Source organism: Scyliorhinus torazame, chromosome 9, assembly GCF_047496885.1.
Source record: "Scyliorhinus torazame isolate Kashiwa2021f chromosome 9, sScyTor2.1, whole genome shotgun sequence".
NCBI lineage: Eukaryota > Metazoa > Chordata > Chondrichthyes > Carcharhiniformes > Scyliorhinidae > Scyliorhinus > Scyliorhinus torazame.
Genome location: NC_092715.1, coordinates 104,157,391 through 104,734,106, shown reverse-complemented (window position 1 = coordinate 104,734,106; position 576,716 = coordinate 104,157,391). Strand labels below are relative to the sequence as shown.

General features: G+C 47.0%; 1 protein-coding gene across 4 annotated transcripts; it reads left to right on the top strand.

Moving 5' to 3' along the window:
* Positions 1-257,305: 257,305 nt before the first annotated feature.
* Positions 257,306-556,537, top strand: chd1 (chromodomain helicase DNA binding protein 1). Of its 4 annotated transcripts, XM_072516364.1 has the most exons (38): positions 257,306-257,535; positions 258,488-258,688; positions 270,007-270,135; positions 348,513-348,723; positions 349,166-349,270; positions 358,368-358,444; positions 398,872-398,994; positions 423,295-423,557; positions 424,272-424,497; positions 426,111-426,211; positions 435,598-435,776; positions 441,429-441,556; positions 451,018-451,234; positions 453,656-453,745; positions 455,595-455,785; positions 461,126-461,314; positions 462,065-462,224; positions 476,100-476,252; positions 487,808-487,879; positions 492,404-492,553; positions 492,804-492,952; positions 499,521-499,617; positions 507,235-507,330; positions 508,984-509,151; positions 510,313-510,470; positions 516,652-516,693; positions 516,862-516,989; positions 519,143-519,281; positions 522,471-522,621; positions 523,294-523,413; positions 527,221-527,355; positions 527,813-528,076; positions 530,766-530,897; positions 537,914-538,092; positions 541,722-541,821; positions 546,169-546,220; positions 546,387-546,603; positions 554,270-556,537. In XM_072516364.1, exons 5-38 carry the CDS (start codon positions 349,211-349,213, stop codon positions 554,652-554,654), a joined length of 5,091 nt encoding a protein of 1,696 aa, XP_072372465.1. In that variant the 5' UTR covers positions 257,306-257,535; positions 258,488-258,688; positions 270,007-270,135; positions 348,513-348,723; positions 349,166-349,210; the 3' UTR covers positions 554,655-556,537. The 4 variants fall into 4 exon arrangements, with proteins under 4 accessions (XP_072372465.1, XP_072372463.1, XP_072372464.1 ...); XM_072516362.1 differs by lacking the exon at positions 270,007-270,135 and having other exon boundaries at positions 258,494-258,688; XM_072516363.1 differs by lacking the exon at positions 270,007-270,135 and having other exon boundaries at positions 358,371-358,444.
* The last annotated feature ends 20,179 nt before the right edge of the window (positions 556,538-576,716 follow it).

Here is a 576,716-nt window from a genome sequence, read left to right as displayed (position 1 = left end):
GCATTGTTAGCATCGGCTGGACAGAGTTCATTCACATAAGCAAGCAGCACAAAATCACCGTGCTGTCTGTGTTGAACGCATTGTTGCTACAATTCACCACTGTGTTGTATTGTATTATGTTGATGCCCTTGTGGGCTCCACCTATGGCTCAGCCCCCTCAGGGGTGGTATATAAACCTGCAGCCTGTAGGCGCCACTCAGTACAGCGCAGTCGCAGGCAGGCATAGGTCTAGCTTATTAAAACCACTGTTCACTTCTACTAACCTTCTCGTGTGAATTGATGGTCGCATCAATTTAATAAGCTAAGATATCGCAATGGAAGCCGCCCTCAAACCTGATCGACTGGAACTCGACCCACAGGCAGCTGAAGCCAAAGGAATCTTTTCACACTGGCTCCGCTGCTTTGAGACCTACCTCGCCGCCTCCTCCTCGCCCGCCGTCACCGAGGCACAGAAGCTGAGACATCTCCACGCCCGGGTGAGTCACAGAATCTCTGTACTAATCGAAGACGCGACCACGTATGCAGACGCGGTCGCGATCCTGAAAAGACATGACGTGTGGCCGGTGAACAAAGTGTTCACGCGGAATCTCCTCACCACATGTCGTCAACGCCCTGGGGAATCGCTGAAGGAATATCTACGCAACCTGAGGATACTCGCTTGAAACTGTAACTACAAGGACGTCACGGCCTCGCAGCACATGGAACTCGCCATCCGGGACACCTATGTGACAGCGCCTGCTCGAAAAGGGCACCCTCGACCTAGAAGAGACGGTAAAACTATCCACCTCATTAGAGGTAGCCTTCCAGAGCTTAAATGCCTTCCCCTCTGACCACGCGATTTCCTCGTGGGCGCCGGAGGCACGACCATCACCCGACCCGAGGATGTCCCAGGCCTGTGCCACGTGGCTGCCCGCCCAACCCGAGAGGCCGCCTTGCTATTTCTGCGGTCAGAACCAGCACCTCAGGCAGCGTTGCCCAGCTCGGAACGCGACCTGCAGCGACTGCAGCAAGAAGGGACATTTTGCCAAAGTCTGCTTGGCCCGACCCAAAGTTCCAAAATCGCAGGCCCGACTCACAGACTCACAGACCCCACAGACCCCGCAGCGTGGCTGCGTGCCTGCCTGTACTGCCCCTTCTGACGCGTCATCCGCCTCGTGCTATCCGTGGAGGCCGCCATCTTTAAACCTACCCGACACATGTGACTCATGGGGTCCGCCATCCTGGTCGCCATCTTCAATGCCACCCAAAACGTGCGACTGACGGTGGCCACCATCTTGGCCGCCATCTTCAATGCCACCCGACACGTGCGACCGACAGGGCAGCCATCTTGGGATCACCCTGCTACCACCGACCACGCCGGCTACCCGCAACTTAGCGCTGTCACTCTCGACCAGTCACGGCCCAAGCACCTCAAGAACTCTATGATGACCGTCCGGGTCAATGGGCATGAAACGCCCTGTCTGTTTGACTCTGGGAGCACGGGGAGCTTCATCCATCCGGACACGGTAAGGCCCTGTTCCCTCCAGATTTCCCCCGCATCCCAAACAATCTCCCTTGCTTCTGGATCACATTCAGTGCAGATCCGGGGGTACTGTGTCGCGAAACCCGCGATACAGGGTGCCGAGTGCGCCAATTTTAAACTCTATGTCCTCCGCCATCTGTGCGCTCCTCTCTTGTTAGGACTGGATTTCCAGTGCAACCTCAGAAGCGTGACACTGAAGTTCGGCGGACCCCTACCCCCTCCCACTGTATGTAGCCTCGCGACCAATAAGGTTGCCTCTCCCTCGCTCTTCGCGAGCCTCACCTCCGACTGTAAACCCATCGCCACCAGGAGCAGGCGGTACAGTGCCCAGGACAAGACTTTTATCAAGTCGGAGGTCCAGCGGCTCTTGAGGGAGGGGATCATCGAGGCCAGTAATAGCCCCTGGAGAGCCCAAGTCTGGTCGTCAGGACCGGGGAAAAGAACCAGATGGTTGTGAATTACAGCCAGACCATATATCGGTACACGCAACTCGATGCGTGCCCTCTTCCCCGCATAACGAACATGGTTAATCAGATTGCACACTACCGGGTTTTCTCCGCGGTAGATCTGAAGTCAGCAACCCACCAGCTTCCGATCCGCCTGGAAGACCGCCACTATACTGCCTTTGAGGCAGACAGCCGCCTCTTCCACTTCCGCAGGGTCCTCCTCGGCGTCACCAATGAGGTCTCGGTATTCCAAAGAACGATGGACCGAATGGTTGACCAATACGGGCTGCGAGCCACGTTCCCGTACGTGGATAACGTCACCATCTGCGGCCATGATCAGCAGGACCACGATGCTAACCTGCATAAGTTCCTCCAAACCGCCCAAGCCCTCAATCTCACCTACAAGGAGAAATGCGTTTTCCGCAAAACCCGACTAGCCATCCTCGGATATGTAGTGGAAAACGGAGTCCTAGGGCCCAACCTCGGCAGCCCCCTCCTGCAACTCCCCCTTCCCCACTGCCCCAAGGCCCTGAAAAGATGGCTGGGGTTCTTTTCGTATTATGCCCAGTGGGTCCCCAACTATGCGGACAAAGCCCGCCCACTTATCAAAGCCACCATCTTTCCCCTGACGACTGAGGCCCGCCTGGCCTTCAGCCGCATCAAGGCAGACATTACCAAGGCCGCGATGCACGTGGTGGACGAGTCCCTCCCCTTCCAGGTGGAGAGCAACGCGTCGGATATCGCCCTGGCCGCTACCCTTAACCAGGCAGGCAGGCCCGTGGCCTTCTTTTCCCGTACCCTCAACGCCTCCGAGATTCGACACTCCTCTGTCGAAAAGGAAGCTCAAGCCATTGTGGAAGCTGTTGGAGGTACTACCTGGCCGGTAGGAGATTCACCCTCGTCACCGATAAACGATCGGTAGCCTTTATGTTCAACACACAAGATCAAGAATGATAAAATCTTGAGGTGGAGAATCGAACTCTCCACCTGTAATTGCGATATCGTGCATCGTCCTGGGAAGCTCAATGAGCCCCCAGATGCCCTGTCCCACGGCACATGCGCCAGCACGCAAGATGACCAACTTCGGGCCATCCACAATGACCTCTGTCACGCGGGGGTCACCCGGCTTCTCCACTTCATCAAGGCCCGCAACCAGCCCTACTCCACCGAGCAGGTCAGGGCCATGACCAGGGACTGCCAAACATGTGCGGAGTGTAAGCCGCACTTCTATCGGCCAGACAAGGCCCACCTGGTGAAGGCATCCCGCCCCTTTGAGTGCCTCAGCGCTGATTTCAAAGGGCCCCTTCCCTCCACTGACCGCAACATGTATTTTCTCAACGTCGTTGATGAGTACTCCCATTTCCCCTTTGCCATCCCATGCCCCGACATGACCTCGGCCACTGTCATTAAGGCCCTGCACAGCATCTTTACTCTGTTCGGTTTCCCCAATTACGTCCACAGTAACCGGGGCTCCTCGTTTATGAGCGATGAGCTGCGTCAGTACCTGCTCGGTAAGGGCATTGCCTCGAGCAGGACTACCAGCTACAACCCCCGGGGAAACAGACAGGTGGAGAGGGAGAACGCGACGGAAGGCCGTCCTTCTGGCCCTACAGTCTAGACGTCTCACGGTTTCCCGCTGGCAGGAGGTCCTCCCCGACGCACTCCACTTCATTCGGTCGCTCCTCTGCACAGTCACGAATGAGACCCCTCACGACCATCTATTTGTCTTCCCCAGAAAATCCACCTCCGGGGTCTCGCTTCCGTCCTGGCTGACAACACTGGGGCCTGTCCTCCTCCGGAAGCACGCGAGGAGCCATAAGTCCGACCCCCTGGTCGAGAGGGTCCAGCTCCTACATGCCAACCCTCAGTATGCCTACGTGGCGCACCACGATGGCCAACAAGATACAGTCTCCCTCCGGGATCTGGCACCCGCCGGTTCCCCAGTGACCATCACCTACGCCCCCCCCCCTACACCGAACACCGTCCCTACACGACCCCTCCCACCATCACCGACCCACCGTGATGAAGCTCCAGACGACACGCTCCCGGAGTCAACGAACCCAACACCCGTGCCCGCAGCGACAAATTCAACATCCGTGCCCACAGCGAAGCCGGAGCTGAGGTGATCACAGCGAACGATCAAGGCGCCGGACGGACTCGATCTGTGAGCCCACTTCACCCCCGATGAACTTCAATTTTTAACAGGGGTTGAACGCATTGCTGCTACAATTCACCACTGTATTGTATTATGTTGATGCCCTTGTGGGCTCCGCCTATGGCTCCGCCCCCTCGGGGGTGGTATATAGATCTGCAGCCTGTAGGCGGCACTCAGTACAGAGCAGTCACAGGCAGGCACAGATCTAGCTTATTAAAACCACTGTTCACTTCTACTAATCGTCTCGTGTGAATTGATGGTCGCATCACTGTCTGCATTGCAATCAACAGGCGCAAGGTAATAATGCTGCATGAGCCACACCTCTATTTTTGAGACGGAGGGCAGTCTAATTTTAAGCATGTACCTAACCAGGTCAAACAATGTCACTTGTCAACATCTACCTTCATCTTTTGACTACGATAGTAAATTGAACAGCAGGTTCCACTGGTGAGAGTCTTCTAATCCTCCTGCAACTAATCTTGTGTAGCCCTGAGAGACAGCAGCATATGAAAATATATTTGCCCTGTTATCTGACCTTGCATTCAAAAGAAGCACAATGGCTGATCATTAAAATGACTTAGGCTTATTATTTCCACACTCCAGGGATTGTTAGCACTGATAAACCTCCTTATTGTGATGGACACACGATGTATAGCCCAAGGCTAACAGTTTGGTCTAAAAATATATCAGCGCTAGACTTTCAATGACATTTTTTCTCTGACATGCAATGCTATAAACCGAAACAGAATAGGCCTTTTATTTAATAGAATTCATAGAATTTGCAGTGCAGAAGGGGGCCATTCGGCCCATCGAGTCTGCACCGGCTCTTGGAAAGAGCACCCTACCCAAGCCCACACCTCCACCCTATCCCCATAACCCAATAACCCCACCCGACACAAAGGGCAATTTTGGACACTAAGGGCAATTTATCATGGCCAATCCACCTAACCTGCACATCTTTGGACTGTGGGAGGAAACCGGAGCACCCGGAGGAAACCCACGCACACACGGGGAGGATGTGCAAACTCCGCACAGACAGTGACCCAAGGCGGGATTCGAACCTGGGACTCTGGAGCTGTGAAGCAATTGTGCTAACCACTATGCTACTGTGCCCGTTACTTCTTTTGTTTCTTAATGTATACCAATATGTAAATATTAAATTGTACCTTGAAAAAATATAAGAAATCTCCCTTTATATGTGTGGCACTATTTTTAAAAAAATATATATTTATTAAAGTTTTTTAACACAATTTTTCACCCTTACAAACAATCAACCCCCCCCCCTCCTTGTAGCAAAATAAAAAGAAAACACACATAGCAAGATATATACATGGTAAAACGACATGTTACAAAGCTTTGTACACTGGCTCCCTCCCGTACATGCCAGTTTCCCAATTCTTTCATGTGTTCTCTTGCTCAAACACCCCCTAGGCAAACCCCCCTTCTCCCCTCCCTCCCTCCCGACCTTCCTCTAACGCTCCGCGAGATAGTCTAGAACGGTTGCCACCGCCTGTAGAACCCCTGCACAGACCCTCTCAAGGCAAACTTTATCCTCTCCAGCTTAATGAACCCAGCCATGTCGTTTGTCCAGGTCTCCATGCTGGGGGGCTTCTCCTCCTTCCACATTAGCAAGATCCTTCGCCGGGCTACTCGGGACACAAAAGCCAGAATGCCGGCCTCTTTCGCCTCCTGCACTCCCGGCTCGTCGACTAACACAAATATTGCTAGCCCCCAGCTTGGCTTGACCCGGACTTTCACCACCTGAGATATTGCTCCCGCCACTCCTCTCCAGAACCCCTCCAGTGCCGGGCATGACCAAAACATATGGACATGGTTCGCCGGACTCCCTGAGCACCTTCCACATCTGTCCTCTACCCCAAAAAACCTACGCAGCCTCGCCCCCGTCAAGGGCGCTCTGTGAACCACCTTAAGTTGTATCAGGCTGAGCCTGGCACACGAGGAGGAGGAATTAACCCTACCCAGGGCATCAGCCCATAACTCCTCCTCAATCTACTCCCCCAGCTCCTCCTCCCATTTACCCTTCAGCTCCTCTACTAACGCTTCCCCCTCTTCTTTCATCTCCTGGTATATTGCCGACACCTTGCCCTCCCCGACCCATACACCCGAGATCACCCTGTCTTGAATTTCCTGTGCCGGGAGCAACGGGAATTCCCTCACCTGCCACCTCATAAACGCCCTCACCTGCATGTATCTAAAAGCATTTCCCGGGGTATCTCAAACTTCTCCTCTAGTGCCCCTAGGCTCGCAAAAGTCCCATCAATGAACAGGTCCCCCATTCTTCTAATCCCCGCCCGATGCCAGCTCTGAAACCCCCCGTCCATCCTCCCCGGGACAAACCGGTGGTTACCCCTGATCGAGGACCACACCGAAGCTCCCATCGCACCCCTGTGTCGTCTCCACTGGCCCCAGATCTTTAGTGTTGCCGCCACCACCGGACTCGTGGTGTACTTTGACGGCGAGAGCGGCAGCGGTGCCGTCACCAGCGCCCCCAGGCTCGTTCCTTTACAGGACGCCATCTCCAACCTCTTCCATGCCGCCCCCTCTCTCTCCATCACCCACTTACGGATCATCGCCACATTTGCTGTCCAGTAGTAGCTCCCTAGGTTCGGCAGCGCCAACCTTCCTCGGTCCCTACTGCGCTCCAGAAACCCTCTCCTTACCCTCAGGGTCCTATTCGCCCACACAAACCCCATAATACTCCTGCCTACTCTCTTAAAAAAGGCCTTGGTGATCACGACGGGGAGGCACTGAAACACAAAAAGAAACCTCGGAAGGACCACCATTTTGACCGACTGCACTCTACCCGCTAGCGAGAGCGGTAACATGTCCCATCTTTTGAAGTCCTCCTCCATCTGCTCCACCAGCCTCGTCAGATTCAGTTTATGTAGGGCCCCCCAACTCCTGGCTATCTGGATCCCCAGGTACCGAAAGCTACCCTTCGCCCTCCTCAGCGGTAAATCGCCTATCCCCCTTTCTTGGTCCCCTGCCTGTACTACAAAAATCTCACTCTTCTCTACATTGAGCTTATAGCCCGAGAAGTCCCCAAACTCCCTCAGAGTCTGCATGACCTCCACCATCCCCTCCACTGGATCCGCCACATACAGCAACAGGTCATCCGCATAAAGTGACACTCGATGCTCTTCTCCCCCTCGGACCACCCCCCTCCATTTCCTAGACTCCCTCAATGATATGGCCAAGGGTTCAATCCCCAATGCAAACAACAGGGGGGACAGGGGGCACCCCTGCCTCGTCCCACGGTACAGCCGAAAATACTCCGACCTCCGCCGATTCGTCACCACACTCGCCACCGGGGCTCTGTAAAGGAGCTTAACCCAACTAATAAACCCTCCCCCGAACCCAAACCTACGCAGCACTTCCCAGAGGTACTCCCACTCTACTCGGTCAAAGGCCTTCTCCGCGTCCATAGCTGCCACTATCTCCACCTCTCCCTCCACCGATGGCATCATTATCACGTTTAAGAGCCGCTGCACATTGGTGTTTAGCTGCCTGCCCTTTACAAATCCCGTCTGGTCCTCGTGAATCACCCCCGGGACACAGTCCTCGATCCTCGTAGCCAGCACTTTTGCCAGCAACTTAGCATCCACGTTGAGGAGCGAGATCAGCCTGTACGATCCACATTGCAGTGGGTCCTTGTCCCGCTTTAGGATCAAAGAAATCGTCGCCTCCGACATTGTCGGGGGCAGGGTCCCTTCCTCCCTTGCCTCATTAAAGGTCCTCACTAGTAGCGGGGCCAACAGGTCTACGTACTTCCTGTAGAACTCCACCGGGAACCCGTCCAGTCCCGGGGCCTACCCTGCCTGCATACTCCCCAAATCCTTGCTCAGCTCCTCCAACCCAATTGGTGCCCCCAAACCAGCCACCTCTTGCTCCTCCACCCTCGGGAATCTCAATTGGTCTAGGAATCATCTCATCCCCTCTTCCCCCGCTGGGGCTGGGATCTGTACAGCTCCTCATAGAAGGCCTTGAATGCCTTCTTTATTTTCGTCGCACTCCACACTGTGGCTCCCCTTCCATCCTTGACTCCCCCTATTTCCCTCGCTGCCATTCTCTTACGGAGCTGGTGTGCCAGCATCCGACTCGCCTTCTCCCCATACTCGTAGGTCGCCTCCTGCGCCTTCCTCCACTGTGCCTCTGCCTTCCCTGTGGTCAACAGATCAAACTCCGTCTGGAGACGTCGCCTTTCCCCAAGTAATCCCTCCTCAGGGGCCTCTGTGTATCTCCTGTCCACTCTTAAAATCTCCTGTCCACTCTTAAAATCTCCCCCACTAACCTCTCCCTTTCCATGCCCTCTATCTTCTCCCTATGAGCCCTAATGGAGATTAGCTCTCCCCTGATCCACCCGCACCTCCCCGTTGTCGTTGACCTCCAAGTACCTTTCTATGCACCCCCTCACCCTCCCACACACCACCTCATCTGCCAGCAGTCCCACATCCAACCGCTACAGCGGGCGTTGGTCCCTCTCCTCTCCCAACTCCAGTTCCACCCAGTGCGGGGCATGATCTGAAACAGCTATGGCCGAATACTCCATTCCCTCCACTTTCGGGATCAGCGCCCTGCCCAGAACAAAAAAATCTATCCGGGAGTAGGCTTTCTGCACGTGGGAGAAAAAAGAAAATTCCCTGGCATGGCAAACCTCCACGGGTCCACTCCCCGCATCTGATCCATAAACCCCCTAAGCACCTTGGCCACCGCCGGCCTCTTTCCAGTCCTCGATCTGGAGCGGTCCAGTGCTGGGTCCAACACTGTATTGAAGTCCCCTCCCATTATCAGGCCTCCTACCTCCAGGTCCGGAATGCGCCCCAACATGCGCTTCATGAATCCGGCATCATCCCAGTTCGGGCGTATACATTTACCAATACCACCCACGTCCCCTGCAACTTACCGCTCACCATCACATATCGCCCTCCGTTGTCCACTACGATATTTTTGGCCTCAAACGACACCCGCTTCCCCACCAATATTGCCACCGCTCTATTCTTCGCGTCCAGCCCCGAATGGAATACCTGTCCTACCCATCCCTTTCTTAACCTGACCTGATCCGCCACCTTCAAATGTGTCTCTTGGAGCATGACCACGTCTGCCTTCAGTCTCTTTAAGTGCGCGAACACTCGGGCCCTCTTTACCGGCCCATTCAGGCCCCTCACATTCCATGTTATCAGCCGGATTGGGGGGGCTCCGGGCTCCCACCCTCCCCCCCCCCCCCCCCCGCCCCCGCCCCCCACCCCACCCCACCCCACCCGCCGACTAGCCATCTCCTTTTCTAGGCCAGTCCCGTGTCCGCGCCGCCCTCACCCTCCAGTCCCCCAGCTGGGAGAGCCCCGCCCCGACCACCTCTTCTGTGTCCCATTCCCTTTCGGCCAGTGCAGCAGCAATATTTTATCCCCCCCTTCCCCCCCCTCCCCCCCGCTAGACCCGTGTCTAGCTTTTTTGCTCCCACCATATCACTCCCGTAGGTCAGCTGACACCTGCTGACCCCGGCTTCCCCCGCCGTCCCATTGACCTCCCCGTGTGGGAATCTCCCAATCAGTGTGCGTTCCTCCATTCCCCCTCCCGCCTTTCTTCCCTAGCGCGGGAAAAAAAAACCGCGCTTTCCTAAGCCTACCCCGCCCCCTCTGGCACAGCTCCTGTCGCGGCCTTGTCTCTTTTCCCCCATCGCCATCCCCCTCTCTCACCCAGCCCATGTAACATTTCCTGCGCGTGATTAACACCCCATATACAACAACCATCAAACACCAAACACCCCCCCCCACCCTCACAAACCCTCAGTTTGAGTCCAACTTTTCGGTTTGAATAAAGGTCCACGCGTCTTCAGGCGTTTCGAAATAATGGTGCTGATCCTTGTATGTGACCCACAATCGCGCTGGCTGCAGCATTCCGAATCTCACTCCTTTCCGGTACAACACCGCCTTGGCCCGGTTGAAACCCGCTCTCCCCTTTGCAACCTCCGTGCTCCAGTCCGGGAATATTCGGATCTCCGCATTGTCCCACCTGCTGCTCCGCTCCTTCTTGGCCCATTTAAAGACCCTCTCTCTGTCCGTGAAACGGTGAAACCTCACCACAATCGCCCTTGGCGGCTCGTTAGCCTTGGGTTTCCTCGCCAGCACCCGGTGTAACCCATCCAGCTCCAGAGGCCTCGAAGGGGCTTCCGCGCCCATCATCGCCTCAAGCATCGTGCTTGCGTATGCCCCGGCATCGGCCCCCTCCACTCCTTCAGGGAGACCCAGGATCCGCAAGTTCTTTCTCCTCGACCTGTTCTCCAGGTCTTCGAGTCTTCCCGCCCACCTCTTGTGTAGCGCCTCGTGCTCCTCCACTCTCACCGCCAGGCCCAAGATCTCATCCTCATTCTCACTGACTTTTTTCCGCACCTCCTGGATCTTTACCTCGTGGGTCTTCTGGGTTATCCCTAGTCCTTCAATCGCCGACAACATAGGCGCCAACATCTCCTTGCGCAGCTCCTCGAAGCAGCGCTTGATGAACTCCTGCAGCTCCGGCCCGCACTCCGCTTTGTCCCCGGCCGCCGCCATTTTGCTTTTCTTCCCTCGCTTCTCCCGCTGCTCCAGTGCCGTTTTTTTGGCCGTTTCACTTCTGGTCCGGTCCATAAAAGGTGAAGGGGGACCTTGCTCTTCTCTTCCCCACGGAACGTCTTCAAAAAAATTCCCGTTGGGGCTCCTCTAAAGAGCCCGAAAGTCCGTGATAGCGGGAGCTGCCGAGTCGTGCGGCTTAGCTCCGCATAGCCACAACCGGAACTTATGTGTGGCACTATTAATAAGCATGAGAGAAGTGTCTCAGGATCTTTTCAATAAGTCATTAGCATTAAAGCCACAATCAGATTATTTTTCTCTACCACCCTCAAATATGATCAAATTTTCTCATCTGCATATTGCCATTGCTTTCCGCCCTTAGCCCCTCCACTGAGCAACTTCTCATGCTCAGTGAGTCCAATCTCCAACTCAATGCATCACTAAATCCCTCCTTCCATGTAAGCTCCCAAACTCAAATTCATAGCCACCCTCCTGACCTTGCCATCTCATGTGGTCTTGCTACTCCTATCATATCAATCACAGAAAAGGCCATCTCTGATCACTTCCTTGTATCACTCTCCAATCCCTCCAACCTCACCACACCCCCGCCCGCCCCCCCCCCCCCCCCCCACCCCCAATTCATTCTGTATCTGTCCCTAGAAAACAATAACCCCGGATTCACTTACAAAATACTGACTGTCTAACCTTTGGCCCTCCTTTTATCACAACATTTCCTCACCTCCTGATTGTGCTCAATCGCACTGTCAGCTCCACTTTTGATGCCCTAGTCCCCAGTGAAGGCTTTACTCTCTTTCACACTGGCCATTTTCCTTGGCATAGTCTTCATTTCCACCTTCTTAACTTCAAGAAACACAGACTATAAAGGATATGGCAGGCAACTGGTTCAGCTACCCAGCACCAGATATGATATAAAACACTATTGTGTCCTACTGTCATCCACTAAGAGTGTTTACTATTTCAGGATCTTCTGGCAATGCAAAGGTAACCATCCTCCTGCTTCTACTCCCCACTGAAAATCCTCTCACCTCCACCATCACCAACAACAATAAGTGCGCGTAGCTCAAGGACCTCTTGGTTACAAAGATTGAGGCAATCTGATCAGCTGCACCATGGGTAATATTACATCTCCCAGTACCATAGCGATGCTAAGGCAAATCTTTGCAACTCATGGGTTACCGGATTCTCTCATTTCGAGAACCTTGGATAACGAGAGATATTGTGAGCCTAGTCAAAAAGAAAAAGGAAGCATTTGTCAAGGCTAGGAGGCTGGGAACACATGAAGCAAGTGTGGAAGACAAGGAAAGTTGAAAGAAACTTAAGCAAGGAGTCAGGAGGGCTAAAAGGGATGACGAAAAGTCATTGGCCAGCAGGATTAAGGAAAATTCCAAGGCTTTTTTACATTTATAAAGAGCAACAGGGTAACCAGGGAGAGGGTTGGCCCACTCAAAGACAGGGGAGGGAGTCTATGCATGGAGCCAGCGGAAATGGGCGAGATATTAAATGAGTACTTTGTGTCAGTATTCACCAAAGAAAAGTACTTGGTGGATGGTGAGTCTGGGGAAGGGTGTGTGGATAGTTTGGGTCATGTTGAGATCAAAAAGGGGGAGGTATTGGGGGTCGTGAAAAACATTACGGTAGACAAGTCCCCAGGGCCGAATGGGATTTAACCCAGAATACTGAGAGAGGCAAGGGAGGAAATTGTTGGGGCCTTGAGAGAAATCTTTTTATCCTCACTGACTAGAGGGGTGGTCCCAGAGGATTGGAAAATAGTCAATGCTGTTCCTTTGTTTAAGAAGGGTAGCAAGGACAATCCAGGAAATTACAGGCCGTTGAGCCTTCCGTTAGTGGTAGGAAAATTATTGGAGAGGATTCTTCGAGACAGGATTTACTCCCACTTGGAAATAAGTGGATGTATTAGTGAGAGGCAATATGGTTTTGTGAGGGGGAGGTTGTGTCTCACTAACTTGATCAAGATTTTCGAGGAAGTAACGAAGGTGATTGATGAGGGTAGGGCAGTGGATGTTATCTACATGGACTTCAATAGGGCCTTTGACAAGGTCCCTCATGGCAGACTGGTACAGGAGGTGAAGTTGCACGGGATCAGAGGTAAGCTGGCAAGATGGATACAGAACTGGCTCGGTCATAGGAGACAGAACGTTGCAGTGGAATGGTACGTTTCTGAATGGAGGGCTGTGACTAGTGGCATCCCTCAGGGATCAGTGCTGGGACCTTTGTTGTTTGTAATATATATGAATAATTTGGACGAAAATGCAACTGATTTAATTAATTAAGTTTGTGGATGACACAAAGGTTGGTGGAATTGCGGATAGAGATGAGGTCTGTCAGAGGATACAGCAGGATTTAGATCAGTTGGAGACTTGGGCAGAGAGATGCCAGATGGAGTTTAATTCAGACACATGTGAGGTAATGCATTTTGGAAGGTCTAATATGTAATGATATGTATATAGGTACGCCAGTGAAGGGTTAATTATTACATCTCAGTGAATTCTCACACTAGAGGGCACCACCAGTTCCCAGTATAAATATCAAACCTCAGAGAATGTTGGGTCATTAGCAAAGGAGAAGTATTGATCACAGCACGAGGAGTAGTTTAGATTAGAGAGAGAGTTAATACGAGGTCATCATTAGTTAATACTAGATTATAGATTACTGTTTAACAGATTCAACCTTACTTTATTATTAGTTATAGCTCAGTAGTGTGTGCGAACTGTGTTTAATTAATCGTTATTCAATAAATTAGTTTTGCTTAAATCTAAAGATTGGTGGTTTCTTCATCATCAACTCATCCGACCATTTTGGATCAAAAGGCAAAGAATAATGACATATTACCACAACATGTACTATAACATAGTACAGATGGGACATATACAGTAAATGGCAGAACCCTTAAGAGTGTTGATAGGCATAGTGATCTGTGTGTGTAGGTACACAGGTCACTGAAAGTGGCAACCCAGGTGGAGAAGGTAGTCAAGAAGACGTACAAAATGCTTGCCTTCATCGGCCAGGGCACTGAGTTTAAAAATTGGCAAGCCATGTTGCAACTTTATAGAACCTTAATTAGGCAGCACTTGTAATATAGTGTTCAATTCTGGTCGCCACACGACTAGAAGGATGTGGAGGCTTTGGAGAGGGTACAGAAATGATTTGCCATGATGTTGCCTGGTATGGAGGGCATTAGCTATGAGGAGAGGGTGGAGAAACTTGGTTCGTTCTCACTGGAATGACTGAGGTTGAGGGGCGAACTGATAGAAGTCTACAAGATTATGAGGGGCATAGACAGAGTGCATAGTCCGAAGCTTTTTCCCAGGGTGGAAGAGTCAATTACTAGGGAGCATAGGTTTAAGGTATGAGGCACAAGGTTTAAAGGAGATGTACGAGGCAAGTTTTTTGCACAGAGGGTGGTGGGAGCCTGGAACTCGCTGCTGGGGGAGGTAGTGGAAGCAGATATGACAGTGACTTTTAAGGGGCACCTTGACAGATACATGAATAGGATGGGAATAGAGGTATACGGTCCCCGGAAGGGTATGGGGTTTTAGTTCAGACAGGCAGCATGGTCAGTGCAGGCTTGGAGGGCCATAGGGCCTGTTCCTGTGCTGTAATTTGCTTTGCTCTGTGTTCTTTTAGACCAGTGGGCTAGATCATTGCCACAGAGTCCACTCTGTCGGTAATATTTGCTTTTCTCCTTTGCATTTTTTAAGCCTACCTTTCTCCCACCAAAAATGTGCATACGTCACTCTCCATGGTTAAACTGTTATTGGCCACTTTTAAAGAAAACAAATTGCACCCTGCAGAGGTGGATTAATGGATTTCTCCATTGTACTGATTGAATAAAGAATCAATATTGAAGGCATGTTAAAACGTTTTATGTTGCTGCTAGTGAAATTGTATTTTGATTGATCAGGTGTTTAAACTTGCATATTTCAGGGGTTTATTGACTGTTCATTCATTTCAGTTCCTTTTGTGTGAAGGGGTTGTTCGGTCTGAAATTAGATAAATACAATGGTGTTAAAAAATCAGCCAACCTTCAAGCTATTAAACTCTTAGCAACTTTGCAATCGCTAATGCTGTTAAGTTCGGTACAATGATGAGACTAACAGATGCAAATCGTTGATATATTTTCAACAATTATTTTAAAATTGAATACACCTGCTCAATTCATTTCTGCTACGCAGTTCAAATTTCAACTAAATATCTAAGAAGATGCCTAACGGATACAGACATCGTCCTGAGGACTAACCTGATTGAATAAACAATAAAGTAATATTCAAATAATAACTCAGTAACCAATGGAAAATTACTGAATGGAATTTGCTGAATGTCCTATTTGGGGCTGGTTTAGCACAATGGGCTAAACAGCTGGCTTGTAATGCAGAACAAGGCAGCAGCGTGGGTTCAATTCCTATACCGGCCTCCCCGAATAGGCATCGGAATGTGGCGACTAGGGGCTTTTCACAGTAACTTCATTGAAGCCTACTTGTGACAATAAACAATTATTATTATTATTATCATTATTATTATTGTGGGCTTCGAATAATCTATTAATATAAAATATTTGTGAACATTGTTAAAATTAAAACAAAGACAGGCTTATCATGTATGAAGGTTATGTTATTTAGTGGTCTCATGATTTCACAGAGAAACCAGCTGTTTTCTAATTTAAACCTGTACTGGGACGAGTCCTGATATTCTTACATGATAAGGCTGAGCAGTCTAGTTAATTAACTGTTGCTTCAAGGAAATTTCTCTGTGATTACCATGGAAGATTGGATGGAGATTTATATCAATGACAAACCCTTTAAATTCCTTTGGGCATCATTTTATAGTGCCCCACCAATGGGTTAAAGGTGGCGAGCCTGTATAATTTCTGTGACCTTCCCACTGCCTCCTCCCCTCTGTCCCCACCCTCCATGCCCTCCCTGACCAGTCCATAATTTGACAGTGCGAAGGTGAGGCCCAGGCTGGCCCACCCACCCTCACCCTAATGGAGGCCTTTAAACGGTCAATTAATGAACACTTAAGAGCCACTTTCCACCCAGTCTCAATTTTGAGGCAGCGAGGAGGGGTTCAAGAGCAGAATTAAGCCCGGAAAGTCACCTGTGTGGGAACAGCTTCCTTTCAAAACAGGAGGTCCACCCCACCACATGATATGACCCCCCCCCCACCCCCCTCCCCCCCAGATGCTTCGTTCACCACAGCCTCGCCATCAACACCTTAACTGTCCACAAATCCAGACCACCAGGTCTCAACTCCTCTCCTCACCTTAAGACCACAACCCCCACCCCACCATTGCCAGAAATCTGGGTCCTCTTGTCGTCCTAGCTGGGGCCACTACTACTTCTGGCACTGCAGGGACTACTGAGTTGCCAGTCATTCAGATTGGCCGGCATCTATCTCAGGCAGGAGTTCCTCCTGAGTGAGAGGCATAAGACCCAGTTCCAGCTAATTAACACTCCTTGGAGTGTTAAATAAATGCCAGGCAGTTAGTATCAGCAGGGATATATTTCCCACTGACGCTTTGAAACCTTATGGGGAGGTTATGGCATTATGGTAATGTCTCTTGACTTGTACTCCAGAGGCCCAGGCGTACTCCTCTAGGGACATGGATTCAAATCCCACCATGGCAGCTGTGGAATTTTAATTCCATCAATAAATCTAGAATATAAAGCTAGTCTCAGTAATGGAGGCCATGAAACTGTCATCAATTGCTAATTTGATTCTCAGGAAATCTTCCCTCCGGCCATCCTTACCTGGTCTGGCCTACATGTGATTCCAGACGCACAGCTGCCTTCTGAAATGACCGAGCAAGCTATTCAATTTGAGGACAATTAGGTTTGGACAATAAAGAGACAGGATTATTAAGCTGTCTCTTGGGGAAAGAGACTCAATTGGGAATGCCCACTATTCTATCTCTGACATGCTCCCATCATTTCAACAGGAACTAAGTTGATAAAATTCTGCCCATATGTCTGAACTTCAAATGAGCTTTTGACAATGTCGTTGAAACATCTTCTCTCAATTATCCATAGTTTATTTTGATGTTTGTCACAGCTGACAGTATTTTAAAGTATTGAAATATCAGCTGTTGATCTTCTTTGGCATTTGCAAGCTGTTCAAAGATTGGCACTAAACTCCATGTTATCAGGATATGGCTATAAGATATGGCTATAAGATATTTTAAGGTTATGAATAATGATCATTTTATAGTAGCTTCCCACAAATCTTTATTGTTAATCATCTGACCGGTAATTAGTAACTGTTACTATTTTGCTGAAGCTGGATCATTTCTTTGTTAAATTTATCACTCATAATAATCAGTAGAGCACAAGTCCCCTTTGGGCATCTGACTGGTTGAAGCACAGGACACTGTAAGACACTATTAATCTGAGCTGGGCCTGAGCTCAGGATGCAGAATTGAAAGGAGACTGTTGGAAACATCATCAGTAAAAATGCTTGCAGAATGCCAATCACAGCAACCACTTATCGAGAAAATTGGTTGACTTTGGTGACATTTCAGTTTCCTGACACATATGGAGCAAAATAAAATCATGGCACCAAATCTTCATTTGAGAATCTGACCTATAGTCCCATTTCTGGTGAGCAGCTGTAATAAAAACATGAACCTGAAAATTGGATACAATCCATTTTCAAACGTTTAACTAGTGGCACACAGGCAGCCCAAGTGGACAAGCTGCCGTGGCTCCAAGGCAGTATTCTCACAGAACATTGGTGAATATGAAGTCACTTGCTTCATTGACAATGGTTATGGCCTCTGAGGGGTTGTTAGTCGAATTGATTTAATGGGGAGCAGATCATAAGCACCGTGGAGTCAAGGGAGAACTCTTGCTTTGTCTGGCACCACAGGATGGTTGTTTAATTTTAAGCTATTTTTTTGTGGCAGATGCTACTTAGGTCACAGTGACTGATTTAGAATTATCACTGGGGAAAGAGCAGGGACCTGGTAAAAGTTGGGGAGGTAGAAGAAGAGAAGAGCAAAAGATACGGTGGCATAAATTCCAGGTAGCTGACAAGGAAACTTGAGTAGGGTGGGGAAGCTGATGTTGAGCATAAATGCCAGCATAGACTAGTTGTGCTGAATGGCTTTTTTCAGTGCTGTAGACTAAACGGACTGATAGTAACAGGGACAAGTTGGATAGACAAGACACGGGGTGGTGGGTGGGGGATTTGATGGGGAAGGAGTGCTGAAGTTTCAATTGGGAAATTCAAAGTCTGAGTTTCCTGCACCTTAACACTGTAGGGTGCGACTTTTGACCCTAACAGGGAAGAACTTCAGAGCAGGTCACAAGATCATTGGGGTTCCAGGGATCCTCAGCCTGGGATGGACAAGGAAATGGCTTGGGGTCTAATCCTATTTAGAGGTCAGATGCCCAACCACAGGGGCTTTTGCATGGGGGTGGCATCTGGTGAAGGGGATCCTGGAGGAGAAGCACTCCTATCCTTCTGGCCCATAAGCAGTGTTTTAATGGAACTTACCCTTCTCCCAGAAGTTATCCTCACCTCCCTTCACCTGCTGGATTTCCTGAAACCACAGAAACCCAATTGGCCTCTGTAAAACCTGCCAAACTGAGATTTTCAACATCATCAAAATATTTAAATTGTCAACCCGAGTGGTGTCTGGCCTCTTTAAGGGGCGATCAGCCAATAGTATCACATGACCTGGGGAAACAAATCAGGGACCAGGGTGAGGAGTTAACTCGAGCAAACATGGACCTTTGCCTCAGATCAATTCCGGATGCTGACTGGCAGCCACAAAGTTGCAAGACCCAGTAAAATAGCATGTTGTAAATAAATGTCAGTTGTTTCACACCTAGATTGTGAGCCAAAGTTATTACAATGGCGATGAGGTTAAAGCAGAAGACACGTGGTCCCAAGACTGTGAATACAGAACCCATTAAGGTCAAAGTCAGGTTTCAAAACAGAAGTATGATGCAGGAAAAATATATCTATTCGGTCGATTAGACCCCTTTGATGCCTCCATTGAGTATTGGACACCGTATATAGAAAGTTTAGGTTATTATTGCATGGCTAATGGAATAGAGGAGAAGGGAAAGAAAAAGGCAATCCTTTTAAGCACTTACGGGACCCAGGACTACAGTTTAATCCGCAGCCTTGCGACCCTGAACACGCCTGATTCTATTTCATCCACACAGATATTGGATTTGGTGAAAGCCCTCACTCATCCTGCAGCATTTAAAGTTTATTTCCTGGGGAGAGCCCCAGGAGAGGCCATTGCAACCTACATTATGAAGCTAAGACAAATTATAGAGCACGGCGACTTTGAGTCCACTCTGAACGATATGTTGAGAAATCACTTTATTTCTGGAGTCATTAATGAGGCAATCCAGGGAAAGCTATTAGCAGAGACAGATATCAATTTTAAGAAGGTGCTGGAGATAGTGCTGGTGATGGAGAGCTCTGAGAAGGGTACACAGGAGCTTCAGAGTACGCAAAATGGCAGCGAAGTTCATCAATTAGGGCAGGAAGCTGCAGTCAGCAGGGACGCCAAAAGTGAAGATTATAGTTTTAAATGGGAAGCAAATGTAGCAGCAAGCAATCAAAAGATATAGGAGAATGAATGCAACACCAAGGATCAAAGCAGATGGTGGCAATGTGGTGCAGTGGTTAGCAGTGGTTCAATCCCGGCCCTGGGTCATTGTCTCTGTGGAGTTTGCACATTCTCCCCGAGTCTCCATGGGTCTCACCCCCACAACCCAAAGATGTGCAGGGAAGGTGGACTGGACACGCTAAATTGCCACTTAATTGGAAAAATAACATACAGAAATGCAAATTTTCTTTTTAAAAATTAAATAAGGATCAAAGCAGAGTGTTACTAGTGTGGGGGTAATCACTGCCCAGAAGCTTGCAGAGTTAAGGAAGCAGAATGCTATTCATGTCACAGGAAAAGGCACTTGAGGTGCCAGTTTAAGAGCAAGCCAAGCCTGCTCAGTGCTACAGGCGGTAGCGCATCACAAGGACACAGTGTAAAAGATTTACCGACAAATAATTTGAGTGTTCATTCACTGAACAATGCGAAAGCGGGCAAGGTAGCCCCCAACACAGAGGTGCTTTTGGTTAGCGGTAAACCTATAGAGATAAAAGTAGACATGGAAACGTCCATTACCATAATAGGGGAACACATGGCCAGATACTTGCGAGAAGGAGTTCAGCCTTTGGGTTTAAGGAATAAATCAGCCAAATTGGCTACCTATACGGGAGAGTCCATCAAGATCATGGGTACGACCACCTTCCAGTGAGATATCAGCAGCAATCTTCCCAACTCCCACCAAATCCCACTAATAATACTGGGTCACGGCTGGATCAAAGAAATTAAACTAAATTGGACAGAAATTCTTCAAATAATTGGAGGAGGCCTGCTAGAATTAATAAAGAAGTACGAAGATATATTTTACGGTGAGCTAGGGAAAATTAAAGGTCTCCAAGCGAAGATCCACGGAGACCCAGAGGCACCCAAACCTGTGCCCTATGCCTTATTAGAAAAGGTGCAGACAGAATTGAAATGGTTAGAAGAACCGGGAATCATCCAGTCAGACTGGTGTGCAGAGCGTGCAGCCCCCGTAGTTCCTGTGATAAAACACACACAAAGGGTACAATTAACACACACAAAAGGTTAATTTCAGTATTCACACCTGTCTTTTGGCATGTCGTCAGCTTGTGCCATATTCCAAAGAACGATGGAAAGTTTATTGCAAGGATTGCCACATGTATTAGTATACCTGGATTTGTTTTTATTCATTTACGGGATGTGGGCATCACTGGTTAGGCCAGCATTTATTGTCCATCCCTAGTTGCCCTTCAGAAGATGGTGGTGAGTTGCCTTCTTGAACCGCTGCAGTCCTTGAGGTGTAGGTACACCCATTGTGCTGTTAGGGAAGGAGTTACAGGATTTTTCCCCAGTGACAGTGAAGAATGGCGATACATTTCCAAGTCAGGGTGGTGAGTGACTTGGAGGGAACTTCCAGGTGGTGGGGTTCCCAGGTATCTGCTGCTCTTGTCCTTCTAGATGGTAATGGTCGTGGGTTTAGAAGGTGTTGGCTAAGGAACCTTGGTGACTTACTGCAGTGCATCGTGTAGATGGTACACACGGCTGCCACTGTTCATCGATGAGGGAGGGTTTGAATGTTTGTGGAAGGGGGAGCAATCAAGCTGGCTGCTTTTTCCTGGATGATGTCAAGCTTCTTCAGTGTTGAAGGAGCTGCACTCATCCAGGCAAGTGGAGAGTATTCCATTACACTCCTGACTTGTGCCTCGATAATGTATTGACAACAGGATCAACAGAAGCCAAGCACCTAGCTAACTTGTAAAAGCTGCTAAGAAGATTTCAAGAAGCTGGGGTTCACCTCAAGATGGAGAAATGTATTTTTCAGGCTAATTAAGTGTTTGCCCAGGTTTCCACCTAGATGGTTCATGGGTTGTACCCCATGGATGACAATGTTAGAGCAATAAAGAAGGCACCGGTCTCAAGAAACACATCTGATTTTAAGTCATTCTTAGGAATGGTGAACTATTATGGCCGTTTTCTGTCAAATGTGTCAATCTTGTTGGCCCCCATACATGTGTTACTAAAGAAGCACCAGTGTTTGGGGGGCATCTCAGAGTGAAGCTTTTAACAAGGCAAAGCTGTTACTCCATTTTGTTTATTGGGGCACTTAGACCCATCCAGGAAATTGGTGTTAACTTACGACGCTTCTTCTTATGGCGTTGGTGCAATTTTATCTCATATCCATAGAATCCCTACAGTGCAGGAGGAGGCCATTCGGCCCACTCTGTCTGCATTGACCCTCTGAAATGAAATGAAAATCACTTATTGTCACAAGTAGGCTTCAATGAAGTTACTGTGAAAAGCCCCTAGTCGCTACATTCCGGCGCCTGTTCGGGAAGGCTGGTACAGGAATTGAACTGTGTTGCTGGCCTGCCTTGGTCGTCTTTAAAAGCCAGTGATTTAGCCCAGTGTGCTAAACCAGCCCCAGACTGAAAGAGGGCCCTACCTCGGACCACTCTCCCGCCCTATCCCCGTAAACACACCTAACCTGCACATCTTTTAGACACTAAGGATCAACTTAGCAGAACCAATTCACCTAACCTACACATCTTTGGACTGTGGGAGGAAACCTGAGCATGAGGAGGAAACCCACGCAGACATGGGAAGAAGATTCCAACTCCACACGGATAGTTACCCAAGGCTGAAATAAAACCCGGGTCCTTGGCACTGTGAGGCAGCAGTATTAATCACTATGCCACCATGCTGCCTCAGAAATGGATGATGGGTCTCAAAGACCTATCGGATATGTATCCAGAACTCTCTCAGAGGCCGATAAATCAATCAGGTCACCCCTCAGTCTTCTCTGCTCCAGAGAAATAAAACCCAAGCCTATCCAACCTCTCTTTATAACTTAATTATAACTTTATAACTTAACAGTGGCTGGTTTAGCACACTGGGCTAAATAACTGTTTTTTAAAGCAAACCAAGGCAGGCCAGGAGCATGGTTCAATTCCGGTACCAGCCTCCCCGAACAGGCGCCGGAATGTGGTGACTAGGGGCTTTTCACAGTAACTTCATTGAAGCCTACTTGTGACAATAAGCAATTTTCATTTTTTTCATTTTTCAATTAAATGTTCCATTCCATGCAACATTCTAGTGAATCTTCTCTGCACCCTCTCCAGTGTAATTACATCCTTCCTATAATGTGGGAACTAGAATTGCACATAGTACTCCAGCTGTGGCCTCACCAAAGTTTTTACAGCTCCATCATGACCTCCCTGATTTTGTAATCTATGCCCCGATTGATAAAAGCGGCTATCCTATATGCCTTTTTCATCACCCTAGTAACCTGCCCTTCTGCATTCAGAGATCTATGGACAAACACGCCACGGTCCCATTGTTCTTCGGAACTTCCCAGTGTCAGACTTTTCTTGGTATACTTCCTTGTCAAATGACTCCTTCCAAAGTGTATCACCTCACACTTTTCAGGGTTAAATTCCATCTGCCACTTATCCGCCCATTTGACCATCCCATCTATATCTTCCTGTAACCCAAGACACTCAACCTCACTGTTAACCACCCGACCAATCTTTGTGTCATCCATAAACTTACTGATCCTACCCCCCACTTAGTCATCTATGTCAATAGAAAGCCACAAAAAAAGCTACAAAGAAAAGTAAGATAGAATATGAGAGTAAACTAGCTCAGAATATAAAAAAATAGAAAACGTGTCCACAAATATAGAAAACGAAAAAGAATGGCTAAGATTAACATTGGTTCTTTAGAGGTTGAGAAGGGGGATTTAATAATGGGAAATGAGAAAACGGCCAAGGCATTGAACAGGTATTTTGTGTCGGTCTTCACAGTGGAAGACACAAATAACATGCCAATAATTGATGGCAAGAGGGCTATGGCAGGTCCTAGAAACGATCGTTATCACTAAGTGGTGGTGTTGGGCAAGCTAATGGGGCTAAAGGTGAACAAGTCTCCTGGCCCTGATGGAATGCATCCCAGGGTACTAAAAGAGATGGTGGGGGAAATGACAAATGCGCTCGTGGTAATTTACCAAAATTCGCTGGACTCGGGGGCTGTTCCGGCAGATTGGAATACAGCAAACGTGACGCCACTGTTTAAAAAAGGAGATAGACAAAAGGTGGTAACTATAGGCCAGTTAGCTTAACTTCTGGAGTGGGGAAAATGCTTGAATCCATCCTCCAGGAAGAAATAGCATGACATCTGGATAGAAAATGTCCCATTGGGCAGTGCAGCATAGGTTCATGAAAGGCAGGCCATGTTTAACTAATTTACTGGACTTTTTGAGAATATTACGAGCACAGTGGATAACAGGGAATCAATGGATGTGGCGTATCTAGATTTACAGAAGGCATTCGACAACTGCCGCACAAAAGGCTGCTGCATAATATAAAGGTGCACAGTGTCACGAGTAATGTATTAGCATGGATAGAGAATTAGTTTACTAACAGAAAGCAAAGATTGGGGATAAATGGGTGTTTTTCTGGTTGCCAATCTGTGGCTAGTGGTGTTCCTCAGGGATCAGTGTTGGGGCTGCAATTGTTTACAATTTACAGAGATGATTTGGAGTTGGGGACCAAGTATAATATGTCAAAGTTCGCAGATGACACGAAGATGAGTGGTAGAGCAAAGTGTGCAGAGGACACTGAAAGTCTGCAGGGGAATAAAGATAGTTTAAGTGAGTGGGCAAGGGTCTGACAGATGGAGTACAATGTTGGTAAATGTGAGGTCATCCATTTTGGTAGGAATAACAGCAAAATTGATTATTATTTAAATGGTAAAAAAATTGCAGCATGCTGCTGTGCAGAGGGACCTGGGTGTCCTTGTGCATGGATCTCAAAAAATTGGTTTGCAGGTACAGCAAGTAATTAAGAAGGGAAATCGAATGTTGTCCTTCATTGCTAGAGGAATGGAGTTTAACAGCAGGGAGGTTATGTTGCAGCTGTATAGGGTGCTGGTGAGGCCACACCTGGAGTACGGTGTACAGTTTTCATAGAATCATAGAATTTACAGTGCAGAAGGAGGCCATTCAGCCCATCAGGACCGACCCTTGGAAAGAGCACGCTGCTTAAGCCCACACCTCCACCCTACCCCCGTAACCCAGTAACCCCACCAAACCATTTGGACTCCAAGGGGCAGTTTAGCATGGCTAATCCACCTAAGCTGCACATCCTTGGACTGTGGGAGGAAACCGGATCACCCAGAGGAAACCTATGCAGACACGGAGAGAAAGGGCAAGCTCCACTCAGACCGGCACGTGAGGCCGGAATTGAACTCGGGTCCCTGGACCTGTGGGGCAGCAGTGCTAACCACTGTGCCACCATGCCACATTACTTGGTCTCCTTACTTGAGAAAGGATGTACTGGCACTGGAGGGGGTGCAGAGGAGATTCACTAGGTTGATTCCAGAGTTGAGAGGATTGGCTTATGAGGAAAGACTGAGTAGTGTCGGACTATGCTCATTGGAATTTAGAAGAATGAGGGGGAATCTTATAGAAACATCTAAAATTCTGAAAGGGAATAGATAGGATAGAAGCAGGGAGGTTGTTTCCACTGGCGGGTGAAACTAGAACTAGGGGGCATAGCCACCTGCAGTTTTCAAGCGCAGTGTGCATGCATCAAGATGTGATTGGGATGATAGGCAATGAGCCCCACATGGTACATTGCATGCCCACCCACCAGCATCCACATGGGTTGTGTGAAGTGCACATTTAAGTATGTTTGCCAATTCCCTATTAGCAATGACCTTCAGCCCCATGGCCATAAGTCTCCTTGGTAAGTGGGAGTTATGGGTGGTCGCTGGGGCAGACAGACAGGGGCTAAGATTCCACCCAGAACGGGTTCACACGATCCAGGTGTTGGCATGGAGGACCGGTGCAGGGTTGCACCCCCACTCAGGACAGCACCCTCCCCAGCCCCGATACCCCCAGCCGCCCATGGGGGTCCACCCCAATTAGGGCTGTACCCCCCCCCCCCCCGGTTTCCCCCCCACACCCCTCCGAGCACAGGGGCAGAAGGTCCAGTGCCCTTGGGCTCATTGCCTGTGAGGAACGATGGCTACTCATCTCCTGGGGTCCCTGCAGCAGCTCTTCCGCCAGGTTCATATTTTTCAAAAGGAGTACTCATTGACGCCGGCGAGACCACTTGCTGGGGAGGACGATGAATCATGGGAGGCCGTTGGATATGGGATGGCTCCCGTTAATTGTATGGAAATAGGGCTTAAGTGGTGATAATTGGTTTCTCGCCACGCTACGGCGAGATCCCGATTTCGCCTATAGAAGTGGGTCGGTTGCATCGCAAACGGTTTGGTGCCCGCCGCAGTTCTCCTGCTATTCACCGGCCTCATTTCACTCTCGCTTGAGTTTCTCCTCTCCAGTCACATTGCAAATTCAATTGAAATAGAATTATAATCTTTTATAATTTACTTCAGCACCAATGGAACCATGATTTGTTTCCAATTCCATTGATTTCTCTTAGTGTCTCTGCATGATAATGTTCATCCTACTCAATAAATGTAAGCTCTGCCAACGTGCTCCATGAGTGAAAGGAGCCACTGCTGAAAGCCCAAGATGGTTGTAGCCTTGATCTGGGTGGAAGCTCTTCAAGTATCCAGCTGAAACCACGTGCAACAAGACTGCATCTGCCAGTGGCTGCCCATTATCAGGCACGTTATTCTTGTAGTGACTTGGTCGGAATGGAAGGATATGCAACCTTCTTGAGACAGTCACCTCTTATGACCTTCAAACAACCAAGCCACTGAATCTGCAGCTGAAGGACTTGTGGACTGAATGAGACCAGTCTGTAGGATGTCCCCAGCATTTTTTTAAAAATAAATTTAGAGTACCCAATTAATTTTTTCCAATTAAGGGGCAATTTATCGTGGCCAATCCACCTATCCTGCACATCTTTGGGTTGTGGGGGCGAAACCCACACAAACACAGGAAGAATGTGCAAACTCCACAAGGACAGTGACCCAGAGCCAGGATCGAACCTGGGACCTCAGCACCGTGAGGCAGAAGGGCTAACCCACTGCGCCACCGTGCTGCCCGGATGTTCCCAAGATGAAACTGTAGAAATTGTTTCCTAATAAACACCTATGGTTGGCACAAGCAAAGGTTATCCAAGGTCTTCATGTTGGCAATCACAATGTTTATGAGACAACCCTCTTCTACAATTGCTCACTTCCTGATTTGTGGCTCCCCTGCCGATGACAGTAAAAGATCTAGTTCAAAGTACTATCCATTCATAAAAATGTATCCAGCAACACTGGACTGATGTCAAAGGTGCACTGATGCACATCCTCCTGCAATAGTTCATGCATGACAAACACAGAGGCTGGAACTAATGCTTTAACTCCTCGATCAGCTCACACCCATAGTCAGAATAGTAAACTCTTCCCTTGTCCATGATTTGGAGTCATAGCATGATCATACAGCCTGATGAAATCTTCCTATTATTTGCCTGCTCCTTTCAATTACTCCTCATCATTAGTGACTAGTGTTTCATCCCAAGCATGAAATAGATTCTGTATAATACAGAATTTAACAGCTTTGTGAAAGGCGAGAACAAAAATAAGAGAAAAGTTCAGAGCTGAAAATTTGTGCTTAGAAATGGCACAAAGTATCGACACACAGCAATGCCGACAACAGTTTTGCATGATAACAGAGTAAAACCTTATGGGTTTTGAGGAATTTAAGGGACCCTCAAATAGCAGGCCTAGGAGCACACACCTCCTCCGCAAGAGCTACTATTTTGCAATATGGTTAACAGTGTCTTTTTTCAATGTCGACAAAGGGCCGTGACAAACATTCCAACCATATATACCTGAAAACTGCAAATGGCATCCTATAACTAGCATAGGACCCAGAGTTGCATACATAAGCAGCTTCATGCTTGAAACAGATGTGTGGTGTTCTTTGTGCTTCTTATCAGGATAGATGTCGTAGTGTTCACAAAGACCACAGAAGCTAAGTTCAATAACAAAGCTAACCTTTATTACACTACCTAGTAGAGCTCGACCACTTACTCCTATAGCAAGCAATAATCTAGAAATCTACAATCTACTCTCTACTAACACTATTCTCTTGACTCTACCTATAACTGTACTCTGCACTCTCTAGACCTTTCCTATGCACTCTCTCCAGCCATCACCCAGAAGCCTGAGATTCAGTGCTTTATATAGTTCTGCCTCTGGCTCCATCTTGTGGTCAATTATGATATTACACTCACCCTTTATATTCTAGTAAGAAGTCTTACAACACCAGGTAAAGTCCAACAGGTTTCTTTCGAATCACTAGCTTTTGGAGCACTGCTCCTTCCTCAGGTGAATCTGAGGAAGGAGCTGTGCTCCGAAAGCTAGTGATTTGAAACAAACCTGTTGGACTTTAACCTGGTGTTGTGAGACTTCTTACTGTGCTCACCTCAGTCCAACACCGGCACCTCCATATCTTTATATTCTAGACATTCTACATAATGTCACAAGATGAACATTCTGCTGTAGTATTAACTAAATGAACAGGATGTCTAGATTGTCACTGGTGTCACCACACCCCTCCCCACTCCTCTTATTTCAAGCAAGAAATGGGCAGCTGGCACTTACTCCCTTGCCTTGGAACCCCATATAACACAGAGGTACTCAAAACTAGAATAAGATGCTTCCTCTTGTAGGGGCAAACATCATCTGGCACTAATGGCTCATGTCAAAACATGCACAACACCATTGGTTTTGTGATGCTCAAAACATAGTTATGGGGTAGGATTTTCACCCTAATATGGGACAAGAATGGAGACAGATGGACACAGATGCTGCCTGAGCTGCTTAAATGTTTCAGCATTTTCTGTTTTTTATATGTTAAATCACAGCACTGTCCACATGTACAGGTGAATTTAATGGGCGGGATACTCCGGGCATCGACGCCGTAATCGCATTCGGCGATCGGCTGGACAATCCCCGTTTGCGCTGAAATCGGGGGTTGCGCTGCCTTTGCGATGCTCCGTCCCCTCGAAAACGGCATACTCAAAGAGTATACCGCACGCCGTCGGGACGGCCTCAGGTCGTCACCTGAGGCCCTCCCCCGATGCTCCGCCGTGCACCTGCGCGGCCACGGACCCGGCAATTCTCCGGCCGTATCCGTAGGTAAAGCCGGGGGCTTACACCGCGCAGCTGCTAGCCCCCCACCAGACGGAGGATCGGTGCAGCTTTTGCGCCGTTTATTCTGGCATAAACGCCACTGATCCCACGCCGGCATCAGCACTTAATCTGCAAATCAGAGAATCCAGCCCAATAGATCCCATGGCACAATTTGCAAAAGAGCAACAAGCTGCCCTGGTATACTGCCAATAGATGTTCCCAGAGTGAAAACAAATTAACTGGCCGTTAATCTCCTTTGTTGTTTGTAGCTTGACAATTGGCTGCTGTATTTACTTACATAAAACTATTTTTGCATTTCAAATGTAAGATCAATTGTATAAGGACAAGTTATTTCTTTTTAGACTTATATTGGTTTATAGAAGTGATTGCTTTGATTGTTGAATGCGGTCAATTATTTGAACACATAACATCCTTTCAGGTTTGGAAAATGCACTCTATTAACTTAATGAAAACATCTAAGCACAGTACTGTTTAAAATAATCAAAAATAAATGCATTTCAATTGTTTTTTTCATCTTTTCTCTGAGGAAAATATATTTTTGAACAAATAAATTTAAAAACTAATGTTTCAGTAAAACAGATTTCTTTAGAGAATGTAATGAGCATTGTAATAATAACTGTAACATTGTGATATTGATAATCTTGAGTATGTTCTCAAATAAAACAACAATTTTAACAGAACACTCATAATTGTGGTTAGCAATTAGTGATACACTGTTCATTACATATGGAACACTGACTGGTCCCTTGTGGTTAATTACCGCTGTGATAAAGGAGAGCCCCAGGCTGCCTCATCTTGATCATTCATTCAAATCAGCAAAATCTTTCAGCAAACGCTTGCATTTCCAAGATAAAAAGAAATCAGAATGTTTATAATGAGAGCATTTTAGAATTAATCAGCAAAGCAGATTTCAGTAAATGAACAGTTGCACCTATTTTCATGATGTATGCTAGCAGGGGGTGGCATACATTAACCCCATCCTTAGTGCCTCTTAGGATAATCAAAATTATAATCATCTTTATTAGTGTCACAAGTAGGCTGACATTAACATTGCAATGAAGTTACTGTGAAAATCCTGTGATATTGCATGGGCAAATGAAGGTGTATTCTATTTGAGTGTTACCCACTAGTGTGGAGGGTAGGTGAAGCATTCCTTGCACCAATATGCCAATACTGATGCTTCTAGATTTTATAAAGCTTAAAATCACAAATTCCAAGCACTTGTATTATGTGGGGTAAAAGTCCAATTGGGATGTTGGGGCAAAATAGGTAGTATTGGATCAGCCATCTATTAAATGCTAGGTCTAACATTCAATGCCATTGTCTACAGTGGGCCTGAACATTGGGCAGCATGTCAAATAGGCAGTGAATATGGTGATATTGTCCAATACCACCCAATGCATATGTTTACTCCCATATCTACATGTCTTTATTCAACTTGTTCTTTTCATTCATACCATCTTACTCCTTAAGTCTAATACCCTGTTTTGGAGAATTGGCGGAGAGCCCATCGTCACCAGCTTCAACAGGCCCGCTGCCCTATTACTCTCCAATGAGCATTGATTGGTGGCAAGCAGGACTTGTGTCCTCACTTGGGTAGGAGACCGCCTTGTAGGACAGCCAGCCAAACAGCTGCACAGTTCTGCAGTGGCTGGAAGTGGCATTGCAGCAACGTGCTTGGCACTAAATGTTGAGACATGAAGGCCAGGTAAGTGGTATGGGTGTCGGGGAGGGGATGGTAGGGGTCTCCCAGTAGGGTCAGAAAGGGGGCAATTGGGGAATCGATGGATTAATGAGATGGGGAGGGAGTTCTAGAGGTGTCTGGTCCTTGAGTGAGGGGTGTCCCCTGTCAGAAGGGAGTATCTTCTGGCAGTGCCCCCGCCCCCCCACCTTCTCACCCATGATTTAAAAGTTCAGGGGGCCTGTTCCTGTGCTGTACTATCCTTTGTTCTTTGTTCTTTGTATATCAAGGAGTGATCTGACCTCATTTTGCACAAGGTATTTATTGCACTGTATATCGGTCACAGCTTTTTATTTAACAGCTACTAATCCTACTCTGCGTCAGAGGAATCAAACAGGAGTTTGTTCCGACGTTGGGAGTTAGAGAACCATCTGGAATTAAAAGTCGAATGATAACCATTAAACTATTATCATAAAAACCCAACTGGTTCACTAATGTCCTCTGGCCTACATGTGACTTCAACCAGAGACATGTTGTGTTTTTTAAAATGTCCTCTGTAATGAACTTAGTTGTATTCAACCGGTACAAAGAAAACCAAAAGGAATGAAGCCGGATGGAATCACCCTTGTTACTGAAATAGTTTTTTCAAATATAAACCACATCAAGGTGTTTGTTAATTAACTTCTATGAATTAGGCTGGAAAGAAATTGGCCTCAGTTTGAATATTTGATTGGATTTGATGTCATCTTACACTGGAAGGTCTATAAGTTAAGAGCAAAAGCCAACCAATAGTGTTTTATTTATTCACAGAGCTCACACACACCCTACACTGAAAATGAAGGTGCCCCAAATAACAGGAATGTTTCAGTAGACAACCATAACCCACTGCCTCAGTTTGAAATAAGTTCTGTAGAATTGCCTCCCAAGGCCAGTTGACCCTCATCAGCTGAATGACCTCTTGCAGATGAATACTGCTGAGAAGAGGTCCAATAATACATCCTCTCTCTGAAATCCACAGACCAAACCAAGGATAACCCATGCAGTCCACAGCTACACTCCCTCCACCAACGATCACCCCATCCTCCTTTAGTCCGTCCCCAGTAAAGGAACTCTTGTCACTGGCTGCCAAACTCAAGCTGGAAACATTCCATCCTGTTGATTCAAATTCCGTTCTTCCATTAAAGATTTTTTTTTGTCTCACATACTTCATTAGTAAATGTTTTGCAGTCAATGGCTACCAGGAGCCAGGAGAACGTGGCCTCCAACAGGCTGCGGATATTTAGATAAATCCAATGGCTCATTTAAATATGATTATCTGGATCACAGCCAGGCTCGGCGATCACAGCCTGTGATCACAAAATCCGTTTGGGTCTCTCCTACGATGCACCCGGCGCAACGGGATTGGCAACGGCCGCAATGCGTTGGGAAAATCGTGCCCATAATTCTCACTCATGGATTTCATCGTATAGGATTTTTGACTCTGCTACAACAAACATACCGAGCTCTAAGATTTCAAAAACAAATTTTAACAAACAGCATTGACTTTTCTTGCTATCTTGAGAACTTACATGACTATTTTTTCAAAAATCATAAAAGCAAACTTAAGTGCTGTTAATGACATAAATGTGAATTTTCTTGATCATTTTGGCAGCCTTGGCTATCAGCCTGGGATTTTTTTTCAACATGACAATTTAGACTCAATGTGCACAGTCTACCAGCATATTGCAAGGTACATGTCATGTCAATTTGATGTCCTGTACTCTGATGATTGGTAACAAAGACAACAATAGCACTGCACATTATTGTACTGAGCACTTAAGTGTCATAAAACATTCAAGATATATCTGAGAGGGTATCAACTGGCAGAAGGCAACAGACAACATTGCAGAGGCAATGGATGGAATATGGAGTTTAAAGGTCAGTTCAGGACCAAAATGAGCCATGTGACAATGTAAGGAAACAGCAGGGGTTGGGGGAAATGTTTCAGATGTGCGATTAGGCTTGGTAGCTCGTGTAAGCAATATGCAAGCCCCAAAGCAAGAACATAGCTCTGCCTGTGCTTCCTGCCACTTTGGGTGTGGCCCATCTGGTGCCACATGCTTGGAATCATGTAAGTCTGGGCATGCTTTGTACACACCAGAAGAATCATGAATGATTCTCTCTTTGACATCAAACAGCCGTTCCGGCTGATTTAAAGTTTGTTTCAGGAATTCTGTCTGCACATGTCCACACAATGCGTTAACCAACCCAGCTGATCAGATATTCAATACCAGGGCCACCCCTCTGATGGATCTGTGTTTTGTTAATATATTTATGTGTCCCGCACTTATATATCAATCATACAGAACTCGAGACTGGGCTTCTTGAGTGAAGTCAAGAATATCTTTATCTATGTCAGTTTCAAAGTCTATTGATCAAGTCAAATTTTATACGAATACAGAATTTAAAAGTTGTTTGTCCAACGCAAATACAGTTGATTGAGTCGAATTCGAGATACAATTCAGTTTGCAAAATGAACGATACAAAACTGGAACGAAAGTAAATAGCTGTTTGCGAAGCAAAGTAGAAGTAGGTTTCATAGGTTAGGTTAAGATGAATTCCAAGAGCGAGAGAGAGAGAGAGAGAGAGATGGGGCGGGATTCTCCGGCCCCTCGCCTGGTCGGAGAATCGCCGGGGGGCGGCGTGAATCCCGCCCCCGCCGGCTGCCGAATTCTCCAGCGCCGGGGGTTTGGCAGGGGCGGGAATCGCGCCGCGCCAGTCGTGGGCCATTGGCAGCGGCGCCCCCGGCGATTCTCCGGCCCGCGATGGGCCGAGTGGCCGTCCGTTTTCAGCCAGTCCCGCTGGCGTATGTTACGACAGGTACTACTGGCGGGACCTGGCTCGGCGGGTGGCCTCCAGGGTCCTCAGGGGGCGCGGGGGGATCTGGCCCCAGGGGGTGCCCCCATGGTGGCCTTGCCCGCGATCGGAGCCCACCGATCCGCGGGTGGGCTTGTGCCGTGAGGGCACTCTATACCTCCGCGCCGGCCGGTGAAACAGTCCGCGATGTCCGCCGCGGAGGTGAACCCCCCTGCGCATGCGCTGGGATGATGCCAGCACACGCTGGTGCTCCCACGCATGCGCCAACCTGCGCCGACCAGCGGAGGCCCTTCCACGCTGGTTGGTGTGGCGCCAAGCCCCCTCCCCGCCGGCCGATGCGGCGCAAACCATCCGGCGCCGGCCTAGCCCTTGAAGGTGTGGAGGATTCCGCATCTTCAGGGCGGCCCGACGCCGGTGTGGTTCATGCCACTCCTTCACGCCCGAGTTGCCCTCCCTGCCGGTTTGTGGAGAATCCCGCCCATGATTTTTGGAGAGAGGACAAAAGATTTTCTCTTGGTCTCATAAAAAAATCATAATCTTTTTAGGCTCTATCCCCTTTCTAACTGTGATTGGGTTAAAATAATTATTATTCATCTAATTGACCGAAATGTCTGTCTATCAAGTTTTGAGAGATAATATGGCACGGGAGAACTTCTATATGTTTCAAACCACCTGTTTCTCCCCATGTTCTCCAGAACTGGGATGGTTGCCCAGTAGTGATGACAATGAGTCTATTCTGTAATGTGGATAGTCAGTTTGAATACTGACTTTCTTATCAGATCTTTCCCATGCTCTCAGCATTTTCTGCTGTTATGGCTATATATGATTTTTAATAGTATAATGTCACTAAATCATTTCTTTCCTTAAACCTTTATTACCTATAATAAAGTAGGTTTCTATCACCCTCATTCTGACCCTTAACAATGTTATTTAAAGGGCCAGGCAACAACTTACAGGTAAGATGTTTCTTACTGAGTTTAAGCTGAGTTTATAGAAATGCTGTGTTGTATATTTTGGAGAGCTGGTATTTAATGCCATGGAGAAGACAGGATCTGATCTCTAAACTGTGGAGGCTGTGGTCGCTGTGCCTCATGGTCAACAACATGACCACAAACATGAAATGGAGAATAGGATGCAGAAGGGGGATATTTTGTGAATAGAAGGGAGGAAGAGGGCTCTCCACAGAAGGCTCAGCCATCAAGGGGTTGTTGAGAACACTTTCCTAAAGTGTAGTGCCTGAGATGTCTCAAGTTCAACAAGGAGGTGTCACAGAACTGTCCTACCTGCTTACAACCCAGACTCGACCCTCAGACCAGAGCAAGGTCAGCGCTGCAATCGAGGGTCACAGTGGCACTGAATGTTTCAGGTAATTCTCAACCGAAGCAGGTGAAACCTCAAAACTGTCCCATTACGCCATACATTAGAGCATACAGAGAGTCACAGAGACCACATATTTCAGAAGAAGAAAGGCCTTCACTTCCTCCATCAGCAAGGACAAGCAGAATGTGAGGACATACGCCTTCACCAGCACAGCAGGATTTCTGAGGCACTGGATGCTACTTACTGTATGTATGTATGTTCTCTATGACAGCAGAGAGTGCTCCTGGAACCACAAGGAGTAGCATCCTATAAATTTGCAATTGTGTGTGATCAATGCCAATACATCATGTTGGTGAATGCCCACTCTCATGGCAGTAAATACAGTCCACCCAACAGCAATCGGTTGTACTCATCATCTTCAGGCCTCCACAGAGAACTGGAGGCTGGCTGTTCTGGACCAAGACACTCTACTGCACATGTGGCTGATGACCATACGCGCACACACACATACACACACACATACATGACCATGCCAAGACAGTGGACATATAATGGGTTGAACCATTAAAGCTTTTTGAGCTCAGAACTGAAAGTGGGTCCCAGCCCCACTGTTGATGCCCGTCTGCCTCTGCGATCTTATTGGAGGTAGTTAATTAAGATGTTGCCTTCAGGAGCTCGATCCAATTATGGATAGCAAATGGAATAGGCACCCAACTGGCCATTGATTCTGCTGACAGAATCCCCGTTCTCCCAGTGTGTGCGTGGGTTTCCTCCGGTTGCTCCGGTTTCCTCCCGCAGTCCAAAGATATGCAGGTTAGGTGGATTGGCCATGCTAAATTGCCCTTAGTGTCCAAAATTGGGGTTACTGGGTTATGGGGATAGGGTGGAGGTGTGACTTGGGTAGGGTGCTCTTTCCAAGAGCCGGTGCAGACTCGATGAGCTGAATGATCTCTTACTGCACTGTAAATTCTATGAAATCTATGACAGAGCCTCTGGGGAGATGGCAGCTGGTGCAACAGTAAGGCGAGCGTGAGGGTGCCTTTAGACCAAAGTGCCCTTAGAAGATGTGCAAAATGTTTTAAGTACTTCAGGCCATAACTACCAGGCCATCTTGTGAAAGGAACCCCCTCCAGAGGCTGACCTGCAGCTGTAGGCTTGTGTGAGGGACTTCTCCAGTGGGGTTTTCGGATAGGGGGCATCAGAGTCCCCCAAGAGCCAGTTGCCAGAATCTACCTCCAGATACCTCAGTGTGGAACTCATCAACCACTGTGATGATCGTGACAGAGTTCCCAATCTGCCCAGAAGTAGAGATTTAAATATTCAAACTGGCCATCCACCACTGCCAGGCTGGTAACCCTTGATTGCCCCTTCCATTTTGTCTCCAGCTAGTTTGGCCGGAGGCAGAAACTTGTAATCCGGACCCAAAATCCTCCCATCCTATCTTGCTCCCAGTCATGCCATGAATGCTGCCTCGGTGAGATCAGTAAGGTACCACCCCGTGAGGGCCCAGAGCCACAAGAAGGATTGTGAAGCAGATAATCAACCTGTTCCAGCAATGTTTCCACTGCTTGACCATTTGGTGTGGGTGGGAGTTGATTAAGTCTGTATGCAGCAGAGTGGGCTTAAAACTGTTTGGTGGTTTGCTGTATCTTTGTCTGTGTTGTCACTTCCAGGAATTCAGAGGCTACCTCAGAGGGGAAGGAGGAGGTGGAGGAAGCATCCTGGACCCCTTCTCACTGGACAGGCTGTATAAGAGCACATTCTCAGACTCTGTTTTCAGTAAAACTCTCTTGACTACATTTCCACACTGTTACATCCATCCATAAATAAGACCATAAGACATAGGAGCAGAATTAGTCAACTCGACCCATCGAGTCTGCTCCATCATTCAATCGTGGCTGATATTTTCTCATCCCCGTTCTCCTGCCTTCTCCCCATAACCCCTGATCACCTGGATTGTATCTCCTAAGCCACCATCCAGCAATGAAAGTAATTCAGAAGAACTTATATTACAATAATCTCTTTGGGCTAGAAAATGATAGGGGAAGAAATGTAGCGACCCCTCAAAAAAATAAGTCAGTCGATTTCCCCAATATTTTCATTTGGCAAAGTACCTCATGCGCAAGCATGCTGTGGAAAACATACCCAGGATTCTCTCTGGTGTGTTCATCACATCTGACTGGTCTTGTATAATGAGACCACTCAGAAAATCTACCCCAATATCTCGTCAACCACGAATATTATTTGGGGAGATTTAAACTAAATTAAATCAAATCCTATTGCATTACGTGCCATCTAAGAGCAAACAACACATCAGATTAAGAATAAAATTGAAGGTTATAAGGGTCCGTGAAAATAGATGATAAATTTCTCTGTGGAATACAATTGTTCTTTTGCTGTTGAATGAATACAGACGGAAATCCTGGATTTTTGCTGAATTTTCTTGGCAGGGAGAGACAGCGAGAAATTTCCAGTACTTTTTATGATCTGAGTGTTTTGCCTGTGGCTATTAAAATATCCTTAGGAAATAGTTGGGGAAAACAAATGATATCTATGAAGTAATTTGGAATAGCCTGAGCATATTAAAGTTCTGCTTAAATACAAGTTCCTCCATTCTTTCACATTTATGTGCCTGAATTGTGTAATACCTTTCATCCTACCCATGTTATGGCAAGATGCTTAACAGGGACTGCTAGAGAGGAAGGAAGACATGTACCTGGCTTTAAAAGCAATGGGCTAGATTTTAGCCCAGAGGCATAGCCCACAATGGGGGGAGGGGTGCCGCTGTTTTGAGATTGGGAAACCCAGAAGAACCAGTTTCACTGAATGACCAGCAGTTTTTAATTATTTGGTTCTATTAATCTTTTTCTGAATGTTCCTCCTACAGGCAATTTGGAAGCTTATCAGGTGGGAAGCCTGCAGCACAAAGGTGCAGCCAAGGAGCGTTGGGGGGGCTGGTGGGGGAAGGTAATGTAGGTAATGAGATGGGGTGTGTAGAGGGTGCCATCTCCGCTACTCCACTACTGGGCCGATATCTGGGGTTTGAATATCTGTGTGTGTCTCTCTCCAGCTGGCACTGAAACTTCAGAGGCCAGGGGATGTCGCACTGGGACACTTCCACTGAAGAGAGCACTGATTCAAGCCTGCCGTTTATTCCTAACCGGCAGCCTGAGACTTATATCACACAGATCTCCAGACCCCTACCAATGCCCAGGTGATTCTCTCTCTTGCCGGTGGTGCAACACCCACCCGGTTCCTACTCCACTAGAGTAGCTTTCCCAAGAGAGAGAATAGGACACTGCTGTTTATTTCCTAACCAGCAGTCTGTCCTGAGTGAATCGCTCAAGATGACCCTCGATTCTTGAACCCGGAATTAAGGTGAGGAGTATTTTAACAATGACTTGGTCAGAGATCGCTGGTGAAAGATTGAAGAATTTAAACGACTCCAATTATCATCAAATCAAGGTTTATTGCAAAACCCAGGTCAAAATCATCAACAGAAGAAACACAATAAAATCTTATGCTCTAATACAAACTAAGTCTATTCAAAAGTAATATAGCGGACACAACGAAAATTCTTATGATTACACAGTTTTTAGCAATATCACAAGGCACAAAACAAGTTCCCTTCCCCAAAGCCTCAACCACTATTAAAGTCAAGGGAGTTTCGCAAGCTGCTGCAGGGTACTTACGGTCACAGGCTGCAGAGGTCAAGTCAGGGGTGCAGAGGTCGAGCCAAGAACGAAGAGACCCCCAATCGAAAACACAGCCCCTTTTATATTGTTTTACCTGGCTTTGTCCTGTGATCGGCCAGCCCCTTTTGCATTGAAAAAGGTAAGATTTAAAGTTCCCGCTGGTCCCGCCCCCTTTGAGCCGGTCAGACCTGTCGAGATGGGAGTACCTCCCCTAGGTCCGCCTCCAGTCTGTTTTTTGAGATAACGAGGTTGAGCTCCCTTGAAGATTTTCAAGGACTTCCATCTGCTCCGGAGATAGCTGCTATGTTGATGGGGTGTTGATTGGATTCTGCTCTGGTGGAGGCCAGGTCATTTACATCTGCATGGGGCTATGACCATCCCATTGTCCTGCTTGCAGGCAGGCCCCCTGTGTATTCCCGTGCCCCTTGGTCTGTGTTTTGATCTTATCTCGTTGTCTGGCTCCTTCTTCCTTGTAGCTCCTAGGGGGGGGTTTGTAAATACTTATGTCCCTACTCAGCTCAGCGGACCAGGCCTGCTGGGAAAACTGGTTACGTTCTCTTGGCTGAAAAGTCAGTTTACAGTCTCTGAATTTTATTCTTGGGCAGTTCCAAAAAAGGCCGAATTGCCCGAAAACCTTACAGATGCCCCTTCGATACGTCCCTACCTGCTTGGACCGTATCGACACAGGTGAAGGGCAATTATTTCCTTTTGTGTGGACCGTAGGCCCCCCCCTCAACAACATGCGAAACTACAAGTCCCAAGACAGTTCCCTTAATCTAGGCTACCCCTGATTTCAATGGAAGGGAAAGACAAGACCATACTTAATTCAAACACACAGTAACATATACACATTTCACCGGAACCCCAAACGTAAGGGTCCCTGTACATATATCACAATCAAGTACACATTTCACCGGAACCCCAAACGTAAGGGTCCCTGTACATATATCACAATCAAGTAACTGAAACCCGCGAATCCATACAACTATTTACAATTGCATCTGTTTATTTCACCAAGGATCCTCCTTTCTTGGCTGCACTTCGCTTCTTCCCGTTGAGGGCTCTTCATTTATCCTCCATCGTCGATACCTGCAGCTGAGAGGTTTAGTCCAACTGAGGCGACAGCATAATGTACCCCCTGTACAACATTTCCTTTGTGGGGGCAAACACTAAACCATTCTCAGGCCCCCCCCTTGGTGGTGATCGGACAGTTGTGAGGGTCGATCGGTTGGGCTGTGGGCAGGGGTCGCTTTACCTGAACCAGCAGTTCGGTAGCTTTTACAGTCATCCCTTCCCTGGGCGTTACACATCCCTCCCCAGTGCGGTCAATTTATCCCGTTCCCTGGGTTCTGCCACCACCTTACAAAAGTGATTAATGCCCCTTGTGGACATGCCTTGGTAGATCCCCATAAACACAAATAAATGCCCTGGTCAGAAGCCCACCCCTTATCCCCGCAAACGGTGATCCTACCCGGTGACCCCGTGATGGTCCGTTAGGTGTTGGTGTCCAGGCGTTCCCAGTCCGAGGACCGATCCCTCATGTCCAGGCTCAGCTTCCTGAGCCACCACCATCTCCCTAAAGGAACGTCCCCCTCACAGGTTAAACACACCCGCCTGCCCTCAGTCACCCTAACCCGGTCAGTCGAAGGACTCTTCTGTCTCGCCTCTGCGGAGTTCTCCCGGTCCCACCATCGCCAAGATCATCAAACTCCACATCGTCGGGTGCCCCATCTGTAAAAAACAAAACACATCCTTGCCTCTACAGCCCTACCTACCTTAAAGTGCATGGGTTCTATCCAGCGGCGGCAGCAGCTCCCGCTTTGAAGTTGCCGCAGCCTGTCTGTGATTCTGTGTTTACAGCCCGGCTCCCCAGGGTCCTAGTGCCTGCCGCTATCCGGCGGCAGCAGCAGCTCCCGCTTTGAAGTTGCCGCAGCCTGTCTGTGATTCTGTGTTTACAGCCCGGCTGCACCAGGGTCCTAGTGCCTGGTGCTTCATCATTGTACCATTGCACCAGGCGCTTCCGTGTTCCCACGATCCTAAATACTTCACACACAACTACACACTAATTAGAACTAGCAGGGGAAAAGAAAAAGGAATATGATATATACAATGCCACCCGTCTCCGGGTGGCCAAATTAAAACTGTGCCCCGCTAAACTGGGGCAGTTCACCTGTTTGGTCCAACGGCTTGGGCCAGACCGTCCCCTCCCGGGGGTTCGGGCTGCCCCTTGCCTCTCCTTCCCCAACAGGGTTCGGGGATCCCTCAGCGTTCCCTTCTACTCGGGCCCCCTTACTGCGGGACCGGGTTCTAGGGAGGTGTGATGGGGACCATCTTACCGGGGGCTTGGAGGCCCGATTGCTCCTTCGTCCCCTGACTGGTTCCCAAGCCCAAGGTGATACCTCCACTTCCTCCGCCTCCTTAGCCTCTATACTAAGGCAGGCCACCTGACCCACAGGTAAGGGCTTGGGAATCGTTACTGTCCCTGGGCTGGGTGCTTGCAGCACTGTCGGTTTCTTTGGGACTGCCCCTTCGGGACAGCACCTTGTCACCGGTTGTGTGACCGTGGAGTCAGGGACCTCCCCCACCGTCGTTAATTCTACGGGGGGTTTCTCCACTACCACCCCCAGTCTTCCCCCCACCTTGCTCTTTCTTGCCCTTATGGGGTGGAATAATTTAAATTGACTGATGTGGCGTTCGCATGGGTCCCACCTTAAGGGATTTAAACTGCAAATAGCCGCTGAGGCAGCCTCCAGAATGGGACTCTGCACCTGGACCGGACCAGGGTCTGGGGCTAGAACTACCCCTGCGCTCCCTTTTTCCTGAGGCTGCTCCCTGGGTAGTCATACGGGTTCTTGTGGTGTGGGTGCGGGCAGGCCCTGGCCCGTTGCCATTGCCACCTGTCCCGACCCAGCTGCTAGGCTCTGCAAAAAGGCTAAAAGTTTCTTTACCTCGAAGGTTTCCGGGGCAGCTGCTCCTGCCGCCGGGGTCTGACTCTCTACTGCGGGAGCCCTCTCCTCCTTGCTAGGGTTTTTACATTCCCTCTTGAAATGCCCGGCCTTCCCACACCCGTAGCATAAGTATTCCTCATGCTTCCACTCTCTCTTAGGGGCTGCTGGCGCGATTTCATGCACCCTACCCTTAAGGGGCTTGTCCTCACCCCTCTCCCCATTACGATATGCGAGGGTAAGTTTCCTAAGGACCTCTTCCTCATTAAGGGCCGGGGTCTGCGGGTCGAACCAGTGTTCGGCTTTTGCCCTAACGTTAGGGAGACAGTTGGCAACTAGGGTCTTCAGCCAGTGGGCGGTTCTTTCCCCTAAATTCCGTCTATCCGCTTGAATCCCGCATGCCTCCATATAGACAGTCCACAGTCTGTCTGCGAACATGGTGGGAGATTCCCCTGGTTGCTGCTTGGTTTCCCCCACCCTCATGAAAGGGCTCCCCAGATTCAAGCCCATTGCCTCCAGAACAGCAGTCTGTGCTGCCGCCCAGGTGTCAGGTCTTCCCCCATTCCCAGAGGTCACTGTCCTGCATAGCTGGGCATCTAGGGTTATCAGGAGCATCTTTATTTGCTCCCCTTGATCGCAGTCATTGATGTTGGCAGCCTGTTCCACCTCCATAAAATGCAGCGACGGATCCCCCTTTGGAGTTAGTCTGGGAACGTGGGCCACCATCCCCCTGAGCGCGGATGCCCCATGAGGAACGATAATGTCGCCCTCAACCGGTCCCCTGTTTGCCATCCCCGCCGGGGGACCATACCTTCGTTGCCTGACAGGGCACATCTGCCCTACCTGGGGTTCCTGCTCCTCCTCCCCACTGTCCAGCTCTCCTGCCCCGTTGGGTAGCCCCCCTGTCCCCGGGCTAGCTACCCATATAGGAGACGCCGCTATCTGGGGATACACCACTGACCCCCCTTGGACCTGCCCCTGACCGGGCGGTCCAAACCCTACCTGCTGACCCGGCCCCATCACCGGCATCCCAGGCAGCGGTCTGTCCCCATCCCATGGGGACCCACATACGAAACCAGGCAGACACGCCTCCAGCTGGGGGTACCCTGCCGACCCCCCTTGGACTTGCCCCTGAACGTGCAGTCCGTTCCCCGCCTGCCGACCCGGGCACGATCCCGGTGCCTCAGGAGGCGGTCTATTCCCCTTGGCCTGTGGGGAATCATCCGCTGCGAGGAGCACCTCGCCCCTTTGGAACCCCCCTGGACCTACCAGGTGTACCTGTCCCCTGACCTTGGACAAGGCCTCCTCCAACTCCGTTATTCGTGCCTGGCACGGCCCATGGGCACAGTCCCCTACTTCCTCGCGAGCCACTCGGTACGCTGCCTGGATGTCCCGGAACTTCCCCTCCAGCTTCCTACACTGCTCTGTACTCCGAGCATAGAGTTCCTGGAGCCTCCGTTCCTTTTCTTTACCCTCCACTATCTGGCAGTGGAGATAGTCCTTCTCACACCGGTTAGACTCGCTTTCCTGTTTCATTTCTGCCATTTCTTCCCGCAGTCGTTCCGCTGCGCTAGCGCTGTCCCCTGCGCTGGCCCTCACTTCTCTCAACTCCTGCTCTAACTCTTCGACCCTATCCTCTGTTTTGACTACCTGCTCGGACAGGCAAACCAGCCAAACTGCCTTCTCCAAGTGCCTTTTGTGCGCCTTACTGTCTGTCCATGCAGCCGCTGCCATTACCGGTTGCTCCGCATTGATTAATTCTGAAACCCAAGGTTTGGTGAGGTTGACCTTTTGCCACAAATACGAGGATATTCTCTCCTCCATTTTGCTTCGTTCCCTCACCCCCTCTGCCAAGTCACATACTCCAAACCACCGGGGTCCTGCCGCGGTCGCCATTGTAGAGGGTGCCATCTCCGCTACTCCACTACTGGGCCGATATCTGGGGTTTGAATATCTGTGTGTGTCTCTCTCCAGCTGGCACTGAAACTTCAGAGGCCAGGGGATGTCGCACTGGGACACTTCCACTGAAGAGAGCACTGATTCAAGCCTGCCGTTTATTCCTAACCGGCAGCCTGAGACTTATATCACACAGATCTCCAGACCCCTACCAATGCCCAGGTGATTCTCTCTCTTGCCGGTGGTGCAACACCCACCCGGTTCCTACTCCACTAGAGTAGCTTTCCCAAGAGAGAGAATAGGACACTGCTGTTTATTTCCTAACCAGCAGTCTGTCCTGAGTGAATCGCTCAAGATGACCCTCGATTCTTGAACCCGGAATTAAGGTGAGGAGTATTTTAACAATGACTTGGTCAGAGATCGCTGGTGAAAGATTGAAGAATTTAAACGACTCCAATTATCATCAAATCAAGGTTTATTGCAAAACCCAGGTCAAAATCATCAACAGAAGAAACACAATAAAATCTTATGCTCTAATACAAACTAAGTCTATTCAAAAGTAATATAGCGGACACAACGAAAATTCTTATGATTACACAGTTTTTAGCAATATCACAAGGCACAAAACAAGTTCCCTTCCCCAAAGCCTCAACCACTATTAAAGTCAAGGGAGTTTCGCAAGCTGCTGCAGGGTACTTACGGTCACAGGCTGCAGAGGTCAAGTCAGGGGTGCAGAGGTCGAGCCAAGAACGAAGAGACCCCCAATCGAAAACACAGCCCCTTTTATATTGTTTTACCTGGCTTTGTCCTGTGATCGGCCAGCCCCTTTTGCATTGAAAAAGGTAAGATTTAAAGTTCCCGCTGGTCCCGCCCCCTTTGAGCCGGTCAGACCTGTCGAGATGGGAGTACCTCCCCTAGGTCCGCCTCCAGTCTGTTTTTTGAGATAACGAGGTTGAGCTCCCTTGAAGATTTTCAAGGACTTCCATCTGCTCCGGAGATAGCTGCTATGTTGATGGGGTGTTGATTGGATTCTGCTCTGGTGGAGGCCAGGTCATTTACATCTGCATGGGGCTATGACCATCCCATTGTCCTGCTTGCAGGCAGGCCCCCTGTGTATTCCCGTGCCCCTTGGTCTGTGTTTTGATCTTATCTCGTTGTCTGGCTCCTTCTTCCTTGTAGCTCCTAGGGGGGGGTTTGTAAATACTTATGTCCCTACTCAGCTCAGCGGACCAGGCCTGCTGGGAAAACTGGTTACGTTCTCTTGGCTGAAAAGTCAGTTTACAGTCTCTGAGTTTTATTCTTGGGCAGTTCCAAAAAAGGCCGAATTGCCCGAAAACCTTACAGGTGGAGGGTTCAGATTAAAGGGAAGGGTAGGGTGCATTCCTGATTATTGGAGGAGAAGAGACAGCGGGGAGCAGATAATAGTCAGGGTGGGCCTAATGTTCGTCCAGGTGCCCAATGATGGAGGGGGAAAAGACAGATTTTTGGATACTTTGGGTGGGATTCTCCAACCCCCCGCCGGGTCGGAGAATCGCCGGGGGCTGGCGTGAATCCCGCCCCCGCTGTGTCCCGAATTCTCCGCCACCAGAGATTCGGCGGGCGCGAGAAACGCGCCGCGCCGGTTGGTGGGCCCACCCCCGGCGATTCTCCGGCCCGCGATGGGCCGAAGTCCCGCTGCTGTCAACGCTCTCCCGCCGGCGTGGATTAAACCACCTACCTTACCGGCGGGAGCAGGCGGCGTGGGCGGGATCCGGGGTCCTGGGGGGGGCGCAGGGCGATCGGGCCCCGGGGGGTGCCCCCACAGTGGCCTGGACCGCGATCGGGGCCCAACGATCCGCGTGCGGGCCTGTGCTGTGGGGGCACTCTTTTTCTTCCGCCTTCGCCATGGTCTTCACCATGGCGGAGGCGGAAGAGACCCCCTCCCCTGCGCATGCGCGGGGATGACGTCAGCTGCCGCTGATGCCCCCAAGCATGCGTGGACTTACGCAGGCCAGCGAAGTCCTTTCGGCCCTGTCTGGCATGGCGCCAAAGGCCTTCCACGCCAGCCGGTGGAGCGGAAACCACTCCGGCGCGGGTCTAGCCCCTCACGGTGAGGGCTTGGCCCCTAAAGGTGCGGAGACTTTGGGGCGGCCCGACATCAGAGTGGTTCCTGCCACTCCATCACGCCGGGACCACCCGCCCCGCTGGGTAGGGGTAAATCCCGCCCCATGTGGTAGTATCCTTGGGTAGCTTGTTGGGTTTGGAGGAAACGGTCCTGCACCTCCTGACCCACAAGCAGTGCTGTTAAGGTGCTTCATGGATTTCACTTTACCCTCTCTCACCTGCTTGGTTCTCTGAGACCTGGGAAACCCAGTTGATACAGGTTTGAAAATAGAATGACAGCTACAATGAATGCAGGTAGCCTCATTAGAGTACTTAAGTGCCCAACTCACTTCCCAAGAACAATTATTCTCTCCCTCCTCATCTCTTCTCCATTAAAACGGGAGGTACGCAGCTTGGTTCCTGATTCAGATTTCTTGAATTTTAACACAGCTGTTATTTGGAGTTAAAATTCAGCCGAATGAATCAGATTTCACAAGTATATTGGAATTCTTTAATGAGGCAATGTAATTAATAAAGGATTTTCAGCTAATGACTAACATAATTCCAAATGCATGTCTTTTAATTGAAACTAAGCTTCAAGATTTAAGCCGTTATTTTATCTCCCATTTCCCTTACACACCAAACAAGAAATGGACATATGGAGGGTCAAAATTGTCCAAGTGAGTTACATACCATTCTTCGTCAACATTTGTCATGCGCCACTTAATCAGAGAGACAGCATAGTCTTGTGACAGATAAATAATGTAATTCTAGTTTAGTTTTTTGACAAGTTCACTGAATTATGGACAGAAGGATATGGTGATTGTCCAGGTGTCTGCCATTGCTCAGTGGGCAAATTCTTTGCCAGAAAGTTGTGGGTTTAAGACCCACTCCAAAGAGTTGATCATATAATCTATGCTGGTACTCCAGTGCAGTATTAAGGGAGTATTGCTCTGTCAGATTCTCCGACCCCCCGCTGGGTCAGAGAATCCTCGGGGGGGGCAGCGTGAATCCCACCCCGCCACTCCGACGACGGCTGCCGTATTCTCTGGCGGCAGTTTTCGGGCAGGGGCGGGTTTTATGTCATGCTGGTCGGGGGCCATTGGCAGCGGCCCCCCCCCCGGCAATTCTCCGGGCCCCGATGGGCCGAGCGGCCGTCAGTTCCTGGCCAGTCCCGCCGGCGTGAAATGGACATTGTTCCACGCACGAAACCTGGCTGGTAGGCCGTCTAGTGGAGTCCTAGGGGGAGCGGATCCGGCCCTGGGGGGGTGGGGGGGGGGGGGGGGGGGCCACAGTGGCTTGGCCTACCGATCTGCGGGCGGGCCTGTGCCGTGGGGGCACTCCTTCTTTCCGCGCCGGCCTCTGTAGGGCTCCGCCATGGCCGGTGCGGAGAAGAACCCCCCTGCGCATGTGCAGGAACACGCCGGCGGTTCTGTGCAGGCGCCAACTCGCGCCGGCCCTTCTCCGCTGGTTGGCACAGTGCCAAGCCCTCCGCCGCCGACCTAGCCCCCGGAAGTGCGGAGGATTCCGCTACTTCTGGTTGGCCTGATGCCGGAGTGGTTCGTGCCGTTCTTTGCGCCGACTTCAGGCCATCCCGCCAATTGCGGGAGAATCCCACCCGGTATCTTTCATGTGGAGATTAAATCAGGTGGACATAAAAGATCCCAAAGGACTATTTTAAGGAAAGAGCAGGGGATTTATCCAGAAAGCCATAGCCAATATTTATCCAAAGATGTGCAGGTTGGGTGGATTGGCCATGTGAAATTCTTGCTTAGCAGGGCAGCAAGGTGGCACAGTGGTTAGCTGTGCTGGCTCATGTCGCCAAGGTCCCAGGTTCGATCCCGGCTCTGGGTCACTGTCCGTGTGGGGTTTGCACATTCTTCCCGTGTTTGTGTGGGTTTTGCCCCCACAACCCCAAAGATGTGCAGGGTAGGTGGGTTGGCCATGCTAAATTGCCCCTCAATTGGAAAAAATTAATTGGGTACTCTAAAAAAAATTTTTTTTTTTTAAAGAAATACCCACTCAGTGTCCAAAGATGTGGGGTTACGGGGATAGGGTGGGGGATTGGGCCTGGAACGGGCTGGTGCATTCTTGGTGGGCCTAATGGCCTCCTTATGCACTGTAGGGATTCTATGGATCTTTCAAACTGTTATAACCTGCCTGCTTACCACTGGCTGAGGACTAATGGCAATCCCACAATCCTTTGGGAGTATGAGCTTCCCCAGTGAGGGGGGGGCGGAGAAATTATTAGCAGATTCCCTGCATAAATAAAGCTGGCCAGTTTGGAACCGGCTAGAGGAGAGTGAGCAGCAAGGGAAGTTGCTGCTGCTGTTGTATATATATGTTATTGTAAATAAATGTTATTTTTTTCTGTCCTTCAACTTGTGCTAGATTCTTCGTGGCCCTCACAAAACTGGCGACGAGGGTTAAAGTGAATAGCTGCTGAAGCCACCTCCCTGGATTTTTGTTGGATACAGGTTGGAATTTGTTTTCTAGTACACCATGCCTCTATATGGACGTTTGGATGTTTTTGACGCTGCGCTGGAAAGCTGGAACTAGTACGCACAACGGATGCGTTACTATTTCCAGGCAAACAACATCACCGAAAACCCTGTATACGGTTGGGGTGATTAGGATCCTTACGTACCCAGCTGCGCTGGACACCAAAATATTTGATGAACTTGTGAACTTAGTGGGGCAACATTTTAACCCAACCCCGTCCACGATAGTCCAACGTTATCCGTTTAATACCGCTAAGAGAACCCCAGGAGAATCCCTTGCCGAGTTTCTATCCAGGCTACGCAGGATTGCGGTGTACTGTGACTATGGTGAGACGTTGTCAGAAATATTACGCGACCGTTTGGTTTGCGGTATTAACAATGCGGCCACCCAGAGAAAGTTGTTAGCTGAGCCAACATTGACTTTTCAACAGGCCATTCAAATAGTATTGGCCCGAGAGAGCGCAGAACGGGGAGTGCAGAAGCTAGAGGGAATGGACGTGCATGCCTTGAGGCACAACCCCGTCCATCCGAAATCGTCTCTCCGCACTCTTGCGGTACCTTGGGCGAGGCGACGTCCGGATCGACGCCAGTGGCTCCCCGAAGGGAGCCTTCTCCAGAACCAATGGATGAGGAGCCATGTCCGTGTCAGACTTGTGGGCGCCGACCCCGTCGCAGATGCCGGTCCTGGGGGCGCCGTCGTTGCGACAGAAACTGGGGCCAGCCTAGGGGCCGTACCATCCATTTGGATGAACCTGCGGCGACTACTCCCGAGGACGTGGAGACGGAGGACGACTGCCTGCAGCTGCATTGTGTGGCAGCTCCCCGTGTGGCTCCCATTAAGGTGACAGTATGGGTCAATGGTCACCCGCTTGAGATGGAGTTGGACACTGGTGCAGTGGTCTCCGCGATCGCCCAGAGGACATTCAACCGCATCAAGCAGGGTATACAGACCCTTACATTAACCGACACAGAGGTCAGGTTGGCCACCTACACGGGGGATCCACTGGCATTGCAGGAACTACGATGACCCCTGTTGTTTATGGACGCCAGGAGGGGCATTTCTCACTTATCGTGGTGCGCAGCCACGGGCCCAACCTGTTGGGTCGGGACTGGTTGCGCCATTTGCGGCTGCAGTGGCAGCACATACATAGAATTTACAGTGCAGAAGGAGGCCATTCGGCCCATCGAGTCTGCACCGGCTCTTGGAAAGAGCACCCCACCCAAGGTCAACACTTCCACCCTATCCCCATAACCCAGTAACCCCACCCAACACTAAGGGCAATTTTGGACACTAAGGGCAATTTAGCATGGCCAATCCACCTAACCTGCACATCTTTGGACTGTGGGAGGAAACCGGAGCACCCGGAGGAAACCCACGCACACACTGGGAGGATGTGCAGACTCAGCACAGACAGTGGCCCAAGCCGGGAATCGAACCTGGGACCCTGGAGCTGTGAAGCAATTGCACTATCCACAATGCTACCATGCTCCCCTCTAAACAGTTTCTGGAGGGTTGACTGAAGTGCTCGGACGATACCCAGATATATTCCAGCGGGTTTGGGGAAAATAAAAGGGGCCATAGCCCGTATCCAAGTCGAACCAGGAGCCACGCCGTGCTATTTCCGGGCGAACCCGGTGCCTTGCGCCTTGCTCGAGAAGGTAGAAGGGGAGCTCACTCATTTGGAGACTTTGGGTATTATCAGGCCCGTCCGTTTTGCTGACTGGGCAGCACCAATTGTACCTGTAATGAAGCCAGATGCCACAGTTCGCATGTGCGGCGACTATAAACTTACAGTGAATATGGCTTCCGACTCGACTGATATCCAATGCCTCGCATAGAGGATCTCTACGCGAAGCTTGCAGGCGGACTCTCGTTCACGAAATTAGATATGAGTCACGCCTACCTACAGTTGGAGCTGGACCCTGCTCCCGGCCATATGTAACGATTAATATACACCGGGGCCTGTATGAATATACACGGCTGCCCTTTGGAGTATCCTCTGCCTGCGCTATTTTTCAACGCGTCATGGAGGGCATTTTGAGAGGTTTACCGCATGTCGCTGTCTACTTAGATGACATTTTGATTACAGGGACGTCGGAGCAGGAACATTTGGAAAATTTGGAGGCTGTCCTTAGACGCTTTTCGGAGGCTGGTGTCCGTTTACGTCGCACAAAGTGCGTCTTTCAGGCGAAGGAAGTAGTCTACCTGGGTTATCGGGTGGACCGCAAAGGTTTGCACCCCGTCGCAGAGAAGGTGCGTGCAATTCAACGGGCCCCTGCCCCGACTGACACTGCGCATCTTTGTTCTTTTCTCGGCCTCGTATACGATTATGGGAAGTTCCTCCCCAATCTGGCAACTACGCTGGCCCCGTTGCATCTTCTGCTAAAGAAGAATCACACCTGGGTTTGGGGTCAGCCGCAAGAAACCGCTTTCCGGCAGGTAAAACAACAATTGTCGTCGTCTGGGTTACAAACCCACTATGACCCTGAAAAGCCTTTGCTCATCACATGTGATGCATCCCCATATGGTATTGGGGCCGTCCTGTCCCACAGGATGGAGAACGGTGCCGAGCGGCCGATAGCTTTCGCCTCCCGCACAGTGACTGCAGCGGGAAAAAAGTACGCGCAGATCGCGAAGGAGGGCCTGGCGGTGGTCTTTGCGGTGAAACGCTTCCACCAGTACGTGTATGGCTGCCACTTCACTATCGTGACTGATCATAAGCCTCTGCTGGGACTTTCCCAAGAGGATAAGCCAATACCTCACTGGGAATGGCCAGGGCGGCCTTGGGCGCGCTTGCATGCGGATTTCAGCAGCCCTTTTCAAGGATCCATGTTCCTTCTATTAATCAATGCCCAGTCTAAATGGCTGGAGATGCAAAAGATGGTAGGCACAACGTCCTGCAATCGAGAAGATGCGTTTGTCTTTCAGTATGCATGGCCTCCCCGAGGTGCTGGTCACGGACAACGGCACTCCGTTCACAAGTGAGGAGTTTGCGAGGATCATGAAGATGAACGGCATATGCCATATCCGCACTGCCCCAAACCACCTGGCTTCAAATGGGTTGGCGGAGCGCGCAGTGCAGACATTCAAACGAGTCCTAAAGAAGCAGTCTTCCGGGTCGATGGACATGAGACTGGCTCGTTTTTTGTTTTCATATAGGACCACCCCACATGCGGTGACTGGGGTAGCTCCCGCAGAACTCCTAATGGGCCGGAGACTTCGCACCCGCCTTAGCATGGTTTTCCTGGACATTGGCGAAAAAGTACGCCGCACACAAGAACAGCAGGGACATGTTTTTTCTCGGCATCGGCCCAGTTCGGCAGTTTGCGCCCGGTGACCCAGTGTTCGTTCGGAATTTTGCTGGTGGTGCCCAGTGGGTTCCTGGTGTAATCTTTCACCAAACAGGCCCTATCTCTTACCCGGTGCAAGCCCAGGGTCGTCTCCAGCGTAAGCATGTAGACCACATTCGGTCCAGAAGACCATCCCTTCCAAAGATTCCCTGCCTCCGGAGCTCATTTCTACAGCCTCAGAGACCAGACACAGTGGAAAGCATTCCTTACAATCTTCCTCTGGTGCCGCACTCAAAGCCTGCGCAGGTCGTTGCAGAACCACATGGAGATAGAGACGCTGAGATGACGGAGGCAGCAGACTCCGACTCCGAGATGGAGACACAGGACGCCTCAGAGGGGGAATCCTCGGGCCCACGGGCCGTGGACATACAACCGTTACGCCATTCATCATGGAAGCACCGTTCTCCATCTCATTACATGCCGCCCGATCCAGCGTCTCATGCAAATGGTGTCCGGCCTGCGGCAAAACGAGTCCGACACCCTCCTTCGCCAGGGTCTTCGGTGGATTCCTTGGACTTTGGGGGGGGGGAGGAATATTATAACCTGCCTGCTTACCACTGGCTGGGGACTAATGGCAATCCCACAATCCTTTGGGAGTATGAGCTTCCCCAATGAGGGGGGCAGAGAAATCATTAGCAGATTCCCTGCATAAATAAAGCTGGCCAGTTTGGAACCGGCTAGAGGAGAGTGAGCAGCGAGGGAAGTTGCTGCTGCTGTTGTGTATATATATGTTATTTCTGTCCTTCAACTCGTGCTGGATTCTTCGTGGCCCTCACAAAAGAAACAATGTTATGTTAAACAGGTTATCTGATTGTTATCACATTGCTATTTGCAGTCTTGCTGTATTCAAATTGACTGTTCTTTTTTCCTATATTTCAGTGGCCATTACACTTCAAAAGTACTTCAATGACTGTGATGCACTAAGCGATGTCCTGTGGCCACAAAAGGAGAAACGAAAGATGCAGAGTTGATGCAAAACAATTAGTTGTGATAATGATTGCTCTGTTGGGGAATTTTAATGTTAAAAGATATCGGTCCCGTCTAACATTTGAGGAATAGAGCAATGTACATGTATGGAAGAACAACCACATATAGTTGTCTCCTGTCAGATAGAGAAGAAGTAGCAATGTATATTATAACCCTGGCTTGCCTGCTGCATTTTGTAATCCACATATTTTAATTCTGATTGCAGTTTAACTGCAACCCTGCATTCTCTGCCAGTTGCATTAAGGCAGCCTCCCAGAGGGGTTTCCATGCCTTGCATTCTGGCATTAGGTTTGGCCCTGACTGGACTTAATTCACGTTTAAGCATAAGCTGAAAAGGGACAATAAAAACCATAGTTCAAGTAAACCTGAAATGTGGCCCAGTTCCAGAGAGCTGATCAAAGCTCAGTTTGAACAAAAGAAATGTACTTCTTACATTTTAGTTCCTTCACCATCAATAATACTGAAGGTCTGTACTTCAGAACTAACTGCGTCTTGAGCCAAGCTGTTCCAGTACAACATTGGCCTCTACCAGTATGTCTTGTACACCAAAAGTGAGATAAATCAAACTCAGTCAATTACTGCCCATCAGTATACTCTCAGTCATCAGCAGAGTGACAGAAAGTGTGCTATCAGTCGGCACTTACATAACAACAACCTGTTCACTGATGGTCAGTTTGGGTTCCACAAGGACCATTCAGCTCCTGAACGCATTACAGACTTGGTCCAATATGGACAAAACAGCTGAACTCAAGAGGTGAGGTGAGAATCACTGCTATTGACATCAAGGAAGCATTTGACCGAGTATGGCATCAAGGAATCATAGCAAAACTGGAGTCAATGGGAAGTAGGGGCAAAAACTCTCCACTAGTCACACCTAGCACAAAGGAAGATAATTGTAGTTGTTGGAGGTCAATCGTCTCAGTCCCAGAACATCATTGGAGGAGCCTCACAGGGTCGTGTCCTGGGCCCAATCATCTTCAACTGCTTCATCAATTACCTTCCCTCCATCATAAGTTCAGAAGTGGGGATGTTCGCTGATGACTGTACAATGTTCAGCACCATTTGCGACTCTTCAGATACTAAAGTAGCCCATGTCCAAATAAAGCAACTCACCAAGGATTCTTCAACAGCACTTTCCAAATCCTCGATTTTTACCACCTCGAAAAACAAGGGCAGTAGCAGATACAATGCCCCTCCAAGGCACACACCATTCTGGCTTGGAATTATATCGCCATTCCCTTGCTGGGTCAAAATCCTGGAACCAGCCCTGTGGGTGTGCTGACATCACATTGACTACAGTGGTTCATAGAAAGCAGCGTATCTAGCTGCATCACAGCCTGGTATGGCAACTGCTCGGCGTGGACCGTAAGAAACTTCAGAGAGTCGTGAACACCGCCCAGTCCATCAGACGAACCTGCCTCCCATCCATAGACTCCATTTACACCTCATGCTGCCTGGGGAAAGCAGGCAGCATAATCAAAGACCCCTCCCACCCGGCTTACTCACTCTTCCAACTTTTTCCATCGGGCAGGAGATACAGAAGTCTGAGAACACGCACGAGCAGACTCAAAAACAGCTTCTTCCCCGCTGTTACCAGACTCCTAAATGACCCTCTTATGGACTGACCTCATTAACACTACACCCTGTATGCTTCATCCGATGCCAGTGCTTATGTAGTTACATTGTATACCTTGTGTTGCCCTATTATGTATTTTCTTTTATTCCATTTTCTTCCCATGTACTTAATGATCTGTTGAGCTGCTCGCAGAAAAATACTTTTCACTGTACCTCGGTACACGTGACAATAAACAAATCCAATCCAATCCAAAAAGCAGCTCAATACGACCCTCACAAGGGAAATGAAGGGTGGGCAATAAATGGTGGCCTAGCCAGCGATGCCGTAAAAAAATATAACAAAGTGAGCATTGCCTTCGCCATAGTAATGGATACTGTACCTCAATAATGCATAGTGAGCAACTCAGGAGGTGTTTAACTGAACTGAAACTGTAACGTTTCCTTTGTGAAAATGACCTAAATGATCATTGATGACGATCTAAACATTTTTCTTGTAAGTATTTCATTCAAATGGCCAAGAGCTTACTATTTCCTCTCTATTTACAGCTTTATGTCTATAGTTTAACCAAGCAATTCATGCACCGGATGATGTTGGTAAGTTGATAATAGCATTAGAACTGCCATGATCTCTGAGGAAATATACTAGTATTGTCTTTATAACGCCTCAGGTGTTTTGTGTGAGCACAGATATTGGCTTAATTACAATAGCTGGCATTGACCCAGATTATTAACATCCATTGGATGGCATGGTGACACAGTGGTTGCCACTGTTGCCTCAGAGCTCCAGGGACCCGGGTTCGATTCACAGCTTGGGTCATTGCCTGTGTGGAGTGTGCACGTTCTCCCCATATCTGCGTAGGTTTCCTCCGGGTGCTCCGGTTTCCTCCCACTGTCCAAAGATGTGCAGCTTAGGTGGATTGGCTATGATAAATTGCTCTTTAGTGTCTAAAAGGTTAGGCGGGGTTACTGGGTTACGGGATAGGGTGGAGGCATGGGCTTAAATAGGGTGCTCTTTCCAAGAGCCGGTGCAGACTCGATGGGCCAAATGGCCTCCTTCTGCACTGCAAATTCTATGATCAAAGAATTAAAGGCAGCAAAGTATGAGGGAAGCAAGTAGATGATGGTGTCTAATCATCAATAAAATAATTTAAGTGGCAATGACCTAGAGTGCCACATGAGAGCACATTATACGCAAGTTAGTACCATAGAATTCCTACAGTGCAGAAGGAGGCTATTCAGCCCATCAAGTCTGCACTGACCCTCTGAACGAGCACCCTACCTAGGCCCACTCTCCCGTCTTATCCCTATAACCCCATAACCCCACCTAACCTGCGCGTTTTGGACAGTGAGGGGCAATTTAGCATAGCCAATCCTCCTAACCGACACATCATTGGACCATGGGAGGAAACCGGAGCACTCGGAGGAAACCCACGCGACACGGGGAGAAAGTGCAAACTCCACAGACAGTCACCCAAGGCCAGATATGAACATGAATCCTGGTGCTAACCACTCTGCCACCATGCTGCATTACGGAAGACAACAATAGGAAACAGAAAATTAGATAGAATTTATTGAAATTATATTAAAAAGTATTGTCTACCTATATATGAAATTATAAAGTCCCGTATGCCTTTTAATGTCGAATCATTATAAATGTTACAATCTGAAAAACATTTACTGGCATCTGACTCCCTCAGTCGTTGTTTTATTATTTAATGAAATGAAAATCGCTTATTGTCACAAGTAGGCTTCAAATGAAGTTACTGTGAAAAGCCCCTAATCGCCACATTCCGGCCTCTGTTCGGGGAGGCTGGTACGGGAATTGAACCGTGCTGCTGGCCTGCCTTGGTCTGCTTTCAAAGCCAGCGATTTAGCCCTGTGCTAAACAGCCATTATGAATGCAAAATGTGAATATCCTGATACTGATTTGAAACAGTTTTCTTTCAAACATTTTTCTTTTTCTTTTTCTATTTCACCTCTACAAGGTTGTTCATTAGACTAAGATAAAACCCATTGCTGACAACAGAATGAGTGCGGGGTAACAGCATTATAATGAACAGGCTATAAATAAGTTGATGTCTCAGAGATCCAGCAAATAAACTACTTGTTCATTTTCTAAATGTAATGAATTCCTTATTTTGTGCTTTACTTTTGTGCAATTTATCATCTTGTTCTTGACTTTGAAGAAATGAAGATGTGTTCGCATTTCTTGTTAGACATTTATTGTCCATATGCTTTTATGTTTCATTTGTGTTACTTGTAAATATAAAATAAGTATGAGGAAATTAGATTTTAAATGAACTATATCTGTATAATATTTCATGAAAGCAGATAAAATTATCCTTTGTGCAGTAGTTATGGCTAATTATATATTCAACAGGTTAAATCCTTAATTAAATCCCTTGTATTTGTTTGTACCATGGGGCACGACACTCATAAACACTTTGCAGCAAGCAGCGTTGCTAATTGGGTTATTATATTGTCCCTTTAAGCCTTTCCAGCAATCTGGAATAATTAAGAATACAGATTGACAGGTAATACACACAACTAGAAGAGAAGGTTTTGAATTAAGAAGCCTCAAGTGAGATTTGATATTGCAAGAAATATTTTCCCCAATGTAACGAATATGCAGAACAGAATCTCTGCAAAAGCAATTGAGATTAAGTCAGTAGGCTCCTGCAAAAATGTAAGCATCTAATTTGGATTAAAACTTGGTTGATCATTGGGATGGTATTAAACTGAGATGATCAAATGCTCTAAGGGGCATAATGGTCTTCTGCTGCTGGTGTTATGGGAGATACGTAAGGGAATGGAAGCAGATCAGGGGTATTGAATAATGGAAAGCGTGAGGACGGACTGATGTTCAGATGGTGTACTTGCTTACCTTTGAGGGTCTGAGAGTAATATATAAAACTTCACTCCAAGGGATGTAGAACAGAGAAGCACAAACATTAAGAGAGCAGCAAAGAAGTCAAGATAATTTGGAAGGTTCAAACAGGTAACATCAAGCTTAACTCCGAAAGGGCTGTGTATTGTAGATTTAGATTTAGATTTTTAAAAAATTTTTTAGATTTGGATTTATTATCACCTGTGCCGAGGAACAGTAAAAAGTATTGTTCTGAGTACAGTCCAGGCAGATTGTTCCATACATGAAAAACATAGGACATACAATAAATACACAATGTAAATACATAGACACAGGCATCGGGTGAAGCATACTGAGTGTGCTACACAGTAAAGAAGATGCGTGGAGAGATTAGTTCAGTCCATAAGAGGATCATTCAGGGGTCTGGTAACAGTGGGGAAGAAGCTGTTTTTGAATCTGTTAGTGCGTGTTCTCAGACTTTTGTGTCTCCTGCCCGATGGAAGAGGTTGGAAGAGAGGGGCGTCTTGACAAATACATGAATAGGATGGGAATAGAAGGAGATGGACCCCAGAAGTGTAGAGGATTTTAGTTTAGATGGGCAGCATGGTGGGCACAGGCTTGGAGGGCCGAAGGGACTGTTCCTGTGCTGTACTTTTCTTTGTTCTTTGTTCTTTGTAGAGGATAACCTAGGTGGGAGGGGTCTTTGATTATGCTCCTGCTTTCCCAAGGCAGTGGGAAATGTAGACAGAGTCAATGGATTGGGGGTGGTTTTGCATGATGGTCTGGATGGTGTTCACGACTCTCTGCAGTTTCTTGCGGTCCTGGGCTGAGCAGTTGCCATACCAGGCTGTGATGCAGCCAGATAGGATGCTTTCTGTGGTACATCTGTAAAAATTGGCAAGAATCAATGTGGAAATGCCGAATTTCCTTAGTTTCCTGAGGAAGTATAGGCGCTGTTGTGCTTTTTTGGTCATAGTGTCTGTAGTGATATGTATATATAGAGACATACAAAGGGTTAATGACTATATCTTAGTGTAACACCACCACTGGATGGCAACACTAGATTCCTGTATAAATATGAGAGCTCAAAGGACCTTGGGTCTCTTCGAACCAGGATTGATCAGACAGCAGAGTGTTAGAGAGATAGATCACAGCATAGTTAGCACGTGTAGTTTAAAATAGTTGATACTTTATTCTGAATCAAGGAAGAAGCATACAGATTGGCCAAGAAAAATAATAAGTTTGAAGAGTGGGAGCAGTTTAGAATTCAACAGAGAAGGGCAAACGGATTGATTAAGCAGGGGAAAATACAGTATGAAAGTAAGCTTGCAGGGAACATAAAGACTGACACTAAGAGTTTCTATAGATATGTGAAGAGAAAGAGATTGGTAAAGAGAAATGTAGGCCCCCTACAGACAGAAACAGGGGAATGCATAATAAGGGACAAAGAAATGGCTGAGCAATTGAATACATACTTTGGTGCTGTCTTCACAAAAGAGGACACAAATCAAATACCAGACATGCTGGAGAATGAAAGGTTTAGTGAGAGGGAAGAACTGAGGGAGATCAACATTAGCAGAGAAATGCTGCTGGGAAAACTGATGGGATTGAAGGCGGATAAATCCCCAGGGCCTGAGAATCTGCATCCCAGAGTGCTTAAGGAGGTGGCTCTGGAAGTAGTGGATGCATTGGTGGTCATCTTCCGGTATTCTATAGACTCTGGAACTGTCCCTGCAGATTGGCGGGTAGTTCATGTCACTCCAATATTCAAATAGGGAGGTAGAGAGAAATCAGGGAATTAGTGAGCCTAACATCGGTAGTGGAGAAAATTCTTGAATCCATTACAAGGACATTGTAGTGGAACATTTAGGAAGCAGTGGGAGGATCAGTCAGAGTCAGCATGGATTTATGAAAGGGAAATCATGCTTGACAAATCTGTTGGAATTCTTTGAAGATGTAAAAAGTACAGTTGACAAGGGGGAACCAGTCGATGTGGTATATTTAGACTTTCAGAAGGCGTTTGACAAAATCCCGCATAAGAGATTATTGTGCAAAATTAAAGCACATGGGATTGGGGGAAGTATATTGTGGTGGATAGGAAACTGGTTGGCAGAGAGGAAACAAAGAGTAGGAATTAATGGGTCCTTTTCAAATTGGCAGGCAGTAACTAGTGGGGTGCCAAACGGATCGGTGCTGGAACCCCAGCTATTCACAATATATATTAATTATTTGGATGAGGGAACAAAATGTAACATCTCAAAGTTTACAGATTATACCAAGTTGGGTGGGAGGGTGAACTGTGACGAGGATGCAGGGATCCTACAGCAAGATCGGGACAGGTTGGCCGAGTGGGCAAATCAATGGCAGCTGCAATATAATTTGGATAAATGTGAGGTTATTCACTTTGGAAACAAATACAAGAAAGCAGATTACTACCGGAATGGTTGTAAATTGGGAGAGGGGAATGTGCAGCGAGACCTGGGTGTCCTTGTGCACAGTCGCTGAAGGTAAGCATGCAGGTGCAGCAGGCGGTAAAGAAGGCTAATGGTATGTTGGCCTTCATTGCGAAAGGTTTTGAGTACAGAAGCAGAGATGTGTTGCTGTAATTATACAGGGTCTTCATGAGCCGCACCTAAAGTATTGTGTGCAGTTTTGGTCTACTTTTCTGAGGAAGAATGTTCTTGCTCTAGAAAGAGTGCAGCGAAGATTTTCGAGACTGATTCCAGGGATGGCGGAACTGCCATGTGGGGAGAGATTGATAGTGTTCTCACTGGAGTTCAGAAGAATGAGGTGGGATCTCATAGAGACTTATAAAATTCTAACAGGACTAGACAGGGTAGATGCAGGGAAGATGTTCCCAATGATGGGTGTGTCCAGAACCAGGGGTCACAATCTGAGGATTCAGGGTAAACCATTTCGGACAGAGATGAGGAGACATTTCTTCACCCAAAAGTGGTGAGCCTGTGGAATTCATTACCACAGGAAGAAGTTGATGCTAAAACATTGAATATATTCAAGAGGTGGCTAGATATAGCACTTGGGGAGAATGGGATCAAAGGCTATGGGGAGAAAGCAGGATTGGCTATTGAGTTGGATGATCAACCATGATCGTGATAAATGGCGGAGCAGGCTCGAAGGGCCAAAAGGCCTCCTCCTGCTCCTTTCTTCTATGTATCTATGTATCAATGATTTGGATGAGGGAACCAATTTGCTGATGACATAAAACTAGGTGAGAAGGATGTAAAGAGACTTCAATGTAATTTAGACTATTTGAGTGATTGGAAAAATACATCGCAAATGCAGGGGGCGGAATCTTGAGCCCGCACTCCTCTCCCGTGGCATCAGCGGTGAGGGCGGAATGTCTCGCGAGAATTGGGAAACGTGATTTTTGCCAGGGATATTGCATTTTCCGATTTTCCCCGCCGCTCGTTGGCGATGTCACAAGATTCATGCCCACAAAGGGGACTTCAATTTAATAAATTTTAATGCATTTCCATTTTCTTAGCGATCTCCTGCCAAATGATTCCCCCCTCACTAAACATTCATACCTCGTCAATATGATCCACAGAGTCTCTAGAAGGAGGCCACTCGGCCCATCAAGTCTGCACTGACCCTCCGAAAGCACGCTCTACCTAGGCTCACTCCCCCATCCTAACCCTGTCACCCTGCGCATTGATCATGGCCAATCCACCTAACCTGCACATCTTTGGATTGTGGGACGAAACCGGAGCATCTGGAGGAAACCCACGCAGACACGGAATTGGACCATGGTCGCTGGAGCTGTGAGGCAGCAGTGTTAACCACTGTGCCACCATGCCGCCCTGTTCACATTGGCGAGATTTATAACAGGTTGTGAGGCAGTCGAGGGGTTCCCTCAGGGGGTGCAGTGATATGTATAGACCCCGCGAGATGGAGAGACATGCCTGGCACAGGTTGGTCCTTTCAGTTGCCAGCCTGGCAGTGCCAACCTGTGCCAGGAGCAGTACCATGGACGGACCCTAGTGGTCCACGCATGGGTGGGTACATTGTGTGGTGGGCGGTGGGGAGAGCGGAGTTGGGGGGGCTGGTGCCGGCGATGAATTGCGAGGGTTTGAGGCTCAGGTTATGCTGCTGATGAATGTCAGGGGTGGGGAAGAAGGGGATACCGGCGATGAATATCAGGAGAGTCGCAATGAAGGGGATGACAGCATTGAATGTTGGGTAGAGGGGGTGAGGAGAGGATGCCAGCGCCTAATATTGGGGGAGTGAGCAAGGTAGCAGCTTGATCTCTTTGGAGTCAATTCCTGTCTCTATGAGGCCCCACCCTGCCAGAGCGGCAGTATAAACCACGCCCACTCCATTTTTCTTTGGCAAAGAGGCTCAAGATTCTGTGAAACAACTGGTCTGTGCAGTTGGAGAGTTCCATGCCAATTTTCAGTGTGAACCTGACACTTTGCCAAGTTCTGGTAAGATTCCACCCAGTGTAGCATGGATAAATGTGAAGTTATCCAATTCGGTAGGAAAAACAGAATGGCAAAGTATTTAAATGATGATAGATTGGGAAATGTTGATGGGGCGGCATGGTAGCACTGTGCTTAGCACTGTTGCTTCACAGCGCCAGGGTCCCAGGTTCGATTCCAGCTTGAGTCATTGTCTGTGCTGCGTCTGCATGTTCTTCCCGTGTCTTCATAGATTTCCTCCAGGTGCTCCCTATTCCTCTTACAAGTCCCGAAAGACGTGCTGTTAGGTAATTGGGACATTCTGAATTCTCCCTCTGTGTACCCGAACAGGCGTGGTAGTGTGGTGACTAGGGGCTTTTCACAGTAACTTCATTGTTAATGTAAGCCTATTTGTGACACTAATAAAGATTATTATTATGTACAAAGGGATCTGGGTGTCCTTGTACACCAATCGCTGAAAACTAGCATGGAGTGGCAGCAAACAGGAAAGCAAATGGTATGTAGGCCCTCAATGCATGTTACTGCAATTTGACTACTTGTGACAATAATAAAGGGCAGCACGGTAGCATTGTGGATAGCACAATTGCTTCACAGCTCCAGGGTCCCAGGTTCAATTCCAGCTTGGGTCACTGTCTGTGTGGAGTCTGCACATCCTCCCCGTGTGTGCGTGGATTTCCTTCGGGTGCTCTGGTTTCCTCTCACAGTCCAAAAATGTGCAGGTTAGGTGGATTGGCCATGATAAATTGCCCTTAGTGTCCAAAATTGCCCTTAGTGTTGGGTGGGGTTGCTGGGTTACGGGGATAGGGTGGAGGTGTTGACCTTGGGTAGGGTGCTCTTTCCAAGAGCCGGTGCAGACTCGATGGGCCGAATGGCCTCCTTCTGCACTGTAAATTCTATGATTCTATGATTATTATTATTATTAAAACTGCCTATGTGTCAAGGGCAGTCACCCTCACCTCTTGAGTTCAGCTCTTTTGTCGATGTTTTGACTAAGCCTTTAATTAGGTCAGGAGCTGAGTGGCCCTTGCGGAACCCAAACTGAGCATCAGTGAGCATATTATTCCTGAATAAGTGCGTTTGATATAACTGTTGATGAACACTTTCCATCATTTTGCTGATGCTAGATAGTACACTGATGGGATGGTATTTGGCCAAATTGGATTTGTCCTGTGTTTTGTGAGCAGGTAATAATGGGGCAACTTTCTACATTGAAATGAAATGAAATGAAAATCGCTTATTGTCACAAGTAGGCTTCAAATGAAGTTACTGTGAAAAGCCCCTAGTCGCCACATTCCGGCGCCTGTTCGGGGAGGCTGTTACAGGAATCGAACCGTGCTGCTGGCCTGCCGTGGTCTGCTTTCAAACGGGTAGATACAGGTATCGTAGCTGTAATGAAAGAAGTTTGTCAGGGTCCATAGCCTTCATTGTATCCAGTTCCTTTAGCTATATCATGATATCAGATGGTGTGAATCGAATTGGATGAAGACTGGCATTTATGATGCTGGGGCCTTCAGAAGGAGGCCAAAACGGATTATCCGCTCAGCGTTTCTGGCTGAAGATCATTTCAAATGATTCAACCTTGTGTTTTTCACTAGCATGCTGGACTCATTCGGATTAAAGATGGGGGTATTTATGGAGACTCCTCCTTTGGTTAGTTGTTTAATTGTCCACCAACATTCACAACTGGATGTTGCAAGACTGCAGAGCTTGGGCGGGATTCTGCGGGAATCGGCGGGGCGGGCAACTCCATCGCGAACCAGTGGTGTGAACCACTCCGGCGTTGGGCCGCGCCGAAGGTGCAGAATCCTCCGCACCTTCAGGGACTAGGCCGGCACCAGAGTGGTTTTGCGGCGTGCCAGCCGGTGCGGAAGGGGCTTGGCGCCACGCCAACCGGCATCGAAGGGCCTCCGCTAGCCGGCACAAATTGGCGAATGCGCGGGAGCGCTAGCGTGTGCTGGCGTCATCCCAGCGTATACGCAGGGGGGGTTCATCTCCCCGTCAACCATCGCAGACTGTTACAGCGGCCGACGCGGAGGAATAGAGTGCCCCCACGGCCCAGGCCCGCCCGCGGATCGGTGGGCCCCGATCGTGGACCAGACCACCGTGGGGGCACCTCCCGGGGCCAGATCCCCCCCCCCCCCCCCCCCCCCAGGACCCCGGAGGCTGCCTGCGCAGCCAGGTCCTGCTGGTAAGTACCTGTTGTAGTTTACGCTGGCGGGACAGGCCGAAAACGGGCGGCCACTCGACCCATCGCGGGCCGGAGAATCGACGGGCGGGGCCGCTGCACAATTCCCGCCCCCGCCAAAACCCCGGCGCCGGAGAATTCGGCAGCCGGCGGGGGTGGGATTCATGCCGCGACCCAGCAATTCTCCAACCCGGCGGGAGTTTGGAGAATCCCGCCCCTTATATCACATCGATTGGCTGTGAGATTGCTTATCTGTCTATCTTATATTGCTTCCATTGTTTAGAATGCATATAGTTCTGGATTGTCCCTTCACCGCATTGGTATATAATTTTAGGTAAGCTGCTTCTGCTCTTGGAATGCTCAGCTGCAATCCTCATTAAGGATTCTAAACAGTGAATAAGAAAGGAGCTATTTCCATTAATAGAGAGGTCAATGTAGATTATCATAAATTATCATAGAATTTACAGTGCAGAAGGAGGCCATTCGGCCCATCGAGTCTGCACCGGCTCTTGGAAAGAGCACCCTACCCAAGGTCAACACCTCCACCCTATCCCCATAATCCAGTAACCCCACCCAACACTAAGGGCAATTTTGGACACTAAGGGCAATTTATCATGGCCAATCCACCTAACCTGCACATCTTTGGACTGTAGGAGGAAACCGGAGCACCCGGAGGAAACCCACGCACACACGGGGAGAATGTGCAGACTCCGCACAGACAGTGACCCAAGCCGGAATCGAACCTGGGACCATATGCAAAGGATATTTATGTAAAGTATTTGGTAGAAGCATTAGAGAGCAGTTGCGGAGAAATTTTTTCACCAAGAGGGCCTGGAACTTACTATCTGAAATTATTTTGCGGCCACGTTCGTCGCGAGCAAGAACGGTTACACGGGCACAAAGTCACGCGAGAGTCAGGATGGGTGCTGGGGGAAGTTTTAAGTCTTATCACATCCATTGGCTGATCAGGGCGTCCTTTATAGATGGTGCCTCGATCTCTGTAGAGCCGGCCTTGCCAACTCTACCAGGCCACAACACGTCAGTCTGACTGCATAAACCTCAACCTCAGGTTTTGTTTGTCAGAGTATCAGAAGATCTGGAAACTCAGCTGTGCATCTGGTGAAATACACGCCAGTTTTCAGTCAGAGTCTGGCATACTGACAAATTATGGGGAAAATCCACCCAGAGTGTCTCGTTGCATTTAAAAAACACTTGGATTTACGCTCGAAGTGTCATAACTCACCGAGCGACAGACTAAGAGCTGGATAGTGGGATTATGCTAGATAGCTCCATTTTTTACCAAACACAGACACAGTGGGTGGAAGGACGTTCTTCAATACCCTACAAGGATGTCTGCCTTCAACTTCTGAAAAAGAAAATTATTTGAACCCACCAACACTGTAGGTAGGCAGCCCCCATTCTGCACCTCATAGGTGGAATGTGTAGAACATTGGGTGGGATTCCCTGTCGGCTGACGCCGGAATCGGGAAGCACGATTGGGCAGAGAATTGGTTCCGACGCCAAAATCACAATTTTCCATCTCCTCAATAGTGGCATCAATGCATTCCAAAACGCATGTAAACACCAATGGCATATCATTAGCAGGCCCAACTCGGTATTCACCGGGACCTCCGCGATTCTCCACCTCCAATAGGCCCAATTCCCGATGGCGAGGGTCATCTGTGCTTTTAAAAATCGTGAAGCAAGCGCCGTGGCTGCTGAGGGAAAGAGAGGGATGTCCAACATCGCCATAGCTTGCTGATAGCTGTGCCGCTGGCCGGGGGGCTTCTGCCAGGTCCGGGGGGAGTAGTGGGGTGTGGCCAGGAGGTGGGTTGTGGGGTTGGGGTGGACGGACATGGAACATCATTGCCGCAGCCAGAAAGGCAGCCATGCAGCTGCGCAGGCCGCTGACTGCATACTGTGAACTTAGGGCCATGGGTCATATGGGTCTCCCCCCAGGGCACCCCCCTAGGTGCCCTCTGGACCCAGCCGACCCGTCAACCATATGGGTGCGCTCCAATGCAAGCAGTGCCATCTTGTTGGCTGGAATGGTGTGTGTGGGGAGTGAAGTGTGTATATGCGGCTGCAGCTTGTCAGCCTTCCGAGTGTCAAACGCGGAACTGGCGAATCCAGACCGTTTCTCATTGGAATCGATTGTGTTCCACGTGGCGCCGGTGCTAGCCCCTTAGCAGCAGAATCGGTCCAGGTGCGGGGCCAGTTTTACTGTCATGGAAGTCCACAAATCCTGCCCCTTCGTCAGCACCTAGTCTCAGGAACGGGGAATTTCACAACTTTATATTGTGTGAAAGCAATAGAATGGGAAATTAAACATTTTTTATAACCAGCGTCCAACACATAATGCCAGTCTTAAAATCCAGTAATCAGCTGGAAATTCTGAGAAGCCCATCTGGCCATGAAGCTACAAAATATCAAATTCTGTTCCTTACGTACTGTAAACATTTGTTAAAAAACAATGCATCTGCCATTAGAATTTGTTGACATTAGTTATCTTCATGTTTCATTGGGCAATTGGCTCCACACATTCACCATTCTGGAAGGCATTAAATCTTAATCATCTGCTTTTCTCGCTCTGCTTGAATTCATCTGCACATTAGTTTGTGCTTCTTGTGATAAAATGATTAGGTTTCCATTTAATTCTATCCCTTAGATTCTGAAAAGCTTTATTAAAGTGTCCTCTCAAACTTCATTTCCCCAGTGAATTGTCCTAATGTCCTGGGTTCTTGGTAATTCAAGGGGAAGAGTTTCTACTTTGAGCCCAGACCACAAATGGCACCTAAATTGTGCCCCTTTTTGGATGTGTTTCGCTCAGGTTTCCTCGCTAAATCATTTGCATATTGCTAACCAGACAATTTGTCATGAACCATTCTAAATTTAGAATGTATTTTATTTTAATTTGTGTTTTTAAAACTGCTTCTTGATATGGGCAGCCCGGTAGCACAGTGTTTTTTTTAATTTTTTTATAAATCTAGAGTACCCAATTCATTTTTTTCTATTAAGGGGCAATTTAGCGTGGCCATTCCACCTTCCCTGCACATCTTTTGGGTTGTGGGTGCAAAACCAACACAAACACAGGAAGAATGTACAAACTCCACATGGACAGTGACCCGGGCTGGGATCGAACCTGGAACGTTCGCGCCGTGAAGCAGCAGTGCTAACCGCTGCACCACCGTGCTGCCCAAGCACAGTGGTTAGCACTGTTGCTTCACAGCTCCAGGGTCCCAAGTTCGATTTCCGCTTGGGTCACTGTCTGTATGGAGTCTGCACGTTCTCCCTGTGTCTGTGTGGGTTTCCTCCTGGTGCTCCGGTTTCCCCCCACAAGTCCCGAAAGATGTGCTGTTAGGTAATTTGGACATTCTGAATTCTCCCTCCATGTACCCGAACAGGCGCCGGAATGTGGTGACTGGGGGCTTTTCACAATAACTTCATTGCAGTGTTAATGTAAGCATACTTGTGACAATAATAAAGATTAATTTAAAATTATAGTTAAGGGGGAGGGGAGAGACTGGTCCCGGTGGGTTCAGTGGGGGCGGCTGCATGTGGAGGAGGAGTGGGGATCGTGACCTGTTTCCCCAAGGAGCATCGTGAAAGCTGAAGGCCTTTTTTCTGTTTTTACTCCCCTCTGAAAACTGGAAGGTAGCGCCAGGGGCGGAGCCAAGCAGAGGCCGAGGCGGCAGGCCCGAAGCCAGGGTGAGATGTAGGTGAGATATCCCACATCGGATGGCTCCCGCCTAGAATGTGGTAAGAAGACTGAGCCCGGTCCCAGGGAAATTCTGGAGGTATACAAAAAAAATAAGAAGAGAAAGAAGTTTTCAAGAAATTTGAGATTGAAGAAGGAAGGAAGAATGAGAAAAAGGAAAAATAATAAGCCGTTAAAGGATGCGAAAAGCAGCGTCAAGGAAGGGAAACGCGAGCTCGCTGTTGAATGAGAAGACGGGCAAAAGTATTGACAAGATGGCGGAGGCCGGACCGCATGGTGGGGCCGCACTACTTACAGTGGAGAAGATGACCGAGGTGATGGCGGTGTAGCTGGAAAAGCAGTTTGCGAGGCACGTGGAGGCTTTGAGGAAGGAGATGGCGGTCACATTGAAGTCATTGGTGGAGGAGGCAATCGCCCCGGTGAGAGTAAACTGTGGGAAAGACATCGGCCGAGGTGAGAGAGCAGGGCGAGAAGATGAAGGAAGTGGAGGAGGCCGTGTCGCAGCACAGCGACCCGCTCACCTCGATGGTGTAAGAACCTCGGGCAACCCCTGTTCCCCTTTGAACTGTGAAACCGGACTTTAAACTCAGAAACTGTAAAATGGACACCTTTTCAACAAAGAGCTTGGCCCAATTTTTCCCAGCAAGCTTGGCTTGCAGGGCTGTCTGTGAGTGTGAAAGGAATGTTTGCAGCAACCACCCCCCTGGACTTACAACTCATCAGTAGACAGACAGCACTAATTGGATCAGCAAAGGGCACAATGGAAATGCTAATAGCCCTGAAACTCCCCCAGCCAAGAAACAATGTGTTGGGAAAAACTCCTTGCATATGTTAATGACCTTGTCTCCATCGGAGCTGGAAAACCCAACAGCATAAACAGGTCGTAATGGCAGCAATCTCCGGAGCGGATAGCAGACTCGAAAATCCCATCTTCTTAACGAGGTGTGGAAGACCGCGATCTCCCAGGACAATGGAGCTCGGTGACTGGAGCTGACTACCTGGACGTATCAGGAGAAGGGGCGGGACCTGCGGGAACTTTGAAATGATAACTTACCGGCTCACACAAAAGAAGCTGGACTGGCGCGAGAACTTGAATTTTGGACTATAAAAAGGGTGGTCAAACGGCAATTCGCGCTCTTAGGATCTTTTGCTCTTGCTGAACTCTCTGCACCTACATCTCGTATTGAGCTTGACCTCTTGTTCCAGCTACAGCCTTGGATTGTAAGTATCCCGCAGCAGCTTGCGAAGCTCCCGGGACTAGTATAGTGGTTGAGGCTTTGGGGAAAGGGGGTGCATGCTCCTATTTTGTCTTTTAAAAGATTGCTAAAATTGTGTATGTAAGTTTTACGTTGTGCTGTGATAGTATTCCTTCCATAGTAATAGTCATTAAAGTATAAGATAATGGTGTGTTTTCTGTATTTGGTGGTGGTTGATCTTGGCAATTAATAAAATATATGTGTTTGGATTTTGAATTGGAGTCTGTCTCAATTCCTTCAATCCCTCACCAACGAGCTCGAGCCAAGTGACTCAATTAAAATACTCCTTACCATAAATCCGGTGTCGAGAACCGAGGGAAATCCCTGGGCGATTCGAACCCGCTCACTCAGGAAAGGCTGCCAGGTACAGGTGGGCAGAGGTTTTCCTTTCTTCTCCCTCTTAGGGGCGCTGCTCAGGTGAAGCAGGCGCAGGTGGTAGCGAATCCACCGGTGAGAGAGGGGATCACCCGGGCAGTGGTGGGGCTTGGACGATGGGGTGCCAAGCCTGGTAGAAGCCCACGGGGGTGGAGGTAAAAGGGGATCCCGCTACAATGGCGACCACGGCAGGACATCGGTGGTTTGGGGTATGTGACTTGGCAGAGAGGGTGAGGGAACGAAGCAAAATATATGGAAAAAGATCAACCTCACCAAATCTTGGGTGTTGGAGCTAGTGAATGCAGAACGACCCGTGATGGCGGCGGCTGCATGGACAGAGGGTAAGGAACACACTGAGAGTATAGAAAAGGCAGTATGGTTAGCCTGCTTGTCCCAGCAGGTAGCCAACATGGAGAGAAAGATAGCCGAGCTTGAGCAGGAGTTGGGAGAAGTTAGGGACAGCGCAGAGGACAGCGCTAGGACAGCTGAACGCTGTACAGTGAGCTAGCAGAGGTGAGACAGGGCAGCCTACAGGACGGTGAGTCTCACCGGTACGAGAAGGAGTTTCAGAAGTGCGAGGCAGTTGAGGCAAAAGGAGAGGGAGAAGGAGGCCCGGGAGATTTTTGGCCCAAGGCGCCCAGCAGTATAGGAAGCTGGAAGGGAAGTTCCGGGACATCCAGGCAGCGTACCGAGTGGCTCGCGAGGAAGTAGGGGACTGTGCTCACGGGCCGTTCCAGGCACGGATAACGGAGTTGGAGGAGACCTTGTCCAAGGTCAGGGGACAGGTACACCTGGTAGGTCCAGGGGGGTTCCCTAGGGGCAAGGTGCTCCTCGCAGCGGATGATTCCCCAAAGGCCAAGGGGAATAGACCACCTCCTGAGGCGCCGGGATTGTGTCCTGGTCGGCAGGGGGGGATCGGACTCCCCTTTCAGGGGCAAGTCCAAGGGGGGTCAGCAGGGTACCCCCAGATGGTGGCGTGCCCGCCTGGGTTCGTATGTGGGTCCCCACGGGATGGGGACAGACCGCTGCCTGGGATGCCGGTGATGGGGCCGGGTCAGCAGGTAGGGTTCGGACCGCCCGGTCAGGGGCAGGTCCAAGGGGGGTCAGTGGTGTATCCTCAGATGGCGGCGTGTCCGCCTGGTTTTGTCTATGAGTCCCCTGGGGAGGGGGGCCAGCCGCTGCCTGAGATGCCGGCAATGGGGCCGGATCGGCAGGTAGGGATCGGGACGTCCGGGGAGGGACGGGCGCAAGGGGCGTCAGGATTTTATCCCCAGATAGCGGCGTCTCCTATATGGGTAGTTAGCCCGGGAACAGGGGGGCTACCCAACAGGGCAGGAGAGCCGGACGCCGTGGAGGCAGAGGGGCAGGAGCCCCAGGCAGGGCAGATGTGCCCGGTAAGGCAGAGTAAGTACTGTACCCCAGTGGGTGGGAACGCCAGGGGGCCGGTAGAGAGTGATATTATTGTTCCCCATGGGGTACAGGCACTTAGGGGAATGGTGTCCGACATCCCCAAGTTGACCCAGAAAGGAGACCCGTCACTTTATTTTATGGAGGTGCAACAGGCAGCCGAGATAAATGACTGCGACGAGGGGGAGCGGGTGAAGCTGCTCCTGATGACCCTAGATTCTTACCTATGTAGGGCAGTGACCTCCAGGGAGGGGGAAAACCTGCCAAATGGGCAGCGGCCCAGGCAGCGGTCCTGGGCGCCATGGGTCTGAATCAGGGTAGTCCCTTCACGAGCGTGGGGGAAACCAGTCAGCAGGTCGGTGAGTCCCCAGAAACGTTTGCGGACAGGTTATGGGCCGTATATGAGGACCCGTGTGGGACCCCTCTGAATAGGCAAAATCTGGATGAAAGGACAGCCCACTGGCTAAAGACCTTGGTGGCTAACTGTCTCCCGAGGGTTAGGGCAAAGGCAGAGCACTGGTTTGACCCGATGGACCCGAACCTGAACGAGAGGGTGGTCCTCAGAAAGCTCACCCTAGCCTACCGTAACGGGGAGAGGGGGGGAAGAGAAGCCCCCCCAAGGGCAAGGTGCACAAAATATTGCCAGCCCCCCTCCCAAGAAAGGAGTGGAAGCATGAGGGCGCCCGAGCGCTAGAGAGGAGACCAACGTGCTACGGGTGTGGGAAGCCCGGGCACTATAGGAGGGAGTGCAAGAACCCAACCAGGGAAGAGAGGGCTCCCCCAGGAAAGAATCAGACCCCGGCGGCAGAAGCGACTGCCCCGGAGACCATTAATGTTGAAGATTTCCTGGCTTACCTGCAGACCAAAACAGCAGGGTCCGGGCAGGTGGTGATGGCAACAGGCCAGGGCCAGCCCGTACCCGTACCCGTACACACACCCACAACCCCCTCATGACTAGCAGCAAAACAGCCCACTTTCCTGTGCCCAGTGGAGTACGGCCCATGCGGCAGACCCTGGGTCAAGATGGAGGTCCAGGAGGTGGTCGGGAGCTACCTGCTGGACACAGGAGCTTCCAGTACCATTGTCCACATGGACAACCCCCGAACCTCCCCTCTATCTAGCGGGGAACCCTACAGACTTGTCGGCTTCACAGGGAACGAGAAGACTGGCTTTTTCTTTGTTCCCTTGTCCATCAGGTTAGGGGCACTCCAGGCGCAATGGAAGTGTGTCCTGATGAAGTGGGAGCAGGAGGGAAGGGGGATCCTAGGTGCCGACTTTATAGTAGCTCACCAGATCCTTGTGGATCTGAGGAACCACTGCTTATGGGGCATAGCTGAGGAAGGGGCTAAGAGGGAAGTCATGGTGATAGACAGAGCACAGGAGAAAGGGGCCCTGTGTGTGGTAAAACCAAAAGAAGGGTATGATTTAGAAATCCTGGTAAGGAATACCCTGGAGGAATTTCGGGGGTATGTCCAGAAAAATTTGGCCGTATTTGCCACACACAAGCACGATTGTGGGAGGGTTACCGGTACTGAGGTCCGTATAGATGGGGACCCCATGTCCCGACCCCAGAAACAGTATAGCTTCCCCAGAGAAGCCGAGGCAGATTTGGAGGTGGCCCTAAATTCACTGGTCAGGCAAGGCATTTTGAGGCCAATTGCTACCCATGTGAACTCACCGCTCTGGCCGGTGAGGAAGCCGGACAACTCCTGGAGGGCCACAGTGGACTACAGAGTCCTGAATAAGAACATCCTGGCCTGCGCCCCAACGGTGGCGGCCGTGGCAGACTTGCTGGGGACATTCCAGCATCTGCATCTGTTTTTACAGTGCTGGACATTTCCAATGGGTTTTGGTCCGTCCCCGTCAGGCAGGAAGACCAGTATAAGTTTGCCTTCACTTTTAAGGGCCAACAATAAACTTGGACATGTCTCCCACAAGGGTTCCATAACAGCCCGAGCATTTTTCACCAGTGCATGGCTGATTGTTTAAAATAATTTAGTGAGCCACACAGGCTAGTGCAGTATGTGGACAATATTTTACTGTTCACAGATAGTAATGAAGAACATGGGCCCCTGGTAGACGAATTATTGGGGCTGCTCTGGAAGGGAGGGTTTAAGGTTAACCCTAAGAAAGCGCAGATCGGGGTAAGAGAGGTGAAGTTCCTGGGTCTGACCCTTAGAGCCGGGGAGAGAGGCATTGACACCGCCAGGAGACAGGCAGTGCAGGAGCTCTCAGTCCCCGTAGATGTCAGGGGGATACGGTCCTTTCTGGGGATCACCAGCTACTGCAGGGACTTCATTGAAGATTATGCCACCACGGCAACGCCTCTGCTTAGGCTGCTGCACAAGGGGGTGGAGTGGGACTGGGACAGCAAGTGTGAGTCGCCGTTCGCCCGACTCAAGGGAGACTTGCAGAAGGCCCCAGCCCTGGGAGCCATTGACCCCAGGGAGGAGTTCTTTCTGGAGGTAGCAGCAGGCAGTGATGGCCTGAGCACTGTACTCCTCCAGACCCCGCATTGGCAAGCTGAGGCCGGTGGTCTACTCCTCCCGGGTCCTCACAGAAGTGGAGCGGGCATACTCCAACAGTGAGAGGCATCTGCTCGCCACATACTGGGCGGTGAAGCGGATGCAGGTTTTTGTTAGGATGGCCCCCATCACCCTCTTAACACATCACGCCCTGACCAGAATGCTACTAGACAGCAGGATTAAAGACGGCACGGTCACCAGTGCCAGGGTCACCAGGTGGACACTCTTGCTGTCCCAAATGGCACTGCGGGTGAAGGGGCTGAGTGAGCCACAGCTCGCAGCCAACCTGGTATACCCCGGGGAGCCACATCACTGTTCAGTGGAAGGGGTATGGGAGGTAGGCTTTGGATTCCGGGCAGGGCTGCATCCCACAGGGAGGGAGATCTACGTGGATGGATCTAGTTCTGTAGAGGGGGGGGCGTCAGATTTACTGGGTGTAGGATCTGGGACCCCGAAGCAGGGATAGCCCTGGCCCTTAAACTCCCCCATACACTCAGCGCCCAGCAAGCAGAGCTGGCCGCAGTAATGTACGTGGTCACTCTCCCCGACCGTTTTCCCACATCATACACCATCTGCTCAGATAGCATGTTTACATGCAACTCGTGTACGGAGTACCTGGCAATCTGGTCCCGCCGAGGGTACACCTCCTCGGATGGGAAGCCCCTGGCCACCAAACCCCTCCTGGAAAAGATCGTAGCAGCAGTTGGAGAGGGGGGAGACCGGTATATAAGGATAGAGGGGGAGGGGTCAGGGTAGAGTGGGAGGGGTCAGGGTAGAGGGGGAGGGGAGTCAGGGTAGAGGGGGAGGGGAGTCAGGGTAGAGGGGGAGGGGTCAGGGTAGAGGGGGAGGGGGAGGGGTAGAGGTGGAGGAGTCAGGGGGAGGGGGAGGGGAGTCAGGGGGAGGGGAGTCAGGGGGAGGGGGAGGGGAGTCAGGGGGAGGGGGAGGGGAGTCAGGGGGAGGGGGAGGGGAGTCAGGGGGAGGGGAGGGGAGTCAGGGGGAGGGGAGGGGAGTCAGGGGGAGGGGAGTCAGGGGGAGGGGGAGGGGAGTCAGGGGGAGGGGGAGGGGAGTCAGGGGGAGGGGGAGGTTTGATAAGGTTCCCCACGGTAGGCTATTGCAGAAAATACGGAGGCTGGGGATTGAGGGTGATTTAGAGATGTGGATCAGAAATTGGCTAGCTGAAAGAAGACAGAGGGTGGTGGTTGATGGGAAATGTTCAGAATGGAGTTCAGTTACAAGTGGAGTACCACAAGGATCTGTTCTGGGGCCGTTGCTGTTTGTCATTTTTATCAATGACCTAGAGGAAGGCGCAGAAGGGTGGGTGAGTAAATTTGCAGACGATACTAAAGTCGGTGGTGTTGTCGATAGTGTGGAAGGATGTAGCAGGTTACAGAGGGATATAGATAAGCTGCAGAGCTGGGCTGAGAGGTGGCAAATGGAGTTTAATGTAGAGAAGTGTGAGGTGATTCACTTTGGAAGGAATAACAGGAATGCGGAATATTTGGCCAATGGTAAAGTTCTTGGAAGTGTGGATGAGCAGAGGGATCTAGGTGTCCATGTACATAGATCCCTGAAAGTTGCCACCCAGGCTGATAGGGTTGTGAAGAAGGCCTATGGAGTGTTGGCCTTTATTGGTAGAGGGATTGAGTTCCGGAGTCAGGAGGTCATGTTGCAGCTGTACAGAACTCTGGTACGGCCGCATTTGGGGTATTGCGTACAGTTCTGGTCACCGCATTATAGGAAGGACGTGGAGGCTTTGGAGCGGGTGCAGAGGAGATTTACCAGGATGTTGCCTGGTATGGAGGGAAAATCTTATGAGAAAAGGCTGATGGACTTGAGGTTGTTTTCGTTGGAGAGAAGAAGGTTAAGAGGAGACTTAATAGAGGCATACAAAATGATCAGGGGGTTAGATCAGTGAGAGCCTTCTCCCGCGGATGGAAATGGCTGGCACGAGGGGACATAGCTTTAAACTGAGGGGTAATAGATATAGGACAGAGGTCAGAGGTAGGTTCTTTACGCAAAGAGTAGTGAGGCCGTGGAATGCCCTACCTGCAACAGTAGTGAACTCGCCAACATTGAGGGCATTTAAAAGTTTATTGGATAAACATATGGATGATAATGGCATAGTGTAGGTTAGATGGCTTTTGTTTCGGTGCAACATCGTTGGCCGAAGGGCCTGTACTGCGTTGTATAGTTCTATGTTCTATGTTCTATTCATAAGGTCAAAGCCCATTCCAAAACAGAGCCACGGGGTGAGGGGAACCAGAGAGCAGACACCCTGGCTAGAGAGGGGGCTAGAACTGGGATAGCCTGGGACACCTACGAAGAGGGACAAGTAGCAGCAGTTACAGGACAGCCTCAGAGGGGGGACAGAGGAACGGGCCTGGCCCCCGACCTGGCCACTGTCCAGGGGCAGGATCCCGAGTTAAAGAAAGCCACAACAGCCCTGGGTAGGCAGGAGAAGGTAGAGGGACCCTACAGGGGGAAAAACATCACCCTGAAGGAGGGCATGCTCTTTAGGGGAGACCAGTGGATAGTGCCTTCCCAGCACCGCAGGGAGTTTATAGAGGTGGCCCATGAGAGCCCCGGAGCAGGACACCCCGTTCCTGAGACCACCTGGCAGCGGGTGGAGAGAGTGGAGTGGTGGCCTGGCCTCCGGGAGGATATTCGCGATTTCTGCGCGAACTGTTTAGTGTGTGGCACCAACAACCCTGACCCCAAGAAAAGAAAGGTATCGCTAGGGCACATTCGCAGGGTGGAGGGACCCTGGCAGTCGATACAAATCGACTACATTGGACCCCTTCCCACCGCTGTAGGGGGGGGGGGGCACAGGTACTGTCTGGTGCTGGTGGACGTATTTTCAAAGTGGGTGGAAGCCTTCCCCTGCCGAAGAGCCACCGCTGCAGGCACCGCTAAGATATTGATCAGAGAAGTGTTTTATAGGTGGGGACTCCCACAGTTTGTGGAATCGGACCAAGGGAGTCATTTCACGGGGCTGGTTATGCAGGCGACCCTAAAGACCCTGGGGATTAAGGCCAAATGGCATGTGGCCTATAACCCCCAATCCTCAGGCCCTGTAGAGAGGCTCAACCGGACCATTAAAGAAAGGTTGAGAAAGGAGATGGGCAACTCTCCCGGCCAGTGGGTAGAGGTCTTGCCCTTAGTGTTAATGGGGATCCGGGCGAGCCAGTCTAGGAGCACAGGGTACTCCCCGCATGAGCTCATGACAGGAAGAGTGATGAGGACCCCAATGCATGTAATGGTGCCTTCCCTGGCAGAAGGACAGCTGAGGGAAGTAAACCAGGACAAGTTTGCTAGGAAGCTGCTGGAGCAGCTTAAAGAAATAAATTGGCAGGCAGCTTGCCACATGGGGGCACAACACAGAAGGAACAAACTGCTGCTAGAGCCCCACACCACCCATGAATGGGCCATTGGGGACCAGGTAATGGTCAGAAATTTTACACGGGTGGGGGTCTTCGAGCCCCTGTACGCGGGGCCGTACAGTATAGTGGACAAAGCCAGCCCCATGGTCTATGCAGTCCAGATTCCCCGGAGGGCTAGGTGGTTTCACGTAAACCAGTGTAAGCTCTTCGACCCCAGCAGGGCCGGCAAGAGCAAGCCCCCGGAAAAACAGGGGGTGGTAGTGGAGGAGGCCCCCGTAGAGGTAGAGACGGTGGGGAAGATCCCCAATCCCACCATCGCGCAAGCAGTGACAGTGTGCTGGCCCAAAGGGGCAGCACAAAGGGTAGCGGTGACAGCGAGGCCGACAGTGCTGCTGGCACCTAGCATAGGGACGGGTAAGATCCCCCAACCCCCACCTGCGGGGCAGGTTGCATGCCTCAGCGCGGAAGCTAGGGAGGCCCTGGAAATGGAGGTGTCCCCCTTCGCCTGGGAACCGTCCAGAGGACGTAGGAGTAGTAGGGTTCTCAAGCCCCCGGTGAGGTGGTCCCCGGTGCACATCCCCAGAGCCCGGCCCCGGAACAGCCGGGCCCGGGTGGGCGAAAGGAAGAAGGGGGCGCCGCCGAGCGCTGCCCCCAGGAATCCACTCCCCATGGGGGGAGAAGAAGGGTCCCCAAGCCCCTTAAGTGAAGGGAAGGACAGGGTTAGTCAGGCCCCTTGGCCGGAGGAGGTCCGGACCGGACAGTCGGATCCAGTGGACGGCTGGCCCCAGGGTAGCGGGGTCCAGTTTTGAGTTGGCCACCCGGAGATGTAAATAGATTTTAAGTAAAGTTTGGAATTAGCAGTGTAAGTTTTATTGTGTTGGTTTATTTCATAGTACTCTGGGGTTAAAGACTTCTGGTGTTTTCGTTTTATAAAAATAGTGGTTTTGTTATGTGTGGTTCGTCGTTATGTTCGTAGTAAAACTAGACATGGAGAAGTCAGGCCGGGAGTTACAGAACAACTGTTACAGCCGGTGGGGTTCCACCGAGGCAAGTTTAAAGGACATTACAGTAGGCACAGCACGAAAGGGATTCCCTTTTGTTTTCAAATGGTTCCTAGAAAGAGCGAACGGCCATGGGGTGCAAGGGGGTTTTCTCTGTTTTTGTCTTACAGATGGATCATCCAGTGCTGTGTCTGATGCTGCTCTGGGTGAGATGGGAACCGGGAAACCCCTATCGAAGAGAGACTGAGGAGTCCTTCACCTATGGGTGCTCTGGAGGCAGAGCCCCCCTCGTCACCACCGGACAGGGAGCCCAGGTGGCGGCAGAGCAGACCCGCTACAGCCACCTGGGGAGATGGCCTGGATGGCTGGGGTCGAACTCGACCAGGTACTCCAGCCACCAGAGCTTCACCTATGGAGAGGCCTCGATACCCTGTAGCGAAATACAGGTAGCGACTGACCGGGTTAGGGTGACTGAGGGTAGACGAGTATGTTTAACCTGTGAGGGGGATGTTCCTTTGGGGAGATGGTGGTGGCTCAGGAAACTGAGCCCGGACATGAGGAATCGATCCTCGGACTGGGAACGACTGGACAATGATACCTACCGGACCATCACGGGGTCACCGGATGGGATCATGGTATGTTGGGAGAAATGGTGGGAGTATGACCAGGGGCTATATTTGTGCCTATGGGGATCCGCTAGTGTATGCCCACAAGGGGCATCGATTATCTTTGTTAGGTGGTGGCAGGATGCCGGGGACGGGATAAATTGGGACTGCAGTGGGATGGGATGTTTAACTCCCTGGGGAAGAAGCACCGTGAGAGCCACCAAACTGCTGGTTCAGGTAAAGAAGCCCCTGCCCACAGCCCAACTGACTGACCCTCACAACTGTCCGACAGCCACCAAGGGGCCCGAGAATGGTTTAGCACTTGTGCCCACTAAGAAAGTGTTGTACCAGGGGGTACATTACGCTGTTGCCTCTGTGGTTTTGAACCTTACTGAAGTGAAATTACCAGCATGGTGCCCTCGCGAAACAGAACTGTTATATCAAGCACTGTTAAAGGATATGTTCCAAAAATTTCATAACCTCGATTTCGGGGATATAGATGTTGAGGATTTGTATCGTGGGCAAGGGGAAGTTAATGTGGGTTCCAGCCGGCAGCGTAGAGGGCTGATTAATGATGGTTTTACTGCTTTCAACACGGGAACATCTCTTGTAAATAGCATGGATACTGTAGAGCTGGCCTTGCAGATAAACCAGTTAAAAGGCCAGCTGAGAAAAGTGTTGGGGGTGAAAATGCTGTAGTGGGATCTGGGTTGCACAAAGAGGTGGCAATGACTCTCCATCTAAAAGAGATAATCGGGCAATTGGAAGAACAGGCTAAAACGATTAATGAGCTAATTAGGGAAGATCAGAATGCATCTGATCAGGCTGCCCAGAATGATGTGTGTGGATTGTATGGGGCCTGGTTGCTGGGGGAGGGAAGGAGTAATTTGGAGGACCTGAGACAAGGTCAGATCCCCTCATGGATTAGCAACAGGCACTTGGCAGCGCTGCATCCATTCCACAGTGTTTTGAGTCCTTGCCAGCTCCGTGCAGCCTCGGAAGCCTATCCGGTACCGGTAGATTGTGGTAGGTCTAACCACACAATCTTGGGGGTGATAGTGAGGATCCCAGTCTTGGGAGGTTCGGCGCAACCACTGCCGCTGTACCGAGTAGAGAATGTGGGGGTCATTCGTGGGGGAGTGCATATTCGTTATGGGAAGGTCCCGCCGTATGTCATAGTGCGGGAGCAAGCTGTGGCAGGCATTGATCTCTCGGGGTGTCGGAGCCGGGGAGCACCGGTAATCTTGTGTCCTCAGCACATGGGCGCTGGGGTACGGCCTCAGTGCGGGTTCAGAACTGCTGGGGCAGAACCTATAAATTGCACCATGGAGGCGATGGCAGTGAGCCATGTCAGGCCCCAGGTGGCATATATAGGGAGTGGGACATACTGTATAACCACTGAAGCCCAACAGTATCAACACGGACCACAGCAGTGGTGTCCAATACTGTACAGCAGCTTCTGTTTTAAACCGAAGGCAGAGGTCCATGTGGCACAGCAACGGATATTGCCCATTCCAGAACCCTCCTCAGTTCACATCTCGGTACAGGAAAATATCAGTGACCTACAGCAATATGTGGCCCGGTTCGGGTATGATATTCCCCCCGTTAAAGAAAATTTGAAAGTATTATTGGAAAAAGTAGAACTGTCCCAGAGACATTTCTTCTCCCTTGAACAGAGGGCCCATGAGCTAGAAGGGGAGATTGCCAACATAAAAACCCCCGACTGGTGGAACATGGGTTCCTGGATTGTGATCCCAGCCTGGATTCGTATAGCTTCCCATTTGTTAGTGGTGTTCCAATTGTTTGTAGTAGTGTATCTGTGTTATTTTAGTTGTAGATTCAAGCAGCGGAGGAAGAGAAAAAGTTTACAGCGGGCTCTCGGCCGAAGACGGATTTACAGCCCAGAAGGGGAATCTTTAGTATAGCAGCACGGTAGCCTTGTGGATAGCACAATTGCTTCACAGCTCCAGGGTCCCAGGTTCGATTCTGGCTTGGGTCACTGTCTGTGCGGAGTCTGCACATCCTCCCCGTGTGTGCGTGAGTTTCCTCCGGGTGCTCCGGTTTCCTCCCACAGTCCAAAGATGTGCGGGTTAGGTGGATTGGCCATGATAAATTGCCCTTAGTGTCCAAAATTGCCCTTAGTGTTGGGTGGGGTTACTGGGTTATGGGGATAGGGTGGCGGTGTTGACCTTGGGTAGGGTGCTCTTTCCAAGAGCCGGTGCCGACTCGATGGGCTGAATGGCCTCCTTCTGGTCTGTAAATTCTATGATAATCTATGATTAGTAAAGGAATTCATTCCCCGCTTGCTTGTGAAATAAATGTAAATGATTGTATACATACATATTCGCGGGTTTTGTTTCGATTTAATTTAATTATTGTTGCATGTACAATGACCCTTACGTTTGGGGTCTCGGTGAAATGTTTTTGTTAAATGTGGAGATGATGTGGATTGCTTTAGTATTGCTCCCTTTTCAATAAAATATGGGGTAGTTTAGATTAAGGGAACTGTCCTGGGACTTACAGTTTCGCAAGTTGCTGATGCGGTGCTTGCAGTCACTACAAGAGGAATTTTTTGTTGCCCTCAACACTTTTATCGATACAGTCCAAGCAAGTGTGGATGTATCGAAGGGGCATCTGTAAGAATCTCGGGCAACCCCTGGTCCCCTTTGAACTGTGAAACCGGACTTTAAACTCAGAAACTGTAAAATGGACACCTTTTCAACAAAGAGCTTGGCCAAACTTTTCCCAGCAAGCTTGGCTTGCAGGGCTGTCTGTGAGTGTGAAAGGAATGTTTGCAGCAACCCCGCCCCCCCCTCCCCGGACTTACAACTCATCAGTAGACAGACAGCATTAATTGGATCAGCAAAGGGCACAATGGAAATGCTAATAGCCCTGAAACTCCCCAGCCAAGAAACAATATGTTGGGAAAAACTCCTTGCACATGTTAATGACCTTGTCTCCATCGGAGCTGGAAAATCCATCAGCATAATCAGGTCGTAATGTCAGCAATCTCCGGAGCGGATAGCAGACTCGAAAATCCCATCTTCTTAACGAGGTGTGGAAGACCGCGATCTCCCAGGACAATGGAGCTCGGTGACTGGAGCTGACTACCTGGACGTATCAGGAGAAGGGGCGGGACCTGCGGGAACTTTGAAATGATAACTTACCGGCTCACACAAAAGAAGCTGGACTGGCGCGAAAACTTGAATTTTGGACTATAAAAAGGGTGGTCAAACGGCAATTCGCGCTCTTAGGATCTTTTGCTCTTGCTGAACTCTCTGCTCCTACATCTCGTATTGAGCTTGACCTCTTGTTCCAGCTACAGCCTTGGATTGTAAGTATCCCGCAGCAGCTTGCGAAGCTCCCGGGACTAGTATAGTGGTTGAGGCTTTGGGGAAAGGGGGTGCATGCTCCTATTTTGTCTTTTAAAAGATTGCTAAAATTGTGTATGTAAGTTTTACGTTGTGCTGTGATAGTATTCCTTCCATAGTAATAGTCATTAAAGTATAAGATAATGGTGTGTTTTCTGTATTTGGTGGTGGTTGATCTTGGCAATTAATAAAATATATGTGTTTGGATTTTGGAATTGGAGTCTGTCTCAATTCCTTCAATCCCTCACCAACGAGCTCTAGCCAAGTGACTCAATTAAAATACTCCTTACCATAAATCCGGTGTCGAGAACTGAGGGAAATCCCTGGGCGATTCGAACCCGCTCACTCAGGAAAGGCTGCCAGGTACAGGTGGGCAGAGGTTTTCCTTTCCTCTCTCTCTTAGGGGCACTGCTCAGGTGAAGCAGGCACAGGTGGTAGCGAATCCACCGGTGAGAGAGGGGATCACCGGGGCAGTGGTGGGGCTTGGACGACGGGGTGCCAAGCCTGGTAGAAACAGAGGGCTCTGAGCAAAGCTTGAAGACTTGGAGAACCGCTCGAGGCGGCACAATCTAAGAATTGTGGGCTTGCCCGAAGGGATAGAGGGTCCAAGGCCAATAGAGTACTTCGCTAAGAAGTTGGCGGAGCTGATGGGGGAGGGGGAGAACCCCTCTCAATACGAACTGGACCGAGCTCATCGGTCGTTAAGGCCGAAGCCCAAAGTGAATGAGCTGCCAAGAGCAGTAATCATCTGCTTCCATAAGTACTGCATGAAGGAGATGGTGTTAAGCTGGGCGAAGCAGAAGCGCAAGGTGCAGTGTGATGGTGCTGGAGTTCAGATCTATCAGGATTTGACGGTGGAGTTGGCAAAGAGACGAGCGGTGTTCGGGCGAGTGAAGGTGGCACTGTACAAGAAGGGGGTGCGATTTGGTATGGTATACCCTGCGAAGCTGAGGGTGACGTATGGTGCCAAAGATTTTTATTTTGAGACAGCGGAGGCGGCTGAGGCGTTCGTGAGGGCAGAAGGCTTGTGACAAATGTGAGGAGCGGAGCTGGAAGAGAGACTGTGGACTGTGATTGGGGAGCTGAAAAATGCACAAATGTTATCACTTTCTTTTTACTGACGTGTATTGTAATTTACTTCTCTTCACATTGTTACAGAGTTCAAGTTATTGGTTGGGTTGATTGGCATTCTGTGTTGCGACAGTTATATTTTAGTTTAGTGAATTGTCTGGGTTGGATTGGTGTTTTTGTTTTTTCTTTCTCTGGGACTGGGTGGGAGGGGACGGTATATCTTGGCAGGGGAGCCACCCGCGCTAGCTAACTAAAGTCGGCTAGTGAACGGAGATGAGGTGAGAGGATGGCTGCAGACATTGGAGCCTGGTTGGCAGGTTTTGATGGGCCTACGAGGCGAGCGAGGGGGGGGGGGGAAGGGACTGATGCTGGGAGATGTTTTTTCAAGAGGAAATGTGAGGGGGCTTTTTGGGAGGTGGGGAAGGGGTTCGATGTTAATAATGGATAGGGGCGGGTCAGGCTCATGGGGCAGGACCAGGTGGTATGATGATGGTGGATAAGAAGGGTGGGGGGGGTGAGAGACCCCCAGTTAGGATAGTCACGTGGAACATGAGGGGGTTAGGAGGTCCGGTCAAGAGATCAACGGTGCTTGCGCATCTTAAAAGTTTGAAAGCCGATGCAGCAATGCTGCATGAGACTCACTTAAGTGTGAAGGACCAGATGAGACTTAAAAAGGTCTGGGTGAGTCAAGTGTTTCACTCTGGACTTGATGGAAGGGCTCGAGGGGTAGCGGTAATGGTCAGTGATTTGTTATGCTCTAGGTGTAGCATAAGTGGCTTCATTGTGGTGCACTTGACAAAGGAAGGTTCAGACGTGGAGATAACTTCAACACGTTTATTAAACTATTTACACTTCTATTACTCGGGTTCGACACTACTGCTAATCCTACTATAGCTACCCAGACTGACTAACCAGTTGCTGCAATCCACGTGGTGGGAGTGATATTGAATCAACCGTGTGTCTCTACTCACTGACTGTCTCCACTGGAAAGAGGCAGATCATGTGTGTGGTGTCCTTTATATATGGGTTGGTGTAATGCCCTCCTGTGGTTGTGTCACCTCCTTGTGTATCATGAATGTCCATTGGTCGTGTCCTATCTAACTGATCTATTGGTTGAGTGTGTGTGTGTGTGATGTCTCTGGTGCTCCCTCTAGTGTCCAGCTAGCCTACATGTATTTACATTAACCCCCCGTGTACCCACAGTGATGCACATCACCACAGTCAGCAGAAGAGTACGCTTCCAGATGGAGAAGGTGGTGGCAGATCATGGGTGTAGATATGTGATTGTGACAGGGGCGCTGGAGGGGAGTCTAGTGGTGCTGTTAAGTGTATGTGGTCCCAATTGGGACGAGGTGGGATTCGCAAAGAAGGTGTTTGGGGCCATCCCCGACTTGGACACACACAAACTGATAGTGGGGGGGGGACTGGAACTTGGTGCAGGAGCCAAGGTTGGACAGGTCACGGCTGCGCTCACTGGCCCCATCATGGGAGGCAAAAGCGTTAGCTGGGCTAATGGTGGAAATGGGAGGGGTGGACCCTTGGAGGTTTCTGCACCCGAGGGAGCGGGAGTACTCGTTTTTCTCAGCAGTCCACAAGGTATATTTTTGCGGATCAACTTTTTCGTGGTGGGGAAGGCTTTGTTGGCTGGGGTTAAGGGGTCGGAATACTCAGCAATTGCAGTGCCAGATCATGCTCCGCATTGGGTGGATATGGTGCTGGAGAAGGGGATAGTGCAGAGACCAGTGTGGAAATTAGATGTGGGACTTTTGGGGGACCAAGCGTTCTGTGACAAAATTGAAAAGGTAATTAATGAATATGTAGGTTTCAACTGTACGGGTGAGGTGTCGAAAGCGGTCATCTGGGAGGCTCTAAAGGCGGTGGTGAGGGGCGAGGTGATCTCGTTTAAGGCCAGGGTGGACAAGGAGGAGAGGTTGGAGCGGCAGAGGGTAATAGATAAGATGTTGGAGGTAGATAGGAGTTCTGCTGAGGATGGGGACCCAGGAAAGCTGGAAAAGAGGAAGGAACTACAGGCGAGCTTTGACCAACTATCTACCAGGAAGGCGGTGCACCAACTGAGACGAGCAAGGGGTGCAGTTTACGAACATGGAGATGAGGCAGGGCGTCTGTTAGCAGGTCAGCTCCGGAGGGAAGCAGCGGCAAGGGAAATTGGGCAGGTGCGGGACAGGGCAGGGCAGTTGGTGGTGGCGCCGGATGTGATTAACAAGGATTTGAGGAATTTTATGAGAGGTTGTACAGGTCAGAGCCACCCGGGGGAGACCGTGAGATGCAGGAATTTCTAGATGGGTTGGAGTACCCGAGGCTAGCGGAGGAGGACAGGGTTACATTAGAAGGAGCGATAGGGGAGCAGAAGATAAAGGATGCGATTGGGAGGATGCAGTCGGGGAAGGTGGCAGGGCCGGATGGGTTTCCGGTGGAATATTATAAAAAATTCAAGGATAAGTTGGCACCGCTGATGGTGGGGATGTTTGAAGAGGCGATAGGGAAGGGGGTGTTGCCACAAACTTTGGGGCAGGCATCGATCTCCCTGTTGCTAAAAAAAGATAAGGATCCGACGGAGTGTGGGTCGTATAGGCCCATATCACTTCTGAATGTGGACGCAAAAATATTGGCGAAGGTACTGGCGGGTAGGCTGGAGGAGTGCCTCCCAAAGGTGATAGGTGAAGATCAGATGGGGTTCGTGAGAGGGAGGCAGCTCTTTTGAAATATTAGAAGGGTATCGAACATCGTTATGGCACCAGCAGAGGGGAAGGAAACAGAGGTGGTTGTGGCATTGGACGCTGAGAAGGCGTTCAACCGGGTAGAATGGGCATACATGATGGCAGTTCTGGAGCTGTTTGGGATTGGACCAAGATTTGTGAATTGGGTTTAAGGAGCCGAGGGCGAGTGTCCGCACAAACAACATCAGCTCGAGATTTTGTGGTATCTCGACTGGGTGTGGGGGCAGGGTTGGGGGGACTGCCATTCCGTAGGGCAGGGACTCACTTTAGGTATTTGGCGGTGCAGGTTGCCCGGGAGTGGGGGGGGGGGGGGCTCTGCAGGTACAACATTTCTAGTTTGGTGGGGAGAGTGAAAGCGGATCTGGCAAGGTGGGATGGTCTCCCTCTGTCACTGGCGGGTCGGGTACAGGTGGTTAAAATGAACGTGTTGCCACGATTTCTGTTTATTTTTCAATGCCTGCCGATTTTCCTGCCAAAGGCTTTTTTCAGAGCGATTGAGGGAAGGATTACGTCGTTCCTATGGGGAGGGAAGGTGGCCAGAGTTAGAAAGGTGCTACTACAAAGGGGAAGGCAGACAGAGGGTTTGAGTCTTCCGAACCTGATGTATTACTACTGGGCAGCGAATGTGGAGAAGGTGAGGAGCTGGGTAAGAGGGGTTGATTCCCAGTGGGTCAGATGGAGGACAGTTTGTGCAGGGGGTCAGGATTGAAAGCACTAGCAACAGCACCGCTCCCGGGGAAGTACTCAGGGAGTCTGGTAATAATAGCTTCATTGAAAACTTGGAGGCAGTTCCGCCAACACTTTGGGTTGGGGGCAGGGTCAAGGGAAATGCCGATTCGAGGGAACCACAGATTTGAGCCAGGGAGGTGGGATGGAAATTTTCGGAAATGGGAGGAGAAGGAGATTAAGACACTAAAAGATTTGTTTCTTAGGGGTCGGTTTGCAGGATTGAGGGAACTGGAAGCGAAGTATGGACTGGAGCAGGGGGAAATGTTTAGATATATGCAGGTTCGAGATTTTGCTAGAAAGGAGATACAGAGCTTCCCGGAGGAGCCGGCCTCCACATTGCTGGAGGAGGTGCTGACGACAGGGGGACTGGAGAAGGGGGTTGTGTCAGTGGTTTACGGAGCTATTTTGGAGGAGGCGAAGGCACCACTGGAAGCGATTAAAGCAAAGTGGGAGGAAGAGTTGGGAGAGGTTATGGAGGAGGGGTTCTGGTGTGAGGTGCTCCGGAGAGTGCATGCCTCCACCTCGTGCACGAGGTTGGGGCTGATACAGCTGAAAGTGGTATACAGAGCACACCTCACGAGGGCGAGGATGAGCCGATTCTTTGAAGGAGTAGAAGATGTGTGTGATGTTGCGGGGGGGCCCCGCTAACCACATTCATATGTTTTGGTCCTGTCCCAAGCTAGAGGATTACTGGAAGGAGGTTTTTAAGATAATTTCTAAAGTGGTGCACGTGAAACTGGACCCGGGCCCCCGGGAGGCCCATATTCGGGGTGTCGAACCAGCCAGGGTTGGAAATGGGTGCGGAGGCAGATGTTGTAGCCTTCACCTCGTTGATCGTCCGAAGGCGGATCCTGATGGGTTGGAGAGCAACCTCTCCACCCTGTGCCGGCCCGGTGTGGCGGGGGGACCTGTTGGAATTCTTGACTCTTGAGAAGGTTAAGTTTGAACTGAGGGGAAGGATGGAGGGGTTCTACAATTCATGGGCATTATTCATTATGCACTTTCAATAACTGGATAATATCGAACATTAGTTGGGGGGGGTGGGTGGGAGGGTTGGGGGGAGGGGGGAAGATGGGTGTTAATGGGGGATATGGGGGATTCCTGATTCCATTGTGTCATTTGTTTATGTGAACATGTGGATGAATGTTTTGGGTTTGGTGGGAGGATGGGATTGTTGTTATTGATATGGGGATTGACATATTTGTTACTGATTATTGTTTATTGTTGGTGGGTGTAAATTGGGGAGAAAATACGAAAAAGGAGATTTTTTTAAAAAAATTATAGTTAAGTGTGTTAATTTGCCGCAGTTTGAAAACACATCTTAAAATGGATTTAAGTATTTTAATTAGTGTCTGTTCCATCACTCGTGACTAACATGATTTTAAATAAATGAAAATAGCACTTTTGGTTAAAAAAAGAATCATTTTCTAGATACATTAGGAAACAGTAATCAATTTCATCATAAATTAAACTAAAAAGTTAAATATGTTTAATGCACGCATATTTTGGGCAGCACGATAGCACAAGTGGATAGCACTTGGCTTCACAGCGCCAGGGTCCCAGGTTCGATTCCCCGCTGGGTCACTGTCTGTGCGGAGTCTGCATGTTCTCCCAGTGTCTGCGTGGGTTTCCTCCGGGTGCTCCGGTTTCCTCCCACAGTCCAAAAATGTGCAGGTTAGGTGGATTGGCCATGATAAATTGCCCTTAGTGACCAAAAAGGTTTGCTGGGGTTATTGGATTACGTGGATAGGGTGGAAGTGAGGGCTTAAGTGGGTCGGTGCAGACTCAATGGGCTGAATGACCTCCTTCTGCACTGTATGTTCTATGTTCTATTCCGTCAGTGTGACCAAAAGAAACAACATAATTTTACAGCCTTCTTGAAGGCCTGCATACGAGCATAATAGGTGGTGGGGTAGTGGGATTATCACTGGACTAGTAAACCAGAGCATTAGTCTCGAGACCCAGGTTCAAATGGTGAAATGCAGGTGGTGAAATTTGAATTCAATTGAAAAACAAATCTGAACTTAAAAGTCTAATGATGGTCCAATCATTGTCAACTGTCATAAAAGACCATCTGTTCACTAATGTTCTATGGGGAAGGAAATCTGCCGTCCTCACCTGGTCTGGCCTACATGTGACTCCAGACCCACAGCAATGTAGTTGACTCTTAACTGCCCCTCAAGGGCAATTAGGGATGGGCAATAAATGCTGGCCCAGCCTGCAACGCCTATGAACAAGTAAAAAATTAGAAAAACCCCCACTGGTGATTAATTTTTTCTGTGGGCCTGGTCAGTTTTGTGGGTGGAGAGAGCTACTGATCTATTTAAATTAGGCGCAAATAGATCCTAGATACTCTCTGTCGTGCTGAACACGGGTTCCATTTAGAATTAAGTGATCCTTAGTATTGATTTCACTAATTTTGGTATCAGTGTTTAATCGCCTCTTACTACCTCCCTCAAACCCTCTCTTCCCCCTCCCCACAGCCCCCCAGCACCGAGGTATTGCTGATACCCCCTGCTGGCTCCTCTCCAGCAACCAGGATTTCTCCACTGCAGTACAGTGAGCTGAATTGTAGTCAGAACATCAAATGAGCCTAAACCATCCATCCTCAACCTTCAAATTGATCCATGATACCCTACTTGTTTGTGTAATAGCTGCAAAGGTACATTTCCCCTCCATCCATCTTTAAAAAAAGGGGTCCCCGTAGAGTTGATGAGGGAATCAACAATACGTATCAGTTACCAGTAAGGTGCAAAATTATAAGAAACATTTCTCCCACTCTGACAGACCATTGCACAAAATAAAAAGTGATCAAATGTTGTGTCTACCTTGAAGATTAATAAATTATAGATTTTTCATATATATCTAAATTATCCTACAGAAGGTTAAACCTTTGTTCCACAGTTTACAATGAAAAGCAAATGAAGAGCTGGTAAAGAAAGCTATATTGCCCTCTGCTGGCAATATTGAGTATAATAGAACTAAAATTTCTGCTTTTAAGGGCGGGATTCTCCGGTCGCAGCATTTACCCGGCAACCAGAGATTCCCACCCAAGGTCAATGGATTTTTCAATTATTGGCTTCTCGCCCGTGACGTTCTTGCGGTGGTCTGGGCAGAAGAATCAAGCCCTAAAATTCTATACCCAATGAAAAGCTAGAAAAAGGTTAAAATAAGGTCAGTATTTTTATCTGTCTATTCGGGCCACATTTCTATCTGCTGTTTTTTAATAGCCTGGTTTTGCAATGGATCAGTGGTGGTCACTGCAGGTTGCCATGAGCCTGGCAAGCATCCAAAAGTCAGGATCCTATGATATAATTAGGTTCCCGGCGGGATTTTACTCCCAGATTGCAAATGCTGCGTCAGATCTGCCAGAGAAACTTGCCAGCAAGTAGGAATGGAATTAGGAGAGGCTTTTAATATGTTGATGGTATCATTGTAGGCCAGGAGGAACAGGAAACCTTGACTACTCCTCTCCTCGGCTCACTGCCCCTTGTCCTCACCTCTCCAGCACCCCACCCTCACCCCCACAATTATCACCCAACTACCCTTACTCATTTAGTTTAGTGACAAGGACAATTCCTTTGGACAATCCGCCTCAGTTGTACAAAATCCCACTCCTACCCACTTGCCACCTTGTCATGATATTCAAACACACATCCGCTCTCCGGGTCTTAGGCGGCACAGTAATGCAAGCTCGCCACTCGTCCTTCCACATCAAGTTAAGACGAGGCTTATGTCTCTCTTGTTGACTTCATTCAGCACTGATAAATGACTTTCTGAGTCATGTCTTTACTGCCACGAGCAAATCTCCTTCCCAGGCCAAGGTAAAATGTTAATTCGATCCCTCCATTTCATATGCTGTACCAAAATGAGAAACAGGTTGATGCTTCAGGCACTAGACTGCCAATCCCGCGTTATTTCTCACCTTTTAGTTTGAATAAAATAAAATGTAAATTATCGTTGGAGCACAAATCAGGCAGCATTCATTAAATTGAAATTTTATGTGAATGTTTAAACTTACTTTCTGTTCAACGAAGCCAGTATTACACGCAAACTGATGTTGTGGTAGACTGATCATTTATTTTTACAGATCTAGTTAATTAAGTGTTTTAGATTAGTTATCTAAATTTCACTCCCATTATTTTATATGTAAAATTATTTGTGAGATAAAAGTATGAAAGAAATAAGCAAAGATATAACACAGAACCCAGCAAAACACAACTATTTTTCATTTGAGCACTCGCTTCAAATCACACGAGAAAATGTTTGAATGTAGATATTGTCCCTTCATCTGAACAGCACAAAACTGTCCATTATTTTCCACAATCAAGTAATGAATCATCAGACCCAGCGAAGTTTGAAAAGAGGAAGGAACTACAGGCGCGCTTTGACCGAATATCTACCAGGAAGACGGTGCGCCAACTGAGGCAGGCAAGGGGTGCAGTTTACGAGCATGGAGAGAAGGCGGGGTGTATGTTAGCAGATTAGCTTCGGAGGGAGGCGGCAGCAAGGGAAATTGTTCAGGTGCGGGACAGGGCAGGGAAGTTGGTAGTGGCTCCGGATCTGATTAACAAGGTCTTTGAGGAATTCTATGAGAGGTTGTACAGGCCAGAGCCACCTGGGGGATACCGTGAGATGCAGGAATTTCTAGATGGGCTGGAGTACCCGAGGATAGGGGAGGGGGACAGGGCTACATTAGAAGGAGCGATAGTGGAGCAGGAGATAAAGGATGCGATTGGGAGGATGCAGTTGGGGAAGATGGCAGGGCCAGATGGGTTTCCAGTGGAATATTATAAAAAATTCAAGGATAAGCTGGCACCCCTGATGGTGGGAATGTTTGAGGAGGCGATAGGGAAGGGGGTGTTACCACAAACTTTGGGGCAGGCATCGATTTCCGTGTTGCTTAAAAAAGATAAGGATCCAACGGAGTGTAGGTTGTATAGGCCCATATCACTTTTAAATGTGGACGTAAAAGTATTGGCGAAGGTACTGGCAAGTAGGCTGGAGGCGTGCCTCTCGAAAGTGATCAGACGGGGTTCGTGAGAGGGAGGCAGCTCTTTTCAAATGTTAGAAGGGTATTGAATGTGGTTATGGTACCGGTGGAGGGGAAGGAAACAGAGAAGGTTGTGGCATTGGACGCTGAGAAAGCGTTTTACCAGGTAGAATGGGGGTACTTGATGGCAGTGCTGGAGCGTTTTGGGATAGGACCAAGATTTGTGAACTGGGCAAAGCTACTATATAAGGAGCCGAGGGCGAGTGTCCACACAAACAACATCAGCTCGAGATATTTTTCTCTCCACCGTGGGACTAGGCAGGGACGTCCTATGTCCCCCCCTGCTGTTTGCACTCACAATTGTGCCATTGGCCATCGCGTTACGAAGTTCGGGGTATGGAAAGGGATAGTGCGGGGGGGAATAGAGCATAGGGTGTCCTTATATGCTGATGACTTGTTATACATGTCGGACCCGAGTGTGTCAATAGGGGGAATATTGAAGCTGCTTCGGGTGTTTGGGTCTTTCTCGGGGTACTAATTAAATCTAGACAAGAGTGAGTACTTTGTGGTGTCTCGGCCGGGGGTGGGGGCAGGGGTGGGGGGGCTGCCATTCCGTAGGGCAGGGACTCACTTTAGATACCTGGGGGTGCAGGTTGCTTGGGACTGGGGGTGGCCTCCGTAGGTACAACATTTCTAGTTTGGTGGGGAGAGTGAATGCTGATCTGGCAAGGTGGGATGGTCTCCCTCTGTCACTGGCGGATCGGGTACAGGTGGTTAAAATGAAAGTGTTGCCGTGATTTCTGTTTATTTTCCAATGCCTGCCAATTTACCTGCCAAAGGCATTTTTTAGAGAGATTGAAGGAATGATTACCTCATTCATATGGGGAAGGAAGATGGCCAGAGTTAGAAAGGTGCTGCTACAGAGGGAAAGGCAGGCAGGGGGTTTGGGTCTTCTGAACCTGATGTATTATTACTGGGTGGCGAATGTGGAGAAGGTGCGGGGCTGGATCAGAGGGGTTGATTCCCAGTGGGTCAGAATGGAGGAGAGTTTGTGCAGGGAATTGGGATTGAAGGTGCTAGCAACAGCACCACTCCCGATGGCCCCGGGGAAATACTCAGGGAGTCCGGTAATAATAGCTTCATTGAGAATTTGGAGGCAGTTTCGCAAACACTTCGGGTTGGGGGCAGGGTCAAGGGAAATGCCGATTCGGGGAACCACAGATTTGAGCCAGGGAGGTGGGATGGAAATTTTGGAAATGGGAGGAGAAGGGGATTAAGACACAAAAAAATTTGTTTCTTGGGGGTCGGTTTGCAGGATTGAAGGAGCTGGGAGCGAAGTATGGGCTGGAGCAGGGGGAAATATTTAGACACATGCAGATTCAAGATTTTGTCAGGAAGGAGATACAGAGCTTCCTGGTGGAGCCGGCCTCCACATTGCTGGAGGAGGTGCTGACGACAGGGGGACTGGAGAAGGGAGTAGTGTCGGTTTACGGGGCTATTTTGGAAGAGGAGAAGGCACCACTGGAAGAGATCAAAGCAAGGTGGGTGGAAGAGTTGGAAGAGGGTATGGAGGAGAGGTTCTGGTGTGAGGTGCTCCAGACAGTGAACGCCTCCACCTGGTGCGCGAGGATCGGGCTGATGTAGCTGAAGGTGGTATATAGAGCACACCTCACAAGGGCGAGGATGAGTCGGCTCTTTGAGGGGGTAGAAGATGTGTGTGAACATTGCAGGGGGGCCCCACGAATCACGTTCATATGTTTTGGGCCTGTCCAAAGCTGGAGGATTAATGGAAGGAGGTTTTTAGGGTAATCTCGAAAGTGGTGCCCGTGAAACTGGACCTGGGCCCTCGGGAGGCCATATTCGGGGTGTCGGACCAGCCAGGGTTGGAAATGGGTGCAGAGGCAGATGTTGTAGCCTTCGCCTCGTTGATCGCCTGAAGGCGGATCCTGTGGGATGGAGAGCAACCTCTCCACCCTGTGCCCTGGCGTGGCGGGGGGACCTGTTGGAATTCTTGACTCTTGAGAAGGTTAAGTTTGAACAGAGGGGAAGGGTTCTTCAATTCATGGGTGTTATTCATTATGCACTTTCAAAAACTGGTAACATCGAACATTGGTGGAGGGGGGGAGGGCGTTGGGACGGTTGGGGGGGGGGGGAGGGGGACTGTATGTGTTAATGGCGACTATGGGTGATTCCTGATTCCTTTTTGTTATTTGGTTATGTTAACATGCGGGCAGTTGTTTGGGGGTTGGTGGGAGGATGGGACTGTTGTTGTTGATATGGGGATTGACATTATATTCGTTACTGCTTATTGTTTCTTGTTGATGGGTGCAAATGTGGAAGAAAATGTGAAAAAGGAGGAGAATAAAAATATTTTTTATAAAAGTAATGAATCATCAATTCGCCTCAGAGTTCAAAAGCATGAATAATGTGAGAAATTCAAAACTCATGGTGGATTTGGTAGAAGATACTACTCCGAGAGCAGAAGGAGGCCGTTCAGCCCTTTGAACCTCCGCTGCCATTCAACAAGATTGTGGCCGATCTGTTGTGTTTCGAGTTCCACATTCCCATCTGCCCCGATAACATTTGATTAACTTGCCCTAAAAATAATCAGTGTCCCCCACCTCCATCATCATCTGATGCGGGGAGTTCCAAAGTTGCCAACCAACTGAGAGAAAAAAATTCTCCTCACCTGTGTGGTGATGTGCATCAATGTAAATACATGTAGGCTAGCTAGACACTAGAGGGAGCACTAGAATCATCACACACACACATTCAACCAATAGATCAAGTAGATAGGACACGACCAATAGACATTCACGATACACAAGGAGGTGACACAACCACAGGGGGGCATTACACCAACCCATATATAAAGGACACCACACACATGATCTGCCTCTTTCCAGTAGAGACAGTCAGTGAGTACAGACACAGGGTTGATTCAATATTACACCCACCACGTGAATTGCAGCAACTGGTTAGTCAGTCTGGGTAGCTATAGTAGGATTAGCAGTAGTGTCAAACCCAAGTAATAGAAGTGTAAATAGTTTAATAAACGTGTTGAAGTTACCTCCACGTCTGAACCTTCCTTTGTCAAGTGCACCACAAGGAAGCCGCTTATGTTACACCTACAACATAACAAATCAACCTGTGTCCAATTAGGGCTGCCCTTAATTTTAGTTTTGGACTCACTAACAAGAGAAAACATCCTTTCAACGTTCACCTTGTCAATACCATTCAGCATCTTAAATATTCCCGTTATATCTCCCCTCACTCTTCCAATCTCCAATAAAAACAAGCCCAGCCTTCCTCACATTTTCTCAACCAATAACCTGCTCATTCCAGATGTCAATCTAGTAAACCTTCTTTGATCTACCTCCAATGCATTTACATCCTTCCATGAAAAGGAGACCAAAACTGAAGACAGTATACACAGAAACATACAAAGAAAATAGAAGCAGGAGGAGGCCATTCGGCCCTTCGAGCCTGCTCCAACATTCATTATGATTATGGCTGATCATCAAGTTCAATACCCTGATCCCACTTTCACCCCCAGATCTCTTGATCCCTTTAGCCCCAAGAGCTATATCTAATTCCTTCTTGAAATTACACAACATTTTGGCCTCAACGAATAATAATCGAATGTGAATTCCACAGATTTACCACTCTCTAATTGATGAAGAAATTTCTCCTCACCTCAATCCTAAAATGTTTACCGCTTATTCTCAAACTATGGCCCCTAGTTCTGGACTCCCACCATCGGGAACATTCTTTCTGAATCCACCCTGTTTAATCCTGTTAGAATTTTACAAGTTTCTATGAGATCCCCTCTCACTCTTCAAAATTCCAATGAACATAATCCTAACCGACATAGTCTCTCCTCATATGACATGATATAATATTTGAGGTGCGGTCTGACCAATGCCCTGCATAACTAAATACAGTAAGAAGTCTTACACCACCAGGTTAAAAACCAACAGGTTTGTTTCAAATCACTAGCTTTCGGAGCGCTGCTCCTTCCTCAGGTGAATGTGCTTCACCTGACTGCTCCTTCCTCAGGTGCATTCACCTGAGGAAGGAGCAGGGTTCTGAGAGCCAGTGATTTGAAACAAACCTGTTGTACTTTAACCTGGTGTTGTAAGACTTCTTACTGTGCTCACCCCAGTCCAACGCCGGCATCTCCACATCCTGTCTAACTGAAGCATAACATCCTTACTTTTATGTTCAATTCCTCTCGAAATAAAGGATGGAATTGCATTAGTTTTTTTGTTTAACTTCCAGGTTAACTGGCAGCCCTTGATTCTGGCAGTGGATGAAAAGTACTCAATTCCTAACCCTGACAATCCTCACCATAATGAGCATAAACATCTGTCCAATATAATTACACATTAGCAAAATATACTTCTGCCCCATGTGGAAAGCATTCAAACAACAAATCTTTTGGCAATAATAAAAATTTTCCCAACCCTTCAATTAATATTGAGACATAAAACTGAATTTGCTGTTGGGCCTCAGGAAATCCCAACCTGCGCCTTTTTGCGGCTCAAAAAGTGCACACCTATGTCTTTCCGAGGAATTTTTGTCTTTTCACACATGGATTGGATTTGTAGTGTATTATCTGAGCCATGATGGAGCTCATGAGGAGCGTGACGCAGAGGCCGGCTGGTTAAATGACCCCCCTCAGTTCTCCAGCACAGCAGCCCAGCTCCCAAATATAATTTAAAGGCCCTCAACCACCTCACCCTCATGTAGGCCCCCTTGCCATCCCATGTCACCTCACATTCCCCATGCCACCCCATACAATTTCTATGTACCCCAATGATCCTTCATAGCTGCTCACCCAATAAGCATTGCTTAAGTTCTCAGGACAAATAAAATAGCAACAGGGATTATTTTAAATCATTGGAAAAGAATTCAACCTCTTCCAATCTAAGACGACCTTGAAATCAAACTCACTATCATTGATACTGGCCCCCCAAAAATCCAAAGCAATAGAAGTTGGAATTCTTTAAGTGCCAATTTGATTTGCAAACAACCAAGAAACCAGATCAGGGACATATTCTGTTATTATAGACTCATAAAAGTTTCAATAGTTCTTGGATCATTAAGGCCAACAACTGTGCTGACGTTTTTGAAACTTAGCCAAGCATTCATAATGGAACAGCTGTTGTAACAAAAGCTTTCTGCTACACTGACAGAACAGATATTCATTTCCATTTCAAAGCAGAGAGCTTGTCAATCAGTGGAAGAAGAGCAGCTACACCCCATTTTTCTACCTTCAGAAACGGGGGGGCAGGATGTTTGAACAAATCACCCCACCCCACTGGGAACCAAAGTTGGCATCCCGCCGGCTCACCCTGCAGCCATAGCATGCAGCAGGTGCACTCAATTGGGGCAATGTGGAACTTTTGCCCCTCACTGGCGAGGAGGTCCTGGCCTAGGCATCTGCCGGCCAGTGGGCTTGGCTGGAAGCTGCATCAGTACAAGCAGCTCCAGGAGTCCATTAGTAGGTACTGTAATGGCTGTAAGCTGGCCCATTTAGATTCCCTCACTAGTCCAGAATCTACCTCTGCCTAAAAAAATGTCAACGTTTAGAGAACTTTGAACTGCCCATGGTTCTACTTCTTTATTTATTCATGGGATACAGGCATTCATTTGCTTGCTCAGCCATTTCAGAGTCAACCACATTTCTGTGGCTCTGGATTCACATATAGGCCAGACAGGGTAAGGACGGCAGATGTCCTTCCCTAAATGTTTTTTTTTCCCTAGATGGGTTTTACAACAATTATTTCATGGTTATCATTGGACTTCTAATTCCAGATTCAAATTTCATCATGGTGATATTTGAACTCAGTTCCCCAAACCCAGATCTCCAGATTACTAGTCTAGTGACAATACCATTATGCCACCACGCAGGGCCAAGAACAAAGAACAAGTAACAATACAGCACAGGAATAGGCCCTTCGGCCCTCTAAGCCTGTACCAGTCATGATAGCACCCTTGGCCAGAACCCTCAGCACTTTCTAGTGCCGTATCACTCTATACCCATCCTATCCATGTATTTGTCGAGATGCCTTCTGAACGCCGTATCAGCTTCCACAACTTCCCATGGCAGCGCATTCCAGGCACTCACCACCCTGTGTAAAAAACCTGCCTCACACATCTCCTCTAAACTTTGTCCCATTGACCTGAAACCTATGCCCCCTTGTCACTGATCCCTCCACTCTGGGAAAGAGTGCCTGCTCATCCACTCTATACATGCCTCTAATAATCTTGTAGACCTCTATCAGGTCACCCCTCAACCTCCGTCGTTCCAATGAAAACAATCAGAGTCTATTCAGCCTCTCCGCATAGCTAACACCCTCCATACCAGGCAACATCAGAATTGTGCACAATATTCTAAGTGCGGCCTTACCAAGGTTCCATACAACTGTAGCATGACTGGCAAATTTTTATACTCAATGCCCTGTCCAATGAAGGCAAGCATTCGTATGCTTTCTTGTGTTGCCACTTTGAAAGATCTGTGGACCTGTATGCCCAGATTTCTCTGACTTTCCATATTCCTAAGAGTTTTGTCATTTACTGTATATTTCCCCCCTATGTCAGACCTACCTAAATGCATTAGAGTCACAGAGTCATAGATGTTTACAGCGTGGAAACAGGCCCTTCGGTCCAGCTTGTCCATGCCACCCAGTTTCTATCACTAAGTTAGTCCTACTTGCCTGCATTTGGCCCATATCCCTCTATACCCATCCTGCCCATGTAACTGTCTAACTGTTTTTTAAAGGAAAAATTGTACCCGCCTCTACCACTGCCTCTGGCAGCTCATTCCAGATGCTCACAACCCTCTGTGTGGAAAAATTTCCCATCTGGTCTCTTTTGTATCTCTCCCCTCTCGTGTTAAACCTATGCCCTCTAGTTCTAGACTCCTCCACCTTTGGGAAAAGATGTTGACTATCTACCTTATCTTATTTTATAGATCTCTATAAGATCACCCCTAAGCCTCCTACGCTCCAGGGGAAAAATGTCCCAGCCTATCCAGCCTTTCCTTATAACTCAGGCCATCGAGCCATGGTAGCATCCTTGTAAATTTCTTCTACATTCTTTCTAGTTTAACAATAACCTTCCTATAATAGGGTGACCAGAACTTAACACAGTATTCCATGTGTAGTCTTACCAATGTCGTGTAAAATCTTGTTAAAGATGTCCCAACTCCTGTATTCAATATTCTGACCAACAAAACGTAGCATGCTAAATGCCTTCTTCACCACCCTGTCCACCTGCGACTCCACCTTCAACGAGCTATGAACCTGTACCCCTAGATCTCTTTGTCCTGTAACTCTCCCCAACTCCCTACCATTAACTGAGTAGGTCCTGTCCTGATCTGATCTACCAAAATGCATCACCTCACATTTGTCCAAATTAAACTCCATCTGCCATTCATCAGCCCACTGGCCCAATTGGTCAAGATCCTGTTGCAATCTTGTATAACCTTCTTCACTATCCACAATCTTGGTGTCATCTGCAAACTTACTAACCATGCCTCCTACATTTTCATCCAAATCATTAATGTAATAACAAATAACAGTGGACCAGCACCGATCCCTGAGACACACTGCTGGTCACAGGTCTCCAGTTTGAAAAACAACCCTCCACAACAACCCTTTGGCTTTGATCGCCAAGTCAATTTTGTCTCCAATTGGCTACCTCACCCTGGATTCTATGAGATTCAACCTTTTGCAACAACCTACCATGTGGTACCTCATATTTGTCCGGATTAAACTCCATTTGCCATTTCTCTGCCCAAGTCTCCAACCTATCTATGTCCTGCTGTATTCTCTGACAATCCTCAACACTATCTGCTACTCCACCAACCTTGGTGGCATCCGCGAACTTACTAATCAGACCAGCTAAATTTTCCTCCATATCGTTTATGTACACTCCAAACAAGGAGCGGCAGAATGGAAATAATGGGAATAAGTTGCACTGCACCAGCCATGTAACAAACTTGAATGGATTGTGCATTGAAATAAACAGACCATTCATACTTTAACATTTCAAGTCTGAATGACTATTTGTTATCTGTACTCAAACCGTTAGCTCTGTTCTCTCTCCACAGATGCTGTCAGACCTGCTGTGATTATCCAGCATTTTCTGTTTTTGTTTCAGATTCCAGCATCTGCAATAATTTGCGTTTATCTACATTCATAACTTAGTGAAGTTCAGTGACTGTTCGAATTTAAACTGCCTATAAGCTTGGCCTAACTCAGAGAGGTTTGTAGCCCACCCAGTACAAAGAAAGATAAGAGGGGCCATTGGTTTCTTCCTTCATCTCTGTCCGCTGATTGGACTCACTCCTCTTCACTGCAATTAATACCAGCCTGTACAATTGCTGAGAGAGACACATGCCCCAGTGCAACTATTCTTGGTGTTAAGTACTTTGTGGATGAATATGATGTTTAGCATTAAGAATATAGAGCAAAGGCAGTAAATTGAGTTGTGATGCAGATCAGACATGATCTAATTGAATAGGCTCAGGAAGCTGAATTGGCTACTCCTTTTTTTAATCTATTCATTCATGGGATGTGGGTGACGCTGGCTGGGGCAGCTTTTTTTGCCAATCCCTGAGGGCATTTAAGAGTTAACCACATTGGATCTGGAGTTGAACGTAGACCAGACTAGATAAGGACGCCAGATTTCCTTCCTGAAAGGATATCAGTGAACCAGATGGGTTTTTACGGCAATGGTTTCATGGCCATCTTTAAACTTTTAATTCCAGATTTTTTTTAATTGAATCCAAATTTCACCATCTGCCACGGTGAGATTCAAACCAGGTTCCCAGAACATGACTCTAGGTCTCCGGATTACTAGTCCAGCAACAATACCACTACACCACTGCCTCCTGTCCCTAAATTGTCTGGGAGCAAGCTGCAGTCAGGGTATATTGGCAAATGACTGAACCTATGTGGCAGAGCTTGTACAATGTTTGAGGTGTTATGGGAGAGGTGTTTTCAGAACCCCAAAATGTATCATGGAGTCCAACCAACACCACCCCCCCCCCCCCCCACACTTTAATGGATTGTTGCTTTTGAAGCACACGGCTTGTTCCCCAGGTGATTACAATTATGGACACGTGGATTTTTAAACAAAACAATGTTTATTCTATGAACATTCGGCCCATCGAGTCTGCACCGGCTCTTGGAAAGAGCACCCTACCTAAGGTCAACACCTCCACCCTATCCCCATAACCCAGTAACCCTACCCAACACTAAGGGCAATTTTGGACACTAAGGGCAATTTATCATGGCCAATCCACCTAACCTGCACATCTTTGGACTGTGGGAAGAAACTGGAGCACCCGGAGGAAACCCACGCACACATGGGGAGGATGTGCAGACTCCGCACAGACAGTGACCCAAGCCGGAATCGAACCTGGAACCCTGGAGCTGTGAAGCAATTGTGCTATCCACAATGCTACCGTGCTGCCCACAAACTGTTCTTTTAAACATCCAAAAGACTTCACCTTCAAAAACAGACATGAGGTTACATTCAATATATTTATAGTCTTTGGATTTGCAAATATCAACAGACCAGTTCTGTGTTTTCTTCCTGCAGCTCTCAGCAAAACACACAGACGCTCCCAGCTTTCCCCTCAAACTGAAACTAAAATCTTCAAAATGGCCGAGCTGAAGCCCAGCTCCACCCACACACTGACATCACTGCATTTCTTAAAGGTACATTGCTTAAACATCCATTTCTTAAAGGTACTCTCACATGACAGAGGTACGATTATGTGCAATTGAATTGTTGTAATAATGTTTTATTCAATTTTTACTATAACAAATGTTTTGCTGTGCATTTCATTATAATTGCTTAACTCTAAACATTGGAAAATTCTATTTTCTTTTACTTTAGATTAAGAGGATTATACTGCAGATCAATCTTTTTGCAGCTGAACTTGAGAAACAATCACATTCAGTATTTAATGTGAGATAGAAAGTCTAGATATATGACAAACAAATTATCACAAATTGGCACTTATTTAATTGAGGCATGAAGTACTGGTACTTATTCTTTCACTGCAAATAATTGAGGCAATTTTCCTTTGTTCTTTCAATCTGTGCAAACATTTACAGTCATTGTGTTTATAGAAGATTAAGATTTTGTGTCTGCCTGACTCTGAAACTATTCAGCTAATACTTAATCCCCATTATCTTCTTCTTTCCCAATTAGCTTTTCCGTTCCTTTTCTTTCCATTTTGTAATATTTGGTGACTTTCCTTTTAAATGCTCTGATGGATTTTAATTCCTGCATTGCCTGATAGGGTATCTAATGCTCAACAAACCTGCAGGGGAAAAAAACTCTGCTTGCCTATTCTTTTGTCCTTTTAGTGATGATAAATTTATGTTCTCTCATTACTAACCTGCCAATTAATGGAAATAGTTTCACTTTAAAAACATCTCATAAAATGTAATACTTTCATCAGTTCCCTTCATAATTTTCTCCCAATTAAGTCTTTAATTCCTAATGATATTTAGGTAAGTGTAAATGTATACTTATCCACTGGAGGGTGCCATTGTCTGTTATGTGAAATACAAAAGCTGTTAACTGTAACTGAGCCATTCACCTCGGTGGGACCTAGTTCTAGAGAAGCCTCGGGTTCACAATCTGGTGAGCACATCGCATTGTCTGATCCACAGCAGGCGGAGGCAGGGGTATCCAAGGGTGCCGGCACTGAGAGGATTGCTGGAGGCCAGGAATCCGCTGAGTCCAAGCCAGGTGAGGAACCTCTGGACTCGGTCATGTCTCAGTGATTGGAGTTCTAAAGACAGGCTCAGGAACATAGGGAAGGGATGTTGATTGCAAGGCATGATGGAGGAATCTGTCCGCCTTCAGATGGAGGTGACAGCACTGACATGCATACATACCAAAGTCAACTCTGGTAGGATGGCAGCTGCCGTGGAGATCTTGGTCCAAGATTTCTGTCCTGCACTGCCGCAGGACCTGCACACAATGGCAGAGGCACTTGCTTGCATCCATCAGTGTCAATGCCAGAGAGGGGAACAGATTCATGGGTTCAATCTAGCTGCCCCTCCCTCTCAAGGAGGCAGCCGGGGCCCTTGAACACCCACCAGAAAGGAGGATCAGCTGATGCACACCCTGCTGTGCAGACTTTCCTGTGACCCACCCTACCCTGAATTCATAGAGACACTTTGCAAGCATTGCGCTAGCTTGAGCACACTCACCTCCGAGGTCTCCTCGAAGGGAGGATCCCAGGCCTAGTATTTCAAGTCTTTCATAACAATGGTTCTACAATCCTGATAAAATTCTGATTGATTTTCGCAGCATAGTCTACAGCTAAAACATTTCAGATTTTAACGCCAATGAAAATGCCACAGCAATAGAACATTTAAAACAGTTGATATGACGAGATAATTTCAGAGTAAATGTGTGGGCATGAACAAAGTTTGCCACAAAACCACATTGATGCCAATGATGAGCCACGGAACCTTGTCTGTGCCAAGTAAATGGGGTGGTACAGAGAACCTCGGAGCAGGTGTGCATCAAGCAGCTTTAGGAAAGGAAAATAAAGAATTGTATGAAACTTTTTCTTTTCAATTAAACCTCAATTTATTCCCATACATAACACACTATCTTTGCTTCGCGAATTTCTTGTTTGAGGCGCGCTTTGGGGATGGCGAATGATATTATTTTCCCAAATCGTCCTCATGGTCTAGCGGCCAGTTTCACAGGATCTTTGTTCCTAAAACGTGGGGGGCTAAAGAGGGAATCGATCCAGCACATCTGAGGCTGGAAAGAGGGAATGGGTGGGAAAGGGGCTGGAATATAGTTCAGAACCCGATTCGCAAAGATTCTACCCCATGCAAACATAAATTCTTTGTGGTGAGAAGCAGTTATGTCCTCCCAATTTCAGTCTCAAGACTTGTGTGATGAATGGATAATGTGCCTTTAAGATCATGCATGTAATGTCCCTTTAAGACCGGATTTGGAACCCTGTGGGATTCCGCACTCGGCTCCACCTCCCAGGGGCCGGATATAAGGTGACGTCCTGTGGGCGGCGCTCAGTGAGCACTCATCTCTCTGGCTGGCGAAGTTCTTTGTTTATTAAAGCCTTTGTTTTACGAGTACACTCTCTCGTGTCATAATTGAGAGTATGATGCACGATCAATTGCATAAAGACTAAAGTTGGGTACAACTGTGGCTTTATTACAGTCAGATGCATGGCCTCCTGCTGCAGCTGGCAAAATGGCAGGGCACTGGAGGTCATGCATATTTATACAGTTCTCCATGGGTGGAGCCAGCCGGCAGGAGCTACAGGCAAACCTGTAGTGCAGGTCCTACCTTACATCTCCTATTACAGTGGTTCACCACATTCACCCCCTGTTAAAAATGAGTCCGGCGGGGGTGACGTGAAACTAGACACAATTAGTGCAATTATGTACAGTGGTGGGGAAAGAAAAGTCCATGTTTACGGTCCGGAGTCCGTCAAAGGTTCAGCCGGTCTGGTGCTTTGGTGCTTTGTTGGGAGCGGCGTAACGGTGGCGGCGAAGTTGGTGCTGGCGGTGGTGGAGGTGGCACCGATGGCGGTGCTGGCGGTGCTGATGCTGGCCAGTCATCGGGGAACTCCGGGACCGTGCATAAGTCCTCTTTGTCCTCTTGTGCGGAAAAGGGGAGGGGGGGTGCTCTGGTGGGGTCAATATTGGCGGCGCGGTGGGAGGTGGGGGAGGGGGGGGGCACATTGGTGGAGGGGTGTGTTTGGGTGGAACCTGACAGTGCCAGGTCCCTGAGTGAGACAGTATCTTGGCGGCCGTCGGGGAACTCAACGTAGGCATATTGAGGGTTGGCGTGGAGCAGGTGAACCCTGTCCACCAAGGGGTCCACCTTGTGGAGTCGGATGTGCCTACGGAGAAGGACCGGTCCTGGAGAGGCGAGCCAAGTCAGGAGTGACACCCCGGATGTGGACTTCCTGGGGAAGGTAAAAACACGCTTGTGGGGTGTGTTATTAGTGGCGGTGCACAATAGTGACCAGATGGAGTGTAGAGCGTCAGGGAGGACCTCCTGCCAGCGAGAGGCTGGGAGGTTCCTCGACCGTAGGGCCAGCTGGACGGCCCTCCAAACCGTCCCATTCTCCCGTTCTACTTGCCCGTTTCCCCGGGGGTTGTAGCTGGTCGTCCTGCTGGAGGCTATACCCCTGCTGAGCAGGAACTGACGCAGCTCATCGCTCATGAATGAGGATCCCCTGTCACTGTGGATATAGGCGGGGAAACCAAACAGAGCGAAGGTGGTGCTGAGGGCCTTGATGACGGTGGCAGACGTCATATCGGGGCATGGGATGGCGAAGGGGAATCTGGAGTACTCATCGACCACACTGAGAATGTACGTGTTACGGTCGGTGGAGGGGAGGGGCCCTTTGAAATCCACGCTGAGGCGTTCAAAGGGGCGGGAAGCCTTCACCAGGCGCGCACGGTCCGGCCGGTAGAAGTGCGGCTTGCACTCCGCACAGACCTGGCAGTCCCTGGTGACTGTCCTTACTTTCTCGATGGAGTAGGGTAGATTGCAAGCTTTGACCAGATGGTACAATCGAGTGACCCCCGGGTGACAAAGGCTGTCGTGTAGGGCCCGGAGTTGGTCCACTTGTGCGCTGGCACATGTACCTCGGGAGAGGGCGTCTGGGGGCTCGTTGAGTTTACCGGGGCGATACAAGATCTCGTAATTATAGGTGGAGAGCTCGATTCTCCACCGCAAGATTTTATCATTTTTGATCTTGCCCCGATGTGTGTTATTGAACATGAAGGCTACCGACCGTTGGTCCGTAAGGAGAGTGAATCTCTTACCGGCCAGGTAATGCCTCCAATGCCGCACAGCTTCAACGGTAGCTTGGGCCTCCTTCTCGACGGATGAGTGGCGAATTTCAGAGGCATGAAGGGTGCGGGAAAAGAATGCCATGGGTCTGCCTGCCTTGTTTACAGTGGCAGCAAGGGCGACGTCTGAAGCGTCGCTTTCTACTTGGAAAGGCAGTGACTCGTCCACTGCGCACATCCCGGCCTTGGCGATGTCTGCTCTGATGCGGGCGAAAGCGTGTTGTGCCTCGGCCGCGAGGGGGAATTGGGTGGACTAAATGAGTGGGCGGGCCTTGTCCGCATAGTTTGGGACCCACTGAGCGTAGTAGGAAAAGAACCCCAGGCAGCGTTTGAGGGCATTGGGGCAGTGGGGGAGGGGAAGTTCCATGAGGGGACGCATGCGGTCGGGGCCAGGCCCAAGAACTTCGTTTTGGACTATATAGCCGAGAATGGCTAACCGGGTCGTGCTGAATACACACTTCTCTTTGTTGTAGGTCAGGTTGAGAAGAGTGGCAGTGCGGAGGAATTTATCGAGGTTGGCATCGTGGTCCTGCTGGTCATGGCCGCAGATGGTGACATTATCTAAGTACGGAAAAGTGGCCCACAAACCGTACTGTTCGACCATTCGGTCCATCTCTCTTTGGAAGACCGAGACCCCATTTGTGACACCGAAAGGAACCCTAAGGAAGTGGTAGAGGCGACCGTCCGCCTCGAAGGCAGTGTATGGCCGGTCCGACTTCCGGATGGGGAGCTGGTGGTCGGCAGATTTCAGGTCAATTGTTGAGAAGATCCGGTACTGCGCAATCTGATTGACCATATCAGATATGCGTGGGAGGGGGGTACGCGTCGAGCTGCGTGTACCGATTGATGGTCTGGCTGCAGTCCACGACCATCCTGTGTTTCTCCCCAGTTTTAACCACTACCACTTGGGTTCTTCAGGGGCTGTTGCTGGCCTCGATAATACCCTCCTTAAGCAGCCGCTGGACTTCGGACCTGATGAAAGTCTTGTCCTGGGTGCTGTACCGTCTGCTCCTAGTGGCAACGGGCTTGCAATCCGCAGTTAGATTGGCAAAAAGGAAGGGGGAATCGACCTTGAGGGTCGCGAGGCCGCAAACAGTAAGTGGGGGTAAGGGCCCGCCGAATTTGAGGGTGAGGCTCTGAAGGTTGCACTGGAAGTCCAGGCCCAACAGGAGTGCAGCGCAGAGATTAGGAAGGACATAGAGGCAGAAGTTACTAAATTCTATGCCCTGGACCATGAGGGTGACTGTACAGAAGCCTCGGATCGGGACGGAGTGGGATCCGGAGGCTCAGGAAATCCTTTGATTGGCTGGGTGGACCGCGAGGGAGCAGCGCCTTACCGTATCTGGGTGAACAAAGCTTTCAGTGCTCCCGGAGTCCAGCAGGCACGAGGTCGCGTGGCCGTTAATTTTAACCGTTGTCGATGTGGTGGCCAGGTTGTGCGGGCGAGATTGGTCCAGCGTCATCGAAGTGAGCTGCGGGTAGCCATCGGTTGCTTTGGGTGGCGAGCGTGTGCGGTTCCGATGTCGGGATGTCCAGAGACCCTGTGGGGGACAAGATGGCATTGCCCCTGGTGCGCACATTGCGGAGTCGAGACCAGATGGCGGCGCCCATGGGGCGCACATGGCCGAAGGGGGACAAGATGGCGGCAACCATTGGTCGCACATGGACCCGGGAGGAGAAGATGGCGGCTCCCATTGTGCATCTGGCGTGGGGGAGGGGGCGATAGCGGGCACGACCGCAGCGACTGCATGGGCCTGGCACACAGCCGCGAAGTGGCCCTTTTTACTGCAGGCTTTACACACTGCAATGCGGGCTGGGCAGTGTTGGCGGGGGTGCTTCTGCTGACCGCAGAAGTAGCAGCGGGGACCCCCGGGGTGCGCGGATCGGCGTGTGGCGCAGGTGTATTGGAAAGGCAGGGCCCCGGCTGAGGAGGTCGTCGGCGGGGTCCAAGAGGGGTAGGAAGGAGTAGAAGGGTGGGCAGCGCGGCGGGAGGGGTATGATTGTACGTTACGGAATGCGACCGTCATGGAGAGCGCCACGGGTTTCGTCTCCGCCAGTTTGAGCGTGGCCCCTTCCAGTAATCGTTCTCGGATGCGGTCCGACGCAATCCACGTCACGAAGGCATCGCGCATGAGGAGATTCGCGTGTTCGGCGGCCGTAACGGCCTGACAGTCACAGTCCCGGACGAGTGGAATTAGGGCCCGCCAGAAGTCTTCGATGAACTCACCAGGTAGTTGCGAGCGGGTGGCGAGTACATGCCTGGCGAAGAGCGTGTTCGCATCTGCACGTAGTGTTCCTTTAGGAGTTCCAGTGCTTTTGTGTAATTCGTGGCGTCTTGGATCAATGGGAACACGCTGGAGCTCAGTCTGGAGTACAGGACGTTTATTTTCTGAGCCTCCGTTGGCTCGGGGTCCGCAGCCCCCTTGATGTAGGCCTCAAAACATGCTAGCCAGTGAGTAAAGTCTTTTCTGGCGTTGGGCGAGTGCGGATCCAGCTGCAGGCGATCGGTCTTAATTCTGATATCCATTCTGTGGAAAATCTGACTGTAATAAATTGATGCACGATCAATTGCACAAAGACTAAAGTTGGGTACAACGGTGGTTTTATTACAGTCAGATGCGTGGCCTCCTGCTGCAGCTGGCGAAATGGCAGGGCACTGGAGGTCATGCATATTTATACAGTTCTCAGTGGGCGGAGCCAGCCGGCGGAAGCTACCGGCGAACCTGTCGTGCTGGCCCTACCTTACAAAACCTATTACAGTGGTTCACCACAGTGTATATCAATTTAATGAACAGATTACGATAGGATGGATAGCGGTCTCAAGTCGGAAAAGCTCGACCTTGACGCACGTACGCCGGAAGTCAAAGAAAATTTTGAACACTGGCTTCGGTGTTTTGAGGCCTACCTGGACTCCTCGGCAATCCCTGTCGCCGAGCCTTGCAAGCTGCGCCTACTCCACGCCCGGGTGAGCCACAGAATCTCCGGCCTGATCGAGAAGACGGTCGACTACAGCGTGGCGATCAAGATTCTGAGGAAGAGTTTCGTCAAACTCATCAATGAGGTACATGCACGGCATCTGCTCTCTACTCGCCGGCAGCGCTCAGGGGAATCGCTGGACGAGTACTTGGAAAAGCTCACTATGCTCGCTATAAACTGTAACCATCAAGATGTGACCGCGGAGGTCCACATGAACCTACACATCTGCGACGCCTATGTGTCTGGAATCCGATCGAACTATAATAGGCAGCGACTCCTGGAAAAAGGGGCGATAGATCTGCAAGAAACGGTAACGCTCGCCACCTCTCTGGAGGTGGCCTACCAGAACCTAGGGACGTATCCCGCGGAGCCTGCGAGCCCCTCTTGGCCTTCCCCAGACTCGGCCATGCCACGGGCCTGCGCCGCGCGGCGACCCGCCCAGACCGGGGGCACACCGTGCTTTTTCTGTGGGCAGGGCCAGCATCCACAACAGCGCTGCCCAGCCCGTTCCACGACCTGTAGCGGCTGCGGAAAGAAGGGGCATTTCGCGAGGGTCTGTCTGACCAGGCCCAAGGCCCAGAAACAAAAAGCCCAACAGGCCCGAAAATCAAGCTCACAGGCCAGCTGGACAGGCCCCTTTCTGATGCGTCATCGGCCTCGTGCGAGTCATCTTGGCGGTGGCCATCTTCTAAACCTGACACGTACGACCGACGGGGGCGGCCATTTTGTGACTCCGACTCGGCAGAAGACTCAGACTACCCACAGCTGGGAGCAATCACCCTCGACCAGTCGCGGCCAAAGCACCTGCGGAACTCCATGATGCTCGTCCAGATCAACGGGCGCGACACTCCCTGCCTTTTCGACTCCGGGAGCACGGAGAGTTTTGTACACCCAGAAATGGTAAGCCGCCGCTCCCTGCACACCTATCCCGCATCCCAAACCATCGGCCTCGCCTCTGGTCCCATTCGGTCCAAATCAAGGGGTACTGTATTGCAAATCTCGCAATCCAGGGCGCCGAATATGCCCGTTTCAAGCTGTACATCCTCCCTCAACTCTGCGCCCCCCTGCTGCTCGGCCTGGATTTCCAATGTAGCCACCGAAGCCTGACCCTGAAGTTCAGCGAACCCTTGCTCCCCCCTCACGGTATGCAGCCTCACAACACTGAAAGTTGCACCCCCCTCACTATTCGCGAACCTCATCCCCGACTGTAAGCCCGTTGCCACCAGGAGCCGGCGGTACAGTGCCCAAGATATGACTTTCATCAAGTCAGAGGTCCAGCGTTTACTGGGAGAGGGGGTCATCGAGGCTAGCAACAGCCTCTGGAGGGCACAAGTGGTGGTAGTCCGGTCCGGGGAAAAGAAACGGATGGTCGTGGATTACAGCCAGACCATAAACCACTTCACGCAGCTCGATGCGTACCCCTCCCTCGCATAGCAGAGATGATCAGCCAGATCGCACAGTATCGGGTGTTCTCCACGGTCGATCTGAAATCTGCCTACCACCAGCTCCCTATCCGCCCGGAAGACCGCCTCTCTACTGCTTTTGAAGCAGCCAACCGACTTTTCCACTTCCTTAGGGTCCCCTTCGGCGTTGCTAATGGGGTCTCCGTCTTCCAGAGGACGATGGACCAAATGGTGGACCAGTACGGGCTGCGGGCTACTTACCCGTACTTGGACAATGTCACCATCTGCGGCCATGATCGGCAGGACCATGATGCAAACCTCGAAAAGTTCCTCCAGACCACCCGGGCCCTCAACCTGACCTACAACAAAGAAAAATGCGTTTTCCACACAACCCGACTAGCCATCCTCGGCTACGTTGTGGAAAACGGGGTCCTAGGGCCCGACCCCGACCGCATGCGCCCCCTCAAGGAACTCCCCCTACCCCATAGTCTCAAGGCCCTTAAACGGTGCTTGGGGCTTTTCTCCTATTATGCCCAGTGGGTCCCCAAATACGCGGACAAAGCCCGCCCACTCATAATGACCACGATTTTTCCCCTCACGGCTGAGGCGCGGTCGGCCTTCAGCCATATCAAGGCCGACATCCTCAAGGTCGCTATGCACGCGGTGGACGAAACCATCCCTTTTCAGGTCAAGAGCGATGCGTCAGACGTCGCCCTGGCTGCTACCCTCAACCAGGCAGGCAGGCCAGTAGCATTCTTTTCCCGAACCCTCAACGCCTCCAAGATCCGGAACTCTGCAGTCGAGAAGGAGGCGCAAGCTATTGTGGAGGCCGTGTGCCACTGGAGGCACTACCTAGCCGGTAGGAGGTTCACCCTCGACACTGACCAACGTCGGTCGCCTTAATGTTCGATAACGCGCAGCGGGGCAAGATCAAAAATGACAAGATCTTGAGGTGGAGAGTCGAGCTCTCCACCTATACGTACGATATTAAGTATCGCCCAGGGGAGCTCAACGAGCCCCCAGATGCCCTGTCCCGCGGCACGTGCGCCAACGCGCAGGAGGATCGCCTGCGGGCTATCCACAATGACCTCTGTCACCCGGGGGTCACCCGGCTCGCCCATTTTCTTAAGTCCCGCAACATACCTTACTCCACCGAGGAGGTCAGGGCCATGACCAAGGCTTGCCAAATCTGCGCGGAGTGCAAACCGCACTTCTATCGACCAGGCAAGGCACCCTTGGAAAAGGCCTCTGGGCCTTTTGAGCGACTAAGCATGAACTGCAAAGGGCACCTCCCGTCCACCAACCGCAATACCTATTTTTTAACCATCATTGATGAGTTCTCCCACTTCCCATTCGCTGTCCCCTGCCCCGACATGACCGCGGCCACAGTTATAAAGGCACTGCACAGCATCTTCACCCTGTTCGGTTCCCCGCTTATATCCACAGCGACCGGGGTACATCATTCATGAGCGATGAGCTGCGTCAGTACCTGCTCAGCAAGGGCATCACCTCGAGCAGAACAACCAGCTATAACCTGCAGGGAAACGGGCAGGTGGAGAGGGAGAACGTGACAGTTTGGAAGGCTGTCCTTTTGGCCCTACGGTCGAGACGTCTCCCAACCACCCGCTGGCAGGAGGTCCTACCCGACACGCTCCACTCCATCAGGTCGCTCCTCTGCATGGCCACGAACAATCGCTTGTTTGTCTTCCCCAGGAAGTCGACCTCCTGGGTCTCGCTTCCACCTTGGATGATGATTCCGGGACCTGACCTTCTCCGGAGGCATGTGAGCAGCCATAGGACGGACCCTCTGGTCGAGAGGGTGCAGCTGCTACATGCAAACCCCAGTATGCCTCCGTCGCGCACTCGGACGGACGGCAAGATACGGTTTCCCTGCGGGATCTGGCACCCGCTGGTACCCCTACTGATGCTCCCCCCCTCGCCAATGTTCCCCCTTGCACCCCCACACCGCCTGTCGCAACCAACCGCGTCCCCCCCCTCTCACGCCTCCTCCTCCTTCCTCCATGCCGGCGATGTCACCGCCAGCCCCAGCTACCCTTCCTACCCCCCAACCGCCACCCCCAGCTACCCGCCCTACTCCGCAACCCCCTACCCCACACCGCACAAAAGCTCCGACCACTGTGCTCCCGGATGTACCCTCATCGAAGACGTCTGTGTCCGCTGCACCACCGCCCGAGCTGAGAAGGTTGACAAGGACGATCAAGCCTCCAGAGAATGGACATGTAATCCCACTTCACCCCGACGGATTCTGTGTTTTTCTTAAACAGGGGGTGAATGTGATGAATGGGTAAAATGTGCCTTTAAGAGCATGCATGTAATGTCCCTTTAAGACAGGGTTTGGAACCCTGGGGGACTCTGCCTTCGGCTCCACCTCCCAGGGGCCGGATATAAGGTGACGTCCTGTGGGCAGCGCTCAGTGAGAACTCATCTCTCTGGCTGGCGAAGTTCTCTGTTTATTAAAGCCTTCGTCTTACGAGTACATTCTCTCGTGTCATAATTGAGGGTATTTCAATTTGCCTTGGCAGAGTTCATCAGCGAACATATGAATTACGCCCACGCAAAGTTTACATGAACAGTCACCAGCTAAGAGCCTTTGAAACGCCCAAAATGCTCCACAGACACAAATAATCAATCCCAGAGGGACTTCCCACAAACTGCCCAAAGTTCCTGGGAATCATTTGTAAAAATAAGACCATAAGACATAGGAGCAGAAGTAGGCCACTTGGCCCATCGAGTCTGCTCCGCCATTCAATCATGGCTGATATTTTCTCATCCCCATTCTCCTGCCTTCTCCCCATAACCCCTGATCCTCTTATTAATCAAGAAATGCTTTTATCCTATCTCTCCACTTTACACGGACCTCTGCTGAGCCATCACAATGCCATAGTATCACTGCAAATTTCTGGTCCATCATGAGGACCAGTGCCATTGATGCAATATTATAGGCATAAGACCCAAAGCACCAATTATTTAAATAACCACATCTATCATAATTTGAAATAGGGTGTGCGCAGGCTCCAAAGGCCAATAGCAATTTCTCTCTGCCTCATATTCATTCTGTGGGACTCCGGGGGGGTGGGGGAGAGGGTGGGGGGGAGGTGTTGGGGTTCTCAGCTGCCTGCCGCCAGTAGTGGTCTTTCCGATCCGGGGATAATCCTGTGTTGGTCTAAAAACGGGATTGGTGCCCAATTCGATGCTCCTGTCCTCTGGCTGCAGGAAGATCCAAATGTCCCTTAATGCTCCAGTCCTCTCCGCCAAGATTCACATGGGCGTGAATTGCCGCAGGTATTTTCAAGTGTGGCCTGACACAGCAGACCTCGTGGTGGGTGAAGGGGGTCAGTGCATTAAGGAGGTGCCCCCCAAAGTCCATCGGAAGGCCCTCTCCCCCCACAATGCAAATCCTGCCCCCTGCCCAGTCACGCGCCACTCATCACGCCCTCCCCATCAGACCCCCAACAAAGATCCCCCATCGTATCCCCAACAGAGACCATCAGGCCCTCTCCAGAGACCCCCATCAGACCCCCACAAATTTGAATGGAAAAGGAGAGGGAATTGTACCTGGTGCCGCTACTTGTGCCAGTGGAGACCGGGAGCATGTCTCCGCTGGCAGGAGCACTTAGCCTCCAGAACAGAGAATTCAGCCCCAGATATTTCAAACCATTTATCCACTCCAAATGAAAAATGTGAAACATAAATTTAATTTGAATCACATGATTTTTGGACTAGTGTTGTTTAAACATAGATAGTAACCAATAGTTTAATAACACAACACCAGTTCAGGTTTATTTGTAGATTTATTGTAGCTTTTTATCCTCTCATTCAAGTGTTTACTTGAAAGCCTCAGTCTTTACCAAAAGCTGACTTTGTTATGATGACCCGGAGCAGTGGGGCGGGATTCTCTGTGTCAGAGACAACGCCGGGTTAGAACCAGTGGACATCTACGACAGCAAAATCGGCACCAGTCCAGAAGCAATTCCAGAACCATTAATGGGCTAGCACCAGCACCATGAAGAACATGAGCAATTCCAATGAAAAACGGTGTCAGGGAGGCACGGGTGGAGCAGTGGTTAGCTGCTGCCTCATGACGCCGAGGACCCAGGTTCGATCCTGGCCCGGGTCACTGTCCGTGTGGAGTTTGCACATTCTCCCGGTGTCTGCATGGGTCTCACCCTCACAACCCAAAGATGTGCAGGGTAGGTGGATTGGCCAGGCTAAATTGCCCCGTAATTGGAAAAAAAGAATTGGATACTCCAAATTTATTTTTAAAAGCTGCAGCCACATATGAGCACACCTCTCCCCACACACACTCATCGCAGAAAACAAGGTGGCACTGGTAGCGCTGGAGCACTCCCATCCCGTTGATGTTGGCTGGGGATAGAGGGTACCTTGGGGAATGTTCTGGGGGGCATCCATACGACACGTGTGTAGCGCACAAAGACTCCGAGAGACGAATAGAGTGAAGTCGATGAGGCTTTATTAAGCGTGACTGTTCCCCCGCAGTTCAGTAGTAGACTGCCTGCAGGGGAGGACTCCTGGTTCTTATACTCCGCCTTCAGGGCGGAGCTAGAGGTCAACGGCCAACCAGGACCCAGGATCTGTCAGCCAATGACATCACGGCTTCACAGTCCCACATGACCCCTAATGCATACTACCACATTCACCCCTTGTTAAAAATGAACCCGGCGGGGTGATGCTTCGCATGGTGGTAAGGGTTTACAAGGCTGGTCCTGGGAGGAAAACGTTCGCATGTTATTACAGTATGTACAAGGTTATTTTTTGTTTCGAACTATTTACAGTAATCGTCAGGAGAAAAAGACAAAATGTTCTCGTTAAAGGTCCACATATTGTAGTGTTAGATCGACGCCACGAGTCGGTCGGGCGGTCTGGTCGTCCGTGTCGATCGCCTCGGCCCCGGTGGTGGTGGTGGTGCTTGTTCCGGTGTTGTCGTCTCCGGGAGCCTTACGGTTTCAGCTTGGGCTTCACTCCTGGTCGGGCCAGGGAGGAGGACCGATCCTCCTGGGAAGGGGGCGGTCGCGGGGTGTGGCGGTGGCAGGAAGGGGGTGATTGGTGTCGGGGTTGTGTGTGTGTTGCCGGCGGGCGCCAGATCTCGCAGGGAGACCGTGTCCTGTCGGCCGTCGGGGTACTCCACGTAAGTGTACTGCGGGTTCGCGTGAAGGAGGTGAACCCTTTCGACCAACGGGTCCGACTTGTGCGCCCGCACATGTTTTCGGAGCAAGATGGGTCCTGGGGCCGCCAGCCAGGTCGGCAGCGACGTTCCAGAGGAGGACTTCTTGGGGAAGACAAGGAGGCGCTCATGAGGCGTTTGGTTAGTGCTAGTACACAGTAGTGACCGGATGGAGTGGAGGGCATCCGGGAGGACCTCCTGCCACCGTGAAACCGGGAGGTCCCTGGACCGTAGGGCCAGTAGGATGGTCTTCCAGACCGTGCCGTTCTCCCTCTCTACTTGCCCGTTCCCCCGGGGGTTGTAGCTGGTCGTCCTGCTCGAGGCTATACCGTTGCTGAGCAGGAACTGGCGCAGCTCGTCACTCATGAAGGAGGACCCCCTGTCGCTGTGGACGTATGCGGGGTAACCGAACAGTGTGAATATGGTGTTCAGGGCTTTAATGACTGTGGCCCCGGTCATGTCAGGGCAGGGGATGGCGAATGGGAAGCGGGATTACTCGTCCACCACATTAAGGAAGTATGTGTTGCGATCGGTGGAGGGGAGGGGTCCTTTGAAATCCAGACTAAGGCGTTCAAAGGGGCGGGAAGCCTTAATCAGGTGCGCACTATCCGGCCTGAAAAAATGCGGTTTGCACTCTGCGCAGATGTGGCAGTTCCTTGTGGCTGTACGGACCTCCTCCAAAGAGTATGGGAGGTTGCGGGACTTAATAAAGTGGTAGAACCGAGTGACCCCCGGGTGGCAGAGGTCCTCGTGGAGGGTTTGGAGGCGGTTAATTTGTGCGTTGGCACATGTGCCGCGGGATAGGGCATCGGACGGCTCGTTCAGCTTTCCGGGACGATACAAGATCTCGTAGTTGAAGGTGGAGAGCTCGATCCTCCACCTTAAGATCTTGTCGTTTTTGATTTTGCCCCGCTGTGCATTATCGAACATGAAGGCTACCGACCGTTGGTCTGTGAGGAGAGTGAATCTCCTGCCGGCCAGGTAATGCCTCCAATGTCGCACCGCTTCCACTATGGCTTGGGCTTCCTTTTCCACTGAGGAGTGGCGGATTTCTGAAGCGTGGAGGGTTCGGGAGAAAAAGGCCACAGGTCTGCCCGCTTGGTTAAGGGTGGCCACTAGAGCTACGTCGGAGGCGTCGCTCTCGACCTGGAAGGGGAGGGACTCGTCGATGGCGCGCATCGTGGCCTTTGCGATATCCGCTTTGATGCGGCTGAAGGCCTGGCAAGCCTCTGTCGACAGAGGGAAGGTCGTGGTCTGTATTAGGGGGCGGGCCTTGTCTGCATACTGGGGGACCCACTGGGCGTAGTATGAAAAGAACCCCAGGGCTTTTGAGCAGTGCGGGAGGGGAAATTCCATGAGGGAGCGCATACATTCGGGGTCGGGGCCTATTATCCCATTGCGCACTACGTAGCCCAGGATGGCTAGCCGGTTGGTGCTAAAAACGCACTTGTCCTCGTTCTACGTGAGGTTCAAGGCTTTAGCGGTCTGGAGGAATTTTTGGAGGTTGGCGTCGTGGTCCTGCTGATCGTGGCCGCAGATGGTTACATTGTCGAGATACGGGAACGTGGCCTGCAACCCGTGTTGATCAACCATTCGGTCCATCTCTCGTTGGAAGACCGAGACCCCGTTTGTGACGCCAAATGGGACCCTTAGGAAATGGTATAATCGCCCGTCTGCCTCGAAGGCTGTGTACTTGCGGTCACTTGGGCGGATGGGGAGCTGATGGTAGGCGGACTTGAGGTCCACGGTGGAGAAGACCTTATATTGGGCAATCCGATTGACCATGTCGGATATGCGGGGGAGAGGGTACGCGTCTAGTTGTGTGTACCTGTTGATGGTCTGGCTATAGTCTATGACCATCCTTTGCTTCTCCCCTGTCTTTACTACTACCACCTGTGCTCTCCAGGGACTATTGCTGGCCTGGATTATGCCTTCCTTCAGTAGCCGCTGGACTTCGGACTGAATGAAGGTCCGGTCCTGGGCGCTGTACCGTCTGCTCCTAGTGGCGACGGGTTTGCAATCTGGGGTGAGGTTTGCAAACAAGGATGGGGGCTGAACCTTGAGGGTTGCGAGGCCGCAGATAGTGAGTGGGGGTATTGGGCCGCCGAATTTGAAGGTTAGGCTCTGTAGATTGCACTGGAAGTCTAATCCCAGTAATGTGGGGGCGCAGAGTTGGGGAAGGACGTAGAGCCTGTAGTTTCTGAACTCCCTCCCTTGCACCGTTAGGGTAACTATGCAGAAGCCTTTGATCTGTACGGAGTGGGATCCTGCAGCTAGGGAAATATTTTGTGCGCTGGGACGGATGGTCAAAGAACAGCGTCTTACCGTGTCGGGGTGGATAAAGCTCTCCGTGCTCCCGGAGTCGACCAGGCATGGTGTCTCGTGCCCATTTATCAGCACCGTTGTCGTCGTCGTCTGGAGCGTCCAGGGCCGTGCTTGGTCCAGCGTCATTGAAGCCAGCCGTGGTTGTAGTGGTTGAGCATCTTCTTCGAACCCCGCGGAGCCGTCGACGCTGGGGTCCGTTGTTGCCGTCCAAGATGGCGTCGGGGGTGAACAAGATGGCTGCCCCCATGCATCGCACATGGCTGGGGGGTCACAAGATGGCGGCGGGGTGGACAAAATGGCCACCCCCATGCGTCGTACAGGTCTGGGGTGGTCCAAGATGGCGGCGCCCCTCCTCCCCTCGTGGTGGCCGGGACCCAAAATGGCGGCGCCTGCGGGTCGCACATGGGGCGCTGGGGGGGTTGGGGAGCATTAGGAACACGCAGGACTCCCTCTTCTCTGGGGACAGCGGTGGCCGGGATCCAAAGTGGTAGCGCCGGCGGGTCATACATGGGGCGCGGGGGGGGGGTTGGGGAGCGTAAAAGGCGTGCAGGGCTCCCTGATCTCCGGGGAGAGCGGTGGTCGGGACCCAAGGTGGTTGCGCCTGCGGGTCATACATGGGGCGCTGGGGGGGTTGGGGAGCGAAAAAGGCGTGCAGGGCTCCCTGTTCTCCTGGGACCGCGGCGACCTCCCGGGACCAGCACACAGCCGCGAAATGGCCCTTTTTCCCGCAGCTCTTACAGATCGCTGCGCGGGCCGGGCAGCGCTGCCGGGGGTGTTTCGCCTGGCCGCAGAAATAGCAGCGGGCTCCCCCGGTGCGACTTGGCGTTTGAACCGCGCAAGCCTGTGGGGTGTCCGGTGGGGGGGGGTGGGTTTGTCGCGACGGGTGCGTACGAAGCCCAATGAGCTGCCGCACGGTCGGGGCCGTAGGCGCAGGTGTTTCACGCGGCCACGTCTAGGGAGGCTGCAAGGGCCCGTGCCTCTGAGAGTCCTAGCGAACTTTTTCTAAAAGTCTTTGGCGGATTTGGGAGGAGTTCATACCTGCCACAAATGCATCGCGCATTAACATGTCCGTGTGTTCATTTGCGTTCACCGGCGGGCAGCTGCAGGCCCGTCCCAAAATTAGTAGCGCGGCGTAGAATTCATCTATCGATTCTCCGGGACTTTGCCGTCTCGTTGCGAGTTGATAGCGAGCGTAGATCTGGTTTACTGGGCGAACATAGAGACTTTTTAGTGCTGCGAACGCCGTCTGGAAATCCTCTGCGTCTTCGATGAGAGAGAAAATCTCCGTGCTTAACCTCGAGTGCAGAACCTGTAGTTTTTGGTCTTCTGTGACCCGGCCGGGGGCCGTTCTGAGGTAGGCCTCAAAACAAGTCTGCCAGTGCTTGAAAGCTGCTGCTGTGTTCACTGCGTGGGGGCTGATCCTCAGGCATTCCGGGATGATCCTGAGCTCCATAGTCCTTTAGTCACGCTTAATAAATTGTAGCGCACAAAGACTCCGAGAGACGAATAGAGTGAAGTCGATGAGGCTTTATTAAGCGTGACTGTTCCCCCGCAGTTCAGTAGTAGACTGCCTGCGGGGGAGGACTCCTGGTTCTTATACTCCGCCTTCAGGGCGGAGCTAGAGGTCAACGGCCAACCAGGACCTGGGATCTGTCAGCCAATGACATCACGGCTTCACAGTCCCACATGACCCCTAATGCATACTACCACAACGTGGCACTAAGTTCGCAGTGGGCAGTCAGCGGCGGGTGCAGCCGCCTGGCTGCCTTGCCGGCTGCAGCAATGGTGTTCCGTGCCCGTCCACCCCGACCCCATGGCCCACCTCCTGGCCATGCCCCACTACTCCCCTTGGTCCTGGCAGAAGCCCCATAGCTAGCGGCACAACAGTCAGCAGTTCATGGCGATGTGGAACACTTTCCGTACCCCCTCCCGATTTTTAAAACCACAAGTGAACCTCGCCGTCGGTAATTCCTCCTGGTGGAGGCGGAGCATCGCGATGCCCCGGAGAATACCGGATCAGGCCCACTAATGATATGCCAATGGCGTTTACTGTACATGCTGAGTAGAATGCACTGACGCCACTCTCGAGGCACCGGAGCATGGCATTCTGTCGGGCACTCTGCGCCAGCCTCGATTTTTACCTCACGAGCCATTCTCCGCCCTTTCGCGCTTCCTGATTCCGACGTCGGCCGACGGAGAATCCCACCCGTGATCTCTTTGATCTAATTTTACATTGCATTGTTCAAGCATTTGTCCTGTTGTCATCTTCTCAGGGTGATTCAGTACCATTCGATTAATTGTATCGATGGAATCTCCCTCTCTCCCTCCTTATCTCAAAGAACTTTCTACCCAGTAGTTTTCTTTCACATTGTAATAACCCTGACAAGACCCATGGGGAATCACTAATAGATCTTCCCATGAGGCTGGTGGAGTGCATGTTTTGCTGGTAGCAGGCAGAGGCCTGTTCAGCCCGTGTTGGTAGTCCCATTGTTCCTGGACCTTAAAAGAGCCATAGAATGGGCATTGTCGCGAAAACGCCAGAAAAGGGGCCCAGGAACGATAGCGTTCCATGGATTACAGCATACTCAGTGTCGAGCGACCCCCAGACAAGAGAATTTATTTCTCCACGGACATACTCAGGTGACCCACCCATCCCAAGTCAGCAATCAAGCACAATATATATGGAGAGGGGTCGACGGCAGCGAGACACCAGAAACAGATGCAAAATCTCCCCAGAGGACCACAGAGACCAATCGCGGAATTGCTACACCTGTGGTCATGGGACATGTCTAAGGCAAGGCTGTTGGAATCAGCATAATGCATACTGCCCAGGCCAGAAGACAAATCACCCAGCCCAAAGAGGAAGAGCTCATGCAATTGAATTGCATCACTACCCCCAAATTGGCCCCAATCCAGATCAAACTCTAGGTCAGTGGTCACCCCTGGATATGGAAGTAGACATAGGAGCCGCCGTCTCTATTATAGGGGAACAGGCTTTCAGGTGACTCCGAGTAGGTATTTTGCCCCCGGGCCTGTGATATACTAAGGCCAGGTTGGCCATGTACACAGGGGAGCTTTACATATCGTAGGAACCACCGTGACCTCGGTCACACATGGGCAGCAGACAGCCAAACCCCCCTTAATAGATGTATAAGGACGAGGACCCAGCCTTCTGGCTGCAAAAGATCTGCCTGGATTGGCAACAGTTTTTAAGATGGGCAACAGCAGTTTATGCAACGTCATAGGAAAGTATCCTGAGATATTCCAGGAAGACCTTGGAACATTAAAGGTGCTCGGGTGAAAGTTTATGCAGACCCAGAGGCCTTACCCGAGTACATCAGGGCACAGCTAGTCTCCTAAGACCTACTCACCAAAGTAGAGATCGAATTGAAGCGTTTGGAGAACCTAGGCATTATACGCCCACAGAATGGGCTGCACTAATTGTTCCAGTATTGAATCCTGACAAGTTGGTCCGCCTTTGCGGTGACCATAAGATGAATGTCAACAGAGCCTCCCCCTTAGACCCGTACCGCATGCCATGCATCAAGGGCTTATATACAAAACTGACTGGCCACAAAATTAGATATGAGCCATGCATACCTCCAGCTGGAGCTTGATGCAGCATCTAGAAAATACGTCACTATTAATACTCACAAGGGGTTATTTGAATACACACGTCTGCCTTTCTGAGCATCATCGGCGTGCGTTATTTTCCAGAGGATGATGGAAAACATCCTTTAATGAATGTCCAAAGTGTTGTCATGGGAATGTCACTTTAAGAAATGTTCGTCAGGGCAGCATGGTGGCGCAGTGGGTTAGCCTGCTGCCTCACGGCACCGAGGTCCCAGGTTCGATCCTGGCTCTGGGTCACTGGCCGTGTGTAGTTTGCACATTCTCCCTGTGTTTGCGTGGGTTTTGCCCCACAACCCAAAAATGTGCAGGCTAGGTGGGTTGGCCATGCTAAATTGCCCCTTAATTGGAAAAAATGAATTGGGTACTCTAAATTTTTAATTTTTTTTAATTTTGTCTTCTCAAATGGCTGCAGTGATGTCATTTTGTGGGTGGAGCTGGGCTCTGGCTCTGCTTTTTACTTTCATTTTGAGCTGGAAGCTGCTTTTGGCTCTGAGTTTTACTTTCGGTTTTCAGTTGGGGAGCTGCATCCAATCCAAGAATGTGTATTTTGATCTGTCTCTGCATGCTAAAGAATGTCTCCAGATCACTTAATACTTTCAAAGTAATACCTGTTTCTGTAAGGAATGCAAACCTACTGTTTTGTAGGAAAAAAGGGTGTTTGGCTTATGGATGTTGTTAGGAAAGTTACTAAGGGTTACCTATAGAGTACTGTATCTTTGTGGGGGCTATCAGTGTTGGTGGTTGATAAGATGTTTACTGTGTGTTTATAAAATGTTAACTGGATTCATCGAATAAACATTGTTTTGTTTAAAAATACTTAAGATCTCTGTTGCATCACACCTGGAAAGTGGGCTCCTCATAACCAAAATCTATTAAAAGCTGTGGGTCAGGTGAACTCCATGATATACTTTGGTGTTCCCTAAACCCTGGCCCAGAACAGTGGCAATATACCTGGATGACGTATTAATCTCAGAAGCCACCAAAAAGAAACGGCTGGAGAATTTGAAGGAAATCTTAATGGCGATTCTCCAATGCAGGTGTCTGCCTTAAAAGAGAAAGAGGTGTGTTTGAGGCAAGCAAGGTAACGCACCTCAGCTACCGTATCGAGAAGAACAGCATGCACCCTATAGAAAACAAGGTAATGGCCATAAAAGGAGCTTTAACACCAAGAAACACAACAAAACTAAAGTCGTTCAGAGGTCTCATATATTATCACGGGAATTTATACCTAATCTAGCTACCTTGCTGATACCCCTGCACAAACTGTTAAGAAAGAATAAGAAGTGGTCAAGGCAAACATCATAGGACGAAGCATTAGTGAGGGTGAAGAAGCAACTACTGTCATCTACTATATAGGCTCATTATGACCCCTCAAGATCACTCATATTAATGTGTGATGCCTCTCCTTACGGAGTAGGAGTGGTACTACCTCACCGATGGGACAATGGCACCGTTTGCATCCAGGATCCTGCAGACATAGAGAGAAGACATGCATATATTGAAAAAGAGGGATTGGCCGTTATATTCGCGGTAAAGATGTTTCATTAATACATTAATACATCTACGGACAACACTTTGCCATCATCACAGTGCACAAACTCTATTGGTCCTCTTTAAAGAGGACAAGGCAATCCCTCCCATTGCCTCAGCCCGGATCCAAAGCTGGGCACTATTATTGGCGGCATACAAGTATACTTTCAAGTATCGCCCAGGAACACACATGCAGATGCCCTGAGTCGCCTACTGCTGCCCACGAGACTGCACTCACACCCATCCCTCCACACCACCAGTGATGGAAAGTCATTATGACTCTAAATTTCATGGACACGCTGCCGTTATCCGCCACACAGATCCAAACCTGGACCCAATAGGATCACACATAGGACAAACATGGCGCAGCTTAGCCAAAGTGGCGGACTACAAGGACACCCCACAGAGGATTTAAAATCCTGCCTCACAAAATGCCAGGAGCTAAGAGTAGAAGACAGCATTATCCAATGGGGAGCCTGAGTGCTCGTCGTACATTCAGGTCAGCATCCAATATTACAGGAGCGCCGCGGCGGCCTACCAGGAAAAATGAAGATGTTCGCAAGGAGATGCATCTGGTGGCCCAAACTCAATGCAGACATTGAGAACATGGTGAGACAGTGCCTGTCCTGCCAAGAGAATCTGAAGCTGCCGCTGTCAGCCTCGCTGCACCCATGGGCACGAGTGCATGTAGATTTTGCATGACCTTTCATGTGATCTATACTTCTAATCTTAATTGATCCCATTCTAAATGGATGGATGTGCATTGGATAGCCTCCACTACTTCCAGAACCACCATAGAGAGACTCAGAGAATCGTTCAGCACCCATGGAATGCCGGAGGTCCTCGTAGCGGAGAACGGGACCCCGTTCACCAGGAAGGAATTCCAGGCGTTTATTAAGACTAATGGAGGGGTGACAGGGTGGAGCAGTGGTTAGCACTGCTGCCTCACGGTGCCAAGGACCCGGATTTGATCCCAGCCCCGGGTCACTGTCCGTGCAGAGTTTGCACATTCTCCCCGTGTCTACGTGGGTCTCATTCCCACAACGCAAAGATGTGAAGGCTAGGTGGATTGGCCATACTAAATTACCCCTTAATTGGAAAAAAAGACTAATGGAATGAAACACACCTATACAGCACCATATCACCCGTCCTCAAATGGCCTAGCCTAACCGACAGCCCAAATTTTTAAGAGTTGCATGAAAATCAAAGCACAGGCTCATTCAAAACAGAACTAGCACAAGTTCCTCTTTAATTATAGGACCATACCACATTACACAACAGGAGTTGTGCCAGCAGAACTATTAATTGGTCGGCGCCTCCAGACCAGACTCAGCTTAATGTTCCCCAACTTAAGCGGGAAAGTAGAGTCGAAGCAAGAGGCCCACAAGAAAAAGCATGATGGCTGAAGACCAGACAGGGTCTTTAGGCTGGGAGATACCATCCACAACCGCATCTTCGGAGATAGCTCCCCTTGGATCCCAGGAGTCGTAATAGAGAAAACAGGGCCCATATTGTATCAGGTCAAAACCAGAGAGAAGACCTTAGGAAAACACGTAGACCACCTCCACAGGCAATCCCCACTGAGAAAACTACTCCTGGCAAAACAGCACCATCAACATCCTTCATACCGCCTACAGGGCCCAAACTTCAGTCAGCCAGACAACAAGGATTCAGGCTCCAAAATGCAAGTAGAGGTGAGAGAATCCCAACAGGAAGTCACGCTCGAGGATGAGGCCCCGGTGGTGGGAATGGATGTGATAACCAACACAAGGACCACGAGTGGGTCATTAATAGATCTCCCCATAGTGTTCATGGAGTACGAGTTTCCCTGATAGCCGGCAGAGGCTCGAGCAGATGGGACTTGTTAACTGAGCCCTTTCAATGCTGGCCCAACCTCAATCAATAGTGCTTGTTGGGACTCTATTGCTATACCGCATGGTAGTGGCTTTACTTTTGTATTGCATATAAACTAAGTTAGCCTTCCTGCTCTTGTCTCCTGGATTATCACACAAACCTTTCAAATAAATTTTACCAGACTAAAACATGTATTTAATGTTTATTTTTCAAAAAAGCTGTGTGTACATATTAGTGTGTTTAAGAAAATTGGTGTTTTACTGAAACATTCATTGTAGCTTTTGTTTTGGAGTCTATGAAATGGATTAAATGAAGAAAGAGGTTACTGGAATCAAAGAGAACAAGAGATAAGAGAAGTAACCTGGGGTCAGAGATAAAGAAAGTGAGAAGGGAAGAGATAACATCATTCTCCATTTTGGTTAATTCAATTAACACACAAAAACACCTGTTGAACGTTGGTGCCAACTAATTATCCCAGCTGTGTTCAGTTAGGAGTAAAAGTAAATGCTAACTCTTAACAGCCTGGGGAGAGGTCAAGCAAAAGCCAGTATCAGAGAAAAGTAGACATGCAGTGTATCCTCATTCTCATTTCTTTCCGCAAAGCAGAATTTTGAAAGAAAGCAAAGCCTGAGGAAAGCAGATAAAAAAGGGTGAGGATGCGTTGGGATACGTTTTCAGAGCGTGGAAACCGCTGGCATCACTGCTCCTGTCTTTTGAGGAGAAGATGTGGAGGAAAGTAGATGAAGGTTCAAAGATGAGTGACAGTGGATGAAGGAGTAATGAAGGAAAAAGTCTTAGTGGATTGTTCAAAGAGGATTAGGGAGGGGTAGTGTCAGGGGCAAGCTAGGTTGATAGGGAATGAGTAATGGGAAGGTGAAAGTTTAAAGGATGCAATGGGAGGAAGAGTATACACCAGTGATGGACAACCTAGGCCGGTGAGTGAGCCGCATGAGGAGCCCTCCTTCATCTCAGTGGGGCGGAAGATTGAAATTAGGTTTCTTCACAAACCATGATCCATGAATAAGATTAAACACATTTAATACGTGCCAAATATTTTATACAGTTATAGAAAATGCTTAATCATTTATATATTAATAGAACTATCATCAACTTCAAATGGTAAAAACAAAATAAATGTTTACACTTTTGGATGCAAAGGGAGTGCCCGGCTCTCAGTCAATTTTACGAACAATCAGCATCCACCTAACTTCACCTGCCCTTGCTTTACGTAATGTATCACTTCAGTCATACCAGTAGGAAAAAAAAACAATGCAGACGGACATCAGTGGAATATGGCAACCCTGCACATGGGCAACAGGCAACAAAATGTCTTGTGGAATTCACCTGAGGAAGGAGCAGTGCTCCGAAAGCTAGTGATTGAAACAAACCTTTTGGACTTTAACCTGGTGTTGTAAGACTTCTTACTGTGCTCACCCCAGTCCAACGCCAGCATCTCCACATCACAGAGAAATCAGATAGTGTAGCTATCTGGGATGGCCACTTACAATAAGAAACATGGACGGTCGCAAAGCATAACGGGAAATGTGGACAATGTAAGGTTCAGGCAGGCTCAGAGCCTGAATGTATATTTGTGAGCGAAGAATCCAGACAGCATCGAAATCCGCAACCGATTAGCATTTTGATGGCCCATCTCCGTAAGACAAAAGACTGATACTTGAGTAACCGATACAATCCCAGACATTTCGGCGCCACTCCCTGTACTCAGGAAGCATCAACAACAAGGTCAATGACCGCTTAGGACACGCCCAGCCATCAAGGCACCCACCCCTTTATTGGTTCACATCAAACACACTAATCAAGAACTACCCAATTAATGGGGTCCAAACCAAAGGACCGCCCAAAAGAGCGTGAAACTCCCCAAGGATAAACATAGAACATAGAAAATACAGCACAGAACAGGCCCTTCGGCCCACGATGTTGTGCCGAACCTTTGTCCTCGATTAATCATAGATTATCATTGAATTTACAGTGCAGAAGGAGGCCATTCGGCCCTTTGAGTCTGCACCAGCTCTTGGAAAGAGCACCCTACCCAAACTCAACACCTCCACCCAACACCAAGGGCAATTTGGACATTAAGGGCAATTTATCATTGGCCAATTCACCTAACCCGCACATCTTTGGACTGTGGGAGGAAACCGGAGCACCCGGAGGAAACCCACGCAGACACGGGGAGGACATGCAGACTCCGCACAGACAATGACCCAAGCTGGAATCGAACCTGGGACCATGGATCTGTGAAGCAATTGTGCTATCCACAATGCTACCGTGCTGCCCTTAAGAACAAATAAATCTACACCATATCATTTTCCCGTAATCCATGTACCTATCCAACAGCTGCTTGAAGGTCCCTAATGTTTCCGACTCAACTACTTCCACAGGCAGTGCATTCCATGCCCCCACTACTCTCTGGGTAAAGAACCTACCTCTGATATCCCTCCTATATCTTCCACCTTTCACCTTAAATTTATGTCCCCTTGTAATGGTGTGTCCCACCTGGGGAAAAAGTCTCTGACTGTCTACTCTATCTATTCCCCTGATCATCTTATAAACCTCTATCAAGTCGCCCCTCATCCTTCTCCGCTCTAATGAGAAAAGGCCTAGCACCCTCAACCTTTCCTCGTAAGACCTACTCTCCATTCCAGGCAACATCCTGGTAAATCTTCTTTGCACCTTTTCCAGAGCTTCCACATCCTTCCTAAAATGAGGCAACCAGAACTGTACACAGTACTCCAAATGTGGCCTTACCAAAGTTTTGTACAGCTGCATCATTACCTCACGGCTCTTAAATTCAATCCCTCTGTTAATGAACGAGAGCACACCATAGGCCTTCTTCACAGCTCTATCCACTTGAGTGGCAACTTTCAAAGATGTATGAACATAGACCCCAAGGTCTCTCTGCTCCTCCACATTGCCAAGAACTCTACCGTTAACCCTGTATTCCGCATTCATATTTGTCCTTCCAAAATGGACAACCTCACACTTTTCAGGGTTAAACTCCATCTGCCACTTCTCAGCCCAGCTCTGCATCCTATCTATGTCTCTTTGCAGCCGACAACAGCCCTCCTTACTATCCACAACTCCACCAATCTTCGTATCGTCTGCAAATTTACTGACCCACCCTTCAACTCCCTCATCCAAGTCATTAATGAAAATCGCAAACAGCAGAGGACCCAGAACTGATCCCTGCGGTACACCACTGGTAACTGGGATCCAGGCTGAATATTTGCCATCCAGCACCACTCTCTGATTTCTATCGGTTAGCCAGTTCGTTATCCAACTGGCCAAATTTCCCACTATCCCATGCCTCCTTACTTTGTGCAGAAGCCTACCATGGGGAACTTTATCAAATGCCTTACTAAAATCCATGTACACTACATCCACTGCTTTACCTTCATCCACATGCTTGGTCACCTCCTCAAAGAATTCAATAAGATTTGTAAGGCAAGACCTACCCCTCACAAATCCGTGCTGACTATCCCTAATCAAGCAGTGTCTTTCCAGATGCTCAGAAATCCTATCCTTCAGTACCCTTTCCATTACTTTGCCTACCACCGAAGTAAGACTAACTGGCCTGTAATTCCCAGGGTTATCCCTAGTTCCTTTTTTGAACAGGGGCACGACATTCGCCACTCTCCAATCCCCTGGTACCACCCCTGTTGACAGTGAGGACGAAAAGATAATTGCCAACGGCTCTGCAATTTCATCTCTTGCTTCCCATAGAATCCTTGGATATATCCCGTCAGGCCCGGGGGACTTGTCTATCCTCATGTTTTTCAAAATGCCCAACACATCTTCCTTCCTAACAAGTATTTCCTCGAGCTTACCAATCTGTTTCACACTGTCCTCTCCAACAATATTGCCCCTCTCATTTGTAAATACAGAAGAAAAGTACTCATTCAAGACCTCTCCTATCTCTTCAGACTCAATACACAATCTCCTGCTACTGTCCTTGATCGGACCTACCCTCGCTCTAGTCATTCTCATATTTCTCACATATGTGTAAAAGGCCTTGGGGTTTTCCTTGATCCTACCCGCCAAAGATTGTTCATGCCCTCTCTTAGCTCTCCTAATCCCTTTCTTCAGTTCCCTCCTGGCTATCTTGTATCCCTCCAATGCCCTGTCTGAACCTTACATAAGTCACCTTTTTCCTCTTAACAAGACATTCAACCTCTCTTGTCAACCATGGTTCCCTCACTCGACCATCTCTTCCCTGCCTGACAGGGACATACATATCAAGGACACGTAGCACCTGTTCCTTGAACAAGTTCCACATTTCACTTGTGTCCTTCCCTGCCAGCCTATGTTCCCAACTTATGCACTTCAATTCTTGTCTGACAACATCGTATTTACCCTTCCCCCAATTGTAAACCTTGCCCTGTTGCACGTACCTATCCCTCTCCATTACTAAAGTGAAAGTCACAGAATTGTGGTCACTATCTCCAAAATGCTCCCCCACTAACAAATCTATCACTTGCCCTGGTTCATTACCCAGTACTAAATCCAATATTGCCCCTCCTCTGGTCGGACAATCTACATACTGTGTTAGAAAAGCTTCCTGGACACACTGCACAAACACCACCCCATCCAAACTATTTGATCTAAAGAGTTTCCACTCAATATTTGGGAAGTTAAAGTCGCCCATGACTACTACCCTATGACTTCTGCACCTTTCCAAAATCTGTTTCCCAATCTGTTCCTCCACATCTCTGCTACTATTGGGGGGCCTATAGAAAACTCCTAACAAGGTGACTGCTCCTTTCCTATTTCTGACTTCAACCCATACTATCTCAATAGGGTGATACTCCTCGAACTGCCTTTCTGCAGCTGTTATACTATCTCTAATTAATAATGCCACCCCCCCACCTCTTTTACCACCCTCCCTAATCTTATTGAAACATCTATAACCAGGGACCTCCAACAACCATTTCTGCCCCTCTTCTATCCAAGTTTCCGTGATGGCCACCACATCGTAGTCCCAAGTACCGATCCATGCCTTAAGTTCACCCACCTTATTCCTGATGCTTCTTGCGTTGAAGTATACACACTTCAACCCATCTCCGTGCCTGCAAATACTCTCCTTTGTCAGTGTTCCCTTCCCCACTGCCTCATTACATGCTTTGGCGTCCTGAATATCGGCTACCTTAGTTGCTGGACTACAAATCCGGTTCCCATTCCCCTGCCAAATTAGTTTAAACCCTCCCGAAGAGTACTAGCAAACCTCCCTCCCAGGATATTGGTGCCCCTCTGGTTCAGATGCAGCCCGTCCTGCTTGTACAGGTCCCACCTTCCCCAGAATGCGCTCCAATTAACCAAATACCTGAAGCCCTCCCTCCTACACCATTCCTGCAGCCACGTGTTCAACTGCACTCTCTCCCTATTCCTAGCCTCGCTATCACGTGGCACCGGCAACAAACCAGAGATGACAACTCTGTCTGTCCTGGCTTTCAACTTCCAGCCTAACTCCCTAAACTTGTTTATTACCTCCACACCCCTTTTCCTACCTATGTCGTTGGTACCAATGTGCACCACGACTTCTGGCTGCTCCCCCTCCCCCTTAAGGATCCTGAAGACATGATCCGAGACATCCCTGGCCCTGGCACATACCTTCCGGGAGTCTCGCTCGCGACCACAGAATCTCCTATCTATTCCCCTAACCATTGAATCTCCTACAACTATTGCTTTTATATTCTCCCCCCTTCCCTTCTGAGCCCCAGAGCCAGACTCAGTGCCAGAGACCTGGCTGCTAGGGCCTTCCCCCTGTAGGTCATCCCCCCCAACAGCATCCAAAACGGTATACTTGTTTTGAAGGGGAACGGCCACGAGGGATCCCTGCACTGTCTGCCTGTTTGTTTTTTTCCCCCTGACTGTAACCCAGCTATTCTTGTCCTGTACCTTGGGTGTGGTTACCTCCCTGTAACTCTTCTCAATCACCCCCTCTGCCTCCCGGATGATCCGAAGTTCATCCAGCTTCAGCTCCAGTTCCCTAACACGGTCTTTGAGGAGCTGAAGTTGGGTGCACTTCCCGCAGGTATAGTAAGTGGGGACACCGGTGGTATCCCTCACCACCCACATCCTACAGGAGGAGCATGTAACTGGCCTAGCCTCCATCCCCTCTTACCTTACAGAATATAGCTGCTGTGTGGACTAACTAGATCTCCGCCCTCCGACTCTGCTCCCAGTCAGCTACACTTCCTGTAAACTCCTGGCTCTCTTCGCACTCTTTGCGGAAATGTCGGAAACAAAATGAAAGGAGCACCTTACTCCCTCCTCACCTAACTCCCTCGGTCACCAAACTCTCACTATCGCACTCAAAAAGCACCAAATTCAGCACTCGGTGCAAACCTAAAGAGAGAGACCACCATGCATTCGATCTCTCTTGGACCTGGCGCTCCGGCAATGTCCACCTCTAAGTGCAGCACCACCAGAAGCAAGTTCAAGTTCAACGCCCACTACCAGATGAATGAGCCCAGCTGAGCAGCAGTTACTTCTCCAGACCCAGTAGATCCAGATTCGAACAATGGCCACTGTTCCTCTGACCTAAGCCAGGTGCCTGAAGTTAAGTACAGGTTGTCATAGTTGATAGGTGTGTTTAACTAGTAGTGTTTATGTTGCATGATAATTGGGTGTGCAAATAAAGTACCCTTGATCTTGAACTAACTAACTGGTGTTTGGCTCTTTGGTCGGTATCCGGTTGAACCTTGTGGTGGTATCATTTGATACCTGGCCACTCTGAGCAAAATAATATCAATATCAAGAGAAAGGAGGGCAACCTTATTGACGGCCTTATTTACAGTAGGTAAAAAAGGCAACAGTTATTGGCGACATCTGACGGGAATCGACCCAGAAGTGACTGTGTCACTCCGAGAGAACCCACAAAACCTTTGAATTAGAAATCCAAATTGGCAAAGTAAGAGAAACCACAAGCGTAAGACCAGTATCGATCAAACCTCCAAAATTCAGAAGTGTGTAATTTGCATGCGTACTAACAAGCGATATAAGGTAACCTCAATAGATTTTGTTGCGTGAAACTTTCGGGAGTTGCGTAAACCGGAAAATAGCTTGAGCCGTACCCATGTTTGCACCACCGCTTTATTCCTCCTTGTTCCAAATTCCCAGTAAAGAAACGGAGATAATCGTAGAGATGGCAATGAAGGCAATGGAACGCCTTATGCATCCATAAGAACCTGAGGTTGCAGCGACCAACAGAGCAGAAGTGTCCCATATGGGAAAAGGAGATTAGAAAGTATCTAAAGGGGAAAGGATGGCCCCTATGGTCTGAATTTTGTGCGAATGAGGAAACAGGTCCTGGTAGCATAGGACAAACCTGGTGGGACAACCTGACCAAGATCCACAAGGAGAATTTGAGTAGAGTTCGTAAGCCGATGGCAATCGTGTCCTGCTTGGCACAATTGCGAGGCACAGAGGAGGTCATGAGGACGCTCCATAGACAGCTTGAGGAGAAGGAGAGGAGTAGAGAGGGAAATATTAGCGAGTGTGAGAGGATAAATGAGCAACTCCAAGAGCAGCTAGCGGCGAAGGATAAGGAGATGGCTGATGTCAAATGGGCAAACCAATCTTGTCTTGCCCACCTAAGTAGCTTTCAGATCCAATATGATAAGGCATACCGGAACACGCAACGTGCGGTTTTGGTAAGAGAGGAAACAGAAAACCAAGCAGAACAGGTGAAAAAACAATGTGAGGACTTAAAGGCAGCCCTACGAGCACTCCACAGTTCCACCACGGAACAGGGGCAGAGTTATGTGGACCATGCCAAGTGCAGGCAGCAAATTGCAAGATTGCAATCACTGCTCTCAGTACAGAATGGGTTCAGAGATACCTTTTGCCCACAGTTAGATCAGGAAGATGGCCCCGATTGGCAGGAACTTAATGAAACGTCCCAACGGTACGTGAGCGAGACAGAAAATCAGAATAGAGCCCCCCAGGCCCCAAAAAGGAAAGCACCCGCACCACCGACTGCACAGGCAGCACCCAACCCAATGAACCCCATCACCACGCAGCGTAGAGTAACAACAGAAGACCAACCCGATTTTGTGTATACCACCCCACTAACCATCACCCAATTAAGAGATGCCCACGATAAAATAGAAACTTTTCACCCCACGTCGGACCCACACCATTTTTTCAAACAAGTTAGGCAACAGACTGTCATGTACGGTCCGGACGAGCAGGAAGAAGTAAAACTCACAGTAATGAGCCTTGACCTGTCTGTTAGTTCAGCCCTTCCCAACCCACAAAATGTACGAGGAGGTAGCCTCCAAGATATGAAAACAGCCTTTTAGATGCCATTGGCTACAATAGAGGAGATCCAGTAGAAGGACTCAACCGTGCAGACAGAAAAAGGAAGAGCAGCCAACAGCATTTGCTGGACGCCTCTGGATCCACTTCACCGCAGTATTCGGTGATTTAACACGCACCAATTTATCTGCAGGCAATATGGTCAAATGGACCCATATTTTAGTCTTCCACGCCACGGAGGCAGGACAAAAGGCATGTGCGAATTACGACCCTTCAGACCCGGCACACAATGAACTGTGGGTACTGAAGAGACTATCGAGAGCTTTGGAACAGTCCCGACAGAAAAAGAAAGAGCAGGAAAGAGTCGACACCAACATGAATCCAGTAAGGGCACACCAAGACCCCGCATGGGTAGATGAAGGTAGAAATCACACGCAGCACCCGAAAGTGCAGGAATGCTACAATTGTGGACAGAAGGGACATTACGCACGAGAATGCCAAGCCCCCCCTCCCCGAGACAGCAATGGACTAAGCCCACAAATGCCCCCCCTAGGAACAATGCCAGACCTATCCACAGCGTTAGCGCCCGATCAGATAATTTGGCCATAAATGGCACCGATTGACGGTGTTCGGTCTCCCCAACTTGCGTCTGAGACACACTTTGGAACAAGTCCGGAAGACCGCTAGTTGCAGGCACAGTCCGGGGACACCCAGTAGAGTTCCTTTAGGACACAGGAGGGTTCCGAATCATGTTAAACTCCTCCATGATGTACCAGCGAGATTATATGGCCCACTACAGACACCATCACCCTTAGTGGCTTTACAGGTCACCTCCAGCAGGACACATTACCGCCCCGATGGATATCCAGATCAGGTTAAAGTCCAACAGGTTTGTTTCAATGTCACTAGCTTTCGGAGCGCTGCTCCTTCCTCAGGTGAATGAAGAGGTATGTTCCAGAAACACATATATAGACAAATTCAAAGATGCCAAACAATGCTAGGAATGCGAGCATTAGCAGGTGATTAAATCTTTACAGATCCAGAGATGGGGTAACCCCAGGTTAAAGAGGTGTGAATTGTCTCAAGCCAGGACAGTTGGTAGGATTTCGCAGGCCAGATGGTGGGGGATGAATGTAATGTGACATGAATCCCAGGTCCCGGTTGAGGCCGCACTCATGTGTGCGGAACTTGGCTATAAGTTTCTGCTCGGCGATTCTGCGTTGTCGCGCGTCCTGAAGGCCGCCTTGGAGAACGCTTACCCGGAGATCAGAGGCTGAATGCCCTTGACTGCTGAAGTGTTCCCCGACTGGAAGGGAACATTCCTGCCTGGTGATTGTTGCGCGATGTCCGTTCATTCGTTGTCGCAGCGTCTGCATGGTCTCGCCAATGTACCACGCTTCGGGACATCCTTTCCTGCAGCGTATGAGGTAGACAACGTTGGCCGAGTCGCACGAGTATGTACCGCGTACCTGGTAGGTGGTGTTCTCACGTGTAATAGTGGTATCCATGTCGATGATCTGGCACGTCTTGCAGAGATTACCATGACCAAGTATACCGCTTTGGATACTTGTGGGGGGGGGGGGGGGACTTACCAGGGGTAAGCCATGGGGTACGGGCCTCTGGCACGGAGTCTGTCCCTGTTGCTCAGAAGGGAAGGGGGGAGAGGAGCAGAGCATTAGTAATTGGGGACTCTATAGTCAGGGGCACAGATAGGAGATTTTGTGGGAGCGTGAGAGACTCACGTTTGGTATGTTGCCTCCCAGGTGCAAGGGTACGTGATGTCTCGGATCGTGTTTTCCGGGTCCTTAGGGGGAGGGGGAGCAGCCCCAAGTCGTGGTCCACATTGGCACCAACGACATAGGTAGGAAAGGGGACAAGGATGTCAGGCAGGCTTTCAGGGAGCTAGGATGGAAGCTCAGAACTAGAACAAACAGAGTTGTTATCTCTGGGTTGTTGCCCGTGCCACGTGATAGTGAGATGAGGAATAGGGAGAGAGAGCATTTAAACACGTGGCTACAGGGATGGTGCAGGCGGGAGGGATTCAGATTTTTGGATAACTGGGGCTCTTTCTGGGGAAGGTGGGACCTCTACAGACAGGATGGTCTACATCTGAACCTGAGGGGCACAAATATCCTGGGAGGGAGATTTGTTAGTGCTCTTTGGGAGGGTTTAAACTAATGCAGCAGGGGCATGGGAACCTGGATTGTAGTTTTAGGGTAAGGGAGAATGAGAGTATAGAGGTCAGGAGCACAGATTTGACGTCGCAGGAGGGGGCCAGTGTTCAGGTAGGTGGTTTGAAGTGTGTCTACTTCAATGCCAGGAGTATACGAAACAAGGTAGGGGAACTGGTAGCATGGGTTGGTACCTGGGACTTCGATGTTGTGGCCATTTCGGAGACATGGATAGAGCAGGGACAGGAATGGATGTTGCAGGTTCCGGGGTTTAGGTGTTTTAGTAAGCCCAGAGAAGGAGGCAAAAGAGGGGGAGGTGTGGCGCTGCTAGTCAAGAGCAGTATTACGGTGGCGGAGAGGATGCTAGATGGGGACTCTTCTTCCGAGGTAGTATGGGCTGAAGTTTGAAACAGGAAAGGAGAGGTCACCCTGTTGGGAGTTTTTTATAGGCCTCCTAATAGCTCTAGGGATGTAGAGGAAAGGATGGCGAAGATGATTCTGGATATGAGCGAAAGTAACAGGGTAGTTATTATGGGAGACTTTAACTTTCCAAATATTGACTGGAAAAGATATAGTTCGAGTACAATAGATGGGTCGTTTTTTGTACAGTGTGTGCAGGAGGGTTTCCTGAAACAATATGTTGACAGGCCAACAAGAGGCGAGGCCACGTTGGATTTGGTTTTGGGTAATGAACCAGGCCAGGTGTTGGATTTGGAGGTAGGAGAACACTTTGGGGACAGTGACCACAATTCGGTGACGTTTACGTTAATGATGGAAAGGGATAAGTATACACCGCAGGGCAAGAGTTATAGCTGGGGGAAGGGCAATTATGATGCCATTAGACGTGACTTGGGGGGGGATAAGGTGGAGAAGTAGGCTGCAAGTGTTGGGCACACTGGATAAGTGGGGCTTGTTCAAGGATCAGCTACTGCGTGTTCTTGATAAGTATGTACCGGTCAGACAGGGAGGAAGGCGTCGAGCGAGGGTACCGTGGTTTACCAAGGAAGTGGAATCTCTTGTTAAGAGGAAGAAGGAGGCCTATGTGAAGATGAAGTGTGAAGTTTCGGTTGGAGCGATGGATAGTTACAAGGTAGCGAGGAAGGATCTAAAGAGAGAGCTAAGACGAGCAAGGAGGGGACATGAGAAGTATTTGGCAGGAAGGATCAAGGAAAACCCAAAAGCTTTCTATAGGTATGTCAGGAATAAGCGAATGACTAGGGAAAGAGTAGGACCAGTCAAGGACAGGGATGGGAAATTGTGTGTGGAGTCTGAAGAGATAGGCGAGATACTAAATGAATATTGTTCGTCAGTATTCACTCAGGAAAAAGATAATGTTGTGGAGGAGAATGCTGAGCCCCAGGCTAATAGAATAGATGGCATTGAGGTACGTAGGGAAGAGGTGTTGGCAATTCTGGACAGGCTGAAAATAGATAAGTCCCCGGGACCTGATGGGATTTATCCTAGGATTCTATGGGAGGCCAGGGAAGAGATTGCTGGACCTTTGGCTTTGATTTTTATGTCATCATTGGCTACAGGAATAGTGCCAGAGGACTGGAGGACAGCAAATGTGGTCCCTTTGTTCAAAAAGGGGAGCAGAGACAACCCCGGCAACTATAGACCGGTGAGCCTCACGTCTGTAGTGGGTAAAGTCTTGGAGGGGATTATAAGAGACAAGATTTATAATCATCTAGATAGGAATAATATGATCAGGGATAGTCAGCATGGCTTTGTGAAGGGTAGGTCATGCCTCACAAACCTTATTGAGTTCTTTGAGAAGGTGACTGAACAGGTAGACGAGGGTAGAGCAGTTGATGTGGTGTATATGGATTTCAGCAAAGCGTTTGATAAGGTTCCCCACGGTAGGCTATTGCAAAAAATACGGAGGCTGGGGATTGAGGGTGGTTTAGAGATGTGGATCAGAAATTGGCTAGCTGAAAGAAGACAGAGGGTTGTGGTTGATGGGAAATGTTCAGAATGGAGTACAGTCACAAGTGGAGTACCACAAGGATCTGTTCTGGGGGGTTGCTGTTTGTCATTTTTATCAATGACCTAGAGGAAGGCGCAGAAGGGTGGGTGAGTAAATTTGCAGACGATACTAAAGTCGGTGGTGTTGTCGATAGTGTGGAAGGATGTAGCAGGTTACAGAAGGATATAGATAAGCTGCAGAGCTGGGCTGAGAGGTGGCAAATGGAGTTTAATGTAGAGAAGTGTGAGGTGATTCACTTTGGAAGGAATAACAGGAATGCGGAATATTTGGCTAATGGTAAAGTTCTTGAAAGTGTGGATGAGCAGAGGGATCTAGGTGTCCATGTACATAGATCCCTGAAAGTTGCCACCCAGGTTGATAGGGTTGTGAAGAAGGCCTATGGAGTGTTGGCCTTTATTGGTAGAGGGATTGAGTTCTGGAGTCGGGAGGTCATGTTGCAGCTGTACAGAACTCTGGTACGGCCGCATTTGGAGTATTGCGTACAGTTCTGGTCACCGCATTATAGGAAGGACGTGGAGGCTTTGGAGCGGGTGCAGAGGAGATTTACCGGGATGTTGCCTGGTATGGAGGGAAAATCTTATGAGGAAAGGCTGATGGACTTGAGGTTGTTTTCGTTGGAGAGAAGAAGGTTAAGAGGAGACTTAATAGAGGCATACAAAATGATCAGGGGGTTGGATAGGGTGGACAGTGAGAGCCTTCTCCCGCGGATGGATATGGCTGGCACGAGGGGACATAACTTTAAACTGAGGGGTAATAGATATAGGACAGAGGTCAGAGGTAGGTTCTTTACGCAAAGAGTAGTGAGGCCGTGGAATGCCCTACCTGCTACAGTAGTGAACTCGCCAACATTGAGGGCATTTAAAAGTTTATTGGATAAACATATGGATGATAATGGCATAGTGTAGGTTAGATGGCTTTTGTTTCGGTGCAACATCGTGGGCCGAAGGGCCTGTACTGCACTGTATTGTTCTATGTTCTATGTTCTATAACTCCCTCTCTATTTTTCACAGACAATTGGCAAACGGATTATCAAAATTTTCCCGACCTGAATGCCTCGTTCAGTATGTGGACGAGTTGCTCCTACAGACTGACACCAAGGAAGAGCACATTTCGCTTCTTTCGGAACTATTAGGACTCCTCAAAGAAATTGGATGCAAAATTAACCCCAAAAAAGCCTAAATTCTCCAGGAAAAGGTCACTTATTTAGGTACGGTCATCACGCATGGTAAGCGTGAGATAGAACAGAAACAGGTAGATTCAATTGTAAAATTGCCCTTGCCCCAAAATGTTACAGCACTCCGGTCATTTTTAGGACTGGTCAGTTACTGCAGGAACCACATAGACGGTTTCGCCACAAAAGCAGCCCCACTTTCCGAGCTCCTTAAGAAACAGGCCCCATGGAAATGGCTTCCACAGCACACGGATGCCGTAGATGCATTGAAACGCGCCCTGAGTAGAGCCCCTGCTTTGCAAGCACCAGACTCACATTCCCCATACGCAATAGAGGTAGCGACCACCGACCGAACCCTTTCGGCCGTACTTCTACAGGAGAGGCACGATCGCTTAGGACCCATAGCCTATGCCTCATGAGTTTTAGATCCCATAGAGCAGGGATTTTCAGCCTGCAAAAGGCACTTGCTCGCAGTTTTTTGAGCTGTAAAATACTTCTCATACATAACAGGACTCAACCCCGTAACCATTTTGACCGAGCACACCCCGACACAGCTACTATTAGATGGCAGGCTAAAAGACGGCACAGTAAGCCAAATTCGCGCAGCGCGCTGGACCCTACTCCTAAAAGGACGCGACATTACGGTAAAACGGACAAAGACGCACACGTTTCTGGCCGACATTTCACACTATGCAGGAACCCCACGAGTGTGAGACCATTGCAGCCAAGCACTACACAGGCCCCTTTGTTTCCAAATCGGTGCCGAAAAAGACAGCCAGGACAGCACGTCCACAGACACGACCTTGACTCTGCCCCCAGAGTCCAATTTCACCCTCACACTTGATTTGGCCGTTAGCGATAGCGACAGCGCAAGCACAACGAACGCCCTTGATACTCCCGACCAATGGAAAAACAGACAGGCCCCAGTCATTACAGCCCCAGTGACACCGACTATGATATGTTCAGCCCCTCAGACACAATTTATTTGCCGTCACCAGAACCTGACCCACCACCTAACGATAGCGGCATCCCCCTTGCCCCTACCGCCCTACAGGATAAGAAACAATGGCACCGCAACAATTCTTATCGCCTGATAAGGAACGACGAGATGGATCCCACATCGGCCCATGCCACATTAGCACTGAAACTCCAGGCACGAGTGTGGCAACCGAGAGATGGTGATGACTCCGAGTCTGACTCCCACCATGCTAACCCTTTTGAGACCCTTTTTGGAATGGAACCCAGAGGTGTCCAGATGATGAGAGAAAGGAACCGATTGTGATTCACGGTGTCCTATTCCCTGATGGAACCTGCCCGCTTTCTTCTTTAGTTTGTTTTTTTAATGTTGAATGTTCTCTCTCTTGTACGACTTTGTTTGTCAATCTCATGCAAATTTCTTGATACAGTTATGACTACTCCTTTGACGCCACATGACAGTTAAAGGCACACGTTTGTTGAAAGTCCATAAATATTTAAATTCTTACCGTTCTTGTCAGGTCACTCATGCAGTGGAGTAACGGCACTGATCCCTGCCCTGCCTGAGGACCCCCTATGTATTTGGTCAGCCAAGCTCGGGTAGTGGAGAAACGGCACTGATCACCACCCTACCCGGGGATTCCACCCATTCTTGCCTTGCCACGGCTCATACGCACCCCATTCCCAAAGTTCTTTTCAATACTCTTTTGCTGTTGTTTTAAAAATGTGGTTTAAAAAATGCACTTTGCCACAACATTTGTTCCCTTTCCAGCGACCCTTCGGTTGCTAACCCCCGCCTGCTATTTACATGTTAAAACACTTGGTTGAAATGAATTTGCACTGGACGGAGAAATTGTCCGCCCACTCAGCCCATCAAACACGAGACTGCTCGCACTGTGACAGAATTATTTTTCGGATGTCTTGTCTCCCAAATGGTTGGTTTAAAAAAAAAATGAAGGAGTCACATATGGTGACTATTCTAAATGGGAAATTGACGTTAAGGAGAAACAGACAGACAAACGAGATATTAAACAACAAGATAATGACAGATATTATGCTTGTACCTCCAGGAAGATACAAATATACCAGAAGACAGAGGAAGACACAGACAAGATGAAGACGGACCTGATGATCTGCATCATGATCATCGTTGGATCAATACAGTTGCGCGCGTTACCCGCCCCTATGCCCCTCACCACACAGGCCCTAAACATGACCACCCAACACGACACCCCTAGCCTGGACACTATACCACACATAGACCCAGCAACGGATACCCCCACATGGTGTGATAATAAAGTGGTATTCCCTTTCGTACACAGTAGAAGCCTTATTGATTATAGCTATACTTTGCAGTGTCATCCAGATGATCAGACTTCGGAAATGGCGAAAGAGAGCCTCACGCCCTCCAGTATGTACACTCAGAGCCCCCTTTCTCGGACTTCAACAGACCCCATACTCTTTTTGAACCCTTTTCCGCAGTTGTTTTTTAAATAAAATTACTTTCTCTGTAAATTGACATAAGTGATAAATAGGAATGTGATGCTGCTATTGTTTCCGTTGTACTGTAAAATAAGTTCTTTGGTTATTGGATAGCATCATGAGTGTACTTTAGCTAAGGACAGTTAGAGGTTCCCTTTATGTGTAAAGAAACTGAAATGTATGTTCGAATGTTATAGTGCCCCCTTAGAATTTTTATAGATATGTGTTGTAGAAGGGAAAACTTAGGTAAATGTTTCGACCCATAGGACAGAGTAGGGTAGAACCTGTCCTTGATTGAGGGTACCCGGCATATCAGAGAACAGGAGAAGATTCAGTAGTGTGATCCTTCACGCTTCGCGTTGAGGATCAAGAGGACGGACTGTAGCCATCTGGGATGGCCACTTACAATCAGGAACATGGACGGTCGCAAAACATAATGGGAAATGTGGACAATGTAATGTTCAGGCAGGCTCAGAGCCTGAATGTATATTAGTGAGCGAAGAATCCAGACAGCATCAAAACCCCCAACCGATTAGCATTTTGATGGCCCATCTCCGTAAGACAAAAGACTGACACTTGAGTAACCGATACAATCCCAGACATTTCGGCGCCACTCCCTGTACTCAGGAAGCATCAACAACAGGGTCAATGATCGCTTAGGACACGCCTGGCTATCAAGGCACCCGCCCCTTTATTGGCTCAAATCAAATACAGTAATCAAGAACTACCCAATTAATGGGGTCCAAACCGAAGGACCACCCAAAAGAGCACGACACTCCCCAAGGATAAAGAGAGAGACCGCCATGCGTTCGATCTCTCTTGGACCCGGCAACGTCCACCTCCAAGTGCAGCACCACCAGAAGCAAGTTCAAGTTCAACGCCCGCTACCAGATGGATGAGCCCAGCTGAGCAGCAGTCACTTCTCCAGACCCAGTCGATCCAGATTCGAACAATGGCCACTGTTCCTCTGACCTAAACCAGGTGCCTGAAGTTAAGTACAGGTTGTCATAGTTGATAGGTGTAGTTTAACTAATAGTGTTTATGTTGCATGATAATTGTGTGTGCAAATAAAGTACCCTTGATCTTGAACTAACTAATTAGTGTTTGGCTCTTTGGTCGGTATCCGGTTGAACCTTGTGGTGGTATCATTTGATACCTGGCGACTCTGAGCAAAATAATATCGATATCAAAAGAAAGAAGGGCAACCTTATTGATTGCCATATTTATAGCAGGTAAAAAAAGGCAACAATAGACAGTGGAGTGACCATTTTATCTGACATCAGCAAACAACGATTTTAAAGAAATTTCTTCCCTGTCACATGACATCAACGCTCATTGCTGGGTACAAGAAATGGAACATTAAAGGACTCTATCGCAACACAATGATTGAACAAATGAAGCACAGCTTCGCTGGAAGAAAACTCATTCAAGAAGTAGAACATAATACCATATTTTTCATTATTGCAACATTATCACACAAACTGAATCTCTCTCAGCTCTTCTACTCTTTGTAAAGTTTTACCCCATCTCCTGTCTCTCGTTCATCCACTTTGAGTTGAGTACATCAATACTTGTTTCCAGTGTCATTTACGTCCCCCAGGAAGGTTAGTTCATTTGGTTGTGGTTCTTCCACTTCTTGCATGTGGCCCTGTTTTAAAACCTTCTCCCTCATTTTACAGATTGACAGAATTTTCGAGCAACAGACAGTTTTGATGTGGTCTAATTTTCCACAGTTGTGGCATGCTGTTCCCAATGCTGGGCATTCTTCCTGCTTCTGTTGTTTGTTCCCTCCACACTGAAGTCATTACAAAATGGTGCTGTCACCATGTTTCATTGTGTATTAGAGTCTAGACAGGGGTTCGGGGGAATGTTCATCCTCCCAACGTATGCTGCTTGAGCCAGTGGTTTCTGAAAATTATTATTCTTTGGGAGAAATTTAGGCCTCAGGGGCTGGTTTAGCACAGTGGGCTAAACAGCTGGTTTGTAATGCAGAACAATGCCAGCAGCGCGGGTTCAATTCCCGCACCGGCCTTCCGAACAGGCGCCGGAATGTGGCGACTAGGGGCATTTTCACAGTAACTTCATTGAAGCCTAATTGTGACAATAAGCGATTATTATTATATTTTGCAAAGTGTAATCTCAGGCAGGAAAAGAGGAGAGGAGCCGCCTGGCTGCGGTGCCAGCTTTCCCTGACGGACTTTTTTTTAATACGTGAAGGGGCGGATCCCACAACATCATGCTGGTGGAGTGGGATCTGAATGAGCCGGTCCCAACAGCAACTTTGGTTTTTAAAATATCGGGGCGCCCTTTTAAAGGAACTTCCCTTCCCCACCCCACCCAACCATGCAATACCCCCCACCCCAGCCCACCACTGTCATAACCCCCTCGGGGGCCATGGACTGTGCTCCATTCGCTTCCCCCTTACACAGCTAAGTATGATCTCCCCCCGTAATTGGGGGTGGGGTATCCCCTTAACAAGGGAAATCCACACAGCATAAAACCCCTGAACTCGGTGCAGGTCAATGAGGGTGGCCCTTCGGAGGGAGGAGCTATAGGGCATAATTTCCCTGCCTCGTTGCACTCTCGCTCGAGGGATAGGAGGCCGGTGAATAGCGGGAGAGGCTGAAAACGAGGAGCGGGCCAGGTGCCGAACAGTTATCACAGAAAACGAGGAGCGGGCCAGGTGTGAAGCAACCGGCCCACTCCCTTAGGTGAAATTGGCATCCCGCCGCACTGCGGCAAGAAACCAGTTATCACAACTTAAGCCCTATTTCCATACAATTAACGAGAGCCACCCCTTATTCAAAGGTCTCCCGTGGTTCATCGGTCTCCCCAGCAAGTGGTCACACTGGCACCGATTAGCACCCCTTTTTAAAAACATGAGCCTGGCGGAAGGGCTTCTTTGGGGAGCCGGGGAGGTGAGTAGCTATCTTCGCTCACAGGCAAAGAGCCCTGCGATGCTGGGCTTGCCACCCCAGTGCTTGGGAGGGTGTGGGGGCCCTCAGCTGGTGGGAGGGGGAACCCTGGCTGGGGGACCCACCGCAGGGGTAGGCTGCCATGAGAGGGTTGGGGAGGAGACGCTGGGGGGAGGGGGGGCAACCTTGGGGCAATCGCACGCAGCACCACCATGCCAACCCCTGGATCGTTTACTAATTCTGGGGGCAACGCTTGTCCCTGCCCGTCTGCGCCACCAACCACCCATAACCCCACCAACTGCCGAGGCCTCTGGCCATGCGGCTGAAGGCTATTGCTAATCGGAAATTGGCAATCGTGCTTAAGTGAGCACTTCACACAACACAATTGGATTCCCGTGGGTGGGCGGGCCATGTAGCATGCCTAGTGTCCCAACTAGACTCGATGCCTGGACACTGTGCCTGAACACTGCGGGGGGCAACACCACACTCGCAGCAGCAAACCTCTGAACACCCAGGGGATGGGACACAGCTCCAGGGTTATGTCCACAGCCGGAAGGTGGGTGACTGCCATGAGGAGGGGATTAGTACCCGGTCCAGGTGGCGTTATGAGCAGGTGTCTGGTGTACAGGGTTTGGGCTCAGGTGAGGGAGCCCCCTGTGGCCGGGGTTGCATGGGCAACGCATCCAGGTGGTGATGTGGGGGGGGGGGGGGGGGGGTCAATGGAGGAATGGAGGGGGGTGGGAGCCACCCTGACTGAGGGTGTCAGTCTAACACCCTCTCCCAATGCCTTACAGATATTGAATGCTTTGGCAGGGATTTGGACTCAGAATTTGCCCTAGTGGTGCTGCTGCTAGGCCGGGCGGCTAGACGCTGGAGACGGCGGCAGCAGCAGCACCTGCGGATGCTAGAGGTAGCGTCCCACGTGCTGGACCCCGCCCCACACGCGGAGGACCCGGCCAGGGAGGGAACCAGAGGGGAAGGCCCGCGACGGCCCAAGGTATACAGGCATCGCTGATTATTCGAATAGTGTGCTGCAGGAGGCTTTACCTCAACAAGGAGATGGTGTGGCACCACGTGGAGGAGGACACCCACTCTCTGTGGACATTAAGGTCACCGCAGCACTGCATATGTACGCCTCAGGATTCCAGGGCTCGAGCAGGGACCTGACAGGCCACAACCCACAGGTTCATCCAACAGGTCACGGATGCCCTCTTTGCCTGGACGGAAAACTACACTAAATTTGACATGGACCAAGCCGGTTTATCCACCATTGCCGGGATACCACAGGTCCAGGGGATAGTGGATGGCACGCATGTTGCCCTGCACTCAGCGGGCCATCTGGGGGTGCCCTACATTAACAGAAAGGGATCCCACTCCCTGAACGTCCAGCCTCGTGTGCGACCACCACATGAAGATCATGCACCTGTGTGTACATTTCTCGGTGATTGTCCATGACAACTACATCCTACTCCAGCCTCTTTGAGGACCACCCCTGGATGGGCGGCTGGCTCTTGGGAGATAAGGGTACCCACTGAGGACCTGGCTAATGATGCCAGTACGGAGACCAGAGACCAATGCGGAGACCCGGTACAACAAGGCCCATGTGGCCAGTCAGGCTGTGATAGAGCGGTGCATCAGACTCCGTAAGGTGCAGTTCATGTGCCGATCATTCTGGTGGTGCACTCCAGTACACCCCCTGGAGGGTCGCCCGCTTTGTGGTGGCCTGCTGTGTCCTCCACAACCAGGCACAGCAGCGAGGCAAAGAGATGGAGGTTGGTGATGAGGAATCTGTGGCCACCAAGGAGGAAGAGGAGGAGGTCAAGGATGATGAGGCGGCATCAGACCAGCAGGAATCAGGGTGTCGCCGGGGCTGGCAGAGCCAGATGATGCAGGAGCAGCCGGGTCTTGAACCAGTTTCCCCTCCATCCCAAGGTGAACCCCAGGGCCCATGGGTCCGTCCGGGAGGTGGGGGCGTGGATGTCAACCCGGACTCATCCCATGGAGTGGCACCAGCTCCCCGGAGTTTCATTCCTCTCATGAGGTCGCGTATCACAGCCAGCACACGGGATAGGGTGGCACGCTGTGTATGTGCCGTTGATAAGGGCGCTGGGGCCTTTCTCATTGAGGATATCAGTGTACAAAAGCAGACCACAACATTTTTGGCAATAGTGATGTTTATTTACAATGTGCTTAATTGTGGTACTAATAAAGTGATGTGAAATAAAACATGGTAAACGCATCAGTGATTGAGGAGCCATGGCACACCTGGTGTTTCCCAGAGGAGATGGAGAGAGGATGCACACCTCTCTTACTGTACGGCATTAAAGAAGCACGGTAGCTGGCCTTATTATGCAGGAACATTTCGAGATCTTCATTTCTGCAGGGGTAGTTTCTGTTGTTACTGGGACAATCAGGGTAGACGAGATCTCGATGGAGGGCTGGGGAGTGAGAAGAAAATGAGGGTCCTGTGATGCTCTCAGAAACTTCACACTCCTCACTCACCTCCATAGCCCTAGACTGACCTACAGTGGATTAGCGGGACTGCTCCAGCATGCTGAGGGAGTATTGCTTTCTTTGCAGGGAGTTACACGGCTCTTGTATTCACTCGGAGTAATGCTTCATATGTCTCTCCATGAAATTGGCCATTCTCTCATTGTAGATCCTCATACAGACATGCCCCCAAGACAGTATAGAGTTCATCGCTGCCGTTGACTCCTCCACTCGCAATGTGTGAGCTCACGCTGCTTCAGGGAATAATGCCAGCACCCACAGTAATTTGCCTTTATCGGAGATTTAAAAGACATTACTTCCGTAAATAAGTAAGATTAGCAACAGTCGCATAAATTATTCCTTGTTGGTCAGGAAAGTGTCCTCACACACAGTGCTGAAGTTGATTGGGGTGAGGGAGGGGTTAATTGGATAACAGCCAGAGTAAAGGATGCCCTGAGTTTGCCTTCTTGGCAGAAGAGACAAGGACCATCCAGAGACAAGATCAAAACAAAGCAAGGGAGAAGAGAGAGAATAAGTGGAAGAGAGACTTGTCATGTGAGAGTACCTTTAAGAAATGGATGTTTATAAATGGGTGTGTATGTAAATATCTGTAAAAAAACATTTGATATTTTTCATTTCTTTTCCACCGTCCTGGATTTCTTTTTTAATCTGAGGTACACTCTCCTTATTATCTCCCATCAGATCACCTTTACCTTTACCACTTGAGTATTTCTCATGTCCCCAGTTTCTATCCCTCACAGGCTGAAACCGATGTCGGAAACCAAGCTTTGATTTATGAACTAATTCATAATCATCTGCCATTTCTGCTGCTAATCTGACAGTTTTAACCCTCTGCTCTTCCACATGAGTTCTCACCACATCAGGAATTGAATTTTTAAACTCCTCCAAAAGTATAATTTCTCTGAGAGCTTCATACGTTTGGTCTATTTTCAAAGCCCTTATCCACCTATCAAAATTACTCTGTTTGAGCTTTCAAACTCCATGTATGTTTGACCAAATTTTATCCTTAAATTTCTAAACCTTTGTCTGTAGGCTTCAGGCACTAGTTCATATGCACCTAAGATGGATTTTTTCACCTCCTCATATGTCCCAGATACCTCCTCCGGTAGTGATGCAAACACTTCACTAGCCCTACCTAACAGCTTTGTTTGAATCAGTAATACCCACATGTCCTGTGGCCATTTCATTTGTTTAGCTACCTTCTCAAATGAAATGAAAAAGGCCTCTACCTCCTTCTCATCAAACCTTGGCAATGCTTGGACATATTTAAATAGATCCCCACCAAGCCTTCGACTATGACGCTCTTTCTCACTATCCTCATCACTATCACCCAACTGTACATTTCCCTTTACGCCTGCCAATTTTAACTGTCTGTCATGTTTCATGGCCATTTTCTGAAGTTCAAACTCTCTCTCTTTATCTTTTTCCCTGATCTGTATCTCCTTTTCTCTTTCTTTTTGTTCCACTAGGACTATTCTTTATTTTCTCCCTTCTTCTCTTTCTTTTTCCTCTCTCTCTCTTTCTTTTCCCTTTCTATCTCTTTCATATTCAAGCTACTTTAATTCTTTCTCATGTTCCATTTTTTAAATTTGTAACTGAATTTTTGCCATTTTCAATGAGTCAAACTGTATCTCAGGCAACTTTAAATGCTTAGCCACCGCCATAATTACCTCATCTTTATGCATTTTGTCAAATAATGTTAACTGCAATGTTTTTGCCAAATCTAACAGTCTGCTTTTAGTCTCTGTCCTTAAGGTACTGCATGTGACCGTCTCCACCCCCAAAAACTTCTGAGCCTCTGAAAGAGCCATTGTCCACAACACGCTCCCTACTTAAACTGAAATACCACACCTGAAAGACAACCACAATATACTCACCCCTCACTGTCTTTAAGTTCACTAAGCCAATCCAATAGATAAACTTCTATCCACCTCAGGCCCCCAATGTATTATGGGCCATGGTTTAGAGAACCCCAAAGTGTATCATGGAGTTCACCTGACCCACAACTTAATAGATTGTGGTATGTGGAGTACACGGCAGGTGTGGTACAGCAGAAATGGAAAAGTATTTTTTAAAACAAAACAATGTTTATTCTATGAACTCAAGTTAACCTTTTTAAAATATACAATGAACATCTTAGCAACCATTAATTCAAATACAACCCTCAAAGAATACAACACTAGGTACTGCTTAAGCTGTCCTTTTAACATCCATAAAACTTTTTAAAAACCTTTAAAAGAGAAGCACATCAGGTTTAAATTCATTACTGAGAACAGTTACCACATTGAAATCAGCAAATGGACATTCATAAGCTTGCAGAGATTCACACACAATATGCTGTGATTGCAGCTTCTCCAAAACTAAAATGAAACCAAACCCACCCTGCAGCAAAAAGCCTAAAGCGAAAGTAAAAAGCTGACAGACAGCCCAGCTCCACCCACTCTCTGACATCAATGCATTAATAAACATCCATTTCTCAAAGGTACTCTCACGACAGATATTTATATACACACACATTTATAAACACCCATTTCTTCAAGGTACTCTCACATGACAGACTCAAGGAGCAAAAGGCCAAAGCTGTGAGAGGAACCATTTTGTGTGTTCTGCCATCCAGATCTTGCCATGGGAGTATCTTTCACCTGAGCTGTAAATCATCAGCAAGGTTTGTTGACACGGTTTATCTGAGAACTTAATAAACTAATCCGGACTTTGTCTTAATAAAGTTGATTCACAAAAAGGCTTTGCTATCAAGTCTGTTCCTGCCTTAAAAGGGATGAAAGACCTACAAAATCATACATAATCAACCGCAGCAGGACCTGACATGTCATGAATGCCTTCTGAGAGAAGGAAAGGGTCACAAGGTTGCGAGTCGAGCCAGCACGTGTCTCAGGAGGGAAACCCCTTTGGGGAAGTCTGGAGGTCTTGATGGGCCATTCAGTGATCATGAGCACTTACACAAGAGTCTAAAAACAAGACAAGAGGCAAGGTAGAGAGAGAAAGAGGAGGAGACACTCAAACAACAAAAGACATGGGGCGGGATTCTTTGTCTGCCAACGCCCATATCAGGAAAAGCAATTAGACGGAGAATTGTTTTTGATGCCGAAATCATGGCAGGGGCTGGGTTCATGCCAAATTGCAATTCTCCAGTGCCTCAACAGCGGTGTCAATGTTCCACTCCGCACGTACAGTAAATGCCGTTTGCATATCATGAGCTAACATGTCAGCCTTTCACCCCCTACAGACAATGGATATTGGAATACAACCAGCAATGGTGGCCTTCCTCCTAGTCGGCACACCTCTGGGGAATGCCCTGCAGCTGAATAAGCTGGAGCTGCTCGAGGAGGAGGAAGCTGTAGCAGCGAAGCCTGCCCCAGAAGGTAGCCAGTAAGGGCATAGAGCTGGCGCCCAACAGGCCGAGGAGGAGGATGAGGAGGTGCAAAGGAGGTGGCGCATGAGGCCTCGCATGTACTGGCAGACCTGTCATTCCAGGATCACCGGACCGGGAATGCCTTCGAAGACTCCGGCTGAACAGGGGAGCAGTGTGACATATCAGCCAGATCATGGCACACCTGGCACCGTGGGGAATAGGGGAGAACTCCCGCTCCTGGTGGCTGTGATGTTGATGGTCGCCCTGGACTTCTATACCACGGGCTCCTTCCAGGCACCAAATGGGGACCTATCCAGGATCTCTCAGAGCTCGGTGCACAGGTGCATCCGTGCTGTCACAGAAGCCCTATATGCCCAGTCGGCACAAAACATCTATTTCAATGGGGACCGAACCCACCAGGGTGCCCGGGCAGCGGGGTTCACCGCCATTGCCGAGATGCCCTGGGTCCAGAGGGTGATCGACGGGATGCATGTCGCCCTACGAGCTCCTGCAGATGACAGGCACCTCTACAAAAACCAAAAGGGGTTCCACTCGATGAACATGCAGCTGATGTGTGACCATCAGATGCGCATCATGTACATCTGCGCGCAATACCCGGCAGGTGCTCGTAGAGCGACATGCATCCCATCGATCACCCAGAACTTTCTCCTCAGTAATGGTCACTGCAATCACCTCTGCCCCCTGGTTCTCCTGTAGCTTTGACATCCCACTGGTGTCTTCCACCATGAAGACTGATGCAAAGTAACTATTCAGTTCGTTTGCCATTTCTTTGTTTCCTATTATTACTTCTCCAGCCACATTTTCTAGTAGTCCAACGCCTATTTTTGCCTCTCTCTTACCTTTTATATGTTGAAAAAAACTCTTCCTATCTTCCTTTATATTACTAGCTAGCTTGCACTCATACTTCTTCTTCTCCCCCCTTATTGTTTTTTGGGTTGTTCTCTGCTCGTGTTTAAAGGCTTCCCAATCCTCAGGCTTCCGACTAATCCTCGTCACTTTGTATGCTTTTTCTTCAGCTTATATGCTGTCCTTGACTTCCCTCATCGGCCATGGACGCCTTGTCCTCCCCTTAGCATGTTTCCTCCTCCTTGGGATGAATTTCTGTTGTGTCTCCCGAATAACCCCAAAAAACTCCTTCCATTGCTGTTCCACTGTCTTCCCTGCTAGGCTCCTTTTCCAATCAACTCTGGCCAGCTCCTCCCTCATGTCTTTGTAGTTACCCTTATTTAATTGTAATACCGTTACATCTGATTGCAGCTTCTCCCTCTCAAACTGCACGGTAAATTCTATCATATTGTGGTCACTGCCCCCTCAGGGGACCTTCATCATCCTCATTACACATCACCAAATCCAGAATTGCCTGTTCCCTAGTAGGCTCTGTCACAAGCTGCTCCAAAAAAACACCTCTCAGACGTTCCACAAATTCCTTTTCTTGTGATCCACTACCAACCTTATTTTCCCAGTCCACCTGCATATTGAAGTCCCCCATGATTATTGTGATATTGCCTTTTTTACATGCCTTTTCTATCTCCTGATTTATTTTCTGCCGAACATCGTGGCTACTGCTTGCAGGGCCTGTACATAACTCCCATCAGGGTCTTTTTACCTTTGTGACTCCTCAACCTTACCACGGAGATTCTATGCCGTCTGACCCTATATCACTCCTTGCTATCGATTTAACTTTGTTCCTTACTAACAATGCTCATCTGCCTGTCCTTTCAATAGGACACATATCCTTGGATATTTAGATCCCAGCACTGATCCCCTTGTAGCCACGTCTCTGTGATGCCCACAACATCGTACCGGCCAATTTTCAATGTGTGCAACAAGCTCATTTACCTTGTTCCGTAGACTGCGCGCATTTAGGTACAACACCCTCAACACTCGCCTCATGAACTCTACATTATCCCAGTTCAGAGCATAAATGTTCACCAGTACCACCGGAATCCCCTCTAGCCTCCCGCTCACCATAACATATCTACCACGGTATCAGCACGGTAGCACAAGTGATTAGCACTGTGGCTTCACAGCGCCAGGGTCCCAGGTTTGATTCCCTGTTGGGTCACTGTCTGTGCGGAGCCTTCACGTTCTCCCCGTGTGTGCGTGGGTTTCCTCCGGGTGCTCTGGTTTCCTCCCATAGTCCAAAGATATGCAGGTTAGGTGGATCGGCCATGATAAATTGCCCTTAGTGATCAAAAAAGGTTAGGAGGGGTTATTTGGTTACGGGGATAAGGTGGAAGTGATGGCTTAACTGGGTCGGTGCAGACGCGATGGGCTGAATGTTCTATGTTCTATGTACCTCCGAGTCCGCCACTATACTTCCCACTTCGAACGCCACCCGCTTGTTAAGCAGAATCACCACCTCCCTTGTTTTGGAATCTAGCCCCGAATGGAATACCTGCCCTACCCACCCCTTCCTCAGCCTAGTCTGATATACCACCCTCAGGTGTGTCTCTTGTCTCATTGCCACGTCCGCCTTTAAGCTTTTCAAATGTGTGAACACATGGGACTTCTTGACGGCCCAGTCAATCCCCTCACGTTCCATGTGATCAGCCTGGTCGGGGGGCACCCCGCAGCCCAAACCCCGCCGATCGCCACTCTTGATCTTGATAACTCTGTGTACAAGAAACTCAACCTGTCCTTGAATGTTACCAAAACAAAACTTATATCAATCTGCACCTGGTCGGCCAAATATTCCACCTCCCATATATGTTGAAGGAAAGACTCTGTATTATGTGGAGCACTTCTAATCTAATCTAATCTTTATTAGTGTTACAAATAGGCTTACATTAACACTGCAATGAAATTCCCATATCTTGGCAACCACCTCTCTCAAAAGTCCACCACCGATGAGGAGATCCAACATCAGATCAGCTACAACAATGAGTCTTTGAGAATAAAGCCCTCCCACAGTGAACAAAAGTCCTAGTGTACAGAGCAGTCGTCATCACAATGTTCCTGTACTGCAGTGAGACCTGGAGTATCAGCAACACATAAGAGCATTCGAGAAATACTAACATCAATGCTTCTAGCCAATCCTATAGATTCAATGGGAGGGCCACTGTACAAATGCTAGTGACCTTTTTGAAGCCAGCTTCCCAGACATTTTGGAAGTTTATGTTAACTTGTAAAAAGCTTGCTCAGAGCAAAACTGGACAAATAGTTAAAGGCTGCCTGTGAGAAACTGCATGTCTCTCTCCCGGTATGGTGCAGGATACACCCTTGCAAAACCAACATCAATCAACTGGACACTGTGCCCACATGACCGGAAGCTACTTCCCCAACCAGGTTGTGTTTACTCAACTCTCAAATAGCCAATATTCCAGTGAAGGACAGACAAAATGTTTCGAAGACACTCTAAAGCTCTCCTTAAAATGTGCCAGCAATAATAGTATTGACTGGGAAGAGATTGCTACCAATCATTCAAAATGGCGGCAATTAAGATGTATCATGCGTTGAGTCACAATGTCTTAATGATGAGGCAGAGTAGTGGCAGAGAATGAAATAAGGAAATAATTTCTGCACTCCAGGTCAAATTACCTCATGGCGCACCCTGCCCCATCTGCCCAAAGATCTGTGGAATCAGCCAGTCCAGTCATGTGGAAAATTATGGCAGAAATGCGCAACCCCTGAACAGAAACAATCCTCAAATCAAGAACAGTCAATAATGATAATTGGTCAGTAGTCTTGTAGGCTGGACATCCTCTCTCATGGAGGGAGAAGACATAACCTCAGGCAATTAACTACCTGAACCACATAAAATTGTGTCTTAGCTTCCTGGGTCAGCAAAGAGGGTACCGCCCTGAATTTCCAGCCATTGATAGACCATAAGACATGGGAGCACAATTAGGCCACTCGACCCATCAATGGGGCATTGCTGTCATGTACAATCCAGCCCTGTGGAATGCTGAGCACACGTTAGTAAACTTGTCTTACCATAAATGTGTTTGTCTTCTGCCTGAAACTGTTAACATGTTATAGAGACGGGAGGTTGTGAGCATAGCCTCCAACAATATGTCAGATTTGCCATCCTTATCTCAGTCTACAGCCTCTGTTTGTCATTGACAATGGATTTATGTATGTCTGTGGAACATGATAAATCTGTACCTATATCAAGATCACATTAAGAATGGCTTTGTTATAAGACTGTATGAATATGGTTTTGATTGTTCCTGGCTTTATACCTGAGTTCTATGCATGCATGTGTGAACATCAAAATAAAATGTATTCTTTATTTGTTTTCTCTTTTTCCAGTGTCTAATAATTGATGTTATATATTCAATCTGTTCCAGAGATGAGGGGCGACAAACTTTTACACAGTACAATATCACTTCCAAAAGCTTTGCTTTAAACTATTTTCCAGTAGAGTAGGTATTTCTGATTTTGTTCTTAGCTTTTGAGAGTGTGCCTAAGGTAAATATATTACAGATTACACAGTTATATCCTTTGTTTATATTTTCAAAGTGTAGGTCATTGTAATGGATCCACAATGGTTTCATGTCCACCAGCAAGCTGTTTGCTTTAAAAGAAAATTAAAAGCTGCATAGAAAGTAAAAAGGCAGGAAAAAGGGTCTTTGGGGCCTATGGGACAGATTGGCAGCCTGGAGGTGGCATGTAGGTGGACAGATGTGACACGGCTATACAACAGGCCGAAAGCGATCACCACAGCGGGGGAAAGGAGGTCAAAGACTCAAAGTGGTTGTGAAAATCTTACGCCAACCGCTATACAGATTTAGTTAAAGCCACCGTCATCTGGTAATCGTGAATCTAGTTTTGATGAATTCTATACAAAGCTGTGTACCAACCATAGATTGGTTTTTAATGGATGAGATATGCATTGAATATCAGCAATATGCATCAGAGTTCAAAACATAACTGTAATTAAATGAATTAACAGAATCTAAGATGTAGAAGTAATCTAGACCCAGTTATCAATAATGTATACAAGTCAGCATATTATAACTTCATATACAAACTAAACCATCCTAAAAAAATACCCGCACCTTGTAATTTTTATTGATATTTTTAGGTGTGATTTTAGCAAGTTCACTAACTACATTTTTTTTAAGAAGTAGAAAGAAGCACTTCAGAAGTATGGTCTCTGGTAACTTGTTGAAACACATTAACATCAAATGATTGACTTTCACTAGACATTTGTAAGAAAAGAAAATTTTGTAAAATGTGGAAATCTGTGGATGTAAAAAATGTACAAGTATTTTCCATTTAAACTTAAAATTATATCCAGTAATACATGGAAAATTGCAGTAAGTAAACTATATCGAAGCTGAAAGTTTACATTCCTCCTCACTCTTCAGCAACATGTGCCACATGTGTGGGGAACAGATTCAGGGCTGATACCCAAGTCAATTAGTGCACTGACACTCAGTCTGCAGGCTCATGTGTGAAGAATAACTATTTATATGAGTCCTACTGTCAATCATGGCCCAGCATTCAAAAGCCAACTTCAGGAGAAGAAGAATATGGAAAGTAATTGAAAGAATGGAATAGAGGAGTAATTGTCCGAATTCATACAGCCGGCCTGCCCGTTAGGAGCACTTACAGAAATTTTGGCAGGTATTATATTTGATTCCCAAACTTTTAACATAAATGGCTGAAAGTTATGTGCTGTGCACATCCAAATTTCTGTTCAAGGCAAGGCAAAGATCTCCAATGGCAGCTAAAAGAAGATTATCACTTAAATCATACTACAGAATCATAGAATCCATACCCATCCTCTTTTGTTAGCCATCTCTGTAAGACAAAAGTTTTATTGCCTCTTTTAGTCTACGTAACATCTACATTTCAGATTACCCTTATGCGTGAGTAGGTTATTAGGAAATGGTAGCACAGTGTTTATGATACGACTAGTAACATAAAGGCCTGGTTTAGTGATTCAGAGGCAAGATTCCACCAGGTAGCAAGGGAATCAATAAATCTGAAATAAAAACCTAACATCAGTAATGATGATCATGTAGTTGCCAGATTGTTTTAAAAACCAAACTCATTCATTAATGTCCTTTAGGGAATTAAGAATCTGCCACCCTTACCAGGTCCAGCTTTTATGTGACTCCAGACGCACAGCAATATGGTTGACGTTTAACTGTCCTCTGCTCTGAAATATCCTATCAAGGGCAATTAGAGATGGGCAATAAACATTGACTTCATCTATTAACTCCACATTCCATGAATGAATAAAAAAGTTGTTAGCTCCTTATGGCCTCACAAATATCTTCACTGATCCTCATATTTCAGTGTATTTTGGTAATGTGATTTGTGCCAATCAGTACCTTTTCTCCTGTAATATAAATTGTTGTGATTGTTTGGAGTTTGACATTCTGACGAATGTAAGATGAAAAGCTTTGGCAACATGTCTCTCTTTTCAGCCTGATGCACGATCAATTACACAAAGACGAGAGTAGGATGTAATCAAGGCTTTATTACACTGAGATGTGTGGTCTCCTACAGCAGCTGACAAAATGGTTGCTGTACTGGGAGCACACATATTTATACTCCGCCTACTGGGCGGAACCAGCAGGCAGGGATCTACCCCCGTACCTGTAGTACAGGGGCCTTACCGTAAAGCACCTATATCAACATCCTATATATACAAAAATACATCAGTGGTGATAACCACATTCACCCACTGTTAAGAAAAATTAGTCCGGCGGGGGTGATGGGGAAATATATACAGAAAGTTGTGTTTTATCACCCACCAGGCAGGGATCAACCCCTGTACTGGTAGTACAGGGGCCTTACCGTAAAGCACCTATATCAACATCCTATATATACAATATATACATCAGTGGTGACTACCACACAGCCATATACAAAATCTTTTTCATAATCTTAAACAGTTGAGAATATCACATCATCAAGCCTTGTTTTGGACTTCAACTACCCCAAAAATGAAATAAAAAGAGAAGCAATTAAATAAACATATATTTTTACAGCAGGTATAATGGGCGCAATTTAATGTAAATGAAACAGAGTCCCACATCGAGCGCATCTAACCCGATGTTTCCCACTGCTGGCAGCGCCGAGAAGGACCCCACTATTAAACAGGACTCTGTTTCATTTCTGGACCTCGGCAAGGAAGGCCCCACCAAGGCCCATTTCCTGCATTAACGTGCTCCGCTCGACAGTGCTGGAAGAGATTGGGGTGCCATTTTTAAATGGCGCTCTAATCTCTAAACCCCCCACCATAGCCTCCGGACCCCCCCCCCCCCAATGCCCCAACCCATCAATAAGGGGGTCATCAGGTCCCCCACACCCCAACTCATAAGTGCAGAGCACCCACACGCCCGATCCTCAGCAGGATGCCAGCTGGGCACCTTGGCACTACCAGCCTGGCAGCCTGGCTGGGGGTCTCCGAGGTGAGGCCGTTGGTTCCGGGCGCTGGGTAGATCCAGCTTAGACATATTCAAGTGAGACTAACTGCTCACTTACATATGCAAATCTGGGTCCCGACCTCAATTGGGCAGGATGCAGATCGTGATGCCTCACGAGATCTCATTATATCGCGCGAGGCGTGAGAAGGCTGGTAAATCTCGCGAGAGGTCTCTTGCGAGATTTACCGGCCACATTGTGTCCCGGGTCGGGCACGGCGAGACCGATAAATCGCGCAAAATGTGTCAACTATAACCTCAAAGAAAATTATAAATGTTCACAATCCTAATGCTAAACTATTTTGTAGATAATTCTTTGTACATGTAGCTATTTTCTTTTTATAGTCTCACCAACTGTGGCAGCCAGATGGCCGAAACTAAATTTGCAAGTTCCAATGTAACTTAATGCATTAACAGTCCACACTAAAAAATCCCACCAATAGTTGATGATTTTAATAACTGACAGCTAAACTCAAAAACACCTTGCCATCATACATATAATGACATAAACAAGTTGTCAAAACCCGGTCAAAATTCTGTACTCGGCTAACAACTTGAAAGAAGTATCTTCCCATGGACTGCAATCATTCACGAAATCGCCATATTCTCAAGGGTTACTGGGGATGGGCAATAAGTGTCAGTTTTGTTAGCAGACCCACATCCTGTAAATGATTCATCTAAAAAAAATGTAAAAGGCCAGAAATTTCCTTGGAGCTATTTCCATCACCTGCATAACTGGGCAGCGTTGGAGGAGTGCCAGAAAACACATTTACATGATCAAATTGGGTTGCCACAACATACCAAGTAAATTTCCAACATGAAAGCATGACTAAACCAACAAAAATTTATTTGAACCCGGCTTGACATCTCACATCATGTCATAGGCTCAAAAACACCACAAAATGACCACATTTGCATGAGTTAAACTGGAAACATGGTTTTGAACTCAGCTGGCATTTAGGCAGGATTTTGCACCCTCCCCTACCTGACAGGATATTACAGTCTTGCCGAAGTAAACAGCCATGTAAATGGCCTGCCGCATTCGCCACAGCCATAAAATCACACCCTTAGGATCCTTGGGCTGATTTTCTTGAGGCGTTTGAAAATTGGTGAAACTGGACTTCAAGCCATCGTGTGATACTGTGCGCACCTGAAGATATTTTTCTTGGGAGACCTATTGGTGCCTCAAGGGATTTGACTGAGAATTAAGCTCTTGATTATATTTCTTATCCTGAAAGGAAAGAAATTTGTTGTGGGCACAGGTGGATAAACAGTTGGAAGGTTGCTGCAGCTCAAGAAACAGCAGGCGATTTTAAAGGGGGGGGGGGAAGAAGAGTATGAACGCGAATTGGAGGCATGCATAATTATCATATCTGATGGCCAAAGTTACAATCTAGTAAGGGATTAGTAATGTTCCCTAGTAATGTTTTGTTGAAAGTAGACAACATTTGAAATCCCGGTTACCCACTAGCTGAATAAAATCACCAGTTTCCACAGTTTCAAATAGACAAAATACATTTTACTTTACAAGGTCTGTAAAGTAAAACAATTTACAATATCCAACTTATACTCTAACATTCAGAATTAACATGAGGTAAATATGAATTAACAGGAAAACTGTGGGGGTTTTCTTATTCATTCATGGGACATGGGCATCACTGGCTTGACCAGCATTTATTGCCCATCCCTAATTGCCCTTGAGGGGGCAGCTAAGAGTCAACCACTTTGCTGTGGGTCTGGAGTCATATGTAGGCCAGGCCAAGTAAGGATGGCAGATTTCCTTCCCTAAAGGACATTAGTGAACCAGATGGGTATTTATGACAATCGACAATGGTTTCATGAACATTAAGTTTAAATTAACTTTGGTTGAACTGCACATTAAATGGCAGATGCGTTCAAGACGGATCCTATAGATTCTTCAGCAACCCACCCAGACATCAGTGACCACAGTAAGTCATAAATCTCATGAAAACTTTGTCTCCCTCATAAGGGATTTCAACTCTTCACTTTCAAAGAACTAGGGCTGGATTCTCCGCCTTCAGGATGCTCCATTTTGCTGGCAGCCCGGGGGTTCCCTGAAGACGTGGGGCTGCCCCACAATGGGAAACCCCATTGACCAGCTGGGGAAACGGAGCATCCCGCCGCTGAACCAGAATTCTGCTGCGGCGGGACAGAGGATCCAGCCCCTAGCCTATGAATTCCCTCAAAAGTCTTTCAGATTCAGACTGCCTCAACCTCCCGATCACATTCCACAGGATTCACAAAATTGTAGACTACCCTCCAATTACCAGCATACTTATAAATATTTTGCACACCGCAAGCTTCACTAAACTGCCACTGCCCCTTGATTTCTCCGGACACCTGTCTCCCAGCTATACCAAGCTAAAAATGGCTCCCAGAGCTTCTCTGAGCCCGAACTGTCTCCAGCATGGAACCAATGATCTTGTGCTGCCTTCTCAGCTCCCGGGGCTTTCCTCCAAGCCACATGATCCCTAAACTGCAACTAAACAACTCTTCCAGTCAATTGAAGCCAAAGAACCTTCTTAAGCTCCACCCATCTCTATGATGACATAACCTTTCAGTATCCACAAATGTCTTTAAACTAATTTAGCTCCAAGCCCCAAAACGAAACAAAACAAAACATTTCTCTGGACTGCATTTCTTTGCAAACCGAATAAACACCACGGGCTGGATTCTTGCCGATGAGATTCTCCGTTGAGCCGGCAGTGCATCCACACCCATGGGTTTTCCGGCAGTATGGGATGACCACAATGGGAAATCCCAATGGCAGGTGGCGGGAATGGAGAATCCCGTTGCCGGCGAGGGAACGCCGCCCACGAAAACATGCTGGCGGACCAGAGAATCCCACCCCACACCTCCAGTTCTCCAGCTAAGTAAGCCCACCTGTTCTGTTATGGCTCCTTCTCTTCTATTTTGAATTTATTCCACAAACATCGGTAACCTTTTGAACTGATATTTTCTATTCTCGCAATCGCTAAAGCCCAGCATTGCAGTTATCTTTCTTTAGGGTGGCACGGTGCCTCACGTCACCAAGGACCCTGGTTCGATCTCAGCCCCGGGTCACTGTCCGTGTGGAGTTTGCACATTCTCCTGTGCTTGTATGGGTCTCACCCTACAATCCAAATACGTGCAGGCTAGGTGGATTGGCCACGATAAATTGCCCCTTAATTGAAAAAAAAAGATTTGGGGATTCTAAATTTTTTAAAAAAAATATTATCTTTCTTTCACAACAATAATCTTCTCAAAACTAACGTTAGCTCAAAAATATTTTGAATGAACTATGAACTAGATATTCACAACTCTTCCCTGCCAGAAAAAAATACAAATGTATCACAAATGTGATGCATTTTCATTTACCATTTCGAACAGTGTTTTTCAAGCATTTTTTCCTGGACCCACTTTTATCAATCTCTGACCTTTCAAACCCATGCTGACCAACCTTTGTGACATTCCACGTTCACTTATCGGTAATGCAAAAGGGTAGCCTGCTTGGTCCTCACAATCTCACTCCAATCAGGTTCACAGGAGGAGAGGACAATGGGCATATCAGGTGTCGAGTTCAGTTAGTTCCTTTGTGCCGTCTTCATCTTTGTCAGAACGGAAAATCCAACCTCGCACGTGTAGGTCATCGTGATGGGCAATAGCAACAAAATGCTGTTTTACTCAACACTGGAAATGCAACTCCAGAATGCTGACAGCCTCATGGACTTTTGCCGCGTTTTTAATGTGTCACAGGTCAGGTACAGCAGCGTAGTCTTTACATTTGGAGTCAGCTGTAAGTTAATAACGGACTCTGGAGTGTCAACCACTAAAGGGATTTTTTTCTCCACAACTTCTCCTCTCATATAACACACATGGGCTTTGCTTCCTTATTTGCATTGGCACAATTGAATAAACCATACCACTAGAAACCAGACCACAAGAAATCATTTTCATGCTGCTTTGTTCCTATGTTAAGTTTCTTCTTTGCAGGTGTTATGGGCCAGGGTTAGAGAACTCCAAAGTGTATCATGGAGTTCACCTGACCCACAACTTTTAATAGATTGTGGTGTGGGGAGCACACGGCCCACTCTATAGGTGTGGTACAGCAGAAATGGAAAAGAATTTTTAAAGCAAAACAATGTTTATTCTATGAACTCAAGTTAACCTTTTTAAAACAGTGAACATCTCAGCAACCATTAATTCAAATACAACCTCCAAAGAATACAACACTAAGTAATCCTTAAGCTGTCCTTTTAACATCCATAAGACTTTTTAAAAAACATTAAACAGAAGCACATCAGGTTAAAGTCACAACTGAGATCAGTTATTAGTTTTAAATCACCAAAGGATCGATTTACATTCTTTAGATTAGAGAGAGAGACTAATACCCCTTCTGGCTGTGACTGCAGATATCCAGCTCTTAAAACAAAACTAAAATACACCGTGCAGCAAACAGCCTAAACAAAAGTAAAAAGCGGGTTTTAATGAAATGGAAGAATCAAGTGACCCCCCAGGTGGCAGAGGTCCTCGTGGAGGGCTCGGAGGCGGTCCACTTGTGCGGTGGGACATGTGCCGCGGGACAGGGCATCAGGAGACTCGTTTTGCTTCCCGGGACAATACAAGATCTCGTAGTTGTAGGTGGAGAGTTCGATCCTCCACCGCAAGATCTTATCATTTTTTACCTTGCCCCGCTGTGCATTATCGAACATGAAAGCAACCGACCGTTGGTCAGTGAGGAGAGTGAATCTCGTGCCGGCCAGGTAATTCCTCCAATGTCGCACAGCTTCTACTATGGCCTGGGCCTCCTTTTCGACTGAGGAGTGGTGGATTTCGGAGGCATGGAGGGTACGTGAGAAGAAGGCCACGGGCCTGACCGCTTGGTTCAGGGTGGCCACCAGAGCTACGTCAGACGCGTCGCTCTCGACCTGGAAGGGGAGGAACTCGTCGATGGCGTGCATCGTGGCCTTTGCAATGTCTGCTTTGATGCGGCTGAAGGCCTGGCGGGCCTCTATCGACAGGGTCCGCAACTTGGGGACCCACTGGGCGTAGTAACTGAAAAACCCGAGGCAGCGTTTCAGGGCCTTGGAGCAGTGGAGGAGGGGGGACTCCATAAGGGGGCGCATGCGCTCAGGGTCGGGGCCTATAACTCCATTTTGCACTACGTAGCAGAGGATGGCTAGGCGGTCAGTGCTAAACACGCATTTATCCTTGTTGTTTGTAAGGTTAAGGATCTTTGCGGTCTGGAGGAATTTTCAGAGGTTGGTGTCGTGGTCCTGCTGGTCGTGGCCGCAGATGGTGACATTATCGAGATATGGGAATGCTGCCCGTAAACCATACCTGTCAACCATTCGGTCCATCTCGGGCTGGACTCCATTGATGACACCGAAGGGAACCCTTTAGAAGTGATAGAGCCGCCCATCTGCCTCGAAAGCAGTGTATTTGCGGCCACTAGTGCGGATGGGGAGCTGGTGGTAGGCGGACTTAAGATCCACCGTGGAGAAGACCTTGTAATGCGCGATCCTGTTTACCAGGTCGGATATGCAGGGGAGAGGATACGCATCCACCTGCGTAAACCTGTTGATGGTCTGACTGTAGTCGATGACCATCTTATGCTTCTTCCCGGTCTTTGCCACCACTACTTGAGCTCAATGACCCCCTTCCCTCAGTAGCCTTTGGACCTCTGACCTAATAAAGATCCGATCCTGGGCACTGTACCGTCTGCTCCTGGTGGCGACGGGTTTGAAATCCGGGGTGAGGTTCACAAACAGGGAAGGCGGATCGACCTTAAGGGTCGCGAGGCCGCAGAGAGTGATGGGGGGTATAGCGCAGCCGAATTTGAAAGTTAGACTTTGGAGATTGCACGGGAAGTCTAAACCTAGGAGTGTGGCCGCACAGAGGTGGGGAAGGACGAGATTCGGTCATTTTTAAACTCCCGTCCCTGGACTGTGGGGTTTGCTACACAAAACCCCTTTATCTCTACTGAGTGGGAACCGGAGGCCAGGGAGATTTTTTATTAACGGGGTGGACGAGGAGAGAACAACGCCTTACCGTGTCGGGGTGTATGAAGCTCTCCGTGCTCCCAGAGTCGATTGAGCAGGACGTCTTGTGCCCGCTGATAAGTACAGTCGTTGTAGCGGTTGAGAGTGTTCAAGGCCGGGACTGGTCCAGAGTCACCGAGGCTAATCGCGGCAGTTGAGTGTTCTCTTCGGGCAGTGTGTGGTCAGCCGAGCTGGAGTCCTGGGGGTCCATCCAAGGTGGGGGCTCCCATTGGTTGCACATGGCTGGGTGTGCACAAAATGGCGGCACCCATCCATCTAACGTGGCATCCGTGGGACAAGATGGCGGCGCCCAGGGGCCGCACATGGCCCTGGAGTAGGAAGATGGCGTCGCCCGCTGGCCGCACGGGGACCGTGGAGAGGTTTGTGGTGGCGATCCGCATTTGCCGCCGGAGACCGCCCAACCGCACGGGCCTGACATACCACCTCGAAATGGCCCTTATTACCGCATCCCTTGCAGGTGGATGCGCGGACCGGGCAGCGCTGGCGGGGGTGCTTGGCCTGCTCGCAAAAAGAGCAGCGGGACCCCCCGGGGTTGCCAGGCCGCCTTGCAGCACAAGCTTGTGGGGGGATGGGGGATGTCTCGGGGTCGGCTGCGGAGGGGTTCCACGTTGCCCAGGGGGCTGCCGCGCGGTCGGGAACGTAAGCGCGGGCATTTCTGGAGGCGACATCCAGGGAGCCTGCAAGGGCCCGTGCCTCCTTGAGACCTAGAGTGTCTCTTTCCAGCAACCACTGGCAGATTTGGGGGGACAGCATACCTGCCACGAAAGCGCCCGGACCAAGAGTTCTGTGTGGTCGTTCGCCGAAACTTGCAGGCAGCTGCAGTTTCTCTCCAATACCAGGAGCGCACGGTAGAATTCTTCCAGCGATTCCCCAGGGATTTGTCGCCTCGTTGCTAGCAGATGTCAGGCGTAGACCTGGTTTACCGGGCGAATATAATGTCCTTTTAGCCGCTCTATTGCTGCATCGAAGTCTTCCGCTTACTTGATGAGGGTGTAAATCTCCGGGCTCACCCTCGAGTGCAGGACTGTTCTCCCATGGGTGTGTTTTCTGCCATTCCGATATACCCTTTGAAACACACCAGCCAGTGCTTGAAGATTGTCGCTGAGTTCGCCGCGTGGGGGCTGAGTTGCAGACAATCTGGCTTGATTCGGAGCTCCATCCTTTTAAATCTAGCTTATTAAATTGATGCACGATCAATGACCACTAAAGCGAGGTTGTAGTCCAACTGAAGGCTTTAATAAGCTAGATGTTTCCCCCAGCAGCTCAGGTACAGAATGAGGGCTGCTGGGGCGGCACAAGCTCTTATACCCCGCCTAGCAGGACGGAGCTACCATACTACTTGACCAATAGGAAGCATACAATATCTACCAATGGTATTCCAGCATTACCAGGTACCGTAATACCTCTACACAGACTACCACAAGTTCCCTGTTTTCTCTCTAGCTCCCTTATTTAATAGCTGGGTTACATTCGCTACCCCCCAATCTGTCGGAACCATACCAGAATCCAAAGAATTTTGGAAAATGACCACCAATGGATCTACAATTTCTAGGGTCACTTCCTTAAGTACTCTGGGATGAAGATGATCCCAGATTTGTCTGCCTTCAATCCCATTACTTACCCCAAAACCATTTCTTTACTAATACTAATTTCCTTTGGCTACTCACTAAAACGTGTGTTTCTCAGAACCTCCGGTACATTATTCATGTCTTCTTTTGTGACGACAGAAGTAAGTATGAATTTAGTTCCTCAGCCATTGCTTTGTTCCCTGTTATGAATTCCCCCATTTCTGACTGTAAGGGGCCTACATTAGTTTTTTGTCAATCTTTTTCTCTTTACATACCTGTAGAAAACTTTACAGTCAGTTTTTATGTTCCTCGCTAGTTTACTTTCAAATTGTATTTTCTCCTTCTTAATTAATCCTTTGGTCTGCCTTTGCTAAATTTTACATGTTCCCAATTGCATTGTATTGCTTTTTCTTGCTAACTTATCTGCCTTTTTCTAATTTCCCTTGTAAGCCATGGTTTGGCCACAGTTCCCTTGCTACTCTCGTGCCAAATAGAAATAAAGGTCTTCATACTTCTTCATCAAATTTTTGATGGTTCGTACACCTCTCTCAGCTTCTCCATTTGCCTGAGGATAATGAGATGAGCTAGTTACATGAACAAATCCATATTCCTTTGCAAAATTTTGAATCAACACAGCAGCGAATTGCAGCCGATTGTTTGACACTGCATTAAACAGGAAGCCGTATGTTGCATAAATTATCTTCAGTGATTGAATAACTGTTTCCACTGTGTTACTATGCAATCTTGTTACATCAATCTACCTTGAGCCACAATCAAAGCCAATCAGGAATGTTTTCTCCTTAAAAGCAAATAAGTCAATTACCAGGCATTCACACGGACTTGATGAAAATTTGGAGCGTGATCGTACTCTTAGCTGCTTGCTGCACACCAAAGACAATTAGAAATAATTTATTCTGTAGAAAAAGTAATGTTTGGCCACCAGGCTGATTGCTGGGCTCTTGCATGATATTTTGTTCTGCTTAAGTGAACTTGGCGAAGTCCTCAAAGAATATCAAGCCAATGCACAGTGGGTTAGCCCTGCTGCCTCACGGCACTGAGGTCCCAGGTTCGATCCCGGCTCTGGGTCACTGTCTGTGTGGAATTTGCACATTCTCTCTGTGTTTGCGTGAGTTTCGCCCCCACAGCCCAAAAGATGTGCAAGCTAGGTGGATTGACCACGCTAAATTGTCCCTTAATTGGAAAAAATGAATTGGGTACTCTAAATTTATAGCAAAAAAAAAAAGAATATCAAGCCAAACTGCTCTCGGTATAATTTCCCTCATTAAAGACTAGGAAATCGTCAATGACTCTGAGGTGTTTTCACTGTTCAAAGTATTGACTCAGTACTGGGGATGTAACTTGACCATCCTTCCAGATAATATTCTCTTAACTGAAGACATTTGTCATCTCGCTGCAATGCTTGTTTTACTTCTTGCCACTTTTTGCTGTAGCTGATAAGTGTTGAGTAATTAGGGTTATATATCCTTCCACCTCCTCAATGAAGTATAAATCCTCTTGTTTGGTTCCTTCTAATGGTATGTGTGTTTGTTGGTTGGTGTTTGATGCCTCCCTTGAACATACTCTGGTATGGAGTTTATCACAGTAAATGTAACCTGAACCTCTGGATTTTAGTTGGTATATTTGCAATTTATTTAATGTTTAGACCTTATTCAATTTTGAACTGCAATCCCAGAATGTAGCCTGCAAATGTTTTGTGTGCTCACATTTCTGCCACTGCTTCTTTTTCGATTGTGGGTGAATGTAATGCGACATGAATTCAAGGTTCCGCTGCAAGAAAGGATGTCCCGAAGCGTGGTACATTGGCGAGACCATGCAGGCGCTGCGACAACGGATGAACGGACATTGCGCGACAATCGCCAGGCAGGAATGTTCCCTTCCAGTCAGGGAATACTTCAGCAGTCAAGGGCATTCAGCCTCTGATCTTCGGGTAAGCGTTCTCCAAGGCGGCCTTCAGGACGCGCGGCAACACAAAATCGCAGAGCAGTAACTTATAGCCAAGTTTCGCACACATGAGTACTGCCGCAACCGGGACCTTGGATTCATGTCGCATTACATTCACCCCCCACCATCTGACCTGGGCTTGTAAAATCCTACCAACTGTCCTGTCTTGAGATAATTCACACCTCTTTAACCTGCTCCATCTGGACCTGTAACAACTTGATTACCTGCAAAGACTTGCATTCAAAGTATCGTATTGCAGCTTTGACTTTGTCTATATAAATGTTTCTGGAATCCATCTCTTCATTCACCTGAGGAAGGAGCAGTGCTCCAAAAGCTAGCGATTCGAAACAAACCGTTGGACTTTAACCTGGTGTTGTAAGACTTCTTACTTGATTTTGAATGACATAGAGTAGTTGGACGATTTCCTAACTTAATACTTTGAGTTTAAATATAGTCTCACCAATACCTGCAATTGTGAGGGTTGCACTGTAATCTGCTTGAGCCATTAACTTTACCTGATAAAAAAGAAACTCCAGCTCCTGTGTCTAATTTTAAACTGTGTGGGGTGTCCATCCACTTTAAGTTTGACATGCCAGTATTTATTTTCAGTGTAATTTACCTCCCCTAAGAAGGTTGCGTCCTTTGTTTGTGGTTCTTCCACTTCCACTAACAAACCGGACGGTCTGCACCTGGGCAGGACTGGAACCGATGTCCTGGGGGGGGGGGGGTTTGCTAGAGCTGTTGGGGAGAGTTTAAACTAATGTGGCAGGGGGATGGGAACCGATGCAGGAAGTTGGAAGGTAGTAAAACAGGGACAGAAATAAAAGGCAGTAAGGGGGAAAGTGTAAGGCAGAGAAGCCATAGTCAAAAATCAAAAAGGGCGACAGTACAAGGTACAGTGACTGAGGGGAGCTCAGTGAATAGGCCCAGTAATACTAAAAGAAATAAAACGGGAAGTGAAACCATTAATGGTAAGCAACGCGGCAGGTTGTTACAGGAAGATATGGGTTCGACGACAAGGAAAATTAGGAGAAAGGTTAAGAGGAAATATAACTTAGGAGAGGTTACTGATCGAGGTGTTAAGATTCAGAACAGAGGTAAAAAAGCCAACATAAGTGTACTTTACCTGAATGCTCGTAGTATTCGGAATAAGGTAAATGAGTTGATGGCGCAAATCATCGTGAATGACTATGATTTAGTGGCCATTACTGAAACATGGTTAAAGGATGGTCACGACTGGGAGTTAAATATCCGAGGGTATCAAACTTTTCGGAAGGACAGCGTGGATGGTAAGGGAGGTGGTGTAGCTCTGTTATTTAAGGATGATATCCGGGCAACAGTAAGGGATGACATCGGTGCTATGGAGGATAAGGTTGAATCCATTTGGGTGGAAATCCGGAATAGTAAGGTGAAAAAGTCACTGATAGGAGTAATCTATAGGCCACCAAATAGTAACATTATGGTGGGGCAGGGAATAAACAAAGAAATAACAGATGCATGTTGAAGTGGTACAGCAGTTATCATGGGAGATTTTAATCTACATGTTGATTGGTTTAACCAGGTCGGTCAAGGCAGCCTTGAGGAGGAGTTTATAGAATGTATCCGCGATAGTTTCCGAGAACAGTATGTAATGGAATCTAAGAGGGAACAAGCGGTCCTAGATCTGGTCCTGTGTAATGAGACAGGATTGATTCAGGATCTCATAGTTAGGGATCCTCTCGGAAGGAGCGATCACAATATGGTGGAATTTAAAATACAGATGGAGGGTGAGAAGGTAAAATCAAGCACTAGTGTTTTGTGCTTAAACAAAGGAGATTACAATGGGATGAGAGAAGAACTAGCTAAGGCAGACTGGGAGCAAAGACTTTATGGTGAAACAGTTGAGGAACAGTGGAGAACCTTCCAAGTGATTTTTCACAGTGCTCAGCAAAGGTTTATACCAACAAAAAGGAAGAACGGTAAAAAGAGGGAAAATCGACCATGGATATCTAAGGAAATAAGGGAGACTATCAAATTGAAGGAAAAAACATACAAAGTAGCAAAGATTAGTGGGAGGCTAGAGGACTGGGAAATCTATAGGGGGCAACAGAAAGCTACTAAAAAAGCTATAAAGAAGGGTAAGATAGATTATGAGAGTAAACATGCTCAGAATATAAAAACAGATAGTAAAAGTTTCTACAAATACATAAAACAAAAAAGAGTGGCTAAGGTAAATATTGGTCCTTTAGAGGATGAGAAGGGAGATTTAATAATGGGGGATGAGGAAATGGCTGAGGAACTGAACAGGTTTTTTGGGTCGGTCTTCACAGTAGAAGACACAAATAACATGCCAGTGACTGATGGAAATGAGGCTATGACAGGTGAGGACCTTGAGAGGATTGTTATCACCAAGGAGGTAGTGATGGGCAAGTTAATGGGGCTAAAGGTAGACAAGTCTCCTGGACCTGATGGAATGCATCCCAGAGTGCTAAAAGAGATGGCTAGGGAAATTGCAAATGCACTAGTGATAATTTACCAAAATTCATTAGACTCTGGGGTGGTCCCGGCGGATTGGAAATTAGCAAACGTGACACCACTGTTTTAAAAAGGAGGTAGGCAGAAAGCGGGTAATTATAGGCCAGTGAGCTTAACTTTGGTAGTAGGGAAGATGCTGGAATCTATCATCAAGGAAGAAATAGCGAGGCATCTGGATGGAAATTGTCCCATTGGCAGACGCAGCATGGGTTCATAAAGGGCAGGTCATGCCTAACTAATTTAGTGGAATTTTTTGAGGACATTAACAGTGCGGTAGATAACGGGGAGCCAATGGATGTGGTATATCTGGATTTCCAGAAAGCTTTTGACAAGGTGCCACACAAAAGGTTGTTGCGTAAGATAAAGATGCATGGCATTAAGGGGAAAGTAGTAGCATGGATAGAGAATTGGTTAATTAATAGAAAGCAAAGAGTGGGGATTAATGGGTGTTTCTCTGGTTGGCAATCAGTAGCTAGTGGTGTCCCTCAGGGATCAGTGTTGGGCCCACAACTGTTCACAATTTACAGAGATGTTTTGGAGTTGGGGACCAAGGGCAATGTGTCCAAGTTTGCAGACGACACTAAGATGAGTGGTAAAGCAAAGAGTGCAGAGGATGCTGGAAGTCTGCAGAGGGATTTGGATAGGCTAAGTGAATGGGCTAGGGTCTGGCAGATGGAATACAATGTTGACAAATGTGAGGTTATCCATTTTGGTAGGAATAACAGCAAAAGGGATTATTATTTAAATGATAAAATATTAAAACATGATGCTGTGCAGAGAGACCTGGGTGTGCTAGTGCATGAGTCGCAAAAAGTTGGTTTTCAGGTGCAACAGGTGATTAAGAAGGCAAATGGAATTTTGTACTTCATTGCTAGAGGGATGGAGTTTAAGACTAGGGAGGTTCTGCTGTAATTGTATAAGGTGTTAGTGAGGCCACACCTGGAGTATTGTGTTCAGTTTTGGTCTCCTTACTTGAGAAAGGACGTACTGGCACTGGAGGGTGTGCAGAGGAGATTCACTAGGTTAATCCCAGAGCTGAAGGCGTTGGATTACGAGGAGAGGTTGAGTAGACTGGGACTGTACTCGTTGGAATTTAGAAGGATGAGGGGGGATCTTATAGAAACATAAGATTATGAAGGGAATAGATAGGATAGATGTGGGCAGGTTGTTTCCACTGGCGGGTGAAAGCAGAACTAGGGGGCATAGCCTCAAAATAAGGGGAAGTAGATTTAGGACTGAGTTTAGGAGGAACTTCTTCACCCAAAGGGTTGTGAATCTATGGAATTCCTTGCCCAGTGACGCAGTAGAGGCTCCTTCATTAAATGTTTTTAAGATAAAGATAGATAGTTTTTTGAAGAATAAAGGGATTAAGGGTTATGGTGTTCGGGCCGGAAAGTGGAGCTGAGTCCACAAAAGATCAGCCATGATCTCATTGAATGGTGGAGCAGGCTCGAGGGGCCAGATGGCCTACTCCTGCTCCTAGTTCTTATGTTCTCATATGTGGCTTTTGTTTAAAATTGTCTCCGCTTCTTACAAGTTGTCAGACAGTTTTGAAATGGCCTATCTTTCCGCAGATGTGGCACTCTCCTCCCTCTTTTGGGCATTGTCCTTCACTTGTGCAGCATGTTTCCACCACACCAATGACATTTCAAGATGACAGTTAGCATGCTTTTCTGTTTTGGTGGACTTATGCTTTGGCGCACTTTCTTTTTTATGGCCAACATACTGAATGGGCAGCGCGGTAGCATTGTGGATAGCACAACTGCTTCACAGCTCCAGGGTCCCAGGTTCGATTCCGGCTTGGGTCACTGTCTGTGCGGAGTCTGCACATCCTCCCTGTGTGCGCTCCGGTTTCCTCCCACAGTCCAAAGATGTGCAGGTTAGGTGGATTGGCCATGATAAATTGCCCTTAGTGTCCAAAATTGCCCTTAGTGTTGGGTGGGGTTACTGGGTTATGGGGATAGGGTGGGGGTGTTGACCTTGGGTAGGGTGCTCTTTCCAAGAGCCGGTGCAGACTCGATGGGCCAAATGGCCTCCTTCTGCACTGTAAATTCTATGAATGAACAAAAGATCAAAGAAAATTACAGCACAGGAACAGGCCCTCCGGCCCTTCAAGCCTGCATTGACCATGCTGCCCGTCTGACCTAAAGCCCCTTATCCTTCTGGGGACCATATCCCTCTATTCCCATCCTATTCATGTATTTGTCAAGATGCCCCTTAAACGTCACTATCGTCCCTGCTTCCACTACCTCCCCTGGCAGCGCGTTTCAGACTCCCACCATCTTCGGTGCAAAAAACCTCCCTCGTACGTCTCCTTTAAACCTTGCCCCTTGCACCTTGAACCTTTGCCGCCCCCCAGTAAGTGACTCTTCCGCCAAGGGAAAAAGCTTCTGACTATCCACTCTGTCCATGCCCTTGGTAATCTTGTAGACTTCTATCAGGTCGCCCCTCAACCTCCATCGTTCCAGTGAGAACAAAGCAAGCTTCTCCAATCTTTCCTCGTAGCTAATGCCCTCCTTACTAGGCAACATCCTGGTAAATCTTTTCTATACCCTCTCCAAAGCCTCCTGGTAGTGTGGTGACCAGAATTGAATACTATATTCCAAGTACGACCTAACTAAGGTTCTATAAGTTACAACATGACTTGCCAATTGTTAAACTCAATGTCCTTGCCGATGAAGGCAAGCATGCCATATGCCTTCTTGACTACCTTCTCCACCTGCGTTGCCACTTTCAGTGACCTGTGCACCTGTACACCCAGATCGCTCTGCCTATCAATACTCAGAAGGGTTCTGCCATTTACTGTATATTTCTCATCTGTATTAGACCTTCCAAAATGCATTATCTCACATTTGTCTGGATTAAACTCCATCTGCCATCTCTCCACCCAAGTTTCCACCCAATCTATATTCTGCTGTATCCTCTGACAGTCCTTATCGCTATCCGCAATTCCACCAACCTTTGTGTTGTCTGCAAACTTACTAATCAAACCTGTTATATTTTCCTCCAAATCATTTGTATGTATTACAAACAGCAAGGGTCCCAGTACTGATCCCTGAGGAACGGCACTAGTCACAGCCCTCTATTCAGAAACGCACCCTTCAACTTCCAGTTGCGACGATGGAGGAGTAAGTCGCACATTTGGTGGCTCCCATTCTGGCTGGACTTTTGGACCTTTTCCCCAGACCTTTTTCTGGTTTTAAACAGAAAATGTGTAGGTTGAGGCAGTTGGGCACTATTTCCTCGCATTGGTTTATGGAAAAAAGGATCAGAAGTGTGCGAAAGGGCAGAAACAAGAAGCCAGTAGCGAGCTGTGTTGAAGCTGCAACGGGAGACAGTATGGCCGAGGGACGGACTCCTGAGGTGGCAGCGCAGCGATCAACAGACCCAATGATGCAGGTCATTCAGGATGGTTTCGCCAGACAGAAGCGGGAATGCCTGGACCCGCTCAAAGAATCAATTGATCGCCTAGAGAGCAGACTGGACGCCCAGGACGGGGCGATTCAGAAGGTGGAGAAGGCGCTGCTGGAACAAGAGGAGCACCAAACAGCAGTGGAGCTGGAGGTGGGGATGCTTCAGGAACAGCAGAAAAGGCTCTTGGAGAAGGTGGAGGACCTTGAGAACCGGTCCCGCCGGCAGAACCTAAGAATTGTTGGGATCCCAGAGGGAGCTGAGGGAGCAGATGCTGTAGCATACGTGGCGGGTATGTTCGAAAAGCTGCTGAGGGAGGAGGCATTCCCCGACCGCTGGAGGTGGACAGGGTGTACCGGGCGCTTGCTAGGAAGCCGCGGGCGGGGGACCCTCCGAGGGCAATGGTGGTGCGATTCTACAGGTTCCTGGACAAGGAATGTATTCTTCGGTGGGCAAGCGCACGCGGAGTTTCAAGTGGGATAACAGCATCTTGCGGGTGTACCAGGACCTGAGCGTGGAGATGGTGAGGAAGAGGGCAAGCTTCACCCAAGACAAGCTGATTTTCTTTAAGAAGCAGGTGAAGTTTGGTCTGCTGTACCCGACGCGTCTGTGGGTTACGCATGAAGACCAACATCATTATTTTGAGTTGCCTGATGAGGCACTGGACTTTGCAAAAAGAAAAGGACTGGTGGGAGTTTGAGAACTTTTGGACTCAGTGACAATATGTCCTTTTTCCTTTTCTGTTTTTCTCTGGGGGTTGTTGTTTGTTTTACTTTTCTCCCCCTTGATTTTTTGGTGGGGTTTTTTTCTTCTGTTGTTAAATTGACTATGCCTTCTCGTATTGTTTTGTGTCAGTGTTTTTTGGAGTCTGTTTAGGGGAAAAGGAAAGGGGGGAAGTCAATTTTCCATTTCGGTTTTGGTTCTTTTTTGGGGTAGATGTTGGTAATGTTCCCTTTGTGTTTTATCTTGTGTGTTTTTACTGATGTGCACTTTGGTGGAATGGAGACGTGCCTGTCTGGGTTTTGGTGGCTTGTGCTTTTGTTTTTTGTGTTTTCTTGCTGCGGGGTGTTTGTTTGGGGATAGTTGGATGAGGGAACTTGTTTACAGGAGCGGGGGGAGGGGAGCGAGGGAACAATGGGTGGGAGACTTCTTGGCGCCAGAGGCGGTGGTCACCAAGCTAGCTGGGTGAGCTAGCTCACGGAAGCACAGTGGGGGTGTGTGTATATGTTTAGTTTATTAGCTGGGTTGGGATTTAGAGTAGTGTTGGGAGGGGGAAGGGTGATCGGCTCTGCTAACGTGGGAGGGACTTCGATGGAAGGTCACTGAGGGGGTCAGGGGCGGGGCGGGCTGGAGGAGGTGCGGCCCATGGGCTAAAGGCGGGCCCAAGAAAGGGGATGGTTGACCGGCGGGGCGGGGGGGGCACTTTGCCCCCCAATTAGGCTGGTCGCCTGGAATGTACGGGGGCTAAGTGGGCCGGTAAAGAGTGCATGTGTGTTTGCGCACCTGAGGAGACTGACGGCGGACGTTATGATGCTGCAGAGACACATCTTAAAGCAGTGGATCAGGTCAGGTTGAGGAAAGGTTGGGTTAGTCTGGTTTTCCACTCGGGGCTGGATTCAAAGACAAGAGGGGCTGCGATTCTGATTAACAAGCGAGTGGCATTTGTGGTGTGGAGGATAGTCTCGGAAATGGGAGGTCGATATATCATGGTTAGTGGCAAGCTGCAGGGTACGAAGGTAGTGCTGGTCAACGTATATGCAGCAAATTGGGATGATGGGGATTTTATAAAGAGGGTGCTGGGGAAGATTCCGGACCTGGATTCGCACAGGCTGATTATGGGTGGGGATTTTAACACGGTTATTGATCCAGGCCTGGGCCAGTCATGCTCAAGAACGGGCAAGGTGCCAGCAATGGCAAAGGAGCTGAAAGGGTTCATGGAGCAGATGGGGGTGGTGGATCCATGGAGATTTAGGCAGCCGAGGGCCAAGGAATTTTTTTTTTTCTCCCACGTACACAAGGTGTATGCCTGGATAGATTTCTTTGTTGTGGGCAGGGCCCTGTTGGCGGGGGTGGTGGACCCGGGGTATTCGGCGATTATGATCTCAGACCATGCTCCGCACTGGGTGGACCTGCAGGTCAGTGTGGATAGCAAGCAGCGCCTGCAATGGAGGTTGGATGTGGAACTGTTGGCGGACAAAGCAGTGTGCGAGAGGTTGAGGAAGTGCATGCTGAACTACCTGCAGTGGTGGTCTGGGAAGCGCTAAGGCAGTGGTGAGAGGAGAGCTGATTTCGATCTGGGCTCACAGGGACAGGACGGATGGGGCAGAAACGGACCGACTGGTAAAAGAGATTCTACGAGTGGATAGGAGGTATGCGGAGGCTCCAGAGGCAGGGCTGTTAAGGGAACGCCAGAGGCTGCAGGCGGAATTTGGTTTATTAACCACAGGCAGGGCAGTGGAACAGCTCAGAAAGGTGAAGGGGGCGATCTACGAGCACGGGGAGAAGGCCAGCAGGATGCTTGCACAGCAGCTCAGAAAGAGGGAGGCAGCTAGGGAAATAGGGATAGTTGTTGACGAGGATGGGAACTTAGTTGGGGACTCGGCGGGGGTGGGCAAGACCTTTTGGGACCTTTATAGTAGGTTGTACAGGTCGGAACCCCCTGCGGGGCTGGAGGGGATGAGGCACTTTTTGGATGGGCTGACTTTCCCGAAGGTGGATGGGGTTCTGGTAGAAGGGCTGGGGACTCCGATCGGGCTGGAGGAGATAGTGGAGGGTTTGAAGGCCATGCAGTCGGGTAAGGCCCCGGGACCGGACGGGTACCCATTCGAGTTCTATAAAAAGTTCTCCGGAATATTGGGGCTGGTGCTGTTGAAGGTCTTTAACGAGGCCAAGGAAAGAGGGGTTTTACCCCAGACGATGTCAAAAGCCATGGTCTCGCTCATTCTGAAAAGGGACAAGGACCCGGAGCTGTGTGGTTCTTATAGGCCGATATCCTTGCTCAACGTGGGTGCCAAACTTCTGCCCATAATTCTGGCCTTTAGCATTGAGAACTGCGTGCCGGACATTATAGGGGAGGACCAGACAGGGTTCGTTAAGGTTAGGCAGCTGGTGGCCAATGTAAGAAGGTTGCTAAACATGATCATGATGCCCCTGGAAGGTAGGGAAGTTGAAGTGGTGGTTGTGATGGACGTGGAAAAAGCCTTCGGCCGAGTCGAGTGGGATTACTTATGGGAGGTGCTGGAACGGTTCGGGTTTGGAAGGGGCTTTATTGACTGGGTTAGGTTGCTGTACCGGGCTCCAGTGGCGAGTGTACGGACAAACAGGACGACTTCGGACTATTTCAGGCTACATCGGGGGACGAGACAGGGATGTCCCCTCTCCCCACTACTGTTTGCGCTGACGATAGAGCCGCTGGCAATTGCTCTGAGGGCCTCAAGGGGTTGGAAGGGGTTGGTCCGGGGAGGGGAGGGGGGGGGGGGGGGATGGAGCACAGAGTCTTGCTAAAGACTTACTGTTGTATGTCTCAGACCCAATGGGGGGGGATGGGGGAAATTATGGGAATCTTAGGGGAATTCGAACGGTTTTCAGGGTACAGGCTTAATATAGGGAAGAGCGAGTTGTTTGTGGTTCAGGCGAGAGGTCAGGAGAGGCGACTGGGGGAAATTGCCGTTTAGAGTGGTAGGGGACAGTTTTAGGTACTTGGGTATTCAGGTGGCGAGGGACTGGGACAGGCTACACAAATTGAACCTGGCCCGGTTGGTGGGCCAGATGAAGGAGGATTTCCGGAGATGGGATGCGCTCCCGTTGTCTCTGGCGGGTAAGGTGCAGTCGGTAAAAATGACGGTCCGCCCGAGGTTCCTACTCGTTTTCCAGTGCCTCCCCATCTTCATCCCGCTGTCCTTTTTTAAGCGGATCAATGAGATTATCGTGGGCTTTGTGTGGGGGGCAAGCCCCTGCGGGTGAAGAGGGCAATGCTCGAGCGGAGTCGGGGGGATGGAGGGCAGGCGCTGCCGAATTTCAGTAATTACTACTGGGCGGCTAACATAGCCATGGTGAGGAGGTGGCTGGTGGGGGATGAGCCGGCGTGGATGCGCATGGAGGCGGCTTCATGTAAGGGCACAAGTTTGGGGGCATTGGTGATGGCGCCCCTGCTGTTCCCTCCTGCGCGGTACTCCACCAGTCCAGTGGTGGTCACGGCCCTGAGAGTCTGGGGGCAGTGGAGGAGACATGTGGGAGCAGAGGGGGCATCGGTGTGGTCCCCAATCTGCGACAACCATCGGTTTGCCCTGGGGAGGATGGACGGGGGGGTTCCGAATTTCACGGAGAGCGGGGATTGAGAGGATGGGGGACTTATTTTTGGAAGGTAGCTTCCCGAGTATGAGGGCACTGGAGGAGAAGTTTGCATTGGCTGGGGGAAATGAATTCCGATATTTACAGGTACGGGACTTTTTGCGGAAGCAGGTACCAACCTTCCCACTCCTGCCGCTGAGGGGGATTCAGGATAGGGTGGTCTCTAGAGGATAGATAGGAGAGAGGAGCGTCTCGGACATATATAAAGAGCTTATGGGTTTGGAGGAGACGCAAACCGAGGAGCTGAAGCGAAAGTGAGAGGAGGAGCTGGGGGGAGAGATAGAGGAGGGCCTCTGGGCGGACGCGTTAGGAAGGGTCAATACTACCGCAACATGTGCCAGGCTCAGCCTGATCCAATTTAAGGTTGTTCACTGGGCTCACATGACAGTGGCCCGGATGAGCAGATTCTTTAGGGTGGAGGATAGGTGTGCGAAATGCGTGGGGGATCCAGCGGATCATGTCCATATGTTCTGGGCATGCCCAAAACTGAGGAGATTTTGGCAGGGGTTTTCTGACGCCATGTCCACAGTATTAAATATGAGGGTGGCAATGAGTCCGGAGGTGGCGATTTTTGGGGTATCGCAGGACCCGGGGATCCAGGAGGAGAGAGAGGCGAATGTTCTGGCCTTTGCTTCCCTGGTAGACCGGAGGCGCATATTGCTGGCATGGAGGGACTCAAAGCCCCCGAAATCGGAGACCTGGCTTTCAGACATGGCTGGCTTCCTCTGCCTGGAGAAAATTAAGTTCGCCATGAAAGGGTCTCTGCTGGGGTTCGCCCGGAGGTGGCGACCATTCGTCGACTTCCTCGCAAAGAACTAATCGTCAACAGAAAGGGGGGGGGAGGGGGTGAGGGAGGGGGTTAGGTTAGTGTAGGTTAGGGAGGTAAGTAATGAATGGCAAGACCTGTGGGAGAGGGAGGTGGAATTTGCACTATGTTTATATTTTTCTTGTTATGTATATTGTTGATTTTGTTGCTGTTGAAATGCCAAAGAAATTCCTCAATAAAATATTTATTATTTAAAAAAATGTACCCTTCCACTGCTACCCTGTGACTTCTATGACCGAGCCTGTTCTGTATCCATCTTGTCAGCTCACCTCTGATCCCGTGCAACTTCACCTCCTGTACCAGTCTGCCATGAGGGACCTTGTTAAAGGCCTTACTGAAGGCCACGTAGACAACATCCACTGCCTTACCCTCATCAATGATCTTCGTCACTTCCTCGAAAAACTTGATCAAGTTAGTGAGACACAACCTCCCCCTCACAAAACCATGTTGCCTCTCGCTAATACGTCCACTTATTTCCAAGTGAGAGTAAATCCTGTCTTGAAGAATCCTCTCTATTTGCCTACCACTGATGTAAGGCTCACCAGCCTGTAGTTACTTGGATTATCCTTGCTACCCTTCATAAATAAAGAATGGCCTCACTCAACCCTCTCTGCAGGACCTCGCCTTCTCTGTGAACAAACACCCAATTTTGTTTTCTAAGCTCTATTTGCTTCATAATTTGTACTGTCTTGACTAGTGGTAAATCCTCTCTTATATGTAAGAGATCTGATAATGCTTCATTTAGGATTCCTCCTACAATTCTGTCATAAATCAATTCACCTCTAAGGTTTCATAAAGACAGTTCCCTGCCAGCCTGTATAGGTCATAGATGAACAAATCTGTGCTTTTGATTGGTCTTTGTTTTGTCTTGTTAAATTATATAGACTAACTTCTATAATTAAGTGTCTGCTGATATGAAAATATGAATCGAATGCTTTCAGTACATCTTCGCAGTAAGTCGAAGTCTCATTAACTCCCTGCCTTGCTATCACATCGCCAGCAATAGATCCAACAAAGTAACGTACTGATCTGATCTTTTTGACCTTTTTTGTGTATACAAGAAGCAGTTCTATAATTTGTGAACAGCTTTCTCCAATTGTCCCAGTTATAATCCATAGATTCTCTATAGAGCAGGAGGAGGCCATTTGGCCCAGCGAGTCTGCACCGACCCACTGAAAGAGCACTCTACCTAGGCCCTCCCCCCCCCGCCCCCTCGAACCTGGATCCCTGGCACTGTGAGGCAGCTGTGCTGACCACTGTGCCACCATGTGCCTGTTGCTTACCTTCAGTGTTCTGAAACGGTTCTAGGACTGGTACTGTTGATTCCATGCTTCTACTGAGCCCTGGAATTGTTGCTGCCTCACTGGTGCTACTTGTTCCTTCAGGTCTGTGCTGACCGGTGTCCAGATTCAGAGTCTGTGTCTGAGCTTGCATCTGCTGCACCTGCGATACTCTGACTTTTTGCTGAGTCTTGAGTCTGTCCCTTTCATCCTTCTTTTAATGATCTCTTGACTTGTCATGTCTGTAGTTAGTTCTTTAAGTTTTCTGGGGTTTTTTACACACTGCTGCCACCATGTTTCAATGTGTGTTCAACGTCTCGACAGGGTTCTCTGGGGCTTGTCTATTCTCCCAAAATAAGCTGCTCGAGACTGACATGTGTTAAAACCATTACGGCTTATTTACAGCTACTATGTATATATTGGGACCTCCGCACAAGGTTGAAACTTCTCCTCCCACCAGATATTTGTTACTCAACCATGTAATGTTACTTTATCATTACATCAGCATCATGTGCATTGGATATTAAATCTTTACTCTACAATTACCATTCCGCTTGCCTTTGTTCCATGACATCTTTTGTAATTTAATCTCTCCCATCCTTTACTCTGCTCAATCTCAGGCCTTGCATTTTATTCTGCCTCCTCCTCCTCATTTCAACAGCATAAAATTGACCACATTTCTGCCTCCCTTCAGTTCCAAAGAAGATGCATTCAGCTCAAAATGTGAGCTCTTGTTTCTCTCTCGATAGATCTTGACAGACCTGCTCAGTTTTGAAAGCACTGTCTGGTTTTATTTCACATTTCCAACATCCACAGTATTTTCCTTTTAAACACTCCAAGATATCGGTGTTCATCTAATTCTGGCTTTTTGGGCGGCACGGTAGCACAGTGGTTAGCACTGTTGCTTCACAGAACCAGGGTCCCAGTTTTGATTCCCGGCTTGGGTCACTGTCTGTGCGGAATCTGCAAGTTCTCCCTGTCTACTCCAGTTTCCTCCCACAAGTCCCGAAAGACATGCTGTTAGGTGAATTGGACATTCTGAATTCTCCCTCTGCGTACCCGAACAGGCGCCGGAATGTGGCGACTAGGGGTTTTCACAGTAAATTCATTGCAGTGTCAATGTAAGCCTACTTGTGACAATAAAAATTATTATTAATTATTCTTATTAAGCATTTTAATTGCGACATCATTTGTGGCCACACTTTCAACTGCCTCAAGCTCTGGAATTGGGTCAGTTAGCTCAGTTGGTTGGACGACTGATTTGGGATCTGGAGAGATGCCAACAGCATGGGTTCAATTCCTGTACCGGCTGAGGTAATCCATGAAGGCCCTGCCTTCTCAACCTTGCCCCTTGCCTCAGGTTAAATCACCACCAGTCAGCTCTCTCTCAAAAGGTAAAAGCGGCCTATGCGTCGGGGCTGATGGCAACTTTCATTTTTTTCATAGGAATACAAATAGTAAGGGGTTAGGAAAAGGAGGGGTGGAGTTGGTTATGGACAAAATTATCCGCGGAAATCTCCAGCCCTGAGCGAGAGTAGTAGATTTTGGCTAAATATACGGGACTTTAATTGTGTACTTACCCAGGAAATTTTAAAGCATTTAAAATCTGGACAAATAGTTGGGTAACTCCACACTGACCACTTAATGATCCGTCCTGTCCCACTTGCCCAATCCAACTAACTGGAGACTAAAGCAGGGCTTCTCCCACAGTTAAATAGGTCCGGTCACCATGCTTCTTGCTACAATGGCTGCATTACATCCAGCCCAAGGTTTTGTAGACAGAACATGAATACAAACAAACATTTTAGTCAGGAATACGTAGAAAAATATAGGAAAGAGGATTACAATTATGAAGACAAATTTGCAAAATTGTATATTGGGAGCATTAATTGGTTTGCTCATAAAGGTCTTCAAAATTGAGAAACATTCTGACAGGATAAATAGTGATTTGTTTCCACTGGTCAGTGAAATAATGGGTGGGATTCTCTGGTCCCCCAACCGTCTATTTCTCGGCGGCGTGCCGTTAGCTGGCTGCAGGATTCTCTGTTCCTGCCACTTGTCAATGGGATTTCCAATTGAAGACACCCTACGCCACCATGAAATCCACAGGTGGGAGTGCGGCTGCTGAGAACAGAGAATGGCTGGAGAATTACTTGATATCAAACTTTAAAGTGATCACAGTGCGGAAATTGAAAGCTTAACTTTACACAGTGGATATTTAAAATGTGGCATTTTCTGCCACAAGCCATTTCTACGTACAAAGTACAAAGATATTTTGAAAGGAGATTAGGTCATTAAAGTGGCCAATATTGGCCATTTAAGGACCTCAATTGGGGGAAGGGTGGGCTCCTGTCTGAGGCTCTTGCCTGTCCAAGAGTAAAATTGCTTCGTGGTCAGGATGAGCAGAAACCAGGAAGGAACCTCATCCCTTCAATTTCACATTACCCCTCCCCCTCCCCCACACGGGACCTGGGGGAGTGTGAAATTTTGGTCCATAATGTGCAATGGTCAACTTTACATTGCAGTTTAATGCGTTTCCCTGCCAAAGGATGTGATTTCTTGTCGACAGGATGTTTGGAGATCCTGGACCCGATAAAAGTATCAAATAAGGCTCCCAGGATTTCGCAATTCTATAATATTTCTTTAACAATTGATGTCAGCAATGGCACAGTTGTAAGTTGCTTGATTCAAGTCCAGCTGCACGGCTTGAACACAAAGCTCCAGTGCTGTGAGTGAGTGAGTGAGGGAGTAAAGGAGTGAGTGAGTAGGTGGGTGAGAGAGTGGGTAGGTAGTTTTGGTGGGTAGGTGGGTAGATGGGTGAAGTGAATAGGTGAACGAGTGGGTGGGTGTGTGAGTGGGTAGTCAGGTCAGGGTGCAGTTGGGTTGTCAAGGGGTAATTGAGTCCATTCAAGCAGGTGTATCCATAGAATCCCTGAAATCATGAAGGATCCCAGGCAGCAGGGTAACTGGCCATCAGATGTGGAAACTTTCTGGGTAATTCCCACATAGGTCTATGCACCAGGGCTTTTACAGGATCTCGACACACATTTCCTATTATATATCCGGTCTCTGACAATCCAGGGAGCAGAAGATTTGGGCCTTGCTTTCTTACTCAGTGGATTAGACAGTGCTGTACATATGAAATAGGAGTAGAAGTAGCCCTTGAACCCCTCAATACTTCTCCACCTTTCAATAAGGTCATGGCTGATCTGCTTGTGCTTCGAGTTCCACATTCTCATCTGCCCCGAAAACCTTTGATTCCCTTGCCCAAAAAGAATCCATCTATGTCTGCCTTAAAAATATTCAGTAATCCCGCTTCCACCACCTCTGAGGCAGAGTTCCAAAGTCGCACAACCATTTGAGAGAAAATATTTCTCCTCATCTCTGTCCTATGAGGAAGACCCCTAATATTAAAACGGCTCGCGAATAGACTTTTTTGTGCTGGGTAGGGCATTGATCCCGAAGGTGAGGGGAACGGAGTATACGGCTATAGCCATTTCGGATCACGCTCCACACTGGGTGGACTTGGAGATAGGGGAGGAAACAGGAGGGCGCCCACCCTGGAGAATGGACATGGGACTAATGGCAGATGAAGGGGTGTGTCTAAGGGTGAGGGGGTGCATTGAAAAGTACTTGGAACTCAATGATAATGGGGAGGTCCAGGTGGGAGTGGTCTGGGAGGCGTTGAAGGCGGTGGTTAGAGGGGAGCTGATATCAATAAGGGCACATAAAGGGAAGCAGGAGAGTAAGGAACGGGAGCGGTTGCTGCAAGAACTTTTGAGGGTGGACAGACAATATGCGGAAGCACCGGAGGAGGGACTGTACAGGGAAAGGCAAAGGCTACATGTAGAATTTGACTTGCTGACTACAGGCACTGCAGAGGCACAATGGAGGAAGGCACAGAGTGTACAGTACGAATATGGGGAGAAGGCGAGCAGGTTGCTGGCACACCAATTGAGGAAAAGGGGAGCAGCGAGGGAAATAGGGGGAGTGAGGGATGAGGAAGGAGAGATGGAGCGGGGAGCGGAGAGAGTGAATGGCGTGTTCAAGACATTTTATAAAAAATTATATGAAGCTCAACCCCCGGATGGGAGGGAGAGAATGATGGGCTTCTTGGATCGGCTGGAATTTCCCAAGGTGGAAGAGCAGGAAAGGATGGGACTGGGAGCACAGATCGAGGTAGAAGAAGTGGTGAAAGGAATTAGGAGCATGCAGGCGGGAAAGGCCCCGGGACCGGATGGATTCCCAGTCGAATTCTATAGAAAATATGTGGACTTGCTCGCCCCGGTACTGACGAGGACCTTTAATGAGGCAAAGGAAAGGGGACAACTGCCCCCGACTATGTCTGAAGCAACGATATCGCTTCTCTTAAAGAAGGAAAAGGACCCGCTACAATGCGGGTCCTATAGACCTATTTCCCTCCTAAATGTAGATGCCAAGGTCCTGGCCAAGGTAATGGCAATGAGAATAGAGGAATGTGTCCCGGGGGTGGTCCACGAGGACCAAACTGGGTTTGTGAAGGGGAGACAGCTGAACACGAATATACGGAGGCTGTTAGGGGTAATGATGATGGCCCCACCAGAGGGAGAAACGGAGATAGTAGTGGCGATGGATGCCGAGAAAGCATTTGATAGAGTGGAGTGGGATTATTTGTGGGAGGTGTTGAGAAGATTTGGTTTTGGAGAGGGGTATGTTAGATGGGTGCAGCTGTTGTATAGGGCCCCAGTGGCGAGCGTGGTCACGAATGGACGGGGATCTGCATATTTTCGGCTCCATAGAGGGACAAGGCAGGGATGCCCTCTGTCCCCATTATTGTTTGCACTGGCGATTGAGCCCCTGGCGATAGCGTTGAGGGGTTCCAAGAAGTGGAGGGGAGTACTTAGGGGAGGAGAAGAGCACCGGGTATCTTTGTATGCGGACGATTTGCTACTATACGTGGCGGACCCGGCGGAGGGGATGCCAGAAATAATGCGGATACTTGGGGAGTTTGGGGATTTTTCAGGGTATAAATTGAACATGGGGAAAAGCGAGTTGTTTGTGGTGCATCCAGGGGAGCAGAGTAGAGAAATAGAGGACCTACCGTTGAGGAAGGTAACAAGGGACTTTCGTTACCTGGGGATCCAGATAGCTAAGAATTGGGGCACATTGCATAGGTTAAATTTAACGCGGTTGGTGGAACAGATGGAGGAGGATTTCAAGAGATGGGATATGGTATCCCTGTCAATGGCAGGGAGGGTGCAGGCGGTTAAGATGGTGGTCCTCCCGAGATTCCTCTTTGTGTTTCAGTGCCTCCCGGTGGTGATCACGAAGGCTTTTTTTAAAAGGATTGAAAAGAGCATCATGGGTTTTGTGTGGGCCAGGAAGACCCCGAGAGTGAGGAAGGGATTCTTACAGCGTAGCAGGGATAGGGGGGGGCTGGCACTACCGAGCCTAAGTGAGTATTATTGGGCCGCTAATATTTCAATGGTGAGTAAGTGGATGGGAGAGGAGGAGGGAGCGGCGTGGAAGAGATTAGAGAGGGCGTCCTGTAGGGGGACTAGCCTACAGGCTATGGTGACAGCCCCATTGCCGTTCTCACCGAGGAACTACACCACAAGCCCGGTGGTGGTGGCTACACTGAAGATTTGGGGACAGTGGAGACGGCATAGGGGAAAGACTGGAGCCTTGGGGGGGTCCCCGATAAGAAACAACCATAGGTTTGCCCCGGGGGGAATGGATGGGGGATATGGAATGTGGCAAAGAGCAGGAATAACGCAACTGAAAGATCTGTTTGTGGATGGGAAGTTCGCGAGTCTGGGAGCGCTGACCGAGAAATATGGGTTGCCCCAAGGGAATGCATTCAGGTATATGCAACTGAGGGCTTTTGCGAGGCAACAGGTGAGGGAATTCCCGCAGCTCCCGACACAAGAGGTGCAGGACAGAGTGATCTCAAAGACATGGGTGGGGGATGGTAAGGTGTCAGATATATATTGGGAAATGAGGGACGAAGGGGAGACTATGGTAGATGAACTAAAAGGGAAATGGGAAGAAGAGCTGGGGGAGGAGATCGAGGAGGGGCTGTGGGCAGATGCCCTAAGCAGGGTAAACTCGTCGTCCTCATGTGCCAGGCTAAGCCTGATTCAGTTTAAGGTATTACACAGGGCACATATGACTGGAGCACGGCTCAGTAAATTTTTTGGGGTGGAGGATAGGTGTGCGAGGTGCTCGAGAAGCCCAGCGAATCACACCCATATGTTTTGGTCATGCCCGGCACTACAGGGGTTTTGGATGGGGGTGACAAAGGTGCTTTCAAAAGTAGTAGGAGTCCGGGTTGAACCAAGCTGGGGATTGGCTATATTTGGGGTTGCACAAGAGCCGGGAGTGCAGGAGGCGAGAGAGGCCGATGTTTTGGCCTTTGCGTCCCTAGTAGCCCGGCGCAGGATATTGCTAATGTGGAAAGAAGCCAAGCCCCCGGGGGTGGAGACCTGGATAAATGACATGGCGGGGTTTATAAAGCTAGAGCGGATTAAGTTCGTCCTAAGGGGGTCGGCTCAAGGGTTCACCAGGCGGTGGCAACCGTTCGTCGAATACCTCGCAGAAAGATAGACGGAATGGGAAAAAGAAGGCAGCAGCAGCAGCCCAGGATCGGGGGGGGGGGGGGGGGGGAGGAGGAACCAGAAGGACTCTCAGGGTTGTTAATATATACTGTATAGCATGTATAGGTCGTTGCTACAGATAATTATATATTGGACTGTTAAATTATATTTTTGGAGAGTGTTACTTGTGACAAGGCAGTTGCCAATTAGGGCTAGTTTTCATTTTTGTTATTTATTATTTATTCATTTTTTGTTTATAAAATAGGTCATTGTTATTTGTGTTGTTACAATATTGTGTAAAGGATGCACAATGTACTGTGTTGGTTGACCAAAAATTTTCAATAAAATATTTAATTAAAAAAAAATATTAAAACGGTGTCCCCTAGTTCTGACTCACCCACAAGAGGAAACATCTTTTCAATGTCCATCTTGTCAAGATCATTCAGGATCTTATATACTTCAATTATGGAGTGACAAATGTTTGCAGGTGATGTTTTATGGATGAAAGTTTAAACTGAGGCATAACTACTTGTTTAGCTGGCACAAATGATTCATGGCAATGTTCAGAAAAGAAGAGATCTCCGGATAACCTGATCCACATTTGTTCCTCAATAAATGCCATCAAAATGATTAACTCATCATTGGTCAGACTGCTATTAGTGGTGTGTAAATTGACTGCCACAGTTGCCTCACATTTTTGAACTAAAATTCTGCCCCTTTCAGGTCACCATTATGCTCATTAACCGTGCATCGTCGATTATCATAAAGAATAAATTTATTTAGATTGGTTTAGATTCACTAAAAAGGTGATTGATCAGGATATGTAAGTTAACAACAGAATAACAGGATTGTTTTTTTTTTAATAAACAATTTTATTGAGGTATTTTTGGCATATAAAACAGCAACATTATACCGTAGTGGACAAAAAGCAAATAAGACATAATGCAAGCATCGGCTCCCCTCTCGCAAGAACCTGCCTAAGCAACCCCCTACTCTATGCTACCTTAACCCCCCCTCCCCCCCCCCCCACTCCCCACCCCTGCTGATGATTAATTCTCTGCGAAGAAGTCAACGAATGGCTGCCACCTCCGGGCGAACCCTGACAGCGATCCTCTCAAGGCGAACTTAATTTTCTCCAGCACGAGAAAGCTCGCCATGTCCGAAAGCCATACTTCAGACTTGGGGGGATTTGAGTCCCTCCATGCCAACAGTATCCGTCGCTGGGCTACCAGGGAAGCAAAGGCCAAGACGTCGGCCTCTTTCTCCTCCGAAACCCCAAAATTTGCCACCTCAGGACACATTGCTACCCTAGTTTTCAATACCCATGACATGACGTCCGCAAATCCCTGCCAGTACCCGCTTTGTTTAGGACACGGCCAGAACATGTATACATGGTTCGCTGGTCCTCGGGAGATCTAGCACATTTGTCCTCCAGCCCAAAGAATTTGCTCATCCGGGCCACCGTCATGTGGGCCCGATGTAATACCTTGAACTGGATCAGACTGAGCCTGCTGCATGTTGCGGTCGTGTTTACTCTACTCAAAGCGTCTGCCCATATGCAGTCCTCTATCTCCCGCCGAGCTCCTCCTCCCAATTAAGCTTCAGTTCTTCGGTCTGTGCCTCCTCTGCTTCCATTAGTTCTTTATAGATGTTGGAGACTCTCCCCTCTCCCACTTCTCCACTTCTGGAAAGTACCCTGTCCTGGATCCCCCTTGGTGGGAGGCGTGGGAAGGATGGTACCAATCTGCGTACAAAATCCCACACCTACAAGTACCTGAAATCCCACACCTACAAGTACCTGAAATGCACTACCTACATCTCGCTCTTTGCCATGTTCAATTTATATCCTGAGAGCCGATCAAATTCCCTCAGGGTTTCCATGATTCCGTCCATCCCCACCATTGGGTCTGACACGTATAACAGCAGGTCATCCGCGTATAACGAGACTTTATGTTCCACTCCCACCCCCTGGACCAGCCCTTTCCAATCCCTTGAAGCTCTCAGAGCAATTGCCAGCGGCTCTATAGCCAGCGCAAACAGCAGTGGGGAGAGGGGACATCCCTGTTTAGTCCCGCGGTGCAGTCTGAAGTAGTCAGATGTCGTCCTGTTCGTCCTCACACTAGCCTCTGGGGCCTGATATAGCAGCCTAACCCAGTCAATGAATCCCACCCCGAACCCAAAACGTCCCAGCACCTCCCATAAATAGTCCCACTCAACCCAGTCGAAAACCTTTTTGGCATCCATTGCTACCACTACCTCTGCTTCCCTGCTCTCCGGGGGCATCATAATCACATTGAGCAGCCTCCTTAGATTGGCCACCAGTTGTCTGCCCTTTACGAACACAGTTTGGTCCTCCGCAATCACTTCCGGTACACAGTCCTCAATTCTAGATGCCAAGATCTTGGCCATTAACTTAGCGTCTGCGTTAATCAAAGAGATTGGCCTATAGGACCCACAAGCCTCAGGGTCTTTATCCCGTTTCAGTTTCAGCGAGATAGTGGCCTGCGACGTTGTCGGGGGTAAGACCTCTGTCTCTTGCCTCGTTGAACATCCTGACCAGCACCGGCCCCACTATCTCAGAGAACTTTTTATAAAACTCCACTGGGTATCCGTTCGGCCCCGGGGCTTTAGCTGACTGCATGGCCTTCAGACCCCCAGTACTTCTTCTGTCCTGATCGGGGCCCCCAGCCTGTCTACCAACCCCTACCTACTCTTGGGAACATCAGTCCGAAATAACAGGATTGTTACAATGCAGAAGAAAGCTATTCAGCCCATTGTGTCTGCACCAGTTCTCCAAATGAGTATTAAGACTTAGTGCCATTTGTCTCCTTTTTCATGAAAGGCACATAGTTTCTATTCAAAGAATCATCTATTGCCCTTTTGAGTGCCTTGATGAACCTGCCTCCACCACACTTCCAGGCAGTGCATTCCAGACCCAAACCACTTGTTGTGTGAAAACGTTTTTTCTTCCATGACATTTGCTTCCTTTGCAAATCAATTTAAATCTATGTCCTCTCATTCTCGATCCTTTTACGGGCAGTAAAAGTCTGTCCCTATCTACTTTGTCCAGCCCCCTCATAATTTTGAACACTTCTAGCAAATCTCCTCATAGCCTTCTTCTCTCCAAAGAGAGCTGTTACACCTCTCCAATCTGTCCTCATAACTGAAGTTTCTCATCCTTCAAACCATTTTTGTAAACCTCTTCTGCACTCTCGCCAACGCATTCACATCCTTCCTATAATGTGATGCCCAGAATTGTACACAATACTCCAGCTGAGATCTAACTAGTGTCTTGTATAAGTTCAGCATAACATACTTGTTCTTGTACTCTATGCCCCCTATTAATAAAGCCAAGGATACTGTATGCTTTATTAACTGCTCTCTCCACCTGTCCTGCCATCTTTAATGATCGATACAGATATATACCCAGGTGTCTCTGTACCTGTGCCCCCTCAAGAATTGTGCCCCATATTTTATATTGCCTTTCTGAGTTCTTCCTACCAAAATGCATCACCTCACTTCTCCGCATTGAGTTTCATCTGATACCTATTTGCCCACTCCACCAACTTGTCTATGTCCTTTTGATGTCTACACTTTCCTCCTCACAGCTTATGATCTTTCCAGGTTTTGTGTCACAGAATCAGATAATACCTACTATGCAGAAGGAGGCCATTTGGCCCATCAAGTCTGCACTGACCATCTCAAAGAGCACCATACTCAGGCCTTATCCAAGGAACCCCTCCTAACCTTTGGACGGCTTAGGGGCAATGTAGCATGAACAATCCACCTAATCTGCACACCTTTGGACTGTGGGAGGAAACCAGAGCACCCGGAGGAAACCCATGCAGACACGGGGAGAAACTCTACACAGACAGTCATCCAAGGCCAGAATTGAACCTGGGTCCCTGGTGCTGTGAGGCAGCAGTGCTACCACTGTGCCACTGTTCCATTCCTGTCATCTGCAAACTTTGAAATTGTCTCCTATGCACTCTGATCCAGATAATTTATATATATCAGGAAAAGCAAGGGTCCCAATACCCTGGGGAATTCCACTACGAACCTTCCTCTAGCCAGAATAATATCCATTGATAATTAATCTCCTACTACTCAGCCAATCTTGTATCCATGTTGCTACTGTCCTTTTTATTCCATGAATGACAACTTTTCCCACAGGTCTGTTGTGTGGCATTATATTGAATGCCCTTTGAAAGTCCATGTACACCACATCAACAGCATTACCCTCATCCACCCTTTGTCACCTCCTCAGAAAAACTCCAGCAAGTCAGTTAAACATGAATTCCCCTTTAGAAATCCATTCTGGCTTGTCTTAATCACCCCACATTTTTCCACGCGACTACTAATTATGTCCTGAATAATTGACTCTCAAAGCTTTCCCAGCACAGAAGTTAAACTGACTGGTTTGCAATTGCTGGGTTTATCCTGGCAACCTTTTTTGAACAAGGACGTAATGTCTGCATTCTCCAGTCCTCTGGCACCTCCCCTGAGTTTAGAGAAGGCTAGAAGGTTATGGCTAACATCCCTCCAATTTCCACTCACACTTCCTTAAATATCCCTGGATGTATCTAATTCGGTCCCAGTGCCTTGTCAACTTTCAGTACCGACAGTCTATTCAACACTTCCACTTTATCGATTTTGAACCCTTCTAGTAACAGAGTTTCCTCCTCTGTCACCATGGCCTGGATAGTCTCTTACCTCCTTGGTAAAGACAGTGTTAATTTAATACTTCCGTCATGCTCCCTGTCTCCATGTGTAAATTCTCTTTTTGGTTGCTAATCAGCTTTACCCCTCTTTTTAATCACCCGTTTACTATTTATATGCCTATGGAAAACTTTGGGATTCCCCTTTATGTTGGTTTCCAATCTTCTCATACTCCCTCTTTGCTTCTCGTTTGCTTTTTCACCTCCCCTCTGAACCTTTTGGTTCTCAATTATATTTTCAATCTGACACTTGCCACAAGCACACGTTTCCTTCCTGATCTTACTTGCTATCTCCTTTTTCACCCAGGGAGCTCTGGATTTGTCTGCCCTGCCTTTGTCTTTTGAGGCAATACACCTTAACTGTGCCCAACTGTTTCTTTTTTTGAAGGTAGCCCATCCGGCCAGTTTAACCCACCCATCTCTGTTCTTGTTCCATTGACCTGATGAAGGAGCAGCGCTCCGAAATCTTGTGATTTCAAATAAACCTGTTGGACTTTAACCTGGTGTTCTGAGACTTCTTACTGTGCCTGTCCCATTGAAGTCAGCTCACCTCTCGTGAATTATTCTGACTGCCCATACAAGCAATAGGTGACCAATCTTAATATCTTCAATTTTGATAATAGGCATTAGTTTATTAAAATAGGTGCTCCTAGGGCAGCACGGTGGCACAGTGGTTAGCATTGCTGCCTCACAGCGCTGAGGTCCCCAGGTTCCATCCCAGCTCTGGGTCAGTGTGGAGTTTGCACATTCTCCCAGTGTTTGTGTGGACTTCGCCCCCACAACCCAAAGATATGCAGGATAGGTGGAATGGCCGTGATAAATTGCCCCTTAATTGGAAACAATGAATTGGATACTCCAAATTTAAAAAAAATAGGTGCTCTTACCTTAGCTATGTATTTTTTTTAAAAAGCAACTTCATATCTGTGGCATTTTGACCTTCCTGTTAATTGAATAGGTATTGAAGTTTTAGAGCATCATGCGTCGATGTTCAGGATTAATTGGTCACTAGTTTATGTTATTTAAAGACATTTCATGTGAGTTCCTTTGAAAAAAACGATGGAACTTAATGTTATTAAATTGCAAATTAAATGGCGCGAATGCAGCCATTATGGTGTTGGGATTTCACTGAATTCTTACAAGGAAGCTACCTTGATCAACATTTGTAATTTTGTTAACGTTAATCTTAAAGATATTTGAACCGATTGCCTTGATCTAGATCAGAATATGCGGGGTTTACGGTGTGTTTAGATTGCGCCAAGTTCAAATGCGCTGCTTGACTTTTGAAAAAGTGAAATGTGAAGCCGCGAGTGCACGGCGCAAAGTGAGTGGTATTGAACGGCCTGAAAGAGAAACAATTGGAAAAAAAAAAGACTCGGACATAAATACGAAATTCTGACTATTTTCCAGGTTTTCGTTACTTCTGATTTTGGGTTACATCGCGATCCCCCAATGTACATGATTGATAAATAAATAAGAAATTCAGATGATTGAAAGAATCGCTCCGCACCAAAATATATTATTGGCAAGAAAAGAGTTGGAGAATTATTCGGAAACTGCACACGTTTGTTTCCAGTCCAGCATTCAAAGCCGCGTGTTCCTCAAGACGTGCTTGCAAAATGTTTCTTTCGTTCTGAACTTATTTTTAACGTAAGATAGATTGCGTTTTTTTAAAAATGCTCCAATTCTCCTAACATCACACGAAAATCAGGCTGCAACATTAGACCATCGAGTGTTTGGAATAATCATTGCAGCAGCTGCCGGCTTCGCTTCTATCTACCACCTGGACGGTTGCATCTCAGGAAAGTGAAGCCTTCGCTTCCCGCTGTTTGGTCCTGGGTATGCCAACTGCCACAGAGCGGTTCAGCACAGGCAGCTTTTTGCTCGCTTTATAAAGATCTTGATCTTGTTTGTAGTTCTGAACAAGTCGTCAATTTCAGCACCGGTGAAAGCTACAACACAAGGTGGGAGAAGGAGACCCGCCGGATGAGATCAATGCTGGTAATGATACCACTGAGAAGCGGATGATAAAGTGCCCCTCGCCAGCCCATGGGTAATGAACTGTGTGGAGCTCGTTTTCGTAAGTTTCGTGCATAAAGTGTTTAAGTGTCAGTGTGTCGTTGCGAAATCCTTTTACCTGGAGCACCACTCAATTAAATCACATCTGCTCCTTTATCTTGACAATATTGAGCAGTTTCGACAACGTCCTCGATCCTGTAAGTAAACATTCTTGTACATATCTTTTCAGAGAGGTATGTTTGCATATTGAAATTCACGAGGAAACGCCAAGAAGGGGCAGCACGGTAACACAGTGGGTAGCACTGCTGCCTGGCAGCGCCAGGGTACCAGGTTCCATTCCAGCCTCGGGTTACTGTCTGTGTGGGGTTTGCACTTTCTCCCAGTGTCTGCGTGAGTTTCCTCCGGGTTCTTCCGTTTCCTCCCAAAGTCTAAAGATGTGTTGGTTAGCTAAATTGCCCCTTAGTGCCTTAGGGTTACGGGGTTAGGGTGGGGATAGGTAGGGCGCTCTTTCAGAGGTCGGTGAAGATTCGATGGGCGAATGGCCTGCTTCTGCACTCTAGGGATTCTATGAATTCAAGCTCAACGAAATCGAAAGATTGGAGTTGAAAAAAGACAAAAAAGTAAATAATAATAATAATCGTCATTACATTAACACTGCAATGAACTTACTGTGAAAAGCCCCTAGTCGCCACATTCCAGCACCTGTTCGGATACACAGAGGGAGAATTCAGAATGTCCAATTCACCTAACAGCACATCTTTCTGGACTTGCGGGAAGAAAGTGGAGCACCTGGAGGAAACCCACACAGAGAACATGCAGACTCCACACAGACAGTGACCCAAGCCAGGAATCAAACCTGGGACCCTGGGGCTGTGAATGATCTACATATTCCATACCTCTAAAATACATGGGGCTGGATTCTCCACTGTCGGCATTCTCCATTGCACCAGCAGCCCAGGGGTTTCCCGACGGTGTTGGACTGCCCACAATGGGAAACCCCATTGGCCGGCTGGCGAGACGGAGAATCCTGGGGGTGCACCGCATGGGGTAATGTTTAGAGGAGATGTGCGAGAATCCCGCCCATTGTACTTCTGAATAGGGTGAAACTGATATTGTTTAACCATGAGAACAGAGACTGGTATCCACAGTGGCAAAGTTTGACAGATAGGGTGTGACTCAATGGTACAATTTTTATATGAATATACGATTATTGGAAATTGATATTTTTATTACCGTGGCGACATCATGAGTACAGCTAGAAATGGAGGGAAACCATTGTGTGTCCAGTGATTTTACTCAAATGTATGATGTGTTTGCAGTATTTAACTTGATAATGGACACTGGACTGAAAGTGAATGCAGACTGTACCAGAACCCAGCAGCAATCTTCAGTTAGACAGCAATTCACATTTTTAGTCTGAATCCCTCGATGCTAACCTCGTATAACAAAGTCGTTTATGTATTTGTACCAGTGAGAGCAGTACTTAATTATAATATACAGTCGGAAGCTACTCAGCTGGGATTCCTCGCTGTGTATAATCCAATGGTCCTTTCAGGGGAAAAGGTTTATTTGAAAGAATTAGTAATGTCACCATATTTAGAGAAATAAACTGAAGAACGTGGTTTTACACAATCGTACTTAGGTTTATAATTCCATCCCCCTGTATAGAGCTGGGGAAGATCGAGGCTGAACATTTCAAGACACGGGTCAGTCCCTGAATTTAAATGAACAAAAGAACAAAACAGCACAGGAACAGGCCCTTCAGACCTCCAAGCCTGTACTGGTCATGATACCACCCTTGGCCAAAACCCTCAGCACTTCCTTGTGCCCCATCCTATCCATGTCTTTGTCAAGATGTCTTTTGAACACTGTTAATGTATCTGCTTCCTCTTCCGGTTGCAGCTATGCAGAGCTAAGTTGCACGTTCGGCAGCTCCCGCTTGGAACAGACTCTTTTTGGGGCCCCCAATGGAATTTATTCGACATTTCCCGGTGGGGGAAGAAGACTGCAACATTCCCCCGACAGTGTATGGCTTGGACCAGGAGCGGGGCAACTAAAAAAAGTGGTGGTGAAGCCAAAGAAAGTGCGAGGGAAGAAGTGCAAGATGACGGCGGGCAGGGACCAGGCAGCGTGGATGCAGTGAGCGCAGGAGGTTATCCAGCGCTGCTTCAGGGAGCTCAAAGCGGACCTGCTGGAGCCGATGAAGGCTTCTATTGATAAGCTGCTGGAGACCCAGACGGACCAGGGGGTGGCGATCCGCGAGGTCCGCCAAAAGATCTCAGATAACGAGGACGAGATCTTGGGCCTAGCGGTAAAGGCAACATGCAATAACTATTTAAGCATTATATTCTGCTAATATTATTCAGAGAATCACAGAATTGCTGCCCTGCAGAAAGAGGCCATTTGGCCCATTGTGTCTGCACCAGTTTTCCAAACAAGCATCCTGACTTAGTGCCACCACCCCCCCCCCCCCACCCCCACCCCCTCTTGTCCCGTACCCGTGCACATTGCTTCTATTTAAATAATCATCTAATGCCCACTCGAATGCCTCCATTGAAGCTGCCTCCACCATACTTCCAGGCAATGCATTCCAGACCAGAACTACTCAGTGTGAAAAAGTCTTTTCTCACATCATACTTGCTTACTTTGCAAATCACCTTAAATCTGTGCCCTCGCGCCCTTGATCATTTTACCAGTGAGAACAGTTTCTCCCTATGGTGTAAGATTGTTTACATGTAACAAGAACCTGAAAAATGACAGGGAAACTCAGCTGGAGAGTAAAGTGAATGTGACAGGAGAGTGACAATGTGCATTACGTCCCGGGAGGTATCTAACAGGGAGAGAGAAAGGAAGCTGTATCAGGAGAGCCAAGGAGGACAGAAAGGGTGCACCGTGGTTGGAGTAATTCTAACATTAACAGGTCATGTGCAAAAGGAGTTCAGCAACAGTCCAAAGTTTGTCAAAAATTGATGGACCAGCTGCTTGTAAAATGGGCTTGTGTGGAATTCAGAAAACACCATGAGACCTTCAAATTCAACTGACAAGATAACATATGGATATTAAAGAAATAATAGATATTAAGCAGATTTGAATTTGTTTTCCGGGAAAATATATACCAGAGGCTTTGTGTAAAATCAACTGTGACCCAGCTGACATTCAGGTTGTGATGGACTGGAGCAACTACTACCTTACTCAAACCTAAGGAAAGACAGTGAGGAAAGCAAAAAGAAAAAAAAAATGTAGGGACAAAAAAACAAAGGAAGAAAAGCTAGGGATATAAAAGGTTGGAGCTGGGACTTCAGGGGCAATTATGGAGTCTGTGAATATATACAGGGCTGTATTTTATTTGCTCCTGGCAGGTATGTCTTTGTCGGGGGGGGGGTGGGGGGGTGCATATAAAATAGGATGGGTGCCCATGTCCACCCCACCACCTTCCCACCCAGCTTCTAACACCCAGTGGACGTCCCACATTGTAACAATTCAGGCTGTCAGCTGCGGGGTGGGCTGGTGTGGAGCGATTTAGCTTTGCTTCCTGGAGAGGTGGGATGGTGGGTGGAAGGGGGCGGGAATCCCTCACCGCCACCCCCCTCACCGTGCAGTTCTGCAGATGTATTCAAAGTATCAAATATAATTGGGGAGTTAAAGTCACTCCTCCACAATGTTTGTCAGTGATTGTGTCCTGAGAGAAAAAGAAATGAATCAGGAAATGATTCTGAAATCAGTAATGAGAACAGATGATATGAAGTAACAATGCTCAATTAATTACCCTGAAAGCTGATAAATTGGCAGGTCCCAGCTGAATAGTAAAATACTGACTTCATGTGCTAATGAGTGCAAATAACGATTCTTTTCAGTGCGTACAAATAAACTGAAGGATATTTTGGTCTCCCATGTGAAATCATATTAGTAATACAATGGGTCCCCCTTATCATGGGAACCCGATCACATGAACATGTCTGAGTTGAATTGTCCACCTGGAATTCTCTGCTTTAATTTGAGTTAAAAGTATATTTCAAAACATAATTGTCTTATAAAGTGCAGTGATCATGTTTTTTTTATAACTTTAGAGTACCCAATTCTTTTTTTCCAATTAAGAGGCATTTAGCATGGCCAATTGTCCTACGCTGCACATCTTTTTGGGTTGTGGGGGTGAGACCAATGCAGACACCTACCCCCCCCCCCATATCCTTTGATCCTTAGAGCCCCAACATCAAACTCCTTTATAGCCCCAAGATCTAACTCCTTCTTGAAAACATACAGGCTAGATTCTCCATTGGCTGAGGCTGAAATTGGTAAAGGCGATTGGGCGGAGAATTGGTTCCAACGCCAAAAACATCTTCATCACCTCCACAGCAGCATCAATGCTTACAGGAACGCACGTCCAGTAAACACCGTTTGTATGTCATAGCGGGCCCAACCAGGTATTCTCCGGGGCATCTGCGAATCTCCGGCTTCGATGGGAATGAGTCCTCGATGGCACGGTTTATTTGTGCTTTCAAAAATCGTGAAACTGGCGTTGAGGCTGATGAAGGAGAATGAAAATGAAATGAAAATCGCTTATTGTCACAAGTAGGCTTCAAATGAAGTTACTGTGAAAAGCCCATAGTCACCACATTCCGGCGCCTGTTCGGGGAGGCTGGTACGGGAATTGAACCGTCCTGCTGGCCTGCCTTGGTCTGCTTTAAAAGCCAGCGATTTAGCCCAGTGTGCTAAACCAGCCCCGAGAGAGAGGAGGTAGGACACATAGGAGTGACTGCAGGCTGCCGCACCGGACACTGGTCGTGCTGGCTGAGGTGGTGGGAGGGGCCCTACCAGGACCGAGGGGCGGGAACAGAGGGATCAGGTCGAGTGGCTGGGGTGACCCTCTCACGGGACTGGGGCGGTGTCCAGGCACAGACCACCAGTACGGTGGCCATCTTGCTGCGCACCCACTGACCATCCAGCTTGGCCCCTGGTTCTTCAGAGTGGCACGGGCCATACGGGTGCCCCCAACCCCCCCCCAACCCCCCCCCCCCCCCTCCCCCCCCCCTCCCTCCCCCCCCGGCCACCAGCCACCGGTGGCCCAACCAGAGCACTAACCACAGTAGCCCCTGGAAAGGGCAGTGCCAGCCAATGGTACCCCAGGCATCAGGGATGGGCGCCAGGGCCAGAGGCCTTCATGGTGCTGGGCACCAATGGGGCCAGGGGTGCGGGGGGTATGGGACATGCGGGGGCAGAGTCTGCAGTGTCAACTGGGGTCACCATGTAGCCGAGTGGTTGGGCATGGGAGTATGGATCATGCTGACATGCCGGCCTTTCTCTCCCTGCCGACCATCTCCATCTGGAACTGCTCCACATCACCCATTGACCGTGCCACCACCTTCTGAGTTTGTGTCAAAGCAGCCAGTGACTGCGCCAACTCCCTCTAGGACTGGGCCACCGCGCTCTGTGTCTGAGCCACATTGGCCAGCACCTGAGCAATGCTGCCGACGTTCCCAGGAATGGCCCTCTGTGACTGGGCCATGCTCAGAAGTGCCGCTGCGATTTCCAGGTGGCTCTTGAACATGGCTGTCTGTGAGGCGGCAACCCTGTCCTGGACCTCGGCCAGCGCTTGCACAGTATGCCCCAGGCTTAGGGCATGCTGATCCATATCCAAAATCAATGCCTCCACCACATACACTACCCATGCGGTGTTGGCCTGGGTGGCACGCAGGTCGGCACCACCTCCTGCTGCTGCACACGGTTGGACTCCTCCACCTGTGCCTGCAGGTGCTGGATGCTCGCCGACGACCCCTCATGTAGTCCCTGGCTCTGCGACTGCATCTCCACTATCGATGGGACTGTCCATTCCAGAAGCCTGAGATCCATCTGGACAGCAGCTAGTTCCTGGGCTCGGCCTGCCCTCTGACAGTCCGACCCCTTGAGTGTTCCTATCTCCACCTTTTGTACCGGAGCAGCTGTGTCCCAGACAGTGTCCCAGAAACCTCTTCACTAAAGTGCCCAACCGAGGTGAGTATCTCAGGGACGGTGGAGGGTGTTCGGAGACAGCTGTGACGGAAAATCTGTGCCATCTACCGACCCAAGCTCTGGGGAGTCCTGAGCCTCGGGTGGAGGGCTGGTGACCGGGCTGCTTTCAGCATTAGTGCTCAGCTCACGGGGAGGCTCCAGCTGAGGCACTGACTGGGGGCGGATGCCAGATGGATCCGACCCATCTCCTGCAGATCCTGCAAGACACAAGACAAGATGCATGATTAGATTGCGGACCGTGGGTGGTGGTGGAGGGCGAGGGTGTGGGTGAAGGTATGTTGGCGTGACAGTGGTGTGCGGGTGAGGATGGTATGGGTGTGGGTGGTGTTGGGGGTGTTGACACATGTGTCACAGGGAACTGCAACTCAGCGGAGTCTCATTTCCTTGCCCGCAGCCGAGTTCCACCTCGCCGACCTCCCTTTCCTTCGTGCCGCCAACCACATCCAGGGCCCTCTGCTCTGCCACAGTGAGGGGCCGCAGGTCCAGCGATCCCCTTCCTGTCTTCTCCCACTCCTGGCAGTTGCACTCAGCCTTCTCCTGCTGGGGGGAACACAAAATGACAGTGCTAGACAGTCCGACGCAATCAGCCCAGGGGGTGGGTAGGAGATGTCCTCAGTTACCATGGCACCTGGCCATGGCAACCGGTATGTGTACCTGCATGTGATGCAGGATGGGGGTTTGGCCGCCTTCCAGTGGGAGGGGTTGGGGGGGTAGGGTTACGAGGGTATGGGGGGTGTAAGTGCCAGGGGCACTACTCACCCTGGCCCCCCTGAGGAGGTCATGCAGGTTTTACCAGCACTGCTGGCCCGTGAGTGATGTTGCCCACAGCGCTCACGGTCTCTGCCATCTGCGCCCAGGCACAGCGAACGGCAGCGGCTGGCAGGCTCTTTCCCGGGCCGGGGTACAGAGTCATCTTCCTCTCCTCCACCGCGTCCAAGAGGGTCTCCAGCTCGGCATCTGTGAACCTCGGGGCTGCTCTCCTCGCTACCATCTTGTTGACTGGGATGGTTTGTGTAGGGGGAGAATTGTTTATATGCGGCTGCAGCTTGTTAGACTTTGTGTTAATCGTGTAATCGGCAAATCTGGCACCGTTTCTCATTTGAATCGATTGTGTTCCATGGTGCTAGCCCCTTAGCGGAATTGGTCCAGGTGCGGCGCCAGTTTTTCTGTTGTGAAAGTACATGAATTTTGCATTGGTGTCAACACAGCCTCAGAAACGGAGAATCCCGCCCACAACGTTTTGACTTCAACTGCTTTCTGTGGTAGCGAATTCCACAGGTTCACTATTGCCTGGGTGAAGAAAGTTCTCCTAATCTCCGTTCTAAATGGTTTATCCTGTATGCTCTGACTGTGAGCCCTCGTTCTGGACTCTCCTGCCATTGGGAACATCCTTCCTGCATCTACCCTGTCTAGTCCTGTTAGGATTTTATAGGTTTCTGTGAGATTCCCCCTCATTCTTCTAAACTCCAGTGAATATAATCCTAATCGACTCAATCTCGCCTCATACGTCGATCCCGCCATCCGAGGAATCAGTCAGGTAACCCATCAGCACACTCCCTCTGTAGCAAGAACATCCTTCCTCAGATAGAGACCAAAACTGCACAAGATATTCCAGGTGTGGTCTCACCAAGGCCTGTATAATTGCAGCAAGACATCACGTCGCCGATTACCCGGATTTGATCCCGGCCCCGGGCCACTGACCGTGTGGAGTTTGCACATTCTCCCCGTGTCTGCGTGGGTTTCACCCGCACAACCCAAAGATGTGCAAGGTAGGTGGATTGGCCACACTAAATTGCCCCTGAACTGGAAAAAAGATAATTGCAGCAAAACACCCCTGCTCCTGTACTCGAATCCTTTCACTATTAAGGCTAACATATCATTTGCCTTCTTGACCACCTGCTGCACCTGCTTGCTTGCTTGTTAGTCAAGAATCTATCTATCACTGCCTCAAAACTTTTCAATGACAGTCTCTGCCGCTCTTTGGAGAAAAGAGTTCCAAAGGCTCACGACCTTTAGAGGGTGGCACAATGGCACAGTGATTAGCACTGTTGCCTCACAGCTCCAGGGCCCCAGATTCTGGCCTCAGATGACTGTCTGTGTGGAGTTTGCACTTTCTCCCCGCGTCTGCGTGGGTTTCCTTCGGGTGCTCAGGTTTCCTCCCCCAGTCCAAAGATGTGCAGGCGAGGTGGATTGGCTATGCTAAATTGCCCCTTAATGTCCAAAAGGTTAGGTCAGGTTACTGGGTTACAGGGATTGGGTGGAGGAGTGGCCTTAAGTGGGATGCTCATTCCAAAGGCTACTACAGACTCAATGGGCCAAATGGCCTCCTTCTACACTGTAGATTCTATGATTCTATGGTCTCCAAGGCTTCAATCTCTCCTTCTAAAGTTCCTCTTCCCTGGATCACCACATGCATTCAAGCTTCACCTTTCACACACTCTCAGGTATTCAGCCATACCAACATAACACCACTGCTGCATCGCCACCGGGGGTAGTGGTTTGGTTGGGTGACCTGCACAACTTCCTGCAGTTAGAGAAGAAAAAAATTGAGTTAAGGGGCTCTTCAAGGGGGATTGAGGAAAAATGGGGGATGTTTGTGATCGTGTTTGAGGGTCTGTCTGTTGCAGGGTTGGGGTGGGGGGGGGGGTGCAAAAGGGGAAAAATCTGTAAAGACTTCATAGTTGATTGCTGGGTAGTATGTTTCCTGGGGCGTTTATTCGCAGTAACCTGTTTTGATACATTTTTGTAATAAAATACATTTTTTAAAAGACCGAACACCACTGCTTCACAGATTTATTTTACTTTCTGTTCACTTCCTGCAGCTCTCTCACTTTACGTTTGGAGCCTTCATCTGCTCCTCGCTCTTCACTTCACTGAACAAGATCTGTTCTGGATTCCTGTTCTTGTTCCTGCACTTAAGTGTCATCCTTTAGGACCTGTCCTGGCAGTTCCATCTTCCATTAGACTGCTGACAACTTGGTATCTCCCTTAAGAGCCAGAACACCCTTGATATTCACTGTTAGTTTCATTTTAGAGCAGCTCATCTATGGTTCTTAGACTTATTATCCTCAACAATCTGCCAGTATGTCCAGTTATAGAATGACTTAAATGACTCCCTTTACCGGAGGGAATAATCAACTGAACTAAAAACAGCTATTCTGTCTCAATGGGTTTCCTTCGCTGGACTCCTGTTGCTAGGCAACAACAGTTTTCCTCAACTTTGGTTTTTTTAGCTTCCCTAAATTACTTAGAGTCATAAAGCCTCATTAAAAATATAAGTATGCAGACAGCCCCAGACCTGCTGTCTCCACTATAAAATGAAACAAGACCCAGGTTTCACTTTTTTTACCCACAAATAAAGTATTTAAATTAAACTTAAAGCTAAATCTTATTCCGAATACCCACAAATACAAATAAAACTTAATTATCTCCATTTCCTAACGCAATAAATAATAACATTCAATTTGACTTCCTAATCACTTGCTGTACCTGCATACCAACTTATTGTGCTTCATGTATCCGGACATCCAGATCCCTCTATCTCATAATTATGCAATCGCTCTCCATTTAAATAATAGCGCTGCTTTTTTATTACTCCTGTCAAACTAATTGTTAGTGTAGCTATTAGCGCACTCCAGGTTTTCCAGCAAGTGCTGCCTCGTTGAGGAATCACATCGAACTGTAGACACTTTGTTTTTGGTTTTGCAAGCTCAGACTGTTGGAGTACCATCTCTACTCTGCCTATTACAAACAACTGGAGGAACATGTTTGATTTGATCTGCTAATCGGTGCACCTGGTTTCACATCAGCACTGAAATTCACACGTAACTTTGCTCAATTGTGCTCACTAGAAAGCTATCCTGTGAAACAATGGCTTTCCGGATCAGATTATTGCTGCTTGTCCACCACACAAACATGCAAATGGGCCAAAGGCTGTCACTTTCAGGCCTGAACATGCCTAGTCTATGTCAACTTTCCCTGGAAAGACATCCCAAAAATTTGAATAACAAATTAATCAAGCTGATTCTCGATTCTACTATACAGTGGCTACACAAGGGGCATTTTTTACTAATATGAGACTGCCAATAAAAAACCTGCTGCTGCTTATAGGAAATGGCAGCACTGCTGGAAGCCGGCAACTTACTGAGAATTATGGCAAGCTGATAAAGTGACAAACTTGCTAAACCAATTGTTTTTAGAGTGGGCAGGATGTGAAGATCCTGGCGTTGGACTGGGGTGGGCACAGTAAGAAGTCTTACAACACCAGGTTAAAGTCCAAAAGGTTTGTTTCGAATCACTAGCTTTTGGAGTGCAGCTCCTTCCTCAGATGGGGAAACTGAGTATGAGGGATAGGTTGTCTTAATTATGAGGCTAAAGACCTAACAGAGCATAGCGTGTTTTTGTTGAAGAAGATGGTTGTAAATATGCATTGGCACTCAAAAACCACTGGTATGAAATAGATTCTTGAATATCACTGAAAAGAGAGACATGTTGCTGAATCTTTTCTTCTTACACGCATCAGGGAAAATGCAAAATCCAAATTTCAAGAGTTCATAATGGGCCTGAACTTTCTCAGAGTGGTAATCAGCATCAGATTGCCGCTCTGTGCCCAAATTCTTATCCTAATTTTCTTCCCAGCCTGCCTTGCCTGACCTTCCAATTCAGGCCGGATGGGATCCAACCAGTGCAACATGTCCCCAAGGACCAGCATTGAAGTGCAGCTGAGTCAAAGGAAAGGAAGTCACACCCTCTTTTTTTACAGTATGGTGGGGGAGATCGGGTGTGTCAGAGTGTGAGGTTGATAGGAGTTGGTTGGAGGTCAGGGGGTCAAAGCTGGGAGGTGATCTGTAGGGGTCAGAGGGGAGAGGTCGGGTCAGTCCAAGGTCAAGGGGTGGGAAGAGGTTCCCTTGGATCAGAGAGATGGGGGGTGTCCTGTGGGAGGGGTAGTCAGAGGTATGGGGAGGCCCCTGGGCCTGTACAAGAATTACCCAGAAGTTAGTCATGTTTTTAATCTTTCTTAGCCTTTTGGGGTAACTATAGATGTAACACAGTCAGGACCATTCAAAGTTGCAATTTAAATCTTTGGAAAGGTTCCCAGTGAATGGGCAATTGTCCAGGTAAGGTTTGCACTTCTGGGCAATTGCCGTGCAAACCCTTATGGCATGGTGGCACAGCTGTTAGCACTGCTGCGTCACAGCATTAAGGACACGGGTTCAATTCCAGCCTCAGGCAACCGTCAGTGCCGAGTTTACACTTTCTCATTGCGTCTGGGTGGGTTTCCTCTGGGTGCTCCGGTTTCCTCCCACAATCCAAAGATGTGCAGGTTAGGTGGATTAGCCGTGCTAAATTGCCCCTTAGTGTCCAAAGATGTGCAGGTTAGGTGTGATTATTGGGTTACTTGGATAGTGCGGGGTTAGGGGTGGAGTGGGCCTTGGTAAGGTGCCCTTTCAGAAGGTCAGTGAAGACTCAATGGGCCGAATGGCCTCCTTCTGCACTGTAGGAATTCTATGGTTCTATGGAAGGGAATTCTCCAGCATATCTTCGGGGTAGTCCATTGTTTGATACTGGGAGCTTTGGAAGTTACGACCCAACAATTTATCCTACAGAAGAATGTCAGTCCAAAAGTACGTTGTGCAACCACACAATTGAACAACTCTTTATGTATGAATTTCTTATGTGGCATGAATTCGCTGATTGAATCAAAGAGCTCGAGTTGTTTTTAATAGGCAGGTTAGAGACCGTGCTCCACACCCCACACTTGAAAAACCCCAAACAAAATGTCAACTGTTAGATATGATACCACAATTGGGCATCTTTTGCTGAAAGATCCGAGTGCACTAGTAGCTATACTAATCAATTTAATGTAATTAATTGAGCTCACGTGGCTGATTTACATTTGCTGGAAGTAGAATACATTCTTTTTTGAATTGCTCACAAATTTGGTGGGTCTATCGTTGCCCATTACTTTCTCTATGGCAATGTCGATGCCAATCATAATCAACTGGCTGACCAATTAGCATCCTTTTCACCTGTGGTATAAATTGCTGAAATTTGATATTCTTGCATTTGCCCTGTTGAGTGCAAGATGAAAAGCTTTAACGTGTCCCTCTTTTCAACAAGTTCCGTCCTATCAAGCAACTGTAAGCATTTTCTTCCTTTCTTGTGTTTGAGATGATGTTTGGAGGTTAATTTGCAATGGAATTTAGAGTTTCTTACCTAACAATTGCCTCCTTAAGAAAATTGCTTCTATGAGGTCAGTAGCATCTACAACAACAGCTTGCACTTTTAATGCAATGAAACATCCCAAAGCACATCACAGAAGAGTTATAAATTAAATATAAGACCAAGCTCATAAGGTGACATCGGGGCAGTCGGCCAAAGTGGTAGGTTTTTATTAATGTCTTAAAGGAGGAAAAAAGGTAGAGAGGCAGAGAATGGCCTCCTTCTGCACTGTACGGATTCTATGGATTCAATGGTTTAGGGAGGGAATTCCAGATCTTAGGGCCTTGGTCAAAAGTAGAAGGTTGTTCTTATTTGATGCAGCCTTATTTTGCATGCCTCTGCCATTTCATTGTTGCCTTTCTCCTGTCTTGTCTCCATTGTAAGGATATATCGGGCAGCACAGTGGTTAGCACTACTGCCTGACAGGGCCCTTGGTTCAATTCTGGCCTCGGGTGACTGGCTGTGTGGAGTTTGCACATTCCCTCCCGTGTCTACGTGGGCTTCCTTCAGGTGCTCCGGTTTCCTCCCACAGTCCAAAGACATACAGGTTAGATGGATTGGCCATGCTAAACTGCCCCTTACTGTCCAAAGATGCACAGGTTAAGTGGATTGGCCATGTTAATATTGTCCCTTATTGCCCAGGGATGTGCAGGTGAGGTGGGGTTACTGGGATAGAATGGGGTGGATGGAGAAGTGGACCTTGGCAGCATGCTTTTTTGGAGGGTCAGTGTGAATTCTATGGGCTGAATGGCCTCTTTCTGCACTGTTGTAATGCAATGCAGAAATAATAAACTCCTGTTAACAGCTTTGTGGCAGGAGATAGGGAGCAAAAGATTTTCTTGTCTGAAGTTTCTGACTGGCAGCTTGCAGATTGCTCATTTAGTGGCAAAACTGTGAAAATATTTTTCTAATCACTTTCGTCAAAGCTGATATCACTGACAGTTTGTGGACATTCAACCACTTCCTGGTTTAACAAGTCGCACAGGTAATTTATCGTCTTTTTTACATGTTTAACTTGAAACAGGTGCAGTTCAGATGTAAACCACAACATTTCTGGGTCAGCAAGTGTTGTCCTCATTACCCAGTCATTTTAATATGGGCAGCATTTTAGGGCAGACATATCTTTTGCATGCAACCACTTCTCCACAAATTCAGGGTGCATTTTCAAAAAAGGTGTAATCGCGGCTCACCTGATTTAAACCGAAATTCCAGTCACATGCATCAGAACAACATTATTTTTGTCTGAAAATAACTTGGGCTCATTATATGTACAGAAATCTTTAGCATGTTATGTATGATGCCTTTTGACACGTGTGTAGGTATCCTGTTGCCTCTTTTACAAACGTTTCCATATCTAAATGTATTTCTTGTGAAAGTAGTAACATGCCAAATAGAAAAATATTGTTGTCGAAATCATACTTCGTTAATCCATAAGAAGTTTGATTTATTTGAACTAAGATTGATGGGGTTCACTTGTTTGCACTAAACCCCCAATTGTAAATCATACCAGGGTCTCGAGACTTAACCATATGGTAAGAAAGAACACTTTGAATTCATAAATTTTATCAACCATTAAAAAGGTAACAAGTCAAAAAGATAAAATGCAAAGTGTCAATTAGTAGCAAGAGGAGAAAGCTTAACTTTAACAATTGAGCAGACTTAAATGCATACAAAATTACCTGCAGGTAAATGATACGGGGTAAGTCTCAGCATCGGTGGTCTGGGAAGCGCTGAAGGCAGTGGAGAGAGGAGAGCTGATCTCGATCCGAGCTCACAGGGGCAGGACGGACATGGCAGAGATGGACCGACTGGTAAAAGAGATTCTACAAGTCGACAGGAGGTACACGGAGATTCCAGAGATAGGGCTTTTAAGGAAACGCCGGAGGCTACAGGCGGAGTTTGACTTGTTAACCACAGGGAGGGCAGTGGAACAGCTCAGAAAGGCGAGGGGGGTGATCTACGAGCATGGTGAGAAGGCCATCAGGATGCTTGCACAGCAGCTCAAAAAAAAAAGAGGGAGGCAGCTAGAGAAATAGGGAAAGTTATTGACGGGGATGGGAACTTGGTTAGGGATTCGGCAGGGGTGAGTAAGGCGTTTAGGGATTTCTACAGCAGGCTGTACAGGTTGGAACCCCCTACGGGGCCGGAGGGGATGAGGCACTTCCTGGAGGGGCTGACTTTCCCGAAGGCAGACGGGGAGCTGGTAGAAGGACTGGGGGCTCCGATCAGGTTGGAAGAGATAGTGGAGGGCTTGAAGGCCATGCAGTCGGGTAAGGCCCCGGGAACGGATGGGTACCCAGCAGAGTTCAATAAAAAGTTCTCCGGGATATTGGGACCGGTGCTGATGAAGGTATTTAATGAGGCAAGGGAAAGAGGGGTTCTGCCCCAGATGATGTCACAGGCCACTATTCTGCTTATCCTGAAACGGGACAAGAACCCGGAGCTATGTGGGTCCTACAGGCTGATATCCCTGTTGAATGTAGACCCCAAACTGTTGTCCAAAATTTTGTCCTCCAGGATTGAGGATTGTGTACCTGACTTTATTGTGGAGGATCAGATGGGGTTCGTTCAGGGCAGGCAGCTGGTGGCCAATGTAAGAAGGCTGTTAAATGTGATCATGATGCCCCCGGAAAGCTCAAGGGGCTGGAAGGGACTGGTCTGGAGGGTGGGGGGGGGGGGGGGGGGGGGGGGGTGTAGCACAGAGTCTCGCTTTATACGGATGACCTGCTCCTGTATCTTTCAGATCCAATTGAGGGGATGGAATTCATGGTAATTTTAGGGGAAGTTGGCCAGTTCTCAGGGTATAAGCTTAATATGGGGAAGAGCGAGATGTTTGTGGTCCAGGCGAGGGGTCAGGAGAGATGATTGGGGGAACTGCCATTTAGATTGGTAGGGGACAGTTTCAGGTACCTAGGTATCCAAGTGGCGTGGGATTGGGACCGGCTACATAAATTGAACTTGGCCCGGTTGGTAGATCAGATGAAAGATGATTTCTGGAGATGGGATGCGCTCCCATTGTCTCTAGCTGGATTGGATTGGATTTGTTTATTGTCACGTGTACCGAGGTACAGTGAAAAGTATTTTTCTGCGAGCAGCTCAACAGATCATTAAGTACATGAGAAGAAAAGGGAATAAAAGAAAATACATAATAGGGCAACACAACATATACAATGTAACTACAAAAGCACTGGCATCAGATGAAGTGTTAATGAAATCAGTTCATAAGAGGGTCATTTAGGAGTCTGGTGACAGTGGTGAAGAAGCTGTTTTTGAGTCTGTTCATGCGTGTTCTCAGACTTCTGTATCTCCTGCCCGGTGGAAGAAGTTGGAAGAGTGAGTAAGCCGGGTGGGAGGGATCTTTGATTATACTGCCCCCTTTCCCCAGGCAGCGGGAGGTGTAGATGGAGTCAATGGATGGGAGGCAGGTTCCGGTGATGGACTGGGCGGTGTTCACGACTCTCTGAAGTTTCTTGCGGTCCTGGGCTGAGCAGTTGCCATACCAGGCTGTGATGCAGCCCGATAGGATGCTTTCTATGGTGCATCTGTAAAAGTTGGTAAGAGTTAATAGGGACATGCCAAATGTCCTTAGTTTCCTGAGGAAGTATAGGCGCTGTTGTGCTTTCTAGGTGGTAGCGTCGACGTGGGTGGACCAGGACAGATGTTTGGAGATGTGCACCCCTAGGAATTTGAAACTGCTAACCATCTCCACCTCGGCCCCGTTGATGCTGAAGGGGTGTGTACAGTACTTTGCTTCCTGAAGTCAATTACCTGGGAGAGTCCAAACGGTGAAAATTACGGTCCTCCCGAGATTCCGGTTTGTATTTCAATGTCCCCCCCATCTTTATTCCGTGGTCCTTTTTTAAGCGGGTCAACAAAGTTATTGCGGGCTTCGTGTGGGGGGGGGGGGGGGCAAGACCCCGCGAGTGAGGAGTGTAATGTTTGAGCGGAGTCGGGGAGAGGGCGGGCTGGCGCTGCCGAATTTTATCAACGATTACTGGGTGGCTAACATAGCCATGGTTAGGAAGTGGCTGGGGGGGGTGGGCCAGCAGGGGAGGGTATGGAGGTGGCTTCATGAAAGGGCACAAGTTTGGTAACTGCGCCTCTGCTGTTTCTGCCGGCATGGTACTCCACCACCCCCATGGTGGTGGTGGCACTGAGAGTCTGGGGCAATGGAGGAAATATATGGGAGCAGTGGGAGCATCGGTCTGGCCCCTAATCTGCGATAATCACCCGTTTGCCCCGGGGAGTATGGGTGGGGGGTTCCAAATATGGCGGGGAGCGGGGATTGAGGGGATGGGGGACTTGTTTATAGAGGGGAGCTTTCCGAGTATGAGGGCGCTGGAGGAGAAGTTTGCATTGGTGAGAGGAAACAAATTTAGATATCTGCAGGTGCGGGACTTTCTGCGTAGACACGTATCAACCTTCCCACTCCTGACGCTAAGGGGGATTCAGGACAGGGTAGTCTCCAGAGGATGGGTAGGAGAGGGGAGCGTCTCTGACATTTACAAGGAACTTATGGGATCAGAGGAGACACAGACCGAGGAGCTGAAGCTCAAGTGGGAGGAGGAGCTAGGAGGAGAGATAGAGGATGGTCTATGGGCGGATGCGTTGAGTAGAGTCAACGCGACTGCAACATGTGCCAGGCTCAGCCTGATTAATTCAAGGTCGTTCACTGGGCCCACATGACAGTGGCCTGGATGAGCAGATTCTTTGGGGTGGAAGAGAGGTGTGCAAAATATGCGGGAGGACCAGCGAACCATGTCCACATGTTCTGGGCATGTCCAAAGCTTAGGGGTTTGCTGATGTCATGTCCAAGGTATTAAAACCAAGGGTGGCATTGAGTCCAGAGGTGGCGATTTTCGGGGCGTCACAAGATCCGGGAATCCAGGAGGAGAAAGAGGGAGACGTTCTGGCCTTTGCGTCCCTGGTAGCCCGGAGACGGATACTATTAGCTTGGAGGGACTCAAAGCCCCCGAAGTCAGAGACCTGGCTAGCTTTCTCTGTTTGGAGAAAATCAAGTTAGCCCCGAGAGTGTCACTGTTAAGGTTCACCGGGAGGTGGCAACCGTTAGTCAACTTCTTCGCAGAAAATTAATTGTCAGCAGACAGGGAGGGGGGGTTAGGGTAGCATAGATTAGAGGGTTAATTAACAGTGGGACCTGTTAGGGAGGGAGGTGGTATTTGCACTACATTTATAGACTCATGTATATTGTTTATATTGCTGCTGTTACAACGCCAAAAAATACCTCAATAAAATGTTTATTTTTTTTTTTTAATTGAGCAGACTTACTCACCACCCTTCTCAGACCAGGATGTGCAGTGATGGCTTTGAAGATGTGGATAACATGTCTCTGAGGGTCATGTGACCTGTTTGGTCAAGCGGGCAAATCTTGGGGCAGAGCGTGGGTTTTCCTTGCCAGTTGGCATCTTGCTATCTACACCAGGAGTGCACAGGATCTGACACTCCTGTTATATACAGAGAAAGGGGTTCCCTGATTGGGCCACTAATCAGGGAACTCATATTCTAATTGGCCAATCTCAAAGGCCTGGCCTAAGTCATTACAAGGTTAACAAGTAATTTTTTCTGTGTGTCTGAAAAGGAAACAAGCTTAGAATTCCCACAGCATTTTAAGAATATTTTTTAATAATCATGTGTTAATAATGTGTTTATAATTATAAAAGTTATAAACATTTATGTTCCAAATTACATTTCCAGCCTTTCTAACATATCCATTAATGAATTAATTATTCTTTAATTGTCTCACAATTAAGGCTGTCTACTTAACTAGTCTGGTTGTTTTCCAATAACATGGTTTAGTTTTCAGTCAAATGGTTTATATCAATTTAACACAAAATGTTTCATAGCATATTAATTCAAATGACAAAATGATAGTCACACTAAAACTGGTGATACTGAAACTACCAATACATTGCATACGTTTTACAAATGGAAAGCGAGTACAATGGGAACCGATTTCAGGACAAGTCCAGCACCAAAACATGGCTGAAAAATGTCCAGCCTCACATTAGCTTGGATTATTATGCTGGCGTCATAGTGACAATTTAAAACAAATGTTAGGCCTCCTGCCTATGTAACTGAGGAGACTACTGCCTGTTTTAGGCTGTCTTATTGGATCATGATACCAGGCTAACTTTGTTCAGAATATTTCATCAGTTGAAGCAGCAACAAGCAATGAATTTTTTTTTACAAAAAATTCTAAAAGTTTTTGCTATGGCGTCAACTCCACAGTATTCCCAATTGGCACTTCTCCACAACAGCTACTGGGCCTCACCTTAAAGCTTAAGGCAACATTAACTTACCTGTATTTAAAATGGTCAAGCTGTTAATGAACTTTTGCCATGTGGCCCAACTTTGGCCTTTAGCTTTGAACGTATCCCTTCCCTCGCATCCCAGTTTGGGTGCTTGAAACAAGCTTCAATCAATTGAAGGTTGTGGCCTAGTGGTACTGTCACTGGATTAGTAAACCAGAAAACTAGTGTAAAATTCCAGGGACACAAGTTCAAATCCTGCCACTGCAGATGGTGAAATTTGAATTCAATTAAAATCTGGAATTAAAAGTCTAATGATGACCATAAGATGATTGTTGTAAAAACCCATCTGGGTCACTACTGCCCTTTAGGGAAGGAAATTTGTCATCTTTACCTGGTCTGGTCTACATGTGACTCCAGATCCAGAATAACATGGTTGACTCTTTTCTGCCTCCTCAAGGGCAATTAGGGATGGTCAATAAATGCTGGCCTGGCCTGTGACACCCACATCCCATGAACAAATTTTTAAAACAAAATTTACCACAAAAACTTTCAAAATTCTACATTTAAAATGTTTTTTCTCCTGCACATGAAGAATGAACAGAAGTTGTAGAATAAAACCAGCTGCTGATGTTAGAGGAAAGTGAAGTGCAACCAAAAGGATTGTATTTTCTTTCTCTCCAACTCTGGTCAAGTAGAGATACTGGGCGCGATTCAGCAGAAGCATTTCTAAGTGTAATATTTGGCGAGTTTGGTGGGGTGTTTCACGTTGGCTGCATTGGTGAGATTGCGGCCTGCACTCAACCACACTTAGTCCCATAAATGAGCCTCCACAGGAAACTAGACATGGCTGACTCCCTCTCTGATGTGTTGGGTGTTCTGGATCCGTGGAACACATACAGGCCACCAACACTTAAAATAGTGCAACACTATTTTATTAAGTTAGAAACTGTTGAACATACTATCACTGTGGGTTAACACGATGTTAGATTAAACTAAAGACCTATGCCTGTCCGAACCAGTCTATGCACTCAGCACATGGTGAGGACCTGTGCTGTAAGCTGTAAGCTCTGTCCTTGTAGGAGGCTGCATCCCAAATGAGCGGGAACTCTGATGCCCTCTGTCTTTATAGTGAGTGTGCTCTAACTGGTGATTGGCTGTGGTGTTGTGTGTGTTGATTGGTCTTGCTGTGTGTCCATCAGTGTGTGTGTATCTGCACCATGATATACTGGTGTATATCATGACATCCCCCCTTTTATAAAAGAATGTATGTGTGTGGCAATAAATAATGTATGGTGAGAATGTTCCTAACTATGTGTGGGGTGCGAAGACATATTTACAGGACTACGTACATGAGAACTAAGCTATTTACATGGGAAGGTGCCTGGTGCAGAGAAGCAGTATGCAACAAGAATAACGAGATCAACACTATATACAAACCAGGGAAACGATCAAACAAAGCAACAAAACAATTCAGAGAGTCTATAAGTCAATAAGTCTATAAGCAAAGTTCATAAATTAAGTCTCTGAGGTGGGCGACGAATTCTGGTTGACCACCTCAAGGGTGGGTCGCGAGCCGCCGGTTCAGGAGTGGGCTGGACTACGTCAGAGTCAGGGGGAGGTAGAGTGACAGGGAGCTCTGCATAGCCCATGGCAGGGTCAGCAGGAGGGCGAGGCGACAGTGGAGGATCATGTGGCGAGCGTGGAACGAGACGAAGGGCGCGTCGATTGCGGCGCAGAATAGAGCCATCCGGTAGACGAACCAGGAACGAGCGGGGGGCCACCTGCCGAAGGACAACAGCGGTTGCAGCCCAGCCACCATCCGGAAGATGGACGCGGACGTTGTCATCTGGAGCCTGAGCAGGGTGATGTGCTGTACGGGAGTCATGAGCCGCCTTGTGCTGTGCACGAGACAGCTGCATCCGGCGAAGGACCGGAACGTGGTCGAGGTCTGGGACATGGATGGACGACCCATGAGTAACTGGGCTGGCGACAGGCCAGTGGACAGTGGGGCTGAGCGATAAGCCAGCAAGGCAAGGTGGAAATCGGGCTTAGCATCGGCAGCCTTACATAGGAGCCGTTTGACTATATGTACTCCCTTCTCCGCTTTGCCGTTGGATTGGGGGTACAGGGGACTGGATGTCACAGGGGCAAAATTGTACTGCCTGGCAAAGTTGGACCATTCCTGGCTGGTGAAGCAGGGGCCATTGTCCGACATAACCGTGAGCGGGATGCAACGGTTTCTTTACATGCACGAATGACTGCAGACGAGGTGAGGTTGTGCAACCGTATCACCTCCGGGTAATTCGAAAAGTAGTCCACGAACAGGACATAGTCTCTACCCAGCGGGTGGAACAGGTCGATGCCTACCTTGGTCCATGGTGACGTGACCAACTCATGGGGCTGCAGGGTCTCACGTGGTTGGGCCGGCTGGAAGCGCTGACAAGTGATGCAGTTGAGCACTGTGTTGGCTATGTCTTCATTAATGCCGGGCCAGTACACCGCCTCTCGGGCCCGTCGGCGGCACTTTTCCATGCCAAGGTGGCCCTCGTGTAGCTGTTCCAGGACAAGTTGGCGCATGCTATGCGGGATGACAATGTGGTCCAGTTTTAGAAGAACCCCGCCTACTACCGCCAGATCATCTCTGATATTGTAGAACTGAGGGCATTGGCCCTTGAGCCACCCGTCCGTTAGGTGGCGCATGCCACGCTGTAGCAAGGGGTCAGCCGCCGTCTTGCGGCAAATTTGGACGAGGCGTTCATCCGTGGCAGGTAGATTGGAGGCCGCGAATGCCACATGGGCGTCAACCTGGCAGACAAATCCCGCTGGGTCACATGGAGTGTTGACTGCCCTGGAGAGAGCGTCAGCAATGATGAGGTCTTTGCCTGGGGTGTATACCAGCTGGAAGTCATATCGCCGGAGCTTGAGAAGAATACGCTGGAGGCGAGGCGTCATATCGTTCAAGTCTTTCTGTATCATATTGATCTGCGGGCGATCGTCGGTCTCGACGGTTAATCGAGGAAGTCCGTAGACATAATCGTGAAACTTAACCACACCGGTCAGAAGGCCCAGGCACTCCTTTTCTATCTGCGCGTAGCGCTGCTCCGTGGGGGTCATCGCACGTGACATAGATGCAACGGGGGCCCATGATGAGGCCTCATCACATTGAAGGAGCACTGCCCCAATGCCGGATTGACTGGCATCGGTCGAAATTTTGGTCTCCTTTGCTGGATCAAAGAAAGCTAAGACCGGGGCCATGGTCAGTTTTGCTTTGAGTTCTCTCCATTCGCGCTCGTAGGCAGGGAGCCATTGGAAGTCTGTCGTCTTCCTGACCAGGTGCCTGAGAGCCGTGGTATGAGAGGTGAGGTTAGGGATAAATTTCCCTAAAAAATTGACCACGCCCAGCAATCGGAGGACCGCCTTCTTGTCCTCTGGTGTTTTCGTAGCTGTGATGGCAGTTACCTTGTCCTCATCCGGCTGCACACTCAATTGGGAGATGTGGTCCCCGAGGAACTTGAATTCCGTCTGACCAAAAGAGCATTTGGCCCTGTTGAGGCGGAGGCCATGCTCATGTATACGTCTGAATATGCGCTGGAGGCGACTAACATGCTCCTGCGGGATGGTGGACCAAATGATTATGTCATCGACATAGACGTGAACACCTTCAATGCCTTCCATTATTAAATGTGCAAAGTTTCCTGCTGGATTTGTCGAGCTGGATTTGCCAGAATCCTTTTGAGGCGTTGAGTTTGGTGAAGAGCTTGGAGCGAGCCATCTCACATGTGAGCTCTTCGCGCTTGGGAATTGGATAATGCTCCCTCATAGTATTGCGATTTAGATCCTTGGGATCAATGCAAATTCTCAATTCGCCGGAAGCCTTTTTTACACATCCCATGGAACTGACCCAGTCGGGCAGTTCCGTGACTTTGGAAATCACTCCTTGGTTCTGGAGGTCCTGCAGCTGCTGCTTGAGGCGGTCCTGAAGGGGTGCTGGGACCCTGCGAGGTGCGTGCACCACAGGCGTGGCATTCGGTTTGAATAAAATCTTGTAGGTGTACGGGAGCCTGCCCATGCCCTCGAAGACTTCGTGATACTGGTTGATAAAGGCGTCGAGCTGCGCCCTGAAGTCGGTGTCCTGAAAGGCAGACATGTCAGCAGGAGAGAGAGAGTAAACTCTCTGAACTAGGTTCAACAGCTTGCATGCCTGCGCGCCAAGCAGGGAGGCTTTCGAGGAGCCCACGATTTCAAAGGGAAGGAAATGAAATGAAAATGAAATGAAAATCACTTATTGTCACAAGTAGGCTTCAATTAAGTTACTGTGAAAAGCCCCTAGTCACCACATTCCGGCACCTGTTCGGGGAGGCTGGTACGGGAATTGAACCATGACGCTGGCCTGCTTGGTCTGCTTTAAAAGCCAGCGATTTAGCCCAGTGTGCTAAACCAGCCCCTTTGCTCAAATGATGGCTTTGCGTGACCTGTGCGTCACTTCAAGTTGACACGAGCCGCTGGCAGCAATGGCATTGCCATTATAATCTAATAGCTGGCAGACTGATGGGAGGATAGCTGGTTTGACACAAAGGCTTTGGAGGTCAGACCGCGCAATGAGATTGGCGGAGGCATCAGTGTCCAGGCGGAATCGTATTTGGGACCGGTTGACCGTAAGGGTGGCACACCACTCATTGTCTGGATCGATGCTGTATACCGATAGAGGCTGGATTCTTTACTTCGGGGACACCTTGTTTTTTGTAACAATACCGATTTGAAAAGGCACCTTCGGGTCCTCGGTGTCAATATCGGGTAGTAGATCCTCATCGGAATCGGTGACCATGGGCTGAATGGCCGGGACATTCCTGCGAGTCTGGCCGGAGCGATACGAATTGGCAGGCCAAGCTGATCTGCATAAGGCAGCATAGTGTCCTCGTTTGCCACATCTCAGGTATTGTCGGGATTTGGCAGGGCATTGCCGCTTTAAGTGGGCGGAGCCACAATTGCTGCACGTTGTAGCGTCAGTACGTTCGCTGTGCCACCGCGCATGCACGGTGCAGCCGTACGTGGTGCGCGCCTGCGCAGTACGTTTGTCGACGTCGACGTCCCCTCGTTCGGTGCGCACAAGTGCGGGAGTCCACGAAAAGCGGGCGAAATGGCCGCCCTCATCCAGGCTGAGGCCCTTGAGTTGCTCGATTGCTTGAACCCATTCTGCCTCGTGGGGACCTTGCTGCGCCGTTTCAGCTGCTTGGATGTGGGAATACCGACTAGTGGCGTGTTCGTGTAGCACGCAGGTCTCGATGGCGGTCGCTAGGGTGAGCTGCTGTACCTTGGGGAGCTGCTGGGGTAGGGGGTCCGACTGAACACCGAACACGATCTGGTCGCGTATCATGGAGTCGGAGGTGGGCCCGTAATTACAGATCTGCGCAAGGATGCGGAGGTGGGTGAGAAAGGACTGGAAAGTTTCATCCTTACCCTGTAAATGCTGTTGGAATACATAGCGCTCGAAACTTTCATTCACCTCTATGTTGCAGTGAGTGCCAAACTTGAGGAGGACCGTCTTGAATTTTAATTTATCTTCATCATCAGCAAAGGTGAGAGAATTGAAAATGTGGATGGCATGTTCCCCGGCCGTGAATAGGAAGAGAGCGATCTTCTTGGTGTCCGAGGCATCTTCCCGGTCTGTGGCTTCCAGGTAGAACTGGAAGCATTGTTTGAATATCTTCCAGTTGGTCCCCAGGTTACCAGTGATGCGGAGCGGCGGCGGCGGGCGGACACTGTCCATTTTGCAGGATGGCTGTATGCTGGTGGAAGGCAGATCACTTGCAAGTAGGTCTAAGAAGTTCTAATATCCCTCAACTCCTGGTACCATGATGTGTTGGGTGTTCTGGATCCGTGGAACACATACAGGCCACCAACACTTAAAATAGTGCAACACTATTTTATTAAGTTAGAAACTGTTGAACATACTTTCACTGGGAGTTAACACGATGTTAGATTAAACTAAATACCTATGCCTGTCCGAACCAGTCTATACACTCAGCACATGGTGAAGATCTGTTCTGTAAGCTGTAAGCTCTGTCCTTGTAGGAGGCTGCATCCCGAATGAGCGGGAACTCTGATGCCCCCTATCTTTATAGTGAGTGTGCTCTAACTGGTGATTGGCTACGGTGTTGTGTGTGTTGATTGGTCTTGCTGTGTGTCCATCAGTGTGTGTGTATCTGCACCATGATATACTGGTGTATATCATGACACTCTCCATCTGATTTGACTGACTTGCGCCTCAGCGTCTCGCCGCTAACAAGGCAGAGCTGTTTTTAAACGGTCCCTCGCCACTCACTCCCAATCAACACACAAGGATGGCTGCACGCAGGCCTGATCCTCGCTTTGGCGATGTCGACCGAGCCAGGATTCCTGATGTCGTTGATGAGAGGCGGGGCATCCTATTCTCCCGAGGGGGTTGGTGAACCAACAGCAGGTTCAGCAATGCCGCATGAGAAAAGTGGCAGCTGCAGTCAGTGCGGACAGCATGACCAGGAAGAAGACAAATGAATTCCAACGAGCTACAAGGCTATGTTGGCACCTCTCTCATGGCATCAAGCCTGCCTGCCACCCTTCAATTTCCCAAACCCCTGTTCATCCCCCTCTTACGCTGATGAGACCAGGCCATCCGGAGTCGTGCCACCCCCCGCCGCCCCCCCCCGCCCCCACCATCTCATCACCCAAGAGAACACTTTGGAGGACAGCTCCGAGGAGACCATTGGCGATGAGTCACGGCTATCAGCCGTACCTTCCACCAGCGCAGAGACACACACCTCGTTGGGTGACATTAGTGGACAGGCTTCAGGGGCAATAACTGATGAGCACCTCACAGCTGCTGATGCAGATCAGGTGGAGGTAGGAACATCCAAGGGAGGTAGGAGTTGGAGGTCGATGGGAACCCTCCCAGCCAGATGTCAAACATCTGGACAAGGTTCTCCCATAGCTGATGCAGATGATATGTCAGAGTCATGAGATTCAGGAGGGGGTGTCAGTGACATTCCAGTGACTGCAAGGCCGATTGGAGGAGTCCCAAAGCCTTTAGGCTCAGGTGATGGTGCCGGCATTGCATGGCACCCAGGCCAACACAGTTAGAATGGCGACCGCAGTGGAAAACCTGGAGCATGACATCTGCGCTTTGAGTGTTGGTGTCAAAGACATGGCTCAGTCTCTGACAACCATGGCTGAGGGCCTCAACATCATTTCCCAGACGATGAGGGGCATGACAAAGACACAGGTGGATATCTCCGAGGCACCCCAGAACGGGGACCAGTCACTGAGGATCATCCCTGAGAGTATCAACACCATGGTGCAGACAATGGGGAGTCTCCAGGACAGGGAAGCCAGATGATTTGGAGGCTGCTAGAGCCCACTCCAGCTGCCCCACCATCCTATGGAGTCCCCCAGGGTCCTAGAGGTACCTTCTGGGAGGAGGACGCGCTGGAGCCCAACCTGGAGCCTGCCTCCAAGGAAACTACGACAGTCTCCAGTCAACATGGCAGCGCCTCGGACCTTCCCTCTCCTGTCTCTGTGGCATCACATGGGAAGCGGGCAGAACAGGGTGACAGGGTGGTGCCACGCACCTGGGACACCCGAGCAGCAGCCGGGCCCATCCAGGCCCAGTCACCGCAGAAAATGGCTGCCAAAGAGGATCCAGGTTCTAGGGCCGGGACCACAGCAGGCTACCTCCACTCCTGGGCTGGGCTGGGCTGGACTGGCTGCAGAGGGGTCAGTGTGGTTGGAGAGGAGATGAGGCAGATGTTGAAGGTGGGCATGGGCCACGGACCCCAGTTCAGCCAATGCTCACTGCTCTGGGATCCCATACCCGCCCCGCCTCTCCCCACCCCGCTACGCCAAAGGTTCGGTGGGACCATGTGTTTTTTTAATTTTCTTTTTATTCTCCTCCTTTTTCATGTTTTCTCCCACATTTACACCCATCAACAATAAACAATAATCAGCAAGATATGGCAATCCCCATAATAACAACGATCCTGTCCGCCCACCAACCCCCAAACCTCAACCCGCATGTTTACATAAACAAATGACAAAAAGGAATCAGGGATTACCCGTAGTCACCCTTAATCTACACGGCTCTCCACCCCCCCCAGCCCCCCACCCACCCCCCCCCAACCAACGCCATCCAGCCTTTAAGAGAGTACCGTACATGATACCCCAAAGTTGTACACCACCCCCCCCTCCCAAGTCTCCAGCTCCTCCCGTCCACTGCCTCTTGTAAAACTCCTCCTCCCAACCTCGGTTCCCTCCCCCGACCTCGGTTCCCTCCCCCCAACTTTCCACCCCGGCTAGACCACTCGGACCCTGTTCTGTCAGGCTCCGATGGCCGCAGCCCCTCCCCCCACCTCACTCCCGTTCACTGGCCGGCTTAAACCGGCCAGCGTGGAGGCCCCCGCCCGGGTCCCTTTCCCCCCTGCCTGGCCCTAGGAAAGCCCAAAGATCCCCTTTTAGCACACAAACCCCGCATATCCACCTACACCCCAAAGAGCCCTCCTTTCGAGTGAAAGTCCTGTCCCTTCCCTTGTCCAAATATATGCAACATTGGCTCCTTTAGTCTCTACACCCGCGCGCAGTGATACAAAAAAAGAAGAAAATACAGTCATGAGGTTACATCGGCACATGACCATTCCTCAATTTGTCAGTTCTGCCACAGTCCTTCTGCCTTCGCAAACTCCTCCGCTGCTTCCGCCGTTCCAAAATAAAAGTCCCCGAGCTTGTAAGTCACCCTCAGCTTCGCTGGATATACAATGCCGCACTGCACCTTGCCAATGTACAGTGCCCTCTTCACCCGGTTGAAGGCAGCCCGCCTCCTCGCCAGCTCCACCGTAAAGTCCTGGTATACACGTATACCAGCTCCAGCCCACTGCACCACCCGCTTCTATTTGGCCCAGCACAGGACCTTCTCCTTCACACTGTACCTACGGAAGCACAGAGTCACTGCCCTTGGCGGCTCACTCGCCTTTGGTACAGGCCTCCACGACCGATGATCCTGATCCAGTTCATATCGGGAGGGGTCCTCCCCCTCCCCCAGTAGTTTTGCCAGCATCGCGGCAAAATACTCAGTCGGCTTCGGTCCTTCAACTCCTTCGGGCAGCCCCACAATCCTCAAATTCTGTCACCTGGATCTGTTTTCCAGGTCTTCCATTTTTCCTCGCAGATCCTTGTTAGTATCCATCACCTTCCGCATCTCCTTCCCCATCGAGGCAAGTTGATCACCGTGCTGCAATAACGTCTCCTCCACTTCCTTCAGCGCCTCCTCTTGCTCTCGCACCTCTGCCACTGCGCTCGCCACCGCCGTCTTCACCGGGGAAACCGCCTCCTCCACCAGCACATTCAAAACCTCCCTCATCTCCTTCCTCACCATCTCCATACATTTCTCAATCTGCGCCAACTGCTTTTGGAATTCCGCAGCCATCACCTTAGTTAGTTCTTCAGCCGTAAGCACTGCGGCCTCCCCTGGTGCTCCAGCCTCCATTTTCTTTGTTGAACCCGCGGTGACCTTTCCCCTCTCCAACGGACTTTCAGCCGCCTTTTTCCTGGCCGTTTTTTTGGTGTTTTTCGACATCCTTCTTCTCCTTGCGCTATCTCCCGACTTTTACTGCCGCCGCTGGCCCTAGGACCGGGCGTTACTCCCTGAAAATGCCGTTCCCGAACGGGAGCCTTCCAATGTGCGGCTGCCTCCCGCCCGCCGTCACCGGAAGTCCCCGGTGGGAGCATGCGATGGAATGGCCAGCTCGCATGCAAGGATCACCCAGGTGGATGGTGGAAAGTGCTACTGTGGGCAGGGGTCAGCCATTGTCAAATGGTGCAGAACACCAGAGCTCATCGCAGAGTGGGTTGTCATCACCTTTCATTTCATGGACCAGACCTGCTGTTGCTGCCAAACCAGGGCCTGCACCCCATTGTGAGGCAGGTAAGATTCACAGAAAGGTTGTAAGGGGGGAAGCGCAAGGATGCAGCAGGCCACCACCATGTTTGCTATACAGGAAGGCCCCTCCAGAGTGGTCCAGGCACCTGAACCGCATCTTCAGGATGTTGAAGCACCGCTTGATCATGCCCCTCATCAGCCATGACTGCAGCGGATAACCCCTGTCGCCCAAGAACCAACCCCCACCCAGGGGTGCTGCGAATCAGTTCCAACGCCGAAATCGAGAAAAGCGAATTGGTTCCGACACTGAAATCTCCGTGGGCGCAGACTCAAAATGACAATTCTCCATTGCCTCAGCAGCAGTGTCAATGTGTGCCGGAACGCCCATACAGTAAAAAGGATTTGCATATCATTTGCGGGCCTGACCCAGTATTCTCCGGGGCCTCTGCAATTCTCCGTCTCCGATAGGCCGAATTCCAATGGCGCGGTTCACTTGCGCTCTTAAAAATCGTGAAATTGGCGTCGTGGCTGATGAGGGCGAGGAGGACGTAGGACACGGAGAGGTGTGACCGTGGGTTCCGGGCTGGACATTGGCCAGGTTGGCTGGGGTGGGGGGGTCCTGCCAGGACACACCGGGGGGGGGAGTGACGGGGTAACGGGCCGGGTGGACGGGGTGACACGCCATGGGACTGGAATGGTGCCCAGGCACACAGACCGCCACTGCTGTGGCCTGCAAGGCAGCCGTGATGCAGCGCACTGCACTGACCACGCACCTTGGCCCCCGGATGGACAGAGTGCCACTGGCCGTATGAGTGCCCCACCTCTGCACCGTACTCTCTATCATATCACCCACCACCCAACCAGCTGCCACCCTCCGATGCGACACCGTGCCGCCTTCCAAGGAGAATGCCCATTTTAGCCCCTACTGGGGTGGCAGGCAGGGGCGATGGAAGATACAGCTGGCAAGGGCAGCGCCAGCCAACGGTAGCATAGGCAACATGGACGGGCGCCAGGGCTACAGTCCTCATGGTGCCAGGCACTGATGGGGCCAGGGTAAGGGGATGGTGGGAGTGGACATGAGAGGGCAGGGTCCGCAGTGCCAACGGTGGCATCATGTAGCCTACTGGACCTGGTTTGGCACGGGGGTACGCACCATGCTAACATGTTTGCCATTCACCCCTTGCAGATAATGGATATTGAATTCAACCAGCAATGGTGGTCTTCCTAGTCACCGCAGCCCAGGGGGATGCCCTGCGGCTGTACTAGCTTTTAGTTCAGTGGGCTAAGACAGCTGGTTTGTGATGCAGAACAAAGCCAGCAGCGCGGGTTCAATTCCCGTACCAGCTTACCCGAACAGGCGCCGGAATGTGACGACTAGGGGTTTTCACAGTAACTTCATACTTGTGACAATAAAAGGTTATTATTATTATTATTAGCTGCCACATTCGAGGACGAGGAAGCTGCAGCAGCGGAACGTGTAGCAGCGGAACCTGCCCCAGAGGAATAGGAGGCAGCCGCCCAGGATGGAGAGCCGACCGCCCAACAGACTGAGAAGGAGGAGGTGCCAAGGCGACGCCGCATGAGGCCACCTGTGCTTCCACTCGATGAACGTGCAGCTGATATGCGACCATCAACTGCTCATCATGGGGCGTCTTCTGGGCGACAGGGCCTGGATGGCCCAGTTGCCGCTCGGGTGTCCCAGGTGGCGTGGTGCTGTCCTGTTCTGCCTGCTGCCCACCAGATGCACCAGGGACAGAAGGGGGAAAGTCCAAGTTGATGCGATGTTCCAGTACCTCCCCTGTGGGAGTCACCGGCATGGGTCCCATCATCTCCTACTCCCTCAGGGTGCCCGATGGCCCCTGGGCTACTCCATGGGATGATGGTGTGAGTGGAGCTATCCCTTCAGGCTCCCCCACCACGCGGCGCTGCCAGTCCTGGAGTTCCGCTCTGGTCTCGACCAGGGTCTGCACGTTCGCGGCCATGGAGCACAGTCAGTGGACCATCTCCGTCTGGGACTGTGCCACATTAGGCTGCGACTGTGCCATCACCTTCTGAGCCTGTGTCGCATCAACTAGTGACTGCGCCATCTCCCTCTGGGACTAGGCCAGCTCCCTCTGTGTCTGCGCAACATCAGCCAGAGCCTGGGCAATGCCGCAGACGTTCTCTGCCCTGGCCTGCTGTGACTGGGCTGTGCTCAGAAGTGCCGCTGCAATTTCCAGGCATATGGCTGCCTGTGAGACAGCAACCCTGTCCTGAGCCATGGCCAGCGCCTGCACAGAATGCCTCGAGCCTTGGACATGCTGATCCATAGCCAGAACCCTCGTCCCCAAAGCCTCCATCGTGGATACCATCCTTGTGGTGTTGGCATGGGTGGGACGCATGGCCGGCAGCACCTCCTGCTGCTGCACGCAGTTGGACTCCTCCAATTGCACCTGTAGGTACTGGATGCTCGCTGACAATCCCTCATGTAGTTCCTGGCTCTGCGACTGCATCTCCACGATCAATGGAACCGTCCGTTCCAGAAGCCCGAAACCCATCTGGACGGCATCTTGTCCCTGGGGTTGGCCTGCCTTCCGACGGTCTGCCCCTTTAGGAGTTCCTACCTCCACCTGCTGTACCAGAGCAGCTGTGTGGTGCACATCAGAGAATATCCCAGGAGCCTCTTCACGAACATGCCCAACCGAAGTGAGTGTCTCTGGAATAGTGGAGGGTGTTAGAGACAGCTGTGACAGGAAGCTGTGTCATCCTCGGACTCAAGCTCCAGGGTGTCCTGGGTCTTGCGTGGAGAGCTGCCGTCCAAGCGACGCGTCCCATCACCAGCAAGTCATGCAAGGCACAAGACAAGACAATATGCATGATTGGGGCAGTGCGGTAATGGGTGTGTGGGACAGGGGTTGGTGCCAGGGGCTACTCACTCTGACCACCCTGAGGCGGTCATGCAGTTTCTTCCTGCATTGCTGGACAGTCCGGATGATGTTGCGCACTGCCCTGATGGCCTCTGCCACCTGCACCTAGGCACGGTGAATGGCGCTGGCGGGTAGTGTCGTGTTGGGTGTTCCGATACACAAACGAACCAACACGGTTGTAGATGGTACAAATCTGTTTTATTATTCTGTACAATAATAACTATTAACTTCTGGCTGTGGTTCGTACTTCACCGGCTAACCTGTGGACCCAGCCTTTGCACTATCTTAGAGAGGCACTCAGCACATGGTGTATGTCTGAATGGCACGCTGTGAGCTCTGTGCTCTGAGCTATCTCCTGGTAGGATGAGCGGGAACTGTGGTGTTCCCTGTTTTATAGTGCGTGTGCTCTCACTGGTGATTGGCTGCGATGTTGTGTGTGTTGGTTGGTCCAACTACCTGTTCATCAGTGTGTGTGTGATTGCACCATGGTATGTTAATGTGGATATCATGACATCCCCCCTTTTCACAAGGATATGTGCCTACATGGTAATAAATATTGGTGTGTACTGAGTGCATCTGAGTATGTGTGTGCAATATTTACAACATGTACATTAGGCTAAACTATATACAGAGGAAGGTGTCAGGTGCAACAGAACAACGAGGTTGTACCAATAACAGAACAAGTGCAAGAAGCAAACATCGAAAGAGAACTTCTGGAACGACAAGAAAGAAACACGTTAACAGTACTGTAAAACAATTCAGTGAGTCCAATGCGCTAACAGGCTCATTAGTCCAGTCTATCAGGTGGCCGATGAATTCGGGTTGACTGCCTCAAGGGTGGGTCAGGATCCACCGGCTGAGGAATGGGCCTGGCCACGGGCGAGAGAGGAATAGGCAGAGTGGCAGGAAGCTCCACGAAGTAAACATCAGGGACAACAGGAGGATGTGGCACCGGTGCATGATCTCGTAGCGACCGCAGAAGCAGCCGAAGGGCTCGCCGATTACGCCGGCGAATGGAGCCATCAGGCATGCGAACCAGGAACGAGCGGGGACCCACGCGGCGGAGAACTCCGGTGGTTGCCGACCAGCCACCCTCCGGTAGGTGTATGCAGACGTTGTCTCCAGGCGCCAAGGCAGGAAGATCACTTGCCCGAGCGTCATGTGCCACCTTCTGCTGAGCACGCTGCTGTTGCATCCTTTTCAGTTCTGGAGCATGATCGGGTTCAGGAACATGAATGGACGGCACAGTGGTCCTGAGGGTGCGACCCATCAACAGCTGGGCTGGCGAGAGGCCCGTGGACAGTGGGGCCGAGCGATAGGCCAGCAGGGCTAAACAGAAGTCAGATCCGCCATCAGCTGCCTTGCAGAGGAGCCGCTTCAGGATATGGACGCCTTTTTCCGCCTTGCCATTCGACTGGGGATGCAAAGGGCTGGACGTCACGTGTGTGACGTTGTAGGAAGCGGCAAAAGAAGACCATTCTTGGCTCGCAAAACAGGGCCCGTTGTCAGACATGACGGTGAGCGGAATTCCATGGCGAGCGAAGGTTTCTTTGCATGCTCTGATGACAGCTGATGATGTCCAGTCGTGCAGGCGTATGACCTCCGGATAATTAGAAAAATAGTCAATTATAATGACGTAGTCCCTGCCGAGCGCATAAAAGAGGTCCACACCCACCTTTGCCCAGGGGGACGTGACCAACTCATGGGGCTGAAGTGTCTCAGGGGGCTGCGCCGGCTGAAACCTTTGGCAGGTGGGCAGTTGAGCACCATGTTGGCGATGTCGTCGCTGATGCCCGGCCAGTACACCGCTTCACGGGCCCTCCGCCTGCACTTTTCAACTCCGAGGTGGCCTTCGTGCAGTTGTTCAAGGACGAGCCGGTGCATGCTGTGTGAGATCACGATCCGGTCCAACTTTAGTAGGACACCATCAATGATGGCCAAGTCGTCCCAGACATTGTAGGATTGTGGGCACTGTCCCTTGAGCCACCCTTCCGTCATGTGGCACATTACACGCTGTAGAAGAGGGTCAGCCGCAGTCTCACGGCGAATGTAGGCCAGACGTGCGTCAGTAGCCGGCAGATTGGCCGATGTGAAGGCTACTTGTGCGTCGACCTGACAAACGAACCCCTCCGATTCGGGCGGTGTGTTCACAGCTCTGGACAGAGCATCCGCGATGATGAGGTCCTTTCCCGGGGTGTAGACAAGTTGGAAGTCGTACCTCCGGAGCTTGAGCAGAATACGCTGGAGGCGAGGGGGTCATATCGTTGAGGTCCTTCTGAATGATGCCAACCAGGGGGCGATGGTCGGTCTCCACAGTGAACTGCGGAAGACCATACACATAGTCGTGGAATTTGTCGATGCCGGTCAACAAACCTAGGCACTCCTTTTCAATCTGCGCATAGCACTGTTCTGTGGGGGTCATGGCCAGCGAGGCATAGGCGACCGGGGCCCATGATGCAGTGTTGTCCCATTGCAGGAGTACCGCCCCAATGCCGGACTGGCTGGCATCAGTCGAGATCTTTGTGTCCCGAGTGGTGTCGAAGAACGCCAATACCGGGGCGGTGGTGAGCTTGATCTTGAGCTCCTCCCATTCCTTCTGGTGTGCGGGCAGCTGCTGGAATTCCGTTGTCTTCTTAACCAGGTAGCGAAGAGCCGTTGTGTGCGAGGCAAGGTTGGGAATAAACTTCCCCAGGAAGTTGACCATCCCGAGAAAGCGTAGCACTGCCTTCTTGTCTGCCGGCTGCGGCATGGCTGCAATAGCTGCCACTTTGTCGGCATCCGGCCGCACCCCTGACCGGGATATGTGGTCCCCCAGAAACTTTAGCTCAGTCTGGCCAAAAGAGCACTTGGCTCGGTTGAGGCGCAGGCCCTGATCACGTATCCGTGCAAAGACACGCTGGAGACGACTGATGTGCTCCTGTGGTGTGGTGGACCAGATCATAACGTTGTCAACATAGACGCGTACCCCTTCGATGCCCTCCATCATCTGTTCCATGATGCGATGGAACACCTCGGATGCCGAGATGATGCCAAACGGCATCCTATTGCAGCAGTATCTGCCAAAGGGAGTGTTTTTTTTAAATATATTTTATCGAAATTTTTCATTCACAATTTTTTCCCCTTACACATCAAACATAAAGAAAATTTAACAGTACAAGTAACATGATAACTACAATCTAATAAAGAGTAACTAACTAACATGGTAAACTAACCAAATAACATAAAATGAAACTTTCCCCTCCCCCCTCCCTCCCCTCCCCCCCCCCCCCCCCACCCCTCCCCCTCCCCCCTGGGTTGCTGCTGTTGGTCATCTATCTTCCCTCTAACGTTCCGCTAGGTAGTCGAGGAACGGTTGCCACCGTCTGGTGAACCCTTGAGCCAATCCTCTCAGTGCAAACTTAATCTGCTCCAGTTTTATGAACCCCGCCATATCGTTTATCCAGGCCTCCAGTCCGGGGGGTTTCGCTTCCTTCCACATGAGTAAAATCCTACGCCGGGCTACTAGGGACGCAAAGGCCACGACATCGGCCTCTTTCGCCTCCTGCACTCCCGGCTCATCCGCAACTCCAAATAAAGCTAACCCCCAGCCTGGTTTGACCCGGATCTTCACCACCTTCGAAATCACTCCCGTCACTCCCCTCCAATACCCCTCCAGTGCCGGGCACAACCAAAACATATGTGTGTGGTTTGCCGGGCTTCCGTCGCACCTCCCACACTTGTCCTCCACTCCGAAGAACCTGCTCAACCTTGCTCCCGTTATGTGTGCTTATGTAGCACCTTAAATTGAATCAGGCTAAGCCTGGCACACGAGGAAGAGGAATTTACCCTGCTTAGGGCATCAGCCCACAGACCCTCTTCTATCTCCTCCCCGAGCTCTTCTACCCACTTTCCTTTCAGTTCGCCCACCAGCTCCTCCCCCTCTTCTCTCATCTCTCGGTATATCTCTGACACCTTGCCCTCCCCGACCCATACCCCCGAGAGCATTCTATCCTGGATCCCCGGTGTCGGGAGCAATGGAAATTCCCTCACCTGTTGTCTTGTGAACGCCCTCACCTGCATATACCTAAAGAAATTTCCCCGGGGCAGCTTATACTTTTCCTCCAACGCTCCCAAGCTCGCAAACATCCCGTCTATAAATAAATCTCCCACCCTCCTAATTCCCAACTGGTGCCAGCTCTGGAATCCTCCATCCATCCTCTCTGGGGCAAACCTATGGTTGTTCCTAATTGGGGACCCCACTAGGGCTCCCAGCACACCTCTCTGTCGCCTCCATTGCCCCCAAATATTTAATGTTGTCGCCACCACTGGGTTCATGGTAAATTTTTTTGGTGAGAACGGTAGTGGCGCCGTCACCAGCGCCTCTAGACTCGTCCCTTTACAGGACTTTCTCTCTAATCTTTTCCACACCGCTCCCTCTCCCTCTATCATCCATTTACGGATCATCGCCACATTGGCGGCCCAGTAGTAATCGCCCAAATTCGGCAGCGCCAGTCCCCCTCTGTCTCTACTACGTTGTAAGAACCCCCTCCTTACCCTTGGAACTTTCCCTGCCCACACGAAGCTCGTGATGCTCCTGTCTATTTTTTTAAAGAAGGCCTTAGTGATCAGTATAGGGAGACATTGGAATACAAATAGGAACCTCGGGAGGACCATCATCTTAATTGCCTGCACTCTGCCCGCCAGTGACAGTGGCTGCATGTCCCACCTCTTGAAGTCCTCTTCCATTTGTTCCACCAGTCGTGTCAGATTAAGTCTGTGCAAGGTTCCCCAGCTCCTGGCTATCTGAATCCCCGGGTATCGAAAGTTTCTTTCCACTTTCCTTAAAGGCAGGCCATCTATCCCTCTACTCTGGTCCCCAGGGTGTATCACGAAAAGTTCACTCTTTCCCATGTTAAGCCTATATCCCGAGAAATCTCTGAACTCCCTCAATATCTGCATGACCTCTGTCATCCCCCCCCACTGGGTCCATCACATACAACAGTAGGTCATCCGCGTAGAGTGACACTCGGTGTTCTTCTCCCCCTCTAATCACCCCTCTCCATTTTCTGGAGTCTCTCAGCGCCATGGCCAGTGGTTCAATTGCCAACGCGAACAGTAATGGAGATAGCGGGCATCCCTGTCTTGTTCCCCTGTATAGTCGGAAATACTCCGATCTGTGCCGACCCGTGACCACACTTGCCGTTGGGGCCCCATAGAGGAGTTTGACCCAGCTAACAAACCCGTCCCCGAACCCGAACCTCCTCAGCACCTCCCATAGATACCCCCACTCCACCCTATCAAATGCCTTCTCTGCATCCATTGCCGCCACTATCTCTGCCTCCCCCTCTGCTGGGGGCATCACTATCACCCCTAATAGCCGTCGCACGTTGACATTTAGTTGTCTCCCCTTTACGAATCCTGTCTGGTCTTCGTGCACCACCCCCGGGACACAGTCCTCTATCCTCGATGCCAGCACCTTTGCTAGCAATTTGGCGTCCACATTTAGTAGTTAAATAGGCCTACAGGACCCGCACTGCAGCGAATCTTTATCCCGCTTCAAAATTAGCAATATCGTCGCCTCCGACATTGTCGGGGATAGAGTCCCCCCTTCCCTGGCCTCGTTAAAGGTCCTCACCAACAGCGGGGCCAGCAAGTCCATATATTTTCTATAAAATTCCACCGGGAACCCATCTGGTCCCGGGGCCTTCCCTGCCTGCATGTTCCCCAGCCCCTTGGTAACCTCGTCCACCCCATTTGGTGCCCCCAGGCCTTCCACCTCCTGCTCCTCCACCCTTGGGAACCTTAATTGGTCCAAAAACTGCCGCATCTCCTCTTTTCCCTCCGGGCGTTGGGACCTATAAAGTCTTTCGTAAAAGGTCTTAAACACCTCGTTTATCTTCCCTGCTCTCCGCACCGTAGCTCCCTTTTCGTCTCTAATTCCCCCTATCTCCCTCGCCGCTGTCCTCTTTCGCAGCTGATGGGCCAACAGGCGACTAGCCTTTTCCCCATATTCATATCTCATCCCCTGTGCCTTCCTCCACAGCACCTCCGCCCTCCTGGTGGTCAGAAGGTCGAACTCCGTCTGGAGTCGTCGTCTCTCCCTGTACAGTCCCTCCTCCGGGGTCTCCGCATATTCTTTGTCCACCCTTAAGATCTCCCCCAGTAATCTTTCCCTTTCCTTGGCCTCTGTTTTCCCTTTGTGGGCCCTGATGGAGATCAGCTCTCCTCTGACCACCGCCTTTAGTGCTTCCCATACCACTCCCACTCGGACCTCCCCGTCGTCATTGGCCTCCAGGTATCTCTCGATACATCCCCGCACCCTTCCACAGACTCCCTCATCCGCCAACAATCCCACATCTAATCGCCAGAGTGCACGCTGCTCTCTCTCCTCTCCTAGTTCCAGGTCCACCCAATGTGGGGCATGATCCGAGATAGCTATGGCTGAATACTCAGTTTCTTCCACCCTCGAGATCAACGACCTTCCCAAAACAAAAAAATCTATCCGGGAGTACACCTTGTGAACATGGGAGAAGAAGGAGAACTCCTTGACCTTCGGTCTAACAAATCGCCATGGATCCACTCCCCCCATTTGGTCCATAAACCCCTTAAGCACCTTGGCCGCTGCCGGCCTTCTTCCGGTCTTAGATCTGGATCTATCTAACCCTGGGTCCAGCACGGTGTTGAAGTCTCCCCCCATTATCAAGTTTCCTACCTCCAGGTCCGGTATACGTCCCAGCATCCGCTTCATGAATCCCGCATCATCCCAATTCGGGGCATATACGTTAACCAACACGACCTCCATTCCCTCCAGCCTGCCACTCACCATCACATATCTGCCTCCACTATCTGCTACAATGCTCCTAGCTTCGAATGATACCCGTTTCCCCACCAGTATGGCCACCCCTCTATTCTTTGCATCCAGCCCTGAATGGAACACCTGTCCCACCCATCCTTTCCTTAACCTAACTTGGTCCGCCACCTTCAGGTGCGTCTCCTGGAGCATAGCCACGTCTGCCCTCAGTCCTTTCAAGTGCGCGAACACTCGGACCCTTTCAATCGGTCCATTTAGGCCTCTCACGTTCCACGTGATCAGCCGCACTGGGGGGCTACCTGCCCCCTTCCCGTGTCGACTAGCCATCGCCCTCTCTAGGCCAGTCCCACGTCCTGATTCCGCGCTCCCACTCGTTCCCCAGGTGGCGCATTCCAGCCCCGACCACCCTTTCTTTAGCCAGTTCCTCTTTGATTTCTGCAGCAGCAACCCAGTTATCCCCCCCCCCGGGCTAGGTCCCCATCTAGCGTGATTGCTCCCCCCATATTACTTCCGAAAGTCAGCTGACTTCAACTGACCCCGGCTTCTCCCGCTCACTCCCTGACCCCCCAGTGTGGGGAACTCCCATCTACCTTGCGCCTATCTTCCCGCCATCACCTTTCTGGCGCGGGAACAAGGACAATAGGCTCCATATTCTCTGTAGCTGTCCCGCCCCTTGTGTCGCAGCTCCCTCTCCCGCCCCACTCCCATTCCTCATCCTCCGCCTATGTCTCTTCTTTCCCCCCACCGGCGCCCACATTTCTTAGTGTCCCCCCCCTTCCCAATTTACATCTCTATATACATCGACAGTGACATTTCCCTCTAAGATCAGTCCTTCAGTTCCGATCCAGTTTCTCGTCTTTAATAAAGGTCCATGCTTCTTCCGCCGTTTCGAAGTAGTGATGTCTCTCCTGGTACGTGACCCATAGTCGCGCCGGCTGCAGCGTCCCGAACTTCACCTTCTTCTTGTGTAGCACCTCCTTGGCTCGATTAAAACCCGCCCTCCTTCTCGCCACCTCCGCACTCCAATCCTGGTACACCGGTACCACCGCATTCTCCCATCTACTACTCCGTACCTTTTTGGCCCATCTCAGAACCACTTCTCTATCATTAAAGCGGTGAAATCGCACGATTGTCGCCCTAGGTGGTTCTCCCGCCTTTGGTCTCCTCGCAGGGACCCGATGAGCCCCCTCCGCTTCTAAGGGGCCCGAAGGGGCCTCAGCTCCCATCAGCGAGCTTAGCATCGTGCTCACGTAAGCCCCGCAGTCCGCTCCTTCCACTCCCTCAGGGAGACCCAGGATCCGAAGGTTCTTCCTTCGTGCTCTGTTTTCTAGGGCCTCAATCCTTTCAATGCACTTTTTGTGGAGCGCCTCGTGCGTCTGTGTTTTGACTGCCAGACCCAGGATCTCATCTTCATTATCCGTCACCTTCTGCTCGACCACACGGAGCTCTGTCTCCTGGGTCCCTTGTGCCTCCTTCAGCCCCTCAATTGCCTGTAGCATCGGGGTCAGCACCTCCTTCTTAAGTAGCTCCACCCACCGTCTTAAGAATTCGTCTTGATCGGGCCCCCATGTCACCTGGGCTTTCTCCGCCGCCATCTTGCTTCTTTTTTCCTCCTGTCCCTATCGTCGAGGATTTTTCGCGATGTAGCCGCCGCCGCCAATATTTTTCTCTTTCGTTGGGGGGGACTCCCTGTTAACTCACCCCACACCGGGTTTCGTCCTGAAAAAATTCCCCGTTGGGGCTCTTAAAAGAGCCCGAAGGTCCGTTTGAGCTGGAGCCGCCGAAACGTGCGGCTTAGCTGGGCATCGCCGCAACCGGAAGTCCCGCCAAAGGGAGTGTTGAAAGCGCACAGCTTCCTGCTGGACCGATCCAGTTGAATCTGCCAAAACAGAGGCATCAAGTTTGGTGAATATTTTCGCCCGGGCCATTTCGCTCGTGATTTCTTCCCGTTTGGGTATGGGGTAGTGTTCCCTCATGATGTTGTTGTTCAGGTCTTTTGGGTCAATGCAGATCCGGAGCTCGCCGGAGGGCTTTTTTACGCACACCATGGAGCTGACCCATGGCGTTGGCTCCGTGACCCGGGAAAGCACTCCTTGGTCCTGCAGGTCCTGCAGCTGCTGCTTCAGGTGGTCCTTGAGTGGTGCTGGGACCCTACGAGGTGCGTGAATGACCGGGGTGGCGTCCGGTTTGAGCCATATTCTGTATGTGTAGGGCAGTGTGCCCATGCCCTCGAAAACATCCTGGTTGTGGGCGAGGAGTGAGTGGAGCTGCGCCCTAAAGTCTGCATCCGGGAAATCGGACGTGCCTTCTGGAGACAGAGTGCATACCCGCTGAACGAGGTGGAGGATCTTGCACGCCTGTGCGCCTAGCAGCGAGTCCTTCGAGGATCCAACTATCTCAAAAGACAGTGTGGCTGTATGTGAATTGTGTGTAACCTCGAGCTGGCAAGACCCCATGGCCGGGATAACGTTTCCGATATAATCAACCAGCTGACAGTGGGATGGCAGCATCGGTGGTTTAACCTTCAAGGCCTGGAAGGCTGACCATGCAAGGAGATTGGCAGAGGCACCAGTGTCCAAGCGGAATGTGATTGGTGATCGGTTGACCGTTAGGGTGGCACACCATTCATCGCCCGGATCAATGCTGTTCACTGGCATCGGCTGGTGGGTCCGACTTGGGGACATCCGTTTCTTGTTTATTACCACAACGCTGAAGAGTTCCCGGTCGTCGGTATCTCCGGTCTGCATGTCGTCAGGGTATGACTCAGTGTATGGGGGCTGAATGGCCCGCACGTCCCTGCGAGGCTGGCGGAATTGCGGAGAGTTGGCAGGTTGAGCTGCTCGACAGCAGGCAGCGTAGTGGCCCATCCTGCCACAGCGGAGGCATTGTTGCGCTTTGGCCGGACATAGCCGCTTTAAGTGTGCGGATCCACAGTTGCCGCATGTCGTAACGTCATGGCGTTCGTTGCGCCACCGCGCATGTGCGGTGCGGTCCTGCGTAGAGCGTGCCTGCGCATCCCGTCCCTCTGCGTCGACGTCCCCGCTTTTGGCGCGTACAAGCGTGGGAGGCCTCAGAAAGCGCATGAAATGTCCGCCCTCGTCCGGGCCGTGGGCCGGGAGGAACTCGATCGACTGGAGCCGCTCGGCCTCGTAGGACCCATGCCGTGCCGATTCGGCCGCCTGGAATTGGGAGCACCGGCTGGTCGCGTTTTCGTGGAGGACGCAGGTCTCGATGGCGGTGGCTAGTGTGAGGTGCTTTATTTTGAGGAGCTGCTGGCGTAGGGTGTCCGAGGTGACCCCAAAAACTATCTGATCCGAATCATGGAGTCGGAGGTGGCCTCATAGCCGCAGGACTGCGCGAGGATACAGAGGTGTCTCAAAAAAGATTGAAAAGGCTCATCCTTACCCTGCAGGCGCTGCTGGAAGAGGTACCTCTCGAAGCTCTCATTAACTTCCACGCTGAAGTATTCCTCAAATTTTAGAAGGACCGTCTTGTATTTCGTCTTATCCTCGCCTTCCGCGAATGCCAGGGAGTTGTAGATGTGGATGGCGTGTTGCCCCGCCGTGGAGAGGAGGAGGGTGATCTTCCTGGTGTCCAATGCATTCTCCCTGTCTGTGGCTTCTAGGAAGAGTTGGAAGCGCTGTTTAAACAGCTTCCAATTGACGCCAAGATTTCCAGCGATCCGGAGTGGCTGCGGCGGGCTGATGGTATCCATGGCGCAGGATGGCGAGTGTCTGAAGAGGTGCAGGTAGGTCTCATAGTCGCTGGCGAGTTTCCAATCCTGGTATCATATCGTGTTGGATGTTCCGATACACAAACGAACCAACACGGTTGTAGATGGTACAACTCTGTTTTATTGTTCTGTACAATAATAACTATTAACTTCTGGCTGTGGTTCGTACTTCACCAGCTAACCTGTGGACCCAGCCCTGGCACTATCTTGGTGAGGCACTCAGCACATGGTGTATGTCTGAGTGGCGCGCTGTGAGCTCTGTACTCTGAGCTATCTCCTGGTAGAATGAGTGGGAACTGTGGTGTTCCCTGTTTTATAGTGCGTGTGCTCCCACTGGTGATTGGCTGCGATGTTGTGTGTGTGTGTGTTGGTCCAACTACCTGTCCATCAGTGTGTGTGTGTGATTGCACCATGGTATGTTAATGTGGATATCATAACAGGTAGCTTCCTTCCGGGGCCAGGGTACAGGGTTGCCTGCCGCTCTTCCACAGCATCCAGGAGGATCTCAGGCTTGGCATCTGTGAATCCCGGGGCCGCTTTCTTTGCTGCCATCATGTTGGCTGGGATGGTGTGTGTGGGGGATGAAGTGTGTACATGCAACTGCAGTTTGTCTGCCTCCCAAGTGTCAATCACGGACCCGGCAAATCCGGCACCGTTTCTCATTGGAATCGATTGTGTTCCACATGGTGCCGGTGCTAGCTCCTTAACAGTCGCTGGATCAGTCCAGATGCGGGGCCAGTTTTGCTGTTATGGAAGTCCACGAATCCTGTCCCGGCGTCAACACTTAGGGCTGGATTCCCCCGCCCTGCCCGCCGCAAGAACGCCATGGACGAGTCGCATACAGTCGAGAACTCCATTGACCTCGGGTGGGATTTTCCAGTCGTCGGGCGGACACGGCCGGAGAATCTCACCCTTATCTCAGGAACGGAGAATCCAGCCCAAAATCTCCCACGAACATTTTCAATTGCCAATTGGTCCCTATCTCTTCTCTAAGCCACTGGTATGTCTTAGACATAGACATAGAGTGCAGAAGGAGGCCATTCGGCCCATCGAGTCTGCACCGCCCCACTTAAGCCCTCATTTCCACCCTATCCCCCTAACCCAATAACCCCTCCTAACCTTTTTGGCCACTAAGGACAATTTATCATGGCCAATCCACCTACCCTGCACGTCTTTGGACTGTGGGAGGAAACCGGAGCACCCGGAGGAAACCCACGCAGTCACGGGGAGAACGTGTAGACTCCGCACAGACAGTGACCCAGCAGGGAATCGAACCTGGGACCCTGGAGCTGTGAAGCCACCGTGCTAGCCACTTGTGCTACCATACTGTCTTCTTTATGTGTTTTACCTTCTCTCTGTTTTTTCTTTCTCCCTAATCCAGCCCTAAGTATTTTTTCTCTCTCACAACATCTACTTTCTTGGATCGGATTCTTGACAATGACTCACCTTAGTAACAAGATCCATTTTGTATCATTCATTGAAAGGCCATTGACCTGAAACGTTAACTCTATTTATCCACGTATGCGCATGAACTGCTGAATTATTTCCAACATTTTCTGTTTTTATTTCTTTATTTCTATTGTTACTGCATCCTGGTATTTTCCGTGGTTCCTTCTGCTGCTGATCCGCTGCCACCCCCTCTGTCTCAAAGTAACCCTTTATCAACCTTGTTGAATGCTCTTTCTTAAAATCCTCTTTTCAGTTGTACAGAAAACCACTGCTACAGAAGGATTAAGGGATCCTCTTGAAACAAGAGTGACCTGACAAAAAAAACACTGCATTTGGTATAGTACTTATTTAAACTGACCAGGAAGACCTGAGCTTTGATTTCCTTTCTGTGCTAAATTACTTTGGGAGTGATTCACCAAAATAAAAACAGAGTCCCGTTTTGGTGCGAATAGCGGGGAGTTTCTCAGAGCCTGCAGCACCGAGAACAACCCTGTTACCAAACGGTGAGGCTGCACTTAGCTCACTTCCTGCACTAGCAAGCTCAGCTCTTTTCAAATGCCGCCCAATCACTCAACCCCCCCCCCCCCCCTTCAGCCACCCAACTGTGGCCTTGGGACACTCCCCCCCCCTCCCCACCCAGCACGGGTGAGATCCAGAACACACATCTCGCGTGATCCCGTTAGATCTCACGAGACCTTCTGAGTGTTGCAAATCTCATGAGAAGCCGCCCGTGAGATTTAATGGCCTCGTCGCATCACCAAGCAGATCGACGAGGCCGTTTGATCGCGCCCCTTATCTTTGATAATTAACTTTTCTCTCTAGACCTCGCAATGTTTCTTTCTTTTTCTTGTGCTTCTTCCATTCTTCTTTCACATACATGGTACATTCTCCTCAAATTCCTCCCCTGTTTCCTTTCCACCAACAGCACCATCGTCGCATATGGTGTGAGAGGCACTACAATTAACCTGTGTACCTGTTCTTGGGAAGAAATAAATCAACAGCAGTTCTCTCTTAATTGCTATGCATCCCAGTTGCTTCAGTTGCAAGTAGGTGTGTATGAATGTCAAGTGAGAACAGGTTCAGGGTTAGTGCCAATACCCACCCACCATATATTAACTTGCCAAGATCAGGAAGAGGTGCATGAGCAGTTGGGAGAGACACATCATCTGAGTGAGACACAGTCAAGTGAGTATATTTACGAATTTGGAGCAAAGGTGGAATTCGGTGCAGAGGGGAAGAGGTGCTCTTTTCCTTTGTGCTTTCTCTCTCACTCTTCAGAAAGTAGGGTCTTGTCCTGCTGCAGGAGTGGAGGCTAGTTATTTGAGTATTTCAGCTGCTGTGAGGAAACTGGGGTAAAAAAGACAACCGTTACTTGGGGATTGTCCTGTGAGGGAGCAGTGGGACAGAGCATAGTGATGTGTTAAGTGAGTTGGTTCAACGTTGACTGCAACTGGATGCAGTGAAACTAGAAACAGGCTTCCGACACAGGAGATGGTCCAACAGTGTTTTATTGAACTTGCTGATTGCTGTACATAATCTGTTGTGGGTTGACACTCTATTAATCAAACTGATAACCTCCTACTGGCTTGACCAGACTAGCTCTCTACCACATGGAGATGGTGCTCACTGGCTTGTGCACTCTAACTATCTCAGTAGCTGTGTCCTGTGAGAGAGAGAGAGTCTTGGCAGTGTGGATGAGCAGAGAGATCTCGGTGTCCATGTACATAGATCCCTGAAAGTTGCCACCCAGGTTGAGAGGGGTGTTAAGAAGGCGTACGGTGTGTTAGCTTTTATTGGTAGAGGGATTGAGTTTCGGAGCCATGAGGTCATGTTGCAGCTATACAAAACTCTGGTGCGGCCGCATTTGGAGTATTGCGTGCAATTCTGGTCACCGCATTATAGGAAGGATGTGGACGCATTGGAAGGGTGCAGAGGAGATTTACCAGAATGTTGCCTGGTATGGAGGGAAGATCTTATGAGGAAAGGCTGAGGGACTTGAGGCTGTTTTCGTTAGAGAGAAGAAGGTTAAGAGGTGACTTAATTGAGGCATACAAGATGATCAGAGGATTGGATAGGGTGGACAGTGAGAGACTTTTTCCTCGGATGGTGATGTCTAGCATGAGGGGACATAGCTTTAAATTGAGGGGAGATAGATATAGGACAGATGTCAGAGGTAGGTTCTTTACTCAGAGAGTAGTAAGGGTGTGGAATGCCCTGCCTGCAACAGTAGTGGACTCGCCAACACTAAGGGCATTCAAATGGTCATTGGATAGACATATGGACGATAAGAGAATCGTGTAGATGGGCTTTAGAGGGGTTTCACTGGTTGGCGCAACATTGAGGGCCGAAGGGCCTGCACTGCCCTGTAATGTTCTATGTTCTATGTCTTAATGCCCTGTGGGCTTTATAGTGGTGGTGTCCTGTCTGGTGATTGGTTGTCCTGTGTCGTGTGTGTTCATTGGTTATCCTGTGTGTCAATCACTGCCCGTCTGCATCTCATTATATACATGAGTGGATATTATGGCATCTCCCCTTTTTAAAATAAAATTTGGAACGTGGCGGTATATACATGCATGACTATGTACAAGTGGTGAATGAATGAACTATGTACATGGGAAGGTGTCTATTATGCAGGTACAGAGCAAACCGAACAAAATTTACAAGATTTAAGTCTACAGATTCAGTCTTTGTGGCGGGCAGCAAATTCTTGTCGATCGCCTCAGAGGACGCCTGCACCTGGACCGGCTGGATTGCTGCCATTTCGGTGGCCTCATGGACAGGCGGGATCACTGCTAGATCGGTGGCCATGTGGGGCGAGATGTCCTGAGGCGGCATGATGACATGCGGAGAAGTGCGGTCAGGTAGTGGGCAGGCAACTTTGTGCAGCGCCCTCCTGTTGCGCCGTAGAATGGAGCCATCAGCCATTTGAACAATGAAAGACCTGGAGGCAGCCTGTCTGACGACAACAGCCGGGGCTGACCAGCCTCCCTCAGGCAACTGGACGCGAACAACATCTTCTGGAGCCAGCGCAGGCTGATCCGTGGCATGAGCATCATACGTGATCTTCTGCTGGTCCCTGGATCGCTGAACTTTCTGCAGCACCATGAGGTGGTCAAGGGCTGGAACATGGATGGCCGGAACAGTCGTCCTCAGGATGCGGTTCATGAGCAGCTGCGCCGTAGATAAACCAGTCAACAGAAGGGTTGCCCTGTTTGCCAACGGCGCCAGGTTGAAATCCGAGGCTGAGTCTGCAGCCTTGCACAGACAATATGGACCCCTTTTTCAGCCTTCCCGTTTGATTGCGGGTAATGGGGACTGGATGTGATATGTCTGAAGTGGTAGGATCGTGCAAAGTCGGACCACACTTGGCTGTAGAAACATGGACTGTTGTCACTCATTACTGTGAGTGGTATCCCGTGCCTGGCAAACGTCTCTTTGCAGGCTTTAATCACTGACTTGGACGTGAGGTCCGACAGTTTCACCACCTCCGGGTGGCTGGAGAAGTAGTCGACCAAGAGCACGTAATCACGCCCATTTGCGTGAAAGAGGTCTATCCCCACCTTGGACCACGGAGAAGTCACAATCTCGTGTTGTTGCAGTGTTTCCTTGGGCTGAGCTGGTTGAAATTTCTGGCATGTTGTGCAGTTGAGGACCGTGTTGACAATGTCCTGGCTGATGCCAGGCCAGTAAACTGCCTGCCGAGCTCTGCGTCGACATTTCTCAACCCCAAGATGACCCTCATGGATCTGTCTGAGCACCATGGTTTGCATGCTTTGGGGAATGACGATTCTATCTAGTTTAAGAAGGATCCCCTCAACCACCGTTAACTCGTCCTTAACGTTGAAGAACTGGGGGCACTTTTGCCAGCCATGGGCGAGGTGTTGCATCACGCGCTGCAGTGGAGGATCTTTGGCAGTTTCTTCGCATATTTGGACAACTCGTTCATCAATGGCTGGGAGATTGCTGGCACACAACCACACCTGTGCTTCAATGTGGCGAATGAAGTCGCCCTGTTCACACGGCATGGTGATGGATCGGGATAGGGCATCCGCGATGATCAGCTCCTTACCTGGTGTGTAGATGAGTTCGAAGTCATATCGGCGGAGACAAAGAAGAATTCACGGCAGCCGAGGTGTCATATTATTTAAATCCTTCTGGATTATGTGGACTAAAGGCCTGTGGTCTGTTTCCACCGTGAACTTTGGCAGACCGTATACGTAGTCATAAAACTTGACTATTCCGGTCAGGAGACCCAAGCACTCCTTTTGGATCTGGGCATACCGTTGTTCGGTCGGAGTCATGGCCCTGGATGCACATGCCACTGGAGCCCAGGACGAGGAGTCGGCTCGCTGGAGGAGCACCACCCCAATGCCGTCCTGGCTTACGTCTGTGGATATCTTGGTATCCTTGGTTGGGTCAAAGAACGCCAGTACTGGGGCTGTGGTGAGCTTCGCCTTCAGCTCAAGCAACTCCGCTTGATGTGTGGGAAGCCACTGGAACACTGTCGACCTTTTAACGAGATGCCGGAGGGCCGTGATGTGGGATGCCATGTTGGGAATGAATTTTCCGAGAACATTTACCATCCCGAGGAAACGGAGGACTGCCTTTTTGTCCTCTGGGGTCTTCATGGCATTGATTGCCAGCACCTTGTCAGCGTCAGGTTGCACACCCTGCTGTGAAATGTGGTCACCCAGAAACTTGATAGCGGACCGCCCAAATGAGCATTTGGCCCTGTTGAGCTGGAGGTCATTTTCATGAATCCTCTGGAAGACCTGTCTGAGGCGAGCGATGTGATCCTCCGGTGTCGTGGACCAGATGATCATGCCGTCCACATAGACTCGCGCCCCCTCAATGCCCTCCATCATTTGCTCCATTATGCAATGAAATACTTCGGAAGCTGAGATGATACCAAAAGACATGCGGTTGTAGCAATACCTGCCGAACGGAGTGTTAAACGTGCAAAGCTTCCGACTGGACTCGTCCAGCTGTATCTGCCAGAAACTGCAGGAGGCGTCCAGCTTGGTAAAGAATTTGGCATGAGCCATCTCACAGGTTAATTCTTCACGCTTCGGGATCGAGTAGCGCTCTCGCATTATGTTGCGATTCAGGTCTTTGGGATCAATGCAAATGCAGAGTTCACCAGAGGGTTTCTTGACGCAGACCATGGAGCTGACCCAGTCTGTTGGTTCCGTGACCTTTGAGATGATGCCCTAGTCTTGGAGCTCTCGTAGCTGCGTTTTCAGACGATCCTTGAGGGGAGCCGGCACCCGGCGTGGTGCATGGATGACTGGGGTGGCATTCGGCTTGAGCAATATCTTGTAGCGATATTGGAGCGGTCCCATCCCATCAAACACATTATGGTATTGCGTGAGAATGTTGTCTATCTCAGCCTGGAGATTCGCATTGGACGAGGCCGTTGCCGGTGTCGAGGACGTGGCATGGACTTGCTGGACCAGATTTAGGAGTTTGCATGTGCGAGCACCGAGCAGGGATGCCTTGTCAGGCCGGACAATCTTGAATCTTAACGTCGCCTTGATTGCCTTGTGAGATACACCAAGCTGACACGATCCACTGGCAGCTATGGCATTACCATTGTAGTCAAGGAGCTGGCAGGCTGGTGGAAGAATTCTAGGTTGGTCTCGGATGCTGCCGAGGTCCGACTGTGATATGAGGTTTGCAGATGCGCCAGTGTCCAATTTAAATCGGATGCGAGACTGGTTGACCGTGATGACAGCACACCACTCGTCGTCAGGATCCACACTCAGGATTGAAAGGCGGTTTGCAGGCGTGGTGGAGACCAGCTCGCGTGTGGTGATGATGCCCACGCGATATGGAAACTCGAGGCAGTCAGCATCAGGGTCCGTTGGGCTGTCGGGATCAGAATCCTGCATGCCTTGTTGTACGCAGCGGACACGTCTGCGCTGCAGCTGGGATCGCTGGCTGTTGTTCGGTGGAGCGGACCTGCAGAAGGCCGCGTAATGCCCAGGCTTTCCACACTGTAGACATCACCTTCCTTTGGCTGGACATTGCCGCTTTAAATGGACGGAGCCACAATTTGGACACGGCATGATGCTGACGTCAGCGCGTTCTGTGCCCCATCGCGCATGCGCAGTGCGGTCGGCTGACGTTCGTACATACGCATTAGGGTCTTTGGCTTCATTGTCCACCCGGTCGTGGCACGCATAGATAGGGACCCGGGAAAAGCGCACGAAACGGCCACTCTCCTCGATGCTCAGGCCTTGCATTTTGCGATGACCTGCACCCTTTCTGCCTCGTGGGAGGCCAGTTTTGCCGTTTCTGCCGTCCTGATGCGGGAGTAACGATTTCTGGCATGCTCATGGACAACGCACGTTTTGATGGCGACGGAGAGGGTGAACTGTTTGATTTTGAGGAGGTGCTCCCGCAGGGAGTCGGACTGGACCCCGAAAACGATCTGATCCCGGATCATGGAATCAGCCGTCGAGTCATAATTACATGACTGCGCTAGGATGCGGAGATGGGTCAAGAAGACTGAAAAGGTTCATCCTTACCCTGAAGTCTCTGTTGGAAGATGTACCATTCAAAGCTCTCATTCACCTCAATTTTGCAGTGGCTGTCGAATTTCAGCAGAACTGTCTTGTACTTCGTCTTGTCTTCGCCATCGGCAAACATGAGCGAGTTATAGATGTGGATGGCTTGATCCACCACAGTCGACAGGAACAGTGCAATCTTTCTGGCATCCGATGCTGCCTCGAGGTCGGAGGCCTCGATATACAGGAGGAACTTCTGTTTGAAGACTTTCCAGTTGGCGCCGAGGTTGCTGGAGGTCCGGAGTTGCGGAGGAGGCTGGATCTTTTCCATGCCGCTGGATGGCTGCTTGCTGGTTGTTGCAGATTCACTCGAGGTAGGTTCATTAGAATTAATAGCTCCCTGGTACCATGATGTGTTCAGTGAGTTGGTTCAACGTTGACTGCAACTGGATGCAGTGAAACTAGAAACAGGTTTCCGACACAGGAGATGGTCCAACTCTGTTTTATTGAACTTGCTGATTGCTGTACATAATCTGTTGTGGGTTGACACTCTATTAATCGAACTGATAACCTCCTACTGGCTTGACCTGACAAGCTCTCTACCACATGGAGGTGGTGCTCACTGGCTTGTGCACTCTAACTATCTCAGTAGCTGTGTCCTGTGAGACAGAGTCTTAATGCCCTGTGGGCTTTATAGTGGTAGTGTCCTGTCTGGTGATTGGTTGTTCTGCGTCGTGAGTGTTCATTGGTTATCCTGTGTGTCAATCACTGTCTGTCTGCATCTCATTATATATATGAGTGGATATTATGACATACAGCACTCCAGGCACTCGGAATCTGACCTGTGAGGAAGCAGTGGGACAGAGCACAGCACTCCAGATTTCAGACACTCGGAATCTGACCTGTGACATTCGGCTGCACCAGAATTCAAAAGTATAAAGTCAATTTTTGAAAAGTGCCATCAGCACATTCGGTTGATTGGTAGGAAGAGGGTAAGTTGTTGTTCTCCATTTTAAAACATCATTAAGGAAAGTAAGGGTTTTTGTATATATATTCCGAACTGAAACAAAATTGGGTTACGAAAACCACCTACAAACACAATCATTACACATACTTTGTAACATTTTTCCATTTAACCCCTCCCCCCCGCCCATTCCACCGCCCCCCCCCCCCCCCCCCCCCCCAGCAACAAACAGATCCTTAAACTTGGATAGGAATGAGTGCCACTGAGCATAGAACCCTTCCTCCAACCGTCTCAGGGCTCAAGATTCGTGTAGGTCCCCCACTAGCCCCCCCGCCCCCCGCCCCCGGTAGGTTGCACCTGCTTGCTAAATTAGTTCAGCTAAATCCTTTGCCGGGCAATCAAGGGGGAGAAGACCACCACATCGACCCCCCTTCCCCTCATGCAGCCCCGGCAGCTCCAAAAATCGTCACCAAGGGCACGGTGCTACTTCAAACCCCACTATCTCCAATAGAGGCTTGAAGACCGCTTCCCAAAAGCCCGACAGTTTTGCACATCTCCCTGAAATATGGGTGTGGTTCACTGAGCCTCCATCTCAGGACAGAACCCCCTCATCTGGACCCGCGTCATGTGCACTCTATGCGCCACCTTGAATTGAATGAGACTCATCCTCGCACATGAGAACATCACATTGACCCAGTGCAATATCTCACTCCATATCCCCCGCCAGCTCAGTCTCCAGCTCTTCTTCCCACATGCCCTTGATCCTTTCCACTAACGCTGTCTCTTTCTTTCCCAACCACCGGGAATGAGCCCGGCCAGGTGGTAGATGTTTCAGTAGGGGAGCATTTCGGTAACAGTGACCACAATTCAGTAAGTTTTAAAGTACTGGTGGACAAGGATAAGAGTGGTCCGAGGATGAATGTGCTAATTATAACAATATTAGGCGGGAACTGAAGAACATAGATTGGGGGCGGATGTTTGAGGGCAAATCAACATCTGACATGTGGGAGGCTTTCAAGTGGCAGTTGAAAGGAATACAGGACCGGCATGTTCCTGTGAGGAAGAAGGATAAATACGGCAATTTTCAGGAACCTTGGATGACGAGTGATATTGTAGGCCTCGTCAAAAAGAAAAAGGAGGCATTTGTCAGGGCTAAAAGGCTGGGAACAGACGAAGCCTGCGTGGAATATAAGGAAAGTAGGAAGGAACTTAAGCAAGGGGTCAGGAGGGCTAGAAGGCGTCACAAAAAGTCATTGGCAAATAGGGTTAAGGAAAATCCCAAGGCTTTTTACACGTACATAAAAAGCAAGAGGGTAGCCAGGGAAAGGGTTGGCCCACTGACGGATAGGCAAGGGAATCTATGTGTGGGGCCAGAGGAAATGGGCGAGGTACTAAATGAATACTTTGCATCAGTATTCACCAAAGAGAAGGAATTGGTAGATGTTGAGTCTGGAGAAGGGGGTGTAGATAGCCTGGGTCACATTGTGATCCAAAAAGATGAGGTGTTGGGTGTCTTAAAAAATATTAAGGTAGATAAGTCCCCAGGGCCTGATGGGATCTACCCCAGAATGCTGAAGGAGGCTGGAGAGGAAATTGCTTAGGCCTTGACAGAAATCTTTGGATCCTCGCTGTCTTCAGGGGATGTCCCGGAGGACTGGAGAATAGCCAATGTTGTTCCTCTGTTTAAGAAGGGTAGCAAGGATAATCCCGGGAACTACAGGCCGGTGAGCCTTACTTCAGTGGTAGGGAAATTACTGGAGAGAATTCTTCGAGACAGGATCTACTCCCATTTGGAAGCAAATGGACGTATTAGTGAAAGGCAGCACGGTTTTGTGAAGGGGAGGTCGTGTCTCACTAACTTGATAGAGTTTTTCGAGGAGGTCACTAAGATGATTGATGCAGGTAGGGCAGTGGATGTTGTCTATATGGACTTCAGTAAGGCCTTTGACAAGGTCCCTCATGGTAGACTAGTACAAAAGGTGAAGTCACACGAGATCAGGGGTGAGCTGGCAAGGTGGATACAGAACTGGCTAGGCCATAGAAGGCAGAGAGTAGCAATGGAGGGATGCTTTTCTAATTGGAGGGCTGTGACCAGTGGTGTTCCACAGGGATCAGTGCTGGGACCTTTGCTCTTTGTAGTATATATAAATGATTTGGAGGAAAATGTAACTGGTCTGATTAGTAAGTTTGCAGACGACACAAAGGTTTGTGGAATTGCGGATAGCGATGAGGACTGTCGGAGGATACAGCAGGATTTAGATTGTCTGGAGACTTGGGCGGAGAGATGGCAGATGGAGTTTAATCCGGACAAATGTGAGGTAATGCATTTTGGAAGGTCTAATGCAGGTAGGGAATATACAGTGAATGGTAGAACCCTCAAGAGTATTGAAAGTCAAGGAGATCTAGGAGCACAGGTCCACAGGTCATTGAAAGGGGCAACACAGGTGGAGAAGGTAGTCAAGAAGGCATATGGCATGCTTGCCTTCATTGGCCGGGGCATTGAGTATAAGAATTGGCAAGTCATGTTGCAGCTGTATAGAACCTTAGTTAGGCCACACTTGGAGTATAGTGTTCAATTCTGGTCGCCACACTTCAATTACTAGGGGGCATAGGTTTAAGGTGCGAGGGGCAAGGTTTAGAGTAGATGTACGAGGCAAGTTTTTTACGCAGAGGGTAGTGGGTGCCTGGAACTCGCTACCGGAGGAGGTGGTGGAAGCAGGGACGATAGTGACATTTAAGGGGCATCTTGACAAATACATGAATAGGATGGGAATAGAAGGATACGGACCCAGGAAGTGTAGAAGATTGTAGTTTAGTCGGGCAGCATGGTCGGCACGGGCTTGGAGGGCCGAAGGGCCTGTTCCTGTGCTGTACATTTCTTTGTTCTTTGTTCACCCAAAAATATCACCAATCCGCCCTTGCTCCCTCACATCTGGAGTTAACAGCTTTTCCAATAACGTATACTCCGGTATTTGGGGGGAAACGGGCAGCTCCTTCCAAGAACAAACAAAGAATAGAACAGCACAGGAACAGGCCCTTCGGCCCTCCAAGCCTGTGCCGACCATGCCGCCCGTCTAAACTAAAATCTTCTACCCTTCCTGGGTCCCTCTATTCCCATCCTATTCATGTATTTGTCAAGATGCCCGTTAAATGTCACTATCGTCCCTGCTTCCACCACCTCCTCCGGCAGCGAGTTCCAGGCACCTCTGTGTAAAACACTTGCCTCGTACATCTACTCTAAACATCAACATTGCCTCTAAACGTTGCCCCTCGCACCTTAAACCTATGCCCCCTAGTAATTGACCCCTCGACCCTGGGATAAAGCCTCTGACTATCCACTCTGTCTATGCCCCACATAATTTTGTAGACCTTTATCAGGTCACCCCTCAACCTCCGTCATTCCAGTGAGAACAAACCGAGTTTATTCAACCGCTCCTCATAACTAATCCCCTCCATACCAGGAAACATCCTGGTAAATCTCTTCTGCACCCTCGCTAAAGCCTCCACATCCTTCTGGTAGTGTGGCGACCAGAATTGAACACTCTACTCCAAGTGTGGTATTACTAGGGTTCTATACAGCTGCAACATGACTTGCCAATTCTTATATTCAGTGCCCCAGCCAATGAAGGCAAGCATGCCGTATGCCTTATTGACTACCTTCTCCACCTGTGCTGCCCCTTTCAGTGACCTGTGGACCTGTACACCTAGATTTCTCTGGCTTTCAATACTCTTGAGGGTTCTACCATTCACTGTATATTCCCTACCTGCATTAGACCTTCCAAAATGCATTCCGCGCATAATCCCAAACTCAAAGTATCTGAACTTGCTCCCCTTAGGTAACTGAAACTTGTCCTGAGGCTCCACCAAACATGCAAACCATTATCCTAAAAATAGATCCCTCACCCGCCATACCCCTGCCCTCTGCCACCTCTCATACATCATGTCCATCCGTCCGGGTGCAAACCTATGCTTCCTCCTTCTCCCACACCCATTCCAACACCCCCTCTGCCTTCCATTTTCTCACCTTCTCCATATTAGCTGCCCAGTAGCACTGCAGCAAATTTGGGAGTGCTGACCCCCCCCACTGGCCTTTTCCTGTGCAAAAGGGCCCTGCTGACCCTCGGTGTCTTGCCTGCCCACACAAACTCGGAAATCAATCCATCTACCCTTTGGAAAAAGGCGTTAGGGAAAAAAATTGGGAGAGACTGGAAGACAAACAAGAACTTAGGCAACACAGTCATCTTAATAATAATAATCACTTATTGTCACAAGTAGGCTTCAGTGAAGTTACTGTGACAAGCCCCTAGTCGTCACATTCCGGCGCCTGTTCGGGGAGGCTGGTACAGGAATTGAACCCGTGCTGCTGCCTTGTTCTGCATTACAAGCCAGCTGTTTAGCCCACTATGCTAAACCAGCCCCTAAAGGCTTAAAGGATTGCACCCTCCCTGCCAACGATAATGGCAAGGCATCCCGTCTCCTCAGATCTCCCATAACCCCCTCCACCAGCCCCGTTAAGTTCAACCTGTGCATCATTACCCAAAACGAGAAGGCAGATTACTATTTGAATGGCCATAAATTAGGCGAGGGGAATGTGCAGCGAGGCCCAGGTATCCTTGTACACCAATCACTGAAGATAAGCAGGCAAGTGCAGAAGGTGGTAAAGATAATATGTTGGCCTTCATTCAGAGAGGATTCAAGTACAGGAGCATGGATTTTTTGCTGTAATTACACAGGGTCTTGGTGAGGCCACACCTGGGATATTGTGTGCAGTTTTGCTCTCCTTATCCAAGGAAGGATGTTCTTGCTATAGAGCGAGCGCAGCGAATGTTCACCAGACTGAACCTGAGATGGCCGGACTGATGTATGAGGAGAGATTGAATCGGCTAGGATTGTATTCGCTGGAGTTCAGAAGAATGAGGGGGGAAATCTCATAGAAACCTATAACATTCTAACAGAGCTAGACAGATAGATGCAGGGAGAATGTTCCCTGTGGTGGGTGTGGCCAGAACCTGGGGTCACAGATTGAAGATAGGGGGTAGGCCATCTAGGCCGGAGATGAGGTGAAATTTCTTCACCCAGATAGTGGTGAAGAAATTACTTCGTTACCACAGGAAGTAGTTGGCCGACACCAAAACCGCAAAATACGACTGGGCGGAGAATCGGTCGTGACGCCAAAATCGTGGTGGGCGCCTGGCGAACGCCAGAATGCCATGCTCCGATCACTTAACAGCGGCATCAATTTGTTCTACTCCGAACATACAGTAAATGCCGTTCATATATCACGCGTGGGCTGACCCGGTATTCCCGGGGTCTTCACGATGCCCTGCTTCCGCCGGAGGAATTTCCTGACAGCGAGTTTCACTTGTGGTTTTAAATATCGGGAAACAAGCACCATGACTGATGAGGGAGAGAGGAGGTCGGACATGCGACCATGGGCTTCCGGCCCTTCTGCTGGCAGGCTTGGCTGGGGTTGGGGGGCCCTCTGCCAGGCCCGGGGGGGGGGGGGGGGGGGGGCGGGGACAACAGGGAGTGACCAAGGGTTGGGCTGTGGGGTTGGGTGGGCTTGAGAGTGGTTTCACAGGTCGGCGCAACATCGAGGGCTGAAGGGCCTGTACTGCGCTGTAATGGGACAGGGGCACCAAGGCATGGACAGCCATTGCTGCAGCCTGTAAGGCAGCTATCTTATTGCGCACCTCACTGACCACCAACCGTGGTCCCTGGATGTGCAGAGTGACACCCGGATTATTGGTGTCCCACCCCCACGCCCCACCCTCCACCCTACCAACCCCACACCCCACCCTCTAACCTCCTACCCACCACCTCCGCACTCCACCCTTCACCCCCCACCAGCCCACACTCCACTCCATCTCTCACCCTCCACCCCACCAACTCTCCCCCCAACCAGCCACCAGCTGCCATCGGGGCTGCACGCAGCCCACCCAAGGGCAAAATCCACAGTAGTCCCTGCAGGAGGGTGCCTGACAGGGGCCGCAGAGCCTACTGCTGGCATGGGTTGCGCCAGGCAATGGTACCCCTGGTAGCAGGGATGGGTGCCAGGACCAGAGGCCCCCGCAGTGCTGGGCACCAACAGCGCTAGTGGTGCAGTGGGCAGAGTGCCAGGAGGAATGGCTGGGGGTGGTCATATTATCCTGACCATCAATATTCCAGTGGCCAACTTATTCTGCAGGTCGATTGTAACTAAGGGAAGTTGCAAACATTTGCCAGTAAGTCCTTTTACCTGTGATGTTAGTCCCACCTTCAAATGGTACCTCTACTACAAATAGGTTTTGAAGAGAGTTGGTGTCTCTGGGGATAGTTAGCTATTTTGTTGGGCCCTGGGATACGAAAAGAATCATTTCCCTTTGTGTAATTAACTCTGGTAAGTATCCTGGTCCTCTACTGTAACAGTTGCAGTTGGGGTCAGATTCATTGCCCACATGGCTGGAGATATTATCCTGACTGTAGTGCCCTTGTTGGTTTCTTTGCATGCAACAATTTTCTTTGATATGCCTAGGTTTCTCATACTGATCCTTCCCTTTAAAAGTGGAAGACAGATTTGCATTTCCTTCCCTCTATTCCCTTTCTCTGGAGTTTGATTTTTAAAAAATATTTTATTAAGACATTTATATCAACAACAAACACATCAATAAAAGCAAGAACAAACTGGTATAACATAATAAATAATCAAGACCCGCACCCTCCCTGCCCTTCCCCTCCTCCTGTCCTGCCTTCCCCATTTTAACCCCCTTATCCCCCCCTCCCCGCTGACACCTCAATCCTCCTTAAAGAAGTCGATGAATGGCTTCCACCTCCAGACGAACCCATCAACCGACCCTCTCGAGTCAAACTTAATCTTTTCCAACCTCAGGAATTCCACCAGTTCGCTCACCCACACCCCCAATTTTGGTGGTCCGAATCCCTTCACCCAAACAAAATCCGGGCTATCAGGAAGGCAAAGGCCAAAACATCGGCCTCCCTCGCCCCCTGGATTCCTGGGTCTTCCGACATCCCAAATATCGCTATCCCTGGGCTCGGGACCACCTTCACCCTCAACACCTCACACACTACATCCGCAAATCCCTGCCAGAGCCCCTTCAGTTTCGGACATGCCCAGAACATATAGACATGGTTCGCAGGCCTCCTCGAGCACTGCCCAGACTTATCCTCTAATTCCACAAAGAACCTACTCAACCTACTCATTCGTCATATGCGCCCTACATTAAACTACTTTGAACTGGAAAAGGCCTGGCACACGACGAGGATGCATTCACCCTCTGCAGAGCCTCCTCCCACATCCCGGCCTCCATTTCGCCCCATCTCCAGCTCTTCCTCCCATTTCCATTTAACATCTCCTATCGGAGCTCCCTCCCAGTCTATCATCTCCTTATAAATCTCTGACTCCTTCCCCTCAACTACTCCCTCCCTCGACAGCGCCTTAACCTGCAACCCCAAGGGCAGCAACCCGGGAAAGGATGGCACCTGCCTCCTCACAAAGTCCTGGACCTGTAAGAATCTAAACCCATTCCCGCTGGGCAACTTGTATTCCTCCTCCAGGTCCTCGAATGGGGCTGGTTTAGCATAGTGGACTCCATTGCTGGCTTGTAATACAGAATAATGCCAGCAGCGCGGGTTCAATTCCTGTACCGGCCTCCCCAAACAGGCACCGGAATATGGCGACTAGGGACTTTTCACAGTAACTTAATTGAAGCCTACTCTTGACAATAAGCGATGATGATTATTATTATTAAACTCGCAAAGCTGCACCCTACAAACAGGCCCCCAAACTGCTCAATCCCTGCCTGCTGCCACCCCCCGAAACCTCACGCCCAGCCCCCGGGTGCGAACCTGTGGTTGCCACAAATTGGTGCCCACACCGAGGCAACTTCCAGCCTCAGATGCTGGTGCCACTGCCCCCACACCCTCAAGGCCAACACCACCACTGGGCTTGTGGAGAAACTGACCGGAAAGACTGGCAGTGGCGCTGTCAACAATGCCCCTAAACTCGTTCCCCTGCAAGAGGCCACCTCCATCCATCCCACACCGACCCTTCCCCATTACCCACTTCCTCACCATAGCGATGTTAGCTGCCCAGTAATAATTCATTATATTTGGCAACGACAGCCACCACCCCCCCCCTCGCCCCCCCTCCAACAACGCTTTCTTGGCCTGCGGAATTTTCCCCGCCCACACAAACCCCGAAATCAACGCATTGACCTTCTTAAAAAATGACTTTGAAACGAAAATCGGGAGGTTCTGAAAAACAAACAGGAGCCTTGGCAGTACCATCATTTTCACTGTCTGCACCTGCCCCACCAGCGACAATGGCAACATATTCCACCTCTTAAAATCTCCCTTCATCTGCTCCGCCAGCGGAGCCAGATTCAACTTGTGCAGCTAATAAATAAGCCACCTGGATGCCCAATTATTTGAACCTCGCCCCCACCACCTTGAACGGTAGCTCGCTCAACCTTCTCTCGTGCCCCATGGCCTCAATCGGGAACACCTCACTCTTCCCCATGTTCAGCTTGTATACGGAAAACTTGCCAAGTTCCGCCAGAATGCTCATGATTCCACTAATGCCCCCCCAGTGGGTCTGAAATATACAGCAACAAGTCGTCTGCATACAACGAGATCATGTGCTCGACGCCGCCCCCCCCCCCCCCCCCCTCCGCACAATCCCTCTCCAACCCCACGAAGCTCTAAGCACCATTGCCAATGGCTCTATCGTCAAGGCAAAAAGGGAGAGAGGGCACCCCTGCCTTATCCCACAGTGTAATCCGAAATACCCTATAGCTCATGCCGTTCGTCCGCACACTCGCCACTGGCAGCCTATACAGCAGCAGAACCCAGTCCACAAACACCTGCCCAAACCCAAACCATCCCAATGCCTCCCACAGATACTCCCACTCCACCCGGTCAAAGCCTTCTCTGTATTCATTGCCACTGCGACCTCCACTTCCTTCCCCTCTGGGGGCATCATAATCACATTCAGTAACCTTCTTACATTCGCCTACAACTGCCTCCCCTTCACAAACCCCGTCTGATCTTCACTTATCAGCCTCTAAGCCCCGAGACACAGTCCTTAACACACGAGGCCAGCACCTTCGCCAGCAATTTGCCGTCCACATTTAGCAACGATGTCGGACAGTAGGACCCGCACTGCTTCGAATCCTTATCTTTCTTCAGTATCAGGGAAATAGATGTCTGCAATAGTGTGGAGGGGGGGGCCTTTCCCTAGCCTCATTATATGTCCTCACCAGTAGAGACCCCAAGTCCCCACCGAACTTCTTATAAAACCCCACCGGGAAACCATCCGCACCCGGGGCCTTCCCTGCCTGCATCGCCCCATACTCTCCATCATCTCCACCAACCCAATGGGGGCCCCCAGCCCCTCCATCAGGTCCTCCTTGGGAAATTCCAACCCATCCAAAAAACACCGCATTCCCTCCTCCCTCAGCCAGCGGTTCCGACTCATATAGCTTCCTATAAAACTCCTCGAATACCCCAGTCACCTCCAGTACCACTCTTCCCCTCCCACCCTTCACACTCCCAATCTCCCTTATCACCTCCTGCTTCCTAAGTTGGTGGGCCAGCATCCTACTTGCCTTCTCCCTGTACTCGGACACTGCCCCTCCGCAACTGCCCTCCTGCCTTCCGTTTCAGAAAGTCCTTTTTAAATTTTAAGAAACTGTTGACTGTTCTCCCTGTGTCTGCGTGGGTTTCCTCTGGGTGCTCTGGTTTCCTCCTACGTTCCAAGGATGTGCAGGTTAGGTGGATTGGTCATGCTAAATTGCCCCTTAGTGTCCAAATGGTTAGATGGTGTCACTAGGTTACGGGGATAGGGTGGAGGCTTGAGAGCCGGTGCAGACTCAATGGGCCGAATGGCCTCCTTCTGCACTGTAAATTCTATGATTCCCTGGTGGACACCAGCCCAATCTCCAGCCTCTCCTTCAATGATGCTGCCTCCGGGGCCTCCGAGAACCTCCTGCCCACCCTCAATCTCGTCCACCAGCCTTTCCATCTCGTCCCTCCATTTCCCTGTGACCCTGATCGAAATGAACTCCCCCTAACCATTGCCTTGAGTGCCTCCCATAGCGTGGTGGCCATAACCTTCCTCTTATCGTTAAGTACCCCTGATGGCAGCCCTCACTCGCTCGCACACCTCCTCATCTGCTAACAACCCCAAATCAATCCGGGAGAACACCCGATGCGCATGGGAAAAGTACGAAAACTCCTTCGCCCTCAGCCTCCCAAACCTCCATGGATCCACCCCCCACCCCCCATGACCTCCATAAACCCTTTCAGCTCCTTTGCCACTGCTGACACCCCCCCTGACCTCGGGCCCAAACAGTCCAGGCCTGGCTCAATTACTGTGTTAAAATCTTTAAATGCGTCTCTTGTAAAAAAGCCACTTTCGCCTTGAAACTCCTCAGGTGCGTGAACACACGTGACCGTATGACTGGTCCATTCAGCCCCCTCACGTTCCATGCCTGATTGGGGGATACCCTTCCCCCCACTTCCCCGGCCAATCAACCATATCCCTTTTTAGGTCAGCCCCGGCCCGTGTCTTGTGACCCTCTAGGCCCACCCTCGCCTGAAGTTTGTTTCTGTTTCATGTTTCTCCACCCTCTCTCCCTAGCTTGGAGGAGTTATGAAACCCAGGTATATTCTGAGTTAGAGGTTTGTGGGTCAATTCATAGTCATCTGTTCCAACTGCTGCATCTTCGGCTTTGGACACACTTTGTTCCTCCACATGGGTTTTAAGGTTGTAGGAGAGGCAGATTTTGAATTCCTCCAACAGGATTATTTCCCTTACTCCTTCATATATGCAGTTAATTTTGAATGCTCACACCCCCCAGTCAAATCCGAGTGGTTTAATTCTTTCAAATTCATGTAAGGTCTGATTGAGAATTCCAAAATCTTTGGTGGTATGTTTCTGCCACTCATTCATAAACACTTAAGGTAGCACTTTCTATCTGTTCATGGCTAACAAAGCTGTCTGCAGGCAACATGAAGGATACCTCACAAGATTTCCCTATCAGCTGACAGATTAGGAGAGTGTATTAGGGTGGCACAATGGTTAGCACTGCTGCCGCACAGTGCCAGGGACCCGGGTTCGATTCTGGCCTTCGGTGACTGTCTGTGTGGAGTTTGCACATTCTCACCGTGTCTGCATGGGTTTCCTCCGGGTGCTCCGGTTTCCTCCCACAGCACACAGATGCGCAGGTTAGGTGGATTGTCCATGCTAAATTGCCCCTTAGTGCCCAAAGATGTGCAGCTTAGGTGGATTGGCCATGATCAATGCGCAGGGTTACGGGAGTAGGGAGGGGGAGTGGGCCTAGATAGCATTCCCTTTTCGAGGGTCTGCCAGATTCAATGGGCTGAATGGTCTCCTCCTGTATTGTAGGGATTCTTTTTAAATTTAGATTACACAATTATTTCTTTCCAATTAAGGGGAATTTAGCATGGCCAATCCACCTACCCTGCACATCTTTGGGTTGTGGGGGTGAGACCCATGCGGACAAGGGGAGAACGTGCAAACGCCACACAGACAGTGACCCGGTGCCGGGATCAAACCCGGGTCCCCAGCGCCATGTGGCAGCAGTGCTAACCACTGGGCCGCCCTGCCACCCTCACTGTAGGGATTCTATGGAGTCCAAACCTCTGCTGATCGCTAACTAATCTGCCAGCATCTCAAAGCTGTGGAGAAGTTTTCCATATCCTCTTCATCAACACTAGTTAGGAATGTTTTAAGAAATTATAGCTTGTTCCTGAGCTAAGGGTAGTTAAATTACTAGTGGCATCTCCACCAGGTAAAGACATGGTCACCCTAGCTGTTTCAATCTGCCTTTGTTTGCTATCCTTTTGTGCTTGTAATTATTTCTCAAACTTCCCCAGCTGGAATTCTCTCTCTCTTTCTCCCTTGCCTGAAACTCTATCTCTATCTTAGGCTCTTCAAGGCAAATTCTGGCTAAGAACCTGGTCTGGTTTAGTATTATATATTCTGCCTGTTCCAAATCTGGGGAAAAGCAAAGATGATCAGCCGGTATCTTTCATACGTTGGGCTTCCATGCTTTATAAAATAGATTATCATAGATTATCATAGAATTTACAGTGCAGAAGGAGGCCATTCGGCCCATCGAGTCTGCACCAGCTCTTGGAAAGAGCACCCTACCCAAGGTCAACATCGCCACCCTATCCCCATAACCCAGTAACCCCATCCAACACTAAGGGCAATTTTGGACACTAAGGGCAATTTATCATGGCCAATCCACCTAACCTGCACATCTTTGGACTGTGGGAGGAAACCGAAGCACCCGGAGGAAACCCACGCACACACGGGGAGGATGTGCAGACTCCGCACAGACAGTGACCCAAGCTGGAATCGAACCTGGGACCCTGGAGCTGTGAAGCAATTGTGCTATCCACAAGGCTACCGTGCTGCCCCAAAGGTTATTTATCCTCACACATTTACCTCAGTTTAACGCAACATCATACACTCGATCTCATGCACACACACAAAGATGACACACTTTTACAGAATCCAGTTCCTTCAGTCTCTGGTCTCACTTTGTCCCTCTCAGGCTCTCTGCCTCCTCGCCCCCGGGTCGTGCATCCCTGATGTTCTTCCTTGTCCTTCTTTCCTCTCCCTTTTTAAAAATAAATTTTTAGTGTACCCAATTCATTTTTTTCCAATTAAGGGGCAATTTATCGTGGCCAATCCACCTACATTGCATATCTTTGGGGTGTGGGGGTGAAGCCACGCAAACATGGGGAGAATGTGCAAACTCCACATGGAAAGTGACCCAGAGCCGGGATCAAACCTGGGACCTCAGCGCCATGAGGCAGCAGGGCTATCCACTGTGCCACCGTGCTGCCCTCTTCTTATCCCTTTTTACTCCTTCCCATTTCCCTTTCTACTGGCTATTGCTGGCCTCGAACAGGCTTTAAAACAGACCGACAAATTGCCCCCATGCAGTAAGGAAGTCTTCCTCCAACCCTCGGATGGCGTATTTGATCTTCTCCAGGTGGATAAATTCCGAGAGGTCTGCTAGCCAGTCTGCACAATCTTGGACATTGCCTTGGAGGAGGCTGTCCAGAACCCAGCAAGTTTGGGACAAGCCCAGAACATGTGGGTGTGGTTGGCTGGGCCCCTCTGGCACTGTTCACATTTGTCCTCCACCTCCGGGAAGAACCTTTTCATTCGGGTTCTGGTTAGGTGAGCTCTGTGCACCACTTTGAACTGCATGAGGCTGAGCCTTGCGCAGGAAGAGCCTGGTGAACACTTCTGAGACCCATCTCGTCCTGTACTCTCTCAATATATCCTGTCACCTTTAAAGATTTATGCACATGAAACTCCAATTCCTACAGGTTTACTCTTCAGAACTGTGCCATTAAGCATATTTTGCTTCAACTTCTCTTCCCAAAGGCACCACATCACAGCTCTCTGCATTAAATTACATCTGCCACTTGCATGCCCATTCTGCTAGCTTATCTATGTCCTGTTGCAGTTGATGCCACACTTCCAAGTTTGGTTTCATCTGTAAAATATTCAATATTTTCAATATTGCAGATAAAACCAAACTTGTACATTGTATTCCAATATTCAAGTCATTTCTATAGATCAACAAAAGCAGTTGTTCTGGCACTGAACTGGACTGTTGGCCCTACCATCAAGTCTGAAATATAAGTTTATTACGACCCACTGTTTCCTGTCCTTAAGCTTTTTTCTTAATCTAAGGTGACACTGACTTTCCTATTCCAGGAACTTCAACTTTGTTAACTAGCCTTATATGTGGTACTTTGTCATGCACTTTCTTCAAATCCATTTACGTCACATCCACTGCATTCCCTCGATCTTTTCTGATGCTCTTGCTTCATCAAAAAATTCAATTGAGTAAGTCAAACATGATTTGCCTTTTACAAATCTGTGCTGGCTCTCCTTAATTAACTCAAAACTCTCCAAATGCCTGTTAATTTCTTCCCCCAGATTATTATTTCTACAACTTTACTATACACTGATGTTAAACTGACCGGCCAAAGTTATTAGAATGTCCTTACACCATTTCTTGAACAAGGGTGTCATAATTACCACTTTCCTATCCTCTGGCACCTCCCCTGTATCCAGCAAAGATTAGAAGAATACCTTCCGTTACCTCCATCCTCATTTCCTTTAGCAAACAAGTCATCCGGACCAGGCAATGTATCTGGTCTAAGCATAGCCAACCTTTGAAGTACATCCTGCCTATCAACTTTTATTATCAATTTATCTACCATCTCTGCTTCTACTGGTCATTTGACAGCACCCTCCTCCTTTGTAAACATCAATTCAACACTCATTGCCTTGCGACTCATAAAATGTATCACCGTCTCTGTCCCTAATCAGCCCAACCCTGCCATACTATACATTTACTAAATGCCAGTAAAAAAAATTGAGGACCCCTTTTATATTAACTGCCATTCTATTCACATATTCTCTCTTTACCAGTCTTATTTTCTTCTTCACTTCTGCTCTCAACTTGTTGTATTTGAATTGGTTCTCATGAAAAATTCACCTGACCTGCATTGTACACCTTTTTTGTTTCATCATATTCTCTGTCTCCCTTGTCATCTACAGAACTCTGGCTTTGATGTCCTCTCTTGTTAGAGTATCTGAATCATCTCTTCCCTGAAGATTGGCCATTGTTCCAGTACAGTTACAACTTCTTGAGCTCTCTGCCCGAAGGCAGGTCCTTGGACACGTGACTTGATTTTTGACTCCGGATATGGGGAAGGGCCTGAATCAACCTCACTGGAATGGGGATTGAAACCAGTATTGTTGGGATTAATCTGATCCATACTCTAGCTGTTTAGCCAACTGAGCTAATCATCCCTGCCTCTCCAGGTAAACAAAGGGACCAAATATCACTGTTTCCACTGGATAGTAACCAACTGGTAACGTTTCACTTGCCTATTTAACAGTCTGTTCGATTTTCCTTTCTGTTGATTTTGGACTTAATGCTAAGCTCTGGTTTAAACAGAAATCCAAGATTCTGAAAGTTTCATATTTAGAGTTGAATGTTATAGTATTTTGCTGAGACAACGATAAACAAGTAACAGTCACCAACATATAGTTTTTATTTGCTATTTTGTATGGTCGCTCAGAGATTTTAGGATACAATTAATGTGTGTGTGTTTCTTGAAATTAACGACAATGAAAGCCAAAATGCAGAGCAGCTCCAGTCAACATCTGCATGGGAAGGCAATCCACACAGGGGTGATGATGTGGAGATAGAATCTTGGATCTATAGTGCAGAAGGAGGCTATTCGGCCCATCGAGTCTGCACCGGCTCTTGGAAAGAGCACCCTACCCAAGCCCACACCTCCACCCTATCCCCATAACCCAGTAACCCCACCCAATACTAAGGGCAATTTTGGACACTAAGGGCAATTTAGCATGGCCAATCCACCTAACCCACACACACACGGGGAGAATGTGCAGACTCCGCACAGTGATCCAAGCCGGGAATCGAACCTGGGACCCTGGAGCTGTGAAGCAATTGTGCTATCCACTATGCTACCGTGCTGCCGGCGTTGGATTGGGGTGAGCACAGTAAGAAGTCTTGCAACACCAAAAGTCCAAATAATAATAATCACTTATTGTCACGAGTAGGCTTCAATGAAGTGACTGTGAAAATCCCCTAGTCGCCACATTCCAGCACCTGTTCGGGGTGGCTGGAACAGGAATTGAACCTGCTCTGCTGGTCTTGTTCTGCATTACAAGCCAGCTGTCTAGCCCACTGTGCTAAACCAGCCCCAACAGGTTTGTTTCAAATCACTATCTTTCGGAGCACAGCTCCTTACTCAGATTCACCTGATGAAGGACATGCGCTCCGAAAGCTAGTGATTCGAAACAACCCTGTTGGACTTTAATCTGGTGTTGTAAGGCTTACTCTGCACATGGTGTGGACCTCGACCTGGGGTTCCAGGCTTTAAAGGCTTCACCTTTCTTTCCTTCCTCCTGTGTATGTTTCCTACTGTCCATCAGTTCTTAGTATTTCTGTACAGGGTTCAGGTGAAGTAAAGTGAGATTGATGCTGCGCACTGGGTGTTGGTGCGTGCTTGGTGGCAGGAAGGCAGGTAGTCTGCCAGACCTCCCTTCCCCTGCCCGCTCCTCCTCCTGCTGCCTGTCAGCCCCGGGCAGCGACTCCCTCTCCCTCGGCGTGCGGGTGACGTCATCGCCCAGCCTGTCCCGGCCCGAAGTGTGAACGCGAGTCATGGCGGCGGTGCGGACCGGCAGGGAGAGAGTGTAGTGTGTACACACACACAATTCAAACTCTTGTGGTCGACAGCCAACCGGAAAATAAAGAGAGACAAAAGTAAAGTGAGGGGGTTAAATACAGAGGGAGAGGAGGAAGGAATAGGGCACGAGACACGGCAAATAACACTGAAGAAGAAGAGAGTCACCGGGTGAGCAATTTCCTTCCTTCCTTCCCTCCCTCCTCCGGAGTTCCCCCGCCCGCCCGTCCTGAGGGTGGACAGGGAGCAGCGGCCCGGGAGAATTCCCAGCGCGAGCTCCGGGCCAACGTTCGGCCGGGGGTGGGAGGAGGTGAGAGTTCGATTGGAACGCGCCGGGTTCTCGTGCCCCCACTCGGCTCCCTCGCATTCCATCAGCAACCGACTGCTCCCGCTGGCCTGGTGCACAGACAGAGGAGGGACAGGCGGCGCTGGCAATCCCCGCTCCCCGTTTACAGCGCGCTAGGCCTCAGCCCGGGCCTGGGAATGGATGTCCCACTGCAATCCCACTCTCCGATCCGCACGGGCGCTTTTGTTAGTCACCCAAGGCCCAGCATACAACGTCGCTGAAATGATAACCGACTCTGTTGAAAGACGGCAGATATATAGAAAAACTATATATTTTTTGTTTATTTCTTTATTTCCACACCCTCATTTTTTATTTTAGAGTTTTGCCCCCACATCTTCTTTGTCTATCTTGTTCTTTTCCCGGGAATCGGGGAAGCCGTGCTTCTACCCATGCTCGATGACGACCGATCTCCCGGGCTGCTATTCTCGTACAAAATGACTTTTCCATCAGACATTAATGGTGGCAGCGACACTACAATGTGGTCATTTGTTTCCATTATCAAAATTATCCTTTACATCTACGTTTATTCTGCAAGTGGGAATCGGCATGGTGATCTCAGTGTAAAAATGAAACCTGGACGTTTGGAATCGATCAATAAACGAAAGCAACGCATTCTTAAATATGAACGTTTAATGAACTGTGCGTTCACCATTCTTGCCGGTGACTTGGTTTTGTCAGGCAGCGATAAATAACTGTGTCATAAATACGTGCTCCGCGTTTATCTGTAATATGAGTTGGTAAAGAGACTCCTAAATCCTTAAATTTGTTTTTCTGCAGAAACAGGGGGGGGTCCTCATTTGGCGAATAATCAGGAGTTACAGAATCACGGTGGAACGATAAATAAGTTTTATTTCGGAGGAGGATCCCAGCAGTTTCCAAGCTTGAGTGAAGGTTCTCATCAGATAGTTTCCTTTTCAACCTGGAAATGGAGGGTCACGGTGACGAGGACAGCGTCAGTAACAGTAGTGGAGACTCCAGGTATTAAACGCTTTATTCTATAAATGAAGCAATAGTAATGTGTACTCTGTTCCTGCATGATCAAAGTCAGATGTTAACAGGTTTAAGTGGAAAATCCTGTGGGTTGTGCATATAAAAATGAATGTATTTCTCCCCCTCAACCCCCTGTAATTTATATAGTTTATCACAGACTCTACACAACTGAAATATTAATTTAGATACTAATACCAGCAGAAAATGCAAATTCTGGTAACATTTCCATGAATAAACGGTAGGAATGTATTAGTGTTCAAGGCTAATGCTCTTTGAGATATTGTTTACTTTTATAATTTGACATCATGACCCTTTGTGAGTTGCAACACAATTAAGTTCTGGTAAGATACTGAAGTGAATGACACCCACAACTTTCCAGTACCGTGGGGCATCTTTGTGTGTTTGGTTTCCCAGGCAGACAATTTTTACATTAACCATCCTCCTTGGAAAATTGCTGACTGGGGCATCCAGAATGCCTTCTTCCTCTTTATCCATTGCAACAACTTGCTACTTTATTAAATGAGTTCTGGCATCATTAAAGCTTTGGCAACATGTTTCAGCAGCTTGTCATAAGAGAAAGAGGAATCATTATGGTGTGACCCTGAGAATTTTCCAATAGCTGGAGTAGGTTCATGATATGGGAGACAGAATAGTGGCACAAAAATGTTTTTCGTAGGAGTTATATCTGATATATTTTACTGGTAAATATAACACGACCGTAATCAAGCTACGATGATATCAGTGTTCATTATGCAAAGTATTATGAAACTTTGGCAGAATGTAAAAGACCATATTGCTGTAGGTCATATATTAATGAATCGGTTCAGTATAACCCTATTTCTTTTCCAGTGTCTCAAAAACCAGAAGGCATCCTTCATCCGTAGCCTAATTTTATGTTTAAAAGCAAAAAATGCTGGAAATACACAGATCGAGCAGCATCTGTAGAGAGAGAAACAGAGTTAATGTTTCAGGTTGATCATGTTTCATCATAACCTGATACTCGTCCACTGTTAAAAGCAAATATTTTAGTTTGGATGCATACTTTTTTTGCTTTAAAAGGAAAGTAATTAGACATGTAATTAAAGAGAGGGAGTGTCACAGCATAACAAGTAATGTGTCTGTTTCCCAACATGGGTATCATGATAAACTTCTTTCTTAAATTCTGCTGGCACTAGTTGAGAGTGAATATTTGATCACTTTTCAGTTCAAGGAATACGGCACTGTTTCTCAGGAGGATGAAATAAATCTGCGGTTCCTATTGTAAATGTGCCTGTCAGGGAAGCATTGATGATGCTGTGAAGAAGTATGCACTCCATTACATGCAGTTTAAAGAATGCATCTCCCAAAATAATGATTGCTGCTAAAATTAGAGGAGAGAAAAGTCATTTTTTTCTTCCCCTTACGCAAAAAGAAAACAAACATGCATATTATCAGTGGCCACTTGGGTGCTGTGTTGGAAGGATATGGATCTTGTAGCACTGTGACCGAGTGTGAAGTCAACATCTTGAGGTTCTCACAATCAATAGCTTTGTTTAGTAAACATTGGTATATCTCTCAATCCTAAAATTAATATATTTTGAATGAAACCTCAACTTTATATAAAATGTTCTTTGAACTAAGGCGAAGTGTACAAATACTGGTTGAGTTTTGACAGTTATTGGACTAAACTGCTGCCCCTTTTCTGAGAGAGGAGATATATTTCCATGCTATAAAACCCGCATATTAGACACTCAGTTCTATGCATCCAAATATTCAATTGCTTTAGAGATTTGGTCCATTGCCATATTAATTCTGTAAAATCATTTGAGAGCACCCCACCCCACCCACAGCCTTAATCAAACAAGGAGACGTCTTCTTATGACTGACACACCATTAATAATGTGTCAAAGTTCTACATTTCCTTTGATAAATAAAGTTGCTCAAAGTGATTAAACAAAGGGAATCAATGGAACTTGTTTGTGAACAAACCATAGGATTGCACAGCACAAAAATGTATATTTGGCACAACTGGTTTACAACAGTGTTTATGCTCCACACGAACCTCCATTCAGTCTCCTATTCAGAAGAACTAGGAGCAGGAGTAGGCCATCTGGCCCCTCGAGCCTGCTCCGCCATTCAATGAGATCATGGCTGATCTTTTGTGGATTCGGCTCCACTTTCCGGCCCGAACACCATAACCCTTAATCCCTTTATTCTTCAAAAAACTATCAATCTTTATCTTAAAAACATTGAATGAAGGAGCCTCAACTGCTTCACTGGGCAAGGAATTCCATAGATTCCCAACCTTTGGGTGAAGAAGTTCCTCCTAAACTCAGTCCTAAATCTACTTCCCCTTATTTTGAGGCAAAGCCCCCTAGTTCTGCTTTCACCCGCCAGTGGAAACAACCTGCCCACATCTATCCTATCTATTCCCTTCATAATCTTATGTTTCTATAAGATCCCCCTCATCCTTCTAAATTCCAACGAGTACAGTCCCAGTCTACTCAACCTCTCCTCGTAATCTAACCCCATCAGCTCTGGGATTAACCTAGTGAATCTCCTCTGCACACCTTCCAGCGCCAGTACGTCCTTTCTCAGGTAAGGAGACCAAAACTGAACACACTGCTCCAGGTGTGGCCTCACTAACACCTTATACAATTGTAGCATAACCTCCCTAGTCTTAAACTCCATCCCTCTAGCAATGAAGGACAAAACTCCATTTGCCTTCTTAATCACCTGTTGCACCTGTAAACCAACTGTTTGCGACTCATGCACTAGCACACTCTGGTCTCTCTGCACAGCAGCATGTTTTAATATTTTATCATTTAAATAATAATACAGTTTGCTGTTATTCCTACCAAAATAGATAACCTCACATTTGTCAACATTGTATTCCATCTGCCAGACCCTAGCCCATTCACTTAACCTATCCAAATCCCTCTGCAGTCCTCCGGTATCCTCTGCACTTTTTGCTTTACCACTCATCTTAGTGTTGTCTGCAAACTTGGACACATTGCACTTGGTCCCCAACTCCAAATCATTTATGTAAATTGTGAACAATTGTGGGCCCAACACTGATCCCTGAGGGACACCACTAGCTACAGATTGTCAACCAGAGAAACACCCATTAATCCCCACTCTTTGCTTTCTATTAATTAACCAATTCTCTATCCATGCTCCTACTTTACCCTTAATGCCATGCATCTTTATCTTATGCAGTAACCTTTTGTGTGGCACCTTGTCAAAAGCTTTCTGGAAATCTAGATATACCACATCCATTGGCTCCCCGTTATCTACCGCACTGGTAATGTCCTCAAAAAATTCCACTAAATTAGTTAGGCACGACCTGCCCTTTATGAACCCATGCCGTGTCTGCCCCATGGGACAATTCCATCCAGATGCCTCGCTATTTCTTCCTTCATGATAGATTCCAGCATCTTCCCTACTATCGAAGTTAAGCTCACTGGCCTATAATTACCCGCTTTCTGCCTACCTCCTTTTTTAAACCGTGGTGTCAAGTTTGCTAATTTCCAATCTGCCGGGACCACCCCAGAGTCTAATGAATTTTGGTAAATTATCACTAGTGCATTTGCAATTTCCCTAGCCATCTCTTTTAGCACTCTGGGAAGCATTCCATCAGGGCCAGGAGACTTGTCTATCTTTAGCCCCATTAGCTTGCCCATCACTACCTCCTTAGTGATAACAATCATCTCAAGGTCCTCACCTGTCATAGCCTCGTTTCCATCAGTCACTGGCATGTTATTTGTGTCTTCCACTGTGAAGACTGACCCAAAAAATCTGTTCAGTTCCTCAGCCCTTTCCTCATCTCCCATTATTAAATCTCCCTTCTCATCGTCTGAAGGACCAATATTTGCCTTAGCCATTCTTTTTTTTTTGTTTCATATATTTGTAGAAACTTTTACTATCTGTTTTTATATTCTGAGCAAGTTTACTCTCATAATCTATCTTACTCTTCTTTATAGCTTTTTTAGTTACTTTCTGTTGCCCCCCTAAAGATTTCCCAGTCCTCTAGTCTCCCTGCCACTTTGTATGCTTTTTCCTTCAATTTGATACTCTCCCTTATTTCCTTCGATATCCACGGTTGATTTTCCCTCTTTCTACCGTCCTTCCTTTTTGTTGGTATAAACCTTTGCTGAGCACTGAAAAATTGCTTGGAAGGTTCTCCACTGTTCCTAAACGTTTTCACCATAAAGGCTTTGCTCCCAGTCTACCTTAGCTAGCTCTTCTCTCATCCCATTGTAATCTCCTTTGTTTAAGCACAAAACGCTAGTGTTTCATTTTACCTTCTCGCCCTCCATCTGTATTTTCAATTCCACCATATTGTGATCGCTCCTTCTGAGAGGATCCCTAACTATGAGATCATTAATCAATCCTGTCTCATTACACAGGACCAGATCTAGGACCGCTTGTTCCCTCGTAAGTTCCATTGCATACTGTTCTAGGAAACTATCGCGGATACATTCTATAAACTCCTCCTCAAGGCTGCCTTGACCGACCTGGTTAAACCAATCGACATGTGGATTAAAATCCCCCATGATAACTGCTGTACCATTTCTACATGCATCCGTTATTTCTTTGTTTATTGCCTACCCCACCACTATCAGTGACTTTTCCGCCTTACTATCCCTGATTTCCACCCAAATGGATTCAACCGTATCCTCCACAGCACCGATGTCATCCCTTACTATTGCCCAGATGTCACCCTTAACTAACAGAGCTACATCACCTCCCTTACCATCCACTCTGTCCTTCCGTATAGTTTGATACCCGTGGATATTTAACTCCCAATTGTGACCATCCTTTAACCATGTTTCAGTAATGGCCACTAAACCATAGTCATTCACGATGATTTGCACCATCAACTCATTTACCTTATTCCGAAAACTACAAGCATTCAGGTAAAGTACACTTATGTTGGCTGTTATACCTCTGTTTTGAATCTTAACACCTTGATCAGTAACCTCTCCTAAGTTATTTTTCCTTTTAACCTTTCTCCTAATTTTCCTTGTCGTTGAACCCATATCTTCATGTAACAACCTGCCACGTTGCTTTCCATTTATGTTTTACTTCCCGTTTTATTCCTTTTAGTATTACTGGGCCTATTCACTGAGCTCCCCTCAGTCACTGTACCTTGTACTGTTGCTCTTTTTGATTTTTGACTCTGGCTCCTCTGCCTTACACTTTCCCCCTTGCTGCCTTTTGTTTCTGTCCCTGTTTTACTACCTTCCGACTTCCTGCATCGGTTCCCATCCCCCTGCCACATTAGTTAACACTCCCCAACCGCTCTAGCATCAGTTCCAGTTCTGCCCAGGTGTAACCCGTCCAGTTCGTACAGGTCCCACCTCCCCAGAACCGGTCCCAATGCCCCAGGAATCTGAAACTCCCCCTGACACCAGGGGACTGGTTTAGTACAGGGCTAAATAGCTGGCTTTTAAAGCAGGCCACGGCAGGCCAGCAGCACGGTTCGATTCCCATACCAGCCTCCCCGAACAGGCGCCGGAATGCTTTTCACAGTAACTTCATTTGAAGCCTACTTGTGACCATAAACAATTTTCATTTTCATTTCATCCCTTCAGCCACGTATTCATCCTAAATATCCTGTCATTTCTACTCTGACTAGCCCGTGGCACCGGTAGTAATCCTGAGATCACTACCTTCGAGATCCTATTTCTTAACTTCCTTCATGTTTATCTAACTTCTCCTAATCTTCCTCAGCTGCTCAATGTGCTTGAGCGTTCTGCATTCAAACCAATTTCTGGATAAAAGCGTTTAAGCTTAAAATTTCATATAGGATATATTAGTGATTGTCTTACATTAACAATCTCTAGTTTTGGATTTCCCAGAAGCAGTAGCATTTTCTCTATATTTACCTCATCAAACCTCTTCATTGTGAAAAATGCCTCTATTAGGCTCACCCCTTAGCATTTTCTTTTCTTGAGAGCTTTCAAGATTCTTTCAGAAAATTAAATATGTTGAGAGGATGTAAGTTCGATTGGAGTATGTCAAGGTTTAGTACAGAAACACAATACTGCGTAAATCTGAACTAAAACAGAAAATGCTGGAAATATTCTGGTCAGCCAGCATGGAGAGAAAACTAGAATATACATTTTGGTTTGACGGCCTTTCATCACAACCTTTCTGATGAGAAGTTAGGGACCTGAAATGATAACTCTGTTTCTCTCTCTCGACAGATGCTGCCTGGCCTGCTGAATATATCCAGCACTTGTTTTTTGTGTTTATTACAGTCTGATAGCTTGGCGGAGCGATGACATCAGAATTTATGCTGGAAAAAAAGTTTTCATGAGCTAATAAATGCCAAAGTTGCTTTGCAGTCCATGATGGGTTGCAGCGCAAGGGCTTTCCATAGTGTGTTGTGGTTGGATTATTCTGTAATTGTAAATGATTATAGGGCTGTGGAGTCTGTCAAATATGTCTTCTGAAGATGACATGTATGTTTCCAGGCTAGTGGAGGAGGAAGGTACAGCTTTAATTCTGAAAGAATGCTGGTATAGCCAGTTGCGTGATAGGGTATCGCTAGGACTCAAAAATATTTCTGGATAGTTGTAGAGCTATCGTGTGTCAAAAATGTTTGGCTTATTTAACGACTTGCGCTTCAGTTCATTTCTGTATTGTTTTGATCACTGGTGATCAGTAACTTAGATTTGACATTTTTTCCAAGGAGTAGTAATCGGGATTGCAGCTGAGAGTATTGGATAGGATGAAAAAGTATCATAGCGGCCCTACAGTGCAGAAGAAGGCCATTCAACCCATCGAGTCTGCACCGGCACCTGCAAAGAGCACCCCACTTAAGTCTGCCTCCACCCTATCCCAGTAACCCCACCTAACCTTTTGGACACGAAGGGGCAATTTAACATGGCCAATCCACCTAACCTACACTTCTTTGGACTGTGGGAGAACCCACGCAGACACGGAGAGAAAGTGCAAACTCCACACAGTCACCCGAGGCTGGAATTGAACCCAGGACCCTGGAGCTGTGAGGTAGCAGTGCTAACCACTGTGCCGCCCAATCGAGAGGATATGCTTAAAAGTTTGCCAGTCTTAAAAAATAAAAAAGTAGCATTATTTGTTTGGGATGCAGCCTAGATTATTGAGCAAAGTATTGATGGAAATTGCAGAGGCCATTATCTTTCAATCTTTAGGTATGGAGATTGTGCCAGAGGGTTGGAGGGTTGCAAATGTTTATTCCGTTTAACAAAAAGAGAGTTAATCCAGGTAACCTAATGGCAGTGATGGAAAATCCTTTGGAGGCGCAATTAACTGGCATTTGGAAAAGAATGGGTTAATAAATGAGAATTAACATGGACTGTTGAAGGCAAATGTTCTTTGACTAACTTGATTGAGTTCTTTGAAATAAAGGAGAAGGTTGATGGAGAAGGTTGATAATAGTGTGGTCGATGTATGTGTGAACTTCGAATAGACATTTGTGTGCGAGTCTATTTTTTTGAGGTCCGCTTTTTAGGCAAAAGATTAATGGTCGACTTATACACAAGATATTTGAGGTGTTCGTTGTCATGTTCTTCTGTGTGCTCAATTTGGGTTCACACAGCAACCAGTAAAAAGATTGACTATCTAGCTGAGGTAACTTGATTGGCCAGCTGCTCATGACATGTTGCTGTCACATCGATGAGCTTAGCCTAGTGGGGTGAGAGGCTTCACTTTTATGAAGCTGGGGTTGTTTGCCTTGAAGCAGAGAGGGTTAAGAGGACATTTGATAGGCATGTTCAAAATGATGCATGAGTTTGATAGAGTAAATAAAGAAAAACTGTTTTCAGTGACAGAAGGGTTGATAACCAGAGGATGGAGATTTAAGGTAAATATTAGAACATACAGTGCAGAAGGAGGCCATTCGGCCCATCGAGTCTGCAACGACCCACTTAAGCCCTCACTTCCACCCTATCCCCGTAACCCAATAACCCCATCTAACCTTTTTGGTCACTAAGGGCAACTTAGCATGGCCAATCCACCTAACCTGCACGTCTTTGGACTGTTGGCATAAGAAGGAGACATAATGTTAAATTCTGGGATGCACCACGTGTGAGGGCGGTGAAAGCAGATTGAATAATTTTCGAAAGAGAATTGAATTCATACTTGAAGGGGAAAAGTACTGAGCTATTGGGAAGAGGAGGAAGTGGGGTTTACTTGATATGACTACCGAAGAGCTGGCACAAGCACAATGTTTTTTTTTTTGTGATTTTAAAATTATTTTATGAGATGTTAGCATCGCGGGCCAGGCCAGCATTTTTATTACCCATCCCCAATTGCCCTTGAGAAGATGGTAGTGAGCAGCCTTTTTGAACCGCTGCAGTCCATGTGGTGCAGTTCCACCCATAGTGCTGTTAGGGTGTTCCAAGATTGTGACCCAGCAACAGTGAGGGACGGTGGTATAGTTAATCACAATGGTATGTGGCTTGGAGGGAAACTTGCAGGTGCTGGTGTTCCCCTGTATCTGCTGCCATTGTCCTCCTCTGTAGTGGTCGCTGGTTTGGAAGGTGCTGTCGAAGGAACCTTGGTGAGTTGCTGCCGTGCATCTTTTAGATGGTCCACACAGCTGCCACTGTATTCCTGTGGTGAACATAGGTTAACATAGAATTTACAGTGCAAAAGGAGGCCATTCGGCCCATCGAGACTGCACCGGCTCTTGGAAAGAGCACCCTACCCAAGGTCAACACCTCCACCCTATCCCCATAACCCAGTAACCCCACCCAACACGAAGGGCAATTTTGGACACTAAGGGCAATTTATCATGGCCAATCCACCTAACCTGCACATGTTTGGACTGTGGGAGGAAACCGGAGCACCTGGAGGAAACCCACGCACACACGGGGAAGATGTGCAAACTCCGCACAGACAGTGACCCAAGCCGGAATCGAACCTGGGACCCTGGAGCTGTGAAGCAATTGTGCTATCCACAATGCTACCGTGTTGCCCTGAAGGAAGTGGATGTTGAAGGTGGGACTGAGATTGTTGACCTCCAATAACCACACCATCTTATTTTGTTAGTTTGGACTCCAACCAGTGGAGAGTGCCCACCCCCCCCCGGTTCCCATTGACTTTAGTTTTGCTGGAGCTCCTTAATGCTACACTTTTCAAATGTTGCCTTGATGTCCAGGTCAATCACTCTCACCTCACCTCTTGAATTCAGCTGTTTTGTCCTTGTTTGGACCAAGGCTGTGATGAGGTAAGAAGCTGAGTGGCCCTGGCAGAACCCAAGCTGAGTGTCAGTGATCAAGTTATTGCTGAGTGAGTCCTACTTGATGGTATTGTTGATGATCCCTTCCATCACTTGCTGATGATCAAGAGTCGTAATTGGCCAGGTTTAATTTGTCCTTTTGAGGATAGGACAAACTTGGGCAATTGTCACATTTCCAGGCAGGTGCCAATGTTGTAGCTATACTTGAACAGCTTGGCTAAGGGCTCAGCTTGTTCTGGAGCACGGGTCTTCAGTACTGGAATTTTATCAGATCCCATAGCCTTTTTGATATCCAGTATCTTCAGCCATTTTTTGATATCATGTGGTGTGAATTGAATTGCCTGAAGACTGGTATGTGCGATTCTGGGGACCTCCAGAGGAGGCCGAGATGGATCATCCACTTGCACTTCTGACTGAAGATGCTATGCTTCTTGTGTTTTGAACTGATGTGCTGGCTCCCCCAACATTGAGGATGGAAATATTTGTGGACCTTCTTCCTCCAGTTAATTGTTTAATTGTCTGCCACCATTCACGACTGTTTGTGGGAGACTGCAGAGCTTGGTTTTGATCCGTTAGTTGTGGGATTGCTTACCTCTGTCTATCGCATCCTGCTTTCAGTAGTCATCTGATTGATGTAAATGGATATGATATAGTTGGGATTACAGAGACATGGCTGCAAGGTGACCAAGGATGGGAATTGAACATTGAGGGGTATTCAGTATTTCAGAAGGATAAACAGAAAAAGGAAAAGGCAGTGGAGTTGCACTGCTGGTTAAAGAGGAGATTAATGCAATTGAGAGCAAAGATATTAGTTCCAACAATATGGAATCTATATGGGTAGAGCTGAAAAACACCAAGGTACAGAAAACCTTAGTGTGGGTTGAATAGACCCCCCAAACTGTAGTGGTGGTGTTGGGGATGGCATTAAACAGGAAATTAGAGATGCAAGCGATAAAGGAACATGTGTATTATGGATGACTTTAATCTGCATATAGATTGGCTGATCAAATTAGATGTAATACTGCAGAGGAAGGATTCCTGGAGTGTATCGGGATAGTTTTCTGGACCAATACGTTGAGGAAGCAACTAGGCTCTCCTAGACTGGGTATTGTGTAATGAGAAAGAAATGATTGGCAAGCTTGTCGTGTGAGACTCCTTGGGGATGAGCGACCATAATATGACTATCTTTCACCAAGATAGAGTGTAATGTAGTTGATTCTGAGACTAGGGTCCTGCATCTAAATAAAGGAAACTACGATGATATGAGGCACGAGTTAGCTTTGATGGATTGGGAAATGTTACTGAAAGGGTTGACAGTGATTAGGCAATGGCAAACATTCAAGGAGCTCATGGATGAACTGGAACAATTGTTCATTCCTGTCTGGTGCAAAAATAAAACGGGAAAGCTGGCCAAACCTTGGCTTGCAATGGAAATTCGAGATGGTATTAGATCCGAGGAAGAAGTATACAAATTGGCCAAGAAAAACAACAGACCTGAGGATTCGGAGCAGTTTAGAATTCAGCAAAGGAGGACCAAGAAAAATAAGTATGAGAGTTGGCTTGTGGGGAAGGTAAAAACTGACTTTCTATAGGCTTGTGAAGAGAAAAAGATTGGGTGAAGACAAATGTAGGCCCCTTACCATCACCAACAAGGCAATTTATAATGGGGAACAAAGAAATGACTGACCACCTAAATACATACTTTGGTTCTGTCTTCACAAAGGAGGACAAAAATAACGTACCAGAAATGATGGGGAACATGGTTTAGTGAGAGGGAGGAACTGTAGGAGGTAATAGCAGAGAAATGGTGTTAGGGAATCTGAAGGGATTGAAGGCAGATAAATTCCCAGTGCCTGATAATCTACATCCCAGAATACTTCAGGAAGTGGCTCTAGAAATAGTGATGCATTGGTGGTCACCTTCCAAGATTCTATAGACTCTGGAACAGTTCTGATAGATTGGAAGGTAGCTAATGTAACCCATCTACTAAAAAAGGAGGTAGAGAAAAGCGGGGAATTATAGACCAGGAAACCTGATGTCTGTAGTGGGGAAAATTCCAGAATCCATTATGAAGGATTTTATCCTTCCCTTCCAGTCAGGGACCACTTCAGCAGTCAAGGGCATTCAGCCTCTGATCTTCGGGTAAGCGTTCTCCAAGGCGGTCTTCAGGACGTGCGACAACGCAGAATCGTCGAGCAGAAACTTATAGCCAAGTTCCGCACACGTGAGTACGGCCTCAACCGGGACCTTGGATTCATGTCGCATTACATTCAACCCCCACCATCTAGCCTGGGCTTGCGAAATCCTACCAACTGTCCTGGCTTGAGACCATTCACAGCTCTTTAACCTGTAATTATCCCTCTCTCCAGTTGCTCCGTCTGGACCTGTAGACTTGATTACCTGCAAAAACTCTCATTCAAAGTATCGTCTTGCATCTTTGACTTTGTCTATATATGTTTCTGGAACCCACCTCTTCATTCACCTGAGGAAGGAGTGGTGCTCTGAAAGCTAGTGATTTGAAACAAACCTGTTGGACTTTAACTTGGTGTTGTAAAACTTCTTACGGTGAAGGATTTTGAAGCAGAGCACTTGGAAAGAAGTGACAGGATTGGACAGAGTTAGTATGGATTTATGAAGGGGAAATCATGCTTGACAATTCTACTGGAATTCTGAGGATGGAACCAGTAGAGTTGATAAGGGGAGCCAGTGGTTGTGGTTTATTTGAACTCTCAGAAGGCCTTCAACAAAGTCCCACATAAGAGATTAGCATGTAAAATAAAAATGCATGGGATTCTGGGTAGTGTATTGAGATGGATAGAAAATAGGTTGGGAGACTGGAAACAGAGTAGGAATAAACAGGTCTTTTTCCAAATGACAGCCAGACTGGTGGGGTACAGCAGGGATCGGTGCTGCGGCCCCAGCTATTTGCAATATATATTAATGATGAGGGAACAAAATGTCATATCTCCAAATTTGCAGATGGCACAAAGCTGGGTGGGATTGTGAACTGTGAGCAGGATGCGAGATCCTTCCGGGTGATTTGGACGAGTTGACTGAGTGGGCAAATGAATGGCAGGCGCAGTATAATTTGGGTAAAGGTGAGGTTATTCACTTTGGTAACAAAAACAGGAAGGCAGATTATTATCTGAATGGCCAAAAATTAGGAGAGGGGAATGTGCAGGAGACTTGAGTGTCCTTGTACACCAATCACTGAAGGTAAGCATGCAGGTAAAGAAGGCACATGATATGTTGGCCTGCATAGTGAGAAGAATCGAGTACAGGAGAAGGGATGTGTTGCTGGAATTATACAGGGCCTTGGTGAGGTCACACCTGGAATATTATGTACAGTTTTGTTCTCCTTATCCGAGGAAGGATGCTCTTGTTATAGAGGGAGCGCAGAGAAGGTTTACCAGACTGATTCCTGGGATGGTAGGACTGACGTATGAGGAAAGATTATGTCGGTTAGGATTATATAAACTGGAATTCGGATGAATTAAGGGGGAATGGGGGAGAGTCTCATAGAAAGGCATAAAATTCTAACAGGAGGTGGTAAGAGAACCAACAAAAGAAAAAAAAAAATTTGACCTCATCCTCCCCAATCCACCTGTCACAGATGCATCAGTCCATGAAAATACTGGTAAGAGCAACCACTGCATAGTCCTTGAGACAAAGTCCAGTTTTCAAATTGAGGATATAGTCCCATCATGTGCCCTGCTAAATGGGAGAGATTTCAAACAGATCAAGCAATCCAAAACTGGGCTTCCAGGAGACGCTGTGGGCTGGGCCATCAGCTGCAGCAGAATTATATACAACAACAATGTGTAACTTCATGGCACAGCAGATATCTCATTCTCACATTAACATTGAGCTGGACAATCCACTCTAGTTCAATGAAGAGTGCAGGAAGCCATGTCAGAAGTAGAGTCAAGCAGATATGCAAATTTGATTGCCCAGCTCAATGGTAGATTGGGGAGGATGAGGTCAAATTGGTTATTTTCTTTTGTCTGTTCCTGTCATGTGAGTGTACCTTTAAGAAATGGGTGTTTATAAATAGGGGTGTATATAAATATCTGTAATGAGAGTACCTTTTAAGAAATGGGTGTTTAAGAAATGTACCTTTAAGAAATGGGTGTTTATCAGTGATGTCAGAGTGTGGGTGGAGCTGGGCTGCCTGTCAGCTTTTTACTTTCGTTTTAGGCTGTTTGCTGCAGGGTTTCGTTTTAGGCTGTTTGCTGCAGGGTGTGTTTTAGTTTCGTTTTCAGAGCTGGATAGCTGCGGTCACAGCCAGAAGGTGTATAAATCTCTCTCTAATCTAAAGACTGTCAATCAATCCTGGTGATTTAAAACTATTAACAGTAGTGACTTTAACCTGATGTGCTTCTGGTAAAAGGTTTTTCAAGTCCTATGGATGTTAAAAGGAAAGCTTAAAGGATTACTTAGTGTTGTATTCTTTGGGGGTTGTATTTGAATTAATGGTTGGTAAAATGTTCACTGTTTTAAAAAGGTTAACTTGAGTTCATAGAATAAACATTGTTTTGCTTTTAAAAAATACCTTTCCATTTCTGCTGTACCACACCTGTAGAGTGGGCCATGTGCTCCCCATACCACAATCTATTAAAAGTTGTGGGTCAGGTGAACTCCATGATACACTTTGGGGTTCTCTAATCCCTGGCCCTTAACAGTTCCCTTACCACCTACTGCAGACCTAGTCCAGCAGCAATGTCCTTTAGGACTTGGGAAGCTTGGTCAGTCGTCCTGCTACCGAGCCACTATTGGTGATTGATGTTAACGTCCCCCACCCCAGAACTGGGTCTAGCTTACCAGTGCAACTGGACATATCCAGGGATGGCGAAGGTGGTGTCTAGGACATTCTGCGCTGTGATGATTCTGTTTTTATGACCATGTTGGGCTGTCGCTTGATTAGTCTGCGGGAAAGCTGGCCCAATTTTGACACCAAGCCCCCAGATGTGAGTAAGGAAGACTTTGTGGAATCGCCAGATAGGGTAGATCGGAAGGAACTTTTTCCCCTTAGTGGAGGGGTCTATAACCAGGAGTGCATAGATTTAAGGTAAGGGGCGGGAGATTTAGAGCAGATGTGAGGAAAACCTTTTTCACCAAGAGGGTGGTTGGTATCTGGAACTCCCTGTCTGAAAGGGTGGTAGAGGCACAACACAACATTTAAGAAGTATTTTGATGAGCACTTAAAATGTCATAGCATACAAGGCTACAGGCCAAGTGCTGGAAAATGGGAATAGAGTAGATAGATGCTTTATAGTCAGCATGGACACAATGGGCCGAAAGGCCTCTTTCTGTGTTGTATAGATTCTATGAATGAGCTGTGTTGGGGCAGCATGGTGGCACAGTGGTTAGCACTGCTGCCTCACGGCGCTGAGGACCCGGGTTCGACCCTGACCCCGGATCACTGTGTGGAGTTTGCACATTCTCCCTGTGTCTGTGTGGGTCTCACCCCCACAACCCAAAAATGTGCAGGGTAGGTGAATTGGCCACTCTAAATTGCCCCTTGATTGGGAAAAAAAGAATTGGGTACTTTAATTTTTTTAGTAATAAAATGATAGGGCTGTGTTTGCCATTGTCATTTCTGGTGACCAGGTCGATGCCAGGTGACCCATCCGTTTCAATCCTTTGCGGTTTGATGCAACTGAGTGGCTTGCTAGACTGTTTCAGAGGCTATTGAACAATCAACCACATTACTGTGGGTCGGAGTCTCATGTAGGCCTGACCAGGTAAGAAAGGCAGATTTCTTTCCCTAAGGGACATTAGTGAATCAGATGGGGTTTTTACAGCAACGGACAATGGGTTCATTGTCACTATTCCAGATTAATAATTGAATTTAAGTTCCGCCAGCTGTCGTGGTGGGATTCAAACCCATGTCCACAGGGCTTTAGCCTGGGTCTCTAGTTTACTAGGCCGATGACATAACCACAATCAACCTCCTCCATCCACTGTATGATTCAATGGTTCTGTGAATATTCTCAAGGTACTTGTGCAGGTTTTTCCTTTTATAAACAATTAATTGAAGAATTTCTCACTTAAAGTTCACTATTAAGTAATCCAGGAAATATTTTCAGGAAATGGACATTATAGTATGTGTTGGCTGTAAATCTTTAGTTAAACGTCTCCGCTTGGATGAGAAATTTCTATCCTGTTTTTATTTACCTTATGGTCATTTCATATTGTCTAACAGCTTTGTATGTTACACAAATGTTGCACTCGGCACTGTTAAGGGAGATTAAGTAGCTTGAGCCCCTTGTGCATTGTTGAGTACTTTTAGGAAAGCGAAGTAACACCAATATTGATAAAATAGGGGTGATTTAAAAACTGCAATTATCCATTCTTTAACATACACTTGCATGTAGCAGAAAGTATATGCCCTTCGATGACACATTTCAATAATTTCTGATACATTCTTCAATACAGGTGTCTGATGATCAAAGTATTCAGCAGCTATTGGTAGGATGTGGCTTTGAGTCTCTGATGCCTTATGTGGTAATGCCTTACTTTCACCTATGTCTACAAGAACATGTACCTCCAAATGCAGGACTTTTAGATGAGCACATTATTCCAGTTTGACCTTGTGTACCTTCCATTGAATGTAATGTCCCTTCAGTTGGGAAATGGGCACAATACAGGGAAGCCTACCACCTTCCTCAAATATTATTTATATACATTGAATAATACACCAGGAAGTGTTCCATTAACTAATCACTTGAATGCCTAAATTTACCTTCCTAGCCTTCAAATTATTTTTTTGCCAGATGCTTATGCAGCTTTTTAAGTAAAAGATAATTGAATTATCAATAACTATTAAAATGAACAGTACATAGGAACTGATCAGGAACCACACAAGTAACAATCTGTTTTGGTGTTACATTTCTTGTCAAGAAATCCTAAGTTTGAAAATCTGTTTCTTTTTTAAAAAAATATATTTTATTGAAGTTTTTCAAACAAAGATTTTCCGTTTTTACAACTTAATAAAGGAATATACATTAAACGTTATTTAAATAATATATTAAACTAACAACAGGTGGAAAAGAAATAAACAAAAAGCAAATATCAACAACTAACTAAGAAAAACAAGAACACGGAATAATCCTCCCCCTCCCCACTGGGTTGCTGCTGCTGTCTTTTCTGTTTTTCCATTATCGTTCCACGAGATAGTCAAGGAACGGTTGCCACCGCCTGGTGAACCCCTGAGCCGATCCTCTTAACGCATATTTTATTCGTTCCAGTCTTATGAACCCTGCCATGTCGTTTATCCAGGCCTCCACGCCCGGGGGCTTCACTTCTTTCCACATAAGTAGAACCCTTCGCCGGGCTACTAGGGACGCAAAGGCCAAAACGTCGGCCTCTTTCGCCTCCTGCACTCCCGGTTCTTCTGCAACCCCAAATATAGCCAACCCCCAGCTTGGTTTGACCCGGACCCCCACCACCTTTGAGATCACTCTTGTCACACCCTCCCAGAACTCATGCAGTGCCGGACACGACCAGAACATGTGAGTGTGGTTCGCCGAGCTTCCCGAGCACCTCCCACACCTGTCCTCCACCCCAAAAAACCTGCTCAGTCTTGCTCCCGTCATATGCGCTCTATGTAGAACCTTGAATTGAATCAGGCCAAGCCTGGCACACGAGGACGAGGAATTTACCCTACTTAGGGCATATGCCCACAGCCCCTCCTCAATCTCTTCCCCCAGCTCCTCTTCCCATTTTCCCTTCAGCTCCTCTACCATCGCCTCCCCCTCGTCTCTCATCTCCCTGTATATTTCGGACACTTTACCTTCTCCAACCTATGCCCCCGAAATCACTCTATCCTGGACCCCTTGTGTTGGGAGCCGCGGAAATTCTCTCTCTTGTTGCCTCGTAAATGCCCTCACTTGCATGTATCGGAAGGCATTCCCTGGTGGCAACTTATATTTTTCTTCCAATTCTCCCAAACTCGCAAATGTCCCGTCCACAAACAGGTCCTTCAGCTTCCTAATTCCTGCTCGCTGCCAACATTGAAATCCCCCATCTATCCTCCCCGGGACGAACCTGTGGTTATTCCTTATTGGGGACCACACCGAGGCACTCGTCACTCCCCTATGTCGTCTCCACTGCCCCCAGATCTTCGAGGTCGCCACCACCACTGGGTTTGTGGTGTACCTTTTCGGGGAGAATGGTAGCGGCGCTGTCGCCAGCGCTTTTAGGCTCGTTCCTTTACAGGACGCCATCTCCAACCTTTTCCACGCTGCACCTTCTTCTTCCCTCTTCCACTTACAGACCATCGACACATTGGCGGCCCAATAGTGGTCACTCAGACTCGGCAGTGCCAATCCCCCTCTGTCCCTACTGCGCTGCAGGAACCCCCTCTTTACCCTCGGGGTCTTTCCCGCCCACACAAAGCTCATAATGCTCCTGTCTATTTTTTTGAAGAAGGCCTTTGTAATCAGGATGGAGAGGCACTGAAACACGAAAAGAAACCTCGGGAGGACCACCATTTTAACCGCCTGTACTCTGCCCGCCAATGACAGGGGCACCATATCCCATCTCTTAAAATCCTCCTCCATCTGCTCTACCAATCGCGTCAGGTTAAGTTTATGTAGGGTTCCCCAGTTCCTGGCCACCTGTATCCCCAGGTATCGAAAATTCCTTGCTACTCTCCTCAGCAGCAGAGCATCTATCCCCCTGCCCTGTTCCCCGGGGTGCATCACAAAAAGTTTGGTCTTTCCCATATTTAATTTTTCTCCTGAGAACTCTCCAAACTCCCTGAGTATCTGCATTACCTCTGGCATCCCCTCTACCGGGTCCGCCACATATAGCAGCAAATCGTCTGCATATAGTGATACTCGATGTTCCTCTCCCCCTCTAAGCACCCCCCTCCACTTCTTAGAGTCCCTCAGCGCTATGGCCAATGGTTCAATTGCCAACGCGAACAGTAACGGGGACAGGGGGCACCCTTGTCTTGTACCCCTATGTAGTCGAAAGTATCCTGATCTTTGCCTGTTTGTAACGACGCTTGCCACCGGGGCCACGTACAAGAGTCTAACCCATCTAATGAACCCCTCCCCGAACCCAAATCTCTTCAGCACCTCCCACAAATAGTCCCACTCCACCCTATCGAATGCCTTCTCTGCATCCATCGCCACCACTATCTCTGCCTCCCCCTCCGGTGGGGGCATCATCATCACCCCCAGCAACCTTCGTACATTGGCATTCAATTGTCTCCCCTTAACAAACCCTGTCTGGTCGTCATGTACCACCCCTGGGACACAATCTTCTATCCTTGTCGCCATCACTTTGGCCAGCAGTTTGGCGTCTACGTTTAGGAGGGAGATGGGCCTGTATGAGCCGCACTGCAGTGGGTCTTTGTCTCGTTTCAGAATTAGCGATATCGTTGCCTCCGACATTGTCGGGGGTAATGTCCCCCTTTCCTTAGCCTCATTAAAGGTTCTCGCCAAAAGCGGGGCCAACAGGTCCATATACTTCCTATAAAATTCCACCGGGAACCCATCTGGTCCCGGGGCCTTCCCTGCTTTCATGTTCCCAATTCCTTTGATCACCTCATCCACCTCAATCTGCGCCCCCAGACCTGCCACCTCCTGCCCCTCCATCCTCGGGAACTCTAGCTGGTCCAAAAAGTGTATCATTCCTTCTTTCCCCTCCGGGGGTTGGGACTTGTACAGCCTCTCATAGAATGTCTTGAATACCTCGTTCACTTTCCCTGCTCTCTGCTCCATCTTTCCCGTTTCGTCCCTAACTCCTCCAATCTCTCTCGCGAAGTTGTTGGGCCAGCAGCCGGCTCGCCTTTTCCCCATATTCATATTGCATCCCCTGTGCCTTCCTCCACTGTGTCTCTGCCTTTCCCGTGGTCAGCAGGTCAAACTCCGTCTGTAATCTTCGTCTTTCCCTGTATAGCCCTTCGTCTGGGGCCTCCGCATACTTCCTATCCACCCTCAAAAGCTCCCCTACTAATCTCTCTCTTTCTTTACCCTCTTGTTTCCCCTTGTGGGCCCTGATGGAAATCAGCTCTCCTCTAACCAACGCCTTCAGCGCTTCCCACACTACTTCCACTTGGACCTCCCCATCGTCATTGACCTCCAGGTATCTTTCGCTACATCCCCTCACCCTTCCGCATACCCCCTCGTCCGCCAGTAGTCCCATGTCTAATCGCCAGAGTGGGCGCTGCTCCCTTTCCTCTCCCAGTTCCAGATCCACCCAATGCGGGGCGTGATCTGACACGGCTATAGCCGAGTACTCCGTTCCTGCCACCCTCGGGATCAGTGCCCTTCCCAAAACAAAAAAGTCTATCCGGGAATATACGTTGTGGACGTGGGAGAAAAAGGAAAACTCTTTACCCATCGGTCTGGCAAATCTCCACGGATCAACTCCCCCCATTTGCTCCATGAATCCCTTAAGCACCTTGGCCACTGCCGGCCTTCTCCCGGTCCTGGATCTGGACCGGTCCAGCCCTGGGTCAAGCACTGTGTTAAAGTCTCCCCCCCATTAACAAGTTTCCCACCTCCAGGTCCGGGATACGTCCCAGCATTCGCTTCATGAATCCCGCGTCATCCCAGTTCGGGGCATATACGTTCACCAGCACAACCGCCTCACCCTGCAATCTGCCACTCACCATCACATACCTGCCCCCACTATCCACCACTATGGTCTTAGCCTCGAACGATACACGTTTCCCCACCAGTATTGCCACCCCTCTGTTTTTCGCGTCCAACCCTGAGTGGAATACCTGTCGCACCCATCCTTTCCTTAGTCTAACCTGATCCGCCAACTTCAGGTGCGTCTCCTGGAGCATAACTACGTCCGCCTTCAGTCTCTTTAAGTGCGCAAACGCCCATGCCCTCTTAATCGGCCCATTTAAACCTCTCACATTCCACGTGATAAGCCGGGTTGGGGGGCCATTTACCCCCCCCCCCCTCCCTTGTCGACTAGCCATCCCCTTTTTTAAACAATCTCCTTACCCAGGTCTCACGCACCCGTCCCCCAGACGGCGCCCTCCCGTCCCGACCACCTCGTCTCGTATCAGCTCCCCCTTACTCTCAGCAGCAGCAACCCAGTTAGTCTGGTCTCTTCCCCCCCCCCCCCCCCCACACACACACACACTAGATCCCCCTCTAGCTTGATTTACCCCCCCCCCCCATATATTGCTTCTGGAAGTCGGCTAACTCTGGCTGACCTCTTCTTCCCCCGTTCATCCTTTGACCTCCCTGCGTGTGAGGCTCCCTTCCTTCCTGGGGGGGGGGGGGGGGGGGGGGGAGAGATTTGTTAGTGCTCTTTGGGGGGGTTTAAACTAATGTAGCAGGGGCATGGGAACCTGGATTGTAGTTTTAGGGTAAGGGAGATTGAGAGTATAGAGGTCAGGAGCACAGATTTGACGTCGCAGGAGGGGGCCAGTGTTCAGGTAGGTGGTTTGAAGTGTGTCTACTTCAATGCCAGGAGTATACAAAATAAGGTAGGGGAACTGGCAGCATGGGTTGGTACCTGGGACTTCGATGTTGTGGCCATTTCGGAGACATGGATAGAGCAGGGACAGGAATGGATGTTGCAGGTTCCGGGGTTTAGGTGTTTTAGTAAGCTCAGAGAAGGAAGCAAAAGAGGGGGAGGTGTGGCACTGCTAGTCAAGAGCAGTATTACGGTGGCGGAGAGGATGCTAGATGGGGACTCATCTTCCGAGGTAGTATGGGCTGAGGTTAGAAACATGAAAGGAGAGGTCACCCTGTTGGGAGTCTTCTATAGGCCTCCAAATAGTTCTAGGGATGTAGAATAAAGGATGGCGAGGATGATCCTGGATAAGAGCGAAAGTAACAGGGTAGTTATTATGGGAGACTTTAACTTTCCAAATATTGACTGGAAAAGATATAGTTCGAGTACATTAGATGGGTCGTTTTTTGTACAGTGTGTGCAGGAGGGTTTCCTGACACAGTTTGTTGACAGGCCAACAAGAGGCGAGGCCACGTTGGATTTGGTTTTGGGTAATGAACCAGGCCAGGTGTTGGATTTGGAGGTAGGAGAGCACTTGGGGACAGTGACCACAATTCGGTGACGTTTAGGTTAATGATGGAAAGGGATAAGTATACACCGCAGGGCAAGAGTTATAGCTGGGGGAAGGGCAATTATGATGCCATTAGACGTGACTTGGGGGGGATAAGGTGGAGAAGTAGGCTGCAAGTGTTGGGCACACTGGATAAGTGGAGCTTGTTCAAGGATCAGCTACTGCGTGTTCTTGATAAGTATGTACCGGTCAGGCAGGGAGGAAGGCGTCGAGCGAGGGAACCGTGGTTTACCAAAGAAGTGGAATCTCTTTTTAAGAGGAAGAAGGAGGCCTATGTGAAGATGAGGTGTGAAGTTTCAGTTGGGGCGATGGATAGTTACAAGGTAGCGAGGAAGGATCTAAAGAGAGAGCTAAGACGAGCAAGGAGGGGACATGAGAAGTATTTGGCAGGTAGGATCAAGGAAAACCCAAAAGCTTTCTATAGGTATGTCAGGAATAAGCGAATGACTAGGGAAAGAGTAGGGCCAGTCAAGGACAGGGATGGGAAGTTGTGTGTGGAGTCTGAAGAGATAGGCGAGATAATAAATGAATATTTTTCGTCAGTATTCACTCAGGAAAAAGATAATGTTGTGGAGGAGAATGCTGAGACCCAGGCTAATAGAATAGATGGCATTGAGGTACGTAGGGAAGAAGTGTTGGCAATTCTGGACAGGCTGAGAATAGATAAGTCCCCGGGTCCTGATGGGATTTATCCTAGGATTCTCTGGGAGGCCAGCGAAGAGATTGCTGGACCTTTGGCTTTGATTTTTATGTCATCATTGGCTACAGGAATAGTGCCAGAGGACTGGAGGATAGCAAATGTGGTCCCTTTGTTCAAAAAGGGGAGCAGAGACAACCCCGGCAACTATAGACCGGTGAGCCTCACGTCTGTAGTGGGTAAAGTCTTGGAGGGGATTATAAGAGACAAGATTTATAATCATCTAGATAGGAATAATATGATCAGGGATAGTCAGCATGGCTTTGTGAAGGGTAGGTCATGCCTCACAAACCTTATCGAGTTCTTTGAGAAGGTGACTGAACAGGTAGACGAGGGTAGAGCAGTTGATGTGGTGTATATGGATTTCAGCAAAGCGTTTGATAAGGTTCCCCACAGTAGGCTATTGCAGAAAATACGGAGGCTGGGGATTGAGGGTGATTTAGAGATGTGGATCAGAAATTGGCTAGCTGAAAGAAGACAGAGGGTGGTGGTTGATGGGAAATGTTCAGAATGGAGTTCAGTTACAAGTGGAGTACCACAAGGATCTGTTCTGGGGCCGTTGCTGTTTGTCATTTTTATCAATGACCTAGAGGAAGGTGCAGAAGGGTGTGTGAGTAAATTTGCAGATGATACTAAAGTCGGTGGTGTTGTCGATAGTGTGGAAGGATGTAGCAGGTTACAGAGGGATATAGATAAGCTGCAGAGCAGTGCTGAGAGGTGGCAAATGGAGTTTAATGTAGAGAAGTGTGAGGTGATTCACTTTGGAAGGAATAACAGGAATGCGGAATATTTGGCTAATGGTAAAGTTCTTGGAAGTGTGGGTGAGCAGAGGTGTCCATGTACATAGATCCCTGAAAGTTGCCACCCAGGTTGATAGGGTTGTGAAGAAGGCCTATGGATTGTTGGCCTTTATTGGTAGAGGGATTGAGTTCCGGAGTCAGGAGGTCATGTTGCAGCTGTACAGAACTCTGGTACGGCCGCATTTGGAGTATTCCGTACAGTTCTGGTCACCGCATTATAGGAAGGACGTGGAGGCTTTGGAGCGGGTGCAGAGGAGATTTACCAGGATGTTGCCTGGTATGGAGGGAAAATCTTATGAGGAAAGGCTGATGGACTTGAGGTTGTTTTCGTTGGAGAGAAGAAGGTTAAGAGGAGACTTAATAGAGGCATACAAAATGATCAGGGGGTTAGATAGGGTGGACAGTGAGAGCCTTCACCCGCGGATGGAAATGGCTGGCACGAGGGGACATAGCTTTAAACTGAGGGGTAATAGATATAGGACAGAGGTCAGAGGTAGGTTCTTTACGCAAAGAGTAGTGAGGCCGTGGAATGCCCTACCTGCAACAGTAGTGAACTCGCCAACATTGAGGGCATTTAAAAGTTTATTGGATAAACATATGGATGATAATGGCATAGTGTAGGTTAGATGGCTTTTGTTTTGATGCAACATCGTGGGCCGAAGGGCCTGTACTGCACTGTATCGTTCTATGTTCCTGCGCCCTTTTTTCCCGCCATAGTTTCCATAGCGCGGCAAAATATCCGCGCCTTCCTCTCGGCCCCGCCCCTAATGGCACAGTTCCCTCATTCCCCTTCTCTGTCCCCTTTTCCACCGGCGCCCACATTTCTTCATGTCCCCCACATCGGGGGAGAAAAATTCCCTGTCCAACATTATTACACATTAGCCCTCCCCTCTCCCCACTTTACATTTCTGTGCCACCACCTCGCTACCCCTCTCCGGGCATCAATTTCTCAAGTCTAGTTCAATTTCTCTTCCTGAATGAATGTCCATGCCTCCTCCGCCGTCTCGAAGTAGTGGTGTTTGCCCTGATGTGTGACCCACAATCTCGCCGGCTGCAGCATCCCAAACTTTACTTTCTTCCTATGGAGCACCGCCTTGGCCCGCTTGAAACTCGCCCTCCTTCTCACCACCTCCGCACTCCAGTCATGATACACGCGTATCACCGCGTTCTCCCACTTGCTACTCCGTGTCTTCTTAGCCCAGTTCAGGACCGTCTCCCTGTCCCTGTAGCGATGGAACTTCACCACTATTGCTCTTGATGTTTCCCCTGCCTTTGGTCTTCTCACGAGGACCCGGTACGCTCCCTCCACTTCCAGAGGGCCCGTTGGGGCCTCAGCTCCCATTAGAGTATGGAGCATCGTACTCGCATACGCCCCAGCATCTGCTCCCTCTGTTCCTTCGGGGAGACCTAAAATCCGTAGATTCTTCCTCCTCGAGCTGTTCTCCAGGGCTTCCAGCCTTTCTATGCACCTCTTGTGTAGTGCCTCGTGCGTCTCCGTTTTTACCACCAGGCCCTGTATCTCGTCTTCGTTCTCGGCTGCCTTTGCCTTCACTCCACAGAGCTCCATCGCCTGGACCTTTTGTGTTTCCTTTAGTCCCTCGATTGCCAGTAACATCGGCGCCAGCACCTCTTTCTTGAGCTCCTCCACACATCGTCGGAGGAACTCCTGCAGTTCCGGGCCCCATACCATCTGGGCTCCCTCGGCCGCCATCTTGCTTCTCCCTTCTCTTCTCTGCTGCTGCTCCAAAGAATCCTCGGCAATCCAGCCACTACTGACGCTCCTTTCCATCCACACCCGGGGGGACTCCTTCCTTTGTCACCTCACACTGGGTTTGGCCGCAAAAAATTTCCGTTGGGGCTCCCGATAATAGCCCAAAAGTCAGTTGAAACGGGAGGTGCCGAAACGTGCGGCTTAGCTGGTCATCGCCGCAACCGGAAGTCCTGAAAATCTGTTTCTATGAGCATTTGCTAGTAAAGATGTCTTGTTTACATTTTTAAAAAAAAATTCTGTCTTCTGAGTGCAGTCGAGATGAAATGATATAGGGACGATAATAAAGGTGATAAAAGAGAGAAGTTGATCCTTTCCCAAAAATGGAAGGAATGGGGATCAAATGATATGTTTTGCAGTATTGAGGGTCATTTTCTGGTGGCAGATATTGTAAACATTTTGGAGCTTGCATATTTTTGAAGCTTTTATGATCGACAAACTGATGAGTGAGTCTTAGAAACTAGGTATTATGACTGGGTGACACAAGTTGCAAAAGTAACATTTGCACTGATGCAGTGTATTTAAATCTGCTTTTAGTCTATTTTTGCTAAATTTTTATATTAATCTTTGATGTTCGTTACTTTCATGTTAAAAGTGTAGGAGTAACTCATCTTCAAAAAAATACACTTGCCTACAATGTCTGCTCAAAGTGTGAATTTTGGTAACTTGGAAAATAATATGGCAGTCGCTGACGTATTTGCAGCAAAGCTTATTAAAGATCTACCTTTGGAAATTTTCCATATGTAGAAATTCTCATTCAAAAAATATCATCATGCTTGTGTTAAATGAATGGAGAGTGTAATGTTCATTTTTAAAAAATGCTGGAGTGAGTAGCTTTGTTCTCATCACTGATGGATCTGTACTTTTCGAGCTATTTAAAGCTATATACTGCTTGGCAATGAGCAAAAGCAAGGAAACTGTGCTTTAAAATTTTACTTTCTTTTAAAAATGAGGAACATGGACTTCTATAATGCAAATATACAATCTAAAAGATAAACTAGCTAATTTTTTACATGCTTGTGGGATGCGAGCATCACCGGTAAGGCCAGCATTTATTACGCACCCATAATACTCCTGAAAAAGTGGTGAATAAGCCGCCCCTTGGACTGTTGGTAGGGAGGGATTTCCAAAATGTTAACTTTGTGCAGTGAAGGAATGGTGATATAGTTACACGTCAGGATGGTGATGGCTTTAAGAGGAACTTGCAGTTGATGGTGTTCCTGCTTGTCTGCTGCCCTTCAAGAGGTTGTGGGTTTCAAAGGAGCCTTGGACACTTGCTGCAGTGGAGAGTTGCTGCATTGTATCTTGTAAATGATGCACACTGCTGCCAATGTGGTGGATGTGGTACTAATCAAGTGGGTAGATGTGTTCCATATTGTGTTAAGCTACTTGAGTGTTGTTGACGCTGCACTCATCCAGGCAAGTGGAGAATGTTGCATCACACCCTGATTACATAGAATTACATAGAACATACAGTGCAGAAGGAGGCCATTCGGCCCATCGAGTCTGCACCGACCCACATTAATCCCTCACTTCCACCTTATCCCCGCAACCCAATAACCCCTCCCAACCCTTATGGACACTACGGGTAATTTATCATGGCCAATCCACCTAACCTGCACGTCTTTGGACTGTGGGAGGAAACCGGAGCACCCGGAGGAAACCCACGCGGACACGGGGAGAACGTGCAAACTCCGCACAGACAGTGACCCAGCGGGGAATCGAACCTGGGACCCTGGCGCTGTGAAGCCACAGTGCTAATCACTTGTGCTACCGTGCTGCCCGTGCTGATGTGTGTACCTTGTTAGGTTATACAGGTTTTGAAGAGTTAGGAAGTGATTAGTATAATTTCCAGCCTCTGACCTCTTGTAGCCTCACTATCTATATGGCTGCTCCAGTTCAGATTCTGGTCATTGGTAACCACAGGATGTTAGTGGAGGTTCAGTGATAATGCTGTTGAATATCACTGGGAGATGGTTAGATTCTCTTTTGGAGATGTCCATCCCCTGCACTTGTGTGGCATGAATGCCATTTATTAGTGCAAGAGTGGATTTTGTCAGGTCTTGCTGCATGCAGGCATGGACTGCTTCAGTACCTGAGGAGTTGAGAATGGTACTGAATATTGTGCACTTCTGGCCATATGATGGAGGGAAAGTCAGTGGTGAAGCAGCTGAAAATGGTTTGGTCTAAGATGTTCCCCTGCGGCATTCTTGCCGTGATGTCCTGGGACTGAGATGGTTGGCCTCCAGCAACCACAACCATATTGTTTGTGTTAAGTATGTGGAAAGATGTCCCCTTGACTCCCAATGACTTTAATTCTACAAGTGCTCCATAATTTCTTAGTCTGTCAAATGTTGCCTTGATGTCAATGGCAATCACACTTTGGGATTCAACTCTTTTGTCTATGTTGTATTAATGCTGTGATGAGAGCTGAACCTGAGTGACGGTAGAAACCAAAAGGAGCATTGGTGAGCAAGTTATTGCTGAGAGTGCTGCTTGGGATTGCAGGTGAGATCGCAGGGGATTGGGAGTAGAATACCTGATTGAATTGAGGATTGGCTGACTGACAGAAAGCAGAGGGTATGGATTAATGAGTCCTTCTCTGGCTGGTGAACTGTAACTAGTGGGGTCCTGCAGGGGTCAGTCCTCAGACTTCAACCGTTTACAATCTATATGATTGATCTGCCAGCGGGGACAGAGTGTAACATAGCAAAATTTGCGGATGATACTAAAATAGGTGAGAAAGCAGACAGCGAAGAGAAGATAGAGTTTAGAGACACATATAGATAGGCTAGGAGATTGGGCCAAAGCTTGCTCAGATGGAGTTTAATGTGGATAAGTGTGAGGATATTCATTTTGGCTGAAATAATAGAAAGGCAAATTATTGCCTAAATGGAAAGCAGATTCAAGATGCTTCTGGGCAGAGAGATCTGGGTGTCTTTGTTCATGAATTGCAGAAAGTCGGTATGTTGGTACAGAATGCAATAAATACGCAAATGGAATGTTAGCGTTTATTGCCAGATGACACGAGTATAAAGGTAGAGAGGTGTTGTTGCAATTGTATAGGGTGTTGGTGAGACCACATCTGGTGTATTGTGTCCAGTTTTGGTCTCATTTGAGGAAGAATGTGGGGGTATTGGAGGATGTTCAGAGGAGGTTCACCGGGATAAAAGGGATAAATGTGAGGAGAGATTAAATAGTTTGGGTTTATACTCGCTTGAGTTTAGAAGAATGAGAGGGGATCTGATCGAGGTATATAAAATACTAAAAGGGATTGATAAAGTAAACATAGACCAAATATTCCCCCTTGTGTGTTCTATCTAGACCAACCACCTCTATCCTTCTTTACCCCGTCTGTCCAGATAAGTCTTAAAGGTCGCTAACGTATCTGCCTCAACCACCTCACTTGGCATTTTAATCCAGGCCACCACCACCTTGTGTGTAAAAAAACAAAACAAACTCCCCCCGCACATATCCACTGAACCTTTCCCCCCTTGTAATTGTCATTTCCACCCTGGGAAAGAGTCTCCAACTGTTCACCCTATCTATACCCCTCATAATTTTATAAACTTCTATCAGGTCACCACTCAGCCTCTGTCTCTCTAGGGAGAACAATCCCAGTTTGTTCAATCTCTCCTCATAACTAATACTCTCCATACCAGGCAACATCCTGGTAAACCTTTTCTGTACTTGAGAACGAAACGATGGCACAGTGGTGAGCACTGCTGCTTATGGCGCTGAGGACCAGGGTTCGATCCCGGCGCCGGGTCACTGTCTTTGTGGAGTTTGCACATTCTCCCCGTGTCTGCGTGGGTTTCTCCCTGTGTCTGCGTGGGTTTAACCCCCACAACCCAAAGATGTGCAGGTTAGGTGGATTGGCCACACTAAATTGCCCCTTAATTGGAAAAAAATAATTGGCCACTATAAATTTATTTTAAAATAAACCTTTTCTGTACTCTCTTCAAAGCCTCCACGTCCTTCTGACAGTGTGGAGATCAAAATTGGGCTCAGTATTCCAAATGTGTCCTAACCAACATTCTATATAATTGTAACATAATTTGCGAGCTTTTATACTTGATACCCCGTCCGATGAAGGCAAGCATGCTTTCTTTACCGCCACTTTTAAGAATTGGTGGACGTGCACTCCCAGATCTCTGTCTATGCTCCTGATGGTTCTGCCATTTATTTTATACCTCCACCTGAATTGGATCTACCAAAATGCATCACCTCGCATTTTTCCAAGTTAAATTCCATCTGCCATTAATCCTCCCAATTTTGGAGCCTACCTATCCTGCTGTATTCGCTGACAGTCTTCACCACTTTCCGTAACTCCTGAAATCTTAGCATCATCTGCAAACTTGCTAATCAGACCAGCTACGTTTACTTCCAAGTCATTTATATATATATATATATATATATATATTATAAACTGATTCCTGCAGAACACCACTAGTTACAGACCTCCATTCAGGAAAAACACCCTTCCACTGCTACCCTCTATCTTCTATGGCCAAGCCAGTTCTGGATTCATCCAGCTAGTTCACTCCTGATTCCGTGTGATTTAATTTTTTGCATCAGCCTGCCATGAGGGACCTTGTCAAATACTTTACTGAAGTCCATGTAGACAACATCCACAGCCCTTCCCTCATCACTCATTTTTGTCACCTCAAAAAACCCAATTAAATTAGTGAGACATGACCCCCCTTGTACAAAACCATGGGACAATCTAGAATGAGAGGTTACAGATATAGTTTGAGAGGCGGTAGATTTAAAACTAAGGTGAGGAGGAACTGCTTCTTGCAGAGGGTGGTGAATTTGTGGAACCCGTTGCCCCATATTGCGGTGACGTCTGAATTATTAAATGGTTTCATGAAGGAGATATATTTCTGATTTAAAAAACAAAACTCTGATTAGAAAACAGTTTAAAGGGATATGGGGAGGTGGATTTGAGACCAGGAAGATCTGATCTGATTCAATGGCGGAGCAGGTTCGAAGGGCTGAATTGCCCACTTCTGCTCCTAATTCCTATGTTCCTATGTTGATAGCAGTGTTGATACCATCTTCCATCACTCTGCTGATGGTTAAGAGTAGATTGAAAATGAAAAATGAAATGAAAATTGTTTATTGTCACAAGCTTCAAATGAAGTTACTGTGAAAAGCCCCTAGTCGCCACATTCCGGCGCCTGTTCGGGGAGGCTGGTAAGGGAAAGTAGATTGATGGGATGGTAATTGGCCTGATGGGATCAGTTTTCACATTGTCAGATAGATGCTTGTATTGTAGCCTTACTGGAACATCTCGTTTATGGACATGGCTAGTCCTGGAATGCAAGCTTTAAGTACTGATTAAAAGTTAATAACCTTAATTAAGTATATATTCTGCACACTGAGTGGGAGAGAGTCATTGTTTTAGCTGTCCAAACTTGTATATTTCAATTAAATACTGGAAATACTCAGAAGATTAGGCAGCATCTGTGGGGAGAGAAACTGAATTGAAGTTTCGAGTCTGACTTTTCGTATTTGTCTCATGCCACCAAAATTGTCCATGGTCTATCTGACATTAAAACCTAGCTGATGCAAAACAACCTCCAGATTATGGTCAGAAATTGAAGTCACCCTCCAGCTGTGGGCAGCACGGTAGCATTGTGGATAGCACAATTGCTTCACAGCTCCAGGGTCCCAGGGTCGATTCCGGCTTGGGTCACTGTCTGTGCGGAGTCTGCACATCCTCCCCGTGTGTGCGTGGGTTTCCTCTGGGTGCTCCGGTTTCCTCCCACAGTCCAAAGATGTGCAGGTTAGGTGGATTGGCCATGATAAATTTGCCCTTAGTGTCCAAAATTGCCCTTAGTGTTGGTTGGGGTTACTGGGTTATGGGGATAGGGTGGAGGTGTTGACCTTGGGTAGGGTGCTCTTTCCAAGAGCCGGTGCAGACTCGATGGGCCGAATGGCCTCCTTCTGCACTGTAAATTCTATGATTACATTCTGCAGCCGCTCCTTCCTTTGATGATTACATTCTGCAGCTCCTGTGGACATTTGTAAATGTCCAGTGTTGAATCTGTCACTTTCCCCAACTATGACGCAAGCTTAGCTACAAGGTGCAGAACCTAGGCATGTTGCTTGAACCTGATCTTGGCCTCCTCACCCAGATCTTTTCTGTCTAATGCTATCATTTTTCCAAGTAATGTTGCCTGTCCCATCATACTCCTGCCTACCAAAGATCATATTCTGTGATCTTATAATCTCACAGAAGGCTTTCTACAATGCCTATCTTGTCAGCCACTTGCTTCTATTCATAAACTTCAAGTTATTCAGCTAATTGCAACCTGTGTTCTCAATTGCACGAAGGTTTACATTCATATCGCCCATAACAAACTCCAAAGGCTTGAATTGAGTTGAAGCCTATTTGCTTCACTTTCAAATCCCTCCACAGCTTCCATGATCTCTTCTTTGTTCCTTTATGCCTGACCCTATGACCTCCAACACCAACTGCTTCCTGTCCCACCATGCCTGTACTCTATCCCAATCGCAGGAACTTTCTCCCATGGTGTTTCCACTTTGCCTTTTAGATCCTTCTTAATACTCTTCCCTCTTGGCTTGATGTCCACTTGCTTATAAGTTACTCTGAGGTGTATCTTTGCACGTGATATAAATCTAAGTTTTACTTTAAGCTAAGATATGTAAAATTCACGAGTCACAGTGATTGTCATACAGTGAAATCTGGTGATGAATGTCACACCTATGAGCTCAGTAAATATATTTTTCATTGTGGATGGAATAAACTAATTTAGGTTAAAGGACGCATTGATGTTTCTCGCTGCATGCATCTGTTCCATGTTAAGATAGAATTTATATTTCTTTCATTCCAAATTGATCCCAATATGTCTCAAATTCAGTGACTTCACAGTGATGTTGAGATGGCGAATTTATGCGATTTGTATGTGTAAACTTGACAGAGGCATTGATATAGCTTTTGCTTTAAATACTGGACGGAATTTTAAAAGTTATTTCCAGTTGTTGATGTCAAGCCTGGATATTAGATGCCCGAAGCTTGAATGAAAGAAAACCTGAGAGGGATGAATCGGTGCAAAAATAATGATTTGAAGTAGAAATAGTGCAGTGGGGCCTGACTTCAACATATTGAGGATATAGAGAAGAAAAAGATCATGTATGGTGAAGCACTTGCAGCTCAAAGCAACAAGAAAGAAGTTCAGAACAGCACGGACTCTGATAGTGCACTTATCAATACTACTTAACTGGTCGCCCCTTTGAATTGAGATCAGATTTTCAGTGATACATAGTTTGCCTGAATTGACGACTCCATTGTATGGTGAACCGCCAGAAGATTCAGTAATATGCCATAATATAGTGTGTAACCTTTGGTTTGCTGCACTGTGATTCATGAATTTAGCTGAATAACGTTGTGTGTGAAGTACTTTGAAGTATTTTGACAGTGAATATGGAATTTTTGGAATACAGTGACTCTTATTTAGGCAGTCATGGCAACTGTTCAGCCTCTGCAAAATGTCACAGACATTACAGATTAATGACCTGTTAATTGTTTTCTGATATGTGTTGGGAAAAGAAGGTTGACTAGGATGCTAGGATTTTTCTCCTTTTTAAATGGCTCCTCAGCATCTACCTTCAGAGACAGATGGAGGATAGTACCCATAACAATGTAGCATTCACTTACTACTGCATTAAAGTGTCAGCTAGATTTTGTGCACATGTCCTGATTTGTGGCTCAAGTACAGCCTTGTGACCCAGAGGGCTGTAGACTAGTGACAGCAGTATTGTTACTGGTGTAATGGGCCGATGCATTCCAGCAGCAGCACCAGATCATTCAGCTGTGCTCTTACACATACCATTTCTTGTGAAGGATTTTGCAAATTTCTTCAAACTGATGTGTGGTGAAGCTTTTGTAGGTCTCTGTTAGGTTCCAGTGTTTTCTTAACTAAGACCAGTAGCGCTGTTAATATACAACTTTGTGGTTTTGTTTCATGTTTAATCCATGACAATGGCCATGATATTTTGGCTATTTCTGGGATCCATTTTGATCATTTTTGGAATGCTAGTTTAATTATTTAAGGGCACAGATACCTGAAATAGCATCCCCCTCACCATAGTTCTTTCTGAGTAGAAGATAAATAAATTGCATAATACAGTTTGCACATTAGAAAATTAATCAGTGGTCAAAATATTTACCCTGGACATTGGAGAATTTTACGGACTATATTAGTTCCCTAGCTGTTGTTCCTTTACTCCCTCTCATTCAGCCTGTTATTGAAATCCAGCAGCTAGTGGAGAACACACAATTCTACTGGGAATTAAATTAAATGAGGGAGATGGATGAATACCAATAATGGGAAATGTTGAGTTCAACCAAATTGCTCACCATGCTTATCTAGAGATATCCTGAAATTGTTGAAAATAAATTGCTGCGGTTAAGTAATCTCAAACATTTTATTTGGGGTTTACACTTTGGGAACTCTTCCAGATTTTTATTACTCACCATGCAGTTGGATATGTTCTCACGTATGGCTGTTATTAAGGTTGGATTAATTAATTGCAGAATGACATTAACAGCAAGAAGTAAGGCATCATATTTTTAAACACTGATGATTGGTATACAATGGCTAACGTTTTCTCTCCCTGCAGATGCTGCCAGACCTGCTGAAATTTTCCAGCATTTTCTCTTTGGTTTCAGATTCCAGCATCTGCAGTAATTTGCTTTTATATAATGGCTAATAACGCTCTCCATTATGTAAACAGAAATGGTGCAATGGCATCAGGCTAGAGGCAGATGCAAAGATAAACTAGGATACCAAAGGTTCCAGTCTGAGATGTAGTACTGCTTCATTGGTGGCTTCATAATAATGGCATCTCACTGTCTATTGTTAAAATGCATTAAATGGCACAAATTTGCTTTATTTTCATGGTAGTTACAATTTAATCTCGTCACAGTGTTGCCCATTCCAACCTAAGTACCTTTATAACTATGATTATTAATGATTGTCAATCAACCTTTGTGGCACTGAAAATTAACTATGACAAGTGTGGCGTCTCATTCCTTCAGCGTTTAATTGTTGGAGATTTAAAATTAAAAATATTCATTTTGTTTTACCCTTTTTCCTTCACAATTCTCTTTCTCAATTCAGTCATTATTTCCCTCTCTTTCTGTGCCTGATTGGACATTAAATTAATCTTTTTAAATTTACACTTCCTTTCTAGTCAGTAATCATTCACTCTTCTCATGGAGATATACAGTTGTTTGTTCATTCAATTTCCAGATTCCTTGTTTCACATTTTGCCACATTATCAGTTTGCACTTTTGGCAACTTAGTATGCAAGAATGTTCAAAAAAGAAATCATGACTATCAGCAGATGCAGTTGAATGCCCTGCGACAACAAAATTTAGCCTCATATTTTTCATGTTGGAGGCTCATGCATTTGAAAGACCAAAACATTTAATTGCCTTTTCACCAGGAAGTGATGTATCCTTTCAGATTCTACTCTGAAGAATATTGTCTTTATTGTAGTTAAATGCCAAAAGTTGCTTTTGATTACGTACATTACATTACTGTTCTCAGCAACTTAGTCATTTTGTACATTAGAAATAATCAAGATTTGGGTTGTTGGTGCTGGAGAATGAAGATCTTTTGATTTCAACCATTTAGTGTCAGAATCAAGCATTCACAGCCAATTGTAGGTTTTTCTGTTCTTTCTGAACAAAGTTGTTTCAGCACCACCTTGGAAGAGTGACCTCTGTTTATATCAGTATGATGTTGGTTCCCCATCAGCAGTCAGTGTGGAAGTCTGGGGTGGGATTGTCCGCGCAACCCACTGCGTGTTTTGCGTTGGTGGTGTTGGCTCACCCTTGGCCAGCGGCGGGATCTCCTGGGCCCGTCGTTGTCAACGGGATTTCCCGCTACCGGGAAACCAGTTGTGGGGGTGTGGCGTTAGCGGGACCAGAAGATACTGCTAGCCTGAACAGCCGGAAATTTCGAGCCACGATTTTTGATGCCGCCAGCTAGTAACAGCTTAAACTAATTTCACCAGATCCTTATCGTCACTTTAGTTGGGTTGAATATGAACCCAGGTCCAATATAAGATCAAAGTACCATGGATGCTAGAAGTCTGAAATAAAAATATTCCACAGCTCTGATAATATTTGTGGAGGGAGAAACAAGAGCTAACATTTCAAGTTGGTGACTTTTCAACGGGACTGTTGTACATAACCCAGTATTAGTGAGGGGATCATCAGATCTGCTACATGAACTCTTTCTCCACAGATTGCGCTTGACTTGCTGAGTATTTCCAGCATTTTCAGTTTTCATTCCAAAGACGAGGGTTCAATTAATTGCAACACTTCAAGGCACTTTGGAAAACTACTCTTAATTTGCTTCTCTTGGTACAGTGTTGATGTGTTGCTTCATGACCACGTGTTGAACCAGAAAATTGTATTGTTCTTATTTAATTAGCTCAGACAGTGCAACAGTCAGTTATTTGATTGCCACACCCGGTGACATTAAATGTGCAATTAAGTAACTTTGAAGTTCATAGATATCTTTGGCCAGGGCATGTTCTAGCACTCTAAAATGCCATGCATGAAAATACTTCATAAACTACTGCTCCCGTATGATTGAGTGGTGTTTCAGAGGTTTATTTCTACTTTGTCAGTTTATCCACATCTCTAAAAAATGGAAAAGAATTGTGAGAAATAGAGTAATTTGTACCTCCCTCAGAAATGTGGTCGCACCTTCCCCTGTCCTCAATAATTTGTACATAATTTGCTGCTGACTTTATTTCTCACAAGCTATTGACCTAAATCATCTGTAGAAATGGAAATCCTTTTTCGTGGAGCGATTTACTACTCTTTGCTGATTTGGTTTTTAATAACTACATAGCTAGGAATTCGGCTTAGTGCTAGTCCGGTGCAAACAGAACAGAAGTGTTTCAGGGGACAGTTGTTTTTCCTGGGTTTTCTTTGCATTTATTGAGGAGACTAAAAGCAGCAGGTAGGAAGTTTCTTAGAACAAGACCTTCATGAAAGGCCTACAGTTGGATACACAGTAACAGTTACTGTTGCAATTAAGATACAATGCCAAAAGGGGCCATTTTATACCTGTAATATTTGGAAGGTAATATGTTTTCTGGAGTTTAGGAAAATAAGTGGAGATCTCAAAAAAAAGTACACCATTTTCAAATGTTGTGGGTAGATGTTACGAAGCTGTTTGCTCTCCTAGGCACTCTAGATAGGAGGTCAGATCGGTGCAAGGATTTTTCAGGTGGTGGCAACCGTTCTTAGACTTCCTGGCAGAACGGCAGACAATGGTCAGAAGCAGCAGCAGCCCGGGGGGAGGGGGGTGCTATTTTATTTTTGTTTGTCTATACTGGGGGATCTGAGGGGGTGTACATATTTGCTATGTTTGCAATGTGTTTCGGCGGGTGTTAATTTATTATTTATGTATAGGGGGAGGGGGGCACTGGTTGTTTTGTTAGGTATTTAATTCTATTGGGTTCCTTTTACATTTTGTTGATATTTTGTGAAAACTTTAATATAAATTATTTTTTTTAAAAGAGATAGGAGGCCAGATATTGGCCATTTTGGATTTGAGATGAGATCAAATTTCTTCACACAGAGAGTTATGAATCTTTGGGACCCTCTTTCTCAGGTCTGTAGATGCTCAATTATGAAGTATGTCCAAGACACCAATTTTTAGGCGCTATGGGAATCGAGAGATATGGGGATGGAATGTGAAAGTGGAGTTAATGTGGAAGTTCAACCACGATTTTATTGAATGGAGGAGCAGGCTCGACAGTGCATGTGACCGACTATTTCTTATGTTTTGTCCTTTTGTTAATATTGATTTTCCACCCCCCGCCATGTTCAGTACGTTTCAAAGGCCATTGCTCGAATATAACTAAATTATTGCTGTAATATCCTATTATGATTAATGTTATTGGCATTCTCGAACAACTGTGGAACTATGGTAAAGTAGTTACTTTTTGTTGGATGGGTAGACTTGGGACTGCTGCTAGGAGTTGATCGTTTGTGAGAGTGCATTGCAAGTCAAGGTTCCCATTTCGTTCTCCTGTTCACTTTCTATTTGGAGCTGGTAGACCTGTTGTGAATGACATTTTCGTTTTGACTAGAACTAGGGCGGCACGGTAGCACAATGGTTAGCACTGTTGCTTCACAGCTCTAGGGTCTCTGGTTCGATTCCCAGCTTGGGTCACTGTGCAAAGTCTGCACATTCTCCCCGTGTCTGCGTGGGTTTCCTCCGGGTGCTCCGGTTTCCTCCCACAGTACAAAGATGTGCAGGTTAGGTGGATTGACCATGCTAAATTGCCCATAGTGCCAAAATAAAAACAGCAGGGCAGCATGGAGTGCAGTGGTTAGCACTGCTGCCTCATGGCGCCGAGGTCCCAGGTTTGAATCCTGGCTTTGGGTCACTGTCCATGTGGAGTTAGTACATTCTCCCCATGTTTGCGTGGGTTTCGCCCCCACAACCCAAAGATGTGTAGGCTAGATGAATTGGCCACACTAAAATTGCCCCTTAATTGGAAAAATGAATTGGGTACTTTAAATTTATATTAAAAAAATAAATAAAAACATCTAAGTGGGGACGCGGAGATAAGGTGGAGGTGTGGGCTTAAATAGGGTGCTCTTTCCTAGGGCCGGTGCAGACCCGATGGGCCGAAAGGCCTCCTTTTGCACTAAGTTCTGTGATTTGTGAACTTGATCCCTAGGTTTGTGGAGAACCAAAATAAAATTTGAAAATGTTGGAAGCATTCGGCAGGTCAGGAAGCATCTGCGAAGAGAATTAATGATTCAGGTTGATTGAGTTCTGAAGAAGTGATCATGTCATACAGTTTTCCAGCTTTGTCTGGTTTTGCTTCTGCTTTTGAATATTGTGTCAATTCCAGAGGTTTACCTATCTAGGCTGAGTTTGCATAATTTGTTGAATCAGAGAATTTATGGTGCAGAAGGTGGCCATTTGGCCCATCGAGTCCGCACCGGCCCTGGGAAAGAGCGCCCTATTTAAGCCCACGCCTCCACCCTATTCCAGTTACCCGACTTAACCTTTCGGACACTCGAGCAATTTAGCATGGCCAATCCACCTAACTGGCACATCTTTGGACTGTGGGAGGAAACTAAAGCACCCGGAGGAAAGCCATGCAGACACGGGAAGAAAGTGGAAACTCCACACAGTCACCCGAGACCGGGATTGAACCCGGGGCCCTGGATCTGTGAGGCAACTAATGTGCCACTGTGCTGCCCTGATACATCCTCAAAAGTAAAGTTGCCAAATGTTTGTTATTGGTAGCAATAAGGAACTGTTGGCCAAACAAATGTTCTTGCTGGGGGAGGAGTTTTTATTCCTTCACGAGATGTGGGTGTTGCTGGGTTTAGCACACTGGGCTAAATCGCTGGCTTTTAAAGCAGACCAAGGCAGGCCAGCAGCACGGTTCGATTCCCGTACCAGCCTCCCCGAACAGGCGCCGGAATGTGGCGACTAGGGGCTTTTCACAGTAACTTCATTTGAAGCCTACCTGTGACAATAAGCGATTTTCATTTCATTTCATTTATTGCCCATCCCAAATTGCCCTCGAGAAGGTGGTGGGGAGCCCCCGGACCTTGAACCGCAGCATTCCCTGTGCACCCACAGAGCTGTTTGGGGGGGGGGGGGGGGGGGAAGGATTTTGATCCAGCGACAGTGACGGAATGGCGATATATTTCCAAGTCTGGAAAGTGAGAGACTTGGAGAGGAATTTCCATGTGATGGTGTTCCCATGTATCTAAGTGCGAGAGGGGAGATGGGAGGGGAGAAGGGGAGAGAAATTCAAAATTAATTGTCAGAAGGGTAGAGCTGGACTCTAGTGTGCTGTTTTACTGCTGCAGTTCTATTTTGCAGCTATCTTAACAGGCACATTGATGCCTCTATGCCCAAAGGGTACTCGGATAGGGCGATGTGACTTGTGATTTTCTATTCCTCTCCCTCTACAAAGTTGCACCTGATAACTGTTTTATTCACACTCTTGTTTACTCTGTGTTGCGTTTGCCAGTCAATAACTTTTCTTGGAGATTGGTGCATAATGATTATTCTTAAACCTATTTGGATCCTCTATGTTAGATGTTTTTTCAGCATTTTCAATCCATCACATAATAAATGATGACAACCGTTGGAATCTTGAAACCACTCACCATTTTCAATCTATAATAGATTACTTAAAACCACTCACCATTTTAAATCTATAATATATTACTTAAATAGATTTCTAGTCTTACTTAAATAGATACATAGCATACAAGAGTATTTGATACTATTAAATTCATGCAAATTTAGAGGTTGCTGTGCTATGATTAATAAAAACAAGTTATGTTTGGAAAGAAACCTTTGAAAAGGTTTTATAACTTTTTGGGCTTTATCCCAATTTTGAAATAAGTATGGTTTACATCATTCAAATCCTTCCAGAGTACCTTTTTCAAATCCAAACTCCAAACAGCGAGGTAAATAGGTGGACTTTGTACTTGCTGTGATCATTTCTATATGACTGTCCACCTGTTTACTGCCTATATTCATTGGTGTACAAAGAATGTGATATTACACTCAAGTGCTTAAAATATTCAGTAATAACAACATTTCAACGAAGCAAATAGAATGCTAGATTAGGCAGTAAAATCAGTAGAGTACAAGTCAGAAGATATTTAGTGAAACTGCACAATATTTTGGCCAACTGCGCCTGAGTACTGTGAACAGTTTGACCACTGAAACGTAAAAGAGGGCAGTCAAGCTCCGGTGATGGCACAGATTCACATGATTCATGTGTAGTATCGGATGATTGGATTACGAAGGAAAAAGAATGGAGAAACCTGGGCTCCGGATCCTGGAAGGGAGCTGACAATGAGCACTATGGAGTATGGTAAATATGGAACGCAACATCAAGTAAAATTGACAGTTCAAGGAGAGTCCAGGATCAAATTGGCAAAAGGTTAATGTCAAGAGGTTCTTTGTGATGGGATTGAATTCTGGACAAAGCATGGAGACAAAGGCTTTGGAATAGTTTAAGAAAGAATTGGGCATTGTGGTGACATGTTTTGTTTTCTGATTGGATGAGCCACAGTGGCCCATTTGGTTTTCCCCATCTACAATCTGATCACCGGAAACATGGACATTTTGTGGTGTGTTTGCACCTTTGCAGAGATGAGATGTTCGTATTAAAGGATTGCTCGGTCAACTTGGGTGGGGGGGGGGTGGATGAGCAAGAGATAACATGAAGGGTTGGGGAAACTGGCACGTGCGGGAGAGAGCCAGTGTATAAAGCTATGTAAATATACCATTTTGCCATGTATATATCTTGCTCAGTGCGATTTCTTGTTATTTTGTTACGGGGGGGGTTATTGTTTGTAAGGGAGAAAAATTGTGTTAAAAAACTTTAATAAATATATTTTTAAAAAAGGATTGCTTGGTCAAAGGAGGTGATTACCAATAGAATAATTTTATGACATACATATTACTGGAAGGACTGTTGAATAAGGATTTTGTAAACCATAAAATACTGTGCTGTTTTGAGATTGGTAAATACGAGCTGCTGTCTCTTTCAACAATTTACCCTAAATTTAGTTTCTTGACATTCAGCGTATCTCAAATGGAAAGTAGTGGTAAATTACAGAGGATTTTAGTCTTAAGTAAACCTTGGACTGGTGTATGGATATAAGCATATCAGTCACGGAGGTCATGTATATTTGTTCTTTACTTCCCGAATGCCTTTAGCAATGTTGAATTATCAAAACAGCCGGGCATGACCAAAACATATGGACATGGTTCGCCGGACTCCCTGAACATCTTCCGCATCTGTCCTCTACCCCAAAGAACCTACTCAACCTTGCCCCCGTCAAGTGCGCTCTGTGAACCACCTTAAATTGTATCAGGCTGAGCCTGGCACATGAGGAGGAGGAATTAACCCTACCCAGGGCATCAGCCCACAAACCTTCCTCGATCTCCTCCCCCAGCTCCTCCTCCCATTTACCCTTCAACTCTTCTGCTAGCGCTTCCCCCTCTTCTTTCATCTCTTGGTGTATTGCCGAAACCTTGCCCTCCCCGACCCATACACCCAAGATCACTCTGTCTTGAATTTCTTGTGCCGGGAGCAACGGGAATTCCCTGACCTGTCGCCTCACAAAAGCCCTCACCTGCATATATCTAAATGCATTTCCCGGGGGTAGCTCAAACTTCTCCAGTGCCCCTAGGCTGGCAAATGTCCCATCAATGAACAGGACCACCATTCTTCTAATCCCCGCCCGATGCCAGCCCTGGAACCCCCCGTCCATCTTCCCCGGGACAAACCGGTGGTTACCCCGATCGGGGACCACACCGAGGCTCCCACTGCACCCCTGTGCTGTCTCCACTGGCCCCAGATCCTTAGCGTTGCCGCCACCACCGGGCTCGTGGTATATTTTGACTGCGATAACGGCAGTGGTGCCGTCACCAATGCCCCAAGCTCGTTCCTTTACAGGACGCCATCTCCATCCTCTTCCATGCCGCCCCCTCTCCCTCCATAACCCACTTGCGGATCATCGCCACATTTGCTGCCCAGTAGTAGCTCCCTAGGTTTGGCAGCGCCAACCCTCCTCGGTCCCTGCTGCGTTCCAGGAACCCTCTCCTTACCCTCGGGGTCTTATTCGCCGACAGAAACCCCATAATACTCCTACCTACTCTTGAAAAAGCCCTTGGTGATCACGAAGGGAAGGCACTGAAACAAACAAAAACCTCGGAAGGACCACCATTTTGACCGACTGCACTCTACCCGCCAGCGAGAGCGGTAACATGTCCCATCTTTTGAAGTCCTCCTCCATTTGGTCCACCAACCTCGTCAGATTCAGTTATTTAGGGCCCCCCAACTCCTGGCTATCTGGATCCCCAAATACCGAAAACTCCCCACCGCCCTCCTCAGCGGTAGGTCCTCTATCCCTCTTTCTTGGTCCCCTGCCTGTAATACAAAGAGCTCACTCTTCCCTACATTGAGTGTATAGCCCGAGAACTCCCCAAACTCCCTAAGGGTCTGCATGACCTCCACCATCCCCTCCATTGGGTCCGCCACGTGCAGCAACAGGTCATCCGCGTATAGCGACACCCGATGCTCTTCTCCACCTCGGACCACCCCCCTCCATTTATTAGACTCCCTCAGTGATATGGCCAAGGGTTCGATCGTCAATGCAAACCACAAGGGGGACAGTGGGCACCCCTGCCTCATTCCTCGGTACAGCCGAAAGTACTCCGACCTCCGCCGGTTCGTCACTACACTCGCCACCGGGGCTCTGTAAAGGAGCTTAACCCAGCTGATAAACCCTCCCCCGAACCCAAACCTACGCAACACCTCCCAGAGGTACTCTCACTCTACTCGGTCAAAGGCCTTTTCCGCGTCCATAGCTGCCACTATCTTCGCCTCTCCCTCCTCCGATGGCATCATTATCACGTTTAAGAGCCGCTGCACATTAGTGTTTAATTGCCTGCCCTTTACGAATCCCGTCTGGTCCTCATGAATCACCCCCGGGACACCATCCTCAATCCTCGTGGACAGCACTTTTGCCAATAACTTCGCTTCCACATCCGGACTCCCCTTCCATCTTTGATTCCCCCTATTTCCCTCGCTGCCGTCCTCTTACGGAGCTGGTGTGCCAGCATCCGACTAGCCTTTTCCCCATACTCTTAGGTCGCCACCTGCGCCTTCCTCCACTGTGTCTCCGCCTTCCCCGCGGTCAACAGGTCAAACTCCGCCTGGAGCCGTCGTCTTTCCGCAAGTAATCTTTCCTCCGGGGCCTCTGCGTATCTCCTGTCCACTCTCAAAATCTCCCCACTAACCTCTCCCTTTCCATGCCCTCTGTCCTCTCCCTATGAGCCCTGATGGAGATTAGCTCTCCCCTGATCACCGCCTTCAACGCCTCCCATACCACCCCTACTCGCACCTCCCCGTTGTCGTTGGCCTCCAAGTACCTTTCGATACACCCCTTCACCTTCCCACACACCACCTCATCTGCCAGCAGTCCCACATCCAGCCGCCACAGCGGGCGTTGGTCCCTCTCCTCTCCCAGCCCCATTTCCACCCAGTGCGGGGCGTGGTCCGAAACGGCTATGGCCAAATACTCCATCCCCTCCACCCTCGGGATGAGCGCCCTGCCCAGAACAAAGAAATCTATCCAGGAGTAGGCTTTGTGCACGTGGGAGAAGAAAGAAAATTCCCTGGCCTGCGGTCTTGCAAACCTCCATGGGTCCATTCTTCTCTCTTCCCCCCCCCCCCCCCCCCCCCCCCCCCCCCCCCCCCCATCTGATCCATAAACCCCCTAAGCACCTTGGCCGCCGCCGGCCTCTTTCCCGTCCTTGATCTGGAGCGGTCCAGTGCTGCTGGGTCCAGCACTGTATTGAAGTCCCCTCCCATTATCAGGCTTCCTACCTCCACATCCGGAATGCGCCCCAACATGTGCTTCATGAATCCAGCATCATCCCAGTTCGGGGAGTATACATTTACCAACACCACTCTCGTCCCTTGCAGCCTACCACTCACCATCACATATCTCCCTCCATTATCCACTACGATAGTCTTGGCCTCAAATGACACATGCTTTCCCACCAAAATTGCCACCCCCCTATTTTTCGCGTCCAGTCCCGAGTGAAATACCTGTCCTACCCATCCCCTTCTTAACCTGACCAGTATTGGGGGAGCAGGAGGGGAAGTGGGTGTTGGTTGTTTGGTTGTTCTGCTTTTGTTCGTTTATATGAAAATGCCTTGAATAAAATATTTTTTTAAATCTGAACTGTTATCTGCATATATTTATCACCCCCCTGCCCCAACACAGTCACGACTAGCTGTAACAGCTGATTTTTATAGAATGAAACTTAACCCATGTGTCTAAGCATTAATGCATTAATACATGAAAAATACATCCATTTACTCTGGAGTAACTACTATGATCTTCAAACTGAGTTATTCAAAATATGTTCATGAAGGTTAAATTAATATAAACATGTGAATAATAACTGATAGGTAAAGATTCTCGGGGCACATCAGCCTGTCCTACACAATTGTGATAACCTTGTGTTTCACTGTGTGTGTGTGTGTGTGTGTATATATATATATATATATATACATACTTTCCACCCAGAAAGTGGAAAGATTATCAGGACCAGTTTTAATAATAAGTTTTAATCATTATTTTAATTTTTTATGCCTTGCAATAATATAACTGGGTATTAGGAATAATAGATAGTGAACAGTAGACTGGACTGTTTTAATACCAAAATCAGAAGCAAGGAAAAGATGCCAACTGCTTGCTCAGATGGGCCTGAAGTTTGCCCTCTTGCACCGTTTACAGGATTACTGTGCAAGTGGCTAGACCATATAGAATCTACAAATTAATGGTTCTCAAAGGATTATATTCTGGTTGTTTAGTTGGTATATTTGTCAGGCTTGCAATAAATAAAGTAGAGATCTGTTGATACAATATTGGATCTAAGGATCCATTGCTTATATACATTTCAGTAATGTAGCAGAACTATGCTACAGTGTCACCATGAAACTGTTGGGGAGTATCAGAATCTAAATACAGTTTGTACGTGAGATTCCGTGGATGACACCGAGCAGGAATCAAGAGATTTGGTGACCTGTTTATAGGGGCCATCAAAGACTGTTTTCAGTGTTCCTTCTGGATAGCTCCACAGGCTGCAGAACCATTAGACTGTAGGATCAGTGGTGCATCTAGCCTACAAACTAAGTAGCCACAATCTATTTGTATGCTAGTGCATGTATGTAGAGGTTGTAGCTTATTGATGGGGCTAAGAATTAGTCTGTGGTCTTATATCTTGCCATGTCTGCAATGTTGTTTTATCTTGGTACAGGAAACAGAGTTGATATTGCGAAGACATAGGCTTTAAAAAAATATTTGGGGGCTAATTTATGACTAGAAAAAATAAATGTACAGCATTTTAGTCATATTCTGTACGTTACATAGACTTTGATCTCTCATGTCACCTATCCCCACCTTTTGCTGCAGACCTTTGCCTGCTGAAGCATCCGTGCATTGGTCAGCTCCAGACTCACTATGCCCACGGTCCCATCCTATGTGATCCATCAACTTCAGCTTTTCCAAAACTTTGCTTCCCATATCTTATCCCATGGCAAGTCCCAATCGCTCATCACCTTTGTTTTCTTTCTTTATTCTTTCATGGGATGTGAGCTTCCCTGACAAGTTCAGCATTCGTTACCCACCCCTAATTGAAATGAGTGACTTGCTAGGCCATTTAAAGTGCAGCCACATTATGTGGGTCTGGAGTCACACGTGGGCCAGACTTGGTAAGGATGGTAGATTTCCTCCTTTAAAGGGCATTATGACCCAGGTGGGTTTTTATGACGAATGATAGTTTCATGATCACCATTACTGAAACCATAAGACGTAGGAACAGAAGTGGCCTTTCTGTGATTCAATGAGATCATGACTGATCTGACATATTACTCCTCAACTCCGTTTTCCCGCCTTATCCCCATAATCCTTGATTCTTTTACTGATTTAAAATCTGTCTATCTCAGCCTTGAACATGCCATGACCAATTTGTTTAGAGCTCTGGTGATTGTTCTTTCAAACATGAACTACAGTTAGGAGACACATTTAAATTCCTAAGGAGATGGATGTCTTTCATAAAATAGATGCTGAAAAAAGAATTTTCATTTTGTACTCATCAGGACAAAGGTAAGAATACCAAATGGTAAAAGAACAACTTGTACTGCATGAGCAAAGGGGTGCTAATTGTTGGCAGGTTAGCTCTGATTGGTTGAGCTACGCCATGACAAATGCACCAGGGAGCTGTTGCCCCCAATGCTTTTTATTCAAAAAAAGTTCAATGTCTGGACATATTCCTTTAGCTTTTTTTCATTCATTCACAGGATGTGGGTGTCCCTGGAAAAGCTTGCATTAGTTACCCTTGAAGCAAGTGACTTGATGGGCCATTTCAAGGGGATAATTTAAGCTGTGAGTCTGGAGTCATACATAGGCCAGCAGAGTAAGAGTGGTAGATTGCCTTACCTAAAGGATATTAAGTGAACAATACGGGTCTTTACAAAAATCAATGGTCATCATTAATGAGACTAGCTTTATATTCCAGATTTATTAATTGAATTTAAATCCCAACAGCTGCCATGATGGGATTTTAAATCTCCCTGTATGCAGATGACAGGTCTCTGCATATGAAACTGTGTAGATTATAGCAAGTAATAATAATAATCGCTTATTGTCACAAGTAGGCTTCAATGAAGTTACTGTGAAATACCCCTAGTTGCCACATTCCGACGCCTGTTTGGGGAGACCAGTACGGGAATTGAACCCGCGCTGCTGGATTTGTTCTGCTTTACAAGCCAGCAGTTTAGCCCACTGTGCTAAACTACCCCTTCTGTGCTAAACCAGCCCCTGTAACCAAGTGTAAGTGTTGTGAGCTTGACGGAACTTATACTTGTAACCACAGGTATGTGTTGTGAGCTTGACGGAAATCGGTTGTCAGTGTAATCCTTAGCACACTCCTGATTGTTCAGTAAATGCTGTTCAGTAAAGGCTGCCCAATCGCAGTATCACATATGACATTAGACAATTGTGTTCTGAGTTTTGCAAGCGCAGGTTGGTTGAATGTGGTCAGTATTCTGCCTATTGCAAACAGCTGATGGGACATGCTGTTTGATGAGGATCTGCCAGTCGTTTGGATAATGGACTATATATCTGGCATTGCACCAGCATTGAAATTTATATTCCACATTATTCTTTTGTGCGGTAGGCAGTGTTTTAGCTTGACGGCTACATCCTGTTAGTGGAAAACAGCACTGCATAGTTGCAGTGTGAAATACTTAGCTTCGCTTGTTTCTCAATTTTTTAAGGTACTTTACCCTTCCAGGGTAATTTGAGGTAGACTGGGCACCCTTCAGGCCTTGGAACTATTCATGAGTACGTATGATGCACAACGAGCAGTGATCTAATTGGGGTAGCTATTATCCTGCAAGATAGTCTTGATGTGCCCTATTTTGGCATCGACCTTGCACGGTGAGCAAATGGCTCAAGCCCTATTTACGAGGTTGTCGATAAGGTCAAACTTGTAGTGTGTGGAGCTGTAGGAGTTCCAACACCTATAATTAAAAAAAAAAAAAAAAAATTTGTGTCCCCAATTCATTTTTTCCAATTAAGGGGCAATTTATCGTGGCCAATCCACCTGCCCTGCACATCTTTGGGTTGAGGAGGTGAAACCCACGCAAACACGAGGAAAATGTGCAAACTCCACACGGTCAGTGACCCAGAGCCGGGATCGAATCTGGGACCTTGGCGCCACTGTGCTGCCCTCCAACACCTATAATGACAAGTGAAGGTAGACTTGAGGTAGACAGTAGTAGAGAACCCATCAGCGTATTTCTCAGTTAGCATGCCGATGAAAGGGAGCTCGTTCTACTGCTCAATTTAAACGGTGAATTTGTGTGCGGATGAGTAATCCCGAGTGTGATAAGAATTGCACTAACCAATTTAAGATTATCAATTGGGTTCGCAATATAGCTCACTTGAATTTATTAGATGTGACATGTATTCATATGCAGGGACCTGTCCTCGGCAAGCTAAAGGAATATATTTAGACATTGCACCTTTTTGAATAAACAAAAGCACAGTAGACAATAGCTCCCTGGTGCATTTGCCATGGTACCATCTCCATTGAATCCATCGAATCCCTCCATTGTAAAAGGAGGCCATTCAGCACATCATTGCTAATCCATCTGGCCTGCATATCTTCGTACTGTGGGAGGAAACCAGAGCACCCGGAGGAAATCCACATAGACACGGAGAATGTGAAAACCCCACACAGTCACCCCAGGCCGTATTCGAACCTGGGTCCTGGTGTTGAGGTGGCAGCGCCAATCACTGCCATCGTGCCACCCTTCAAACTCTGATCAATCGCAACCGATTTGCATCCCTTTTTTCCTGCAGGCTATATTTCTGTTTTCTTTGAAATTTAGAATTCTTAGATCTGTTTTGATGAGAGCAAGACTAAAATCTTCATTAGCTTGACTTTTTTTTAGTAAATCACAAGTTCTGCACTAACAAGTGAAAATTTGTTGGTGTTTCTAGTTGGGCACAGAACAGTTTTTGGTGGAAGGACCCTGATTATAAAGTAGTTGTAAATGAAGAGATTGGAATGTGCAACAAGACATTCATGTCCTTGTACATTAGCTGAAAGTAAGCATGCAGGTTCAGCAGGCAGTAAAGAAGGCAAATGGTATGTTGGCCTTTATAGCGAGAGGATTTGAGTACAGGATCAGGGTTGTCTTGCTGCAATTATACAGGGCTTTGGGGAGACCATACTTGGAATATCGTGTGCAGTTTGGATCTCTATTGGAGGAAGGATGGTCTTGCTATAGAGGGAGTGCAGAGAATGTTTACCAGACTGATCCCTGGGATGGCAGCGCTGACATGTGAGGAGAGATTGAGTCAGTTAGGATCATATTCATTGGATGTCAGAAGAATGAGGGGGAATCTCATATAAATCAATAAAATTCTGACTGGGCAAAACAGGGTTGATGCAGAAAGGATGTTCCCGATGGTGGGGGGAGTCCAGAACCAGGGGTCACAGTCTGACGATACAGGGTAAGTCATTTAGGACTGTGATGGAGAAGAAATTTCTTAACCAGAGAGTGACAAGCCTTTGGAATTTGCTATCACAGAGAGGCAAAAAACATTGTATGTTTTTAAGAAGGAGTTAAATATAACATTTGGGGCAAAGGGGATCAAAGAATATAGCAGAGGGGGGAAGCAATAACAGGTTATTGAGTTGGATGATCAGCCATGATAATGAATGACGGAGCAGATTCCAATGGGCGAATGGCCGCCTCCTCCTATTTTCTATGTTTCTATTATGATTCTTAATCTACATTTGTCAGTGATTATCCAACATCCTTAACAAAACTCGTTTTAGAGTTTTACATTATTGTCTGTTGCCGGCATTATATTTATATATTTGATGTAGAAAATCTATTGTGTGGCTGCTTTGAGTAGAACAGTATATGGTGCTCTGTAATGCCCAACCAGTCAGCTGGCATTGTTGACAGTGTTTTTATGGATTGTCTGCCTTTTGTGCTCTTGAGCTATGGTCCACTGGTTTTTTTTCTTAAAATGTGCAGAATTGTTCCTGTTAGTGAGTTGAGTAAAATCATAGTATTGACAATCTAGGAATATTGTATTGTTTTAACACAACATAACCTTAAAGTTTGAGATGCTTCCCAAGCCGTGTATAGTTTTAAATAAGTTTTAAATAATTTTGTGCCAAATTTCATCTGATTATGTTTCTGTGAAGCACTTCGGGACATTTCATCACATTAAAGGAACACTATAAATGGTATTGTTGTTAATCGTGAACAGTATTAGATTAACTCTAACTCACTGAACCCTTCCAAATCTTTTGGTTCAACACATGTATTTAAATAAAGGTGACTGCCATTTCAATAATATCATTACAGTCCTCTCTGATATGTTCTTATTGGATTTCAATTTTGGGAATGTTGACTAAAAATGGGAGACAAGTTCATAGAAAATGTCTTGCGTCCTATGACATGCACATCCATTTTTAGTTTGTTCTCCAGATGTGGACCTATCTACTACCAAAGTCTTATTTATTATCCATCCCGGTCACTAGCCTTATTCCAGTTGGTAAATTCTTTTAGCTATCTTCCTTGTGGGCACGGTAGCACAGTGGTTAACACTGTTGCTTCACAGTGCCAGAAACCTGGGTTCGGTTCCTGGCTTGGGTCACTGTCTGTGGAGTCTGCATGTTCCTTGTGTCTGTATGTGTTTCCTCTGGGTGCCCGGTTTCCTTCCACAAGCCCCAAAAAACGTGCTTGGACATTCTGAATTGGAATTGAACATTCTGAACTCCCTCAGTATACCCGAACAGGCGCTGGAGTGTGGTGACTAGGGGATTTTCACAGTAACTTCGTTGCAGTGTTAATGTAAGCTTACTTGTGACACTAATACAGATTATTATAAGGACCACTTTACACCGGAATTCTCATTTTCAGGTGCGAGTCACTTGTTTTGTTCACCAATTTGTTCTTAACTTCTGAGAAGGTTTTCTTATTTTTAAAAATTTGATATCTGTCCACCTATCTTGCTTCTTTGGCTTTGCTACCCTACCTTATCTTAAACTATTTAAAAAAAAATCTTCCTCCAGCCACTGTCCTCTTTCCACAGCAATAGTTATATTGGGTATGAGACTACAAATCCCGGATGGCTTTGTGGGAGGAACTCTTAGCCGACAAATCAGTGACTCTCAAATATGTTCAGAAAAACACATGCTGATGCACAAAGCCAGAAATGGAGGGTATAAGAGTTCCTGGAAATGTAAATGAACAGAAAGATAATCAAGAACATATTATCAGCCAGTTCAGATTACTTTTGTCAGTTGACAACCCCTCGAATTCCAATCTCATCACTTTAATGCTGGTTATTTTCCTCATGGGTGTTGCATTTTGCCCCCTTTTCTTTTTTCCTTTCTTAGGAACAATTCTCATGAAAGGTGATAACCTGAAATGTTAAATAATTAAAGCCGCCTTTGTAGATGTTGACTGCCATATTTAGTGTTTCCAGTATTTTCTGTTTTTGTTCTATTGGGACACCTTGGTCTTTTTTTCTAACTTATTTAAATGGGCATGTGAAAGGTAACGATTCAAATTGCACTATTCCTTAGTGAGGTTCACATCAGATCTGTAAGGATCTACCTGTAGGGTTCATAGTTTTGCTGAACAGAGGTTGACCATATGGTAGTATTTTCTTTAATAGATTGATGGAGGTGGCAACTTGAGCCTTCGAGGTAACTTGTTGAGCTGCAGTTTTGTGGTTTGCATAAATCAGGAGAAATGTTTTATAATTTCTGACAATTGAGGGTAACATTATGAAGAATAGCAAATTGACTTTCAAGATTGAGAGTTTTGGAACCCCCCCCCCCCCAGAAAATACTGGAAATACTTGGCATCTGGAAAGTTTAGATGTCAATGCTTAGAAGAGCTGAGTATCTATCTGTATGCATCTGCTTTTCTGATCGCTCAGAGCAGGGCTGGTAATTAAGACCGCAGAACGAATGGCTGATTCTCCAAAACAAAATTTACTCTAACTTGATACAAATGCACTTGTAGCGGACATAGTTTGCACTCTCAAAATTGTGTCCAAATATACCAATATAGTGTGTACTATTTCTAAAGGTTGTGGAGCAGTTCCTTTCACTAATAATGCATTCCAAAGACCCATTGGTATCCTTCTTGGGTCACTTTCACATCATGCAGATTCCAGCCATCACTCTTAATTATTTTTAGGCTATGTTTATTTATGCCTCAACACTAGGAGAACACGTCGCGCACATGCATGGAGGCAGTGCCAGTTGCAGTAAGTGAGATATGCTTTTAAGTTCAGCTGGTGTCTTATAACTCACTTTATTATTTGCAACTAGACAGATAGCTTGCATTAAGTTTTGGGATGTAAGCTGAGATATGGTATTCGGGAGTAAACTAAAACAAACATGTTAGGATTGACTGTTCCCCAAAATGTTCTGTTCAATTGCCAGTCATTATTATTAAAATTCTCATCAGAAATACATCAGGTATTGCTTTTTTTAAAAATAGGATTTGTTTTTTAGAGATGCTGTCCAAAAGATTTTAAGAAGCATCAAAGTGTATGGAATTACTCCATCTTGCATTATTTATTAGCGCTCACTATTTTCTACAAATGAATGTGTTAGGCCATAAGACCAAGGAGCAGAATTAGCCCTTTGGCCCATCGAGCCTGCTCCACCATTCAATCATGGCTGATATGTATCTCATCCCCATTCTCCTGTCTTCTTCCCATAACTCCTGATCCCTTTATTAATCAAGATTCTTTGGTAACTGGGGTGTGACAAGGGCCTTTAGTCACCACAATTAACCACAAAAATAAATAAAAATCATCGTCCAATATGGGGCAGTGACGCTGGGATGAAGAGCCCCATTAATTATAAAATGAGCTAGCTGAGCTGTGCAGAAATTAGGATTTGCCGCAGCACGGATGCTCTTGCCGCCGACAGCAAGGCGGCAGGTTCAGTTGTGCATGCATCGTTGTTGCTAGTTTTTATGCCAGGTTTTTGTCACCAGCAAGGCAATGTCTTGAGAGCAAGGTGTTCAGCCAGTTGCTCCCTCTGGTGTTGGGCGCACAAATAATTGATTTGTCTGACTTCTAACAAATGTGTACAGAACAGAAGTTGCATTTCTGCATGGGTAGCATGCAATCAAGCCTTTTCATTCATTATAAGTGAAAATATGGTGCACTGGATTGCTTGATGCTTATCTACATGGTAAAATAAAAATAAATCTTCAAAGAACCTGATGTGCACTGGCTTAGTTAGACTGCAGCATTATAGATCATCTATGGAAACTATTGGAGAAAATTCTGAAGGAGAGAATCTATCTCCACTTAGAGAGGCAAGGTTTGATCAGGGATAGTCGGTATGGCTTTGACAGAAGGAGGTCATGCCTAACACATTTGATTGAATTTTTTGAGCATGTAACCAGGTGTGTAGCTGAAGGTAGTGCAGTTGATGTAGTTTTAATGGATTTCAGCAATGCCTTTGACAAGGTCCCACATGGGAGTCTTATAAAAAAGGCAAATACACATGGGATACAGGGTAACTTGATAAGGTGGATTCAAAATTGGCTTAGCTGTAGGAGACAGAGGGTGATGACAGACAGCTGCTTTAGTGACTGGAAGCCAGTGTCCAGTGGTGTACCACAGGGATCTGTGCTGGGTCCCTTATTGTTTGTCATTTATATAAATGACATAGATGACTATGTGGAGGGTAGAATTGGTAAGTTTGCGAATGGCACAAAGATTGGTCGGGTGGTTAACAGTAAGGTTGAGTGTCTTGGGTTACAGGAAGATATAGATGGGATGGTCAAATGGGCAGAAAAGTGGCAGATGGAATTTAACCTTGAAAAGTGTGAGGTGATACAGTTTGGAAGGAGTAATGTGACAAGTAAGTATTCAATGAATGGCATGACACTGGGAAATTCCAAAGAACAAAGGGACCGTGGTGTGTTTGTCTATAGATCTCTGAAAGCAGAAGGAAGGTTAATAGGGTGGTGAAAAAAGCATATGGGACACTTGCCTTTACCAGTCGAGGCATAGGTTACAAAAGCAGGGAGGTCATGATGAAGCTGTATAGAACTTTAATGAGGCCACAACTGGAGTACTGTGCGCAATTCTAGTTGCCACATTATAGGAAGGATGTGATTGAACTGGAGGGGGTGCAGAGGCGATTCACCAGGATATTGCCTGGGATGGAACATTTAAGTTGTGAAGACAGGCTTGGGTTGTTTTCGCTGGAGCAGAGAAGACTGGGGGAGGGGGGGCGACCTTATCGTGGTGTTCAAGATTGAGAGGCGTCGATAGGGAGCAGCTGTCCCCCTTAGTTGAAGAGTCATTCACGAGAGGACACAAGTTCAAGGTCAGGTGCAGGAGGTTTAGGGGGGATTTGAGGAAAAGCATTTTTACCCAGAGGGTGGTGTCGGCCTGGAATGCACTGCCCGGGAGGGTGGTAGAGGCGGGATGCCTCACATCCTTTAAAAAGTACCTGGATGAGCACTTGGCACATCATAACATTCAAGGCTATGGGCCAAGTGCTGGTAAATGGGATTAGATAGGCAGGTCAGCTGTTTTTCATGTGTTGATGCAGACCTGATGTACCAATAGGCCTCTCCTGTGATTCTTTGAATGGGACTGCCCTTTCAAGGCTGTCCCCCAAATTCTATAGCAATGCTAAATCAGAATTTTTAGTGCATGTCTTGCATTGTGAAAGAATGTGGTGTTTGAGTGCAAGACCTGCAGTATAAATAAGAACATTAAGGAATAGTTTTTTTTGCAGAAGTCCAGTTGGAGTCTGTATATATGAGGAAAGTTAAGGAGATTGAAGTCTTCTATGTAACAACTGTATTTTATAGCTGGTTTGTCAGTACTTTGTTTCTTCAACTGAGCATCAGTGGAATGAATAAGAATCTACCATTAGCAACAGGAAAATTAACCTGTTGCAGCAAATGTTATTTTGTGGTGCTACTTTCAAATATTCATATGCAAAAGGCCCAGTGAATATTTTGTTTTGCTTGTTTGTACATATCTCGGCAAACTTGTAGAATTGGAAACTGTTCAGATTAAATTAGTTTCTCAAATTTAAAAGTGGTATTTCTCATTTTCTCTCTTCATACTTGTGTGAGCTGTAACATATTCAACTACAGTAGAATAAAGAATAATCTTTATTGTCACAAGTAGGCTTACATTAACACCGCAATGAAGTTACTGTGAAAAGCCCCTAGTCGCCACATTCCGGCACCTGTCCAGGTACACAGTGGGAGAATTCAGAATATCCAAATCACCTAACAGCATGTCTTTCGGGACTTGTGGGAGGAAACTGGAGCACCCAGAGGAAACCCACGCAGACGCTGAGAACGTGCAAACTCCACACAGACAGTGACCCAAACCGGGAATCGAACCTGGGACCCTGGAGTTGAGAAGCAACAGTGCTACCCACTGTGCTACCGTGCTGCCCCAGTAAAATCACGACGCGTCAAACTCGGATGATACAATATCCTGATTATGTCGAATGTCAACCATTCCTACTGACAGAATAGCAAACTCCGTAAGAACAATGCCCATGATTTTGCAATGATAACTTCAGATTAACCAAACTTGTCCAAGCTTGTCATATGACTATGTTGACCAACCTGAACAAGAGCATGAAATAATTGGGCGCCAAGCAAGCCATCATTTGACATAGCGATCTCCCTGTGAAAGGACATGCAAAGCCTTGTGAGTATGGTCTAACCCGAGAACTTTAAAAGTTGTTGTGGAACGGAGAGGAAGTGAAATTGATACAAGTGGAAAAGCGTGGCGGAAAGTGTATATCGTGAAGGAATGGGAGATCCATCATCGGGTTGGTTCACTATTGTGATGCACCAGGTGAGCTCCTTGGAACAATTTGACAAACAGGCATTCTCTCCAGCAAGGAAGAGGGTTCACTTTTCAATTGCCTGAGGGAGGCCAGCATGGAAATCCAGCCGAGATATCCATGGAAACATAAGTGGAGGTGGACGATGCTGTATGCTGCATGACAGAACTAACAGATGATGCAATCAAGGATGCAGTATGTTTTTTGCCTGAAGAGGCTGATGATCAGCCGCTCGCTTGCCTGCTTTCCTAGCCGTGCTGCAAACGCCGTACAGATGCTCTGGGATTTTGCACTAGAGCTGCTGTTACTGCTTTATTGAGTTTCCAGTTGACATTTGAATCTGTTGTTTTTGACATTAACCATGTTTGTAGGCATATCGAGTTACGTAAAGAGGAATGGGGCCTCCTTCGTTATCACAAAGCTCCACTTAACGTGAATTTGTGGGCTGATTCCTTTGAATCCGACTAATTGGAGTTTTACTGTATGAAAGATGATGACTCCCACCCTTCCGTACAATTGTATCATTTTGGAAACCAGCATGATGTATACAAACTTAGATGTATTTTGCCAGTGTATTCGAGTGCCCTGATTTCAGCAATTTCAGAAAATCTCACTGTGTATCTTCTCAGGCTAAAGAGCATGGGCACTAAAGCTACAATGCTGTTAACTAATCTGTTTGGCATTTCTTGTTGAAGATAGTTATGAACAGTTCAGTCTTGTATTTTGTACACGTACTGGGCTCTGCTATCAGTAAGGATGAGGATGTTCATGTGGTACCATTTATCATTAGTCACTTAATTATCCAATTTTATTTGTGATGGAAGTAGCAGAATTGGAAAACTTCAATCTGATCTGTTGGTTGCTTAGTTCTGCTTGTAGCAGCCTGCTTTTGTTGTTTAACATCCATATGTTAGCTTCAACGGATTGGCCCTTTATCTTTAGGTGCATCTGGTGTTTGCACTGGCATTCTTTTCTACTCTGGCTGTTGCCTTTGATCCCGTCACTTGAAGGTGAATATGTGAGGCTGTTGATTATTAGTATGTCCCCAAATGATAGTGAGAGCTACTTTGCAGAGTCGACTGGGCTGGGCATGCCTTGGTCATGCCCAGATTTAAGATCGCAGCCAACTGATCCATATGGATTTATTCTTATTTGTTTAATATGGCTGAGTGACTTGGTAGGCCACAAAGGGCAGTTAACAGTAAACTATATTGGTGTCAGTCAGACAGGAGTTGCAAGTAGGCCATACTGGCTTATAAGGCAGGTGTTCTTCCATGACATACTTTTCCGAGCGGCATAGTGGTAATGTCATTGGACTAGTGGTCCAGAAGCCCAGGCTATATTGCTTTGGAGATTTAGGTTCAAATCCCACCAAGGTGGAATTTAAATAAGTTTTTCAAACTTTTCCCGGGGACCCATTTTTACCAACTGGCCAACCTTCGGGACCACGCCAGCTGACTGTCGCGACTCACGCCAGCTGACTTTTGCATCCCATGCCGGTCGACCTTCTCGACCCACGCCACCCAAACTTCGTGACCCACCATTTTCACTTGCCTTTAATGCGACAGGTGAGCCTGCTTGGTCCTCACAATCTCACTTGTTTTGTCATTCAATGTTACATTTCTGTATGGTTTTTCATCATCCTGGAGCTCACCCCAGCGCTGCTTTGCCCTGTTGTGGACTCTCCTGTGCCACTCTCTCCAACAGGTTTAGTTCTGAGATCCTGGATTGTTTGTGTCTCTGGCCCTCTCTTTCTTATTCCAAAACGATTCATTAAAAATTTTAAAGTCCTGTTGCTTGTTTGCTGCTGACAAAATGGAGGAATCGCAATCGTGCCTGGAGCACGTGACATCAGTGTTCGAGGCGTATGACCTCTCTGCCTCGCTTCAAGCAGGAAGACTGATTGAATTGAAACCTGAGTCATCGGGAGGAGGCAGTGCTTCTCGCTGGGCTCTGGGCATAAATATTGAGCGGGCACGCATGCACAGCTATTATTATTATTATTATTTATAAAGACACTCGCAGCCGGCATTTGTAAAAGCTGGCTCCTGCGGCAGTTGCGCATTCATTCCCGCGATCAGGAACACCGCGATGGATGGCTCCGCAACCCTCTCGACACCCACCCGCGGGGTCACGACCCCGACTTTGAAAATGACTGCTCTAAGATGGCCAAGCAAGCTAATGAGTTGCACCAAACCTCTATAAAAGTCAAAATCAAATGGACCACCCGGTGTCAATCTAAGCACCAAAAATGACAATGGCGCCCTTTGGCCCCTGCAAAGTCCTCCTTGCAAGCAATGGGATCTTGTGCCAAAATTGGGAGATCTGTCCCACTGACAAGTCAAACACACTCAGAATCATACCACACTGACAATGTCCCAGACATCCCTGGGTATGTCTGGTCCCTTGGCAGGGCAGATCCATCAGAAGTGCCGACAGTGTTATACATTCAGGAGGGAGTTACCCTGGGAGTCCATAGCATTGATTCCAAAACCCATGAAGTCTCATGGAATCAGGTCAAAAACCTTTTGCCACCAGCTGCCCCGCCTCCCTGCTCCCATGAGCTGATGAATCAGTACTCCTCCATGTTGAGCCCCACTTGAAAGAAGCATTATGGGTGGCAAGCGCTCCATGTACTCCGGGTATGGGGACTTCAATATCCATTACGAAGAAAAGCTTGGTAGCACCACTGCTGACTGAGCTGGCTGAGTCCGAAAGAACACAGCTGCAAGATTGGGTCTACAGCAAGTGCTAAAGGAACCAACAAGAGGGAAATACCTACTTGACTGTATTTCCCCCAATCTACCTATTATAGATGCATCTGTCCATGTCAGTATTGGTAGGAGTGCCCACTGCACAGTCCTTGTGGAGACAAAGTCCTGTCTTCACAATGAGAATACAATCCTGTTATGTGGCATTACCATTATGCAAAATGGATTAGATTTTTAACAGATCAAGCAACTCAAAACTGGACATCTATGAGGCGCTGTGGGCCATCAGCAACAGCAGAATTGTAGTCAACCCCAATCTGCAACTTCTTGGGCTGCCCTATCCCCACTCTACCATTTGCCATTTAGCTGAGATGGGTGATCAACTCTGGTTCAATAAAATGTGCAAGCGACAGACAAAAGCAGGCCTAAAAATCAGGTATCAATCTAGTGAAGTTACAACACACAAGTAGCAAACCAAGCAGCAGAATCAACACATGATAGAGGTAAGTGTTCCTACAGATTTAAGATATAGCTTAAGCTCTGCATTCCTGCCACATCTAGTTGAGAATGGTGATGGACAATTAATCAGCTGACTGGAGGATGGACAATTAAACAGCTAACTCGAGGAGGAGTCTCTACAAATATTCTCATCCTCCACGATGGGGGAGCCCAGCACATTAGTGCAACAGATGGCTGAAATATTTGCAACCATCGTCAGCCAGAAATGCCGAGGTGGTGATCCATCTTGGTCTCTTCCTGAGGTCCCCGATATCGCAGATGCCAGTCTCAGCCAATTCGATTTGCTCCACGTGATATCAAGAAACGGCTGAAGGCACAGGATACTGCAAAGCAGGCTATGGACCCTGACAACATTCGGGCAATAGTACAGAGAGCTTGTGTTCCAGAACTTGCCGTGCCCCGAACTAAGCTGTTCCAGTAGAGCTGCTACAACATCTGTATCTACGCAGCAATGTGGATAATTTCTCAGCTGTGTCCTCAGCCTAACCATCTTTAGCTGCTTTATCACTGAACTTCCTTCCAATGTAAGTTTAGAAATGGAAATGTTCACTGTGCAATCAGCAGCATCCGTGACTCCTTGGATACTGAAGCAGTCCATTCCGAAATACAGCAAGACCTATACAATATCTCGGCTTGGGCTGGCAAGTAACCGTTGCGCCTCAAGTGCCAGGCACAGGCAAAGACCATCTCCAACAAACTATAGCCCGTGACATTGCCATCAATGGCATTACCATCACTGAATCTCTGAGGATTACCATTGACCAAAAACTGAACTGGACTAGTCATATAAATACTGTGGCTCCAAGAACAGGTTAATGGCTAGGAGCCTTACAGCGAATAACTAAACTCCTGACTCCCCAAAACCCGTCTACTATCTACAGAGAACAAGTCAGTAGTGTGATGGAATGCTTTCCACTTGCTTAGATGAGTGCAGCTCAACAACACTCAAGGAGCTCAACATCTTCCAGGACAAAGCAGCCTGCTTGATTGGCATTCCATCGACAAGCATCCAGTCTCTCTACCATTGACATACAATGGCAACAGTGTGTGCAATCTATGCACTGCAGGAACTCACCAAGGTTCTTTAGATAGCACCTTCCAAACCCACGACTACTACCATCTAGGACAGGGGCAGCAGATGAACATGAAGACCACCTGGAAGTTCCCCTTCAAGCGACACACCATCCTGAGTTGGAAATATATTATCTTTCCTTCACTGGTGCTGGGTTAAAATCCTGGATCTTTCTCCCTAACAGCACTGTTGGTGTACCCACACCACAGGGACTGCAGCAGTTCAAGAAAGCAGCTCATCACCAATTATCAAAGGAAATTGGAGGTGATCAATAAATGCTGGCCTAGCCAGCAAAACCTACATCCCAAGAATGAATCTTTTTTAAATCTTGGGAAACCCTGGTAATAGTCATACCTATCACAAAGGAAATTGGTTGTAGTTGCTGGAGGTCAATTATCTCAATTCCGGGGACAATAGTGGAGGAGCTCCACAGTGTAGTGTCCAGTGCTTCAGTGACCTTCCTTCCATTATAAGGTCAGAAGTGAAGATGTTCGCTGATGTTTGTAGAATGTGCAGCACCATTGATAATGACTCAGATACTGGACAGCCCAGGTCCATATGCAGTAAGACCTGGACAATGCTTGAGCAGATAAATGGCAAGTAACATTCGCACCGTGACCATCTCCAACAAGAGAGAATCTAGTCAATGACATTATCATCAACATGCTGGTGGTTAACCATTGACCAGAAACTGAATTGGACCAGCCATATTGTTAGGATACCAGGCCAGATCCCAACATTTGTTAGGATACCGGATAAGAACTTCAAACAATTTTTAAAAACATTAAACACAAAATTAACCACATTATCATCAAATAAAGAGCTTTACAATTATCAGTTAAACAGTTCCTAAACCAAAGGAAAAACCTGAACTTACCATCTAGACCTGATACTAATTCCGATTAAGCAACTGGCTTATAAATAAAGCTGCCAAACCGATTACTTGCTCCGCTTTGTAGAGACTTTTGGAGAGTATTCCTTTCAAGAGCAGATTCAGTACACTTCTGCTCAACATAGCAATGTTTGGCAAGACTGCTGTTCAACTTAAAATCCTTGCCTTGTCAGGCTCAAATCCTATGGCAAACTGCAAAACTACAGACAGAGCTGGATCCTCCCATTGATTACATCATCTGTATCCCACTAAAATGTCACATGACCTGCTTAGCTAGGACTAAATAGCACTCCTTCATAAATTATCTACTCTAGGGAATCTCCAGCAATCTATTAATGTTCCATTATTTCTCTAAGTAAACTAGTAAATGATTAGAAACCACGATTGCCTCAACTTTTATGACTTCTTAATCACAGCTTTAGCAGACACACAGTCTGGATACCTTAAGGTAGATTCTTAATATTACCGCAACATATACCGTAACCCAGGCTTTTAAAAATCCTTACTGCAACAGATACAAAGTCCAATATATATAAATTTCTACATTCATTCCAATATAGATATTGTGGCTACAAGAGCTGAGTATCTCACCTCCTGACTCCCCAAAACCTGTCCACCATCTGGAAAGCACAAATTAGCAGTCTGATGAAATGCTCTCCACTTGCCTAGATGAGTGCAGCTTCAACAAAACTTAAGAACTTGATACCATCCTGGGCCAAGCAGCCTGCCTCCACCACCAGCACACAGTGGCAGCAATGTGTGCCATCAACAGGATGCACTGCGACAACTCATGCTGCATTTGACAGTATCTTCCAAACACACGACTCCTACCACCTAGTAGGATAAGGGGCAGTAGATGCATGGAAACACAGCTACTTGCTGGGTCCCCTCCAGGTCACACACCATCCTGACTTGGAACTATATAACCGTTCCTTCACTGTGGCTGGGTCAACATCCTGAAATTCCCTAACAGCCGTGGATTTTCCTACAACACATAGACTACCAGCGGTTTAAACCATCATCTTCTCAAGGGCAAATAGGGACAGGCAACAAATGTCGGCCCAGTCAGCAACAGCCACATCCTGGGAAAGAGTTTTAAAATGCTGTTGATGCTGCCACAAACCATGTAAAGGAGACCGAGAGATAAGAAAACGTGATCATAATTCAAAGCACCAAGTAGCAATATCGTTAGCTTTCATTATCTAGCATGTATAGATAAGACCATAAGATATAGGAGCGGAATTAGGCCGTTTGGCACATCAGGCCTGCTCCGCCATTCAATCTTGGCCGGAATGTTCCTCATCCCCATTCTCCTGCCTTCTCCCCATAACCCTGATTCCTTTGTTAATCAAAAAATCTCCTTATTAATCAAGAACACCAGATTTGTGCTTGAGGTGTTACCTACAGAGCTACAGACCCAGAGCTGGAAGGTGGAAGTAGACAGAATAGTTATTTCTTGGACCAGAAGAACTAGGATCAGGAGTTTGCAATTTAGCTTCTCGAGCCTGCTCCACTGTTCAATACGATCATGGCTGATCTCATCATGGCCTCAACTCCACCGTCTTGGCCCTTCAACCCATTACTAATTAAAAATCTGTCTAATTCCTTCTTAAATTTACTCATTGTCCCAGCATCCACCGCACTCTGGGGTAGCGAATTCCACAGATTCACGACCCTTTGGGAGTAGTTTCTCCTCAACTCTGTTTTAAATTTGCGACACCTTATCCTGAGACTGATACTCTCATTCTAGATTGCCCACCAGAGTGAGCATTAGCTCCAAGTCTACTTTATCCATACCTATTATCATCTTGTATACCTCAATTTGATCTCCCCTCATTCTCCTAAACTCTAGAGAGTAAAGGCCTAAACTGCACAATCTCTCTTCATACGACAAACCCCTCAACTCTGGAATCAAATCTAGTGAACCTCTTCTGAATTGCCTCCAATTCCATTATATCTTTCCTCATAAGGGGACCAAAACTGCCTTGTACAGTTGCAACAACACTTCCTTACCGTTATGCTCTCTTTCTTTAGCTATAAATGCCAACATTCCATTCACTTTCTTTATTGCCTGCTGTACCTGCAAACTAGTTTTCTGCGACTCATGCACGAGGACACCCAGATCCCTCTGCATCGGAGCACCCCGAAGTCTCTCCCCATTTAGATAATTTGCTTTTCCATTATCTTGATCAAAATGCATGACCTCACACTTATCCACGTTAAACTCCATCTGCCACATTTTGGCCCACTCAGCTAACCTATCTAGATCCATTTGTATGATTCTTATTTCCTCATTGCAACTTATTTAAAAATATTTTATTGAGGCATTTATAATTGTAACATTTTAACCAACAAAGAGATCCAACACATGCAAAAACCCCACAACAGCACACCCAACTCCTCCCAGCCCTAAACCCTAACTACCCACACATTAGATTTCCTGCCATTATTCGTCACTTCCATGCCCCTCCACCCCCGCTCTCATGCTGACGGTCATCCTCCTTTCCAGGACCTCTGACATGACATCTGAAAATCCCTGCCAAAATCCCCTCAGCCTCAGACACGCCCAAAACATATGTCCATGGTTCACTGGACTTGCCCCACACCATCCATACCTGTCCTCCATCTCCTCAAAAAGCCTACTCATCCAGGCCACAGTCATATGCGCCCTGTGGCCCACCTTGAACTGGATCAGGCAAAGCCTGGCACACAACGAGGATGTATTGACTCTCCTCAGGGCCTGCTCCCATAACCCGACTTCCAACTCCCCTCCCAGCTCTTCCTCCCACTTCCTCTTTACCGTCCCAATTGGAACCCCTTCCCACTCCATCAGTTCCATATATATTTCCGAGACCCTCCCCTCCCCAAACTCTGTTTTTGACATCACCTTATCCTGTAGTCCCCTTAGTGTGAGGCGAGGGAAGCTCGGGACCTGCCTCCGAACAAAGTCCCGTACCTGCAGGTACCGGAACCCGTTCCCACCCGGCAACTCAAACTCCTCTAGCTTCTCCGGGCTCGGGAAACCCTCCTCAATGAAGAAATCCCCAAATCTCTCAATCCCTGCCCGCTGCCACCTCCTGAAGCCCCTGTCCAGCCTCCCGGATCAAACTGGTGATTATCACAGATCGGTGACCGCACCGACACCCCCTCCATTCTCATGTGCTGCCTCCATTGCTCTCACACTCAGGGCTGCCACTACCACTGGGCTTGTGGAGTACCGAGCCGGCGAGAACGGCAGTGGTGCCGTTAACAAAGCCATCAGACTCGTGCCCTTGCAAGATGCTGCCTCCACTTGCTCCCACACTGATCCCTCCCCCCACTACCCATTTCCTAACCATCGAAATATTAGCCGCCCAGTAGTAATTAATAAAGGTTGGATGGGTTAAACCCCCTCCCTGCGCCCCTGCTCAAGAACAACCTTCTTCACCCTCTGGGCTTTCCTGACCCATACAAAACCTGAGATCACCGCATTCATCTTCATCCCCAAGGCATTTTTTAGGAAGATTGGAAGACACTGAAATGCGAACAGTAACCTTGGGGGGGACTGTCATTTTCACAGTCTGTACCCTCCCCACCAATGACTGCAGGAGCACGTCTCACCTACTGAAGCTCAATCAACCTGCCCAAATTTAGTTTGTGAAGCTGACCCCGGTCCCATGCCACTTGAATCCCCAGGTACCTAAAACTCCCTCCCACCACTTTGAACAGCATCTCCCGCAGTCTCCTCTATTGCCCCCTTGCCTGGATCGCGAAGACCTCTCTCTTGCTCATGCTCAGTTTGTAACCTGAGAACTGGCCAAATTCCTCCAGTATTCCCAAAATTCCTGCAATTCCCCCCAATGGGTCAGTTATATGAAGGAGCAACTCGTCCTCATAGAGCGAGACCCTATGTTCCATCTTCCACCCCCCCTCACTATCCACTGCTAAATGTTCAATGCTCTCGGCGTCATTGCCGAAGGCTCTATGGCCAGGGCAAACAGTAGTGGGGAGAATGTACACCCTTGTCTTGTCCCCCGACACAGACTAAAATATTCTGAACGAACTCTGTTTGTCCTTACATTTGCCACCGGTGCCTGATATAGCAACCGGACCCAATCTACAAATCCCTGCCCAAACCCAAACTTTCCCAGGACAACCCACAAATACTTCCACTCCACCCGATCAAAGGCCTTTTCTGCATCTATGGCCACCACCACCTTGACCTTGCACCCCTCCGCAGGCATCTTTATTACATTTAGGAGCCATATTATGTTGGACGTCATGTGTCGTCCCTTAACAAATCCCGTCTGGTCCTCCCCTGTTACCCCCGGGACACAATCTTCTACACGTGTGGCCATGCTCTTTGCCAGCAATTTCACATCCACATTTAGCAGGGAGATTGGCCTATACGACCCGCAGCTCTCCGGATCCTTATCCCGTTTTAAAATAAGGGAAATCGATGCCTGCAATAACGTTAGGGGGTGCACTCCCAGCTCTTTTGACTTATTTAAAAGCCTTTTACCTGGAGCGGCCCACAGCTCGGAAAACATTTTGTAAAACTCAACCGGCTATCCGTCTGGTCCCAAGGCTTTACCCAATTGCATCGCCCCCAACCCGCCTGTAACCTCCCCAAGCCCAATTGGGGCTCCCAAATCCTCCACCAACTCCTCATCTATCCTCGGGAACTCCAGCCCCACCAGAAATCACTTCATACCTTCCTCCCTGGCTGGGGATTCCAATTTATACAATTTACTATAAAACTCCCGAAACACATCATTCACCCCGCTGGATCGAGAATCACCTATCCCTCCCCGCCTGTATTTCTCACTTTCCCAATCTCTCTCGTCTATTCGGGAATACACCTCCATATGCACATGGGAGTAGAACGAAAACTCCTTACTCCGCGGTCTCCCAAATCTCCACGGATCGACCACCCCATGCGCTCCATGAACCTCCCGAAGCTCCTTTGCCATAGCTGATCCGTTTCCAGACCTCGAACTCGACCTGTCCAGCCTTGGATCCAGGACCGTGTTGAAATCTCCCCCCATAATCAGCCGATGTGAATCTAGGTCCGGAAACTTCCCCTGTACCCGTCTTAACAAACTCAACGTAATCCCAGTTCGAGGCATATATATTTACCAATACCATGGCCATTCCCTCCAACTTACCACTAACCATAACATATCTACCACCCGAGTCCGATTCTATCTTCCCCACCTCGACTGCCACCCGCTTATCAACCAAGGTCGCCACCCCCCTCGTTTTAAAGTCTAACCCCGAATGGAACACCTGTCCAACCCATCCCTTCTTTAACCGTATCTGATTCCCCACCTTCAGATGTGCCTCCTGCAACATCGCCACGTACGTCTTCAGTTGCCTCAAGTGCGCGAACACACGGGCCCTTTTGACTGGCCCATTCAATCCCCAAACGTTCCACGTGATCAGCCTGGTCGGGGGGCACCCCGCCCCCTCCCCTGCCGATCAACCATAACCTCTCCTAGGCCAGTCTGCGGCCTATGCCCCGCACCTCCCCTGGCCCGCCCTCTGGCAACTACCATCATCAATCCTCCTCCTCCACTTTGAAAGTTCTCTCCCCATCAGCAGTATAATCTCCCGTCCCCCCACTCCCGCTCTCCTTCCCATCTCTCCCCCCCCCCCCCACCACCAACCTTCAGCTCACCTCCCACTTTGCTTCCATGAACCAGCCCACCCAGCTAGCCTGGCAGCGCCCGCCCATGGCGCCGAGCATCCTACCCCCCACTGATTCCCCTCCCCCCAAACTTAGTGCAAAGAGTTAAAACAAAGGCAGGAAGTAAAAACAAACAAACAATCCCTCCCACGGTCCGAACACAGAGACCCACCCCATATCCCTTAACAAAGCATTGTAAACTGGCCTAACCCCAAACAGAACCGGAAAAACTAAAGAACCTCAAACAACGAAAATCCAAAGTTTTTCACAGCATAGTTCAGTTCTCCTCAATCAAAGTTCAAGGTCATCCTTCCCCTGCCAGACCATTCTCCTTCATGAAGTCCTCTGCCGAGTCAAAGTACAGCTTGTGGCCCCCATAGGTCACCCATAGGCGAACCGTGTACAGTAAAACAAATTTAACACCCTTCACAGGGCCGATTTGACCTTATTAAAGCTCGCCCTCCTCTTCGAGCTCTGCTCCCAGGTCTTGGTACACCCGAATCTCGACGCCTTCCCAAGTGCATCGCCTCGTCTGCCCGGCCGCACACTTCATGATGCGTTCTTTGTCCAGGAACCGATGCAATTGCATCACCATCGCCCTCGACGGTTCACCCCTGTGGGGTTTGTGCATCAGTGCCCTGTGGGCCTGATCCACCTCCAACGCACCTTCCCCAAGCAGCTTCTCCATCATCTTCCCAACATATGCACCCTCATCAGATCCTTTGATTCCCTCCGGCAGACACACGGTCCGGATGTTCTGCCTCTGAGAACGGTTCTCCAGGTCCTCCACTTTTTCCAGCAGTCGCTTCTGCTCGTCACGCATCAGCCCAATCCTCATGCTCCCCCGCCAGCTCCCCCAACCTCTGGATCGCCTGTCCCTGGGCTGCCAGTCTCATCTCTACGCGGTCAACCACTACCTTGATCGAGTCCACTGCCCTGGCCAGGTCCTCCGCACTCTCCTTCCGCTGTTGGGTGAACTTTAGGGCAGCACGGTAGCATTGTGGATAGCACAATTGCTTCACAGCTCCAGGGTCCCAGGTTCGATTCCGGCTTGGGTCACTGTCTGTGCGGAGTCTGCACATCCTCCCCGTGTGTGCGTGGGTTTCCTCCGGTTGCTCATTTCCCATCAACCACCACCCTTTGTCGTCTTCCAGCTAGCCAATTTCTGATCCAAACTGCTAAATCACCCTGAATCCCATGCCTCCGTATTTTCTGCAGTAGCCTACCGTGGGGAAACTTATCAAATGCTTTACTGAAATCCATATACACCACATCAACTGCTTTACCCTCATCCACCTGTTTGGTCACCGTCTCAAAGAACTAGGGGCAGCACGGTAGCATTGTGGATAGCACAATTGCTTCACAGCTCCAGGGTCCCAGGTTCGATTCCGGCTTGGTTCACTGTCTGTGCGGAGTTTGCACATCCTCCCCGTGTGTGCGTGGGTTTCCTCCGGGTGCTCCGGTTTCCTCCCACAGTCCAAAGATGTGCAGGTTAGGTGGATTGGCCATGATAAATTGCCCTTAGTGTCCAAAATTGCCCTTAGTGTTGGGTGGGGTTACTGGGTTATAGGGATAGGGTGGAGGTGTTGACCTTGGGTAGGGTGCTCTTTCAAAGAGCCTTTACAGACTCGATGGGCCGAATGGCCTCCTTCTGCCCTGTAAATTGTATGATAAAAAACTTCTCATTAGGAAGCTCACCAACTGGTCGATCGACCACTGAGCCAGCAGGGCCAGACCCTGCCCATCCGCCATCTCCGCGTGCGTCACTCGCCTGAACCAACTGGTTCGCTTTTTTCCAGGCATTTCTGGACTGCAGCTCCATAAACTAAGGGTCACTCTCTTCCGATCTGACTTCTGCACCTTTTTCTGACAAAATTCCTGTGACAAACCGGCGTAAAGGTCACAAAAAGACCACCATGAGTGGGAGCAACCAAATATATGACCATTCACTCCATGGCCGCCACCGGACGTCCCTCATTCCAACTTACTGCCCACCTATTTTAATGTTATCTGCAAATTTGGCTATAGAGCCTTCTATCCCTGTATGTAAGTTGTTAATATAGATTGTATATAAGCGCACTATGGAGAAATGAATAGAAAGATTTGCTGATGAAAGGTTAGATGAAGTAGGATGGGTGGAGGCTTGTGCATGGCTTGAAGCACTGGAATAGATCAGCTGTACCAAATGGCCTGTTTCAATGCAGTAAATTCTGTTACTGAGTTTGAAAATATGGCTGGTTATTTTAGTCTTTTTGAGTAGTATATAGTTCTGCTATATTTTCCATATGGAACTTGAAATTAACACCGTTGTGTTTAGTTTTGGATCTAATTATGTGGCCAGGAAATGTGCAGTGTTTATTCACAAAAGGTAGAACAGGAAAAGTTGCTGATTATGATTACTGTAAGAGAGAACTATTAACACCTTATTTACTATTCCAAGGCCATTTTCTGACTCATCTTGTACGATTTCTAGTTTATTTATTTAGTGCGTATGTTTTGTTATTTCACCTGTAAAATCTCATCTGCCATCTGCCCAAACAAATAAATGCTCTAAATCTTTGCATCTTCAAATCTTTGCAGCTGCTTTCTCAGTTTTTGCAATTCTCCTTATTTAGTGTTCTTTCAATTTGACAGTGTTCCGATGTTGTCAGTGAGAGTGAAGGTGTTATATTGGCCAATAAGGTCAATCAGATACCTTGCTGTAGCGGCAAGGACTTTTGACCCCATGTTACTCTAACTTTAAGTGGCGCCAAATGTGTGCAGTTTGACACCTTCACCAGTTTACTGATACCGAAGGGGGTTCTCATAGAATCACTACAGTGCAGAAGGAGGCCATTCAGCCCATCGAGTCTGCACCGACCCTTGAAAGAACACCCCACTCTATCCCCGTAATCCAATAACCCCCACCCCAATCTATCCCTGTAATCCAATAACCCCACCTAATCTTTTGGACACCAAGGGGCAATTTAGCATGGCCAGTCCACTTAACCTGCACATTTTTGGACAGTGGGAGGAAACCGGAGCACCCGGAGGAAACCCATGCAGACACGGGGAGAAAGTGCATTCTCCACACAGTCACTCGAGGCCGGAATTGAACCTGGGTCCCAGGTGCTGTGATGCAGCAGTGCTAACCACTGTGCCACCTATCCATTCTCAAAATGGATACAAAAATTTCTGGAACATTGGATTCTAATTTAAATTTTCTTTACTCGAAAACAAGTTTAATTCAAAGTTTCTCTAACAACCACGCTGTTAGAATAACACATGGTTCAGATAGGTGTAAGCAGGCTATTTGACCTGGGTGACAAACAAAGAATATCATTAATTTTTAAAAAAATTATAGAGTGCCCAATTTGTTTTCCAATTAAGGGACAATTTAGCGTGGCCAATCTACCTATCTGCTCATCATTTTGGGTTGATATTTCTGCCAATTATCCTGATGAGTGCAAAATACCTTGTCCCGGGTCGCTGTCCGTGTGGAGTTTGCACATTCTCCCCGTGTATGCGTGGGTCTCATCCCCACAACCCAAAAAGATGTGCAGGATTGATGATTGGCCACTCTAAATTGCCCCTTAATTGGGATAAAAGAATTGGGTACTCTAAATTTATTTTTAAAAATACTTAAAAAAAATAATTTGAGACCTAATAAGCGCCATTCGATCCTGCGCTTCCAGTCAGGAACTGTGCCTTCAGGAAAGCCCGTTGCCAGAACGCAAGCCATAATGAGTTCTCAGTGTGGTTTCCCACAGGAGTTTCAGAATTGGCCTCTATGGTATGCTCAGGTGAATGTTATACAATTTGATAACTTCAGAATGATACGCCAGTATCACTGTTTCACAGTACACTGTGCAGTGCAACATTTCATCGGAAGTTTGAGTGGGGGTATGTGTTCTCTTGGAAGATTTGTACAATTGCTACACTCACATTTGCCATTTTTAAAATTATTACATTGTTTGCTGGCAGGCAAAACCGTTAAACGTTTTATCTGATAAAACTAGTAAATTGTTAATTTTGCTATATACAAAGTTAATGAAATGATAATTTAAACAAGAGTATGCGTTCAATGTGGCAACATTGAATAATTCATTTTGTTTGAAAATGCCCTTGAAATTTCAATTTTAAAGTTGAACAACACTTTTATTTCACTCCAGATGTTTTGAATCCGGTCAGTGCAGCAAAACGTTTAATTCTAAAATGTCTTGGCATGTGTTCATTTGCTACCAAGAAAATTGTGCTCGTGTTGTAATCGGTTTTTGATGAGGACATAAAATTGAAGCTCTATTTACTTGTTCAAGTGAAGGCCAAAATGGATCTTAGATTATGGATTCTTGTTGTCTCCTGGGTAATTGTTGGCACTCGACCAACACCACAAAACTGATTAACTGGTTATTCACCTCGGGTGTTACCTTAGTGAGTGAAAATTGATTGCTGCATTACTTGAAAATAGTAACTGCGCTTCAAAAGGTATTCACCAGCTGTGAGTCACTTTGGGATAATCTGAGGTCATGAAAGAAGCATAAAAGTAACAACCTGGCTGAATACAGAAAATTCAGGAGCGAAGTGACAAAATAAATTGGGCACAATCCGAGCGCGAGTAGGTATTCTATACTTAAATAGTAAAATGAAAGTAGAGGGAGTGGTGGGACCAATTAGGGATCAAATGACAGATTTAGCTATGGAACCAGTGGGCAAGGCTGAGGTACTAAATAAGTGCCTTACCAAGGAAAAAGATGCTGTTAAAGTCATAATGAAAAAGGAGGTAGTTGAGATACTGGATGGGCTAAAAATGGGGGATTTGCTCCAGAGGGAGTGGGGTGTGGTGTGTAAATTGCTCCTGTGGTGACATGATGGGCCGAATGGCCTCCTGTGCTGTAACAATTCTGTGAATTGTAGCATTTTAAGGTAGGTAAATGGGTCTAGTCGACATGCACTCTCGGATGTTGGAGGGATTTGACTTTATTTGTTAGGAATAATTATGTTGAAAAAGCCATTTTGCCCAAAACACTTAATGGATTCATAAACGCTTCAGCACAGAACGAGGCCATTTGGCCTATCACGTGCACACCAGTCAACAAAGATCTGGCTACATTAATCCCATTTTTCAGCGTGTTGGCCCACTGCCCTGGAGATTATGGCAGCGCAAGTGAATATCTGAATACTTCATTAATGTTACGAGTTTCTGATTCCACCACCATTTCAAGCAGTGAGTTCCGGACTCCCATTACCCTCTTGAGTGATAAGATTTCTCCTTAATTCCCCTTTTCCATGGTTAGCACAGATATCTCCCACTTTTTCATTATTTAAAAAAAATATTTTATTCAGGCATTTTCATAAAAGCAAACCGAAGCAGAAGCAAATTGTACAACGTTATAAATGACCAACACCCGCTCCCCACCATTGCCCTATCTCCCATCCTGCCCTCCCCATTTTAACCCCTTTCCTCCTCCCCTTTGCTGACCCCTCAATCCTCCTTGGAGAAGTCAATGAATGGGTTCCACCTCTGAGCGAACCCATCAACCGACCCCCTCGGGATGAACTTGACCCTCCAGCCTCAGGAATTCCGCCAGGTCGCTCACCCACGCCTCTGCTTTTGGCGGGTCTGAGTCCCGCTACCCAAGCAACGTCCATCTCCAGGCTATCGGGGAGGCAAAGACCAAGACATCGGCCTCTCTTGCCCACTGGACTCCTTGCTCTTGCAACACCCTGAATATTGCCACCTCTGGACTCGGGGCCACCTTCACCCCCAGCACCTCGGACATTACGTCCACTAACCTCTTTAGCTTTGGACATGCCCAGAACATGTGGCCATGATTCGCTGACCTCCCCACGTATAGCTCCCACCTACCCTCTACCCCCTCAAAAAACCTACTCAAAGGCAGCATGGTGGCGCAGTGGATAGCACTGCTTCTTCACGGCGCCGAGGTCCCAGGTTCGATCCTGGCTCTGGGTTACTGTCCATGTGTAGTTTGCACATTCTCCCCGTGTTTGCGTGGGTTTCGCCCCCACAACCCAAAAAGATGTGCAGGGTAGGTGGATTGAACATGCTAAATTGCCCCTTAATTGGGAAAAAAATGAATTAGGTGCACTAAATTTATTTTAAAAATGTGCTCTATGAATTACCTTAAACTGAATGAGGCATAGCCTCGCACACGACGAGGACACATTCACCCTCCGCTGGGCCTCAGCCTATGACTTGGCCTCCACCTCTCCTCCCACTTAGCTTAATATCCCCCACTGGGGCCCCCTCCCAATCCATCAGCTCCTTGTAAACCGCTTTCCCCATCCCTATCTTCTCCTTCGACAGCACCTTATCCAACAACCCCAAGAGAACTAACTCAGGAATTGACTGCACCTCTCTTCACAAAATCCCGAGCCTGCAGGTACCTGAAACCGTTCTACCTGGGCAGCTCATACTCCTCCAATTTTGTGAAACTGCCCCCTATAAACAGGTCTCCAAACCGCTCGACACCACACCGATCTGTACCCACATCGATGCACTGCCCAGTCCCAAATGCTGCCTCCACTGCCCCCACACCCTCTAGGCCGACGCACCACTGGGCTCACGGGAGTGTCTGACCGGCAAGAGTAGCAGAGGCACTGTTAATAATGCCCTTGAGCTCGTTACCCTACAAGAAGGTGCCTCCATCTGCCCCCCCCACACCGACCCCTCCCTCACTACCTATTTCCTAATCATGGCGCTGTTTGCCAGCCAGTAATAGTTATTATATTTGGCAACGGCAGCCCTCCTCCTCCCAAACCCAGCCTCCACTGAGGGTGTTGCACCCCCCCCCCCCCGCAAAATGGTCTACTCGCAAATCCACCCAGCAGTGCGGCGGCGAATACTTCGAATCGACCAGCAACGCCTTGTCCGCCATGATAAAGTAAATCTGGGAGTACACCCGGTGCAGATGGGAGAAACATAAAATTTGCCCTCAGCCTCTCAAACCTCCATGGGTTCAACCCCCCCCCCCCCGGCCCCGGATCTGCCATAATATCCACCTCAAACGTCACCTGCTTATTCAACAGCACACCAGCCCCCTCGTCTACATGTGCAGTCCTGAGTGGAGCACCTGCTCCATCCATCTTTTTCTCAGCCTTGTCTTGTCCCCTATCTTTAAATGCATCTTCTGCAAGTCTGGTCCCCTATCTTTCACACTCGGGTGCATTCAGACTCCTCAGGTGCGCAAACACACATGACTGTTTGACCGGCCCAGCTCCCTCACATTCCACGTGACCAGCTTGGTCGGGGGACTCCCCGTCCCACTCTCCCACGATCCTCCAGGCTGCCCAACTATCATGATCGCCCCTGCCAAGGCCTCCAAACCCCCTACAACTCCCCAATTTCTCCTCCCGCTTCCTGCCTACGCTCTCCCAAAAGACAGCAAAAGGTACACTCCGATGTTCCCCTGTGAAAGGCCTGCCCTCCAAACACTCTGCCATCAAAACAAAAGAAACACTGCCAGTCCATTGTCCCTCATGAACTCCATCACCTCCTCTGGCGTGCCAAAATAGTGCTCACGTTTCTGGAAAGTCACCCAGAGGCAGGCTGAATACAGCGCCCCAAACTTCGGCCCCTTCTTAAAGAGGGCAGCCTTGACCCGATTAAACCCGGTCCTCCTCTTCCTCAGTTTGGCACATAAGTCCTGGTGCACCCGCAGCTCACTCCTTTCCCAGGTGTGCTTCCTCGTCTGCCTCGTCCACTGCAGAACCTTCTCCAGAAAGTGGTGCAACCGCACCACCATCGCCCTTGATGGTTCGCCCTCTTGCGGCCTCTTCATCAGCGCCCTGTGTGCTCGGTCAACCTCCAGGGGCCGATCAATGGCTCTCTTCCCCCATCAGCTGCTTCTAACATTTTGCACACATACGTGCCGGCCTCCGAGCATCCCCACAATCCTCAAATTATGCCTTCTGGAGTGGTTCTCCAGATCCTCCACCTTCTCCGTCAGCCTCTTCTTGGCCTCTTGCATCACCCCCACCAACGAGGCCAACTGCTCCTCGCGCTCCCCCACCACCACCTCCCACTTTCTGGATCGCCCATCCCTGGGATTCCAGCCTCTGTTCCACTTTCTTGATCCCTGCTTTAATCGGCTCCACTTTTGGCCAGGTTTTCCAGTGCCTCCTTCCTCTTTTGGCTGAACTCAGCGTTCAAAAACTCCTAGCTGCTCCATTGACCACAGGGTGGGCAGATCAAACCCTAGTTCGTGGATCCATCCACCAAAGGAGTTGTACCTTCTCCAGGTACTCCTACACCTCTTTACATCAAAAACTTGGCCCTTCAGACAGGGAAAAAACAAAAAAATATCGCCTTGCGTATCCAGCAGAGGGCAGTAGAGCGGAGCTGCTGATTGGCTGTTGCCGAGGAAATTTGAATACGTCCGTGTGCTCACCCTAACCTGAAGGTGTACCTGAGCAAGAGACCCTAGCTGTTCAAGTGAAGACCAGCATCCAGCAGAGGGCAGTAGAGCGGAGCTGCTGATTAGCTGTTGCGGGGGAAATTTGCATACGTCTGTGTGCTCCCCCAAACTTGAAGGTGGTTTGTGGAGGCGCTGTTGACAAGTGACACTTAAACCCGAAACACTTCTTCAGTGTTTCCCTCCCTACCCCCTCCTCTAACCAAAAAAACCCAACCGCTGTAAAGATCAAGAGGAAGGTTCGAGGGCAGGTAGAAGTAGAAAGAAGTTGAACCGTGATGTCACAGCTTGCAGGTAAGTGATTGGCTGGTGACTGGTGAGTAGTTTTTATTTTATTTTCCCTCGGGTGTTATCGTGCGGGACGGAGAGGTTGCTGAGTGAGTGCTTGCTGAGAAGGGGAGTGAATAACAGGTAAGCTCTTCTTTTTTTATCTAGAGGGGATGGCAGTGAAGGTGGTGCAATGTTCCTCCTGCAGACTGTTAGAGGTGAGGGACGCCGACAGTGTCCCTGCTGATTTCATCTGTGGGAAGTGCACCCATCTCCAGCTCCTCAGAAACCGCGTTAGGGAACCGGAGCTGGATGAACTTCGGATCATTCGGGAGGCAGAGGTGGTCATAGATAGAAGCTTCAGGGATGTAGTTACTCCAAAGAATAAAGATAGATGGGTGATGGTGAGAGGGGCTGGGAGAAAGCAGTCTGTACAGGGATCCCCTGTGGTCGTTCCCCTTAGTAACAAGTATACCGCTTTGGATACTGTTGGGGGGGGGGGGGGGGGGGACTTACCAGGGGTATGCCATGGGGTACAGGTCTCTGGCACAGAGTCTGTCCCTGTTGCTCAGAAGGGAAGGGGGGAGAAGAGTAGAGCATTAGTCATTGGAGACTCCATAGTTAGGGGGATAGATAGGAGATTATGTGGGATCGAGAGAGACTCGCGGTTGTTGTGTTGCCTCCCAGGTGCCAGGGTGCGTGATGTCTCGGATTGTGTTTTCGGGATCCTTAAGGGGGAGGGGGAGCAGCCCCAAGTCATGGTCCACATAGGTACCAACGACATAGGTAGGAAAAGGGATACGGACGTAAGGCAGGAATTCAGGGAGCTAGGGTGGAAACTTAGATCTAGGACAAACAGAGTTATTACCTCTGGGTTGTTACCCGTGCCACGTGATAGCGAGACGAGGAATAGGGAGAGAGAGGAGTTGAACACGTGGCTACAGGGATGGTGCAGGAGGGAGGGTTTCAGATTTCTGGATAATTGGGGCTCGTTCTGGGGTCAATGGACCTCTACAAACTGGATGGTCTACACCTGGACCAGAGGCGTACCTATATCCTGGGGGGGAAATTTGCTAATGCTCTTTGGGAGGGTTTAACTAGTTCAGCAGGGGCTTGGGAACCTGAATTGTAGCTCCAGTATACAGGAAGTTGAGAGTAGTGAGGTCATGAGTACGGTTTCAAAGTTGCAGGAGTGTACCGGCAGGCAGGAAGGTGGTTTAAAGTGTGTCTTCAATGCCAGGAGCATCCGGAATAAGGTGGGTGAACTTGCGGCATGGGTTGGTACCTGGGACTTCGATGTTGTGGCCTTTTCGGAGACATGGATAGAGCAGGGACAGGAATGGTTGTTGCAGGTGCCGGGGTTTAGATATTTCAGTAAGCTCAGGAAAGGTGGTAAAAAAGGGGGAGGGGTGGCATTGTTAGTCAAGGACAGTATTACGGTGGCAGAAAGGACGTTTGATGAGGACTCGTCTACTGAGGTAGTATGGGCTGAGGTTAGTAACAGGAAAAGAGAGGTCACCCTGTTAGGGGTTTTCTATTGGCCTCCAAAAAGTTCCAGAGATGTAGAGGAAAGGATTGCAAAGATAATTCTGGATAGGAGCGAATGCAACAGGGTAGTTGTTATGGGGGACTTTAACTTTCCAAATATTGACTGGAAACGCTATAGTTCGAGTATTTTAGATGGGTCCGCTTTTGTCCAATGTGTGCAGGAGGGTTTCCTGACGCAATATGTCGATAGGCCAACGAGAGGTGAGGCCATATTGGATTTGGTACTGGGCAATGAACCAGGACAGGTGTTGGATTTGGAGGTAGGTGAGCACTTTGGTGATAGTGACCACAATTCGATTACGTTTACTTTAGTGCTGGAAAGGAATAGGTATATACCGCAGGGCAAGGGTTATATCTGGGGGAAAGGCAATTATGATGCGATGAGGCAAGACTTAGGATACATTGGATGGAGAGGAAAACTGCAGGGGATGGGCACAATGGAAATGTGGAGTTTGTTCAAGGAACAGCTACTGCGTGTCCTTGATAAGTATGTACCTGTCAGGCAGGGAGGAAGTGGTCGAGTGAGGGAACCGTGGTTTACTAAAGCAGTCGAAACACTTGTCAAGAGGAAGAAGGAGACTTATGTAAAGATGAGACATGAATGTTCAGTTAGGGCGCTCGAGAGTTACAAGTTAGCGAGGAAGGACCTAAAGAGAGAGCTAAGAAGAGCCAGGAGGAGACATGAGAAGTCTTTGGCAGGTAGGATCAAGGATAACCCTAAAGCTTTCTATAGATATGTCAAGAATAAAAGAATGACTAGGGTAAGAGTAGGGCCAGTCAAGGACAGTAATGGGAAGTTGTGCTTGGAGCCCAAGGAGATAGGCGAGGTGCTAAATGAATATTTTTCGCCAGTATTCACACAGGAAAAAGACTATGTTGTCGAGGAGAATACTGAGATTCAGGCTACTAAACTGGTTTAGCACAGGGTAGGTTGTGCCTCACAAACCTTATTGAGTTCTTTGAGAAGGTGACCAAACAGGTGAATGAGGGTAAAGCAGTTGATGTGGTGTATATGGATTTCAGCAAAGCGTTTGATAAGGTTCCCCACGGTAGGCTACTGCAGAAAATACGGAGGCATGGGATTCAGGGTGATTTAGCAGTTTGGATCAGAAATTGGCTAGCTGGAAGAAGACAAAGGGTGGTTGGTGGTTGATGGGAAATGTTCAGACTGGAGTCCAGTTACTAGTGGTCTACCACAAGGACCTGTTTTGGGGCCACTGCTGTTTGTCGTTTTTATAAATGACCTGGAGGAGGGCGTAGAAGGATGGGTGAGTAAATTTGCAGATGACACTAAAGTCGGTGGAGTTGTGGACAGTGCGGAAGGATGTTAGAAGTTACAGAGGGACATAGATAAGCTGCAGCGCTGGGCTGAGAGGTGGCAAATGGAGTTTAATGCAGAAAAGTGTGAGGTGATTCATTTTGGAAGGAATAACAGGAAGGCAGAGTACTGGGCTAATGGTAAGATTCTTGGCAGTGTGGATGAGCAGAAAGGTCTCGGTGTCCATGTACATAGATTCCTTAAAGTTGCCACCCAGGTTGAGAGGGTTGTTAAGAAGACGTACGGCGCGTTAGCTTTTATTGGTAGAGGGATTGAGTTTCGGAGCCATGAGGTCATGTTGCAGCTGTACAAAACTCTGCTGCAGCCGCATTTGGAGTATTGCGTGCTATTCTGGTCGCCGCATTATAGGAAGGATGTGGAAGCATTGGAAAGGGTGCAGAGGAGATTTACCAGAATGTTGCCTGGTATGGAGGGACGATCTTATGAGGAAAGGCTGAGGGACTTGAGGCTGTTTTCGTTAGAGAGAAGAAGGTTAAGAGGTGACTTAACTGAGGCATACAGGATGATCAGAGGATTGGATAGGGTGAACCGTGAGAGCCTTTTTCCTCGGATGGTGATGTCTAGCACGAGGGGACATAGCTTTAAATTGAGGGGAGATAGATATAGGACAGATGTCAGAGGTAGGTTCTTTACTCGGAGAGTAGTAAGTGTGTGGAATGCCCTGCCTGCAACAGTAGTGGACTCGCCAACACTAAGGGCATTCAAATGGTCATTGGATAGACATATGGACGATAAGAGAATAGTGTAGATGGGCTTTAGATTGGTTTCACAGGTCGGCGCAACATCGAGGGCCGAAGGGCCTGTACTGCGTTGTAATGTTCTATGTTCTATTGAGTGGGAGCCACCAAATGTGCGACCGCTCACTCCATGGCCACCAACGGAAGTCGAGCTTTTTTCATTATTCAAAGATGCAGTTAAGCAGCATTCCTGTTTTTCAATGAAACATAAGGAAAAGAGGTATAGCAGTAATGAAGGAGGAGTGAGAAGAAAAAAGGGGTGAAGAAGGTATCATCTTCATGAAGTTTAGTGAGGAACCTTTTCTGTTGACCACATTTAGCAAACCGTTTTGGCCTAAACGTGACCAGGATGTGTTCCAGTAAAAAGTAGACTCGACATACCGAAAATGTAAAGAAACAGTTGGCAACGCTGATGGTTCCCAAATCTATGGCATAGATGTAAAAGATCATGACCACCATCTAATAGATGAAGCTGTGGAGAGCACCAAGAAAAAATTGGGATCAAGCTAAATGTTAACAAATGCAGTGTGAAAGTGACAGAATGCTAGTTCTTCGGAATGGTGAACACTCCTGAAGGAGTCGAGCCAAATCCTGAAAATGTCATAGCCATCACTTGGGATGAGAGTTCCAAGAGACAAGAATGAGTTGAGGATTCCTTACCTTAATCCAGTACATTAGTTCTTTCATACCTCATGTCAAAGCTCACAGCAAACCTATGAGAGCCGATGAAAGAAGATGTTGAGTACGAGCAATCAGAATTACATAAAAGGATTTCCACAAAGTCAAAGAAGTAGTATGCATTAGGCAAGTTTGTCATACTATGACCGAGAGAAACCTGTCACTCTGCAAGTAAGTGCTTCTACAAAAGGACTGGGAGTGGCCTTTTCCAAGAGGAAAAACCAGTAGCATTCGCATCCAAGACTCTGTAACAGCTGAAATCAGATATGCCAGTATAGAAAGCGAGCTTTTGGCAGTCATGTACTGATGTGAGAAATTCCGTACGCATCTGTATGTCTGACAGTCCATAATGGAGAATGAAGCAAGATCTACAAGAAAGATGTGTGTAAACACCAGCAAGACTTGAGCCTCAGAAGTACGATTTTATTCTGGTATACAGACCAGGAAGCAAAATGGTGCTGGCAAGGCCTTATCTTGGTCGTCACCACAGGAGAAACATAACGTGAAAGATCAAGGGATGTAGGTCCATCACCTACTGAAGGTACCAGCATCACATTGGAGATGAGACCAGCAAAATGTTACAGATGCTCTCTCAGCCAGTGATCCAGGGATGTCTAATGAGATGCAGCAAACACAGCCAGCAATATGACAGTACTAGTCTTTCAGAGAAGGTAGCTCACTAGAAGATGGTGTTCTGCTAGCCAAATCCAGAAATATTGTACCCAAAATGATACAGGAAGAACTTCTCCAGAAGATCCATGAAAGCCGTATAGGAATGGATAAATGTAAGTTCAGAGCCAGATCGGATGTGTACTGGATAGGCATTCACAAAGACATCAAAAGAATGGTGTCTACATACAATTTCCTGGAGTCATAGAATCCCTACAGTGCAGAAGGAGGCCACTCGGCTCATTGAGCCTGCACCAACCCTCTGAAAGAGCACCCCACCCAACCCACTAAACTGCCCTATCCCGATAACCACTTAACCTAAGCTACACATCTTTGGACACCTACGGGGCAATTTAGCATGGCTAATCCACCTAAACATCTTTGAACTGTGGGAGGAAACTGGAGCACCCGGAGGAAACCCACGCAGACATGGGGAGAACGTACAGACCCCACATAGATAGTCATCCAAGGCCAGAATTGAACCTGGGTTCCTGGCGCTGAGGTAGCTGTGCTAATCATTGTGCCACCATGCCGCTCCATTTGTGCCAGAATTACAGAATGGTGATTATGACTACTGAAGTAACACCTGGACCATGGCATATTGTGGATTGGATTGGATTGGATTGGTTTATTGTCACGTGTACAGAGGTACAGTGAAAGGTATTTTTCTACGAGCAGCTCAACAGATCATTAAGTACATGAGAAGAAAAGGGAATAAAAGAAAATACATAATAGGGCAACACAACATATACAATGTAACTACATAAGCACTGGCATAGGATGAAGCATACAGGGTGTAGTGTTAATGAGGTCAGTCCATAACAGGGTCATTTAGGAGTCTGGTAACAGCGGGGAAGAAGCTGTTTTTGAGTCTGTTCGTGCGTGTTCTCAGACTTCTGTATCTCCTGCCCGATGGAAGAAGTTGGAAGAGTGAGTAAGTCTGGTGGGAGGGATCTTTGATTATACTGCCCCCTTTCCCCAGGCAGCGGGTGGTGTAGATGGAGTCAATGGATGGGAGGCAGGTTTGTGTGATGGACTGGGCGGTGTTCACGGCTCTCTGAAGTTTCTTGCAGTCCTGGGCCGAGCAGTTGCCATACCAGGCTGTGATGCAGCCCGATAGGATGCTTTCTATGGTGCATCTGTAAAAGTTGGTAAGAGTCAATGTGGACATGCCGAATTTCCTTAGTTTCCATAGGTGCTGTTGTGCTTTCTTGGTGGTAGCGTCGACGTGGGTGGACCAGGACAGATTTTTTGGAGATGTGCACCCCTAGGAATTTGAAACTGCTAACCATCTCCACCTCGGCCCCGTTGATGCTAACAGGGGTGTGTACAGTACTTTGCTTCCTGAAGCCAATTACCAGCTCTTTAGTTTTGCTGGCATTGAGGGAGAGATTGCTGTCGCTACACCACTCCACTAGGTTCTCTATCTCCCTCCTGTATTCGGACTCATCGTTATTCGAGATCCGGCCCACTATGGCCGTATCGTCAGCAAACTTGTAGATGGAGTTGTAACCAAGTTTTGCCACGCAGTTGTGTGTGTACAGGGAGTAGAGTAGGGGACTAAGTACGCAGCCTTGCGGGGTGCCGGTGTTGAGGACTATTGTGGAGGACGTGTTGTTGTTCATTCTTACTGATTGTGGTCTGTTGGTCAGAAAATCGAGGATCCAGTTGCAGAGTGGGGAGCCAAGTCCTAGGTTTTGGAGCTTTGATATGAGCTTGGCTGGGATTATGGTGTTGAAGGCGGAGCTGTAGTCAATAAATAGGAGTCTAATGTAGGAGTCCTTGTTTTCGAGATGCTCTAGGGATGAGTGTAGGGCCAGGGAAATGGTGTCTGATGTGGACCGGTTGCAGCGGTATGCGAATTGCAGTGGATCAAGGCGTTCTGGGAGTATGGAGGTGATGCGCTTCATGATCAACCTCTCGAAGCACTTCATTACGACTGACGTCAGGGCCACTGGTCGGTAGTCATTGAGGCACGTTGCCTGGTTCTTCGTATGATGGTGGTCTTCTTGAAGCAGGGAGCAGATTTCTTCATACAAAATCAAAAATAGTGTCTCATGCAGATGACAAAAGTTCCCTTTTATTCAAAAGGTGAAAGATTCGAGACCTACCACAATCGTTTCAGCAGTATGAGTTCTGTTTGCTGAGCAGCGGTGTAACATGTGACAACAGCACCCAGTTCAGCTCCAGAAAATCTAAGGAATGCGCTGAACAGTGTGGGTTCAAAATCATCACCTCATCACCGTGTCATCCAAGGTGACAAAGGATTATAGAAAGATACATCCAGACAGTGAAGAACCTCAAAGTGCAGAGAGACAAAGGAAGACTTGAGCAGTGCCCCTCTGATCTGCACCTCTCCAGGCTGACATGAAATCGCCGGCAGATCTATTGAACAGAAAGAGGAAAGTACACGATAACTCTACCATCTCAGATACTGCCTCCAAGTGACGAGGAGGAAGTAGGACAACAACTCACTGCCCAGGTAGGAGGAGATGGTCACCAATTCAAGCATGCTATATCCCTACCTGAACTGTTTAAAGGACAACCTATAAATGTACAGGATCCAATCATGAAAATCTGGAACCCTGCAAAGTTGTGGTGAAGCTGAGACTGAATTTAGTAAGCAATTGCGAAGGACCATACTCGACCGACACCTGAACTGGAAAAGCAGGAAAGGTAATCAAGAAAACCAGTAAGACAGCATTTATCGCTGGCTGGTGATGCTGTTAAACGCCAACAATATCACCAACAAATGACACAACATTAACAACATCAAGCAAGACTCCTACAATGCCAGCAGCAACACGCACAATATCACCTGTGCAGCGTGCCAACTCACCAATGGCAGCAATGAAGGTTCTTTGGATTTTCAGTTTATTCATAAAAGTCAATTGCTAACCTGAAAGAAATGTTATTGATTGCGATGGTTAAAGCCGGCATCTTAGTTTAACATTTCATCTGAAAGATGGCACCTCCCGTAGTTCAGCATTCCCTCAGCAATGCAGAGGTATGGCAGCCTTGATTTTAGTGCTCATTCCCTGCACTGGGACTTGAATCTTGAACCTAGAACTTTGTGACTCGGAGACAAAAGTGCTACCAATTGACCCACATCTGATCGTTGTACACAAAACCTGAGTCTGGAGCTTCTTCGGTTGGCAGAAACAGATCTTTGTTCTGCTGTAATATAATAACTCAATCCCAATGTTGAGTATTCATTAATGCTATGTTTAAACCAACTTCTGCCGGGTACTTTGTGCCCTACCGCCTGTGGATATTTCTACCAGGTGAAGCCTCAAATGTTTGCATCACTTTTTTGTTTTTGACTTTTCTTTGTTTCACTTTGTGTTGCTTCAGTGTTTCAGAACTATGATGTATCATTTCCTGGATTTTTTTCATATTTGTTCATGAGTTGTGGGTGTTGTTGACAAGACTGCGTTAACATCCCTAATTGCCCTTGTGAAGATCGTGGTGAACCACACATTGAACTGCTGCACTTGTGCAGATGCACACTCACAATATTGTTAGAGAGGGTGTTCCAGGTTTTGACCTAATGACAGTGAAGGAAAAATGCTATAGCTCTGTGTCAGGATAGTTTGTGACTAGGAGGAGAACTTGAAGGTGATGGTGTTCCCTTGTGCCATTTTTCTTCTAGGTGGTAAAGGTCATAGGTTTGGATGGTGCTGTTTAAAAAAAATTACAGAGCACTTTTTTTTCCTTACCTGTAACCTGATTGGATTACGATGCTAATTTTTCTTAATTGTCCCTTTTTTCTTACTAAGTAACTGTTCTTTACCTCCATGCACAGCCCACAATTTGAGGCCATTGTCTTACTGCAGTCACTTTCAAACTCAGGGTCACGACCCGCCGGCGGGCCGTGCCAGGTGTCAGTAGAGTCTTTGAGCGATTGGTTGCGGTGTTCCCGATTGAGGGAACAGGTGACCAATGGTCACAACTGGCATTTATAAATGCCCACCGCGACCGGCTTTCAAGAATGCTGGCGCATTCATGTAATCTCAGATGGACCTAGCAGTACATAGGCCCGGAACCCAGTGGGGGCAGACTGCCTCCTGACGTCAGGACCAGGCTTTAAAAAAAAAAAAAAAAAATGTTTTAAAAAAAAAATCGATGGTGTCTTCCCGCTTGAAGCGCCGGTAGAGAGTAAGTCATGCACTCGTACACTGATGTCACGTGCTCTGGGTGCGAAATCATGAAGCAGAGATTCATCCATTTTGTAGCTGCCTGCAAGCAAGCAACAGGACTGTGCAAAGAACTGAAGATGGATCATTTTGCAATAAATCATGAGAGGGCCAGAGACGCAAGTGGCCCAGGATCTCACAGTTGAATCTACTGGAGAGAGCTTCTCAGGACAAAGCAGTACTGGCACAAGCTGTATCCAGGGCTCCAGGGTCTCTGGTAAACAAACAATTAAGAAGAAACTGAAATTTGGAACAAAGCAGTATATAGACGATTTCTTGAAGTTTGGCATTGTTAATTTTGCCAATGCAAATCAGGATGGTAAAGCCCATGTGTGTTATATGCAGGTTATATGCAGGGAAGTACTGGCAAAGGAAAGTTTAAACCCATCAAAATGTCAAAGGCATTTGAAGACTAAGCATGGTGAATTCGAGGACAAAACCTCCTGATTTTTTTCAAAGGATGCAGCAAGAACTTAAATCGTCAGCGGAAGTCCTTAGCAGAAATTTGACATTGAATGACAAAGCAAGTGTGGTTGTGAGGACCAAGCAAGCTCACATGTCGCTTTAAAGGTAAGCAATAAAGGTGTGTCGCATGGGTCCTGCAGGTTGGGCGGCGTGGCTTCCGAAGGTTGGGCGGCGTGGGTCCCGAAGGTCGGTGGGCAGGGGTCCCGAAGGTCGGCGGGCGGGGGTCCCGAAGGTCGGCGGGCGGGGGTCCCGAAGGTCGGCGGGCGGGGGTCCCGAAGGTCGGCGGGCGGGGGTCCCGAAGGCCGGCGGGCGGGGGTCCCGAAGGCCGGCGGGCGGGGGTCCCGAAGGTCGGCAGTAAAACTGGGTCCTTGTAAAGTTTTTTTGAAAAACATTGGTCTTGCTGCATTTTTGCAATCGATGTGTATTTCCTTTTTTTTTTTACAAGCTATTGTTCAATTGTGTGAATGTGCTCTTCCTGTGAACTGGTTTCAACCACTTCAGTATTTTAGTTTACATCCTTGCAGCAATTGAAATGGGCCTTTTATTTCTTCTCCGGTTTGGAAACCTTTTCTTGAAGATGAAAGAAATCTTCACCCTTTGAGGCATTTAGTGTCAGCTTGTTCAGTTGTAACATTTACTTCAAGTCAGAAGGTTGCAGGCTTGCACAACATCCAGGTACCAAGGAAGCATACTGCTGTCTGAGATGCGGTCTTTGGCATGAGACATTCCGTTTATGTCCTTCAACCCTGTTTCATTGCAAGTGAATCACCTAGTATTCATAACATGTATCTCTCAACCAACAGCACAAAATCAGGATAACTGATCATTTACCTCATTTGTTACTGTGAGACTGTGTGCTGTGTTTGGCTATGTAATAATGGTGAATGTGCTTCAAAAATTATTGGATTATGAATCACAATCACACAAACACAAAATATGTTTGTGCTTTGTGCTAAATTGTTCTTGTTGAAGTGACTGAAGACAGCCATTTTAATTGTCAGTTTTGAATAAGCTAATTAACTTTGACCGCTTATCTTGCAAAATCATTTGTGTTGCAATGGCATCAAGTTGATGTGGTGTAAGTAGTAAGTTTTTCCTTTCTGAGCACATGATTTAAGATGGAGGAAAATTATACTTTATTCGTTTTTGCATATTTTTAAAGAAAATTTGTTGATTTAAAATACTGCGGATGTTGGAAATCCGAAATGAAAACCGAAAATACTGGATAAACTGAGCAGGTCTGGCAGCATCTGTGGAGAGAAACAGAGTTAGCATTTCGGATCTAAATGACCCGTATATAGAACTGAATAAAGGTAGAAATTTAAAGAATTATACAGTTGTAAGGCGGCGGAGGAGGTGGGGCAGAATAAAGACCAGGGAAAGACGGGGCAAAGGAGATATTGACAAATTTGTCATGGACAAAGGGGAGTGTCAATGCCATTAAGGGATGAAAAGTGGCAAAAGGTGAGTTAGCAGAATGTGTTAATGGGAGCAACTGAACAGCAAGGGTCAGGTGGCCAAAAGAGATTGTGTACCTCAACATGTATGTAGAAACTTACTGACATTGTTCAAGAAATTAAAGGCCATCATTCCTCCTCCAATGAACGTCAAGCGGATTAGCTGACCGTTTATTTCTCTTGCTGCTTAAGGGACTTTGCTACATGCATATTGAAGTGTTGGGTGCTCTGAGGTACAGACGAACCAACACAGTTGCGATTGGTACAACGCAGTTTTATTCCATTAAACTATTTATACATCAAACTTGGTACTCAGCACGTTGTGACTGTGAGTGTCTTGCTTTGAGGTCCTGGCCCTGTGCCGTCTCCAGATAGACTGCCCAGGAAGTGTTGTGTTTCTTGTTTTATACTGTGTCTGCTATTGTCTGTGATTGGCTGTCGTGTTGTGTGCTAATTGGTCCGTTGCTCTGTCTATCATTATGTATGTGTTATGATGTATGTTTGAATATCATGACACATATTAGTTGCTGTGATCATCTCAAAACAGGTGACTGTCGACATCTTTCCATCTGTGAGTGGTGGTGGGAAACAGCAAACAATCCATTTCTGATTGTGTGTTTTCACTTGGTGCAGCTTTGACTGTGAAGGGCAATCCTTGAGAGGCAGGTTCTGCTACAAGCGCCGCATATGGAGCTGCCAAGTGCCTTTGTTGGCTATAGCAACTGGCCTCTTGCCAGTCAGGTAGCCTGCAGGAGGTGTCTCCATTTCCCTCTTTCACCAGCTGGTTGACTCTCAGATATAACAGTTGGTGTCTAGGACCTTCGTGTCACCAAGGGCGGCCACTATCTTTAATAAAGACAAAATAAGTAATAAATTAGATGTGAATCACTTTGGGTCATCCTGAGGAATGTCATAATGTGCTGTATCAGTGAAAGTTAACTTATTCTTTCCACATCTTGGCTTAGAACATACAGTGCAGAAGGAGGCCATTTGGCCGATCGAGTCTGCACCAACCCACTTAAGCCCTCACATCCAATCTATCCCCGTAACCCAGTAACCCCTCCTAACCTTTTTGGCCACTAAGGGCAATTTATCATGGCCAATCCACCTAACCTGCACGTCTTTGGAATGTGGGAGGAAACCGGAGCACCAGGAGGAAACCCACGCAGACACTGGGAGAACGTGCAGACTCCGCACAGACAGTGACCCAAGCCGGGAATTGAACCTGGGACCCTGGCGCTGTGAGGCAGCAGTGCTAACCGCCGTGCCACCATACTGCCCCACCCTGCCCTGCCCCATGGGCAAGAGAGAAGTATACATAATTGGAAACAAACTTGAAGTGCTATCTACTTGCGCTACCGTGCTGCCCACATATAATAGTTATGTTGATAAATGGAACATTAGCACTATTTTCTAACATATGACCATGCAAAATTGTTTAATTATCCTGACTTGGGAGCTGCAAGGGAAATTTAACTGGCAGAAAGAAAAGCTTTTACACAAAATTAATACCACTTAAATCTAAAGTTGGGATCATATTTGCCAGTGCAAGTAACGATATTAAGGTTTAAAGATAAATAATACCATTATAAATTAATATGGTGGAAGGTTTGGATTTCATGTATACAAGTGATTAAAGGCAAATATACAATTCATGAATTATATGAAGTATTGAAACCAATGATGGTTACAAAGATTAGAGAATGCATTGCATTTATCCAAATGTCTGGCAAGTTCACCATCCTAATACCTTTTTCATTTGTTTCCATATGTTATAATGGCAGATGCTAGGCTTAAAAACTTGATACCCTTAATCATAGAATCGACAGTGCAGAAGGAAGCAATTTGGCCCATCGAGTCTGCACCGGCCCTTTGGAAAGATCACCCTACTTAAGTCCACGCCTCACCCAATCCCCGTAACGTAGTAACCCCACCTAACCTTTTGGACACAAAGGGGCAATTTAGCACAAATCCACCTAACCCCCATATTTTTGGACCGTGGGAGGAAACCGGAGCACCAGGAGGAAACCCATGCACAGGGAGGAAATGCAAACTCCACACACAGTCACCCAAGGCTGGAATCGAACCTGGGGCAGTGCTAACCGCCGTGCCACCGTACCGCCCTGCCCTGCCCCATGGGCGAGAGAGGAGTATACATAATTGGAAACCAGTTTGAAGTTGAAAAATTCAAATTTTTAAAAATAAGATTGCTTAGTTCCCATACCTTTTTTTTGGGGGGGGAGAAAAGACCTGAAACAGCTTTAATATTTAAAAATAATGATTAATTATAGTGCATTATATGTATTCACAAAACATGAGCTTGTCCACATTGGCAGTGGTATTATTTAAATGGAGAGAGATTACAGAACTCTGCGGTACAGAGGGATCTGGATGTCCTGGTACATGTCATAAAAATATATGATGGTGAAGCACGTGATTAGGAAGGGAAATGGAATGTTGGTGTGTATTTTAAAGGGAATGGAATGCAAAACAAGGGATGTTTTGCTGCAATTGGACAGAACTTTGAGACCACGTTTGGAGTACACTGCAGTTTTGGTTACCTTAGTTAGGATGCAATTACATTAGAAGTAGTTCAGAGTGAGGTCACTCGACTAATTCCTAGAATGAGGAGGTTACCTTATGAGAAAAGGTTGTATAGGTTAGGCCTGTATCCATTGGCGTTTAGAAGAATAAGAAGTGATCTTATTGAAACATAAAAGATCCAGAGGGTGCTTGACAAGGGTGTATGTGAGGGGATATTTCCCCCTTATGGGAGCGATTAGAACTAGGACAGTTTTAAGAATAAGGCTTTCCCATTAAGACCAAGATGAGAATGTTTTTTTTTCTGAGGGTCGTTGGACCAGAGAGCAGTGGAGACAGGGTCATTGAATATTTTAAAACCTGAGTTAGATAGATTCTTGATAAGCGAATTGAATGTTGTATGGACTAGGTAGGCAAGTATAGTTGAAGTCACAATCGGATCAACCATGGTTGTATCAAATGGCAGAGCAGACTTGAGGGACTGAATGACCTACTCCTAATTCTTATGTTTATAGGTGTTTCAAAGGAAGAAAAACAGTGTCAGCAGGCATAGAGAGGCAGAGAAAAGTTTATAGACAGGTTTTCACATTTTCTTAGATATAAGCTAAGGAATTAACATAGTTAAATAAGTGAAAAAGTATGCTTTCCATGTAATTTTGGCTTCGGCATTGCAGAGAATGGGTGACTCTGTCTTTGGGAGTGGTTCCACTCTACCTATTTCGTCGTAGCCAGAGAATCTTCATAGAATTTACAGTGCAGAAGGAGGCCATTCGGCCCATTGAGTCTACACCAACCCTCTGAAAGAGCACTCCATCCAAACCCACTCAACTGCCCTATCCCGATAACCCCTTAACCTAAGCTACACATCTTTGGACACCCAAGGGACAATTTAGGATGGCCAATCCACCTAACCTGCACATCTTTAGGCTGTGGGAGGAAACCGGAGCAACCGGAGGAAACCCACTCACACACGGGGAGGATGTGCAGACTCCGCACAGACAGTGACCCAAGCCAGGATTCGAACCTGGGACCCTGGAGCTGTGAAGCAACAGTGTTAACCACTATGCTACCGTGCCGCACCCATAACGTTACGCCACCGCCTCCCCTTGGCAATGGTTTCTCTTCCCAGCCTGCATTATCCTGGACCCGCTCCGACTTCTTCTGAATGTGGCGCCCCACCATCATATGTGTATGCTGATGACTCCCTTTCTGCCTCTTGTGTTGTCAGATTGCTTCTCTGATATCCAGTCCTGGATGCAATGATGCTTCTAAACATTGGGAAAGCTGCAGCTATTTTCTTTACTCTGCACCACAAATTCTGTCCAGTTATGACCAACATCCTATCTTCCATTCTCCATGTATTTAAGTCCTGTTCACCTACCGCACCTATGCTAATTGACGTATATCAGTTCCCCAGCCGGGAACACCATGACTTTAAAAATTATTCTCCTTGTGTTCAAATCTCTCCTCCCTATTTTTATAACTTCCTATAACCCTTCTCCAGTTCTGTTTTCCTCCAGCTTTGTCATCTTTGACATTCCCTCTTTCACTCCACCGTTGATGAGTGTGCCTTCAGGCATTCAGCCTCTAATTCCTGGAATTCTTTTCCCTACTCCCTCCCTCCCTCCCTCCCTCCCTCCCTCCCTCCCCCTCCCTCTCTCTCTCTCTCTCTCTCTCTCTCTCTCTCTCTCTCTCTCTCTCTCTCTCTCTCTCTCTCTCTCTCTCTCTCTCTCCTCCCCCCCCCAACCACACGCGCGCACGCACACACACAACCTCTTTTGCATTTAACTTTCTCCTTGAAGCTAACTTTCTCATTGTCCAAGCCTTTTGGCCACCTGATCTGGCATCTCCTCCTTTAGCCCTTTAGCTCTGTCAGTTTCTCCATGGTCTACACTCCTGTGAAACACGTTGAGTTGTTTATCTATGTTATATGAATATACATTTTGTTCTTGTTTCCAAACCTGTTTGCAGAAATCTATTTTATAGTAGTAGTAAAGTTTAATAGTAGAGAAGATTTGGTCAAGTTATGTGTACGTGCTGATCTGCATTAGTAAAACTCAATTTTCTTTTTAGCCAGTCAGACAAGGAATCTGGTTCAAGTTCTGGGAGTAGCAGTGATGGAAGCAGCAGCCAATCAGATAGCAATGACTCCAGTGACTCTGATAGCGGATCAGACTCGGGAAGCCAATCTGATTCTGATTCATCTGGATCAGAAAGTAACACGTCTTCATCCAGAGGAAAACGACCAGTTGAAAGCAAAGTTCCAAAAACTGATGGAGCAGAGGTGAATACAATAAGTCTTGTATAACTGATTCATATTTGTTTTGATTTTGATTTTAAGAAATGGTTCTTGAAATTGCAGTTGACAGATTTCAGTCATTAGAACTCTGCACAATGTTATCTGCTTGACACAAAAAAATGGCAAACTACAATTGGGCAGAAAATATAACTTAATTGGAGAAAAGAACATTTTAATTGTTTGTATTAAACTTTAGATTGCTAGTAAGATATAGGAGCAGAATTAGACCACTTGGCCCATCGGGTCTGCTCCGCCATTCAACCATGGCTGATATTTTTCTCATCCCCATTCTCCGCATTAATTATTAATCCACTCATTAATCAAGAACCTATAAAGACAGTCAGTGATTTGGCCTCCACAGCCTTGAGGGTTTGGATCATGAGTGCATGTTTTGGATTTTGACCCTCTTTCCCCTATTCTGTTGCAGTTTTGGAAATCCAATCCAAGTATTTTAGCTGTGCAGCGATCTGCCATGATGAGGAAGCAGCAACAACTACAACAGCAACACCTTTCTTCAAACAACAGTTCGGAGGTTTGAAATTTGATTAAAATTCGTGACTGAGAGGCTTTTTATTTCGCTGGAGCAGACAGTTATTGAACTGTGATAAGACTAACAACATGTGCTTAATACAGCAATGTGATTGTAGCAACATAATATAAAAAACCTGGGAATTTACATTGAAGCGGAATCATTCAATTCAAATTGACTCTCAAATCATATGAACAAAGAGCAAGAGAAGGCCATTCAGTCCCTCTATCCTGTTCCACCTTTTAATAGGATCATGGCTGATCTGATTGTAACCTCAAATCTGCATCCCGTCTTCACCCAATCATCGCTTTGCTTCCCAAGAATCTACCCGCCTCTGCCTTAAACACATTCAAAGACTGCTTCCATCACCTTTTCAGGAAGAGAGATCCAAAGCGAGACAATCCTGAGAGAAAAAAATGACACTTCATCTTTGTTTTAAATGGGCAATCCCTTATTTTTAAACAGTGACCCGAGTTCTAGATTTTCCCAAAAAGAGGAAAGATCCTCGTCAAGACCCTTCAGGATCGTTGTTTCAATCAGGTCACCTCTTATTCTTCTAAACTCCAGTGGATACAAGTCTAGCCTGTCCGACCTTTCCTCATAAGCCAACCCACACATCCCAGGTATTAGCCTGGTAAACCTCTGAACTGCATTTACATCCTTCCATAAATAAGGTGACAAATACAGTATACAATATTCCAGATGGGGTCTCTCCAATGCCCTGTGCAGCTGAAGCATAACCTCCCTACTTTTATAATCAATTCCCCTTGCAATAAAGGAGAACGTTCGATTGGCTTTCCTAATTTTTTGCTATACCCACATACTGGTCTTTTGCGATTCATGCACTAAGACACCCAGGTTCCTCTGCACATTCGAGTTCTACCATCTTTCACCATTTACATTATATGCTTTGCTTTTATTCTTTCTGGCAAAATGGAACATCTTATATTTTCCAACATTAAACTGCCATTTGCCAGATCTTTGCCCACTAACTTAACCTATCTATATCTTTTGTGGCCTCCTCATGTTCTCTTCACAACTTATTTTTCCTACCTATCTTTGTGTCATCAGCAATTTTAGCAATTACACCTTCAATCCTTTATAATCTTTATTGTCATAAGTAGGCTTACGTTAACACTGCAGTGTTACTGTGAAAAGCCCCTAGTCGCCACATTCCGGCGCCTGTAACAGAGGGAGAATTCAGAATGTCCAATTCACCTAAACAGCATGTCTTTCAGGACTTGTGGGAGGAAACCAAAGCACCTGGAGGAAATCCATGCAGAGTTAGGGAGAACGTGCAGACTCTGCACAGATTTATCCAAGTCATTTATATAAACTCAACATTTGAGGTCCCAGCACTGATCCCTGTGACACATCACTCATTACATCGTGACAGCCTGAAAAGACTCATTCATGCCTACTCTGTGCTTCCTGTTAGCCAGTCAATCATCTTTAAATATTTATTAAAGGTTTTTCATAAAATATCAATAACAAAATGAGAAAGAAAAAAGAACCGAACAGGGTTAAGTACAAAACACATCTAAAAAAGCAACCCCCCAACCCCCCCCCCCCGTACCTAAATAATAAATGAACATTAACACCCCGACTTAAGACAACAGGTGTATACACCCCCTCAGAACCCTTCCAGTGTAAATAACATAAACAAAATAAAGTAACCCCCCCACCCCCCGAGCTGCTGCTGCCATTGACCAATGTCTATCGTTCTGCCAGAAAGTCTAAGAACGGTTGCCACCGCCTAAAGAACCCTTGTACCGACCCTCTCAAGGCGAATTTCACCCTCCAATTTAATGAACCCTGCCATATCGCTGATCCAGGATTCCACGCTTGGGGGGCCTCGTATCTTTCCACTGAAGGAGAATCCTTCACCGGGCTACCAGGGACGCAAAGGCCAGAATTCCGGCCTCTTTCGCCTCCTGCACTCCCGGCTCCTCTGCCACCCCAAATATTGCGAGCCCCCAGCCCGGTTTGACCCTGGATCCTACCACCCTCGACACCGTCCTCGCTACGCCCTTCCAAAATTCCTCCAGCGCTGGGCATGCCCAGAACATATGGGTGTGATTTGCTGGGCTCCCTGAGCACCTAACACACCTGTCCTCACCCCCAAAGAACCTACTCATCCTTGTCCCGGTCATGTGTGCCCTGTGCAGCACCTTAAACTGTATGAGGCTGAGCCTCACGCATGGAGCGGAAGAGTTCACCCTCCCTAGGGCATCTGCCCACATCCCCTCTTCGATCTCCTCTCCCAACTCCTCCTCCCACTTACCTTTCAACTCCACCACCGAGGCCTCCTCCTCCTCCTGCATCACCTGGTAAGTTTCCGAGATCTTCCCCACTCCCACCCACCCCCCCCCCCGAGAGCACCCTGTCTTGTACTGTGTGTGGCAGTAGCCGTGGGAATTCCACCACCTGCCGTCTGGCAACTTTCGTATCCCTGCCCTGTGCCACCCCGAAAACCCTCCACCTGTTCTTCCTGGGGCGAACCGGTGGTTCCCCCGTAATGGGGTCTACGCCAAGGCCCTAACTTCCGCCCTGCCGCCTCCACTGCCCCCAAACTTTGAGGGCCGCCACCACCACCGGGCTCGTGGTATACCTCCTTGGAGGGAGCGGCAGCGGCGCCGTTGCCAGTGCCCCCAGACTCGTACCGACACAGGACGCCGTCTCCAGCCTCTTCCATGCAGGCCCCTCCCCCTCCATCACCCACTTGCGCACCATTGTCGCATTGGCGGCCCAGTAGTACCCACAGAGGTTGGGCAGCGCCAGCCCCCCCCTATCTCTACTCCGCTCCAGGAACACCCTTCTCACCCTCGGAGTCCCTCGCGCCCACACAAACCCCATTATACTCCTGTTAACCCGTCTGTAAAAAGCCTTCGGGATAAACACGGGGAGGCACTGGAACAGGAACAAAAACCTTGGGAGCACCGTCACTTTGATTGACTGCACCCTACCCGCCAGGGACAGCGGCAACGCGTCCCACCTCTTGAACTCCTCCTCCATTTGCTCCACCAGCCTTGTAAAGTTAAGCCTATGCAGGGCCCCCCAGCTCCTGGCCACCTGGACCCCCAAATATCTGAAGCTCCTCTCCGCCCTTTTTAGTGGGAGCTCGCCAATCCCCCTCTCTTGGTCCCCGAGCTGAACTACGAACAGCTCGCTCTTCCCCATATTGAGCTTGTACCCCGAAAAGTCCCCGAATTCCCTAAGGATCCTCATTACCTTGGGCATTCCTCCCACCGGGTCCGCCACATACAGCAGCAGGTCGTCCGCATAAAGCGACACCCTATGCTCCTCCCCACCCCGCACCAACCCCCTCCAGTTCCTCTACTCTCTCAGTGCCATAGCCAGGGGTTCAATCGCCAGTGCGAAGAGCAGGGGGGACAGGGGACACCCCTGTCTCGTCCCTCGGTGCAACCGAAAGTACTTTGACCTCCTCCTATTTGTGGCCACACTCGCCATCGGGACCTCATACAACAGCCTAACCCACCTGACAAACCCCTCCCCAAACCCAAGCCTCTTCAGCACCTCCCACAGGTACCCCCACTCTACCCTATCGAAGGCTTTCTCAGCGTCCATCGCCACCACTATCTCCGCCTCCCCCTCCCTCGCCGGCATCATGATAAGGTTCAAAAGCCTCCGCACATTCGCGTTCAACTGTCTCCCCTTCACAAACCCTGTCTGGTCTTCATGGATGATCTGCGGCACACAATCCTCAATCCTCGTGGGTAAGACCTTTGCCAGCACCTTGGCATCTACATTTAGCAAGTAAATCGGTCTGTAAGACCCACATTGCAGGGGATCCTTGTCCCGCTTCAGGATCAAGGAGATCAGTGCCTGGGACATCGTCGAAGGTAAAGCCCCCCCCCCCTCCCTTGCCTCATTGAAGGTCCTAACTAACAGCTGGCCCAACAGGTCCATAGATTTTTTATAGAACTCGACCAGGAAACCGTCCGGCCCCAGTGCCTTCCCTTCCTGCATGCTTCCTATCCCTTTGATCAGCTCCTCCAGCCCAATCGGGGCCCCCAGTCCCGCCACCAGTCCCTCTTCCACCTTTGGAAACCTCAATTGGTCCAGGAAACGGCCCATCCCTCCCTCCTCCCGTGGGGGCACGGATCGGTACAATTCCTCGTAGAAGTCCCTGAAGACCCCATTGATGCCAACCCCACTCTGCACCACGCTCCCTCCCCTGTCCTTAACTCCCCCGATCTCCCTAGCTGCGTCCCGCTTCCGAAGCTGATGCGCCAGCATCCGGCTTGCCTTTTCCCCATACTCGTAGACCGCCCCCTGGGCCTTCCTCCACTGTACCTCCGTTTTCCTGGTGGTCACCAGGTCGAATTCGGCCTGGAGGCTGCGCCTCTTCCTCAACAATCCTTCCTCAGGTTCTTCCGCATACCTCCTGTCTATCCTCACCATCTCCCCCACCAGCCTCTCCCTCTCCCCCCCGCTCCCTCCGCTCCTTGTGGGCCCTGATGGAGATCAGCTCTCCCCTCACCACCGCCTTCAGTGCCTCCCATACCATCCCCACTCGGACCTCCCCATTGTCGTTGGCCTCCAAGTACCTCTCTATACTTCCTCGGACCCGCTCGCTCACCTCCTCGTCCGCCAACAGCCCCACCTCCAAGCGCCACAGCGGGCGCTGGTCCCTCTCCTCTCCCATCTCTAAGTCCACCCAATGCGGAGCGTGGTCCGAAATGGCTATTGCCGAATACTCGGTATCCTCTACTCTCGCTATCAGCGCCCTACTCAAACTGGAAAAAGTCGATTCGAGAATAAGCCTTATGGACATGTGAGAAGAATGAAAATTCCCTAGCCCCCAGCCTTGCAAATCTTCAAGGGTCCACCCTTCCCATTTGGTCCATAAATCCCCATAACACTCTAGCCGCCGCCGGCTTCCTACCCGTCCTTGACCTGGAGCGATCCAGTGCAGGATCCAACACCGTGTTAAAGTCTCCCCCCATTATCAGGCCCCCCACTTCCAAGTCTGGGATCCGACCCAACATACGCCGCATAAAACCCGCATCGTCCCAGTTCGGAGCATACACATTGATCAGTACCACCCTCTCTCCCTGCAACTTACCACTTACCATTATGTACCTCCCGCCATTATCTGCCACAATGCTCGGTGCCTCGAATAACACCTCCTTCCCCTCCAAGATCGCCACCCCTCGATTTTTGGCATCTAGCCCCGAGTGAAACACCTGACCTCCCCACCCTTTCCTCAGTCTTACCTGGTCTGCCACCTTCAGGTGTGTCTCCTGGAGCATAACCACACCCGCCTTGAGCCCCTTCAGGTGCGCGAACACGCGGGCCCGCTTAACCGGCCCATTCAGTCCCCTTACATTCCAGGTTATCAGCCGGATCAGGGGGCTACCCGCCCGCCGACTAGCCATGACCCCTCCTCGGCCAGCCACGCGCCCGTGCCCCACACCCAGCCCGTTCCCCACAGCGGCATACCCCCGTCTCGACCCACCCCACTCGCTCCAGCTCCTCCTTGATCTTAGCAGCAGCAACTCGATCTCCCCCACCCCCCCCATCCTAGCTGGTTTACTCACCCCATTGCACTTCTGCAAGTCAGCTGACTCCTGCCACTCCCGCCTCCCCTTCCACTCCTCCCATTGTGTGGCACACCCTCCTCTCCCGCTCCCCATTCACAGGCTCTCCCCCTCCGTTCGAGGCACGGGAAACAATCCTTGCTCCTCCCCCCCCCCCCCCCCCCCCCCCCCCCCCCCCCCCCTCGGCGCGTGAAAAAATCCCGCGCTCTCCACCTATCCGGCCCTGCCACCAACCAAAACAGTGCCCAACCTGTCCCATCCACCCTCCCACCAACCAAAACAGTGCCCAACCTGTCCCATCCACCCTCCCAACCCGAAAGAGAAAAACACAGAGTAAAAGAAACCCAAAGCAATGCAAAGACCCCCCCCACCGAACCAAAAATAGGCATAACGTATCCACCGCAGTCCCCAATCGCCCATCCCGACCCTCAGTCTGTGTCCAGCTTCTCGGCCTGAACAAAGGCCCACGCCTCCTCCGGAGATAATGGTGCCGGTCCTTGTAGGTAACCCACAGTCGCGCCGACTGCAACATGCCAAACTTCACCCCCCTCCTGTGCAGCACCGCCTTCGCTCGATTGTACCCGGCCCCCTCTTCGCCACCTCCGCACTCCAGTCCTGATATATCCGAACTCCGCGTTCTCCCACCTGCTGCTCCTCTCCTTCTTGGCCCACCGGAGCACACACTCCAGATCGACGAAACGATGGAACCGCACCAGCACCGCCCGCGGAGGCTCGTTAGCCTTGGGCCTCCTTGCCAACACTCTATGGGCCCCTTCCAGCTCCAGGGGCCCCGCTCCCATCAGTGAGTTTAACATGGTGATCACATAGGCCCCCACGTCCGGCCCCTCCGGGAGGCCCAGAATCCGCAGATTCTTCCGCCTCGACCGATTCTCCATCTCCTCGAACCGCTCCTGCCATTTCTTGTGGAGCGCCTCGTGCGCCTCCACCTTTACCGCCAGGACTAAGATCTCGTCCTCATTGTCAGAGATCTTTTGTTGAGCCTCTCGGATCGCCACCCCCCGGGCCGTCTGTGTCTCCAGCAGCTTATCAATAGAAGCCTTCATCGGCTCTAGCAGGTCCGTTTTAATCTCTCTGAGGCAGCGCTGGATACCCTCCTGTTGCTCCTCCGCCCACTGCCTCCATGCTGCCTGGTCTCCGCCCGCCGCCATTTTGTCCTTCTTCCCTCCCTTCTTCTGGTCCACCACCACCTTTTTTGTCACCCCGCTCCTAGTTAAAGCCATATACTGACGGGGAGCTATTATTAACTCCTTCCCACACCGGGAAACGTCGAAAAAGTGCCCTTGGGGGCCCTGAATAGAGCCCAAAAGTCAGTTTTTGCGGGAGCCGCCGAATGTGCGACTTAGCTCCGCATAGCCGCAACCGGAAGTCTAGAGAGGGAATCCTTTTGGCAGTGTTCACTTCACCAATCTGCCCCAAAATGTCTGTGGAAACTCCTGAAAAAGGTCTAAGAGTCCATTCCAGACTGGAGCTGCCGAATGCGCGACGTACTCCTCCATGGCCGCCACCGGAAGCCTCGTCCCCGCTTCTTCAGTGGCCTTGGTGAGATCTTTTCACAGTTGTTCCCTCTGCTGTTAGAATTCACCTTTGATAAAGGCCCTCAGGTCAGTTTGCAGCTTTAAGCTTGCCCTTCCCCCGCCTGCATGCTGGAAGAGGCCCTGTTTATCCTGCAGTTGCAGCCAAATCATTTACTGTTTCTGCCGGGTCTGGTAGCCAAAAGACATAACATTCCTGGGGGACACTGTCAGGGGAATGTTGCAGTCTTCTTGCCACACCTGGAAATGTCAAACAAATGCCGTGGGGGCCCTGTAAAAGAGCCCAAAAGTCCGTTCCAAGCGGGAGCTACCGAATATGCGACCTAGCTCTGCATAGCCGCACCTGGAAGTCCTCCCCAGTCAATCTTCTAACCATGCCAATATGCAATATGTTAAATATTATTTCCTTTACACAAACCATCTTGACTTTGCGTGATTACCTTTGAATCTTTCCAAGTGACCTGCTTATAGCTTCCTTAAGAACAGTTTCCAACATTCTCCAAACAACAGATTTTAAGCTGTTTACTGGCCTGTAGTTTTCAGCTTTCTGTCTCTCTCTTTTTTTGAAATCATCAGTCAATGGGACCACGCTAATTTATTTCTTATGAAAAATCAAAGCATCTTGCCCTCCTTTCATTTGCAATTAGAGTGGTATCTAATACCAGGTGTAATGGAGTTCTGAACGTTACTGGAAATCTTTCTTTTTTTTCCTGTTTATTCTTTATGGGATGTGGTCAGCATTTGTTGTCCATTGCCCTTAAACTGAGTGGCTTGCTAGGCCATTTCAGAGGGCAATTAAGAGTCTGTGAGTCTGGAGTCACATGTCGGCAGATTTCCTTTCGTGAAGTGGTTTACAACAATCCATGATAGTTTGATGGTCACCATGACTGAGACTAGCTTTCAGTTCCAGATTTATGATTTATTAATTGAATTTAAATCCCACCAGCCATTGTGGGGGTTTGAATCCGTGTCCCCAGAGCATTTGTAGTGGTTCTCTGAGAGACAGCGTAGTCTGATAATCGTTTGATATCTAATTTTACAAACGGTCAAGATGCAAACAATGCAAACCTATCTTGAAATGTCATGAAATATCTCCCGTGCTTACTCAGCATACCTCTAATGTTAGCAAACAGAGACTCGGTAGATTTTGCCATCCCCTTATTGTTAAATATTTTTCCAAGATTTTGGTTGCAGCTGTTAAATTTTGATCATTTTAAAAATTCCATTATAATTTAATTCTGCAGTGTGATCGTGCATAGAAATTGACTTTGATATATACCAAATAGTGTGTTTGGGGGGGAGGGATTTGTACTTTCTCCCCATGCCTGCATGGGTCTCACTCTCTCAACCCAAAGGTGTGCAGTTGGGTGGATTGGGCATGCTAAATTGCTCCTTAAATGGGGAAAAAATGAATTGCGCACTTTAAATTTATATTTAAAAAAAATGAAATATGCCGAATAGTAATTGCTGTGGATAAAGTAAGAAGTCTTACAACACCAGGTTAAAGTCCAACACCATCGCCATTGAATGGTGAATCCCCAGGATTCACCTGAGGAAGGAGCTGTGCTCCGAAAGCTAGTGATTCGAAACAAACCTGTTGGACTTTAACCTGGTGTTGTAAGACTTCTTGCTGTGCTCACCCCAGTCCAACGCCGGCATCTCCACATCATGGCTGTGGATTAAGGTGAATCAAATTAGATTTAAATTTGATGCTTTTCTACTGGATCCTATTGTTAAATATATAAACTATAGATTTGGCATCTATCCTCTACCTATTCGTGAAAATTATTCTTTTGGACTTGCAATAATAAGACGCCCCCGTATCCCATGAAAAGTCTGTGTGTGTATATGTTGTGTTGTCACTTTGCAGTATAATTTATATTTGTGAAAGTGACATTGACTCCACATTTGTTTACAAAATCTTTTTGCACGGTGAGCTTAGTACATTTGAACAGGTTTATTTTGCGTTGTACTTCGTTTCAGCAGGAATCATCAAGCAGTGAAGATTCTGACGACGATTCGTCCTCGGAGAACACTGCCAAACATGTGAAACGCAGAGAGTAAGCCAATATTTCAATTGCTTTCTTTATGGTTAATTGTGGCTTTTATTATTTTTCACAGATGGCATGTTCTTAGGATAGTATGTTTGCAGGAATTTTACTGAAGTCAGCGTATGGAGAATGTAATTTTGATGAGATTTACTAGAATGGCAAATGAATATAAACAAAAATCATTAATATTTCCTACGATGCATTGAATGCAGTCTCCAAAAATCAGTGCTCTAAGTACATGCCACCTGAAAAGCAATTCTTCTGTGCACTCTGTTCATCGTTTGCTCTTTTCAGTGTGTACTTGCCCCCCCCTCTCTGCCCTCCCCCTCCCCCCTCTCTGCCCTCCCCCTCCCCCCTCTCTGCCCTCCCCCTCCCCCTCCCCCCCCTCTCTGCCCTCCCCCTCCCCCCCCTCTCTGCCCTCCCCCTCCCCCCCTCTCTGCCCTCCCCCTCTCTCCCCTCCCCTCACGCCCCCTCTCTCCCCTCACCCCCTCTCTCCCCTCCTCTCACCCTTCTTTCTCCCCCTCTTGCCCCTCTTTCTCCCCTCCCCCCTCTCTCCCTCCGCTTCTCTCCCTCCCCACTCCTCTCTGCCCGTTCCTCTCGTCCCGTTCCCCTCGTCCCGTTCCTCTCGTCCCGTTCCTCTCGTCCCGTTCCACTCGTCCCGTTCCACTCGTCCCGTTCCCCTCGGCCCCGGCCCCCCGGCCCCTCGGCCCCGGCCCCCTCTGCCCCGGCCCCCTCGGCCCCGGCCCCTCGGCCCCGGCGCCTCGGCCTCTGCCCCTCGGCCCCTGTCCCGCCCCCCGCCCCCTCCCGCCCCTCCTGCCTCCCTCTCTCTGCCTCCCTCTCTCTGCCTCCCTCTCTCTGCCTCCCTCTCTCTGCCTCCCTCTCTCTGCCTCCCTCTCTCAGCCTCCCTCTCTCTGCCTCCCTCTCTCTGCCTCCCTCTCTCTGCCTCCCTCTCTCTGCCTCCCTCTCGCTGCCTCCCTCTCGCTGCCTCCCTCTCGCTGCCTCCCTCTCGCTGCCTCCCTCTCGCTGCCTCCCTCTCGCTGCCTCCCTCTCGCTGCCTCCCTCTCGCTGCCTCCCTCTCTCTGCCTCCCTCTCTCTGCCTCCCTCTCTCTGCCTCCCTCTCTCTGCCTTCCTCTCTCTGCCTCCCTCTCTCTGCCTCCCTCTCTCTGCCTCCCTCTCTCTGCCTCCCTCTCTCTGTCTCCCTCTCTCTGTCTCCCTCTCTCTGCCTCCCACTCTCTGCCTCCCACTCTCTGCCTCCCACTCTCTGCCTCCCACTCTCTGCCTCCCACTCTCTGCCTCCCACTCTCTGCCTCCCACTCTCTGCCTCCCACTCTCTGCCTCCCACTCTCTGCCTCCCACTCTCTGCCTCCCACTCTCTGCCTCCCACTCTCTGCCTCCCACTCTCTGCCTCCCACTCTCTGCCTCCCACTCTCTGCCTCCCACTCTCTGCCTCCCACTCTCTGCCTCCCACTCTCTGCCTCCCACTCTCTGCCTCCCACTCTCTGCCTCCCACTCTCTGCCTCCCACTCTCTGCCTCCCACTCTCTGCCTCCCACTCTCTGCCTCCCACTCTCTGCCTCCCTCTCTCTGCCTCCCTCTCTCTGCCTCCCTCTCTCTGCCTCCCTCTCTCTGCCTCCCTCTCTCTGCCTCCCTCTCTCTGCCTCCCTCTCTCTGCCTCCCTCTCTCTGCCTCCCTCTCTCTGCCTCCCTCTCTCTGCCTCCCTCTCTCTGCCTCCCTCTCTCTGCCTCCCTCTCTCTGCCTCCCTCTCTCTGCCTCCCTCTCTCTGCCTCCCTCTCTCTGCCTCCCTCTCTCTGCCTCCCTCTCTCTGCCTCCCTCTCTCTGCCTCCCTCTCTCTGCCTCCCTCTCTCTGCCTCCCTCTCTCTGCCTCCCACTCTCTGCCTCCCACTCTCTGCCTCCCACTCTCTGCCTCCCACTCTCTCTCCGCCCCCCTCTCTCTCCGCCCCCCCTCTCTCTCCGCCCCCCTCTCTCTCCGCCCCCCTCTCTCTCCGCCCCCCTCTCTCTCCGCCCCCCTCTCTCTCCGCCCCCCTCTCTCTCCGCCCCCCTCTCTCTCTCTCTTCCGCCTCGCGTCTGCCAGCTGGTTCTTCCACGAGCTTGATTGCTCTCTCTGGTGGCTGTCTTGATTCTGTCTCCCTTTTTTTCGTACCCCCCAATGCGATCTTTGTTTCTGTGTTGCCAGTGCTTCTGTGCAGTCATGATGGTATCCACCTTTTTGAAAAATGTATAGAGCTTTTTGTGGTATACAAGACAAGGAGATAAGTATGGACAAACAGTAGGAGACAGCGGATAAAGAAAAATATTAAAAGTACATCAATTTCAATTATTTCCGTACATACATTGTTGTTCTTTTTCTTATATTATTTACAGTTGTGGTCGCGATTTCCTGTTTTTTGATCCACAATTTTTACTTTTGTTCTGGCTGTTTCCTCTGCCCCTCTCCCCGCCCCTCTCCCCGCCCCTCTCCCCGCCCCTCTCCCCCCCCCCCTCTCTTCCCCCCCCCTCTCTTCCCCCCCCCTCTCTTCCCCCCCCCTCTCTTCCCCCCCCCTCTCTTCCCCCCCCCTCTCTTCCCCCCCTCTCTTCCCCCCCCTCTCTTCCCCCCCTCTCTTCCCCCCCTCTCTTCCCCCCCCTTTCTTCCCCCCCCTCTCTTTCCCCCCCCCTTCCCACCCCCCCCCCCCCCTCTTCCCACCCCCTCTCTCTGCCCCCCCTCTCTCTCCCTCCCTTCTTTTTCCACCTTCCTTCATTTATCTTGCCTTCTTCCACCGTCTGTATTTGTACTCTGCTCCTGTTATGCTGGTGTGGTACTGTTTCTTTTGTTGGGCATGGATGAGTTCTATGTCCACCTGCCCCCCCAGCCTGTCCCTTCCTTGTTGTGTTGTGGCTACCTTCTCCTGTTCCTTCAGTTCTTAGATGTTGGCTACAAGCAGGTCATAGGATAACCGAGTGAATGGTTCCCAAGTTTTGTCGAAGCCCTCCTCCGACCCTTGAATGGCAAATTTAAATTTCTACACTTCCGATAGGTTGGCAGCCAGTCTGCAGCTTTGGGTGGTGCTGCTGATTGCCAGCCTAGCAGAATTCTCCGGTGAGCGATTAGCGAGGCAAGGGCGTCGGCTCTCCTCCCCATGAAGGGATCTGGCTGTCCTGATAACCCAAAGACTGCCACTCTTGGGCAGGGATCCGCCCTCACCACCTTGGACATTGCTGCGATGAAGGCTGTTCAAAACCCAGCAAGTCTGGGACAAGAACATGTGGGCATGGTTGACTGGGCCTCCTTGGCACCATTCGCATTTGCCTTCCACCTCCGGGAAAAACCTGCTCATTCGGGTTCTGGTTAAGTGTGCTCTGTGTACCACCTTTAGCTGCATTAGGCTTAGCCTTGCGCATGTGGAGGTGGAGTTGACCTGTGCAGTGCTTCACTCCAGAGTCCCCACCCTATTTCAAACCCCAAGTCGTCCTCCCACTTCTCGCTCGTCTCGTCCAGTTGGGTGTTAGAACATAGAACATTACAGCGCAGTACAGGCCCTTTGGCCCTCAATGTTGCGCCGACCTGTGAAACCACTCTAAAGCCCATCTACACTATTCCCTTATCGTCCATATGTTTATCCAATGACCCTTAGTGTTGGCGAGTCCACTACTGTTGCAGGCAGGGCATTCCACGCCCTTACTACTCTCCGAGTAAAGAACCTACCTCTGACATCTGTCTTATATCTATCTCCCCTCAATTTAAAGCTATGTCCCCTCGTGCTAGACATCACCATCCGAGGAAAAAGGCTCTCACTGTCCACCCTATCCAACCCTCTGATCATCTTGTATGCCTCAATTAAGTCACCTCTTAACCTCCTCCTCTCTAACGAAAACAGCCTCAAGTCCCTCAGCCTTTCCTCATAAGATCTTCCCTCCATACCAGGCAACATTCTGGTAAATCTCCTCTGCACCCTTTCCAATGCTTCCACATCCTTCCTATAATGCGGCGACCAGAATTTCACGCAATACTCCAAATGTGGCCGCACCAGAGTTTTGTACAGCTGCAACATGACCTCATGGCTCCGAAACTCAATCCCTCTACCAATAAAAGCTAACACACCGTACGCCTTCTTAACAACCCTCTCAACCTGGGTGGCAACTTTCAGGGATCTATGTACATGGACACCGAGATGCCTCTGCTCATCCACACTGCCAGGAATCTTACCATTAGCCCAGTACTTTGTCTTCCTGTTATTCCTTCCAAAATGAATCACCTCACACTTTTCTGCATTAAACTCCATTTGCCACCTCTCAGCCCAGCGCTGCAGCTTATCTATGTCCCTCTGTAACTTCTAACATCCTTCCGCACTGTCCACAACTCCACTGACTTTAGTGTCATCTGCAAATTTACTCACCCATCCTTCTACGCCCTCCTCCAGGTAATTTATAAAAATGACAAACAGGAGTGGCCCCAAAACAGATCCTTGTGGTACTAGTAGCTGGACTCCAGTCTGAACATTTCCCATCAACCACCACCCTTTGTCTTCTTCCAGCTAGTCAATTTCTGATCCTAACTGCTAAATCACCCTGAATCCCATGCCTCTGTATTTTCTGCAGTAGCCTACCATGGGGAACCTTATCAAACGCTTTACTGAAATCCATATACACCACATCAACTGCTTTACCCTCATCCACCTGTTTGGTCACCTTCTCAAAGAACTAGGGGCAGCACGGTAGCAGTCTGGATAGCACAATTGCTTCACAGCTCCAGGGTCCCAGGTTCGATTCCGGCTTGGTTCACTGTCTGTGTGGAGTTTGCACATCCTCCCCGTGTGTGCGTGGGTTTCCTCCGAGTGCTCCGGTTTCCTCCCACAGTCCAAAGATGTGCAGGTTAGGTGGATTGGCCATGATAAATTGCCCTTAGTGTCCAAAATTGCCCTTAGTGTTGGGTGGGGTTACTGGGTTATGGGGATAGGGTGGAACTGTTGACCTTGGGTAGGGTGCTCTTTCCAAGAGCCGGTGCAGACTCGATGGGCTGAATGGCCTCCTTCTGCACTGTAAATTCTATGATAAATTCAATAAGGTTTGTGAGGCACGACCTACCCTTCGCAAAACCGTGTTGACTATCTCTAATCAAATTATTCCTTTCCAGGTGATCATACATCCTATCTCTTATAAACCGTTCCAAGATTTTGCCCACAACAGAAGTAAGGCTCACTGGTCTATAGTTACCAGGGTTGTCTCTACTCCCCTTCTTGAACAAGGGGACAACATTTGCTATCCTCCAGTCTTCTGGCACTATTCCTGTAGACAAAGATGACTTAAAGATCAAAGCCAAAGGCTCAGCAATCTCCTCCCTAACTTCCCAGAGAATCCTAGGATAAATCCCATCCGGACCAGGGGACTTATCTATTTTCACACTTTCCAGAATTGCTAACACCTCCTTATGAACCTCAAGCCCTTCTAGTCTAGTAGCCTGAATCTCAGTATTCTCCTCGACAACATTGTCTTTTTCTGTGTGAATACTGACGCAAAATATTCATTTAGCACCTCTCCTATCTCCTCGGACTCCAAGCACAACTTCCCACTACTGTCGTTGACTGGCCCTACTCTTACCCTAGTCATTTGTTTATTCCTGACATATCTATAGAAAGCTTTAGTTGGCCCCCCCCTTGGCAGTCGCCCATACATGTCACCACAGTTCCCTTTCCCTAGGATGTCAGTGTCCAGCAGGTCCTCTAGCAATGATTGTTTTGTGGTTGTGGATATGTCCTCGTTTCCCTTCGTAGGAAGTTTTTGATGTGTACTATAGTTCACTATAGGTTCCCTGCCTTGTGCATCTGTGCAGCTGGAAGTACTTAGTCTGGTATTATTTGTCCGTACGCTCACTGGGTGAATCCTGTTCCAAGCCCGAACCGCTCCAGTACCTCTATAAGCTACTTCCATTCGACTCTGTCAAAGGCTGTTTTTGCGTCCAGGGAGACGATTACCTCCGGTGTTCTCTCCCCGGGTTGGGTCATGATCACGTTCAGCAGGTACCTGATGTTAGCTGTATACCCTTGACAAAGCCGTCTGGTCTTCTGCTACCACCTCTGGCACGCAGTCTCCTCCAGCCTTTTGGCGAGTATGTTGGCCAGTATTTTCGCATCTGCGTTTAGCAGCGACATGCGTCTGTAGGAACCGCATTCTGTTTGGTCTTCGTCTTTCTTCGCTATCAGCGAGACTGAGGCTTGTGCTAGCTTGTGCCCCTTGCCAGTGAATCTATGAACATCCCCTGCAGGTGCGAGGTCAGTGCTGTCACAAATCTTTTGTAGACGTCCGCTGAGAAACCGCCAGGTCCCGGCGCCTTCCCTGCAGGATGGAGCTGATACGCACCATGAATTCTCCTAGTTCTTTTTTTTTCAATTGAGTACCCAATTCATTTTTTCCAATTGAGTGGCGATTTAGCGTGGCCAATCCACCTACCCTGCACATCTTTTGGGTTGTGAGGACGAAACCCACGCAAACACGGGGAGAATGTGCAAACTCCACACGGACAGTGACTCAGAGCAGGGATCGAACCTTGGACCTCAGCGGCGCGAGGCAGCAATGCTAACCACTGCGCCACCGTGCTGCCCTCGACTTCTCCCAGTTCTAGTGGTGCATCCAGGCCCCGGTTCCTATCCTCCCCCACGACTGGCATGTCCCGTCCATCGAGGAACTGCTTCATCCTCCAGTCCCCTGGTGGGGCTTGGAGGTGTACAGCCCATGGTAGAAGGTCTTCGATGCCTCGTTGACCTTATCCTGCTCCACCATCAAGATGCCTTTTCTGTCACTAATCTGGACTATTTCCCTTGTGGCTGCCTGCTTTCTCAGCTGGTGAGCCAGCAGGCGGCAGGCCTTGTCCCCTTGTTCGTACAGAGTCCCCCATGTCTTGCAGTGTTGGTGCACTGCTTTCCTTGTGGAAAGCAGATGAAAGTCCATCTGTAGCTTCTTCCTCTCCGCCAGGAGCTCTACTGTCGGGGCCTCAGAGTGTCGCCAATCTACTTCCAGTATGGAATCGATTAGTTGTTGTCTAGCCACCCTCTCGTTCCCTATCTCTCCGTGCTTTGTAAGCAATAATTTCACCCCTGATCACAGCCTTCAGCGCTTCCCAGAACATGGAGGGTGAGACCTTCCCATTCTGGTTATTAACAATATACTTGTCTATGGCCTGTGATATGTTTTCGCAGAAGGCTTTGTTGGCCAGAAGGACCGTGGCCAACCTCCATGGGTGGGCGTCGGGCATGGTCCATCTCCAAACTCACATCCATATAATGTGGAGCGTGTTCGGAGCTACAATTGCAGAATATTCCGCACTTAACTAGCCCTGGAAGCACCTATTTTTCGATCTGTGAATAAACATTATGTACCTGGGAGAAGAAGGAGAACTCCTCCCCTCCCCTGGGTGGGTGAACCGCCATGGGTCTACTGCCCCCATCTGCTCCATGAATAAGCTGAGTTATTTTGCCATGTTGGAGGTCTTTGGGATTTGATCTGTACGTCCGTGGGTCCTGTATACAGTTTTTAAAAAATATATAAAATTAGAGTACCCAATACATTTTTTTTTTCAATTAAGGAGCAATTTAGCGTGGCCAATCCACCTAGCCTGCACATCTTTGGGTTGTGGGGGTGAAACCCACGCAAAGACGGGAAGAATGAGCATACTCCATACGGAGAGTGACCCAGAGCCGCGATCTAACCAGGGACCTAGGTGCTGTGAGGCAGTAGTGCTAACCACTGCACCCCGGTCCTGTGCACAGTAATATCCCCCCATGATCAGTCGGGGTGTGTCTATGTCGGAGATTTCCATCACAGTCTTCTTTATAAACTCCGTGTCGTCCAAGTTGGGAGCGTACACATTCACAGTACTACCGGTGCCCCGTCCAAGACACCGCTGACCATGACGTACAGTCCTTCTGGGTCCGTAACCGTCCTTGTCGCCGTTAACAACGTCCTCTTATTGAACTGAATGGCTACCTCCCCAGCTCTCGTCTTATAGCAGGAATGGTAGGTCTGTCCCACTCAGCCCTTCCTTACCTCCAGTCGGTCCTTCTCTCTCAGTTGCGTCTCTTGGAGGAAGACCAAATCGGCCTTCAAACTTTTCAGGTGGGCAAAGACTCTGGATCTCTTCACTGGGCCATTAAGCCCCCTGACATTCTAGGTGACTATCCTGATGAGGTTTTTTTGTCCCCTGTTCCTGCGGTATCAACCACACTTACTTGGTCGACGTGTCCCTGCACTCCGGGGTTTCAAAACAAACAAAGAACAAAGAAATGTACAGCACAGGAACAGGCCCTTCGGCCCTCCAAGCCCGTGCCGACCAGACTGCCCGACTAAACTACAATCTTCTACACTTCCTGGGTCCGTATCCTTCTATTCCCATCCTATTCATATATTTGTCAAGATGCCCCTTAAATGTCCCTATCGTCCCTGCTTCCACTACCTCCTCCGGTAGTGAGTTCCAGGCACCCACTACCCTCTGCGTAAAAAACTTGCCTCGTACATCTACTCTAAACTTTGCCCCTCTCACCTTAAACCTATGCCCCCTAGTAATTGACCCCTCTACCCTGGGGAAAAGCCTCTGACTATCCACTCTGTCTATGCCCCTCATAATTTTGTATACCTCTATCTGGTCGCCCCTCAACCTCCTTCGTTCCAGTGAGATTTCCTTTTGTTTCCTTTTGTTAGGGGGCCGTCCAAGATGGCCACGGGCACTTTTCTGCCTGTGAGGTTGGGCCCCTGCACTCTGGGGTTTCTCTTTGTCCAGGGGGCACCCAACTTGGTCGCCAACTGTGAGTACGCCATGTGGGTGAGCCCCTGCTCTTTGGGGTTTCCCTTTGTTCAGGAATCCACCAAAGTGATTGCTTGCAGTGGCATTTTGTTCTAGTCTTTACCCGTCTCTTCCTTGTGGTGTTTGCTTCCCCCCCCCCCCCCCCCCACCCATTATCCTGTAGCTGCCCCTTCCCCCGGACCTGTCTCCCCCTTGTAGTATCTTCTTTCTCCCTCCCACTCTCCACCCCACCACGCGCGCACACACACTATCCTGTAGCTGCCACTTCCCCCTGTTTCTTCCCCTAGTTGTCCCCCTGTTCCCGATGTCTACTCCCCCCCCCCCCCCCCCCCCCCCCCCCCCGCCAGACGCTTTCCTTCTTGCGCGAGATGCGCCACGGCCTTTCTCTCCTGCATGTTTTCCGGTGCTCTCCATTTTCCCAGTGCTAGCTACCCTGCTAATGTGGTGGCCCCCGCCTTCGGTGCTGGTTGTGCATCCTCCCATTGCCCAGTCCCTGTGCGCCATTCCCTTCACTTCCTGCGCTCTGCTGCACTTGTTCCTACTTTCCCCTCTCATCCCCAGAATGAAGCAGCACAATCCCGTGCAAAGTGGTCGATATGGTGATGTTTCACAGTTGGCAGTACAGAGTGTAAAAAGTAAACATTAAGCATTAAGAATCTCTTCCTGTGGGTGCTTCATCATTGTGTCTGCTCTGAGGCAAACTTGTACGCGTCTGCAGGTGCCATGAAGAAGTGCTCACTGCCTTTGAACGTGACCCAGTGCTTGGCTGGGTATAGCATCCCAAACCTTACGCCGTTTCTGCACCCTATTAAATTCGGCCCGGCACATGGTCAGGTCGGTTCCAATGTCCTGATAAATCCAAATCCGGTGGTCTTCCCAGTTACAGTTTTTGGCTTGTCTCGCCCAGTGCAGGATTCATTCCGGTACTAGGTACCAGTGCATCTTGCCAATTATCGCCCATGGATGTTCCTGGCTTTGGGTGAAGCGACTGGTGCGCTCTGTCGATTTCTGGTGGGTTCCCACCAGGTTGCCCAGCATTTGGGTCACATAGTCTATGGAGTTCCTTCCTTTGATCCGTTCTGGTAGCCCCACAATACGTAGGTTTTGATGCTTCGACCGGTTCTCCTGATCTTCGATTTTCCCTCTCAGGTTCCACTGCGTTGCGACCATCCTGGCCACCTCCTTCTGCAGGGTGATGATCCGGTCACCCTGGTCCGTTGCAGCTTTTTTCAGCTCCTTGATCGTTTCCTCTTGGTTTTCCAGGCGCTTTTCCATCTTATTCAGGGCCACGTGCATGGTCAACAGAGCTTTGGCAACCACATCCTTCACTGCAGCTTGAATGTCCAACATAATCTCTTCCCGATGCTTCTCAATTCTCTTGAAAGAAACATCCTCTACCCATCTCCTGATGTGGGGGGGGGCTTCTCGTGTGGTGGGCCGGTCCCTCTCCCTCTGGCGAAGCCCGAGTCTCGCGTCTCGAGTCGTCCGGCTCGGCTGCTTGCTTATCCAGGTTTTTTTCTGCTTCTGGTTTCCAGTGTGATGCTCTGGGGACATGGGTTCTCTGGAGTAGCTGCCGTTTGGCATTTATCTCTCCTTGTCGTGTTGTGGCAGTGGTGGGATTTTTTTTTAGTGTTAGTGGGCGTTTTTCAGGCAAAAAGAGCCTATTTTTCAGGTTTGTGGGAGGAGAGCCACCTGATTTGCGACTTCTCAGCACATCCTCATCTCTGGAAGTAACCAACTTAGTATTGTAAACGCCAAATGTATGTATTCCTTTTCGATTCACTTTTATTTGCTTGTGGATAAGTGATTGCACTGATGGGCTGAATGCCCATTTTCCACATAACGTTAGACTGTATTGTAACTCGCTATTTCCTAATGCCTCCAAATAGGGGATCTCCTTTCCTATCTGTCTTGTTTTGTCTTTCAGTTTGTAGGCAATTTAACCCAAACTTGTCATCGCTTTGCCTTATTTTCTTCATACCTTTGTGTGCTACACTATGGCTTTGATGTTTCCTGTAGATTTCTCAATTTGAAGAGAACTAAATTGTCACGTGCCTTTTCACACATTGATTTCAGTGAGAAATTTTTGACTGGAAAGAATTGCTAGATCGTAGCAGATAACAGGTTTGTGGGAACCCATATGGCCCAATGCATTTGCACATTTCCCTGAGAGTTGTCCATTTAAATCCATCCCTTTTCCCTTCCCAAAGCTTTAAAAAAAATTCTTTTTAAAAGATATTTAGCCATGATGCATTCTTCTAGCAGTGTTTCCCGTAGAGTGTTTAATGTGCTCACAGTCCTCTCCAAATTAAAAAGAATTTTCTGAATTTCTTCCTTTGTCCTTTTTGTGGTGATTTTCAGCTCAAACACTCTAGTTTTTTAATTTATTCATTCATGGGATATGGGGGTCGCTGATGGGGCCAGCATTTGTTGCCCATCCCTGAGGGTCTTTAAGAGTTAACCACATTGCTGTGGGTCTGGAGTCACATGTACGCCAGACCAGGTAGGGACAACAGATTTCCTTCCCTAAAGGACATTGGTGAACTAGATGGGTTTTCACAACAATCAACAATGGTTTCATGGTCGTCATTAGACTTTTAATTGCAGATTTTTTTTATTGAATTAAAATTTCTCCATCTGTCCTGGTGGGATTCAAACCCATGTCCCCAGAGCATTACACTGGGTCTCTGGATTACTAGTTCAGTGACAATACCACTACGCCAATGCCTCCCCATCTGACACTATTGGAGGACATATTTTTCTAACTATTTACTTTATCGAAAACCTGTGCTTTAAACTTCTCCTTGTGCTTACTTAGCAGATAAACATCAAGGCACTAACCACACAAGGGTTTGTAAACACAAATATGTAGGTTCATTTATTAAGGATTTGGGAAGTTAGTAGCAATATCACACAGTTGGAGAATTTGCTTTCCCCTTTGAGGGGGAAGAGCTGACTGGTGGTGATTTAACCTGCGGATCACCACACCACAGGCAAGGGAAAAGTTGAGAAGGCAGATCTTCATGTATACAGAATACATAGCCACACCCACTTTGAGGTGTATCACAGCAATCACCTTTTTTTCAAATAGCTCCCTTTACAATTAACTATACCTATTTGCAATATATGAAAATGCTTATTTATACATTGTGGTGTTACCAGTTAAGGAAGTCCTAGACTTTTTAAGTCCCTGAAGCGTTTTTTAAAAATTCATTTACGGGACGTGGGCGTCGCTGGTTATGTCAGCATTTATTGTCCATCCCTAATTGCCCTTCAGAAGGTGGTGGTGAGTTGTCTTCTTGAACCACTGCGGTCCTTGAGCTGTACTTACACCCACTGTGCTGTTAGAGAGGGACTTCCAGGATGTTCTCCCAGTGACAGTAAAGGAATGGCGATATATTTCCAAGTTAGGGTGGTGAGTGACATGGAGGGGAACCTCCAGATAGTGGGACTCCCAGGTATCTGCTGCTCATGACCGTTTATCTGGTAGTGGTCGTGGGTTTGGAAGATGTTGTCTAAGGAACCTTGGTGAGTTACTGCAGTGCAGCTTGTAGATGGTACATACAGCTACCACTGTTCGTCATTGATGGAGGGTTTGAATGTTTGTGGAAGGGGGAGCAATCAAGCGGGCTGCTTTGCCCTGGATGGTGTCGAGCTTCTTGAGTGTGTTTGGCGCTGCACTCATCCAGGCAAGTGGAGAGTATTCCATTACACTCCTGACTTGTGCCTTGTAGTTGGTGAACAGGCTTTGGGGGGGGGGGGTCAGTTCATGATCAATGGTAACCCCCAGGATGTTGATAGTGGGGGATTCAGCGATGGTAATGCCATTGAATGTCAAGGGATTGTGGTTCGATCCTCTCCTGTAGGAGATGGCCATTGCCTGGCACTTGTAACTAGCGAATGTAACTTGCCACTTGTCAGTCCAAGCCTGGATATTGTTCATCTCTTGCTGAATTTGGACATGGACTGCTTCATTATCTGAGGAGTCACGAATGGTGCTGAACATTGTGCAGTCATCCGCAAACATTCCCACTTCTGACCTTATGATGGAAGGGAGGTCATTAATGAAGCAGCTGAAGATGTTGGGCCTAGAAGCGTATAGGCGGTCTGATTATATGCCCTGACTTGGTGGCTGTAATGCAAGCTTACGGTTGTTGAATTTTTTCCATGTCCTGAAGGAGTGTCACGCTTGGTTGTTGTTTTGGATTTTCCCTTGGATCTTGTACTGGATGCAGTGGAGTTGCACAGTAATTGGGGATTTGGCAGTCCTGTATTCCATCTCTCAGTTGCACCATTGGGTGGCGATGACTTCAGCTTTTGACGGATCCGTGACACTTAGCTGGTTGTGTATCTTCTGTGTGATGCTTAATTTGAACCTTGGCAACTTTTAGATTTGGATTGGGTTTATTGTCACGTGTATTGAGGTACAGTGAAAAGTATTGTTCTGCGTACAGTCCAGGCAGAGCGTTCCATACATGAAAAGCATATGACATACAACAGATACACAATGTAAATATTACCTAGATATCAGGTGAAGCATATGGAGTGCAGTACTACTCAGCAGAGAAGATGCATGGAGAGATCATGCATAAGACGGTCATTTAGGAATCTGGTAACAGTGGGGAAGAAGCTGTTTTTGAATCTGTTAGTGCATATTCTCAGACCTTTGTATCTCCTGCCCGATGGAAGAGGTTGGAAGAGAGAATAACACGGGTGTGAGGGATCTTTGATTATGCTGCCTGCTTTCCCAAGGCAGCGGGAGATGTAGTCCGAGTCGATGGATGCTGGTTTGTGTGATGGACTGGGCTATGTTCACAACTCTCTCTAGTTTCTTACTTACAGTTTTGGGACGATATCAAGCTATGGTGCAGCCAGATAGGATGCTTTCATTTTGCATCTGCATTCCTGTCATGCACGTCTCTTGTTCTTCCCTCTTTTTTTCCCAAAAGTATTTTCTGGCTTTTTAAAGGGTAGATTGATGAAGGGTAGATTCACATTGGTCTGCCAACGATGAGTTCCAATCGTGATGAAATGGTTGCCACAGGGTATAGATCTAGATTGGTGTCTCTGCACTTCAAGAGTTAAAATATTTTAACCATACAAATTATCCTTCCACCATGTCGTTAGATCTGGAGATGAAATAGTGTGATCAATTCCCCACTCTCTCATGTCTCTGAATGGCTTACCAGCAAATTGATGATGCTTAATCTGAGTTTATCTCGCTGGATGCCCAAATAAACTGAAAATAATACTTGAGTGTGTGCTCCAGTTGTACTTGATGTATCGTGCAATTGATGGATGATAGGTTACTTAGAAATCAATGACAGCGATGAGGACCCGGGTTTGAATCCCGGCCCTGGGTCACTGTCCGTATGGAGTTTGCACATTCTCCCTGTGTCTGCGTGGGTTTCACCCGCACAGCCCAAAGATGTGCAGGTCAGGTGGATTGGCCACACTAAATTGCCCTTTAATTGGAAAATAAATAATTGGATACTCTAAATTTATATTAAAGAAAGAATAAAAATAGTCAATGACAACTAAGAAATCAGTCCGGTGGTCATGGCAGCGTTCAAACAGGGCAGCACGGTGGTGCAGTGGTTAGCACCAGCGCCGAGGACCCAGGTTCGATCCTGGCCCCAGGTCACTGTCCATGTGGAGTTTGCACATTCTCTCCATGTCTGCGTGGGTCTCACCCCACAAACCCAAAAAGATGTGTAGGGTAGATGAATTAGCCATGCTAAATTGCCCCTTAATTGGGGAAAAAGAATTGGGTACTCCAAATTTATATTTTTAAAATGGAAGGGGTCGGAAGCAGTCTTGGCCGGTTGACCTGCAATTCTGGGCTTTTGGTTTCTACTGGTAGAATATTTGTGACATCCAAAATGACCGATTGTATTTATATTTAGCGTGATGCATCCAAACTATGGAATTAGGAAGCCACAATATGGGTTTGACCATGGTCTTCCACATCTGTGGATACATTGTTCATAAGATTTAGGAGCACAATTAGGCCATTCGGCCCATCGAGTGTGCTCTGCCATTCTATCATGGCTGATATGTTCCTCATCTGCTGCCTACAATGCTACAGACCAAGAGATGGATTGCAAAATCATCCAGAGCATTTTCCCCTGAGAACACATGACGTGGAACAGGAGTAGACAATTTAGCCTCCCAAGCCTAAACACCCTCAGTGTGAACATGGCTGATCCCATCTTGGCCTCAACTCCACCGTCCTGACTATTATCCATAACCCTTCAACCCATTACCAATTAAAAATCTGTCTAACTCTTCAAATTTACCCACTGTCCCTGCATTCACCGCACTCCGGGGTTGCGAATTCCACAGATTCACAACCCTTTGGGAGAAGTAGTTTCTCCTCAAATCTGTTTTAAATTTGCTACCTCTTATTCTAAGATTATGACCTCTCATTTTAGAATGCCCCACAAGAGGAAGCATCAGCTCCATGTCTACTTTATCCATACCTTTTGGCATCTTGTATACCACAATTAGATCTCCCCTCATTTTTCTAAACTCCAGAGTATAGGTCTAAACTGTTCAATCTCTCCTCATACGTCAAACCCCTCATCTCTGGAATCAATCTAGGGGACCTCCTCGGAACTGCCACTACATCTTTCCTTGGATAAGGGGACCAAAACTGTGCACAATACTCCAGGTGCGGTCTTACCAATGTCTTGTATAGTTGCAACAACACTTCCTTACGTTTATACTCAATTCCTTTTGCTATAAATGCCAACATTCCATTTGCTTTCCTTATTATCTGTTGCACCTGCATGCTTGTTTTCTGTGACTCATGCATGAGGACACCCAGATCCCTCTGCATCGGAGCACCTAAAAGTCTCTTCCGCATTTAGATAAGTTGCCTTTCCATTTTTTCAACCAAAATGCATGACTTCACACTTACCCACGTTAAACTCCATTTGCCACATTTTGGCCCATTCTCCTAATCCACCTGTATCCATTTGTAAGGTTCCTATTTCCTCATTGCAACTTACTGTCCCGCCTCTCTTTGTGTCATCTGAAAATTTGGTTATAGAACCTTCTATCCTTGTACCCAAGTCGTTAATATAGATTGTAAATAGCTGGGGCCCAAGGACCAAACTCTGTGGCATCCCACTAGTTACATCTTACCATCCAGGAAAAGACCCATTCATCCCAACGCTCTTGTCTCCTGTCCATCAGCCAGTCTTCTATCCAAGCTAATCCCATGTGATCTCACCATGTAAATTAACCTTCTGTGCGGCACCTTCCGGATGTCCAGATGTACCGCTTCTACAGGATCCCCATTATCTTCGAAGAACTCAAGCAAATTAGTCAAATATGATTTGTCCTTCATAAAACCATGCTGACCCTGATGTATAGCGCTTTGGCTTTCCAAATGTCCTGATATTACGTCCTTGATAATTGATTCTAACAATTTTCCAGCAACAGATGTTAAACTAACTGGTCTTATTTCCCACATTTTGCCTCCCTCCCTTTTTGAAAAAGGGGATAACGTTAGCATTTAAAGTAAAAAAGTGAAGTAATTTTTATTGTCACAAGTAGGGTTACATTAACACGGCAATGAAGTTACTGTGTAAAGCCCCGAGTCGCCACATTCCGGCGCCTGTTCAGGTACAGTGAGGGAGAATTCAGAATGTCCAAATGACCTAACAGCACATCTTTCGGGACTTGTGGGAGGAAACCGGAGCGCCCGGAGGAAACCAACGCAGACACGAGAACGTGCAGACTCCACGCACTGACCCAAGCCAGGAATTGAACCTAGAGCTGTGAAGCAACAGTGCTACCCACTACTACCGTTCTGCCCACTTTTTTCCAATCCACTGGAACCTTTCCCATATTCATGGAATTTTGGAATATCATAACCAATGGATCCACTATTTCTGCTGCCACTTCCTTTAACACCCTTGGATATAGGCCATCAGACCCCAGGGAGGGACCTGTCTGCACTCAATCCCAAGAGTTTGTTGAGTACCGTTTCCCTATTGATGCTGATTGTTCCTAATTCCATCCTTTCTATTACCCTTGAAATGCCCGTTCCTATAGGAATGGTACTAGTGTCCTCCACCGTGAAAACTGAGACACGGTATTGATTTAGCATCTCTGCCATTTCTGTGTTCCCCACTATTAACTCACCCCGTTTCCTCTTCCAAGGGACCAACATTCAGCTGAGCGACTCTCTCCCCTTTTATGTACCTGTAGAAGCTTTTGCTATGCTTTTTGATTTACCTAAGCTCTTTTTTATTACTTTTTTAGTATCCCTTTGTTTATGTTTGAAAGTTGCCCAATCTTCCAGCTTGCCGTTGCAATATGATGTAACTTAGTTTTTGGCTTTATAATGTCCTTGACATCCTTTGTTTTTATAAATATTTTAATTCAATTTTAGCAAATTTTCAACAACCCCCCCCCCCCCCCACCCACCCTTACAGAGAAAAGAAAAGCATAAAACACACAGATCAACATCGTACACTTATATCGCAAATTCCCCCAATGTACAAACCCCCCCATGAAACAATAACAAACACCTACACGAACCCCCCCCCCCCCCCACCCCGGGCTGCTGCTGCTGCTGACCACCTCCTAACGTTCCGCTAGAAAGTCTAGGAACGGTTGCCACCGCCTGAAGAACCCTTGCATAGACCCTCGCAAGGCAAACTTTACCCTCTCCAATTTAATGAACCCTGTCATGTCGCTGATCCAGGCTTCTACACTTGGGGACTTTGCATCCTTCCACTGTAGCAGAATCCTCCACCGGGCTACCAGGGACGCAAAGGCCAGACTACCGGCCTCTTTCGCCTCCTGCACTCTCGGCCTATCCGATACTCCAAATAATGCTAACCCCCAGCTCGGTTTGACCCGGGTGTTCACCATCTTAGACACAGTCCTCGCAAAACCCATCCAGCGCCGGACACGCCCAGATCATATGGGCGTGGTTCGCTGGGCTCCCCGAGCATCTCACACACCTGTTCTCTACCCCAAAAAACCTACTCAACCTCGCCCCTGTCATATGCGCTCTGTGAAGAACCTTGCTAAGCCTGTCGCAAGAGGAGGAAGAATTAACCCTACCCAGGGCATCAGCCCACAGACCCTTGTCTATCTCCTCCCCAAGCTCCTCCTCCCATTTACCCTTTAGCTCCTCCACCGAGGTCTCCTCCTCTCCCTGCATCCCCTGATAGACCGCCGAGACCTTGCCTTCTCCAACCCACACCCCCGAGAGCACCCTATCTTGAATCTTACGTGCTGGAAGCAGCGGAAATTCCCTCACTTGCCGTCTCACGAACGCCCTCACCTGCATGTACCTGAAGGCGTTTCCGGGGAGCAGCCCAAATTTCTCCTCTAGCGCCCCAAGGCTTGCAAACGTCCCATCTATAAACAGGTCCCCCATTCTTTTAATTCCTGCCCGATACCAGCTCAGAAACCCCCAATCCATTCTCCCTGGGACGAACCGATGGTTCAATCGGATCGGGGACCAAACAGAGGCCTCTACCTCACGCCTGTGGCGCCTCCACTGCCCCCAAATTTTCAGAGTCGCCGCCACCACCGGACTCGTGGTGTACCTTGTCGACGGGAGCGGCAGCTGTGCCGTCACCAGCGCTCTCAGACTTGTGCCCACACAGGACGCCATCTCCAGTCTCTTCCACGCCACCCCCTCCCCCTCCATTATCCACTTACAGGTCATCGCCACATTGGCAGCCCAGTAGTACCCACATAGATTGGGCAACGCTAGCCCTCCTCTGTCCCTGCTACGCTCCAGAAACACCCTTTTTACCCTCGGAGCCTTATTGGATAGGCACATGGAGCACACCAGAATGACGGAGTGGGATAGCTTGATCTTGGTTTCGGACAATGCTCGGCACAACATCGAGGGCCGAAGGGCCTGTTCTGTGCTGTACTGTTCTATGTTCTATTCGCCTACACTAATCCCATGATGCTCCTGCTGACCTGTTTAAAAAAGGCCTTGGGGATCAGGATGGGAAGGCACTGGAACACAAAGAGGAACCTCTGAAGGACCGTCATTTTCACCGACTGCACCCTACCCGCCAACGCCAGTGGCAACATATCCCACCTTTTAAACTCCTCCTCCATCTGCTCCACTAGCCGTGTCAAATTGAGCTTGTGCAGCCCCCCCCAACTCTTAGCCACCTGGGTCCCCAGGTACCGAAAGCTCCTTTCCGCCCTCTTCAGCGGAAGCTCGTCTATCTCCCTTCCCTGGTCCCCTGGGTGTATCACAAAGAGCTCACTCTCCCCTACGTTAAGCTTATATCCGGAAAAGTCCTCGAACTCCCTGAGGATCCGCATAACCTCCGGCACCCCTCCACTGGGTCCGCCACACATAATAACAGGTCATCGGCATACAGCGACACCCAGTGCCGCGCCCCCCCCCCCCCCCCCCCCCCCCCCCCCCCCAAACCAGTCCCCTCCTGGACTCCCTCAGTGCCATGGCCAAAGGCTCAATTGTCAATGCGAACAACAAGGGGAATAGGGGACACCCCTGCCTCGTCCCCCGGTACAGCCGAAAGTATTCTGACCTCCGCCGGTTCGTGGCCACACTCTCCATCGGGGCTTCATAAAGTAGCCTAACCCAACTGATGAACCCCTCCCCGAACCCAAACCTCCTCAGCACTTCCCAAAGATACTCCCACTCCACCCTATCGAAGGCCTTCTCCGCGTCCATAGCCGCCACTACCTCCGCTTCCCCCTCCACTGCAGGCATCATAATTACGTTGAGGAGCCTCCGCACATTGGTGTTCAACTGCCTACCCTTCACAAATCCCGTCTGGTCCTCGTGAATCACCCCAGGGACACAGTCCTCAATTCTGGTAGCCAGCACCTTCGCCAAAAACTTTGCGTCGACGTTGAGGAGCGAGATCGGCCTGTGCGACCCACACTGTAATGGGTCCTTGTCCCACTTCAGGATCAGCTAGATCAGCGCCCTGGACATTGTCGGGGGCAGGGCCCCCCCCTCCCTCGACTCATTGAAAGTCCTCACTAGTAGTGGGCCCAACAGGTCCATGTACTTCCGGTAGAATTCCACCGAAAATCCATCCGGCCCCGGGACCTTCCCTGCCTGGATGCTCCCCAACCCCTTAACCAGCTCCTCCAGCCCAATCGGTGCCCCTAGCCCAACCAACTGCTCCTCCTCCACCCTCGGGAACCTCAGCTGATCCAAAAATCAGCGCATCTCTCCCGCCCGCCCCCCCCCCCCCTCCCTGTTGGGGGCTCAGACCTATACAGCTCGTCATAAATGTCCCTGAATACCCCATTTATTCCCACCGCACTCCGTCCCGTGTTCCCCCCTCTATCCCTAACTCCCCCAATCTCCCTCGCTGCCTCCCGCTTCCGAAGCTGATGTGCCAACATCCGGCTTGCCTTCTCCCCATATTCGTACACCGCCCCTTGCGCTTTCCTCCACTGCACCTCTGCCTTCCTGGTAGTCAACAGGTTGAATTCGGCCTGGAGGCTTCGTCGCTCCTTGAGTAATCCCTCCTCTGGGACCTCTGCATACCTCCTATCCACCCTTAATATCTCCCCCACCAATATCTCCCTCTCTCTCCTCTCCTTATGGGCCCTAGTGGAGATTAGCTCTCCCCTGACCACCGCCCTGGTCCATAAACCCCCTAAGCACCTTGGCCGTCGCCGGCCTTTTACCCGTCCTGGACCTGGAGCGGTCCAATGCTGGGTCCAACACTGTGTTGAAGTCCCGTCCCCCCCATTATCAAGCTCCCTGTCTCCAGGTCCGGAATCCGACCCAACATGCGCCTCATGAATCCGGCATCGTCCCAATTCGGGGAATATATATTCACTCGTACCACCCGCACCCCCTGCAGCTTACCACTTACCATCACGTACCAACCTCCATTATCTGCCACGATGTTCCGCGCCTCAAACGACACCCGCTTCCCCACCAAGATCGCCACCCCTGAGATTCTTCGCTTCCAACCCCAAGTGGAAAACCTGCCCTACCCATCCCTTTCTCAGCCTAACCTGATCTGCCACCTTCAAATGCATCTCCTGGAACATCTGCCTTCAGTCCCTTCAGGTGCGCGAACACATGGGCCCTCTTGAGCGGCCCGTTCAGGCGCCTCACATTCCAGGTTATCAGCTGGATCAGGGGGCTTCCCGCCCCCTCCCCTCTGCCGACTAGCCATCTCCCTTTCTAGGCCAGCCACATGCCCGCGCCTCCCCTCCCTCCATTCCCCCAGATGGCAGAGCCCCGCCCCGACTCCCCCTCCGAACCCCAGCTCCCCTTTGGCCAATGCAGCAGCAACCCAGTTCCCCCCTCCCCCCAAAGCTAGGTTCCCCCTAGCTATATTGTTCCCCACATGGCACTCCCGTAAGTCTTCTGACCCCGGCCCCTCTCGCCACTCCGTCGACCCCCCCAGTGTGAGAATCTCTCCTCCCCCTCCATGCTGTCCAACACCGCCCTTCCACCCTGGCCACGCCCCCTTCCTTTCCTAGCGCGGGAAAAAGCCCGTGCTTTTCACCAAGCCAGCCCCACCCTCTCTGGCGCAGCTCCCTTTTGCGGCCTTATCTCAGCTCCCCCACCTTGGGCCTCCCATTCCCCCTCCCCCTCGGCGGGGCCCTGTCCTTCCAACCACCGATGCCCACACTCTCACACAGCCCCCACTTAGAACAATTTACCCAACCCCACCCAGCACCAGAGAAAACAGAACAGAACATCGCCCAAAACACAACCCCCCGTCGACACTCCCTCCCAACAAATCCTCAGTCTGTGTCCAACTTTTCGGCCTGGATAAAGGTCCACGCCTCCTCCGGCATCTCAAAGTAATGGTGTCGGTTCTTAAACATGACCCACAATCACGTCGGCTGCAGCATCCCGAATTTCACCCCCTTCCGATGCAGAACCGCCTTAGCCCGGTTGTACCCGGCCCTCTTCTTGGCCACCTCCGTGCTCCAGTCCTGATGTATACGGATCTCTGCGTTCTCCCACCTGCTGCCTCATTCCTTTTTAGCCCATCTCAGGACACACTCCCTGTCCACAAAGCGGTGCAACCGCACCATTACCGCCCACGGCGGCTCGGCCTTGGGCCTCCTCCCCAGGCCTCGGGAAAGCTCACGCGCCCATCAGCGTGTTCAGCGTTGTGACCACGTATGCCCCAGCATCCGGCCCCTCCACTCCCTCCGGGAGACCCAGAACCCGAAGGTTATTCCTCCCCGACCGATTCTCCATGTCTTCGAACTTTTCTTGCCACTTCTTGTGCAGCGCCTCGTATGCCTCCACCTTCACCGCCAGGCCCAAGATCTCGTCCGAGGCCTTTTGCCGCACCTCCCGCATCGCCGCCCCTTGGACCTTCTGGGTCTCGACCAGCTTATCGATCGATGGCTTCATCGGCTCCAGCTGCTCTGCCTTCAGGTCCGCACATCAGTGCTTGAGGAACTCCTGCTGCTCTTGCAACCATTGCGCCCACGCTGCCTGGTCTCCACCCGCCGCCATCTTGGTTCTCCTCCCTCGCACTTTTCGCTGCACCAAAATCACTTTTTTCACCGCTCCACTCTTGGTCCAATCCATACAATGCCTGTGGAATCTTACTGTCGCCTTCCCACAATGGGAACCGTCGAACAAATGCCGCTGGGGCCTGAAAAAAGAGCCCAAACTTCTGTTTCTGAAGGGAGCTGCCGAACGTGCGACTTAGCTCAGCATAGCCGCAACCGGAAGTCCTTGACATCCTTGTATAGCCATGAATATTTTTTTACCCCACTTCCCATCTTTCTTCCTCAATGGGATATATTTTAGTTATGTGAAATTGAGTATCTCCTTAAACAATAGCCATTGCACATCAGCTGTCTTACCTTTTAGCCTTCCTGCCCAGTTTCTACGGGCCAAATCTGTTGTCAAGCCTATGCAATATCCTTTTGTTTAATTCCAGAACACTGGAATTAAGTGTGGGACTCCACTTTTTCGCCCCCAAACTGAATCTTGAATACTATGGTCATTACTCCCTAGTGGATCCTCAACTCTGAGGTCATTAATTAATCCCTCTTCATTACAGAATACCAAATTGAGAGTAGCCTCATCCCTGGTTGGTTCCCAACATACTGTTCCAGGAAACAATCTCTAATGCATTCAATGAACTTGTAGAATTCCTTGTAGAATTCTCAGGGGCATTTGTCTCTGTGTTTATTTTTGCCAGTAGCAAATGTTTATCAACTTTCTGAGGACAGATGATCTGAATCGTAGCAAATGCTTCTGATGGTGCAATGACATCTGTGTGTTCTGAGACATAGACGGGGTGGGATGTGTGTTCACTGTGCAGCACAGCGACTCGGTCATCAATGCATTGCCTGTTTGGTCACCAATTCATGTGTTTTTTTAATGGAATTTGGTGCTAGCATTGTTGCTGCTCAAGCTATTGCTTGTTTAGGGTCGACTTGAGCCTTTGCATGACTTCTCGTAGCTCCTTTGGCTGTTACTCTTTGGTATTGCTGCAGACATTGACCCTATTTGTCACATGTCTTGCAGTAATCATGAAATGCTGTGCATCTTTTTGGTGCATGCCAAATCTGCACCTTCCACATGTAGTCTTGTGTTTGGCTAGTATGGTTAATGTTGATGGATGGGGTTACACACTAGACCTGTAAATGTTGGCCTGTAATAATCGCCTCATACTTTCGTCCATCTTCTGAGTATTTTATTGATGCTGCACTTTGTAGTTGTCCCTCAGTTCTTTTTGAAATGTGCCTATTGAAGTAGACAAAATCACTAATTTGGTGATTCTCTCTGTTGGCTTGCTTCTGAAAAATCGCAGTAGGCACCATTTTTTCTGCACAGACTGATAAAATGATTGATAGATTCCTTCGGCTTTTGATGGTATGACAAAACACTCCAGGTTGTCATTTATGATAGAATTTACAGTGCAGAAGGAGGCCATTAGGCCCATCGAGTCTGCACCAGCTCTTGGAAAGAGCACCCTACCCAAGGTCAACACCTCCACCCTATCCCCATAACCCAGTAACCCCACCCAACATGAAGGGCAATTTTGGACACTAAGGGCAATTTATCATGGCCAATCCACCTAACCTGCACATCTTTGGACTGTGGGAGGAAACCGGAGCACTCGGAGGAAACCCACGCGCACACGGGGAGGATGTGCAGACTCCACACAGACAGTGACCCAAGCCGGAATCGAACATGGGACCCTGGAGCTGTGAAGCAATTGTGCTATCCACAATGCTAAAGTGCTGCCCTGTTCTGTAAATGATACAGAAATACAATACTAATCTTCCAAAGTTTTCCAAATCTTTTTGCAATCTTTTTGGTCGTCTTTCCTGAACCTGAATCTGTTGAGCTTCTATGAACCTTAATTTTCGATGGCTCAATGAATCTGTATAAGAGCATAAGACATGGCAGAATTAGGCCATTCAGCCCATCGAGTCTGCTCCGCCGTTCAGTCATGGCTGATATGTTTCTCATCTCCATTCTCTTGCCTTCTCCTCATAACCCCTTGTTAATCAAGATCCTATCTATCTCTGTTTTAAAGACACTCAGTGATTTGGCCTCCACAGCCTTTTGATGCAATGAGTTCTACAGATTCACCACCCTCTGGCTGAAGAGATTCCTCCTCTTAGTTTTAAAGAAACGTTGCTTTAGTTTGAGGCTGTGGCCTCGGGTTCTAGTTTTTCCTACTGGTGGAAACATTCGCTACCCATCCACTCAATCTAGGCCTCTAGGTATCCTGTTGGTTTCAATAAGATCTCTCTCTCCTCCTTCTCCACCCCCCCCCAATCCTTCTAAACCGCAACGAGTTCAGGCCCAGAGTCCTCAATCGCTCCTCATATGGCAAGCTCTTCATTCCAGGGATCATTCTTGTCAACCTCCTCTAGACCCTTTGCAAGGCCTGCTTGGTATGCTTAACTGGTTTGGACACAACCTAATTGATAAAACATAATTGTTTAGCATCTGTTTTAAATTCGGGATAGGTTGGTCACCTTCCAATTTAAGATGGTAATTTTGTGGATAACACAACACAAGAACTAGAAGGAGACCATTGAGCCTGCACACCATTCTGTAAGATCATGACTGAATTGAGGTCTCAACTCCACTTTCCTGTCTGCCCCTTAACTGCCCTCTGAAGTGGTCTGGCAAGCTACTCCGTTCAAGGACAATTAGAGATGAGGAGCAGATGTTGGTCTTGCCAGTGATGCCCACATCACAGGAAAGAATACATTTTTAAAATGTATATATCAGTAAAGGTTAGTACACGTTGTTAGAATCCTGAACAAGAACCCAACTATTTTCAATTTGTAAAACTGAGGAAATGTTCCTGCTCCACAGCAGTGATAATACTAATGGGTATCTTTTATGTTAAAACAAACTTTAATTTAATCACATAATTATCCACATTAACAACAAAGAAATGACATTACAGTTAATAGTTACAACAGTTCTTAAGTAAAAGAAGAAATCTTAACTTCCTAAATCTGTCACTATATTTCAATTAAGCAAACCAATTATATTAAATACTATTCATTAATAAAGTTAACAATGAGGGTTTTACTTGTTTTTCTCTGTGCAGAATCTTTGGAGAGAGAATAATTTTCCATCAGCTAGCTATCTGTAAACAAGTAAATGGTTCTCAAGATCTGTCCGCAGAATACTTCATCTGCAAATAAGTGATTACCTCACTTTTATGACCCCTTAATCATCGCTCTAGTAGTCACACTGTAGGCATCTTAATCAGGTTTTTAATAACGTTACTGCAATAAAATATGACAATTTCTTGCATTCATAGTAACATGTAGTCAAACAAGCTAATGGAGGGATGGTCTTTATCTCAAGCTGCCTAGAATACAAGGGGAAGAAACTTATTCTTCAGTTGTACAGATCTTATTCAGTTGGAGCATTTGGACAGTGCACCATAAGAAAGATATATCGGCCTTGGAAGGAAGTATAGTGCAAATTCATCACAATGATACCGAGGCTTAAAAGGTTAAATTATAAGGACAGGTTACATAAATTCACCTTGGATTCCTTTGTGTTTAGAAGGTTGAGGATAATCTAACTGACATACTTAAAAGGATGAAGGAATTGATAAATTAGATACAGAGCAGCTATTGCCTCTTGCAGTGGGATCCAGAAGTAGTGAGCAAGGCCATTTTGGAGTGGAATCCGGAATCACTTGCCATACACAGTAGTGGAACTCTGAAACTGGCTTCCTAAAATATTGTCGGTGCCATGTCAATTGAGTGTTGTGATCGAACATGTCATACTTAAACGTGCATTTTCAGATAATTTCAAGGGGCAGCATGCAAACATGCAATGTCCCAGCATCCAATATATTTTTACTTCGTAATGGATTGAAGGGTTATGGAGAACTGGCAGGAAAAGTGGAGTTGAGCCTGAGATGAGATCAGCCATGATCGCATTGAATTACAGAGCAGGCTCGAGGGGCCGAATTGCCTACTCCTGCTCCTAGTTCTTATTCGGAAAAGGAGGGGACCAAGAGGTGGAGAGTTTTAGTGTAGGAACTCTGAAGCTCAAGGCCTAAACAGCTGAACGCGTAGAAGTCATTGATGGGCCTGGTAAAGTTGGACGCGCTCTAGAGCGCAGAATTAGAGGAGTGCAGAGATCTTAGAGGGTTGAATGGTGGGAAGGATGGAACAATACTGTACTCGTCCAGTACCATAACCAATCAAAAGTTGGTTGCAGGTTGCGGAATGGAATTTCTGAAAGTTGGTAATTTGTGCAATAGTGCACATGCTACACTGTTGACAACCAGTGCCCTCTGAAATGACCTAAGATGCCACTTGGCTATAATACTGTACATTGGAACAAAGTTTTAAAAATTCAATTAACTTGTTGACCAGTTATTTTATTACCAAATTACCAAATACCCTTATTACCAAAAAGCAATAGATTGGCAATGGTGTGAAAACTTAAATTTCAATATGCACACTAATCCAATTTGCACATGTATTGTTGACCGGGACTCTAGCTTTAGTCGATTGATTGACACAGCACATGATTTTGAATCAAATCACTTCTTGATTGAACACAATATAAAATCCCAATGTTCATCACTACTACAAGAGAGGTTCCATCATACATTGTTTCAAAAGCACATAAATGATTTTACCTTCTTTTGCTACCTCTACAAGTTCACAAGCCTAGATTAAACTGTTAATACTTATCTGACTACTTTTTAAAATATTTAGTGTACCCAATTATTTTTTTCCAATTAAGGGGCAAATTAACGTGGCCAAACCACCTAACCTGCACATCTTTGGGTTATGGGGTGAAACCGATGCAGGCACGGGGGAGAATGTACAAATTCCACATGGACAGTGACCCAGGGTCGACATCAAACCTGGGTCCTCAGCGTCGTAGGCAGCAGTGCTAACCACTGCACCACCGTGCCGCCCTGTATACTTATCTAACTTCTAGTAGTGGACTTGTGGAGGACGTCAGTACCCCATCGCACTGGCCAGACACAAGCGGGGATCGGTCTTCAAGCTGGAGGCTTGAGGTTACTTCCTTCTGCGATGACATTTTGCTGATGACATTTCTTTGTCTCTCCTTTTTATTCAATTCTCACTGGCACTGATCTCCAAGCTTCCAGTCATGTACTCACAGAACAGCACTAATCAATCACTGTTTTTTCTGGTCACAAATGGTCAAAGGGCCGTCACTCACTCAGGAGTCATATTTCTTCTCAGGAGCGCCACACAAAAGTCTGTGTTTAATCACTGTCTGTCCAAGGAATAGCAACAGCCATTGTCCCATCAGCTCCTGTGCTCACTCCTTAGTTGCACATCCTGTTTTTCACTGCAGAGCCCCACTCTTTATGCTGCTCATGCGGATACAGAGTTAGCCTTTTAAACCATCAGGCTTTGATTGTGCCTTTATGAATACCCATCAGGCTGTAATGTCTCTTTTAATTTGGCCATATTTCCAAGAGGACTTCGGGCAAGGACTACAGTATCATCGGTACTTCACTACCGACTAAACACTTAGGCCAACAACATCACCTGAAAGACAAAAGTAGTTCAACGCAAAGTTTCATTGCAAACTCATGGAACTGGGGATGGGTAATAAATGTAGCCTTGCTAATATGACCTACATCTTGAGATTTAAAGAAAAATAATTGCACATGGGGATGTGGCTGTTGCTGGCATGACCAGCATTTATTATCAGTCCTTAATTACCTTGAGATGGTGGTGGTGGGAATTTTATCAAAAATAGAAAGCCTGATCCTTTTCCATTAAAGTGTTTTAAAGTAAATTATCACTGCTACATATTCAAAATAATTTTGTTTCAAGTTAAAAGTGTTGCTGTTTATGTATTTTTATACATAATGACAGGACACGAGGAAACTGAGGAACAGCGGGACCTTGGGGTGCTTGCCCACAGATTCCTGAAGGCGGCAGAACAGGATAATAGGGTAGTTGAGACATACGGGACACCTGCCGTTACAAGTTGTGGCATGGAATGGTTGTGGGGTGGCACAATACCACAGTAGTTAGCACTGTTGCTTCACAGTGCCAGGGTCCTAGGTTCGATTCCTGCCTGGGTCACTGTCTGTACGGAGTCCACACGTTCTCCCTGTGTCTCTGTGGGTTTCCTCCGGGTGCTCTGGTTTCCTCCCACAAGTCCCGAGAGACGTGCTTATTCGGTAATTTAGACATTCTGAATTCTCCCTCTGTATACTCGAGGAGGCACCGGAGTGTGGCGACTAAGAGATTTTCACAGTAACTTCATTGCAGTGTTAATGTAAGCCTACTTGTGACAATAATAAAGATTATTATTATTATGATGATTATAGAACAGGGATGTTATGTTGGAGTTGTACAAAACTTTGGTTAGGTCACAGCTGGAGTACTGTGTGCAGTTTTGGTTGCCTCACTTTCGGAAGGATGATGTGGAGATGTCGGCGGTGGATTGGGGTGGGCGCAGTATGACGTCTTACAACAGGTTAAAGTCTAGCAGGTTTATTTGGAATCACTAGTTTTCGGAGCACAGCTCCTTTACCAAGTGAGTGAAGAGATAGGTTACACAAACACACATATAAAGACAAAGATGCAAGATGATACTTTGAATGCGAGTCTTTGCAGGCAATTAAGTCTTTACAAATCCAAACGGTGCGACTGGAGAGAGGGATAATCACAGCCTTCAACACATCATCGATGAAGACAAACATCTTGCCAAGGCCATCCCCACACTCCTACTACTTGCCTTCAAACAACTGCGCAACCTCAAACAGACCATTGTTTGCAGCAAACTACCCAGCTTTCAGGCGAAAAGTGACCATGACACCACAACCCTGCCATGACAACCTCTGCAAGACGTGCCAGATCATCGACATAGATACCACCATTACACGTGAGAACAGAACCCACCAGGTACGCGGTACATACTCGTGTGACTCGGCCAACGTTGTCTACCTCATGATGCAGGAAAGGATGCCCCAAGGCGTGGTACTTTGACAAGACCATGCAGACGCTGTGACCATCACCAGGCAGGATGTTCCCTTCCATTCGGGGAACGCTTCAGCAGTCGAGGACATTTGGCCTCTGATCTTCGGGTAAGTGTTCTCCAAGGCGGCCTTCAGGACGCACGGCAGTGCAGAATTGCCGAGCAGAAACTGATAGCCAAGTACCGCACGCATGAGTACGGCCTCGAACTGGGATCTTGGATTTGTGTGTTACTACATTTAGGCCTGGGCATGCGAAATCCTACTAACTGCCTGGCTTGAGACAATTCACACCTCTTTAACCTATGATTATCCCTCTCTCCAGTTGCACCATCTGGACCTGTAAAGACTTAATTACCTGCAAAGGCTTGCATTCAAAGTATCATCTTGCATCATTGGCTTTGTCTTTATAATCTGTATTTGTGTAACCTATCTCTTCACTCACCTGATGAAGGAGCTACACTCCGAAAGCTAGTGATTCCAAATTAACCTCTAGGAAGGATGTGATTGCACTGGAGAGGGTGCAGAGGAAATTCACCAGGATGTTGCCTGGGATGGAGCAATTTGAGCTGTGCAGTGAGGCTGGATTAGCTCAGGTTGTTGTCTTTCGAGCAAAGATAGCTGAGGAGGACCTGATTGAGGTGTATGATTGAGAGGTATGGACAGGGTGGATAGAAGCAGTTGTTCCCCTTAGTTGAAGGGTCAGTAACAAGGGTGCATAATTTTAAGGTGAGGGGCCGGAGGTTTAGAGGGGATTTGAGGAAAGACTTTTATCGCCCAGAGGGTAGTGGGAGTCTGGAATGCACTGCCTGGGAGGGTAGTAGAGGCATGAATCCTCATAACCTTAAATGTTATGACAAGTGCTGGAAAGTGGGATTAGTGTAGACTTAATGTAGTTTTGTTGGTGCAGACTTGAGTAAAAGGACTTCATCTGTATTGTATGACTCCATAATTTTTCAGAAAAAGAATAAATGCATTTTATCTAGCAAGAATAATTTGTGCGATCTAAAGGCTTTTTTTAAAAATCCCCTAATTTCTGTAGTCTCCACAAGTAGGAAATTGCAATTATATGGTAGAAGAATCTCCCTTTGGAAATATGCACTGTTGTCATACCTACTCTTCTTTATTCAACTTGGTTCTGGACTACAATGGCAGATGGCTATGAGAACCAATAGGAGTTAATCTATCTACTTTGGATCAGAGATGGTACTAATTTTGCCTCTTGGTGAAAAGCCATTCTAGGGACTTAATGTGAGATGTTAAACCAAGAATCCCTTGGTTACTTTATTGCCACATTTGATGCAGTCGCATTGTGTTCAGGGATAGTTCTGGCTCTGACAATGCTCAAAAACAGAATCAAACAGTTCCAGCTGCTAAACCTGTCCATTGACATCATTCTTATGAAATATAGTGTTGGGAAAATTTGTAAAAGGCACATGGAAAGAAGATACTTTCAGATCGCAGTTGTGCCCCATCTGGATGAGTCATATTTTATGAAGGCTTAAGCCAGGACGGTTTGAATTGTTAGTGTGCTGTTATGTCTCCCACATTCAGCATAAAATGTTAGTAAATTGATGATGTGAGCAGTTGATCAAAGCCGACCTGAGGGCTTAGGTGCCCTCTCGTTCACTAAGCTGTAGTTTTTGGACTTAGGACAAGGAATTAATTTGGTTCTGTCCTGCCTCAATATCGGTCACAACTGGCATGAGAATTAATCTGGGCACTTGATCTTCAATGGGTGGTGCATCTTAAACATTTAGTTAATATTTGTAACTGTTGATCATTAAGAAAGGAAGGAAATTGGTATGTGTGACATTGCAGTGAAGATGCCAAGGAACATAAACATTCAGGTTATCTCTGATAACCTTTTGAAATACCTCTAAATTCTGCCCTGATGCAGGCACAACTTTAAATGAGTTCCTATAAAATAAATTGAAATTCTCTGTTACTACTTCTGTGTATGCATTATCTAAAAATAATGAGCATTTGTGTACAGTAGGGTCATTAATGTCAAGGCGCTTCACATGAGCGTTATCAAGCAATCTTTGACATAGAGTTGCATAAGGAGGTATAAGAGCAGATAACTAAAGGATTGGTTAGAGATAGGTTTTAAGGAGAGTTTTAAAAGAAAAGAGAGGGGAAGCGGTTTATGGAGGTAATTTTAGAGGTTAAGGCTTCTGCAGGTGAAGGCAAGGCGTAAAGGATAAATTTAGAGGAGCTCAATATCTCGGGTTACAGCGATTGAGAGGGCAAGGCCATGATTGAAAACAAGGATAAGAATTTTAAAATTGAAGCTTTGCTCAACTGAGAGCCAATGTAGATCAGTGAGCACAGGAGTGCTGAATGAAAGGCAGGGTTATAACCCCAAGATAATTCTGCTAATGTGGTTACAGATTCCAAGACTTTGGTTTATTCAATAGGCCATTGCACTCTGAAGCAAGTTTAACAAGTGTGAGAGTATATCTTCTATGGTTTCTTCTCCCACCATTTTTGGTTTACTTTTTCCGTGTGGAAATGATCATCTTCATTTGTCCGGAGCAGGTAGTTCCAAGCTTGAATATTTGACCTGATAGCACAGCACTATAATGTCCCTGCCCGTAACAGCTCAAGGATCTTGCAGGTGTCCCAGGTGTGATACTTTACTCATTGTTTTTCCTTTTCCCTGATGTAAGATTACGCTGCAGCCTTCAGCTACGGATTTTCAGAATAGGGCTTCATAGAATTTACAGTGCAGAAGGAGGCCTTTAGGCCCATCGAGTCTGCACTGGCACTTGGAAAGAGCACCCTACTTAAGCCCACGTCTCCACCCTATCCCAGTAACCCCACCTAATCATTTGGACATTAAGGGGCAATTTAGCATGGCCAATCCACCTAACCTGCACATATTTGGACTGTGGGAGGAAACCGGAGCACCCAGAGGAAACCCCTGCAGGCACAGGGATAAAGTACAAACTCCACACAGTCACCTGAGGCTGGAATTGAACCCAGGTCCCGGGAGCTGTGAGGCAGCAGTGCTAACCACTGTGTCACCCCAACTTGTGGGATAAAGCTCAAAGCTCCATCCACCACTTCATAACAAAGAACAAAGAAATGTACAGCACAGGAACAGGCCCTTCGGCCCTCCAAGCCCGTGCCGACCATGCTGCCCGACTAAACTACAATCTTCTACACTTCCTGGGTCCGTATCCCTCTATTTCCATCCTACTCATGTATTTGTCAAGATGCCCCTTAAATGTCACTATCGTCCCTGCTTCCACCACCTCCTGCGGTAGCGAGTTCCAGGCACCCACTACCCTCTGTGTAAAAAAAACTTGCCTTGTACATCTACTCTAAACCTTGCCCCTCTCACCTTAAACCTATTTCCCCTAGTAATTGACTCCTCTACCCTGGGCAAAAGCCTCTGACTATCCACTCTGTCTATGCCCCTCATAATTTTGTAGACCTCTATCAGGTCGCCCCTCAACCTCCGTCGTTCCAGTGAGAACAAACCGAGTTTATTCAACCGCTCCTCATAGCTAATGCCCTCCATACCAGGCAACATTCTGGTAAATCTCTTCTGCACCCTCTCTAAAGCCTCCACATCCTTCTGGTAGTGTGGCGACCAGAATTGAACACTATACTCCAAGTGTGGCCTAACTAAGGTTCTATACAGCTGCAACATGACTTGTCGATTCTTATACTCAATGCCCCGGCCAATGAAGGCAAGCATGCCGTATGCCTTCTTGACTACCTTCTCCACCTGTGTTGCCCCTTTCAGTGACCTGTGGACCTGTACACCTAGATCTTTCTGACTTTCAATACTCTTGAGGGTTCTACCATTCACTGTATATTCCCTACCTGCATTAGACCTTCCAAAATGCATTACCTCACATTTGTCCGGACTAAACTCCATCTGCCATCTCTCCGTCCATGTCTCCAAACAATCTAAATCCTGCTGTATCCTCTGACAGTCCTCATCGCTATCCGCAATTCCACTAACCTTTGTGTCGTCTGCAAACTTACTAATCAGACCAGTTACATTTTCCTCCAAATCATTTATATACACTACAAACAGCAAAGGTCCCAGCACTGATCCCTGCAGAACACCACTGGTCACAGCCCTCCAATTAGAAAAGCATCCTTCCATTGCTACTCTCTGCCTTCTATGACCTAGCCAGTTCTGTATCCACCTTGCCAGCTCACCCCTGATCCCGTGTGACTTCACCTTTTGTACTAGTCTACCATGAGGGACCTTGTCAAAGGCCTTACTGAAGTCCATATAAACAACATCCACTGGCCTACCTGCATCAATCATCTTTGTGACCTCCTCGAAAAACTCTATCAAGTTAGTGAGACACTACCTCCCCTTCACAAAACCATGCTGCCTCTCATTAATACATCCATTTGCTTCCAAATGGGAGTAGATCCTGTCTCGAAGAATTCTCTCCAGTAATTTCCCTACCACTGAAGTAAGGCTCACCGGCCTGTAGTTCCCTGGATTATCCTTGCTACCCTTCTTAAACAGAGGAACAACATTGGCTATTCTCCAGTCCTCCGGGACATCACCTGAAGACAGTGAGGATCCAAAGATTTCTGTCAAGGCCTCAGCAATTTCCTCTCCAGCCTCCTTCAGCATTCTGGGGTAGATCCCATCAGGCCCTGGGGACTTATCTACCTTAATATTTTTTAAGACGCCCAACACCTCGTCTTTTTGGATCTCAATATGACCCAGGCCATCTACACCCTTCTCCAGACTCAACATCGACCAATTCCTTCTCTTTGGTGAATACTGATGCAAAGTATTCATTTAGTACCTCGCCCATTTCCTCTGGCTCCACACATAGATTCCCTTGCCTATCCTTCAGTGGGCCAACCCTTTCCCTGGCTACCCTCTTGCTTTTTATGTTCGTGTAAAAAGCCTTGGGATTTTCCTTAACCCTATTTGTCAATGACTTTTCGTGACCCCCTTCTAGCCCTCCTGACTCCTTGCTTAAGTTCCTTCCTACTTTCCTTATATTCCACGCAGGCTTCTTCTGTTCCCAGCCTTTTAGCCCTGACAAATGCCTCCTTTTTCTTTTTGACGAGGCCCACAATATCTCTCGTTATCCAAGGTTCCCGAAAATTGCCGTATTTATCCTTCTTCCTCACAGGAACATGCCGGTCGTGAATTCCTTTCAACTGACACTTGAAAGCCTCCCACATGTCAGATGTTGATTTGCCCTCAAACATCCGCCCCCAATCTAGGTTCTTCAGTTCCCGTCTAATATTGTTAGAATTAGCCTTCCCCCAATTTAGCACATTCACCCTAGGACCACTCTTATCCTTGTCCACCAGCACTTTAAAACTTACTGAATTGTGGTCACTGTTCCCGAAATGCTCCCCTACTGAAACTTCTACCACCTGGCCGGGCTCATTCCCCACTACCAGGTCCAGTACCGCCCCTTCCCTAGTTGGACTGTCTACATATTGTTTTAAGAAGCCCTCCTGGATGCTCCTTACAAACTCTGCCCAGTCTAAGCCCCTGGCACTAAGTGAGTCCCAGTCAATATTGGGGAAGTTGTAGACTCCCATCACCACAACCCTGTTGTTTTTACTCTTTTCCAAAATCTGTCTACCTATCTGCTCCTCTATCTCCCGCTGGCTGTTGGGAGGCCTGTAGTAAACCCCCAACATTGTGACTGCACCCTTCTTATTCCTGATCTCTACCCATATAGCCTCACTGCCCTCTGAGGTGTCCTCCCGTAGTACAGCTGTGATATCCTCCCTAACCAGTAGTGCAACTCCGCCACCCCTTTTACATCCCCCTCTATCCCACCTGAAACATCTAAATCCTGGAACCTTTAGCTGCCAATCCTGCCCTTCCCGCAACCAGGTCTCTGTAATGGCAACAACATCATAGTTCCAAGTACTAATCCAAGCTCTAAGTTCATCTGCCTTACCCGTAATACTTCTTGCATTAAAACATATGCACTTCAGGCCACCAGACCCGCTGTGTTCAGCAACTTCTCCCTGTCTGCTCTGCCTCAGAGCCACACTGTCCTTATTCCCTAGGTCTCCATCAATGCTCTCACCTTCTGACCTATTGCTCCCGTGCCCACCCCCCTGCCATACTAGTTTAAACCCTCCCGTGTGACACTAGCAAACCTTGCTGCCAGGATATTTATGCCTCTCCAGTTTAGATGTAACCCGTCCTTCTTATATAGGTCACACCTGCCCCGGAAGAGCTCCCAGTGGTCCAGATAACGGAAACCCTCCCTCCTACAGCTGTTTAGCCACATGTTTAGCTGCTCTATCTTCCCATTTCTAGCCTCACTTGAAAGCCTCCCACATGGGAGGTAACGGAGTAATCCCGAGATTACAACCCTGGAGGTCCTGTCTTTTAACTTTCTGCCTAGCTCCCTGAACTCCTGCTGCAGGACCTCATGCCCCTTCCTGCCTATGTCGTTTGTACCAATATGTACAACGGCCTCTGCCTGTTTGCCCTCCCCCTTCAGGATGCCCTCTATCCGTTCAGAGACATCCTGGACCCTGGCACTAGGGAGGCAACATACCATCCTGGAGTCTCTTTCACGTCCACAGAAGCGCCTATCTGTGCTCCTGACTATAGAGTCCCCTATTACTATTGCTCTTCTGCGCTTTGACCCTCCCTTCTGAACATCAGAGCCAGCTGTGGTGCCACTGCTCTGGCTGCTGCTGTTTTCCCCTGATAGGCTATCCCCCCCCGACAGTATCCAAAGGGGTATACCTGTTTGAGAGGGGGACAACCACAGGGGATTCCTCCACTGACTGCTTGCCCTTTCTGGTGGTCACCCATTTCTCTGCCTGCACCTTGGGTGTGACCACATTTATATAACTGCTATCTATGACGCTTTCCGCCACCTGCATGCTCCTAAGTGCATCCAATTGTTGCTGCTCCAACCGAACCATGCGGTCTGTGAGGAGCTCCAGTTGGGTGCACTTTCTGCAGGCAAAGCCATCCGGGACGCTGGAAGCCTCCCGGACCTGCCACATCTCACAGTCAGAGCACTGCACCCCTCTAACTGACATTGTGTCAATTAATTAGTAAATTAAAGTTAAAAGTTAAATTTTTTTTTAAAAGTTACTGTTAACTATCTGTTTCCTAGCACTAGATTTCTACTATAAATGTGAAAGCTAAATATAGTACTGTCCGATCTCTGGCTTAGATACCCATCTAAATTATAATTAAGTAATTATGTTTAATTAGTTACCAATGCTTAATTTTTTAAATTTAGTGTAGATTCCCAACCAGCCACTCAGGTCACAGCTTTTCTGGGATGTCATTTCAGTCTCTTCCCCCCCCCCCCCCCCCCCCCCCCCCCCACACGCAATTTGAAAAGGTGATAAAAGTAGAAATGAGTAAAAATCACTTACTTACCTTCTGAGGGTCTCAGATGTTCTCAGGTTCTCTCCCTGCTGATTAAAAGTTACAGGCCAGAAGAAAGAGAGAGAACAAAACAGTAGGGAAAAAGCACCTTCTCCCACTCTGCACCGAATTACCTCACTGTACCAAGTTTCAAATTCTCACTCTTTGTCTGTGTCTCACTCATTCAGGCTGTGTCTTTTTGACCTGCGCAACACTTACTAAGTGCGCTTTCTGTCTGTCTTTTATACAGACTTTAGGATGACTCACACTACTTAAACCTCAAAGAGAAGAATACAATGTGTACCTTTGTGCCCCTAAACAGGCCTCAGGTGACTGCCAGATAACTGTCTCTCAGCAATTAGGGTGGGGCATTTAAGTGATTAGCCACAAAGAATCATAGGCATCACTCTATTGTAGAGAGACAGTTGGTTATAGAGCTTGAGGGGCAAGACAAACAAGCAGGCCTCCGTGAATTACCACAACCAATACAGAGATTGAAGCTGCACACGCGACATAATTTTGTATCACACCGTAATTATCTAGCCAACTGAGCTAATTCATAGAATCCCTACAGTGCATAAGGAGGCCATTTGGCCCATCGAGTCTGCACTGACCCGTTGAATTGACATGGAGTTAATTGCATCAACACTTACTAACATATACTTCTTTGTGCTATTAAGAAATTGTCTGTTCTCTTATAAAATTTTGAATTAAAATTGCAAAATTTGGTTGTGCTGTGATTACGGAACATCAGGACTTCGAGAGTGGACAAGATAAAGCAAGAAAACAATTTAGGCATCGAAAATAATCTCAAGAGATTAGAAATTTAGGACAAAAGTTGCCGATACTATTAAGTGTCTATAATTGAATGCCAGAAATGCTAGGAGCAAAATACTGAAAATAATTGGAAGCAAATGTGGCAGAAGGGAGATCTGATGTCATAGGGATTATACAAATCTTGCTCATGCGATAAGATGAAAGTGAATTTAATAGCGATGTAGATTGCTAAACAGTGATTAAACAATAGATTGGATATACAGTTTTCTGGATGTGATATAGTTCGTGAAGGAAAAGATGTAGCAATATGATTGAAAAGATTAGGAAAGGCCAAAGGACGAATTAACAATTGGGTTCCATTACAAATCTGCTAAAATAGGTAAAGGAAGGCAATAGCATCTTGCATGCTGCGTTTAGCTGGGTGTGCCGCTAATAATATTGACATCAAACAATTGAGTATTAGCTGGAAATATGCAATGGAAGGGTGGCAATTGAATCTGAGCTGGCAAGTGTGGCACAAGACTGCTTCATGACAAGGGTATAGTACCAAATTTTGGGGTGCTGGAGCTCCAAGAAAGTGTGTTGGCCATGCTATTTCTAAATCTAGTATGTTGTTTTCCTATGTATTAATCATGTGTCCCCAAATGTTTTTTTAATTAAAGCGCTCTGTTGCGCTCCGGCAGCACTAACCCCTGCTGCTTGTCACAGCATGTCATGGACCCTCCCAAAGAGGGTTCCTATCTAGACTTGAAAGAAATCAGATGCCATCTATAATACGTATTTGAAAGTCAGTGAACCATTGATACAGTACAATCAAATATGAGACTATCTGACGATACGTGTCAGCAAGGGCTGGGGTGGAAATGCTTATTTTCAAGAAGGCAAATTTTGATGGAATTGGCGTTGAACTAAAAGAAACGAAGGGCACTTTCCTAAGCAAACTTTGAAGAAAGTTGGAAAATATTTTAAATTTGCCAAGATTTTTTTTTGGAGAATTGTAGAATGTACAGTGCAGAAGGAGGCCATTCGGCCCATTGAGTCTGCACCGGCCCTTGGAAAGAGCACCTTACCTAAGCTCACACCGTAACCCAGTAACCCCACCAGCAACGCATAATAACAGCAGTGTGTACCAACTACTAGATATGTTGCAAGAACTCACCTTCTAAACCTATGACCACTACCATCTAGAAGGATAAGGCATGTGGACACATGAGGACGCCACCACATTCCCCTCCATATCACCTACCATGCCGACTTGGAAATACATTGCCGTTCCTTCACTGTCACTGGGGCAACATCCTGGAACTCCTCGCTAACTGCATTTTGGGTGTACCTACATCACATGAACTGCAGCAGTTCAGGAATGCCGCTCACCATCACCACCTCAAGGGCAATTGGGGATGGACAATAAATGCTGGCCTAGCCAGTGATGTCCACATCCCATAAATTAATAAAAATATCATCCTTCGAAGGATCAAGACAATGTGAGCCTAATGTGTGACTGTTCATTCTCATACTGAAGTGCATGGTTGAAAGAAAGCAATAACAATGTTTTATAAATTTTAAATTTAAACCAGGTTTAGCCAGTGGCTAAAGAGAGAAATTAAAATAGACATCTGGAAGGGAGTTAAAATGTACCAGGGATGTTGGAAATAGATGATTAGAGAGAAATATACCAAACTGCTGAGCCCATAAATACAATAATAGAGGGGTAGTTAAATACATATATATATATTTTAAAATGGTTTCATTGAAGATGGGAATGGCTCAAATATCATGGTTAGATACAATAAATTCACTTGCACTTGTCAATAAATGTGATATAAATTAAGATCTCTGAGACTAACAATCAAACACAGTGGGCGGGATTCTCCGCTTGCCAGCAACGATTTCGTAATCGGCGATTGGGCGTAGAATCCCTTTTTGCAACCGAAGCGGAGGAGGCACCTGTTTCCAGATTCTCCACCCCCCCCCCCCCCCCCTCCCCCAAAACGGCGTACACCGCATGCTGTTGGGACGGCCTCAGGATGTTACCTGAAGGACGTTACCTGAATGCCCTCCCCGATACGCCGCCACCGATGGACCAAGTTTACGGCGGCGCGGTTCACTTGTGCTCTTCATCTTTCGTGAACCTCGCGTGCGGCTGCGGACGAGGTCCAGTGCCGCCACAGTTGAGGGGGAGCTGTGCTGCGGGTTGGGGGGGGGGGGGGTCCAGGGGTCACTATCTGGCAGGTCGGGTCTGCGCGCGGCTGGCGCCATGTTTTACGGCAGGTCGTCGCCATGCGCATGCGCGGCCAATGACCCGGTCATTCTCCATTTTTGCCGCCGGACCAGGAGTTTTACCCGGCACCACTGCTAGCCCCTCACCGGTCCTGGAATCAATGAGGTTAAATCAGCGCCGTAGGACGCCACATTTCCTACCCCGGTGTCGGCACTTAGCCGCAAAATTGGAAAATCCAGCCCAGTGTCTTTCGAACCTTTAAGATTTGATTTATAGAACTAGGCGAATGAATATCTGAACTGAACAGTTAGAGAACTGGTGTAGACTTGTACCAGTTTACTAAAAGTAAGTTGTCAAAATAAGCTGGAAAAAAAGGTCTCCCTTGCAGACTTATGCATGGTCCTTGTGAAATGGATGTGCATTCGCGATAATCCATTTCTATTGATGAAAATACTTTGGGGTGGAAAATTGTTTTTAAGTATGAATTTCACTTTTTTCAATAAAGTTTTTAGTATTAGAATGAAAAAATATAGAAGCACAATCTTCACATGCAAGCTCAATGTATTTTGGACCTTGGCAAGTTGAATATTGGTTTTCTTATTGTTCTTTGGATGTGGGAAACCTGAGAAGGTCGCATTAGTTGCCTATTTCTAGCCCTTTGAAGGTAGTAGTGAGCCTTGTCGAGCAAATGCTCGTTCTACTGGTGCTTCCATGATAAGTAGGCTGTTCTGAATATTGTGCAAGTGATAGTGAAGGAATAATGTGTTCAGATGCTGCTTAGCATTTCATATGCTATAGTATCATGAATATTGCCTCTTGTAATATAATTTCATTTCTCTAGTGAAGACTGGCACATGTCTGGTTCTGAGGAGGAGGAAGATGATCGAGAGAAAAGTACCTCAGGAGACAGCGAGTCTGACTACCAGCCCAACAACAAAGTAAAAAGCAGAAAACCCCAGAACAGGTAAAAGTTGAGTTAGTACCCCTGACCGATAATCAGCTGCTCCACCAGAGGCTCACTTAATAGCTTGATCATACAGTAGTTCTTTCACTGGTCTGTGCTATTAACTGATCTCTACTGAGACGATATTAAGGCTTGCTGAGTTATGGAAGACAGAAATTGGAAAGGTTTTTAATTCTTGTGCACTATCCTGTGTCTCTTGTTTTAAGTAAGCATGTGTGGATGTCAAGTGAGCACAAGACTTTCTTTGTCAAGAGAGAGAGAGAGTGCGTGTGTGTGTGATACATTTGTATTATGTATTTGTACATATATAAATATGTATTTATTTATATAAATACGGTAGCACAAGTGGATAGTACTGTAGCTTCACAGCGCCAGGGTCCCAGGTTCGATTCCCCGCTGGGTCACTGTCTGTGCGGAGTCTGCACGTTCTCCCGTGTCTGCGTGGGTTTCCTCCGGGTGCACCAGTTTCCTCCCAAAGATGTGCGGGTTAGGTGGATTGGCATGCTAAATTGCCCTTAGTGACCAAAAAAAGGTTAGGAGGGGTTAATGGGTTACGGGGATGGGATGGAAGTGAGGGCTTAAGTGAGTCGGTGCAAACTCGATGGGCCGAATGGCCACCTTCTGCACTGTACGTTCTATGTTCTATATGCTATTGATAGCAACAAAATGCTTTCTGGAATTTTGAGTGAAGAAATTCTCAGGGAAACTCTGGTAGGCAGATGGTATTGAAGAGCCGATAGTAGATCACAAATTAGTATCATATTGAGAGACTCCAATGTAATTTGTAAAGTTATTCATAAGCACGTAAGAAATTGGAGTAAAAGCAGGCATTTGGCCCTTCAAACCTGATCTGTCATTCAATCAATGGTGGCTGATCTTCTAATAATCTTTATTATTGTCACAAGTAGGCTTACATTAACATACATTAACACTATGATGAAGTTACTGTGAAAAGCCCCTAGTCACCACACTCCGGCGCCTGTTCGGGTACACGGAGAATTCAGAATGTCCAATTCATCTAACAAGCGCATCTTTCGGGATTTGTGGGAGGAAACCGGAGCACCGGGAAGAAACTCTCTCAGACACGGGGAGAATGTGCAGACTCCGCACAGACAGTGGCCCAGGCTGGGAATCTAATCCGGAACCCTGGCGCTGTGGAACAACAATGCTAACAACTGTGTTACCATGGGGCACTGTGTTACCGTGCTCCACTTTAACTCCACCTTCCCACACAGGTCAATATTTCTTAATTCCCTTAATTCTCTGTCTTAAATGGTCAACCCCTTATTCTGATTATGCCCCTATTTTCTAGGTTTCACTGCCCAGAGAAACATTTTCTCAGCATTTACCCTGTCAAACCCTTTTAAGAATATTCAATTTGATCACCTCTCATTTCTAAACTCCAGGGAATACAGGCTTAGTCTACTCAATCTCTCCTCATAGGACAATCCCCTCATCCAAGGAACCTGTCTAGTGAAGCTTTGTTGCACTCTCTGGCAAGTATATTTTTCCTTAGAAAAGGAGGCCAAAATTACGTGCAGTGCTCCAGGTGTGGCCTCACCAATGCCCTGTATAATTGTAGTAAGACGACTTTACTCTTGTGCTGCATAATCCCATTGTAGCAAAATATACCATCTCATTCGCCTTCCTAATTGCTTGCTGTGCCTGAAGGTTAACTTTGTGATTCACATGCAAAGACCTGGGGAGGCAGCGGCATAGTGGTAATCCAGATGCTCAGGGTAATGTTCTGGGGACCCGGGTTGGAATTCCACCATGGCAGACGGTGAAATTCAAATTTAATAAAAATCTGGAATTAAAAGTCTAAATGATTGTCAATTGTCGTAAAACGGCATCTGAGCTTACTAATGTCCTTTAGGGAAGGAAATCTGTCCTTACCTGGTCTGGCCTACATGTGAGTCCACACAGCAATGCTCTCTGAAATGGCACAGCAAACCACCCAGTTGTATCCAACTGCTACAAAGTCTAAAAGCTCAAAATCCAAACCATTATCATCTAGAAGGACAAGGAATGCATAGGAACCCCACCAAGCCACTCACCATCCTGGCTTGGGAATATATCTGTTCCTTCACTGTCACTGGATCAAAATCCTAGGACACTCTCATATCCCTAGGATGCAGAACGTCAGGCTCTGGGGATTTGTTGTCACATCGTCCCATCATTTACATCTGCTGATTCCTTTAAGTTTGTTCAAATACAGACTGAAATAGTGACTGTGTTGACAACAAAGAAGGAAAAGAATTCCTGAAATGTGTGCAGAAGAATTTTCTTGATTAGTGTCTTTCTATCTGAAAGAGGGTGGAAATGGTGCTGAATCTAATTTGGGGAAATTAAATTGAGACTTTTTTCAATGGGAGAGTATTTCGGGAACAGGACCATCATATCGTCAGGTTTAGAGTAGTTAAGGAAAAGGCCAAGGAACAATCTAGCATAAAAATTGCTAAATTTGTAAGACTAATTTCGAGAATCATAGAATAGTACATCACAGAGGAGGCTGTTTGGCTTGCCGAGTCACTGCAGACTTGTTCAATAGTTAGTTCAATAGCCCAAACTCCTCCCCATATTCCTTTAATGTTTTCCTCCAAGGGTTTATACAAATCCCTTTTGAAGGCTGTGATTGAATCTCTTTCAGAGGTTCCCCCTGTAAAAGCAACAACAACATTAATTCCTTTGTTGTAATATCTGGGTCATAGCTTGCCTATATGTCCATTCCTTCACCTTTGTTTGAGAAACTTGAAGATGTTCTTAAGCCACTTTGCAGATCCCTGTGAGCCATTCCTGGAACACAGACACATACATCGAACAGAGGGATTCGTCCTTCTGTTCTAAAAACTTTTCTTTGATTAATTTCAGAGGACCTCTTACCTGATGTCCATAAATTAATTCCAAATGACTAAAACTAGTAGATTCCTTCAGTAAATCTTGGGTAGCAAATAAAAGAAAATCCAGTCCTTTGTCCAAAACATGTGGATATTCATGATAATATGTTTTAATCATTGTTTGAGAGTTTTGATGGTACCCCTGTAAAGCTCCTCGTGTCTGTGAATGATCTGTTTTTTATATAGGCATTCAAAATAAGATCGAGCTTTAAGTTAGTTTAATTTTTGTGGTTCTATATTTGAAAGTGTTAATTGCTTCAGTTTGGTGGTTTAGATGCATTAATGAGTGAGGGTAACTGACATGGAAGCAAACATGGTTTAAGGTTAGAAAGAACTTGAGTTTGGTTTTAAGCTGAACCCAGAAGGAGCTGGACCGAACCAGGGAGCTGCAAAAAGAACAGAAGAAAAGTGTAAAACTAGAGAGTTGGGACAAGAATTATGGCCGGATTCGCCGCGGCCGCACCGGGTTGGAGAATCGGCTTTGATGGCGAAAATTCCCGCCACGCCGTTCCGACGCCGGGACTCGATTCTCCAGCGACAGGAGAATCGGCGCCAGTCGCTGGCGTGCGGTCGATGCGGCGCCGGTCGGGGGCCGTTGAAAGGGGACCCCGCGGCGATTCTACGCAGTCGACCGGCCGAGTTCCGCCGGCGCGGTTCACGTATGATACCACATTGGCAGGAGCTCGGACCCATGGCCGCGGTGGCCGTCCTGGTGGGGAGGCGGGGGGATCAGACTCCGGTGGGCAGCCTCTGACTGCCAGGCCCGCAATCGGGGGCTACCGATCGGCGGGCGCGTGCGATTTGGGGGGGTGGCCTGCCTACTTCCGCGAAGGCCCGCAGTGTCGCTATGCCATGTTGCGCGTCGCCAGCGCAGAAACGACCACCATGAACATAGAACATAACAGCGCAGTACAGGCCCTTCGCCCCTCGATGTTGCGCCGACCTATGAAACCACTCTAAAGCCCATCTACACTATTCCCTTATCGTCCATATGTCTATCCAATGACCATTTCAATGCCCTTAGTGTTGGCGAGTCCAGTACTGTTGCAGGCAGGGCATTCCACGCCCTTACTACTCTCCGAGTAAAGAACCTACCTCTGACATCTGTCTTATATCTATCTCCCCTCAATTTAAAGCTATGTCCCCTCGTGCTAGACATCACCATCCGAGGAAAAAGGTTCTCACTGTCCACCCTATCCAATCCTCTGATCATCTTGTATGCCTCAATTAAGTCACCTCTTAACCTTCTTCTCTCTAACGAAAACAGCCTCAAGTCCCTCAGCCTTTCCTCATAAGATCTGCCCTCCATACCAGGCAACATTCTGGTAAAACTCCTCTGCACCCTTTCCAATGCTTCCACATCCTTCCTATAATGCGGCGACCAGAATAGCACGCAATACTCCAAATGCGGCTGCACCAGAGTTTTGTACAACTGCAACATGACCTCATGGCTCCGAAACTCAATCCCTCGACCAATAAAAGCTAACACGCCGTACGCCTTCTTAACAACCCTCTCAACCTGGGTGGCAACTTTCAGGGATCTATGTACATGGACACCGAGAGCCCTCTGCTCATCCACACTGCCAAGAATCTTACCATTAGCCCAGTACTCTGTCTTCCTGTTATTCCTTCCAAAATGAATCACCTCACACTTTTCTGCATTAAACTCCATTTGCCACCTCTCAGCCCAGCGCTGCAGCTTATCTATGCCCCTCTGTAACTTGTAACATCCTTCCGCACAGTCCACAACTCCACCGACTTTAGTGTCATCTGCAAATTTACTCGCCCATCCTTCTACGCCCTCCTCCAGGTCATTTATAAAAATGATAAACAGCAGTGGCCCCAAAACAGATCCTTGTGGTACACCACTAGTAACTGGACTCCAGCCTGAACATTTCCCAACAACCACCACCCTTTGTCTTCTTCCAGCTAGCCAATTTCTGATCCAAACTGCTAAATCACCCTGAATCCCATGCCATGTATTTTCTGCAGTAGCCTACCGTGGGAAACCTTATCAAATGCTTTAAAGAAATCCATATACACCACATCAACTGCTTTACCCTCATCCACCTGTTTGGTCACCTTCTCAAAGAACTCAATAAGGTTTGTGAGGCACGACCTACCCTTCACAAAACTGTATTGACTATCTGTAATCAAATTATTCCTTTCCAGATGATTATACACCCTATCTCTTATAAACCTTTCCAAGATTTTCCCCACAACAGAAGTAAGGCTCACTGGTCTATAGTTACCGGGGTTGTCTCTACTTCCCTTGAACAAGGGGACAGCATTTTCTATCCCCCAGTCTTCTGGCACTATTCCTGTAGACAAAGATGACTTAAAGATCAAAGCCAAAGGCTCAGCAATCTCCTCCCTGGCTTCCCAGAGAATCCTAGGATAAATCCCATCCGGCCCAGGGGACTTATCTATTTTCACACTTTCCAGAATTGCTAACACCACCTCCTTATGAACCTCAAGCCCTTCTCGTCTAGTAGCCTGAATCTCAGTATTCTCCTCGACAACATTGTCTTTTTCCTGTGTGAATACTGACGAAAAATATTCATTTAGCACCTCTCCTATCTCCTCGAACTCCAAGCACAACTTCCCACTACTGTCCTTGACTGGCCCTACTCTTACCCTAGTCATTCTTTTATTCCTGACATATCTGTAGAATGCTTCAGGGTTATCCTTGATCCTACCTGCCAAAGACTTCTCATATCCACTCCTGGCTCTTCTTAGCTCTCTCTTTAGGTCCTTCCCAGCTAATTTGTAACTCTCGAGCGCCCTAACTGAACCTCCATGTCTCATCTTTACATAAGCCTCCTTCTTCCTCTTGACAAGTGTTTCGACTGCTTTAGTAAACCACGGTTCCCTTGCTCGACCACTTCCTCCCTGCCTGACAGGTACATACTTATCTTCTTCTTGTGTAGCGCCTCCTTGGCTCGATTAAAACCCGCCCTCCTTCTCGCCACCTCCGCACTCCAATCCTGGTACACCCGTACCACCGCATTCTCCCATCTACTGCTCCATAACTTTTTGGCCCATCTCAGAACCACTTCTCTATCATTAAAGCGGTGAAATCGCACGATTGTCGCCCTAGGTGGTTCTCCCGCCTTTGGTCTCCTCACAGGGACCCGATGAGCCCCCTCCACTTCTAAGGGGCCCGAAGGGGCCTCAGCTCCCATCAGCGAGCTTAGCATCTTGCTCACGTAAGCCCCGCAGTCCGCTCCTTCCACTCCCTCGGGGAGACCCAGGATCGGAAGGTTCTTCCTTCGTGCTCTGTTTTCTAGGGCCTCAATCCTTTCAATGCACTTTTTGTGGAGCGCCTCGTGCGTCTGTGTTTTGACCGCCAGGCCCAGGATCTCGTCTTCAATGTCCGTCACCTTCTGCTCCACCACGCGGAGCTCTGTCTCCTGGGTCCTTTGTGCCTCCTTAAGCCCCTCAATTGCCTGTAGCATCGGGGTCAGCACCTCCTTCTTAAGTAGCTCCACACATCGTCTTAAGAATTCGTCTTGATCGGGCCCCCATGTCGCCTGGGCTTTCTCCGCCACCATCTTCCTGCTTTTTTCCTCCTGTCCCTATCGTCGAGGATTCTTCGCGATGTAGCCGCCGCCGCCGCCGATATTTTTCTCTTTCGTTGGGGGGGACTCCCTGTTAACTCACCCCACACCGGGTTTCGTCCTGAAAAAATTCCCCGTTGGGGCTCTTAAATGAGCCCGAAGGTCCGTTTGAGCTGGAGCCGCCGAAACATGCGGCTTAGCTGGGCATCGCCGCAACCGGAAGTCAGGTACATACTTATCAAGGACATGCAGTAGCTGTTCCTTGAACAAGCTCCACATTTCCATTGTGCCCATCCCCTGCAGTTTTTCTCTCCATCCGATGCATCGTAAGTCTTGCCTCATCGCATCATAATTGCCTTTCCCCCAGATATAACTCTTGCCCTGCGGTATATACCTATCCCTTTCCATCACTAAAGTAAACGTAATCGAATTGTGGTCACTATCACCAAAGTGCTCAACTACCTCCAAATCTAACACCTGTCCTGGTTCATTACCCAGTACCAAATCCAATAAGGCCTCGCCTAACAATGCCACCCCTCCCCCTCTTTTACCACCTTCCCTGAGCTTACTGAAATATCTAAACCCCGGCACCTGCAACAACCATTCCTGTCCCTGCTCTATCCATGTCTCCGAAATGGCCACAATATCCAAGTCCCAGGTACCAACCCATGCCGCAAGTTCACCCACCTTATTCCGGATGCTCCTGGCATTGAAGAAGACACACTTTAAACCACCTTCCTGCCTGCCGGTACACTCCTGCAACTTTGAAACCTTACTCATGACCTCACTACTCTCAACCTCCTGTATACTGGAGCTACAATTCAGGTTCCCAAGCCCCTGCTGAACTAGTTTAAACCCTCCCGAAGAGCATTAGCAAATTTACCCCCCAGGATATTGGTACCCCTCTGGTCCAGGTGTAGACCGTTTGTAGAGGTCCCACCGACCCCAGAATGAGCCCCAATTATCCAGAAATCTGAAACCCTCCCTCCTGCACCATCCCTGTAGCCACATGTTCAACTCCTCTCTCTCCCTATTCCTCGTCTCGCTATCACGTGGCACGGGTAACAACCCAGAGATAATAACTCTGTTTGTCCTAGATCTAAGTTTCCACCCTAGCTCCCTGAATTCCTGCCTTACGTCCGTATCCCTTTTCTTACCTATGTCGTTGGTACCTATGTGGACCATGACTTGGGGCTGCTCCCCCTCCCCCTTAAGGATCCCGAAAACACAATCCGAGACATCACGCACCCTGGCACCTGGGAGGCTACACAGCAACCGCGAGTCTCTCTCATTCCCACATAATCTCCTATCTATCCCCCTAACTATGGAGTCTCCAATGACTAATGCTCTACTCCTCTTCCCCCTTCCCTTCTGAGCAACAGGGACATACTGTGCCAGAGACCTGTACCCCATGACATACCCCTGGTAAGTCGTCCGTCCCCCCGTCCACCCGTCCCCAACAGTATCCAAAGCGGTATACTGGTTACTAAGGGGAATGACCACAGGGGATCCCTGTACTGACTGCTTCCTCCCAGCCCCTCTCACCGTCACCTATCTATCTTTATTCTTCGGAGTAACTACATCCCTGAAGCTTCTATCTATGAACACCTCTGCCTCCCGAATGATCAGAAGTTCCTCCAGCTCCAGTTCCCTAACGCGGTTTCTGAGGAGCTGGTGATGGGTGCACTTCCCACAGATGAAATCAGCAGGGACACTGACGGCATCCCTCACCTCCAACATTCTGCAGGAGGAACATTGCACCTTCCCTGCCATCCCCTCTAGATAAAAAACAAAAAATAAAGAGCTTGCCTGTTATTCACTCCCCTTCTCAGCAAGCACTATCAGCAAACTCTGAGCCCTGCACGATAACACCTGTGGGAAAATAAAAGAAAAACTACTTACCAGTCACCAGCCAATCCCTTACCTGCAGCCTGTGATGTCACGGTTCAACTTCTTTCTACTTCTACCTGCCCTCGAGCCTTCTTCTTGATCTTCACAAGGTTAGAGGGGGTAGGGAGGGAAACACTGAAGAAGTGTTTTGGGTTTAAGCGTCACTTGACAACAGCTCCCCCCACAAACCACCTTAAAGTTAGGGTGACCACAATGGAGGTATGCAAATTTCCCCCGCAACAACCAATCAGCAGCTTTGCTCTACTGCCCATTGCTGGATGCTTGTCTTCACTTGACCAGCTAAGGTCCCTTGCTCAGGTACACCTTCAAGTTAGGGTGACCACAACGGAGGCATGCAAATTTTCCCCGCAACAGCCAAACAGCAGCTCCGCTCTACTGCCCTCTGCTGGATCGCCGGCGCAGAAACGGCTAACACGTGCATGCGCCGGCGCGGAAACGGCCGCCACGTGCATGCACGTACCAGCGCCTGCAGTGCAGTATATCGGCGCCTGAGCTGTGTGCTGGCCCCCTGTAGGCCACTGAATCGCTGGGCCAATCTGGTGTTTACGCCGGCATCAACACTTAGCCGGGATTTTGGAGAATCCCGGCCTATGTCTCAGGAAGATAGTTAATTTAAAGGAACAAGTTGAAAATGGTTCTGTTGGGTGAAGTCAAAGTAAAAAAGCAGAGAAAGTGCTTTTATGTTAGAGAGAGCTACAAGACCCAAATTTAAGGTGAGAACCCAGACATTGGATAAATCAAAAGCTTTGTGACCTCTTAATACAGCCTTTGAAGCAGTAGCGTTCCGTTGGCATGCCTGAAAGATTAAGCGGATGCAGAGAAATACTGAAAGGAGAGATTGAAATCTTGGAAGTAGATCCTTGGTGAAGGCATCTGAAAGAAAGGGTTGTTGGGAGACGATTCCAAGGTGTGCTTTTTGAAGAATGGAGTCGGGAAACACACGGGTGGAAGTCCCATTCCAGTGAGACCAGTTGGCTCACCTGGGGGATTTGATGAGAAATCCGCAGAAATTGTTTTGGGTGGCATCTGCCAATTGGTTTCAGAGTGTGATGGGTCTGGCCGCAGGTTGGTCTGTTGGTTTACGTGACCTGTGTACTTACCGAAAACATTTAAGTATAATGTATATCTTATATTTATCCTTTAAAAACCTGTGTTCAGGGCGGCATGGGGTGCAGTGGGGCTGCGGCGCTGAGGACCCGGTTCGAATCCCGAGCCTGGGCCACTGTCCGTGTAGAGTTTGCCCATTCTCCCCATGTCTGCGTGGGTTTTGCCGCCACAACCCAAAGATGTGCTGGTTAGATGTTCATATATAATATAATTTACAGGGCAGAAGGAGGCCAGCCGGCCCATCGAGTCTGCACTGGCTCTTGGAAAGAGCACCCCACTCAAGCCCACGCCTCCACCCTATCTCCGCAACCCAGTAACCACACCTAAACCTTTTGGACACTAAGGTCAATTTACCATGACCAATCCACCGAAGTGGGCTCAGTGGGCTAAACAGCTGGTTTGTGATGCAGAACAAGGCCAGCAGCGCGGGTTCAATTCCCGTACCAGCTTACGCAAACAGGCGCCGGAATGTGGCGGCTAGGGGCTTTTCACAGTAACTTCATACTTGTGACAATAAAAGATTATTATTATTAACCTGCACATCTTTGGACTGTGGGAGGAAACCGGAGCACCTGGAGGAAACCCACGCACACAGGGAGAACGTGCAGTCTCCGCACAGACAGTGACCCAAGCCAGGAATCGAACCTGGGACCCTGGAGCTATGAAGCAACTGTGCTAACCACTGTGCTACCCTGGATTGGCCATGTTAAATTGCCCCTTAATTGGAAAATAAAAGTAATTGGCTACTCTAAATTAAAAAAGAACAACCTGTGTTCGTCCATGAACATATAGGTGGGGTGTAGGAGTATTGTACTGTAGTCAATCTTTTAATGTTTAAAACATGTTCTATAATTTGGTTAAAAGTTAATTGACATTCATAGAAACATACATAGAAATTAGAAGCTGGAGGAGGCCATTTGGCCCTGCTCCGCCATTCATTATGATCATGGCGCATCAACTTCGATACCATGATCCCACCTCTTCTCTTCCCCCCTCCCCCCCCTTGTTCCTTGATTCCTTTAGTCCCGAGATCTGTATCTAATTCCTTATTACGCAACCTTTTGGCCTCTACGACTTTTTGTGGTACTTAATTCCACAGATTCACCACTGCCTCGGTCTGAAGACACTTCTCCTCACCTCAGTCCTAAAATGTTTACCCTTTATCCTCAAACAATGACCCCTAGTCCTGGATGCCCCACCATTGGGAACGTTCTTTCTGAATCTACCCTGTCTAATCCTGTTGAATTTTATAAGTTTCTATGAGATCCCCTGTCACTCTTCTAAATTCCAATTATTATAATCTTAACCGATTTAGTCTCTCCTCTTATGACTCCTCATGTGATTCTGTACAACCATGTCACTGAACACAAAAAATAAGCTATGATCTATTGAGCTAGGGATACACTCTGGGATCTGCCTGTCCAGTCATAACATTAGCTGGGATTGTAACACTCTGTTACACACAGGCGCAACTAGTGTCTTAAGAGTAGTCGCGTCCACCTTAATTGTGACCATCTTCAAGAAAGGAGACAGATCTGACTGCAGAAATTGCAGAGGGATTACACTACTCTCCACCGTGGGAATACTCCTCAACCCCCTCCTTCCAGTGGCTGACGAGCTCCTCCCTGAGTCTCAGTGTGGCTTTCACTGATCAAGAGGCTTAATGGACATGATCTTCAACGTGCAACAAATCCAGGAAAAGTGCAGGGAGCACCATCAACCTCTGTGCATGGCTGTCTTCGATTTCACAAAGACCGTCAACTCTGTGAGGGATTGTGGAATGTCCTCCTCAAATCCGGATGCCCACAGAAGTTTGTCACCATTCTCCGCCTGCTCCACAATGACATGCAAGCTGTGATCCTCACCAAGGATCAAACAGGGCTCCATCCTCGCAGCAATACTCCATCCTGCCACCGTGAAGCTGCACACTGGAGTGGAGCTAACCTACCGGACAAGCGGGAAACTGTTCAATCTTGGACGCTTCCAGACCAGAACCAAGACCACCCAACCTCTGTCATCGAGCTGCAGTACGCAGACGATACCTGCGATTGTGCACAGGCTGAGCTACAAACTCATCATTGATGCATTCAATGAGGCATATGAGATAATGGGCCTCAGACTAAACACCCGGAAAACAAAGATTCTCTACCTGCCCGCTCCTACCACACAAAATTGCCCCCTGACCATTAGGGTCCACAGTGAGCCCTTGAACAGTATGGATCATTTACCATACCTCGGGAGCCTCCTCTCAGTAAGAGCAGTTACTGACGAGGAAATCCAGCATTGACTCCAATGCTCCAGTGCAGTCTCTGAATACCTGAGGAACGGAGTGTTCGAAGTGGGCGCAATGTAGTTATAATCCTGTTCACTCTGCCCACTAAAGTTTGATGAGTACAAGTTGAGATGTTTTCCTTTAACGGAGAACAAGCTAAGATTTTATTATTTCTCCTTGAAATGTGGGCAACACGAGCAAGGCAACATTTATTGCCTATCCCTACTTATCCCGAGAAGGCACTGATGGTACTTTACTTCAATCACAGGCTTCCATGATGCTACTGGATAGAAAATGTCAGAATATTAATCCAGCGATGATGAAGGAACAGCAATTTAGATCCAAAATCATGTTTCTGTTTGACTTGGAAGAAAACTTCAAAGTAATAATGTTCGTGCAGTATTGTTGAAGTTGTGCTTTTCAATGGTCGAGATAGTGAGGAATGTAGGCATCGTAAAAACCTTGGTGAATTGCATGCAGGGCTTTGTAGGTGGTGGAGAATCATTGAAAAATCAGATGATGATGGAGAAAAATTTGTTGTTAATGGTGCTTTAAATGTCAAGACAAATGGTCTTGTCCAAGATGATCGTTGCCTGGCATGAATATTCCCAGCAACTTGTCAGCCCAAGCCTGAATGTTGTTCAGGCCATACTGAAAGATGATTTGGGCTTCTTCATTGTCAAAGGCGTTGTGAATGGAGCTGTAGAATTGTCCGTAAATATCCTTCTCCTGACTTAATGACAGAGCATAATTGATGAAGCAAGTCATCCTCGACGCTGCGGGACTGTCCAAGAAGAAGTAGTCACATACGAATAAGGAAGAGAAGTTGGCCACTTATCCTCTCAAGCTTGTTCTGTCACTCAATCGAATCATGGCTGATCTGATTGTAACCTCCACTCCACATTTCTGCCTACACTCGCTAACCTTTCGCCCCTTTGTTAATCAAGAATCTATCTAGCTCTGCCTTAAAGATATTCAAAGACTGCTTCCATTGCTTTTTGAGAAAGAGAGATTTAAAGACCCACGATCCTCAGAGAAAAAAGTTCTCCTCTTCTGTACTTATTGGGCGACCCTTTATTTTTAAACAGTGGCGCCAGTTTTAGATTCTTCAGTTTAACCTCATAAGACAACCTGCCCATTCCTGGTATTAGTCTAGTAAACCTTCTCTGAACTGTTTCTAACGTATTTACATCTTTCCTTAAATAAGAAGACCAAAACGGTACACTGTAATCCAGATGTGGTCTTACCAATGCACTGTACAACTGAAGCATAACCTCCCTAGTTTTGTTATTTGTTCTCTTCATTGGATTGGATTTGTTTATTGTCACGTGTACCGAGGTACAGTGAAAAGTATTTTTCTGTGAGTAGCTCAACAGATCATTAAGTACATGAGAAGAAAAGGGAATAAAAGAAAATACATAATATGGCAACACAACATATACAATGTAACTACATAAGCACTGGCATCGGATGAAGCATACAGGGTGTAGTGTTAATGAGGTCAGTCCATAAGAGGGTCACTTAGGAGTCTGGTGACAGTGGGGAAGAAGCTTTTTTTGAGTCTGTTCGTGCGTGTTCTCAGACTTCTGTGGGGAAGAAGTTCTAAGAGTGAGTAAGCCGGGTGGGAGGGATCTTTGATTATGCTGCCCGCTTTCCCCAGGCAGCGGGAGGTGTAGATGGAGTCAATGGATGGGAGGCAGGTTTGTGTGATGGACTGGGCGGTGTTCACGACTCTCTGAAGTTTCTTGCGGTCCTGGGCCGAGCAGTTGCCATACTCTGCTGTGATTCAGCCTGATAGGATGCTTTCTATGGTGCATCTGTAAAAATTGGTACGGGTTAATGTGGACTTGCCAAATTTCCTTAGTTTCCTGAGGAAGTGTAGGCGCTGTTGTGCTTTCTTGGTGGTAGTGTCGACATGGGTGGACCAGGACAGATTTGTGGAGATGTGCACCCCATGGAATTTGAAACTGCTAACCATCTCCACCTCGGCCCTGTTGATGCTGACAGGGGTGTGTACAGTACTTTGCTTCCTGAAGTCAATTACCAGATCTTTAGTTTTGCTGGCATTGAGGGAGAGATTGTTGTCGCTACACCACTCCACTAGATTCTCTATCTCCCTCCTGTATTCGGACTCGTCGTTATTCGAGATCCGGCCCACTATGGTCGTATCGTCAGCAAACTTGTAGATGGAGTTGGAACAAGGTTTTGCTACGCAGTCGTGTGTGTACAGGGAGTAGAGTAGGGGGCTAAGTACGCAGCCTTGCGGGGCACCGGTGTTGAGGACTATTGTGGAGGAGGTGTTGTTGTTCATTCTTACTGATAGTGGTCTGTTGGTCAGAAAATCGAGGATCCAGTTGCAGAATGGGGAGCCAAGTCCTAGGTTTTGGAGCTTTGATATGAGCTTGGCTGGGATTATGGTGTTGAAGGCGGAGCTGTAGTCAATAAATAGGAGTCTAATGTAGAAGTCCTTGTTTTCGAGATGCTCTAGGGATGAGTGTAGGGCCAGGGAAATGGTGTCTGATGTGGACCGGTTGCAGCGGTATGCGAATTGCAGTGGATCAAGGCGTTCTGGGAGTATGGAGGTGATGCGCTTCATGATCAACCTCTCGAAGCACTTCATTACACTTCAATAAATAGGAGTCTCTTCACAATAAATGGTAACAATCTATTAGCTTTCTTAATTACTTGCTGTACCTGCATACTAGCCTTCTGTGATTCATGCACTAGGACATCCAGATCCCTCAATCTCAGAGTTCTACAACCTCTCACCATTTATATCGTCATGTGAGAGTCCCTTTAAGCAAAGTGTGTTTTATCAAATGGCTGCAGTGATGTCATTGTGTGGGTGGAGCTGGAATGTGATTCTGCTTTTTACTTTCGTTTTGAGCTGGAAGCTCTTTTTGGCTCTTTTAGTTTCGCTTTCTGTTGGAGAGCTGCATTCAAATCAAGCAGATGTATGTTTGGTCTCTCTCTCTGCATGATAAAGAATGCCTCCAGATAACTTGATGATTTCCAAGTAATACCTGTTTCTGTAAGGAATGCAAACCTACTGTCTTTGTTAAAAAGTGTTTTGGTTTATGGGTGTTGTTAGGGAAGTTACAAAGGGTTATCTACAGAGTACTGTATCTTTTTGGGGGGGGGGGTTATCAGGGTTTGTAGCTGATAAGATGTTTGCTGTGTGTTTATAAAATGTTAACTGCATTCATAGAATAAACATTGCTCTTGTTTAAAAATACTTTTAGGTGGGCACGGGAGCAATAGGTCAGAAGGTGAGAGCATTGAGGGAGAACTAGGGAATAGGGACAGTGTGGCTCTGAGGCAGAGCAGACTGGGAGAAGCTGCTGAACACAGCGGGTCTGGTGGCCTGAAGTGCATATGTTTTAATGCAAGGAGCATTACGGGTAAGGCAGATGAACTTAGAGCTTGGATTAGTACTTGGAACTATGATGTTGTTGCCATTACAGAGACCTGGTTGAGGGAAGGGCAGGATTGGCAGCTAAACGTTCCAGGATTTAGATGTTTCAGGCGGGATAGAGGGGGATGTAAAAGGGGAGGCGGAGTTGCGCTACTTGTTCGGGAGAATATCACAGCTGTACTGCGAGAGGACACCTCAGAGGGCAGTGAGGCTATATGGGTAGAGATCAGGAATAAGAAGGGCGCAGTCACAATGTTGGGGGTTTACTACAGGCCTCCCAACAGCCAGCGGGAGATAGAGGAGCAGATAGGTAGACAGATTTTGGAAAAGAGTAAAAACAACAGGGTTGTGGTGATGGGAGACTTCAACTTCCCCAATATTGACTGGGACTCACTTAGTGCCAGGGGCTTAGACGGGGCGGAGTTTGTAAGGAGCATCCAGGAGGGCTTCTTAAAACAATATGTAGACAGTCCAACTAGGGAAGGGGCGGTACTGGACCTGGTATTGGGGAATGAGCCCGGCCATGTGGTAGATGTTTCAGTAGGGGAGCATTTCGGTAACAGTGACCACAATTCAGTAAGTTTTAAAGTACTGGTGGACAAGGATAAGAGTGGTCCGAGGATGAATGTGCTAAATTGGGGGAAGGCTAATTATAACAATATTAGGCGGGAACTGAAGAACATAGATTGGGGGCGGATGTTTGAGGGCAAATCAACATCTGACATGTGGGAGGCTTTCAAGTGGCAGTTGAAAGGAATACAGGACCGGCATGTTCCTGTGAGGAAGAAAGATAAATACGGCAATTTTCGGGAACCTTGGATGACGAGTGATATTGTAGGCCTTGTCAAAAAGAAAAAGGAGGCATTTGTCAGGGCTAAAAGGCTGGGAACAGACGAAGCCTGCGTGGAATATAAGGAAAGTAGGTAGGAACTTAAGCAAGGAGTCAGGAGGGCTAGAAGGGGTCACGAAAAGTCATTGGCAAATAGGGTTAAGGAAAATCCCAAGGCTTTTTACACGTACATAAAAAGCAAGAGGGTAGCCAGGGAAAGGGTTGGCCCACTGAAGGATAGGCAAGGGAATCTATGTGTGGAGCCAGAGGAAATGGGCGAGGTACTAAATGAATACTTTGCATCAGTATTCACCAAAGAGAAGGAATTGGTAGATGTTGAGTCTGGAGAAGGGGGTGTAGATAGCCTGGGTCACATTGTGATCCAAAAAGACGAGGTGTTGGGTGTCTTAAAAAATATTAAGGTAGATAAGTCCCCAGGGCCTGATGGGATCTACCCCAGAATACTGAAGGAGGCTGGAGAGGAAATTGCTGAGGCCTTGACAGAAATCTTTGGATCCTCGCTGTCTTCAGGGGATGTCCCGGAGGACTGGAGAATAGCCAATGTTGTTCCTCTGTTTAAGAAGGGTAGCAAGGATAATCCCGGGAACTACAGGCCGGTGAGCCTTACTTCAGTGGTAGGGAAATTACTGGAGAGAATTCTTCGAGACAGGATCTACTCCCATTTGGAAGCAAATGGACGTATTAGTGAGAGGCAGCACGGTTTTGTGAAGGGGAGGTCGTGTCTCACTAACTTGATAGAGTTTTTCGAGGAGGTCACTAAGATGATTGATGCAGGAAGGCAGTAGATGTTGTCTATATGGACTTCAGTCAGGCCTTTGACAAGGTCCCTCATGGTAGACTAGTACAAAAGGTGAAGTCACACGGGATCAGGGGTGAGCTGGCAAGGTGGATACAGAACTGGCTAGGCCATAGAAGGCAGAGAGTAGCAATGGAGGGATGCTTTTCTAATTGGAGGGCTGTGACCAGTGGTGTTCCACAGGGATCAGTGCTGGGACCTTTGCTCTTTGTAGTATATATAAATGATTTGGAGGAAAATGTAAATGGTCTGATTAGTAAGTTTGCAGACGACACAAAGGTTGGTGGAATTGCGGATAGCGATGAGGACTGTCGGAGGATACAGCAGGATTTAGATTGTCTGGAGACTTGGGCGAAGAGATGGCAGATGGAGTTTAATCCGGACAAATGTGAGGTAATGCATTTTGGAAGGTCTAATGCAGGTAGGAAATATACAGTGAATGGTAGAACCCTCAAGAGTATTGAAAGTCAAAGAGATCTAGGAGTACAGGCCCACAGGTCATTGAAAGGGGCAACACAGGTGGAGAAGGTAGTCAAGAAGGCATACGGCATGCTTGCCTTCATTGGCCGGGGCATTGAGTAGAAGAATTGGCAAGTCATGTTGCAGCTGTATAGAACCTTAGTTAGGCCACACTTGGAGTATAGTGTTCAATTCTGGTCGCCACACTACCAGAAGGATGTGGAGGCTTTAGAGAGGGTGCAGAAGAGATTTACCAGAATGTTGCCTGGTATGGAGGGCATTAGCTATGAGGAGCGATTGAATAAACTCGGTTTGTTCTCACTGGAACGAAGGAGGTTGAGGGGAGACCTGATAGAGGTATACAAAATTATGAGGGGCATAGACAGAGTGGATAGTCAGAGGCTTTTCCCCAGGGTAGAGGGGTCAATTACTAGGGGGCATAGGTTTAAGGTGAGAGGGGCAAGGTTTAGAGTAGATGTACGAGGCAAGTTTTTTACGCAGAGGGTAGTGGGTGCCTGGAACTCGCTACCGGAGGAGGTAGTGGAAGCAGGGACGATAGGGACATTTAAGGGGCATCTTGACAAATATATGAATAGGATGGGAATAGAAGGATACGGACCCAGGAAGTGTAGAAGATTGTAGTTTAGTCGGGCATCATGGTCGGCACGGGCTTGGCGGGTCGAAGGGCCTATTCCTGTGCTGTACATTTCTTTGTTCTTTGTTCTCTGTTGCATCACACCTGTAAAGTGGGCCCTTGTGCTCCCCATAACCAAAATCTATTAAAAGTTGTGGGTCAGGTGAACTCCATGATATACTTTGGTGTTCTCTAAACCCTGGCCCATAATAATATGTTTCTTTTTTATTTTTCTTGCTAAATTGGACAATTTTACATTTGCCCAGATTACACTCTATTTGCCATCCTTTCCCACTCACTTAACCCAGCCATGTCCTCTTCATAGCTTAAATTTTCTACCGATCTTTGTGTCGTCAGCAAATTTTGCGACCATATCTTCAGTTCCTTCATCCAAGGTATTATATAAATTGTAAAAAGTTGAGGCATCAGTACTGATCTGATCTATGTGGACACCACTTGTTACGTCGCACCAACCAATAAAAGACCCATTCATGTCTACCGTCTGTTTCCTGTTGGTTATCTAATTTTCTATCCATGCCGATATGTTACCCCTGACACTGAGTTTTTATTTTCCACAGTAAATGTTCATGTGGCACTTATCAAATGTCTTGTGGAAATCTAAGTACTGTGCATCCACCGGTTCCCCTTTCTCCACAGCACATACAATTCCATCAAAGAACTCCCAAAAATTGGTGAAACATTATTTCCCTTTCACAAAACCATGTTGATTCTACCTGATGGCCTCAAATTCTTCGAAGTGCTCTGCTATAACATCTTTAGTAATAGCATGTAATTTTTATTTTAAAAAATATATATTTATTAAATTTTTAACACAATTTTTCACCCTTACAAACAACCCCCCCCCCTCGTAACATAGAAAGAAAACGCACATAAGATATAAACATGGTAAAACGATATGTTACAGAACTTTGTACATTGGATTCCTCCCGTACATGTCAGTTTTCTAGATCCTTCATGTATTATCTTGCTCAAATACCCCCCAGACAGACCCCCTTTCCCCCGCCCTCCCCCCGGGTTGCTGCTGCTGCTGACCGACCTTCATCTAACGCTCCGCGAGATAGTCTAGGAACGGTTGCCACTGCCAGTAGAACCCCTGCGCAGACCCTCTCAAGGCAAACTTTATCCTCTCCAGCTTGATAAAGCCAGCCATATCATTTTTCCAGGCCTCCACGCTAGGGAGCTTCGCCTCCTTCCACATTAGCAAGATCCTTCGCCGGGCTACTAGGGACGCAAAGGCCAGAATGCCGGCCTCTTTCGCCTCCTGCACGCCCGGCTCGTCCACTGCTCCAAATATTGCTAGCCCCCAGCTTGGCTTGACCCGGGCTTTCACCACCTTAGATATTGTTCCCGCCACTCCCCTCCAGAACCCCTCCAGTGCCGGGCATGACCGAAACATATGGACATGGTTCGCCGGACTTCCTGCGCACCTCCCACATCTGTCCTCTACCCCAAAGAACCTACTCAGCCTCGCCCCTGTCATGTGCGCTCTGTGAACCACCTTAAATTGTATCAGGCTAAGCCTGGCACACGAGGAAGAGGGATTAACCCTACTTAGGGCATCAGCCCATAGCCCCTCCTCAATCTCCTCCCCCAACTCCTCTTCCCATTTACCCTTCAGCTCCTCTACCAAAGTCTCCCCCTCTTCTTTCATCTCCTGGTATATAGCCGACACCTTGCCCTCTCCAACCCATGCGCCTGAGATCACCCTGCCTTGAATTTCCTGTGCCGGGAGCAACGGGAATTCCCTCACCTGCCGCCTCACAAACGCCCTCGCCTGCATGTATCTGAAAGCATTTCCCGGGGGTAGCCCAAACTTCTCCATTGCCCCTAGGCTCACAAATGTCCCATCAATGAACAGGTCCCCCATTCTTCTAATCCCCGCCCGATGCCAGCTCTGAAACCCCCCGTCCATCCTCCCTGGGACAAACCGATGGTTACCCCTGATCGGGGACCACGCCGAGGCTCCCATCGCACCCCTGTGCCGTCTCCACTGGCCCCAGATCTTTAGCGTTGCCGCCACCACCGGACTCGTGGTGTACCTTGTCGGCGAGAGCGGCAGCTGTGCCGTCACCAGCGCCCCCAGGCTCGTTCCTTTGCAGGACGCCATCTCCAACCTCTTCCATGCCGCCCCCTCTCCCTCCATCACCCACTTACGGATCATCGCCACATTTGCTGCCCAGTAGTAGCCCCCCAGATTCGGCAGCGCCAACCCTCCTCGGTCCCTACTGCGCTCCAGAAACCCCCTCCTTACCCTCGGGGTCTTATTCGCCCACACAAACCCCATAATGCTCCTGCCTACCCTCTTAAAAAAGGCCTTAGTGATCACGATGGGAAGGCACTGAAACACAAAAAGAAACCTCGGGAGGACCACCATTTTGACCGACTGCACTCTACCCGCTAGCGAGAGCGGCAACATGTCCCATCTTTTGAAGTCCTCCTTCATCTGCTCCACCAGCCTCATCAAATTCAATTTATGTAGGGCCCCCCAACTCCTAGCTATTTGGATCCCCAGGTTCCGAAAACTCCTTTCCGCCCTCCTCAGCGGTAGATCGTCTATCCCCCTTTCCTGGTCTCCTGCCTGTACTACAAAGAGCTCACTCTTCCCCACATTAAGCTTATAGCCCGAAAAATCCCAGAACTCCCTTAGAGTCTGCATGACCTCCACCATCCCCTCCGCTGGATCCGCCACATACAGCAACAGGCAACTGCATAAAGCGACATTCGATGCTCCTCTCCCCCTAGGACCACTCCCCTCCAGTTCCTAGACTCCCTTAATGACATGGCCAAGGGTTCAATTGATAATGCAAACAACAGGGGGGGGGACACAGAGGGCACCCCTGCCTCGTCCCACGGTACAGACGAAAATACTCCGACCTCCGCCGATTCGTAACCACACTCGCCACCGGGGCTCTGTAAAGGAGCTTAACCCAACTAATAAACCCTCCCCCGAACCCAAACTTACGCAGCACTTTCCAGAGGCACTCCCACTCTACTCGGTCAAAGGCCTTCTCCGCATCCATAGCTGCCACTATCTCCGCCTCTCCCTCCACCGATGGCATCATTATCACGTTTAGGAGCCGCCGCACATTGGTGTTTAGCTGCCTGCCCTTCACAAATCCCGTCTGGTCCTCGTGAATCACCCCCGGGACACAGTCCTCGATCCTCGTAGCCAGCACTTTTGCCAGCAACTTAGCATCCACGTTGAGGAGCGAGATCGGCCTGTACGACCCACATTGCAGTGGGTCCTTGTCCCGCTTCAGGATCAAAGAGATTGTCGCCTCCGACATTGTCGGGGGCAGGGTCCCTCCCTCCCTTGCCTCATTAAAAGTCCTCACGAGCAGCGGGGCCAACAGGTCTACGTACTTCCTGTAGAACTCAACCGGGAACCTGTCCGGTCCCGGGGCCTTCCCTGCCTGCATACTCCCCAAACCTTTGCTCAGCTCCTCCAACCCAATTGGTGCCCCCAAACCAGCCACCTCCTGCTCCTCCACCCTCTGGAACCTCAGTTGTTCCAGGAATCGTCTCATTCCCTCTTTCCCCCGCTGGGGGCTGGGATCTGTGCAGCTCCTCATAGAAGGCCTTGAATGCCTCATTTACTTTCGTTGCACTCCGCACCGTAGCTCCAAGATCGCCACCCCTCGATTCTTCGCTTCCAGCCCTGAATGGAATACTTGTCCTACCCATCCCTTTCTTAACCTGACCTGATCCGCCACCTTCAAATGTGTCTCCTGGAGCATGACCACGTCTGCCTTCAGTCCCTTTAAGTGCGCGAACACTCGGGCCCTCTTTACCGGCCCATTCAGGCCCCTCACGTTCCACGTTATCAGCCGGATTGGGGGGGCCGGCCTCTCTTCTCCCCCTCTCCCCCCCCCCACCCCCCCCGCCGCCAACTAGCCATCTCCTTTTCTAGGCCAGTCCCGTGCCCGCGCCGCCCTCACCCTCCAGTCCCCCAGACGGGAGACCCCCGCCCTGACCACCTCTTCTGTGTCCCATTCCCCTTCGGCCAGTGCAGCAGCAACCCTCCCCCCGCCCCCCTCCCCGCTAGACCCGTGTCTAGCTTTTTTGCTCCACCCATAGCACTCCCGTAAGTCAGCTAACACTTGCTGATCCCGGCTTCCCCCGCCGTCCCATTGACCCCCCCCCCCCCCGTGTGGGAATCTCCCAATCAGTGTGCGCTCCTCTGTTTCTCCTCCCCCCCCCCCTTTCTTCCCTAGCGTGGGAAAAAACCCACGCTTTCCTAAGCCTGCCCCGCCCCCTCTGGCGTAGCTCCTGTCGCGGCCTTGTGTCATTTCCCCCATCCCCGAGCCTCCTTTCCCTCCAGCACCAGCGCCCACCGTCTCGTGCAGTCTTCTCACCCGGTCCCTTTCCCCATCCATATCCCTCCCCCAGCCCGTGGAACATTTCCTGCGCGTGATTAACACCCTGTGTACACCAAACATCCACCCCCCACCCTCACAAACCCTCAGTTTGAGTCCAACTTTTCAGTTTGAATAAAGGTCCAAGCCTCCTCAGGCGTTTCAAAATAGTGGTGTTGATCCTTGTATGTGACCCACAATCGCGCTGGCTGTAGCATTCCGAATCTCACTCCTTTCCGGTGCAGCCCGGTTGAAACCCGCTCTCCTCTTTGCAATCTCCGTGCTCCAGTCCGGGTATATTCAGATCTCCGCATTCTCCCAGCTACTGATCCGCTCTTTCTTGGCCCATTTCAAGACCCTCTCTCTGTCCGTGAAACGGTGAAACCTCACCACAATCGCCCATGGCGGCTCATTAGCCTTGGGCCTCCTCGCCAGCACCCGGTGTGCCCCATCCAGCTCCAACGGCCTCGAAGGGGCCTCCGCGCTCATCATCGACTCGAGCATCGTGCTCGCATATGCCCCGGCATCGGCCCCCTCCGCTCCTTCAGGGAGACCCAGGATCCGAAGATTCTTTCTCCGCGACCTGTTCTCCAGGTCTTCGAATCTTCCCGCCCACCTCTTGTGCAGCGCCTCGTGCTCCTCCACCCTCACCGCCAGGCCCAAAATCTCATCCTCGCTCTCATTGACTTTTTTCTGCACCTCCTGGATCTTTACCTCGTGGGCCTTCTGGGTCATCCCTAGTCCTTCAATCGCCGACAGCATAGGCGCCAGCATCTCTTTCCGCAGCTCCTCGAAACAGCTCTTAATGAACTCTTGCAGCTCTGGCCCACCTTCCCCTTTATCCCTGGCCGCCGCCAAACGGTGAAGGGGGACCTCACTCTTCCCTTCCCACACGGAACGTCTTCAAAAATTTCCCATTGGGGCTCCTCTAGAGAGCCCGAAAGTCCGTGAACGTGGGAGCTGCCGAATCGTGTGGCTTAGCTCCGCATCGCCGCAACCGGAAGTCCGTAATAGCATGTAATAATTTCCCCACGTCAGATGTTAGGCTAACTGGCCTACAGTTTACTGTGCTCTCCCTCCCTTTTTGAATAATCTTGACCCACCTCAAGTCAGATCTCTCCTGGTTCCAATATTCTTTAACTCTGGAACTTTGCATCTAAGAAATCTATCTCCTCAGCTTGGCTATCCTGAAAGTTCAACTCACTGTTCGGAGTCCATAAGACCATAAGACATAGGAGTGGAAGTAAGGCCATTCGGCCCATCGAGTCCCCTCCGCCATTCAATCATGGCTGATTTCAACTCCATTTACCCGCTCTCTCTCCATAGCCCTTAATTCCTCGAGAAATCAAGAATTTATCAACTTCTGTCTTAAAGACACTCAACGTCCCGGCCTCCACCGCCCTCTGTGGCAATGAATTCCACAGACCCACCACTCTGGCTGAAGAAATTTCTCCTCATCTCTGTTCTAAAGTGACTCCCTTTTATTCTAAGGCTGTGCCCCCGGGTCCTAGTCTCCCCTGCTAATGGAAACAACTTCCCTACGTCCACCCTATCTAAGCCATTCATTCTGTCCTTCTGTTAACGAGTTTTACTCTCTTTTAGTGGGAGTACAGAATAAAGAAATGCGTCTTGCAAGAAGCTTGTTTTAAACTAACTAACAACTCCACTTCCTTGCAAACCAGACCCCTGCTTGAAATCAGAGCTGTACTTGGGAATCTACTCACCCCTATAATTAATTTATTGACCCTTTGCTATTCTATTATTTATCTCCCAGGCAACTTTGTCTCATGAGCAGTTACTGGAGGCAAGGTGCTTTACCAGAAATCCCTTATCAGAGAAACCTAGTTTTTAGAGTTTTTCCCAAAAACAAATGAGCCATCACAGCAAAGTATGGAAAATTTGCACAATTGCCATAGTCAATCTTCCCCTGAAGTATGTATTTTAACACCATTATTGCTTAAGTGCATATTCCAGTCTTTTTGAGATGTCAGGAAACTTACAATTGTATTTTTTATAATTAAAGGATTAAAATAAAAAAGGTGAAGAAAGGAAAGGGACTGAAGAGACCAGCTGAATCATCAGATGATGACGATGAAGAACACGATAAGAGGGGTTCTCGTCGCCAGGCAACAGTTAATGTCAGCTACAAGGAAGATGAGGATGCTAAAACAGATTCTGATGATTTACTTGAAATCTGTGGGGAGGATCTCCCTCCACCCCCAGAGGAAGAAGAAGAATTTGAAACATTAGAGAGAGTAATGGAATCACAAGTAGGACGGAAAGGAGGTATTTTCTAAATCTTCAAAGGAGTATTAAAATACAATATAAATAATGGTACATTGTTGGCTTGCGTGCTAAGTAAATCATTTTGCTTATTTAAACATAATTTATCCAGGTTTTGCATTGCCTGATGAATATGACCACACTATTGGCCTTCCTTTGGGACTTTTACATTAGATTTCCTCTTTGTTAGAACAGATTTGTATCATATTACAACATTATGAATTGAAAACCTCATTATACTTATTTTAGTAAGTCATTGGAAGACAATGGAATTGTGAAACAAGAACAAGAATGATATCAGTGCTGTTTGATTTTTATCCAACCTCTCAATGATGAGACCCTGCAGATATGAATGACTATTATTTCCTCCTCCAGCAGTTAGTGATCCTTCGTTGTGTTACTGCCCTGTAGCAGTTGGCATTCCCAAGATCTTAGCCCAAGTGACAATTATGTTTGAGGCTCGTCAGTACATGTGGGTGGTCTGTTATGTCACTAGCAGGAGATGGACACAGTGAGTGTATCACAGCCAAGCCTGATGAAGTCCACATGCAGGCAGATTCCAGCAGAGGCTATTGGATGTCAGTCAGGGATGATACTATTTTGACTTGTATGATTGGTCTAGCATTCGACTGAATTTTAGAACACTTCAGAACTTGCTAATTCTTTTACTTGTATCCTAAATTACATTTTAGTTTGAAGTATTTCTTTGTTGTTTAGCAACTGGTGCGTCCACCACTACCTATGCAGTAGAGGCTGAGGGTAATCCCAATTCTGGATTTGATCCCTTGAGAGAGGTTGGAGAACGACAATATCTGATTAAATGGAAGGGCTGGTCCCACCTCCACAACACCTGGGAAAGTGAAGAAACACTTTTGCAGCAGAATACAAGAGGAATGAAGAAATTGGAGAACTACAAGAAAAAGGATGAGGAAACCAAACGATGGTATGTTATGCAGAAAGATCCTTCTAACACACAGTTGCTGAATGCTTTTTATTACCACTTTTACAACTGTACACTAATCAGTTCATGTTGGAATTCATTGTTGTAGTCCCAAAATATTTTCCTACATGGTAATGTGAAATGGGGAATTAAATAAATCATTAACTCACCTAAAGTCCAATGGTTCTTTTTGAAGAGTAACAGCAATATTTTCCTCTGGACTCCTCTAAGTATAATAAGTTTTTGGGGAGGAGGCGGCATTGTCATATTGTCACTGAACTAGTAATCCAGAGACCGGAGTTCAAATCTCACCATGGCAGATGGTGAAGAACTTTGGAATTAAAAGACTAATGATGACCATGAAAAAAACCATCTGGCTCATCTGCCATCATTATCTGGTTTGATGTGGTTGACTCTTAAATGCCCTCTAGCAATCCGCTAGAAAGTCTAAAAGGAATGAAACCGGCGGACCACCCGACATTAACCTAGGTACCGGAATCGACAGCAGCAACCCTGTTGACCCTGCAAGGTCTGCTGTACAAACATCTGGGGTCAAATGCCAAAATTATAAAAGCTGTCTCACAGACGAGACATAATCACATTCACATAGTCAAACCTTACAGATAATGTCCCAGCCACCAGCATCACAATGACTGGTTATGTCCTGACCAGCAGAGGCGGCGGCACAGTGGGATACCATCAGGAGGGAGCTGCCCTCCACAACATCCAACTCCAGACTCCATGAAATCTCATGGCATCAGGTCAAACATGTAACCTTTGTGGTTACATCAGGTTAATCCTGCTGATTACCAAATAATGGCTGAGGCTATTGGATACTGCAAATATTATGGGCCCTGACACTATTCCAGCAATAGTACTGAAGACCTGTGCTCCAGAACTTGCTGTGCCCCGAGCAAAGCTGTTCCAGTACAGCTCCAACACTTGCATGTACCCAGCAATGTGGAAGATTGCCCAGGTATGTCGTCCCATGGATTTCAGTGGTTCAAAAAGGAAGCTCAGCCCCATGTTCTCAAGGACAGTTGGGGATGGGCAAAAAAACATTGGCCTAGCAATGCCTATATCCCAAAATGACTGAAAAAAAAGGTTTTTGAACTGAATTGGAAAAGACCTGAGTTTTTCAGGTAACATAGTAGCTAGAAGTTTCAGCACTCGCAAATCACTGTTTCAGATATCAAGACCACTTGACAGTTAATTTTGACAAATATAGAGCCTTTTATGTTGGGGGGTATGTAATTGAAACATGTCATTGTTATGCACAGAGCCAGTTGTTCAGTACTTGAGTGTAGGAAGAATCCTCAGGATATATACTAGCTTCTTCTAATGATGACTGCATCTGCCCAGAGAAGGGCTATTTTAACTCAAACTTCACATTACTGGCAGCTTGAGCCAAAGAGCAGTATTGATACCATCCACAGAAATACAATGCAAACCTCAGGAAATATTTCAGGAGAGGATAAAGATTATGGTCATGAGCAAGATAAATTATTTTTAGCCAAAGGTTTAATTAATTGATCTCCAAGTCATTTGTAATGAGCATCTTGATTCCCTGTCAACAGAAATATTTTCTTTGAATACATTTGAAATTAACTTCATAGGTTGAAAATGGCATCTCCCGAAGATATCGAATACTTGAACTGTCAACAGGAGTTGGTGGATGACTTGCACAGGCAATATCAATTTGTGGAGCGAATAATTGGTAAGAATTCATACACAGGCACTGAATAGACCTGATAGGATACAAGTATGACTATATTGTTTCACCTTTTCTGATCAACTTAGTTTAGCTTAATTCAGTAGTATCACTCGCCTCTGGTTATGGATTCAAGCCAGTTAGACCACCGCACATGGACATAATCTGACACTTCACTGCAGGATCACAGGAGTGCTGCATTGTTGCTGTGGTGGACATTGGACATTGAATTGAGAACCTGACTGCCAGTTCTGGTAGTTCAGGTAGATGTTAAAGATCTTGGTGCACTATTTGTAAGAGTTTCAATCAGTTCAGTATTCACTTGCTGTCCATAATATTCCTTCCACAGCCATCATCGCAAAACATCTGATCGTTTTTACGTGTTTGTGGATTTTTATTGTGGACTCATTAGTTGCCCATTTTTCCCAGTGCCAATGGTGATTGCACTTCAGGAGTTAATTCATTGGATGTGGAATAATTGGGAATTTTCTGAGAGATGTGAGATGCGGTAAAATATGTGTTCATTTGTAGGATTTTTTGGATTTGACAAAAAGGAAAAAAGATTGTAAGAGTCTTCATCTGAACAGAAAGTTGGTAGATGAATTTAATTTGAAGTGTGATAAAATATAATCTGGAAGGAAAAGCAGAGATGCTGAAGTCACTGCAGAGAGAGAGACCTGGGATCTCGATACATAAAGCTTGGGTTTAATTTCTCGCATTCGACAAAGTACGTGCAAGCAGTTGTCAGGATTAAAATATCAACAGGATGATACTCCCCTTGTTCATGTCTAATTTCAATCCCACACTCTGAGCGGCGTGCGAGGCCCTTGACCAGGCAGGTGAGCATGTCACTGACTGTCTGATGACGTCTTTCAGACCCTAATATTTTGAACATATGCTGCGTACAGTGCCTCCGCTCCTGGCGAAGTGGCATGTGAAGACAAAAGTCACCAGGGTCGGTCCTGACTACAGGGTTAGAGCCATCCGTCTCTTCACTGGTATGCAGTGGTGGCCTTCTAGCAAACTCACTCTGCCTCATGTCCACTGGCTTCTCATCGTTCTCATTATGTTTGAGCAGCACCCAGGCCTGTATTATGAATCCCTGGAGTTAAAATGACCAATTTCTTGTGCTCTTTGAAATAAGCCTGCTTATCCCTCCGGCCTTATGCTTGTTTCTCTGACTAGTTAAGATTGAGACTCTAATTTCTTGATGGTGCAGGTGGCTAAACCAATGAAATGGATGACTAACATTTTGGGCTTTACAGCTGAGTAAATACACGAGCAAAGACTTAATGATCAATTTATACAAAATATTGTTTACTCTAGATGTACTGTATGCAGTTTGGAACCTCAATAAAGAAAGGATATTAGGACGATGGCGAACACAGTATTAATTCATCAGGTTAATAGGAAAACTCTAAATAAAGAGACTATTTTGATTGGAGCAGAGAAGAGCAAGAGTGGATTTAATAGACATAATAGTCAGAGGTGAGGGATCATCAATTACATAGGTCATGAGGAGAAAGGATAGCTCTCTCATTTTGTTTAAAGAATGTGGAATGCTTTTCCACCAAGCCTAGTTGAAGAGATCATTGCATCACAAAAAAAAATAGATGAACATGCGAAGCTGAGAAAGCTAAATGGCTATGTAGATAAAGCAGGACAGTAATTCTACTTTTAGATTGTTCTAGTGAAGAGCTGGCACACAAACAATGAACTGTCTGACCTCTTTCTGTGCTGGTTTATGGTTCTAACTGTATTTATGGTTCTAACTGTGTATTGGTACCTGGTTATCTGTAATTTAATCTACATATGCTTTTCTTTGGTTTAAGTATGTTTTGGAATATGGTTCTGTGACCAGCTGGAATATTTTTACTGAATATAGCTGTAGGTAATGGCTTAGGAGCTGCCACACAAATGTGGTAGATATTTCTGGGACTTGGAGACCAACACAGCTCAAATTGCTTCCTATGCTTGCACACATTGAACCTCCTGATATCCACAGGGAAATGTCCTCCTCAAAAGAGCACCACTAGCACTCCCATTGACACAGTACCTAAAAGAAAGCACACACATGCATATTTGTAATCTGGTAGTCCTACTGGTATATATGCTGCAACATATAAATTGACGACAGCCCATCTCTTCGTGGCAGCCCTCCTGGTTGACTGCAGCTATCACCAACCACCAGCTAGTAGCTGACCTGAATGGTGAATATCCAGGTTTCAATATCTGTGGAAAACCTTGAACAACTCTCAACCACTCAAAAATGGAGCAGGAAAGATATGGCCACTTGCTTCAAACGTTGAGCATGAAGAACAGTTCAAATTGTGACTCAGGTCAATCAAGTCAGACCATTTCCATATACTGAAGCTCTGCCCTGAGAGATCTTTTACTGGTGACATCTCAACTATTCACATTGCATCATCTGAAGCCATTGAATATTTTGTTAACCTTGACATCAAACTATAATTGCTTCCTCAGATATACAAATTTAAAAATGGATTACAGAACTGGATTAACTATAGTAATTCTGTGGGTGCAATGTAGTTATAATCCTGTTCATTCTGCCCACTAAGGTTTGATAAGTACAAGTTGAGATGTTTTCCTTTAACGGAGAACAAGCTAAGATTTTATTATTTCTCCTTGAAATGTGGGCAACACGAGCAAGGCAACATTTATTGCCTATCCCTACTTGCCCCGAGAAGGCACTGATGGTACTTCAATCACAGGCTTCCATGATGCTTCTGGATAGAAAATTTCAGAATATTAATCCAGCGATGATGAAGGAACAGCAATTTAGATCCAAAATCATGTTTCTGTTTGACTTGGAAGAAAACTTGAAAGTAATAATGTTCGTGCAGTATTGCTGAAGTTGTGCTTTTCAATGGTCGAGATAGTGAGGAACGTAGGCATCGTAAAAACCTTGGTGAATTGCATGCAGGGCTTTGTAGGTGGTGGAGAAACTTTGAAAAATCAAGAAATGAGTCATTCATCGTAGAATTTCTGCCCTCTTGTAGCCATGATATTACTATGTTTGATCTAGTTAAGCTTTAGGACATTGGTGAACCCTTGATGATGATGGAGAAACATTTGTTGGTACTGGTGCTTTCAATATCAAGACAAATGGTCTTGTCCAAGATGATCGTTGCCTGGCATGAATATTCCCAACAACTTGTCAGCCCAAGCCTGAATGTTGTCCAGGACATACTGAAAGATGATTTGGGCTTCTTCATTGTCAAAGGCGTTGTGAATGGAGCAGTAGAATTGTCCTTCTCCTGACTTAATGACAGAGCATAATTGATGAAGCAAGTCATCCTCGACGTTGCGGGACTGTCCAAGAAGAAGTAGTCACATACGAATAAGGAAGAGAAGTTGGCCACTTATCCTCTCAAGCTTGTTCTGTCACTCAATCGAATCATGGCTGATCTGATTGTAACCTCCACTCCACATTTCTGCCTACACTCGCTAACCTTTCGCCCCTTTGTTAATCAAGAATCTATCTAGCTCTGCCTTAAAGATATTCAAAGACTGTTTCCATTGTCTTTTGAAAAAGAGAGTTTTAAAGACCAAGATCCTCTGAGAGAAAAAAGTTTATTGGGCGACTCTTTATTTTTAAACAGTGGCCCCAGTTTTAGTTTCTTCAGTTTATCCTCATAAGACAACCTGCCCATTCCTGGTATTAGTCTAGTAAACATTCTCTGAACTGTTTCTAACGTATTTACATCATTCCTTAAATAAGAAGACCAAAATGGTAGACCGTAATCCAGATAAGGTCTCACCAGTGCCCTGTACAACTGAACAATAACCTCCCTAGTTTTGTTATTGGTTCTCCTCACAATAAATGGTAACAATCTATTTGCTTTCTTAATTACTTGCTGTACCTGCACACTAGCCTTCTGTGATTCATGCACTAGGACATCCAGATCCCTCAATCTCTGAGTTTTACAATCTCTCACCATTTATATATGTTTCTTTTTTATTTTTCTTGCTAAATTGGACAATTTTACATTTGTCCAGATTATACTGTACCAGATCCTTTCCCACTCAACTCAACTATATCCTCGTCACAGCTTATCTTTCCTACCAATATTTGCGTCGTCAGCAAATTTAGCGACCATATTTTCAGTTCCTTCATCCAAGGCATTTATATAAATTGTAAAAAGTTGATCTATGTGGCACACCACTTGTTACGTCCCACCAACCAATAAAAGACCATTTCATGGCTACCATCTGTTTCCTGTTGGTTATGCAATCTTCTGTCCATGCCAATATGTTACTCCTAACACAGCGAGGTTTTATTTTCCACAGTAAATGTTGAAGTGGCACTTATCAAATGCCTTCTGGAAATCTAAGTACTGTGCATCCACCAGTTCTCCTTTCTCCACAGCACATGCAATTCCATCAACGAACTCCAATAAATCGGTTAAACATGATTTCCCTTTCACAAAACCATGTTGATTCTACCTGATGGCCTCAAATTCTTCCAAGTGCTCTGCTATAACATCTTTTTAATAATAGCATGTAATAATTTCCCTAAGTCAGATGGTAGGCTAACTGGCCTACAGTTTACTGTGCTCTCCCTCCCTTTATGAATAATCTTGACCCACCTCAAGTCAGATCTCTCCTGGTTCCAATATTCTTTAACTCTGGAACTTTGCATCTAAGAAATCTATCTCCTCAGCTTGGCTATCCTGAAAGCTCAACTCACTGTTCGGAGTCCTTCTGTTAACGAGTTTTACACTCTTTTACTGGGAGTACTGAATTTCAGCAGCTTGAAAGAAATGCGTCTTGCAAGAAGCTTGTTTTAAACTAACTAGCAACTCTACTTCCTTGCAAAACAGAACCCTCTTTGAGATCAGAGCTGGGGAATCTTCTCCCCCCTATAATTAAGTTATTGACCTTTTTCTATGCTACTATTTATCTCCCTGGCAACTTTGGCACACCACTTGTTATGTCCTGCCAACTAATAGAATAACCATTCATGGCTACCCTCTATTTCCTTTTTTGTTATCTACTTTTCTATCCATGTCAATATGTTACCTCTCACACAGTGAACTTTTATTTTCCACAATAACTGTTGATGTGGCACTTCTCAAATGCCTTCTGGAAATCTAAGTACAGTGCATCCACCGTTTCCCCGGTCACAGGCGTTGTGAATGGAGTTGTAGAATTGTACATAAATGTCCTACTTCTGACTTAATGACAGAACATAATTGACGAAGCAACAGAAAATGGTTGGGCTGAGGCAGTTCTCTGAATAATAACTAATAATAATATCATAGGGTTGTGATCATTGACCAGTGTCTACCATGATCATCCTCCTTTTGTTTCTGGTATGATTCCAGCTGAGGAAGTGTTTTCCTTTTTATCTCTGTTAACTTTAGTTTTGCTGAATCCTCTTTGTGCTGTACTCAGCCAAGTACTGACTGGATGACAAGAGCCTTTTCTCCGTCTTCAAGATTGTGTCCATATCTAGGTCAAGGCTGTAATATTGTCTGGAGCTGTATTGCTCTGGTGGAACCTGAACTGAGTGTCAGCAACAGCTTATTTTGAGATTGGGGGTTGTTTGGTGGCCCGGTTGATGGCTTGCACCATTACTTTACAGACGCGGTTGTAATTATCTGGGTTGGATTTGCTCTGCGTTTTTCAATGAGACATACCTCGTCTATTTTCTACATTGTTAGGTGGATGCCAGAGTCATAGTTTTACTGGAACAGCTTGACTGGCGGTTTGACTAATTCTGATGCACTGGCTTTCAGCACCAGAGTTGAAAGTAAGAAGAAATTCAACAGCAAATTATTTACAAGCACAATGTGTAGAGATTGTATATAGAGTCACAAAAACTGAATTTTGCTTGGGAATAATAAATTATTTCATGGTATTTAATGCTAAATAGGCTTATAGCATTTGATGTATTTGGCAACAAATTCATGTAAAATTACAGTAATCTGATCAGAACAGAGGCCTGTTTTAATGTAATTTAAGACAACATGACCTTTTATTGATTCTCTATTTATTCCAGCTGGTTAAGCTTTGTTTTTGTAATTCAATCAATTAATATTGTATTTGTGCTCTTGTTCCCTTAGCAAATCAACCCCCCCCCCCCCCCCCCCCCCCGCCATGTGTTTTTAAGTCTTATTCACAATGGATTTATCGGCTTTGACTCATGTATGCTGCCCATTTCTTTCAGCCTATGTTAAAGTGGATGTGTAGGGTCTTCTATCTAGGAAAATCGCCAACATATTTACTGGTGTCATTGGATTTTGTCCTTTATTAGAAGCAGTTTTATTTGTGTCTCTGCCAAATATTTGTTAAAAGAAGGCTTCTATTAAATTAAATGTTTGTATTTACTAAAGTCTAAGCTCTGAAGATACTTGCACAATCTTGCCCTATTTTATAGAACAGATGTCTGAGAATTTATTTGGCAAAAAATAATGGATACAGAGATAAACCCATCAACTACAAATATTTTTTAACAGATGTTTAAAACACATGTAGACGATTTGTTGAAAAGAACCATTAATGGTCAACTGTAAATGTGACTATTTTGTGTGAATGTAGATAATGTTATATATATTTTATATTCTGTTGCAGTATTTTTATTAAAAACCTGGTTTAAAATACATACAGGCAGTATGTCTGCTAAAGCTGTAATTAATGAGTCGTAAAAGGTGAGGCCATGATTGATTCCAGTCACTTACTTGGTTACAGATAAAGAGCTAATGGGATATTGTTATGATTGGTGGAGATTCCCTAGAGAGTAGATCATTTATGAGGGGTTGTATATAGTCCGACCTAAAGGAGCATGTGGCATCTTAGTGGGAAACAGATGTAATTAATGAGAGGAGCCAGGCCTGTCTGTAGTTTAGCATTTGAGTCTAACAAGACGGAAGGATTTTAAATTGAACAGTAATGTTTGTGCCAAAAGCTGCTAGGTTGAGCAGAAGCATACTGCATTTGCTCTTGAAAGGAACTCTCTTCAAAAGCCTCCACACAGCTGAACAAATCTGTTTTGTTAACTTTGTTTATAAGTGACATTTGAACTGTATTGGGTTGCTTAGTTAGTAGCAGGTATAGATAGTAAGTGTAAGTTTTTCCTTGTGTTTAAGAACTGTTTAACTGATAATTGTCAAGCTGTTTCTTTGATGTTAATGTGATTAATTCTGTGTTTAAATTAAGGTTTGTTTTAATATAAAATATACCTTTTGGTTAGAGTCATCAATCCTGGAGTGAAGAATTCTTTCCTTGCAGTTCTACAAATTAGAAAAAATTGTTTGGGGTTCTCGACCAGTATCCTAACAAATATTAGGGTTTGGTCCAGTGTCCTAAACTATATATTAAAATATGATTACATTTTTTAGTATCCATATAAAAAATCTCATGCTGTTGCCAGCATGAAATCACAAGTAGCAAAAGATTTGTAGGATACATGTGGGTAATAATGTAGTACGAAATATCTGTATGATTGCGGCTGAAATCTGCGACCCACTGAGGTGAATGCAACCAGTGGATAGTAATATAACCAAGAAGCAATTGACATGCCAGGGAATTAGCAAAAGCTTCATTAAAATCAGAACTTTCTTTGAAATTCAACTAGAGGACATGAACAAAAATTCAGGTGTTAAGAGTGGTCAGATTTTATAATAAAGGTTTGTTTGGGGTGACGCTCTCCTTGCATTAGGAATGTTTGAATACAGTAAAGCTCAGTTAGTCACACTCCCAACTCAGAGTCACAAGGCGGACTTGAGCACAAACTTCAAGGCTGATTCTGAGACGGTTCTGTCGTATCAGCGATGTCAGCTATCAGATGTGGCGTTAAATTGAAGCCCTCTGTGACCACTCAGGTGACTATACAAGATTGCATAGTACTATTTTGAAGAAGAGTTAGGAGAGTTATCCGACTGTACAGGCCAATATTTATTCCTATATTTATCAACATTGCAAAAGCGGATTATTTGGTCATTACTGCGTTGTTGTTTGTGCGAACTTGTTGAGCGCAAATTACAGCCTCGTTTCCTACATTACAGCAGTGGCTACACTTAAAAAGTACTTAATTAGCTGTAAAGTGTGTTGAGACATCCAGTGGTCATGGAAAGCCACATATAAATATATATTTTATATAACGTTCAATTGCTTGACCTCTAGCAGCTAGATCTTAAAAGTGGTGTTAGTGCCCCATAGTATTTTTGTTCGATCCTAATGCTTCAGAGTAGCCTTTTCTTGGCGACTCTGCTAACCAAGACCTCCATGAATCTTTAGACATCATATGTGCTAAATATGGAGGGCTGCACAGTGGTGTAGTGGTTAGCACTTCTGCCTCATGGTGCCAAGGACCCGTGTTCGATCCCAGCCCTGGGTCATTGTGTGGAGTTTGCACGTTCTGCCCGTGTCTGCCTGGGTCTCACCCCCACAAACCAAAGATGTGCAGGGTAGGTGGATTGGCCACACTAAATTGCCCCTTAATTGGGGAAAAAAAAGAATTGGGTACGCCAGATTAATTTATTTTAAATCATATGGTAAATTCCAAAGGAGACTCAGTGACATACTGGATTGACTTTACATTGTTGTGAGAGTTCAGTTGATTGGCTACAGTACATTGAGAGCGTGATCCTACAAGGAACTAGTCCTCAAAGAACGTAACGTGCTTCATGATGCACCATTGGCCCTTGTGAACTCTGCTGCAAAAAACAGTTCTGTTTTAAATTTTGTGCTACTTGTAATTTTATGCATTTTTGGACTTCACACTGTAGGAAAAACTTTGAGGCAATAGAGAGGGTACAGTGCAAATTCACTCACATGCTGCTTGATATGAAGAAATCGATACATTAAGGAAAACCTGAAAAATTGGTGCTTTTATTAGAACAAAGATTATGAAATGATTTGAATAGAGGAGGTTAAATAATGAAAGTTAGGACTGCAGACATTTAAATAATGGAAAGATAGAACAGAGTAGACGGAAACATTTCCAGTCACTGAGGGGGCTAGAATAAAGGGCATGGATTTAAGTTTAAATGTAAAGTATTGAGAACCTATAGAACAAAAGCTTTTTTATAAATGGGAAAGCTGATGAGTTGGTGACTGAAGCAGAGACCATGTGAAAATGTAAGACTAATTTGGTTTAGTTGCTTGAAAAGAGAATGTGAGGATGACTGGGCACATGGATTCGGACCAAATCCTCGTGGGGGATAAGTGCCAATAAGATCTCTATGGGCAAAACTGGCAGTTTTTTTTGTTGCAATCTATGTAATACTTTGTAAAATTGTTTGCCTTTCTGAGAATTATGAATATGGAGCAGTATGTAAGAATGAGTCTTCTGAGATGTGTACTGTATATTATTGCCATTCTATCAAGAAAATCTTCATTTCAATGATGCAACTAATTGTTTCCAGCACACTCCAACCAGAAATCTGCTTTGGGGCATCCAGACTACTTGTGCAAATGGCAAGGACTTTCGTACTCGGAGTGCAGCTGGGAGGATGGTGCTCTTATGTCCAGAAAGTTTCAGTCATACATTGATGCATATACAAACCGTAACCAATCCAGATGCATCCCCTTGAAGGAGTGCAAGGTAGTTAAGTTTAAATATTTGGTTTTATGCAAGTTTGAAATATTTCTACATAGCGTACTAAACTAAGTACGTCATTTTATGATTATTCAGATGTATGCTACTTTTGTTCTAAAAATGATAAAATTTGTAATAGGTTCTGCATTTAGAAGTCAACTGATTGCTCTTGGCCTGATTTATTTATCTGATGTCCATTATATATTAACAAACCGGAAGTTAGTATTCTTGGTGTAGCCTGACTACAGCATCAGCAAGAGAAAACAGACAGAAAAGAAAGAAAAGCTATGTTTTGTAAATCAAATGGGTAAACCAGTGACCAGTTCTAGACATCCGATGGTGTGTGTTCAATTCACTTAGCAAAATTGAGAAAAGCATAGTGAGCATAATTGCTGCTACATCAATTGAAATTCTTTCTCTCTGAATTGTCGGGGATTCATGTTGACCTCAAGTAGAATATTTAGCATTAATCCAAGAACGTAACAGATCTGTAGCTTGTGGCTCCCTCAAATAGGAACTCGGCACAGTTCTGCGACGTTGGCAATTAAAAAATACTTGTTCACGAGATGTGGGCATCACTGGCTAGGCCAACAATTATTGCCCAACCCTATTCGCCCATGATAAGGCGATGGCGAACTGCTTTCTTGAACTGCTGCAGTCCATGCAGCATGGCGGCACAATGGTTAGCACTGCTGCCTCACAGAGCCAGGAGCCCCAGTTTGATTTCGGCCTTGGGTGACTGTGCGGAGTTTGCATATTCTCCCCATGTCTGCGTGAGTTTCCTCCGGGTTCTCCGGTTTCCTCCCACAGTCCAAAGATGTGCAGGTTAGGTGGATTGCCCATTATCAATTCGTGAGAATAGACTGGTGGAGTGGACCTAGGTAGAGTACTCTTTCGGTGCTGACTCTATGGGCCAAATGGCCTCCATCTGCATTGTAGGGATTCTATGGATTCTGTGGAAGATGTGGCGTCGACACCCCCCCCCCAGAGCTGTTGGGAAGGGAGTTCCAGGATTTTGACCAAGCGACAGTGAAGGAACGGCGATATTATACCAAGTCAGGATTGTGTGTGCCTTGATGGGGAACTTGCAAGTGGTGGTGTTTTCATGCATCTGTTGCCCTTGTTCTTCTAGATGGTAGAAGTGGGTTTGGAAGATTCTGTTGAAGGAGTCTTGGTGAGTTCTGCAGTGAATCCTTTGGATTACACGCTGTTATGTTAGTAGTGGTGGTGAGAGGAATGTTTAAATTGATGGATGGGATGCCAATCAAGTGCGCTGCTTTGTCCTGTATGGTCTCGATCTTCCCGAGTGCTGTTGGAGCTGCACTCTTTGCAGGCAAGTAGCGAGTATTCTATCACCCTTGTGTTCCGAAGATGGTGGATAGGCTTTGGGGAGTCAGGTGGGGAGCTACTTTGTGCAGATTTCCCAGCACCAACCTGTTCTTGTAGCCACAATATTTATATGGCTGGTCGCGTTCAGTTTCTGGCCAATTGTAACCCCTAGGATCTTGATAGTGAGGGATTCAGCGATGGGCATGCCATTGAATGGCAAGGGCAATGGTTAGATTCTCTTCTGTTGCTGATGGGCATTGCCTGGCATTTCTGTGGCATGAATGTTATTCGCCACTTATCAGCCCAAACTTGAATATTATCCAGTTCTGGCTATATTTGGACACAGACTGCTTCAGTATCTGAGGAGTCGCGAATTGTACTGAACATTGTGCAGTCACCCACGAACATCTCCACTTCAGAACTTGGAGGGAACGTCATTGATGAAACAGCTGAAGATAGTTGGGCCAAGGCCACTACCCTGAGGAACTCCTGCAATGATGTCCTCGGACTGAAATGATTGACTTCCAACAGCACAACCATCTTCCTTTATGCTAGATATGCCTCCAACCAATGCACAATTTTCCCCCTAATTCCCATCGAGTTCTAGTGCTCCTTGATGCCACACTTGGTCACATGCTATCTTGATGTCAAGGGCAGTCACTCTCCCCTCATCTCCGCTTTTTTATTCATGTTTGAACTAAGGCTGTATTGAGGCCTGGAGCTGAGTGGCACTGACGAAACACAAACCGAGCATCAGTGAGCAGCTTATTGCTGAGTAAGTGCTACTTGATAGCACTGTCAAAGACTTCCATCATTTTTTTTTTTTAAATAATAATTTTTTTGGTATTTTCAAAATTTATAAACCGTTACGTTGTTGGCCGTGTTTATTCACTGTACAATACAGAATGGTTTGTCTTGTCCTTCCCTTAATTTCCCCTATTTACATTCTGCCGCCTTCTCGCTCGGCGTGTGGTCCCTACCCCCGCCCCACCCTCGTGTCCCCCTGGTCTGTTCCTCACCCCTTCCACCCCCCCTTTCTCTCTTTCCCCCGTCAACTTCGGCTGTGTTTCCTCATGATTGGGGGGGTTGCCCCCTCCCACCCCCGTTGCCCCCTCCCACCCCCGTTGCCCCCTCCCACCCCCGTTGCCCCCTCCCACCCCCCGTTGGCCCCTCCCACCCCCGTTGGCCCCTTTGTGTCTCTCCAGCCGTTTCTCATGTCCCCCTCATCCCGGGTTGCACTTCCTATGGGTCTCTCCCCCCCCCCCCCCCCCCCCCCCCGTCTTTATTTTTCTTTTTCCTCTCCCTTTTCTTTCTAACGTTCCTGTTTCCTCATCTATTCGTTGCTGGCCTTGAACAGGTGCTGGAACAGGCCGACAAACAGCCCCCATGCGTTTAGGAAGCCTTCCACCGACCCTCGGTTGGCATACTTAATCTTTTCCAGGTGGAAAAATTCCGGTAGGTCAGCAAGCCAGTCTGCAGCTGTGGGTGGTGCTGCTGATCGCCAGCCGAGCAGGATTCTTCGGCGTGCGATTAGAGAAGTGATAGCTAGGGCGTCGGCCCTTTTCCCATGTGTAGCTCTGGCTGCTCTGATACACATTTGGGCATGGCTTTCCATCACTTTATGATGAAGAGCTGACTGATCGGGTGATATTTGACTGGATTGGATTTATCTTTTTTGTGGACAGCACATATCTGGGTAATTTTCCACAAGTGTCAGACAGATGCCAGAGTTGTAGCTGTACTGGATGAGCTTGGCTAGGGGCACAGTTAGTTCTGGAACACAGATTTTCAGTACTATTGGCGGAATGTTGCAAGGGCCAATGTCTTTGCAGTATCCAGTGCCTTCAGCCATTTCTTGATATCACGTGGAGTGACTTAAATTGGCCAAAGACTATTAGCTCTGATGTTTGGGAACTCAGGAGGCCGAGATGGATCATCCACTCAGCGCTTCTGATTGAAGATGGTTGTAATGCTTCAGCTTTGTCTTTTACATAGATGAGCTGGGCTCCTCCATCATTGAGGATGGGGATATTTGTGGAGCCTCTTCCTCTGGTCAGTTGTTTAATTGTCCACCACCATTCACGATTGGATGTGACAGAACTAAAGAGTTTAGTCGGCCCATCAAGTCTGCACCGGCCCTTGGAAAGAGCACCCCACTTAAGCCCACCCCAGTAACCCCACCCAATCTTTTTGGACACTAAGGGCAATTTATCATGGCCAATCCACCTAACCTGCACATCTTTGGACTGTGGGAGGAAACCGGAGCACCAGGAGTAAACCCAGCAGACACTGGGACAACGTGCAGACTCTGCACAGACGGTGACCCAAGCCAGGAATCTAACCTGGGACCATGGAGCTGTGAAGCAACTGTGCTAACCACTGTGCTTCCGTACTACCCCTATGATGTTGTGCGTATGACTGTCAGGCTGTTACTTGACTAGTCTATGGGACAGCTCTCCCAATTTTTGCACAAGCCCCCAGATGTTAGAAAGGAGGACATTGCAGGGTTAGCAGGGCTGAGTTTGCCATTGTCATTTCTGGAGCCTAGGTTGATGCTGAACGGTCTGTACGATTTTGTTCCTTTTAGACATCGTAGTGGCTTGTTAGAACTGAATTGTTTGTGAGGGCATTTAAGAATCAACCACATTGCTCTGTATCTAGAGTCACAGGTAGGCCAGACCAGCTAAAGGCAGCAGAAGGGCATTTAGAATAAAAGGGAGTCACTTTAGAACAGAGATGAGGAGAAATTTCTTCAGCCAGAGAGTGGTGGGTCTGTGGAATTCATTGCCACAGAGGGCGGTGGAGGCCGGGACGTTGAGTGTCTTTAAGACAGAAGTTGATAAATTCTTGATTTCTCGAGGAATTAAGGGCTATGGAGAGAGAGCGGGTAAATGGAGATGAAATCAGCCATGATTGAATGGTGGAGTGGACTCGATGGGCCGAATGGCCTTACTTCCACTCCTATGTCTTATGGTCGAAGATTGCTTCTTTATGACAATCGACACTGGTTTTGTGGTCACCAATAGACTAGCTTATAACTCCAGAATTATTCATTGAATTGAAGTTCCACCAGTTGGCTGTGGTGGGATTTGAACCTATGTCCGCAGAACATTAGCCTGGGTTTCTGGATTACTGTTCCAGTGACATTACCACTATGCCATCGCCTCGCCTGAGGGCAGGATCTCAATGCTTTGCACTTACGATTTCAAATGTTGATTTCAAACTCAAACATTCTAGTTGATGGCTTGGTTACCGAGGCGTATGTGCATCAGTTCGCACAAGACATCCATTAACAGATGTTAAAATGTGTAACTATGTTGCAGTAACTTAACTGACCTGATTTTTCTGGATAATCTGAACTGTCTCCAGTTCCTGTTCACCATTTACTATAAAACTTGATATTATTTGTGGCTTTTTGACCATGAATTGAATTTACTTGCTTCATTCTGTTTTCCATTTACGACCTTTATTAAGTTCTTCACAAACTACTACTAATACTCTTTATTGTCACAAGTAGGCATACATTAACATTGCAATTAAATTACTGTGAAAAGCCCCTAGTCGCCACATTCCGGCACCTGATCGGGTACACTGAGGGAGAATTCAGAATGTCCAAATTACCTAACAGCACGTCTTTTGGGACTTGTGGGAGGAAACCGGAGCACTGGAGGAAACCCGTGCAGACTCCGCACAGTGACCCAAGCCGGGAATCGAACCTGGGACCCTGGCACTGTGAAGCAACCGTGCTAACCACTGCTACCGTGCCGCCCCTCAACTAATGTGCCAATGTTTCAAACACTTTAAATGTGAATTTTAACTTTTTTTGTTAAATAAAAGTAGGGCTGTTGATAATGAAGCTTGTGAAGTTAATGCAAGTCTTGACGGAAGACTATCCATATTTGATTTGACATTTTAACCTAAAGTTGTTTCCCACTACAATGAAAAATTGCCCCACTATTTTACTCACTTAGTTGGAAATGCGGGATCCATTGTGGGATACTCACAGAACTCTATAAATATGTGTTTTATCATGAGCAATTTAGGACTTTGGACCTCCACAGAAATTTGTTTCCTGTGACACACAAATCAATAACTAAGCACCTACCACAAGGGCGATTTGCAGCATCTGACAATACCGTTGTTTTGTAGGGAAGAATACCAGGGGTAGTTTAAGAGTAAATAGCACAAAGGAAGCTATTCTGTTCATTGTGTCCTTGGTGGGGCATTTCATTGATTTGGGTATCTGTTAATTGATGCCAATTGATGGTACGTAACAAGGCTTCTTTGTGGAGCAACACTTAAGACACTTACTTTGGTTTGTTTGTGCAGGTTTTAAAACAAAGGCCCAGGTTTGTTACACTGAAGAAGCAGCCAGGCTATATTGGAAGTACTGATGTGTTGGAGCTCCGAGACTATCAGTTAAATGGTTTAAATTGGTTGGCACATTCCTGGTGCAAGTAAGTAATGAATCCATGTTTGAGATATCAAGATTATGCCCTTTGGGCATAATGGAAAATTGGATACATATTGGACTGATTAGATAACAGTTCAAGTTTGTGCTAAAATGCTTTAGCATTATTACAAATGTAAAATCTGCATGAACCAGTGAATCTGTTCGACATAATGGAAGAAGATCAATTTTTTTCTCTCGCAATGAAAAGCATTAACTTTATTTGAGTGATAGCCTGGTAGTTTTATTAATGCAGGTTCATCAGAAGAGAAGTAGGTATTTTAATAAAATAATCTAGTCCTCCACCTGTGAATACCCTTACTTTAAGTGACTTTAAAAAAAAAAAGTGTAAAATATATACATACTGAACTTTTACTCGTTCATTGGTGTACACCAGTTAATTCATAAGTAAATGAAATACTTGACAACATGTAAAACTTGTGAAATGTGCTTATTAGTGCCTGCATATCAAAGAAAATTAGCACAATTTAAAGATCTAAATTGAACAGAAACTCATCACCCTCATTATTTTAATCTGAAGGTGGGGGAAGAGGCTTTTGGGTCAGCTTTGTGGGTGGAGCCAACTTCAAGCAATATTATTATTAAACTAATGTTAACGATCATGGAAATTCAGTCTAAGATGGATGTAACTGACGTTTAAAATTCCCTGGATTGCTTGTCAATTGTATGGAGGTGGTGGGCATTAACTAGGAATTTACTTGTGCCCCTATAAATAGGAGCAGACTTGCATTGTAGGCTCAGTTAAGAGGTGCGTGTTTGTATTGTGTATTCCTATAAAAACTTAGAACTGTGCAAAGATTGACCCCTGTTCTCTCTTTCACCGCCTGGCTTTCTGGTAAAGAATATTGTGCTGAACAAACCAGCCGAAATGGTCTCTTTATCTGTGATTGTTTCATTTGCTATCATTTCTTGTCATTTGAATGTTTGAGGCAAATGAAGCAATTTTGATTTAAATCTGTTGCTACTATTATTCACAAAAATGAAATTAATCATATGTAAATGTAATGGTATTGCGAGTTGTGTTTTACATTGGCTTGGCAGTGGCATTGCATTACTGTAGCAGTTTTAACATCTTATCCATTTATATGTATAAGATTCATTAATAATCAAATTTCTCAAATGGGATTTCTCTTTTTTAAGTGCTCCTTAGAATCCCTACCTGTTTTTGCAGATGGTGATAATTTTAATGTGTATTGATGAAATCGAAACATAGAATGGTTACAGCACAGCAGGCAATTTGGCCTGTCATTTTCGTCATTCTCTCTCTGCAAGAGCAGCTCATCGAGTACCACTACCCCACCCCTTCCCCATAGCCCTGCAAATCTTTCTATTCTGCTAATTATCCAATGCCCTAATGAAAGCGCCGATTGAATCCACCTTCACCGCATGCTTTCCAGATTCTAAATTCATAAAAACATTGTCGCCATTGACTCTTTTGCCAATCGCCTTAAGTCGGTATTCTCTGGTTCTCGACATTTCTGCCAGTGGAAACAATTTTCCCCCCTATCTGCTCTTTCTTGATTCCTCTTGATTTTGAACAGCTGTATTAAATCTTCTCTATTCTCGAAGACGGATAACCTTGGCTTTGCTAATCTATTCACATAACTGAAGTCCCTCATCCCTGGAACCATTCTCTTGAATCTAATCTGCATCCTCTCTAATGCCATCACGTCCTTCCGAAGGTGTTGTGCCCAGAATTGGACACAATCAGTACTACAGTTGAGATGCCATAGTCTTTTATAAAGGTTCACCATAATTTTCTTGCTTTTGTTCTCTTATACCTCTGTTTAAAATGCCCACGATCCTTATGCCTTATTAACCACTTAATCGGCTCTGCCATCTTCAGTGATTTGTGCACATGTACCTTCGGTCCCTCTGCTCATGCAGAATTGTATTCTTTATATTGCCTCTCCTTGATCCTCCGGTGCTGGGCACGCCCAGAACATGTAGGTGTGGTTTGCTGGGCTCCCTGATCACATAACACACCTGTCCTCGCACCCGTAGAACCGGCTCATCTTGCCCCGGTCATGTGAGCCCTATGCAGCACCTTGAATTGTAAGAGGCTGAGCCTCGCGCAAGAGGAGGAAGAGTTCACCCTCCCCAGCGCATCCGCCTACGTCCCCTCGTCAATCTCCTCACCCAACTCCTCCTCGCGCTTTCCCTTTAGCTCCTCCACCGAGGCCTCCTCCTCCTCCTGCATCACCTGATACATTGCCGAGATCCTCCCCTCTCCAACCCACACCCCGACAGCACCCTGTCCTGGACCCTGCGTGGCGGCAACAGTGGGAACTCCACCACCTGCCGCCGAACAAATGCCCTTACATGCATATATCTGAAGGTATTCCCCGGGGGGAGCCCAAATCTCTCCTCCAGCTCTCCCAGGCTCGAGAACTTCCCGTCCACAAACAGGTCCCCCATCCTTCTAATACCTGCCCTGTGCCAGCTCAGGAACCCTCCGTCCATCCTTCCCGGGACAAACCGGTGGTTCCCCCGTATCGGGGAACACACCAAAGCCCCCACCTCCCCCCTGTGACGTCTCCATTGCTCCCACATTTTGAGGCTAGCTGCCACCACCGGGCTCGTGGTATACCTCGTTGGAGGCAGCGACACCGTCACCAGCGCCTCCAGGCTTGTGCCCACACAGGACGCCATCTCCAGCCTCTTCCATGCCGCCCCCTCCCCCTCCATCACCCACTTACGCACAATCACCACATTGGTGGCCTAATAATACCCACAGAGGTTAGGCAGCACCAACCCCCCCTATCCCTGCCCTGCTCCAGGAACACCCTTCTCACCCTCGGGGTCTTCTGCGCCCACACAAACCCCATAATGCTCCTATTAACCCGCCTGAAGAAGGCCTTGGGGATCAGGATGGGGAGGCACTGGAACAGGAACAAAAATCTCGGGAGCACTGTCATTTTAACTGACTGCACCTTACCCGCCAGGGAGAGTGGCAGCACGTCCCACCTCTTAAACTCCTCCTCCATTTGCTCCACCAGTCTCGTGAAGTTAAACTTTTGCAGGGCCCACCAACTCCTAGCCACCTGGACCCCCAGGTACCTGAAGCTCCTCTCCGCCCTTTTTAGTGGGAGCTCACCAATCCCCTCTCCTGGTCCCCTGGGTGAACACCTCGCTCTTCCCCATATTGAGCTTATACCCATGAGAAATCCCCAAACTCCCTGAGAATCCTCATCGCCTCCGGCATTCCCCCCACCGGGTCCGCCACATGTAACAGCAAATCGCCTGCATAGAGCGACACCCGATGTTCCTTCCCACCCCGCACCAGCCCCCTCCAATTCCTCGACTCCCTCAATGCCATGGCCAGGGGCTCAATCGCCAGCGCAAAGAGCAGGGGGGACAGGGGACACTCCTGCCTCATCCCCCGGTGTAACCGAAAATACTCTGACCTATTGCACACTGTCTTAAAGAACAAAGAACAATACAGCACAGGAACAGGCCCTCCAAGCATGTACCGGTCATGATACCACCCTTGGCCAAAACCCGCCGCACTTTCTAGTGCCGTATCCCTCTATACCTATCCTATCCATGTATTTGTCGAGATGCCTTTTGAATGCTGTTAATGTATCTGCTTCCACAACCTCCCCTGGCAACGCGTTCCAGGCACTCACCACCCTCTGTGTAAAAAAAAAAAAACATGCCTCGCACATCTCCTCTAAACTTTGCCCCACGGGCCTTAAACCTATGCCACCTGGTGACTGACCCCTCCACCCTGGGAAAGAGTGTCTGCCCATCCACTCTATCCATGCTCCTCAAAATCCTGTAGACCTCTATCAGGTCACCACTCAAACTCCATTGTTCTAATGAAAACAATACAAGTCTTTTCAGCCTCTCCGCACAGCTAACGCTCCAGATCAGGCAACATCCTGGTAAACCTCTTCTGCACACTCTCCAAAGCCTCCACATCCTTCTGGTAGTGTACAACTGCAACATGACTTGCCAGTTTTTATACTCTATGCCCCATCCAGTGAAGGCAAACATTCCATATGCTTTCTTGACTACCTTGTCCATTAGTGTTGCCACTTTCAAAGATCTGTGGACCTGCATGCCCAGATCTCTCTGACTTTCTATATTCCATCTATTTGCCATTTACGGTATATTTCTCCTCTGTTAGACCTACCAAAATGCATTATCTCATATTTGTCTGAATTAAACTCCATTTGCCATTTCCTTGCCCAAGTCTCCAATCTATCTGTGTCCTGCTGTATCCTCTGACAATCCTCAACACTATCTGCCACTCCACCAACCTTGGTGTCATCCATAAACTTACTAATAGGACCAGCTACATCTTCCTCCAAGTCGTTTATGTATACTACAAACAACAGAGGCCACAACACCGATCCCTGTGGAACACCACTAGTCCCAACCTTCCATTCAGTAAAACACCCTTCTACTGCTACCCTTTGCCTTCTGTGACCAAGCCAGTTCTGTATCCATCTTGCCACTTCACTTCTGATCCCGTGTGACTTCACCTTTTGTACCAGTGTGCCATGAAGCACCTTGTCAAATGCTTACCTGAAGTCCATGTAAACAACATCCACCATCCTCCCCATATCAATCATCTTTGTCGCCTCCTCAAAAAACTCCATCGTTAGTTAGGCATGACCACCCCTTCACAAAACCATGCTCTCTATCACTAATGAATCCTGTCCCTGAGAATTCTCTTTGATAATTTACCGACTACCAACGTGTGGCTCACTGGGACCATAGTTTCCTGGATTATCCCTGCTATCTTTCTTAAACAGCGGTACCACATTAGCTATTCTCCAGTTCTCTGGAATCTCACCTGTTGGCAATGAGGATACAAAGAGGTCAGTTAAGGCCCCAGCAAATTCCTCCCTTGCTTCTCTCAGTATTCTGGGGTAAATCCCATCTGGCCCAGGAGACTTATCTACCTTGGTGTCTTTTAAAACACCCAATACCACCACCATTTCGAAGTCACATGACCCAGACTGTCCACACACCCTACCCAAGAGTCATCTTCCACAAAGTTGTTTTCTTTGGTAAATACAGATGCAAAGTATCATTCAGTACCTCGTCCATTTCCTCTGGCTTAACACATAGATTTCCCCCCATTGTCCTTATGTGGTCCAATTCTTTCCCTGCCCAGGCTCTTGCTTTTTGCAAATGAATAAAAAGCTTTGGGATTCACCTTAATCCTACTTGCCAAGGGCTTTTCATGACCCGTCTTTTTAAAAAAAAATAAAAAAATTTTAGAGTACCCAATTATTTTTTTTCCAATTAAGGGGCAATTTAGCGTGGCCAATCCACCTACCTTGCACATCTTTGGGTTGTGGGGGTGAACCCACGCAGACATGGGGAGAATGTGCAACCTCCACACGGACAGTAAACCAGGGCCGGGATTCGAACCCGGGCCCTCAGCGCCACTGTGCTAACCACTGTGCCACATGCCGCTCCCCCCCCTCCTCCTAGCCCTCCGAAATTCCCGCTTAAGTATCTTCCTGCTTTCTTTACACTCCTGGAAGGTTTCAACTGCCCCATCCTTCTAGACTGTACAAAAGCCTCCTTTTTCTTTTTGACGAGGTTCACAATATCCCTCATTATCCAAGGCTCCCTAAACTTCCCATACTTCTCCTTTGTCCTCTCAGTAACGTGACTTTCCTGAATCCTAATCAACCGACGCTTGAAAGACTCCCACATGTCCGATGTTGATTTACCCTCCAACAGCTGCATCCAATCTAAATTCTTCAATTCTTGTCTAATGTTATCGTAATTTGCTTTTCCCCAGTTTCCCCTTAACGAGAGGCTTACCTTCATCCCTATCCAAAAGTACCCTAAAACGTACAGAATTGTGGTCACTACTCCCAAAATGTTCTCCTACTGAAACCGCAACCACCTGTCCAGACTCCTTCCCCAATACCAGGCCCAGTACTGCCCCTTCCCTAGTTGAACTATCTACATATTGCATCAAGAAGCCTTCCTGGATACACCTTATAAACTCTGCCCCATCCAAGCCCCTAGCACTAAGTGAGTCCCAGTCAATATAGGGGAAGTGAAAATCGCCTACCACAACAACCCTGTTACTGTTGCACCTGTCCAAAATCTCTTTACCTATCTGCTCCTTTATCTCTCGCTGGCAGTTGGGGGGCCTGTAATAAACCCCCAACATTGTGAATGCCCCCTTCTTGTTCCTGAGCTCTACCCAGATTGCCTCATTGTATGAGCCCTCCGAGATGTTCTCTCGCAGTATGGCTATAATATTCTCCTTAACCAGTACTGCTACTCCCCCGCCCTTTTACATCCCCCTCTAACTCTCCTGAAGCATCTGTATCCTCCAATCTGCTGCCAATCCTGCCCTTCCTTTTACCACATTTCTGTGATAGGCACAACATCATAGTTCCAAGTACTAATAAGTGCTCTCAGTTCATCTGTCTTACCCACTATACTTTCGGCTTTGAAACAAATACACTTCAAAGCACTGCATTTGAGCAGACAGGCCGATGTTCTCTTATTTTTGTTCTCTATTTCCCCTTCAGTTATTACACCTTCTAAGCAAGCTCTCTGGTTCCCACCTCCCTGCCATACTAGTTTAATTCCTCCCGAGTGACTTTAGCCAACCTCCCAGCCAGGATATTGTTGCCCCTCCAGTTTAGATGCAACCTGTCCTTCTTGTTCAGGTCCCACCTGCCCCGGAAGAGATCCCAGTGGTCCAGAAATCTGAAACCCTCCCTACCGCACCATCAGTTTAGCCACGTATTTAGCTGCACTATCCTCCTATTTCTAGCTTGGCACGTGGCACAGGGAGTAATCCTGAGATTACAACACTAGAGGTCCTGTTTTTTTACTGCCTAACTCACTGAACTCCTTCTGCAGGACCTCATCACTCTCCCTGCCTATGTTGTTAGTACCTGTGTACTACGACCTCTGGATGTTCACCCTCCCCCTTCAGGATGTCCTGTGTTCGTTCAAAGACCTTCTTGACCCTGGCACCAGGGAGGCAACATACCATTCTGGAGGCTCTTTCACGTCCACAGAAGCTCCTATGTGTCCCCTGTAACTCTCCTGCACTTTCCCCTCCCCTGCTGAGCAACAGAGCCAGTTGTGTTGCCACTGTTCTGGCTGCTGTTGTTTTCCCCTGATAGGCTATTCCCACCAACTATGTCCAAAGCGGTCTACTTGTTAGAGAGGGACAGCCGCACTGCCTCCCCTTTCTCGTGGTCACCCATCTGTCTGCAACTTGGGTGTGACCACGTCTCTGTAACTCCTATCTATGACTGTTTCCCTCCACCTGCATGCTCGTAAGTGCATCCAGTTACTGCTCCAACTGAACCACGCGGTCTGTGAGGAGCTGCCATCGGTTACACTTCCTGCCGACATAGACGACCGGAACGCTGGAAGCATCACGGATCTCCCACATCTCACACTTAGAGCACTGCACCCCGCTGAATGACATTTAAGCATGGGTTAATTAATTTAAAATAAATACTTAAATTGTTATTAGATTAAGTTACAATTAACTATATGGTCCCTGGTGCTAGAAGTTTGCTGTAAAATTAAATGCTAAATACTAATCTCTGCCCTCAGGTTTAGTTACTCCTCCACCTAGTTAATTAATTCGTTTTTTCAAATTTTGTTTTCAAATTTAACAGATTCCCTACCAGATAATCAGATCACAGTTTTACTGTGATGTCACTTCTCAGTTTTTTGCCCCCCCCATGATTTGAAAACACAGAGATACACAGACACAAAATACCACTTACCTTCCCAGACTGCACTCCGAATGTCTCCCGCTCAGCTCCGCTCCCGATATGAAGGACTTAATAATAATCTTTATTGTCACAAGTAGGCTTACATTAACACTGCAATGAAGTTACTGTGAAAAGCCCCTAGTCGCCACATTCCGGCACCTGTTCAGGTACACAGAGGGAGAATTCAGAATGTCCAATTCACCTATCAGCACGCCTTTATTGGGGGCTTGTGGGAGGAAACCGGAGCACCCCGAGGAAACCCATGCAGACACGGAGAATGTGCAGACTCCACACAGACAGTGACACAAGCCGGGAAATGAACCTGGGATCCTGGCGCTGTGAAGCAACAGTGCTACCCACTGCTACCGTGCTGCCTGCCTTACCTGCTACTCACCAATCAGCTCTCTCCCATGTAGTCACCTGCAGCAGGACAAGGTCACTCACTGGAAATGTGAGTGGAACAAATCAAGGGGTAAAAGCACCTCCCACCCAGCCTCGAATTCCCACCTAGCTTCAAATTCTCAGCTCCCAAACTCATTCTTCAATGTGTCCCACTCTGGATGTGTCCACTGGCTCACTGGAAGTGCTCAACTGGAAGTGAGCTTCGAATCTCCTTCTTAAATAGGCTTAAGATGACTCCCACACCTGGTAACAATTCAATTCCCACCTAATTTCAAATTCCCAGCTCCCAAACTCACTCTTCGATGTGTCTCACTCTGGATGTGTCCGCTGGTTCACTGGGAGTGCTCAATCAAAGCAAATGTCAAGGTCAAATACAAAACATGGTAATAATGCAACAAAAGAGTAAATTCCTCAACTATTAAATAATTATCGACCACAGGGAAATAACATTTTGGGCAGTAAATCTCCTGCTTGGGAAAATAGGAATGCCGCCTGGACCTGGCTGTTATAGGGTATGGGAGAAGAGCTGTGCTGTATAGTCCAGCACAGCCAAGGCACTCAAATTTAGTATATGCAACATTAAACCATCACTAAAAGACAGCAATCACCATCTGATTTTTTCCATCACATTATCTTGTGTTGCCAATCTCTGGAAGACTGGAAATTGCCAAATGAATAATTAACAAACAAAAGCAAAATATTGCCGATGCTGGAGGTTGGAAACGATAATAGAAAGTGATGGAGCATCTCGGACGGTCTGGCAGCATCTATGGAGAGATAAACAGAGTTAATGTTTTGAGTCCAATATGACTGTTCAGAACTGGAATCCAGTTCCAAAGAAAAGTCATATTGGTCTCAAATAATTAACAATCTCTCTCGCAGGATCATCACAACAAGGATATGCCCGGCTGAGTGGAAGCAATTCTTATATCTTACCACTTGGGTCTGGTGTTGCATATGATTCCCCACCCCCCATCCCACCACGCACACTTTATTCACTTTCATATCAGGATGCAGGCTTTTGGGATGGATGTGACAAGGAAACAACTTGTATTCTATCCCATCATTACTCATTTTGCCCCGCTTCTTCACTCCATCTTACCTCTTCACATTCTCACTACCCATTCCTCACCTCACTATCCCCTCCTATCACTCGCCCATACCTTTTAAATACTTAAGCTAACGTCAAACAATCTAAACGTTATCATTTAAGCAGTTTTCCCTGCATTTTAGGTCTTTAGCAGTTTACAAAAGCGAAAGTGAGCAGTTTATATATACTAATTTGCAATGATCATTTATTGCTGTCTTCATTTCATAGGAACAATAGCGTCATTCTTGCTGATGAAATGGGTCTTGGGAAAACCATACAAACCATCTCCTTCCTCAGCTACGTGTTCCACGAGCACCAGCTGTATGGTCCTTTTCTATTAGTAGTTCCGCTCTCAACACTCACTTCCTGGCAACGAGAAATTGAGATGTGGGCGCCTGAAATGAACGTCGTAGTTTACTTGGGGGACATCAGTAGCCGTAATATGGTAAATTGCAATTTGATATGTTATGCTACATCCAGCAGCTAGACTACTTAGTCTTAAAAAGATACAGCCTAACTTTAACTGCATTTTCTGAAATACATAGTCAGTTTAAAATGATACTTATCTGATATTGTATGTGTAGCGATGCAGAAAATCCATTTAATTAATGTAAATTTGTACGGCAAATCAATATCCGGTGGGACAACGTCTTTAATCCCTATCAATTTCATTCAGAAACCATTTGTGCCTTTAGTTAAATGTCCCAAAATGCTTGAAAGGAACATTATCAAACACAATTTTACACCAAGGCGCATGAGACATCACATTCTAAGGATGCATTGAAGATGATAAGAGATGCCGAGAGGTTCAAGGAGGGAATTCTAGAGTTTACTGCCTTGGCAGCTGAAGGGGGATTAATTAATATTGAGGATGAACATGAGGTCAGAAAAAGAGATATCTTGCAGGGTTATGCCCTGGCAGAGATTACAAAGGTAGGGAGCCATGGGCGGGATTTGAAAACTAGGATGAGAATTTTAAAACCAAGGCATGATTGAATTGGGAGCCAAATGTATGTCAGTAAGAATGAGTAATGAGTGAACAGAATTTATTGTGAGTTACAAAATATAGGCTGTTTACAGAGGGTTTAATGTGGCAGGCTGACCAGAGTGTGTTGGGATAATCAAGTCATGGAAGAAAGACATGGATGAGGAGTTCAGAAACAGACAAGCTGAGTGAAGACAGTGTGCATTGTTATGGAGTTGGAAATAGGCACTCTTAGTAGTGGTATAGATATGTGGTTGGAAGCTCAACTCTGGGTCAAATCCGACAAGTTTGCGAACAGCCTGTTTCAGTCTAAGGTAGTTGCCAGGAAGAGGGATGGAGTTTGTGATGGGAATCAAAGATATTTAGATGGGGAATATTTAGATGGGGGAGAGTGTCTGCTCATTCAGCACTGGACATTGAACAATCAGTGCAACATTTTAGAAACGGTGAGAAGTGGTGGTGGTAGGGAATAGTTGGGTGTTGTCAGTTATTGAATGATGTTCTGAAGGGGCAGCATGCAGATGAGAAATAGGTGAGGTTCAATGATAAATCCTTGGCTTCAGCAGAGGTAATAATGCAGCAGTGGGTAGAGTAATTATTGCAACTAATCCTCTGGTTATGACTGAATAGATAAGAGTGGAACTAGGCAAGTGCTGTCCCACCTGATTGGAATAGCAGTGGAGAGGCATTGGAGAAGGATGTTGTGGTCCGCCATGTCGAATGCTGCAGACAAGTCACTAATGATGAGATATAGTTTACCTTTGTTACTCCCACACAGGGTGTCACTTTTGACTTCAAGACGAGCAATTTTGGTACTGTGGCATGTGTAGAAACCTGATTGGAATTCAAACAGTCCTCCAAAAGCCGAGTTTGGGAAATGACGGTGTGTTCACGGTCTTGGGAGAGAAAATGGTGATTCGTGATGAGGTTGTAGTTTGCACGGAAAAGGGTCAAAGTTTTTTTTTTTAAGGAGAGGAGTGAAAGCAGCAGATTTGAAAGAGAAGTACCCGATGGGATGTAACTATTAATACTACCAGCTAAAATCGGAACTACAAGGGAAGTTAGGTGGTTACCAGTTTAATGGGAATAGTGTTGAGGCAGCAGAAGGTGGGTCTCATGAACTCTGAGAAAACTTGAGAAAGATGGGAATTCAAGGTTGGGGCAGGGATACCTTAACAGGAAGTTGGGCCAGGTGGGTGAGGATAAGGAAGGAATGGAAGTGACAGAGGCAATTGATCTGATGGTCTCGATCTTTGGGATAAAGAAGTTCATGAGCTCCTCACATTTATTGGAAGTGAGGGTTTGGGCAGTGAAAGTGTGGTTTAAACAGGTGGTTTGCAGTAGCGAGAAGAAGCCTGGAATAGTAAGCAGTTTCAGCGGATGAGAGCAGGACCGAATAGTGGCTTCATGTGGTTCAGTTAGATCTGGTGCAAAATGGCTACAACAGTTTTGGTGTGCTAAAAGTTGTTACTTTATGGAGATTGTTATAAGATTGTTATAAGGCTGGAAATGATCCTCAACACTCCACCACCAGCCATGCAATTTCAGAGAAGAAGCAAAAAAATGCAAGGTGAATCTGGGAGAATTTCTCTCCACCCCCAATTCAATCCAGGAAATTGCATTGATCATGTATAAATGAACAATCCAGCCAACAACCATTCCAATACCACTTTTAAAACATGAAAAAGTGAGCAAATTGCACACGAGCTGTAACACATTCCAGAGTCTCACTACTTTCTTGGAACAAAACAGCCTATACTTTTGTCTTGGATAGTTTAAATACATGTCCCCTAATTCTTTTCAATTCGTCAATGTGAAATAATCTTATCAATAAACATGCAATTTTAGCCGTTGATTATTATAAATTTGTTCTCCTATTAGATAAGAACATATGAATGGATGCATCCTCAGACTAAGCGGTTAAAATTCAATATTTTGTTGACAACGTATGAGATTTTGCTGAAGGACAAGGTGAGAATGCAATCAGCTGTATGGTTGTTTTATTCAAAAGTCAAAATCATCACAAAAGAATATTCTCAATATCAAGGCTTCACTGTACGCTCACCCTAGCAATGTCTTTAATAATGTGCCACACATTTTGAATCCTTCATATTTGTACATATTTTCTTGTTTTCTCAAATTATTGATGTTAACCTGATCCATTTGGCATGCATGATTATATTAATATTCAAGGAAATCTCTAATATGACACTAGGTTCAGAAATGCAGTTGATAGTATTGAATGTTAATAATAGAAAGTGATGTGACTTTTTTTAAAAAATTGAGAGCTAAAGACCATTAAAACAGACTCGTCCGATGAGGTCCAGATGGTTAGATTTACGGAATGTCTTTAAATCTCTTTGAATATTGTCAAAAAATAATTTCTGCTGATCTCCGAACACTAAATTTCCCAGTTTTGCAGTGAGAAGTAGCAAAGTAAATACATGGTGTATTTGAATGAGATCAAAATGCTGGAATTACTCAGCAAATCTGGTAGCATCTGTAGAGAGATAAATAAATTAACGTTTCAGGGCATTGACTATGATGTGTTGGGTGTTCTGGATCCGTGGAACACATACAGGCCACCAACACTTAAAATAGTACAACACTATTTTATTACGTTAGAAACTGTTGAACATACTTTCACTGTGGGTTAACACGATGTTAGATTAAACTAAAGACCTATGCCTGTCCGAACCAGTCTATGCTCTCAGCACATGGTGAGGACCTGTGCTGTAAACTGTAAGCTCTGTCCTTGTAGGAGGCTGCATCCCGAATGAGCGGGAACTCTGATGCCCCCTGTCTTTATAGTGAGTGTGCGCTAACTGGTGATTAGCTGCGGTGTTGTGTGTTGATTGGTCTTGCTGTGTGTCCATCAGTGTGTGTGTATCTGCACCATGATATACTGGTGTATATCATGACAGACCAGAACTGTTGAAAGACCATTGCTCTGAAATGTTAACTCTTTCTTCATAGATGCTGTCTCATCTTTTAGGCATTTCCAGCGATCTGTTTTTATTTCTGGTTTGCAACATCTGTTTTTGCTTTGCATTTTTGAATGCTTCTTTCCATCTATGATACATGATTCATAGTGTAGCTAGCACTGATTCATAGTGTAGCTAGCACTGATCGTATAGTATTTTCAGCACACTAGAGAAAAGACTGCTCACTAACCTTGCAGTTTCATTCAGAGGCCACATAGTTGCTACGGGAAAATAGGAAGTCACATGGTAGGAAAGGATATTCTTCAGATTACAACACGTTTTGGGACAAGATTAACAAAAGTCCCGTTTTAAACTTAATAATATTATTTAAACTTTGGGAAAGAGGTGTGATGGTTAAATGGATAAACACATCCTAGTGTGTCAGCCACTCACTGCTATGGAAGGTCCAAGATTTGGGTCCATTTGTTAAGTTAACAAAATTCCTGGAGTAAGAGAGAGGAAAATTGGTTGTTAACAAATGAGCTGTGTTCGAAACTGCTTTAATATGTATGTTATGTAAGATCAGGATTTGGCTGAGCTCTGAGAGCCCTGTATACAATAGCTCTCGGGCATTGCCTCAGATGCTGCAAAAAATGCTGGCAGAGCTACAGGTAGATTACCAGCCTTTGCAACTATATGCAAGCATGAGTTTCTGGAATCTACAGTTCTGTAGTTTTAATGTTGAGATTTTTAGTCCTTTGAATAGAAACAATTCAACACTAAGTGTTGGTTAAATCCATTCCAGGATTTTGAACCTTATCCAGGTAAAAGTTCAAAATGTGACACATGTCAGTGTAGATTTAAAATATTTTAAAGTCTTTGACATTTTGTTTCAGTCATTCCTTGGAGGTGTAAACTGGGCTTTCATTGGAGTGGACGAAGCCCATCGCCTGAAGAATGATGACTCTCTCCTTTATAAAACCATGATGGACTTTAAGTCGAATCACAGGCTGCTCATAACAGGGACTCCACTCCAAAACTCACTCAAAGAACTCTGGTCCCTCCTTCACTTCATCATGCCAGAGAAGTAAGTGTGACTAAGAATTTGGCTTTGATAATACATAGGAGCTGAAATATAGAGATGAAGTTGTGTTGCAGCAATAAGGTTTTACTTTTAAGAAAATATCTTGACTCAAGGGGCATGTTCAATGTCGCAGTCAACATTTATGTCAACCAGCGTCACTAAAATGATGGCTGGTCATTATTGCGTTGCTGCTTTGTGGAATGTTGCTGAAAGCAAATTATGTGCTGTGTTTTTCCTACATTACAACACATCTAGAGTGCTTCATTTGCTGTAAAACAGTGTGAGGCATCCTGAAGAAAGCTGTGAAAAGTTTTATAAATGTGTGGGGTCTTTCTTTTACAAGGAAAAAATTAAGTTCAAATGTTTTTTTTTTTCTCTTCTCTTCGATCTCTAGCTCTTCACTATTTCTCCGCTTTCTTGTGTTCTCATAGTTCTGTGGTCCATTTGAGCTTTTGCTGAATCCAGTTGACTCGACGCCAACATTTTGTATCATTATTATGCTAATTATTTTCCATTTAAAGTTAATTTAAGACCTTGATGCTTTATTTGATAGGCTGTGGTGTTTAAAACTATTTTTATGGGATGTGTGCAAGTCTGTCTATTTTACTTGCGTAATTTCAGTAAATACATAACTTTTAATTCTGGTGTCAGGTTAAATTAGTTTCTGCTAAATTTTGCTGCCTTATTCTTGACCACACCAGTTTCTGCAGGATCAGAGTACAAAAGTAATGGTCTATTATTTCACAAAATTATAACTGAGGAATAGAAGAGCTCATCAGTTGTGAGGCAGAGGCTGCAATTAATATGGTGGTCCCATATGTAATTATGTACTACAGTCATCCTAAAAGTTAATAATTTAACCCATTTCAATTTGTTGACAAGCCAGTTGGTATTTCATGCATTTGGAAATCCAAATGCTGTCTCAAACCTCCGAGAAACTTTTATAACTGAATTTTGTTCCTAGCAAATGATCAGAGAAAAAAATGTTAGAAGCTATTATTAAAGATATTATAAGAGGGCGCTTCCATAAATGCAAGGTAATCGGGCAGAGTCAGCATAGTTTTGTTAGATGGAAATCATATTTAACCAATTTATTGGAGTTTTTTTGAGAAGTAACAGATGCTGTGGATAAAGGGGAACTGACGGGTGTATTGTCACAAAACAATATAGATAGCTTAGGTATGTGGGCAAAGAACTGGCAAATGAAGATTAATGTGGAAAAATGTTGGTTTGTCCATTTTGGCAGGAAGAATAATAATATTCTTCTAATCTTTTATTGTCAGAAGCATGAAGTTACTGTGAAAAGCCCCTCGTCGCCACATTCCGGCGCCTGTTCGGGCAAGCTGGTACGGGAATTGAACCCGCACTGCTAGCATTGTTCTGCATCATAAACCAGCTGTCCAGCCCACTGAGCGAAACCAGCCCTTAAAAAAAGCGTAACTAAATGGTGGGAGGGTGCAGAGCGATCTGGGTGTATGCACAAAAGGCTAGTATGCAGGTACAGCAAGCGATTAGAAAAGCTAATGGAATGTTATCGTTATTATGAGGCAATTGATTGCAAGAAAAATTGGGAATTCATGCTTAAGTTGTACAGGGCATTAGTGAGACTATGCCTGCAGTACTGTGTACATGATTGATCTCCAATTTAAGGAAATGATGTAAATGCATTGGAAGCAGTTCAGGGAAGGGTTACTAGAATAATATCTGGAACAAGCGGGTTGTCTTATGAGAAAAGGTTAGACAGGCTAGGTTTGTATCCACTCTAGTTTAGAAGATTAAGAGGCGGCTTGACTGAAACACAAGATCCTGAGGGGAGTTGGATTTTTAGCCATTTAAGACAGCGATGAGGATACATTTTTTCTCTGAGGGTTGTGAGACTTTGGAATTCTCTTCCTCAAAAGTTGGTTGAAGCAGATTCTTTGAATATCTTGAAGGCATAGATAGATGGACTCTTTATAAGCAAGAGGGTGAAAGTTTCTCTGAGGTACACAGCAACATAGGAATTAGAAGCAGAAGTAGGCAATTCGGCCCTTCGAGCCTGCTCTGCAATTCAATCAGATCATGGCTGATCTCTTCCTGGTTTCAAATCCACCTCCCTATCTGTTCCCCATATCCCTTTATAACCCGTAAATAAATCTATCTCTCTCTTGAAACTATTTACTGATTTGGACTCTACCGCATTATGGGGCAGCGAGTTCCACAAATTCACCACCCTCTGCGAGAAGTAGTTGCTCCTCATCTCAGTTTTAAATCTAGAAAATGGGGTGGGAAGGGTAAACTACGAGATGTATAATGGTTAATGGGAACAAGAGCAGCAGGTCAGCATGTGAGGAGAAGGCAGAGGATAATAAAATGATCAGGAAGGGCCAGTCGATTACAGAGGGGTACAAAAACGTAAACAATCACAATGCAAGGTGACTGAGGGAGTGAAAGTTGGGGATGAGGCTGAGTGTTATCAGAGTTTAATAAAGGAGGTCAGAATGTGTGAAAAGCATAGTGTGCAAGAAAATCCTGCAAGGGAAGAACAAATCAGTAGGACATATTTTAAAAACCTTGTACCTAAATACACGCAGTATTCGGAATAAGGTCAATGAGCTGACGGCACAAATAGAGACAAATGGGTATGATTTGGTGGGGATTACTGAAACATGGTTGCAGGAGAACCGGGACTGGGAGTTAAATGTCCAAGGCTACGTATTTCGAAAGGATAGACAGGATTGTAAAGGCGTTGCATTATTGGTTAAAGATTACATCAAGACTGTATTAAGAAATTATGTTTCTTAATTAGGGGCAGCACGGTAGCATTGTGGATAGCACAATTGCTTCACAGCGCCAGGGTCCCAGGTTCGATTCCGGCTTGGGTCTCTGTCTGTGCGGAGTCTGCACATCCTCCCCGTGTGTGCGTGGGTTTCCTCCGGGTGCTCCGGTTTCCTCCCACAGTCCAAAGATGTGCATGTTAGGTGGATTGGCCATGGTAAATTGCCCTTAGTGTCCAAAATTGCCCTTAGTGTTGGGTGGGGTTTACTGGGTTATGGGGATAGGGTGGAGGTGTTGACCTTGGGTTGGGCGCTCTTTCCAAGAGCCGGTGCAGACTCGATGGGCCGAATGGCCTCCTTCTGCACTGTAAATTCTATGAAATGTTGAATCGATATGGGTGGGAAAAAAAAAAAGGGAAAAGCTTCTTGGTACGAGTAATTTATAGGCCTCGAACCATACTTCCAAATTGGGCATAGTATAAACCAAGAAATAGTGAAGGCTTGTGATGATTTTAACATGCATATTGATGGATTATTCAAATTGGTAAGGGTAGCCTTGAGGGATATTTAATAGAGTGGATGAGGGACTGTTTCTTAGAGCAATATGTTATGGAGCCAACCAGGGAGCAGCTTACTTTAGATTTAGTATTATGTAACAAAGAAGGGTTGATAATCTTGTCATTTAGGATTCTCTTGGAAGTAGTGATCACAGCATGCTAGAATTTCAAATTTAAATTGAGCGAGAGAGGACAGAAGGTAACGTTTTAGTGTTGGGCAGAGGTAATTATACAGGCCTGAGATAAGAGTTGGCCCAAATAGACTGGGCACAAATAATTGAGGGTAGGACAGTTGAGGAACAATGGCAGATGTTCAGGGAGATATTAAACATCTCTCAAGTAAATTATGTTCCTGAGAGGGCGAGGAATTGTACACGAGAGAAAAACGTCCCATGGCTAAACAAGGAAGGCAAGGAGGGCACAAAGGCAAAAAACTAGGGCATGCCATAGTGCAAAAGCTAATGGTAAGCTAGAGCATTGGAAGAACTTTAAGGGTCAGCAAAAGGCTACTAAAAATAGAATCAAAAAAGCTAAAATGAACTACGAAAGGAACCTTGTGACCACCCTATTTCAGCTTTCCACCAGAACACTGGTCCCAGATTGGTTCAGGTGGAGACTATCCCAATGGTACAGATCCCTCCTGTCCCAATACTGGTGCCAGTGCCCCATGATATTGGAACCCCTCTTTCCCGTACCACTCCTTTAGCCACATGTTTACTTCCCTGATTTCTTAATTTTTATGTCAATTTGCACGTGGCTTGGGTGGTAATCCAGAGATTATAACCCTTGAGGACCTGTTCTTTAATTTTGTTCCTAGTCCCTGATAATCCCCAAACAGGCCCTCTTTCCTAGTCTTGCCTATGTTGTTTATCCCAACAATAACCATAACAATTGGATCCTCCCCCTCCCGCTCCAATATCCTTTCAAGCTGGTTAGACGTGTCCCTCACCCTAGCACCGGCAGGCAACATTCCATGTGGGACTCTCGGTCCGGCTTACAAAGGATGCTGTCTGTCATACCAAATATAGCATCCCCTACAACTACCACTTGTCTTTTTGTCCCCCCACTTGAATGGCCTCCTGTACCACGGTGTAGTGGTCAGCTAGCTCATCTTCCCTACAGTACTTTTCCTCATACACACAGGGAGCAAGTACCTCGTACCTGTTGGACAAGGTCAAGAGCTGAGGCTCCTCCCTTTCTGAATTCAGGATCCTTCTACCTGCCTCGCTCGCAGTCACACCCTGCTGTCTCTGACCAATTACCGAATTTGAGATATTCTACGGTGTGTGACCGGCTCCTGAAGCAAAGCGTCAAGGTAACTCTTCCCCCTTCCCGGATGGTCCGCAACGTCTGACGCTTAGACTCCAGCTCGTCAACTCTGAGCCGAAATTCCTCAAGCAACTAACACTTGCTACAGATGTGGCCACTGCAGCTCGCAATGGGATCTGCCAGCTTCCACATCATGCAGCCACAGCACATCGCCTGCCCAACCATCTTACTTATTAATTAATGAGTTTTATAGTGTTTTATTTCAAATTGAGCACAGATTCCCTTTCAGCCAATTAGGTCACAGCTTTCCTGTGACGTCAGTTTTTTTTTTTAGCCTCAGTAGAATCCCCGATACTCACCGCTCTGATGCTCCTTGAAGCTCCGGCTCCTCATGCTGTTTTGAAGCTCCGACTCCTTTCACGCTCTTTTGAACCTCCGACGACTCTCTTTTGAATCTCCCACTCCTCTCGCGCTCTTTTGAATCTCCCACTCTTCTTGCACTCATTTGAATCTCCTACTCCTCTCGTGCTCTTTTGAATCTCCCACTCCTCTCGCGCTCTTTGGTCAATTGAATTGTTGTTGAGGTCACATAACCCTTTCAATGTATAGAGAATGTTTTTTGCTTTCTTGGCAATGTTACGACTTCAGACAAAACTGTCAGGAAAATTTATGATTCAATACAATGCTGTCAGTAACGTTACTTGTGAATAGCTTATGTATCCAACTAAACAGAAATGTTATTTCTGTTTTGGGGAGAAAAGATTTTCTTCCTGGGAAGTGTTTGAAGTGGACCATGGTAAAGGAAGAGAAGTTGGCTACACAAGCCTTCACCGGGAACTGGAGCCATTCTTGCTGCGAAGAGTGAAAAAGGATGTTGAGAAGTCTCTACCTGCTAAAGTTGAACAAATCTTACGAGTGGAGATGAGTGCAGTCCAAAAGCAATACTATAAGTAAGTAATGTCCCAGAAGAAAAAGTTCCTTCAAATTTTTCATTGGCAAAGCTGGTTTATACAAAATTGGCTAAACCGAATAATTGAATAGTATTCGCAGATCATAATCCAACAATGAGGTACTAAGTTAATGAAAAAACGGCAAATGTTAGGAATATACAATTCGGTGAATTGGACATGTTAAATTACCCTTAGGTGGGGTTCCAGGGGTAGGGCTGGGGATTGGGCCTAGGTAGGGTGCTCTTTCAGAGGGTCGGTGCAGACCCAATGGGCCGAATGGTCTCCTCTGCACTGTAGGAATTCTGTGACATTTGTAGGTAAATTCATGTTTCAGATGTTGGGACCCTTCAGTACGTTTTACATTCTGCCATGTTTTGCATTCTGTAGAATGGTATGAAGTGTTAATCTGTCTTTTCCCTTTACAGATGCTGAAAGACCTGCAAAAATAGGGTCAAAAGTATATAACCTGAGTCCCTTTGGAGGTGTATAATGCATAAAACATCTCCATAGGAGTGCTGAATGTTTTTTTCCATTTACCTAGGAGTGCTGAATTGATAAATGAATGATGAGGTATCATGATCATAAATGTTTAATTTTGACTTTATATTGGGTAATGTGTGTATAGAGCCATTAAACTTTTTTAAAGTTAAAATAAGCCCTGATATGTAGTTAATACCTCAGTTAGTTGACTGTAATTGTTGCTGTTTTTTGTTATAATGTTAGTATAATTTTTTTCTTGCAATGCAACAGATGGATTTTAACCAGGAATTACAAAGCTTTGAGCAAAGGGTGTAAAGGCAGCACTTCTGGCTTTCTCAATATCATGATGGAACTTAAAAAGTGTTGCAACCATTGCTACCTCATTAAACTGCCAGAAGATAATTTCTTTAACAGACAGGAGGCCTTACAGGTATGATATCACAGAGTATGTGCAAGCAGTATGTGCATTGTGGTGACCTGTATGTGCGTGGCAGTTCATGTGCTTGTGTTTTTCTGATTGATGATAGCTCCTGTGATTTCTTAAAAATCTTAAGAATTTCAGACTTGACTGTTTAACTTATGTCGATTTGTTTTGATGTGAGTCAAAAAAAACTGAACTTGATTGTGTCAGTTCACTGCCCAAGAAATCTCAGTCGGATGAGTTTAGATTTAGATTTATTGTCAAGTGTACCAAGGTACAGTGAAATTATATTGTTCTGCGTACAGTCCAGACAGATCATTTCATACATGGAAAACAGGACATGCGACAAATGCACAATGTAAATACATAGACATTGGGTGAAGCATATGGAGTATAGTGCTACAACAATATAGAAGTTGCTGAGAGAGATTAGCTCAGTCCATAAGAGGGCCATTCAGGAGCCTGGTAACAGCAGGGAAGAAGCTGTTTGTGAATCTGTTAGTGCTGTTCTCAGATTTTTATATCTTCTGCTCGATGGAAGAGAGAATAACCTGGGTGGGAGGGGTCTTTGATTGTGTTGTCCACTTTCCCAAGGCAGCGGGCAGTGTAGACAATGGATGGGAGGCGGGTTTCCGTGATGGACTGGGCTGTGTTCACGACTCTGTAGTTTCTTATGGTCTTGGGCTGAGCAGTTGCCATACCAAGCTCTGATGCAACCAGATAGGTTGCTTTCTATGGTACATCTGTAAAAATTGATAACAGTCGATGTGTATATGCCAAATTTCCTTAGTACCCTGAGGAAGTATAGGCACTGTTGTGCTTTCTTGGTTGTGGCGTCAACATGAGTGGACCAGGACAGATTGTTGGTGATGTGTAGGAATTTGAAGCTGCCAAACATTATTTGCACTGGAGTGCTGAATTTGGGTGCATTAGAGTGCAAAAGTGAGAGTTTGGTGAATGAGGGAGCAAGGTGCTCCTTTCATTTCATTTCCTATGGAGTTTATAGAAAGTGCAGCTGACTGGGAGCAGAGTTAGAGGGCGGAGTTCCAATTGTTTCACAGGGCAGCTACATTCTGTAAGGTAAGAGTTGGGTTTTGTTGTTTTTTGGGGCAGCAAGCTCTTTGTATCATTTAGCAGAATCACCAATTTTAGAGAGTTCACTTGAGAGAGTAGCAGCAGTATATATATATATATATATATATATATATATATATATATATATATATATAATATATATATATATATATTTTTTTTTTTTTTTTAAGGGCCTAACCGGTGTAATCTTTTTCCTTTTAAATCTCTTTGGGAATTCAGATCAGAGGGGATGGAGGCTAGGGCAGTTGCATGCTCTTCCTGTAGGATGGTGGGTGATGAGGGACACCACTGGTGTTCCCACTGACTACACCTGCGGGAAGTGCGCCCAACTCCAGCTCCTCAGAGACCGCGTTAGGGAACTGGAGCTGGGTGAACTTTGGATCATCCAGGAGGCAGAGGGGGCGATCGAGAAGAGTTACAGAGAGGTAACCACACCCAAGGTGCAGGAAAAGAGTAGCTGGGTTACAGTGAGGGGAAGGAAAAGGAACGGGCAGACAGTGCAGGGATCCCTCGTGGTCGTTCCCCTTCAAAACAAGTATACCACTTTGGATGCTGTTGCGGGGTGGGGGATGACCTACCAGGGGAAGGCCCTAGCGGCCAGGACACTGGCACTGAGCCTGGCTCTCTGGCTCCGAAGGGAAGGGGCGGGAATAGAAAAGCAATAGTAATTGGAGACTCAATGGTTAGGGGAACGGATAGAAGATTCTGTGGTCGCGAAGAAGACTCCCAGAAGGTATGTTGCCTCCCGGGTGCCAGAGTCAGGGATGTCTCGGATCGAGTCTACAGGATTCTTAAGGGGGAGGGGGAGCAACCAGAAGTCGTGGTGCCCATAGGCACCAACAACATAGCTAAGAAAAGGGATGAGGATCTAAAAAGTGATTTTAGGGAGTTAGGTTGGAAGCCAAAGAGCAGGACAAGCAGAGTAGTAATCTCAGGATTGCTACCGGTGCAAGTGAGGCAAGGGACAGAGAGCGAGTGCAGCTGAACACGTGACTATAGGGCTGATGCAGGAGGGAAGATATGTGGATCATTGGGATACCTTCTGGGGAAGGTGGGACCTGTACATGAAGGATGGATTGCACCTAAACTGGAGGGGCACCAAGATCCTGGGTGTGAGGTCTGCTAGAACTCTTTGGGAGGGTTTAAACTAGTTTGGCAGGGGTATGGGAACCAGCTATGGATCAGAGGATAGGGTAGCTGTTGAACAGGCAGAAGAAGTATGCAGCAAACCTGTGAGGAAGGATATACAGTTGATAGGGCAAAGTTGCACTCAGTGGAATGGGTTAAAGTGTGTCTGTTTCAATGCAAGAAGTGCTAGGAATAAGGAAGGATGGATCACGATGTTGTGGCCATTACGGAGACATGGATTTCACAGGGACGGGAATGGTTGTTAGATGTCCTGGGTTTAGATGTTTTAAGGAGAATAGGGAGGAAGGGAAAACAAGGAGGGGGAGTGGCACTGTTAATTAGGGAGTGCATCACAGCTGCAGAAAAGGAGGTAGTCGAGGAGGGTTTGTCTACTGAGTCAGTATGGGTGAACGTCAGAAACAAGAAAGGAGCAGTCACTTTATTGGGAGTTTTCTAAAGACTTTCTAATAGCAACAGAGAGATGGAGGAACAGATTGAGCGGCAGATCTTGGAAAGGTGCAGAAGTAACAGAGTTGTTGTCATGGGTGACTTCAACATCCCTAATTTTGACTGGAACCTCCTCACTGCAAATAGTTTGGATGGAGAAGATTTTGTCAGGTGTGTACAGGGAGGATTCCTGACTCAATGTGTAGATAGGCCGACTGGGTGGGAGGCCATATTGGATTTGGTGCTTGGCAACAAACCAGACCAGGTGTCATATGTCTCGGTGGGAGAGCATTCCGGTGACGGTGACCACAACTCCTTGACCTTTTCCACAATCATGGAGAGGGATAGGAACAGACATTATGGGAAGGTATTTAATTGGGGAAGGGGAAATTATACTGCTATTAGACAGGAACTGAGGAACATTAAGTGGGAACAGTTGTTCTTGGGGAAATGTACGACAGTAATGTGGGGGTTGTTTAAGGAGCACTTGCTGCAAGTGCTGGATAGTTTTGTCCCACTGAGACGCCAAAGGAATGGTAAACTGAAGGAGCCTTGGATGACGAGAAGTGGAGCTTCTGATCAAGAAGAAGGAAGCTTACGTAAGGTTGAGGAAGCAAGGATCTGGCACGGCTCTAGAGGGTTACAAGGTAGCCAGGAAGGAACTCAAAAATGGACTTAGGAGAGCTAGAAGGGGACATGGAAAAGCCTTGGCCGGAAGGATTAGGGAAAACACCAAAGCGTTCTACACTTATATGAGAAATAAGAGGATGATCAGAGTGAGAGTAGGGCCGATCAGGGATAGTGAAGGGAACTTGTGCCTAGAGTTTGAGGAGATAGGGGAGGCCCTGGCCCTTAGCCAGGAAGGACCTAAAGAGAGAGCTAAGAAGAGCCAGGAGGTGACATGAGAAGTCCTTGGCAGGTAGGATCAAGGAAAACCCTAAAGCTTTCTATAGGTATGTCAGGAATAAAAGAATGACTAGGGTAAGAGTAGGGCCAGTCAAGGACAGTAGTGGGAAGTTGTGCGTGGAGTCCGAGGAGATAGGAGAGGTGCTAAATGAATATTTTTCGTCAGTATTCACATAGGAAAAATACTCTCCCCAGCATACTCCTGGCAAACGTCCAAGCGATCGAAAACAAGCTGGATGAACTTAACGCCAGACTTACCTCTCAGAGGGAAGTAAGAGACTACTGTGTGCTCTGTTTCACAGAGACATGGCTCACCCCTGCCTCACCGGACTGTGCCATACAACCTGAAGGCTTCTCAATTCACCGGGCGGACCGCACGGCATCATCAGGCAAAGCGAAGGGTGGAGGGGTTTGCCTCCTCATCAACTACTCCTGGTGCTTGGATGTGGCGACTCTGGCGCCCGACTGCCCCCCAGACCTGGAATACCTGACTGTGAAGTGCCGCCCATATTATCTTCCACGTGAGTTCACTTCAGCCATTATCACAGCGGTCTACATCCCACCCCAGGCAGTAGTGAGGAAGGCACTGGACGAACTATACACAGTAACAAACAACTACGAAACAGAACACCCGGAGGCCTTGTTCATCATGGCCGGAGACTTCAACAAGGCCAACCTCGAGTGTGCTGCCAAAATTCCACCAGCACATCTGTCCCACCAGGGGCGACAACACTCTTGACCACTGCTACTCAAAAACCAAGGGCGCCTACCGTTCCATCCCCCTACCGCACTTTGGGAAATCAGACCATAAGACGGTGCTCCTTCTCCCGGCATACAAGCAGAAACTCAAGCGGGAGAATCCAGCTCAGAAGGTTGTGCAGTGTTGGTCCGAGGAGACGAGCTCTTACGTGACTGCTGAGAGACAGTGGACTGGTCAATATTTAAGAACTCAGCGACCAACTTAAATGAGTATGCCACCACTGTCACAGACTTCATAAGCAAATGTGTGGACGACTGCGTGCCAAAGAAAGCAGTATGTGCGTTCCCCAACCGGAAACCATGGCTCAATCGCGAGATTGACTTCCTACTGAAGGACTGATCCGAGGCGTTCAAGGCAGACGACCCTGACCTACACAAGAAATCCAGGTACGACCTCCGCAAAGCCATCCAGAATGCCAAGAGAGAATATCAAACCAAGCTAGAGTCATAGACAGACTCTCGGCGGTTGCGGCAAGGACTAAACAACATAACGGGCTACAAAGCGAAGCCGAACAGTTTCTCTGGCAGCAGCGCACCCCTCCCCGATGAACTCAATGCATTCTATGCTCGGTTCGAGCAGGTAACTAACAATCCGCTGGCGAGTGCCCCAGCAGCCCATAATTCACCCATACCCACCATCACAGCTTCCAAAGTCAGATTGGCCTTCCTGAAAGTGAACCCTCGGAAGGCGACGGGCCCAGGCGGGATCCCTGGTCGTGCACTCAGAGCCTGCGCGGACCAGCTGGCAGAGGTATTCACGGACATCTTTAACCTGTCCCTACTCCACTCCGAGGTCGCCACCTGCTTCAAGAAGACCACCATCATACCGGTACCAAAGAAGAACCAGGCAACGTGCCTCAATGACTACCGACCAGTGGCCCTGACGTCAGTCGTAATGAAGTGCTTCGAGAGGTTGATCATGAAGCGCATCACCTCCATAGTCCCAGAACGCCTTGATCCACTGCAATTCGCATACCGCTGCAACCGGTCCACATCAGAGACCATTTCCCTGGCCCTACACTCATCCCTAGAGCATCTCGAAAACAAGGACTCCTACATTAGACTCTTATTTATTGACTACAGCTCCGCCTTCCACACCATAATCCCAGCCAAGCTCATATCAAAGCTCCAAAACCTAGGATTTGGCTCCCCACTCTGCAAATGGATCCTCGATTTTCTGACCAACAGACCACAATCAGTAAGAATGAACAGCAACACCTCCTCCACAATAGTCCTCAACACCGGCGCCCCGCAAGGCTGCGTACTTAGCCCCCTACTCTACTCCCTGTGTACACACGACTGCGTGGCAAAACGTGGTTCCAACTCCATCTACAAGTTTGCTGACGATAGTGGGCCGGATCTCGAATAACGATAAGTCCGAATACAGGAGGGAGATAGAGAACCTAGTGGAGTGGTGTGGCGACAGCAATCTCTCCCTCAATGCCAGCAAAACTAAAGAGCTGGTAATTGACTTCAGGAAGCAAAGTACTGTACACACCCCTGTCAGCATCAACGGGGCCGAGGTGGAGATGGTTAGCAGTTTCAAATTCCTAGGGGCGCACATCTCCAAAAATCTGTCTTGGTCCACCCACGCGACGCTACCACCAAGAAAGCACAACAGCGCCTATACTTCCTCAGGAAACTAAGGAAATTCGGCATGTCCACATTGACTCTTACCAACTTTTACAGATGCACTATAGAAAGCATCCTATCGGGCTGCATCACAGCCTGGTATGGCAACTGCTCAGCCCAGGACCGCAAGTAACTTCAGAGAGTCGTGAACACCGCCCAGTCCATCACACAAACCTGCCTCCCATCCATTGACTCCATCTACACCTCCCGCTGCCTGGGGAAAGCCGGCAGTATAATCAAAGATCCCACCCACCCGGCTTACTCACTCTTATAACTTCTTCCATCGGGCAGGAGATACAGAAGTCTGAGAACACGCACGAACAGACTCAAAAACAGCTTCTTCCCCACTGTCACCAGACTCCTAAATGACCCTCTTATGGACTGACTTCATTAACACTACACACTGTATGCTTCATCCGTTGCCAGTGCTTATGTAGTTACATTGTATATGTTGTGTTGCCCTATTATGTATTTTCTTTTATTCCCTTTTCTTCTCATGTACTTAATGATCTGTTGAGCTGCTCGCAGCAAAATACTTTTCACTGTACCTCGGTACACGTGACAATAAACAAATCCAATCCAATCCAAAATACAATGTTGTCGAGGAGAATACTGAGATACAGGCTACTAGACTAGACGGGATTGCGGTTCATAAGGAGGAGGTGTTAGCAATTCTGGAAAGTGTGAAAATAGATAAGTCCCCTGGGCCGGATAGGATTTATCCTAGGATTCTCTGGAAAGCTAGGGAGGAGATTGCAGAGCCTTTGGCTTTGATCTTTATGTGGTCATTGTCTACAGGAATAGTGCCAGAAGACTGGAGGATAGCAAATGTTGTCCCCTTGTTCAAGAAGGGGAGTAGAGACAACCTCGGTAACTATAGACCAGTGAGCCGTACTTCTGTTGTAGGCAAAGTCTTGGAAAGGATTATAAGAGATAGGATTTATAATCATCTAGAAAGGAATAATTTGATTAGGGATAGTCAACACCGTTTTGTGAAGGGTAGGTCGTGCCTCACAACCCTTATTAAGTTCTTTGAGAAGGTGACCAAACAGGTGGACGAGGGTAAAGCAGTTGATGTGGTGTATATGGATTTCAGTAAAGCGTTTGAGAAGGTTCCCCACGGTAGGCTATTGCAGAAAATACAGAGGCAGGGATTGAGGGAGATTTAGCGGTTTGGATCAGAAATTGGCGAGCTGTAAGAAGACTGTGGTTGATGGGAAATGCTCAGCCTGGAGTTCAGTTACGAGTGGTGTACCACAAGGATCTGTTTTGGGGCCACTGCTGTTTTTTATTTTTATAAACGACTTGGACGAGTGCGTAGAAGGATGGGTGAGTAAATTTGCGGATGACACTAAAGTCGGTGGAGTTGTGGACAGTGCGGAAGGATGTTGCAGGTTACAGGGGGACATAGATAAGCTGCAGAGCTGGGCTGAGAAGTGGCAAATGGAGTTTAATGCAGAAAAGTGTGAGGTGATTCATTTTGGAAGGAGTAACGGGAATACAGAGTACTGGGCTAATGGTAAGATTCTTGGTAGTGTGGATGAGCAGAGAGATCTCGGTGTCCATGTACATAGATCCCTGAAAGTTGCCGCCCAGGTTGATAGGGTTGTTAAGAAGGCGTACAGTGTGTTAACTTTTATTGGTAGAAAGATTGAGTTTCGGTGCCATGAGGTCATGTTGCAGCTGTACAAAACTCTGGTGCGGCCGCATTTGGAGTATTGCGTGCAATTTTGGTCACCGCATTATAGGAAGGATGTGGAAGCATTGGAAAGAGTGCAGAGGAGATTTACCAGAATGTTGCCTGATATGGAGGGAAGATCTTATGAGGAAAGGCTGAGGGACTTGAGGCTGTTTTCGTTAGGGAGAAGAAGGTTAAGAGGTGACTGAATCGAGGCATACAAGATGATCAGAGGATTGGATAGGGTGGACAGAGAGCCTTTTTCCTCGGATGTTGATGGCTAACACGAGGGGACATAGCTTTAAATTAAGGGGAGATAGATATAGGACAGATGTCAGAGGTAGGTTCTTTACTCAGAGAGCAGTAGAGGCGTGGAATGCTCTGCCTGCAACAGTAGTGGACTCGCCAACATTCAGGGCATTTAAATGGTCATTGGATAAACATATGGATGATAATGGAATAGTGTAGATGGGCTTTCGATTGGTTTCGCAGGTTGGCGCAACATCGAGGGGCGAAGTGCCTGTACTGCGCTGTAATGTTTTATTGTCTATATGAATATTTTACTTCAGTATTCACTAGAGAGAGGGACCTTGTTGCTCATGAGAACAGCGTGAACCAGGTTAATAGACTCAAATAGGTTGATATTAAGAAGGAAGATGTGCTGAAAATTTTGAAAAGCATCAGGATAGACAAGTCCCCTGGGCCTGACGGGATATACCCAAGGTTACTACGAGAAGCGAGGGAGGAGATTGCTGCGCCGTTGGCTGATCTTTGCATCCTCACTCTCCACTGGAGTAGTACCGGATGATTGGAGGGAGGCGAATGTTGTTCCCTGTTCAAGAAAGGGAATAGGGAAATCCCTGGGAATTACAGACCAATGAGTCTTGCGTCTGTGGTGAGCAAATATTGGAAAGGGTTCTGAGAGATAGGATTTATGATTACTTAGAAAAATATAGTTTGATTAAAGATAGTCAGCATGGCTTTGTGAGGGGCAGGTCATGCCTCACAAGCCTCATTGAATTCTTTGAGGATGTGACGAGACACATTGATGAAGATCGGGCAGTGGATGTGGTGTATATGGATTTCAGTAAGGCGTTTGATAAGGTTCCCCATGGTAGGCTCATTCAGAATGTTTGGGGGCATGGGGTACAGGGAAATTTGTGTGGATACAGAATTGGTTGGCCGAAAGAAGACAGCGAGTGGTAGTGGATGGAAAGCATTCCGCCTGGAGGTCGGTGACCAGTGGTGTCCCGCAGGGATCTGTTCTGGGACCTCTGCTCTTTGTGGGTTTTTATAAATGCCTTGGATGAGGAAATGTGGATTAGTAAGTTTGCCGATGACACGCAGGAAGGTGGAGTTGTAGATCGTGTTGAGGGCTGTTGCAGGTTACAACAGGGCATTGACAGGATGCAGAGCTGGGCTGAGAAATGGCAGATGGAGTTCAACCTAGATAAATGTGAAGTGATTCATTTTGGAAGGTCGAATTTGAATGCTGAATACAGGTTAAAGGCAGGATTCTTGGAAGTGTGGAGGAACAGAGGGATCTTGGGGTCAACGTACATGGATCCCTCAAAGCTGCCACCCAGGTTGATAGGGTTGTTAAGAAAGCGTTTGTGTGTTGGCTTTCATTAACAGTGAGGATTGAGTTTAAGAGCCGCAAGGTTTTGCTGCAGCTTTATAAAACCCTAGTTAGACCACACTTGGAATATTGTGTCCAGTTCTGGTCGGCTCATTACAGGAAGGATGTGGATGCTTTGGAGGGAGTGCAGAGGAGATTTACCAGGATGCTGCCTGGATTGGAGGGCATGTCTTATGAAGAAAGGTTGATACAGCTACGGTTTGTCTCACTGGAGCGAAGAAGGAAGAGAGGTGATTGGATAGAGGTGTGTACAAGGTGATGAGAGGCATGGATAGAGTGGATAGCCAGAGACTTTTCCCCAGGGTGGAAATGGCTGTCATGGGTGGGACATAATTTTAAGGTGATTGGTAGAAGGTATAGGGGAGATGTCAAAGGTTGGTTCTTGACACAGAGTGGTGGGTTGGTGGAATGCACTGCCAGCAGAGGTGGTGGAGTCAGAGTCATTAGGGACATTTAAGTGGTGACTTTTGGACAGGCACATGGACAGCAGTAAATTGAAGGGGTGTAGATTAGGTTGATCTAGATTAGGATAAATGGTCGGCACAACATCGTGGGCCAAAGGGCCTATATTGTGCTGTACTGTTCTATGTTGTGTTCTATCTCCACCTCGAAACCATTGATGCAGAGAGGGGTGTGTAAGACACTTCACTTCCTGAAGTCGATGACTAGCTCCTTAGTTTTGCTGACATTGAGGGAGAGGTTGTTGTCGTTTCACCATGCCACTAGGCTCTCTATCTCCCTCCTGTACTGATTCATTGTTGTTTGAGATCCGACCCACTACGCTTGTGTCATCAGCAAACTTGTAGATGGAGTTGGAGCCGAATTGTGCCACACAGTCGAGTGTGTATAAGGGGTATAGTAGGGGGCTAACTATGCAGCTTTGCGGGACCCCGGTATTGAGGACTATCGTGGAAGAGGGGTTGTTGTTTATCTTTACTAATTGTAGTCTATGACTCAGGAAGTCGAGGTTCCAGTTGCAGAGGAAGGAGCCAAGTCCTAGGTTTTGAAGTTTGAATATGAACTTGGCTGGGATTATGGTGTTGAAGTCAGAGTTTTAGTCAATGAACGGGGGTCTGACGCAGGAGACTTTGTTGTCGAGATGCTCCAGGGATGAGAGTAGGGGCTAGGAAGATCACATCTGCTGTGGACCAGTTGTGCCGGTATGCGAATTGCAGTGGATCAAGACAATCTCGGAGTATGGAGTTGATGTGTCTCATGACCAACCTCTTGAAGCACTTCATAATGATAGATGTCAAAGCCACCGGAAGGTCGTCATTGAAGCACCATTATGATGATGGTGTTCTTGAAGCAGGTGGGAACCTCTGAACGGAGTAGGCAGAGGTTAAAGATGTCTGCGAACACACCTGCCAGTTGGTCCACACAGGACCTGCGTGCACGACCAGGAATCTGCTTGTAATGCAGAACAAGGCCAGCAGCACGGGTTCAATTCTCGTACCGGCCTCCCCGGACAGGCGCCGGAATGTGGCGACTAGGGGCTTTTCACAGTAACTTCATTGAAGTCTACTCGTGACAATAAGCGATCATTATTATTATATGTGTTTTATATTGCAGTATCTGTGACATACTTTGAAAGAGTAAGAACATTATCAAAAGTTAACTTTTAACAAATTATTTTTGTGGGGGTGATGAAGTAGAGTTTATCCAAATCAAATTATTCTTTGAAACCTATGTCTAGGTTGGCCTGTGATGCGTACTCAACCTCAAAAGTGTGTAATTGTTTAACAAGAGTTTACTTTGCCTATCTTTCAAATTAATGCACAACTTTCAGTGCTATGACCAGCTAATTTAAAAAAAAAAAAATCATTGGGACCTTTTGTTTAAAAAGGAAGCTATATATTTTCACAATATGGGCAGTATTGACGAACTTAGAACAAAGAAAAGTACAGCACAGGAACAGGCCCTTCGGCTCTCCAAGCCTGTGCCGACCATGCTGCCCGTCTAAACTAAAATCTTCTACACTTCCTGGGTCCGTATCCTTCTATTCCCATCCTATTCATGTGTTTGTCAAGATGCCCCTTAAATGTCACTATCGTCCCTGCTTCCACCACCACCTCCGGCAGCGAGTTCCAGGCACCCACTACCCTCTGTTTTTTAAAAAAAAAAACTTGCCTCGTACATCTACTCTAAACCTTGCCCCTCGCACCTTAAATCTATGCCCCCTAGTAATTGACACCTCTACTCTGGGGGAAAAAGCCTCTGATTATCCACTCTGACTATGCCCCTCATAATTTTGTAGACCTCTATCAGGTCACCCCTCAACCTCCGCCGTTCCAGTGAGAACAAACTGAGTTTATTCAACCGCTCCTCATAGCTAATGCCCTCCATACCAGGCAACATCCTGGTAAATCTCTTCTGCACCCTCTATAAAGCCTCCACATCCTTCTGGTAATGTGGCGACCAGAATTGAACATTATACTCCAAATGTGGCCTAACTAAGGTCCTATACAGCTGCAACATGACTTGCCAATGCTTATACTCTTTACAGCATTTATTCCCTATCCCTAGTTGCACTGAGAAAGGTGAGCTGCCCTCTCGAACCATTATTCTTGCAGCAATTTGATGCGATTGAATGGCTTGATGGGCTGCTTCACGGAGCAACCGGTCACGTTGGTGTGGGACTCGAATCACTTATTGAACGAGCTGGTATGGACAGCAGGTTTAGAACATAGAACAGTACAGCACAGTACAGGCCCTTCGGCCCACTATGTTGCGTCGACCACTTATCCTAATCTAAGATCACCTAACCTACACCTCTTCAATTTACTGCTGTCCATGTACCTGTCCAAGAGTCGCTTAAATGTCCCTAATGACTCGTGACTCCACCACCTCTGCTGGCAGTGCATTCCACACACCCCCCACCCTCTGTGTAAAGAACCGACCTCTGACATGTCCCCTATTTCTTCCTCCAATCGCCTTAAAATTATGTCCCCTCGTGACAGCCATTTCTGCCCTGTGGAAAAGCCTCTGGCTATCCACTCTATCCATGCCTCTCATTACCTTGTACACCTCTATCAAGTCACCTCTCTTCGACTTCCAGTGGGGTGGGCGAGCAGGGCGGCCGCAAAAGAAAAAGAGCACCCGCCGGTGGCCGCGATTCGCGGCGATTTCGGGGAAATCCCCGAGACCCCACGCACTCCCGACTATCGTCGTCCTTTGGGGCCGCCACGAGCAGCCAGCGGGGCCGGTTTAAAAGCCGGCGAAGAACCCCGCGCGGGCGGCGGAGGCTGAGGCGCCGGGCCCGGCAGGTCGGAGCAGCAGGGGCGGAGCTACGAAGAGGCCGTGGCGGCAGGCCCGAGCGCCATGTAGGGAGTGTGCTTCACGTCGGATGGCTCCCACCTAGGAAGAAGAAGGTTGAAGCCTGGTCCCAGGTGAATGTAGAGGAGAAAGAAGATTTATGGAAGTTTGGTAAAAGTTTTTTTTTCTCAAAAAAGAAGAATGTCAGATTGTGAAGGGCAGGAGGGTGAAGGGGGAGTGAGGAGAAAGGAAAGAAGATAAAAAACAATAAGCCGCTAAAAGATGCGAAAAGCAGCGTCGGAGAAAGGAGGAAACGCGGGTTCGCCGCCGAAGGAGAAGACGAGCAAAAGCAAAAGTGTTGACAGGATGGCGGAAGCCAAACTGCAAGGCGGGACCACACTACTTATGGTGGAGAAGATGACCGAGGTAATGGTGGTAGAGCTGGAAAAACGTTTGGTGAGGCACATGGAGATCCTGAGGAAAGAGATGGTGGTGAGGTCATTGTTGGAGGAGGCAATCGGCCCGATCAGGGTGGAGGTGGCAAAGGCATTGGCCGTTCCTTCCCTAAACGAGCCGGGTTTTTAAACAATAATGGGGCAATCCAATGGTCATTTTTTATTTATAGATGACAGCTTTCTATTTCCAATTTTTAAAAATTGTATTTGAATTCTCAAATTGCCATGTTGGGATTTGAACTCAACATTCTCTGGTTTATTAATCGAGGCCCAAAGGTTACTAGCTCGGTAAGTAGCACTTATAGGGGGTAATTTTGACTTTGGTTAAATATCTCCTGATTTTAGCTTCATTTATATCAGAAAGGGAAGTTGGGAGAATTGTTCAGCAGCCAGCTGGGTTCATAACGTCCACTTTCTGGAATTACACCTGCCTTGTGCTATATGACTAAGACTCTACAGAAAAGTTAAATTTTTTCCCTGTGTATCTGTATACCTTTCTATTACTCACACCTGTTTGATGAGAAATTATGTTGATTGTTGAGTTTTGATAATTTTTTCTGGCTACCTGCCTATGAAATATGCACTTCAATTAGATTAATGAGGTATAACTCCACAATGAAACCTACACAATCATCTTCATGATTTGCTTATTGATGTTCAGAATGGTGGTATGCATTGTTATGATTGGTTTCCCTTTTAGCAGAAGAAATTGTACAGCACCCATTTATGAATTTGAAATGAATGTAATTATAATGCGATACGACATTGTGAAATTAACCATTGTTTTGTAGATCGTGCAATTGGTTATGCATTTAATTGTTTGTGAAAAGGTGTGTAGATCTCTTATTTTGTCTGAGTCATTTTTTCCCCCCGATTTCTTGTTTTCCTAGCATTTGATCCGTAATAGTGGGAAGCTGATACTGTTGGACAAGCTGCTTTGTCGACTAAAGGAGCGAGGCCACCGAGTTCTTATCTTCTCTCAGATGGTTCGGATGCTGGACATTCTAGCAGAATATTTGAAATGCAAACAGTTTTGTTTCCAGGTCCGTATTCTCACTCTGGAGTTACAAAGTGTTGAGAAAAATTTACACACAGCCATAGATGGCAGTGCATTTGTTCTTGCACCTTCTCTTCAGTTACGTCCTACCACATTTTTTTATGAATGATAGTAGAACACGTCGGCATAGTGGAGTGTCAGTATATGGCTTTCGGAATGAAAGGACACAGGATTCATTTCTTAATCTTCAGCCCATTCTGTTGAGTTCCTAACCTTTTTTTAAAATAAATTTTATTCAAAATTTTTGGCCAACCATGACAGTACATTGTGTATCCTTTACACAGTAATATAACAATATAAATAACAATGGCCAGTTTTAAGCAAGAAATAAATAATATATAAACAACATCAAAATTAAAAAAACAAAACTAAGTGGCAACTGCCTTGTCCCAAATAAATACTCTCCAAAAATACAATTTAGCAGTCCAATATACAATTACCTATAACAACAACCTATACATATTTTACATATACACTAACATCCCTGAGAGTCCTTCTGGTTCCTCTCTTCCCCCCCCCCCCCCCCCCCCCCCGGCTGCTGCTGCTGTCTTCTTCTTTTCCATTCCCTCTATCTTTCTGTGAGGTATTTGACGAACGGTTGCCACCGCCTGGTGAACCCTTGAGCCGATCCCCTTAGGATGAACTTAATCCGTTCCAACTTTATAAACCCTGCCATGTCATTTATCCAGGTCTCCACACCCGGGGGCTTGGCTTCCTTCCACATCAACAGTATCCTGCGCCGGGCTACTAGGGACGCAAAGGCCAAAACATCAGCCTCTTTCGCCTCCTGCACTCCCGGCTCCTCTGCAACCCCGAATATAGCCAACCCCCAACTTGGTTCGACCTGGACCCCCACCACCTTCGAAAGCACCTTTGTCACCCCCACCCAAAACCCCTGTAGTGCCGGACATGACCAGAACATGTGGGTGTGATTCGCTGGGCTTCTCGAGCATCTCGCACACCTATCCTCTACTCCAAAAAATTTACTGAGCCGTGCTCCAGTCATATGCGCCCTGTGTAACACCTTAAATTGTATCAGGCTTAGCCTGGCACACGAGGACGATGAGTTTACCCTACTTAGGGCATCAGCCCAGAGCCCCTACTCAATCTCCTCCCCCAGCTCCTCTTCCCATTTCCCTTTCAGCTCATCTACCATAATCTCCCCCTCGTCCCTCATTTCCCTATATATGTCTGATACCTTACCGTCCCCCACCCATGTCTTTGAGATCACTCTGTCCTGCACCTCCTGCGTCGGGAGCTGCGGGAATTCCCTCACCTGTTGCCTCGCAAAAGCCCTCAGTTGCATATACCGGAATGCATTCCCTTGGGGCAACCCGTATTTTTCGGTCAGCGCTCCCAGACTTGCAAATGTCCCATCTACAAACAGATCTCTCAATTGTGTTACTCCTGCTCTTTGCCATGTTCCAAATCCCCCATCCATTCTCCCCGGAGCAAACCTATGGTTATTTCTTATCGGGGACCACACCGAGGCTCCCGTCTTACCCCTATGCCGTCTCCACTGCCCCCAGATTTTCAGAGTAGCCACCACCACCGGGCTTGTGGTGTATTTCTTCGGTGAGAACGGCAACGGCGCCGTCACCATAGCTTGTAGGCTAGTCCCCCTGCAGGACGCCCTCTCCAATCTCTTCCACGCCGCTCCCTCCTCTTCTCCCATCCACTTACATACCATTGAGATATTGGCGGCCCAGGAGTACTCACTTAGGCTCGGTAGTGCCAGCCCCCCCCCCCTATCCCTACTACGCTGCAAAAATCCCCTCCTCACTCTCGGGGTCTTCCCGGCCCACACAAAACTCATGATATTCTTCTCAATCCTTCTGAAAAAAGCCTTCGTGATGACCACCGGGAGGCACTGAAACACAAAAAGGAATCTCGGGAGGACCACCATTTTAACCGCCTGCACCCTCCCTGCCAGTGACAGGGATACCATGGCCCATCTCTTGAAGTCCTCCTCCATCTGTTCCACCAACCGCGTTAAATTTAACCTATGCAATGTACCCCAATTCTTGGCTATCTGGATCCCCAAGTAGCGAAAGTCCCTTGTTACCTTCCTCAGCGGTAAGTCCTCTATTTCTCTGCTCTGCCCCCCTGGATGCACCACAAACAACTCACTTTTCCCCATATTCAGTTTATATCCTGAAAATTCTCCAAACTCCCCAAGTATCCGCATTATCTCTGGCATCCCCTCCGCCGGGTCCACCACATACAACAACAAATCGTCCGCATACAGAGATACCCGGTGTTCTTCTCCTCCCCTGAGTACTCCCCTCCACTTCCTGGAACCCCTCAGTGCTATTGCCAGGGGCTCAATCGCCAGTGCAAACAATAATGGGGACAGAGGACATCCCTGCCTCGTCCCTCTATGGAGCCGAAAATATGCAGACCCCCGTCCATTCGTGACCACGCTCGCCATCGGGGCCCTATACAGCAGCTGTACCCATCTAATATACTCATCTCCAAAGCCAAATCTCCTCAACACCTCCCACAAATAATCCCACTCCACTCTATCAAATGCTTTCTCGGCATCCATCGCCACCACTATCTCCGCTTCCCCCTCTGGTGGGGGCATCATCATTACCCCTAGCAGCCTCCGTATATTCGTATTCAGCTGTCTCCCCTTCACAAACCCAGTTTGGTCCTCATGGACCACCCCCGGGACACAATCCTCTATCCTCATTGCCATTACCTTGGCCAGAATCTTAGCGTCTACATTCAGGAGGGAAATAGGCCTATAGGACCCGCATTGCAGCGGGTCTTTTTCTTTCTTTAGGAGAAGCGATATCGTTGCCTCTGACATAGTCGGGGGCAGCTGTCCCCTTTCCCTCGCCTCATTAAAGGTTCTCATCAGTAGCGGGGCGAGCAGGTCCACGTATTTCCTGTAAAATTCAACTGGGAATCCATCCGGTCCCGGAGCCTTCCCCGCCTGCATGCTCCTAATTCCTTTCACTACTTCCTCCATTTCGATCTGTGCTCCCAGTCCCACCCTCTCCTGCTCCTCCACCGTAGAAAATTCCAGCTGGTCCAGAAAACACATCATTCTCTCCTTCCCATCCGGGGGCTTAGCTTCATATAATCTTTCATAGAATGCCTTGAACACTCCATTCACTCTCTCCGCTCCCCGCTCCATCTCTCCCTCCTCATCCCTCACTCCCCCTATTTCCCTCGCTGCTCCCCTTTTCCTCAATTGGTGGGCCAGCAACCTGCTCGCCTTCTCCCCATATTCGTATTGTACACCCTGTGCCTTCCTCCACTGTGCCTCTGCAGTACCCATAGTCAGCAAATCAAATTCTACGTGTAGCCTTTGCCTTTCCCTGTACAGTCCCTCCTCCGGTGCCTCCGCATATTGCCTGTCCACCTTCAGAAGTTCTTGCAGCAACCGCTCCCGTTCCCTACTCTCCTGCTTTCCTTTATGTGCCCTGATTGATATCAGCTCCCCTCTAACCACTGCCTTCAGCGCCTCCTAGACCACTCCCACCTGGACCTCCCCATTATCATTGAGTTCCAAGTACTTTTCAATACACCCACTCACCCTTAGACACACACCCTCATCCGACATTAGTCCCATGTCCATTCTCCAGGGCGGACGCATTTCTTTTTCCTCCCCTATCTCCAAGTCCACCCAATGTGGAGCGTGATCCGAAATAGCTATGGCCGTATACTCCGTCCCCCTCACCTTCGGGATCAGTGCCCTTCCCAAAACAAAAAAGTCTATTCGCGAATAAACTTTGTGGACATAGGAGAAAAACAAAAACTCCTTATTCCTAGGTCTACTAAATCTCCATGGGTCTACTCCTCCCATCTGCTCCATAAAGTCTTTAAGCACCTTGGCTGCTGCCGGCCTCCTTCCAGTCCTGGACCTCGATCTGTCCAGCCCTGGTTCCAGCACCGTGTTAAAATCTCCACCCATTACCAACTTCTCCACCTCTAGGTCCGGGATACGTCCTAACATGCGCCTCATAAAGTTAGCATCATCCCAGTTCGGGGCATATACGTTCACTAAGACCACCGCCTCCCCCCTGTAATTTGCCAATCACCATCACGTATCTGCCCCCACTATCCGCCACTATGGTCTTTGCCTCAAACATTACCCGCTCCCCCACTAATATAGCCACCCCCCTGTTTTTCGCATCCAGCCCCGAATGAAACACCTGCCCCACCCATCCTTTGCGTAGTCTAACCTGGTCTATCAGTTTCAAATGCGTCTCCTGTAACATAACCACATCTGCCTTAAGTTTCTTTAGGTGTGCGAGTACCCGTGCCCTCTTTATCGGCCCGTTCAGCCCTCTCACATTCCACGTGATCAGCCGGGTTGGGGGGCTCTTTACCCCCCCCCCCCCCCCTTGTCGATTAGCCATCCCCTTTTACCCAGCTCCTCACCCGGTTCCCACGCAGCTGTGCCCCCCCCCCCCCCCCCCCACAGGCGGTGCCCCGCCCACCCCACCCCATACCAGCTCCCCCTTCTCCCCAGCAGCAGCAACCCAGTAAATCCCCCCCCCCCCGCTAGATCCCCCACTAGCGTAGTTACACCCCCCATGTTGCTCCCAGAAGTCAGCATACTCTGGCCGACCTCTGCTTCCCCCCGTGACCTTGGCTCACACCGTGCGACGCCCCCTCCTTCCTGCTTCCCTATTCCCGCCATAATTATCATAGTGCGGGAACAAAGCCCGCGCTTCCCTTTTGGCCCCGCCCCCAATGGCCAACGCCCCCAACTCCTCCACCTCCCTTCCTCCCCCACAACCTGTGGAAGAGAGAAAAGTTACCGGGTCGCAGGATTAACAACATAAAAATCCTCTCTCCCCCCTTTTTTCCCCCCCTCTTTGCCCCCCATATTCGCCCCACCACTTTGTCTCGAACGTTCTTTTTAATAACCCACTCATTCCAATTTCTCTTCAACAATAAATGTCCACGCCTCATCCGCCGTTTCAAAGTAGTGGTGCTTCCCTTGATATGTGACCCACAGTCTTGCCGGCTGTAGCATTCCAAATTTGATCTTCTTTTTATGAAGCACCGCCTTGGCCCGATTAAAGCTCGCCCTCCTTCTCGCCACCTCCGCACTCCAGTCTTGATATACGTGGATCACCGCTTTCTCCCATCTACTGCTCCGAGTTTTCTTTGCCCATCTTAAGACCATCTCTCTGTCCTTAAAACGGAGGAATCTCACCACTATGGCTCGAGGAATTTCTCCAGCCCTCTGTCTTCGCGCCATAACTCGATAGGCTCCCTCCACCTCCAGCGGACCCGTCGGGGCCTCCGATCCCATCAACGAGTGCAGCATCGTGCTCACATATGCCCCGACGTCCACCCCTTCTGCACCTTCAGGAAGACCAAGAATCCTTAAATTCTTCCTCCTCGCATTATTCTCCAGCACCTCCAGCCTTTCCACACATCGTTTATGGTGTGCCTCGTGCATCTCCGTCTTCACCACCAGGCCCTGTATATCGTCCTCGTTCTCTGCAACGTTGCCTTCACGACCCAAAGCTCCCGCTTCTGGGTCTTTTGCTCATCTTTTAGCCCTTCAATCGCCTGTAATATCGGGGCCAACAGCTCCTTCTTCTTCTCCTTTTTAAGCTCTTCCACGCAGCGTTTCAAAAACTTGTGTTGTTCAGGGCCCCATATTAAACTGCCACCTTCCGACGCCATCTTGGTTTTTGCTTGCCTTCCTTGCCGCTGCTCTAAAGGATCCACCGCAATCCGGCCACTTTCCTCTCCTTTTTCCATCCATATCCAGGGGGGATTCCCTTCTGGTTTACCGCACAGTGCTTTTAGCCATTAAAATTGCCGTTGGGGCTCTTATTGAGAGCCCAAAAGTCCGTTCCGCCGGGAGCTGCCGAAACGTGCGACTTAGCTGGTCATCGCCGCACCCGGAAGTCCCTGAGTTCCTAACCTTAACCAAGTGCATTGATTAGATTCTAAATGGAGGCCAAACATTTTCTTAACTGAGTGAAAATCAAGTGATGAGTTTCCTACATTCTCTTACAGCATGCAACATTGTTGGTCTAAGAGCAGGCACCAAGGAAGTGTAGGATCCAAAAATAATTTGCAAATGGGGAAACTATTGGCAGATAAAAGATGTTCTGCCCTTAAACATCACAGCATGGTTGGAAAGAAGTTTCAAAAGTTCTATTGTACAGATCCAACAATCTGAATGACTGTTGGAAATCTGAGTTACCTGCTTGCAGACAGATTTTTGACGAAGGTCTTGGTGACATTGTGATTCACCATATGGAGTGTGCTTGATCTCATCTGGGCTCTGAACTGAGTGGATGTTCGATACCTCTGCACAGAGGAAGCAAATTAACCCTGGGCTACTCTTGCAGTAACCTGGGTGGCTCGTTACAGCACAACATTTGGAAAGGATTGAGAGTAGCCTATTTATTCTGCTTCTTCATGGTAGAAGTAGATGTGTTGGTTGGGGAGAAAATAGAGTCATTTTGTAGTAGCACCTTTTGAGTTGAGAAGTGATGCAGTTTGGAAGAAAGACTTGAGTGATAATATAAATTAGATGGTACAATTTTAAGGGCTACTGAATAGAAAGACTTGGATGTGTGCATTCACAATTTGTTGAATGCTGGTTTAACGTTTTGGAAGAGCAGGAAACTAGGAAAAGGCAGTGGGTTTGCTCCGTTAATGAAGGATCACATTAGTACAGTAGTGAAAGATGATCTTAGTTCTCAAGATCAAGATGTAGAATCGGTTTGGGTAGGAATAAAATAGAAAAGGAAGAAGAGAATTGTGGGAGTAGTTTATAGGCCTGCTAACAATAACAATGGTGTTGGATCATGAAATCCCTATAGTGTAGAAGGAGGCCATTCAGCCCATTGAGTCCACACCGACCCCCCCCCCCCCCCGACCCCCAAAAGAGCACCCTAACCTAGGCCCACTTCCCCGCCCTAACCCCGTAACGCTACCTAACCCTTTGGGCACAAGGGGACAATTTAGCATGGCAATCCACCTAACCTGCACATCATTGGACGGGGTATACAGGAAGAATTGATAGGGGCTTGTAAGAAAGGCACTGCAATAATCGTGGATGATTTCAATCTTGGTGTGGATTCAATTAATAAGATTGGCAAAGATAGCTTGGAAGATGAGTTCATAGTGTTTTGGGACAATTCCTTAGAGCAGCACATTCTAGAACCAGCTGGAGAGCAGGCTATTGTAGACCTGACAGTCTGCAATGAAACGGGATTAATTAATAACCTTATAGTAAAGGAGCCTTAAGGTGATCATAACATTATTGCATTTCGCATAGTGTGAGGGAGAGAAGAGTTGGTCTGACGAAGACCAAAGTTTTAAACTTAAAGGCATGGAGTCAGAGCTGGCTAACGTGAACTGGGAAATTAAGTTAAGCAGTGAGTCATTAGCGATGCAGTAGCAGACATAAAGGAGATATTTCCCAAGCTGGGGGTTGGTTATATTTGGGGTTGCAGAAGAGCCGGGAGTGCAGGAGGCGAGAGAGGCTGACGTGTTGGCCTTTGCGTCCCTTGTAGCCCGGCGCAGGATATTGTTAATGTGGAAGGAAGCCAAATCCCCGGGTGTGGAGACCTGGATAAACGATATGGCAGGGTTTATAAAGTTAGAACGGATTAAGTTCGTGTTAAGGGGTTCGGCTCAGGGGTTCACCAGGCGGTGGCAACCGTTCGTCGACTACCTCACAGAAAGATAGAGGGAACGGAAAAGAAGTAGACAACAGCAGCAACCCAGCGGGGAGGGGCGGGGGGGAGGAATCGGACGGACTCTCAGGGATGTTATTGTATATGTATAGGTATTTGGTATATGTAATTGTATATTGGATTGTTGGATTGTATTTTTGGAGAGTATTTATTTTGGACAAGGCAGTTGCCATTTAGTGTTTTTGTTTTTGTTTATATATTACTTATTTATTTGTTTAAAACTGGCCACGGTTATTTATATTGCTTTATTGTTGTGTTAAAGAAACACTACGTATTGTTATGTTGGCCAAAAAACTTGAATAAAATATATTAAAAAATAAAGGAGATATTTCATAATACCTAACAAAGATACATTTTAATGAGAAAGAAAGACTTTAGGAGATGGAGGCACCATCTGCAGTTACCAAAAGAAGTTAAACATAGTATAAATTGAATGAGAAAGCATACAATTCTGTGAAGATTAGTGGTAGGTCAGAAGCTTGGACAGAAATTTAAAACCAGCAAAGGATGCCTGAACAGCGAGCGTATGAGAGAAATCTAGCTAGAAATATAAAAACAAATAGCAAGAATACCTACACGCATTTAAAAAAGAAAGGAGTAATTAAAGTGAGCATGGGTCCTCTAGAAAGTGGAATTAATAATGAGACATAAAGAAAAGATGGAAACATCGAACAGAGATTTTGTGTTTGTTTTCATTGTAGAAAATTCACAACGGGCGTGATTCTCCGACTCTCTTCTCTCTCCCCCCCCCCCCCCCCCCCCACCCCCCACCCCCGGGGCTGGGTCGGAGAATCCCGGGGGGGGGGGGGGGGGGCGCGACGTGAATCCCGCTCTGGTTTTCGGGCGGGGGCGGGGTTTATGCCATGCCGGTCGGGGGCTGTTGGCAGCCCCAATGGGCCAAGCGGCCGTGATCAGAATTCCGCACCTTCCGGTCGGCCCGACGCCAGAGTGGTTCGCGCCGTTCTTGGCGCCGGCATCAGGCCGTCCCGCCAATTGCGGGAGAATCCCGGCCAACATGAATGAAATGAAATGAAAATCGCTTATTGTCACGAGCAGGCTTCAATGAAGTTACTGCTAAAAGCCCCTAGTCGCCATATTCCAGCGCCTTTTCGGGGAGGCTGGTACGGGAATCCCAGAAATACTCAGGAAAAGCTCAAGACAATTATAATCACCTTGGAAAGGGCATTGAGAAAACTATTAGAACTGAAGTAAAAGCAAAATACTGCGGATGCCCACAAACAGAAAATTTTAGAAAAACTCAGTTGGTTTGGTAGCATCTGTGCACAGCGAAACAGAGTTCGCGTTTGAGTCCATTGGACTCTTCAGATCTAAAAATTGACAAGTCATTATCTGCTACCTAGGGTTCTAAAAGAAGTATCTGCGGCTATAGTAAATGCATTGGCTGTAATTTTCCAAAATTCCCCAGATTCTAGAACGCTCCCATTAGATTGGAAAATAGCAAACCTAATCCCTCTATTTGAGAAGGGAGGGAGACAGAAAGAAGGTAACTACCGTCCGCTTAGCTTAATATCTGTCATAGGGAAAATACTAGAATCTAATTATCAAGGAGGTTATAGCAGGGCACTTAGAAAATCTTAAAGCAGTCAGGCAGAGTCAACATGGTTTTGTGAAAGGGCAATCAAGTTGAACTAACTTATCAGAGTTCTTTGGGTTACGAGGATAAAGGGCAACTGTATTTGTGGTGTACCTGGATTTCCCAAAGGCGTTTGATAAGGTACCACATCAAAGATTACGACGCAAAGTAACAGCTGGATGGATAAAGGATTGGTCAACTAACAGGCAGCAAAGACATGGATAAATGTCATATTCGGGTTGGCAAGTTGTAACTAGTGGAGTGCCACAGGGATCAGTGCTGGGGCCTTAACCTTTTGCAGTCTGTATTAATGACTTGGATGAAGGGACTGAATATGTGGTTGCTGAATTTGTTGATGATGAATTCTAGGCTGGAAAGTAAATTGTGAGGAGGATGTAAAGAGTTTACAAAAGAATTTATGTAGGTTAACTGAATGAGCAGAATATTTTCAGATGGAATATAACATGGGAAATGTGGACTCGTCCACTTTGGCAGGATTGGATTGGATTTGTTTATTGTCACGTGTACAGCGGTACAGTGAAAAGTGTTTTTCTGCAAGCAGCTCAAACAGACCATTTAGTACAAGAAGAAAAAATATGTGGAAGGGCAACACCAGGGACACCATGTCTTCAAACTTGCAAGAGAAGATAAAAGAGAAAAGTTCGTGATAGCGTTAGTGTTAGAATTAAGGTACAGGAGATTAGTACTGTTATAGAAGATGTAAGAAAAGGATCTGTGTGAGAGAGCTTGCAGAGAGTTGCCACACTCCGGCGCCATCTTGCTCAGAAGAATCTTGCTAAAGAATAGAAAAACAAAACTCTCCAGGACAGAGGAATCTGTGTGACCAGGTACAAGAATCTTAAAAAATTAGTATGCAGGTACAGTAGTTGATCAGGAAGGCAAATAAAATATTGTTTATGCAAGGGGAATTGAATATAAAAGAAAGGAAGCTTTGCTACAATTGTACAGGCCATTGGTCAGACCACATCTGGAGAACTGTATATAGTTTTGGTCTCTTCACTTAAGGAAGGACATATTTGTATTGGAAGCAATTCAGAGACGGTTCGCTCAACTGATTCCTGTGGGTGAATGGGTTATCTTATGAGGAAAGGTTGGTCCTGTATCCATTGGAATTTAGTAGAATGAGAGGTGATCTTATTGAAACATATAAGATCCTGAGGGTACTTGACAGGATGGATGCTGAAAGAATATTTTCCCTGATGGAGATGAGAACTAGGGGCCACGGTTCAAAAATGAGGAGAGTCCCATTTAAGTCGGGAGATTAGAACTTTTTTCTCTCAGAGTCATAATTCTGTGGAGGCTGGGTCATTGAATATTTTTAAAGCTGAGTTCAATAGAAGACAGGATTTTCCAATGGTTGGCATTGTTGCTGTTGGGAGGGGAAGATTTGGAGTGCTGCGAAAAGAAATAATGTCCCCAATTCTGGGAGCCTAATTTTGGGAAGAATGTCAAAAAAGAAAGACTTGCATTTAATTAGCTCCTTGTATGATCACAGGATGCTTGAAAGTGCTTTACAGCCATTGAAGTACTTTTGAAGTGTGGTAACGTGAGCCACAGAGGAGATTTGCAAGAATTGTATCAGGAATGGGGAACGTCAGTAATAGGGAACGACTCCTGAAGTTGAGGTTGGCCAAACCACCCCCCCCGTACCCCTGCACATTGTTTCTATTCAAGTAATCATCTAATGCGGTCTTGAATGCCTCGATTGAACCTGTCTCCAGCACACTTCCAGGCAGTGATTTCCAGATCAAAACCACTCTTTCTCACATGAAATTTGTTTCATTTGCAAATCACTTTAAATCTGTGTCCTGTTGTTCTTGATCCTTTTACAAGCAGGAACAGTTTCTCCCTATCTACTCTGTCTAGCCCTGCATGGTTTTGAACATCTCTATAAAATCTCCTTTTAGCCTTCTTCTTTCCAAGCAGAACAGTCCCAACCTCTCCAATCTATCGGCATAACTGAAGTTTCTCATCCCTGGAACCATTATTGTAAACCTCTTCTGCACTCTCCAACACGTTCACATCCTTCCTATAGTGTGGCGCTCCGAACTGTACACACTATTCCAGCTGAAGTCTAAACTAGTATCTCATCTTTCACTTAGGCGATTCATTATAATGTAGAATATGAGTTCATTGGCAAAAGACAAATCTGAAGGATACAGTTTGTTTAGGATTCATTTCTGCATTTCACTCTGACATGCCGTACAATAATGGTGATTGGTCTTTCTGTTACAGCGACTGGATGGATCTATTAAGGGAGAGCTGAGAAAGCAAGCACTGGACCATTTCAATGCAGAAGGATCAGACGTAAGACTTATTGTGTGCGCGTGCATGAGAGAGTGAGAAATAGGGTAAGAAGTGAAGAGATTTATCTCATCTTCAGATGGCAGTGGATTTGAATCCCAGGATTTGACTGCCTGTTTTGTTCAGCTGAGTTTTTAACCTGGTCGTAGCCAGGCCACTTGAGAAATAAATGATGTACATCATCCAATCAATGCGTTTCAACCACCCAGTTAAACTGGCACCAACATTGATTGAGAGCAAACCCATGGCTCAGTTTATCCTCCATTTACTACTTTATGTCGGTGAACAACAACCAAAGGAATGAGAAAGGTGGGGAAATGATACATTTAAATTTTCTGGACCTATCATCTTCTGACAGAGTGGCTGCTGTCATCAATTTTTTTTAAAGTTCAAATTATAATTATTGCAAACTTTTTCCTGTCCCTGTCATTTCTATTGAAGGGTCAGGTGAAGAATTATCCCTGAAATTTTGATCTAACTGTTTGTTTCAGATGAGGTTGGATCTGTTGTACAGTTCTAGCATTTCTTTATCTTTGTTTCAGATTTTAGTATGATAGTGTAGTTCCTGTTAGTGATTGTGAGATTGTCCCAGTTCTGTTTGCTTTAGTGAAATGATTGTTTCTGACCTTTTAGAGATTCTTGTATGTGCGATAGCTGATGCTGCACTCTCTCTTCAAAAGGAAAACTCACTGCCATAGACTCTAGAAAAATGCCACGAAAGAATTTAGCTACACCAAAGGTTTGATTAAATAGTGCAAAAGTTTCAATATAGTTAATATAGAAATGTATTTAAATACAGCAGTTCCTGTTGATTCTGCCTCTGGAAGCCATGATTAAGTTACTCAGCATGGTTGTTCTAAACTACCCGTGACTGAGGTGTTGATATTTATACGACTAGTGTAGCTGATAAATTATTCCACGTACTTGGGAACTGGAGTTGATCCCACATAAGTTACAAAATAACTAATCAACTAGCCATGAACTGCTTTCCCATAATGGACAAGCCCTTGAGAGGAGAAATGGTCCAAATTAAGTCACTTGTGACGATACCCGCAACAACCGCCCAGGAATTGGCACCGAGTTTCCTATTTTTTGTGCCATTTAGCAACACTCATGTGGCAGAAAGCAATGAAACTGATTTTCTTTGAATATAAATGTTCATTTGGAGTATATGTATCGTCACATATAAAGACATTTCTATATATTTTCAAATTGTTCAGTTAACAAACTGCAAGATCCTGAAATATCTACTTATTTTTAGATGTTCTCGTAGTAGCAGTCGAAATACTCAACATAGAATAATGCAGCACATTTGTTGCGTATGTCTGTGCCAACTCGTTGAAATAACTATCCAGTTAGTTTTTCTCACTTTGCTGTGCACGATATTCTCTTTCAAGTATTTATCCATTTTAAAATTATTCTGAATCTGCTTCCTTAAATCTGTTTCCAACATCCTTTCAGGCAGTGCATTCCAAATCATCATAACGTGCTGTTAAAAAATGTCGTCTTGTGTGTCATTCTTTTCCCAGTTACCTTAAATTTGTTTCCTCTGATTACTAATCCTTCTCAACTTGTTTATTTTATTTTATTCGTTCATAAGAAAAGGCTGTGCCAGCATTTATTTAGGACAGCAGATTCCCTTCCCTAAGGGACATTAATGAACCAGATCGGCTTTTACGACAATCAACAATGGTTTCATGGTGATCATTAGACTTTTTTTAATTCCAGAATTTTGTTGAATTCAAATTTCACCATCTGTAGTAGCGGAATTTGTACCTGGGTTCTGTTGCTCTTATTAGCCTTAGTTTTATTAGCTCTAATTCTGTCACCTTTACTCACGAGTCGCCAGGTATCTTTCTGATACCGCCACGTGGTTCAAGCTCTAGTTATGATTAATAAGACAGCACACTGCTTAGTAAGAGTTAAAACAACGATCATTTATTATATACAGCAATAAATACTTATACAATAATGCTACTTTCTAGACTACTACCTACCACTACTGGCCAATACTTAACTTTTGGGAATGGCCCACCAGGTCAGGGAAACGAATGGCTTATCGAATTGTGTCTGGCCTGCGGGATTCAAAGGCTGATACAGGTCGATGGCTAGGAGTCTCTATCGGGTAGCGATCGTTGGAGTCAAACTTACGGTTGCTGGTCGATTGTTCTTGCGACGGTTGCGAGCAGGAGAAGAAGGGAGAGAAGGGTCGATCTGAACTTGGCCCTTATCTTTATAGTTCCATGGGGATTCCCTCCTCTCGGGGCGGACCTTGACCCTGGGTCCAAGTGATTGGACTTGGTCCCAATCACTTGGTTCGATGTGCTCCAATAATGGGGCGATTCCTTGATCGGGGGGTGGTCGTACACCTTTCTTTGTCTCGGCCACTGCTGGCGCCGAGAGGTCTGGATCAGCATTCAAATGTTAATATGTTGCAATTGTTCCCAGGGAGAGCCGATTAAACTGCAGATGGCTGGGTTGATGAACTGCTAATGGTTGCAGGTATCGATCTGGGCCGACTTCCCCAAAGCCGAATATCCTGTTTTGTCTGCAGCTGTCCGTTTGTGCCCTGTTGGCTGCTTTTCCCGTCAGCCTTTTCGGTTAGCCATTTTACATCGGGTTTTGGCCAAATTAATCGGGAATCAGCCATTTTAGGTGGCTACAGTTCCCAGAGCATTACTCTGGATCTCTGGTTAATTAGTCCAGTGACGATACTACTACACCACCGCCTCCCCATAACCATTCATGATTTTGAATACAAAGAACAAAGAAAGGTCAGCACAGGAACAGGCCCTTTGGCCCTCCAAGCCTGTGCCGATCATGATTCCCTAACTAAAAAGAAAATCCTTCTGCCCTTACTTGGTCTGTATGCTTCTATTTCGTCCCTATTCATATACCCATCCAGATGCTTCTTAAATGTTGCTAATGTGCTTGCTTCCACCACGTCCTCTGGCAGCGTGTTCCAGGCACCCACCACTCTCTGCATGAAAAACCTACCCTTTTAAAAAAAAATTTAGAGTGCCCAATTATTTTTTTCCCCCCTAATTAACGGGCAATTTAGCGTGTCCATTCCACCTAACCTGCACATCTTTCGGTTGTGGGGGTGAAACCCATGCAGACATGGGGAGAATGTGCAAACACCACACGGACAGTGACCCAGGGCCAGGTTTCGAACCTGGGTCCTCAGCGCCGCAGTCCCAGTGCTATCCACTGCGCCACGTGCCACCCCTTTGAAAAACATACCCTGCACATCTCCCTTAAACTTTCCCCCTCTCACCTTGAACTTGTGCCCCCCTTGTAATTGACACTTTCACCCTTGGAAAAAGCCTCTTTACTATCCACCCTGTCTATGCCTCTCATAATTTTATCGAACCTCTATCAGGTCTCTCCTCAGCCTCTGTCTTATTGTGAAAACAATCCTAGTTTATTCAACCTCTCCTCATAGCCATCACCCTCAATACCAGAAACATCCTGGTGAACCTTATGTGCACTCTCCAGAGCTTCCATGTCCTTCTGATAATGTGGTGGCCAGAACTGCACACACTACACCAAATGTGGCCTAACCAAAATTTTATATAGCTGCAACATGATACCTTAATTAAATCTTTTAATCTCTGCTCTTCGGAGATCAATCCCAGTTTCTCGAATCTCTCCATGTAGTTGGAGTCTTTCATCCCTGATACCGTTCTAATCAATCTCTTCTGCACCCTCTTAATGAAGTGTGGTGCCAGAAATGGACGCAATACTCCACCTGGGGCTAAGCAAGTCATTCCAATGGTTTATAAATTGAAATTTTTTTAAAGCACAATCTGTGCAGCGTATTTATTGTTTTTAATCACTAAACTGGAAATGTACTTAATAAACCTACCCAGACATCCCAATAACCAGCAGCACTATGTCCTTGCTAACCATCTTGAAAATTTTAATCGCGTGTTGTAATGATTTGTGCATCACATTCTGGTACTGCTTCTCAAAGAAAAGCACATCTTATATGATCAAACTAAATGTGCAAGGTAGAATTTACTTCATTTTTAACATAAAAATCAAACAAATCCATTGGATAAACCCTGTGAGTGGGGGGAGAAGCTGGTATTGAATTGAGTACTGTTGCACCTGAGAATCAGCCCCAGATAATTCACTTGCAAGTTGCTTTTCTCTTTATGGAATAATTATAGCGTTCAACAGCTTCTATGTATCTGAGAGATAGGTGGTCAGAAATGATTTGGGTACATTCATAAGAACTATTAAAATAAGCTTAATCTGTCAATGGTGTTTCTGTATTGCAACATTCTGATTCAGCATTAATCATTTTGTACATTTACTATTGCACAAGGATTTGTTGAAATGTTCATTTTACAATAGTAGAAAGGAACAGAAAATTAGAATGTTTAACCAGTTGTAGCTATTCAATCAGGATAAGATAATTTATGAATATAATTTTCACCTTTGATTACTGGGAAAGGAGATGTTGCTGGTACACAATTTGTGAAGAACTTGTTTTTGGAATTTGTCTCCTTATGATCACAGGACTTCTGCTTTTTGCTGTCAACCAGAGCAGGAGGGTTAGGTATAAACCTGGCATCTGCAGACACTGTAGTTATTTTTGATTCAGACTGGAATCCACAAAATGATTTACAGGCGCAAGCAAGAGCTCACAGAATTGGTCAGAAGAAGCAGGTAACTATTTCCCTGTTGCTGGTCAAGATGCAGCATTTCACTTAATGTTAACGTTAATGATTAATCCATTGATTTTAATATGTCATAGTCCAAACTTAAAAATAATTTAGTGTCTTAATTATCAAAGATGCACTGTGTTTAGAGGCTTCAGTGATTTTTCTGAACTTATCTTTCTGACAATAAACGTGAATTTAGACGTTTGATTTAAAATTCATTTGTGAGGATATCATGTCCGTAATGCATCTTCCAGGTGAATATATATCGGCTAGTTACAAAGGGAACAGTAGAAGAAGAGATAATTGAAAGAGCAAAGAAAAAGATGGTGCTGGATCACCTTGTTATACAACGAATGGATACAACAGGGAAAACTGTGCTACACACTGGCTCCAATCCTACAAAGTACGAAGCTACATTTTTCTGAGTTATCTTTTATGGTACAAGAATAAGTAGCTAAAAAAGTTAGTAATTTATTAAAGGCTATTCTTAGGAAACTCTATTAAATATCTTGTCTACGATTCCCTGATGTTGGTGTTATTACGGTACCGTTATGCGCTAACTATTCACTGAGAAAATAAAGCATTTCCCATTTTAGCAGCTTCTTAAAACCCAATAATGGAGTCACTTAAATACCTGCATCCTGTTTCGTCTTTTCTCTTCAACTTTGTTGTTGATATACAGTATGGGCTATCACCCTGAACCTGTGTTTCCTAATATTTTAGAAACGTAAGCTGAAAAGCTGTTTTCTGAAAAGAAATACTTGAATTTAACGCAGCATGAATGTTTAAACCACATCAAATAATTAATTGCTTTTGGGCAAAAGTGGGAGCGGCCGAAACCAGAACCAAATGAAAATCCTGATCTTGTGTAAAGAAACATCTGTATTGAGTCTGCTCTACTTACACTTAGTTGGCCAGAAGCAACGTGTACATGCCGCCTACAGAAGGAGACGTGCAAACTAAGAGAATCATAGAATTTACAGTGCAGAAGAAGGCCATTCGGCCCATCATGTTTGCACCAGCCCTCGGAAAGAGCACCCTACTTAAGCCCAAGCTTCCACCCTAACCCAGTAACCCCACCTAACCTTTTTTGGGCACTAAGGGCAATTTAGCTTGGCCAATCCACCTAACCTGCACATCTTTGGACTGTGGGAGGAAACCGGAGCACCCGGAGCAAACCCACACATACACTGGGAGAACGTGCAGACTCCGCACAGACAGTGACCTGAGCCGGGAATCAAACCTAGGACCCTGGAGATGTGAAGCGGCAGTGCTAACCACTATGCTACCGTGATGCCCTTTTATCAAACATGTTTAGGCATTCTTTTGCTTGTTTAATATGTACTTAGAATTTATAATGTGCAACAGTCAGTTTTGAAACAGTTTTTATAATTTCTTGATTCACAGAATGTAAGAGTTGCTGGAAAGGCCAGCATTTATTGCCCATCTTTAATGGCTCTTGAGAAGGTGGACGAGACTAATTGCTTTGAACCATTACAATTTATGTGGTGAAGGTTGTGAGAAAATCTGTGTCTTTAAGTTAAATTTGTAATTTACAGACTCTTAACTAAAACAAAAGTCTGAACTGCAAAAGGGAAACAGAACAGGTAAACATAGAAAGGAAACTGATCCTCCCAGTTTATAATGAGACTTGGATACTAAAACTTCTGCCAAACTGACCAAGTTTAAAAGATCACTCCAAGCTGAGCAATAGCAGTTGATGAGTCGATGGTGCAGTATAAGAAGACTGAAGCGGTCAGAATCCCGATTCAGATAACTTGATGCAAATGTTTCTTTTATTTCACATTTAACGTTGGTGGGTCTATGCCATCTAGGCTGAATTGAACAGGTTCTGCAGATGTGTGACATTTGTGGTAAAGACCATGCCCATGAAACGTGGATTGGTGTACGCTACTGCAGTGGTGTAATGGATGAAGTGAAAATTAATAGGTGGGATGTCTTGGAGCAAGCAAATAGAGTGGATAATTTGCCTTGTACTGATGGCATATCTGCGAGTTTTCTAAAAGAAACGGGGCTGGAGATAGCGGAACGGTTGCCATAATCTTCCGGTCTTTCCCATAGGCAGAGGAGGTGCCAAAGAATTGGAGAGTGGCAAATGTGACGACCTTGTTCAAGAAAGAGTGTAAGGACAGTCCTAGTAAGTAAAAGCCAATCGGTTTAACATCAGTGGCTGGTAAAGATTTGGAAACAATCCGAGAAAAGATCAATAGGCACTGGGAGTTGTTTGAGTTAATTAAAGAGCCAGCCCATATTTGTAAAATGCAGATCACATTTGACAAATTCAATTGCATTTTTTGATGATGTGACAGAGAAACCTAATGGAGTAAATGTAATGGACATTAGCCATTTGTTTTTTAAGAAGGCTCCTATCAAAGTACGCATACAACATTAAAGCCTGACTAACAAAATTGAGTGCGTCCGGATCAGTGTCAAATTGGGGAAAAAAATTGGCTGAAGGTCTTAAAAGAGTGAGTGTGTGGTATTTGTTTGCTTTTCAGGCTAGAGGATAGTAGACAAGTGCTGTTTCCCAAGGGTTAAGTGCTCAGATCACCTGCTTTCCTGATGTATCTATATGATTTTGATATTATGTAGTAAAATTTCAGAATTAGCCAATGATATCAAACTTGAAGGTGTGGCAGGCAGCGAGGACAATATCAGTCACTACAAGAGGACATGCATAGAATGGGTAGACGTGGCAGATGCAATTTATTAGACAAGTGTGTGATGACGCGTTTTAAATGAAGAATAAGAAGTAGCGGTATCTTTGAAGGTGACCGAGTATCTTGTAGCCTTCTCATGGAGAAGGCAGTCATGGATGACAAAATTTACCATCGCCCTCAATGCGCCGTTGAGTCCCCAGGATCTCAAACCTGAGACAAAGGAAATGGTTTACTGAGCAACAATGATCCCCACAGTCCTGAGGCGTGGCTGACCTTGAGCATTAGAGAAGTACCACCAGCGATGCCTTGCCAAGATCGCCCCTTCCGGTGGCAAGAAAGGTGGTCCTACAGCAAAGCCTTTTCCCAAGCCAACCTGTTCAGCACCAAAGCATTTATCTCTCAAAGCCAACTGTGCTGGGTGGGACATCTCATTTGAATGCCTGACATCAGACTCCTGAACAGCTGCTGTTCTCAAAACTCAGTCGTTGCACAAGGCTCCGCAGGATGACAGCATCCTTGAAGAGATCAGACGTACGCACCGACTTGCAGGAGACCCTGACTTGTGACCAACCAAAATGGTGAAGGCAGTGAACACATCAGGAGAGACAGATGGTGTTGTGGTAATGTCATTGGACTAGTAATCCAGAAGCCCAGACTAAGCTCTGGGAACACGGGCTCATGTTTCACCACAAATGCTGGCCTTACCAGTGACTACCAAATCCCATGAAAGAATAATTTTAAAGAACACAGACTTCTCAGAAATGTGCAGAGGAGGAGCAAGGTTGTCTGAGGGAGCACACAAACCTCATTACAACTTTGTGCAACAAATGGTAATGACCATGGAACTCCCTGTCTAAGGATTTGTAAATGGAGTTGATCAATGATTTCAAAAGGAAGTTGGTTAGGCACTTGAGGGAAATAAACTTGCAGGGCTGTGGCATTTCAATGGGACTGATTGGATTTCTCGACAGAGCATGGGCAAGGACTTGATGGACCAAATTGACTCCTTCGCTCCATTATATAACTCTGATGGGCCACGAGGTTATAGGTTATGGTTGAATACAAATCTGTTGCTGGTGTTCCACAGGCCCTCAGCAATTACCATTCTGGAAAGTTCAGCATATACGATGGAGCATGTCATCAAAGTGTGCAGTTGGGGCCTTGATTGCACGTGACTGCATGGTCACTCAGGCCAATACTGTCCTAGACAAATGCATCTGGATTGGTGAGGACGAAGCCAAGTGGGTTTTATCTCTTTGTCCTCATACCACCTGCCATCAGTTTGAAAAGTATTTCTTCAGGGCCTGATCATCTTGGTCAATAGTGGACATTGAAGTTTCCCACCTAGAGTACATTCTGTGCCCTGACTCTCCAATGGTGTTACCAACTTATTCATCTTTGAGACACCTAGTACTGAATAAATGCTCCGCTTCATTAAAATGTTTTCCAATTTCATGAATTGCTGATTCACTGGGGTGACCTTTTGTTTCTGCCCAAAACAGCTGCAATGTCAGCAGAGTGGTCACCCAGTCAAAAGCTGGCAACGGGTTTGGTTTTCATTTAAATCTCACTAAAGAATAGCTGGTACCAAACCAAAGTTATGAGAGGTTTGAAAAGTGACCATGTCACACGCTGCCTGGCTGTTAGGCCACAAGAGAGCAGCAATCCCAGGAAGAGTATTTTTATCAGCCCAAAATGAGAACTTCTCTTCTGTCCTGCGCAAATAAAAATATAAAATTTCTTTAGTCTATTTTTGAGCAGCCTCCAATTACCCCTATAAGCAGCACTTGCCGATTAGCATTTTAATACAAGTGTGAAGAATGTGTTTGATGCATGCTCTGCTAATTTGTTCCTAAAAATTGCAAACATAGTCCTACAACTGTTGTGAGACCCCAACTTACCAAACAGGCTGGAATGGTGCTCACCCATTTATAAGCTCGCCAAAAAACATTTGTACGGTGGGCCTAGGGCAGCAGTGAAATTGTTGCCCCAGCACCATTTTTAAAATTGTGTTTGTATCAGTTAGAAACAGCCGACTGGTGGCTTATAAACCACCTCCTTTGATTACTGCTTAGACTATATTCCACAGTAATCATGGAAACTCAAACATGCAAATGTGCAAAAAGTAATTTTTTAAAATATATTCATTCACGGGATGTGATGTTGCGGGAAATGCCATAATCTATTGCCCATGTCCAATTGTCCTTAAGAAGTGGATGGTGACCACTTGCTACACCATTGTAGAGGGAAGTTAGAGCCAAACACATTGCTGTGGGTTTAGTCACATATGGGACCCGCCAGGTAAGAAGATTTGTTTCCCCTGGTATTAGTGAACCAATTAGGTTTTAATGACAATTTAGTGGACTCGTGATCATTTCTAAGGCTAACAGTTTATTTCAATTTATTTATTTATTTAAATTAGGATTTAAACTCATTTTTGAATTATTAGTCCACTAGCATAACCACTATACTATCATACTTATAATTTATGTTTGTAATGATTTTCAATATTTTTCAATGCAAAGCATAATTCTGCAGAATTGTATTATCACAAAATACTCAGGTAACGTGTTTGATCAGAGCTAAGATTTTACTATCCTTGTGCAGTGACAGGGGAGTCATGTCGAATCCAGTGTGTTGAAATTCACTATTGCTGATCTATTTTTGATATATTTTACCAGCTTTGCACAGATTTAGGCGCCAGCTCAGTATAGGAATAATTTCACTTAAACCAATGCATTTTAATTTTGTATTTGTCTGTTGGGCCGTGAAATTGCTCCCACCATTGCTGCCCACTGAGAGTCATTTGGCTTCTTGCCTGTAGATTAATGTATTCAAAAGTGCTTTCAAGAGCCCAGGCTTTTGTAATCGCACTGTTGCATGTTTTCCACAATCCAATTTGGCATAGCATGAAGATTTTATGCACCCACCATTACCTTTTACTGAAATCTTAGTGACAATATTGTTACTGTTATCAGCAGCTCCTAGATGCCAACTTAGAAGGGTGCTCTATGGTGTTCTGCTTTGGTTAAACTTTAATATTCCATTTAAAGTTTTCTTTCAACGCATAAGGCCAAGGAACTTGAAGTCTAACTTTTCTTTTGTTAAGCTGTGAGAATATATGCAGTGTTAGAATAGCCTCTGCCCCCAATAATTGCTCTTCATATGTTGATATATTTGAGTGCGCACTGTCCATTTAGAGTTGTATTTTCTTGGCCAGAAAGAGAGAAATCTAAAATCTCACCATTGCAAAAAATTGAATTTTGATCTTAAATATTTTCTAATGAAAAATGGGAGCAATTTATAATGTTCCAATTTTAATATGTTTACATCAGTAAGATACTCACATTCATGGTAAGAGACAAGTTAATTTCAGAATATTTTACCTTAGTGTAATTTTTTGTTCTGTCAATCCATTCTACTGTAATAATGGCCAAATGTTACACAAATCAAAGCTTTGTACAATAATGTCATTACCATTGCCAAATTCTCCACATTGGGTGTTACCATTGACCAGAAACTGAATTGGACTAGCCATGTAAATACTGTGAATTCAAGAGCAGGTCAGAGGCTGAGAATTCTGAGACAGGTAACTCATGTATGCAAAACCTACAATCTACAACATTCTGATGGAATGCTGTCTACCTGCCTGGATGAGTGCAGCTCCAACAGTACTCAATCTCAACCATTCGAGACAGAGATGTTTGACCGGCACCCCAGCCAACAACGAAAGCATTCGCTCCTCCACTTAGGCTCCTTCGACAGCACCTTCCAAATCTGTGGCCTTGAACAGTTTGAATGGTAAAAGCAGCAGCTGTATGGGAACGCCCCCACCTGGATGTTCCCCATCAAGCCAATTGCCACCCTGATTTGGAAGTATATCATTGTCCCTTCACTGTTGCTGGGTCAAAATTGTGGAACTTCCTGTGGGTGCACTGACACCAAATGGACTGCAGCAGTTCAAGAGGGCAGCTCACCGCCACATTCTTGAGGGCAGTCAGTAATGAGCAATAAATGCTGGCTTTGTTGATGATTCTCACATCCCAAGATAGATGTAAAGAAATCAATCCACTATGAATTTCCAATTAGAAATTTTAAACCACTGTCATCTTTATAAATGCATCAAAGAAATGATAAGAATCATTGTACCCCTGGGTATCAACTGTAGAGATAAGTGTTGCAGGTTGTGCCCCAGAATTTCAATTTATTTTCAAATCTATTCATTGTGACCATTTGTAGGATTGCGATCAAGAATTTGCATTTTATTTGTTTTTTCCCTTATTATTTCAGTTCTACTCCTTTTAATAAAGAAGAACTGGCAGCTATCCTCAAATTTGGAGCCGAGGAGCTTTTCAAAGAACCAGAAGGAGAAGAACAAGAACCACAGGTAGCTAAACTACAGCGGTGTCCTTCTGTAGAGTCTTTCTTGCAAATTTTGAATGCGCCCCGCCAAATTTGGAGGGTTTTAATGATCTTGCCTCTAAATAGACTCTAATTTCTTGAGATCAGATGTTTATTTCCTACCAATTCGTTCATCCTTCAGCATTGAAGTCAATGGCCAAAATACCATGCCCCAGATTTTTTGGTAGTAATGATGATGAAACTGAGAGCTTTCACTAAGATTCTGTGGTTCTTCCTGGTTTACTGTCCATGAGAATACTTCAATGTGATTGGCTGCTTATCTTGTTTGATGCCATTATTGCTGTATTGGAGATTGATTTAAATTAACACCTGGAAAGTGGAAATTCACACCATAGAGATTACAAAATCTTTGTATGAAGCTTTCTTTGAGGATAGTAGCAAGCACCATTGCTTCACTACTGATCACAATATACAATATATATTCTCAGCAGTGAGTTCTTTGATGACTGGTGAGAACAATTTCTGCTTGAAATGAATATCCACAAATTGAACACCAGGCGTGAACACTGATTCACCAGGTTGGAGTTCTTGATTTAGTGAGATTTCCTCACCTGGAATTTACATTCGGCATCAGTGGTGACAAGTCTGATAGTAAGTTGTGCCTTTAAGGATAGTTTCTCACCATGCTCTCTTGTCTTGAGCAAGTTGTCCTGACTTGTGAAGATCTATGTTGCACTGCTTTACTCAGCTTTAACTGTGATTGCTCCTCGGTGTCACTTCACCTCAAAAGATCAGGAATTGTTTATCCGGAATTCACACCACGTGACCTGATCAGCTGAACTGTGCCTTTGCAATTAGAGCATTCAAGCTTTGTTTGCAAGCTTTGTTCAAGTGCAAGGGGTCTCGACCTGCCATCTAGAGTTCATAGTGCCTTTTGGTTGAGGTTGAAGTTTCCGAATGTGATCTGGCTACGTTACCCAAGTTTCAAACAGGCACAAAGCAGTGTCTTCCGAATGAGAGCCCTGTCAACTTTAAACAGGTTTAGAGGCTGCTGTCTCTTGTCCCAGAGCTAATCACTGAAATTGTCAAAATCGCAGTGGGCTTTGGTGATTCGGCAGCATGCTTCTGTATTGATATTGTCTTCACTGGACAGGGTGCTGCCCAGTTGGATAAATCTGACAATATTCTGGAGCATGTGGTCATCAATAGCTGGGTAAAAAACGGTTAACTATCAAGGTGTGTCCTTAAGTTGATGATTGTACTTCACTGGGTGTATGTAAAAGGGAAACGGGTAAGACAATAGGTGTTCGGAGTTTTATGTGGGTAAGAATAAAATTCTATGTGAGCAAGTCAAGACTTGGTTTCTGTCTTTATTACCAACCAGCCATTGGAACTTTACAATAGTGATGATAGCTGGAGTTCCATCCTGGCTGAGGGCTGGTTGGAGGAATATGAGCGTCCTTTTAAAGCTGATAGCTGTTGTGTTATGTACTCTGGGATAACACAGGCTGCAACTCGATGCAGCTTTGACGAAAAGATACTCCAGCCGTTGAAGTAAGTTCAATATGATTTATTGAACCATTAGCACAGTTCTCTTATGCGTTCGACTCTCCTGCTAATCTTGCTATAGTAACTCAGTCTAGCTAACCAGTCTGCTCTAAGCCACGTGGTGGGTGTGATGCTTCTGATCTGCCCCTGTCCTTCTCTGTGGAAAGAGACAGAGCATGTGTGCCTTGTCCTTATATATGGGTTGTGTAATGCTCCCTTGTGGTAGTGTCATCTCTGGGTGTCTTGACTGCCCATTGGTCATGTCCTATTCTATGTGTTCATTAGCTGTATGCCTGCATGTCATGACGTCTCTGGTGCTCCCTCTAGTGTTTACTTAGCTGTAGTGTATTTACATTAACCCCTTGAGTATTTACAGTGATGCATATCACCACATCCCCCCTTTTTTTGTGTTACATATTTTCTGTACTTTGTCAAAGAAAATTGAACAAAAACAGGTAAATAAGTGATGACATGTACAAGTTATGATGACTGTGAAGACTGTACAAGATCAAAAAATAGTTATGATGACATTGAGGATTATACAATACTAAATAATAGTTATGATGACGTTGAGGATTATACAATTCCAAATAATAGTTATGAGCCCAAAGTTCATGAATTTACATGGTCGAGTGGCTTTCTTGTGCTGTTATGGAAGTGTCGATGTTGATGTTGTCATTCCCTTATGAACGCCGTCAGTGTCCTGGTGTTCACGTAACCAAGAAGTCATCAGGAGGTGTTCAAATGGTCAAATCACTTAATTGTCTGAAGTGGACTCTTTTTTTTTTTAATGCTTGTGGTAGCAATTCTTGATGACCTCTTTCCTGAAAGCTGTTTTGCTTGTCCATAGTGTAGCAAACGTGAATTGGTAAGATGCGTTGACATGCCATGGTATGTTTGCACTCTCGCCATTGTTCTGAGCTGAGCAGTAACGTTGTCTTCATAGGCAGAATTGTACCATGTCGTACCAGTTGTTCTCATTGTTGTTATTGATTGCTTGTTGTTGTGTTTGTTGCCTCTGGTACGCTTCTTGTTGTTGTCTTTGTAGTTTTTGTAGGTTTTTTTGTGTTTGTTGCGCTCAATGACCACACCGAGTGGAGAATTTGAGTCCTTCACAAAGTTACTTGTGTCAGTGTCCTTTGTGGCATCTGCTGTTTCATTGAGCGTGCCGTCTCTGATTCCTCTGTGCTCCCCGTCTGGAGTTGTGTCCGGTTCACTTGAATCATCTTTGGCTTGTCGATGTTCCCCGTCTGGAGTCCTTTCTGGTTCACCTGAATCACCTTTGGTTTCTTGATGGTCCCCGTCTGGAGTCATTTCAGGTTCTTGTGGAGAGGCTCGAGTAGATGAGGTTTGAATTAACGTGGTGTCACTGGAGTCACTAGTAGCCTCACATTGATTGTCGAGTGCCCCTGTACATACTAGCTGAGATCTGTCAGTCTCGCTGAGATGTCGCACATCTTGTATGGGAATTGTGAAGCCTTTGTCACTTGTCGCACATATAGTGGGTAGACCTTCAATGTCTTCTTGTCGGTTAGATGAGCTGGTTAGACTCAGAGTCGTCTTCTGGTGTCTCAAATAATCTGGGTATACTGTCATAGTCTTTTTGTTGTTCACGTGAGCGTGGTAGACTGTCATAGTCGTCTTGCTGTGCACTTGAGCATAGCAGATTTGCATCGTCTGCTGCTGGTTGCTCAGATAAGGTTGCTAGAACTTCATGGTCTTGTTCATGCAAGGACTGCGCTCTGGAGTCTTCCATTGTGGAGTCTGCCAATGAGCTCGCTGTGGAGGCTTGTAACGCTCCCTCTGTAGAGTCTGGCATCGTTCCCTGTGTGGAGTCATGCAGTGGTCTCCCTGTGGAGTCGGTCTCTGCGCTCTCAACGGAGTCGTGCAGTGGTCTCGCTGTGGAGTCTCATCGCTTTTTGTGCGGAGTCGGGGACTCTTCGTGGTGCGTGGACCACTCTCTGTCTCTTGGCATCAGGCCGCAGCAGAATCCTGTACTCGTGGGTCAGGATGTCGACTATGCTGGGCTGAGGATCCTCAAATCCGAAGAACTCGTCCATGACTGTCGGATGCTTCAATGTACAACACATCTCGTTGCGGTTCGGATTTGGTACTGAGGTCGCCACGTCCAATGATAAAATCATCGTCTAAGTCGTAGTCTTCAAGGACTAAATCATCTCTTAGGGCGGTGCTAACTGCTTGTTGCAGGGTTCTGCGGAGGTTACCTCCAGCTACTGGTCGAGGCATTGCGCTCTCGTTCCATGTGAAAGAATTGCGTTTTCTGGCTTTAAATTGTTTTTCACTATTTTCAAACATTTCCCCTTTAAGTGGGCGTGGTCCAGGACCTCTGACGTCATGATGCGTGTGACGTAGAGTGTAGGAATAGATAGCGCATGCGCAGGTCGCTTTTCCTTCACTCTGCGCTCTTTTCGCAACTGCGCATGCGCGGCTTCTCGGGAACTGCGCATGTGTGGCTCCTTGCGCAAGATGGCTGCCAATCAAAATTGCCGTTTGCTTCTGTTGCAAGCCTACCTTTGCCTCGTGGTGAGTAGAGGCACCAGTTTTATCGATTTCTGTTGTGTTCATCTCGCAGTAGTTTTCAAACTTGTCCAGGACTGTCTGGAAGTCTCTCTTGTCCTGCCCTTTGGAGTACTTGAAAGAGTTGAAGATTTCTGTTGCACTTTCACCCGCAATGGTGAGTAGAAGATCTACCTTCTCAGCATCGGCCACGCCATCTAGGTCGGATGCTACCATGTAAATCTCAAATCTCTGCTTGAATGCACGCCAGTTGGCACTGAGATTGCCATGGTACCTGAGCTGCTGAGGAACCGGAATCTCGATCATCTTGCCTGGGTGCTGTTGCTGGTAGTCACGGACTTGCTTAGTTGAACTATATAGATTCAACAGGCACTACTGGTACCATGTTGTGTTATGTACTCTGGGATAACACAGGCTGCAACTCGATGCAGCTTTGACTAAAAGATACTCCAGACGTTGAAGTAAGTTCAATGTGATTTATTGAACCATTAGCACAGTTCTCTATGAGTTCGACTCTCCTGCTAATCTTGCTATAGTAACTCAGACTAGCTAACCAGTCTGCTCTAAGCCATGCGGTGGGTGTGATGCTTCTGACCTGCCCCTGTCCTCTCTAAGTGTCACCTGTGGAAAGAGACAGCATGTGTGCCCTGTCCTTATATATGGGTTGTGTAATGCCCCCTTGTGGTAGTGTCACCTCTGGGTGTCTTGACTGCCCATTGGTCGTGTCCTATTCTGTGTGTTCATTAGCTGTATGTCTGCATGTCATGACGTTCTGGTGCTCCCTCTAGTGTTTACTTAGTCGTAGTGCATTTATATTAACCCCTTGTGTATTTACAGTGATGCATATCACCACAATAGCTCTGCCAAATTACGATAAACTATTGTAAAATGGTTCACAATAAAATTTGGACAAGTGATACGGCCAGACCACATCTTTGCTTAAGGGTATTTTTGTTGGAGCAGAAGATAGAAATGCCCCCATCTTCTCTAGCCAGTTACCGCTTCAATCTATTTGACTGGACAAACTTGAAGATTTTACAGAGACCTTCTCTTACAGATAGTGTCAAATTCCTTTGCAAGGTCAACAAAGGCACAATAGAAGTTTATAATTTGCTCTTTGGATTTTGTTTTCGAGCTGCCTGCCTGTGAAGATCACATTAGCTGTACCCTTTGGAACTCCCATTGACTGGGAGGATTTTTTCTGCAATGTCATGAATTAGGCATCGTAATTTCAAGGATCTGTCCAGAAATAGCAAATAAAGTCCCCAGTGATGACCATAGAAAAAAACATTTTCCTTTTCCATTGAGAGATGGACAATTGAACTCATGGTGGATCTTTATAGTTTGTTGAGGTCCTTGACTCGGGAGTCTCAGCTGAGGCAGCATCAGAATCAGGCTCCTTCTAATTTGAGTGTACCCAGATAGCTTTTTCAGCCACAGTATGTTCTGTTGTAAGAATATTATTGATAATATCTGATCAATAGCATAATTATTGATAGCTGATTTAGAAGATTTTAGAAATTGTCTATCTTTTCAGGATTTTATTTCTAGCTGAGAGAGGAATGGTTTCATCATTGCTCACACATAGTAGGGCTGAGTTATTAGATTGTGGGCTATGTACTGCATAATACTGAAATTCTTCACGGCATTCTGGCCAGGGTATGTATGTCTCCCATTGATGTAGACAGGGGCATGTTCTCCACTACGCTTCCTGAAGTCGATGACGATCTCCTTCGTTTTGTTGACATTGAGGGAGAGATTATTGTCATCGCACCAGTTCACCAGATTCTCAGAAGACTAAGGAAATTTGGCATGTCAGCTACGACCCTCACCAACGTCTACAGATGCACCATAGAAAACATTCTTTCTGGTTGTATCACAGCTTGGTATGGAGCCTGCTCTGCCCAAGACCGCAGGAAACTACAAAAGGTCGTGAATGTAGCCCAGTCCATCACACAAACCAGCCTCCCATCCATTGACTCTGTCTACAATTCCCGTTGCCTCGGAAAGGCAGCCAGCATAATTAAGGACCCCACGCACCCCTGACATACTCTCTTCCACCTTCTTCCATCAGGAAAACGATACCAAAGTTTGAGGTCACGTACCAACCGACTCAAGAACAGCTTCTTCCCTACTGCCATCAGACTTTTGAATGGACCTACCTCGTATTAAGTTGATCTTTTCTCTACACCTTGCTATAACTGTAACATTATATTCTGCAGTCTCTCCTTCCTTCCCTATGTACAGCATGCAAGAAACAATACTTTTCACTGTATACTAATACATGTGACAATAATAAATCAAACCAATCAAGGGTAATGTTGCAGCTCATCTGCTCCACCAGGAGTTGCACAAAATCCTTAGTTCAGTTTTGATAACTTGCTCTCATCCATGGTGATTCCAGGTGGTGTTTTTCATCAGACCAGTCCTGATGTTTATAGACAGATGGACCCCAAGACTTCCTTAGTTGCACTGTGGTCTGAATCTCTGGAGCAGTTCCCGTCAGCTTCATTGTCACCAGGACTTCGGCTCCATAAGTTAGAGCCTGGTGGTTGGATGGACATCCCCTTTCTGTTGTTTTGGGCTATTTTCTCCTTTGAGAAGAATTCATTGTGGATACAGTGAAACCATGGTATCACTGTGTGGACAATAATGGGGTGTTAAGGGGTACTAAAAATAAGTACGCAGATGCTGTGTTAAACTTTAACGTAGGAGTTGCATGGAATGCTGCAAGTGAAGGATCATATGCAGATGTAGCTAATGGATGCAAAGTACACCACAAACTCTTCAGGACATTGATGTTAGGGTATTTATCACAATGAGGCAAAGATGGGTTGTAAGTGACAAATATGTTCAGTGCAGGACATTGTTGGAGGATGTGGCCAATGCACTCTTACCTGCTGAACATTAAAATATTGCTGCACAGTACCTTCGAGGTGTGCTTCCACATCCTGTCATTGCGATCTGGCAGTATCCTTGGCTGTCCTGTATCCCAAACAAACCCTCACATCTCATCAGTATTTGGATTTGCTGCATTATCATAGACGCCTCGGAAAAGCTGGGGATTGTGTATCTTGTCGCTGAACAAGGCACTTTACAAATGTTAATCTTGCCAGAAAAAAGATGTTCTTTTGCTGATTCTTGGTTGCTTCCGGCATTAAGTTCAGCAGTGATGTCAGTTTCTCTGTTCCTGCACATCCAGTGTGTACCATTGAGAGCAGTCGAACTCTCACTTCCTCATCGCAATTCCAATGGTGATACCAAATGGAGGAGAATGTTGGTTCGTAACATTTCAGACAAAGAATTGAGTTATTGGAGAGCGAATCAGAAGCATGTGGAGAAATTTCACAGGACAATCACCTGATTTATTTCCAGTACTATCTATTTTAAAACTTTTTTTAACTTAATTTTTGCTCCATTAGGCATAAAATGAAAACTAATATGAAGTGTTTTAACATCGTTTAAAAGCACACTGTGATGAATTTTTTTTTTTTTTGAAGAATGAACGATTTGCTAACAATCCGATTATATTTAAAAATGTAAATTTTGATTGTAGGAAATGGATATTGATGAAATTCTTTGTCGTGCTGAAACTCGTGAGAACGAACCTGGGCCTACCACTGTGGGAGAGGAGCTATTGTCCCAGTTCAAGGTACCGGAAAGTATTTGGTGTTGAATTCAGTAGGATCTGCTAACCTGTGCACAGCACCATAGTGTTTGAGATTTACTCAGCACCTGTGCTGTTGGACTATTGATATCACTCAGATCAGAGCAGTAAAACAAAAATTGCTGCTGTTCTGATTTGAAGGCCAAGTCAACCAGCTGTATCACTAACCTGGGCTGGCTACGAAATTGGCTTTCAGACCTGGTTTAAGAACTAAAGTTTTGGCAGGTTCCAGAATGGACCTTGAGATTCCAGGGCCACATGGAAAAACCATATAACTTTGAAAACAAATATTGAATTAAAATGTTAAATCATGGATTATCATAAATGTCATGGTGTGAGCAGCGGGAAAAGTGGAAGATGGAGAGTAGTGGTAAAATCTTTAAAACATTTTTAAAATTTGTTTAATATAACATTGATATTGCTCTTTTTTGTGTTAGCATCAGGGTGTGTTGGTTGGAAGGGAACCGGGTTGGTTCCTTAAACTATTGTCATTCTAAGCGTTGAGAGCTTTTTATGTTCTTGGAATTTTTTTTAATGTAGTATGTTAGATGTAAAGATTACCCATTCGCAAACTTTCAAACCAGCCATTTAGGCCCATGGCTCAGTTAGAAGTTCCCTAAAAGAACTGTCCATTTAATCTCATTCCCCTACCCTTTTTCTTCATATTATCCACCTCTTTAAGAACACATATTTACCAAACAGCTGCGGGTGTGAGAATGAGGTTAAGTGGTGGCTTTGACAACAGCAGTAAATCTGTAACGTCAAAGGACAATGGGATAAGGAAGTTTAGTTGAATGAAATAATTTGTCTTATTTTTGAGAAAACCAGAAGTGCGATTGTGACAGAAGAGAGAGCCTATCTGGGAGGCACTGAATTCAGAAAAAGTTGCCTGCAGTGTATGAGAAGTTGCCCCTTGGTTTTTGACCCTTGTCCAATTCTAAGCCGCCAAATCAGACACAATTCTCTAACAGCAGCCTAACCAATAATATGTACAAGTTAAAGCAAGAAAGCTGTGTACAACAGTTAAGTAGTCATAAGTCGGCCAGTTTAACTCAGTTGTCTGGGTAGCTGGTTCGTGATGCAGAGCGAGGCCAACAGTGCAGCTTCCATTCCCGTATCGACTGAGGTTATTCATGAAGCAAGTGCCTTCTCAACCTTGCCCCTCTCCTGAAATATGGTATCCTCAGGTTATATCACCCCCAGTCAGCTCTCTCCCTCTAAGGGAAAAGCAGGCTCTGGTCATCTGGGACTAAGGTGACTTTACTTACTTAGTCTGTTTGTAGAACAGGGAATCTAAACACCTTCCTGTCCGTTGTATTGTGTTCTTATATATTTATGAATTGAAAGGAGGGACAGTAGGACTGAATCCCAACACAGCTGAAATCCCATAGTCGAACAGAGCTAGAGGCCAATGGAGCATCAAGTTTGCACGGTGCCAATGCAGAAGAGAATTTGGGCTGCATATATCTCTCCTGTGTCATATAGTGATTATTACTGGCCTAAGATTTACTGTTTAATTTTATCCATAGGATTAACTGAATTTCATAATGTAGTTTTCAATTTATTAATTTTTCCTTATCTAACTATATCCTATGAGCGCATGTTGAAAACTTTCTGGAATTTTCTTCTCATCATTAGGTGGCAAATTTTTCCACAATGGATGATGACCTTGAACCTCAGCGGAATATCAGGGACTGGGATGACATTATTCCTGAAGCGCAACGAAGGAGGATGGAAGAGGAAGAACGGCAGAAGGAACTTCAAGAGATCTACTTGCTTCCTCGAATGCGCAACTGTGCCAAACAGGTAAGTGAGAGCAGAGGGCCAGGGACTAAGTATGTAAACGAGGCAAAGGTCCCAGAGGCCTGAGAATGGGGCAGCGAAAGTTGGGTAAACCCAGAGGTGTGGATTCCCCAAGCACCAGCCCACACGTCCTCCACTCTCAGTGATTCTGGTGCATCCATTCTACATTATCCGCATCTCCTGTCGTGACTTGCAGTTGTATGATTCAGTGTTAAGCCTGTAAACAATGTCTGTGTTTTTGAAGCTTCTTTGAGCTTTATTGAAAGGTAGGAAGCCGAGGACGGAGAGGTCAGTAGTGGAATGATGAATTGAAAGCGGCAAGTGACTGCAAGTTCATGCTTGTGGGCCGAACATAGGTGTTCAACAAAGTGATTACCCAAATGGCATTTGATCTCTCCAATGTAGAGGAGACCACATTGTGTAAAGTGAATATCATATACTAAATTGAAAGAAGCACAAATAAATAAATCCCTGGAAGGATGTCTGGGGCCCCGAGGATGGGAGATGAAAGGACATCTGCCCTTGCTTGGGAAGATGTTTGGGGTCAGGATAGGGTATTGCAGAGAGAACAGCCCCTTTGAAATGCTGAAAGATTACTAAATTACGTCTCTGAAACATTGTCGGTATTATATCAATGTCACTATTTTCCTTTGGACATTTAATTTGTGTTGCTCATCTTGACCTGCTAAATGGCACTACCCCTGAACACAGTGACTGAGGTAGAAACAGATCAGGACAACACCAAAAGATAGATTAACCCTCTGGTGGGTCATCAGTGTGTGTATTCACACTAGTCTATTGCAGGGATGTATTTTAATTAAAAAGCCCAAAATGATACTGTCCTATGAAAGAGCACTCCTGCCATCTTGTGGTGAAATATATATATATATATATATATATACATATACATATTGCAGTAACCGGTTCACTCTTGGTTGTCTTTTGTCAGTTATTGCATCCTTGGAGAGCAAGACACATGAGACCTCCATTAAAATATTCTCTGACTTGCTTGGACAGTTGGATAATTTCAGAATGGTTGAAGAACACAATTTGAGTCTGAAGTATTTTTGTTGACATTTATGTATTTTATTCCGTTACAGTTGCCTTTCATGAGGTGGAATGCAGTATTATAAAGTTTTGCTCGTGTTTCTTTCCATACCTTAGATTAGTTTTAATGGAAGTGAAGGAAGGCGCAGGAGGAGGCGATCTTCAGAGTCGGACAGTGACTCGGTTTCTGAAGGGAAGCGACCTAAAAAACGTGGGAGACCGCGAACAATTCCTCGTGAAAATATTAAAGGTTTTAGTGATGCTGAAATTCGTAGGTATGTTTATAAAATATAAATTATACTAAGTTATGCAATGGATCAACACATCCATTTTCATTGTGACATACTAATTACTTTTATCTACTGAACTCTAAAGCTTCTTTTAGAAAAATATTAATAGCGTGCAGTAGCAATATGTATTTACATTTATTGTATGAAATGTATGTGGTTAACAGGCCCAGTTGCATCACTTTGTTACAGATGCATCATGATCTAAAATGTCAGACAGAGGGTCACCTGGACTCGAAATGTTGGCTCTTTTCTCTCCTGCCAGACCTGCTGAGATTTTGCAGCATTTTCTCTTGATTTCAGATTCCAGCATCCACAGTAATTTGCTTTTATTTATATGGCTAGTCCAGTTCAGTTTCTGATCAATGGTAACCGCCAGGATATTGATAGTGGGGAATTCAGTGATGCAATGCCATTGAATATCAAGGGGCAATGGTTAGATTATCTCTTATCATAGAATCATAGAAGTTTACAGCATGGAAACAGGCCCTTCGGCCCAACCAGTCCATGCCGCCCAGTTTTTACCATTAAGCTAGTCCCAGTTGCCCGCACTTGGCCCATAACCCTCTATACCCATCTTACCCATGTAACTATCTAAATGCTTTTTGAAAGACACAATTGTACCCACCTCTACTACTACCTCTGGCAGCCCATTCCAGACACTCACTACCCTCTGAGTGAAGAAATTGCCCCTCTGGGCCCTTCTGAATCTCTCCCCTCTCACCTTAAACCTATGCCCTCTAGTTTTAGACTCCCCTACCTTTGGGAAAAGATGTTGACTATCTACCTTATCTATGCCCCTCATTATTTTATAGACCTCTATAAGATCACCCCTAAGCCTCCTACGCTCCAGGGAAAAAAGTCCCAGTCTATCCAGCCTCTCCTTATAACTCAAACCATCAAGTCCCGGCAACATCCTAGTAAATCTTTTCTGCACTCTTTCTAGTTTAATAATATCCTTTCTATAATAGGGTGACCAGAACTGCACACAGTATTCCAAGTGTGGCCGTACCAATGTCTTGTACAACTTCAACAAGACGTCCCAACTCCTGTATTCACTGTTCTGACCAATGAAACCAAGCATGCCGAATGCCTTCTTCACCACCCTGTCCACCTGCGACTCCACCTTCAAGGAGCTATGAACCTGTACTCCTAGATCTCTTTGTTCTATAACTCTCCCCAACGCCATACCATTAACTGAATAGGTCCTGGCCTGATTCGATCTGCCAAAATGCATCACCTCACATTTATCTAAATTAAACTCCATCTGCCATTCGTCGGCCCACTGGCCTAATTGATCAAGATCCCGTTGCAATCCTAGATAACCTTCTTCACTATCCACTGTGCCACCAATCTTGGTGTCATCTGCAAACTTACTAACCATGCCTCCTAAATTCTCATCCAAATCATTAATATAAATCACAAATAACAGTGGACCCAGCACCGATCCCTGAGGCACACCACTGGTCACAGGCCTCCAGTTTGAAAAACAACCCTCTACAACCACCCTCTGCCTTCTGTCGTCCAGCCAATTTTGAATCCAATTGGCAACCTCACCCTGGATCCCGTGAGCTTTAACCTTCTGCAACAACCTACCATGCGGTACCTTGTCAAAGGCTTTGCTAAAGTCCATGTAGACAACGTCTACTGCACTGCCCTCATCTACCTTCTTGGTCACTCCCTCAAAAAACTCAATCAAATTTGTGAGACATGATTTTCCACGCACAAAGCCATGCTGACTGCCCCGAATCAGTCCTTGCCTCTCTAAATGCTTGTAGATCCTGTCTCTCAGAATACCTTCTAGCAACTTACCTACTACAGACTTTAGGCTCACCGGTCTGTAGTTCCCCGGCTTTTCCCTGCTGCCCTTCTTAAACAAGGGCACAACACTCGCCACTCTCCAATCTTCAGGCACCTCACCTGTGGCTGCCGATGATTCAAATATCTCGGTTAGGGGACCCGCAATTTCCTCCCTAGCCTCCCACAACATCCTGGGATACATTTCATCAGGTCCCGGGGATTTATCTACCTTGATGCGCTTTAAGACTTCCAGCACCTCCTCCTCTGTAATATGCACACTTCTCAAGACATCATTATTTATTTCCCTTAGTTTCCTAACATCCATGCCTTTCTCCACCGTGAATACCGATGAGAAATATTCATTCAGGATCTCACCCAACTCTTGTGGCTCTGCACATAGATGTCCTTGTTGATCCTTAAGAGGCCCGACTCTGTCCCGAGTTACTCTTTTCCCCTTTATGTATCTGTAGAATCTCTTTGGATTCTCCCTTGCATTATTTGGCAAAGCAATTTCATGTCCCCTTTTTGCCCTCCTGATTTCCCTCTTAACTCTATTTCGACAATCTCTATACTCTTCAAGGGATCTACTTGATCCCAGTTGCTTATGTACGTCATATGCCTCCTTCTTCTTTTTGACCAGAGTCTCAATATCTCGAGTCATCCAGGGTTCCCTACTTCTACCAGCCTTGCCCTTCACTCTAAAGGGAATGTGCTTACCCTGCACCCTGGTTAACACATTTTTAAAAGCCTCCCATTTACCAGCCGTCCCTTTGCCTGCCAATAGTCTCCCCCAATCTACCTCTGCAAGTTCCTGTCTGATACCATCAAAATTGGCCTTGCCCCAATTAAGAATTTTAACTCTTGGGCCAGACCTATCATTCTCCATAGCTATCTTAAAACTAATGGAATTATGGTCACTTGTCCCAAAGTGATCCCTCACTAGCACTTCTGTCACTTGCCCTTCCTTATTTCCCAAGACGAGGTCAAGTTTTGCCCCCTCTCTAGTCGGTCCATCCACATACTGAATGAGAAATTCCTCCTGAATACACTCAACAAATTTCCCTCCATCCAAGCCCCTAATGCTATGGCTGTCCCAGTCAATGTTGGGAAAGTTAAAGTCCCCTACTACTACCACCCTATTATTCTTGCAGCTATCTGTAATCTCCTTACATATTTGCTCCTCAATTTCCCGCTGACTATTTGGGGGCCTGTAGTACAGTCCTACCAAGGTGATCTCTCCCTTCTTATTTTTCAGTTCCACCCATATAGACTCAGTGGGCGAACCCTCGGATATATCCCCTCTAAGTACTGCCGTGATGTTCTCCCTAATTAAAAACGCCACTCCCCCTCCTCTCTTACCTCCTGTTCTATCCTTTCTCTAGCATCTGTACCCCGGAACATTGAGCTGCCAGTCCTGCCCCTCCCTTAGCCATGTTTCAGTCATAGCTATAATATCCCAGTCCCATGTGCCCGTCCATGCCCTGAGTTCATCCGCTTTGCCCGTCAGGCCCCTTGCATTGAAATAAATGCAGTTTAATGTAGACCTTCCTTGCTCTCTGCCCTGCTTTCTCAGGTCATGCTTTACACACTCTCCCTTCCTGCCTTTTGTTTCTGTCCCCACTGACTTCCTACATCGGTTCCCATCCCCCTGGCACATTAGTTTAAACCCTCCCCAACTGCACTAGCAAACACCCCCCCGAGAACATTGGTTCCGGTCCCACCCAGATGCAGACCGTCCGATTTGTACAGGTCCCACCTCCCCCAGAATCGGTCCCAATGTCCCAGGAATTTGAAACCCTCCCTCTTGCACCATCTCTCAAGCCACGTATTCATCTTAGCTATCCTGTCATTCCTACTCTGACTATCACGTGGCACTGGTAGCAATCCTGAGATTACTACCTTTGAGGTCCTACTTTTTAGTTTAACTCCTAACTCCCTAAATTCAGCTTGTAGGACCTCATCCCGTTTTTTACCTATATCGTTGGTGCCTATATGCACCACGACAGCTGGCTGTTCACCCTCCCCCTCCAGAATGCCCTGCAGCCGCTCCGAGACATCCTTGACCCTTGCACCAGGGAGGCAACATACCAACCTGGATTCTCGTTTGCGTCCGCAGAAACGCCTGTCTATTCCCCTTACAATTGAATCCCCTATCACTATAGCTCTGCCACTCTTTTTCCCGCCCTTCTGTGCAGCAGAGCCAGCCACGGTGCCATGAACCTGGCTGCTGCCACCTTCCCCTGGTGAGCCATCTCCCCCAACAGTTTCCAAAACGGTAAATCTGTTTTGGAGGGAGATGACCGCAGGGGATCCCTGCACTGCCTTCCTACTCTTCCTCTGTCTGTTGGTCACCCTTTCCCTATCTGCCTCAGTAATTTTAATCTGCGGTGTGACCAACTCACTGAATGTGCTATCCACAACTTCCTCAGCATCGCGGATGCTCCAAAGTGAGTCCATCTGCAGCTCCAGAGCCGTCAAGCGGTCTAACAGGAGCTGCAGTTGGACACACTTCTTGCAGATGAAGGAGTCAGGGACACCAGAAGGGTCCCTGACTTGCCACATCTCACAAGAGGAGCATGACACGGGTCTGAGCTCTCCTGCCATGACTTAAACCTGAAGTTAAATTTGAACTACACTACACAGCTAAGAGAAAGTCAAAGAGAGAGAAATCACTTACCAGTGACAAGCCAATCACTTACCTGCTGGCTGTGATGTAATTGCTCCAGAGACTCCCTCACAGCTCTGCTTCTCTGCACCTCCTTCAGGTGAGCACCAAATTCCCTTAACTAGTTAATTAATTTACTTAATTAATTTTTTTTTTTTTTTTTTTTTGTCACTCCCCTCTTACCCGAACTCAGCCTTACCCAAACTCAGATACACTCTGTTTGCCTCCAGCACCCTGTTTCTATAGGCACTTCAGCCACACCCTTTGTATCCTTCCTGATTTACAGTCAGCCAATAGGCCTGCTCCCAAAACTGATCTCTCCCGAACAGCTGACCTGCAAGGTAAGGAAGTGGTTAATCAGTACTTACCTCACCCACGGCGCGCCCTTTTAAACTGTCCCCTCTGCCTCGCAGCTCCCGCGCTTTTTGAAACTCCCGCGCTGTTTCCAAGGTCCCGGCTCCCTCTCTCTCCCGAACAGCTGACCTGCAAGGTAAGGAAGTGGTTAAGCAGTACTTAGCTCACCCACGGCGCGCCCTTTTAAACTGTCCCCTCTGCCTCGCAGCTCCCGCGCTTTTTGAAACTCCCGCGCTGTTTCCAAGGTCCCGGCTCCCTCTCTCTCCCGAACAGCTGACCTGCAAGGTAAGGAAGTGGTTAAGCAGAACTTACCTCACCCACGGCGCGCCCTTTTAAACTGTCCCCTCTGCCTCGCAGCTCCCGCGCTTTTTGAAACTCCCGCGCTGTTTCCAAGGTCCCGGCTCCCTCTCTCTCCCGAACAGCTGACCTCACCCACGGCGCGCCCTTTTAAACTGTCCCCTCTGCCTCGCAGCTCCCGCGCTTTTTGAAACTCCCGCGCTGTTTCCAAGGTCCCGGCTCCCTCTCTCTCCCGAACAGCTGACCTGCAAGGTTAGGAAGTGGTTAAGCAGTGGAAATTATTGCCTCTCACTTGTGTGGCACAAATGTTACTTGCCACTTCTCAACCCAAGCCTAGATATTGTCCAGGTCTTGCTACATTTGAACATGGACCTCTTCAGTGTTTGAGGATTGATATGGTGATGGACATCAGCGAACCTTCCCACTTGACATTATGATGGAAGCAATGTCATTGATGAAGCAGCTGAAGATGGTTGGCCTGGACACTACCCCAATGAACTCCTGTACTGATGTCCTGGGACTGAGACGATTGACCGGCAACACCACAACCATCTTCCTTTGACTCCAGTTTAGCTGGGGCTCCTTGATGGCATACTCTGCCAAAATGCTGCCTCGATGTCGAGGGCAGTCACTCTCCTGTCGCCTCTGGAACTATGCTCTATTGTCCATGTTTGAACCGAGACTGTAGTGAGGGTAGGAGTTGAGTGGCCCTGGCGGAACCCAAACCGAGCGTCAGTTTATTGCTAAGTAATGCCGCTTGATAGCGCTGTTGATGATCCTTTCTATCACTTTATCGGTGATCGAGAGTATACTGGTGGTGTTGGATTTGGCCTTGGCACATTGCTGGGTAGATCTTCAGAACTATTGCCAAAATATTGTCAGGGCCCATAACCGTTGCAGTATCCAATGCCTTCACAATTTGCAAATGGGTGTTTTTGAATTTTTGTTTCATGTACAGTGGGTAACTTGTGAATTGTTAAGATTTAACACTTGATTCACTTGAATGCATTTATCAGTTCAAAAAGCACTTAAATACTATTTTGTGTTTATTAGGTTTATCAAGAGTTACAAGAAGTTTGGTGGACCTCTGGAAAGGTATGTTTCATCTAAACACAGTTTGTGTACAAATTTGAGCAGGGAGTATAGAATTTTCTATCCTGAATTTGATCCATTTATTTTTCCTCCCGCTATCCATAACTGCAATAGTTGCAAAATTATTGTTAAACTGTTGCCTGCTGTAACCTATTGGATCTTGCTTTACAGGTTAGAAGCGATTGCACGAGATGCAGAATTGGTAGATAAGTCGGAGGTTGACCTCAGGCGGTTAGGGGAGATGGTGCATAATGGTTGTATTAAAGCTCTACGAGAGTCCACAGGCCAGGAGAAGACAGGTACTTATTTATAGTTCACAATTTTTTTTCTAAAATTATTGATATGGACAGAAAGGTGAAATAGTGAACTTGAGCAAAATTTAAGTGTTAGTGTGTCAACTGTGACTCGCTGAGTGAAATTCTTGCCTCTAAATCAGAAGGTTGTGGGCTCAAGTCTCGTTCCAGAGCCTTGGATCGCAAAATCTATGCTGACACTTCAATGCAGGACGGAGGGATTAATACATTATTGGAAATGCTGTCTTAGTTGAACTATTAAATTGAGCCCCACTCTCTCTCCACCCGCTACCTTCAGGTGGATATTAAATTGGCCCACTGGCTTTGCACAGCCTGACATCATGGAAGGTGCCATAAAAATGCACATCTTTCTTACTAATGTTGCAATAGAGCTGGCCAGGGAGCATATCGAACCATAAAAAAGATACAGCACAGAAGAGGGCAATTAGGCCCATCTTGTCCATGCTGACCCAAAGACACCCAGATGCCCTTCTAATCCCATCTTTTTGCACATGGCCTTTAGCCCTACAGCTTACAGCACTTAAGGTGCAGATCTAGGTAATTTTAAAAAAAGCTTGGGGTCTCTGCCTCCAACTATCTATGAATACAAGTATTGTGAAAATCTTTAGTGGATAAATATTAATTATTACTAACTTCCCCTATTCCCAGGTTTTCCGTCTTTGCAGGCTATTCATTGCGATACGTACATAGAACTTTATATTGTTGGCCTTTATTTGCCTTTCCATTGCATTCCAATTGAACATGATTTTTAATGATCATATGTGCCAAGCCCTTTATGGAAACCAGCTTGGTCAACATTAACGAAGGTCTCTACTTTTGACAATATATGTTGCAGGATAAAACACTCAAAGATATTAAAGTAATCAGAAAGCCGTGAAATCTGGCTGCCAAAATGAGATATTTTTCAGGTTGTGGAATGGCAGTGAATTTTGCCTACATGTCCCCATGTCGGCATAGGTCTCACCCCACAACCCAAAAAGATGTGCTGGGTAGGTGAATTGCCACGTTAAATTACCTCTTAATTGGAAAAAAGAATTGGATTCTCTAAATTTATTTTTAAAAAGCAACAATTGATAACTTTCCTTCAAATACTCTAATTACTGCAACCCTGTATAACCAGTCATTTTACATCTCATTGTGAATGTTTGGCTGAGAGCCAGACTTCCATTGGTTTGTTGAAGCAGGTGCACACAAAGGAATACATTTCTTGATTCACAGCTTTTTTCTTAGATCTATTTTGTTTTTGGCTCAATATTTAGTTTTACAAGAAAAAAATGAAATGAAATGAAAATAAAAATCGCTTATTGTCACAAGTAGGCTTCAATGAAGTTACTGTGAAAAGCCCCTAGTCGCCACGTTCCGGTGCCTGTTCGGGGAGGCTGGTACGGGAATTGAACCGTGCTGCTGACCTGCCTTGGTCTGCTTTAAAAGCCAGCTATTTAGCCCAGTGTGCTAAACCAGCCCCTATCCAATTAAGATAGAAATGTCAAGTGTTTCTAGTTTCTGCTGTTGACGCTTTAAAGTTCTGGTTGATTGACAATTTTATATGGTTATGGCACCAGCTTTTTACAAAGATTATGAAAGGTTGTTTTCAAGCATTTCCACACTTGCCACCATTAACACAGGGTCCTCTACAAAGTGTATGCTGGGTGAATAGATATGGAAATGCATTGAGTTGGCATGGAGGACATGAGGGGCTTTTGAAGTGGGTGGAGGTGACTGGATTGACATGGAGGGCCACTGGAGGTGGGTGGGGGAGCATGTGTTGCCATGTGGAGTCGGTGGGTGGCTGAAGGGGGTGAGGTCTGGATGTCCTGATAGTGAACAAAACAACTGGGACCAGGTCGTGAGAACTGAAGTGAGTCTTTTCACCAGACTGCCTCGACACGTGGCTGCCTCTAATCTGCATCAAGGGGTGGTGGACCATACCTGTCTCTCCATTTTCTCTTCTCTTCCCCCCCCCCCCCTTGCAAATCACAACTTTCGAGGCAATTTTCCCCAAGGTGCACACACCAAGCTGGGAAACCACCCGCTTCCCAACTCTATAAACCAGCCCATTGTGTTCACACTTGAAGTAGATTTTATTTTACACATTTTCTGTATCAGCAGTGAAAATGTCTGAATGTTTTTTAAAATAGCTGCCAGACGTGGCAAAGTGAAGGGACCAACCTTCCGAATCTCAGGTGTTCAGGTGAATGCTAAGCTCGTCATCGCTCATGAAGAGGAACTGGCACCTTTGCACAAATCCATTCCATCAGATCCAGAGGACAGGAAAAAGTGAGTTATTTAAACACTATGGTGGATTAATATTACTGCTTCCATTATCAGTGTTTCACATTCTTAAAAAGTGATCATGTGTCTTAACAGAAACTGAGCTTTAGAAAAAAAATTCTCTGTGTGATATTCGGTGAACCATTTTATTGCACTGCCCTAGTTGAGATGACCTCAAGAAAAATTGACACAAAAAAAAAACTAAGTGTTTTATTTCATGCATCAGTGCCATTTCCATAAATCACAAATGATAGTCATAGAGTTTTATAGCACGGAAAAGGCCCTTTGGCCAACAAGCACCTATCTATTCTAATCCCATTTTCCAGCACTTGGCCTGTAGCCTTGTATGCTATGGCATTTCAAGTGCTCATCTAAATCCTCTTAAATGTTGAGGGTTCCCACCTCTACAACCTTTTCAGGCAGTGAGTTCCAAATTCCCACCACCCTCTGGGTGAAAAGGTTTTCCCTCACATTTCTAAACCTCCTGCCCCTCAACTTAAATCTATGCCCCTGGTTATGGGGCGGCATGTAGCACAGTGGTTAGCACTGTTGCTTCACAGCCCCAGAGATAAGGGTTCGATTCCCAGTTTGGGTTGCTGTCTGTGCAGAGTCCGCATGTTCTCCCTGTTTCCTCTGGTTGCTCCAGTTTTCTCCCACAATTCATGAAAAACATGCTTGTTAGTTGAATTGGACATTCTGAATTCTCCCTCTGTACCCAAACTGGTGCTGTAGTGTGGCGACTCTGGGATTTTCACAGTAACTTCTTTGCAGTGTTAATGTAAGTCTACTTGTGACACTAATAAAGATTACTATTATACATATTGATCCCTCCACTAAGGGGGAAAGTACCTTCCTGTCCACCTGATCTATGTCCCTCATAATTTTATACACAATCAGGTCCCCTGAACCGTTTCTGCTCCAGAGAAAACAGCCCCAGCCTATCCAGTCTCTCTTCATAGCTGAAGCACTCCAACCCAGGCAACATCCTGGTTAATCGCCTCTGCACCCTCTCGAGTGCCATCATTTCCTTCCAAAGTATGGTGACCAGAACTGTACATAGTCCTCCAGCTAGGGCCTAACCAGCGTTTTATACAGCTCCAACATAACCTCCTTGCTCTTTTATTCAATGCCTCGGTTAATAGAGGCAAGAATCCCATAAGCCGCCTTTTAAAAAAAAAATGCCAATTAAGGGGAATTTAGTGGCCAATCCACCTACCCTGCACATCTTTGGGTTGTGGGGATGAGACCCACACAGACACGGGGAGAATGTGCCATCTCCACACAGACAGTGACTCGGGGCCTGGATTGTAACCCAGGTCTTCGGTGCCGTGAGGCAACAGTGCTAACCACTGCACCACCATGCTGCCCTCCCATAAGCTGCCTTAACCACCTTATCTACCTGTCCTGTTGTCTTCAGATATCTGTGGACATGCACACCAAGGTCCATTTGATCCTCTGTACTTCCTATGGTTCGACCATTCATTGTATATTCTCTTGCCTTGTTAGTCTTCCCAAAATGCATTACATCACACTTTTCATGGTTAAATTCTACTTGTCACTCTTCTGTTCATCTAATCAGCCCGTCTATGTCGTCCTGTAATCTAATGCCTTGCTCCTCACTATTTATCACACCATCAATTTTTGTGTCATCTGTGAAATTACTTATCCATACCTTCCACATCCAGATCATTAATGTATACTGCAAACAATAAGGGGCCCAGCATAGATTCCTGTGGAACACTACTGGACAAAGGCTTCCAGTCACAAAAACAACCTTCAACCGACACCCTCTGCCTCCTACCACTAAGCCAGTTTTGGATCCAGTTTGTCAAGTTGCCCTGGACCCCATGGGTTCTTAACCATCTTCATCAGCCTCTCATGTGGGACCTTGTCAAAAGCCTCACCAAAGTCCATGTTGACTACATCAATCATACTTCCCTCATCTACACACCTAGTCACCGCCACAAAAATTCAATCAAGTTTGAGACATGATCTCCCTTTGACAAAACCATGCTGACTATCCTTGATTAATCCTTGCCCCTCCAGGTGGAGATTAATTCCGCCCCTCAGAATCTTTTCTGGTAGTTTCCCTACCACTGAAGTTAGACTCACTAGCCTGTAATTTCCTGATTTGTCCCTATTTCCCTTCTTGAATAATGGCCCCACATTACTGTCCTCCAGTCCTCTGGCAGTTCTCCCGTGGCCAGAGAAGATTTGAAAATCTTTGTCAGCGCCAATGCAATCTCCATCCCTGCCTCCCACAGCAACCTGGGATACATCTCACCTGGCCCTGGGGTTTTATCCACTTTTCGGACCATTAAAACTGTTCGTACCTCCTCCCTCTTTCAAGTAAATCATAATGTGCCTCCCTGATTTCTATACCTACATCATCCTTCTCTGTACTGAACATAATGCCACAGGTGTTGATTCCATTGGACTAAGCTCCTAGTGTATAGGTTATAACTGCTGGGAGAAGAAGCGGGAAACATGGAGATGAAACATGGGATACATTTCAAATTGAGGAACCACTGCCACCAGATGGACTACACTGTGAAGACTCATTCGAATCTTCACAGAGCAACTAGAGATGGGTACTAAATACAGCCTTCCCAGTATTGGTCTCCCCAAGATCTGTAGTACTGGGAAAAGCAAAAACAGCAATGCTGTGGGAACACTGCTACCTCCAAGTCACAAACCATCCCGACTTGGACATGCATCCCTTCACTGTCTCTGAGTCAAAATCCTAGAACTCTTAATACCTTACTTTTTGGGAATACCTTGATCGTATGTGGTTCAAAGAGAAGGTCCGCTATCTTCTCAGGGTGGCGAGAGCTGGGCGATATCTGCAGCCAATGCCAGTGCTACCCACATCCTGAGAAAAAATGGATAAATAGTAAGGCTGATCTAATTTTTGGATTTTCTTAACACATTGAAATAATACCATGTAGAGGCTTGTAAACCACATAAACAATAATGAATTGTTTCGGCTTTTCCTGAAAAGATCAGAAATATGTAGATGTGTAGCCGAGTGCAGTTTTGTGGATGTTATTTGGTACTTTACAGAGAACACATCCTCTACAGGAACAATGATAAAATTCATAGTGATCCTTTAACTAAAAAGGTTGACAGTGCTAGGTAGTCAAAACAAAGTGTGTTCTATTGCAGGTTTATGTACTTATTTGTCTTTCCACACAGGTACACCATCCCATGTCACACTAAAGCAGCTCACTTTGATGTGGAGTGGAACAAGGAAGATGACTCCAATCTTTTAATAGGCATCTATGAGTATGGTTATGGCAGCTGGGAAATGATTAAAATGGATCCGGATCTCAATTTAACGCACAAGGTACAAGATTGATTGCTTGGATTTAATTTTCACAGTATTTAGATCTTGTAAAGTTGGGAATGTATTGGTCATTATTATAAATTAAGTATGTATTTCATTAAATATTGCTTCTGCAAGCCTATGTATGCATTTGTAATCTTTATGTTTCTTCATGAAATTCCAATTTCCATTTGAGCACATTTGTTTAAGGCTACTAAATAAATTTGTTTCAGATAGTTAGTTGAAAACTGACCAAGTTTGTGGTTTCCAATCAGGTCGGCAATGGGGTTTTTGTTTGGCATTTCAATTGCCTTGCAGAATAAACATTATTTATTTCAGGCCAGATCAGCTGCCTTAAGCAATTCTGCAGTATAAAAGCACAGCATCTTGTAAAATTAATGCTGCTTCTATTGCCCATTTTATAATAGAAGATATTTATGGTTCAAAAACATTGTTATCCTGGTAAATAGGGAGAGCTAGAAGAAAGTGAAGTCTTGCAATAAACTTCATTAATTTGGATCATGGATGTCATCTTTGAAGGTACTCATGTTAAAAAGAGAATAATCTTAATTTTGACTAGTTGTGGAAATAGAGGGATACTTTTATCTACTTGGATTCTGTTGCTATTTCCAATAGGGGTATATTTGATATTCTCTTGATTTTGTTAATGGAGCGAAAATTTTCTTTCCTAAGATTTTGCCTGATGATCCAGATAAGAAGCCTCAGGCCAAACAATTGCAGACCAGAGCTGACTACCTCATCAAATTACTTAGTAAAGACCTGGCCAGGAAGGAGGCACAAAGAGTTGCTGAGGTACATGATGTATTGTATTTACCGTTTCCTGCCACATGAATTTGTACATTGTTTCAGAAACAGGGTAAGATGGTATGATGGATGTTGTGATCACTAACAAAGTCCATATTCGCCCTTGAGATGTAGGTGATACTGGTAAGGCAGCATGTATTGTCCATCCCTAGTTGGCCTGCGTTAATCCTACTGGTGGGGCTCCTCTTTACGCCACTGCAGAATTTGTGCTTTCACGATGGGAGTGGGTACATAATTCTAGCATTTTGACAATGAAAGAGCAGCTTTACAGATGTGGTGCTTTATTCCATGAATTTCATATTGTAGAGCGAAATGCACAAATCCAAGCCATAGAAACAAAGTAAGAGCAAGAATAGACCATTCAGCCCTTCGAGCCTGCTCCACCATTCATTATGACCATGGCTGATTATCCTACTCAGAAACCTGTTCCTGCTGCCCCCATATCCTTTGACCCCTTTAGTGCCAAAAGCTATATCCAACTCCTTGAAACGTACAATGTTTTGGCCACAGCTGCTTTCTGTGATAGCGAATTCCAAAGGCACGCCACTCTCTGGGTGAAGACATTTCTCCACATCTCAGTCCTCAATAGTTTATCCAGTATCCTTGGACTCTGAGCCCTGGTTCTGGACTCCCCCACCATCGGGACAATCCTTCCTGCATCTACCCTGTCTAGTCCTGTTAGAATTTTGTAGGCTTCAATGAGATCCACTCATTCTTCTAAACTCCAGCGAATATAATCCTAACCAACTCCCAGGAATCTAGTCTGGTAAACCTTTGATGCTCTCCTTCTATAGCAGAACACCCTTCCTCAGACTATTCAAGGTTTGGTCTTACTAAGGCCCTGTATAAGTGCAGCAAGACATCCCTGTTCCTGTACTTGAATCCAATCACTATGAAGGCCAAAATACTATTTACCTTCTTTACTGCCAGTTCAACCTGCATGCTTGCTATCAGGTGGGAGTGAGTTGTTGTGCAGCAGATACCAGTCAGAAGAGGGAGAAGAAAATGCAGAGTGGAAAGGGAGTATTTTCAGGGCCCAAAGGAGCACCCGTTCCTGGCCTCAGAAAATGTTTTAAATTGTAACCTTGACCTTTAATGGCCATTCTACTGCCTCCTAACAGATTACTCTGTTTACCACCATGCAGCCCTCCCATCTCTCTGAGTTGCAGTAAAAACAGCAATATGACACTGGTTATGTCATCAGGCTGCAAGTTTTACATTTCATTTAGACTCCTTTCTTCCTGCAACGGAAGCCTTGAACTACACACAAGTTGTTGCATGGGTTGGGAGAGGGTGAATTGGAGCAACCTCAGTTTGGCAAGTCACCTTGCCCGATCTTACCCCCTCCCTCGCAATGCTCCCATCTGAGAGGAGATCAAAATTGAGCCCATTTTTATACCAGGTTCTATAAATTACTTGAACCTTTATTCGAATTCTTGACAAAATGTTGGCAGACAGTAATTTCAGTATAACAAATTAAGAGGATTTGTTAAGGAACAAAACAATACTTGACAATCAGGCAATAGTTTATCTGGCTTTCACTCACTGGAGCAGCTCGGACACGGGCGATGCTAGTTCTGGTCTGATTTGACTTCTTTCATCTGTTTCTGCACTTCTCTCTTCCTTCTTCTGAGAATCTGTGTACCTTTGTACTGGATACCTTTGGAGTGCCCTTTTTATTCCTCTCTAACTCTGGTATCCAGAATTTTTCCAGCCATATTTGGTAAAAGCAATTTTCTTGCACCCTTCATCGCACAATCAATATGATCAATACCATTCACACTTGCGTCAAAAGACCATCGAGAATCAATCGCTACATCAGAAACTGCAAAACCTTTGTATGCAGGTACAGCAAGTGATTAGGAAGGCAAATGGAATGTTGTTTATTGCAAGAAGAATGGAATATAAAGCTGGGATGTTTTGCTACAGTTCCACACTGTTGATGCGACCAAATGTGTGCAGTTTTGGTGATAGAAGCAGTTCAGAGAAGGTTCACTAGCCTGATACCTCGGGTGAAGGGAGGAAAGGTTGGACAGGCAGGGCCTGCATCCTTTGGAGTTTAGAAGATTAAGAAGTGATCTTATTGAAACATACAAGATCCTGAGGGGGTTGACACGGTAGATGCTGAACAAATATTTCCCTTATGAGGGAGACTCAAGCCAGTTTAAAAATAAGGGGTGTTTCATTTAAGATGGATATTAGAAGATTTTTTTTCTGAGGGTTGTGAAACTTTGGAACTCTCCTGGAGATAGGTGGTGGCATGGTGGAGTTGAAGGTTATTGGGGTGGACGGAATGTGCAGTTGAGGCTGCAATCAGATCATCCATGATCTTATTGAATGCTGGAGCAGGCTGGAGGGGCCAAATGTCTTGCTGCTGTTTTGAATGTTTACTGTAGTTAACAAATTCAAAGGCATTAAAACAACTTAGTCATTTTTTTCCTTTGTAACATCTTTGGGAACACAATTACAGCCAGAGTTTAGCAATCCAGAAAAAAATACAAAAGGTCTAGTCATTTCAGATCGTCCATTTTGTTTCTTATTCCGTAGGCAGATTCCATCATTTTAAACTGTTCTAATTTCCATGTAATCATTCTGACTTCTTACCGCCTGTCTCTATAAATATCCAGTTTTATACATGTTATCCCTTGAGCACTGTCACGTTCTTTATTTACGCCTAACCTAATTGATGCAAGCAGCTGTTCACATGCCAACAATGTAATTTGCAAAATTGTGGCGCACCATGTGATTAAATTAAATTAAATTTAACACTTTGCTTACCAAAAACTCTCACATTTATAAAGTGCAATACCTAAAGTTCAATTACAAAGAAACATAAATAAAAACCCATATTTCTTACAGTACCTCCAGATCTGCTAATTAGAGGCAAGCTAGAGGAACTTGTATTTTGTATGGAATTCTGTGTGCTAACTTCAGGTTGGCCAAGCAATGAGCTCTCCAATTGCATTATCCCAGGATGAAAATTCAGTGTCATATCAGGGACAGTCACAAATGCATGGTTCTCTCCAGCCCCGTTACATATATACAAATACATGATTCTCTCCAGCCATGTTATGTATACACAAATACATGGTTCTTTCCAGCCATGTTACATATATAAAACAACAGGAATAAGAGAAGATGACAAACACTATGATACAGATATTTTTGTTTAATTAAAGTTATGTGACCTGGGGAAATAACAGTGTCAACTAAATATTATGCTGAAGGCACCGCATTTGAAGGAGTTCAAGATCAGATGTTTGAAATTTGGTTAAAATATATCTTTCAATGCATGTGTTCCTGGTGATAGCACGCCTCACTCAATGTTGTAGGTTACTTGGACATATTATTTATTTGATACTTTAGAATAACTGATTATGAATTTAATTTATTGCTCATGGTGTGTTAAGTTAAATAGTCTTGCACTTGCTTTGAGAATGTTCTGAGATGCTGCATAAGTTCCAGTTCTTTTACAATTGGGAAAATGTTTAGAAAATATTCCTCACGTCCACTTTACAAACTTCAATATGTAAACCTCTTGTGTAATAGTGATATAATTTGTCACTTCTGAACAACTGCAGGACGCATTCAAGGTGATTGATTTGCAGGTTTTACAGAAAATTGGACAGAATGTAATTTCCTCTAATTGTGGAGCACCATTTGATTAAATGAAATGAAATGCCATTTAACTTATTCAATCATTGTGAAACAGTAGCATGATCCTCGTTTAAATTTGCATATATTGAATTATTTTGGAACTCAGCTTAAACTGGCTTTGTGCTTTATTTTCAAAAGGCTAATTCGAAAAAAAGGAAGCCAAGGAATAAAAGGAGTAAAGCAGTAAAAATTGCGAAGGTAGAAGAGGCTAGAAGTGATTCATCACCACCACCACCCTCGGTCAAAAGTTCAGATGAAGAAGGAGAGATCAAGGTGAGGATTGCAATGAATGGATCATTGTGCTTTTAGTTAAACTGGAAATTTTCAACTGGCTTTGTCGCCATCTTCATCGTTGACTCCACAGCTGCCTATTTGATATCACCTGTGACAAGCCTGAACCTCCTCAGACTAAATATTGGCAAGGTCAAAGTTATCCTGTTTGGCTGACGACCAGAAATACTGAACTCCCTACCACCCATTCTATCTCTCTCCCCACTGCTGAATTAAGCTGATACTGAGCTTTGATGTCCTGTTCAATGACAAACTGACAAAATTGGGCAAGGCTATAAAAAAGAACTGAATACAAGGATGCAAATTTAAAATTGGATATTTCCGGGACCAGAAGTCGATGTAGGTTAGCAAGGACAAAGATGATAAGTGAGCGGGGTGTGGAGGGGGTTAGGATTTGGACAGCAGAGTTTTAGATGAACTGAATTTTCTTAATTTATAGGATGATTCTGCGGGATCAAAATCCACTAAAAAGAAACTGAAAGCAGAAAAAGAAAATGAAGCGAAAGTAGAACAAGAAACTGCAATCAAGAGAGAGGCCGAAGAGAAGGAAATCAAAAAAGAACCAAAAGATGCAAGAAAAGACAAAAAGGAAAAGGAGGAAAAGAAAGAACCAAAAGAAAAAGATGTCAAGAAAGAAATGAAAGAAAAGGAGGAAAAGGATAAAGAACCCAATAATAAAGATAAAGAAGTAAAAGAAGAGAAGGTAAAATTGCATTTCACAGCTTTTGATAAGGTCCCACATGGGAGACTGATGGTGAAGATAAGAGCCCATGGGATCCAAATAAATTTGGCAAATTGGATCCAAAATTGGTTGAGTGGGTGATGGTCGAGGGGTGTTTTTCTGACTAGAAGCCTGTGTCCTGGATAGGGTGGGGTGGAGGTGTTGACCTTGGGTAGGGTGCTCTTTCCAAGAGCCAGTGCAGACTCGATGGGCCAAATGGCCTCCTTCTGCACTGTAAATTCTATGATAATCCAGTGGGGTCCCGTAAGGATCAGTTTTGGGGCCCTTGCTGTTTGCGCTTTATATAAAAGATTTAGATATGAATTTAGACAAATATAGGAGGATTGATCAGTAAATTTGTGGATGATACGAACATTGGTGGGGTGGTAAATAGTGAGGAGGATAGCCTTTGATTACAGGAGGAAATAGGCTGGTCAGATGGGTTGATCAGTTGCAAATGGAATTCAGTGAGGATGGTGATGCACTTGGGCAGGATAAAGAAGGCATGGGAATACATGATGAATGGCAGGACCCTGGGAAGCTCTGAGGATCAGAGGGACATTGGTGTGCACATACATCAGTCCTTTAAGATCGCAGAGCAGATGGATGCAGTGGTTAAGAAGGTATATGGTATATTTGTCTTTATTAGCCGAGGCACAGAGTTTAAGAGCAGGAAAATTATGCTGGAACTGGATAAAACATTGGTTAGGCCAGAACTAGAGTATTGTGTGTAGTTCTGGAATTCACACTATAGGAGGGATGTGATAGCACTGGAAATAGTGCAGAGGAGATACCAGGAAGCTTCCTGAGCTGGAGAGTGTTAGTTAAGAAGAGAGATTGGATAGACTTGGATTGTTTTCCTTGGAGCAGAGGAGACTGAGGGGGGCATGATTGAGATGTATCAAATTGTATGGGGCGTTGATGGAGTAGACAGGAGGGGGTCAGTGACCAGATGGCATAGATTTAAGGTGAGGGGATGTGAGGAAGAATGTTTTTTTACCAAGAGGGTAGTGGGAGTTTGGAATTTGCTGCCTCAAAGGATGGCAGAGGCAGAGACTCTCATAACATTTAAGAAGTATTTAGATGTGCTCTTGCTATCCCAGGGCATACAAGGCTGTGGGCCAAGTGCTGGAAAATGGGATTAGAAAGGTTAGGTGGTGGTTTTTGACCAGCGCAGGTGCGATGGGCCGAAGGGCCTCTTCTGTGCTGTTGATTCTATGACTCTTCTATGACAATTTGTTTAATGTGTATATGTGCACAGATTTTTGTAAATATTAGTTGTATTAAATAGTAAATTCCAATAAACCCTACTCAGAAGAAAATAGTCCTATGCTGCTCTGATCAATTGTACACTACTGTGTTACACTTTCGTATGTGTTTTATTCTTCCAAATACGGGGATACAGCTTTAGTGCAACGTGGATATTTTAGGTATATCACCAAATGGCAAACACAAATTGGAATGTTTAAATTATCAACACAATTTTTATAGAAGCTCTAATTCTATGTCATGATATGCAACTGAGTAATAGCACAGATTGACGGAGAGAGGGTACAAATATTGACATTTTTTTGATGAGGGTAAGATTAAAACAAGGGAAGGTCTCTCTAAGGCTCATGGGAGAGTATGGAAAGACGCACCTTAGCGCAAATAGGTAACAGGCTAAAGAGCTTAATGAAGGATAGAGAAAAAATAAGTAAATTGATCATAAAAGGATAGTAGTTGAAGTGTTTATTTGCAAATGTAAAACAGGTAGGAAAAAAAGTTGAAGAACGAGAGTTGCTAATTAGAATGGCAGGAATTGATAATGTGGCTGTGACAGAAATTAGACTTCAGCCGAGGAAAGATTAGGATCTAAATAAATGTTAAGTAGATTACTTTGAAGTTGACAGAAACTTTGTACTTTGCACATGCACTGAATACTTGAATGTGCTGTCAGTATTTCAGTCCGATTGAAGTCACTGCAGACTACAATAAATTAGAAATCACAGAACTTCTCCTTTTACACTGTATTTTCATTAAAAGTCTCCGAAACCATTGCACCTTGTTAAGCAAGATTAATTGTTTTTTAATGGCAGTCAATTATGACAGAAAAACCTCTCTGGCCCTGTATTTGCGTAATGTCAAATATTTCCATTCTGTTAATTCCAAGTTTTATATTTTTAAAAGTTTGTTCAGATAGTTCAGATTTATTGTGCATTTCTCATTTATTTCTTCACTCTCGTTAACATTTAAATGGAAATGAAGGATAATTTGAGCATTTCAACTTCATAGTTTATTGCCTGTGAGGATACTTCAATATGACTAATTGCTTATCCTGCGTGTCACTGTTGCTGGATGGATGGAGACTCTCTTGACATGGCACCAGGTTCAAATTAATATAGGGGAGGGGGAAAGATGGCTAGATCTTTGTGATCCACTTTCTCTGAGGTTATTGGTGAGCCTTATCGCTTCACTGCTGAATACAGAATTCAAGCCAGTGTGGCAAAGAATTGTATGTATTTGGAAAGTATAACATTATTCAAGGTAAGAGCAGGAAATGAAAGTTGACAGCTACAGGTGAAAAACTATTTATGCTATAAGGTTTGTGAGGGATGAACTGCCTCTGTAATTGCAATGTATTTTCCTCTTTTGACTAATGCTGCTACTAATGGCTCACTGGTTGATATAGGCAATTGAAGCTAAATCGGAGATGAAGGAGAAGCCTAAAAAGACTGATGTTCCAGTTCATATTACAGCAAGCAATGATCCTGTTCCCAGCTCAGAAGAGGCAGAAGAACTTGATCAAAACACATTTAGTATTGTAAGTATAAGTATTGATGGCCTCTGCTGACATTTAAGTTACATTAAATTTTGCTGTTTCTTAAAGGTTCCAAATAAAGGCATTAACTGTGCCATGCACAGGGCGGCATGGTGGTGCAGTGGTTAGCACTGCTGCCTCACGGCGCCGAAGACCCGGGTTCGATAAGGCCCCGAATCACTGTCCGCCTGGAGTTTGCACATTCTCCCTGTGTCTGCGTGGGTCTCACCCCACAACCCAAAGATGTGCAGGGTAGGTGGATTGGCCACAATAAATTGCCCCTTAATTGGAAAAAAAATGATTGGGTACTCTAAATTTATTTTTTTTAAACTGTGCCATGAGCAATGTTTGTTTGAGTCTATTTTCTGGGCATGTTTTCTCTTTTACTCCTGTTTATTATTTTGTTGGGGACTGGCTAGGTTGGTGGAAATTACGTTTCTGACTGCAGGTGGTTAGTGGAGCTTGCTTCGCCATTCTCACTACTGATGTTTGGTGGTGTTTGAAAACCTCTGAAGGTGATAGGACAATTGATAAGCCAGTGAAAGAAAATGGAACCATTGGCTTTATAAATACAGGCATTTAGTGCAAAAAGCAAAGGCATGATGTTGAATCTTTGTGAATCAATGATTAGGTCTCAACTGAAATATTGTGCATGATTCAGGCACCGCACTTTAAGGTGGATGTTGAGTTCTTGGGGGAGGTATAACTGGGCTTAGAATTATATCATGAATGAGGAGCTTCAGTTATTTGGAGAGACTGAACAAGCAGCTCTACCTCAAGTAGAGCAGATTGGGGAAGGGGAGGGGATGCCTAAAAGCGGGAATCAAAATTATGAAGAGAGAAACTGTTTTTGTATCTCTGGATCAGAAATTTAAGAATATAATTGGCAAAATAAATAAGGAAGGGAATGACAGGTGGAGATTCCTTTTTGTATAGCATGGGTTTCCTCCGGGTGCTCCGATTTCAAAGAACAAAGAAAAGTGCAGCACAGGAACAGGCCCTTCGGCCCTCCAAGCCTGCGCCGACCATGCTGCCCGTATAAACTAAAATCTTCTACACTTCCTGGGTCCGTATCCCTCTATTCCCATCCTATTCATGTATTTGTCAAGATGCCCGTTAAATGTCACTATCATCCCTGCTTCCACCACCACCTCCGGCAGCGTGTTCCAGGCACCCACTACCCTCTGTGTAAAAAAACCTGCCTCGTACATCTCCTCTAAATCTTGCCCCTCGCACCTTAAGCCTATGCCCCCTAGTAATTGACCCCTCTACCCTGGGAAAAAGCCTCTGACTATCCATTCTGTCGATGCCCCTCATAATTTTGTCGACCTCTATCAGGTCACCCCTCAACCTCCGCCGTTCCAGTGAGAACAAACCGAGTTTATTCAACCGCTCCTCATAGATAATGCCCTCCATACCAGGCAACATCCTGGTAAATCTCTTCTGCACCCTCTCTAAATCCTCCACATTCTTCTGGTAGTGTGGCGACCAGAATTGAACACTATACTCCAAGTGTGGCCTAACTAAGGTTCTGTACAGCTGCAACATGACTTGCCAATTCTTGTACTCAATGCCACGGCCAATGAAGGCAAGCATGCCGTATGCCTTCATGACTACCTTCTCCACCTGTGTGCCCCTTTCAGTGACCTGTGAACCTGTACACCTAGATCCCTCTGACTTTCAATACTCTTGAGGGTTCTACCATTCACTGTATATTCCCTACCTGCATTAGACCTTCCAAAATGCATTACCTCACATTTGTCCGGATTAAACTCTATCTGCCATCTCTCCGCCCAAGTCTCCAAACGATCTAAATCCTGCTGTATCCTCTGATAGCCCTCATGGCTATCTGCAATTCCACCAACCTTTGTGTCGCCTGCAAACTTACTAATCAGACCAGTTACATTTTCCTCCAAATCATTTATATGTACTACGAACAGCAAAGGTCCCAGCACTGATCCCTGCAGAACACCGCTAGTCCACAGCCCTCCAATTAGAAAAGCACTCTTCCATTGCTACTCTCTGCCTTCTATGACCTAGCCAGTTCTCATAGAAGTTACAGTGTAGAAGGAGGCCATTCGGCCCATCGAGTCTGCACCGGCTCTTGGAAAGAGCACCATACCCAAGCCCACACCTCCACCCTATCCCCATAACCCAGTAACCCCACCCAATACTAAGGGTCCTTCTGTATCCATCTTGCCAGCTCACCCCTGATCCCGTGTGACTTCACCTTGTACCAGTCTACCATGAGGGATCTTGTCAAAGGCCTTACTGAAGTCCATATAGACAACATCCACTGCCCTACCTGGATCAATCATCTTCGTGACCTCTTCGAAAAACTCTATCAAGTTAGTGAGACACGACCTCCCCTTCACAAAACCATGCTGCCTCTCGCTAATACGCCCATTTGCTTCCAAATGGGAATAGATCCTGTCTCGAAGAATTCTCTCCAGTAATTTCCCGACCACTGACGTAAGGCTCACCGGCCTGTAGTCCCCTTGATTATCCTTGCTACCCTTCTTAAACAAAGGAACAACATTGGCTATTCTCCAGTCCTCGGGACATCACCTGAAGACAGTGAGGATCCAAAGGTTTCTGTCAAGGCCTCAGCAATTTCCTCTCTAGCCTCCTTCAGTATTCTGGGGTAGGTCCCATCAGGCCCTGGGGACTCATCTACCGTAATATTTTTCAAGACGCCCAACACCTCGTCTTTTTGGATCTCAATGTGACCCAGGCTATCTACACACCCTTCTCTAGACTCAACATCCACCAATTCCCTCTCTTTGGTGAATACTGATGCAAAGTATTCATTTATACCTCGCCCATTTCCTCTGGCTCCACACATAGATTCCCTTGCCTATCCTTCAGTGGGCCAACCCTTTCCCTGGCTACCCTCTTGCTTTTTATGTACGTCTAGAAAGCCTTGGGATATTCTTTAACCCTATTTGCCAATGACTTTTCGTGACCCCTTCTAGCCCTCCTGACTCCTTGCTTAAGTTCCTTCCTACTTTCCTTATATTCCACACAGGCTTCGTCTGTTCCCAACCTTCTAGCCCTGACAAATGCCTCCTTTTTCTTTTTGACGTGGCCGACGATATCACTCGTTATCCAAGGTTCCCGAAATTTGCTGTATTTATCCTCACATGAACATGTCGGTCCTGAATTCCTTTCAACTGACATTTGAAAGCCTCCCACATGTCAGATGTTGATTTACCCTCAAACATCCGCCCACAATCTAGGTTCTTCAGTTCCTGCCTAATATTGTTATAATTAGCCTTCCCCCAATTTAGCACATTCACCCTAGGACCACTCTTATCCTTGCCCACCAGCACTTTAAAACTTACTGAGTTGTGGTCACTGTTCCCGAAATGCTCCCTTACTGAAACTTCTACCACCTGGCCGGGCTCATTTCCCAATACCAGGTCCAGTACCGCCCCTTCCCTAGTTGGACTATCTACATATTGTTTTAAGAAGCCCTCCTGGATGCTCCTTACAAACTCTGCCCCGTCTAAGCCCCTAGCACTAAGTGAGTCCCAGTCAATATTGGGGAAGTTGAAGTCTCCCATCACAGCAACCCTGTTATTTTTACTTGTTTCAATAATCTGTATACATCTGCTCCTCTATCTCCCGCTGGCTGTTGGGAGGCCTGTAGTAAACCCCCAACATCGTGACTGAACCCTTCTTATTCCTGATCTCTACCCATATAGCCTCGCTGCCCTCTGAGGTGTCCTCCCATAGTACAGCTGTGATATTCTCCCTAACCAGTAGCGCAACTCCACCACCCCTTTTACATTCCCTCTATCCCGCCTGAAACATCTAAATCCTGGAACGTTTAGCTGCCAATCCTGTCCTTCCCTCAACCAGGTCTCTGTAATGGCAACAACATCATAGTTCCAAGTACTAATCCAAGCTCTAAGTTCATCTGCCTTACCCGTAATACTTATTGTATTAAAACATAGGCACTTCAGGCCACCAGACCCGCTGTTTTCAGCAACATCTCCCTGTCTGCTCTTCCTCAGAGCCATACTGGCCCTATTCCCTAGTTCTCCCTCAATGCTTTCACCTTCTGACCTATTGCTCCGGTACCCACCCCCGTGCCATACTAGTTTAAACCCTCCCGTGTGACTAGCAAACCTCGCGGCCAGGATATTTATGCCTCTCCAGTTTAGATGCAACCCGTCCTCCTTATACAGGTCACACCTGCCCCGGAAGAGCTCCCAGTGGTCCAGATAACGGAAATCCTCCCTCCTACACCAGCTGTTAGCCACGTGTTTAGCTGCTCTATCTTCCTATTTCTAGCCTCACTGGCACGTGGCACAGGGAGTAATCCCGAGATTACAACCCTAGAGGTCCTGTCTTTTAACTTTCTGCCTAGCTCCCTTAACTCCATGCCCCTTACTGCCTATGTCGTTAGTACCAATATGTACAAAGACCTCTGCCTGTTTGCCCTCCCCCTTCAGGATGCCCGCTACCCGTTCGGAGACATCCTGGACCCTGGCACCAGGGAGGCAACATATCATCCTGGAGTCTCTTTCACGTCCACAGAAGCGCCTATCTGTGCCCCTGACTATAGTCCCCTATGACTATTGCTCTTCTGCGCTTTGACCCTCCCTGCTGAACATTAGAGCCAGCTGTGGTGCCACTTCTCTGGCTGCTGCTGATTTCCCCTGATAGGCTATCCCCCCCCCCCCGACAATATCCAAAGGGGTATACCCGTTCGAGAGGGGGACAACCATAGGGGAGTCCTGCACTGACTGCCTGCCCCTTCTGGTGGTCACCCACTTCTGTGCCTGCACCTTGGGCGTGACCACATTTATATAACTGCTATCTATGACGCTTTCCGCCACCTGCATGCTCCTAAGTGCATCCAACTGCTGCTCCAACCGAACCATGCGGTCTGAGGAGCTCCAGTTGGGTGCACTTTCTGCCGATGAAGCCATCCGGGACGCTGGAAGCCTCCCGGACCTGCCACATCTTAAAGTCAGAGCACTGCACCCCTCTAATTGACATTGCGTTAATTAATTAGTAAATTAAATTTTTTTAAATGTTTTTAAATTACTGTTAACTATATGCACTAGATTTCTACTATAAATGTGAAAGCTAAATACAATACTCTCTGATCTCTGGCTTAGATACCCCTCTAAATAATAATTAAGTAATTATGTTTAATTAGTTTAACAATGTTTAATTTTTCAATTTAGTGTAGATTCCCAACCAGCCAATCAGGTCACAGCTTTTCTGTGATGTCACTTCAGTTTCTCCCCCCCCCCCCCCCCCCCCCCCCCCACCACAATTTGAAAAGGTAATAAAAATAAAAAATAAAAATCACTTGCCTGCCCAGGATGCTCTCTGGTTCTCTCCCTGCAGATCAAAAGTTACAGGCCAGAAGAAAAAGAACAAAACAGTAGGGAAAAAGCACCTTCTCCCACTCTGCACCGGATTACCTCACTGCAGCAAAATACCAATTTCCAATTCCCACTCTGGATGTGTCTCACTCTGGCTGTGTCTTCTTGACCTGCGCAAAGCTTACTGAGTGCGCTTTCTGTCTCTCTTTTATACAGACCTCAGCTGACCAGGGTGACTCACACTACTTAAGCTTTAAAGAGAAGAATACAATGTACACCTTTGTGCCACTAAACAGGCCTCAGGTGATTGACAGATAGCTGCCTCTCAGCAATTAGGGTGGGGGCAGCTTCAGCCAGTCCAAAGATGTGCAGGTTAAGTGGATTGGCCATTCTAAATTCCAAAAGGTTTGGTGGGGTTACTGGGTTGTGGAGATAGGATGGGGCTCTTTCAGAGGTTTGGTGCAGACTCAGTGGGCTGAATGGCTTCCTTCTGCACTGTAAGGAGTCTATTATTCTAAGTTGTTAAGATCTGGAATGCACTGTTGAAAAAGTGAGTGGAAGCATATTCACTAGTAACTTTCAAAAGACAACTGACTTGGAACTATAGTGTCATTCCTTCACTGTCACTGGGTTGAAGATTTGGAACTCTCTTTCTAATAGCACTGTTGCTGTATCTATGCCAGATAGACTACAGTGGTTTAAAGGTGGCGGCTCTCAAGTAAAATTAGGGATAGGCAATAAATGTTGGCCAAGCCAATTCCTGTGAATGAATTTAAAAAAGGAAATAAAATTGAAAAGTTAAAATCTGCAGTATTTTGGAAAATAAGCATGCAGTTAGAGAACCCCGGTAATTGGATAGCTTAAAGACCTTCCACCGGCAAGATGGGCAGAATGGCCTTCTGTGCTCAGGTTCTAGCACTGGCAGTTAGTGAGTAGGAAGTAATTGAAATTTTGGCATGTTGTTGAACTTCAAGAATGTTTTGAGTCTGCACCAAGTAACAACACGAGCTGCCCTCCCTTTGTCAAGTTGAATCCAGAATATTGCAGCTAGCCGAGAGTCCCTGTATCCAAAAAGGATATTCCCACTTTACTACAAAGTACAAGTTTGGGTTAACTATATTATGAAGACAACTTTCCTTCTACAAAGAGCAGAATGGAGTATGTTGATTGAATTATTCAATGCAAAGAAATTTGATGCTTTACCATCCCAGTTTTGTTTGAAAAGGTTGTTATACTGCCCCAAATAAACTACAAGCAAGTTGTAACCTTGTGGAAATCACCTAATACAAATTTATTTTCTTCATTACTTCATTAATTTTAATTACAAAAGTTTGGGACCACATAGTTGTCCCTCTTTTTTGAGAAGTATTTGGAACTGGCCAGGAACTGACTCGAAAGAGCTTTCTACCAGCTAAATATGCAGTATCCTTGATGGGTGCTCAGTTCCTTTTGGGATAATAAGCTCCACAGCATGTTCCAGGTCAACCCTAGTTGTTGCACCCTTTTTAAATGTGTCACACATGTGCAAATGAGTGCCAGACAAGGGAGTCACAGATGTGAAAGTGTGGTACTAAAGTAGCTATTGTCATGTCACTTTATATAGTCAACTTTGTCTTGTCCACCATTGCTATAGCTTTGAGTCAGTCATTATAACCTACTTATTCTTTTTCTCAGTGTAAAGAAAGAATGAGACCTGTAAAGGCGGCATTGAAACAGTTGGACAGGCCTGAGAAGGGCCTCTCCGAGAAGGAGCAACTAGAACATACCAGGCAGTGCCTGATTAAAATCGGAGACCATATCACTGAGTGTTTGAAAGAGTACTCAAATCCGGAACAAATCAAACAGTGGAGAAAGTAAGCATTTTCAGCCATTCCTTCATTATGTTCACGTAAAACTGAAGCGATATATTCACATAAAACTGAAGAGATAAGTAGTCAATGGGGAACAAATTGCATAAATATTTCCTGTAAAGATCTCTAGTTCCATAAAATTATACACAATGGCCCAACTTCTGAGTCTGGGGCAGTGTATCTTGGGTAACACCGAAGATGCCCCTGGGGAGGGCCCCCCCAAACCACCACCACCAACACAGAGGTTTCCTGGTAAGGACTGCACAACAATTGCCTAGAAAGTTGAAACTTTGTTTGGGCAATTGCCGCATACTGGGAACCATTCGAAAATGCGATTTACATCGCAAACTTTGAATCGCTCCGACTGTCTTACAACAATAGTTATCCAGAAAAAGCGAGAAAAATTAAAACCATTTCGAGCTTCTGGGTAACTATAGCACTAACCCACCCAGACTCCCCACAAAACTTTCCCCACCCCCATGCTATCCTCCTTCTGACTACCTTCCTCCCCTTGACCTGGCCACCTCCATCATCAAATCTTACCCGCTTACCATCTCCCTGGCTTGTCAAAGTGGCTGGACCTTTAAACTTACGTGGTCCATGAAGAGAAGTGCTGTAAAAAAGGGGCGTGACTTAATCTTCAATTGAGTTGCCCTTGACTATCGGCCTCTGGAACCCGCTACACTGGAGTGGCCTGATTCGGGAGGGCGGGGCGTGATAAGAGCACCTTCATTTTGATGTAAGAAAATAAGGGGGAGTGGTAACCCGACTCATTTGTCATGCCACTCAAAGTTACAGGCCAGTGTATTCACTTTTCATAGCAGTATTTTCATCATACATTTCCTTAGTTTCCTGAGGAAGTATGTGCTTTCTTGGTCGTAGCATCGCCGTGTGTGGACCAGGTGATGTGTACACCTAGGAATTTGAAGCTGTCAGCCATCCCCACCTCGGCACCATTGATGCAGACAGGGGTGTGTGCGATACTTCACTTCTTGAAGTTAATTACCAGCTCCTTAGAGAGATTGTTGTTGTTACACCACGCCACTAGGTTCTCTATCTCTCTCCTGTACTCTGACTCATCTCTGTTCGAGATCCGACCCACTACGGTTGTGTCATCAAATTTCTAGATGGAGTTGGAGCCAAACTTTGCCACACACTCGTGTGTACAGGGAGTATAGTACGGGCCTAAGTATACAGCCTTGCGAGGCACGGTGTTGAAGACTATCGTGGAGAAGAAGATTGGGAGAAACTATATCCATTAGCTGGGGATTCGAGGTATTGGCATCATCTAAAAATTAGAGCCAAACCTTTCACGAGTGAAACTAGGAAACACTTCATACAGTGTGGAACTCTTCTGAAAACAGCAATTGGTGCGGCCAACAGTTAAATTTAAAACTAAGACTGATAGATTTGCTATGAAGATGATTATGACAAGGGAAAAAGCATTCATATCTCAGATGGTTAGTCAGCATACAAAACTGTCCACTACTTTATAAGTATTACTTAACGTTTATTTACGATATAAACCAATGGTAGTGGCTCATGCGGTAGGCAGGATGGCAAAGGTTATACAGTATGAACATTTCCATTTTCTATTGTGCCTGTCATCTCCAGTAACTCCTCCACCCAGTGCTTTTGTACAGTTTTGTAAAGAAAAAGGCTCTCCTGATCAGGTGAGGGATAAAAATTCTGGAGACTTTTCTATCTCCATAATCTGATGTTCACATCAGGCTCCTCCCAGTTTGAGCAAAGCACAGCTAGAGCAGAGTAGACACAGTTCACTCTGCCCCAATAATGCACATTGGTCTGCAACCTCGACTTGCATCAGTTTGGCATTATTTTGCCATTTCCTCCGTCAGGCATACATAGGGCTGGAATCTCCAATTTGAAGACTTAAGTGCTGACGCCGGCATGGGAACAGTGGAGTTTTAGGCCTGAAAAAACCGGCCCAAAAGCTGCACCGATCCTCCGCCTGGTGGGGGCTAGCAGGCACGCAGCGTAAAGCCCCCCAGCTTTATCTGCAGATACGACCGGAGAATTGCCGGGTCCGTGGCCATGCATGTGCACAACGGCGGCCTGCAGCGGCCACGCTGTGCAGCATGACGCTGGCCGTGCGCGGACCCGGCCTGCCAAAAACTCACCACCTCCCACCAGTGTCCCCAGCCCCCGCCAAAGCCCCCCTTGCCCGCGAAACAGCTCCCCTCCGACTGTGGCGGCGCTGGACTCAGTCTGGGGGCAGAGCATCGGGGGAGGGCCTCAGGTGACATCCCGAGGCCGTGTTGCCTTTTCTTTCTACTTTGTCTTTTCTGTGGCTCTGTTCCAATTATGGCAATCAGTGAATTTGCCCTTCTTTCTATGTTATCTATGTCCGAATGCTTAGAGTCGCCAGGTATCAAATGATACCACCACAAGTTTCAACCGGCTATCGATCAAAGAGCCAAACACCAGTTAGTTAGTTCAAGGTCAAGGATACTTTATTTACACACAATTAGTCATGCAACATAAACACTACTTGTCAACTACACCTACCGGCTAAGACAACCTGTACTTAACTTCGGGCACCCGGCTGAGGTCAGAAAACTGGCCGCTGTTCAATTCTGGATCTCTCGGGTTCGAAGGGGTAACTGCTGCTCAGCTGGGCTCATCCATCTGGTAGCGGGCGTTGAACTTGGACTCGCTTCTGGTGTTGCTGCACTTGGCGATGGCCGTGACCGGGGTACCAGGGCCAAGAGAGAGCAAACATATGGCGAACTCTTCTTCTTATACTCGGGATTTTCGCACCTCTTTTGGGGGGTCCTTCGATTTGGGCCTTACTAATAGGGTGATCCCTGATCACTCCGTTCGATTCCTTAACCAATAAGTGGGCGGGGATCTGGATGGCTGGGTGTGTCCCAAGCGGTCACTGACCCTGTTGTTTGCGTTTCCCTTGAACAGGGAGTGGCGCTGAAATGTCTGGGACTGTCCCGATTGCTTGAGTACCAGTTCTTTGTTTTGGTGAAGGTGGGCCATCAAATGCTAATCGGCCCCATTAAAATGCTAATTGGACGGAGTTTTGATACCGTCTGGACTTCTTGCTTACGAATATGCATTTCAGGCTCTGAGCCTGCCTGAGTCTTGGCTTGTCCATTTTACCCGCCAGGCTTTGCGAGTGTCTCTGTACCTGGTTGGAAGTGGCCATCCCAGATGGCTATAGCCGTCCCAACGGCATGCGGCATTATCTGCGAGTGCGCCGTTTTTGAGGGGGCGGAGCATCGGAGAAGCGGCGGTGCCTCTGATTTCAGTGCAAACTGGGATTCTCCAGCCGAACGCGATGTCGGTGTCTAGAGAATTCCGCCCATAATCTGTGAGTGGCACTGTCAATTAGAATTAATTAAATTTGAGTCCCAAGCTCATTATAACTGGAAAAACTGCCACGTTTATTTCACGAAGAATTCTCAGAGAGTAAACAAATTATCCGTTGATCAGCCCAGAAATGAAAAAAGCCCAATACTCTGATGTCCTAAGTCGGTGGGGTTTAAACTTTCGATGTGTCACCTAATCCATTAGTGAGTCAGCAGTGATAGTAATGTACTTTGTTAATCTTGTCTCCTGTTAATCCTATGTAACCCCATAATCCATGATTTTATTTCTAGAAATCTCTGGATCTTTGTTTCGAAGTTCACAGAATTTGATGCAAGAAAGCTACACAAACTGTACAAGCATGCAATCAAGAAACGACTGGAGAACTCTCGGGTATGAGAACATTGATACATGTGAAAACATTATTTTTAGCAGAATATTAGACTGCTGGCAGGTCCAGAAATTGATCTAATTGTGCGATTAAACTTTCCTTTAAATAAAAACTTCTTAGTATTACACTGGCTTCTCCCATCAGCCCCTCTCCTGTGTCCTTTTCGTTTTCACTTTAGTTCAGCTTTTTTTGCCCAATGTCTCGCATTTTAAAAACATAGTAACTTTAAAACCCTCCCTGCTGTACATTGTCATCCATTTGAAGATGGAGAGCAACTTCCAAAGCTGAATTCTCATTGGTGAAAAAAGACTTCAAAAGATTTTATTATGCCAATTAAAATTGTTACGACACCCTGGGTAATTCCAGCCCCACTCATCCCGGCGTCACAACACAAGTGAATTAACCAATAATTCTTATAAAATTTTCAAAGTCTTTGGCTCTTGGCAGCCCAATAATTGCAGTCACCAGATTTATAAGTTGAAACACAAGTACTGTTCATTATAACAAGAATAATGATGCAATATGAAACAGATACAGTTGGTAAGTACCTAACTCCTACTTTAACTTGCCTCCCCATCCTCTACATATACACAAAAGAAACACGTACACATACAGACAAACACAGAGGGGTGGAAAAAGGGGGGAAACTTAAGTGAAAGAGAAGGAGTCTTTACTTCAGATGGTGCTTTCCAGCTTGCTTTCTTCACAGTAATCTTGTAAATCACAGTCTTTGTTTTGTAGCGTGGCCTGGTTTTCCTGCAGTTTTTAAAAGCTCCATATTCACACCTTTCCTGGAGAGACAGAAACTTTGTTTCCTCAAACCTTGCTTTCAGTTTGTGGTTCGTCTTCTGGCCTCCGTAGTGCAGAAAAAGTACTACTCACAGGCAGCAGGCCTTCTGGAGAAAGATAGTCGATTCACACCAGCTTTTCTGGGGAGAGTTAACAGATTCTTTGAAATTAACCTGCAAAACCTGTAATGGTTCTCCTATAAACAGATTTGTCCACGCTTTCTACCAACGCAGGAACACAGCCTTTCTGGAGAAAAGAGGAGAGAGAGTGGGTCTTCTCTCTAAGCTGCCAGGAGTTGAACTGAAACCAAACTGAAAACCTCGTGACTCTGAAAACATTCCAGTGGGATCAGATCCAATCACCACCTGTTACCGGGCAGAGCACAGCCTTTTGGGCCAATTCATTGGCCATCAGCCAAATAAATAAGACCCAACCAATCCCTGTCACTAGTGTCAGTCTGCACTCCAGTCCAAACCAGCATAGGCTTCTGCTTGAATTAAAGATATAGGTTACATTAAAGGGGCCTTGAAGACACAGGTCCATTAATCATCCATGGATTAAAAAGTGCAACAAAGAAAGGGGAAATAAGGGAATAAACAAGAAGGATACTTACAAGGTTCAAAGACTGAATATTGACCTGGGGATACTGCATGTGAATTGCACCAGAAAAGGCTGCTGATAAAAGGCTTTTTCATTTTCATTTTCATTTACATGCAGCCAATAAACTGAAGGGTTAAGTGTTATCAACAGTTCTCATTTAAAATCGCTTAAACAATCGGTTGTTTTTCAGATTTATTAAGTTAAGAGTATAAAATGGTGTCAGATAAAGAGAAAGAATGGGTATGGCCAACCATGACATGGCAACATTGGAACCTTGGTGAGATATGCAGTGGGGTCAAACAGGGTTATATTCTGGCATTGACACTCTTTGGTATATTCTTCTCTTAGCTGTTCTCCATAGGAGCTGACATAGGTAATTCAGTCCATCAAGTCTGCCCCATGATTCAATGAGATCATGACTGATCAGATGTGATAATTCTCAACTCAACTTTCCCACCTTATCCCCATAAACCTTGATTTCCTTGATAATTCCCTTTGTCATATGCCTTCAGCTCATCTGCAAAGCCTGTCTTACCAGAACTGACAGCTATTCAGTCTGAGATCCAAGGCAAAGATGCACCAAGTCGATGCCATACCAGCAGCCCATACCAAGGAACAGGTTCAGCAAATGGACAGGCTCTCTCAAGCTTGTAAAGATTTTAGTTTGACCATCGGCATCAGGAAGACAAATATCATGCATGTTACCATGCCAATATCTGTCAGCACTGACAATGTGAGCAGGAGGTTATTGAAAGCTTCTCATATCTAGGCTCCACAATCCCCAGTAGTCTGTCACTTGATGCTGAGATCAACATACACACATTGTAAAATCTGTAGCTGTTATGTCCAAGCTGAGTAAGAATGTGTGGAACAAAAGCAACATGACTGAGAACAAGTTGAGACATGGGCGACAAATGCTAGGCAGGAGAAAAAACAGACTGGTTCCCACCTTCGTTGTCTTGGACATATCCATGGTTGGATGAGATCATCAACTCTGAGGTCGTGGAGTGTGCTAATTCCACCAGCATACACTCATTGCTAAACCTGTGGCATCTGCGGAACTTGCCGGTGTTCAATGGATGGATGGGTGGCCATACACCTGATGGTCTTCTGTACAGTGAAAAGTCACGACCTCGTGGATGTTCATATCGACTATAAGGACAGCTGCAAGTGAAATATGAAAATGGGGAACACTGATACTGACATCTGGGAGACAGTTGCTAACAACTGCGGCCTATGGAGGCTGACTGTTTGGAAGGGCATTGGAAGAGGCAAGCAGAAATGAAAAGCTTAGCTAGCTGAGAAGAGGTCCCAGAAAAGACAGAGGCCAGTGAATCCTGCACCTTAGCCCACTGTCTTCCTCTGTAGTAAATGCAAAAGAGACTGCCATTCCAGAATGGAGCTCCTGAGCAACACCAAGCTATACTTGGCACTGAGTTGACTACCATAGAAGACTGTTACTGTGAGGAATAAATGTTGGCCAGGAGACTGGGAAAAATCTGCTCCTCTTCAAATAGGAGATGGGCTTATTTACATCCTCCCAAGAGGGCAGATACGATTTTAACATTTCATCTTGGAGGTCCCAGATGTCAGTGTCATTGTCCAGTTTCTTCATCTCTTGCTTGTTGGTGTCCTTGTAGTGAAGATAGAGACACCTCTGACTAAAAGAATTCCTCCGTACTCCAGTGATGTTAGCCTAGACCAGAAGTCGTCAAACTTAATAACAAGATAAGCCATTGTTTAAATTTAGTCAGAAACAATACCGTATGAGCTGTAATGCTATTAATCAAATGCCAGTAATATCTGTTAAAGAGAGAATCTGATCATCGATGACATTGAAAGGTTTTTAGAAAACGTTGTTCCAGTAAATTCTTTGTTATCAGTGATGCGAGGGAATGGGTGTTGCTGAGTAATAAGGATTTATATTACTCTCGACACAAAGAGGGTAGGTTCAGGCGCAATAACCAAAACTGACCCAATAATTAAATCATTTCCATGTAAAGCCTAAATCTGTAGATTTACAATCTATTATTATTATTAGTTTTTAAATGCATTACATGAACACTGAAAGTGATCAGCTTTTAAAAATGAATTGAGCTGTCAGAAATTCCAGATACTAGAGAATTCTATTTTGATAAGAGTGCTGGATAACCGGTTACTCTAATTGAATGACGGCTTCTCACAAGTACACTGTTAATAAAAGTTTTTTTTAAAAAGCCATTTAATTACCCTTAAGTTAGTTTGATTGATCAAGGTTGCGAGCTGCACACAAGTCCTTCAAGAGCTGCATACAGCTTCAGAATGATTGTTGTAGGCTCCCTGGCCTAGAGTATGTGCCCTGGAATGGGGGTTGAGCCATTACCTTTTGAGTCAGATGTGAGAGTGTTACCCTGCGCAAAGGCTGACAGTTTAATATTAATCTCCTGAATCAACCTGTGTGCTAGTTTAGGAAAGAGAGCTTGACAAAAGTGAGTACAACTCTTGATGTGAAACAAGTGTTTGAATTGGGCACAAGACAAAACAGGTCTACAGTTGTACGTCTATGGAAAATGGAAAGATCTGTTGTCATGACGCACTTTACCACACCTCTCCAGAATGCCACAAACTGCTCCTCGTATAGTTAATTGTTGGTCATATCAGGCAGAGTGACCCTCCTATAACTGTCTGAATTGATGCATGTCATTGCCAGTAATGTAGCACTCCCTCAGCACTGCACCAAAGGATCCAGCTGGCCTGTGTGTTTCAGTCCTGCAGTAGGACTTAGACCCATGACTTTGAGATAATTGTGCTGCAAACTGTGCTAAACTGACACCATATTTTAAAAAAGCATTAACGAGCAGCATTTGAAAGATGAGCAATTCTGATGTAATAGGATAATTTGTTTGTGTCATGAAAACTCCTCTACTGTCAACTTGTCTGGATTCATTCTTTGTTCTATCATCTGTGTTTTGTCTTTGCAGCATAATGATCAGCACAGCAGCAGCCTCAACATCCACAATGCCAAACACACAGGTAGGATTATAGTTTACCGTCTCATTTCAATTGTGTAAAGTATTGGATTCTCTCATAATTTAAAGTCAGGGGTGACCCTCCGATGGAGGCATAAAAAGAGCCATTAATTGTTGTTGGAGAAACTTGAATCTAATAACAAAATCATGATTCCATTTTTATTGAACAGAATCTGAAAAACTCAAGGAGAATTCTCACAATGATGATAGCAGTAGGGATAGCCATTCGTCTGAACGACATCACTCATCACATTATCACGACCATCACCGAGATCGCCACCATGGAGATTCCTATCGGAAAAGCGATTCCTCGAGGAAAAGACCATATTCCTCATTTAGTAATGGCAAAGACCACCGGGACAGAGACCATTACCGATCTGACAGCAGGTAGATTGAAGTGGCTACACACATTGCTTCAAGTATAAAATACTGTAGCTTTTGAGGAATTTTGAAGCTTTGCCAGCTTTTATTTAAGTTTAATATGGAAAAGGCTTGATGTAAAATTGCCATTCTTTACATTATTCAGCTGGATTGAGCAGTTTTTAAGTTATTTGGTGCGTTTGTGTGCATTTGCTTCTTGAAAATTGAGTAATTTAGTTTTAAAGACTTAAAGAATAGCTACATAGGAGCTATTCAGCTCATCATGTTGACACCAGTTAATATGGCTTGATATCCTTTGCACCAAATGAGTTATGATATGGCAGGTGGTTATTGTCGGGCTGACCAAATCCCAAAGGGAAACTTGGACAAGCTATCACAACGATTTGCGATTTGTATTTTTTTTACGAGAAAGTATGTTTTCTGACATCAGGAGCAACAATTGCAAAACCACTTTTAGAAATTTTAAATATCAAATTATAATATTTATTAACAAAAAGAAATTTAAACACTATTACATTTACACAACTAAAAAGTAGTTTTACAAACATTTCCCAAAATATTTCTGCTTCGTTCAACTCCGAGCTAAACACCCTTTTTCAGGCAACATTTCCCCCCAAAATTTAAATCGATTAAAAATCCCAGTAAGAGTATGACAAAATATCCACTGCTGCTATAGGGGAAGTATTTCATAGGGGTTCTCTCTCCCTCAGTAATGGAAATCCAAGACTTGAATCAAAACCTTGCAGACAAAATACTTTGTAAGGGTGGTTAGGATTGGCTGTGCTTCTTTCACAGCTTTCTCTAAGCATGGCACATTCTTCAGGATGTCATGGCCACTCCCACCCATACAGCTTCCAATCTCTCTTTAAGTATGTTTTTTCTCTTTCAATGTTCTTAAATTTCTTTGGAAGTCCCCTTCCCAGAATATAAAAATCTTTTGGGTAAAAATAAACTTAATACTCATTTATGTTCTTTGCCAGTTGTAAACTTACCTTTTGAAATACAGTAGCTAAATTGTAATTGACCCCCTTATCTCTGCAAATTTCTATTCCATGCTGCTTACTGGTATCCCGTCTTTTATTCACCTCCACATCAACATGCTTGCTTTCACACCGACCTTGCTGTCTAACTTCACTTCCCCCAGACACATATTCCTGTTTCATAGTATAACATGGTGATATTGGGGAAAATATGATATTCTTTACAAATGTTTTGTTTCATAAATTTAGAGTACCCAATTATTTTATTTACACTTAAGTGGCAATTTAGCGTGGCCAATCCACCTAACCTGTACATCTTTGGGTTGTGCGGGTGAAACACACACAGACACGGGGAGAATGTACAAACTCCACAAAGACAGCGACCCGGGGCCGGTATCGAACCCGGCTCCCCAGCTCCGTGGCTACAGGGCTAACCACTGCACCACCGTGCCGCCCACCTTTACAAATGTTTATAATATTTTTTTCCTTTTGTTGAAATATTTTTATTCGAGGCATTTTCAGTTATTTACAAGTAACAGGCAGCACCAATAATCATCACTCCCAAATTAAACTCCAAATACGAAAAAAAAAACTATATTCCAACCCACATCACCTGCCCCTTTTTCTAATACCCAAAAGGAAACCAACTCACCCCCCACCCCAAACCTCCTATTCCTAAAGAAGTCGATGAACAACCTCCACCTGGAGAAGAACCCCCCCTCTGAACCCTGCTTGCAAACTTTATCTTATCCAGGTGCAGAAGTTCTGCCAGACCACTCACCCACCCAACCGCTTTAGGCGGCTCTGGGTCCCGCCACCCTAACAATACCCGCATTGGGGCTATCAGGGAGGCAAAGGCCAACATGTCAGCTTCTCTCTCCACCTGCTCCTCCGGATCCTCCCGGAGGTGGAACACCGAATATTGCCATCTGTGGGCTCTGAGCCACTTTCACCCCTAGAATCTTCAACATGGGTTCTGCAAAGGCCTCCCAGAACCCCTCCAACTTCAGGCATGCCCAGAACATGTGGACATGATTTGTGGGACCACCTTCGCAATGCCCACACCTGTCCTTCCTCCTAAGAAGAACCGACTCATCCTTGATATCATCATATGTGCTCTATGCATCACTGAACGAGACTTAGTCTCGCATATAAGGAGGATGCGTTTACCCTTCGTAAGGCCTCACTCCATAGCCCAGTTCTAGTGCCCCTTCCAGCTCCTCTTCCCACTTTTGCTTTATTTCCTCCACGGAGGACCCACCGCCTCTTTCCATCAATTCCCCATATATGTCGGAGATCCTACCCTCCCCTATCTCGTCCTCGGACAGAATCTTATCTTCTAACACCAGGGATGGTAGATTTGGAAATGTAGCCAGCTCCTTTCTGACAAAATGCCTGACTTGCAGATATTGAAACCCTTTTCCTCTTGATAGTTGAAACCCCTACTCTCCAGCTGTCCTAGATTCACGAACTCTTCCCCCCGCCCCCCCCAAGGAAATATCCCTGAGACACACTATCCCTGCCCGATCCCATGTTCTGAACATGGAATCCAACCCCACCGGAAAAGGCTATGCCTGCCGCATATCGGCGCCCACTTTGACAAGCTCTCCGTCTTTAAATGCTGCCGGCGTGATTCCACACTCTGAGCAATGAAACCATCACTGGGTTCATGGGGTATCTGGCCGGCAAGAACGGGAGAGGGGCCAGTAACAATGCCCTTAAACTCATCCCCCTGCACGAGGGCTCCTCCATCCACCCCCACACCAGTCTTGCGCCCACCTCCTAACCTTTTTGATGTTCTCCGCCCAGTCGTAATTCAACAAGCTCAGTGGCACCCACCCTCCTCGCCTGTCCCTCTCCAAAAATGCGGATACTTTACCCGCCAATATGAGCACCTTATTTATCCTACCGAGAAAAGATTTGGCCACAATAATCAGGAGACTTTGAAAAACAAACAGTAACTCCAGCATTACCGTCGTTTTTATTGTATGGACCCTTCCAGTCAACGAGAGCGGCAGGGCATCCCACCTCCTAAAGGTCCTCCTTCACCCCCTCCACCAAGTTTGCCACATTCAGTTTGTGCAACTGGGCCCAGCTATGCACCACCTGTATCACCAGGTATCGAACACTTCGCCCAACCAGCCGAAACAGCAACTTTTCCGAGCCCTTCCCCTGTACCAAAGAGTTTACCAGGAACACCTTGACTCTTTCCCACATTGAGCTTGCACCTGAAAATGATGCAAACTCCGCCAATATCCCCATACTCCTTCCCGCCGGATTCGTAACATACAACACAGGTCGTCTGCATACAGGGAGACCCAATGGTCCACCCACCCCCCAGAAGCCCTAAGCGTCATTGCCAAAGGTTTAATCGCCAGAGTGAAGAGCAACGGAGACAACGGACACCCTTGCCTCGTCCCCAATGCAGACCGAAATACCTCAAGTTAACATTGTTCTTGCGAACTCTCGCCGTCGTGGCCCTGTACAACAACCTAACCAAATTTACAAACTCCTGCCTGAACCCAAATCGTCCCAACACCTCAATCAGGTACTCGCACTCAACTCGGTCAGATGCTTTCTCCACATCCGTTGTCACTTAACTCCATTCCAAACCCCCCCCCGGTGATCACATTCAACAGCCTTAATGTTAGCTGACAGCTGCCACCCCTTCACGAACCCTGTTTGGTCCTCACCCATATCCCCAGGCACGCAGTCCTCCATGTGTGTTGCCAGAACCTTAGCCAGCAGCTTTACTCAACGTTCAGCAACAAGGTCGGATGATATGATCCACATTCCTCTGGGTGCCCTTCCTTAAAATAAGTGAAATGGAGGCCTGAGACAGTGTGGGTGAAAGCTCCCCGTTTGCCCACTGACTCATTGTGCATCTCCACTAGTAAGATTCCTAGTTCCTTGCCAAACTTTTTATAGAACTCTGCTGAGAGCCCGTCCAGGCCAGGGGCCTTCCCAGCCTGCACCAAGCCCACACCCAAGCCAGATTAGGGCTCCCAACCTCTGAAACTTCCCCACTTTTTTTTTGTGAAATCTTTTTATAGGCATTTTCAAAATTTATAAGAATTATGTACAAAGTTGGCCGTGTTTATTTACTGCATTACATAGAAAGGTTTGTCTTGTCCTTCCCTTGATTTACCCTATTTACATTCTGCCGTCCTTTGGTTCAGCGTGAGGTCCTTCCCGCCTCTTCCCCCCACCCCCCCTTGTGCCCTCCCTGGTCTGTTTTTCAGGACCCCCCCCCCCTTTCTTTTCTTCCCCCCCGTCAACTTCGGCTGTTTTTCCCCTGTGATTGGGCGGGGGGGGGGGGGGGCGGGGGGGACTTCCCCTCCTTGACCACCATGAAATCCAGATTATACAAAAAATTCCCCATGCCCCCATCCCCCACCGGAGAATCCGAACTATGCAGTCCCGGACAAAAGGCCTCAAATATCCTTGTCTACCTCCCCAGTCGCAGTGACCACCTTACCCCCCCCTGAATATTGTTTTCCACCCATTTCCCCTCGCCGCCGCCTGTCGCCTCAACTGGTGCACAAGTATCCTGCTGGATTTTCTCCCATACTCTTGCATCATCCCCCCCCCCCCCCCCCCCCCCCCCCCCCGGCCCGCTGCAGCTGCCCCACCGCCTTCCCTGTAGACATCAGCTCAAACTCCATCTGGAGCTTCTTTGTCTCCTTGAGAAACCCCACCTCTGGCTGCCAAGTACCTCCAATCCACATCCAGAATGGCCTCCACCAATCTACGTCTTTCCACCTGCTTCACCTTCTCCGTGCGCACCCTGATCAAAATAAACTCTCCCCTGATCACTTCCACGGGCAGAGACCTCATCACTCTTATTGAGCTCCGCATAGTTGAGTATAGCACCTCCTATCTTTTTGCAGACCCCCTTATCGGCCAACAGCCCACATCCAACCTCTACTGCAGCCACTGGAACCCCCCCCACACACACGCAGGTCCACCCGGTGCAGCATGTAATCCAACAGCACAATCAACAAATTTCGATACCAACCACCTCCGCCAGCAACATTTTGACCAAGACAAAAAATCAATCCGGGAATACACCCGGTGCCCGTGCAGAAAATATGAAACTTCCGTTGCCCTTGGCCTACCAGACCGTCATGGTCCACCCCTCCCATCCACTCCATAAACCCCCAACAGCTCTCTTTTTTTTAATATAAATTTAGTGTACCCAATTCATTTTTTCCAATTAAGGGATAATTTAGTGTGGCCAATCCACCTACCATGCACATCTTTTGGGCTGTGGGGGCGAAACCCACGCAAACACGGGGAGAATGTGCAAACTCCACACGGATAGTGACCCAGAGCTGGGATCGAACCTGGGACCTCGGCGCCGTGAGGTAGCAGCACTATCTACTGTGCCACCGTGCTGCCCTACCCAACAACTCTCTTGTCAAATCTAACAACTCCAAACACGACTGATCTACCCTAGAATTGTGAACTGTGTTGAAATCCACCCCTCATAATCAACCGCTACATGTCCAAGTCTGGGATCTTCGCCAGCACCCTCTTCATGAAATCTGTATTGTCCCAATTGGGGGCATATATATTCACCAGCACCATGGGCGCACCCTCCTACTCACCATTACATACCTATGCCTGGGATCACCCACAATATTACTTGCCGAGAAAGCCACCCTCTTACACCAGCACCGCTACCCCCCTCGCCTTCATATCCAACTCTGAATGAAACACTTGCCCCACCCATCCTTTCCTCAACCTTGTCTGGTCCGCCACCTTTAAATGGGTTTCTTGCATGATCACCTTGTCTGCCTTCAAACACTTTAAGATCGGCTCATTCAATCCCCTAACATTCAGCCTGGTCAGAGAGCTCCAACACCCCCCCCCCCCCCCCCCCCCACCCGAGACCAACAACTTCTGCCCAACCGTAGCACCCAGCCACCTGCCCTGCCCAGCCCCGCGGCACCCTGAGGTCACCCCCTTAACAGACAACCCATCAACACCCCCACACTTTAATGTATATTCAACTCTGTTCCCAATGCTAGGAGGACAAAAAGAATACAAAAGTCTCTGCTTTAACACAGAAAATTAAATAAAGTGGGCAAAGTCAAACATTATATCTGGATGCACACACGTACAGTTCCCCATCCTCCATAAGCACAGCACCTCCAGTCCACTTCTCAATGAATTTCCCCAAAATACTATGTTCTCACAAGTCCCCAGTCTATGGTCCCTTAAGAACTTACTAGCCTCCTCCAGCATATCAAAGTAGTGCTCCTGTCCCACATGCATAACCCACAAACAAGCAGGGTATGACACCCAGAACTGCACCTTGTTCCTAAATAGAGCTGTCTTGACCTTACTGAACCCACCCGCCGCTTGGCCAGCTCTGCTCCCAAGTCCTGGTAGATGTGTACCTCATGTCCCTCCCAGATACGCACTTGTCTCCTTCACCCACTGTAGGATCTTCTCTTTATCCAGATAGCGATGCAGCACAATAATCACCCTTGGCAGCTCCCCCGCTTTCGGCTTCCTCCTCAGGAACCTGTGCACCCGATCCACTTCAGTAAGTCGGTCGCAGATCCCCTCCCCCACCAACTTCTTGATCATCTTAGCCACACATTTTCTGGCCTCCGTTCCTCCTTTACCTTCAGGCAGCCCCACGATCGTTCCATTCTTCCTCAAGCAGTTTTCCAAGTCTTCCACTTTCTCTCTCAGTTTCTTCTGGCCCCCTGCCATCATCAGCATTTCTGCCTCCCATGAGGCCATCCGATCTGCATGATCAGCTACCGACTCCTCCACCTTCTGGAGCGTTGCATTCTTCGCCTCCAGCCTCTGCTCCACTCTCCCCAGGGCAGCCCGAATTGGCCCTGTCACCCTAGCTAAATCCTCCGAGGTCACCTTCCTATGCAGCTGAAACTCCTCCAGTTGATCCATTGTGCGGGCAAAAACATCCCAGATCTCTGCCATCTTTCCCTATTTTGCGCCATGCGAGTCCTCTTGGCCTTATGTGATTCTTTGCTCGTTGCACTCCTAGTTTGATAGGGTTGAGACATTCCCTGCTAAAGGAGAATCACCAGTTCTTTCTTCTCATGGTTTTCACCTCCAAACACTCCGCAATATGGCCAAAAAAGCCATCCTCGGGCGGGAGCCACCTTGTGTGCGACCACTTACTCCATGGCTGCCACCGGAAGTTGTCAGCATTTTTATCTTATAAGATGCAAACCTTAGCCTCAACTACCTCAGGTGGCAGAACTCACCGTGCTTAACGATTCTAAACATTTATTCTGACCTAATTTTCTTGCTGGCCATTTCAAATTGATGGCCCCATATTGACACCTGAACCAGAGAGAATGATAATTCCCCATTCACCCTATCAAAAACCTTCATAATTATAAAACATCTATTAAATGTCTAATAATCATTCCTGCTTCAGGGGAAATAGTCTGTCAGTCCTCATACTTACAGTTTCGCATCGAGTGAATCTAGGCTGCATGATTAACTGGCATTTATAGAGTGATATCAGGGCATCACAATTGAATTATATTTTAAAATGCAATCACTGTTGCTATGTAGTGAAGCACAGCAGCCAAATTGTACATAAGGTCCCACAAACTACAATAAATCTTTATTGACGTATAATGTGCCATGCAATTATACTTACATTTACTTGGATTAATTGTTTATATTTGTCAATTTTACAGATACTACAGCGAAAGCAAGCACAGAAAACTTGATGATCACAGAACTCGTGATCACCGGTCTGGCCTGGAGGCCAGTTCAAAGGAGAGTAGATCACATGCAGATCACAGATCTCACTCAGATCACCGATCTAGTTCAGAGCATCGATCTCATTCAGATCATCGATCCAGTTCAGAATACTCAGGCCATCACAAATCCTCTAGGGATTACAGATACCACTCAGACTGGCCAGTGGACCACAGGCCATCTGGTAGCGGTCCAAGGTCTCCCTTGGACCAAAGGTCCCCTTATGACTCCAGATCACCATTGGAACACAGATCTCCCCTTGAATACTCCTCTGATCACAAAAGTACCCCAGAGCACATCTGGAACAGCCGTAAAACATAACAGGGCATGTGATGCCTTGTCTTCATCCAATGCAGCCATAAAAAAGTGAACACAGTAAATGCCTTATGTGACTTAAAACGTGCAGACAAGAGCTGCTTCTCGAGCAGTAGTATTGTTACTCCTCCTTACAGGTCGCAAGGTTGTTAACTCAAGAAGAAAATATTTTTGTATTGAGGTTAATGCTATACTGTGCTACAATCTCTGTGGCATGTTTTGTTCTTTTTTCAAAAATTCACAGATGGACATGTTTACTACTGCAAATATCGGGAAACTGCCCCAAACACACTGGATCATAGTATTCAATCTTCTCCGATCTGGGCATCTTCAGCCTAATCAACCTGAATTATGCATTGAAGAACAGCAAATTTAAATCCATTTTAACACAAGATTATGCAGGAACTTAGGGACGGAGTAAAATTTTAGACTGTTCAAAAGGCAGAGGACTCTGGTTCACCTTCCAAAGTTATTTGTACTGAGTCTGTTTACATTTTACACTGAGACCACATTGCCCAGTTCTTGGCAAGCTTGAATATTTAAATTCTGTACTTACAACTGTAAAATATTTTTGTTGATCAATTGTAATGCCTTTGAAGATATTCTACTGTAAATTATTGTAAATTTAGTGGATCAAATCTGAGCTTTTTTTCTTCTCAGGCTTTTTTGACAACTTTCCTTTCCCCACCAACTCAGGCCTTCACATCATGAGTATAAAATCCGTGTAGTACAGTTTTTAAAGAATTGTCATTGATGAAATTGCTATTTAGAATGTAAAAGGGGAAAGGGAAGATCTGTTCCATTATATTTAGTCTTGTAGTGCTTTTTTTTATTAATAACCTGTATTAGAGATGTGTTTATTTACTTTAAAAAGTCAGTGTTGTGATTGTTGTAATAACTAAATAGTGCAAAGAAATTCCTTACAAATCAAGATGTCAGATTATAGTTTGAGATACATTTTATAAACAGACAGCAACTTCTCCCTCCCCTTAAGATTCCATCTGCAACAAGAATAATGAAAGGAGCTGAATTTGATATGACACCCCTATTCTTGTTTTCCCTATTCAAATGGGCAATAATATGAAATGATGTGCTATGCATTCAATGAATTTCCAATGTATTGGTAAACTGGGGAAACTAGATGTTGTTATAATGCACCCCAATGTAAATATATACTATATATTGCAAATTAAATTTACAGAGAATTGTGTGGATTTCTGACATCTTTTTCACCATGCAAGAAAAATGTCAGATTTGTACAAAACAGCAAATTCATAAATCTCTCTTCCCATCCCCTTTGTTTTTGCCAGAACGTATCAAAGACTTTTTAATAAAGTAATTTTGTAACTCTCCCATGCAAATGCGTGGTTCAAATTGGTAAGCATTGATAGCTGTGCCAAGTGATGATGGAGTAGACAACATAACTGTGAATAAATAATTACACAGAACTGTTATAGAGATGTACATATAATTTTATATGCAAATATATTGTGATCTGAAAAATCTGTGATCTATGCCATTCAATCTCATATTTCCCACCCTCTAAGTATGTTCAAGGAGAAATGATCGACACCGTTCTTTTACTTGGGCACAAAAAGTATTTTTGTAGTTCCGTAAAATAGTTGCATTACTGTGTTGTTAAAGGGCTGGATAAATGATATTCTATTACATAACATAATTATGATATAGAATAAAACATGGGAAGGTTGTACCTCAATCAAAGGATTCTGATGATGTATTAAATGTTGAGACTAATTTTTTTCTCCTTGTCCCTGGGTGTTGTTTGAAAGGGTGGGTAATTGCTGAGCACTACAGATGTGCTTCGAACTCTATTTGTGTTTTGTGTTATGTGACAATACACTGAACCAATAAATAATCCATATCCTGAAGCTATTGAATACTTACAAAAACATACTGCTTTCAAAGTATGTTCATCAGTAAACATGTTGAAGTAATTACAGTTTTGCTATCCTCAAAACAATGATATTTTAAAGTAGAGTAATGTAAGGTACAAAGGTAGAATTTTTTTAATTCCGATGTTCTCGGATTGTCTAGTCCATTCTTGGTTTTACTCAGTACTAGTATTCTCATTGATAATTGAAGCATTTTGTCGGCTGTAAAATCGGTTAGATTGATTCAGTTCTTGCTGTTATTGATGGGTCAAGCCACAATATTGAGTTTGATTAGCAGAGGAACTGGGAGGTAATGCTTCATTAAGCATCGGTTGGATCTTTTGTGGAATCATGTATGTAGTATCCATCACCTAATCATATGATGATTATTCTAAGCCTTGAGGGTATAATTAAACGGGTGTATGCCAGAATGACACCACATTGCAGAAATCCTAACTTAACGGAAGTACTTTTGATGCTGTAGCATTCCTTAAATGCTGTGTCTGTAGTGTCCATCCAGCAATGAGTTCAACCACAGTACAACCAGATCCAGAGATGAAACTGTTACTAGCCGAACTTGTAAGATCCTCAATCTGGTTTATGGGCCGGTTTAGTTCAGTGGGCTAGACATCTGGTTTGTAATGCAAAACAAGGCCAGCAGCGCGGGTTCAATTCCCGTACCGGCTTACCCGAACAGGCGCCGGAATGTGGCGACTAGGGGCTTTTCACAGTAACTTCATACTTGTGACAATAAAAGATTATTTTAATTTATCAAAGGTTCCTTTATCTCTACTCCGGATAAAACTGACACGGAACTTGTATGAAGTTTCACCAATGACAATACACCTTTATTAAACAGATTGCTTAGTTCCCCTGTGTGCCGAGGTCTGTCTCGGTGAGCAATCCGATAATGAAATCCTCTGTATGCCTCCTTTGAGAAACTTGCAAAATTGTTCTAACCACTGATGATTCCTTGAAACCTTTCTTTATACCTTATTTTTATTTCGCTATTACCCTGTGCCATAAAGCCTGTTTTTCAGTCTCTTTAATTGGTTTTCAATTACATCACTGGTCACCACCTTGCCATTCCCCATAGGCCTCATTTAAAGGTCACACTTGAAGTCAGCTTGACTCCGCTTTGTTATCTGTGATACTGTGATATCTCAAAGCAGGGAGAAAGCACCACATTTACTGTCCTTAATAAAGCTCAGTATTATTATTTTCCCTGTTACAAGTCCTCCTTCGGTTTTTGAGAGCTTTGCTGATGCTAGCAAAGCTTTGACTTGACTAAACTGACCATTGTGCTTTGTGTTTTGAGCCCGCATGCAGTTCAGTACTTTACATTTTTTATAATTTGATTTCAGCTCGGACAGTTAATGCCACCCTGAAATGAGGTTGAAGCTAAAACGTAAAGGCTGCCTGACCAATCCATGCATCAGCCAACCGTAAAAGCAGACTATGTAAATTTGTGTTTAGTTGGTCCCTCAATGGGTTAAATTGCCTGTTTGACTGTCAGTGGGCAAGGTGCAGACTCCTTGGCACGCCCGCCGACCGAGCTATTGAAGGAGTGTGAGATGATGTCGAACTAGTGCTGGATGTCTGCGCAATTTCACACGGGCCCATGTCTTTTGTTAACTTCTCTGACTTACTTTGTCTTTGTCTTTCTGTGACTGCTTGGCTCTAATTCTAAAAGAATAGTCGGACCATGTTCTATAAAATATGGTCTAAATGGTGGGAATTAACAAAAATGACGGGCTAGTCCCCTCCATCAATGACAACACCAGGTAGACATCCACACAAACTACAAAAACCATTTGTTTACGAGACAGTGCATCAAGCAATACTTCCTCCCAGGAACCATCCCACAATGGAACAAGCTGCCAAAGGAAATTGTCACAGCCCCATCACTTGAAATCTTGACGATCTTTCTTTATCTAATTTCCATTGTTTCTATTATCAGGATTAATGTCCCAGCAGGTCATGCCTGCTTTAGCTAGCACTACCCATAGAAATGTTAGTCTATGATGTTGACATAATTAAAACAGGAGCAGTTATTTAACACATCACAAACTATCTTCCCTTAAAGTAAATAATGCAATTTGTTAGCTGGCTCTTAATACTGATACAATATGGATGAAGAGAAATTAGACTTCCGGTGCATCACTCCTGATGTGCTCCAAGCCTCTGGACTGCATTGTTTGGTGAAAACAGTCAATGAGGGGCTTTGGGTTTAGGTATTTTATCCCAGACACTTACTGGACATGAACAGCAAGGGTATAAAGTAATACATAGAACATACGGTGCAGAAGGAGGCCATTCGGCCCATTGAGTCTGCACCGACCCACTTAAGCCCTCACTTCCACCCTATCCCAATAACCCCTCCTAACCTTTTTGGTCACTAAGGGCAATTTATCATGGCCAATCCACCTAACCTGCACTTTGGACTGTGGGAGGAAACCCACGCAGACATGGGGAGAACATGCAAACTCCACACAGACGGTGACCCAGCAGGGAATCGAACCTGGGACCCTGGCGCTGTGAAGCCACAGTGCTATCCACTTGTGCTACCGTGCTGCCCACAAAGACGGTGAGTGTGCATTGCTGGTATGTTCTGTGCGCTATGAAAGGGCCCAAACAATAAGACGGAAGGATAATAATTAAAAACAAAATTGTTAATAATTCCAAACCCCATATTTTGATGTGAACTTGAAAATTGCACATTTACATGAAACAAATGTACATTAAAAAATTCAGACATGATTTATTGGATGCTTCCATAATTCTAGGTTAGAATTCATGTCTTGTGTGCTAACATATAGAATTTACAGTGCAGAAGGAGGCCATTCGGCCCATCGAGTCTGCACCGGCTCTTGGAAAGAGCACCCTACCCAAGGTCAACACCTCCATCCTATCCCCATAACCCAGTAACCCCACCCAACACTACGGGCAATTTTGGACACTAAGGGCAATTTATCATGGCCAATCCACCTAACCTGCACATCTTTGGACTGTGGGAGGAAACCGGAGCACTCGGAGGAAACCCACGCGCACACGGGGAGGATGTACAAACTCCGCACAGACAGTGACCCAAGCCGGAATCGAACCTGGGACCCTGGAGCTGTGAAGCAATTGTGCTATCCACAATGCTACCGTGCTGCCCTCACGTTATCCATATATCCATTGATTTAGGGACATCCTCAGTTTTAAATGCAGGAATCCCAATTCAACATTGGGGAAATCTCTACCTTTACATTTTTATCAACACATTATTCTAAATCGAATGTTGTTTCTTGATTGTGCGATCTATGTTTACCATCAGGATGCTAGTTGTATCTATAATAATCTTCAAAAAAATATTGATTGTAAAACTGCATTACCCCTAGGACAAAGTTTGGAGTCCATGAATTTGAACGGTGATTTTTTTTTGTGTTGGCAAACTATCATGAAATAAGAGTGCTGAAATATCTAAATGCTTCAGTGCATAAATATTATTAAGCAGCAGAACGTGAAGGATGCAGTTAAAGAAAATAAAAATAGCAACTTAATAGGCAAGATTCAATGCTCCAACCTCAAATTCTGAAAATATTTCTACCAGATTTGCCCAGGTTAAAAATTTCAACTTAAAAATAAATGAAAGAAGTTACAAATACAGGGGGATGTACTAGAACAATTATTTTAGGATCACTGTAGGGTTTTATCCTGGAGAATTCCTTTGTCAATCTGGGTGTCAGTGTTATGAGTCTTGTAAAACGCCTGTTTGAATAACCTTGTCCTATATCTTCTAAACACAAGCACGTTACCAAGAGCGCCATAAATCACAAGATGTATCTGGCAAGACACACAAGAAAGCTCTTGGGAATCTCAATTCATATATCTGACCCTGCAAAACCAAAGAAAATATGTGGCTTTAAATTAGGTTATTAAAGTGTTGGTTGAAAGGTGGTGACCTCTCTATTGCCACCTGAGTCTTTGCTCAAAGTCATTTCAAGAGTAAATGTGAGGAGGGGGAGGGGGGTCACAACATAGTCCTGGTTTACCACTTTAACTTTCCACAAAGATTATGACCTGTAGTACCTCACTGCCTCCTAACAGGTGAGCACTGAATGGGAGACAATAATTATGTCTTAGTATTCAGCCACTGTGCTAATAAGATTAACTCAATTGCAACTGGGTTCAGACTTGCAAGTCAGATGTGTGAAAATGATGCATCATGCAACTTGCCCAGATCAGGCAAGATTCAGTGAAGTGCTTTGGAATTTTTAATAATATATGTGAAAACAAATTCATCTTCATATGTACGGGGCTGATGACCCAATGCACTGTATTACTTGCTACCTTTGACATGTTGAATATACCTTGACAATTCTAATGATATGATAGCTAAAGTCTTGGAAGATTTTTATAGCAGATGAATTACAAAAGATTTTATGCTGGTTGTTGGATTCCATTTCCAATCACTAAATATTGTGCCACAGGTTAACAAGGGAATAATCAATCCAAACACCCGGCTTCATTTCTAGAGGGGTACAATTGAAAAGTAGGAAAGTTACACTAATCTAGTACCAGACCTTGGTTAGACAACACTAAGAGTACTTTGGCAGTTCTGGTTGCCACATCATGAAACGTAGAGGCACTAAACGAGGGGTGTAGGTAGAGAAGATTTATAAGGGCGATGCCAGAAATGCATAGGTATAGGCCACGTCTCTTTTTTTTATTGAAAAGGAAGGCTGAGGAGTGACCTGATAGAAGTCTTTAAATTATCAAGTGTTTAAATAAAGTGGATACAGAGAGAACGTTTCCACTTGTGGGAAAGAGCACAAGAGACCATAATACGAGATCGTCATCAAGAAATGCAATAGAGAATTCAGAAGAAACAACTTTCCCCAAAGAGTGGTGAGAATGTGGAATTTGCTACCATAGGGAGTGCTTTAATACTATAGATTCATTTAAGGAGAAGCTAGACAAATATATGAGGGGGAATAGGTAATTGTGATAGATTTAGATGAGGGAAGATGGGAGCATAAATACCAGTATGGGTTGATATGGCTGTTTCTGTGCCAGATATCCTACGTAATTCAATCCTCATCAGCCGACATCGGAGGTACAGATTGCTGTTCCTTATTTAGTTGAGGCATTTGAAAGGCGAACAGCGCAAGATGCCATTAAAGCTGAAAAGAGGAAGTGGCCAAAGTAAGATTAATCAAGAAATAGTGGTCGGGTGGCACAAAACAGGTTTTATAAACTGCAGATTGTAAGATGATGGAACATAAACAAGGAAAATAATCATATATCATTTAAACTGCCGGAGTGTGTATCAAACAAGCGTCAAAACTTATTTCTCAGTCATCTCTGGAAAAAAAAATTTCCAGGGCTCATTTATTTCTAAGCTGATAATGGCACATGCTTCAAATAGGGAAAATAATTCTCTTGAGTTATTGCTCACAACTGAGTTGTAAATTCAGTTATAAACATATGCCAAAGCAAACAAGAAGAATATTCGGAGACAAACGTTTGTCTAATCATAAAAACAGACACCAAATAAATTTCTCTGAGTAGTGTGAACAATTATGTTGTATGTTGAATGACAGAAGGACTGTAAGTGCTTAGTTATTTGTATCCTAAGATTTTTTTAACTTACCGTTCGTATTAAAATTAGACATATTCAGCTCTCTCGTCTGTGTGACAAGGTTGTGGTTTCCAACAATCACCACAAGGTGGCACTCCAAATGTTCAGTCATCAATAGATTCGATGGAGCCCAGTTGATCTGTAAGTACTTTTGCCAATATTTTAGGCTTTTGATCACAATGATTCTAAAATGGTTCTGTAATCCAACACTTATGAATATTTACTCATTTGAACATGTACTTGCTCCAAAAGAGTGATAGTAAACATTTTAATATGACAAAATATGCAAGTAATTGTTGTCTTTGAGCAGTAATTTATCAAGACAAATGGGTTAGATGCATCGAAGACCCTGTGACGTATAAAGTGAATGGTCATTAGTGGAACATAGTAACAGGATGAGGCAATTTAGCTCCTCGAGCCTGTTCCGTAATGTGGCCAGCGTTGATTTGTGGCCTAGCTCCATATAACTAACTGCGTTTGCTTTGTATCCCTTATACCTTTGATTAATAAAAATCTAGCAATCTCACTTTAAGTTAACAATTGATCTAGCGTTGATTGCTGTTAATGGATGAGAGTTCCAAACTTCTATCGCCCTTTGCATGTCAAAGTTTCCTGACTCCACTCTTGAAGAGTCTGCCTCTAATTTTTAACCATGATGTGGAAATGCCGACATTGGACTGGGGTGGACACAGTAAGAAGTCTTACAACACCAGTTTAAAGTCCAACAGGTTTGTTTGGAATCACTAGCTTTCGGGGCACAGCTCCTTCATCAGATGATTATCTGGTGTTGTAAGACTTCTTACTGTGTGTAATTTTTAGACCAACCATAGCTGTCCCAACCAGCAGAAATAGTTTCTAATTCCTTTTTCATTTCCACTTAATATCTTAAATTTCAACCAAACTGCATCTCCTCACTGCACCCCCACCCTCCCCCACAACTACTCACCTACCTTAAATTCCGGGGAATACAATGAGTGCAGCTATCATTCTGGAAAATCTATGCTGCCGCTTCTTTCAAAACCAATACACCTTTCTAAAATATAGCACCCAGAATTGCTCTCAGTATCCCAGGCATCGTCCTGTCAGAGCTTTTTATATTGTTGTCTTGTTGGAGATATAACTACCTTTCCCTTATCGAACTTATATTTCATGGCAGCTATAGTCTGGCAATAAATATAATCTGAACATATTTGAAAGTAATTTGGTTTAAACATGTTAGTAAATCACTAGCAATATCAAACACCTCCAAACTACTTTCATACCAACTTTGTTGGTATCTTGGCCTGTGTGTACAATTTGAGTGTAAATGTAAATGGATGAATGTTTTCCTTTATATGTCCAATGTCAGCAGCCAGCATTTCCAAAGCATGCACATTAGTTTCAGAGTAAAACTCTTTCAACTCCCTGAACAAAATCTCTTGACGTTCTAACCCGCTATGGCCTCCAGGAGTGACCCATCAACAGCCTTTGCTGATCTGTTCACTGTAAAAGTAAGTATACATCGGATAAAACAGTTGTGTTCCTGCGTCAAGAAATTAGACATTCTGAATCCTGACATCATTCCCTGGTTTTCTAATGTGCCATCAGCAGGATGAATGAAACGGAGAGGAACATTGGAGGGCAAGTTAACCACCTAGCGGCTAGCTGGGGACCTCACCCTCTAATATATAAATGGTGTACAACCCAAAATATCTTTTGTGAGGGCCACGAAGAATCCAGCACGAGTTTTAAGGATACAAAGTAATAACATTTATTTACAATAATATATATATATATATATATATATAGCAGCAGCAACTTCCCTTGCTGCACACTCCTTCCTGCTGGTTCCTAAACTGGACAGCTTTATTTATACTCGGAGTTTACTAATGGTTTCTCCGCCCCCCTCATTGGGGAAGCTCATACTCCCACAGGATTGTGGGATTGTCATTAGTCCCCAGCCAATGGTAAGTAGGCAGGTTATAACATCCCTCCCCCCCCCCCCCCCCCCCAAAGTCCAAGGAATCCATACCTGGCGAAGGAGGGCGTCGGACTCGTTTTGCCGCAGGCCGGACACCATTTGCACGCAGCGCTGGATCAGGCGGCGTGCAACGAGACGGAGACCGGCGCTTCCGTGATGAACGGCGCAACGGTTGTACATCCACGGCCCGTGGACCCGAGGATTCCCCCTCTGATGCATCCTGTGTCTCCATCTTGGAGTCAGAGTCTGCTGCCTCCATCATGTCAGCGTCTCTATCTCCATTCGGTTCTGTAATGACCTGCGCAGGCTTCGAGTGAGGCACCAGTGGAAGATTGTGAGGACTACCTTCCCTTGTCTCTTGTCTCTGCGGCTGTCGAAATGAGCTCCGGGGGCGGGGAATCTTTTGAGGGGATAGTCTTCTGGACTGAACATGGTCTACATGTTTGCGCTGGAGACGGCCCTGGGCTTGCACCTGGTAAGATATAGGGCCCGTTTGGCGACAGATTACACCAGGAACCCACTGGGCACCACCAGCAAAATTCCCAACGAACACAGGGTCCCCGGGCGCAAACTGCCGAATCGGCTGATGCCGAGAAAATTCCTGTCCCTGCCGTTCTTGTGTGCGGCGTACCTTTGTGCCAATGTCCGGGAAAACCATACTAAGACGGGTGCGAAGTCTCCGGCCCATTAGGAGTTCTGCGGGAGCTACCCCAGTCACCGCATGGGGGGTGGTCCTATACGTAAACAAAAAGCGAGCCAGTCTCGTGTCCATGGATCTGGAAGACTGCTTCTTTAGGCCTCTTTTGAATGTCTGCACTGCGCGCTCTGCCAATCCATTTGAAGCCGGGTGGTAAGGGGCAGTGCGTATATGGCGTATGCCGTTCATCTTCGTGAACCTCGCAAACTCCTCACTCGTGAATGGAGTGCCGTTATCCGTGACCAGCACCTCGGGGAGGCCATGCGTACTAAACGACAAACGCATGTTTTCAATTGTTGCGCAGGACGTTGTCCCCTGCATCTTATGCACCTCTAGCCATTTAGACTGGGCGTCAATTAATAGAAGGAACATGGATCCTTGAAAAGGGCCTACGAAATCTGCATGCAAACATGCCCAAGGCCGCCCTGGCCATTCCCAGTGATGTAGGGGCGCGGCCGGCAGAAACTTTTGATGCTCCTGGCAAATGGAGCAGTTTTGGACCACCTTCTCAATGTTGGTGTCGAGGTCTGGCCACCAAACATAACTCCGGGCCAACATTTTCATTTTGGTCACACCTGGATGCCCATTGTGCAAGTCTGTTAGTATCAGCTCCTGGCCTTTTTTCGGGACAATCATACGCGTCCCCCACAAGAGGATGCCGTCTTCCACGCTGAATTCTGACAGCTTGGAGGAAAATGCCTGCAACTCGCCTGGGAGCTGTCTATGCTGCCCACCATACAGGACTATGTGCCGAACCTTTGACAGGACTGGCTCTGTCTGGGTCCACTCACGGATCTGTGATGCCGTGACAGGCAAGGTGTCCGTAAAATTTAGGGTTGCAACCACTTCACCGGTCGTGGGGGTCGACATGGGGCCGGTTGATAAAGGCAATTGGCTCAGTGCGTCGGCATTTGCTATCTGCGTACCTGGTTTGTGCTCCAGAGAATACTCGTATACAGCAAGCAACAAAGCCCAGCGCTGGATCCGTGCGGAAGCAATGGGCGGTATTGGCTTATCCTCTCTGAAAAATCCCAGCAGAGGCTTATGATCAGTCACGATAGTGAAATGGCGGCCATACACGTACTGGTGGAAGCGTTTCACCGGTAAAAACCACTGCCAGGCCCTCCTTCTCGATCTGCGCGTACTTTTTCTCCGCTGCAGTCAATGTGCGGGAGGCGAAAGCTATCGGTCGCTCGGCCCCATTCTCCATCTTGTGGGACAGGACGGCCCCAATACCATACGGGGATGCATCACATGTGACGAGCAAAGGCTTTCCAGGATCATAGTGGGTTAGTAACCCAGACGACGACAATTGTTGCTTTACCCGCCGGAAAGCGGTTTCTTGCGGCTGACCCCAAACCCAGGTGTGATTTTTCTTTAGCAGAAGGTGCAAAGAACAAAGTGTCAGTCGTGGCGGGGGCCTGTTGAATTGCACGCACCTTCTCTGCGACGGGGTGCAACCCTTCGCGGTCCACCCGATAACCTAGGTAGACTACTTCCTTTGCCTGAAATACGCACTTTGTGCGATGTAAACGGACTCCAGCCTCCGAAAGGCGTCTAAGGACAGCCTCCAGATTTTCCAAATGTTCCTGCTCCGATGTCCCTATAATCAAAACGTCATCTAAGTAGACAGCAACACGTGGTAAACCCCTCAAAATGCCCTCCATAACACGTTGAAAAATTGCGCAGGCAGAGGATACTCCAAAGGGCAACCATGTATATTCATACAGTCCCCGGTGTGTATTAACCGTTACATATGGTCGGGAGGCAGGGTCCAGCTCTAACTGCAGGTAGGCGTGACTCATATCTAATTTTGTGAATGAGAGTCCATCTGCAAGCTTCGCGTAGAGATCCTCTATACGAGGCATTGGATATCGGTCGAGTCGGGAAGCCGTATTCACTGTAAGTTTATAGTCGCCACACAAACAAACTGTGGCATCTGGCTTCATTACAGGTACAATTGGTGCTGCCCAGTCAGCAAAACGGACGGGCCTGATAATACCCAAACTCTCCAAATGAGTGAGCTCCCCTTCTACCTTCTCGAGCAAGGCGTAAGGCACCAGGCGCGCCCGGAAATAGCGCGGCGTGGCTCCTGGTTCGACTTGGATACGGGCTACGGCCCCTTTTATTTTCCCCAAACCAGGCTGGAATACATCTGGGTATCATCCTAACACCTCAGTCAATGCTTCAGAAACTGTTTGGAGGATGTGCTGCCATTGCAACCGCAAATGGCACAACCAGTCCCGACCCAACAGGCTGGGCCCATGGCCGCGCACCACGATAAGTGGGAAACGCCCCTCCTGGCGTCCATAAACAACAGGGGTCATTGTAGTTCCTGCAATGTCCAGTGGTTCCCCCGTGTAGGTGGACAACCTGGCCTGTGAGTCGGTTAATGTAAGGGTCTGTATACCCTGCTTGATGCGGTCGAATGTCCTCTGGGCGATCATGGAGACCGCTGCGCCAGTGTCCAACTCCATCTCAAGCGGGTGGCCATTGACCCGTACTGTCACCTTAATGGGGGCCACACGGGGAGCTGCCACACAATGCAACTGCAGGCAGTCGTCCTCCGCCTCCACGTCCTCAGGAGTAGTCGCTGCAGGTTCATCCACATGGAAGGTACGGCCCCTGGGCTGGTCTCAGTTACGGCCCCTGGGCTGGTCCCAGTTTCGGTCGGAACGACGGCGCCTCTGGCACCCCCAGGACCGCCGTCCGCGACGGGGTCGGTGCCTACAAGTCTGACACAGACATGGCTCCTCATCCATTGGTTCTGGAGAAGGCTCCCTTCGGAGAGGAATGTTCGACGGCCACTGGCATCGATCCGGACATTGCCTCGCCCAAGGTACCGCAGGAGTGCGGGGGGGACGTTTTCGGACGGAAGGGGTTGCGCTCCAAGGCATGCACTTCCATTCCCTGTAGCTCCTGCACTCCTCGTTCTGCGCTCTCTCGGGACAATACTATTTGAATGGCCTGTTGAAAAGTCAATGTTGGCTCAGCTAACAACTTTCTCTGGCTGGCCGCATTGTTAATACCGCAAACCAAACGGTCGCGTAACATTTCTGACAAGGTCTCACCATAGTCACAGTACTCCGCAATCCTGCGTAGCCTGGATAGAAAATCGGCAAGGGATTCTCCAGGGGTCCTCTCAGCGGTATTACACCTGTAACGCTGGACTATCGTGGACGGGGTTGGGTTAAAATGTTGCCCCACTATATTCACAAGTTCATCAAACGTTTTGGTGTCCAGCGCAGCTGGGTACGTAAGGCTCCTAATCACCCCAAACGTATGCGGGCCGCAGGCAGTGAGCAATATGACCACCTGGCACTCGTTTTCGGTGATATTGTTTGCCCAGAAATAGTTACATATCCGTTGCGTGCACTGGTTCCAGCTTTCCAGCGCAGCATCAAAAACATCCAAACGTCCGTACAGAGGCATGGTATAATAGAAAACAACTTCCAACCTGTATCCAACAAAAATCCAGGGAGGTGGCTTCAGCAGTGTAGACAGCTATTCACTTTAACCTTCGTCGCCAGTTTTGTGAGGTCCACAAAGAATCCAGCACGAGTTTTAAGGATACAAAGTAATAACATTTATTTACAATAACATATATTTTATATATATATATATATATATAAAACAGCAGCAGCAACTTCCCTTGCTGCACACTCCTTCCTGCTGGTTCCTAAACTGGCCAGCTTTATTTATACTAGGAGTTTACTAATGGTTTCTCCGCCCCCCTCATTGGGGAAGCTCATACTCCCACAGGATTGTGGGATTGTCATTAGTCCCCAGCCAATGGTAAGTAGGCAGGTTATAACAATATCCAACAAAAATGTGAAGTCCATTAAGTGAACATTCTTGTTTTGAACAAGTTTGAATTTCTAGGAGCAGCTGCTCAGCTGGAATTCAGCCGATATGAAAGAATCAAGAGTACATCCTAAAAATGCTGCTCTCTCTCCGGCTTGTTGCCTTTTCAAAAATTTACCCAATTGTATTCCCTCTTTCATTTTGGATTCAGATTTAGTCTTCCCATCTTTTTTTAAATATATTTTATTCCAAACATTATCAAATTCTTACATACAAACAGTTGGTCATTTTTATTTTACCAAAGTAACAGCAACAAATCCCCTATTCTCCCCCCCCTTGGCCCCACTATTCTCCCTCCCACCCCTCCTGCCCCATCTCCCTAACTGCTGGCCACAAACAGGTCCTTAAAGAAAGCGATGAACGGTATTCACCTGGAATAGAACCTTTCCTCCGACCCTTTCGGTATATTTAATCTTTTCCAATCGTAGGTATTCTGCCAGGTCACTCAACCATGTCGAGGCCCTGGGTGGCACCGCCGGCCTCTATCGAAGCAGGACTCGCGTCTGAGCCACCAAGGAGTCAAAGTCCAAGACGTCAGCCTTCACCCCCTCAAGTAGCTCCAGGGAGTCTGACACCTCAAAGATCACCACCTGCAGACATGGCTCTAGTTTGCGCCAACGATCTCCGACATGATCTCTAAAAATGAGAGCCAGACCCAACTAAGTTGGGGCAGGACCAGACATGCGTGAATGATTTGCAGGCCCCCCTGAACAACACTCACATCTGTCCTCCACCTCAGGGAAGAACCCACTCATACATGTCTTAGTTAAGCGTACTCTATGTACTACTTTAAATTGTATCAGGCTCAACCTAGTGCAGGAGGAGGTAAAGTTCATTCTATGCAGTTTCTCACTCCACACCCCTCCCTCTAGCTCTAGGCCCAGCCCTAATTTCCACTTCCCCCTCACCTCTTCTAGTGATAATTTCCCCGTCTCCAGCAAACACTCATATACATATCGGAGATCTTCCCTTGCCCCATCGCATGCCGTGATAGCATGCTATCTATCAGTGTGGGTCTCGGCAACTGGGGCAACGAGGACAACTCTCTCCGAATAAAGTGCGAACAATAGTGGAGACAGCGGGCATCCCTGTATCATACCGATGTAGTTGGAAATATCCTGAGCTCACAGCATTGGTCCGGACACTAGGCGTGGGGGCATTATATCGCGGTTTCACCCAGAAAATAAAAGTAGGACCAAATGCAAATCACCCCAAGACCTCGAAGAGGTAGCTCCACTCCACACGGTCAAAGGCCTTCTCCGACCTAATAAAAGCAAATTACTGTGGTTGCTGGAATCTGAAACCAAAGAGAAAATGCTGGAAAATCTCAGCAGGACTGGAAGCATGTGTCGGGAGAGAAAAGAGCTAACGTTTCGAGTCCAGATGACCCTTTGTCAAAGCTAAAAGTCAGAGAAAATGGGAAACATTTATACTTTGGGTTGAGAGAATATAACATGAGTCATAGCCACAGAAACCAAGGGAACAGAGTGCTAATAGCCACAGAAACCAAGGGAAAAGAGTACTAATGGCAGTCCCTAGGAAGAACAAAAGGTGTAAAAGGCCAAACAGCAGAGAAACTAACATCAGAGGGTAAAGTGTGACAGATGTAGATGTGGGGGGAGGGGAATCAAAGGGTAAGGAAAGGGGAGGGGGGGAAGATAGGGGGGGAAATATAGAGAAAAGAAAGACAAGAAAGAAAGAAATGGTAAAAGAGTTAAAATGAAATGGGATGAAAAAAAAGGGGTTGAGGTGGGGTAGAGCTAATCATCTGAAGTTGTTGAATTCGATGTTGAGACCTGAAGGCTGTAGCGTGCCTAACCGGAAGATGAGATGTTGTTCCTCCAGTTTGCGTTGAGCTTCACTGGAACATTGCAGCAGGCCAAGGACAGACATGTGGGCATGGGAGCAGAACCTTGTGTTAAAATGGCAAGCAACGCGCTAAGTTTTTGGCGAAGGTGCTGGCTACGAGGATTGAGGACTGTGTCCCGGGGGTGATCCATGAGGATCAGATGGGGTTTGTGAAGGGCAGGCGGTTAAATACGAATGTGCGGAGGCTCTTGAATGTGATCATGATGCCCTCGGTGGAGGGGGAAGTGGAGGAAGTGGCAGCTATGGACGCGGAGAAGGCCTTTGATCGGGTGGAGTGGGGCACAGTGGCTAAACAGCTGGCTTGCAATGCAGAACAAGGCCAGTAGCGTGGGTTCAAGTCCTGTATCGGCCTCCCCGAACAGGCGCCGGAATGTGGCGACTAGGGGCTTTTCACAGTAACTTCATTTGAAGCCTACTTGTGACAATAAGCAATTTTCATTTCATTCTCTGGGAAGTGCTTGGGAGCTTTGGGTTCGGGAAGAGTTCATAAGATGGGTCAGGCTGTTATATAGAGCCCCAGTGGCGAGTGTGGCTACGAACCGGCGGAGGTCGGAGTACTTTAAGTTGTAACGCGGGACGAGGCAGGGGTGTCCCTTATCCCCCTTGTTGTTTGCACTGGCAATTGAGCCGCTGGCCATGGCACTGAGGGAGTCTAGGGACTGGAGGTGATTGGTCCTGGGGGGGTGGGGGGGGGTGGGAAGGAACACCGGGTGTCATTATATGCTGATGACCTGTTGTTATATGTTGCAGACCCAGTGGAGGTGATGGCAGAGGTTATGCGGATCCTTAGGGAGTTTGGGGACTTCTCAGGCTATAAGCTCAATGTGGGGAAGAGTGAACTCTTTGTGGTGCATGCGGGGGACCAGGGAAGGGGGATAGATGAGCTACCGCTGAAGAGGGCGGAGAGGAGCTTCTGATATCTGGGGATCCAGGTAGCTAGGAGCTGGGGGGCTCTGCACAAGCTCAATTTGACACGGTCGGTGGAACAGATGGAGGAAGACTTCAAGAGATGGGATATGCTGCCACTCTTCATGGTGGGTAGGGTGCAGTCGGTCAAGATGACGGTCCTCCCGAGGTTCCTGTTTGTGTTCCAGTGCCTGCCCATCCTAATCCCCAAGGCTTTTATTACACGGGTAAGCAGGAGTATTATGGGATTCGTATGGGCGAATAGGACCCCGAGGGTGAAGAGGGTGTTTTTGGAGCATAGCAGGGACAGGGGGGGGGGGGGGGGGGGGGGGGGGGAGGCTGGCGCTGCCGAATCTATGTGGCTATTATTGGGCAGCTAATGTGGCGATGATCCATAAGTGGGTAATGGAGGGAGAGGGGAAGGCATGGAAGAGGCTAGAGGTGGCGTCTTGTGTGGGTACGAGTCTGGGGGCGCTGGTGAAGGCACCGTTGCCGCTTCCGCCGACAAGGTACACCACAAGTCCGGTGGTGGCGGCGGCACTGAAGATCTGGGGGCAGTGGAAGTGACATAGGGGCGAGGGGGAGGCCTCGGTCTGGTCCCCGATAAGAGAGAACCACAGGTTTATTCCGGGTAGGATTGATGGGGGGTTTCTGAGCTGGCAGCGGGCTGGGATTAAAAGAGTGGGGGACCTATTCATCGATGGGACTTTTGCGAGCCTAGGGGCGCTAGAGGAGAAATTTGGGTGACCTCCCGGGAATGCTTTTAGGTACATGCAAGTGAGGGTGTTCGTGAGATGGCATGTGAGGGAATTTCCGCTGCTCCCAGCATGAAGGATTCAGGACAGGGTGATTTCGGGTGTATGCGTCGGAGAAGGCAAGGTCTCGGCGATCTATCAGGAACTGCAGGAGGCGGAGGAGGCCTCGGTGGAGGAGTTAAAGGGTAAGTGGGAGGAGGAGCTGGATGAAGATCTGTGGGTTGATGCCCTGAGTAGGGTTAATTCTTCCTCCTCTTGCGCCAGGCTCAGCCTAATACAGTTCAAAGTTGTCCATAGGGCGCATATGACAGGGGTGAGGATGAGTAGGTTTTTTGGCGTGGGGGACAGGTGTGTGAGGTGCTCGGGGAGCCCAGCAAATCACGCCCACATGTTCTGGACATGCCCGGCGCTGGAGGGGTTCTGGAGGGGCTTTGCGAGGATTATGTCCAAAGTGGTGAACACCCGGGTCAAGCCGAGCTGGAGGATAGCATTATTTGGGGTAGCGGACGAGCCGGGAGTGCAGGAGCTGAAAGAGGCCGGTGTGCTGGCCTTCGCGTCCCTAGTAGCCCGGCGGAGGATCCTACTAATGTGGAGGGATGCGAAGCCCCCAAGCTTGGATTAACAATATGGCAGGGTTCATCAAGCTGGAAAGGATAAAGTTTGCCTTGCGAGGGTCTGTGCAGGGGTTCTCCAGGCGGTGGCAATCGTTCCTAGACTTTCTCGCGGAACGTTAGGTGGAGGTCAACAGCAGCAGCAACGGGGGTCGTTTGGTTTTTCTGTTTTGTTTAGGTTAGAGTGGGGCGTTTTCCTTACCGGCGTGTTTATTTGTTAAATGGGGGTTATTGTATTTTGTTGGAAATCTCATGTATAATTTTTGCTTGTTTTGTGCTTTATTCTTTTTTTCTGGTTGGAGTGTTTTGTTGAAAAGCGATGAAAATTTGAATAAATATATATATATTTTTTAAATGGCAAGCAACGGGAAGGTCAGGTTCCTGAATATGCACTGACCGAAGGTGCTCAGCAAAGCGATCACCTGTCTTCATTTGGTCTCTCCGATATAGAGACAACCACATGGGGAGCAGCGAATGCAGTGGACCAAATTAAAAACGTGCAAGTGAAACACTGCTAACCTGGAATGAGTGTTTTGGGCCTGGGATGTTAGGCATGGAAGAGGTAAAGGGGCAGGTTTTACACCTTCTGCGATTGCATGGGAAGGTGCAATGGGTGATGGGAGAGGTGTTGGGTATGGTGGAGGAGTGGACTAGATTATCTCGGAGGGAATGGTCTCTGCGGAATGCTGACAGAGGGAGTGAAGGGAAGATGTGATTGGTGGTGGCATCACGCTGGAATTGGCGAAAATGGCGGAGGATTATGATTTGTAAACGGAGGCTGGTAGGGTGAAATGTGAGAACAAGGGGGACTCTATCCTTGTACTGGGAAGGAGGGGAGGGGTCGAGGGTAGTGGCGTAGGAGATGGACCACACACTGTTGAGAGCCCTGTCAACAACTGTAGGTGGGAAATCAAGGTTGAGGAAGAAGGAGCACATTTTCAAAGCACCATTTTCAAAAGTGGCATGATTGGAATAAATGCGACGGAGGCGAAGGAACTGAGAGAAAGGGATGGAGTCCTTACAGGGTGCAGGGTGCAAAGAGTTGTAGTCCAGATAGCTGTGGGAGTCAGTGGGCTTGTAACAGATATTAGAAGTCTATTGCTGGAAATGGAGACAGGTCAAGGAAGGGAAGGGAAGTGTCTGAGATGGACCAGTGAAAGTGATGGAAGGGTGGAAACTGGAAGCAAAGTTGATGAATTTTTCTCGATCCGGACGAGAGCATGAAGCGGCACCAAAATAGTCATCAATGTACCGGTAAAGGAGTTGTGGGAGGGCACCCGGGTAGGCCTGGAACAAGGAATGTTCCACATACCCCATAAAAAGACAAGCGTAGCTTGGACCCATGCGGGTACCCATTGCTACACCTCTGATTTGGAGAAAATGGGATGAGTTAAAGGAGAAGTTGTTGAGAGATAGAATGTGTTCAGCCAGGCTGAGGAGAGTGGTAGTGGATGGGAATTGTTCAGGCCTCTTTTCAAGAAAGAAGAGCTCTCTTGCCATCCTGGTGTGGGATAGAGGTGTAGGGAGATTGCACATCCGGTGTGAATAGGAGGCAGTTAGGGCCCGCGAACTGGAAGCTGTAAATATGACGCAGGACATCAGAGGAATCCCGGATGTAGTTGGGGAGGGAATGGACCAGAGGAGTGAAGATGGAGTCAAGATAAGAGATAAATTTGGTGAGACAAGAGCATGCTGACGCAATGTGCCTGCCGGGACAGTCCTTTTTGTGGATTTTGGGAAGTAGGTAAAAGCGAGCTGTCAATATGGGTTCTTATTATAGAAAGTAGGGAATTCTTAAATTCCTGTCGGTGAATGACCTCTCCTAGAGCCTCACAGGTTGTTGCAACTCCCAATGCTCGTACCATCTATCAAAATTGTTCTGCTTAACCCTTTCAAGCTCGACATGTCTGTCCCGGCTGTCTCCTTGGATTCCGAAACTTTTGCCGATAAGCTTCGGGAAGCAATTCATATGCACCCAGAATAGCCTTTACTTTGCCATAATTCTTACATACCAGTTCTGACAGGGAGGCATAAACTTCCTGTGCTGCCCCGTCAATTTACTCTGTGCGAGTAATGTCCACTTTTCTTTTGGCCACTACATTGGGGTTGCTATTTTCTCAAAAGCTCTTAAAAGGTTTCTACCTCCCTCTCTTCGAATTCTGGCGGGGCTGTATAAATTTAAACATTGGGTTCCGTTGTAAGATTCAGCTCCCCTCCAATTTCTGGCAGATCCTAATTTCCAGTGCCTTAAGTTGGAAGTCTCTCTCTTTTGCTTTTTCCTTTCTGTGATTCCAACCTCCTCATTTCCATCTCCATTTCTCTTTGCTTCATCTCCATTCCATCCTCAAACTGAAACCACATTCTCTCCAGTTCAATTTCCCCACCAGAAAATGTCCTTGATGCTACACGACTTTGTGGGCCCTCCTGTGTTTCCAGCAGCTCTTTCTACTTTAAATGCTAAGCAATCGCGTCAGTTATCTCCACCTTCCTAGCTCTAGCTGGTACCTCTATTTTTAATACCTCAGTCAATTTGACTAGCTTACAAGTTGCCCACCTGAAGAACCCTCTCAGCAGCTTCTAGGGCCATCCTGTGATATCACTACAAACCTGGTGTCTTTTTAAAAAACATCCCAGATCCAAGCACCAGGTTATGTTACGATCCTCTGGGCGAGTGCATGGTCAATTTCAGCCCCACTTGATCCGGAGTTACAACACAAGTGAATTAACCAATAACTATTATCTAATTCCCTGCTTAAACTTGTCCCCCCCCCCCCCCCCTACACACGCAGACACAAGAGGAAGGGGTTAAAAAAAAACTTAAGTAAAAGGAGAGTCTTTGTTTCAGATGGTGGTTTTCAGCATCTTACCCCTCTTCCAACTTTGCTCTGTTCGAGGTTTACTGTAGTTTCATTCAGGCTTTGGTAGTTTCAGAAATATAGCTCTCACAGCCTCACTGAAGAGAGACCTGGGGCTGGATTCTCCGATTCTGGGGCTATGTCCTCATGCCGGCATGGGAACGGTGGCATTTTATGTCAGGAAAACTGGCGCAAAGCGGCCACCGATTCCCTGTTTTGCTGGGGGCTAGCAGGAAGGCAGCGTAGAACACCCGACTCTAGCTGCCAATACGTCCCGGAGAATTGCTGGGTCCGTGGCTGCGCATGTGCACGGCGGCGGCCTGCAGCGGCCACGCTGTGCTTCATGGCAGATGACACTCGCAGACCCGGCCCACAAAAGTCCCCTCCTTTGGCCAGCTCGTGCGCCCCCAGCCCCGAATAATGTCTCCCCCTGCCCACGGATCGGCCCATCCAACTGTGGCAGCGCTGGACTGAGTCCGCAGCCACCACGCTAAGTTCCCAAATGATGAGACCACACATGTCCCGCACCTTCGGGAACTCGGCCAGTCAGGGGCATCGGTGGATCATCGGGGGGCAGGCCTCAGGCAATGGCCTGAGGCAGTCGATACGTGGCATGGTATACTCTGCAAGTACACTACTTTGGAGGGAGCGGAGCATCGTGAAAGCGGCGCCGACCCCGATTCGGTCGGGAAATATGGTTCTCCGGCCGGTTGCCGAGCGCGATTTTGGCGCTGCCGACGGGAGAATCCAGCCCCTGGCCTTTGTTTGCAGCCAGTAATGGTTTTCCTGTAGCTTCATTCAGGTTCTCTGCAGTTTCAGGAATACAGCACCCTGTCTTTCTGAAGAAAATATGGAGAGTTCTTGTTTTCTTACTTCCAAGAGCCAAACTGGAACCCTTTGGGACTCCGAAAATCATCCACCGGGAAAGAATCCAGTCACCACCTGCTACCAGCCAAAGTACAGTTTTCTGGGACAATTCATTGGCCCACAGCCAATCAAACCGAATCCCAGCCCATCTCTCTCTCTGGTGCCG

Coding starts and splice junctions, on each gene's coding strand:
- chd1 (XM_072516362.1), top strand. CDS start 258,636: ATGGAGGGTCACGGTGACGAGGACAGCGTCAGTAACAGTAGTGGAGAC. Junction 258,689..348,512: donor AACAGTAGTGGAGACTCCAG/GTATTAAACGCT, acceptor TTTTCTTTTTAG/CCAGTCAGACAAGGAATCTG. Junction 516,990..519,142: donor CACAGGCCAGGAGAAGACAG/GTACTTATTTAT, acceptor TTTTTAAAATAG/CTGCCAGACGTGGCAAAGTG.